Below are 487587 nucleotides of genomic sequence, written 5' to 3'. Positions count from 1 at the left end.
TATGTTGGTGTTTTTAATGTTTTTAATTAAAAGGTTTACTTGATTAGCACATTTTTTCTATTTTTTTCCAATGTATATGTTAAATTCTATTCATAAATAACACAGTTTCATAAGATAAAACAATACAATTAAATAAAAACTTCAACATCATGCAAATATACCATAAATAATTTAATGATTTATTATAAATAACAGTTAAAACCACCACATGTCATCAAATAAATAGATTAATTAAATAAATAGACTTAGATAAATAAATACATTCCCCCAAATATTGGAATACATTCATGCATTAGCCAACATGGCCTCCACTGCTAATCTAAGCAACAGTTTGACTGACCCTCAGCTCTAACTGGGAGAAAAAGCTGGAATCAACATAGTAAGCTTATACCTGCACCATAAGATTTGCAGCTTGGTTGGTGAGGAGCACCACACAGTTAGTAGTTTCGATGGTAGTGAATAGCTTGTTAAGTTTTGTTGAATTGAAGGAGATGAGTTATTATGATATTGGAGTGATGGTAATGTTGATGAGGCTTCCGGATGTTTATTTCCTGTGATCTCCTGAGGAGATGTATCCCATAGCTCGATTGATGGTGATGGCACGAACATGGAAGCCTCTCATCATCTTACACATCTTCTGCCTATTTTTGTAGGAGTCCTCTTTCCACATATTGGCAGCGACCGTCTGATAGACAACAAAGAAGGACACAATTTGAAGGCAGAAGAATGACCAGTCAGTCAACAGCAAAAAGTTCCTTATGTGTCTAAAAACACTCACAATGACAACAAGAATTTATCTATTCATATATATTTTTTTAAATCAGTTTTCCTTTCATAGACTAATAGAAAAGGTGTATATGAGGCACAAACTCAAAAGAAGGACTAGAAAAATACCTCTGAGAAGCTGTTCTCTCCATTTGCCATCAGGGAGCAATTCTGGGCAAACCAAGGAAGATTTTGTCAGGAAATGTGAAAATGTTATTTCCCTGCAGGAGATTCTCTAAACATGACTTGTTTCATTCTCTGTTTAGATGTACTCCTCTCACACATGCATGAGTTTAATAAACACACCTTGATTAGAGCCTCTATTATTTCCACAGTTGGTGTCAGAAGTGGAACTTCTTTGTCCCGCATGTTGAGGTCAGATTGGAGGTAGTGCTGAATTGAAGCCTTGTAGTAGGCCAAGTCTTTTATGATACTCCTCAGACATTCACTCTGTAAAGGCACACAGGCATATAAAATGATTCCTATTAATGCTGAGGAAAGCAAAACAAACAAAACAATAGGCTTTGTTTTTATAACAGTTTACCTCACTGAAGGATGAATTTCTTTGCATCATGCAACTGGAGTTCTGTGGTAAAAGTACAACTGCATTATGAGAAGGTTGTTGCATAATTTGTTTTTCAGGTAAAATTAGGTACCAACAGGCATCTAATGACCATACAGCGTTCAACAGAAGTAGTTTAGTCGTTGGTAAACACAGATTCTATCATGTGCTTCAAGCTGTTTTCAAAGATACACTGTTTTGGAAAAGCATCTGTAGGTACCTAATTCATAGATTTTAAATATTGACCTAAATAAACGTAACATTTAAACATATTTGACAATTTCATTTATATCCAAGACAAATTACCAAAAGAGCTACCTGAGTCAGATTGGGTGCGCAAGCCTGGACTGTGTCGGAGCTCCACATCGTCATTTCATTGGATGGGATCAAGCCATGACATAAATCTTCCTATCATACAAACAATGTTATTCATTACTGATAAACTACAGTGCTGAGAAAAAAAAAATACTATCAGATCCACTTCAGAGGATACTCACACTACTCAGAAGCTCCGCGACATTCAGCAGGAGGCTCTTGAAGAGCGATGCGCAGTTCTTGTTGTCTGCGCTCAGATTTGGCACCGGCAGTCCCGTGGATGTGCGCCAGTTCAAGGTGGGCAGCAGTAAACAGACGGAGAAGTCTAAGAAAAATCACAATCATTAATTCATGCGTTTAATGACTCTACAGAAGCCAAATATGATGATCCAGATGCTTATTTAATCGATCAGGAGGATTAGATTTTTGGTATCTAATCAGTCCCGCGTCTCTGACTTACAAAAATGAAAGCTGGTCATATTTCTGGTCAGGCAGAGACCTCTGATGATACTGACTGATAGTGTATGTGAAGTGAAGATCGTTGAAGTGCTGCCATGTCTGATGAATTTATATCTCCGAACAGGGAGATTCCCTCCGCACAGGAGCATCCCTCTAATAAAAAAAAAGATAACCAAACAAGTAAACAGAGAACAGAAAGACACGTCACAACAGCACTTCCTTGATGGGTTGAATAAAGGGAAAGTTGTTATTGTTATTATTAGTTTTCTAATATCATCGTTGTTTCTGTCCGTTCATAACAAATCTGATTAACATGATTAATGCAGCTGCTGTAGTTTATGTAGATTTTAAGCTTTGACCATGTCTGCTGCTTCTCGTCACAAACGCAAAGCTCTGAAAACTCAACACGAGAAGGTGAGATTGCACAGTTACGAGCAAACATTGCGCACATTTGAATCTACAATCTGTGCGTTAATCATGACACACTGCTGGGAGAAAGTCAACGTCATCATAGTGATGCACAAGTGTTAAAGCTTACCACAGTGACAGCACTGTTCGAGGAGTCAGAAATTAAAATCTAAAATGAAAAAGTTGCTTGTGAATTGATCATATGACATTAAACTACACGTGGGTCAGCAGCGGTAAATTACAGGCTGATTGGTATTACTGGGACCAGCCTGTGGTCCGCGTGGGCCCTCATACGCACTTGTGGTGTGAAGAGATGTGTCCACCGCTTCATCTCTCTGTGACCCACGAAGCGTGATCTAATAAAAGCTTCTGATAACGTCAATGTCTTGGGTGATTTTATTGACTTACTTACTCAGAGAATAAAACAAACAAAAAACAAAATTAAACAAACAAACAATAACAACAACAACAAAAAACCCAATAACTTAATGTGCAAAACCAATATTAACCCACTTCTTTTACTACTTTAGAGGCTACCTTACATCTATAAAAAGAAATAGTGCCAAGTTTCTAGAGCTAGTTTTCAGACAAATTTGTTCTGTTATGTTGTGACTTCTTAAACAGTGTGTTATGTGAAACTGTAGTGGGGAGTGTGGTCACAGGAGTTTCCTGGCCTTTTTTTAAAAAAAAAAAAACAAACAAACAAAAAAAACAACAACAAAAAAACAAACAAACAAAAAACAAACAAACAAACAAAAAAAAAAACATGGGATCATCATACAGCAAAACTTACCACAGCTCTTTAAGTACAGTATATGTTCAGGGGGAAGGGTGGGGGGCAATTTACCTGAGATGAAAAAAAAAAAACAAAAACTCAAAACCATGTTTATTACCAGCTACTCAGATATGAACGTAGTTCTGTGTGATTCTGCACCAAGTGACTGTTCATTTGTCATTTTTTCAAAGAAAAACTCCTGAATACAACTTAACTTTTAAGGGGGCTGTCCAAATTGATCTGTACTCCCTTTAAAAGCACAAATCAACCCCAATGAGCATGAGATGATAAAGCAAGACCGAAACAGGAGAAGCTGAGTCATGCGTGATGTAATTTCTCACAGTGTCACCACAGTTGCGATGAATTTACTTTCTAGGCTCATTAGAAAGAGGAAGCAGTCTCTGCAGCAGCGCCTGTTCAGATTCAACAAACTGCACAACAAACCAGCATATATGAAACAAAGTTTATTCTTTATTTTACATATCTGTACATAAACATTTCTTCCCTCAAATAAAGTATTTGAATACAATAGGATGAAAACAATATTAACACATTTATTCATTTAAAATGACTCGTGTCAGAAAATCAACATTCACAAAATGTTGAAGAGCAATTAGAGTAAATGTATTACCAAAATCTACAACTCCACTACAAGGCAGGCATGTTTCCTTTACACTCTTTTAGCACCTTCAAATAAACATTTCTCAGTTGAAAACTACCATTTGTGCAGAATAAAAACGGGTCAACTTTGAAATACTTTAAATTTACTGTCCAACTTAAAATGGTCTGAAGAAGTTAGTTTTCCATTGTTTTTTCTTTTTATACACTGCTGTTTCTTTTTCTCATGACTGACTTTCTACTAAAGTTTTCACTATTGTTTTTTTTCCCACAATTTTTGCATTTGAACAATTACAATTTAGTGGCAAATGTAGAAAGTTAAAAAGAAACAATAGCAAAGCAAGGCCGATCACTGCACAGGAAGCTGGGGACAGAATCCATGACAAGACACAATCAGTTTCCTCTTCTCCCAGGAAGCAGGAAGTGCTACTCTCCATCCTTAGCACTGGGAGAAGCAAATGAAAGAGTGTGGCTTTCCTCTGTGCTGCTGCTACCACTGAAGTCAGTAAGTTGGAGAGGAGGGGAAAGAGGGGGTGAAATACGGGTGCAGAGAGGAGCAAAATACTTGAGACAAGCAGGAAGGATTGGGATTGACGCAGGGCAGAAGTGGAATGGCCGGAGGGGAAAAGTTTGTTTTGGAGCAAGGGTTAAGCTTGGCAGACGGAGGCAGAGTGAAGGGAGGATGAGCATGTTATTTAGATAGGGTCCTCTCAGCCAAGTGTTTCTGCTGGCTCTCAGCATGCCTGGAAAAGAGAAAACAAAAATAAAGTGAAAACACAATTAATCACACAGGTGTCCAAGTGCAAGTTTATTCAGATGTATTCCCATGAGAGTTGTCTTATCATCCCCATATTCTGCAGATTTATATGGCACATAAAGGGCATATGCTCTTCAAATGTTCTGTTAAAGAACTCTACATAAAAACATGTATGGCAGCATGTTCCTCTGCTTTATACTTATTTATACGATAACAGAACAAGGATAACATCTTTTAATTGTAGCACTTTTAAGTCTTTAATCTTCTAAGCCATCATTTTTTTGGTGACTGTTTCTTGACATAGTCCCACTCAAGAGGGACTTTATCTATCGGCTGGCCTGGGAAGGCCTTTGGATTCCCCTGGGGGAACTTTAAGAAATAGCCTGGGAGAGAGAAGTCTGGGCCTCTCTGCTTGGGCTACTGCTCCTCACATCCGACCCCAAGTAAGCGTTGGAGACCTTTTCTTAACAATAACATAGAGCTAAATAAAGGAGGGAATCTTTAAGAAAATGCTCAATTCTCCTCGGCCGCAAACTGAATCCTGCTAATAACAACAACATGGGGACACCTGTGGCAGCTTCTCAGAGGGATTACTTGCGAATAATACAATCTAACTTACTTTAGCAGCTACAGTCTGTACAATCTACCGACATTGCTATGACATCTGTGATGACAATAAATAGTAAAATCTAATTTTGTGTAAACCATGGTTTATAAAACACAAGCGACTGCTAAAATATGAAGAAATCATCATCACTCATCATCATCACCACAACAGGTGATCTATATATTTGTCAGCAACATACTGGCTGCATATTGAAGTTGTGATGACAAATGTTTCAGACTATGCCAACTCCCCCCTTCTTAATCTTATGCAATAATAAAAGGCACCAAGCTGAAACTGTGGTTGGCAAATAGCTGCAGAGTGGTTCGAGCCATGGCACATGCCAAACATGGTGCATGCTGTCAACATGGGAGCAGAAAGAAGCTGTGTGAATGAAAATGGACTTCTTTCAAATGATGTCTGGATTCACATTGAGGGATAGAATGAGTACAGTCATTCTGAGGGTGTTGGGGGGTGTTGGGCTTTTGGACTTTTGAGCTGGATCCCAAAAAAAAAATATATATATATATTTATACATATATATAAATGTGAAACTTCTCCTAAAGTTCCTTGAACATAGTCTGGACTAAACAAAACAATGATCTGATGAAAAATTAAATCCAAATCTGTCCAAAGTTGTGAGTTGTCTTTTAACAGAACCTTAAACTGAGAATAAGACTCAGCAAACAGAGATTTGCTCCCCCCTCCTACGAACTTGGGAATTGTACTTTGTTATGACCAAATACCTTTTCGTCCTGTATAGTATAAGACTAAATCTAAAACTGAAAGTAATACCTACTTTACTTTTTCTCACAGGTTTCTCAAAGGGGAACTCCGCTGACTGAAGTAAGTCAGAGTTTATAGTTGTTTACAAGTCTTTAGGAAAACTCATACACATGTGAGAAAACTTGTGTAAAGTCTTTTGTGGCTGCAGAAGGAACTGTGAGAAATCTGATAACTGCATTTTGGGTATTCCAATGATGATGAAAAATGGGTGGAATAATTTTTCTTTTAATATTGTGCATTGTGAAACCGAGTGATACAGATGTGAAAGTGTGAGGATAAAGGGGTTGACATGGAGTAGATGCTCTGGTTTTGGTCTTTTTCCCCTGACAACAACCACATCAGAAATCATATTCTTCACAATTTGTTGTTTTAAATGAAAGATCTTTTTTTCTCTTGTATGTCTATGTTTGAAAAATGATGAAAAATGCAATAAATAAATCTTCCATAAAGCACTTAATTACCTGGTGAGGTCCTCTATGTCAACCAGCATGGCATCTTGCTCCATATGCAGTTCATCACGAATCAGTAGCAACTGTACAAGCTCCTCATTCAGACCTACAGGTAATAAATGATATTATAATAATGTTTTTATTGTGAAAGAGATTATTTCTGATTTCACCTCAATGGCTGCAGAGCCTCTCAACAGACTTTCGACAGATATGAAAAACAGTAGAGGACAATGGGTTCATAAAGTGACCTCAGAGCCACTAAAAACTATGAGCACTGACAGAACACACATCGATGGCTTGTGGTTGTTTTTGCTTCACATGTTTTGACTATTGTTCCTTCATCTTAGCCAGAAAACAGATTTTACGGGGAAAAGTCTACTTAGTAAGTAAAAAATTATAAATAATTTTGGAGTCATGGGGATTTTTGAAGCTATTTAATGTGAGACGAGATTATTCATCCACTTGTGCTGGGTTTAATCATGTGTACAGAGCGGTAACAGTAAATACTCAGAAGAAACTGTTAAGTGGTAAAATCTTTTTGAAGTGACTAATGTATATAAAATGACTTTCACATCCACTGAGAAGGGTAAGGGGTCAGTATGCATGTGCATGTGTTTTCCCATTTGCCGGCTTGCTCGTTTCTGCAAATGATAGCAGAGGTCACTGTGTGTGTGTGTGTGTCTGGTTAACTCACTCTCTATCTGAGAGTGCAGGTCATTGACTATAACCTGGAGCTGCCCCAGTGTCATATCTCTCAAGTCGGTGGGCTTCAGACTTCTTTTCATTAGACACTCGCTGATGTGAGGCAAGTGTGGAAGCTGATGGGAAAACAAAAAAACATGTCAGACATAGTTTTTTTATATGGCTGAAGACTGAAACCAACGATTTCAAAAATAGAAAAGCACAGAAATATTCATCTGCATGTATAGGATTTTTAATTGTTTTTGCAATTAACTTAAAGGCATTTCTGTCAAACTTTATATTATTGCAAGACTGTCTGATAATGTAACCTGAAAGTTTCCATTTTCTTATAAGATTTATGGGTATATCATTCAAAGAAGAAGATTCATAATTAAGGAAAAAGTGAGGAATTCCCAGAATGATTCAGGTCCAGAATACATCTGTGACATGTTCAGAGAATATAAACCTAGCAGAGCTCTTAGATCCAAAGACTCTGGTCAACTAGTCCAAACCAGAGTCCAGACTAAACATGGAGAAGCAGCATTTAGCTGTTATGCTGCAAACAAGTGGAACAAACTGCCAGTGGAGATTAAACTTGCCCCAAATGTAGACATTTTTAAATCCAAGTTAAAAACATTTCTTTTCTCATGCGCCTATGCATGAAATCTGCACGGTAACTTTTTTAACTTATCTTGCTTTAATCATTTTAATGTAATTTATTATTTTATTGTGATTATGTGTTGATGCCTTTTACCATTTCTAAATATCTGTAATGCCTTTGTTTTATGTAAAGCACTTTGAATTGTCCTGTACATGAAATGTGCTGTACAAATAAACTGCCTTGCCTTGCCTATGTAAAGGTGGTGGTTTTTAATTAAGAAAAATAATCATGTTCTGCCTCCAGATTCTTACATGTAAAGATCTTCCTGGTTTTCTCTGGCATTTCGCACCACTTTATAACGATTTACACAACAACTTATAATTATGGTTAAAACCCACAAAGGCACACATGGTGTAGAATAAGAAAGGTAAGATGACATTAGAGTGTCTGAAATGTGTGTATATATATATATATATATATGTGTGTGTGTGTGTGTGTGTGTGTGTGTGTGTGTGTTACTTCCACCGGGGCTTTTCAGTCTCTTGGTTCTTTTGAAACAAAATGGAATATCAGTCGTTTTTATGTTTTCACCTCTTTAAATAGGGAGTGTGTAAAGTTAGGGGATTCCAAGTGGGAACTGTTTTTTGGCCACAGACAGCTTATATGATTTCAAAAAGAAATAAACAGCGCACAAGTTTCATCTCCCCAGCACAGCCTGAACGGTGAGCGCATTATAAGCTTTTACCTTAAAACCTGGAGCAACCTTTTTCATTTTACCTCAGACCGATGATATGGCCTTGTTTTTTCATGAATTCCTTTATATTTACCACAAAACTTCAGTCAGTAACACTAAGGAAAACATCTATTGCGTAGTCACAGACAAAAGGTGGACTGTAACTAGGTCCAATTTACTTAAGAAAAATCTGAAATCAAGTGAACATTAAGTGCAAATTAGATGCATATACATTTTGCATCTTAGTCAACAACCTTCAGTAGGAGCAGATGGAAACTTGGGAGCTTATTCACAAACATGCAGGAGATTTATTTGAATATTTAAATAATTCACCTGTTGTCTGCACTCATCCAACCTGTCTACATTCTTTCTCCTACCACCCAACAGCTATTGTTTCTCCTCCCTTCCCTCTTTACCATCAAGTCTTGACAACCAGAGCTCAGAGAAAACCCTGCTCTGCTCTTTGGACATTCTGGCTTGTGTGGGCGGGATAGTTTCCCTTCACTCTTTCATGTTCACAATGTGTGCTGATGCAACTGTACAAAATGCAGTCATATTTCAGTTTCAGTTTTGTGACACAAGTACGCGTGTTTGAGTAGCACATTGAGAATGAATGACATCAAAGAAAATGTGTGTGATAAAAAAAAGGGTGTAGATTGGCATTAGTCTTGATATAACTGCTGATGAGAGTGCGAGTTTCTGTGGTAAATTGGTCATACTACTACCACCAAATTGCTAATTTGAGAGACCATTAACTGATCATTTCTAACTATGACTGCATCAGATTAAGGAACTATACTTCTCTCTGAATGAAGCTGGGGGAAAGAATTTAGGCTCTTTTTGGAAAGCCCTATTTTGAGGTGATTCTCTAAACCCTTTGTCTCTCACTGAGTCTCTCACTTTTTCTCTGAGATTATGTCAGTATGTTTCGGAAAATCCACACTCCCTGCATACAGCCAGGCAGCTGAGTGTAAGCTTGCTGTTGTAGACAAACTCCTATTGTTTGCCTTTGAGGAGCAAACATGACAAATGTTTCTTGGACCTGAACTGGCTGACAGCAGGGTGAATGAGGGGAGTGGGTCCTCAGTCTTCTTTGTCTGAGGTAACCTCCCACTCATTTACCAAATCAGCTCAAGTGACCCTTCACTGACACCTCCATTGTATTAGTTACAGCTGATTATCTCAAGTGTCCCTGCACTATTTTTTGTAACATTTAGTGGTTTACTCATTACTTTTAGTTATCTGTTTCAACATAATTTATCTCTTCATTTTATCATTTATTTATAATATCAGGCAAGATTTCCATCCTTATCTCGTGCCAAGAAGCCATTATTTGTAAAGATAGATCTAGAAACAGCAGATGTCCGTTCTACAAGTAGCTGTATTTGGGAATCAGTGTTCCAGGGAAGCATTAAGCATGTGTCATGTCTGCAGTTTAATAGATCTCTGGTGTTGTGGGCATAGCAGGCAGCTGTAGCCTTAATACATCTACATTCACTGTGTGTTCAGTCCATATGTGACAGTGATGTCTTCTGACTGCTGAGCACTGCTACATCCCTAAACACCCAAGTCAATGCTTTCCAGCGTATGAATTATAGATGGACCTGGCCGAGCTGCCCTTCCCTGCTCTGAATAAGTAAAACAGTTCTGCCTTTAAGTCCAGCTGGAAATATATTTTGCACTGGTGTCACACTGTGGATGTGTGGGTGTCTCTTGGTGCGTGCACTCCATGCATTCATCTCCAGTAGGCTGGATCACTGTAATGGTCTTTTAACAGGACTTCCTAAAAAGACCATTAAACATCTGCAGCTCATCCAAAACGCTGCTGCTAGAGTTTTAACCAGGACTAAGAGATCTGAACACATCACACCAGTTTTGAAATCTTTACACTGGCTTCCAGTCAGTCACAGAATAAATTTTAAAACCCTTCTGACTGTTTACAAATCCCAGAATGGTTCAGGCGCCTATGCATGAAATCTGCATGTTAACTTTTTAAACTTATCTTGCTTTTAATCATTTTAATGTAATTTATTATTTTATTGTGATTATGTGTTGATGCCTTTTACTATTTCTAAATATCTGTAATGTCTTTATTTTATGTAAAGCACTTTGAATTGTCCTGTACATGAAATGTGCTATACAAATAAACTGCCTTGCCTTGCCTCCTGAGGAGCCAGCAGGGCAGATAAAAATGAATGAAATAATGATGAGCTGGGATGTCACCTTCCTCTCTTTAAACAGGGCTGAAAGAGGAGGGAATTGAAGAAATGTGGTGGGCCGATGAGTATTTTTTCCTCCACGTGGGTAACAATGTAGGCTGTGATTGAAAAACTGCAATGTTCTGCTCTGCCAGTGACACAATGTGTTACATTAAGTTACAATGTGAGGGGCTTCTTTCGGAAACTTCAGAAATATTGGCATAAATGCTCAGAGACATCACAGTTTCATCATGTAACTGTTAAAACTGAGTAAGGTTACCGATACTGACCAGGTCGGCCACTGGAGACTTTTTGCGATTCTGTTTCTCCACCTCCACCTGCATCTTGGCCATGGGCTTAGCCATAGCCAGGGCCAGTTTTGCCTCTGCCTGCAGCTTCTTCTGTCGACTTAAAAAGTCCATGTCCTCCAGAGACTCTGAGTCATCCTCTGTGGTGTCCCTGTCCGAGTATGAGGAACTCTGCTTGGACTGAGAGCAATGTGGGGAAGGGAGGAAAAGGAAATAAGAAGCGGAACAGAAAAATCAAGGCAAGAAGAATGTGTTTGTATTTTCTCTATCTCCCTGTTTTTCATTAAAATGTATTTCGTGCAGGCAGTTGGTTAATATATCGATGGTGTCCACAAACAAACACTAACTCACCGCTCATCTAAAGTGGCCACAAGCCAGACAATGTGAGAAAACATTCATATAGCAACTAATGTGGCAGTTATCTCTCTGATTTATGATAAATATATCTTGCTCATTTCGCTGCTTTCATTCTTGTTATGTCTTGATTTGGCTTTAACACCATCAGATCTGTATTACTCTGCTAGTTTACAAAGTTAATAACAAATTTTGTGGGCCATCAATGCATACCATGGGTGACAGAGGTGTGTCCAGACTGGTCTCTGTCTTGCTGTCATCTGCATCGCTGTCCTTGTCGCTGCCGCTATCATTGACAAAACAGATCTGCAGGTTCATGCCGCTCTGCAGCCTGCAGGAATGCAGAGAAAGAGAAAAACCCAAAGAAGCAGTATAAGCATAATGGCTGATAAGAGTCAGCTCAGTTAACAAAATTTGAGTGGTTCAGCATTTAGAGTGCTGTGCATAAACACGAGGTGCCGCATTGTGTTTAAGAGAAAAAGAAAAGACTCATGCTGCCTCCATTTTCAGAACAAATTGCAAGCTGGGGATAAAATTAAAGAGGACTAGTGTTTTTAATCATTTCTCCTTTAGTTTCCAATGTGAATCGATCCAGGAGGCCTCCAGTAGGTCTGATGCAATCTGCCTGAGCCCCGGAGGGGCGTGTTTGTGTTGTGGTAGAATAGAATATCTCTAGGGTGTAGATCCATCCTACTGTCAATCAATAATCTGCTTATTCAGTGCAGTAATTACAAACAGAACTGATTGATTACACTGCAAAGATCCATTCAGACCCACTTAAAATAAGACCTGAGTGGCCAATAGCTGTTTCAAAGGAGGCAGCATCAAAAACACTCTCTATAACTCAAACTGAATAGACCGTAGGAGCCATGAAAGTGTCTATTAACTTTTGGGACAATCAAAAAATGATAAACTATTTTCCAGTACCAGAGTAGAGCCTGGCTCATATACGGGGCATTGGATCTCTGCTCACAGATTTATTGATGGAGAATGTATTAGAAGCAGTGTGTCCACCAGAGAATACAATGAACTTTAAAATCACCAGTTCAATACATATTCACAGCTCAAAAAGTCTAATTGAAGGTTTACTTTTGAAACTATGTTTGATTTCAAATTTATTTAATACTACTATAAACAATAATGATCCTAACAATTCACTGTTTTCTGGTTCAAATATATTAGAAATTATTCAAAAGGCAGACAAGTCTGTCATAGTTTATCAGAACTCCCATCCATTTCCCCATATTCATAATAAGCCATAAGCAGTATTGAGAAATCCACGTGACTCAAATCACAGGAATAAAAGAGCACCAAAGGGTTTATTGAACAGTCACTTCCAGTAATGTCCAGTGTCATAGGTGGCAACATCTTATGAGTGTGTTTGCGTGTGTGACTTTTAGGAAGTGAAAGCAACAAGGTCTGATTATATGTGGCTCATTCAAACCATTCGTCTCTATTTCCTGTCATTCTCTTTTCACCCTTTGTTCTTAACATAGAGGCATGTCTGACAGTAAATCTCAAGTTTCAAATTTGTACTATTCACCTATAAACCTTAAAATACAGCCAGGACTCATGTTCTTGTGACATATGTGCTACTTATGACTTTGTCTAGGATCTGTTTTCAAAATATCCTTATTAAGAGAATTATCAAACAACAACAAAAAAAAGAAATATTTGAAAAACTATAAGTAGTATTTTATCCATGTATCAATCACATATAGTTATTGTGGTAAATAATAACTCAAAAGTCAGACATCTCACCGGGAGGACAGGCTGGGTTTGCCACTCTTGCTGCAGCTTGTGTAGATGCCTGGGCCATCATCGAAGAAACTCCCCAGGGCCAACTTCTGCCTGATAGACTCCCTCTCATTCTTCTGGGCCTGCAAGAGGAGATGAACAAGATGAGGATAATTTAATGCAACTTCTTGATTTTGCAATTACCAAAAAAGGGTCGTTAAGTGTTGGGATAGCAGGAATGATGTGTTAGGACAAGCTGGATGCACAGTTACAAATTACTGTGACCCTGAGCACACCCTGCCAGTACAAATCACTGCTGAGAGCATATTAAAAGCTGCAGTCTTGTATTAATTTGGAGAGTTGAGTTAGCCAGTGAACTGGAAAAATATATCAAAGCCGACATTACCACATTTCACCAGCAGGCAGTGCTGTTGCCATACAGAACAACTGGTGACCACAGTTACATGCAAGACTCACACATGGCCAGGTTTACATATGACACACCAAATGAAGACCTATTACATATTTCAGGGCTGTTCAAAAATTTAAAAATCCCAAAGCTACAAAATGACGGAGGCCATCTCTTCTGACTTCTTCTCAGACCTGAATTTTCAACTCAAGACATACTTTAGCTTTGGTAAGAGTTCAGTCACAAACAAACTGCTCAAACACTCACAAGCCACTCAGACTGATTATAATCAAACATATGGAGTAAAATTCTGTGTTCAAGTCTGGCTTTCCACGATCTTTAAGACCCTCTTTGTGATTTTCTTATTGGTTACCTTCCTTTCTGTCTCTCAAACAGAAGTTCATAGGACTTTTCAACTTACTGGCTTATTCATTTTTAAGGAAAGGAGGCATAATGATGCTCCATTAACATCACACGGGACTCTTTAAAAAGCATGGAAGCACACTTCTAATTTATGCAATTCTTATTCTTTAGCTTTAAGATGAAAATTAATGGACAAAACAGAGAAAAAATAATAAATATACTCACCAGTGAGTGAGAATGAATCTTAACATGGATGTCCATATACACAAATATTTGCTGTGACAGCGTGGACTTGATTTAAAGTGCACACACATGTGGAATAGCTCTTTCTATAAACCCAGATGTACTGCTCAGGAAACTCGACCAGTTGCAACAGCTATGCACTTGTGGCACTCTCAGTTTTCTGTAAGGATTTTCAAGTTGGAGTAAATTTGTTACAGTTCTAGTGCTTGGGGAGGTACCCAGTCTTCAACAAAACTTCCTGATTCAGGGATGGGGAGTGCTTGTCATTTCTATTGACAACCTCAACACTATCTAATATCCAATGCTCGGAAGCAATGCCACTGACAAGTACTAGAAGTTATGCAGTTCATATTGGAGCTCCTGATACAGTTACCCTGATGAAGGGTCCACAACTGCTTACTTGGACATCACTATTTGAGTGTGTACTATACTAAGAACAATTACTAACGCCTTATTATGTTTCTCATTGTTCTTGTCACAGTTCCACTCTTGTTTTTTTTTTATTTGTTTGTCTCATTCGGCTACATCACTTGTCTCACTGGTTACTTCTAAACGTTTCCCAATCAGCCTCAGGTTTCTCCCGTTCCTTCCATCAAACCATCACTCTGTTCTTCTCTCTTCAAATCGCTCATCACACCTACACCCCTCTCCCACTCCTTTTCTCCTTTTTTTCTCAATGTTTATCTCTCCTGATAATTGTGCGCAGGCGTTGCTGAGAGTGTCTTCATGAAGGACAAATTAACATAATCCCACTCCACACAAAAGCCTGCAAGATAGTCTTGGCACTGGATGCAAACACAGTGGTATGTCAACTAGTGGACCTTGCTTGCATTGCCCCTTTGTTTACCTGTGTGAAAGATTGCCTGGATAATCAAAATGAACATACTTGGAAGTTTCAATTTGCTGCCTTAAAGGTGCAACAGCAGCCTGTGTGGTGCAGTTCAGGCCAAACACATTTCTGTGCACCCACATTTCTCACACTGACTAGAGAGAAGGTGTCAGTCAAGTTACTCTGCTGAACTCTGGCTTCAAGCGAAGATAAAAACCAGAAGCTTTAGGCTCATTGGGCATTCCTGACTGTCTGCTCTCCTCATATGGTGAGGGCTGGCTGAAACCATGTCTAGCACATTCAGGAAAGCACTGGAGAGTTTTTTGCATTAGGCATCAGAAGCACCTCACATTTTACAGCTTTTTATCGAAACAGTTTGCAGTTGCAGGACCTCACACAGGCTGCCACAACAGCTGGATGTGAGCTGAAATCAAGACTTGAAGTTTTTAAATTCTGAAAGAAGTGACTTCTAACAGCAAAAAGAACCAACTTCTATTTAACTTGGACATAATCAGGACCATGTCTGCAACCAATAATCACAAGATTTTATGAAACATTCGGGGTTACAATTCTGACATTCAATAGCCGTAAAACAACTTAACTAATAGTGTTATTTTCAAAACTGAAATGCCCCAACTTTTTCTAAAGTGACGAAAAATGCACAAAAACAAAGAATAAAGATCATACTTCAGTGAAGGTAGTAAAAGGATTTCTACAGAGACTTTTCTTCATTCATTGGAAATGGTATTGATGAGTATTGGTTAAAATAAAAAGTCACAAAAAAAAAAACAAAAAAAAAAACAAAACAAAAAATCAACAAGAACAACAACAACAACAAAAAAAAAAACCCACAACAGGCATTTTTTTTTTGCATATTATGAAACAATGAAGTCTTAAATGAGCAAATTTTGTTATGATTGTAAACCTGCACAAGAAACCATCAACAGACGTATTACATCCAAAGATGTGAATTTTTGTGACTATTTCAGGAAAACCTTTAAGGAGCTACATCAAATTTGTCAGTAAAGTTTATTCAATTAAAGAAACAAAAACAAAAAGAATCATTAGCTCTTGCTAGTCAAGTCAGTGTGACTTTACAAAACATGAGTTTTGTCATGGCTAGAATCCAGACATTAACCTTGACAAAACTGCATTTTCTTGCCATCTTCAGTTTTAATAAAATACATCCAAGATGTCGTGACTCTTTCAATTAGGCTAAGGACTAATAACCCATTTTGAAATGTCAGGAGATTTTTGTCTTTCTAAATACATTTATAATTCAATATTTGTTAGAAGTACATTTAATAAAGGAAATGTGTCCATTCATAACTCATCAGGCCAAAAACATGGAGGAATAGAAAATAAACAATGTTTAAGGAATAATTATCTGAACAGCTTGACCAGCTTCCAGAGGTAATTATCAGTAAAAATTGACTTTTTTTCTTTCATTATAAGCTCCAAATTCACTTTTCAGTCACATAAAGAAAGAACATCAGTAAATCATCACATTGTAGTGGTCAGTGTAGGACAGTCAGACAGGTTAAATCAAAGATGAATTTATTCCCATGACTGATTAACGTGCAGCCTCACTCTTCCGCAGTTGGACTCAAGTAGCAGATTTAGCTTCAAACACCTACCTGACATCACAGCTTCATGTTTGTGTGTAAACATCACCTGCTATATAGCTGGTTTGTGTTGAGTCCTTGTATGTGTGTGGTAAAACAGTGATTGTGGTGGCCCCATAAACCATTAACAGAAGGTGTGGAATGCACCACTGAGAGGTGGTGTGAAATACTCCTGTCTCTCCTATTTTACACACCACCTGGATCATCCAAACCACCGGCTTGGTTTTCATTGTTTGTGTTTTTCATCATTTAAGAATACCATATAAAGAAGAGAAAACACCAAAACAGATAAATATATAGTGTCAAAGTAAATGTCTGTGACACTCTCTGACATATTGTGGTAAAAATTGGAGATAGTAGTCATCTTAAATGTGGTGTAGCCTACTTACTATCTAGCAGAACAATGCATCAATAATGATAGAGTAAACAACCCGAGGAGACACAACAAGGAACTTTGGCAGACTTTTAAAGATCTATGTTCTTAATAAGCAATTTCCAAAAACACCATTGTTTACTCCTGTGCTTTGCCTTCCCTCATCCTTACCAATTATCGCCTCATGTTTTCGCTCTTCTGATGAGGTCAGTTCCATACCTCTTGGATGTTCTTGCATTACAGATAAAGTATGACCCTCCACTTCTCAAACATGTACCTTAAAATTTCTCCTTAAACAGTATCTACAACCATTAATTCTAGAAACATAGAAACTCATCTTTTAATTGACAAGGTTGTTTAAAAGAAAAAAATTAATTCAGCTTAATTACTCATCTAGAACTTAACACAAAATGTGATAAAAGTTTCTCAAAATGTGTGTTTTCTCCTGCTGATAAATTGGGAAATGGCTTAATCTATTGCATTTACATTTAAAGGTCTATGCGGAAAATAAACATAAAAGAAGGGATGAGTGACAGCTTTAACTACCTCCTTTGGTTGCTAGCCTCAAGCACCAGAGCAGCCCAAATTAGATTAGGAGGAGCACAATTGGGCTAATTTGTGTTTTTCCTCTAATTCATGAAGCGATTTCCTCTGTTGAGAGACCCTCAATGACAGGCACATTTTCTCCTCCACTCTGCACTAGGACCATTTATCCACAGGCCAAGAGGGTGATTTAGACCTGGCAATGTACGTCAGGGTGCTTGTTTTGAGCGTCTATATCTTCCATCAAGATCTATATTGGAAATGTGGGACGAATTGAATTATCTGTGCAAACAAAGAGCACCCTCCTTCTGCCTCCCATTAAACTGCTGGCTGTACTGGCCAAAAACCGTTTAGTGGTTAAGATCTGAGATGTGTGTGAATGTGGATGTGTGCACATGTATACTGCATGCCTACACATTTTCTGTCATTTGGTTTGATTTAATGTAGACCTCCCTTTTCGGTCTTCTTACCATTTCTAAAGCTAAAATGGATCATTCTCTAATTTATTAATATTTTTTTACACATTCCTGTCCTTTTTTCTCACAACATTCCTCACAAAGTTCTGCACAATGGATTCTTTTCACCGACTGAGACCTTACTCCCTGCCTCGAGACAAGAGCCCACTGTTAGCACACACACACACACAGACACACACACGGTTACCAGCTATATGTCTTTTTATGTATATGAAGCATGACATTATAATGAATTTGGATATGACTAAGTGTGTTTGAAGCTCAGTGAGCTCTTTTTTATTAAAGCAACTGCTGGTAAGTGTGCATGTGTGTTGCTGTGTTTTGGTAGGCTGTGTGGGGTATAGAGAATGGGATGGCTTCACTTGCATGTTTTTTTCTGGAACTGACAATGAGCTGCTGCTGAGATCTCAGCTTTACAAACAGCTAGAGCTTCACTGACTCTGTTTTATGGCTGTGGTGCAGCTTTATGGTTCACACATATGTTAATATTGTTTAAAGTCAACCCAATCAGTCTCTATGAAGGAGTAGTTTGCTGTTTTGGGAAATGCTCATATTCTTTGTCATGCTCAGAGAGGGGCCATTGCTGCAACCATCATAACTATGTGAGCCAAATTATGAAGATACACCCAGCAGCAGATGGGTTCAGCTCTGGATAAAGACTGAGAAGCCTGTTTAGTTCTAACATTTCCCCTTAAAAACATCTCTACAGCAACTTTTGTTGGAAAGTTGATTTACATTACGTATTTCCAGCCTGTAAACACCTATAATTCCTTAAATGCCCAAATATTCCTGAAAGTATACACTTAAAGTATACACACACTGTCAGTGGAAGCTAAATATAGGTGCATGTTTCCGTGTATGTGTCTCTCTCTTTGACTATCTCTCTCTGCTATCTGAGACCTGTCTTTCTATGCTGTGGAGCATTCCATCCCAGATAAGGGACCTGACCTTTGGCCCCTCTTACAGTTCAGCTGCAGGTCAGTACTAGACTGCTCCTGTCACTCAGCTCAGAACAGAACAGCTCAGCAAATGGCAAAAAGGGTATAAAGAATGTGTATATGAGGGTTAAAAAAAAGTAGCGGGGGGAGGGTTATAAGAGAAAAAAGAAAGGGTGGGGGACGGGGGTGATGACAAGCATGAGCTAGGTCTGGACAGGACAATGGGTCTATGGCTCACATTTGAGCTTTTTCTCTGTGAGAAGGTTTGCCTATTTGTGTGAAGATATTTAGTATTTTTCTCCCAAAGAAAGAATCGGGTTTAAGAATAAAGCCTGGTTGCTCAGTGTTATGTCATAGCAATGCCCCAAACATATATGGGGCCTTTAATGTCCACACTTAAGCACCTTAACCTTTGTGTTGCATCACATGGCTTTACACAGCAGAGCAAATTCTATTATAAAGAAAGTTTAACATCTGCTTAGTCTATATGAACATGTGGTTTTCTAGACTGCAACCAGGGGAAAGCAAAAGCACAGTGTGCTCTCTTAAAACTACTTAATAAGTAATATCTATTTTAGTAAACATATATAAAAGACAAAAAAGCTAAAAGCACTTCTTTCCTGAAGAATTATGGTCACTGTGAAGTTGATTGACACTGCTTCTGACCAAGAAATCATCCAGCACACAACCCATAACTTTACATGTTTATCAAAAAAAAAAAAAAAAATGAAATGCCAAATAGTTGGAATTCAGAGATGCTGGTAGACGACTTTTGTTTTCATGAGATAGAACGAAACCAGAGGTTAATAATGCAGTTTCCACTTGATACAAGCAGTTGCGGCTATATGTAATTAAATATTGTACAGGTGAGAGGTATTAGTCTTCAGCATGTGGACATAATCACAGGCATCAACTAAAATGTTTGACGAGGGGAGTTTTTGAGTCAACTTAGGTACACATTGAAATTTGATTTGTGATGCTGAAATGAAACACAGAAAAACATGACGATGTCCTTTACCTCTTTGTAGTCATCACTGAGGTAGAGACTGGACGCTTGCCTGATGACATGATCTACTCTACCACATCCATCCATTTTATCCAGCGTCTCCCTCATTCCCTCCCTCTTTCTCTTGTCTTTTCCTTTCTGCTCCCTAGTCACTGATGAGGTTTTTCCAGACCGACTCCTGAGTTTGAGGCCAGTCAGTGTGCATCATAATCCCACACAACTGCCATCTTCTGACACTAAAACACAAACTCTACTCCTCTACTGCTGGCTTCTCCTCGTCTTTCTCTAACATGCTGTGACACTGTTTCTTTTTCTCTGCACTTTCTGACTACTCCACTCGTTCTCTCTCTCAGGCTCCACCGTCGTCTTGCCTCTCCCACAGGACTGGGAAAGCACAACGGTCAGAGGTAAGGCCCCACTGGACCCTCCCTACCTTCCGCCCTCTGGTCAGGGCGGCCTCGCACAGTCCAGGGAGAGTAAGAGAGGAGGGAGTGGGAGAAACTAACACTGGTGTGTTTTTTTCCGGTTTCACGCCCTGACGTGAGGACAGCAGCTGCTCACCACCGCTTGAAAAGAGACACCTCAGCGATGTGATACTGATAACTACAGAGTGTATGTGTGTGTTTATGACAGCACAACCATGAGTGTTTAGATTGCTTCTGCTGTGTCTGAGGCTTCTCCCAGACATAATCTTTTATGTCTGTATTTATTCTCCCTCTGTGCCATTCAGGTTTGAGCATGTTTGCCGCAGATTCACTTAGAAAATTAGCCTCCATATTTGAGGCAGGATGAATGTGAAAGAGTCTGTGCACATATGTGAGAGGTGGTAGTGTACTCCCTTCCTGCTAAGGTAAAAATAGTGCCTTGTCTGGACACCAAAGCCAGCAGCCCCATAGCCTAAGCCAGCTAAATAAACCCTGACAGAGCACAAAGGACCATTAGTCTGGCACACAAACACACACAGCCAGTCATTCGCTCACTGTGCTTTGTATCAGTGACTTGGATTTTCAATCTGAGCTCTCCATGGTGTGTAATGATCTCATCTTTGCGAGACGTTATCGACCTGTGACTCATAAATTTGTCATAGCTGCCCAGAGAGAAAATTATATCCACATATGGCTGCAGATTCCCGCTCCTGGAGAGCACAACATCCACACAGATACCATCCACTGGTTACACAGAAAAATGTCAGGATGGACAAGAAATTGGAAAACCATTACCAAGATTAAGTAAAAATAAACTCATAATTCATATGCAATTAAAACTGGAGTTAACATACATTTTGACTGTGTTATGATTTAAATAGATTACATATTAGAAATGCACTTCCACTAATGTTTTTTTATATTAATTTTAGACTTTTTGTTCTTACAGTTAAGACAAAAAAAAGGCTGATGCACCTGAGAAGAGAAGAAAATTATTTATTTGAATATTTTTTTAAATCTAAAATTAAACATATTTACAAAGTATTGTTTAAGTATTGATAAAGTTTGGGCAAAATATGCAAAAGTTTGGATCTCCCTGTAAACAGCTAATCCAGTACAGTCTTGTTGCATTTGACAAAGCTGCTACGTCACTGCTTGGAACATAAGGAAAGATTGAAAGAGGTTAAGAGATCACCTGTAAGTCCAACGTTGCATGCAAAATGTTGCATGCACGCTGTATCCGTGCGTTTTCATATAGACAGTTTTTGTTTTTTTTCAAAAAGGAAGTGGGGCTGAGTTCATGTGTACTTGACCTTATAGCCTCCTTTGAAGGCCTCAGTTATGTTAGTTTTCAGAAACTTCATCTTTATCATCTGGCTTTCTTCCTTTTTTTCATCTGAAAAAATAACAGCTACACAAAACCAACAATGTCTTGACAACTTGGTAAAAATAAACTGAGAGTTGAAATCTATTATGGTTCCTAGAAATGGCCCTTATCTAAAAAAGAAGAAAAGAAAAAAACAAAAAAAACAAAAACAAAAACAAACAAACAACAACAACAACAAAAAAACAAAACACTGAATTTACCAAAAATGTTGACAAAAATGTTTTATATTTAACTTGCTGCCCTAGTTTCCTAAAAAAGAAATTATGACACGCATTCTTACAAAATGCTAGAAGCTGTCTTATATTTGACACTAGGGCTGCAACGATTAGTCGACGTTGTCAACAATAAAAATAGTCGACAACAAATTTAGCCGTCGACTATTGTCGGCAAAAAACAAAAAAAACAAAAAACAAAAACAAAAACAAAAACTACGAGTGAGACATCGTCTTCTAATCCTATCTCTGCTGAGAGTTGCACAATGCACATGCAAAGAGGGGGGAAAAAAAACTACAAAGTGAGACATCGTCTTATTTTTTTTATCTCTGCTGAGAGTTGCACAATGCACATGCAAAGAGGGGGGAAAAAAACTACAAAGTGAGACATCGTCTTATTTTTTTTTATCTCTGCTGAGAGTTGCACATGCGCAATAAAGTCCGCCAGTGGAAAATTATGGAGGCAGACTAGGGAACAAAACGGCGGCAGAAAACGTCAAAAGTCTGGGATAACTTCACGTTAAATAAAATAAATGAAATACATGTGAGATTTGTAAAGCTGACCTTGCGTACCACGGAAGTACGTCTGCAATGCTCGAACACTTAAAGAGGAGGCACGTTGGACTTGCATAACAACCTCATGCAAGATTCCAAAGCTGAAAGTGAAATAAGATCCATTTATAATAATCATGAGATACATAATCCGATTGGTTGACTAGTCATTTTAATAGTCGGTGACTAATCGAACATCAGAATAGTCATTAGTTGTAGCCCTGTTTGGCACCTTAAACATATAATGTAACTACAAAACCCTTAAACAACTATATTTGTAATAGTCTTGTAAAATGAGAAAACCTGAAGTCTGACCTCAGTTAAAACAAAGCTTGTAAAAAGTTACTGTCTTTTTCTATTTTAGTGAAGAATTTAAACCATCTGAGGAAAGACACAGATGATGAATCACACTAAATAGTCAAGAATATCACAGGAAGGTAGTGATTTCAGCTAAGAAATGAACCAGCCAGCCAAGGACAAAGGGGTAAAAGAGGGATGAAAGGAGAGAGATGAGATCGAAGAGAACGCCAGGTGATACTGATGAACATGAGTCACGCTCATCTTTCTCTGCTCAGAGGCAGAGATGAGAACAACATGAAAAAAATGGGGAATCAAAGATTAATACAGCTGGGGAACAATGCATTTGCTTGATAACATCAAAAAGCTTTTAAGCATATGCTCCGACACACACACAACAAACACATGCATGTGCACAGACATGAAGGCTAAGTGAAAAAATAGGAAGTGGATGTGAATCAGTGTTGATCCCAGAGGATTATGGGTAAAGTACAGTGAATTGTCTGGCTTGCCCCTGAATCTACCCACACTGGACTACTGCTAGGGACAAAACAGACAACACAAGCATTTTCACACACACTATCAGGCCAATGAAAATGGTGTTATCAGTGTGCGCATGGGTGGGGCAGAGTCATCCTCACTGGATCTCTGCTTCATTACTGAGGCTGACTTCATGGTGAAAGTGAAGTCACTGCTGGTTTAAGGTTTGTAAATCTATTCTACATATGCACAGAGGGGCTCTATGAACACTTTATACACTGACGTGAACACACACATCAAACCTTAACTCTAACCCTAGAACAGATGCGGGGTGCTTTTGGCTGCATACTTGAGACACACAAACATACAGATTAATTTTCATGGAACTGATGATGACCTGACTTGGTCAGCTGAGAGAGCAAGTATGTAAATGGTACACCCCCACCCCCCAAACACACACACACACACAACCACACACACACACACACACACACACACACAGAAGCTTATTGTTCCAAGTGAACAGAGGGTGACTGTGGGAGAGGGTTCCTGGCACCTCCTGTAAGCGTGGGATCCAAGGCCAATGGCGCTTTTGAGTGTTTTTGTAATTGTACAGCTATCTATGTGAGGACCAGTTTGCATTTCAAACCTTGAGAGTGAGGATGTTTTTGTTCCTCAAAAGTCTGTTTGAAGATTAAAAACTTGGTTTTAGTCATACAAACGTGGGCACATGTATGAAGGCATGCATGTGTTAAAAATGCACCTTCCCTGCTTATTACCCCTGCACTCATTTTGTTTACATGCCTGCAATGTCAGCGATTTTCTCCTTAATATCTGGCATGCTTGCGTGTCATTACAATACATGTACGTAAGTAAAGTAAAACTCTATTTACATAGCACCTTTCAAGATTTAAAATCACAAAGTGCATCACAAGATCCAACAGAGATAAAAAAAAGATTTAGAAGTTATATGATTTTAACTGGCTTTTACAGTAATAGCACATATAAACAGCAGAGAAGCATGCTCCTCTTGATCCTATTTTGGAAAGGGGAGAAAAAGACTGAGGGCTGCTACCATAGCAACCCGATGAGAATTTTTCCATGGCGATGCTCTGTGTTCCAAACAAATTGGGCTGTAAAAGGAGCACAGGGTGGCCAATCGGGTGGTCCGCTAACTCACACAGTGGACAGAGTCCAGGTTGGCTTGGCAAATTGTGTTATACTGGGACAGAGTATGCCCCTGTCCTGCTGCTGCTGCATAGGAAAGGTGTGACCACAAGAGCATTAATCCATGCGTAACCAATCAATGAAAAACTCTTCTGGGAAAGATTGCTTTTGATTGTAATGGGTTTAGGCAAGTTAGGCAAGTTTATTTGTTTAGCACAATTCAGCAACAGGGTGATTCAAAGTGCTCTATAGAGATGCTGAAACATCAAAAAATAAGATGCATAATTTAAATTAAAACAAAAGAGACAGGAAAAAGAAGAATTTTAGATAAAAAATCTAATAATTAGAGTGCCATAAGTTCTCAAATTCACCCTCAAAACCTTTTATGCAACTACTATTGTTGGTTACTATACACAGCATTAGTTTACAATAGCTCTTCTAATGTGTTGGTTTTCTTCTGATATCTTTGTTCTGAATGATTAATTACATTATCAGAGGGGAGATAAAAATGATCAGCTAATAACACATGCTCACATCAGACAAAAAATAAGATGGTTAATTAGCTTGGCTAGAGACATGGCTAGATTGTGCTAAATTTATCATAAAAATATGTGCCAAAAAAGTTTGTTTTTATATAACCAGAAATGTAAACTAAATATGTCTGAATTTGTGGTTTTGGCACAAGCTGAATTTGCTACCTGTTAAACTTCACAAACTCAGGAATTCCATACCTTACTGTTCAGATTTACTGATCAAATCTGTAACTACAACATGATCCATAACTGGTACACACTGCATCTATTGCTGCTCCTAATTTATAATTCATCTGACCACACCTCTTATAGAGTTACACCCATACCGAAGCCCTCCTTTAGCCCTCTCCATCACACTGTGTGAGCTTGTCAACACATAAACATAACATAAATACACAGAAATCCTCAAACACAAACACTGGGGGGATGGTGGGGATGGTGGGGGTGGGGGTGTTGTCAGGATCCAGCATTCAGTCAGTCCCAGAGGCCTTGGCAGGCTGACAGTGCCAGACCAGGATGACACACTGTGGCCAAGCTGATAAATCTCACCATCACCCTTCACCCTGCTGAGATAGCTGCTGCTGCTGACAGCAATAGGACTCTATAAGATTTATAGATTTATATGAGAATCTGAAAACAGTTTGACATATTGAGACATTAAGAGCCCAGTAAAAACACTAAGGTGCAGCGTGCTTTAGGCTCACTTTAGTACTTAATGAGGCGAAGTGCAGCATCAAGGTGAAGAATATGCAGCAGATGATCTGTTTTCGTTCTCACATTGAAGATTCTTTTCCAGATGGGATTTGTTGAGATGCAAAGCTAAGTCAGTTTACTGATTACTGATACTCCAGCCTCCTACTTAATTGGCTAATTAACATTAGGCGCTTCAAATGATATGGACTGGACTAACAAGGAAACTCAAAGGCTTTCTATGTTTCTGTCTAGCAACTAGAGAAAGAAATACAAGTACCATGTTGTATTTAAAAGGTAAAAACACAATGCTGATAACCAAAGGAGAGATTGTGCCAAGACATAGGCTGGCCTGGGAAACATGCAGACAAACAGGAACAACAGTCCTCAACCTCTTTCCTTTTCCACTTGATCTAATTACTCCTTGACCATTTCATTTCTTCATTAAACTAATTCCCTATTTTCTATTTTCTTATTGCCCTTTGAGTCTTTCTTGAGTGTGTGTTATGATATACATGTGCGGGGCGCTGTCTGCCTGCTGGTTGCCAGGATACGAGGCTAATTGAGGGGCCTCTAGAGAGTTGCTTCTATCAGAGCCTGAACTCTGTTCCACTCAACGCTCTCCATTATTTCTCTTCTTGCTTCCATCTAATCCCGTATATTAAAGTTATATTACTCCTTAATGCTGCAACTTTATAAATGTCAACTTTTTAAACATATCTGTGCATTTTTTCCCCATTTTCCCATCATCAAACTGATGCTATTTTTTTCCATTCTTCTTATCAGTTTTCAGTTTTCACAGAAGAGCTGAATGTCCCTTTCATTTCTTCGACTTTGGGTTTTCTGGGTTTCTCAAAACGTTTCCTGTTACTGTTTCATCTCTGCCTTTCATCTACTCTCTCCTTTATCTGTTTGGCATTGCTTTTCTCTGCTGTTCTTTCCTTCAATCCAGCCATTTTTGTTGCTCTGTCCAGCCTTTATCTGCTAAAGAACATGTCAGGAAATCCTGATCCCATTAAAGAAATTCAAGAGATGAATACAAATGTTCTGTTAGTTGATGCCTGTTAGATGGTGGGTTATCCTAATCTCAAGCTTTAAATAAAGTGCATACACATCTCAGAAGGTCAGCCTCTATAATTTTGGACTTTTTGTGTTACTGCTTCGTGCTGAAAGTAGTTGAAATGCTTTAGGTATACCCACAAGGCACAGCTATTTCTCAGTGACTCATACTTCTATTTCCCCTTAAAAATAGCTCCATCTTCCTTCCTCACTGCTTTTCCCAGCCTATTCAGATTATTTCTTCTTCCTTTCATCTACCTCTCTGCTTGTTTGCACTCTCCATCTCCACTGCATTGCAGATTTTTTTTCCCTGGCAGAACTAGTTAAATAAAAGCAAAGCTGTGATGTACTGCTCTCCTTTTATCACAACTCCTTCATTACTCTCAAATTCTTCATTAGATAAAGTGGGACACTGCTGTCACATGTCAGAACCACATACACCTCAAGCGTACACAAGCAAAGCCCTCCAAGCGACCATTCACATTTAAAAATGTATTTACCGCTGCGTTGCCTGCACTACTTTTTGAATTTTGTGGATCTGCTACATGGCAGACAAAAACAGTTTAGTTCTGACACAACTTGCAGTGACATGCAGACACCATGTCTCCCTGACATGGACTGATGAGGCTGGATGGAGAAAGATGTGAATAGGAGGTAGAACATTATTTCCATGAGTCAAGTGCTCTCTTAGCAACCAGCCACCCATCGGATTCACAACACAATCACGTAACCACACAAGGCAAAGAAATACTCCCACAAAATCTCTGCAGAGGAACATGTGCAATACTGTCCTAGTCTCAAACCTATATTCAAGGGTTTGTTATACATTGAGCTAAAAAGATCAAACTTGATAAGAATTAAGAAGCATAACTAACAAGAAAAACAACATCAGCTTTCTCTGCCAGATTTGTAAAGAAATAATTAAATTAGCGTGGAGTGTCCCATGCTCTGAGGACTACCTGGTAAGAACAGTTTTCCTGGTGGACCATCCTTCACAGCATCCTAGAGCAGAGCTGGCTGAGCTAGGCGGGGAGCAGGAGCTGGTCTGGGATAAGATTCCCAGCCCTGCAGTGGTATTCCAGCAGGAGGGAAGAGAAGAGATCCCACCGTGTCCCTAATCCAAACTTAGAAAAAAATAAGTCGCTAGTGCTGTGTTTCTATCGTTTTCAGTCAGGTCAGTCTTCACCCAACCCTCTGCCTTTTTATGTGTTTTCTTCTTGTTTTCTGGTCTGTCTGTTTGTTCACAGAAAAGAGCAGGGTCTGATCGCTGCTTCCCCAACGCTGAAAGAGGGAGGGGAGCGAGAGACGGGAGGAGGGGTGTGAGAACAGGAGAGACACGGAGAGCGGGTGGGAGGAGAGTGCTGAACAGTACAGTCCTGCTGGCATTTCTGTCTGCTTTGGACTGGAAAAGAGGGAGGAGCTACACAGCTGAGTGTCAGCAGAACTGGCCAGTAGGGAGAGGAGGATGGTGGAGGAGGGCGGGAGGAAGGCAGGGGGAGTGGGTCAGGGCCGGGATGTCATTCTGGTTTTTTATATGGAATGATGCCAGACAGAGAGGAGAAGGGCAGAGGAGTGACTTTTATTCTTTAACCTTTATCTTAATCCTTATGTGGCCATAAATCAAAATCAAAAGGAAACTAAAACAGGGCTGTTGACTCAAGCTTAAATGTGTTTTTATCAGCAAAGATTAGAAAATGTCAAGTACCAAGAGCTGGCAGTCATTTTTGGGTAATTTAAATTTTTTTTAACCACTTTTAAGACTGAATTATCAAAACAGACAGTCCTTACACAGATACACTGAATCATAATGATAGACTGAAAATAAATAAATTAAACAAAGAATTACAAACAATACCCTGGCCAGGCTACATGTATCTACATGGAAACTAATCCAAAAGATATTCAAATTCCCCTTCTCATCTGAGTAAAATTTGCTCAGAAGAAAAGATGTACTTTCCCATAATTTGAGTCACTCTGGCAGGTCTGACAATTGCAAGATTATTTTTTAAACAGGTATTGATAGATTGGTAGCTCTACATAGTCCCCCCCGGAGATTCAGATATCACTAAACTAAGCCACCTCTCTACAACTTTACCCCCAAATTCCTTCAACAACTTTTGATTTATTAATTTAATTATTTATGCAGTTGTGTGCCAAAGTACAGATAGTACATGGCAATGCAATGCTTGTTCAGCTTCTCCTCATTGTTCGTGTCCATCTCTTAGTAAGATTATAATCCCTTAGTGGCAGATGGCTGGTCTATAATCCAAAAAATAGGCCATCCTACTCAGATAATCTCTCCCTTCTCCATCTCTACATCCATTTCCCCCATCCTCTAATTGCTGTGCTAAATCCATCTTTTTGTTTTCCTCTTGCTGATTATTTTTCTGAACATCAAGTGCAAAGAAAACAATAAACAACCCACTCATAACCACAACTACAATACGGTTCCAGACAGAAATAAGAAATTACATTTGGTGTATTTGCTGTATCTGACCTCTACTGCCATAAGACTACTATGTTATACACCATCAAACCACCATCTTTCAAACAAAAAGATGGTGGTTCGATCGCCAACTTCTCTGGTCTGCATGTTAAAGTATCCTTGTGGAAGATACTGACCCCACATTTGTAAGTCACTTTGGATAAAAGTGACGGCTAAAATAATACAATGTCATTTACATCAGGTGTTTTACAAATCATGCATTACATTGAGCTAAAACATAAATAATCAAATAAATAATAATGAACTTAATGTTAATAACCAAACAGTTTACAAATGATCTTTTCAACTGACAGACAGGTGATGTAAAATGTGACCTGTATTTATTTATTTATTTATTTTTTGCTTTTTCAGGATCATGTCTGCATCTGCCATGGTAAAGAGTAATTATAAGAAGATGTTACATTGCAGACCAAATGTTCTCTGTAATTTGGTGGTAAAAGTTGTGGTTGACCAATTAATCAGCAATCCTAACTAAAGTGTTATATGCCTCTCTCTCTCATCTGGTTCTTCCTTTTGATTAAAGATAAATTGAGGGCCGGGATGTCATTCTGCTTTTTTAAATGGAGTGATGCCAGACAGAGAGGAGAAGGGCAGAGGAGTGACTTAACCTTTATCTTAATTCTTATGTGGGCTGCATAAATCAAAATTAAGAGTAAACTCTTTGTGCATTTCATGCTTAGACAACCTATCTTTTCATGCTGCAAATGCTGTTTATAATAAATGACATAATTACGCCATCAGATGCCATGGTTTCTGAAGATCAATGTTGGCCATTGAAAATGATTGGTATGTTGGAAAATATCTTCATATCAGAGATGGGCAAACATCCAGCATCCTGCACCTAATTGTTAAGCCATGAATGTGGTTTAGCATGGCTTCTCTTTTGTTTCACTGTCAACACTCATTAGAGCAGGAGAACAGCTTTACACAAAAAATATGATGAATGCAACATTGTGATGCAATTAAATCATACATCTGTTTCCAGCTTTGTTTTTCCTGAGGTAGAGCTGCACACTCCCTGTTATCTCACCCCCACTCTCTGGCCAAACCTCTCTATCCCATATCGATCTCTCTTGGGTGACAGTGCTTTCCCCCGATAAGACCACTCATGGGTTTAATGACCTGGAAGTGGATCGATGAGTTTCCTCCTGCTCTGATCTCTGTGCTCAAGCCTCCACATCGTTGGCTCTGGCTTAGCTTTCTGCATGGTGCCCAGCTGGAGCAGTGCCCATCCGGTGACACTAGTGGATATAATTATCTGTGGTGAAAGATACCAACCACGCTTCATGAAAGCCCTCTTAAGCTTATTCAAGGTTACATGGAAGCTTATTTAAGCTTACAAGAGTACAGTAAGTGGGAGAAAAGTAGCATTGCAAGTCAACAGATCCTGATCCTTTTTAGTTCAGTGCAAATGTTGCTGTGTTTCAGCTGGATATGTTTAGATGCTTATTAGTATATGAGCCATTAGAACATCCAAAGAATATATGTAATAAAATATGGGTTGCTCCTGGAACATTTAGTGTATACTCTCTGCCATCTGGTGATCATTAAATACTTAAAGGAAATTGAGATTTAAGAATGAATGTGATAACCATTTACTTGCAGTGAACTATTTAGCACAACTGGATACAATTCTGCCTCCTGCTCCCAAGGAGAGCAATCTAGTGTAAAAAACTGATCATAAATTTGGCCTCTCTTCATATGTTTGTGCTTTTTAAATGTCCACAAACAGAATCGAAGTCAGCAGGATTATAATTACTTCTCAAGATGCCAGATGTTTTTGAGACAAAATGTTAAGTTCAAACAGCCTTGTCCTCCTTCATAAGTAAAGAACATTCACACTGAAGCCAGTTTACAACAGCTGGATGTTCAAGGTCTAATGCTCTTCTGCTTAAGTATTTCAGTCTTCACAGATGCAAGGTTAGTACCACTGCTCTCTCTTTTGAATACATTTCCCTTTCTGATGCACAAGAGCAAAATAAACCAACCAACCAACAAAAGCCCCAAAACAAACTAACTTTGATGCATCACATGATTAAAACAGCCTGGATAAATGGACCCACAGCAGCCTCCCTTCTCTCCTCTGTCACCATGGCAGCAGTCAGTCCAAAGACACCCCCCTGCTGACCTTCACATGGTTGTCAAGGTTACAATCTGAGTCAAAGCACAGGTGGAGACTGAGACAGTATTTCTTTATTCACAGTAGAGGATATGACAGTATCTGACTTTACGCCAACTGTGCAGTTTATTGCTCCTGATACTCAAATACTACATAAACGGGTCATTTTAAATGGTGAAAAACATAAAATCCGAAAACTTAAACAATTCTAAACACTGTGATTATTTAAGTGGCCTAAATTACAGAACACATATTATAACCCGAGGACAGATGTGAAGGCAGGCAGACAATAATCAGGTCTCCCATCTAGTTTTCTGGATGGTAAAAGGCTAAAAAGTGTAAGATGGGCACAAATAATCTTTAAATATTCTCATCATGCCAAAAAAGAAATATCCATGTGTTGATTATAATGCAGAACATTAACAGCTGTGTAATTAATTTACATGTTGCTGTGGAAAAAACACTTTAATTTCAACTTATTTATAGACTCAACTTGAAATAGTTTAAGTGTAAAGGAAAGAAATAGTGGATGATTTCACTGTAACTAGTAGGATGCAGAAAGCGCTGGAAGTCATGCTGTAGTTGGTAAACAATGCTTTGTAACACTTTTTACAGTTCATAGAAAATACATGAATGGCAGTCATGCTGTGACACCTCCCACACTCTGAACTCACTCTTTTTTAGCTGCTGTGCCATCTACCCCTCCTTCATCTCAACACTTGCTTTCTTTTCACCACTTTTCTCCATCTTCCTTCTCCTTCCCTGCCCTCATCCCCAGCTCAGCGGGAAGAGGAGAGCACAGATGCTTTTAGTGAGCTGACATTTTGTGCCAGCATAAAAACACTGCATAGCAAAGCAGGTTGGCTCAGTGTGAGGGCCAAATTCTGGCAGTAATGAGCTCGCTCTGACAGGGAGGAACTGATGTGGAAGGCCAGGCAGTGCTTGTGTGGGTGCTTGTGTGCTGGTTCTTATGATTAGCTAGCTAGTTCTAATGAGGGCTGCATGTCTACAGTCAGTGGTGGAAAGACTGACAATCACAGCATGCTCAGGCTGTACTAATATTTGTTTTACATTTTCAAAGGCATCACATCACATTGCATTTTTGTAGTAACGGAGTAAATGACTGACCACCGGTTACATTTGAGCAATGCCCCAGTCTATTATGAAACATAAGTTTGAGCCATGGGGGACAAGTAGAAACAGATCTGAGGCAGGAAAAGATTTATTTAATGCTTCTTTTCTTCTGTTTTGGCAACAATGAAAAACCAACTGAACAAGAGAATGAAGGCATGAAAACAGAAAAGAACTTACCTGAGTTAGTTTCTCTAGAGCATGAATGACTGGCTGACTTATGGCTAGCTGATCAGAAACAGAAATTTTTAAGTGCACTTCTTATAATGTCCCTTCTATCTGCTCAAGTCTTTTTCAAAACTGTGGGATTTTTCTTTTGTAAGTTACAGTCCAAATTCAACAAGTGCTCAAAAAGCACTGTCGGACAGTGTCTGCTGTTTGTTCATACCCTTAAAAGCAACTTGCAATTCTACCTTGTACGGTACCGCCCCTACAAGCACCATGAGGGACATACACCTCATAAAAATATCTACATACAGGAACAGATGTCATCGTTTAACAAGCCACAAAGTTTGCGTAAGGAGGATGGGGGGTAGTCGGGCCTTTGTTTGATGTGAGTTTAGAACAAGACTATTTTGTTCTCTTTACAACGTGACTGTCATTGCGATGGATGCCAATTACCCTTCCAATCCGGTTGCTCTTGTGGGTGAAACAGACGATAAGCAGGGATAGAGCTGCTTTGTTGTTGGCAAACCAGTGGGCGTGGCTATAATGGCCATCCCTCAGATCCATCACAAAGAACAAACAGACAAAATGCTCAACTTAAGGACTTCAGAATGGCAATTCGTACACTAGTGGTTGGTGACATGTTAGCTATATTTATTTTTTTATATACACTATACATTCACATTTGAGGATTTGCACCTGTTCTTTTATGTCATAAAAAGCTGTGACCAAACTGACTGAACAAATGGAAAATAGACTGCTCTTTTAAAGTGCCCTTCTAGTCTTATAGACCTTCTATTACAAGCCTCATTCAGCCATTTACACACACTCAAAGCACTTCTTCATCTATACAGTTTAACAGGCTTTAGAATGAACGTATTGAAGGAAACAAGGGGTTCATCTAAATTACAGTCAACTGTCATTCCTACCAAGTTACAGCAGCTCCATCAATCAAGAAAATGACTAGCACACTTAAGGCTAATTTGTGGTTTCAAGACTGCGTGCAGGTCATTTAGAACTATGGAGTCATGCATGCAGTTTTGTCCATATTACAGTTCAGTTATGAGTCTGTCTCCGATACCAGCATATTCTACAAATGGGATTTATTGAATTAAATGTAATTTTCATGACAGCAAGAAGAGAAGTGGCTGTGCTGATTGAATATCAACAAAAAATACAAGAAAAAGAAAATAATCAAATAATAATGGAGATAAAAATCAAAATAATACCAGTATTTGATGGACTGCATGTTGGCAGCCAAGGAGGGTCCGACAACCTTCAGACTAACAGAGGTCTGTTACATGGATGAACACAGTCCAAACTGGATCATGGACATAGAGACAATAAATTGGTAAAAAACAAAACAACAACAATAAAAACAGCTAGCAGCAGCACCATATCAGAAATAAAATAATCCTTATTTCCTTTCAAAAACATCAATGAACTCAGCTGTTTTTCCTGCTTTTTTCCCCATTCCAAGACAGGATGCTGGAAAAAAAGCAATGTGAAATCTAAAAAATATTTCTCACTGCAAAATTTTACACTTTACAAAACACAACAAATTCACTTATTGTGGATCTAGCATCAACACAGTCTTGAGGTGCAGCCTGGTTTTAGTCAAACATACAGATTACTCTTGCATTGTGGGTATGCAAAAAGGTGAACGTGTTCTGCCAGCAACAGATGAAGCTCTCTGCATGAACTGGCACAGCGTCTCTCACATAATCATACACAAGCACACACAGATTTGGTCATATGAACAGACTTGCAGCTTAGATAACACAGACACAGAGACATGAAGACAAAAATACCCCTTTTTACCCTTTAAAGTTCCTCCCTCTGAGATTAAACATGCTTTGTATTTTTAGCCAGATATAAACAGACTCAGACTAAACCCTACTTCTGTGCCTCTCACATGTACACACAACTAATTACACACACTATAATTAGGTGCAGAGCAGACTAGTGCTTCATGTTTCAGTTCCACCCAAATAAGCACCCATGTAAGCACACAAGCACAAGCCACTGTGTTTATATGTGTGCGACTCAACCTTTTATTCCTCTGGCAGCACACGAGGCAGGTGATGGAGTTTCAAATCCTTCACTGTTTGGAAAACATAAACCATCTCCTTCATTTTCTCAGTTACCTTCTCTAACTCTTTTTGTGCAGCCTTGTTCAAATAAACTCTTTTTTCCTAAAAAAAATCTCCTGTCCCGCTCTTCCACACAGTCTGTGCACGTGTGTGTGTATTCCTGACTGTGTAGTATGCCGACTGACACAAAGCTATAACGTTAGAGGCCGTCTACTCCCTGCTACATAAATCCCCATTTCCTCCACAGCACGCTCTGCCACTCACAGCCTGCTCCCCTCTTTGATAGTTTTCATAGGGTGGAAAAGGGGAGCCAGGCGGAGTGCAGAAAATGGTCTCCTGCTGTATTTTGGCTGTGTGAAAACCTTAGGGTATAATGCCTTCTGACAGCTAGAGGAAGAAAACAATTAGTTGAAAACAGGAGTGGGAATGGTAGTACAGGACAAGGGATGAATGAAAGTGATGGAATAGAAGGAGAAAACAAGGGAAAAAAGGTACAGATGTGCAACACTACTTTGACCTTATAAGCAGACTTCCACATCAGAAAGGATATGACACATTTTAAAGAGTGGGCTGGCATTTTTTTACACCTTTGGTGAATCATGGGTGAGTAAATCAGAGAAAGGGTGTATTTATGTTAGTTTTTGTGAACCTTCAGGATAACTAACCAAAGATGAAGTAGTGGAATGTGTAGCTTAAGGCTATAACTTATCTCCAATCACAGCACAGCCTCAGTCTTGCTTTTGCTGGCTTACCTTTGTGACTTCTACATGGATCATCAAACAAAGTGATGTTGACTTCACCTTAAGCTTTAAGCTTCACTATTACTCACCAGCACACATAGGCTGTCTCTGTGTTTGTTTACTGATTCAGAGGGGGGAAACGTTACCAGGCAGATGATTAAACTGCCCTTTGAAATCCGATTAGAGCAGTCTATATGTTACCACTCCCATGGAGGCTGTCAATGACATACGTATTTCTTGTGTTTGTTTCTACTATTTACAGTGTTGATTTTACAATGAAAATGTTTTTACATTTGTAAGCAGGACAATTCAGTTAACAAATGGTTAGATTTTATTCAGGCATGTGTGAGCCCAGGCTAATTCCCAATCAGAGACATACCCACTGACAGTTTGTAACTCATTGAATATCCATCAGAAACTATTTTCAACCTGCAGGTTTAATGTGACAAGCTGCTCCGTGATCTTTTCCTAAACTTAACCAGATAGCTTCTGGCTCGCAGTTAAACCAAATAAAGATTAGGATCAAAACTGAAAAAACAAAAAACAGTGGTCTCACAGAATTTAAACCTAGAGAGAGAGCAAAAAACTTGCTTAAAACATACTTAAAACGGCACCCTAATAGAGAGACTGTTAGTATAAAAGTCGAAGGGAAAATTTATTTTCACTTTATTTGCCTTCTCAGTAAATATTCTTTTGCAGAGTTCTTACTAGTTTGTCTATTTTATGAAGTATGGTTAAATTGGAGTGAAAAAGACCATCCACTAGGGCTGGGCTGTCTCTGACAAGACACAACCAATGGAGCATAGTTTCTATAGTTCTTAGTCAAACCCAGTTCCCACTTCTAATAAGTTCTAGGTAAATCAAAATGTGGACACGGATTATTTTAAATCTCTTCGCAAATGCCAAAAACCTTTTTTCTACATGTTACCTGATAAAGCAACACAGGCAGAATGGAAATGGAGGAACTTGGAAAAGCAACAGTAACATGCTTAGACAGCTTATAACCTGCACAAGATGGTCAAGTGTGAAATCAGACCAGCGCCATCTGCATTAAATGCTCGCATATGGAAGCAATTTGACTTCTATGATGTTGAGCTAATATATTTTGGTCACAAGAGAAACCACATGTTTCCAGCTGGTGGAAAACATCTGACATCGAACAAGTGATTTCAAAGCTTCCATTTAATTCATAAAGGAAAAAACTAATCACATAGATTCTCATTAACGCCAAACAAAAGCACTAAATTGGGTGATTATATTACAGAATTACATTATATTACAGCTGGATGTTGGTTAGAAAGGAATAATTTGGTGATTCTGAATATGCTGATGTCTGTAGAGATTTACTACAAACATGCTACAGCAGAAATGATTTAATTTTTATGTTCTTTTTCAGTCCCAGGAAATATGTTGGCAAATGTAATCTTCCTGTTAACTGGCCATATCTCTTCCATTTATCTTATTAAAAATATTTGAAGTAAATTAATTTTGGATTTGCTTAAAATAATTACTTGCTCTGATGATAAATGAAAAGAAGTCCTGTACAGAAAAAGAAAGAAGAATCACGATGCATCAATAACCTTTTTATAATTGCATTGCAGGCCCCTGAATCATAACTGAATCAAATTCTGATGTGCCTAAAGATTTCCATTTCTAGTCATTTCTGAAACCAGAAGTAGACAAAAAAAAAAAGACCTGCAGAGTTTTTGAAAGATTTTAAGAGGACTCATTCCACTCCGCTTACAGTTTGTTTGAACGCCTGCCACCAGGTGGAAGTTATCGAACCATTAAACCCAGGACCACTAGATTGCTGAACAGTTTCTACACAACAGCTATAATAGAACTGAATTTCATCACACAAACACAAAAACAATGTGAAGACTGTCCCCTGTTACTTAGCTGAAGAATTACGTGCAATATATGATGTGCAACATCTTGATTTCACTCTCTCTTTTTTAAAATATTTTAACAGTTATTTTAAAGTGCTTTTTAAATTTTAAATGTGTCAATTTCAGTTATCCCATCCCATCCCATGTTTGAGTGTATACGAGGAGTAGGGAATATCTCTCAGCTATTACTCTTGTGTTACTCCTTATTTATATTGCGTAGGATAGATGCCAGCTATAAGCTAACCTAATTTCGTTGTATTCATTTGCAATGACAGTAAAGGAATCTGAATCTAATACCTTGCAATGGTCAAAATGCTCATCCTGAGGCATTTAAATCTTCATGAACCTGACAGTTTTTATTCATATATCTACATCATAGAGCCACTGATCTAACCAGGAACTGGACTGCTACAGCTGCTGTGCCATAAGACAAACATAAAAGACCTCCTTGAGTTTATCTTAGAGACACTATATATTTACATAATGGCACTCTGAGAATGAGAACAGATGTGGATGTGCAGGTGCATACACTGCAGAAAAAACATGTTATGGTTGATCAAATATGCTGTTAAATCATCAACCACATTTCAGTGATTGGAAGCCACTAAGCTCCTCAAAACTAAATACGCCTCAATAGCTAACCTGGAACACCAAGCAGTCGCTTTTCACATTTGGCTTATTGGGCATGTTGAATTGCAAAGGGTCAGGGAGCTCACTGATGCTCACTGCTGTTCAGTCTTGTGAATGATTTTACCTTTTTAAGGCAGCTTGTTGTAACTGAATGTTTTCCTCCTGCCTTTTCTTTTTCTTCTTCCACAACAAGAATCCTGACATCAGAAGGTGCAAAGAAGAACTTAATATTACCAGCTAAGTTATTAATATATTTGTTGTGCATCAGAAGAGGTTTTTAACAGCAGACAAAAGTTATCTAAAGGCAACAAAAAGCTTTTAATCAGCTGACATTTACTGTGGCTACATCTTTGAGCTCAGCTTGGTGTAACACACTAACACTATGCTCCTCGAGGTAAAGGGAACAGCTGTACAGCACAAAGACCAGCTTTTAGAAAACCAGACTTACGTACATGTGCACAACATATTTGATGGTATTCTTTTTTTAAACCAAGAACAAAAGAGGGCATCCAAGTAACAACCCACATATGGTCAGAAACCTGCCAGCTCGAACCTGCTCATAGGGTCAGACAGATCTTTGTTCTGAGAAAACTGAGATGCATAGACAGGAGGACAGCTGGCTTCACTTTTTGTTCAAGCATATCTATGTTTTCAGTTACACACAAGTTTAAAAGATGATATGTCACAGCAGAAGAATGTAGTGCCCTGAGCTATAATTAAATATAAAGCCTTTTGCCAGACATCGTTTCTTACTATGAGCATATATTTTTTGGAGTTTAATCTTCATTGTATGCAATGTTGAAAAGGTCAGAGAAGCAAGACCCAAAGCACATTTTTATAAATTCGTCATATTCTCCTTTACCTGAGATAAATGCCCAACTTTCTGTGAGGAATCCAAGGTTAAGATGAGTTGAAACGTATCCACAGATAAAAAATAAAGAGATGAAAACAAAAGAAAAAAAAAGCAAATATGCTCTACCAACACGGGCAGAGTGTCAGAAGAAAAAGATATCCTTTCATTTGTCTTGGTGAGGTGATTATGAGTGTGTGTGGACTAACAGGAGACTGTGAGGCAGAAACAGCGCAGGGAGTTAGTGTAAGAAAAGTGTGTGTGAGCTGTGGTGCATGGAGGGCCGGGCATGTTTCAACACATACATGGACATACACACACACATATACACACAAGGGGCAGTAGTTTTGCATAGAGGGTTGTTCCAGACACCAGAGCCTCAGCAGGAGCTCACCACACCTGGCTGAAGCCACGCCCCCAGTCTCAGAAGCTTCCGGACTCTCCTGACTTACATAGATGCAGTATGTTTATTCCCTGCTGGGTTGCCAACATCTTTATTCAAACCACAGTTCTGACCCCGTGCTCCTCCGCTCACCTCTCTTCCACAGCTGCTGTTTTCAAGTCTTCATGCTTTGTCTTTCTCAATCACAATCTGTTTTCTTCACTCTGACTGTGTGAACCTTTTCAACTGTCCTCAAGACCTTTGAAACCCTGCAATTTCATATGTGGCACAGTTTAAAGGTCTGGATGAAAGTAGTAGTTAGGTTGTTAGTGAAGGGTGGAATAGAGAAACCTCCTTTTGCTTTTTTTTCTCATCTGTTTTTTTATTTTCCACAACCCTTGAATATTTCTCTAAGGCCACACTTTTTTTTTATTTTTTTTTTTACTTTTTATATGGGGAGCAAAACTTTCCTACTTGCAGAAAGTAGTGGCCACTTCCACTGACAGATAAAAAAAAGGACAAATATGCCCCTTAAACAAATTTAATGATTTTTACAGGGCAAATGTTTTGCAATTTATAATCACAAATAGTGATCCAGTGATCCATTATATATGTTGTGACTTTAACAAATGATTAAAAAAAAAAAAAACAAGCAAACAAAAAAGTATCCAAACTGTTTAAGATAATTTTCCTTAATTGGCATTAAACATCCTGCAACGTGATCTTTGCATGTGCTTAATGCGATGTTAAAGCTGAAGCGTCACATCTTGCAGTCCCATTTTGACTGACAGTTGTTGACAAATTTGCTCGGAGCTGTAAGCGTGACTGTGCATCAATGTGTGAAGTAAACGCTCAGGCAAGTTTAGTAGATGAATGTCGGAGATAGAGCTCTTTTCTGCACTTTTTAACCAAGAGTGGTACTGCAGGTCTCAGCAGAGACACTATCTTTTCAACCACACTTTGCCCATGGGGTGTTTTTTTTTTAAATCAGCGTCTAAGACTGGATGTGTAAGCTGTGAGACTGAAAAAGAAGCAGCCTGCAGGCATAGATTCAATACACAATAAGTACATTTCTGAGTATTGAAAGTCATTCATATATCTCCTAACCCCATTTCAGTTTTTTTAACTTGAAGACTGGATAGGAGGAATAATATTATTGTTCACCTCAGGAGTGGAACCAAATGGAGGGTTATAGGTTGTGTTACCTCTAGTGTACTTGAGGTCTCAGTGGACCCTTTTCTGCCACGTGCCTATGGAGTTTATTTGAAACACATTATGAACAGGTCGCCATGCCTCCACATGCACTGCCTGCAGGCAAAAACTGAATTCACAGCAACTAGAAACCGCACCCTAATTAAACACACCTGCAAATGACTGCCTCCTTTACACAGAACTGACAGGCAGAGAAACAACATGCAGGATAACTGAAGCTTGGCACAAAGTACATTGCAGCCTGCAAGTTTTTTAAATCTAAGTCTTAGCTTTTTAAAGACCTGCAAACTGTTGTGTAATTTAACCTTTTAACCCACCAAACAGTGTAACATGGAGGCACTAACGGGATAACTGATATCGTAAAAGACCACCCTTACTGATACAGTTTTTCTGATGAACCATTGATTTTTCTGATTCCCTGAATTTTTTTCCATTTATTTATGAGAGAAATCTGTTACTGAAGAGCAGCGAAACCTTCCTGCAGCCATTTAACATCAGCTGCAGATTATTAGCTTTAAGCTATAGTCCTGCCTTTCTTAAGGACAAACGCTGTTGAAGCTCAGCTGAAGCATGTCTCATTAGACCCCAGCGACATCCCAGACTGGCACACCTGTCTGAAAGGCAGTACGCTCACTGTCTCGCTGTGCTCCCCACCTGAGTGGGGATGTCTAAATCTTTAACATTATTTGAAAAGCATCAGATCCTGATACCTCTAGAGTGCTGTAAGACAACCAGATAACTGCCAACATAGAAAGAAACTGGCAATATCTCCTAAATTGCCACTTAAATGTTTTTCTCCTCTTGTTAGCAGGTTAGAAGGTAAATACAGTTGTTGTCCTCTTTTGCAGTATGTGGAAGCTCAGAGGTTGTACCAAGACAGTGTAACTGTCCAGAATGTAATCTTATGTGTTGTGTCTTTTCTAGTATATCTGATCCCTGCTGAGGTGGGATTACATAGCTAATTCCAATTTCTTATCTAAACCATCAAAAGGTTTTTCTGAGACTGGGGTTTTCCTGAAGATACAGTTGGATGTGGTGGCTCAGAACAACTCTATCTGTATCTGAAAACCTGAAGATTGTCCTGCAAAGCACAAGATGGTGAAAAGGATATGTGTGAATTTGTTTGCATGTGGGGATACAGAAGATATTAACTGCATGTGGCTTTTGTTCAAGAAACTGTCATCTATTTGGATCAACTATATCACAGCCAATTGCCTAAGGGACAATAGTGGGGTCAAGTGGGCAGACTTTCCTCAGTCTAAAACACAGCAGGAGATGATCTTTTTGCTTGAAACAGACGGCAGGTAATGAACACTGACACAAACACACGAGCAATGCAGCCCTGAACTGCTGGCTCTTCTTCCTGTCCTTTCCTCCCTCTTTCCTTCCTTTCATCCCCCACTTCTCTTACTGCATTCCTGACGTGCCTCAGGGAGACGGAGGGGGGGTTTCAGGACAGACAAACAGCGCGCACACACAACACACTCACAATAGCATTGGCCACAGCCATTGTGTGTGTGCATTGAGGAAAAGGCCTTGGTGCTTGCATATCAATGGAGATCACCGATCCTGCCTTTTTTTTTTTCCAGCACACGTTTGCCTTCAGTTGGTTCTACTTAGAGAAACTCCAGCTGCTGTGAGCACTTTTCTCCAGCTCCTCCCTGAATATTTTCAAGCTACACCCTTTTGGACCCACAGACTAACAAGAACCCATAAAAGTGACTCAGACAATGATTTAAGATGCCATGTAAAAAAATGGGCAGACCTTACTGCTGGTAAGGCATGAGAGGCCTACAACTGTTTTCTACACAAAGTCAATGCAACACTGACCTCTTCTGGTGGAAACATCAAACAGCCACAACCCAGAACATGCAGAGCTCTAGAAATGAGGTTACACTAATTTTACTTCAATATCGTACTGTCAACAGTTTTCAGATATTCATTTATGTGCTGAGATGACTCCCAGTAATAACAATGGTGCTTCATATCCATGTTTTGATTTTATTCAGCTTATAAACGTCTGTGAATCACTCTGCTTCCTGGTGGCATCTATTTGAAATAACTGAGATGTGTTGAAACTGTGTCCTTGCCGTTCCCTTAAAGCACCTCCGCTTCCCTCCAGCTGTGTAGACTTCCATGACAGTCATGTAAATAGATGGGTCGCATAGCTTAGCGCTACATTAGCTGACTAATCCCTCTTCTTTACTCCAGCTAACCTAACCTCGTTTTTCCAGAGTCTAACTGTCATGGATAACTGAGGGGATTAAAAGCCGCCCATCCGTGCTTTATGAGGTAGATGACCTTTGACATGCACAAGCAGAAAAGCTCAAAATCTTAGGAACCCACAGAAAGTTTCAGAAACAACAGGCACACTTACTGAGGTGTAGTTGGTCTTGCCCATACAGTGGTTCTGGTTGTGGTTGAGGTTTTGGTTCTCCTGTTCTCTGCACTGCAGACCAGCCAGGTGTCTCTCCAGGGCTGCCCAGTCCATGGTGGGCAGAGGATCCTCCTCTACACCCTCCTCCTCTCTGTACCCTCGCACCAGTCCCCCAGTGCTCCCACTTCCTCCTCCTCCTCTGCCTCCTCCACCCCCTCCACTGCTGCACCTTCCCCTGCCTTGACTGGAGCTGCGGTGGCTGGGTTTGGAAATCCCTGTACCCCTCTGTGGTGTGCTGGGGGAGTCAAGCTGGTTGCTCCTGGGCAAAATCAGATTTCCATTCTGTTTCAGTTCCTCTGGGACAGCTGCAACCGAGGTGGCAGTGTGTCCTTCAGGGGCCGGCAGGGGCGGGACCGTCTTCACATCCTGGAATTCTTCAGCGAGGCTGCGGCTGTTTACTGTCTTCCTGCCTTTGCCAATGGCCTCAACACTCACTATGCCCTCTCTGCTTTCTCCTTGACCAGAGGGCTGTGGAGACATATAGTCCTCTCCATACTCACTCTCCCACTCCTCTATCACCTTCTTTTTATACTCTTGATAGTCCTCATCCTCCTCGTAGTCCTCTAAAGTGACCAGATCTGGGGAGGGGGAAGATTTGTAGTCCTCTAAGGTAGCCAGGTCAAGAGAAGGAGAGCAAGGTGTAACCTTGTTGGAATTGGACTCTGAGCTGGAGCGACTGGATGCATCACTCCCCAGGTCCATGCCATCCTCTCGATAGTCCTGGAAAAAATTTTGAACAGAGAGAAAGAGTGATGTTAAAGACAGGAAAAGAGAAAAGATTATGCATAGAATGAGAGAGAACTGACGCTGGATGGACAGAGCCCAGGAAATGAGAGGGAAGGAAAAAAGAAAATCAGAAGAATTTTATGGAAGTGTGAAGGCTTGGGTTAGTTTCAACAGTATTGTGGTTTGTGACAGGCAACCACAAAGCACTTCCTAACCCGCAAGAACTTCCTTTTTGCTGCAGTTTTGCAGTCACTGTCTCCTTTGGTCATGTTTTACTGTTATGTTTTCTACAACTGTGAGGCCCAGGACCTCCCCATGCTAGATTATGCTAACAGATAATTTCATTCCCTTTACATTCCCCCTCTTGTTCAACATTTGACACACACAGCGAGGATGGTGTTTGTGTTGCTGGATGTGTCGGAGTAATATCCCACCACCCACTGCTACATCTGCACAACACCACAGAGACAAAACCGGGTGTTATGAGTGCTGAGAGTGAGCAACAGGGACATGTTAATACACAAATCACCAAAACTGTTGACATGAACAGGTGAATCCAGAACTGCTCTCTTACCTTCACTGTGATGCTCCTGCAAGAGCCACAATCCCCTGACTGATTAGTGTACAGCTAATGAAAATATCCCTGTTGTTTACAACCTTCCACAAATTTCCACCTGACCTGAGCCCTCTCTTGTAGAGTTATTAGCTTTTTTTTCTCCACAGAAACACATTAATATAGAGTCGGGACACTTTTAATACTTAATGAAAAGAAGGCACGCCCAAATTTCTCTCAGGGCAACGAGAAATTAACAGCACATTCCTATGTGACCACATCATGAGCCACTCTGGAAATTAATTATTTAATTATGAAGATTGCTGATTGCTTGCAGACCAAGGGGACTTACAATTTTGCCAAAGAGGCCAAGGAGGGAAAGAGAAATCAAAGTATATCCAGTGTTTTTCTAATTATGACAATCTTACTGGAGTTAGAGCTACTAATTTGCACCTGTGTGGACACTGGTTGCTCCCTCAAAGGAAAGTGCAGAAAATACGCAATGTGACTCAGCATCTTGGAGGCTCTAAAAAGTGCTGATGTGAAAATGTAAAGCTACTCTGTGTTGAAGAAATTGCCTTCCTACATGAAGCAGCTCAAACCAGGTTGACAGATATCCAATTAGAGAAAACACAAAAGCACATGTTGGGTCCTCCAAGATGTCAAAAGGGGGAGTAAAATTTATATTTATATATATATATATATTTTATTTAAAGACAATAATATATCAGACCAGTAGAGAGTGTGGTAACTGTGTTTTGTCTGGTAATAATATGTAATAGGCTATGTCTGTTTCTGAGTGTTCTTGACATGAAAAGCAAAAGGACACCCAAGTTCAAGACACACACCATCCTATGATACTTGGAATATTTATTCATGTATTAGAAAAAACCCATCTGGGTTATGAGAAGCGGTCAAGCGTACGCATGTAGCGTAGCTACCAACTACGTATTTCACGAAACAACTACAAAGGGGGGGGGGCAACCTTACCGCGGTGCTCATCAAGCCACCTGGAACAGTATACGGTCACCAGGCTCCATGGTGTGAGAACCAGCCTGACATGTTGGCTTTGTCAACCTCTAACTGCAGTAAAAAACGGATTCAGGAACTGCGATCGCGTTTCAAATCTCAGCCACCTATCCCTTCCTCAACGATACCGTTTTTTGCGCAACCTTCTTGGTCTCCGTATTATCGCATCAATACACGAGGGTCACATGATTAAAATAATGTAATCATTTAAAGTGAGTGAGAGAGAGAGAGAAAGAGAGAGAGAGAGAGGTGGAAGGCGCCGTAAGACTCCAGGCTGGAGCGGTAAAGCTGATCTGCTGTGGGATTAACCGACAGGCAGACTATATGGGTTGGATTTGGACAACAAATTACATGCAAATTGACTGCTGCACCGATATGCACCCTCTCAGCCGGGCGGGTATTTAAGAGGGGGTCAATTATAATTCAAAGAATACTCCGCTCAGAGCTCCGTCCACCTCTAGATAGTTTATAAGGGGAATCACCGCATACGCCCAGTCTGTGCGTGGATCGAGCCCTGTCCAAGTGGCATAAGTGGCATTTTTTTTAACACAGTTGCATGATTACATCTGTCAACAGACAGATTAATTGTTTATTTTAATTAAAATTTATTTGTGAGAAAATGACCCACCATTTAATATAAAGGGATTGATTGTGTTTTATCAAATTGCACAGTCATTCAGAGGCTACTCAAATGATGTAATGTTCCCAAAAAGTCCCAGGAGGAACCTGATATCCCCCCGGCAACAGCAGTGCCAGAAACGCCCAATATCACACAGTGGATGTCACCCACTAAAGCTGTGGGGAAACTCACCCTCTGACCATGCACCATTATCGGTCAAAATTAAAGTCACCGCCTGCATGAATTTAACCCAGAGGAACTAAAAGTACCCTTGAGTCAACATATCTGTCGTTTAAACGGGCAAATACTCACTGTCATCATCCTTGTATAATCCTCTCCACGTCAAGACATGGTAAAGTGTAAATCCCAGCTGTTAGACAACGGTGATGGTGCTGAGTTGTTTCCCCGCGAGCGTTATTCTAAGGGCGGGCGGCGGTGAGGCGAGCTTCGCCGGAGAAATTACAGAGAGCCGGTGGATAATTCACACCAGACATCGCTCTGAGTGTGTGATATTCTGTCTGTCCAAACAAGAGCCAGTGTGTATGAGTCCTGGTAGAAATAGGCTGAACGTGGATGTCTTAAAATCCCATCAGGTCAGCGCAGCCTCCGTCCTCCTCTCCCCGGCACACAGACACGAAGCGATGCCCAGCAAACAGTTCAGCCTGCGCTCCCACGTCAGCTGGGAAATAAATAGCCTCTGAGTAAAGTGCGACCCCCCCCCTCTACTGTGGGCTTGCGCACGTTTCAGGGATTTTACACAAGCAGGCTGCCTTTACAAACAAAACTTAAAACTAAGCATGTGCTCCCCAGCTGGCACGGCTCCTGCTATTTTGGCGGCTCTCTCTATATAAATTGGTTTTCTGTCGCAGGCTGCCGCTCCGAGGAGTGACGACGACAAAACATAACCAAAGCCCAGCCTTCTGCACCCACTGACCTTGCAAGCCGTAGTGGGAGACAGGGATACCGAAACCGGAAACTTTTTGGGTGAACTATTAATCACACATTTAGCGTTTTGAATGTACTGTTTCAGTCACAAAAAACAAAACAAAACAAACAAACAACAAAAAAACAAAAAAACAAAACAAAACAAAAAACAAAACAGATATTCCACCATATTTACAGATTTTCATTTTACTAAATTATCAGCTAATAGCCTATATGTTGTGGTGAAACAAGCAACAGCCCAGCAATACATTCTTTTTTATGGAAACGACAACATTCACAAATCGCACTGTGATTGATTCTCATACATAATTTCTAGTTTTAAGATTTCTAGTAATTGACATTCAGCATATCCAAGTCTAGGAGAGTCAAAGTTTAGCAGAAGTAAAATGAAGAGGTATTCAACATTCATAAAGACTGTGGGCAAATAGTTTAACAATTTAGAAATAAGAATTATGAATGCGATAGCAAAGCACAAAGGGAGAACACATGACAAAGTGTATGATCTTCAGACATTGAGGAGCAAATTTAAATAATAACTTACTAACTTTCTTGCTGTAGCTATTACTGTGTGAGCCAAAGAACTTATCTGAAAACTATCATCAGTTAACATAATGTGTTACTACAAATTCAAGTTAAAAATCCACCAGGTAAAAAGGGCAAGAGCTCTTGTGGTTTGCCTTAATATTATGTGAAATCACACAGCCTATTGCATCCTCCAGTTTAAAGAGGAGACTGAACCATCCAACTTATTATCAGCACAAAGTTAAAAAACAGCATCTGTGAGGGTATGGGGGTGGATTACTACAGCAGACTGTAGTAAAGGCTATATTAATGAAACATATAAACAAGCTAGTGACATATCCATAAGTTTCACAACTGCAGAACAATAATCAGCTATGGCAAGGAATGAAGCTATTATTTGATAAATTAGTCATCAAAATGTATCTGTAAATATTTTAATGATCTGTTGATCATATTAGACTTAAGTAGAAAAGCATTGTTCTAATTCCCAAATACTTAAGGATTATCTCTGTTTTTCTTTTGTCCCAAAAGTTAATTGAAAACATTTGGATTTTGTGGCTGCTTTTTGGAGAGAACAAAGATAAGGCAATGAGAATTTGTTAGCCATTTCACGTTTAACTGTATTCAATTGTTTGAGAAAACAACCACATTATTCATGTGATTGTATCAGAAGTTAATCAGTTTTCTGTGTTTATTAATCTGTTGTTGTGTTTATTTTGCTTGGTGTAATGGAAACAGCTTTTGCTGAATATAAGATCACATAAGTAAACACAAGAGATGACACAAGCACACACACACACACACACACACACACACACACACAGAGCTAGAGCTGCAAGAGCTGAAGAGGAGTGAATATGAACATGACAGGATCTCTTCATGTTACATCCAGTTTCTTCTTGCAGCATCTGCTTATTTGCATTCTCCAAAATGGAGATCAAGTTAAATGTCAGGTCTAAACCAAACTTCAGCGTTGTCCAAAGCATTTGTTTAACAAGTGTTTTGATTAAGAACGGGATCTTCTTGAGTGGCAAGCCAAACATTTAAAATGACAAAAGCACTTTGTTGTGTTGAAGTAATATTCCAGAGGCTCTCGCAGTGGCTCAGAACTTTCTCCACTCTGCCCCACCGACTGGGCACTGCCTAAATTTGTAGTTGTTTGAAAGATAGTAGCTGTCTTCATATATGGAGTGTTGGATGTATAATAGCAGCACAAAATAATTCACCCATGTATTAACAGAGAAGTACTTCAAAGGCCTCCGGCTAAGCATCTCCATTCACTGCAGCACTAGTTGAGACCCCAAAGAGGGGGACAGCGGGTGGGAGTCCTGCCTGTTGCTACCACTCTATTCCTCATCGCTGTTTTCAACTGCTCTTCCACTCCTCCCCAGTCCTCCAAACATCAATCTGTCATAGTCAAGTAAAGCAAGGAGTTGTAGAGTTAATGCCTTCGACTGCGATAATCTGCTTTTGGGGATTTTTAGAGATAATGTAGTGAGTGTAAGTTCAGATGCTCACCAGGCAATTAATTCATCATTAATTTGTCAACAGGAGGCTAATATTGTTTAGGTCACTCCTGCACTCATACAGCCATGCACACAGTTTGCTGTCTTTGAAGTGTCCATTTCTCTTTAGCGGAAGACTCAAAAGAGTTCTGACATGGCTCCCTTCCCCTCAGTGGATTGTTCTACAAAACAATAAAAGCAGCAACATGCTTCGAGTCAAGCGAACCAGATAAAGATGTCCATGATCTGTCACCTCAAAGCTCTCTGGTGCAGCTTTATTACACCTGAAAGAAGGAGCTGACTTTTTACTGAACTTTTTGATTGAAGAGGTGGTCAAAGAAAGTTCAATATGCAATGCCTCCAGTACCTCATATCAATCACTCCATTTTCGTCCTTCTTCACTAAGAAGAAGACGAGCGGCATCTGTCAAACTGCCATTCAGCTGGATTTACCAATCACTGCGGGGCAGAGACATGTGGAAAAACAACCCATTCTAGATCTACAGTATCTTGGAAAGCTTTGCTCTATCTGCCTGCCTAACAGTCCATCCACAGCAGATATCTGGCAGGAATCACTGAAGGCCCATTACTGACAGAGAGATAAGGCTGGAGAAAAGAGTGCCCCTCAGATAATACTGAAAAGTCAGGAAACATCTTCCTCTGCTTATATCTGTCTCACTGGCGTTTAAAAAACAGGCTGCTCCTGACAGTCAGTGAGAAATTGAACCTGTCTCTGGCTTGTCAGGAACTCACCAGCTCCACAGGAGAGACACCAAAAGTGACCTTGGAGAATCTCCCTCTCGCTTTCTTTGCTCACTCTCTCCTTTCAGGGACTAAGGGACTGAGTTCACCTTGAAATAAGATGGGCTGAACTACACGACCGAAAATGAAGCGTCACAGACATGACTGTGGTACAAGGGCAGACCTGTGGAGGAGAAATGTCCTGCCTTGTTATGAAAGACACAGGGCCAAAGGAGACCAGACAAGAGACTCAACATCCCAGTTTTCTCACCATGTCATGTCTTTTTTAGATAATGTAGATCTAATCCTGTCTATTGTGAAAGAAGTCTTAATACGGCACTACAAACCTTATAACTTGAACTACTTTTTTTTTTTATCTCTTTTATCTATTACATAATATAAACAAGAGTCTTGACTAATAACAGTAAGTCCAGCATATGAGAGTAAAATATATTATCCTCTCTCTAATTCAGTGATGTGTATAAAAACATTTGATAAAAAGATAATAGCTAATTTTCCAGGCAGTAACTGTCTTACATATACTGTATGGATCTCCTGAGTATCGGAGGGCTGAACATGCTCCACAACCCAATTTATAGACTTAATTTGGCCACAGTGTACCACAAATCTCACTCAACATTTGTTTGCCAGTGTTTAATATTCAGGCTTGTATAGTAATCCAGAAGCTTGCTTATCAGTTATGTTTAATATATACAGTGGACTTTTTACTGAAACTGGTTATAGTGTAGCTAATGTGCCACCCCACACTTGTCTGAGCTATGGTGACTACAGATATGTCATACAGTGATAAGAACTGTGCTCAACCTGGACTGCTTGTGTTTTGCAGGTTTAGACTGTTGATTTTGAAGATAACATGAGGGAAGTGCTTTCTCCAATAATATGCTTCTAACAAAGCCATTTATACAGTGATGAGTTGAGTGCATGCCTTGAAGTGGACAATAAGCCAGAACAGACCTGATTTTGTAAGGAAGAATTGTTTCCAATGTCTTTGTAGGCAGCTACAGGAAATATTGGAAATCCTAGAACATGCTAATTTTAATTTTCTTCTTTTTTTTCTGTTATTTACAGCCCACACTACAAGTTTTAAAGCTCAATTAATTTAAACAAAAATATATTAAAAACACCAGCTGGTGTGTTTTGTTTTAATTAAGTGAAGATTTGTCCATATTTTTAATTCAGAAATGTTGACAAATGCTTACTGGCAAATGTATCCTGCATCAAATATGAATGGGCCACATACTTAAATCTACTACTTCACAATTCAACACTGTATAATGCATATAATAACCTGACAAAAATCATGTATTTTTTTCTTGCAAATCCACTGAATAACATATCAGAGGAATCAAGGTATATTATCATATTAATGCAGAAGTCATATGAAAATCTAGTGTTGCAGTGAATCACCAGCTTTGTACTCAGAGAGCTGAAGCCCCCATGTATTTAAAGCAAATGGTAAAAGATCTGATCTGCCATCATAATGTCAATCCTCTGCGGATAAGAACGTTTTCCCTAGAAAGCTGTCTATGCTTGGAGACAATAACAGAAGGATACAGACTGTGTGAAGATGAATGGAGATGTCAGATGGCAACAATAGAGGTGGGATCTTTAACTGGCTGACTGACCTGCAGTCCTAAATAGAATGGGTGGCCAAACCATTAGGAATGGCCATCAATCTTAAACACAATGATGATTTACTCCATTTAGATCACTGGGAGAGAGAAGACTGGTGGAACAAAGGGCATCATGCCCACTATTCCCAGGACACTAAATGCATGTTTGTACATTTGGGTGTGTTCATGTGCTACGCCACCCCACCATGCACCTTAGTGTCTTGCTTTTGTGACTAAATTTACACAATCTGTCGAACAACAATGTCTGTATCTAACTGTACTGCCAATACCTGGCTGTAATACATTGGTTTTCCTTTCCATACTGTGTATCCAACCAACAATTTCACTTGCAAACAAAGTATAAAATGAATTGTTTGAACAACATCTTGTCTAATATATGTACAAGTACTCATTGCTATTAAATCCATTGAAATAGGAAGCACATCAGGTTCCAGTTTGCCGTATAGTGTGTGCAAGAGTGTATGCAGCTTGTCGCCCAATGAGAACACACTCAGACCTACAAATTTATTTAATCTAGCTTGGTTTATGGAGACTAAATTGATCACTCAGCAATAGACTGTTTCCTCACAGCTTAGTAGTCATCACAAAGCTTTAAATTCAAACTAGCAATTACAAAAAAGAGCAGCGGACGTACATATGGCCATAACCATAAAGAAAGTAGGGGAGGGAAAATAAACATTTATAAATATGATGAAGGAGAAGTAATAACTGAGAGGGAAGAGGAGATATTTACAGCACTGAAGAGGTTTTAACGTTAACAGTCAACAGAAATCAGACCCATGCTTGTAAAAGTGACAGGAATCTTATGAGATGTGAGGGGTGTTCATGGCGACATGCATGATTTTTCAAAACCAGTATGCTGTGGATTCATCTAAACCCTACATTGCATAAAACATAAAAGCACAGGCCTTTTCTGGGAGGAGCTGAAAAAGCTTTAAGAAAAATGTCAGAGATCTTGTCACTGTAGGGAAGCTTATTTCAGACCCAACTTCCCCGCAGGGCCTGGCACCAGCAGAGTTAGAAAAAGTCAGCCAAGTCATTAATGAAGTTATGACCACAGTCACTATTGTGGTTTAAGATCTTAATCGCCTGCAAAAGTAGAAGACCGAGACTTGCTCCAGACCCATTAAATCCCGGACACACTAATTAAGGGGAAGAAGGAAAGGTTTGTAATCTGTTCAATTAGCTCAGCCTGGTGAGGAGTCCTGTGGGGCTCAGGAAAGATTCATGTGCAAGACCGTGTGCTGTTACAGGATGAATCACAAGGAAGTTCAAATGTGATGGTCATACTACTCCCAGTCTGCTTTACATTTCCCTACACTGTATTAACCACCTTTCCTGTCCTTCTGAAGTGTAGCCCAACCTTTCATGAAAATTCAGTAGTCAGACATAGAGATGAGCCTCCAGAGCACATTAGGACACACTCTTTAGTCTCTCTGTCTGGCAACCATCCACGGCTGTTTCTGTGCCCTGTCAGCCGCACAGGCAGGAGATATGCATCCGCCCTGCCCCGTGCTCATCTCCACGCCATGCAGTGCGCAGATGTCCAAACAATTTACTGCCCACACCAAATTGGATCATTTCTGTGGTGTTTTGTGCAGGCCTTGCACCTGCTGTTCTCCACCTCCTCTCATAAACAACTAAACATCCCGAGATTGGGGAAGAAGAGAGAAGAGCAGTAGCAGCAGTTGATTTAAGGATCAATTTAAACCAGGAAGGACTGAGACCGAAAAGAAAAAGAAACTTGTTGTTTGGTGATATGACAGTATAAAACTTTTCTGTACTTTTTTAGGAAATGTTTTACACATTCACACATCTTTATTATGTGCACTATTTCTTAGTGGAAAACAACGCATATCTCTAGACAAGCATCTGCACACACCTATAATATTCATAGTTTGACTTCAGAGGCGGTCATGTTGTCAGCCAGGCTACCTGAGTGTTGCTAAGGTCAATCACCAGCTGAAAACTGATCAGCTGTGACAGGAATGGAGTGGCAGCTCCCTCTTAAAGCTGAGTTGATGGTGCACAGATCATAACAGTAACAGAAGTATAAAACGTATGTGTGCCTCTTGGCAGAATGTGTGCCTATGAACCCTTATAGACCCTGCAGGTGGTGGCACACTACCTAGATCAACTATTGATCTCTTCTGAACTGTCAGGTGTGAATTACTGCTGCACCACAGTAAGACATGGCCTCATAACTCATTATTTTAGAGATGGCAAGGAAGAAAGACCGAGCAGCATCAGCATGATTGTGTCTTCACTCTAGTGGGAACCTTGGTATTTAGTTACCTGAGGTTGTTGACTCCTGAGGCTGAAATACTTGGCAACACCATGATCACAAAGAACACTGTTATTCTAAGCCATTTGGTAAAATCCAGAGTTATGTTCAGGCTTTAGTTGCTTTTCTTATTTTCAAAAAGTCTGCTAAGGTCAAAACAACTGCTTCTTTCTTGAACATGTAATGTCACTGATAACTCCATACCAGTTCCAAGCTAGCAGTTTGAAGTCATCTCCATGGTGTGTCTATGTGCTATTTGATTTTCAAGACGCTGGTGACATGAGGAGACCTCCAGGAGCTTTTATAAATGCTGGTTCTTCAGAGTCCTAAAGACAGACTCCAATTGCTGTGGAGCTTTACAGATGTTTTGGCCTTTTTGTTACCCCTCTTATTAACACCTCTTTTCCCTGGTCATCTTTTTGCAGTGAGTATAGGTTGTTTGTTATTTTTTGGCAGGTTTCTTGTGGTGTGATATTCTTTCTATTTTTTCAAATAATAATTAACATTTTCCACTGCAAGTTGTTCAAAATGAATATTTCTATGAAGTAATTACTATCAAATCATTTTTCTTAAGCTGTAAGGATTTTAATGATTTTTTTCCTTCCTTCTTTTCTTTGAGTGTCTATCCAGTTATTTTCTTTGTTCCGAAAACATGCAAATGAAAAAAAAAAAAAAAAAAAACCTGTCATCTAATAATGTGCACAAGCTCATTTTCCCTTTTATGCTTTTTTTCATCAAATGCAGCATTACAGAGTATTGAAATTCCCCCAATGGCTGTTAATTTATTTTTTTTAATATTGGTATAGGGGTAAAACTTTTAGGTCATTTTAATAGTCACTCCCCGAATAGTGCAGTACATCTTGCGGTGAGATTAATGTTTTATGAACCATGATATTATAATAAGTCCATTAATGGATCTTTTGCAAAATGAATAGAAAAAAATGAGCTAAAACAAAATCTTAAAAATAAAAACGAAATGAACAACTGTTTAAGATAAAATTTAAAACACACAAACAACATAATGTTACTCTAGTTATTGTATAGTCCATTATTTGGACCATTTACTTTTCCAGTTTGAAGGAAAGACATGTTCAAAAAGCAGTAACTACATGGTCAGTTTCCCTCTTTCGTAGACATGAATTATTTTCTATTTTTAACATTCTACAGTGAATCATTCTTGTAGGATTTACTCAGTCTTTGGAAGCAGTGCCCATGAGCTCTTTTATTGTCGTATAAGGATGAAAACCTAAATGGTAATTTCATTGCCACACATTCACACTCCATTTCTGTGTGGACAGAAGCCACATTATAAGATTATCTTGATGATGAAGTAATTGAGAGGACAACAAAAGACACGAGATGAGATTATAACAATTTAAATCACAATGATCCTCTTTTTCAAAGGGATTATATATTACTGCAGTGTTGATTAGAACTAATCCACCACCACAGTGAATGGATAATGGAAGAATCTGTGAAGAGCTTGTCAGACCTTGTATGAAATGGTGTTTTTGTGTCTGACATTAAAAGTCATTTGTTAATACAGATATTCTGAGGAGACTGGAGTAAACATTAAACTCACTAACTTTGGTAGTTATTGCATTTCAGCTTCTGTGTGTAAAACAGCTGGCGGACTGGCAAAGTGGGTGATCACAGATCTCATTTCCATAAAGTTAGTATTAAATTAGTATTTGTGAAAATAAAGATGCTGAAAGATGCTTTTGTTAAATAATAATAATAGTAAAATAATGCGATGCACCTGCAGAAAAGCATACACTGGAGTTCTGAACATTTTCTCCTGATAAAATTTGTAATGTGCGGAGGGCAATCCAACCTGAACCAAAGAGAGTGTCATGATGGCAACCAGCCACTTTAGCAGACACCCTGTTAGAGGCACTGCCCGAAAGCACAATTTTAGCCATTTTGGCACAGACTACACCAGGAGGGAGCCTTACCACTTCTATCATGATGAGAACCCCTTTTATAACTACTCATGTTCTCCTTTTCATTTGTCACATTCCTCATTTATAAGGGCCTTTCAATGAAACACTCGTGTTTCTTTTTTCATCTCCCATGGCCCGTTCCTTTCTCCTTCTACTCTTTTGAATTTTACATTCACCATCTGTCTTCATCTGTCTCCTCCAGGCACTCCGTACTATCACTGATGCTCTATGCGCAATCAGAGAGGAGACTGAAGAGGCTGGGAGGGTAAATAGGCATCAGGGCATCAAGCACACAGCTCCCTGGCAAACAGAGAGGCAGGCATTATCAGCAGAATATTGAGAAAACCACCCTCACAAAAGGAATCAGACAGCAAATGGACCTTGCAGTCAAGTGTGTTGAATCATTTAATAGCTAAACAACAGGAAAGCACATTGAAATAACAGCTGATAAGTGAACAGTGTGTATGCATGTGTGTTTTTCTGTATGCATGACATGACTTTGCAACTTTGTGCTAGAAAGTCATAGAGATGTGTGAATCATTTACAGCACTTATGGCTGTTCTAATTGAAAAAAGAAAGTCGCTGGAAGGGTCTATATAATGTTACTTAAGTTAAAAATAAAGGTTTTAAACTGCATGTCAATCTACTCTTGAAAGAATCTGTAAAGAAATGAAAGCTATATTTGTCTGCTTGTTATGTAGGAGGATGAGAGAAGGTAGGAGGTAAAGCCAGCACAAGCCTGTGTTCGTTTTATGTAAACATGCTGCAATTTTAATGGACACTAACGTCCTTAGCAGGCCCCCATGCAAGGAGAAGGGGATTGGCAGAGAGGGAGGGAGGATGTGGGAGGCTTTCAGACCACTTTGCTCCTTTGAATCTGTCAATTTTGTCCTGCTTTCCCCATCCTCTCTCTCTCCTCATCTTCCCATCGTCTTTCACCCAAGGTTTGCTCATGCATGTTATCACTTAGCTGACAGCAGCAGGAGGCTACAGAGGAATTCTTACACCCGAAATGCTCCCCTGGTGCTATCCAACACTCCACCACTCCATCTCCATTTTTACTGCCATTGCTCCACAGCTGTCCTCCTCTCTCACTACTGTAACCATTATGCCATTGTCCCTTCCCCAAATCCAATATGTGTGCATGTTGTAATTAATGATCTCCTCTCCTCTCCTCTCCTCTCCTCTCCTCTCCTCTCCTCTCCTCTCCTCTCCTCTCCTTATTGACAGGCTGGCTTTGTTCTCTGAGCTGGAAAAACTCTGATAAGCTCAGCCAACTTCAAACAGGTGTGTCAGGTTTGCATTTCTACCACCACCAGCTGACTCCTTCCCCTCCAGCAGTACCAAAACACTGCTGCTAAATCCACAATTCTCCACGTTCACCTGCTGCCAGTGCTCCATTATACGACCCCACAGTTATTGTACCACTCTAGGCTGTAACCAAGATATGAATGCCAGTCACCTCATGATTCTGCAGTGATAGTGACAAAACCTTGAGCTGTCATTTTTCCGCTATAGACCTTACAAAAATAAAAATCAAAGGGTGAACATAGGATCTTAAGTTGTTAGTTGGCTTAGCGTTAGTGCAATATTTCATTGTATTGTTATTACAAAATCATCTGTAGCATCTTCAGATCAGTCAATACCAGTAACAATGAAACAGGAAATTATGCAATTAAGGTAACTTACTGATGTATGATGCATCTTTATGATGCATTCCTTGATCCATGAGAAAAAACTTGTATTGTTACAATGTTCAGACAATCTAATCCAGTAAAATGTGAAGTACAATAACCATAGAAACTTCAAATGATCTCGTTCTTTCTTTATCCTTTGAAATTATTTTTAAGTTGGACATTATTATCTGAAGGTGGACTATTCTTTGTGATTATTCCTATTTCACGAAGCTTGACTCACACCACAGTAATCAATATGGAGTCTTAATGCTTAGCTTTTGAATGACACCACACTTGAGCTAATAGGAGCTCTCAAGTTTACAACAACCAAGGAGAGTCTGCACTTAAAGCGCTGTCTTCTGTGTATGTGATGAACCACTTGTTTGTTGAGGTGTAATGATGACCTACGCATCAGAAAGCAAACCAGCTGCCTTTGGAATGAAGAAATTATATAATAACCTGGTTGTTTTTTATTCAAAATGTGACTGTGGTTATCAAAAGTCTGTTAAGAGTCTCCAAAGGTGACACATTAAGAAAATACTTGATGTGCACCCACCTCCAAAAGTATTAGACCCTTTTTATATTGTATGTGTACACACATTTAAGCACTTCAACATGAGCACACACCCCAAACCACTAGAATTGTGGAATAGAAGTTACAAATCTTGTAATACACAATCTTGAGATGACAGTTTAGCAAGAGTGGGAAATAAAAAACATTAGCAAAGAAATATGCTGGTGAACAGCAGAGGGCAGGACATGGGGTGGGGGTGGGTGTGGGGGGACAGTAGAGGAGAAGAATGAGTTTTGAACAACCTCCAGCATCCCGGTGCAGTGAGAACAAGGTGAGGTCATCTCTGGGGGGAGCTGGGACTGAATTCTAATCACAACAATAAGGTCAAGTAATCCCCGTCTGCTGAAATGTCACTGTTCCCTCTTCTGACATGGCTCCCCATGCACCGCATCACAACAACTAGCTATCGATCACACACTAATTAGGAATGGATGAGGCCTGCTGTATGCTGCGTAGGATAAAGGGGACACACAAGTGTGGAGAAAACGGCCTTCATGTACACAATTGAGTTAAAATATATTGCTTTTAAACACATGCTCACACATAGTTATGTGACTTAGTTGTTTGTCTTAAAGACACTCTCTTGGGACAGGAAGTCAGGTGAAAAATGTCAGCTTTAATTGAGTCCAACATGAACGGAAATGGGGCTGAGAGATGAAAAGGACCCACAAGACACAACACACATGTACAAACAAGTGAAAACAGAAGGAAAATACAAATGGTCAGCATGCTTTTTTTTTTTTTTTTTTTTTTATCAATTGCTGCATTTAAAAAAGTTAAATGTTTCTAATTCAATGCAATTAAAAATTGTGGTAGTAGATTTTAAAAAGATAAAAATGCGACTAGAGCATGAACTGCTGACCTCAGTTTGATGTAAATTGTTGCTGCTTTTGTTGGCTTTGTAAGCCATCAGCTTTAGAGGAAGTGCTCCTGTACGTACATACATGCAATTACACTTACTAAAGTAAAGTAGGATGGGGATGTGACAGAATATAATAGTTTACTAATAACTTCCTCAATGTTCCACAACACAGAAAAGATAAGTGTTGAATAAATATTTTAATAACAAAACATTCTGGACCCCTAATAACATGCTCGTAAGTAAATTAAATAATAATAATAATAATAATAATAATAATAATAATAATAAAGTGATCCTCCTGCAAATCAAGAGTTGCATGGCAGCTTCTGCCATTAGTGTGTGAATGTGGAGTGAATGAATAATGGATACAATATAAAATGCTTTGGGTACCTTGAAAAGCGCTATATAAATCTAATCCATTATTATTATTATTATTATAAAATGAAAGCAGGGCATCCACATCTAACACAAACTTTCCTATTTACAATATGTTAGTTTTTTGTGGTGCCAGACTACTAGACATCTCCCTAATCAATTGTCTAAACTTGGGTCCATGAGTTTCCTTCCAGTTTAAAGCAATTGCACAAAATGGTGCTTTCTTATAAGCGCTGAGGTGTTAGATGTTGCAGTTGTTAAAATGTATAGTGATTCTGTATTTAGAGCTGCTAATCAAAGTCTGTATTTTTTAAGGTTACCAACCTAATTATATCTGTACTACAGAACATCAGTTTACATTAGATTAGTCAGTGCCATTATCTGAGGTCACAAAGACAACATTATATAAAAAGACAGCCGGACTGTCTTATCCTCTGCTGCACGTTTAGGGATAATGGCAAGCGGTCGCTATTTTGGATACAATTTTTCAAACTAAATCCAGTCAAACGTCAGTAGCATTTGTATTGTGAAGGAACAGTTAGTCATGACAACATATCTAACCTCAGAAAAACACAGAGTCAAACACATTATGTTTCTTATAGTTAAAGTACCCCCACAAAAACAGGAATGCAACATTAGCACATATAAGTCTGTGTTTACTTAGATAAAAGGAACTACAACCCATTTCACTGGATCCAAGTTATATTGTCTGTTCGATGTGTAGTCAGATTCTACTCTTTTAGTGTCACACTCAATAGATTTTCAGGAGTTGTACATTTCAACTTTAATTTAAGTCAAATGTAGCATATCTGACAGCCTGAAGTCCCTCCGCAGAAGATGCAGCTGACAATGGCAGCAGGCCTGGATCCAGCACTGAGGAAGCTGAACATCCACAGACTATAGAATTTTAATTGAAGCACAGACAACAACTTCATTCTCATCTTCTCAAGATTAATAAAAGTTGGAGATGATTTGGTTTTTACATGGTCATAGCCAACAAGCAGCAACTGGCTCACTCTTACACACCAATGACAGTATTTTCAGGGTAGGACCTGATAAAGACTGTACGAAACACAAACACACACATTCCCATCATCTCGAATAATGATACCATGACAAAAAATCATATTAAGGTTTATTTTACCACTACCCACTTATCGCCACTTAAATAGCCCTACCATATATATTAAATGAAATAAAAGCCTAAAATGACCTAACCGTAAGTCTTTGCACTACAATTCAGCAATTAGTTATGCTGAGACGTATTTTGCCTCTTTATAGGAGCCGAGTCTGCATAAACAAATATATGTCCCCGCAACACATGGAATATGCATGCACACATACTGTTACATGCATTCACACAGGGACTCAAACCAACAGCAATGAGAACCAGAGAGATGTAGTATGCTCTGCCATCTTGTTCAGCTCATCTAAACCAACATCTAGATGGGAATGACAGAACTGTCATAGTACTAAAAACTGAGACTGCAGCACCAGTGTTACTGCGTGTGTGTGTATGTGTGTGCATGTGCATACTGTAATTTGCTTTTAGAAAAGCTTGTGAAAAATTCTACACAGGAAGCCTTGTCAGATGCATTAGAATTAAAGGGGGAATATGTCAGCAAGTTGTAGCGCAAGACTTAGATGAAAATGCCAGGATAGAAGAAGAAAATGTAAGAGACAGGCAGAAGTCAAACATTAGTGGAAGAAAAACAGTTGCTGAAGGAAAGTAGAAAAGCAATAAGAAGGAATCAAGTAGAACGTTAGGCTGTACACAAAGAAATGAACAAAAATGAGAAAAAAATAAGATAGCTCTATTTGCATTGAGTCTGCATTCATATCAGCATTATAGAGCTGCGTATAAAGAGATGATTGATGAGCCTTGCTATGGTGGCATTATTAAACTGATCCAACTCATAAAAATTTTAACTACCTGGATGCTTTGGTCAGAAGGGCAAAATGACAGAATAGATGCTAATGCAATACACAGATATAATAGAGTTATAACTTTTATTGACTTAGGGAATACATTTTCATCCTACAGACAGTGTGAAAATGTAAACACATTCGAATTAGATATAGATTTGATGTGTTAGATTAACACTTTGCAATATAGCTTTATCTTTCACCTCTATTCTTCTGTCTCACCTCTTTTCAGTCAATTACCCTGATCAGAGCTTAATAATAAACACCTACTGGTCTGCTGACTAAGACATGCATTATCTATGCATCCACAGAGGATCACAAACTACAGCTTATTGCTCATAAAACAGAGACGGGCTTTAAATCCTGCATACACACAAACACAATTCTCTACCTACGCAGGACTTATTTTTTATGCAATTATCAGCATGTCTGTGCAATTTGAAACAGCTTAGAGAGCAGCTCAACACTGTAGAAATGGCCTGTGAAATCTGGCCTCTATAACCATGATACACAAAACGCTGTGGCAATCCTGAGCACAATTATACCACCTCTGTCTGTCTCTGCTGCTCTCAGACAAATGCACTGGTAGATTAGTTTTGCACTTGACTGGTTTCGCCTGGCAGCTCAAGCCAGTCCTTATGTCACATGCTGACTACAAGTTCACCACTTCCTCAGATATGATCATGGTTAGACAGACTCATTTGGTCTGCAGCAGTGTCTCTGTCATCACCATCCTGTTTCCTGCTCAATGCAAACAACAGATACAAGAGCACAGAGATGGGTCTACGAGGGAACTGTAGATGGAACAAAGGCACTATGAGCAGGAATGTTATTGCCAGAATGATTGCAGTGCTGGATGAAGTGAAGGATATAATTGTGAATGTGTGACATGTTAAAAAATATGTGAACAAAAAAGTCATAGAAAGCGTCGACAAAAAGTTTTGTGTAATACTTACTCCCATGATAAAAAGAAACTTTACAGAAAGAAAGGAAGAAAAGAAAAAATACAAATAATTGTGTTAGTCTGTCAAAATCAGATTTTAAAAATGTAAATGCTTGAGTCCAACTGAAGTTTCACAATATTGCAGCTTTCAAAACTGGTCCAACATACCCAGGAGCCTGTTCCAGAAACTCTCAGGATGTTAACCTGAAGTTGACGGAAACTCTGGGTGTGCCAGGAGCCAAGATAAGTCTTACCCTAAGTCTTTTACCCTAGTAACTGACTCTGTGAAGTAAACCAAATTGCTGGTAAGTTTACCATAAAGAAACCCAGTCACTCTGGGTTCTCTTCGAGTACACCAGCTTCCTCCCACTGTTAGCCTAACAAGACATGCATGTTAGGCTAATTGATCACTCTAAATTCTCCTTAGGAGTGAGTGTGAATGGTTGTTTGTCTCGTACTGTGTTGGCCCTGCGATGGACTGGTGACCTGTCCAGGGTATACCTTGCCTCTCACCTGCTAAAATGCTGGCATAGACTCAAGTTTCCCCGCGACCCTTAATGGATAAAGTGGTGCAGAGAATGAATGAATATATATGTGTATATATATCTTTATCTTTCTATCTATCTATCTATCTATCTATCTATCTATCTATCTATCTATCTATCTATCTATCTATCTATCTATCTATCTATCTATCTATCTATCTATCTATCTATCTATCTATCTATCTATCTATCTATCTATCTATATATATATATATGGGGTTTAAATCACTAGATGTAGAAATAACCAATCAATATTGATTTTGTATATCAGTGAGTGTAAAATGTACAATCATGGTCTAGTACAGTACGTTACCTTTCTAAAAGATGTCTTTATGCTTCATCTTTAGTTTCCTTCATGTGTGTTTTTCCTGAGTGGGATTGAACCTACATTAAACTAAGATTTTGTTTTATCTGTCAATATTTAAACCCACATGTTACGGTTTTAATGGCTTTAAATATTCTGTTAGCCGACCAGTGGATTCAAACTTCCCCATTGACTCAGGCAGCAGTTTTTCTCCATGATTCTTCTTACTCCTTAGCAACCACAGTGATGTTAATCTTCCTTATGAAATACCTCTTGGTATTGCCTGTATGCTTAAATAAGAAACTCTCGCTGCAATCGGGTAAAATAACAAGCTGATGGCTTTTTGTTGTGGTTCCCAACTCTGGGTAAAGATACTCAAAGTTAATTGAACCAAATCACATCAACTGTTCTGACACCATAAACTCAGAGTTGCTCAGCACAGAGTAAGTTAACCCAGAGTTTAGTTTTAGACTGAGAGTTAGTTGAACCTTCTTTTTGAAAAAAGGCCCCAGATAAGTAGTTAGATGTTCAATAACTTCTGATTGCACACAAATGGGCTTTAGGAACTCAACTGTACATATGACTGCAGTAACTGTTAAAATTGATGAATATCTACCAGTTTGATATGTCTATTACTACTGATAGTTAAGAAACACAAATTATTCTGAAAGTGGATATTCCATTACATAAATGTAACATTTCCTTGATGCATTAAGATGGAAGGAAAGGCATGTTTGCTGGATTTTCAAACTTCCTTGGAAACGTCCTCTCCACATGTCTTAACATCAAGTGCTGTTTCACAATCATGTCTCACAATTTCTGTAACTTCCTGAAAACACCAATCTGGCATTCAGACCAACTTTAAACATTAAATAGTCTGCTGTGAGAGGTGAAAAAGTTGGCAGGGTTTCAACTTACCTCTTTCTGCACTGTTCAACAGACATCACATGTCAGGCAGTGTTGTTTCAAAGCAGACTAAGACCTTGCCACAGGTTATCTGATCACAAGCAGACAGAACTGAATGGACCAGCCTACACCTGCATCTGTACCTGCATTCTCTAGTAACCGCTTCAGTTTAGATCTCATTTAACTGCTGCATAATGAAACTAAAGATCTAGACTGCATCGCAAACAGCTGGCTGCAGGCACTGAACAGGACAAAAGTGAAATGTTTGTCAACACATTTTCAAATCTTAGTTGATGCAGACATAAAAACATTTTAGTTGGTTTGAGTCTCTTTGATTCTTAGACATGCTTCTGCTTTCTTATGCCACAGATAAAATATGAGAAGAAAACAAAAAAACCCAAGCAACACAAATGATGTGTGTCATTCTAAAGCTCTGCATATGTGTGTCTTTGTTGATAAATACACACAAAAGAAGGATTTGAAATGTTACCATTTCCAGATGTGTCTGTGCAGAATTATAAAACTGTTCCTCTTCATCTAAAAGTCAGCTTACCTGCCTGCAATACATCCATGATTTAAGGACCAGTGGTTTCCAAACTTTTTCTGGAGGCCCCCCTTTCATCAACAACAATCAAGCCCCCAAAATTTGTAATCAGTGTTGACTGTAAATTACCAAGTATTATCAACTAAGAAAGTGTGTATTTTGAGCTGTTTGTATACGATTGAATCTCCACAGACACTTGCTAATACCAAGTGTAAACAGAGCTTGGGAAATTTTTTGACAACCCATCAAACCCATCTTGTCATTATGATAACCAGCCCCAGACTATTCTGAATCCTTTTTATACTACTAATATGGCATTGATTTATTGTCCTGCTCTGGCATGGGAGACAATGATGATGAATAAATACAGAAATAGATGCTACAAAAGATGCATGCATGCGTGGGAAGATTAATATAGCCATGAGCTGAATTGAGGAGGAAAAATCGGGCTAATAGCTACAGTGAAAAATTACATGACAACAGATAAACATAAGTCAATGAAAGTAATCATAATGAACCACATGGCCCAGAAACTGCAGTTTATAAGCATATATGTCAAAATATTTCTAGTGTGTGTGTGTTACTTTGTTAATCCCAGTGAAGACAGGTGTAGCTGTAGCCCAGTAAACAGTGGATAGTATTTCAGTGTCTTGTTGCTGTGCTAAGAATAGTCAGCCAAGTGTTTGAAGCAGCAAAACACAGAGCAAACCGTTCAGCTCACACATACTAGATGACCTTAGCCCACACACAGGGTGATCTCTCTGTATTACTCACATATACTCTGCTCTTTTAATTTACACGCATGCACACCACAGGTCCCATCTTGAACTCTATTTTGACCACAGCCTCCATCCATTTCAATCCCCAGTCTTACATGTATCCCATCTCCTTCTCCTGCAACACCCTCAGACCCTGGGGGGCACAACAGCCCGCTGGGTTGGCAGGCCACAAAACCCTCTGAGATGGGAGGGATGACAATGTATGTCCCCAGAGGGATTGACAAAAGACACAAGGGAGAAATTGGAAAACAGAAAGGAAAGACAGAGAACAAGACAAGACAGTGCAAAGGTGAGAAGAGTTATAGTCTGTCATGTGATTTAACCCCATAAGGTGATACAGTATCTGAGTAAAGATAGAAGAGGTCTACACCATCTTCTCTTGCCCCACTTCCCTTTTCCTCAAAGTGATAGATTCTCTGGCTGTCCCTGTGGAGATGGAGCACACACAAGTGATATTGTTCACTATAATGCTATCTCTACTACAATTCCCTGATGAGAAAAGGGACAATGAAACTTTATAGTGTGAAGAGAAAAGAGGTTCTGTCTGATGCTACTGTCTTATCCCATATTGTATAGAGCCTAAAGGTTCAGATAGATACACAGAGACTGGCAGCACAAGGAAGCACGGTGGGACACTACAGATAAAAATGTGTCTATTTGAAAAGTGGAAATATGATGTGAAAGATTACTGTGCACATAAATTTTCATCTAGAAACAGCAACTAAACAAGCAGTAAATGAAAAAAAAAGACAATTTTCACAAAACATGCAACGAAAAACAGTGTGTTTGAGTTTATATGTATTAGTGCAAGTGTTTGTGTGTCATTTGCCTCCAGCCTCAGTGCTGGCCGGCCTCTCTCTGGGGCCCATCTGTGTAACCATAGTGATTGAGCAGTCTCCATCTCTGTGTGTTAATCTAGTCTTCCCTGTGGGCTGTGTGTGTGTCTATGTGTGTATGTATGTGTTAGTTTTGTAATCTTTCCATAGACAGCAGCACACACAGGTTGGATGAAGCATTCATTTTAAGAGCTCATTAATTTCGCTTAAACTGCTGCCGGCTAACACCTACTGTCTGGAGGATACTTGTGTTAGTCCATGCTTACTTTGTTGTGTGAAGGGCATGGTTACTGGTAGATCTGCATCACTTGTGTTGAGCAGGGTGACTTGAACAGGGCAGCTGCTAGTTAAACTGAGCTAGAGTAATGTGATATGTAACCAGCTGCAAACACATGCAATATGGGCATGTATTTAAGTTTACCTGATCTATTTAGGCACATGTGAGGTTTATAATGGATGAGTAGCTCTCAGGCATTCCTTATTTTATTGGATAAATCTGTACACCCTTATATGTTGTAACTGCCAAAGCATTGAGCCGGTTATATCCAATCGCTTTTCCTGTTGCACCCTCGGTCGGAAAATTTTGGAAAGGTGAATTTAGATCTTTTTTAAAAGTCTCATAAATCTGATGCCAGCAATAGATGATAAAAAAGCAGTACTGTGTTACCTCTTCTTTTAATATCAAAGCAAAGAAACAGAAAATTGTTTGCCTGCACCTGCTGTATTTAAGCTACTCCACAGTTCAGGCCTTGTAGCAAATATTTACCTGTTTTGCACCAGTGTTCTTGTACTGTAATCATAGTATGCTATATATTAGACATGACTAGACATTGTGTTGCTGAAATGAGCAAACTATCCTTAAGAGATAGCTTATTCTTTTCTTATTGCTTTTATGTATCTCAACATAATTTGTACCTTCATAAATGTGCAAGTTACCCGGACAAACATTAACTTTAGATTTCAGCTTATATATTAAAATGGTCCCTCTTCTCTTTAGGCTGGAGGAGGGCTTGCCAGACCACTGGACAGTTATCATTTTTACTTTAGTTAAGTGAGCTTGGGCCCTTAGATGGTGGTCTCATTTCTGGGCCATGCTTAATTAAAAAAATTCTGTCTATGTTGAAAATTTTATTAGTATTTGGGGATGCAGCAACAAATCGTTGTCATTGACACTAGTCTTATAGAAATATTCCTGAACTCATTCCTCCTTACAGAATAGAGTTTGCTTTTATCACAGTTCTGGCTGATGACCTGAAGATTATGACCGTGTATTGATTTTGCCCTTGAGATTTCTATAGATTTGCTCCATATCATGATGATACCATCAATTGTAGATGATGTCTTCAAATTGCTTGCATTGTTATTCTTAGATAGTTTTATCTATAAAGCGTTTTTCATGCAAAAGCAACACAAAGTGCCTTACAAAATAAAAAAAAAATATATACACATTAATTTTTATAAAAAAAGCCTTCACACACCAAAGTATATAAAAACTATTTGTAGCACACAATCACACGCGCACACACACAAACAAAGCAAATAATAAATAAAATAAAATAGAGATTCAAAGTTTCTCAGATGCTGTCTGAACTTAACCACATTTTGGTGGGTATGCGAAACCAAAAAGAAATTTAAAGAAACAAGGTAGTGACAAGACTGATTAAAGGTTAAAGATTATGAGGCCACAACTTGCCTCATAAAAAGCCTTAGTCAGTTGTGTGGTGAACCCAAAACTGTGCAATACAGTGTAGAGTACAGTGTACACATTGTGCATGTGTGTGGAAAAAAGTGTGAGATACATGCATATACGAACTGAATATATGGAACGAAGGCCATGTAATTCTGGTCTTCAGAACCATAAAAAAACAACATTTCTCTAGTGACTGGGTTTGATTAAAATATAAATAAATAACAGAAAATAAACAGAAAATTGAGAGAACGCATATATTCCCTCTTGTTAAACTTGACAGAAAGTCTTTGTAACTGATGAGGCCTTGGAGGGCACCGCCTGACAAATTGGTTGTGTTTGGACCACAGGGATGAGACTTCTGTGGTGAAAAGACCAAACAGGTGGCCAGCAAACTGCCTGACATATCAGTCATCTGAGTCCTTTGGGACACAAACTACATGTGAAGACACAGGTGGCTTAAAGGCAAGGGCTGGCAGGTTCAGCACACACAGAGCGATGCTAAAAATTTCACTACACATTTGTCAAATGTGGAATGTAAAGTAAAACTCCTCCTTCTCTCTCTCTCTCTCTCTCTCTCTCTCTCACACACACACACACACACGCACACACACAATTGACAGAGAAAGCCTCAGAAAGTAGAAAGAGTTTGACACAAAGCCACCTATTTACATTTTATGAAATAAACACAAATACAAACACAAATAAATGCAAGTCTACATAATCACACAGGCAGCCGGTCATATGTTTCTGGGCTATTCTAAGACATTGGACCCCAGGGAAATTAAACAATATCAGTAATCTCTTTTCCTGTTCCCATGAAACTCCCATGACTTGATGTAAGAACTTTAATATTGTTGAGCATTCATAACTGCAGTAAAAAAAAAAAAAAAAAAACAGTAGAAAAGAAAGAGAGAAAGAGAAAGAGGGAGAAGGTGAAAAGGGCAGACAAAAAGCAACTATGTATGGATGCTAGTGTGCTGATATGAATATGTATTGTACTAACAGATGGGCTGACCACAGTCTCAGGGAGTCCACTGTGATTCATTGATAAGAAAAATGTATCTAAATGAATATTAATTTGCATACCATTGACACATCCACATCATGTATTTGTGTGTGCCCCAAGCTCACAAGCTGAACATTAGTTTAAAAATCAGCAGAAAAAGAAATCACAACTGTTGTTTTTTTTATGGGTCACAAGCTTTATATTGTTCCAACAGTTGGAAAAAGTGGAATTTCTCTACACAAAAGTAGGTGATAACTGGCTCGAAGGTAAATCTGGAGAGACTTTAAAAAAGAAAGAAGAAAAAAAAATAGAACGCTAACTTAAAGACAGACATTAGGTATGCTGAAATAACTTTACATGGTTCAGCTTGATTAATTTATTTTAATGTAGGCAATGGATTGAAGGTTGTAAAGGATTACAGCTCAATAAAAGGCTGGCATTATGGTGCCCTGTCCTCCACCCACACAAGGATTAGCTTGGCAGAGAGAGCTCCACATTAGCATTGTAGCCTAATAAAATGGCCATCATACAGAGTTACATTTAGGAGTGGTGAATATCAATGATTAACTGCATAACACATTCAGCAAACTGGTAAATGAAAGTCATGCATCACAGTGACAGAGCATAATCCATCTGTGGGTTGACTGGAGCTCAGCTGGAACTCAGGATGTTAGCATCGGCAGACACATTTTACTGAGTGGTTGGTAAGGAATACAATTTAGCAGTAAAAGATATTAAGGTGGAAACTGAATGGCTTTACATTAGAAATTTAAACAGTCTGTAATTTATTTATGTGCCTTTCAATTTTTAGAAGTTGTATAACCTTTTGAATAACAATTAGAATATTCATCATCAATAAAATATTACAGCTTGATATTAAATAAACAATCAAACTGCATATAACTTGTTAAATCTAAATATCTAATTAGTCAATTTAAAATTTACTTCTGCAGCTCTGCTATTTTACATATTTGTGTTTGTGTTGTTTTATAAGAAAATCCATCCATTATAATATTAAACAGGGCTTTAATATTAAATCTTTTTGCATTCAGGAGTGATTCCTCACAGAGGAATCTTCATAATGCGGATGTTTACTTTAAGTCCAATCATCGCAGTGTTTCACAATCTAATTTAAGTCTATTATATCTGTTATGGGCAAAGTAGAAGGCCATAACTCTGCTATTTAACAATCTGTAAACACTTTACTTTGTGACCTTTATAATTTCTGAATTCGAATGTGTCTAGAGTCCTGTATCGTTCCAGTTCCAAAGCAGGGTCGCCCTCAGGAGCTGAATGACTACAGGCCAGTTGAACTCATGTCGCACATAATGAAAACACTGGAACGACCCGTCCTGCAGCTAAGGCAGTGAGGGACCCCTTCCAACATGCCCATGGGTAAAAGTTGGGTGCTGAGGACTCTGTCTTCTACATCACACAACTTTTTCTCACATACCTGGATGTTGAGGGGATCATTGTGAGGACGCTATTCTTTGACTTCTCCAGTGCTTTTAATATGATCCCTCCCAGCCTTCTCCAGGAGAAACTTAACACCAAGGCTGTGGACCCCCACCTTGTGTGCTGTGTGACAGCCCTGGGCCTGGCCCTAATAGCTGCCCACTTTGGGATTCTGTGTTCTAAACAAATGGTTAAAAAGGATCTTAAGGTTTTGGTTGTGACACTCTTGGTAGAGTTGCAGATTCTGGTAAGTTTGATGTTGGGGCTCCCAGCTGTGTGCCATGTGACAATGGGTCTGTCCAGGGAGGGGGAGCCTGACAATGTTAAGCCTGAAAACAGAATTCATGTAGACTCCGGCATGCCAACATGCATTTGCTCTTGGCACTACATCACTTCAATGTAAATATAGGATCCATCCCTGTGCCCACTCAGGTGTTCACAGACCACAAAACGCTAAAGTTCCTAGCTTGAATGTACAACCATAACCAGCGGCTCTTATAGTACAAGAAAACAACTACTACTTTGTAGAAATTCGACATAAAAAGGGTGTAGCCAATCAGTTCACAGATGAGTATGGTTATTCCTCTTGTTTAGTGATGTGTCATGTATGCTGTTGTAAACCGTGGGGTCTGTGCTTTGATGGAGGGGGTGTGACAGCCCTGGACTTGCCAGCCTGTTTGGCCTTTATGTAAATGGACTGTGCCAGTGATTGCAGGTGATTGGTTGCCGATCCTGTGCCTGTGGCTCTGCCTCCTTCTCCAGGATTGGTCGCCGACAGCTCTGTCTCCTCTGTGACTGGCCAGTCATGAAACCTCCGTGCTACATAAGCTCTTGATCACCTTCATTCTGGGCAGGTGTGTCAGATTGGAGCACAGTTTGCCACTGTGGGCACGAACTGAGTGTGAATACAGCTCAGCTTGCCACTGAGGACTAGGCTTTACTATCTTGAAGCTTGCTTACTGTAGGTTTACAGATCATTGTCTACTGTTGGAGCTACTGTGCTGTAGAGTTACAGATCTGTGACTTTTGTTTCCTTTATTGGTTGCTAATAGCCATTGTGGCTTTTTGCTCCTGTCACAGGATGCTTTGTGTTGATTACCTATTGTTCGGAGATTGTGTTTGGTTATCAGTTGGAAATGTGGATACCTTTTTGTTTGCAGAACAATTCTATTTGTTATTTCTGAATATATTCTGTAAATAAATGTGCTTTTATTGTAAGTATCCATCTCAGACATTTTGTGTTTTCACCCCTTTTTCCCTGGACTCTGTAAGGTTTGTGGATTTCAGACTATTTGACCAACAGGCCACAGACTGTTTGAGTCAGGGAGCTGTAGGTCCTAAACACTGACCTGCAGTGTTGGAGCATCTTCTCTTCACCCTCTACACCACTGACTTCCATTACAACTCAGATACATGCCACATGCAGAAGTTCTCAGATGACACTGCAATTGTTGCATGTTTTAGGGAGGGTAAAGAGAGAGAGTACAGAGGCCTGGTAAAAAAAAAACTTCAGAACATTCAGAAACTGAACTGGCTCTTACGGAAAGTGGGATCTGTGGTTGGACTGGGTCTGGACTCTGTGGAGAAAGTTTTGGAGCAGAGGATGCTCTCTAAGATCAGGGCGATTCTGTCCAATCACTGTATCCAATCCACTGAGAGACTGAAAAACTCTGTTGTCCCTCGTGCCATCAGGCTGTATAATGTAGACACTTCAGAGAGGAGCAGAAAAGGAGAGCTGGAAATGTCCTAACCATGGTCTTTTACTGCCTTAACTCTTTTGCAGTTGATTTCATTGCTACTGCTATAAGTTTTATATGTTTATATTGATGATTCTAATGATTCTGTCTTATGGTGTAAATGTGAGTGACAAACTTCCACACATTTTCCCTTGGAATCAATAAAGTATTTATCATCATCATCATCAAGCGTCTACAGATATCTACAGCTGTGTTCAAAATTTCTGGTCCAATAGTCAGCTATTTTGTGCTGTTTCAGCTTTTACTTTATTTTCCCATTTAACTGTGCATTAAACTCACGTTGTATCCTGAAAGTGCTCTACACCGGTCAGTGAAGACCACCACTGTGGGCCAGAGCAACTAGCTGTGGACCAAGTATAGTAGTGGTAGCGTCTAAAGCTTGTTTTCATCATTTTTTGACCTTTTGAAAATGACAGTGAGCCTAAACTCTTTCTTTGTTGAGCTGGAAAATATTTTTAGAAAAAGATGTATATGTCTAAAATAAACATGTAAGAGGTAAGCTGTAATGCAACTCAGTTCTAAAACCAAAGCAGTTCTGGGTGAAATCTGGTGAGTGCTTAATTAAATTCTAAACCCAAATTAGACTTCATTAATATATAGCCAACATCTATGTTTATAGAGCTATTTTTAATACTTAAAGACTAAATTAAAACTAGATTCTAGAGGTAACAGTGGAGCTTGTATATATATTTTTTAATCATGCAGTTTTAAAAGCGGATGCTATGGGTAATGTTGTATAAAAGAAGAAGAAAGAGATCAGAATTGCAGCTGGCAGGTGATCAACAAAATCACTGACAAGTAACGTCATCATCTCTCATGTCAAATGAAATGAAAAGTGCAAAGGCTCCTGTCCGGTAGCAGAATCCATTACTTTTTGCCCATCACTTCCACCATAGCTTTCTGGAACTGACTCCAGGTCTGAGGATAAGTAAATTACTTAAATGATCATCTTTGTACTTTGATCTAAAAATAATATGACAATTGGAATTATATAACAGAATTTTACAGTATTACTCTTTCATATATACTATTTAGTTTTATTATAATGATCATTATCAAAAATAAATTGGCTACATTAGTAAAGCTTCACATATGTAACCTCATAACACACATAAGGTTTACTTTCTTTTCTTTTCTTTTCTTTTTTTGACCAAAAACATCTTACTTTGTTTTGGAACATCTAATGGCTCTGGACTGGACTTTATAGAGAAAAGAAAAATATACCAGCCAGAATAAAGGAGGGATCCATTTCAACTACTTTTTATTATTATTAAAGAATGTTATTTTATTTTCCCATCTCACAGTAAGAATGTAACCTGGTTTAACTGATTAGCCTCATTGCTGATATTGATCTCACAGAAGTTTCAGCCTCTGAAACGACAACTCTTCAAACTATTTTCATTTGTAAGTTCTTCCTAAATTGCTCTCCTGTGTACTATAATTCAAACTAACTAACCAGGGAAATATGCTCCCTCAAATTGCAGGCAAGTGAGTCACTATCAGTATGTGATTAATGGACCTCAGGTTACGGTCTGATACCTTTCAGTAGGAGGAGATTAGTTTTTATGGAACTTCGTATGTAATGTTGGTTGCCAAAAAACCCCAAAACAAAACAAAACAAACAAATAAAAAAACCAAAAAAACAAAAAACAAACAAACAAACAAAAAAAAACAAAAAACAAAAAAAGCATGGAAAGAAAAGACGGCAAACAATGTTTTATATACCTAATTAAATTATGACTGAAAGCAAAACAAAAATACCCACAAAAATTTAAAGTGACAAAATAAGTGCTCCCTTCAGAATTTGAATGAAACTCTTCTGATTACATTTATGTCACAGTACCCTCTCCTGTCAAAAGTGGACTTTTTTGTATCTTCATATATATTTAACAAAAGAATCTTTGCAGCCACCATGACAAAATAATGTCTGTCCATTATTTGTTTATGTGGTGCCAAAATGTAATTTTAAACGCACTATGCAGATTTAAAAAAGGAAGGATCAGAAAGTAAAGAGGTTTAGTTTGATTTTAAAATGACTTAAACCTGAAGTCAGGCTTATCTTTTTACGAAGAAAATATGTATTTGTCATTATATCAGGAACGACAACAACAAAAAGAAATGTTGGGTATCGCTAATAAATATAAAAACTGGCATTGGTTCAAAGAGTACCCAGCAATATTTGTGTGCCCTACAAACCGGTGTGAAAGAATTGATTTATTATCATCCTACCTCAGCTGTCGTTGTATAATTGACATTTGAGATAACGGCTGAATCACAGACTGGCTCAAATAAACTAATTGAGTCAGCTGGAAACAGAAAATATGTGTTATTTTTTATTGATTAACATGCATATGATTCATCTTGTACCAGTGCCAAGTAAAGCTAAAATTGATTTAACAGCTGCACAGTTTGTCTTACATAGCAAAGAGAATAACAAATACAATATAAACTTTAGACTAATCACTAAATAAACTCATCTTAAAGTCAACTATTCACTCCATCTTAATAGCTGATGGTGCTAAATAATGTATTGATACTTCACAGACTATTTCAAATTCATCATGGATGCTCAGCTCTGAAAATCATTCCTCTGTTTTAATCTTGCAGAAGCAGAATTGATGCTGATGTGAGAGAAGAAGAAGAAGGCGTGTGAACAAAGCAGAGGAGTGTCGGAGTGGTACTGAGGGACAGAGAGAGAGGACAATGATGAGTGTGGTTCAGCTGTGTTAATAGATCTGCCCTGGTTGGCCATCTCTCTCATGCCAAGTCTCAGTGATTTATGGGCTATTTGGAGATAGCTGGGCCACTGAATGTACACAATCCCTCACACGCAACTGAGGAAGAAAGGCTTGGGGTATATTGGGTGTGGACCATTCTGCTGACAACCCACGAGAAGAAAGAGGAAGTCCAGAAAAAAAAGAGAATTTGAGCGAAGAAGAGAATGGCTTGTTCTTGATGAAGGGATATTTAAAGAGCTGGTGCAGAGAAACAGATGAAAGAGAGGGGTGCAGGAGAAGAAAGTAAGACAACAGAGTGGGGGACAGAGTGTGCTATGAAATGATGAGGAGAGAGGACGAGTGGATGGAAATGGACAGGGGATAAAAGTAGGCTGGTCCTTTGATGTGGACCACAAAGCATTTGTATTCATGTTCAGCATTGCAAACTTGCCATATCAGTCATAACAGTCACTTCTTCCAACCTTTTCAGTTCTCTATCACACAACTTTCTAGGGCCACAGACCCACACATCCTTTCATATTTCTAAAAATCTGCTTATAACTGCATCTGTTATGTTCTAGTCATTTATTTGCAATGACACATGACTATAACAAGACATGCATAATGAAATTGATTGATCTGGAGAGAGTGCTAGATGGGTAAACAAGAGTAAAACAAATAGAGAACCATCATATTGGTTTTCTGATATTAGGTTAAGGTTGAACTAAATTAAAATAGGGTCAACTCTGACATTTTGTGGTAAAACACGTCAGAGTTTTTCTCAACAACTGCTTAGAGATTGTACTTAAATGTACCTGCAGCTTTAATACATTGTTGTGTCTTCACATTTCAACTTAAAAAAGCATTATTATTGCTTTTAAAGGCATTTCATATTTCATATTTATGTCTGAAAAATTAATTGAATAAGAACTTTATTTACTCATTATGTTTTAATACTCAGGACAAATGTCCTGATCACGTCTGCAGCCAGGTACTCTTGATTTTATATGACAAACACAATCATGTCATCTGTCTGAGGTTCAAAAGAAATCAGTCTAGTGACTGAATCTTCTGCCAGACTGCAGTTTGTTTCCCTGAACCATCTGTAGCATACTTTGAATCATCTATGCTACGGTCAACCCAGCAATTACTAAAACAATTTCAGTTGTCATGGTTTCTGCCACAGTTGTCTTTTATCCTCGATTTTCCTTTCAAGAAACACTTTCATCTGAGCTTTGGCTTACCTTCAGTTGTTGTCACTTCTTGAAACAAAAGCAGTGACTTCTATCTCATCACCGCTTATCTGCCTTTGTCCTCAAGATAATACAACCATTTCAGTGTCTGTGTTTTCCTTTTTCTTCTTTTCATGGTTGATGATTTCCTGTGGCTGACATGCCAAGAATCATCCACTGTTTTCAGTGGATGTGATTTATTCTTTTTTTAATGTTACCTTATCCTAATTTACTTAAAAAACTAAGAGAATCCTGAAGAGAATCCTGGCCTTTAAACACTCTGTGCATTCACATTGACTTAGAAAGAGCATTCAGTCTTCTTTCTCTTCAGTTAATTGATTAACTTGAAGCCTTTTCTTTCTATACTATCATCCTGCCCAGCTGTTCACAGTCAGTCCATCAAACAACCAGCATGAAGAGCCTTACTGACTGTTCTCCAGCCAAGAACCTGACAGAAACAGCATTACAAACAACCCCAGAATAAACAGATAACAGTGGGCAGAAAGACCACCACTACTACACACACAGCAATAAATGCAGACTTTCCTTTTCATAGTCTCAGCTTTTCTTTTGCTTGTCGAACCAGACATCCTTCCAAACAGCCCAGCAACAACAGGAGATAATCAAAAGGCCACTAACCTGGTTTTAACTGTACAAGCTGTCAGTTTTATATGATGGGACACCTGTCTTCTAATGTATATAGGAAACATGAGGCTGTAAGCAGGTAGAACAATGATTTATGAGTGCACCGATAGTCTGCTTCTATCGTTAAGTATATATGCAAATACAGTAAGTCAAACACATATCAGACTTAAAGCAACACTACTGATCTTTGATAGGTTTTAATTCTGTGGCGCTCCCTAATGAAGGCTAATTTGGCCTTCATTTTGCATCCTGTCTCTTCTCTGGGCTCTATCTAGCCAGTAAAAGTATCTCTGGTGTTGACTCTTTAGCTGTCCCTTTCTTTCTTTCTTTCTTTCTTTCTTTCTTTCTTTCTTTCTTTCTTCTTTCTTTCTTTCTTTCTTTCTTTCTTTCTTTCCGGCTCTGGGCTGGAAAATAAAGTTGCAAAGTGCATTTTTCAGCCTCAGGATGCTGCAAGGCCACAATGATTCCAGGAATATGCATATTAAATGTCAGGGTGCCATCAGAATGTGTTTTAAGGTCAGAAAGTTATGTAGTGCTGCTTAAAGTACAAGGGTATTGTAATTATATCATAAAATCCAGTTAAAGTTTACAATTAATTTATTATAAAAGCAAGAAACAATTTCAGTTTACAAATGTAAAAACACAGAAATCTAATACTGCCAGAGGTTGACAGAATTTTAAATAATGCTTATTTAATGTGTATTTAGACTGCAGATACCTTGACATTGGCCCTGTGGTATTGAACTGGGAGTTATTTTGCAGAAACTAATATCTGCAACCCTTCTGCATGAGGCAAGCTCTCAGCCTTTCCTCCATAAAAGGCATCAAGTGAAAATCAGCTAAAAGACCTGAATCCTTACAACCCATTTACTGAAGTACAAGAGGGACCAAATGATAAACTAAACCAGTTCCCAACGCCAGTAAAGGAAAATATTGATAATTTCTACAGAAATGCATTAAAGGTTCGGTAGGGTTTGGATTTAAAAGCTGTTGTTTGGCATGGTAACTATGTGGATGCCATCCATGTTTCAAAAATTTGTCTCAGGGACAAATCTTTATAGCTGCTGATCGGTTTTCAACAATAAGTACAGGCAAATTAAATTTCTCAGTAAATTTCGCAATATGGATGACACTTCAGAAACTTGGAAGCAGTAGCATCACATGAAGATGATGTGATATCTTTCTGACCTGTAGTGAACTAGATAAAGGAGGCTGAGATGTACAACTTCATATGAGTACTGTAAGATCTGCAGATGCTGATTGTCACATTAAGTGATACATATAGATTAATTAATATTTATCACTAAAAAAACAATAGATTTACCTACCATCTTACCTCATATACTGTATGCCAGTGGGTGTAAGTGTGTACTTATGTTTTGTGTTATGGAGATTGATGGAGCTGATGGCCAGTGGCTTGTAATATTGTATGGCTATAAAGCCAACAGTTCTCTGTCAGTATGACAGAAAATGGAGGCTTGCCAGCAGCTGTGAGGATGTGTGTGTACATTAGGAAGTGTGTGTGTTTGCAAGCACAGGGTTTGATGGCTACTGTGTTTGTGTGTATGTTTGACATGGGGACAGTCTGGTTCACTGCCAACAGCTCAGCACGGGCCAAGTTTCCCTTCGATGTGACACCTGCTGGCTGGCACGGACAGGAACAGGAAACACTGGGGACAACCCTGAAGAATTGATGAATGGTGGCAACCTGGTCTGTGTTTGTATCGGTGTTTGTGTGCTACATTCATGTTAGAACAAATCTATCACACACGTACAGATTCACATTATGAATAATTAAGAAAACATATATGTGTGCTTGCATGCAGAGCAGCATGTTGGATCCCAAAGAATTAACAGGCTACCTAGGTTGGTATGGGACTGAAAAGGATAGGGAGGGAAGCCCCAGGCACTTTAACTGCTGCCTTACAGATAAGTGAGCATAAGTCTGCAGTCTTTTATGTTTTCATCTGTTCATCCATCTCCTCTCCAACATCCTCTGGCCTCCAAACATCTACCCAAAGCTCAGCCTGCATTCCTCGGAAATGTCTGTCCTCTTTGATTTCCATTCTCAAAATTCATCAGACCTTTCCTAACCTCATTTAATACAGAGAAACACCTTCTTTTCATTCCTATTTAACTCCTTCCACCCCGTCTCTCCTTTTCATCAAGCAATTTTCTAGTATCAGTCTGTATTTTTCCTCCCTCCTTCATCATTTCATGCAGTTTGCTCCTGTCTTTCTTCTGTTTTTGTGCTTTTCTTGTCTCAGAGCTTGGCAATTGTTTTCACACACCGTGCTAATCTGCTAGCACCAGACATTGCTGCACATCTCCAGTGCTGTACCAACGCACACACATACATACACACAAGGCACATTTGCACAAAACAGTAGAAGCAAAAAAAGAGCAAAGAGTTCAGCATCCCCTAACATAGGGACTTTAACAGCGGTTAATCCTCTAGTACAGCGTTTCAGTCTTCCACTGGGCAACATTGGGCCAAATGCCATCCTTCAAGATCAGTGTGTATTGAACTCTGTTCTACACAAATCAATGCATGCAAAGCTGTCCCAACACCAGCCTAAATGTAAGATGATAACAGGTTTTAATGAGGTAGAAAAAAAAAATCCTCAATAACACCTAAAATATACACACTTGAGCATATGAGAAACATTGTTGAAACTATAATAGTTTTGAGGAAACAGTGTGACACTAGATAGGATTATACAAAAGCAAGTATGAAAACCTCTTGCCTACATGGATAATTGGAGACATAAAGGAGCTCTCAATAAGCCTCTGACTCATGAAAAAACGAGAGGACAATAGAAAAGAGGAGAGGGGAGGAGAAGTGAGGGGAATGAATATGGGTCTCTTGAGTTTGGGCCAGATAGACGGATTGGCTCTGCATCAGAAACACGACACATGAAAAGACAAAATCTGGACGATTTCTCCATTTGCCACAGAGGAGGCTTGCACAGCTGAAACCATCATCCATATGAAGCCCCCTCCAAACCCTGCTCTCCATCGCCTTCCAGGAATTTCAAATCCCTCCTTCTGTCTGTCTGTCAGTTCAGCTCACAATGCCTCCATCTTTCTTTTCCAACTCCAACTCTTTGCTGCATCTCAGGTGTCTTTCTCACCAGTATTACCCTCTGTCACACATCTCCACTCCATATGTAAATCTATTTCTCTCGATTTCATTACCACTATCTCAGAGTTTTTTTCTCCCCCTCTAGCTGTTACTTTGCTCAGCTCTGTTGGTGGGAGAATGAGGTGCTTTAATGAGTCTGTTCTTTCACCATCATTAGAGGGTGGACAATGACTGATGCAGGGAGGAGGTGTGAGCCTGCAAACAGACAGAGTGTGCACAGGCAAACACAAACACCCACACAAATTTGCACTATTGAAGCCTTGTGCTGATACAGTATGTTGTGTTTGACTGAGTGTCCGTAATACCTCAGTGGAACTGGGTGCCTCACTATATCTGAGCGAGATGTCTACTTTGCCAGAGCCTGGTGGGAAGAACAGTTGGTAATGATGAGTTGGCAAGAACATATGCATGTGTAGTATTTTTGTGTACGTCTACAGAAAAAGGTATAGCACTTGTAGATGTATAAAGCTTTGGCTTTAGAGAAGTTTTGAGTCATATATTTGATCTGATACCAGGGAAGAAAGTGTGAGACCATACACACACACATCTTAGATTAACCAATCAGAGTCAGGCCTATCAGGGTAATTACAAAGTGCTAATTAGGTGACATTATTTTTAGAAGATGACAATAGCAGAGTTCAACACACACCAGCCTGATGATAGGGAAGCCTCAGTGCATTAGCTCCACTGAAATGAAAGCCAATAGACACAGAAAGCTAGAATTACTGCTTTGTTATTGCATGACTCCACAAATCAGTCAAGCTGTACTTACAGGAGATCCATTTTTACATGTATTTCTGAGTTAGGGTGTTGTACAAGGGCCAAATTTTTTTTTACAGAACATTAGAATTTCACTGTGCAGTTCAACTTTTACCGCTCTGATACCACATGCAATTACTTGATAATTTTATTCTAGACATTTGTGTGAAATTGTGTAAGAACTAGCAAATGAATACTTGAGTTAAATCATAAAACATTTTTATTTTGTCTGGTCTGGTAACTTTGATCTTTTGCCACCAGAGCAGTCAGTTAATTCATAACAGGGGGACATGGGCAAACGCTTTGTTGTGTTCTGGCCTCTTGTTTACACGGTAACAGAGTTTTGGGTAACGGCCTTCAGGGCCTAAAGCAATTCCCTAAAGCTGTTCATGAGGTGGAAAGTTGTTTATGAGAATTGAACCTAAGTACAATACTGGTAAACAACTTGTGATAAAATGGCATAATATAATAATATTATTATTAATAATATTATTTATGTGTTTAAAATCCAGATGATGCTTGAGTATTGGATAAATGGACTTATTAAGATAATCATTATATATAGAGGTGTACATAAGTAGTTAACCTCCCTAAGAAAGCATTGGAAATATGCCAACTTTTGGCATCATCTTCTTTCTATTGATAATTGTAAATAATATAATAATGTAAAGTTCTGAAAAAATGTATTTCTTTATAATAATCTTTGCAGTTCATGCTTTCCTTACACAGCAGCAAGTGGAAAGACTGAAGCTCCCAACCAGGATACAAACAGGGTCAGAATGGGTCAGCAAATATTTTCTATCTTTATAATTCATATAAATCGAATGACAATTCACAAGTAGAATTTTAAATATATTTTATTTTTATCTATTACTAAAATTGATATATTAAATGGTCCATGAGGAAAAATGAGAAAAAACATGTGGTATGAGATAGTAATGAATTCCTTAAGTCCCTTTGCCCTCATTATAGGGGGCAACCAGTTGTGTCAATAGTTGTAAAGTAATTGCTGCACAATGCTCGTATCAATATACAAATGTTATTAATCAATGTAACTAGAAGAATGTCAGCTAAAATCTCAATTAAACCAACTTTAACAAAACAAAACTAAAACAGAAGAAAATTCAAACCTCAAGCACTTAAATCAACAAATGTTAAAAACAAGAGAACTAGGACTTAAAGGTATTTTAAGAAATATCTGATCAAAGCAGTTTTGAGGATAATAGCAAAAAATGTAAAGATGTTAGTTTTTGGTGCATTGCGTCATGTATTGGGCTGTGAATGGTCAGGAGTTTGTGACTAATTTTGTGGTTTTATGCCTAATTTCTTATGGCTTTGTTGCACAAAAACGTTCAGTATTGACATTAAAAACAAAGATATAATTTAAGAAAATTTGATGCTGATTCTAAAAATGTACGTATGTCTGAAAAGAGACATATTCAAATTAAAATAGAAGAAGATATTCTGCTAATGCATTCAGGAAACTGTCGGCCAATTCCAGCATAAACACAAGTGGCATCTGAGTGCCTAACTTATCCTGCATTTGACCCTGAAACTCACAAATAACTTGGCATTAATATTTCATCAGTTTCAATATTTGATATCAGACGAAGCCCTAATAAACTAAACTTAAACTCTGCGGCAGCGAGATGAAGACAGGTTGATGAGACACAAACTCAAACATAAAAAGACTATTTCAGTGTTATGCTCTAAAGAAAGAAGGTTCCCACTTCTCACCAAAGAAACAGAGACAAGGAGAGAGACTAAGGGAGAGGGAGTTATGATACAGCAGGATCTGGGGGAGTCCAACATCAGTCACTGAGATGAGAGGACAGAGGAAGTGTAAAAAGAGAGGGAAGCTGAGGGAGAGAAAGGTGAAGCGACAGGGAGCTGTTTGATGAGTTCATATGAGTCAGGTCCTGGGTGGCCTGGAGTCAGGGATTAGCTGCTAGGAAAAATGCAGAAAGGTCAATATTGACTGACAACTTGGCTTTACAGATATAAGACTCTAATTCTGCATGTCCATGCTGCAGCAATCTTTAACTAAAATCTTTGAGAAAAGTTTAAAAATAGCTTTTATTTTAAATAGGACAACTAACTGAAAAATAAAAGCTGACTATACAGCCATCAACTCTAAACCTGAGGCTAAAGTCAAACTGAAAAACCAACCATTCATTTTAAAAGACATAACTAATCAGCTTGACAGAAGTTAAGGTAAAAAAAAACAAAAAAAAACACCATTAATAGACAAACACATTCACAAATAGAACAAACTGCAATCATCAGTGCACAGTGACAACTAGCTGGGTAACGTCAGGAATCTTCTACATGCTTGTGGCAACATTAGTTCTTGCTTCCTGTTTTCCCATAAACAAGAATGTAGGGCATCTTATCTTTCTCTGGCTGTGATAAGTCCATCACATAGACCTCTGCCCGGTGGTGTGAAGTCTTTAGAAGCTTGGTGTACTATTTGGTAAGACAAAGCTTCAGATTGGTTTACTTGTGTCTTCTTTTATATATATAGTAAAGCACAAAAGTGAATAACTACTCATTCACTTTGTTTGAGAGTGTCTAAACCTTTGTCTGTAATATGTAAATATGCAACATTTTCTGCTTGTGCCAGTTCCCAGATCAGCTTTGCAGCCCACACAGTCTGCAATAAGCAGCACCCAAGTGTTTGCAGTGCAATTAAATTACTGAGAGTTCTAACCCAAAGCTTGTCTAGAAATTATTAAAATGTTTCTAAGATACAAGAAGTTTAGGTTTGTTTCTGCACAAATACATGCAACTATGGTGATGTGCAAATAAGTGCTAATGTGAAGGTGAAAATAGAGTAACTAAAACTGCAATCAATCATTACATCAAATCAATGGCACTTGCTTCAACCCAGCAAGCACTGCAGAAATTTAAAGTATGGTGGGTAAGGAATGTGTGTAGGTATACTTGTATGTGTATTGTATATGCTCTGCAGGTACAGGGTAAGATGAAAAGAGAAATCAGCAGAATGATCAAGTAAGTAGAAAAAAGAAGGCAAGATTAAATTAAAGGGGTTGCATATCAGACTTCGTGCAATGCCTCTCGGGTTGCAGCATGTGATACACCAATGGTTGTCTAAAAAAAGATGGTCACAATGATGATGTTGTTGCAGTTTTCTGTGTAACTAAGGAGAGGTCTGTTGATAAACTGGCATATCTGAAGTATGTGAGTAAAGCCATATCTGCTTTTATTTATTCATTTTTTCTGCAGCTCTAAACTGTACCAACTCTCCCATCTAATAGTGGAACTAATTCTAAAGAATGGTTCCCCAAATCTTTAGGGACACCTTGCCAGGGGGGCTGCTAAAATAATCTGAAAAACTATTAATAATTTATGTAATTCTAATCTTTCATAGGCTACATTATCACTGCTAACAATGTGTGCTGAAAGAAGATATTAATCTTATGGACATTCTGGTTTTTCATTTATTTGGCTTATTGATTTATTACTTTTATATTAATTCTATATTTCAGTGAAGAATTCAGAAGGTTGTTTAGATAAATTGTTGAATCAAAAAAGAGGGGTGCTGGCTCTATAACATGTAGTATACACAGAGCTTGTATGTCAATAAACGTTTAAATTAATTAATTCCCTAGAGTGAAAGTATGTCACTGTATTGCATTCTGGGATATAAAAGCCATCTTATAAGAGATGCTGTCCCATAATGTCTCTTTATAAATGTTGCCTGAGAAAAAACAGCCAAATCTGGTGGAGAATACATTTCATTTTGCTTTTTTTTTAAAGCATGCAGTGAACAGATATATTTAGAATTTGGCTATGAGAATTAAAAATGGCCTCAGATATGATTTTAGAGTTTTGAATTCAGGCTATTTGTATATAAAACGTGGCATCCAATATGGCACCTCATGTTGTATCTTTGTTTGGTTTTTGTTGCAGTAATGTTCTTTGCACATATTCCAAAGGCTGGACACCAATAAACAGATAATTTCTTATTTATTACTTATTTTGAGAGATATATCTCCTCGTGTTAAACAAAATGCAGCATCTCCCAGTGGAATTGTGGACAAACCAGGAACAATCTGTTGTTGGAACAACACAGACCCCAGCATTCATTTGTTGATTAAGACACTTTTACTGGTAAAGGGAACATTCATTCAGTCTATAGCCTGGTACTTCCAGGTTCAGGTTGCCACTCCCATAAACGTTTTCCAACTTCAGCATAAACTACTCCGTGAGAATGAGAACTTTGTTCTTGTTCTCCAGGCCACAAGAACAAGAAAAGTTTGCTTGGTATGGGCAATCCACACTCCACGAGAAGCTTTGTCTGTGACAGGGCGAGGCTGAGCCCACAGGGTACCCTAATTTCCTACTTTGTTGGGACTTCGTTAGGGTACCAACCCAACTGTCCTGACCCAAAAGGGTGGAGTTTGACACACTGCAATCAGTTGATTGGTTGAGAAAAAAAAAGTTACTTTCCGTGCAACCTGGCATAAAAACAAAGCAGGAATGGGTCCTTCTTTAGAGCAATACATTTTCTTTTTGTTGATTAAATATCTGTTTTAAAGTGCATTATGCAGCACCGCCAAGAAGAAAGAAGACAAACTGTTTGATGGCTGCCATTCTCCTCCTTTGTTTCTGAGTTGTGTTTTGATTATACTCTAAGGAAGGTGGACAAAGGATCTTTTTCCAGCGTCCATGCTACATAAACCACATGTTTACTGGTCTCCATGACAACAGCAGCCTTCTTCTGACCCCTTCTTAATTTGCATTAACACACACACACACACACACACACACACACACACACACACACACACACACACACACACACACACACAACACACACACACAGTCACCCTCACACCAACATATGTAAATGTTTGTCTATTGTTTGTTATTTGTTTGTTTATTGTACAGTTACTAGCATTGTATACACTACCGTTCAAAAGTTTGGGGTCACTTCCCTATTGAATCCCATGGCAAAGTGACCCCAAACTTTTGAACGTAGTGTATAATATGGTAGAGTTCAGCAATGGTATTTATTAACTGAAGTGTAGTTAATTGATAATCATTGTACTTTACTTCAATAAATGTATTGTTATATTTTTAAAGGAGAAGTTGAGCAATCATTGTGTATGTGCTTTGTTGACCAGCAGTATAACTGAATGAAGGTAAGCGCTGGGAGGCATAGCCTTCATTATCTGCTTTGTTGACACATACAGAGACAGACCACAGAGACTAATATTAAGGTATAGTTATTAGCTCTGGAATTTCTCCAGTGGTGCCCTGTAGTTAGTGTTTTACATTTATAATTTAATTAAATATTAATAATTATCCATAGACACTAATTAATAATGGATAATAACCAGACTTGCTCCAACAAAAACCCAACACTGTGCATAAATCCAAAGATTTAAAGCAGAGAGCAGATAAAATGTTAGTGTGTCACAAAAGACTTAATAAAATATGTTCTGTTATCATTTTCATTTTAGGCTTATGGCATCCTTAATCTAACAGTTTTTAAACTCTGTTTCGGGTAGCAGTAATAGAGCACTGAGGAGACAAGTAAATGATTAAACACCTCATCTCTCATTATAAGTTTTAGATTTTGTTTTTGTATAAAACGTGAACTGTACAAATATGAATTTAATCTAAGAATTAATTGTATTGCTTATTCTTTTTTTCTTGCAGTTCACATGGTTTGGTATAAACCATAGAACTAACATCTTACAGGGTCACTGTTTCAAGCACAAACACCTTTGGCAAAATGAAGTGTCTGATAAATAAAGAGATTGGTTGGGAAACAATGATGTTGGAAGCACTGCCAGACAATGCAAACAAATTTGGAAAAAGTCTAAAATGTGCATATTTATTACAATATTCAAAACAGATCTGATGAATAAATTCTAATAATATCTATGTGAATTTAAAATTAGTTGGTCTGTTCAAAACAGGTTTGTTTACATATCTTCTCTTTTGTTTTCCTGAGCTTCTATAATGGGAGCATTTTCGAATTTGTTCTCACCAAAGGGGGGTCCTTGTTTATAGTACACCATGGTGACAACTGCCTCTTGTTGCAGTAGGAGTAGTAGCTTCTAGTTACTTCTGTGCATACATAAAATTAAACATAGTTGTGCCTCATTTCTCCATACATTTCTTTCATTACCTATAGTATGACATAGAACATTAGAAAAAAGTCCACAAGATAAACCCCCAATATATATATTTTATTTTATATAATTAGAACAAACCAAACTATATAAATGCAATCTCATAAAAAAATTGAAGAATGTATTTTAAATCATTGAAATGGTAAATGGTCCGTATTAATCTAGCGGCTTACATCATTCATTACATTCACCCATTCACACACACACACACACACACACACACACATATTCATGCACTGACAGCGGAAGCTGCCAGGCAAGGCGCTCAACTACGACCAATCAGGAGCAATTAGGGGTTCGGTGTTTTGCCCAAGGACGCCTAGACATGAACTCGACTTAGCCAAGGATCGAACCAGCAACCCTCGGGTTACAAGATGACCACTCTACCTTGCTGAGCCAATGCTGCCATTAAAAAATAAAAACAATGATCGCCTTACCAATATCCAACTTCAATGCTCATCTAAAATGATCTTTAAACGCAACAAAATTCTTTTAAAACTGAATTCATGGGGCAGTACCAAAATACAAAAAGACTATATGATTTGCAATATCCATGCCCCACAGATAATAATAATAATCACACTATAGTCATAGGATACATGTATGAGATGACACAGTCGTTTATTTTTTTTTTTATTTATTTTTTTTTATTAAGAAACAAATGTAAGTCAAGTAAAGATATTTGATGTATTTTGAGTTAAAGTGTCTCCAGATCTCCTGTGACTGACTTAACTTATAGTCCAACTATTAGTGCTAGAAAACACAATGGAAAGGTCAACAATTTATGAACATGATTAGGAAATGAACAAGTGTTAGTAGCTGGAATCTGTTTAGTCAGAGACAGGCCTGGACCTGGACCAGGGATTTCAGTCTTCCTCTGACCCGCTTCTTCCAGGAAGAGCTGTACTACTCAGATGGCAAACCAGTCACTAAGGTGCATTAGATGGGCAGAGGGATGGATGTGGTAAATGAATGTTGCATTGATTTTTTGGTGTTTTTCCATTGCTGTCAGTGTAAATCAGAGCAGAAGACATGAGAAAGGTGTTGAGCAGTGGCAGGAGTAAATGAGCATGACAGAATAGACTGAATGAATGTAAGCAAAATAAGGGGTTGGAAATCTCATGGTGATCAGATCTTTGCCGTCCGAGGTGGGGAAGAGGCAAAATCGGGACAAAAACAACCCAAGAATCCTTATGTATGTACCAAGCTTTAGACATGTAACTGTATTAAGAATATGAACCCAAAACTCAGCTTTTGTTTGAGGATATTCACATTGAAATTGCCCAAAGTGTTTAGAAGTATGAGATCCTTATTAGATAAGAATGGACAGATAAAAGCTTTTTTTTTTATTTTTATTTTATATTATTTTAAAGAAGAAGACATGTTTTTGGACATTTACTTAAAAGCTGATCAATAAAAGGGATGTGAGCTAAAGTAAGAGCCATAAACCAAAGTGGTACAATTATTGCAAATGTTAAAACATCACATACTGCTTAAATTTATCCAAGTTGAAAGTGTGTAGTTATATTTGTGTGTGAATGATGTATTTCTGGCACAACTTATATTACCATTGGCATGATTTTCTCATTAGTGACACCTACTGTTTTGGATGAAAACTACAAGTCAGATTCAACACAGCTTGTGCCAGTAGAAAAAGGTGATGGTGCTCTGTCACAGTTAGCTCACATAATAACCCATGAATCAGGCATTAGACGTCAGACCGATATCGAATTAATCTGAGAGAGAAACAACATTAGGAGTGGCTAAATTTGCAGTATAGAAAAAAGAAAATAAAAAGAGAGAGACCAAAAAGCGATGGCATTCCTAAACAGATCAGATTATACTAAAATCAATGTATCAGAGTGATAAAAATAAAACTGAAGAACGTTTGGAATATCGTTTATCCAAAGTGTACAACATTATCTGTAAAGACTATGAAGGCAGTGTGTTAGTTTGGGAGTTTAACACTAGAAAACCCAAAGCTGCGCCATTTGGCGTTTCTACCTTCCATGCCCAGAGGGCAGCCAAATGGCGGGATTAGTTTTAGCTAATATCCTAACTCAGGTGTGAACGACACTATTGTTCTCTAAATGAGATGTTCTGTGAGCAACCCCCCACACGTTGGCCAAGTTGTGGGGGGTTGCTCACTCTCACTCTCCTATTCACCTTCTTGGCTCCCAAATAAGAATGTGCAAGCTCACTGGCAAGCTCCACCAGGAAGTCCACCAGCTTCCCCTGCACAGTGGAGATGCTCAGCACAATATTTCTAAGACCAGTGTATGCACAACCTGTCTAGCAAGCTGCAACGACAAATGATATTTTCACATTATGATCAGAAAATTATTTTACCCTCTTTTTTTAGCAAGACATCAACACAGTCTGTCTTTTTCATTCCTTGATGACTTTTATTTCTGATGTACAAGATTTGAACAAGGAATCTTTTCTTATAGATGCAAGAAAGTGTACAAATAAATCAGTGCAGTATGTGGGTGAAGTGATTGACATTTATAACACTCAGTGCAATGAAGTTACAAAAATTTCACATGTTCCATGATGGTGGAATGTTCTCATTGATTTTGACCTGCATTGTCTGAGCAGACTTCGCACTGCCATGCCACCTCCTTTCTGCATTTGCCACACGTGTACCTGTAGCAATCTACACAGCGCACAGTAGCGTGATTTCTCTTGCAACGACAGTTCACCTGGCACGTTGCTCTTTTCCCTTGGTCCGGTGTGGGAGGTTGTTGGCGAAGAAGGTTCTCCTTGTTGACTTTCTTGGCTCCCAAATGTGACTGAGCAAGCTCACTGGCAAGCTCCACCAGGAAGTCCACCCGCCTCTCCTGCACCCCAGTGCACGCCTGATAAAGCACATAGGCATTCAATGCTGCCATGTCAATCATGTTGTAGAACACAGCGACTGGCCATCGCCGTGTTCCTGAGCGAACACTGTACTCTCGCACCATCTGGTCCATCACGTCGACACCACACTTCATGCTATTGTAGTCGGTGACTGTGTTTGGCTTCTTCTTTCGTGTGTCTTCAGTCTCAACCACGCTGTGCATGCTGCTGAGGATGCAGACGGTCTTTCTCCGTTTAGGCGCATAGACAGTCAGTGTGACACCAGAGGTTGAAAACACCTGAGTACTGAATTCTTGGCGGTTTATAGCTTGTTTTGCTGAACCTGGAAGCTCCCGTCGAATCTTATTGACTGTGCCAAGGAGAGTGGTCTTCCGGTTGAGCAGTCGTTGCGCCAGTGATAGTGATGTGAAGAAGTTGTCTGTGGTCACAGTTCTTCCTTTGTCCATAAACGGTTCCATCAGCTTCATCACCACATTTTCAGAAAGTCTCTCTCCAGAAGGACGACTGGGGTCTTTTCCAAGATATGGGATGACATTGCACACATACTTAGATTTCAGGTCACATGCCACCCAGAACTTGATACCAAACTTGTCCGGTTTTGTTGCAATGTATTGCAAGAAACAGCAGCGAGTCTTTGACGGAAAAAGTTGTTCATCAATGGTGATGTGCCTGCCTGGGTTGTAGGATGAGATACAGTTGGAAACGAAAGACCTCCAAATATCAGCAACTGCAGCAAACCTGTCAGTCTCAGCTCGTTCACTACGTGTGTCCATGTCATCAAAGCGTAGGTGTTGCATGATGTCTTGGAAGCGGTTTCGAGCCATGATCCTGGTGATCAGTGGGTGGCCCAGTTTTGAAGACCATATGTCACGCAGTGATGGAAGTCTAATTACCCCTCGCAAGAGAAGAATGGCAATAAACGCCATTAGTTCAGGGACGGCCATGAACCAACTGCTCTCCTCTGTCCGACGTCCATGCTGAACAGTCCACTCCTGAACAGTTCGAAGCATGTCAAGAGTGATGAAGCAGAGGAAGCTCTGTAGGCGACTGGACACCGTTCTTCTGACCAAAGCTGTCGGCTCTCCGTCTGTAGCATATGGTTCTACTGGGCTTTGATTGAAAGGCCTCCCCACCTGTTCTTCACACCATACTGTGCCGTCCTTTGCCTTCTCCACTGGCCCAGTGTGGGTCTCCACTCGACCTCTCTTTACTGGGGGCAGTGAAGTCTCCTCATCAGAAGAAACTTCAGAATCTGAGCTCATCTGAAGGACGACATCATCTCCATCTGAGTCGCAAGGGTTGACATGATCCAGGATCATGTCCAAAGCCTGCTGAGCGCTGTAGAATTTTGGCATCTTCACTTCTTGGCTTACCGTTGTTCACCATGGAAATCTTGAAGCTGTGAGTGAGCTATTTATCCACCTCAGTTCCCTAGTTTAGTCGTTCACACCGACGCCCACCATTTCACCAATTTGTGAAGCACCCACAACAATCCCACAATGTGGTGAAACCAGTTTTGATTTTGCTTTTCTGTTCCCAGGTCAAAAGGAATGTAATTATCTCTCATTTGAAATACTTGATTATGCTTTCCTTTTGGCCTTTGTGGAAACAGAAACGTGATAATCTCTCACTTGAAAGCAAGCTGGGCGTACAATAGTGTGATGACGATGAAACCTCACATGACCAATGCTCAATAAAGGGTACATGAAAATGTGAGAAATGGTCAAAAGCACATATACCGTTTGTGGTGAGTGAAACTATACAGCACAGTAGAAAGCAGAGTCCCTACAAGGCTCTTTTCAAGCACACTCCTCCCCCCAAGGAGTATGCTTGAACAGCTAACGGCAGGTAATGGCTGTGTTTACAAATGTAAAGGGGCTAATTGTTGGCCATTGAATTGTTAATTTCAAACCGGGGAGCCTTTTGGCTGTACTCTGGGCATGGTAGAGGGGTAAGAAATCTCTGGGTTTTCTAGTGTTAAGGCATTCAGAAGTATTGAGTTACTGATGTTTATTGGTGATATGACAAAAGAAAGAAGCAGCTGGAAGAATTCTGAAGTGTGTTGCAGTATACGGTCTGCTTAGACTCTGCCTTATTCAGCACAGGTGATTAGATGGCCCTTCAAATGGTCTCCAGATGGTTAATGATCCCTGGAAAAAAAAAAAAAAACTCTGCAAAAGCAGGCCAGATATTTAGGTTTAAAGGAATATCCAGTGGGCAAGGCAAACCAAGGCAAAGTCTCAGCTATATCAAGTTGAATGTTTAAAGCAGAAACACCAGCAAAGAATCAACAACTGAGGACAGGGGCAGTAAAGTCCTAGAAAAGGACCACAAAGCTGGAAGCCATTTCTTTTTGTGATGTCTGTGGGTTTAAGATTTCTGGCAGTCACTGCCCACAAAGAACAAAGTATTAAAAACTAAATTATATTCATTACTGTATTCAGCTGCATTTGTCAACTTCCCTTTCTTATTGTGTTTTGGCCCATCGTTGAAGACACATGGATTCCACTGAAGGCACAGACACTCAAATTTTCACATGCAAATCTTGTTTATGATTTAAGGAAGGGCCCTGAAGGAAATTAGTCGATGGTAATATTAGCAGTCAAGACAGAACACATTTTTATAGCCTAACTTCTCCTCCCTTTCAAGTACATTTTAACCATTCTATCTGTTGGAGAGACACCCAGTATTGATCTGGCTGTGGCTCATCACCGATGACTCATTGAATGGTGGTACAGAGAGGGAATTTGTATCTCAGTGTTTGTGGGAGTGAGATGGGACAGAAGATGATGCACTTCTGAACAGTGATCCATGCAATTCTATGATGTCCTTCAAAGCTCAGCCACCAGGGACTGTTCTCTGGCTCTTTTTCTTTCTTTCATGGGGCAGTTTAAATTTAACAGAATGTTCAAGCAAGATGACCTTGTAGAATAATAAGTAGAATAGCAGATGTTTAATACATTTGCACACATGATTTCTATAGGGATTAAATAGCTTAAAGATTTTGTCTGGAAAATGTCTCTGTCTCTTCTAACAAATAGTCTGTCTGCTTCTGTTTTGTCATGGCTCTCTTATAAATCATCTTCCATTTCTAGGATTTCAAGGTTGGTATGAGGTTATGTTTACTGAAACAACCTCCCAACTTAGGTTTGACATTGATGTTCTGGATGTGGTTCAAAACAAAAAAAAACTAAACATGAGGACTGAGAGGGTATTCACCTGTAGGATTAATTGTACATTGTGGTAAAGGGTGTCTGCTGTCTTTTGTTATGCTTCTGATTTGTTAATGCTCTTTTGCTTGCAACAAGTGTAACTGATTAGCCTCAAGCACCACTCAGCAAAAAAAATCCTAGTGTTTTATTTTTTATGTGCTTTTTCACTGATCCCCTCCTCTTCCTCACTTCTTGCTGTACTCACACCACTCTTTGGCTTAAAGGAGATAACTAGCTGCATTGTACAGATTAGGTTTAAGCTTCCCTCCCTTTGTCCATGATTCTCAAGGCAGTGGCACGGCCCAAGTGGCTGAACTTCAAATCATTAGATGAGCCATTACACTCAAGGAAAATGAGGGCACAAGAGGGAAGAGAGGAAACTCCTGAAGCCATTTCTGACATGAAGCCTGCAGGTGATAGTTTCCCATAATCTCTATACATTTTTGGATCTGATGACGTCACCGAGCAAGATGGTCGGCTAGTTGGAAACGCTCCATTTGACCTACCAATTCACCCCAAATTCACTAGTTTAATCTAAGTTGTTGTATTTTAAATCTTAGGGAAGCAAGAGTCTAACACTTCAACAGCATTGACAGCTCTGGTGTATCGTTCTTCATGGAAACTAGAGCAAACAAACTCGTGGCTAACACTCTGCTAGCTAGCAAAGCGAGTGCCAAATTTACAGACGGTGCGGCCACCATGATGGGAACCAGCAAAATGAGTTCAACAGCGCAGATGTCCTGGCTGCCATGCAGCAGTCTCTGGAGAAAGCTACAGAAGAGATGGGGTGAGTCAGAAAACTCTTAACGGCCTTGCAAGCAGATTAAATAACTTAATAGTGGGCATACATGATGGGCACACAATTCTAGCAGGGGATTTTAACCAAGTTCTGGATGGGACCCTGGATTAAAACCACTTTCTCTACCCATGTGCCAATAGACAGGATGGCAATTAAACTCTTGATAAACGATCTGGGATTGATTGATATATGGAGGTTTGTCAACCCATAAGAGAGAGAATACAAATTCCATTCACATAATCATAAATCTCATTCTAAGCTAGATTATTTTCTGATCAGCAAGGATTTGGTAGATAGCATTTCAGGTTGTTCAATAGGGCCCATAGTGTTGACTGATGATGCTGCAGTGCAGCTGGATTTATTAACAGGATCAGAGGGAACAAAGAAAAATAGGTGGAGGCTAAATGTATCTCTATTACAGGACCCAGAATTTAATACTTTTTTAGAAAATTATCTTGATCATTTCTTTTTAGTGAACATTGGGTCAACAGATAAAGTCGGGACAGTTTGGGAGGCCTCTAAGGCTTTTATAAGGGGGAGAGCTATAGCCTATTCAAGCAGAAAAAAAAGGGAGCAGATACAACAATTAAAATATCTTGAATCCCAGCTCAAAGAATTAGAGAAATCACTGTGTGAAAAACACACTGACATATTACTAAAGAAAGTCTGTGACTTGAAATTCCAAATAAATGAGATATACAATAAAAACGCACAGTATGCGCTATTTCGGTTGAAGAGTAATTTCTATGAGAGTGGTGAAAAGTCGGGGAAACTATTGGCAAGACAGTTACATCAAAAGGAGACTACCTATGCCATACCAGCTGTTAAAAATGAGAACAGAGATTTGGTGACAAATGTAGTGGATATTAACAAAGTATTTGCTAATTTTTATGAACAACTCTATAAATCCGGGGCCAATCCAGGGGTGGGTGACTACGAGGCATTTTTCTCAAGGATCAATTCCCCAGAAATATCAAGAGATCAGAAAGACTTTCTAGACAGCCTCATAACAGTAGAGGAGATTAAGAACGCCATCTCATTAATGAAAGCTGGTAAGTCCCCTGGTCTAGATGGCTTTCCATCAGAATATTATAAGAAGTATGCCGACAAACTGGTCCCTACCCTTAAGACAGTGTATGATGAATCATTCTCATTGGGGAAAATTACCAGAGACATTTAATCAAGCACTGATCTCCCTAATCGTTAAAAAAGATAATGATCCCACTGATCCAGGAAGTTTCAGACCTATCAGTCTCATCAACGTGGATTGCAAAATCCTGACGAAGGTTCTCACCATGAGGCTAGAGTGCATTTTGCCGCACATAATACACTCGGATCAGGTGGGATTCATAAAAGGAAGATCATCTTCAGATAATGTCAGACACCTATTACACCTCATACGACTTAACCGAGACAAAGGCACCTTGATAGCTGTGTTTTCCCTAGATGCCCAAAAGGCGTTTGATAGGGTTGAGGGGGGCCTTTTACAGCATACACTTTGAACGTTTGGGTTTGGGGAAAGATTTATCAAATGGGTGGATGTGATTTATTCAGATCCTAGGGCGACAGCAATAACGAACGGACTGACCTCCCCCTCATTGGTTTAACGCATGGGACCAAACAAGGAGACCTTCTTAGTCCTCTACTTTTTATACTATTACTTGAACCCCTACATTGCAATTAGGGCAGAAACTCGTATTAAAGGGGTGTCACAAGGGGGGGAGGAACACAAAATATTCCTGTACGCGGATGACATTTTGCTGCTGGTCAAAGATCCTATGATGTCTATTCTGAATGTTTTATCTACAATTGACTCCTTTTCAAAATTGTCAGGCTATAAAATAAATTGGCAAAAGTCTGAAGGCATGCCAATATCGAGGGGGTGTAACCATTCAGTTATCGCCGCATTCCATTTTTAAGTAATTCCATCTGGAATTAAATATCTAGGGATTAGATTATGCTCAGACTTATTTTTAATTAATATTGATCCCTTAAATTAAGACAAATTTGGACAAATGGAAATTGATAAATCTCACTCTATGAGGGAAAATTAATATTATTAAGATGGTTGTTGCTCCACAATTTAATTACATCTCTATGATGATACCAGTAATCATTTCTGATGGGATCTTCAAATGATATAATCTTATGATTACAGATTTCTTATGGAATGGGAAGAAGCCCAGAATTGATCTGAAGAAACTGTTTGCTTCTAGGGATAGTGGGGGACTGGCCCTTCCAAATATGGAATTATATAATATAACTTTTGAAATGAACATGCCAACAAATAGATTGGATGTGACCCACTGGACAGTTCGTGGGTCACATCCTTGTTGGGTAAAGATAGAGAAAATGTATAGGCAGACAGAAGAAGAAAACCCAATCTTACAAGACTCTCGGTGGGTGTGGGCAAGAGCACATAAGATATTGGGGGTCTGACAGTACAAACAAAGTTATTCTTCCATATGGAATAATCCCTCAATATGTATAGGAAAAAAGACTTGCCTCTGGCATACATACCTCTAGAAACCACTCATTTATATTGTTTCAGGACCTTAAAGAACAATGTAATTTAACAGATAAAGGGGATTTCTGGAGGCATTTAAAGTTGAGAAGCAGTGTGAGTTCTATTTTCGGACTGAAATGGGCAGCGGAAGGAAAGAATAAGATTCAAGAATTTCTTAATTGTCGTCATACTCCACACTCTGCCTCGCTATTTTATCAAGAAGAGTCGAAAAATTCAAACAAGGTTGTGCGAAGGCTTGAGATTAATTTGGCAAAAGGATCTTGACAGTGAGATTAGTTTAGACCTATGGCAGGATGTAATTTCAAATGTGAGCTAGGCTACAAGGGATGCGAGGGGGAAGCTCATCCACTATAAAATTGTGCATAGATATAATTTTACACCTGTAAAATTGGTTAAAATGGGATTATCGCGGGACAGTAAATGCTGGAAATGTCATAAGAGACTGGACACATTCCTTCACACCCTATGGGACTGTCCTGTAGTACTACCCATTTTGGAAGGAGGTGCTGAAAAACCTTGAGGGATGGCTTAAACGGCCTTTACCAGAATCCCCACAACTATGCCTGTTGGCGGATAGGGCTCTAATACCCCCAGACCTTACCAAAACAGAGCGCAAGCTGTAACTGGCTTTACTGTTGCGGCACGGCTTGTACTACGCAACTGGAAGAGGACCAGGAATCGTAGAGTGGTTTAAACTCATGACAGAGACTGCTGTCTTTGAAAAGATGATTGCCAGGGTTAGCAATGTTCCAAGTAAGACAAGTCAGCTATGGGAAGTTTTCTTGGATCACATAAGAGGGGTAGCGCCTTAGAGGAGTGGTGGGAAGGATAAATGTATGAACCATGAGGGGTGCCAGGGGTGGGGGTTGCCTTTTGAGTTTCAGGGTGAATGTTTGTTTTTCCTTTTTTCTTCTTTTTTTTTCTCTGCTTGTAGGGTTTCTGATTTTCTTGTTGCAAGATGCAACAACAAGAAATATTACTCTTTTTGTTTTGCATTTGTGAAATGTGTGTGACTATGATAAAACGAATAAAAAATTTGATTGACACAAAAAAAAAAAAAAAAATCTCCATACCTTTTTTTTAAATAAAAAGATATGAGTAAAAATAACTAATTTCTTTGTTGCAGATGAGCTATATCAAACCAGGGAGTGATAAGACACAAAGGAAACAGGATGTACTGAACAAAGAAAATAAAAAAGGATAAAATAAAAGGTTGTTGTTTGGGGAGAAACAAAGAAGTGAGAGAAAATGTGAAGCAGAGTTAACTGTCTCTCTGTTAATGCGAGGTAGTGTTTCACAGCAAAGCACACAGCCTGTGCATACCAATAGATTAACACTCTCGTTATTACTGCTATGTTCAGCAGAATGGTAAATATTACCCTAATTGCATATCACAGATAATGCTGTAGCTTTATGTTGTTTATGTGTGTCTTTGTGTTTGTGTTTTTGTGTGTCTATCCATGTTTGTGTGACTGTGTGGAGGGAGTGTATGGAGTTAATTGGCTTCTACAGATAACAGAGCAGTGTCATGTTATTGCTTTGCTCTCTGTTGGTTTTGTTGAAATGAATTTAAGACAATGAAAACAAATTAGCATAATGATTGTAAATATGTTGTTTGGTTGGATGAATTGTGTTAAAATGACAGGCTGATTCATTAGGCATTGATTGATTAGTCAGCTGACAGAAAATGAGTTGCTGTTAGCTCCTTTTTGTTTCTGAAATGGGAGGATTTGCTTTTTTTCTTTGGTTCAGATGATGAAAATAACAATACAGCTGAATAACTACAGCTGAGTGATTTGCTGTTTCTAATTCTAACATTTTTTTGGATACTCGCATTATAGGTAGTTTTTTTTATACTCCTAAATATGACCCCTAGGGTCCCTCAAAACTGGTTACAATTTTAACCATGGAAAACCAGTTTGATACAGAGAGCCTCCAAACCCTACGTGGCCCCGCTTTGTCAAGTGGCATTTAACGAGAAACTCTGTGGCAGACTGGGGGTGGCTGTGTCTTTAAACCCCACGTGTTATATACATTTACGTAGTTTCTCATTATCTAGATCAGCTGTTCATTAAAACTTTCTGTTCAACCTCGTTTCAGGGGAAATGCGGAAGCCACAACTTTCCAATTCATTCTTTCCCACGCTCACCTCAAATGTCTGACCAGTCACAGAGTACTTCTCGGAGCTCCAAGAGAAGAAAGTTATGCTTGGCTGATGTGTCCAGAACAAGCCGCAAGCTGTCTCCATTCACATCCCTTTTGTTCTCGTGGCCTTGAGAACAAGTAAAAGGTTTTTGCTTCTTGCAGAGTATGTAACAACCTTTATTCACGAGAGTGGATATGATGAATTGACAGGTGGATTGACAGTGATGCAGGTTCTGCTCTGGACTGCCATGGTGAAGAAGGAGCTGAGCCAAAAGGCAAAGCTCTTGATTTATTGATTCATCTACATTCCTACCCATCCTAATGGTCATGAGCTGTGGGTAGTGAACGAATAAAGGAGATTACAGATACAAGTGGCCGAAATGAGTTTCCTCCAAAGGGTTTTTGGGCTCTCCCTTAGAGACGGAGTGAGAAGTTTTGTCATACGAGAGAAGCTCAGAGTATAGCTGCTGCTCTTCTGCATTTAGTGGAACCAGATAAGTTAGCTAAAGCATCTGGTTAGGATTCTTCCTGGATGCCTCCCTAGTGAGTTGCCCTCAGGAGGAAGGCCTTAGGGAAGACCCAAGACATGTTGGTGGGATTATATCTCTTGGCTGGCTTGGGATTGCAGATGAACTGAAAAAAATGCCAGAGGAGAGGGCTAGGCTTCCCTGCTGAAGCTGTTTTCCCCACGACCCGACCTCCGATAATCATAAGAAAACGGATGGATGGATTGATGGACACAGTGCTCATACACTTTAAAGATTTGAATCCAAGCACTTCTAGTTTGTGAGGTGAAAAAAATAATCACATATGCACAATAACTTTTATCCATGCCCCTTCTTGCCTATAAATTCTCAAACTTTGCATTCTTAGCTTGACCGTTTATTTTAATCTCTTGTGCCCTGCACCCTACATAGACTGCAAGCCTCTGCATGTGGTTTCTCTGTGCGAGAACCAGTGAGCAAGAACTTCGAAAAAACAAAAAACAAAAAACAAAAAAACAAATAACTGTCTTAACGCAGGATAAAATAATTAACAGCGTCAATTAATGTGTTAACACGATAACACAGCCCTAATGAAGGAGATTGCAGATACGTTCAGTATATATATATATATATATATATATATATATATATATATATATATATACATACGTTTAAGAGCAATAGGATTATGGTAGTGGGGAAGCTACCGGTAATTTGGAAGCACTCTCATTTTCTGCACTTTGCAGTGAGTAAACACTAGAGACATGAGAATATCAGGTAAAGAACATATACATTACTACAATAAATAAAATATGACAGTACAATAAATAATAAGATAGAAAAATATAACATTTTGTAAAAATCTACTGATTAAGTTTAATTAAAAGCCGGACTAAAAAGATATGCCTTAAGTTTTCTTTTAGAAATGTCTAAACTCTCAGGTGCTCTCAAGTCTTCAGGTAGGCTGTTCCACAGGGAGTGACCATAATAATAAAAAATCTGCCTCATGTTGTGCTTTTTTCTGGTTTAAGGGATAAATAAAAGGCCTCTTCTGATCACCTGAGTGTTCTGGAGGGCTTATAAAAGCAAATCAGATAAATAAGCAGGACCAAGACCATTAAGAGCTTTAATAACCAGTATAAGGATCTTAAAATCAACCTTTCACACAGGTAGCCAGTTCAGAGACTTTAAAATGGGTGTAATTTGAAATCTTATTCTGGTCTTCATTAGCAGCTGAATTCAGCAGCAGCTGTAAGGGTACTATAGTCCTTTTAAGAAAACCAGAAAGAAGAGCATTACAGCAGTCTATTCTGAAGGTAATAATTAAATAAATTAAAAATTTCTGTTTATTTTTTTTTCTAAAGAAATAATATAAGATAAAATGTATTTATAAGATAAGCTTTATTCATCCCCTAAAGGGGAAATTTCTTTAAAATCTTATGTAAATATACTAAAAACATACCTCAGTACAAAAAACTACAGGTGTTCATTAAAAAATCTGACAGATGCAGGAACAATAGACCTTCTGAAAAGTTCAGAAGAACACTGAGGCATGACAAGACGTTCCCTAAAACAGATTTAAAGACTATTAAAAACATCATGTAGTGGATGGTTTTCAAGGAATAGAAATGTTCTTAATCTGGACCTCGTTCTTTTTGTCAGAGTCCAAATCTAGAGAGTCGGGGTGATGCCAATCACAGACAGGGTTTTTTAATTATGGCGGCACTTTAGCCATGTTTATAAGATGATAAAAGCTGTTCTTTGTTATGTGACTAAATCTGGTTTTCAGAGCTTAAATATGAGTCAAATAAAAGACCAACATTTTTTACCTCTTCAGATGGATTGAGGCCCAAAGTTTTGAGTTTAGAATGTAGTTTTTCTGTCTGTGCCTCAGGACCGATAACCAGTACATCAGTTTTATTCTGGTTAAGCTGTAAAATATTTTCTGCCATCCATGACTTAATGTCTGAAGTGCAATTAAAAAGGGTACCAACTGAGCCTGTGTCATCAGGGAACACATCAATATAAAGCTGCATATCATCAGCATAACTATGGAAATGCATGCTGTGTCTGCTGATGACATCACCCAGGGGCAGCATATAGAGATTAAAAAGGAACAGGACCTAAAATTGAGCCTTCTGAAACACCACAGTTGAGGCCATAGCTCCTAGATGAACATTTATTCATATTTATAAAAAACTGTCTATTGATAAGATAAAACTAAAACCAATTAAAAACAGTACCAGATGTGCCAATCATGCTTTGAAAGGTATTTTATGATCAGTGGTATCAAAGGCTGCAAATTTGTTCAGGATCAATGTTTATCTTCTTAAATTCTTGGTTTTTGGTATTTAGGGTCATGTCTGTATAGCTTTTTGGTTCCTGCTCATTAGTTCACCTCATCTGTGTCTAGTTAGTGTATTTAAGCCATTGGTTTCAGTTTCTTCTTGCCAGTCCATTGTTTGCTGTTTGTGATGTGTTTCATGCCATGTCACAGGTTGTTACCTCCATAGTCTTTTGTTTTGTAAGTTTTATTTTTTGTCAGTAAAACCTTTTCCGTGCACAGGTCTGCTTCCAGCCTCCTTAAGCCTACACTTGGGCCCGCTCTCCCACTGTATCATGATATACAGGTCCAATAAAACAAGCACTGAGACTTTTCTTGTGTTCAGGTTAAGCTAGGTACACACAAAGATTATCAGGCTGTTTTTGTCCCGATTTTGCTTCTTCCCGACCAAGGACTGCAAATGTTCGATTATCTTAAGTCTTATAAGATTTTCTAATAAAATTATCATTTGGTCTAAGGTGTGTTAAGAGCAAATCCGTCCCCACAAGTGGCTCCGAAACAGGTCGTTGTCGACAAATGGAAGTTTTGAACATGGTCAATATTTACGACCAAAATTCTTCATGTGTGTGGAAAGCCGACGACTCCTGAGTTGTGACTGTGTGGATTGTGACGTGGAATGGAATGTAGCCAATCAGAGTGCGAGTTGACTGGAGAACAAGGAGGACTATGAAGTCCGTGTTCACGCTGTTTCTGGTCTGTTATTTTTTTCAATTATGGATTTTTCTGTTAATAATAGTTGCAAGACCACCATCATTCCCTCATCTTGTAAATCCTCTTCCATGCTAGGTGTTGTGTTTATCGGTCGTTGCCTTGGTTCTTCTTCATTTTTCCAGTTCTTGCTATATTTCTTGGTCATGTGAGATTTCTGGCATGGAGGACTAGATTTTAGGGGCAGTGGGACAGCATCGTTATGTGTGTGTTGTTCTGTGCTGAGATTATCGGAGCACACCTCACACAGTATGATCAAAACTGTTAAATGTCAGATTTTTTTTATCTTCATGTGTGAGGTCTTGAACAGATAAAAAAATCTCATCAGATTTAAAAAATCCTTATGTGTGTACTAGGCATTACACCTGAGGTTATTTACAACTTTAGCATGAGCTGTCTCGGTGATATGATAAGCCTGAAAGCCAGATTGAAACTTGTCATAAATGTTGGAGTTAATAAAATAATTTAATTCAGTAAAAAATTTACTTAAAAAAGGTAGGTTGGATACCGGTCTGCAATTATTGGGATCAGAAATATTAAAACCACCTCTCTTCAGGACAGGCCTCACAAGTGCAGTCTTTAAAGGAGTGGAAAGACACATGAAAAGAGTTAATAATATTCAATACATCTTCCTCTAAAGATCTATTAATATATATTTTTAAAAAGTGGTAGGGATTGGATCTAAAAAACACAGGTTGAGGGTTTTAACTGAGAAACAACTTTACCAAACCTGTTGGTACCATGACAAAACTGTGTTTCCTCTCATGCCAACATGGGTTTAGTGTGGAGGTGCTGGCCCATGTTTGCTGGCTGTTGATCTAACAGTGCTATTTCCTTTTCACTGAAATTGGCTGCATATTCCTCACATTTTGAATATGTAAATAAATTATTAAAATAGTTCAAAATAGTTAATTAAAGGATCATTTATTGATAATAGAGCTTGGGATTGTTCTAGTAGTTTTTTATTAGGCTTAAGAGGTATGATTGTCTTGACTCTTTAATTGCCTTATTATAAATAATTAACTTTTCATGGGAAATTTGTAAGGGTATGGTTAGTTTTGTTTTCCTATTTATTAATTTTTCTCTGCAGCATATCCTCATTATTTTTTATGTTTTCATTTTTCTACAGAGGGTTTGAATTTGACCTGATCTTTTGCAGTTTTAAAAGGTACAACTGTGTCCAATATTGTTCCCTGTTTTACTGTTAAAATATTCTACAATAAAATTACGGGAAAAAGGTAAAATTGGTGGGAATAAAATTTGCAGCCACTTCAGGAGTAAGAAAGTGCTTTCGTACAGTCTTTTCTAAGATATTTCATTAATGAAACCATTAAGTGAAAAGAAATTACAAAAGTGATCAGAAATACCTCAGTGATTCTATAATTAGGGGAACAAAATCAGTGTGCTTTGTGGCTTAATATTCTACTTGTTTCCATAGTAAACCCCTGGATTATTCTAAATTTATCCATTGGCAAACTTAAGCTCTAATGTTTTTTTTTCTTAAATATTGAAATCAAAATAAAATTCCGGTTCAGTTTTTTTTATCATCTGTGTTACGAACAAAAGTTGTGTTGTCGAAGACATGAATAAAGTACTCCATATTTGATAAAACAATAGTTTGAAACTTCTTGGGTCTATTCATCCGGGATTTTGTTGTTGTTTGTCCAACTGCTTTGAAAATAAGAATATTGAACTGAAAATGTATGTTCTGTGGGATATTATCAATCAAGGATGACAATTTTTTTTAACACAAATCAATATTACACTGAATTAAAAGTTACTATATACTCACATTAATTACTCAACATTAATATGTAAGTCATTACTCTCTAGCAATGTCCCCTGATCATTTATATTACAGTTTAGCCAACATTTAGTCATTATAGCACAAAAATCGTGTGCAGCACAGTTGACAACAAAATAACAGAGTTGACAGGGCACATTAGGAAAAGAAGAGAGAAGCCTTTCTATGCAAGAAAAAACTATTTTGATTGATTGATTTTCCAGTGAAAAGTGCTTTTTAACATTGCAACATATCTTAACATCACCCCATCTTCTCCCATCAATCCCTTCCTCCAATCTGTCCTTTCTCCTCTTATTATCCTTTTGTCATTTCTCCACTTCTTCCTTTCATCCTGACTCCTCTCCTTTCATTCTTCCCTTCTTCTACTTCCAAGTTATTGAACAATTATTAATGTAACAATATATAAGAAAAAAAAACCAAAACATCATGGACCATTAATACTGAATTGAACTTGTCCAATAATTCGTTGTCAGTGTCCAATACTTGTACATTTACTTGTATGTCTAAAGTATATGGTGAACTGGTTGGGCCTCTCTGGTAGTGTACTACACTGGTTCAAAATGTACTCAGGTAACAGGAAGTACTCTGTGTCAATAGGTAACTTTACATCTGAGCAGACAGGAATTACATGTGGAGTTCCTCAAGATCCTATCTTGGGGCCTCTTCTGTTTAACATCTACATGCTCCAACTCGCACAGGCCATAAACACCTAAATTACTCACCATAGCTACACAGATGATGCACAGATATATAGTACAATGTCACCAGGAGACAGAGGCCCCATATAGGCTCTCTGTAAATGCACTGAGGAGAGCCTGGATGTGTCTAAAAAAACAAAACAAAACAAAAAAACAAACAAACAAAAACAAAAACAAAACAACAACAACAAAAACAAACAAACAAACAAACAAACAAACAAACAAACAACAACAAAAGAACAAAAACGTGAGGTGATTGTCTTTGGAGCCAAAGAGAAACGATTATCGAAATGAAATGAAATGGGATAGCTCTAAGGAATTCTCATTAATCATGTAGCAAAGTCTAGTTAGAGTGTAATGATGTATTCAGGGTATAGATAATTTTGATGATATCACCGTATTATTCATGATTTATGTTGTATAATTACTAAGTAATTACACCTACAATAATGTATTCATCATGTCATTTCTACTGATAGCAATAATTAATTAATGGTTTCAGATCAGTTATTTCCTGATAGATATCATTCAGGGAGAAGTTTAAACTTACCACACGTTTAAGTGGGCAATGTTCGGGGTTCTATCTTGATGTGAATGTGCTTGCTTGTTTATGTGGTCCACGTTGAGATTATTGACATTTACTCCAGAAATCCCTTCACTAATGTTTCTGAAGGTGGCACAGGATGAAGTGTCTATATATTGGCTGCTGGAGGCACTGGTTGAAGAGATAGGATGTGTAGGTAACAGGGGGGTCATGATGTAAACAAATGAGAGAAACAACTTATCCCCTGTTTCCAAATACTTTAGGATAGAATTGAATATCTTTATTTTCATTGTAACAATTAGAACAAGATTCAAAAGTGCCATTCAATCAGATACTTCATATATAAAATAAGTGTAAAATAAAAGCAAAAGCAATATAAAAAAGCAGCACAAGCAGAGACCCATCACTCATACACAGGCGTACATTCTGTTATCACACTCATCCCTTAGAAAACATATTACACATTATGTGTTTTTTAGTATTAAGCGTGGTGACTTTACTCGACCGTCCAGCTCATTTTCATTCATGAATGTTACATATACTATGATTGGCTGCCAGATCATTAAATTGATGACTGAGAGCAGGACATCTGCTGGTGGCGAGAGGATCATCACGACTCACTCCTGCTAAGCTGCTCACACTTGTGAACAGGTTTGCAAAGTGAACAGTGTGTCTTTGCATGTGCCCAGTTGTGTGTGAATCCAAGTACACAGGTGTAGTGATAAGCTGGTCTCCAGCCTCCTAAATACAGAGTGAAATGCAGTCTCTAGGGTACATTAGGCCCTCCAGTGGGAAGGCAGCAGGCAGGCTGTGAGGTAGCTACCCAGCAGGAGAGAACATGAGACAGGCTGCATGCGATGCCATCCATGTCCCTTTTTCTGGAACTCGGTGTTCACACAGGTGTTTGGCTCAGGTGGGCGACAGAAGAGGAAACTTGGCAGGCAGGTATAGAGCCAAAGAAGCGAAAGCAGGATGGTGGGCGGTGAAGAGAGCAAGAAGGAGGGGAGAAGTGGAATGAAAGAGAGAAATGAAGAATCGGATACATTTGGATTGTTTTCATTTTGTCAGCTAAGAGACTAAAAACATTTGAGGCTCCATTTTTCTACTTGCACTATTAAAGTCACAGTGTTTTTCATAGTTTCGCTTGTCCTGCTATTTATAGTTGGCTGTGACTTATTTATATAATTTAACATGTTTTAAATATTCATTTATACCTACTGACATGAACCAGGAGTGAACATTACTGTCTACAGCCACGAAAGAGCGTTCTAGGCCGTGCCACTGAAAAATGAACTAAAATATTAACTTAAAGTCAACTGGAGCTTGGTATACTTGATTTACGATAACGTGCTTGTTGGAGTTGCTAGCTTGTTGTGTTAACTTAGCCTATTCAGCCTTCCAGGCAAGTTCTTTATGCTATCATGAAGCTGAATGTGTTCAGGGTTTCTGCTACATAAATGATTACTATCACGGCAAAATAAAAGCCACCATGCCTTCAGAATTATGAATTTTTTCAGATGTTACTAATGTGAAAGATATTGTATGAATAGATCCATATGAACATAAAGTCTCTATTTGCAGACCATAATAAGAGTGTGAAATTGTACTCAGGAAATGTGACACTGCTATAATGTAATTCTGAAAAACAAACACTGGCGTCGCAACTTCCTGTCTGGTTCTACTGGTGCTCGCTCGAGAGTGGTGATAGAGGTGATAGAGGTGAGTAAAGCTTGTCTACGTCTATATGTGCAATGAACAAATGACCTGGTTATTTCATATTTAGCATGAAACTTTGTTGGTGGCAGGGTGGTGTTGTGCATGAGGTGATGTTGGTGTCTTTAAATGCCAAAGGTGATGTATACATTTTTGTACATTCTCCCATCTCAATCAACTGTTCATTAAGCGTAATAAAGAAACTGGTTCTCCATCACAGTTTAAAAAATTCCTAGAGGAAACCGGACACATATTCAGCCTGTTGTTTTTTCATGCTGTTGTGTAATTGAATAACTTTATAACAGATTAAATGTTTGTTCTTGTTCTTTTTTTAATGATGCATTTCATGACTTATGCAACTTACTCCAGAGTGACTCAAAGACCAGGAAAATATGATTTATAACTCACCTTTCGTTGAAGGGTTAAAATAACTTGTTTTCTTAAGCTTCTCTCCATTTTTGTCCTTTTTTCTGTTCTTTAAATCAAGCCTATATGCATTTCTGGGAACACATAAATAAAGAGAGTTGGGAGGTACTCAGTGTCTGTCCTGTTTTTATATCTTATATATATATATATATATATATATATATATATATATATATATATATATAGAAATACACTGTCTGACCTATAAAAATGAATAAATAAATAAAAATTTGACACCTGGATTTAAAAGAAAATAGATACAAGCCTCCTATTGGATAATTACTGCATGGGTGATTATCTTAAAGGTGGCAAAAAGTCATTTAACCCAAACTGATGCAATGAGTAGCTTTTCATTTCTTAAACAACCACGTGGTTGTAATGTGACACATCCTGTGGTCATGGAAAGGATGTTAGTCTGTTTAAGAAGGGTCAAATCATTGGCATGCATCAAGCAGAGAAAACATCTAAGGATATACAGAAATGACTAAAATTGGGTTAAGAACTGTCCAATGCATTATCAAAAACTGGAAGGATAGGGGTAACAATCATCTTTGTTGTGCTGGAGAAGGCTTAGTGCAGGGGTTGGACTCAGCCATCATCAAATCAAGATCTTAGTAAAAGATGAATGCAACACTGGATAGAAATAAATCTTGTGACATTGCAGAAGCTTACTTGAAACAATGCCACGGCATATGCATAACAAATGCTAAAGTCAGTCAAATTAAACTTTTTTTTTGTTTTTGGTGGCAACTTTTATTTTTTTGGCCAGGCAGTGTATATACACACACTGAAAGGATGCAAAGCATTCATTTACAATTTAAGAACTCCAGATCACAACAACAAAAAGAGGGGAACAAGCATCTTTGGCATATCCATTTGGATTTTTCAGAACACTCACACACCAGGAATTAGCTGTTTGAGCTCATTTCACCAGTATTAAGTCTAACTGAGCCAGAAACATAAATTTTCAACATATGTATTGCCAGTGTAGCTATTCCCTATAAAATAAATAGGAGCATTTGTTGGCACAACATCAATACCAGAAACCTTCTCTGATAAAAACATATCTCCAAGTGGCACAAAACACAATTCTTCCCTTGATAATTTACCCCATGGGTCGCTTTAGCACTATTAAGTGAAAAGTAATAAGCCTGACTCGTCAGATGATCAGTGTTTATGAGCTTTTACACAAAAACCACTGGAGGCATCAGTTAGCTAAATCACACAGCTGAACAAGAGAGCCAAGTCTCACAATGCAGCTAAAGATCTTAAACTTTAATATTGATTAATGTTAATTGTATTTGGATCAGTTACCCAGGACCATCTGGGAGCCACTGTTAAACACACAGTTCCTTTAACAACTTTGTAATATTAAAAAATCTTTGTTACTCAGGTTCATGTCAGTGAGATGCAGCCTCTTGATTGCCACAGAGCCCCAAGGAAGGCCACCTAATCTACAAAGCCTCAACACTCATCTGCATGGATCAGTGAACAACCAGGCAAATATTAGCACTCAGTCCTCCTGTCTGCTGTATGATCACAAATCAGCTCACAAACGATGTGCATGTGTACTAAGCAGCAATCCACTTAATCCTCTGATTTAAGTTTGTCTTAGTTTGAATGGATCACATTCTGCTTATGGATCAAGTCGATAGTACATTGCCAACTAATTAAAAGTTACACTTTAGGTGTTTAAGTTTAAAGAAAACCTTTTAAATGATGCTCATATTGTTTAATTCAGAAAATCTTTTACTCCAAATCATTTTAAATTAAACTGAGGGGCATGATTGAAATAATCCAATCAAAAATAAATTTTCATTAGCGTGAAGAGAGAAAATATGAATTAATGTGTTTATCACTCTGGAATGATCCTTATTTAACTAGATACTGCAAGTTTTTTTTACTTGGATTCTTGTATTGCCACATTTCTAAAGTAGCTTAAAATGGATGAACCTTACATTTAGTCAAGAGAAGGCTTCCCCTTAGTTTATCCTAAATGTTTGGAAAAAATTATTATTTAGGGTTTATTCTGCCAGAAAATCCCAAACTAAGGGAAAATTTAGATGGTTAAACACTTTTTATTTTGTGAAGCAGTTGATAAAAACATTGACTTTCATGTCTCAAAATATACAAAATATAACAAGATACTTTTTGTTTTTGCCAGTTAGCAAACTGACTGCTTCTTATGTTTAAAGAAGACGTGAGAATGGTGTAACTTTTTTTTTCCTCCAGCTGTTGGCAAGATAGTTTATCATTAGCAAAATGCTGAATTCCACTGTGCAATAATCAGCTACCACTCTGGATCCATTTTACATAATATATTCCCAGTTTGTAAAATACTGCACCAGTAGTGGAAAAATATTGAAATTGATTCTCATCATATTTCTCAATCTCTTTGACGTTAAATGGTTTCGAACAGCTTTGCAGGGACATTAACACTGTGGACTCCCAGATCTTACAGGATGATAAATATGTATGGAAACACAGATGGTCCAAATCTTTTAGCCGCTATGGATTTGAAATTGAAGCATAGCTTGAGGAGAGCGGTGAATGTCTCAAACTTTTGAACAGTTCAAGTACTGTGGGATGTGCAGTATATAATGGAACATATAATATTTCTTTGTGAGTGTGCATGTGTATTTTATATGTGGTAGGTTTTATAGGCTCTAGGGGTATTGCAAATACGGGAAGAGGAAGACAAATGGGTTTACTCTGCACTGATAGTTTGGTGCCATATCCCTTTGCATCCCACCATCTCTCTCTCGCTCTCTGCATCGTTAGAGTTGTCTGGGTTGTGAAGCCCTGTGGTGTAATATTGAATATATTGTAAAAGACTCATGCCCTGCACATTAGAGCTGCTAACACACACAAACATGGAGAAAGGAAAGCTGAGTAACAAAAAATGGTGCATGTGTCAAAGTTCTGAATTACTGCAGGGCAGTCTAGGGCAGCAGTGCAGGGAGGACAATGAAACGGAACTGGGAGGAAGGGAGAAACAAGCCTTTTTATCCTGCTTTAATTTTCCTGGGGGATAGGAGAGAAACAGGGGTGGTTTTCAGCAGATCAATAGCAAACTTTATCTCTGTCACCACAAAGTTTGGCTTTGAATACAAGAGGAACAGGAGATGAAAACATGCTAATGTTTATAGCTCTTATAGCAAAATGCTAAAAATGTTCCTTGAAAACATCAAAGGAGCTTTTTCTTTTTTTTTTTTCTTTTTCAAGCCGAGAAGTTGGGTCACGACAATGCTAAAAGCAAACCCAGAGGGAACAGAATCATCCATCAAGGCTGATCTCACAGTTTTAAGTAAACATCTCCAGATTTACACTTAAATTTAATGTTTTCTACTTTTACCCACACACAGCTTCTTTATTAAGTTTAATTAAATCCAATTGAGCGTTTTTTTTTCCTTCAAAATAATGCTGCTAGACAAACCATCAGACAAATAAACAGACCTGAAGAAATAGCAAAACTTTTATTGACCACATATTTTCATCGTACAGCTCAATAACAAGAGCACAAAATGATAATTTTCAGCAAAATGATCTGGCAACATGCATAAGTATGTGCCATATAACTACCAAGAAAAGATGAGTGTCAAAAGTTCCAGTTTCCCAAATGGCCATTGAGGGTTGTGAATCAAAGCACATTGATACTAATGTTTAAAAGTCTAACTTTACAGCAGAAATAAATTTACAGCCTGAGCCAAAACCACTTTCTCCTCTTTATAGCTTTCAAGACATTACTATGCTGGTAAATCTGTTCCCCCAACTGAAATTCTATCTGGTTTTGAAATGGGTAGTTTTCATGCATTTTTTAAGGAAAAAAGTGTAACCATTTTTAATGAATGCATTCATGACAGATATTCACAGCCATCACATGGCCTGATGTACAAGAAAATTGTACCAAGCAGAAAACAAAAATGATCCAATATTTCCATTTTTTACACAAAACAGCAGCATATTTAGAAGTTTTGCACAGTACATTCACTCCAGATAATTATGTGAAAGCTTATCATCATAAATATTTTGTAATGACCTTGAGCATAACTGATTCTGTGTAAAGACTCAGTATCATGAAGTAGGTGAGTAATGGTTTCCCAGGAAATACAGCTTGTAGCAACTGCAAACTGTGCAGAGCAGCTGAGCTCTTTTCTGGCAGTTCAACAATCACACACCCACAAACACGTGCACACACAAACACGTGCACACACACACACTTGCACACATACTGGATTTAGACAAAATTTGACCTGTGTTATTTTGTTGATCAAGAGTACAATGCATGAAAGAAAATTGGCATCAATTACAGGATTTAGGTTCAAACTCTGACAATAATGAAATATATTATTAACACTAGCTAAAATAATTTAATGCGTATATCCTTAATACATTGGGAAGCAAAAATAAATATAGCTCATTTGCTGTAGTTTATTACTGGTACCTTGCTTTTGCTCTTATACATGTGCGAAATCAAGCAGCTTTTGCCAAAACAGGAGCAGAATCTGAACTGCTTTCATAGTTTGGAAGTGCTGCGACATCGTTTAACCTAACTCCTCTTCTCTCATGTTGTGTGCTCCACCTCCCACCAAACAGCCTGAAGACTGCTGAATTCTGGCATAAGTGCAGCTCATTACTGCAGTGTCAGAGGTATCAGATGATAGAAAATTGAATTTCCATCAAGCAACGTAGAGGTGAAATGCAGCAACTCATGGTGTTTTTCAGTGAATTAAACATATTGTCCTCATTTCTATTTTCTCCACTTTTATCATGTCTTAATCCTGAAAGTCAAGGATTTAGTACAATGCCACTGATCATTCATAGTTTCTGAAATGGAGAACAGATGTTTATCTTCTCCCCTTTCTTTCCTTTCCCTTCCACCAACAAATCAATACCCCTACTGTCAACACTGGATGAATTTTGCCAGCTGAATTGCGAGTTAGTCGTTACAGCAGCAATGAGCACTTGCTTTATCAGTTTGGAGCTGAAGCAGCTTTCTGATGGGCAGAGATGGTGGCATTGATTTATCTATTACTCAGCAGAGATAGCATTACAGTCTATCACACAAACTTGATGTCCTGCCAGAGAGAAGTTAGAGAAACCATTAGTGAGTTTGAGTGTGTGTAGAGTATGTGTGTGACAGTTTGGGGATCCTATACGTGTATATTAAGACAGAGTCTGGATTAAGTATCTTTGTTTTTTGTGTTTTGAGGAGAAGAAAACTTAATCAAGGAACATTTGGTAAGATTAAGAGGAAATGCTCCTTTGGCTTGTGCAAGGATGGACTAATACAATTGTGTTATGGTATTGGTGGTGATTTGCATGGACAAGTTTAAAAATTAGGGTTAGTATAAAACCTTTATTTAACAGCACCCAGTTTCTGAAATACAGGCTTTAGTCGACATTCTGAAATGTCAAAACAAGTGAGATAAAGTGTAGGAGTTAAAAAAAAAAAGTTGGGCGCCCACCTGTCAGTTTCATGGAGTAACTGACAAGAGAGTAACAGCACTAATAGAGCCAAATGTTATTAAAGCAGAAATGGTAACTTCATCACAGGTTGGAAGTAAAAATAACACAGAATAAAAGAGGAAGCAAAGTCAGGCAAAGTTCAACATGGTATAGTGAAATAGGAGCTTGACTGACACTTAAGAAAATGAAGACAGAAAACTGCCTGTTCCAGCCAAACATTTTTATAAGGACTTGGTGCATCTCCAGGTCAAAACCAGCTCTACTTTAACAGACAGGCTTGGCTACATATCCTGCAGATAGTCAACATAAAATGGTGTTGATTTTTTTTCTTCTAATGGTCAATCATTGTTGATGAACATTTTAATCAAAGAAAGATTTATGGTTTCAGATTCACATCATGTCAAATAACAAACAGATACAATGGAGATAGAGATCAAGTTGCGCTTAGCTCTGGAGGACCCTGGTTTATGTCCATGGTCTAGCAACAAAGGTGAACCACTGCGGGCCCTGTAAAAGGTCTTAAACCCACCAACTGATCCTCGGTGCCTAACAATGGCATCTCACTAAATCTAGTAGAGATGTGTAAAATACAGAGCATAATTTCCCAATCAGGATAAGTAAAGTGTATAATATTATTATTATTATTATTTAGTGGACAAACAGACAAATAAATAACTACACAGTGAAAGGTTTTTAACTTTGAAAAGCTGATGGTGGCCTTAATCTACTTAGTAACATCCCTGAAAGGCAAGGGCCAGATCCATCACTTCCCACTCTGCTTTTGCTCCTCTCTGCTCACTCACAGCATTATGTGAACTACAGTAAGCGCCTGTACATGAGCAGATGAGAGGGCAAATCCGATCTGTTAAAAAGCCACAACTCAACTCCACAGCCAGACGGCACAACATCCAGCACTTGACCCAAATCTTATTGTGGAGCGCTGCCTTCAGTCATGCTGCGGCACAGCATGAGTGGAGGCTTTTGTGTTCTGCTAAACAAATATGGTGTTATTGAGTGTGCCTATTTAATGCAAATGAAATGTGCAGGGCTTGTTGTAGTCTGCATGTACCAAGGTGCTATTGGTTGCATGTCTTGTTTTTCACTCCTGAGCCTGTTAATGCATGTGCTGTATTAAAGTCCATGCAACGTGTCTGTCTGCTCTCACTTGAGCCAATTCTTTGTTAAGACTCTCGCAATAGAAGAATCATGTCATTGAGCCACTTCAAACATAGCAATTGTTTTATAGTTTGCAAAAGATTTAGAACAATGGACATCATTTCACTGCATTAACTGAGAACCTATTGACTACTGTTTTATTGCAGGGCATATGGCCAAACCCTTAGCAAGAACTTGTAAGGCATTAAAATTAGGTATTAATATCAACCTTCAGAAAGACAGGAAAGATAAGAGATAAGAAAGATAAGATAATGACACAATTTGTGACATATCAAATACAATTTAACCGTCTTTTAATTGTTGACACAATGATCATTTTAAATGCTTCAGTGAGTTTGAACATCCCAGAAACATAAATACCTAAGATCTGCATTTGGGTGGAGAGAGAAGACAGGGAAACAAGGAGAACTTAAAATTACTTGAGGGCATCTATTTAGGTGTCTGAAGTTTCTACCAAACTTGAAAACTGTGAAAAAACACAAACCTGACACTTTTTATAGGGCCACCTGGATTTGAAAATAGTAAAAAAAAAAGTGAAAAAAATACTATCTATACTATCTATTATCTATACTCAGCTTCAATTTCAAACCATGCTACATTTAACTGATCTCAAAACTGATAAGTTAAAACTGAATAGCTCTTTGCTTAGCAAAATGGTGTAAAGAAATTGGTAAATTAGTTCTGCTACTACTATAATTATACCATAACTGCTAATATTAGGCTACCTGTCAGCTTTTATGTTAGTTAAGCCATAATGTAGTAGAGTTTAATAACCTGGACCACTTCAATACTTGACTAGCAATAGGATTGTGGCTAAAAAAGTTAATTTTCAGCTGTCTTTAGTTAAACTTCAAATATGGGAATAAAACATGTCAAGTATCTTTCTCATTTTGGGTGAATGGTGGTGTGAAGTCTGAGATCATTTACTGCATACTTTCTTTGGTTATTGAATGTAATTTGTGTCCAAGTTCATGTTTGCATGGTAATTTAAAGCAACAGGATGAGAGAGGTAAAATGGAGAGTGGATTTCTTTACATTCTTATACCAGTTGCTATGAAAGAGATCATTCATGATGTGAAAGGCTGTACTAACTCTGTGTCCTCTCACTCTGTCACTAAAGATGACACCAAAGAATGCACTAAGACAACAGCTTGTGAAAAACGGCCATACGCCTTCTTCAGTAACACACAGGAATCAACAGCTGGGGGGAAAAAAAAAAAAAAAAAAAGAAAACAAAGAGGAAGACTTATCTAATAGTCTTTGCCATCAATATTACAGTGAATATGTTACTCATTCACATGTGGCTTTTAAGAAATATCTCCCATTTTCCTTATCTTTTCCCTCTCAGTAATACACCCTTTACAATTTTCTTCTATCTCTCTTTAGTTATCCACTTGGTCTCTGCATAAAAACCTTTCTGTCTCCACATTATCTCCCTCTTTATTCCACCTGTCTGCCTATGACCAGGTAAAAGTGTTGTCGCTCTTTGATAGGACATACTCGGTTGCTTCTACCTCAGAGATGAAGGCAAAAAGTTAGTGAGTGGGGGATAGACAAGGGAGAAGGCTTATGTATGCAGGTGCAAAAGTTCACTGCGTGTATGCAACCTTTGATCAGCAGAGCACCTGTCTGCATCCCGGAGGGCCACCGCAGTTCACAAGGTCTACTATATGTGAAATATTAGAGCTGTAGGGTTTCACCACAGATCAACTGCTATACACTGACAGTGTGAAAAACACTTTAATCTGAAATGTAGAGATTCACTTTTTATGCTGGTGCAATACAATATGACACAATATACTTCACTGTCTCCTTGGTGAACTATGTCTTGGACTTAAATGCCCCACAGTACAAGAACATGTTGATTACAGGAAGTAGCATTTCAGTACAGCTTTGTGGTATGCTAGATCCTGGCTTAAGTGTAAGGGGCAAAAAGAAAAGACTTTTATTAACAAGTGAAAAATAAAACTGAAGCAGAGTCAGAAAGATGCACTGAAACAGACTGAATGCCTCTTTTTTTGTTACAGACACTGAAGAATGAAGGTGGCTGCACGTGAATAGGCAGCAACATGAGGAAACTGAGGGATGAAGACTGAAAGTCAGGGGCTGAAAAAACTAAATTGAGTGGGTGAGAATAGAAAGATTAGGAGAGAGAAAGATGTAGGAAGAAGAGGAGGACGAGAAAGTGGGTAGGGAGAAATGGGGCAATGTGGCAGAGTGTAATTTATTATGGTTCCCTTTCTCTGGGAGAGAATTCAGGAGCAAATGGCAGTGTGAAATATTCAGAGAGGGACCAGGGACAGAAACATTGGCTCTTGGTGACGTAACGCAGCTGCAATGCTGGAATATAGCCTACAGAACTTTGCTCAGATTAAAACCCTCTATGTATGTCCAGGTTTGATATTCACCTACAAACTATGTGAAACAATGATACAAGTTTCCTTGGGAACAAAATTCCAAAAATATCTTATTTGCTAAATCTCATTAGCATGTTTGATGCATTTGTGATGCAAATTATGAGTCATGATTTAATGACTCTTTCAAACAAAGAATCAAAGTAAACATGCATATGCATGAATCCCTTAAAAAAAGTTTGTTCTTGATGAAATAGCTGAAAAGTACAGATACTTCTGATCCTGGCATCTTCTGGTACTTGTCACCAGATTTAACCTCTTACCTCAGTTTCTTTCTTTTAATACTTTAAGACTTTTAATATTACCTGTGTTCCTCTTGCCACCCCTCTACCATGCTAAAACCAAGCTCTTTTACCCCAAGAATCATTTATTCAATGTCCACCTGTCTGTCTTTCCCCATTTGTCATCATCCCAAGGTCACACATTTAATTATTTCCTCTTATCCAGTCAAATTTTTCCTCCCACACCCTTGTCCCAACAGACCCTGCTTCCAATATATCTCAAGGCAAACAGAGGAGAGTGTATGACCTCGTGTGCATGTGTGAATGTAGATGTGTGTGTGTATCAGAGGGCTGTAACGTTATGGATTACTTCATTTAGGGGCACTATTAACAGAGCATGTCCCGAGGCTGTGGACCTTTCATATGATTCCTCCCTGGAGAGACAGCAAACAGACAAACTGGAGCATGAAAGCATCTGAGGGCATGCAGGGGAAAGGAGATGTCACTGAATGCGAGATGTGTGTTTGTATACAATTTAAAAGTCAGATTTGATAACCGTGCCCTGAATAATGCTTATTTTTTCTCAATTCAAAGAAAAGTGTGCTGTGGAAAGTCTCTGGACTGCACTGGTGTCGTAGAATACATGATCAGGTTCAGGGGAGGATGTGTGTGTGTACCTTTCTTACATATAACCTTGTAGGCGCAAATACACACTGTGTACTTTTATTTAACAGTGTAAGTATGCATAAAGAATACTTTCAATATTATATTATTCTGTGTGGATACAGTTGCCAGTAGCCCCTTTTTACTGTCAGTTTACCCACATGAGTGATGATATTCATGATATCATGCTGAGGTTTTGTGACTATCAATCACATGATCAAGAGGGACAGATATAAAGAGAAATTGCATCGATTGAGTTATCAATCTTTCACCTCCCTCTATATGTGTTGCATTTATAGCCCCTTTTAAGCATAGGTTTCACTTTGTTACAACTCATGGACAGCTGCTTTGTTATCATTATAGGCCTTATTGTGCTGGGAGATTAGATTAAAAAAATACTATTTGCACTGTTTGCAACTTGCACACTTACATTAACCTCAATACAAACTTGTTTTTGGTCTAACAAAGACTGAGGAGTAGATTACCACAGCTAATGATTGTAAAACACATCACCCATAATGTACAGTACAAAGGAACAAGTAAAAGCTCAGCCTCCTGCCCTCCCTTTTTTATCTGCTGCAACTCAGTATATTACACTAACACCCACAAAACAGTCAGAGTAAGAGTGATGAGAAGAAGGGGGGTGGAGGTGAAAGAAAAATGTGTCATTTTTGACACTGTGATGTGTTTGATAAATGAAAAGGTTTCCTGTTTTTCCCCATTTTATTGCAGAAAAGAGTGCATAAATGCCACTGAAACACAGCTCAGTGAAGAGAGAGGTGTGGGGGAGTGAATGGAGAGTGCAGGATCAAGAGAAGGGCTTGAGTTTAAACATATATTTTGACACAGTGTTTCCTAAGTGTAATCAAAAATAATAACAAGGTAATATTTACATACATAGCATGCTACATAAGAGGTGCAAAGTGAAAAGTTAGTTTTTCTTTGGCAGCACGAAATTAAGGGAAGGAGAGTACCTAATACCTAGTACCTAGTACCTAAATAAATCATGTCACCTGAAATAAAGATTTGGAGTAGCCATTTGATAGTAATTGCAAAACAAGCAATGAATGGCTGCCAAAAAAAGCAAGGATTAACCCATTTTGCTTTGACATGTCTGTGACAGTTGGTGCTTTGAATGGCTAAAGCCACAAACAAAGAGCTAGAGGCAGGAGGGAATAATTCCATCTACTTAAGTGATTAATTTGGCATGCCAAAGAAAGACATTATCCAGACATTTGAATAATTTCAAATCATGCTGATCTGCATTTGATGGAGAATATTAATGATGAACTTGAACCTTACAGAAAAAATTACATGCCAAGACCTATTTGCAGTCCTTGCATTTATTTTTATTTATTTTTTTTTTACTTCTTTTTGTTGGTTTTCTGAGGTACTTTCGTTTGTGTATTATGGCTGAGTTTTATAACGTGCATTTTTACTTGCACTGTCCCTGGTCCTGATTTCAGTAATGAAAACAAACAGAGATATGCACCAATCAGCATTACTATTTATATTTTTAGGCACTTTGCCCTTTTTGTTATGAAATGTTGACCCCTTTTGGCTCCAGCTAACTTTCAGCCAAGGTACACTGTCATCTCTAAAGCCTATGGGTTGTTAGCTTTTTGAAGGATTGCAAGTCAGTTAATTCATGTGGAAAAAAACAAAACAAAAATCTTTCTTCAAGTGCTGGGGCTAACATACTGTAGATGCATACCTCCATCCAAGTATAAATGACCCTTATCACAGCTAATTTTATTAAAATTGAATGTTCTACTGGGAAAATCTGTATCCTGACATTCACATAAATATGATTTTGGCACTTGCCACCTACCCGAACATCTTTACAGACCATTCACACCCCATGTAGAAATGCTGTAGAATATAACTGTACTGCAGCAGTGTCCCTCAGTAGGGCACGATACTGGCAAATGCTAAGGTGGCATCTTGGCGAAGCAAGCGTAATCAAGAATCTTATCCCACAACTCACGGGACCCAAAGGATCTATTGCTGTTGTCCCATTTGTACACACTCCAAGAGTCATTTTTGGAGTATCTTTTTCAGACTGTCTTTTTATCTATGTGGAAATAATCAACATAGGTTTGGTGGGCATAATGTTATAGTTTGACAGTTTATATTGTCTCCAAATAGCGAGGAGGCTCTACAAGATGTGAGGCAAGTGTTTCAGGTGGAAAGTCACGATAGTTTAAGACACTTTGACTTGTACTGGAAGGGATAGAGAGTGCAATAATGACTGGCCTTCAGTAATGGCTTATTCTTTTTATTACAACACTTTAGCTTAAAACCTTAACACAGGGGTGTCAAACTCTGGTCTTTGAAGGCCGCCAACCTGGAGGTAGATGTTTCCCTGCTCCAACACACTTATTTCAAATCAAATACTTAACATGAATTTGATACTCCTGCCTTAAAACATCTAATTTGCTCTCATAGGGACTTTAACAATTTAATAATACAAAATATTTGAATGAAAGGGCTGCAACGATTAGTCAACATTGTTGACAATAGTCGACAATAAAAATAGTTGACAACGAATTTACCCGTTGACTATTGTCAGCAAAAAAAATAAAAAAAAAAACCTACAGAGTGAGACATCATAATAATAATAATAATAATAATGGATTAGATTTATATAGCGCTTTTCAAGGCACCCAAAGCGCTTTACATTGTGTGAATCCATTATTCATCCACTCCTCACTCATACCTGGTGATGGTAAGCTACGTGTGTAGCCACAGCTGCCCTGGAGCAAGCTGACGGAAACGTGGCTGCCAGTCTGCGCCTACGGCCTCTCCGACCATCACCGAACATTCATCCACACATTCATACACCAGCGATGCCAACACTGGAGGCAAGGAGGGTTAAGTGTCTTGCCCAAGGACACAACGACAGATGACTGCGGGAGCGGGAATCGAACCGCCGACCTTCCGATCCTTGGACGACCTGCTCTACCGCCTGAGCCACTGCCGCCTCATTTCTTATCTTGCCGGGGGCAGAGGAAGGCAGAGGACGTCAAAAGTATGAAAGAATTTCACGTTAAACTTACAAAATAAATTAAATACATGCGAGATTTGTAAATCAGACCTTGCGTACCATGTATGTATGTCTGCAATGCTCAAACATTTAAAGAGGAGGCACGTTGGACTTGCATAACAACCTTATGCAAGATTTCAAAACTGAACGTGAAATAAGTTCCGTTTAATAATTATGATACATAATCCGATTGGTCGACTAGTCGTTTTAATAGTCGGTGACTAATCGACCATCAGAATAGTCATTAGTTGCAGCCCTATACATACATACATGCATATATATACAAGGCTACAAGAATCAAATCTCTTATCAGATTAAAATATCCTGCAGCATCTTTGATCGTATATCACATTATGCAGTCAGAAGTCAATTGATAACAAGTTTGTTAGCATAAACAGATAAAATGTCATATTATATCCCAGATCCTTTTTGATGGTGCTGGTTGTTATTGATTGTAACTGATCATGATTCTGTCATTCTTCATAAGCTGCAGACTACTGCAATGACTGAACAGAGCAGAGGCCACTCCCATCTTCCCACCTCCTGTAGCCCCCATTGTAGCCGATGGTGGCAATGGATGGTGGAGGTGAGAGTTGATAGAGCTGAAGAACAAGAAGAATGCTCCTCTCCCAAAGACTTGATTCCTTACTCATTGGGGAAACTAACCTAATGTTTTAGATTCTACTCTCAAACAAAGGACATCTTTAATTAATAAAATAAAATAATGTATAATTTTAATCTCCACAAAATGCAAAACTCACAGAAAATACAACTTTTAGCTAGAACCAAAACTGCAATTAGCTGTGGAAATGCTTTTCTTATTCCAATGAGATTACAGTGAAGCGTTTTTATTTATTTTTTAAAAAGTTACTCATGCAAGAATTTGAAGATAATGAAAAGGACAATTCCTCATGTAGTGATCAAGTTTCCTTTAGCAAACACATGAACATGACCTCATTTTTTACTGTGAATCATTTTATTTTCTGTACTAAGTTCATGCTTGCTGTTTCATGCTTGCTCAATGGTTCTCAAACTTTTTTCAACAATGTGGAATCATTTTTCAGTCAAGTACCCTGAACTGATGCTAGGTAGCTGTTAGGTAAACACAAAGCTGTGGTATCAGCGTTGGATTGTTGAAAAAAACTTTTTAATTTTCAAGCATTTAAAGAAAACTCTCTGACTAAAATAATGAAAAATCATTTTTCATGGAAAAATGTCTTTACAAAATTAAATATCCCACCTTGTTGGTTCCTCCTCCAAACTTTTGCAATGAAAATTTGTTTCCTACAACTGTCAGACTCAAATGCCAGTAGGCGGATACAAATGCAGGCGTATTTCAAAAGTATTTAATAAAGATCGCCAAAGTATGCAGTGCAGTGAAATTCATGTAGAATACTGAGATGAATAGGTACAGCCTGGTACACACAAGGATTTTTTTTTACATCTGATGAGATGTTTTATCTGTTCAAAACCTCACACATGTGGTGTGCTCCGATAATCCCAGGACAGAACAACACACACATAATGATGCTGTCCTGCAACTGATCTAGAATTTACACAAGGAAGCTGGATGAACACTGCATTAATAGAGTGATACACAGGTGCAACACATGAAAGTAATGACGAGAACACAGGTGCAGTGTATGATTGCATAAACAGCGGAATCCTGGGAATTGTGTCGGGCCGGTGATCTATAGACTGGCATGGTGGCAGCAGGCATGACAACAACTCACTCAACATTGTCCATTCCCGTTTTATCTATCCGGCAGCAAAATGTGTCTGTCAAAGACACAGACTGTAGTCTTTCCATTGCATTTTTATTTATTTATCTTTTGAAGATTTTGGAACTCTTGTGGCCTTTATTATGCAGCTGTAGAGAGAAAATGGTATCAAAACACTTTCTGAGGGAGTGACATGCAGCAAAGGCCCCGGGCTGGATTCAAACCTGAGCCGGCTGCTTGAGGAGCTGTAACCTCTGCATATGAGACAGGTGCTTAACCTTGAGAGCTAATTGTCTTTTTTACTGCATTTTTTTACAACATCATCTCTGTCCGCATAACATCAGCGGGTAAGATAGGTCAATGTGTTGGTGAAGGGTTTTTCGACCGCACCATGATGATGATGATGATGATGATGAGATGGAAGATTGTCACATTGTGAATCTAAAAAAACAAACAAACAAAAAAGCTCTTGGCTTATCAATATGACAGGCATCTTAAAAACTACAGAAGCTGCTTAAAAAGAAAAAGAATCAAATATGATAACAACCGCACTGTATTATAACACTCTTATTGGACAGCTCGCCTGATTGCATTTTTCTATGAGCCAGAACAGGAAATGTCAAACCAATTAAAAAAGGATGAAAGGGAGCGTGCTCTGTAGAAAAAAGGTAACAAAGGGAAAGAATGTGTGCTTCACATCACACTCGTTGCAGGAATATTGAGTGCAGTACAATAAAAATGTTTCCAAAAATAACAAAAATAGGTATTTGAAATAAAGAGAAAGAAAATTTGATAACATTTCACACACTGTCCTAATCTTTGGGAGAATGAATTTGGGGCAATCAGACCCTTTTCTAAAACAACTTTAAAGTCCATCTAAACTATGATGGGTCAAAAACTTCTGCAGTCTTAAATACAGATGATGCTTGAAAGCAACTTGCAACTTACTGAATTTTTTCACATGAAAATGCACATTTTACATAAACTGGATTACTGCCAGCACAGTATTTATGATGCCAAAAACAGAGCTCACAGTAGTACACTTTGCTCAGAGAGATGAATAAACCTGAGTGGAGGACAAACTGATGTTGATGTTTCCATATAATCTCCCCCATGCAATAAATGGATAGAAACGAGAGGCAATAAAGGGATGAGATGAAATAATTTTCAAAGGCACTTTATTTATTTTTCTCCCATTTCACTCATTAAATGCTGCACTCTGCTGATGCTAACCAACACACTGAGACATAAAGATCCCTGTGGACACACTAACAAAGAACATAAACACAAGTGCTTAGATGGACATTCCTTGGAAATTGACAAATACTCAAAAAGGAAATAAACACAAAAACAAAGATATACGTATAGACTTTAAGTACAAGAAACAGGCATAAATTAGACATAACACACACCCCTGTCCCTCCTCATATGGCCCAGACTTTCATTGGTCTCCCTGAAGGTCATTAGACTGTGGTGGAGCTTGGACATGTTGACTCGTGGTGAATGCTTTTGGTAATGTCAAACAACACATGACCCTTCAACACTGTCCATACTGCAAATACTTTAGGTCCATTTACATACACACTCTACCCAACAGTTTTTAACTATAGCCCCTCAAGGCCACTCTAGGCCTAAGCTGGTTCTGCCTGTTAGCAGAGAAGTGCATTGCTGGACTGTGTGTATGTGTGTGTGTTTTCGCTCACTGCTTCCACTTTCTACACAAGTCTGCATATATTGAAATTAAGGGGCTACATCAGCTTGTTATCATAGAGTTTAATCTTCTTTAACAATGGTTGATTTATCATGCACATTTGGTCTTACATGCAAGTAAAAAATGCCTTGTATTATATTGTGTGTTTTCTGCACACAATATAATCTGCATGCAGTTTAAAGAGATACAAAATTACTTTGCCAGCACTGTGCAAACCTGTGTGTGTGTGTGTGTGTGTGTGTGTGTGGGGGGGGGGGGGGGGGGGGGGGTAATACAAGCACAGCAATACTTATAATTTGTTTACAGTATGGGTGTGGCTTTGAGGGTGCCAGAAGTCACTTCTCCAAACTGTCAACAACTACAAATTTGGTAAAACCTCCCTCCCTCACAGAATTCAGGCCTCCGTGATGAATTGATTGTCAGACATGTTTGTGTCGGGGGGAATAGCAGGCGTTCCGCTGCTGAGTGATTAATAGAACCAAACTCTAAAAGAGAGACACCCTTCTCACGGATGACAGCTCAGCTGCTCTCATTTGGTCAAAGGTGCACAGAGGGGACCCTGCCTGCCTGTTTGCCTGTCTGTCTGTCTTTCAGTTCTGCTGTATGGTGGAAGGCTAGCTGTGTGGAATAAGTGTGAGTGCAAGCTTTAGTGGGTTATACTTTACAGGTTCAATGTCTGTATAATGCAAATGTCATTATCAGCCGATGTCTGCAGGACTCTGTTGATTGTGTGACTTGTCTGCAATGGTGAGAAGAGCAAACACTGTATCCCACTGTTCTTCTTCATGCATACCAATATACACTACCAGTCAAACGTTTGAACACACCTTCCAATTGGGTTTAATATGATTTCAAACTTTTGACTGGTACTGTACATACATATATGTATGAAATTAATCCTCTCAGCAGGTATGACAAATAGGGAACTGTGGAATTGCATGTTTTATGCGCACATTTGATATTGTATAATCATACAGTATCTTAAAGGTTGTTCAAAGCAACAAAAATTTAAAAAACACCAAACTGAAGCACCAACTTTACCCAAATGATAGGAATATTTCCAGCTCTTTCTTTGAGGAGTTTGCATATTTTCCCTGTGCTTGTGTTGGTTCTCAAACCCAGTGGTTTCAAACTTTTTGAGCCACAACCCCAAAGATACCATATCTTGGTGTTCAAACCCCCACCCCGTGCCGGCAGACTGATTAATTGTGAGGAAATATCAAATGGGTCATCCTGCGGGCGTGCTCTAAATCTAAAGGCTCATTTAAGCTCACTTTCATACATAAATAAGGACATTAGTTTCAAATGTTGCCATACGTTGCCATCCTCATACTACCTTGTGTCTTTTACATTGCCATGGTTATGAAGTCAATTCCTCCACTAGTGGGCAGTGCTGAGTTCACTCCTGTGATCCGACACCTGATGGCGGCGGCAATACACTGATATGAAGGAGTTTATAAACACTTGCAAAGCTTTTCTTCAAAAGCTCGCAATTTCTACAGCTCTTTTTCTCATCTTCATTCTTCAGTTTGTTCTTTCTGCCTGGTTCTCTTCTTCTGTGGTTTGTTTCTTTCCCTGGTTGCATGTCAGCTATTCTTTTTAGCACTGACCCCGCGATTTCTGCTGGTATTGCTCCGTTTTCTGCATCAAGCAATAGATGGCCAAACTCCGTGAAAACAAGCCAAATTACGTGCATAAACGACGCAGGAGACGGATGCTACAATCTTCTCTAAGGATTTAAACTATCAACCTCTTCATAAATGAGGAGGATAAATTATGTTAACAGCTGTGACAAAGTACCCCGAAATTTCGTGTTGATGACAAATTAGAATTTTTGAATTTTTGTAATAAGTTTGTTTCTGGACACCCAATGATAAAAATTCTAAATGTAAGATTTGAAAAATGTCATAAACTTCATTAATAAGGAGGATGAAGTGATTTTTGGTGGATTTGGTTCCCTGGTGATGAGACTATTTTCTTTTTTGTTTGTTTGGTTTTAAGCATCACAGCTGCTTGTGGTTGTGAAAACATTTGCAACTTGAGTCTGCAGAGTAATAACTTTCTTGTTTATGCATTAATGCATTAAAATGAACATGAATATGACAGAAATAATGCCTGCATTAACACATTAATTTCGACACCCCTAGTCAAAATCCCAAATTTCTAAAATAAATGTAGGCATTTTTTTATAATAATATGGCAACTCCCTGAAATTATCCTGGCCTTTTGGACCCCTCCTCTCTAACCTGTTGGGTTAATTGATGACTCTAATTTGTGAGTGTGAACATGCATGTCGAGAACTGGTGACCTGTCCTCAACCTAGATAAAACAGGTGCAAAAATAATAGATAGACGACACATTAGCATCTATTATGGCACTTTGCTGTTTATCCTAAATTTCACAGAAATATGCAGACAAGTAAGAATGAACTTAATTTAATAAAGTGCAACACTGAAATCTGACTAAAACCAAGGAACAACCTTATTAATTAGATTTATTCTGCATACCACAGTTTGGGGAAAGTACATTATGAGTAGTTACACATCATGGATTCATTTTATAGGTAGCCAAGCAGGATTAAAGGGAGTCAATCAGATTAAAGGGTTGCACACCTTTTCAGGTAAATAGTGATGGGGTACTCAGTGGGTGTTTAGCATCACAGAAGAGAGACGCTCAATTTAATTTGACATCTAATTTTACATATGCTGCAAATTCACATAATCTGAAGACAAATGATGATTCATTAAGTACACGGCAATCCACAGATATGTAAAGATAAAAATGATTCAGGGACATAACAGACAAAACAAAGAGATTTGTATTAGTGGGAATGTGCAACAACACAAGGTGACACTTATTATGAAAGATGAAAATTACCTCTCTGTGAAGGATTAATATCAGCTGCTAAAATGTGTCTTTTTTGTGCAGCAGACTAAACTCTGTGTCCACTGGGTTCCGAAATGAGTGAACAGTATTAACTAGAGGATGCTGAGTGGTCAAAGTGTGGAGGATGAAAAGTTTTGCATAAATACTATTAGCCTTTATTTATCTCCCTCCTCCATAAATATCTCCTCCACCTTGTAGATAATACCAACGCCACAACCCTGTTGCTCCCTTTGCCATCATCAGTGTGTGAAATTCTTCATTTTATAAGAGCTAATATTCTCATATCAAAGTACATTGCTTCATATGTTGATGATACTACAATATTTTAGTGAGAAGATTAGTTTTACTTTATAATAAGATGAAACTATCTCTAACTTCACTTTCATCTGACTTTATCCTTTGTGCCAGGAAGGGCAGCAGCACCACCTGCACAACAGTGCACAGGTAACAACAGAAAGACAAACTGATTGATTACAGTCATAATCTAACATAATTTAATTTGTATGTGATATGTGGGCTTATAAAAGTATAATAAATTACAATAATTTACTCGACATAATGTCAAATATTGTAAAAATGAAGCCTTATTACTGGTCAAGACCTATAATTTGCAGCAGTCTCTGCTTAACAAGGAGCATCTGCTGCAGGCTTTAATGGAATCATTGATCTCAGTGGATAATATCTGGTTTGCCCGAGCTTTAATATCTTTACTTTTGTTCGTCATCTCTTTTAGCACTAAAGAGCTTATCTCAAGTTAATGCTTTATTGTGTTATTGTTCTTCTTTTTATTCAGGCACTTTATCTTAGCATGCTAGACAATGTGTCATGTAATGGCAAAGATTCTGTGTGTTGTTCCTCTCCTCTCTCTGCTTAACATCACAGGTTTAGCTGGCAGTGCTCTAGCCCATTACATACACCTGCCAGATCTTGCATCTTGTATGCGGTCTTTTTTCTATACATACAGTTTCTCAAAATCCTTTAAGTCTCTGAGTGGTAATTCATTATATCTTCCAGGTGTGGAAAACAAATAAACTTAAAAAATCCATACACTCATACAAATGGTGGATGAATTATTTCTTTAGCTCGCAGATAATGCTGTTACAAATTGTCTGTATGTACGCCAGACGGCTGCCATGAATCAATGTGACAACAGAAATACAGAAAGTAGGCGAAGCAGTTCATGGATGTCTGGGCCTGTGTGTTTATTATTGGGCCAAGCACTTAAATGTGCAAATAACCCTCCATGCATTAACGCCAACCTTCTCCCTGTTTAACTAAGTCACCATGAGTTGATAGGTCATTCATCATACAGCGCTGTTGCAGACTATAATGATTCCCCACTTTCCAAGTCTTGGCTCTGTATATACTGACTGAGATGTTAATGTTGCAAGCTGTGAAAGGGTTTGTCAGCCATTGTGACGACATGCAATGTGCTGCAGTGCTTTGGAGTGAGCTCAGGAGAGCCTGGAGGTTTTGCTCCACGAGAAGTTACGATTGGATAAAAGTTTAATGATCCCCCTGGAGAAACTGGGTCATTGCAGTAGCAAAGACTATGAAATGCATAAGGTTGTGGACAACAGTGTGTTTAATGGTACAGTGTCCCTTTTAGTTAAATGCACTGCTTAAATTTAAATCATTCTTGCTGCCGCTACAGTTTACAGCAAAGGTGCAATTTTGCTAAACAGACTTCCCATTAAATCCAATGGGAAAGTGTGTCCTAACTTTTGACTGGTAGTGTTTACTGATCAACCATAACCTTTAACAAAATATAACAAAAGTATTCATTTTAAGTTGCAAGAACCTGCATCCTGGCATTGACATTAATGTTTCTTTGACAATTTCCCCTCCTAAAGATGTTTCTACAAACTAGTTACCAGCATTTACTAGGAGTGGATACCACATAAAAAAAGCTTAGAAAGGGCTCAAAGTCAAACAAGATACCCATCTGTTAGCGCCTAATATTGATTATCTATAGATGAGTTGCTCATTATTACAGCAGGTAGGCAGTCAATGTTATGGCTGATCTGCAAATTCAAGCAGGAGATTTAAAAACTCAGTTTTTGCTGCTCCCGGTTGATGACTGCATAGATTTTTAGATGGTGAAATTATTTGATCTTACAGTTTTGTTGTGGCTTGATATGGTTGTTATTTCCAAGAGTGGGACATGGACACTTTACCTGTACTACAACTCTGCAGGACAGGTTGCAAATGTTTTCACAAGCACAAGCAGCTGTGACGCTCAAATCTAAATGAACAGAAAAATAAAACAGTCTCATTAGAGACTCACCACCTTTTCTAATTTTCATGAACCTTTAGGATCAGCCACTTTTCCAGAGGCAAGAATAAACTACAAAGCTAAATCAATTAAAAACCTGGCTCGACTGCTCCCAGTGAGACTAATACCAACCAATCAGTCATTTATGTATAGTCCATCTCCAGAAAGTGTCACTTACGGACATTATTAAAGTGTTATCAAGGTACAAATTTGTGTGCATTAATGTTAAAAATAATTAAATGTAAAATCATATTTAGGTTCAAACATTAAAAATATGTCTGTATAATATTTCTTCAAGTCTGGGATCCTAAATAGATGAAGCAATGAGTGATTGAAATTGTGGGATGATGTGGGACATAACAGGACAGTGACGAAGGGTGACAGCAACCATGTCTTAAACCAATGTTTTGAGCTGCTCTGATCTCTGCTGCTAGTGTTGAATGACCTAAGAAAAAGATAGACATAGACAGATAATCCTGTTCACCTAAAGCAAATCCAACCCTCCCCCTCATATCACTCTGAAGTAAACTAGCAGACATGTGGAATGGTTCGGTGAAATCTTCGTGAAAAAGACAAAAAAAAAAAAAAAAAAAAAAAAAAAAGATAAAGATAATTTTTACATTCTTCCTCACTTCTTCATTCCTTTGAATGACTGCCAAGCTCATTTCACTGCTACAAAGCAAAGTGTGATTTGAATAATCAGCTAGATTTCTTTCCATTTAAAAAAACAGGAACCTTCTGCCTCATTAATTTCTATTTGTCATTGTGCACACACCTGCCTCCTTCTGTGACCGTGCACGCTTGTGCATACAGATGGGTGCCGTGTGAATGAGATTTGTGGCAAATAGAGTAGAGCTTGTTATTAAAAGCAAAAAGAAAAAACAAGCGGGCTGCAGGAAGAAATGGGCCATGTGTAGAAGATGCAGACAATTACTCCTTAAAGTTATCTGCACATGTTTCTTGCACATCTGTGCACTTTTTGTCTTTCTAAGTCTCTGTGAGAGTACTGAAAGGAATATATTATCATCTTCAAGCGTTTTAAAACACACAGTCCCCGTATGTAGACCCCTCCTTCCTTGTTTTTCTACCTTTTTGTTAACATCAGCTCTACTTTTTTATAAACATAGTGTCCCCCCTTCATCATTTTAATGACCTGCACAAGAAAATGAGCTTCGGTCATTACAAATAAGAGGTGGTGCAGAGGGACACGTGAATTAATTGATCAAATAATCAGTTGTGTGTGTCTGTGGGCAACTGTAATTAACATTCGCCATATGTGCCTGGTCAGTGTGTCCAAATCTTTCATTGAGATGGCCTGTCACTGCTATGCGCCACCACATTTGTGTCCAGGAGTGAATGATTGTGTGTGTAAGCTCGTTTGAAACAGACTGCCATTTGTGTGTCTCACTATTGCTTTTTGGCACCATTTGTGTCAGTTGCATGCCAGACTCAATTGCATTTGTGTATTTTATGAGGTTGTGTGTGCGTTTTTGCTGTCTCCTTAAGGCCTGAAGGCGGATCAAGACTTAAAGGAAAGGTGTTCCCTCTCTTTTCTCTGCCTCTCCAGGTAATTACTTCGAAGCACGGAGAGACAGGAGGCAGGTACATGCTTGCAAAGGGGATCAGACAGAAAGAGAGAGATAAACTCACTTCTGCTCTTGTAGTCTAACCAGAGAATTAGAGACAGACAGCAGGATAAAAGATAAAAGCAAATCAAAAACAGAAAAATAATGCAGACAAAAGATGATTTGTGGGACTATTTTGCACACACCATCAGTAGAATGTATACATGCAGCTTATGATTTTGTACTCAAGGCCCGTAACATTCTTTTCAGTGCACAATTCAGCATTTTCTCAGAGCTGTATAGAGCATCTGGGCTCTAGGGAGCAGGGAGTTTAAGGATATCCTGATCAATACGTCAGACAGTGGGGCAAGGCGGGGCACTGCAGTAAGGGCACAGACACGTAGTTAAAAGTGGATATTTGAGCGGAGACATGCAGGAAAGGATTGAGGTCAACATAAAGAGGGTAACGGGGCTGAAACTGCAAGAAAATCTCGCACATTGTATCAAAGCTAATTTCTATCAGAATTCTTTCAGAATAATGCTTTGCTCTTTGTTGCTTTTTGGTATCAGAATATGCTCACACTGTGGGTAGTCTATGATGTTTTTTTTTTTTTTTAAAGAATATTGAAAATGGTTGCCTGTAATCCGCACTAATAATCCTGTTCCTGAAATCCTGAAAAGTAACAGTGATAGTAACAGTGCCAATTACAGTTTCATACATACATTTCATGCATGTGGAGAAATCCTCTTAAGACCAAAACATACTGATTTAATTCAATCAAGGATCTGATATGGTGGATGAGGACTCAAACATGATTTGGCATTAGAGAAGTGTATCTATGTGTGTGTGTGTGTGTAGGCCTAGCCAACGTTCATGGATCTCAAGATAGCTTTGATGGTGTGTAATGTAAGTAACAGCTCTGAACACATACATTTATGCAGCAGTATCAGCATGACAAGCTTAGTGCAGACATGAGGGAATCTTAGACCATCCCTGTATTCCCAGAGAGAGGAAAATCTCATTCCCACCACCTTCCTTTATCCCATTTCTTACAACGTTTTGATCTGATCATCAGGCTTCTTGTAAGCTTCAAAGTATGCACTGAAGATGATTCCCTAATTCAAATGGGTCTCACTCTTTCTTTCTCTTTATCCCTGTGTTTATCGTTTGCTGCCCACAGAGGAGTTTGGTTCACCTGACAAACAGTCAAGGCAACACAGAGATCCGATTACAAAGGCAAAGGACACAAGCACACTGACACTTGCAAGAAGACACAAAGAAGAATGTCTAAAAGAAGCATTTATAATAGGCTTGCCTTCAGAGAGAGCTGTCCCTGTGCTTTTTTGTGTAACAAACTGAGTAACCACACACTTTTGCATTAATTCCCCTTTCACACTAGATCACTTCTTTGAAGTACAAAAGTCAGCTTGGATTGGGAAAGTATTTCAAGGGGCTCCTTGAAAACCTTGTTGTAACACTGAACCTCAAAATGCATGACGGAGATGAAGTAACGAATTACCATACAACACTGACATGCCATTTGTATTTGATGCTCCTAGTAAGTCCATTACTGACCCTTGCTTGTAAAGGCCACTCGTGTTTTAAAAAAGTTGTCATATGCCCTTTGCAGTATAGTGTGCTGCAAACTATTGGATTCAAAAAGCTCAATCAGCAGAGAATGGACATTTTGCAGGCAGGAAGACAATGAAAACTGTTAAACAGCATACAGCATACAAAGAAAGGCACAGAGAAAAAAAAGAAAAAATCTGTCTCCTTCACTTTCTGTGGTGGGATTTGCAAGGACAGAACTCAGACAAGATGTCTAGGTACTGCACAGCAAATCAACAGTGCTCTGACAGCCTCCTGGCAGCTCTTCGTCATCTTTCAGTATATTCAGAGCCTCATTGTTCCCAATTAACCTGCTAATCATTGTTATACCTGATGAATGCACAAATGTTACACACTCCTAGTGCTAGCCTCAGGACATGAGCCTGTCAGTATCAACTGTCAATTTTACAAGTGTGTGCAGAGAAGTGATCAAGCATGAAAGTAATCCATAACGTGCATGCACACGTGTGGATCAGCTGTGTAACACTACAGGCTGATAAGAATTCCTATGAACTAGCATGTTCCTGTTTTATTGCTAGGCAAGAGAAAATGAACCCTTTTGGAACCTCAGATTTGATGGAGTAATTAAAACATACCTTAATCTATCCCATTGTTACCCCTACCATTACTTTTTTTTTAATGCTGCAATTACCCCCCTTCCCAAAAACCTAGGGGAAACACTGCAGTGCATCCCTTTTACAGTTCATACTTCTCAGTTGTGACCATAGCAGAGTGGACCAATAGACCATTAGCTATGCAATGAGCCAGGCACTAGCACAGGAAAGGAGGTAGCAATTAGAAATGATCTCACCTACAATTAGCCAGTAAAGTTTAATTAGTGTTGTGATTAAAGATAGAGAGGCAGAAAATCCCTCAGCAAATTCTTCAGCCTCCCACTCTCTACAAACTCTGACAAGAGTGTCCAACTGGAGCTGCGTTTGCATTTTTCTAAACAAATATGTGTGCAGGCCTGTGGTCTATCTGGGCTTAAACTAGCACAACTCAGCACTTACAATGAGGAGGACACAGCAGTTGATGACATCAAAAAGGGTGCAGAGAAGGCTAGGCTGCAAAACAATGGCTAGAATATTACACATGCTCTAAGACTGCCTTTGATTAACACACACTACTATACTAACAAGAAACATGTACAACTGTAAGAATGCAAATACTACACAAGCAGTAATGTAAACAACATATGTTTAAAAAAAGCATTAATACACTAAAAAGATGACTACCTACATTTAGAGAAGCTTTAGGCGACAATGCAGTTTTGTAGTAATAGTAAGTACAAGTAGAATGTGTGGTGGAATTTAACAATAGTATTTATTAACTAGTGTAGTGTAGGTATAAATGATTGATATTCATTGTACTTTAATACATATGGTGCTATAATTTTCAAGAAGAGGTTGTGTGATGATTGTGTATGTGTATGGTGATTACTGCTGGCTGTGAAGATCAGTGATGAGATTCATAGCCTTCATTATCTGCTCTGAACATGTTATATCTGTCCATGATTGACACATACAGAGACAGACCCTCAAAGCTGATATTAAATTATAGTTATTAGTTCTGGAATTTCTCCAGTGGTGCTCCAAGGTAATATTTTACATTAATGGTTTTATTAAATATTAATAATTGTACATAGACACTTATTAATAATGAATAATAACTAGACTAATAACATTGTATACACAGTCACAGGTTGTTATTTCTCTTATTTTGTTCTGCTAGTTGCATTGGTCTGATGTTGATTGATCTGATCAACCACGTCAAAACTGTTATAGGAAATCATCCCATTTCCTTAAATTCCTTGTTACATCCACAAGCTTTCTGCCAGCAGTGGCCCTGTGGTTGAATGTGATTTGTTATTCCAGGCAAGGCTAGACCTGTGTTGCTTTATCATCTACAGTCTGTAATTGATCAGGTGATGTGCTAGAAATCAAACTGAGTTTAGTAAAGAGTCTAGTTTAGAGGGAAAATATGAAGAGAGCTGAAGAAAAAAGTAAAATCATTCCAAACAAAGTTACATAGAGCCAAACCAAATTGAACAACTAGTGACACAGCCCTGTCTGCCATCACCACTGCAGGTGCAATGATTCATAAGAGAATTCATCTAGGGATGAGCTGGTAGGCAATAAATCACTTCTACTGCAAGACAGTTGCACACACTGAAGGCAGCCCCTTCTCACTTTGGTTGTTTGCAAAAGTTATAGATGTGGATGGGTGTGGTTGGTGGTAATGCTGAAGATCATTATCTAAAATCACATTATACCTACTTGTGATCCCAGTTTGTCTGTGCCCTTTAATGTATGCCTGAAGTCAGAGGGACATTTAAAATATGAATGTCTGTCACACAGCACAGCAAGTATGCTCTTTCAGAAGATTCTCGGATAAAATTAGGTTTGTCCATCTGCATGTTCCACATCATTTTACTCTGCTAAGTGTTCCTCTGTCTCCTTCCTCTCCGCAGTGCGGACTGTCCCTCAGCAGCAAGCTGGACTTTAAAGCAACATATTTATCTCTGCATCAATGACATCACCAGTGGATGGAGGAAAACAGAAAAAGAGGAAGGGAGCAAAATAATAAAGAAAGAAATAAAAAACAAAATGGATCCAGTCTGCTGTCTGTCTGGGGAAGGTTATTTCCATGAAACGAGGAGAGACGTTTGAAACCAGAAGAGGAAAACTGGTTTTGTTTTTTTTATTAAAATGCTATTTCAACTTTATGCTTGTCCACTGGGAAATCCTCTTGACTGTACAAAAAATATCTTGATATTGTCCCTTATTACAGTTTTCCTCATGAGTGTCTCCAAACTAAGTGTCCTTTGGAGTCAGAGAGATGGAAAACAGAAGAAGAGTGCTGGTGAATAAAATTAGGAACAAAATACAAGATGAATAGTGGCTGAAGCTGTGGTGTAGATGCATGTTTCTCTCAAACAGACAAGCATACCTTTTTGCCATTTTGGTATACGTATGTATATATATGCATACATTATTTAAAATTTTAATCAGATTAATCACAATTTACAAATGAATTAATCATGATCAATCATGATTACTCACCATTCACAACTATGCCTGAAATATGCCAGGTTTTACTGTATTGTATTAATAGAAAGAACCAATGCTCACTTGGGTTTGTCTTCGATTTTAGTTTTAATAATCAGTTCAATATTACATAATGGGTGAATTTAAAGCTGTGAAGCTGCTTCCTTCTAAACATGGAAGGAACAATATGTGATGAATATCAGCATCAGGTAAACAGACAGAAAGCAGGATTAGAATCTCACAGCTTCTAGATGATGAGGAAAGATAAATATTCACAATATGCACAATATGCACAATAACTTCCATCCATGCACCTTCAGTGGTTCATTATCCAGATTTCTTGCCCATAAATGCTCTAACTTTGCATTCTTAGCTTGACTGTTTAGCTTAGCCTTTTGTGCCTGCACCCTCCAGTACCGGAAATTAAGGGGTTAACATCCAGTTTTTGGGTGTAACGTTAGATCTGTAAATGTTACTATAGACAGAAAATTCTCTTCATTTTAATGAACCCAGTCTCTCCTGATTACATCAGACACAGCGCTGCAGCAGGACCAGACATGGAGGAAGAGTCATGGACTGCAACGACTGCATGTTGAGTGAGAAAGAACTTAGAGACAAAAGTGTTGTAACATGATAATAATGTGTTAACGTGCCCAGCCCTAATATATATAAATATATAAAATCTTCCACCACCTCCCATCTTCTTTGGGTAGGCTGGATGCCTGTTCATCTCAAGCTCGGGTCCTTGACCTTGACATGAGAAGTTCACCTCTGCTCCATGACCAGACTGAAAACAAAGGCATAGCTGACACTGGCTGATCCCGCCCTGGCTTACAGTCAGATATTAATGCCTATTAATGAAGAATGTGGACGAAAACATTTAGAAAGTTAAAAGTACTGTAACATGTTGCAGTCTTTTAATTATAGAACAACCAGAGCTGTTAGTTAAAGGACTTAGGAAGACACTTTAACTTTAGGTCATTTTTGGGCAGAGATATTTTCTATTTCTTTTTCTGTTGTTTGGAATTGACATGCATTTTTCCAGATATTACTAGAGCTTGAATTTCCAATATGAATATCTGTGTTTATGTGATTCAGTCGTCCACTAAAACCCATTTAAATAAAAAAAAAATGCTGCTTTTGGGGGAAAACATTGTTACTGTTATATTTACAAAAAGCTAAAAATAGATCAAAACTGATTTACTAGTTTAGTAGTTTGAGATAATTTGTCCTATGTTTAGTGTTCACTTGTTAGCTTTGCTCTGCCTTGTTTCACACCTGTTCTCTGGTGATTGCTCTCACCTATTGTTAATTTATCATTTCTTTTCTCAGTATTTATTCAACTTGGTTGCAAGATATTTGCCATCATCTGTTCTGTCCCTGTGGATGTTCAATCTTTATTTCCAGTGCTTCATCTGTTGTGTTTGCCATTTTGCTTCCACATCTTCTGGATTTATTGTTTTTAGACTCCCTGTGTGCAGCAGCTTTTATTAAAGGTCTAGTTATTTCTCTATCTGGCTGTCTATTGTCAGTCTGGATTTGGATCTTTGACTTGTAAAACCCTGACAAGTCCGACAAGATCTCTGAATTTGCCTAATGGGGATGATTGACGTGTTATTAGACTGTATCCTGATTTCATATTACTTTGTGCACATTATTTTTTTTCTTTTGTATGATACCATTCATGGTCCTGGGCTCATTTCCTTGTGTTACTGTCTGTTGCTGCCCTTTGGCGCCTGATGCTCTGCCAAACAAAAAGCACAAGTTCTCAAGCCTAAGCTGAAATAAGGCCCACAGCACAGAGGAACTAGACACTTCAAAAAGGAGAGAAGTAAAACTGGGATAAAACAATGGTGTCTGGTCACCAACAGTGTATAAGTGTCTTGAGAAAAACCAGAGCAATTTCCTGGTTGTTATGGTTACAGTACCATAGACCAGAGAATATGTGCATGTTCTTTAATGAAACTGGATTTGTAAGATGAAGCAGCAAAAGAGGAGAGTTGACATGGAAGTGAAGTGTGAAATTAACAGATTCAGTCTGACCTCATACAAGCTGTAGCAGTGGTAAGCGCTTGTTTTAAAGCATTCTTCCACTCTTTTCTTGTGGCCATGTAATAATTCAACATGTCGCCACAGACATATGCAATGGCTTCTTGTCTGTTTATGGAAACAGACAACACTGTTTATGTTGTCTTACTTTTAATATTCTTTCTTTTACAGCATCTACTCTATTTTGTCTATTAGATCAGTTGTCCACATCACACACTGGGTTGAGCAGCCGTTTATCTGCAATACATATAGATGCATACACACTTATAAGCCACACCATTCAACCTACTAAACAATGGTGTGACTAACACTAATCATCTCTTTACAATAAAATGTTCTTCTGGTAGAATTTTGGACCAACCTTATTGCAAGCAATTTTTCAATGCACATCTTTATCATTACTTTCTTATGCAGGGGACCGGGTGCACAGCTGCACATTGCCTGTAGCTGAAAGTGATGCATAAGTTGTGATAGAAGTTAATGGTGACAGGAATACATGATTCTGTAGTGCTTGGTTATTGGGGGGGTGTGGCTCAGTGGGTAGAGTGGTCATCTTGTTGCCTGAGGGTTGCCGGTTCGATTCTCAGCCTGTCGAGCTCACGTCAAGGTGTCCCTGAGCAAGACACCAAACCTCAAATTGCTCCTGATGGGTTGTGGTTAGCGCCTTGCATGGCAGATCTTGCCATCAGTGTGCGAATGTGTGATAGAAAAAAGGTATCCAGTTGTAGTCTAAATGTATAATTTTCACATTTTTAGCTGCTTGGTATTTGTTCAGTAGTAGAACAACAATAATAAAACATAATTTTAAAGAAGGTAAAGAAATGGGTCTGTGAGGTCTTAAGAAAAACAATTTAGCCTTTGTTTACCTTTTAACATATTGTGCACCTCAGTGGTATTTTGTCATGTTAAAGTTTCCTCACATAGTTCATAAAAATTCAAAATGCTAGATGTCCACCACTGTAGACTTTCTGCTGCTGTCTTTAAAAAAAGATTTAAGTTGAGTCTTCGACTTGGTCAGGGACTCTCTGTCTGTCCTGTCCAGAAATATACTAACTTTAAGTTCACGCAGAGGGCTTTACCTGCTATGTTTAGATTTCATCAAGGAGCACAGACACCACTGTTCACTTGGCACTTATCTAATAAGCACCTCCAACAGACGTGGAAGCTTATGTGGGCTAAATAAGAAATACAAGATATGTAGAGCGAACCATCTATTCAGTGTCCATTACCCCAGGGACATGTTTTCTCAGTCCCAAGCTTGCCACATCATCAGTCATTAGCCAACTTAAGCACCGATATAGGCTCAGTGTTATGTTTCCCAGCCAATTAAGTGGCTGTTATGAGTCCAGCAGCACAGATCTAATGGGACAAATGAAAAATAATCAGACAAGCCAAGTCCAAAATAAGCTTTAGTGTAACTGTTGAGCATAAACACATTGAGAGTAACTTGGACCAGACAGTTATAAGCCTCTAACAGTGTGACTCTGTAAGATTGGCTGGTGGTGTATTGCTCCTCATCTCCCTTTCTTCCTTCTTCTTCCCATCTGATACCTCTGCATCTGCTTTGATTCACAAACTGCCAGCCTGAAGCACATCCAGATGTAAACAGCTTTGCATTCACATGAGGTGAGGTTCTGAACTGTGAAGAAGTGAGCCAGACATTGAAAAGAAAACTGGGAAAAGAAGAAGCACCTAAATGGAGAGTTGAGAATTTCAGAGCATGAGGGATTGAACAGACTGAAACATTTCGTCATCAAAACTCCAACATGCAGTAATTCAGGAAAAAAAAAAAAAAGCCCTGAACCGTGTCGATTTGTTTCAGAGGGTGAGAAGCCGATGGTGAGATCAAACAGGCCTTTGATATTTCTGTCATGAATAAAGGGAATCCTACTCTTTGGAGGATACGCTAGTGAATAAGCTCTTCATAGATTCATTGTTTATTTTGTGCTCTTTGCAATATATACATACACCACAGTGGAGTCTTTCCCAAAATATATACACTACACAAGTTTCTTTTCTCCATTTCACATGAATTCAACCCCCTTGTGCTTTACGTGTGTCTGTCAAAAGAATTACAGCATTCTGCTCTTTGGCAAGACTTCTCTGGCTTTGAAAGTTTATCACAATGTCTCTAAACTTACATGTGTGTCAATCTTCTGTCTTTTCAGTCTCACAACTTTTCAGGTTAGAGTTTAATAGTCAGTTTATTGATGAAGTATAATGGCTGCAGAATTGATGTGGGGCACAGTGAGGAAAGTATTACATAGGAAGAAGAGGATAATGGAGGGGAAAGAGGAAAATGCAATGCCCAATCATCTTATTTATTTTGTTTATCATCCTCTCTCTCAACACATGGGGTTCCTTTTTTTATATCTGCTATTTCCATCATATTTAATAAAGAAATAGAAATTTAAACAAAGCCAATAGTACTATCAATGCACCATCTCTCAACCCTGGGAATCAAATTAATGAAAAAAAAGTTGGATTTTTGCTAAAAGTAGGCAGTGATAAATCAAATTACCTCACTGAGAGATCATTATTCATAAGCCACTGTCTGGTTTTGAGATTCATTCTGTTTTGTGGTTCAATAACGCTAATAACTTGCTGCATATACTCAATGATGACTGTGCTACTGTGTGGGTGTTCTATTTTGCAGTCCTAACATTTGTTAAAGGCAGTTTTTGCAGCTTGATGTTGCTCCCGTATATGAGTAGTATACCAACTTTCTGTGAAATAAAACACACCCGTCAGAAATGTAATAGCAAAAGATATACAGCAGGTAAAAATAAAAAGTGTTAAATGCTTGCTCTTAGTTACATAAAAAAACAGCATGAGGAAGTGTCATGTCACTGAAAAATACTGTGTGCCCTGAAGTGTGTGTGCAAGTGAGACTCAACAACTGTCCTAACTTCATCATGCAGGATTAATTGATTGCTGCAGCGCTGTTGTCTAGATTTCATTTCCTTCACAGAGAGATGTGCATTGTAGGAACAATCTTACAGGACACACACTGCAGTGTTACTTTACATGAAAACCTTCTCCAAATCTCTCTATCTCACATGCACACACACATTCACACAACACACTCACATTTTTCATCCAGTGGAGCTCAGCAGATTGAAGAAACTCTAATCAACTGCATCTCTGCTGATCAAATTCAACTGCAATATTACTATTATTCGTACTGAGGTTGAAAACAATGAAAAAAAGTTTCAAATATCCAGCTTAGAACCAGTGATTAGAATATTATGTACAGTAAATGCAGACCAACTGATTTATGAGAAGAGCAGGGGGATTAAATGGGGATTGGGGGGCAGGTTGGACAGGCTTTGCTAGGATGATTTATTGACAAAAATCCAAGTCACGGTTAAGATTTTTGGAAACCTTGAAAGAATTTAATCTGGATGGAGGACAAGAAAATCTTTGATGCTCAAAATAATATATACAGAGATTATATGTGTTTACAATGTCTGTATAGCTTTTGTAGACACACAGTGTTTTTCTAAAGGAAAGAGGATGGATTCATGCAGATAAGGATGAGGGAGGGGAGATAAACTGAGCGGTCTATACTCATGCCTACGGAGTTGTGTTGACACATATATTTGAGGCAAACAGCAGGCCTCAGTGGATATCTTTATATATACTGCATGTTTAAATATGTGACTGAAGGCAGAGAGGAGCTTTGCTTCTGGTGGTGTAAGGTCGAATTACATCAGAAAAACATTTGGCTCGTGTTGAAAATGCTTGCTCTAAATCTACAAATGTTTTCTTTTTTCTATTGGACTCATACAATTCCAGCAAGTATCCTCAGTCAGTTCCTTGTGGTTAAAAACAGAACAGCTGGAGTTTCCTCAGATTGACAGAGCAGGACCTAGTCACAGCAGAGCTGATCCACTGCTTATCCTGGGAAGCTGAAACTGGACCATTGGGAGACATTTAAGGTCTTAGCTGAGTGCGTCCCTCCTGTCTGGAGAGATCTGTTTTTGGTGGGGGTTAATTGGAAGAGGGAAAATTATATCCGACAAAGGTATTCTGTGGTGAAACATTATGATCCTGCTCAACTCTCCCTTCTACCACCTCTCTCTCTCTCTCTCTCTCTCTAGTTCTTTCACCCTTTTTAGCCAACACTTAACCAGTTTTAAAGTTTGTTTTTTGCTCAACAGGAGCACTGTGGATTCAGCCAGCAATACTGCAGCTAAATACGAAACACCAGAGTCTGACGTTGTGGTGAATTACAGGGATATTTGCATCATTCTGGTTGCACCTCTCCATGTAAAGGGAAAACACTAAACTTGAAATGAAACCTTATGAAACACGTAATGCCTTCAATGGCAGCTCTTAAGCAGCTGTAATAAAGTAGGTAAATGGATATGGGGACATTAAAAATTAATACAAAGGAGTAATTAACTATGGATTATCTCTTTCTAGTAATTAAACAGCATTGGCATATGTCTGACACTGATTTGCCAACAGAGCTTTATGAATTATGCTGATGGCAGACCATCCTCCAGCTATTGTTGTGCTTTGCTTTATCTCTGATTTAGGCCAGATATTACTCAAAGGTGGCTGTAATTGAGGACAGGTAACAGTTAGAATAAAGGCTTTGTTCTAATTAAGCAGTCTTCCAACTAACCTCAGTGGAATTGATTTAAGCATAATGTTTTCTAAATTATTGACTTCTGTGGGGAAATACACAATGTTTTGATTACAGTTGCTGCCAATTTCCACTGTGTTCATTATGAATAATGCAAAGGGTAACATCATTTTCTCCTGGACATTGGGTGGCACTATGCACTCCTAGTATGTCTTCATAGTATACCAGTAGCTTGAAAGAGGAAGAAGGAAAGCTGATGAAGATGAAGAGTTCCTTACACAGAATATGAACTGGTCATCTCATAACTACAAGTTATACGTGTGATTTAAAAGTAAAGATGCTGATGCAATTCCACATCAGGCACACGCTGCAAAATTTGACTGGGTACACACCATTTGCCTTAAGTTTAAAATTTTAGTACCAGCTTATAGAGCATTGAATGGCTTGGATCCTTTGTATTTGTCCGAATTTCTAACCAAGCATGCTCCGGTTAGAGCTCTGAGGTCCTCCTCACAGTTGCTTCTGGAGGTTCCTCGAACCAGATATAGCTCTATAGGTGAAAAAGCCTTCCTCTTAGCTGACCCCAAAATTGTGAACAGGTCTGCTGTTAGATGCTAGAAGTACTATGTTTACCTCTGCTTTTAAAACCTTGCTTTTACTTTCTTGCTTTGGCTTTTAAATCCTAGTTGATATGGTCATTCATAGTAGGTACTCTTATTACTTTTAGGTATTATATTCTATTTGTGTTTTTTATTTTAATTTGGTTTTATTGTTTCCTGTGTTTAGCACTTTGTTCAAATGACGTTGTGTTAAAGTGCTCGATAAATAAAACTGAGGTGAGTATTTATTTAAAGTGTTTTATTGTTGTGCTGTGCAGCACTTTGTGCGACAGGGGTCATTGTAAACATGTTATAGAGATAAACTTAAACCTAACTTAAGTGTTGCTGAAATTTGATGACATTCTAAATTCTGACATTCTTACATTGTAAATTTTGCATGTCTGACTGAAAAGGTCTCATCAGCTGCTGCAATAATTTAGTCACTATCATCCAAGGTAAATGATGCTTGCAGTGCATCGCTTGTTATCACTCCTATAGAAAGAGTTTAATCTTTTCCTAGATCTATACACATTTTGTGGTGAAAAAGGCAAGGCAAGTTGATTTGTATAGCACATTTCATGTACGAGACGGTTCTTTTCACAAAACATTAAAGCATTACAGCAGGGAAGATGAGAGACATGATTAATTCTGACTCTTGGGACAGAAAGGAGACTTTACCCTGATGAGCTGAGGGATCTGGTTGGTTCCTAATAAATTAGAAGATACTGAATATACTTTGGGCCTAAACCATTCAATGCTTTGTAAACTAACAGCTGGATTTTTACAGCCAGCAATAATGACAATGTGTGGTAAAAAGCCAAAACCGTAATAACTTTTCAGCTGAAATATGACCTAAGTTTGCACTTAGAGTAGGTATTAAAATGTTTATTTCAATGAAAAAAAAAAAGGTTCTTCCCTTAGTTTTTTAAGGTTTCATGTACAAACTAAGTGAGTGAGTTGGACAGAGCAGGAAGTGTCTCCCCTCTGTGTGGGTGTTCACTATGCTATGACATATGAGAGGTTCGTCTTGGTGTGACTTGGATCCAATTATTTTTACTGAAACTGGTTGAGACTAAGGCAGCTCTACCACAATGATGTAAATGAGCGAGCATGACAAACATGCATGCAACCACACACACATAAATCCTATAACATATGCACAATACACTTATAAACGTGGGTATTTGCAGTTGTCCTCTTTAATCAAAGTATTGGTCTTCAAGTCAGTGGGCATACATCATAGAGATGAGGCAAGGACAAGTAAGGGTAAAAGTTTCAGTAATGGTCTTTGTTTCTACTGTTCAAGATTGAGGACTGACAGCAACAGACAGAAAAAAACCACAGCTGACAACCTCTTTTGCTTGAGTACAGCCATGCACCCTCACACACCCTCACCCTCATACCTTTAGAAGGCATTTATAGGGCCTATTAAATGATTAATGCCTGTATATTGAGTAGGTGTTTACAAGAAGTATAGCGAGACCGTAGTTGTCCTGGTATTCACACTACATGGCCTTCAAACAAGACTCAACACACATACCTGCCTGCAAACATGAACAAATGCACATTTGCCTCTGCAGACATGACACTGAAAGTCAGGCAAGCAGGGCTGATCTTTCTGTACTTTAGCTAATGGAATGGAAGGGTCCCTGCTGGGTGCTGTTCTGCTTGATTTCCTTCGGCACCACAGTCAGCTGGGGGCCACCACTGGGTGATTATTCACGTCTGCACATACATATTACTAAGTAAGACCACAGCAAATTCTCTGCTCCAGAGAGCATGCCAGTGCCCTGTGCTCACAAAGCATGGTGTACTTTTAAAAAACCCACTCTTACTTGAAAGCCTTAAAACCGATGAAGCAACATCATCCATATTCTCTATTTGCAGCCAAGATGGGCATTTAGGTATATGAATTAACTGACTAAATCCAGAAGTCAAAGCATGTTTTTGCCATATAAACAACCTCACCTGTCCCAGAAATTCTTTCCATGACTCCCTTCCTCTGATAAAACTAGTTAAGGTAATTATCAACATATAGCCTTATTTTGTCTTTTTTTTCTTTTCAAATAAGGACAGACCATCTGCACTGTGGCATTTCTCAAACATGTCTTATTAATGAAATGGTAGATACTATACTCTTATAAGCATAATGGGAAGAATTAAAAAACACTGTCTGTGGGTTAGCTGTTTGGATAAATGTATGTATGTATGCCTGTCTTTACTGTACATATGTGGGTAACAAAAGCTAGTTTGTTTCCTCTTCTTTGTGTGGGTTGACCTCCCTCTCTTTCTCTTTCTCTCGCTGACTCAATTATTTTTCTCCCTGTAGCAATAAGGATTAGAACTTTTTCACTGCTACAAAAAGAAGAAAAAAAACAAAACTCAATTCATTTACTGGATGAAGGACAATAAAAATGAAATTGGTTTTCTTTTTTAAGAAGATAAATAAAAAAAAATCTGAAAATAATTTTCCACACAAAGATGACGTTTTCAGCCCAGAAAAGTCTTTTAGCTTTTGTTTTCCTAGGAATACCACCTCACATAAAAGACAAGGAGCTTTAGAAAAATGAATGCCTGACTGTCAACAAAATTTAAATACTGAAGGTCAGGGGCTAATTAGCATGAAACAGTCAAAGTGATGTGCCATGAAGGCCAAGAGCTATGACATAATCTGAAGAGCCCATTCTAAATCTGTGTGCTTGACATGGCAGCTGTTTCGATATGAGATCTGGACGGAGCACTATAGAGCTGACGATCAAAAAATGATGAGTTGGACTTCACAGACGGTTTTCAAATTTCCTCACATTTTGTCTAAATTACACAGACAAGAAGAGATACAAGTGAAAGATGATTGGAGTCGCAAACACCAGTGGAAACAGGAATGAATTTCCGCCCCCTTACTGAGCTTGTGGGGTCTTACTGAGCATGTACAAGAGCTTAGAAGTGACTGGAGCTTTAGTATTATGCAAAAACATCACAGGAAAGACGGCACAAGGTTTTGAGTTTGAAAGCTTCGCTCCATGTATGCGTGTTCTTGTACACAAACTACAAAGAAATATGTCACTGGAAAAGGATCACACACAACAGATAAAAGGTTTGATTTTTAAATGCTTACTGGATGATTTATGTTTGTGTGTGTATGCTCAAAAACTATTTATCTTTGAAAAAGGGTATTTGTCTCTATGGTTAACAATTAACATGAAAGATTATAGCAGACATTCACACATCTATTGATCTAATTGACTGCATTTCTTTAACTCCGTACAGTCAGCTGTAATTGGTGGTACACAGTCATCTTTCTCCCTCTCTTTCTCCTCAACAAATACATTTATTCCATTTACCGTCTGACTGACTTCTCAGCTCTGACTTTTCATTTGTCTTTGTTTTAATGGATCTAAATTAATGTTTTGCTGTCATGATATAAGAGTTGAGATAGATGACCTTGGTTTGATGACAGAGTTGTTTTTCTGAAACTCTACTATTCTCTTAGAAGACTGTTAAGATAACTGCTCAGACATCATCCACATATCAGAATATAATAGCTACAGGGCCTTTGATTGGTTGTTTCCCAAAGGCCTGACACTCTAGAGGATGGTGAGTTTATGACTGGAAAATAACAAAACTCTGAGTTTACATGGATGTAGGTCCAGTATACTACTCTAAGTAGGGGAAGTTTTGACTTGCCATGATGCTTAACAGGGAAATGCTGCTCTTTTGTTAAATCTGGCATTAACTTTGAAAATATATACAGTTAAAAAGTCTGAGTCCACCCCTCATTTCTTCATATTTAACTTCCAAGCAGTAAAATTATGGGTAACCTTTTTAAAATGGTAAAATGGTTAAATGAAATGGTTGTCCTGACTGAGGGTCTTTTAAGATTTTTTACATTTTCCAGTCCAGGTATTGTACCTGGCCGCCATTTTTCACCTAACTCAAGGGATGAACCAATTTGGCGTTATTACAGTAACAGAGAACTTCGCAAAGAACCAATTTTAAATAGGATCTTTGGGCATTTTGCTCCTAGAAACTGTTGCAATGGCATACATTTTGCTACCATTTCTTTAGTCTTATCTATGAAAGTAACCAAAGATAACATAGTTTGACAGGCCGGAAACAATATTTTTTCACCAACAAAGTGATTTCCGAAGAGCTATTAGCAAAAACTTGGCATATCTCACTGTAGTGTGCAGTGTGTCAAAGTTGAAGGAAACAGAGCAAATGGAGTTTAGAAGAAGACGATAAACCATCTACCGCAAGTGAACAGTATCTGAAAATAAATCCTTTAAGAAATAAAAATGAAAAAATAAATAAATCCAGCAAAGACTTGACATTTGTCAATGCTCAGTTTACTGAAGCAACAGTCTGCATGGAAGGGTGCCTCTTAAGAAGTAATTCTGCAGGAATATAAACACTGGGAAAAGGCTAAGGTATTCCGAATAACACAAGAACTAGACTGAAAACAATGGTAACAGGTAACTAGATAGATGAATCCTCTCTATAACCTGAACCTTAACATTACACAAGCACTGTGAGATCATCTTGACAGAGAACAGAGCAAAAGGCATCCAAATAGTAGTTTTAAATATTTTTAAAGAAGCCTAAATTAATTATTCTTAAAGACTGCTTTAAAAATAGCAAGAATGCCTGAAAAAGACGGATCAGGCTGTTTTAAAGAATGAAGGTGGTCCTACCAAATACTGACTTTCAAATTTGTTACAAATGTACAAAGTCTGTCTTTTCTTCAAAAAAGATTTTTGATGGAAAACCTTTAGTGATGTTTTGTAATTGATATATCACTTAATGTATTTTAGAAAATATCTAAAAACTTGAATACTGACACTATTCTATTGGTAGAAATTATCTATGTGTATCTGAATAAAGAATTTCATCTTAAATAACTAATGATTCACATTTTAATTATAAGGTAAAGTTACTGAGTAGTTTTATTTGGGAGTGGTTTAGGCTTGTTTGGATTGATCTGTGCGGCTCAGGCAGGGCACTGCTGATGCAGCTTTGATGCTCGGTCTTTCCTGGATAAGAAAAAGGTCATTTGAGCAAATCTGTAATCAGATGTTTCTAGTGAGCAAAACAAATCACTGCACCAGAAATGTGCTCTGCAGTAATAATTTTAAAATGCTTAGACAAATAAAAAGTGAAAACAAGAAGCAAGAAACCAACCTCCTAACTATCTTCAGTCTCTAAAGGCAAAAAAATCTCTTAATATTTCTCAGTGATATTAAGACCAATTGGCATTAAAAGAATGAGAGCAAGACCATAACTTTACCTTTGGAGTAGACATTAAAATTTGTATGTCAAACAAAACCAAATCCAAAGCAAAAGTTTTAACAGTTGCAGTTTAATTTAATCTTTATTTAGTACAAAAGAATCAATCCAGATGACATGACTGATGATCCATTCTGAAGGGAGACCAAGGAGGTGACCGCTTCATTTTGTTTTACACTGAGTAAGAAGGCTTCTTCTGTAGTATTTACCATCTTTTGGGGGTAGTCAATTTGCTCACTCTCTCAGATATGGTGCAATTATGGTTCTCTTTTACAGCACTCAGCCATTTCACACACATTAAGGTAAGGGTGGACATTTATTTTCTGCTTTAAAATTGACTGCTCTACAGTAAAAAGAGAAGAAAACCAAATGCACACATACACAAGAATATTACTAACCAGACTGCAGTTTAGACACAGACGGTGCATGATGAATGTGAGATGCAATATTACTCCCATGCTGACACACTGATAGTTTGCAAACAATAGGGTGGAAAACAAGAAGACACGTTTCAGGGTAATAAAAGGTGAGTTAGTGAAACACTAAATAATGGGTTGTACTGCCTAAAGTGCAGAATAGAATAAGTGGCTGGGAAAGTTGAGGACAGAGTCCGTTTGAAAGTGTTGAAGCTGCCTAATAAGCCTAAGCTGCTGATCGGGCTCTTTCAAGGCGCCGACATTAAATGTACTGTTCAGTCGTCCTCAGTCACTTAATCCTCTTATCTGAGTTGATTTCAGCATTGTGAAGTCACAAGCGAGTGTTTGGCCGTGAAACTGTCTGTGGCAGAGCTGTGTCAGTTGTCTGTGTCTTCAGCTCAGCGAACAAAGCCAAAGAGCGCAGAGTGGGCAATTGGATAGACAGAGGTGGACATAAAGTCCATCTTCTGAGACTTCAAATGAAAAGAAACTAATAGCACCTGAATTGATACTGAACGATGAGCGTTTCTGACAGGTGTGTGTGTTTCTGTGTGTCCCACGGCGCGAGAGAGGCTGCTCAGCTGATCATCTCTACAGGGCACAGGGTGCTCCACACTTACAGGGATTGAGACCTACACCTTCCAGCAAGGGTCATCAACAGTACACAGGATTAAACACCCATGGATACTGAACAAGGGAAAACATATTGGTTCAAGAAGCTGGATCTCGGCTCTGGAACATTACAGGGATGATAGATATTTACTTTTTCATGGATGAGTAAGCTGTTTTCAAGAATTTCCAGCAAGTATTATACACAGAAAATAAGCTATTTCCTCTCTCTGCAGGTGTCTGCTGCTTGCTGTGTGAGTGCTGGCAAAAGATGTACAGTCAATTTAAATGTCTCATTTCATGACTTTTACTTATTTGCAAGTTTAGTCATTCAGATGCACAATGGAGCATCTGAATGTAAGTTTTATTTGATCAATCCCAGGCACTTAGTAACACTTTTACAATGACAATGGAGGAAACAGAATTCAGCTGTAAAATACCTTGAAATAAGTCATATAAGAGAAGAACTCAGCCCTAAAATATGTAAAAGTCCTCCTCTACTAACAACCACATCATTACACAAATCTCTACATTGTGCTTGTGCATGTGTTGCCATGCGTAGTTTCTGTTTACTGAAGGAGATAAAAAAAATAAATTGTTTCTCTGGCTGCCCTTTATTATACAGTTTGGAGTATGAAACCACACTGAAACACTCCTTTTTCTTTTATAGCTGAACAAATATTTGCCTGGTGCAGATGTCTCTATTGAGGTTTCATGTCTTTTGTCAGTTATCAGAAACAGTTCATAAACACAGTGGCTGCCAAATATAGATATTATTCCACCCAGCTCAGTGATCTCCATCAGTTTCTCTTTTTCCTATTTAATTAGAAAAGTCTCATCTCTCATCTTTTACTAAATGGCAAAGGGGCTTGGACAGCAGGTCAGACAGCACACATAATACTATGTAATTAAGGCTGTGGAAAGATAGGGTGGGGGGAGCTGAGAATTGATGACCTCAGTCTTAAAAGTGGAAAGAGCTGCCTGTGATTTTCATATTTCAGCTTCAGGGGAAGAGTCGAAAATGTTCCTTTAATGATGGATTGAGCTACACTATGCAGTCTGGCAGCTAGTGGTGTCTTTGAGACTATTCATTACAGATTCAATCACTCACATTTTCTCTCCACCCTTCACACTCATCCTGTAGCTTCTATGCAGTATGGTCTTCTGATGGGTAAATATGCATAACATACTGTAGCACTCATTTCCCTTTTATTTTAATCTCTGCCAGCAGCTTCGTTCCACAAAGCAGATTTTGTTTCATTGCTTTGTTGATCAACTTTAGAGTGCAGTCCACAGAATCAGAGACTTTAAATACAGAATTATTCCCCTAAACCATTTTGTCTCCGGTGTGGCTCTTCTGAAAATCAGGATCAATAAAGCAGGTCAAGACAGGTACCTCAGTGTCAGTTGATGAACCACACTTAACAATAGATGAGTGCTGTAACTGGGAACTGTATTTACGTCCAGCTCCACAACGGAGCACAAAATGAGCTCCAACAACGAAGATAGCAGCCCTTTTGAGATGACAGCTGGCTAGGACGTTTTGTTTGACAGACAACAGGGTATTTGATAAAGCTCAGACAGTTCAGATAGAAGATGGGGTCTTATCTTGTTTAGTGTATTTTAACATCACAACTGGCCAGAGGACAAATAGATGAGAGGCTGCACAAATCACAGACACAACACACCAAAAACTCCTTATCACTCCCACAAATGATGATCTTTTGTTTGCATGGAATAGAAACAACATTTGCATCACTGTCTGTTTACAGAAAAAACACTATAATTCCCACTGAATGCCCATGTTTAAAAAAGAAATAGAAAAAAAAGAGTTCCCTGTGTTCCTTTTTTGATTTCCACTTCCTATATCGTCTAATCTAGCACATGCAGTCTGCTGCTAGAGTAGATCCAAGCACCCGTGCTATTAGCTGTGCAGAGATGGGCTCTGGTTCACTGATGTGACAGTTGTTTATGGAAAATCCCTTGTAGGTACAGTTTCAAACAGCTATGAGCATCTGTTACAGTTTTCTGTGTTTTAGGCGGACTATTAACATAAAATTACACAGTCTGTAGCTTTTTGATATGGAATAGCATTCTGCTGTTTAAACATCTACATTCCTTAATGACATTTAGCGCAGATTTCCACTATTCTTCTAATGTCTTATTACTGATTATCACACGTTTTTTAATCCAGTCCATGTACAAAACGGATGCCCATAAACGCAGACAAGCCTTTTGGCACAGAGAGAAAAAATAAGACATAAATTGTGTGTCTGAGCAGGGCAATCTGCTTTACTGAAAAGTGATTCAGCTAATCTTAGTCCATAACTCAAAGACACAAATTGCATCGAGGCCAGACATATGGAGACATGGCCCAGTGAGTTTTACTTAGTAGCACATTCAGACAGATAGACATTCACAAATGTAGGGTCTGTGAACACACACACACACACACACACACACACACTACTTAAAGATGTGCCTGCTTGCCTTGAAATAATAATAAAGTCAGAGGTTTCTAATCTCCCACTGCCTATATTTGCTTCCAAAGCCTTCAATTCATGTTAACTCAGATGAACCTGTTTCAAAAATATGTGTTATTACAAGAGGCCAGAAAAAAAAACCCATAAACATTCATAATATAAATTATATGTATTTTAATAATAATATACATTTTTTTTTATTTTAACTGGATATAGAATCTAATAAATCTGTGTTTTCCGTCTAAAATAGTTGAATTATGGATGAACTTCCTGGTTCCACAAGCTCATATGTATGAGGAATCTTAATGCTTTGCAGAAGTGCAAGGTAATGAAGCAAACAAAATTCAGTCTGCTTTAGATATGAATGTGTTTTAATCTACTGAGTGGTAGAAGTAAAGTAATATGCCAAATACATTTTTTTGTTGTCTGTTAATCTTTGCAAAGCAGCTTTTTAGTTCCTAGCTGCCTTTAATAAATGTACACCGATGCACTTGTTGAGGTGTTTTGTCATGAGTTAAAAAAATCAATAATCCAGGCATATTGCACAATTGGAAAAAATCTATGTATTTTATTGACATTACTGTACATTGAACATAAATCCATCTTGTTCTGAGTGGTCTTGACTAAAGCAGGACATCGTTGAATGTGTGATTTATTAGAGCTTCATCTTTCCATCACCTACGTCTTCTTATGGTTTTTTTTGCAGTAATAAACTAAATGAACTGCTTATTTAAAGTAATGAGTGTCTGCTTAGTTATCTGTCTTTTAATTACAGCTTTTGACTGAAATATAGTGGCATCACCTTTACCTACTTTGGTACTTTGATTCACTGAATAAGATGGATTTGTGCTGGAAACCCAATAAATAAATGGTCCATATTATGCATGCAGAGCGCATTAGTTTGTTCAGATAATACTTGCAAGAGCACAGTATTGAATTTGTAAGACTTTGAAGGGAATGCTAATAAGGAATGGTGGTACATTTATTTATTGTGACTGACATTGTTTTATTTGAATGCATTTATTTTACCTATGTGACGCAAGCCTCTTCCATATTGTAGTCTATATTGGCAGATTTTGAAATCATTCAATGACCTTTTATGCACATAAAGACAAAGAAGTTATTACACAAATATAGGACCGAAAGGAAGATAATGTTCTGAAATATAGTCAGTACAGAAAAGCTATTATTAATGAAACACAACTGAAGCTGGAAAACTTGTCTGTCTCTAAACTAGTTGGCTTCTCTGTGCTCATACCTGCTGAACTTTCTACCTCTACTTGTCTCAAGTGAGATCTACTCACTATAAAGCAGGTAAAATGGCTTTGCTGTTATAGTGATGTGAGCTCTTTTCTCAGCAAAACTTCTGTTCTTCCCACAGGAGTAGGAAAACAAGTTGTAAAGAAATGAAGGAGTTCTTGGAGAGTCTTTCTACACATTTTCCAGTTGTACTTCTAGTACTCCCTCCCCCACATACCACATCTCTCTTGTATGACTTTTTTCTCTGAGTTCATGAACTCAGTCAATGAGTGATTTTGAGACTGAGGAGCTCAATGCGAGGGGGAGTATGTCGCCATATCAAAGCTGTCTGTTCTCGGTTAGCTCTATGAATCTTACATGCATCATTTCATAGACAGCTGATGCAAATTTGCAGACAATAGGCGTAGTCTGAGACAGTACATCTGTTGTTCAACATGGGAGGTAGGCAGCTTATCTTTGGGGGAGACAAACACTATGAACAAAAATACACAGGAAAACAACTTTATTGCACGACAAAAGACCGAAATTGCATTAAATCCTGACAAGACCATCAGTAAATGGCACGTCTCATGCAACAGTTTTGCATTGATTCTTGACTTTTATTAAGGGTTTGTAATATTCTTTATGTCTTAAAATTATTTAAGCAATGATTTAATCCAACATTTCAAATACTGCAGACTACTTATTGTACTCTACATTATTTACAGGACTTATTTTTGGTATCTTTTAATCTCCTTCCATTGTATTCACAATGGACAAATAAATATGTGAGGAGGCACCATTTAACCAGAGTGGAGGGGTTCAGATATCTTGCAGTCTTCATCATGGGAGAGATTATGATTGTGAAACAGGGTCCGTGTTGGTACTCAGTGTAGTTGTAAAATATTTAGAGCTTTTAATTTTTTTTCAAACAACTATTAAGTTGAAATCTTGTTCAAATAAAAAAATATTAATTTGTTTCCTCTTCAGTCTACACTCAGTATCCCATAATGACAAGACTATCAGAATTATAGAATTTGCTGTTAATATATTAAGAAAGAAAAACTGTCTATCACTAACTGTCTTTTAAAATGATATCTGTGTTCTATATAAAGGAGGTTAGCTGTATGATTTCACCAGGACTATTTTTTTTTTAAATTTCATTTGCTGTAGTTAAACTGTTAACATCACTCAAAGGTTGACATGCTTTTCCACAAAAAAAAAGAAAAAAAAAAAAGCTAAATAGTACAATTGGGTGGGATTTCTTAAGGTATTGTGTATTAATGATTTTCACCCAAACATCCTGAGTTTTGTAACCTGATGTTATATGTTGGTTCAGTCCATTTCAAAACATACTGTCAGTATGGAATAGTAGGGAATAGTGACATTTCTGATCATGTCACACACATTCCTGCTGCTGGAGTCAGATATGTTTTATGGTCAGGCTTAGCAACCATTACTGGCTTTACACTTCAAGGCACTTCCTATCAGCTTCAAGGTTCAGACCAGGCGGCTTGATCTATCTTTGAGACACAGTCTATGGGTTTAAAGCATTAAAAAAGTTAGGGTAAGAAAGTAGATTGCTTAAGCCACAATTGTTTACTATGGATTTATTAAGTATAACAACACATCACAAACTGTAACCAAGTGCTTTTAGTGCCTGGACACCCATTTGATCAACCTTAACACTGCTGTAGTCAGTATAAGTGGATACTGTATACTTTATGTTTTGTTAAAAAAACAGAGTAACACTCAATATAAGCACAGCTATATTTTCTATTTAACAACAGTTCCATTTAAGACAGAATTACATCTCCTTCAAAACCTAATTTCCTTTGGCAAATTGGTTCCACGTCCAGCATCCAGAACGTCCAGGAGAAAGGGCTGCTGACAGAGAACCTGAAAAATACTCACTGAAGAGCCAATTTAGGCAATTTAAGCAGCACTAAGGATAGTCGTGAGGAGTGTACCCTTTAATGCATTCAGGTCATAAAGAACTAGAAGGAGACCCTTGAGAAGGAAATAATAGTTTCCACAGGAACAGCTGAAAGAATGAAGGGGAACTTTTAGGCTTTTCTTGAGCACTAACAGGGTCTCTACACTTCTCATCCTTAAATTTCTGTTATTTTCCTTCTATTCTCAGGTTGCAATGTTTAAATGCATCAAAGTTTCTCCTTTTCAATTCCTGACATTTACGTGACCCCATGACATGCCTCACCTCTACATGACACTTTCTTTCACCTGCACTTCAAATTATGCACAACTTAAAACTTGGCTTCCTAACATCCTGTCATTCAGGGGGAAATACTGCTTCTCTCCCTAATTATCATATTTCACTTCACGCTTCCATCCTCCTGTCCTCGTTCTTCACATATTAAAAACTGTTTGCTCCCCTGAGTCATGTCATGTATGTGAATGATGAGTTGTACTACGGCTGCTGTGAAGTCTCCCTTGTGACAGGCAAGTGTGACATGGAACCGTGGCATCTGATCTCCCAGGTGTCTCTAATTATACTTTTGCTCACCCCTGTTTCTCCCCTGCACATCATACAACTCCTCCATCTCATATTTTCATATTTTTAACTTCTTTCTCTGCCACAGTTCACTATTTAGCCTTTCTCTGAGCAGCATAGAAACCAAATTCCACCTCTATCATCTGTATCTTTTACTCCCCTTGTCTGTTCTGTGATTCACATCACGAATACGGGATCCAAAATGATGTTCCTAATATCAGTGCAGCGCTGTCTAATGGGGTGGTGAAGATAAGGAGCACAGCTGATATCAGTTTACTGGTCTAATGAGGCATAAAAGAAGTTCCATATGCCTCAAGAGCTCCCTTTAAAACCCCTAACCCTTTTGTAACTACAAACTTACAATGTTTATTATATTGCCTGCTAGATAGTTTACAATATGCAGAACAAAAGAGATTCCTTTGCAGGACTACTTAAAGCCCAAATAATTCAAACGTCTATTGCCTTACAGAAATTTTCTTACTTAACATGCAAGAAATTTGCTCTTATGAATAAACAGCTGTGTTGGACTTTCTAGCTATTATTGTTACTCTCTGTATTATGGCATTGACAGTCATCTTTGCACTGACTGCAGCTTGCTCAAAACACAGCTGCTCAGTTGCTTACAGGGATGAGGCGACTACTCAGTCTATCTCTGGTTTTAAGTCTCTACTCAAGACCCACTTCTTTGAGCTGGCATTTGAACAAAATTGAGCTTGACATTTGCATGTTTTACTTTTTTATTCCAGTTTTATTGGTTTTATTTTTTTATTTATTTTATTTAATTTTTTATTGATTTTTTATTGTTTTATTGTTTAGTATTTTTTTTCAACTGTGGAGTGTTTGTTGTTCTATTGTTCAGCACTTTGGAGAACTCAAAAACAAACAGAAGTAATATAAATACTCAATAAACAGTGTCAATACAAAACATACAGCCGAATCAGACCCCATAAAACGAGAGTGAACAAATCAGCAACCCGCAGCAAGGAATGTAGCAGGACGTATCTGTTTGGTAAATACTCTGCTTACCAGAGTCCGATTAAAGTTGTTAGCAGTCCTTCACTCGCCTTATATATTTGTACACGCCCCTGTTAATATGTGTACATGTGGCAAATGTACCACAATGCTAACAGAGGTGGAAAACATCTGATATCAAGAAATAGATGAGGTAATGATGCCATTTGCTAACACTTTCATGCATTGTTACACTATAGTTAGCTGTATTTCTAGCCACTCTATGTGGCTAATCAGCTGGGTGTTTTTAGCCAGGTTTATTATGTTTGTAGCATTTCCATCTACAGTATCGATTGGTAATTTTCTGGTCATTATTACATGTGTGTTACCTGCTGGTAGCGATCAGGTAAAGTAAGTGTGGGCTTATTCTTTCAGTTTGACTGCTCCTTACACACTAACTATCAAAACAAAATATGCAACTTTTTGAGTACTTGCAGCTTGTGGCTCAGGAAATGCAGTCCTTGATTGTAGGAACAGAATCTCCTTTCAGGAAAAGTCTGGTCACAAATCCCTTGTTGTACTGGCCCTTATTTATCCATCCAGCAGTCTTTGGTAAAGTGCCAGTCACAAATACAAACGTTGGTGCAACTCTCTGGCTGGTTCCCAAAAACAAACTCCAAACTTCTGGAAGTTGAACAAATGTTGCTTTTCCTCACAGCCAAAGAAGCATTTCTTGTGACATGTTGACACTGAAAATGTTGCTGTGTCCACCATGGTGTCTTCCGCCTTACACTGAGCAGTGAAGGTGGGTGTGCCTTTCTTCTCATGAACGTGCACAATCTGGAGAAGATGACCACCCTCTGAGCATAATAGGGTCCCTTTAGAAAGTTCAATGATGAAGGGGTTAGTGTCAATTGTCAATATCAATTGGAATATTCCTCCTGTGCCAAACCTTTCAAGACCGGGGGGCATGTAGTCAATCAGGATTCCAAATATACACAGGTATTTATAATGCCATTCATAGACGCCTTTTACCCCAACATGCACTTGTGCAACCCCATCATCACAATCCAACTCTGGGATGTGCTTGCATCATACATGCTGGAGCCTCTAAAATGAACAACCATAAATTGGTGTCATTTGACTAAACATTGTGGTTCCATCATCCATCCTCACTTTTCTTTCATAAAGTTTAATAGTTTAGAAGATGGTTGGATGTGTTGCAGCCTATGCTGCACTTTCCAGTATTTTACAAGAAATAAGATTTTCACTTACAACCCGCGTTCCAAGTCTGGAGCACTTGCTCATCTGCTTTAAACCATTAAATTGTGAAAGCAGTGCAGTTAATTTGGCATCACTTTAGCAAAACGACCACAGCTGCTTTGAGTAATTTTGTGAGTCTCTTTAGTTTCAAAATCACGGATATTTTTAACTTGTATTTCTGTGCTAGGTGTGTTCACTGATGTTCAATGGACTTTGTTGGAGACATTCTCAATATAGGTTAAACCATGTCTGTTTAAATGTCAATCTGAGTAAACACAGTATTGTTACCTTTAAAGTACATAAGACAAATTGATTAATTAAAGGTTTAAACTATGAGTTTTATTTATTGCTGTTGTATACTGTATGTACAGAGGACTCAATTCTCCTTTTAAGCTCTACTCATTTGCTATAAAACTTATGTATACTGCAGAAAAGAAAAGTCATCAAGGAAAAGGATGGCATTTCCATATTTTTAAAACGTTAGGTGTTTACCTTGTGATAACATCTCCATGTGAGTAGAGACAAGCTGTGCAATGATAAAACCATAAAATGTTTTGGTCTTCATTTAATGGCAGATTTTTCTCTTCATTTGCTTCCTAATCATTTCGTATTCACAGACATCATTACCAAGATGGATTTTAAGCAACGAGAGAGTTAGGCTACTGGGGGAAAAAAGAGAAAGAAGGGTGAAAGGGAAAGAATGAGAGGAAGCCTCTTCTCCATCTTTTCATTAATCACAAATCAGTTTATTTCTCTCTGGAGACTGGACCACTCGGTAGGAGTGTAACCCCCCCCCCCCCCCCTCTTTTTTTTTTTATTTATCTCCCTTCTGTTCAATACATTTTCCTTCTTTCTTCTCCACAGGATTTCCCTAGTCTCTAAATGCCAAACCAATAAACCGTGAAACAAAATCCCCGTCATCTCCGTCTCTCTTTCTTTCTTTCTCAAATAGACTGCATGTTCAGTATTTTAATAAAAATCACAGCTTAGATGGTCACATCTGAGAGAGCACATGCACACCCTCAAATACATGCAGACACATACACAACAATCCACGTCTGGTCTGTGTGCTGTTTTGTTTTATTTCCAGAGTTGGTTCAGTATAACCTACCGTTCCACGCCTCAGCAGCCATTGTGACTATTAGTGGGATCTCACAGGGCTGAATAAGTAGCGGGATTGTTCAAGTTGAATAACAACATGGAGAACTTCGCTGAAAAATCAGTTCAGACCTGGCAAAGAAACATCACTAAAGCAAAATGGGAGAATACTGTCATTTTGATGAGAAACAGGCAGCGGTATGAAAAAAAGAGTTCTTCATGAGGGAGTAAAAGCAGAGTACAGTTAGGTTGAAATGATGGAGGCATATTCGGCTGGAAGCAGTTGAAACATTAAACATCAATATCTCCATCTTCATTTGCTTCTTCTGTAAAGCAACTGCTGTAAACTTCAACTGTGGCCTGCAAACCACTGATGTCAGGAGTGAAGACACATGTGCACACACCAGCAGCAGCACTAACCTCATTTTGTCATTTTTTAAGCTGCCCCAGGAATACTGTGGCAAAAAATACTTCCCTTGAATACACTCTGAAGTTAACTATTTTTAGTTTTTTTTTTGCTTGCATGTGAAAAGAACACAGAATAATAGGAATAGGGTGGGTGTGGGTGCGACATATGTGCTATTTTATTGCTACCTTGAGTCCTAGTAAGAAGTAAGGCTGCTGGGGCAGGAGGAGAGAGGATAATGATCTTGCTGATAAAGGAGGAGTGGAATCTGGTTAAATGAGGCTGGATGTGAACAATGCTGCAGGCTGTTCCTTTGCACCCTGTGTCTCCTACATACTTACACACAGACACACACCCACATCTTACATTTCTTGATATAATCTACGTGAAAAATTGTGTCACTTCCAGATGAATAGTAACACACTGTTTCCTTGCTTCCTTTCTTACTATGTGCCTGTGTGTGTGAGTGCTTATTTAATGTGTGAGGCTTAGAGCATGCATGCTGATGCTACCCATATTAATAAGAAATTGTCATCTCCCACTATAAGATGTCCGCTAGTAACATGAAGCAGTTTTACTTTCACCTGGGTTAAATGTGGCCTTAGAGGGAGCATACATGCACTAAATGTGCATAATTAATTAGCTTCAGCAGACTTTTTACTGCAAAGAGCTAGAATCTGATGTAATAAAAGATATCTTCTTTCAAATTTAAATCATTAGTATCCTGATTCATACATTTATCAGATACTATAATAACCTTCTATCCGAAGAAGGATCTTAAGAAAAGCTCATCCATCCATCCATCCTTATCCACTATCAAGTTCAGAGTCTCAGGGGTTGCTGATGTCTATGCAGCTGCCACCTGACAGAAGCCAGTTTACAGACAAACAACCATGCACACTAAGTTCATGTTTACCTTATTTTACCAGCAAATTCAGTCCAATGTTCATAAGCGGGATGAGCCCTTAAACTGTTCAAAAATCTCACACAGATGACACTTTATGGCATGTGGCTAATCTAGTCTTGATTACAGTATCTCAGCAAAGCCCCAATCAATAGATTCCAGAGCAAAGATGAGTCATAATTATATCAGTCAGTGGCCTTTCATATCACCTCTGTCCTCATACAGACATTAATGATCAATCATGCCCGTGCTACTGAGCAAGTAGAGATCGATGAGATAATGTTGTGATGGTTGAGGGATAAAAAAAACAACTGGAAGATACTGATTTGCTTAAGAAAAAAAGTAAGAAATAAAAAAATATTTAGATGGGAAAAGCACAGCAGCAGCCAGCATTATGCTTCCTGTAATGTTTTAATGTTTTATCTTTGCTGTTTCAGTGAAATGTATTCCAGTAAGCTATAGTCGTAGCATTATGAGAAAACTTTAGACTTTGTAAGAGCGGGGTTCCTTCTCTTCTCTGCTGCTGCTTTTGCAAACATTAGGGAGTCCATTTCTGTTCTAATGTTTCAAAGCAATTGTGTCCACACAAAGAGCTGTTAACAGCCTGGACAATCACAGTTATTCATAATTCTATTCTCAACTGAGATCTGAGGAGACATGGATTCCTACACACATATGCAAAGTAGTTTCTTTGTGTTCAGGCTTCATTGTGTTGGCACCTTATTAACAATAACTGTTTAGAGTAGAATAATAAATAAAAAACAAAAAAACAAAAAACAAACAAAAAGTTGCACAAAATTGCACAGAGACTTCAAATAAATTTCAATATTGTATATTTACAACAGGCTACTATTCTTACTTAAGCAATTACATGACTACATGCTGCCCAGTGAGTGCTGTAGTATTGGTGCAAGGAGTAAGTAAAATTCTGCTCCCTTACTAGCACATTTAATTTTTATCATAATTTCCTCTTACTAATGTCTTCATTTGTTCATATTTTGGCAACACAGTTGTATTCATGACAAACCAATAAAGCCGGTTGAGGATGGAAAAAAACATAGAAGAGAGGAAATGTATAAATAGAAGGCAGGCTGGAAAAACCCAGCAGCTTGTTCGCACATCTGACGTCATGCTGAAGCACTTAAATATTTTATTCAAGTGTTGTGAAATTAAAAGGCTCAAGGAGAAAAGGGAAAGGAAGAACAGGGGAAGAAACAGTGAAAGGAGGAAATAGAGACAGAGGGCAGATAAGCCTGTGAAATAAACAGCAGCTCACCTCTCTTTTAAAAACAAATTAGAAATAATGAGATATTATCATTAATCTAGAGGCTCTTGACTGGCATTATCAGACAGAAAGAGAAGGGGGTGTTTGCAAATTATAAGTGCCCCCTCCACAACAGCATCACGAGTGACTGCAGCTCCAGCAATTTGCATGGCATCTCTGAAAATACACACCCCAAAACCAGTTTAAATGTGTAATTGACTTTGAATAAAGATAGCCTCCAGAGCAGAGAAGAGATCCATTGTGATAGGAGCTTTTAATGGACCTGGACTCCTCCCTGCTAGTCTGCCACAACAAAGCAGAACAGTGACCTCCTGTGGAATTTATCAGATAATACAAAAGCAACATGACAACACTCTGAAGTAAAAGCTGCCTGCATTTGTAAACAACTGTCCCACAAGCCTGCTATTTTTTCTTTTAGCTAACATAAAGATAGTTATGGCTGGCTTTTCAATGTGTCTCACAGTTAATGACATAATCATTAGTTTCATAAGAACTCTGTACATTTATATCCACACCCATCATCTATAACATTTAGACGCATATCACATCAAACATGTCACGCAGTGATAATGAGTGTTACACACTTCAGAGAGCGGATGACATGGCATGTCCCAGGTGTGAAAGGGCCCATGTTTGATTTGACATTCTGCTGGCAGGTGATTAGCAGAGAGTCAGACCTCGCTGCCCCCCATCAGACATTATTACAGAGAAGGCTCCGTCTCTCTAATCCATAATTATAAGAGTCATATGAATGTCCTTCACATATCTGGAGGGTGGCTGAAACATTTACAAAGAAACTCAGCTGGAAAGACAGAAGACATCAATATTCCTTCAAATCAGTTTGTTGGATTGCAGCCAGGAGGATTTCTGTTCTGAAGCTTTCAGATCTAGAATCAGTCTGTGTAATGTGGAGGTGGAGTGGTGTGAGGTCACTAATAATGCTGTCAATCAATACCTTGGCTGGATTGTCAAAGCAGCCCTCCTACATCCTGTCAAGGCTGTCACTCTGCCAGACCCAACTCAAACACAACAAAGACTCTGCACACCAACACCTGCACCAACACCGTGCAGTACATCTAATCTAGGTGAGAGATTACAACAGGAGGGCTTATGTCAATGAAATCTGCAGCCTACAGACAGCGCATCACTCTTGAGGAATAAAAACAGATTATAGGCGCATGTGTAGGAAGCCTTTTCAGTCAATTTGCACCTAATGAAAAGAAATAATTAAATATGTGAACTGTGCCTATGAAGCTTCAATAAACCCAAACTAATTCAAGCCAGTCCTTAATCTCCTGACCTAGGCTTTTTGCATTGTCCTTGGTATTACAGTAACAGGATTGTAGAACGCATTGGCTCCAGTTACACCCATCCTCAAGTGATCAAGAGACTGGTGGGGGTTAGCATTAATTTCTAAAGCCTTATGTTTCATTTGCATAATTACCATAAATCAACGCAGGGATGTTCTGCTCCACAGTGGAGGAGTAGAAGGGAAAGGCTACTGGGAAAAGGCAATGTTTGGAAGGGTGACAGCATGTTACAGACTGCTGACTTAGCTTGCAGTGTGTTGATTAAGAATAATATTATGGCTGTTGAAACAGTGTTGAGGAAATTGCATGTCCTGGTAGTGGCAATGGAACATATATTTGGAATCTATCCATGAACAACCGAAGCATATCCAAAGAACTGGTTGTTGCTTGCTGCCCCAGTGACTGTTGCAATGCAAACTCATTTTAATACTATGTGACATGTCTGAAAAAAAAAGAGAATTTGGCTTCTTATATGTTCTGGCACTCACTGCCCTGAAATGAGAGCTATCATGTTGAGACAACTAATTCTAGAAAAGGGGGCAAAATGAGCCTGAGGGCCAGCCATGGTTCTGCTAAAGTGGTAGAATACAAAATATGACCTTTTCTGCCTCTTTCATTTACAGTAATGAACCGTTGGTTCATACAGTGATCAAAAAAAAAAAAAAAAAAAAAAAGAGGCTGCATGTGTTGGATTAGGATGATTTGCATCAGTGAAAGAACAACAGTTTGTATGCTGCACTGGATTAGATTGGTGAAACTAACACAAAGGGTTAAATGCTTTGACACAGGATACAAGCTGTGCAGCCTGCTGGCTCAGTAATCTGCTGAAGTTCTAATGCATTGTATGGTGATAAATTAGACTTAGCTACAGGGAAGTCAGTGTGTTATGCCTGGACAATTCCAAGAAGCCCCAGGGGTTAACTTGGAGACCTAAAGTGACATAGTGGAATATAGCTAAATGTCTTATATCACACTGCTGCTTTATATACCTGCCCTGTACATAAAAAGGTGGCACAGAGTGACCCAACAGAAGTTCTCTAAACTTTGGCAAGCCCATTTTTATCTCTGCAACCAGGTTTTCACAGCTGCAGCTGCTGCAGCAGCTGCCTTACCTGATAAAGCCAAGAGAACAGTAAGAGGGTAAGTGATAAAGGGACAGATTGAAACACATAGAAAGAAACCTGCAGGAAGACTCAGAGAGAAGCATATACTGCAGATGAAGACAAGAAAAAGAGACATTAAATATAAAAGGGGAAGGCAAAAATAAACTGACATGTCAGAAAAAAAGGGGGAGGGACGTGGTTAGAGGGTGCTGATGGAGGGGCTGAGATGGAGATGCATGACAGTAGGCAGACAGGGAAGGCTCAGCCCAGTCTCACTGCACCTTAACAGGAGAGATGGGCTAATTTGCCCCTCTGTGCCCTTGATCAATCAACACACTCACATGCATTTACAGATATTTGAGGTAACACATGTTTGTTTATTCTTTTACAAGTATACAAACAAAAAACTTAATCTATTACTAGACTTGATAACCTAAAGTAATATTGCAGATGATGCTTTGGCCTGGTTTTAAGCACTAATGCTGGAATTTTGTAGGAAACAAGCTATGATACACTTGAATGAAAAAAAAAAAGAACAAAACCAATTAAATAATATATTTAAATAAACACAATAAGCAAAAATTCACTGAATATTTTTGCTTTGAGATCCTGAGGATGCCGTGTTCCCAAAAATATCAACATTTGTGTTCCACAATGAACACTCCTCAGATAGCGCAACACAACTCTGTCATGATACAGGGCCTCCCTCTAGCGTACTAACTGTGCTACTACATCACTGACCTTAATTCAGCACCAAAGCAATGGACAGCTCCTGTTCTCACAATGCAAAAGCTTAAAAATTGAGACTAAAAACTGAACTATATTCCAGTGAGTTCTCTCATGGTTTTAGCAATGAAAAAACAAAACTCTTGTGTAGACTTGAGATCTTCTGAGCTCCCTCTCTGAATGCTTGTTATTATCCTCATTTCTCAAGTAATTTAGTGGTAACTCTGCTAGGAAAACATACACCCAGTCTCCAAACAGTATTGATTGATGTGTGGTAATAAAAGGACATCTATCTTCTAGACAGCCTGAAATTGAAGCAGCAGAGGTCTGTGTGTCCGTGTGCCTGTGTTTGAATGTGTGTCCTTACTCTCCTGTTTGTGTGCACTTAGGTGGTCTGTCTGGCTTTGTGGATGCAGCACAGTATTATGAAACAATAAAATTTAGACAGCTGATTCATATCTGAGCATAAAAGCCAGAGTTTTGTTAGGTTCCCCTTTAATGAAACCTATCATTTTTGCCTTCCTCTGTGGTATTGCTATAGAGCAGAGGGATTGATCATAAAACGAGATATTCAGAGCTACTCTGTTTTGCAATATTGCTATGGCAATGAATGAGCCAAGTTGCAGTGTGAAAGATCATTTACACATTTCAGAGTCACATGTCAACCAAGTGTTTCTGCTGAGAACAGTAGGTTCATTCGTCTTGAAAGCACAGCAACACAAAGCCTGGCTTTCATGTTTGCACACAAACCTATACACATGATGCAGTGTCATGCAGCAGGCTTTTGTCAAAGAATGATATTATAGTCACGAATATTAGAAATTCAATCACTTTAGAGATGACTTCTGTATTACTATGTCAATAAAATATGACTCCATCTCTTGTGAGTGTTATGCGGGCATTGCTGGGTCAACAGGATTGAAAGTGTTAGAAATTCAAACAAGGCAGAGCTGTCTCATCCTGAAAAAGCATTACTGTAAAAGAAAGATTTAAACAACATGAAAAATGCACAGAAAGAGGCCGTGTGTGAAGCGAGATGACAAAGCACATAATACTGGACTACTGTCAGCTGTCACATTTTTTAAAGTAGTGAAATCACACGGTATGAATGGTGAGGCTGGGCTTCCCTTTCTTAAAGCAAAGAGAGCAGATCCACAGTATCAGCACATTCAACCTCTGAGATAATGTCTGTTTTTCATCTTCCGCTCCTCTCTGCTGCTCTCCATCTCCCTTGACCTTAGGGTCTTAATGCATACACTTGCTCTTGCTTTCTTTTTCTCAGTGATGATCATCTGCCCTCGTCAGCAGGTCTAAGTCCCTGAGCTAAGCATTTCCCTGAAATCGCAAAGGATATCAAACAAAACCGCTGTTTGTTATGTGTGTGTTTCATGTATGTGTACAAACAATCCTGGATGACTTTATCCACAACCTTCCTGGACTATATACTCACCATCTACTGCACAAGTTAACTGACAGCTCTGAAACATATTTATTTCTGCTGCAGACCTGTTTGAATTGCTCATACTCATAACCACCCTGACCCCACTTTTATCCACAAGAATCCAAATCAAACAGTCTCCTTCAGTGGCGACTGAGTTGACAAGTACCACCTAAGTGTGCTTATACACACAACTCTCTTTGCCGTCTCCGAGATTTAACCTGCCTGTTGACTTCAGGCTCAGAGATTAGTAGGGAAGTGTAGAGAAATACTTGCTATTCAGCCAGCAGGCTGCAGACAGTCAGTGTAGAATTATAATGACCACAGCAGACGAAGTAGAGAAAATCCAGGGGATTTAGGGTGGTCTGGTTAAATGGAAGATTGAAAGTCGTACTGAATGAGAATGGCTATTTCACTGATTTCCATTTCAGTGATGTTTTGCATTAAGAAAGTGTGTATATCTGTGTGCAAGTGAGAGCACATCCATTCATATATCCTCTTTGAAAGAGACCAGTTTTAGGTTTGCATTCCAGAGATAGAACCTGACTGTTGCTGCCCTCCTCTGGACAGCGATGGTGCTACATGCACAGTTAGCTCCACAAAGAGCAGGAAAAACTCAAAACAATCCAACATCTGCATACATTTGCAAAAAAAAAAAAAAAAAAATCTACTAGAATTATTAGTACTTATGTCAAGATACACAAACAGATGAATTAAAACACACATTATTGCATTTGTTATGGAATATTATTTTCTATAGTTATCTGGCAGTTATAAAACCCGAAGTCTGATCTGTGAAACAGTGGAATTTGCAGAATCTAATTACGATAAACACTTTGAAGTGCTATCCACAAGCTGCTTCTGCTGATGTAAAAAAAAAACCTGAAAATCAAGAACTGTTGATTTGCATAAAGCTTGAAGTCATTAAAAAGTAACCGTTGTGTTTTAGCACCAAAGCTGTCTTTGTTGAAGTGGGTGTTCAGCTTGTCAGTGGGACAAAACTGAACACCTAAAAGCTTAAATGAGTCAATAAAGCTATGTACCAGGTCTGTTCAGCAATCTGTCCAACAGAAATCACTTAATAGGTATAACATGCATGAAAAAAGTATAAAAGAAACCACCCAGTCTGAATATCTTGAGCCTGTTTTCTTAACATTTACACTATGTGTCATTTACAGGTTGTACAGCTGCGTGGTGAAACAGTACAAGTAGCATTAAAACAAATTTACTTGATATTTATAGGAAAGGAGCTTAAGTGCTTCCTTCATTATCTCATTTGTGCTTTCTGCAGAATACTTTTGAAACAGTTGGAGTTTCAGTACCAAAGATCCAAATGGCCTCCATGGCCTCCACTTAGCTAATATTTTCATGGAGAATATGTTTGATGCAAGGATGACTTACAGGGGTGCTGCCATCTGACAGGGTCATCATGCTGATTGACATGCTCATCTTGTCAGAAGAGGAGAGTGAGGGAGGGGAGGGGCTCCTTTTCTCCACTTCCTGTCTCTGCAGGAAGTCACGCCAAGCCCGCTGGATACTGCAGGTAATGATGAACAGGCAGCATGAAAAGAAAGACACGGGTATGGATGATGAATTAAGCTTTCTGAAAGATCAGTTCACTTTGAAGTAAACAAGAACATTTGTTTTTTCTCTTTTTCACTCATTTTCTTGCTATCTGGAGCAGTTATTTACAACTTCTTTACATAGCTGCCCTTTCAAAAGACTTTTCATTGCTGTATATCAAGTTAATTAATTAGATCAAGAAAAAGGGATTTTCTATGAGAACCTTAAGCTGTTTTAAGTGGAAAATACTATAATTTTTTCTTTTGATCCTTTCATAGATACAAGATGCACTCACATCAACACCTTGGTCTCAACAGGTGGCAGGTTGATATTGATGTTATTGTCTAGGTCCATAGTCAGATGATTACTGGGCAGGATAAAAGGGAATAAAGGTTAGGAGACACTTAGAGGACACACACACATACAAATCCAATTTGGGTTATCAGTAATTAAACAGCAATGCCTGTGTCCCATGTGGAGGACATTTGAAGAAGCACAGGAGCAAGCTGCTCATTCTGTCTCTGCATTTATTGTTGTGTGTGCATGTGAGCTGACCTACCTCTGCAGCTGGAGACCTTCATCATTAGCATGCTTGTGGCCACTCTGGAGGCTCTTTAGGTGATCCTGGGTGAGCGAGGCCAGAGGGACAAACAAAAGAGCCAAGCAGTCAGAAATAAGAAGGCAGTTAGCATCTCAGATGCGATGCAGACTTCAAAGAAGAGAGGGGATCCCTAGAGTTATTGTGCATGAAACTATGAATGGATGTGTGGAAGATGTGCAATCATTGTGCTGAGCTAAGGGCCCCTGAAGGAAGTAGATTGGCAGCATTTTGGCTCAGTGTGATGCTTTCCTGTAAAGTTGGTGAACTAAGCTTTGAAATAAGTTCACATCTGCTGCCGTAGCAGTTTTCAATGCATTCTGCCCAGAGGCAAAGCAGAGAAGATACAGTAGGACATCTTTCTTCTAGCCACCGTATTGTTGTACAGACATGGCAGACAGTTTGAAGACAGAGCAGTAAAACTTTACGCTTTTACTAAAATGATTTTAAGCTCCCCCCTCCATTCATCGCAAGCTACTCTCCTCCCTTCGGCTCCATTCCTGTGTTTTAATAGCACTGTGTAATGAGGACAGGCCTGCCTCTACATAATTGAGCAGACTAATTCAATTACAAAGGAGCAGCAAAGTTTAAGTGGAGCAGTTCTTCCTGATGAGCCGAGAGGGTCACATCAGGGCACTGAGCATCTACAACCTCCGTCACAGTATAGTTATTCTGTATGTACAATCCAATTTACTCATGATTATTTGACTTTGGTTTAGAAGGATTCATTACCACAAAGTGGCCTTTACATGAAAAACTATATTGCATCTATTAAATAGCAGATTGGAGTGTAAAGAAATCCAAATAAAGACATTTATTGCATATATTAGATATACTATGACATAAAATAAATGCTTATATGCTACGTTAGCTGTAACTGCATATCTCAGTCCCTTAATATTCATTCATTAATATTCATTATTCAGTGTTATAAATCTTTCCCATAAAGAAGCCCTCATGAGGTGTGACCAAGAAGAGATTATTTTACTCATAGACATATAAGAGACATATCCTACTCATTTTTTAAGTTAATGCAAACACAGCAGCAAAAAGATCTTGATTCAGTGTGGCAGGCTGTGTTTTTCTCATTACATCTTCAAACAGCAAATTAAACAAAAATCAAGTGCTCTGACAAGCGATCAATGATCGCATCAAGTGGATGTTTTTGTCTTTACTTATTTTTTATCTTTTACTCTAATTTCTTTATAAAGCAAAGGACATTGATTAAGAGGATAGGTTTATCTCCACTGTAGATTTTGTATAACCCAAACCTCTACAGAACACTTCTGAGTGTCAGCTCAGCCTTACCAAATCAAACGTGATGCTTCCCTCAACAGACAGTGGTCTCTGTCTCCTGTACTGTCTGTCATTGTCACACACTCACACTCAAACACTTTTAAGCAAACTTATAAAAAAAACAAAAAAACAAAAAAAGCAGTATGGGGGTTTTGAGACCTTAAATGGATGAAATGAGAGTTAAAATGAGTGAAAGAAAGATTTAGTCTTTTTAATCAAACTCAAAAGACTAAAATAATTATGAGTCATGAAGATCATAGAAAAAAAGTTGGACAGCAAAAAATACAGCAGATGGATAATGGAGAAGGTAATAATGAAGGACAAAATCAGGAATAGTAAATGAGGATAAGGCGCACGTGTGTGTGTATGTGTGTGTGTGTGTGTGTGATGTTCTGGGTAATGGAGTGGCTAGGAGACTGAATGAGCTGATAATTTCAAGTTCCCCTTAGAGTTACTGATGGCCCCATCAGAGGCCAAGCCAGACAAACTATTAGCCCACCTTAAGCACATACTTGCACAGCCACACATACATACAGATACACAAAAATCTGTTTACTTTCTCACACACGAGCAAAACCTGACACAGAGAAGTATCTCTATTTTCTGTAAGTCCTGACTTAAACTCAACTGTGTTACAGCTTTTTTTCTTTTGCCATTAATTAGTTAAGAAAAATTTTCAGTGACTATAATGAATCTTAATAAACGTAAGCTTGCCTGAGTCATCGCTACCAATTGGTTTAGGTATGTAATGTCAAAAGTGTTTGTATTGTTTCCATTTTTGACAATTCAGCTATTGTTATTATATTTTTAAGTATTATCTCAACCCTATATTAAAAACAAGGAGTCTTCTTATTATTTTTGTCCCAAGAAAAACGTTAAAAAGGGAAAAAAAAAATTCTGTGGCTCTGTTCATAGTGTGAACTTTAAAGGGCTAGAACTGCTGTTTATAGACAGGGCTAACAGTGACTTCTGACTTTTAGGAAAGTTTAAAATGTTCCCCATATTGTTTTTATTTAGCTGCATTTTAGAATTGAATAACATTTCCACACACGGAAAAAGCACAAAAAAAAAAAGAAGTTACTGGGTCAAAATGCAGGTAAATACTTCAATCACTAATTCCGAACAATTCAGGCAGGAACTACACATTTTCTTTTTGCTAAACGTTAATTAACAGAATTACAGGATACAGACATGCATGGTTGTTTTACATCAGTTCATCTCGCATATGAACCATGATGTTAAGTTTTTAAATGTACAATTTTCAACTTCAGATTTTTTTCTTTACCTTTTATGGCTTTTGTTTTTTTAATATTCACTATACATGCTCGTATATAGTTGTGTGTGTGCGCTTGCAAAACAGTAGCTCCAACACCAATATCCGGAGCACATTATTCACCACTTAGACTTAATCCTGACCTCAGCAGGACATTTACAGTGATCTTAATACGCGTTATTGATTTAACAATCTACAGCAGTATACATTTTGCAATTACTGTGTATCAAACCAAAAGCTGAGTGTGTTGTCAGAGGTAATTTATTATATTGTATACAGAAGTCTTTCCTTCTTCTATCCATTCTTGTAACCATATCATTTCATGTCCACCTCAGTGGAGAAGCTTACTATCACATTTCTAGGGTAGGATTGCCAAAAAAGTACCGGAACATAAACCAGAGGTTTGCATAATTTAGTGGCAGAGCCGACAGAAAATCTATAGTCATTTTGGGCTTTGGCAGTGCCAACCAGGCGTGTATTGATTGGTGTGTTTATATGTTTGTGTGTGCAGAGATGTGTGTTGGTGGATTTATGGTAGAGTCAGGCAGAGTACAGAAAGAAAGATGAAGAGAGGAGGAGATGCTGATGTAGAGAAGACCTTGAACCCAATGGAAATAAAACAACAACAAAGGAAATAGGGTTAAAGAAGGCTAATACAGACCCAAAGATCTCTTCCAATATAGCTCTTTCTATTACACTATGTTTTTATCCACACCTCTGTCTTCTTTCATCAATAATGTTTCCTTAACTTCACTGTCTGAGAAACAAAAAGAAGTAAAAGGAGACAGATGAGAAGAGGAAATGCATAAAAGAGATGACATAGGAAAAAATGATTTGATCACACTGTGACAAATTACTCCATTACTCATGCACATGTGTAGGTGTGTGTGTGTGTGTGTGTGTGTGTGTACGCACCAGAGCAATACCACTGATTTATTATAATAGATTCTCTCTCTCTCTCTCTCTCTCTATATATATATATATATATATGTATATATATTTAAAATATATTTATATATATATATTTATAATGTCTTGTTTGTTGTACAAATGGCCATTTGGAGTATGCGTGACAGAACTGTCAATCAGAATGGACGGTTGAGTCTGAGCCAGTTGAGAGAAATTTATAACAAGCAGGTCTCCTGGAAGGCCAAATCCATTCAATGCTATCATTTTATATACTGGTCGCCCTGATGAAAGAGGCAGACCTCTTCCTTTAGTGTGAAGCTGCTGTGAAAGCACACCCACTTTAAACTTAAGTTTAAATCATTTACTGAATTCTTTTTACAGGAGTGGATTTTTTTATCATGAGTTTGTTCATTTATTCAGTACACATTCAGCTCAGAAACCTTCTAAGAAAACACCATCTTAACAACTGTGTTTTATTAAATATTATAGTGGGATCCGTCAGTATGCGAATTATCATTATCAACAGAGGGGGAATGTTCTTTTCTGCATTTGCAAGGACGTACATCAGCGACCACCCAATAGTTCTTTTGCTACTGTAGCAAAGACACAGTGCAAATCAGCAACTCTGATCAACTGTGATCAAGTGATCACAGTGAGGTTTTTTTTTTTTCTTTTGGCCGATTAAAACTTGTTAGGACGCTTTTCTTGCATGTACAATAATGTGACAAGAATACCGTCCTCCTTTTTTGCACTCTGTATGTCTAAGTCACAGATTTGAAAATAACAGATTTAGTACATGGAGCAAAGCCACACAGATTGAGCACAACAGATGAGACATACATGCACATGAATAAAAAAAAAAAGATACAAAACTACAGTGTAGGCTATCACACAGAGCTGAAACTAATGCAACCTTCAACTGAAGTAAATTAGCATGTTGCCCATCCCTGAAAAGTTGGTACTACCTTATAATTAAATAGGACTGTTTTTTTTTTTTTTTGACCAAGTGTCATTCACCTTGCTACTATATTATTATTCTTTGTTTGTTTGATGTCTATGTGTTTATTCAGGTATTAAAATTCTCCTTTAGGTGCTTTGACAAACGTTATGTGTCTTAAACAATGTGAGACTTTTACAGAGGGCCCAAGAGGTCAAACAAATAGAGTTAACAGCCTTTCAAGGGAAAACTTCTTAGATAAAGTGGTGCCTTCTTTCCTGTATATAATGTATGTCTACTAGCTTGCAACATGTTATTTAATTCTTGAGATAAAGAGTGATTTAAAACCGGTCAGAGGAAATGAGTTTCCATTCATATTTCATCAACAACTTTTTTATGTTTTTATAAGTATTATAAGCAGCCTTCCATGACTTATTGATGCTGATTTGCGTTATATTCTGGTACAATATTGCCTTTTTATAGTTGTCATTGCTCTAACATATATTTTTCAGTTTTTGTTTGAACTGCTTCATGGTTGGATTTTTTTATTATTATTTTAGCCTCACAGGTTTGTATAGTGTTCAGACTTTAATATAATGTCTTAAAAGCTACCTATGCTGAGCTACATCAAATTTTCTTTGATAGGACTGTAAAGCATGACTTGATCTGGCAGCAGGAATTTAAAGAAGAAAACAACCAGAGGAAAAATGCATTCTAATGTTTGCAGCATTTCCCATTCCCACATTCATCATCATGGGACGGACAATGTTGTTATTCAAAAAACATTGCCTATCCAAATGAGAAAAAGATGTCACTACCTGAATTAACCCAAGAAAATAGGTATGAGCCACCTAAAAAATATAACTGATCATCAGTGATCCCTTAAACATTTAGTGAAATCAAATCAGTAGAACTCAGGGGTATCCTTAATAATGAAAATAAGAGCATTTCCACACGCAACACAAGAGAACTGATCTGGGGATGATGCAGTTGGTCAGGTTTAGGTTCTTATCAAAATGATGCCACAGTGAATGTGTGCCGTAGTCAAAGCTAAAGGTGGTCCAGCAAAAAATTACAGTGTGCAGCTATGTTAGATGGGTAGTGTACTTCATCATATCTTAACATAATTCCATTTATTTATTTATGTTTTCTTTCCATAATCTGTGGATCGGTTTCACATTTGTGCCCATTAACACAGTAGAAATCGTTGGTAGCATGGACAATTTGATCTAATCCATATCAAAGAAAGAGGGACTGAGCTTGAGCATTATTAGAAATGGGAAGACTTTTTTTTGCTTTTTTCAGGAAGGTAAAATATTCATTCAACAAGAAAAATAGTGACATCAACAAGTTACAAAAAGGAGTGAGGAGAAAGAGTTGTAATGATAACTGTGGGTGATATTTAAAGTTAATGAAGGGATTAAGGGAGAGGAGAATAAGAAAGCAGATTTGTTTTTGACAGAAGAAATAAAAATAGAAGAGGGAGAGTGGTCTTCCTCCTACCTGTACAAGGAATACAAATCTGTCCTTTGATCCACACACACATGCTAAGACTCACATACATAAATTGAATTGCTCTCCTGTTCCTTTAAATGCTCCCTTAACTCAGTTTAGGAGACAGAGTGACAGACAAAGAGAGGAGACAAATGCAAACAGAGACGTGCATCGAAGGATTTTATAAAAACACTAAGTCATAATCTATTACAGTGCTGTGCTCCTTTTATTTTCAATATTAATACTCTCTTCTTTTCTCACTGCAAAATAGCAATAAGGAATATCATATTGTCCACATCTGTGTGTCTTTGTTCTTGTCTCTTGTTGTATGTCCTGTAGTCCTTCCGTGGTCTTTTAGTCTAAGCTGGTTTTCCTCTTCAATACTTGATGAGCTTCCTGATGGGAAGAGCTGGTAACAGATTCCGGCTCGTCTTCCATCACCGCCCAGCATTGTAGAAATTTAACCAATTGTGTTAGCTTTCCTGGCAAACTCAATTAACTCTGGCACAAAGTGAATGTTAATGCATAAACTCGTTAAGATTAAAATGGAGTGGATGCACACATATAATATGCTTTTCTTTCAAATCCACAACTTGCCTACAAAGTTATGGTTAAGTTGAGCAATGCTGACTAAAAATATGCAACATCACACAAACTACTGGCTCAAAATTAAACACAAAGTAAATAAACCTATAAAATCATTACACAATAGAAATATTTAAGGAGCTATACTTTTGTGTTCTTGAGGAATTAATAGCAAATACTCCTTCACTTTGCCATAAATCTAGGCCTCATTTTACTCTTAGATGGAGCTAAACTGTATTACAGTTTAGAGACTGGAAAATTGTCCTACAAACAAAGACAACCAGCCAAGTAAACATTGGTTTCCCCTGCCTACATGTTCTGGATTATATCTTGCTGACCAAGTACTCCCAATTTAATAACGGTATAACCTTGAGGCTTCGAGTTATTCCACTCACCTTTCAGCCAAAAAGCTGTCATGACCCGTTCCAGCACTGATGGTATCCTAACTGGTTTAAACACCTTCATACCATCTGCCACGCTACATACATTGTCCCCCTCTCTCACATAGACAAACACACAAGCACACACTGGCTGTGTAGAAGGCTTGGAGGCAGCCTCAATCAGTCAAACCTCCCTGGGGTCCTTTGGCCTAGCCAGCCGGCGCCATCTCTGCCATCGCTCCCACATTCTAATCGCTCTGTTTTCTAGTGTTTGTGTGCGGGAATGATGGCAAAAATGAGAACAGGTGCTGTTATTCCGAGTCACTCCTGGCTAGACGCTGTATCTATGGCACCTGAGTATATGTCTGCATGTATGTGCAGATTTCCCAGTGTCCATTGGGATTCACTGTCCAGACGCTTGCAATGTCGTTACAGAGTGACCCTGCAATGAGAGCTGGCTGGCACACTTTGTATTGCACTCTCTCACACACACAGAAACCTTCTTTCTGCTCTGGGAGTTAGGCTAATGACTGATGCTACAGACAGAGAAGAGGATATATACTGCAGGATATAGGAGAAGGGAGAAAACCTAAAGACAGTCATGCAGGCTAAGCAGTGCTATGTGTAGAAGAAAAAATGAGTTACCAAAGCTAACCATAAATGCATGCATAACAACATAACACCACAGAAACAGAGGCAACAGATTAAGCATCTGCGTTGTGTCAGACTGAAGCAGAGACTGCTGAGACTGAATTCTGCTCATGCTGTATGTGTCTGTTGTCATAGTGGTTATGTGAAATTATTCTGAAGTCACTGTCTGCAGGAGATTTGCAGCACCAGAATAACAATTCTATACAAAATATTTTCTTATACAACAGAAATGTCTGTTCATGGTGCAAGTTCACAGATAAAAAGCAGCAATGAGACTTTCAGTGCATAACAGGGAGCCAACAGAAAAACTAATGGAGAAAAAAAGTGTATTCTTCCATGTAACATGAGAGACAACATATTTCGGTTGTATCATTTTATATTTTCTGATAATACTATAATGCAACTGTAGTGTAGCAGTAAGAAATTCAGTCTTAATCTTTTCTTCCACGGTATCAGAAATTAGACATAAGTAGAGAGCAATGTTACCTATGACACAGAGATCTTCTTGATTCAATGTGAAAACATGCACAGCCCGAGGAAATTGCATTATGACCTCCTCTTGTCCTTATTCACCCCCAGGAGTGTTTTCCCTGTTTAGTTAGCACTCTCTGCTCTCCTGGTGGGCCATAATCAGAGCTGTAAAGCCAGCCGTTAACATGCCAGAACAAACACACAGTAAAGCAGCCTCTTTTACAACACTACTCAATACTACCTGTCCTCCACAGCAGCTGAGCAGAACACCCATGTACTAGCAACTGCACTGCTGGCTGAAGAGCAATATATATGCAAAGAGCTGAAAGTAAATGTATGCAACTATAAAGTCGTTTTTTTTTATTTCTTTTTATTGGGCATTATAGTCAAATGGAGGTATCGGCATTGTTGCTTAATAAGATTGTAAACGCGGTTGAGGAAAGAGTAGTAAAAGAGATGCAGACTAAGGAATACGAGCTCCCTCTGGGCTTTCTAGCTGAGGTGAAATGATCTGATGTAAAACTTTATTTTGCTTCTGAATTTTTTTTGTTAAAGACCGATAAAATATATTGAATAAATTTTGTGACATAGCCTACCTCTGAAATGAAATATTTTTTGAGCTCCCGGTAAAGGGAACCACACCAAAGTATGTGCTTCAAGGACACCTTCTAATCTAGGTGTCTTTTAGTAATCTAAATGCCACACTTACAGTAAATTCAGCTAACTTTTCACAGTTTTTTTTCTTTAAAGAACAGTGATATTGCCAGCAGAAGCCAGCTTAGTCCATATCACAACTCAAGCACCAAAAATAAATATAACTTGTAAATAAACGTTATTTGAACTTGCTGAAACTGTGTCATCAAGTCCAAGTTAAGGCCCCCAGGCAGCATCACTTAAGTCTGTTTCCTTAGTGGGGAAAGCTCCTCCACATGGAAGAAACACATCTTGCCTTTTCCTTTCACAGGGTCTACTATGCTTTTGGTGAAAAATGAATTCTAATGTGTTAAACCTGTAAAGAGCAAACTAGAAAAAAAAGGAACGGTTGTTTGATGGCTGCCTTTATGCAGATCCATGCAAAACCACAAACAAATTACCACTTTCATGAACACATACAACCTTTTCTATAACAGTGTTTGTAGGGAAACTACATGCGCCAAGCCTGCAAACAAAACTTAGTGCTGACTACCTGTCAAAGGCATACATGACCCAGGAAACAAACAATTATAGCCAGGTTGGATTTGTGAGTTAAAGCTGCAACTGTCCATCAGCAATGGTCCATTGCTGCTTTAGGCTTAATGAAGTGGAAAACCAGAAGAAAAACCCTGCAGACTTGATCAGCGAGAGTAGGAGAAGGAGGTAATAGGGATGAAAACAAAAGAAAAGAATGGATTGAAAAGAAAGAGAAGTAATGCGTGATTAGAGGTGACAAGGTAAGAACGGAAGAGTAGAGAAAAAAAGTAAGTGGAGATTTTATTGGATTTTTTAACTGATCTGTGTAAAGCCAATGTGTGAAATGTGCTTACTGAGGCTTAATTCCTAACATCTTTACTAAATGGTCTCTTTCACCATTTCTCAAAGATATCACTATTTTTCCGTTTTTGAAAGTCTTTAAGAATCTTTGTGTCAATGGCTGCAGAGTATCACAGCAGAAAGCCTTGGTTACATCTCTTCAGCTCAGCAGGAAATGATTAAAGTCACACTCCAGTTAACTGCCAGTTGTCCTCAGCCCTCAGGTGGAACCACCCACCTGTGCTGAGCCTCTTAAGAAGGCTAGGTGCACAGCCATACACACACAAATTAAATCAGTCACCTGTGCAGGGGTATGAAGTGAACATTAGGCACTTAGCTGTGGCGGGCTCTAGCTAAAACTCTGCTACGCTCTAAAAAGCAGCAGCAGGATGGTATTGCAGGCTGGCAGGGCAGGCAGCGTGGGTGTTCATTAAAACACCCAGCACCATTCAGAGGGAGAAACAAGGCCATAAAAGCAATTAATCTGCCAATAAACAAGCCATTCTGCCTGTCCAACACACCCACAAACACACACTCATGACACAGGGAGCAGGATGGAGGATAGGACAGTTGCTATAGCTCTTTTTCCTCCCGGCCTTCTTTCTCATTATCTCTCCCTCTCCGATTCAGTTTCTCTGAACTACTCAGATAAATCCAAAGATCTTAAGATTTTTTTAATCTAAAAAGTGTTGCTATCTAAATCCTGCAAGGCTAAGTTGTAGAGATAGACCAAGACAAAAGGTGTTTAAAAAGTCTCACATTAAGCTTGCTACAGATAACCAGACTAGGCTTGGAGGCAGCAGCCCGGCACAGATGGTTCTTCAGAGCTATCAGTGATGTCGAATCACTGGTTTGTGTGATGCGGCACCTTTCTTCTCTTGTTGCTTTTCTTGCTTTTAATCTGATTCTGGTGTAGTAGTTTTGTGCTAAACTAACCAAACAGAATCTTAAACAATGGTAAATCAACAAATTATGCAAGGTAACAGAAATAATGCCTTAAATAATATAGCACATAGCAGCTTAAAGGGAAGCTATACAAAAAAAAGACAAACTTGAACAGCTGTTTCTATGTCCTAATGAATTTCTCCCCTTTGTCCTGACCTTATGAAGTTTTCCAATGAGATCAAGGAAATATGATTTGAGGTATAGAAGGTAGTTATTATTATTATTATTATTTTACTATACAGCTTTGGTGTAAGTGATTTGACTTTATTGAAGCATAATCCCTAACAGCCAGATGTTAAGTTATATGTAAAAAATGTATCTTTGTCAAGTTTGGCATGAAGCCCACATATCTACAAAACAGTGTAGTAGTTTTACATTTTTGGTAAAAAAAAAGCTTGATAAACAATGTTACTGTTATTAATTTCTAGGGTGATCAATACCAAACAAACAAACAAACAAACAAAGAAAAAAAAAAAAACATACATACATATATACTGTGAACATTACAAGTAAAAGTAAGCTGATTTCAGACAAAAGTAATCTAGTTGCTTGATTAATTTATTAAAACTGACATATTAATGTAGTAAAACAATAACATACTGTGTTTTAGAAGTGAAATTCATAAGGAAACTTAGGGACGGCTTTACAATTAGATCATACCAACAGTGAAACTGCTGAGTTTTTATAGATAAATGCTTCCTCAAAAAAATACATTTATACCTGTATATCACATCCAAGGAGCTAAAAATATACAAAGTAAGTGAAATGGGAAAAGACCCATGGTCTTCGGTCTGATCTCTGTTTCATATCTATAAAGGTTTTTTGACTGTATCCTGAACAGATGCAACCATAAACTTAGTTCACATACTCACATATTCCCACCTTTGTAGTAGCTCCTGCCATTATAGGCATTTCCAGTATCATGATCGCTCACAAATGGGGAAACAGAATGAGCTTCTCTCTCATGGATGCTCATAAATATTTAACAAATTTCACTGATTCATAAAATGGTCCATGAAATCAAGAAATCAGCACATTGCATGTAACCAAGTGCTTTATAACCTATTTGTTTCCTTGGCAGTCCCTTCTTCCAAGAGACAATTCAGATTTTTTTTCTTAATCATCTTTACCAATCCCCAGACATTTCATCCCACAGCAGATTATTATTATAGCACAATTTATGCATCGGAATATCTAAAACACATCGATATATTTTCCACAGCTGAGACTGAAACAAAGAGCTTTATCTGCACTGACCACCATGTTACAGGCACTACCCTAAACATAAAAACAAATCAGGTACCGCAGTGGATAATGAGCATTTGGAGCAAGTATGTGTGCATGTGCAAAGTTTTAGTGTGAGTATTTATTGCCAGGGGCTGCGCAGATGATGAGAGATGATGACTTACATGCCTCCGCCCTATTGAGTAATAATGAGAGTACTGTGATTGCCTGGGCTAAGAATAGTGGGCTGCTTGTGGCTTTAACACCGCAGTTATCAGAAGCCGATGGCTGCACTCTAACTAGGTTTATCACTGCACTAGATTCTGTAACAATGCTGGATGAGGCACAAAAATGAAACAATATGCAAATACATGTGACACATGCACTTGAAAATATTTTTCTCCTACAATAAAGGTCAAATAGAGTTTATCAAGGAAGCCAAAGCTCCCAAGTCTGCATTTTCCTTCCATCCAATTATCCTTTTCCCAACACCTGCTCCTCGGCCTTCAGTCAGAAAATAACAAATTTTGTTCATTTTATGATATCCTGTCCTTTTATCCATTATTTAAAACAACCCCATTAAATTCTTGTCTGTTTTTTAAACCTGGTTTCCTTCCAGTATTTCTCTTACATGGTTGTGTTGTTTCAAGTTTATGAAAACACAAGCACAACAGTAAATCCACATTATTGTGCTGCAATGAGCAAACAGGTAAATGAGATGAGGGGTATGCAATAACAGGTTACAGCCTGTATGCAAATTAAAAGTGTCTTCATTCCTTTTGTAAACCATCTGCTTGTTCCCTGCCACAGCTGACTGAAGAATGCACATTCCCTCCCCAATGTGGCTCCCCAAATTTTATTTTCTTGACTTCTTTTTTCTTCTTGCAATGAGTGCCCATAACTCGTAGGCAATCTTGTGGAAAATCAAAACTATTTGAATATTCTTTAGGTGCTCACAGAGAGTTGCATGCTTTTTGAGCCCCATTTTACCTGCAGTGTTTATGGCTCCACACTGAGCTATCAAGCGACTATGTTCTCTGGATTGCAGAAGGAGACTGAAGTTAAAATTAGTAAAACATATGAGGGGCAAAGTGCATGCATTTCAACTGTAGAGACATGCTCACCCCCACAGGAGAACTCACACAAACACAGCACAGATTCAATTAGTGTACAATCATCTTGAACTCAGGTGAAGGATAAGTCACATTTAATGCACCTGCCTTTTTGGCCAGAGCTGTAGCGGAACTAAACAGTAAGTTTGGGAACTCTGCCACAAGACTGTCAACTTGAAGTCATAACCACACAGGAGGAGACATGCTGGAGTCTATCTTGCCTACGTGATGACTCTCAGGGACAGATGTGATAAATAAATCAGTGTAATCGCCACACTATGCAAACATACTGCTTTAATATGAATTCAAACATTTTTGTGTAAACATGAATAGAAAGTGGGAATAAAAACATAAAATGCACAATTATTCCTGTGCAGAGGCACTGCATTATAAACACCATGGAACTGAGGATGTGTGTGTGTGAATTTGTAATTGTGGACACCTGGGACTCTGAGTGACAGGTACATGGGTAACTGTCAGGAGTACACAACTGATGAATATTCACAGGCTTTTTCATTTACTTTGCACAAAAATGCATATCCACAAGCTTGCATTTTACCTAACCTGAACCAACAGATTCAGACGAACATGCAAATGCAAATAATAATAAAAAAGTCAAACACAGAGGCAGGCAAACACATTTCCATTCCTGCTCACATGTATATGTATAGCTGTCAGCATGCAAGCTTGACAACAGGGAGAGAAATGCAGCCCAGTGGGGTGACCTTGACTCTGAGCGTGCTCACGCACAATAAACTGCTCCACAGTTACAACACAAGTTGCCAGGATAGTTTTAGCATGTTTCACTCTAGATGCCTTTCATGCTGTTTCAGTTAGCTATCTCTCTTCATCTCCTGCCGCAACTAATAATAAGCCGCAAACAATATGCCATTGTTGGTTTTTACATCAACCTTTAAATATCTGCACTTGAATTACAATATGCACTTTAATGCACGGTGCAGAAACAAGGAATTACTTCCTCCCAGTTCTGAATAAAACATCCCATTTGGTGTCAAGAGTTGTAAACCATAAACCACCTTGCTTCTACCGCTGGGCCTTTTCTCAGAGAAGGAATAGCAAGATGAGTAGAGAAGGGGATAATAAAGATGTGACTTGTGGTTTTGACTGATAGAAATATATATCAACAGTATGGAAATAGTATAATGCAGAGATTGAAAGAAGCTTAAGTTATGTCTTATGAGCCATAACACAAACACCGACTGGTGTCTCATAAAATCACATATTGGTTAAAAGTACTAACCACCACTCAAGTCAATGTAAAAGCAATAAAACAAATATCACATCAGCCCTGAATATTGCGTTTTGTCGAGGTCAGAGCTGTAAAGATGTTAGGTGAAGTTTTGCAGAGTAAAGCTTGAAAGTGAGTATTTTAGGAAAGTACGCATTTACTTGTGTCACATTAGAAAACCTGATCCAGGCAGATGCATTTGTGAATATTTGTAGCAAGAAGGAAGAAGACAGGTTTCTTACTTATATGGGAATACATCACAGAAACAGGTATTTAGTTTGCTTTTTGCCCAATTATATTCCAATATGTTTGGATAGCAGAGACAAACCCACAACAGGGATGGAAAATGCGAGTTCAACAACAAGCCATTGGTGCAGCTTACTGGTTGTCAAATTGGATCTTTACCAAATATTTAGCTGTTTCTCAGTGTTGTTGTTACTTATTAAATGCTTCAGCTGAAGGTTTTATGTTAAAATGAGATTTTATTTCCATGTTTCACCCTTATTAGGAACTGCATAGGTATGCATGAGATATATTTTATTCCTGTTGAAGTTGATAAAATAGTCTAAAAAACAATTAAAGAAAACAAAGAAGCAAACAAACAAACAAACAAACAAACAAACATATCTTGTCCATAACTGGTTGGTTTCACCCTATTAAATTTGTTGTTCTGTCTCTTCCATATGTGTTGAGATGTAAAAGGCTTGAGATACAAAAGAGGCAGCAGAAGTGGCTGTCCCCTTTCCTTTAATCTACCTCTTGCTTGTGTAAATGATGGAAAAAATTTGAAATTTCTATACACACACACACACACACACACACACACACACACACACACACACACACACACACACACACACACACACACACACACACACAAACACAAACAAAAATAAAAATAAAAAAGAGAGATGGGCAAAAAGCAGCAACCACTAAGATAATTGTTGTGATACGTCTTTGCCACAAACAGTTTTTAACTGCATTTATTATTTATTTATTTAATATTTCAGTTAGTCTGAATGCATGTTTACTTGTGTGTCCTATTAACTGTAGGATGTAAATAATTGTAGTTAAGTATTTATTTAAACATAAAGACAGCATTTAGAAAGGGTAACAATGCCTGTTACTCAGTGCTTTATTTATTTTTTTTTTTTATAGCAGAGAGATTTTAATTGAATACTTGTAATTCCATAAGAGTACCAATCATCTTTACATTAGATGGGCAAAAGTTTCCCAATAGGCATTTGGGGGAGGGTATCTGACTCTATTATATTCATTCATTCTCTGTACCGCTTAGTCCATTAAGGGTCGCTGGTAGCTGGAGCCAGCATTAACAGGTGAAAGGCAGGGTTCACCAGGGCCAACACAACAGGGCCAACACATAGGGGATAAACAATCATTCACACACTCCTAGGGAGAATTAACCTAACATGCATGTCTTTGGACTGTGGGAGGAATAGCAACCATCAAATCAGATCTGATTTCAGGATGACTGAAAGTAGAGGGGGGCGGCTGTTTAACAGATTGTTCATCAGACCATCTGTCTATGTATCCGTGAGTGTAAATGTATGGGCTCAAGGTGGTTCTTGTGTCGCTTCACACCGGAGTCTGCACTATGTTTTACTAGCTACAGTTGTCTAACCTTTTCTAATAGCTTTCCAGTTATTTACAGCCACACATGCTGCTGCATTTAGCTAGTGTGTCGTATATCAGGCTGCTGCACACAGAAACAATGGACATGTGACCACACACGCAGTGAAATGATGCTTTGGACTTGGATGCAGGCACATAACAATACATCTCACTTCCTAATCTCTTGTTCTAAAAACATCTAAAACTAAAAGACTCAGTGTTATATAGCAATGGGTGAAGAAACTACTGTGGATGTATAAACAGTCTGAAGTGGGATTGTTCTACAGAAAGAATAAATACATACTATAAGTGACATGTGGACTGAGGAAACAGGGATTGAATCACCAAATCTATGATAGGTGGAGACCCAGTCAGAGGTTTGTTGATCCAAATCTATGTTGTATCTTATCATGTTTCAGTTAATTGTTCCAGCCTGAGGCTTCATAAAAACTCCTCAATTTCTATCCTTATTATAAATAACCAGACAACACATCTAATAACGTTTTTCTTAAACCATTACTTTGAGGAGGGAATGATCTTGTCTCTTAGCAAAGTGTAGAATCATTTTCCTGATGGTTATGTCGGCCATTTGAGTTTACAAGAGCCTGTGGTACACTTCAGATAAGTTTCCTAAAATTATGAAGAGAATTAAGAAGAATCAATTACCATGAAGATGTTAACTGTGGCCTCTCATTTTCCCCCTCATAATATAGGGTCAGAGTCATTATTTTCATATCAGCCACAGCTCTTACATTGTGATGCTCTTTATTCACTGCAGAGGAGACAAACCCACAAGCTGCATGTTTGGCATTGTTTGTCCATCTACGATTCAAACCACAGAATAATAACTTACCTAGCTTCAGTCTTCTAAAATGTCTTTTATGAATGTAACATTAACACCATTAAAAATAATCTTATCACAGGTGTGATAATGTGTTTATAGAGATGTGGAGTTTATTAATGTTTATTAGGTTTTGACCTAATAAACATTAATAAACTCCACATCTCTATAAACACATATACAACAGGCATTTTGTACTCAATTTGCAGGATATTAAATATTTGTTAATACTTTTTTAACATCACCAAAACATGAATTACAAATCTAAAATGAGAAATATTTCTTGATTACACTTTCACTTGGTTTTGAAACCATATGGTGTAACCCTGACAGATGAGGAGATAAGAGTGCACATTAGATGTTACATAACCAACAGCTCGATTAAAAAGATTTAAAAATGTGAGCTTGGTACAAAAAAGGTTCAGTCAACAGAAAGCTGTGATTATAGCAGTAAAACACACTTTATTAACACACACAGGTGGAACAAAGACACACACAGTGAGAAAAATACACAGTATGGGTACATAGCATGGCTAATGGACTTGGTAATTGCTTAGCAACAGACAATGGCACCACCACCTGTCTACCAAGGTGCCCACAGAAGGTCAATGTGTGTGTGTGCTGTGTGTGTGCATCAGACAGACCACTAAAGCATAGCACAGCACCTTTTCGCTGGATACAGACAACTTTACGGAGTCCTATCTTCTTTTCTTTTCTCTTTCCCAGACTTGTTAACTCACCACAGAGTTTAGAGGTAAAACAATATAACAAACTAATGTAATAGTTGGAAAGCCTAGCGCAGGTCTACGCTTCTTGCAAAAGACATGCAGATGGATTTTTGTCTGCTTATGCGAGTGGCATTTGTATGCAAGCAAAGAAACATTACTGAGTGTTTGTGTGTAGCTCTGAGGGACCTGCTGGGACATTGTCAGTCTTTCAAGTGTCTCAAAGAAAGCTGGAGCGATCGTTTACCCTCTGGGGAGAAGGTGTGTAATGATGCTCTGCTTTTTTGTGCTATGTTTTCAAGCATCTTCTCTTTATCTCCCTTTCATCACCTGCCTCCATCCCTCCCTCATTCTCCTCCTTGCTCTAACTCATACTTATGAATTATGTCACATGACAGACACACTGACACTCCCTTTATATCACACTCATGACTTCCCTCTCCATAGGTTGGCTGAGGTGTGTGAATATGTGAGAGAAATATATATATATATATATATTCCATCAGACAAAAACAAAATATGCTTATTTAATGTGTCTTATTGTAGAGACACAGGCATGATGTCAATATTTACCAATGGAGTCACAGAAAATAACACATGGATTACATTTTCTTCTTGGACATGTTCTGACATGTATATCCTGTAAGATGACAGGATGGTTCAGGGTTATAACTGCCAGCTACAGTTTAGACAACAATAGTGAAAGAAAGAGAGTATGAAAAAAATAACCCATGGCATACCTGCTGCGCTCACTGTTTTCTTGCAATGAGAAAAATACACCTGACAGCAAACTGTGTACTGACACATACACGTGCAGTCATTCTTAGTACTTTATGTTTGAGGGAAACTGCTTATCAAAGGTTTCCGAACTGCTCCTTTAGTCTTGCTATTGAACTGACAATAAAATTCAATTTACTGTGAAGCACAGCAAAGAAAAAAAAATATAGATTTTTATGCTTTCCATGTTTAGCATTTTTATTGCTCTGATTTGCAAAATGGTTTTCTTTAACTAACTACCCAATCAAACTGGTAAAACTGCTTCAGCCCAAGTTAACTTTGTTGTCAGTGATGTTTCATGCCATGGTTTGTTACTTTTCATGTCTTAGTCGGAGTTTTGCCACCCAAGTCTTTTGTTTTGTAGGTTAGCTTTTTTGTTATTAAAGCTTTTAACCTGCACTGTTCTGCCTCCTGCCTTGTCTGCTTGCACTAGAGTCCACATGTCCACGGCTTCCTGACAAAAATACAATGTCAAATGGTTAGTGCTAGGGCTTAAAACAGAGCTGGGGATCATCCGCCCAATGTACAAAAAGTAAAATGCTATGCAAAAGTTTAGTAAAGAAAAAGCAACATAATTTGTCATGCAATAACTACACTTTTTAATGAGAAAAGGCTGCACATGATGGTGGCTGATGGTGTTTGTAATTGTTGGCAAAACCATCTCTAGAATCCTTGTAAGCTTATGGAAAAGTGTAGAAAATTACTTGTCAGGTATAAATTTGTGTGACAATCTGTCAGTCACAGGCAAGCTTTAGTCAGTGAGATCAGCAGAGTGGGGCTGGTATATAAGTGGAGAAAAGAAAAAAAAAAAACATCCCTTCTGCCAAAACAATTACTCATTATCATTTATTGTTCTTTGTTTTACTGGAATATGCCTAGAGCTATTTGAACATGTACAATAACCTATAGGAGCTGCTGCTGCATATTGTTGCCACATCTAAAGTCTGTTCTTAGCTGCCGCTGGGAGCACAAAGTCTGCAGTGCATCAATAAATTTGTTTGAGAAGACATAATTTCCTGCACTACACCTCAGCTGGCCTCTTTCATGGGGAGAAAATAGGCAAATATTAACAGCTCACATGCAGTCAGAATTTTCCAGTCTGTCTGTCTGTGTCATCCATACATATGACTGACCAAATTTGAATGTGCTCCTTCAATTCAAAGCCTGTCTTTGTCTGATTCAATTACTAATTTTCCCTCTGACAGTCTTTCTCTTTATATTGCTCCTCCATGCAAACACACTGCTAGGTTTCTAGAGACATTGTGTTTTTCATTGTTTGCCTCTTGGTGAGGTGACACATGACACATTGTGAGTCTAGCCACCGTGGGGGAATATTAATAGAGGCAAACCATGAGTCTGTGAGCCAGGTGAGCCACAGGGAGACTGAGGCACTGCAGACAGAGTCAGGGTGAGACAACGATGGGGAAGTGAAACAGAGAGATTGTCATCAGATGACATAAAATGAAAAGACGTCTGATTAAGACGGAGAGAGAAAAATATAATGGAAATCTAAATAAGGAAAAATGGAGAAAAAGTAGAAAGCCTAAAGTACCATGATGTAAAGAGATGAATGGGAAATGTCAGTTATTGGTAGTAGAAAGGAAGGGACAATGAATATTTAAAAAAAAAAAAAGGTAAAGCAGAGACAATACAGCAAAGCAGGAGGAGAGAGATGGGCAGGAAGGAGTAGTTATGAAAACCTGTAATGTTATGTCAAACTGAAAGGGCAGGAGAAACAAGAAAGAGGCAATGAGCAGAGAGGGCAAAGAGGATGAAACAGTATCCCTGCCTAAAATGAACAATTGAGATAAATAAACAAGTGCCCCACATGTTCAAACATGCATGGATGTGTATGAAAAAATATGCGCAGGTGTATGTTTTGCTTCTTTTTGCTAAAAAAACCTAACTTTAAAAGTACAATTTCCAAATTCTCATGCAGCCATTTTATTAAATTACACATTAACATCCTTTACACTTTCATAGTTTGTTAATTTTATTCAGCCTGTTTTTGTTTGTTGGTTAAATATGTGCATTCAGTTTCGACACATGCTGTACTCTAGCCGGTCCCAACCTGACTTTTATTTAAATCTTTCAGTCTCATAGCCCCCCTGCAGCTTCACACCAGCGGTGCTGTTCTCTTAGAGCAGTTACTATAGCAACACTCAAAAGCAGACCAAGATAACCGAATAGCTAGAAGAGATATACAGGATGAAGGGGGATGAAGTGAGGACAAAAAGACCTCAAAAAAAAAAACAAAAAAAAAAACAAATTAAGTTAAACAAGGTGGGAGACCAAAACGGGGACATTCAGCCTGACTAAATGTGGTCAACTTTATTCAGCATGGTAACTAAATATTGCGTAAAAACAAAACAGGAAAAACAAAGGTAAAAACATCTATAGCATCTATATGTGTCGAAGCACTTGAGGATAATTAAAATGTCATAATGGTTGAAGTTATTTTCCACTTTTTCCTTTCCTGTCATTTTTTAACTTAAAACTCAAGACCCAAAGGCAAAGTTAAAGTTAGAGACACCGATCTAAATGGCAAGGACTTCAAAAACACCCAACACTCCTTATCTGCATACTTGTGTCAATTCTGAAACATTGTAAAAGTGATGAGACTAAAGCTGCAAACTATGTTCAGAAATAAGAAATGCAATCTTTTCCAACCCCGCTTACTAAAGATATAGCAAACACGGCTCAAAAACTGTAAAATTACTTCAGTTTTAAGGTTAAAAAGTCTTTATGTGTTTGCTTTTATAAACTGTAACTGTCTGCATTTTTCCATTAAGACAAACCATCACAAATAGACATAATGCACTCAAACCTGTAAAATCACTGCACAAAAGGCTCCTAAAATCTTTGACAGGAAAAGTTATTCATGTCGCAGCAAATACTGTATGCTGCTGGACACCTGAATTTCCACAGTTGATGAATAAATTATGTCTTAGCTTAAATATGTCCTGGCTGATCATTGGTAATGAAATATAGAAACTATGTCAAACTGTTTTTATTGTGACATTTTAAAGTCAAATGATTGTTGGTAATAATTTTACCAACATATACCATCATATGATAGTTATTAATCTGTGTTGTAAATGAATCCTAACACACTGCTGATACAGTATCAGCTCACACAGGAGGTGCAATGCTCAAAAAAGTGCTTCTCACTTTCTTTTCTTTTCCTTTTTGATAGCCTAATTTTCTTTTCTTGGGGAAAGACATGACTTTTTTCCTGCCTCCTGTGGCTGTCCAATCACTCATTGTAGGCTACCGGCAGGAGATGTAACTTAGTTAAAACAGCCGGTGCAGGTGTGGACTAAACCATTTTATACTGTTTTAAAGAGAGAGTGGCTTCAAGGACCATCCATAATTACTGTAGATGATGACTTCAGAGCAAACTGGAGCTTGTATTTCCATGAAACTGCATTATTTAAATTTACATATTACTGCCTTCTGTCCTTGTTACTGGTATATCATCTTATCCCTCACTGCTGGATGGTTAACTCCAGTTTCAACTCCTGAGATTACACCAGGACACAGACGCGTGTGGTGAATAATCATTTCAGTATTTGTGTTATTGCTTGTATTTCTTTTTTTATAAATTTGATGTAACGCAAAAACGTATAAAAAGGAGAGAGCTGAACAATAACAACACAAAAACAAGAAATAAACAAACAAAAAAAAAAAAAAGAAAACGAGTAACTGTAGCACATGGTCAAACATGATGAAACGAATACAAATAACACAGATTGATATGTGCTGTGTGTATGTGGATGTAACAATATGAATGTAACTCCACTAGGGATCCAGATGCAGTTTTATCTTGCATTTTTAATATTACACTCTAACCTCATGAACAGGAAAAATGCACTAACTCTTGCACTTAATACAATATTTACTGTTACTGGTTTGCATTTACCTTTTATTATTTGTACCTTCATGTTATGTGTATTGTAGTGACCTGCCAGGGTAATTAGTGGCTAGGTTTGATTGTCACTCAAATAAAAGACACAGCTCCTGGATTTTCCAATGGATACCGTGGACTTTTAAAAAAGATGTAATCTTAAGCAATACTGTAGTTTCACAAGACCTGGCATCATTTCAGCTGCAGGGTTGTGGGTGCACTGCAGTCAATAGCTTTAGATGGCCCACGCTTTGCCAAGTAAAGCTAAAACAACACTGATGGAAATAAGCTGAGAGGGTAGAGGTGGCAAAATGGATTTCTCTGCTGATATATTTATATCACTTAGAATAAGTGTATCGTAAACAGGCACAGAAAGAAATCTACATTTGCTGATACTCAGCTGTAATGATGTCAGGCCGTCAGTACAACCGGTAAATATTGGGTTTCGGTAATGTTTAAAAGTGCCCCACTGCATGATTACTGACCCTATCACTCCATTCATCTTGCCCACACCCACCAAGTCCTCATTCCTGCTGGGTTTTAGTTTATCCCTTAGTATAAATCCTGTGTTATGGTGCCTCATAAACAGGTCATGTTTAATCCAACTAGAACCCCAACATACTTGCACCAATGGTCATAGTACAAACATAATCAAAGTAGGAACAATCTATTAAATCAAACTCTGTGATCCTTTTTAATTGAAAAACAAAGTCTGCATCGTTGGATATGCTATGATTAGAAGTCTTGTGCTGCTTTTGACAGCTGTAGGTGAATAAGCAGAGACGATGGGGCCACTAATAACCTGAGCTGTATTTTTTTAAGGAGCATGCTCTGTTTTTCCTCTGGGGGTGACATTCAATTGATCAGTCCTTTCTTCGCTCTGCACTTTACAGCCAGTAACAGCCTTGTTAATCAGATAGAGCTGAAACAAACCCTGTAAGCATTTCGGTCCCTTCTAGCTGTGACTTCTGTGTCATCACCCCTACTCTGGTGTTCTCCATTTTATCTGCTATATCTAAAAGCTAATCTTCTTAAATCAGCAACTTCTTCCTTCTCTCTTCATTCCCTCTCTCTTAGTCTGTGTTTCCACCCAGAGAATGGCCTTTGTCCATCACCAGACCTCTCCTTCTTTTCACCTGTCTGCGTGGCTGCCTTTCCTCATTTCTCTTTCCTCACATCTCCACCCATCATTCCTTTCACTCCAAGCAGCTCTGTCTCTGTTTCCCTCTATCCCCCTGATGGATAGCTTTTTTTTCTTATGCTGTCAGTACCCCCCTTACTCTCCAGATGACACTAGCCTTGTTTCAAGGTCAGGTTCACATGAAAAAGATAATTTTTTAACCAGGCAGTTTATTTTAAATATTGATAGTGTATTCTGGATTAAGGACAAGACAAATATTCACTTTTATAGTAAACATTGATCCTTTAACAAATCAGACAGGTGGGAAGGCAGAAACATGTAAAGGTCAAGCAAATTACCAGAAAACAAACTAGCTAGTTACAGACCACACTTGCACTCTACATACAACTAAAATCCTCATTAAAAGAAGGCACACATTTCCAAGAGGTCGAAATCAAAAAGATAATCTAGTTTTGTTGCGTTTCTCTATTACTTATGATAAATGTGAAGAAGCAAGAGGAAGTTGTGAAATAGGATGGGAGGTTCTTGAGATATAGCAAGGATGAGTCCAGCAATGAGAGAAGAAAAGACGAACCAGCCGGAGGGAAAGTGTTACACAGTGTATAGTTGGAGACAGGTGGCAGGTTGGACTGCTGGTGATTGACTGATGTTCAGGCCAGAAGGAGATTAAAGCTGAGCCAGGAGGCTACCTCAGACAACACATACAGGCAAAGTCAGGTGTGTGGGGAGGGGGGTGAAGATAAAACAAAGCAGGGGTGGGAAAGAGATTCAAGGGTTCAGCATAGGAGGTAACGTCAATTATTCTGTCATTCCAAATCTGGTTTTTAAAGCTGTAGCCTTAACACATTAAAAGACAGAAATAAAAAAAAAAAACTCAGGGCACCACCCTTGATAGAGGGGAAAAATAATATAAAATGTATGATTAAACACATTAGTCTCACACTTTTAGAGTTCTCATCTGAACTATTCTACAAACTACAAAAGATAAAATATGAACATTTAAAGCATAAACAGAAATAATGTAAAATTTATATTGCAAAGAAATGTAAAAATGTAAGAAAATAAAACATGAACTAATTAAATTGTGGTAATAATTAATTAATGTTCCAAGAGAATGACGATTTCTGAATGTGACTAATTTGATGGACTGTTTAAGAGGTAGGCCTAGATCTAGATTAATGACTAAGGAAGACTGATTTACTATCTTTGTGACACCAATCATGTTCATACAGACTTAGAGAGGGGTTTGCACCTTGTCAGAAGATTCCATTTTGACCAAGATAACCCTCTCACCTGGCTCTGATGGACTGTTCCTGATTCCAAAGGAAGCTAGGTCGGGTGGTGGGATCCTCAGAACTCTGAGTTATCTCGTGAAAGTTTGTCCATATCGCTGAGCACCGTCAGCTCAGTGTGTCCGTCTGCTGTTGTTCATCCTCTCTTTTCTGTTTCACTCAGAGACACAGCTTCAAGACTGATTCCACAAGAAGGCGGATAAAAAAAATACCAGCAAATACTCACAAGAGTGATTTAAAGATAAAAAAAAATGGCTTTAGCTGCAAGGACCGGAAAATTGAAAAGTACTCCTGTGAGTTGTTCTGATGACAAAATAGTTGTTAACTATTAACAAACTTGAGCCGAGTGGAAGATTCTAATAATGTGGAGCATATTACCTGCTCAGGAGCAACTGATGGAATTTCAGGTTATACAGCCCTTAAAACATGCCATCTGTTTCTGGTTCTGTAACAGACTTTTTTTCCTCTCCATACAGCAACATCAGACCGAAGAAGTGTTAGATCTACGCTATTGTTATTAATTTTGCTTAATGTAATAGCATGACTAGCTCTTCACTGGCTGAAACTAGTGTCAAGACTCAAGTTTATGCAGCAGTTGTTTCTGCTTCCAACCCAGAAGTTTCTTGTGAACAAGCCACAAGTTCAACTGCTTTAATCAGTTTAACAACAGGGAATATCAGTCCAGCAACCAACCTGACTCCTAATGTCAACAAGAGCAAGAGTTTGGGTTGTATTTTTCAGGAATGACTTTTATACTGATAAATAACTACTTTACCTTTTTAATATATATGTAAAAACGTAAACTTTTAATTCACATGAATGGACCTAAATTCAAATGTAACTTATTTTTTTAATACAATAAGATGCTATTACAAAACACAAAATAAAAAACAACAACTGTGAATTTACAGCAGCTCTATAATGTACCTGTTTCTTGGCACACGAACGAATAAACGAACGAACAAACGAATGATAGATAGATAAATAGAAAAAAACAATCATATCCTAACCTGTGGTGCTAAAAAAACAAAAAAAAACAAAACAAAAAAAAAAACTTATGGATCTTTTAAGAAAGCCTAATATGATCCAAAGGTTTTTAAATTTATTCTTTGTTTAAAGCATAATTACAGTATACTTCTAAATTAGCCTTTGTTAGGGTGTGCCAAAGTATGTAAATCTGCCAGAATTCACTAGTGACGCTTTAAATAGATTGTATTAAATGTTACAAAAATTGTTTCTTCTCTTACTGCCTCTTAAAATCATACTTGATATTTTTAAATTTGATAGCAGGGAAATCATGTCAGTTCAATAACGTTGATGAGACCTCATAAAAAGTTTGCATTATTCTACGACTACAAATAGACTCTGCTAAACACATTAACAATCTCAGTAAAATCAGGAAGTTATTCTTTTTCCCAGCAGTTTTATGTAGCTTTTCATTCAACTTTTTAAACCATTTAAGGAAAAATGAGGTTTTACAGTTAACTTTTGTTTTTCGTTTTCTTTTTTTACACAGCTAAAATATAATGGAAGTAGAAACAGCCACAGATTTGTACAGGGAGAGGAAAAGGTACAAAACAAAGAGCAAAATATACATATAAATATAAATATAAAGAAGGGGAGGGGGACAAAAAGAAGGAGAAACGAGGTCAATGGGTGTAACATACCAAGAAAACAGGAGCAATGGAAGCAACAAAGGACAAAAAAGACAAAGAGAAGAAAAATGCAGTAAAACTGGATGTAAAGCAAGTGCACAATCAAAAGAAAATAAGAATACAAAAAGGTGTCACAATGGCAAGGAAATACAATGTGAAGATAACCACAAAGAAAGGTAAAAATGGAGAAGGAAGAACAGACAGAGAGATCTGTAAGGAAGAGATTTCAAATGGAGTGGGGAGGATGAAGGAATGTGTGTGTAAATGGAATAAGGTGAATCAAAAGAGGATAGCCGGCAAAAAGAAGGGATGAGCTGGCTGAGTGAAGAGAGAGTGTTCAATGGGCCACAACCCAGCTGCTCAAAAGCCCATCTACCTCCCAGTAGGAGACCGATTCACTCAACAACTCACAGGTGGAGGGGACACACACATACTTACATATTCCTTTTACGCTGCACATGCAAATGCACTAAGCTCTGTGAGTTGCTGTCTTCCTGTACGTGTCTGTGTTGAAGTTGAAATGAGAGCTCAGCTATGTGGATGCAAACCCTCTCTGAGAACGCAACAGCCAAAAGAGCTCAATGTGATGTTGGGGCTAACTGTGGTGTGTGTGTGTGTGTTGACGTCTTATGTGACAACACTGGAGCTGGCATGTGCACAAATGGCAGTCCTTGCATCCAGTTTCTATGCAGCTTCTGTGAATGCATAATAAATGTCACAAAGTTGTTTTCTGATATGCATAACAAGTATAATGAGTTCAGTATGGCTGCACATATTTAATTCGATGATTTGTTTCACAGTTAATCAGTTGGTGGTAAATATAAAAACATTACTGTACAACATACTGGCTAATAAGTGGGAAAATGTTAATTAAAATGTGATATAATGGAGCTAAATAAAAGCATGCACAGTCTGATTAGAGCTGGGTGTCAAATACAAGCGAGCATGCTACTTCCTTGCATGCATCAGAATCTAATGTGAGACATGAGTGGGTGGGATGGAAAAACTTTACGTGCAATACTATACTACAGTACATCTATATCATGAGCTGTCATTTGTTTTATATTCTGCTTCCGCTTCAGCATAGAGATGTGATGCATGATTATTCCTGCAATTCAGAAAATCACTTCAATACTTGCCAGTGTTTGCACACAGGAGCCAGATCATGAACTGGAACTGATATAGAAGCCTGGAAGTGGCAACTTTAATATTTAAAAGTGCTGTCTGATTTATGCACATATGGGTAAGGGTACTGTGAGTTCTACACATACCGTACACAGTATGTGTAGAATTTATTACCCCGGACTAAATCAACGTTGGGAGTACAAAGGAACGGATTTATGCATACACCCTCAATGGTCCTTTAATTTGAGACTCATCTGACCTTCACAATTTCACTTGATTGTGAAAATGAGCATTGGCCCAACAACACCTGCAATTTGTAAATATAGCTTATGTGTTTCATCTTAGAAGAGCATATCTTTATTGTAACCACTCAAATGGTGAGTGGCAGAACTGAAACACAAAGAAACCTAATTTGGATAAATCCCCAATAAGAAATGAGTTTGGATCCAGAATGTATCTGTAGCTGTAAAGGCGAATGGGCCATTATTGTATGCTTTGGACATATCAGCTCATGCTGTATCTGTTTCCCTGGGTCGCGGTGAAGGACATGCACATCTATATGTTCACGTGCGCACTGTGAATATCATTATTCTTTCCTCTTACGGAGCAGGCAGGTTTCCTGGCTATGGTCTCTCAGCTTGTGCTCCTTACTGATAAGCTCTACAGCTTATCTCAATGAATGATTGAGCAGCATGCATGAACAAGTGTGTGTTTGTGTGTGTGTGTAAGTTTGTGGGAGCTAGATTTGCAGCTCCACTAGGATATTGGAAAGAGTTGATTTCAATTTTGAAGGAGTAATTTGATTTCAATATTTACTGTCCAAGCAGGCATATGTTTCCAGCCTATAGGAAGCAAGCTTTGGTGAGATTCTGGTGTGTGTGTGTGCATGTGAAGGTTAGTGTAGGTAGTAAGACTCAAGAAATAAAGGACATTTTGGACAGACACACAAATCTTCAAAGGGCTGCTTATAAATGAGACTTGGTTTAGGATTCAGGTTAGAATCAGGTGTAAAATCTAATGCATTGATTAAAACTTCTATAGTTTCCCTTTAACAAAGATGATAGTAAGACATCACACCTCAGTCCTGTCTCATCATTGCAAAGCTGGTCTGGATCTCAGCAATGATTAAGTGACTATTAAGGGACTCTGTCCCTAAAATGTAAAAAAGCACTGACTATTAACACTTAAAGAATTGGAAAACTAAATCAGGCCACTATTTCTCCTGCAATCAGTTGGCTATAAGAAAGTAAAGTTAATTAACTGTTCGTGAGACAGCATTTGACCCTATGCCAGATGTTAGACACATCCCATGAAGACTTAATATATTTCTGAAATCTGTTGGGAGCACCCATGAGGCCTGTCATTTGTTGTTTTAATGACTTATCCAAACTGGTAAATTGGAAGATTTCCAAGCTTCTTACCTATGCAGCAGAGATTGGCTAATGTGGATGAAAATTGCCTCACACAATTAATTGCAAAAAGGATAGTTATCAGTGTAACATTACTCTATTAGTCATGCAACTTGATTGTGGAGTTAATAAGGCAGGGAAAGAGGCAGTTTAGTGATGGGTAATAGGACAACCAGCACATATTTATACACAGCAAACAGATGCATGCTCATGTGTAAAGAAAAATCTTTCTATTACCTCGATTAAAAACAGAAGCATGCAGACAAACATTGAAAAGGTAAGGGTGGCATCTCTAATCCTGTAAAACTGGCAGCAGGAGGGAGAATGCTGTATGACAGGAGTGTTGGATAGAGAAAGATTCCCCACAGCGATGTCTCAGTTTTTGGATACACTCAGCTGGTAGAAAATCTTGCGGCTACAAACGCTGCTTGCATGCACACTCATAGCAAATAACATAGACACAAAACTAGAACAGTTCAGTTTTCTGGTCCCACCTGGATGCTCATGCAGCCTGAGGAGCATGGAAGAAAGGCAACGGGCAGTGAAAAGCATTTCACCTCACAGTGGGAGTGGGTGACAGGGCTCAACTATCACATACTGGGAGACTGTTAGGTATTCACGTCTATACTCAAAAATGGAAACATACTGTGTTGTTTGACCTGGCTGAACTTTCAACTATTTTATAAAGAAAAAATAACAAGAAACTATCTTGAGAAAAGTTAAATCCATCAGTTATTTGTTTTAGTGCTCTATTCATAAGGCGTAAATGACATAAAAGACCTTGGACTAAAGGGTTATATTAGGCAATATTTGATTTATTGTAAACCAGAAATAAAGCTAAATGAAAAGCCACCTCCAGTAAAAATCTAGTTTAAAATTTTAACATGGACAATGCAAAAGAAAAGAACATTTTTTTTTTTATATTTAGCAAAACATTTTTAGTTGTGTTGTAGTTTCATAGAAGGTTCATACTCTTAGCTTCATGTGAATCTCTACTGCTGTTGTGCTGCTCTTTTCTTCTTTGTTGTGTGTCTCATTTGCTTAATATTAAAAAAAAACCAATGTGAATCAGACACATTTTCATGATTGGACTAAATATTGCAGTAGACATCCATATGAGATGAAAATGCAGAGAACTCTTCTTGAGGAATAACTTTCACTTCTAGGAAGATCGCTGTTTGCCATGTGAGTTTCTTGTTTGCTGGCTCACACTAAAAAAAGATGCTAAGGCTGTGTCTAATTCAGAAACGTATTTCTAGGCCACAATAGCTGGGCTTTGTTTAAATGGGCTAAGATCACTTTTCCTTATTTATGTTGTCTGAGTACAAAGATCAGTGGAAAACTGGCTAATGTGTGTGGTTTTCCCACACTAAAATGGAGTCCACCATGATCGAGACACGTGGAGCAAGTACAGATGAGGACAATCAGAGTGGAGATTAGATACTTGAATTGACAACAAGTGTTTATCTACTGAAAAACAGCCTTTGCATGTCCAAAGACCAAGTGATTTACAAATACAACTGAGAAAAAGGTGTAAATTACTTATACTGAATTTGAAGGCTAAACGGACTACATTCTATATATTTCAGCTGAGCATTTTTAGGCGATTGTGACATGGGACAGTTTGGACACCTCCAGTTCCTCAGCAGTGTACATCTCCTATGAGCATAAAATACATCCCAACTGCTCACAAACTGATAAATGACCATTACTGTGTCTACTTCTTTCCAAAAATGCTTTAGGTATGTGTGTTTATTGGGCTTTAATGCTCTTAGTGTCTAATCACCGATCAGTGAGCACAAAGCTGACTTGAAGATTATCATCGCTTGGCAAATGTTGGGAGAAATAAAAGCTTTTCCAGATAAGCAGGTTAGTGTTATACTGCACCTGGGCTTAGATGATGAGATAAACTATGTCTAATACAAACATGAACTTATGCCATTTAATGAGGCTTATTTTAAATGTTGGTCCTAAACTGAGATTATTGAGGTAATTTGATTTAAATTTGCATCCATAGCAAAAAGGAAGTCAGAAATGGTTTCCCAGGTAACCAGAAGACAGAAAGATGTAAAGAGTGACAGAGGTGTAAAACAGGCATAATCAGGAGGAACAAATGAGAAAATAAAAAAGAAGGGTATCACCACAAAAAAAACCCAACATCATCTGATCTACAGACAGCTTTGTGTCAAACAACAAAGCTGGAGCAGTCTTACTTCAGTGGAGTATAAGGATCACATTTAACAGTAGAATCTGTCTGTAATTTCAATCCAGTGGGATGAAAATCATGTTCTTTCTGAACCCTTAAGGTGTCCAGCTTTTACTCTCATTTCCTTTCACGCTCAGTCTCTCATGTCTCAGACTAAAAAGGGAGAAGAAGGGTGTGTGTTGGTGGGGGTGGGGGGGGGGGATACTTTCCTTTGTGCTACTTCATCCTATTCCTTCTCTGCTCTGCCCAAAATGGATTTTTCACAAGAGAAAACTCCTTCGTAGCTGTTTACCAAGGAAACTAGTTTTCTCTCTCTGTGTGTGTGTGCGCACGTGTGTCTCATTTGTGTATTAGCCAAAGGCCTGAAAATAGTCATGAGAGAGATGGAGGAGAATATCATAAGATTTTACTACATGTACCCTAATTAAAAAAATGATGGAATATTTACAAAATCAGCTCTAACATTAACATGTACAGTGATAACTCTTGTACCACATTCTAGACCCTCCTTCTAGCACCATTATAAACCCTTTGCATTATCTTCTTCATTCATAGTTAGCTCATTATATTAATTCTGTCTTCTACCACCCCATCATCATTACTTTTCCTACTTCTTTCCCCGTTATCACTAATTAAGAAGCCTTTATGACAGTTCATTAAGTGAAAATGCTGCTCATGACTGGTCTATAGCTTGATAAGGTTTTAAGACATTTATAAATGCTGGTGTAAATACTTGTCTAGATCAAATAGCTTTCTCACTTGGTCATCAGATGAGATCTGGGTGACTATTAAAATAGTTCATTGATGATATTCACCACTTTTTTGTTGCATATTAAGGTCAGTCCCATCTCTTACACATGATATTAGATTTTGGGACTTAGATGTGTAAGATGGGAGGGTTAGGGAAGGAAGTACCCCTACTTTAGGTTTAACAAACTCAAGTTGATTTTATTTCATATTTATAGTTTATTCAGAAGCTTAGAATACATGTCCTACTAGACAGTAACAGTTCAGTTGGGATTTTCAGGAAGCCCTCATGTTTAAAAGGCTGTTTTAAAACATGCCTTTGGTAAAAATGGGTTAAAGCTGCTAAATACATCTGATGCTGGACCCGCTCGGGTTCATGGCGCAGCCACATATGGATCCACTCCAGTTCTCACACCAGCCCCAGTGGGAGTTTAGTGTGGTTCATCCTCTAACTGCTGAACTGTGTCTACGCTCACCTGGACAAGCTGGCCAGCTCTGTGAGGGTCATGTTTTTTAACTTCTCCAGCATGTTCACCACCATTAGGCCAGCTTTACTGGTTGAGAAGATGACAGCGATGCAGGTGGAACCCCCACTGTGTCCTGGATAGTTGACTACTTGACTGGTAGACCACAATATGTGCTCCTGCAGCACTGAGTGTCAGAGTGGTCAGCAACACCGGAACTCCACAGGGGGCATCCTCTCTCCCTTCCTCTTCACCCTCTACACCACTGACTTTAACTACTGCTCAGTGACCTGCCACCTTTAAATGCTTCATGATGACTCTGCAGTGGTTGGATGTATCACAGAGGATGATGAGGAAGAGTGAGAACTGTAGTGGCCAACTTTGCCATGTGGTGCAAGCAGAACCATCTGCAGCTCAACGTGGCAAAAACAAAAGAACTGGTTGTGGATATGCGGAGGTCAAGACCACCAATGACCTCTGTTTCCATCGATGTGAATGTAGACGCTGTGGAGGACCATAAATACCTTGGAGTGGTCATTGACAATAAACTGGACTTCAACATCTACCTGACAATACTCAAGATATTTTATGAGTCTGTGGTGACCAGTACACTTCTTTTTGCTGTTTTGTGCTGGGGTAGCAGACTGAAGGTGGATGACAACAACAGGCTCATAAGAATTATCCTCGGAGCTGGGTGGTGTTAGAGAGGAGGAAGCTGTCCAAGCTAACAACATGCTAGACAACCTACTATAACTCTGCTCTGAACCAGAACTTCTTGTAAATATTGTAAATACTGTAAATATTTATCTACTTGTTGTATTATTTATATTTTATATTCTATTGTTCTTATTTTATTATGTTTGATTTCATTTTATTTTTTATTTAATTTCAGCACCCTATTCGAATTTCAGTTGGACTCCTATTTATCTCCTTTCTATATCTTTTTCTCTCACTCTATGTCATTGTTGTAAGGAGTGCTGCAATGCAGCACTTTCCCAGTGGGATTAATAAAGTATTGATAATTCTGCTTTCAGTTTTTACAAGGTTTAGTGAAAAGCTCTTCTTTATCATTTTATATCTCCACTACTAAACTTGTCTCATTGAGGCACCTCATAATGGTGGGTTATTCAGCATCTGTCTTACATCCTGTCATTTCTCTGAGCTCTTTCTAGTCAATAAAAGTCAGTCAGATGTTGATTGTGCCTTATCTCTTACTCTGTCCCTTTCTCTCTTTCTTTTCATTGCTTTCTGCCTTCTTGTGTTTCTTTGATGACTCAGCCATGGTGGGCATTCAAAACAGCCAGTGTGCTGATATCCAGTTGCTGGTGTGTGACATGGTGCTGTAAAGCAAAATGCTACTGCAACAACAGCTCCAGGAACATACATAATGTTAGTGTGCCATTAAAACATGTCAGAAGCATTTCAGTGTGAGAGTTTTAAGGGTGGAAACTTTAGTGGTGTTAATTTAAGTATTTAAATATTAGTAAAATCCACTTTCAAACATAAAGAGTAACTGGAGGTCCTGAATTATGAACAGATAAAAAGAAAATGACTGAAAAGAGGTACATAATTTTTGCAAAACATGCACAAGATGCTTGGAGAAAAGTTTTTTTTCCTTTTTTTTTACCCTAAGGAAAAGTAATCATGTTAAGAGTTTTACTTGTTGTCCTTAAATCTTTTTTATACAGGATGTTGCCAAAGTGGAACTGAAGAGGGTGTTAATTATCTTTCCAACAAATCTGCCAGTTTTTATTGGCTGCAGATACATCTTTTGCAAATGAGCTGAAAAAGAGGGCTGCATACTTGCTTATGAAAGGCATGTTACACACTTTACTCTTCTGAGTGTGTGCTGTTCTATCATGCTGTGTTGCAGAATTCCAAAGTGCCTTTAAAATTGGAGCAAATGCAAACCGTGCTAACACCTGGAGTGTGTTTGGCTCTTTAACAGCCCAAGAGCATCTACATAAAACTCCAATTACACACACACATAAAAACTCACACAGCTACAATATATCACCCCTCTAAACTAGATTGATGAGAAAAGGAAAGGTGGGCATATTTCAAAAGAGCAAGGAGCAACCAGAAACAAAATGCATCAAACTTTGCCCCCCAGCAGTTCTTGGCTTCTTGTAATTAGAAGGCTGCATAAATGCCACATTAATGAGCATCTACACACACACACACACACACTAAAAGAAAGAGAAGAGATGGAGAGCAGAGAGAGCCAGAGAGAAGGACTGAGAGACTGGAATTAAATCATGACGTCAAATTTATGTCCTAGCCATATTTACTGCTTTAATAAGAGTTGGGTAAGCAAAGAGTGCTGCTGGAGGGCACACAGCCTGTGTCAGCAGATTTTCAAACCACACATCCATGCACGCGTCCTTGTCGACGTGACCTATTTAACATATCTGTCACTTTGACCAACACACAGCCTTTCACATTTCACATTACTCACCTTTACACAGCTCTCATTTTTACACATTGGAAGCATATGATTCTGTGCACACATTCTCTCACTCCTAACAAGCTGAAGGGGTCATCTCCAACTGGCTGAAAATGGTGTGTGAGTTTATCTCACTTTAAATAACAGAGACAGATAAGAAATTGAGAGAAGTGTAAAGGAGGAAAACACATGAGGGATGAAGGGCATTTGAGAAAATTGGCCAGTTCTAATTAAAAGCCCCCTTAGACACGTGCTGCCTGCAGAACACTCACTGATAAAATCATCCTGCCTTTCTACATTGCAAACAAAGCCTCAACAGTATCACCCTTATCTTTTTGACACAGTTGCATTTTCAAGTAAAAGTCAACTTAAAAACATGCTGAGGCTTTTTTTTCCCCAAACTGCTGCTCATATTATCTGGTTCATGTGGTAAAATGGTTCATTTGATGGAAGTAGAGGTGGTGCTGTGAGAGAGCAGGAGTGAGCAGTTGGCCACCCCGGCAGCTTGCAGGGCTCAGGGGCACGCTGTGATCTGACTGCTGGGTCGAGGTGGGAGGACAGAGGATGAGGGGGAAGAGATAAAAGTCTGCTGATAAAAGCAATGAGCACAGAGTTGAGCTTGGTATAGAATCCCAATCAGCTGATAATACAACCCCAGAGAAAAAAGGACGGCGACTATGCTGTGCTTGGGTGAGCCATGTAGAAGTTTAATCTCATATCTGCTGTCAACTGGTGGCTTTGCCATCTGCTGATCTGAGAGTAGCGCAGTTGGTCTTATGATGGAAAGGTATCATTACATTACTTCACAGGAAATACATTAACAAAGAGGGACACGTGACACTAAAAGAACCAGTTTAAAGCCAATGCTCACACTTTTTGTGTTACTCGTCAATAATTGAACACAATGGTGCTATTAAAGATTCTATATAAGGGCACCCAGTTTTTCTCAGACGATTCTAGTCAAATAATCTAAATTCACACTTTTCCCCCATCCTGATATGAGTCTGTGGAGACATGCTGACCAACAAAGCAACAGCAACAGCAGCCGGAGATGGTCTATGTCTCATTAAAGCTGCTAAATCTGTGATAATTGAAAGATTCTATAAGTGCAGAAAATAATATTTCAACAGAAAGGGATCTAAACCATTTTATATTTGGCCCCAAAACTGTTGCATCTCCCAAAATATACCCTTTATTATAAGTTTAGTAAAATTGGAAATAACAGACAACTTGACTGCTTATTTTCTTTTAAATGTTTTTCTTGGTGTTGAAATTGGAAAAATCTGGTTGAAAGCTCTGAATAAAGTCAAACAAGGTTTTAGTCAGGAATGACAAACTCCTAAAACCTTAATAGCTTTTAGCCGGCTTCAAATGTCAGCTTGTCAGACACTTGCAAAGGATATTTGCAGACGCTCCATCATCTTAAAGCTAAATAATGTGTGAAAATCATTACTTACTTACTTACTCACTACTGTGAGTTTGAGGCTGCTCAAGATATTTATTCCAAATGAATAAACAAGCTGCTTCGTTCCTTTACTTAGTGACTAATAATGGTTGGTTCATTCAAATTAGAACCAAATAATTCAGTTCAGTCCAGACCTTCAGATAAATGTTTGTGTTTCCATGTCTCGCCATTATTACAAGGAGGTAGCTTTTTCAGCGTTCACAAATATAGTTCACATAAAACTGAATTACAGTCATTACATTTGTGCGAAATGATGGTTTGAAACAAGAACCTGAGATTATTTTGTCACTCATACAAGAAAAAAACAACTATTTTTCCCACCATTAATCTTTGATCAAAAATGTTTCCATTTATCTGCCCAGGTGCTGAAATATCTCCCTTTTTGATTCACGCATTTTCAATGTCAGAAATCATTGACATAAAGCCACATTTGGCCAAGACTTCTGATTTTAAACTGAGCTAAAACTAACACTCCATGACAAGAACAGCCCGTACTCCACTGTAAAATCTTGTTCTAAGATCATTGGAGTCAGACAAAGAGACTTGTCTTCCTTCTGGTAGCTTCAGGAAGTTAATAAAGCCAAGACCATCGTCAGTGATCTTCACCTTGTGTTGTTCAATGAGTTTGCTTTGATGCCATCAGGCCGGCGCTACCATGCTCCTCAAAGTAGAACCAATAGATATTCAAAATGTTTTATTCCTTTAGCTGTCACACGTCTAAACTCTGACAGCAGTCATTTTAAATAACATTTTTTCTGCCATTGCTTATGTTAGCTGAGCTAACAGGTGTTTTGGTCTGTATATGTATTTATTGTTTTGTTGTTGCTTATTTAATATATTTATTAGTCTTGTCTTCCAATGACCTCTTGGGTGCTGTGTACTGATTATGTCTGACACATTGTACTTTGAATGTTGATCGTGTCTGTGGTAAGCTGCAAATGGGATTTTTTTCTAAATCTGAATCTAATAGAATTTTCACAAGTTTCGCCTGCTAATACTTGAAAACATTTTAAAGGCAGCACCAGCAAACAAGCTGTGTAAAGTCTGGTCAGCATGTGTCTGTGCACACAGACAGATGCTGTGATAAATGCATGGACAAAAAAACATTTCACAGTCTGAAAGCATGCTCCATATCAGTGGAAATGTCAGCCAGTGACCCTCCTTCCCAACAGACAGGGTGGACAGAAAGTCGGAGAAGAACAGAGGAGGCAAATAGGGAGGTCTGACCTCTGGCTAGTGTCCCCCCAGGGTCCTTCTGACTGACGGCTTTCACAAAAGAATGAGAGAGAAGACGGAGACAAGGAGATAGATGCGAGACTGATAAGTCATTTCTCCTTGACATTCAAGGAAAGGCAGGGTGTCTGACACAAGAATTGGCTGCAGGAGAGGTGAGAATCCGCCAAGAGAGACATCACACACCATAATAATGTTCGCTGGGTCATGTTATGCCTGTGTGTGTGTAAGTGTGTGCAGTCACTAGATGAACATGAACAGTCAGGAAAAGAGATCAACCTCATTCATAACAAATATGTGCTTTAGATCATTCACTAGACAATCAATTTGCACACAGAGGCAATAACCATTTATTTGTTCACACGTCTTGCAAGCATGTGGTGCAGAAGATCAACATGTCTTTCTCTGAAAGGCAAAGTTTATATGTATGTGATCATGATTTTCACAAGCAAACTATGACAGTGATGTGTTGTCTACCTTCAGCCCCCCTCTTTGTCTCTCAGTGAATCAATGACCTCTAATAACACTCAAAGTCTGACCAGAGAAAATTAAACTAAAGAATGGAAACAACAGCAGTGGGTACAAATAGGAAAAGTTTATAGTCAAGTGTTAGAACTTCTAATCCACCCACCCAAACCTTGATAAGATCTGGCCTCATAAACACAGTAGAAACTGTGTATATATGTGCTGTAGTCTACAAGGAATCACATAAGTCAACTAATTTATTAGCCATTATTTACAGAATAGTCTTGCTTTCAGGTCTGTTGTTGTAAAAGATTTCACTAAAACAGCTAAGTCTTGAGATGCTCAAATAACTATTTATTTTGTTTTTGTGTACATTCATCAAACCCTGGCTGGAAACACTAGAAGACATCCGGTAACTGCACTGAGATAAGACAATCTCACCATGCAGAATGTGTTTGTTTGACAGTAAGAGAGCAGGATAAATGACATCTCCCCAGAGGCAAACTATTACTTATAGAGACAGTGGTAATGCAGCGGAACAATATGTGCTGTAACATCTGATTTACTGCTGATAAAAGCCACTAACTCTGCAGTTTGAGGGCTGATCTTGTTACTTCAGTATACTCTGTTGTTTTCAAATAAACCAAAGAAGTGGCGCAAAAAGGAAATACGCACAATGTAACTGATGATTGTCTCTGACAAAAAGCAAATACACCAAACGTCTTCTTGACCCAATTTTTTATAGCTCTCTTTCTTTATCACTGTCAGACATCTTGTGATTGGAGGAGGGCATCTAGGATGAGATGGAGACAACCAGCAAACTTTGGGGGAACAGTGGAAGATTGTCATACAGTGTTTGCATAAGGTTTCAACTAGATTTCTAAATCTGGGTTTTGAAATTTTAAAGGCTGGATCATAGATTTATAGAGCAACAAAAGCCTGTTTATGTTTTTGTAATTATTTATGAAATAAGCAGTTTTCCTTTAGAAGGTTTATTAAAAAGATTTAAACCATAATTACAGAGTATATATGGTGGAATTGTGACACAAATGTGCTTAAGCACAATTTACTTGCTTTGGTGCTTTAAACAGTAACCAAAAATAGAAAAAAAAGTGAAAATAAATATAACTGTCTAATATTTCACCCAAACTGGAGTCTCCAAGATAACCATTTCTCTTTGCTAATTTGTCACATGCTTGCACACTTCAGGAGGTGTTTGCACCAGTTTTCAGGGTGCAGGGTACTACTAAAATGGTGGCATATGTAACCATAGCAGCATAAAAAATGACAGTAGTGAAGCCTGCTACAACAAAAACTTTAATTCAGATGCTTAGCCATGATGTTTCTTTCACCTCAGTCAAGGACTTTTGATGCCCAATGTAAACCAGGTACCCCTAATTTAAGTACAAATGAAGCAGCTGCAGAAGAATGAAAATAAGTCGATAAAAAACAGTTACACTACTGGTATCAAGCCTATGTCCAACATTGAAACACCTTTTTACAGTCTTCCACCCATTCTGACCTCCAACTCAGAATCATTAAAATTATGCTTTAGTGGTAAAAACACCCTCAGTGTGTAACAAGTTTCTTTTTTATTTTGTTCTGAATTAGTAGAAAGGAAAAGCACATTGTTACATAGATGCCCCAGATGTTTGCTACAGAGTTTCAATGAAGTTCTATGTGAATGCATTTGAGTATGCGCTTAGGGACTAGTTGCAATCCACTAGAGGCTAAGCGGCAGGAAAGCCTCTAGCTTAAAGGATGTTACTTCCCTACACACAGGGCAGCATGCATTAAAGATGAAAACTACTCGCACCAAATACCAGTGTGAGATCCTCCTGACACTTGCAGGCCCATGTGTGCAAAGATGGAGAAAACTGAAACATGAACAGGCTTTGGCTTGACTCAAGGTGCAAAAAGCCGGCATACAACAGCTCTAAGAGAGGTGGAGGCAAAGAGGAGAGAAAAACTTCATTTAGAAAGCAAACAAGCTGTTTGTAGCTTCCTCATCTATGATTCAGAAGAGGAAGCCTTAGTGTTTGAGTTGTAGCAGAGTATAATGATGGTATCTTGTGCATCTTGCATATCCCTGAAGGTAAAAAAAAAGGTGTGCAGCACTCATGAATTTATGTGTTTTGTGCCCATGTGAACACCTGTAAGCATATAAGCCCACATTCTCTTGTGCACTGTATAATTCTCATGTTTAAACAGAACATATGGGGCAAATCCATGACTGTGCTCAGCCATCTTCCTCCTCCTCACACACAGAAACAGAATGACAGAGAGGCTTTAGAGGCAGAATGGAGTCTGATGTAATGCAGCTTCAAACACTGGGATGGATCAGAAGGAACATCACACACCATCACAAAAAACACAAACTCTCTTTCCAGCTCTCATTCTGCCAGACAGATTACTGAGGGGAACAAGCTCTGGGAATAAATGAATGAAGGTATGCAGATAATACAAATATGTGGAAGCCACATGAGAAACAAGAAAATAAGGGAAATCCATGTTTTTGGTGCCACAAATAAGGTTGGGATGAAATAAAAGTAAGAAGCACAAAAGAAAGAAAACACACATTACTGACATGGGTATATGAAACAAACCTTCGTCCAAACAAGATTATTACTACAAACAAAGCAGCTTTTTACTGTCCCCAGTTTCCACAGCTATCATCAGAATGATTGCATTGCAAGGCAACTGTGTGCTCAGAGAGCTGTCTGGGAGATGAGGAGCTAAATATAACTATAGCTTAGCCTCTAAATGTTACTATGCCGGCCCTGTTGTAACTCATCCAACCAACCTACTTCTAACAAAAGGCTGAACTATCTAATTTCAGCTCAAGTGCATTTGGCAGTGCTACAAAGGGAAACTGACATGTGTGGTTTTAACACTAAATTCACATACTCCATTTGCTTTAATATGGCAAATTTAATATTTGAGCAAAGTTGAAGCAAGGACAGTAAAAGAACAGTTTGACTATTCTTGCTAAACTAAGCAAGCTACTGTACCTCACAGCTTTGTCTTGCACGCACTCCTCAAAAAGTTTACAAGCAGTTTTTCTAAATACTGAACTTTTCCTTTGAGGTTTGCAATGAGGTGCAAGCTGTTACTATCTGTGGAAGCTTTGTGATCCTTCACATAATTTGTTTTACTTTTAGAGCTTTCCTTGAAGCACAGGTTTCATTAACACAGAAGGACTGTTGTAGTTCAAATTTTCCTTTCTGTGTGAGATGGATTGGCAAGTATAGAGGAGCCAATAATGAAGTCCACGAAAACTACATGTTTTAAAAGACCACACTCAGACACTATTCATCACAGGTTAAAGAGGAGCCAAAAAGTGGTTTTTGTTGATGCAGAAAGGGCAGCACTGACAGTCAGACTCCATTTCAGTACATGGAATCATTGATCTGCTTCTTTTGTAAGCTACACTCCCTGCAAAAATGTCTTGCTGTGTGCAGGTGGGTAGGAGTGTGCCCCATATATAAGTATGCTGACCTTGTTCAGCAGGTGTACAATGCAGAATGACTTAGAATGATTTCACACCTTAATAGTTAAACCTGGATAAGAAAAGTGAAAAAAAACTGAAAAAGAAACTTATGAAAGTAAAAGAAATAAAAGCCATCTAATGCAGAAAATGGAATATTTAGGCTTCTCAAGCACCAATAACATTCCCAAGTTATTCTTCCTTAATCTTTCTAAAAACTTAAAATTCTTCATGTGTCATCATTTTGTAAGTGCTGATTTTTATTTTTTATGCCTCACATACCACGGACCAAGATGTTTTGGGGAACAGGTTAACACAGACGGAGAGAAAAGATGCAAGATACAGAAACTGTTAGATGAAAGGTGATTAAACTTAGCTCGCAAATCCAGTAATTCTTCCTGTCTTTTTTTAATTCTTCAGACTGACTTGTTACAGTTTTTTTCACCAGTGAAACCACCACATAGAATAAAAGAGGATGAATTATAATAAAAATTGCTCACTTCTAAAAGTCAAGCAACTATTGTTAAAATGAACCTTCAGCAGAGTAAAAACTGGATCCGCAGCCTGCCATGTGGGGATAGTAATTAACTGTTATGCTGTAATACTCCTCCTCTCTTTCAGTGTTTAATAAGGGTAACATGAATCACTTTGTTGCCCAACTTAAAAGGTTCCATGTGGCCATTAATTGGACATTTATTTTATGAGCCATTTTCTTTCTGAAAGCCACAGAAAGATCCATTCTTTACCTAAGTTTTTATCTCCCCATCCTTCTGCCAACCTAGTCGGTTATGACTCCGAGCTAACACCTCACTGAATATGTATAATGATGCATCACGTTCATTCTTGTGTTAAAAAAAGTGGTAACCTTGGGTGAAGTTCTCTGCATTTTTTCTCTCATACACACACATACCTTCTTCTTGCTATATTAATACTTATACAACGTAACCTTGACATACACATTTGCACCAAATCCCAAAGTGTTAGATCTTGAAAGGAGTGAGCACTCGGGGTGTGATGAGATGAGATGCAATGAAATGGTAAAAGAAAAGAGCAATAAAAAAAGATTTAAACACTACGTAGCGATTGCATAGAGTCACAGGATGACAGGATCCCTGCTGTAACATTTAAACAATAAATACATGTTAACTGACCAACAGAAACTCAAAAAATACTTTACATCACTTTATGCAACAGAAAATTCTGGATTTTAATTTTTTATGACATTTAATTTGCAAAACATTAAAAAAAAGACTACCTAATGTAAATGTGACAATGTGGTTTGAAAATCTATTGAACCTCTGCTAAATCTTCATTTAACAGGGTAAGTACTAATACCTTTACATTTTTTATCATATTGAAATTCAACAATGCAATCTAATTATCAGTCTAATTAAAATTTACACAATTATTTGTCTTTGAAAATAAACATAGGTATAACCCTTTCTGAAAAATAATTAACCTTTTTCCCTCCAGGAAAGCTCACAGTAATGAGGCACACAATGTTGTCTTCTTGGCTTACTGTTCATTTTTTCACCTGGTTCTTCCTGTTATTGATCTGTTCATCCACTTCTCTTCTCTTTATCCTGACAACCACACACATGCGTTGTATGCAGCTGGAAATTAGCATGTGGAAAGTATAATAATAATAATACATTTTATTTGTTGGCGCCTTTCTTGACACTCAAGGTCACCTTACAGGATAAAACACAAGAGTAAAACAAATCAATAAATACATTCATAAATTAACGGATACATAAAACAATAATAAAAGCAGTGTGAAATATGCCAGTTTAAACAGATGTGTTTTGAGTTTGGATTTGAACAGTTGTATTGAATCAGAGTTACGGAGGTCTGGGGGGAGGGAGTTCCAGAGATGAGGAGCAGAGCAGCTGGATATATATATACAGCTTGTGCAGTGTATGTAGAAGTATAAACAGGATGGACAGAGTATATCTACACATTGATCGGTTATGTAAAAATGGTTGCAGATTCTACTGATTATGAACAAAACAGAAGGAGACTTAAAATGATAAACTTGAGACCCTGGCCACTATTTTTCTTGACTCCATCTAATATTAAGTTTAATGTTGTTCGTATGCTATTTATTTTAATAGTTTTATTGTTATGTGCACAATGTAGCACTTTCTTCAACTAACTTGATGTTTTTAGAGTGCATTGTAAATAAAGTTGCAGTTGCAGTTAACTTAATCTATATTGATACATAATATTGATATGACTGAATACTGGGTTGCTTTGGAAATATAACTAGTTCGCTTTAATTGAACTCTTTATCTTTCACTTGATCTGGTTCTTTCCCTGAAAAATCAAACAAGTATGAACAAATACAAGTTTTTCCACTGAGTGAAGGTTTGACCTTTTATAGTTAAATATGTTATTAAACCCGACTCTACCACTGCTTGAAAGAAAACAGTGAAGCACATTAGATTGTTAGCTGTCAACACTGGTTTAATTGAAAGATGAATATAATTTCGATGATGATGATGACAGAAAACATGTAAAATATCTTTAAAAATGAAAATGTTTCAACTTTTAAGTTGGTTATTCTTCATCAACACTATGAAATTAGCTAATATGGCAAAGAATACAAACAATGATTTTCTATACAGAGCCAAATGAGAAGGACAGATATATACAGTCATGGATGAAATTATTGGCACCCCTGGAATTTTTCCACAAAATACACAAATACTCCCAGGAATTGTTGCAATTACAAATGTTTTTGGTTCAATTGTGTTTATTTCCTTCATATGCATTGGAAAAACACAAAAAAGCTGAAGAGAAAAGCCAAGATTAACAAAATTCTACACAAAACTCAAAAAATGGGATGGACAAAATTGTTGGCACCCTCAACTCAATATTTGGTTGCACACCCTTTGGAAGAAATAACTGAAAGTAATCTCTTCCTATAACCATCAACAAGTTTCTTGCACCTCTCAGATGGAATTTTGGACCACTCTTCTTTAACAAACTGCTCCAGGTCTCTCAGATTTGAAGGGTGCCTTCTTGCGACAGCAATTTTGAGGTCTCTCCATAGGTGTTCAATGGGATTCAGATCCGGACTCATTGATGGCCACTGCAGAACTCTCCAGTGCTTTGTTTTTAGCCATTTCTTTGTGCTATTTGAGGTATGTTTTGGGTCATTGTCCTGCTGGAACACCCATGACCTCTGACGCAGACCCAGTTGTCTGACACTAGGCCCTACATTGCGACCCAAAACATTTTGATAGTCTTCAGATTTCATGACTCCTTGCACACTGTCAAGGCACCCAGTGCCAGAGGCAGCAAAACAACCCCAAAACATCATTGATCCTCCACCATGTTTGACTGTAGGCACTGTGTTCTTTTCTTTGTAGGCTTCATTCTTTTTTCTGTAAACAGTAGAATGATATGCTTTTCCAAAAAGCTCTACCTTAGTCTCGTCTGTCCACAAAACATTCTCCCAGAAGGATTGAGGCTTACTCAGGTACATTTTTGCAAACTCCATTCTGGCTTTTTTATGTCTCTTAGTCAGCAGCGGGGTTCTCCTTGGTCTTCTGCCATAGCGCTTCTTCTCATTCAGATGACGACGTATGGTCCGAGCTGAAACTTCTACACCCAGAGTCTGCAAAACAGCTTGAACTTGTGTGGATGTTGACTGAGGATATTTATCCACCATTCGAACTATCCTGCGTTGCATCCTTTCGTCAATTTTTCTTTTCCGTCCCCGTCCAGGGAGATTAGCCACAGTTCCATGGGTTATGAACTTCTTGATTATATTACGCACAGTCGACAAAGGAACTTTAAGATCTCTGGAGATGGTCTTGTATCCTTGAGATTGTTTATATTTTTCGACAATTTTGCTTCTTAAATCCTCATGCACTTCTTTGCGCTTCTTTCTCTTCTCCATGTTTGGTGTGTGACACATATGCACTCAACACAAAGGTTAAGTCAACTTTTATACCTTCTAACTGGTGTCAGGTGTGATTTCTATATTACCAGCACCTGGTAAGTGCCACAGCTGAGTTTAAACAAGCATCACCTAATTGAAATAAAATTATTTACCCCCGTTATAAGATGGCGCCAACAATTTTGTCCATCCCATTTTTTGGATTTTGTGTAAAATTTTGTCAATTTTGGCTTTTCTCTTCAGCTTTTTTGTTTTTCCAATGCACATGAAGGAAATAAACACAATTAAACCAAAAACATTTGTAATTGCAACAATTCCTGGGAGTATTTGTGTATTTTGTGGAAAAATTCCAGGGGTGCCAATAATTTCATCCATGACTGTATATATATATATATATATATATATATATATATATATAAAACACCATTTAGTTGGTGACTGGATGATATATATCACATTACATTGTCAGCATTTTATGGGTCCACTAGTCTCTTGTTGTGATTGCACTCATGATTTCCATCCTGATGTAAGTAATCTCTTTCAGGATATTAATGACCCTGTATATATAAGGTACAAGGGCTCACTGAATGGTTTCATGAGAATGAAAATGATGTGAATCACCTCTGATGGCCTTCTCTGTCACAAAGTCTCAGCCCTGCTGAAAATCAACCATCAACAAAGCCCCAAATAAGAAAATAGAAGTTCCAGAGACCTAATAAGCTACCAGGTCTTCCATTGTTAACTCATAATTACAGCTTTGGCTCTGACATTACTCCAACCACAGAACATATACTGCGAGCAGAGATTAATAATGTTTCTGCCATAAAAGTAAACTTGAGTGCACAAAATAATCTCAATCAAATCTGCTCTATCAATGTAAAAATACACATTTAATAACTAGGGCATATTCTGTATTAATAAACACAACGTCAACGGAGTTAAACATCAATAAATATGTTCAAAGAAAACTGAGACATTTGTATTTTCAGTTGATAGCATGCACAAATTAAAGTAACTTTATATTTACAGAGAAAACTGATTGAATAAATGTAATCCAACAAAAAGTTGTTTATAAGTAAAAGAAAATACTAGTGAGGTTTGACGCGTCGTTACCTGCTCTTTTTTTTACAGACACAAGGCTAAATTAGGACAACTTCTGTCATCTAACTGCCAGCGTTTCTTTCTTCTTCTGCCGATTCCATTATTTTTAGGTATTTTGGATTTTATTTCAGGCTTATTTTGTGGCAGGATGGAGCTTCTGATGAATGAAAACAGGAGGGAAGACAAATGGAAGTGAACACCATCATTGTTCAGAACAGCAAGTGTTTGACTGTAAACTGTAACCTTCTCTTTCCATTTCTACACACATACTGTACATTGCAGAGAAAATGGAAATTCATGATCATTCATTAAGTGCACACAGCAGTTACAGATATTAGGTATTTCCTTGTCAGACATTTTTAAATGAGTGAGGAGAGTATACCAGTTTATTTGTGTTTCATACAATCTGGATGGATTAATAAAGTAAAAACTAGTAACATTAACCTAGTGAAAGAACCCAAAATATTATTAATCGCCATCCAAAGATGTCTTAAAGCAATAATACAGTTATCTTACAGTATTTTCTTTCCTTCTGCTTGGGTTGTGATTAAATTTGATTGCTGTAGAAAAGCCTAAAAAACCATTGTAAAGCTAACATTTAAAGAGTTAAAAAGAAAACAATTAGCTTCAACTTTCTTTCCTTTATCTGGCATTTCATGCAATACTACACTTCATCTTTTAATGGACACTGGGTGAATCTATCGTAATTTGTGGGCTGAGTGTAATTTTGAAGTTTACTTTTAATAAATGCGTTCTCTTGAAATGTAATCCTCTACAACTGGCTTTAAAGCAGCAGTGGAGACGAAGGCCCTCAGTTCCCCCAGCTGATGGGCGATCATTACTGCTCCCTTTCTCTATAATGAGACTGAGAACTATGGTCCTTTCTTAGCACCCTATATAATCTCAGAGGAAGAAGGCTGCAGATGTGTCAGCGAAGCAGAAGCAAAACTGACTCCTGGAGAGAGAATGAATCCACTCACTCTGTTCCTTTCACCACAGGGAGACAGGCACAGTGTGCCAAGGCAGAAAGGGCAGCCACCTCATTTCTTTCAGTTTTAGGTGGGTTACATCTCGGGCATAAGTTTATAATGTAAGTGCAATCTTGCAAGACAATGCACTGCAGCTTGTGTCATATCTCAAGCATACTTTATTTTTGTTCCCCCTTCGGTAACCAAATCTTCTCTTCCAGCGTCCTGTTTTTCTCATGTTGCAGTGCACATGCAGCTGCTGTACTGCAACACCATCAATCCTTTTTTTCTAACTCGAAACACGAGTAACTTATGGCACATGACATATCGTCATGGTGGATAGAAATAAATTAATCGGAGCGTCAATACTTTGAGACAAAAATTTACCCACTTGGCTGTGGACAAATTGAGGCTCAGTGAAGGCTAGATAGGTTTTTACCTCTCTAATCAATTTTTCCGAATATGACATGTTATGATTGACAGGTTGGAGAGTGGCACAAAATTATTTGCATAAATAAATAAGTACATCCTGTGTATGCTCACTGTTACCATGGGGATGATCAAAGATCGTGAGGACACAACTGGTCAGTGTTTCCTGCAAGTAGAACTAGACAGGTGCTCTGTACGCGAATCAAATGATAAGCATGTACCAAACATGCATGAGAACATGCATACTGTCAACACATATGCACACAACATAGTACCTTTGCACTTTATGTAAATGTATATGCAAATCGAAGTGTTTTCAAAATGGCTTCAAAGATTGAGCGATCTTTTATAGACAAAGGGAAACTTCAAAGGAAAGGCTCTTGCCTGGGAAGATTCCCAACACACCAAAAGTCCTTTCACACTTCAACAACACTGAAACAATTTTCATCCACCAACTTGGAGTGCATTAGAGAAAAGCCTGGCATTCTGCCCGCAATAATCTTCTAACCTTTTACTCTTCTAATGTGCTGCTTTCTTCTGTCTGTGATGGAGTAATGAATGGATTCTTATCATAGCACACATCAAACTAACAGAGAACAACTTCTCCCCTCATCCCTGCCTCATAGATCAAAAAGACACAAGACAGGCCAGACATAGATCAAATATGTGTGTAAGAAACTTGCCCACAGGACTTCTCCAGATTCTCCACTGGTGTTTTTACTACACTTATCCAATTGTGAAAAAGACACAATCAATCAAAACACTACACACAGATTTGGAAAAATATAGGTGTTAATCTCATATTTTCAGATCTCAGACAACACAGAATTGACAGGACCCTGCAAAAAACCTGACCAAACCGAAGATTCTGGCAAGATTTGTGGCCACACAAAACCAGTTCTATTGCCACAGTTCCACATATACACTTATATTTAATCAAATTTACAAAAAGAGAGAGAGAGAGAGAAAAAAAAAGATTTAAAAATATGGAACTCTGGAAAATGTACAGCGCTCCGAGGCTAATTTGATTCTAACTGAGCCTACATGTGCAATGGTTTATCAAGCTCCAACTGCTTAATCTGGGTGTATTAGCGCAGTTTTGAGAGCTTTGATTTCAATATTTAATATCTAATTTAGTCAAACTACTGCTTAAACTTAAAATTCACTGACAGAGGTGATGAGCAGCATGCCTTCATGCACAGACTAATGAGACAATCAGCAGCAGGCTGCAACAATCTGGACCTCATAGTATCACCGAGGTGTCTCTAGTTTAATATTAACTATCCAGCACATAATTTTTTCCATTTGGGAAGTAATCGGAGGATGGCTGGATGGATCCAAATAACAGAAAAGAGATTAAAATGAAAGAAGGCTGGCAAACCCTAAAACATTGGTGTAGATGAGAGTTCTGTAGATTTGTTTTTTTACTTCTAGTGGTTGAGGTTGTGTGTTAGCAAGGTGCCCATAACAAGCAAAGAAGAAATTAATATCTTATGGGTGTGCTGCATAACACATGAGATAGAACATCACTATCACCATGGACATTATTTTCTCTCCCTCAGTGCTGCCCTGAGCCCCTTTTTACTTGCAGCATGCATGCTTTTGATTTCACTTTACAATCCACAGTCCTTCTCCTTTGAGAATGTTCACATCTCCCTCAACCTTTTTTCAATGCAAAGTGTTCTGTAAGCACAGTAGGAATGCTGTCAGAAGGGGATTATAATGCCTCTGATCTGGTTAATGGACATTAATGGTAGATGGCTGATGAACAGAGGGGGAGGTGATCTAAGAGAAAAGTAAAAGTGATCATGTGAGTTAAGGTTTGATGAGGTTAAGCTATTCCAGAGGTTTCCTGATCTGAGTGGGTCAGAAAGGAGATTAACCCCCAGCTCCTCTTTTCCTCTGTGGCCCTCCACTGTTCTTTACACCACTCTTTGCTCCTCCAGGGATCTCATTATGGCAGACTCATCGGCCTTAAGGACTGAGCCTGTGTGAGCATGAGATGGGCTGACTGAAGAGGGGGACAAACCCTATGTGTGAGACGAAGCGGGTGCAAGAAAAGCAGATCAGAAGGAAGAAAGGATGACAAACTACAGGCTTGCAGGAGAGGGAAAAGGAGTAGAGGAGATAACTGGTGAAAATACGAGTGTGCAGAGAATTGTGTTGAAATAGAACAGGGGAGAATATCGCCTTAGGTACCAGATTGTTATTACTCCTGCAGATGGTTGAGAGATGCCTCCAGCAGATTTATCGTTTTTTATATCCTGTTTGCTTGACTAAAGGGTTGCACATCCATGTTAATATGCAGCCATATGTGAGCACGCATGAAGCTATGTGCCTGTTTAGTTCAAGTAATGTCAGCTAAATGGCATGTTTTCTAGATAAATAACCAATTATAAGCTCATAGGGAGTTTGCAGTGAGCTATAGCCTCCAATCAAATTCCCATACACCAGCTATAAAACATTGCTTTCATCAAAATGCTGCACACTGTCTGCTGTAAATTTCCAATTAAGAGATACAAGATCTTGTGCTCGCACAACTGTAAATGTAAAAATAAAATAAAGGTTCCCTTTCCAGTTTACATTCTTCGGCCCCATGTCCAGATCATGATCTTGCCATCTGCTGTTGTCATTTGTCAGTTCTTATCCGCTTGTGTAACAGCTTTCATCGATTTGCTCTGGAGGGGTCATAAGGTGCTTTTAATGTAGCACATGAGATTGCTGGAGTGTCTATATTTGTGTGAACGGATGGGAACGTGTGAGTGTTTCAAACTTTTGCACATCCATTGATGTAATGGTAAGCATTTATCTATGGAGGAGCAGAAATTAGACACATTCCTGCAACCTGTGCAAACACTCAAACTCACCCAAAATGTAGGTTTGTGGAAGCTCTTATGCCGAGCATTTATTCTCACCCCCTCCTGTTTCGCTTTTTAGCCATTCGTTGCCCTATCTTTACCTCCCGAAGCCATTATAGGTCCATCCTCTCCTCATTTTCCCTCTCTGCCATCATGAATCTCATAGATATCTTTCCAATGGACTCTCACAAAATCAATGGCTATTTTGGAGCATTACTTCCTAGTATAACTTGTGTGCATGTTGGGGTATGCACACATATTTCACATTGGAGAAAGAGATTCTTAGGCCAGTTGCACAAAGCATTTTGAGTTTTCTACTTGGACTGAATAAATCAAATAAAAAAAAAATTGATATTTACTTTAGGTTGTGTATATGGATTTATACGAAATGGGTTTTAACTTCAGTGTGTCTGAGTCCTTTTCTGTGTTCACAGAAAGCATGAATATTCCACCAGAGTTTATATTTAGCAGAAGCAGTGGCATTTACTTTTCTGAAAGATATAAATGGGAGAGTTAGTGTCTCTCAGGAAGCCAGCTGAGCCTGGGCCTGTTTTGACAGTAAATAAGCTAATAGGCAAATGTCATGGCTATTAAATGAGTTAGGTTCGATCGATGTCAACTCTGCAGGAGAGGTGTATAAATTCATTTCAAACGAGACACCAACTGACACCAAAGCAAATTTGTTGGTATACATCGGCAAATATGGGGGGGCCGGTGTGTGTTAGTGGATGCGTGCGAGAGTGCCTTTGCATGGAAATGCCGTGGGAGGGAAGAGGGAGGGAAGGACATGGAGTGAGGGTGAGAAAGGGGGATTAAGTGGGGTAGAGGTGGTTGCATGGATGAAGCCGTCACTTTGCTTTGTGAGATTCTTGGCAGAGAAAGATGAAAGAATGAGCTCCCATGCAGTTTGCAGAAATGCTGACACTATCACTCTCCTTTCGCCCAGGCACCAGAATAGGAAGGGGAGGAAAAAAAGTGCAAACAAACCACTGAGATAGGAGCAGATCAATGTCCACAAACACTTTTAGCAAACAAGCAGCCATGAGCACACAAACTTATTGCAGCCTAAGCATAAACTAAACTATGTGTGTGTGTTTTCTATATGTCAAAGTCAGCTCAGTCTTATTTTCCTCTTCTACTGACACTTCTGCGCTTCTCTTTACAATCCATCACCTAAACCACTTCATTAGTGATCAGACAGCCCGGCAGCAGTATTGGTTTCTAGTCACAGCTCTGAAACATTTCATCTTCACCCTCATCACAACATTTAGCTTTGATCATTGGCTTGTGGCGCTGAATAAAACTCACCAAAACATCCCGGCAGGCCACACTCAGCTGTAATACACGGGGATCCACACAAGCAGCTAAGTCAGCACATATGGATGCTCTTATGCAAATGCACACTTAAAGATGTGTATACATTCAGATCATTCTACAAATGAGCACCATTTCAAAGCTAAATACAAAGCAAAGAGCACAAGCTGCCTGAAAATAATCTACATTTATGCTAATAAATACACTTAGTACCTATAACAGCATGCAGATCTTCATCTATTAGTAATCGCTGGTTTAAAGGATCTGCTCTTTTAACATCTGCAGCCAATTAGTTATTAGGTATCTTTCTCAAATTAATTAGGTAGGTAGGTAGGTAGGTAAGAGGGTAAGTTAAAAATACAGGAATACTGTGAGTATGACTGCTGTTTGCTGTTTGTTTTTAAAGCACTGAATGGTTTCGCACCTCCTTTCTAATCAGAATAGTGGAAAATCCACCAGCCCAACAGAGCTTTACATTCTGCTGGTCAAAATCTGTTAGAGGTGCCTCCGTTCAGGTGTAAGCAATGGAGGGATTGTTTCTTTTCAGTGGCAAGTACAACCTTTTGGAATACTCTTCCCCATGAGCTACACACCCTCACTGATATGCCTCTGCTCAAGGCCAAATATTAGACCTATTTATTTATGCATGAAATCTGCATAGTAACTTTTTAATTTATCTTGCTTTTAATCATTTTAATGTAATTTATGATTTTATTGTGATTCTTAATTTTTGTTGCTGCCTTTTACTATTTCTTAACATCTCTAATGCTTTTGTTTTATGTAAAGCACTTTAAATTGTCCTGTACATGAAATGTGCTGTACAAATAAACTGCCTTGCCTTGCCCTTAAATGGGCCTTTGGATCTTAGTATTTTGTTTAAATGTGCTTTATACTTTTAGTACTTTCCATATTATCTTATAGTTGTTGTGCTTTCAACCCTTTCTATTATACTTATGTGTATTTGTATTTATATGTTGTATGATGTTAAGCACCTTGGTCAGCTGTGTTACACACCAGCGACTGAACATCAACACACTGGCCATTTTAGATGTGCATCATGGCAGATTTGGCAAAGACATGCAAGAGTTCAGCTCAGTAGCGCTGCTTTAGGTAGGTTCAGTAGCAGAGCTACCTTATAAATATAAATATATGTATATATATATCCATCCATCCATTATCTTGACCGCTTATTCCATTTCGGGTCGCGGGTGAGCTGGAGCCTATCCCAGCATTTTAACAGGTGAGAGGCAGGGTACACCCTGGACAGGTCACCAGTCTGTCACAGGGCCAACACAGATAGAGACAAACAACCATTCACACACACACTCACTCCTACGGAGAATTTAGAGTGTCCAATTAACCTAACATGCATGTCTTTGGACGGTGGGAGGAAGCCGGAGAACCCGGAGAGAACCCACGCATACACGGGGAGAACATGCAAACTCCACACATATATATATATAAATTAGTTTTGCTCAATTGTATTTATTTTAGTCATTTTATTTAATGTTTACTTAATTATTTTATTTTGTACTTATTTACTTGCTTGAGTTACTGCCAATTTACGTAGACTTTTCTATTCTGTTTATTATCTTATCTTTGTTTTTACTTTTTCATTTTTTACAACAGTTTTTTTTCCTCATCGTGATCCTGCATGACAGGAACTATGCCTGCTCAGTCTGCAGGGTCATTGCCGTGGGGATTGCCCTTGACTGGGTGGCTGTGGCGCCCTGCACTGCAGCGCTATGGTTGCAGTGTGGATCCCGGCTGGCCCTGATCTGAGCTACTCCGGGGGTGATGCCCTCTGCGGTCATTAGAGAATGGGTTTCCTTGTTTAGAGTGTACTGCCTGACCCTTCACTCCCGCTCTCTTCATTTCTTTGTACTTTGATCTTTTTGCTTTAAATTTTGTTCCCACCAAATTAGATCAGGTTTGTGATTTGATCCTTTAGTTTCTTTACATTCAAGAACACCTGAACTGCTCTTGCATAATATCTTTGGGTCATTGTCTACCTTTTCTGTGAAATGACGACCAATCGGGCACATTTGGATGATTCTGATTAAGAGCAGACATTATACACATATTTCTTAATTAACCTGGCTGCTTTTGTCCTTTTTTCCAGTAAGCTAAAATGACCCAGTGCCACAGGGAGCCATGTCTGCCCATGCCATCACACTGCCTCTATAAGCTTTACATGTAATGCTGCTTCATGCCCTCTCCAGACAACTTTCTTCATTTCACACAGATACTCAGCTCACAGAACTGTTCTGGCTTTTGAAGCCAGAGTTCCAGTGAAGACAGCAGAAGACTGTCCCCTCCCATCTCTCCCCATGATGCACCATACAGCTGATTTAACCACCCCTGATGTTTTCTCCATCAGATGGGCTTTTTTTCTTTTTGAAGCCCAAGGATGAACTGATTCCCTTGCACTGAAATCTTCTTTGAATACTTTTAGTTTTTGTTTTTTTAACAGCAGTAGCTCCCAAAACTAAACGTGATACTTAAAATAAAATGCAGACTGTTTAAAATTTGCTTCACTGATGACGAAATAATTAAACAGTCCATGAAACTGCTTTCTAGAAAAGGTTCTACAAATCAATTCTTAAACCTTTTCTCCAGAGTGGGTGGAAGCTGTCTGAATTCACACACTCAAATATATATATATATATATATATATATATATATATATATATATATATATATATATATATATATATATATATATATATATATATATATATATATATGTATATATATATATATATATATATATATCACAGGATTGTTGTTGTTCTCATATCTACCACCAACTGAGCTTTCAAGGAGCCTCTAGTTGGACATTGTACTGTGTATGACTCCTTAAAGCCTCATAAAAGAAATCCTTACATTCTGGCTTTTGTTAGATTAGAATAAAACTTTTGGGTTTAAATAGGGAACTTCATAAGTGGCAGATTTTCTTACTTTCTAACAGAGCCATGTGAGGCTTGAGCCCTTGCTTGAGCTAAACTATGTAAGTAGTTTCTCTTGGCTAAAGCTTAAAATTAATGCAAGACAGTGTCTGTAGGTCCTTTTCTGATCATTTCCTTTTACAGGCGCAGACATTTTGGTTTGATATAATTCCATCACTTAATAATTTGGATCAACCACACACAATTCTTTGTTACAGTCACCAACAGAGCAGCTCCAGCAGGTTAGCTCACGCAAAGCAGCAGTACTACAGTCAACCCTATTGATTTACTATCAACAGGCCAGGCCCAGCATGACCATAGCAGTACATGAAGGCTCAAGTCTGCACCACATAAATAATAAATCTGGATCTAGTTTTACAGCCGACCATCATTTCTCTACACCAACAGCAAAATCAACTTGGCACTGATGCAAACAGTTATATTCTTGAGGCATTGCTGTACAACAGTGAGTGTAAATCAAGGATGTTTTTTAATGCAAGATGAAGAGAGTGTGCTGCAGAGTCTTCTCAATGCACGTGTGTGTTCAATATCAGAGTTCTATTAAATATGTATGAAGTATATTAGAACCTTCCCTACTCTCCTGCAGGGCAGTGGCAAGATCCTTCAAGCCCATGAGTGAACATGAACTACCCCTCCATTCACAACACACACACACACACACACACACACACACACACACACACACACACACACACACACACACACACACACACACACACACACACAGATGTAACGTGGAACCTTGACCTTAAACTGATAAATGTCTGTCCTTCAGAGCACACAACAGCCACTGGAGATACAGTATGAATGACGACAGACGGGTTGAAAAAGAGGGAGAGAGCACAATAAACAGAATGAAAGAAAATAAACTGGAAGTCCGAGTGTGTGTGTGTGTGTGTGTTTTTTTTGGGGGGGGGGGGGTTATGGGAGGAGTGAAGGCAAGAGGTGTGATGCAAGGGTGTAGAAAAGTAAAAGTGCTGGAGGGAAAATCCTTGATCATCATTATTCTCCAAAGTCTGTTTAATGAAAAGTTTAAGGTCATTTGGAGGATAGAAAAAGACGGTTGGAGCTCAACAGAAATTTGAAAGGGGCATCGGATGGAACCAACGAAGTGTTGGTTAATATCACACCAGCTGCAACGTGGCAGGAGAGTGGGTTAGTTTGATGTAGTTTGAAGTAGTCTTTTAGTTAATGCAGCTGTGATCCAGTGATATAGCAAATGTAGAAGATAATAATGCAACATATTTGAGTATTTGTTGTACATAGGCTTTTATGAGCACATGCAGATGGAGTCTGCTGCAGTATCAAGAGCACAGGCAGCAAATGGCATGCATAGAGTTAAGTGAGTTGGAAAGAAGAAGGGAGCAACGAAGTCTCATGTCAGGTCATGAAAACTCACTGCTCAGACTAGGAAACAACTACAGGTGAAGAGATGGCAGTTTAAAGACAGCTTGATGAGAATTTGTCATTCAAACATACTGAAAACCTGGCATCTAAGCTCGGGTTGAAACTAGGCTTCCATTTCAGAAATATATTCTGTGAGGAAGCATCTGGTGTCTGCTTCCTTTCTGCCTCTCCTTGATTATCATGACACGCTTTACATGAAGCAACACACTTTTTTTTGTTAAATTCTGTGTATCACTGTGCTTTGAGGTTCATAACAGGTTGCAATTTTCTCATTTATCACTGTGATATGTATGCTAAAAATGCTTGCCCATGCTTAAAGGTATGCAAGGAAACACTGGCTGACTTTGGTCTACAAAGCTCTTTTTGGACTGGTTCCTACATTTTTGGGGGGAATCTATCTTCAAAGGACTCAAAGCCATCATGCCCTGCACTCTTGTGATTTTTAAAGTTTGACTGCGCCTTGTGTGAACGCCAAGCTCAGGAAAAGAGCATTTAGTTTTGCCGCCCATCGACATGGAATAGACTTCAGAATGACTTTGAGCTGTCTGAACTGATTTCATTTGCAGCCTTCTCCATCTTGAATGACAAAACATGTGAAACCATCTGGAAGTGCTCGTGTTTTTAACGTTACTCGTCTATGGTTGCTTATGTTTGTGCATTAAACAGAAATTCCGTTTAGCTGTTTTCACATTGACATGTGTTACTGACCTCTTGGACAGGTTTCTCTTGTGAAAGAGAATATGATCGCAGTGGATTTTATTTAATTCATTAAAGGTTAAAAAATGTAAAACACTGACCATAAAATAAACCATAGCAAATGTAGTTTTTTTTTAATCGTCTAAGTAATTAACTAGGGAATAACCTTAAGTATCCCCTTAATTTTTAACACATGATCTTTTGTGGAAACAACACAGAAGGAGTCAAAAGAAATTAGCTTCTGGACATTGCTGACAGAAGAAGCGAATGCCATTTAGCCTGTTTGATTCTTAATTTGCATGCTCTTCATGGAGTGTATAGGAAAAAAATAGCAACAATAATAGTAACAATAACAATAATATCAAATAGGATTTTCTCAGGTAGAAACTAGACTTGAGCCTTTTGTTATATATACAGCCCTCTACAGATATTGCTGCCAAATTAAAACACTTTTTTTTCATAGCAACTCTCTAAGGAGAAATAAAACTGTAGATGCAACCAATCATTTAAAAGAAAAACAAAATATTCCACATAAAAAGAAGGAATGCACTGGTAAGCTAAGCTAAATCAAAAAGCCTTAAACACAGCAGAAGTAAACAACAGAGGAAGACAGTTAAATTATTTCCGCTCTCTTCTGGATGCAGGTTTATCGTTATCAAAGTCTATAATCAGAAGATACTTTGTTTAATAATTACGTGATAGTTAATAAAAAAGCAGAAGTGTGCACTTCGTATTTTGTCTGCTCAGGTACAGTAAAATCCTAAAAACCAAAAAGGCTATGACTCATACAAAAATACAGCGAAAGCACCCAAGAAAAGGAAAGAAAGTGATTTTTTAACCCCTTGATGCCTAACGTCGTAAATTTGTAACAAGCCAATTCCGGCCTTTGTCATTTTACTTTCTTTTTATCAAACAAATTTATTTTGCATATGTATTCACTTATATTCATTGAAATGTATGTATTTATTTAAACTTAAATTTTTTAATTCTTTATTTTATACTTTGTTTTGTTTTTTTATTCTTGTTTTACATATTTTCTACTATATTTCTTTGGTTTTATTTAATCATAAGTAAATTCAGGCGTTAAGAGGTTAAATGGATGTGCCACCTGACCTGTGCTGTTTTTTGCTTACTGAAGGTAAATATAAATGAAAAAAACCCTGATAAGAAGAGAAACTAAAAACTGCTGAAGTGAATTGTTGAAATTTTTTAAGAGAAATTGCAGAAAATCTTTTGTCCAAATACTCTGACCCCCCCCCCCCCCCCCCCCCCCCCCCACCCCCCCCCCCTCTCAAAAATGCGGTGAATTACTGCTTTATTTAGGTATAAAATGGTATTAAGTTAATTACAAAATAAGTTAATTCAGTATCTGTGGGGGTTAAAGGATATTTTTTTCATCTCAGTTTTGATGTTACAGTAACTTTTTAATTAGGAATAAATGTTGTAGCTGTGTAATGAACAACAAGCTCTTTCAACCAGAACAAACAACCTGAAATCAAAATACATACACAAATACACACACACAGAGTCTCAGCAGGACACCAACCCATCTGTTTGTTGAAGGATTCTTGTTTTCCTCCATCCCTACTCAAAAAGGAGTGGGGGAAAAAAAATTGCAACCCACACATGCACACACATGCACACACACAAGCAAGTACAGAGACATTACATCATATTTTTCTGTGCCGTCTCTGCAAAAAGCGTGGGCAGGCGTGCGTGGGTAGTTTGCGCGTTTCGGTATGATTACTACACTGTGAGAGCCAACACAGACTGGGAAAGCAGCACAGCAGACTAAGTATATGTGTGTATTTATGCGTGTGTCTGTCACTTAGAACTTGAGGCAATCTAAAGGCATCTTTTTCACACCTCATGTTCACCTCTTTATCTCTGACTCTGTAACTCCAGGATGACTTTGCTCCTTTCTCCTCCTTCTCTTGCTGTTTATCCGATTCCTATACAGTTGCTTTGTTTTCCTGGCTTTTGTTTTGCTGCCATGCCCCGTGAGCACTGTTTAATTCTCGCCCATGCTCCCTCGGGAGAATGAGGGGGTGAGAAAGGAGAAGGGAGGTGAGACGGGGGATGGCAAGGGCAGAGGCACTTCATTAATCAATCAACCAGCTTTGAAAATTCTGCTAATTAAGAGCTAATTACAGATCCAGGCATAGTGCCAGCTGGCCTCCCATCCACCTCCACCAATACGACCCCTGCGGTACCCCAAATGACACTTGAAAAAAAGACCCTTTCCTTATTCCCTCTATTCTACTCTCTTCTTTATTAGTCTTTTCATTCATGCATTCACTCACTCGTTTGTTTTTTTATGCTCTGTAGATATAACAGATTACAGCTGATAACTCAAACAGCAGATTAGATGTCTATGACCCAAATCCCTTGACTCACTTTCATCTCACACTGCATGGTGGCTTGTTTGATTTTCTTTTTGCAGTCTTACCGTAGAAATATTTGTAGTCATCACAGGGTTATGGAGGTTCTCTGGAGGGATCATCTCTCCCCAGTGATGGCTGCTGCAGTCCTCGTCTTGTACCTCCGGGCTCACTTTTCGGGACAGACTGGCACGCCAGGCCCGTTGGATCCTAGGGATGTAAAATGTGCGCGTCTGTGACATCCAGTGATGAAGTTAATTCAAATCTAAGGCTGCCAAGTGGGATCCATGAAAATAAACTGTCTCCTTGCATAATGGTCCTCAGAAATGCAGACTACTGAAGGAAGGTTCAAAAATGTAGTGGAAGAGACATTTTTTGGTGGTGTAATGTGATGGTTCCATGGTGGCTCTCTGGCTGCAGAAAATAAGGCCAACTCTTAGTTAGTTATGTATAGAACTTGTGTAGAAATGGTTCTAGTACCAGCCCTGAACCAGCACTGGTACTGCTTTGATCGAAATTGGTCAACAGAAGAAAAACCAGTTGAATCAATAAAATGAATAAGACATTCTGTTACTACTTTCTTTCCATGTGATCATTTTTCAGGTCGAAGCTCAGCCATTTTTCTTTCATTTCATGTGTATTGTAGTTTCTTTAGACAGATTTGCCATTTTACAGTCAGAAGTTTAACAATGAAGAATGACAAGTTGAGAAATGGTTTAGAAGTCATTGCTCTGCTTTGTGGCACTTTGGGGAGCAGAGGAAGCAAACAGTGAAGGAGCAGGGTGTTAAACATTTTTAGCTAATGAAACTAATGCTTGAATCGTAAAAAATGTTTTACAATTGTGAATTGTAAAACTGTGTTTTCAAGGCAGGGCAAAAAAATGGCAAAAGACAAGAGACAACGTTGTCACAACGTACATCTTTTACAGGTCTGAGTTTAGACAAAAACAATCCTTTTTTGCACATTTTTACAGCCGTTTTTTCTGAATTATGTGTTTATATAACTGAGTTACATTATAAGTGGCACCCAGTTATAACTGAAAGAAAATATATTTTTTATTTACAAAGAATTTTTGGCCGTCATCACTTATGAAGTGTCATGGTGAATTATACCACACTTCTCTTGTTTTCTTCTCCTATCTATTATTACCACTTGGTATCTCCAACATTTTCTTAAACAGTGCTCTTTTTGTATTTGAACATTGCCCTCTCTCCATCTGTCTCACCTTTGTTCACAACCTCTACAAATATTTCTCTCTGTCGATCACTTTTGACTCCCTTTCATCCGTGTAGTCACCCAGGGGTCCAGGATAGAGGGTAGGATCAATTATCTGATGGAGAAACACATTCACCTCCAGTGGACCAGAGTCAGCTGAACCAAATGGAACAAATTAAATTAAGCCATAACTCCCTGCTATAAAACCAATACCCTTTTCCCTGTTTTTGTCCATCCCTATTTTCTCCACTTTTACACTCTCTTTTTCTTTCTATCCTCCTCCATACTTCCTGTTTGACTTCTTTTTCTGTGATTTTATCTGAAGGTTTTTCTCTGCACATTTTTTTTTTTACTCCAGTCATGTTAACTCTACACAGAAACAGCTCACTCTTTTCGATCTTCAACTTTCAAGGAAGTGAAAGCCTGAGGCGGGAGCTGTCCTTCAATGTTGCTCCTATAAAATGGTGAGCCCATGTTTAACTAAAATCGCATTAGATGGAAGTCTACGAGGATTCAGGCACTGATAATTGCACTCTGACCCAGGAGTACAAAATCCGATCAGGGCAAAGATTAAATTAAAGCAAAACAAATTGATTTCTCACACACAAGTAACTCAAAGGGCTTCTAAGGGCAAAGGTAAAGTGGACAACACTCGACCATGTGGAGAAGAGATGGTCATGGTTCATGAAACCAGTTATACGGATACACAAATAAATCACATGCTCATACTCACACAATAGCTTTTATTTCTAGATGCTGCTGCTTGTCACGGTGATGAAGACTATTGTCATCCTCCTCACTTCTACATGAACAGCTTCTGAGACAATTGAAAAAAAAACAACTATGAGGTTTAAAATTACATTTGTCAACATAAAAAATGAAGTTAGCAGCTATATACTGATAAGTTATTATTTCCAGAATATGTTTTATAGCATTACCTTAGCAGAGGAAGAGTACTGCTTAATAATATTGGGTCTCTATAATACTCACATTATATGTACCAGCTGGGGCATTTTAGTTTCTTACCTCTCAGCTTTCTGGGCTGCTTGTCCTCCACTGTGGCTGCAGTAGCGATGATATCTCTTCACTTCTTCCTGCACAGTAAAAACAAATCAAAAGTTTTAGTTCTATATGCTTATTTGATGGTAAACAATCATTATTTTATTTCATTATTTTATTTTTTTGTATATATAATAACCCATACACATACTAGGTTTCATCATTTTGGGTCCATGAGAACAAAGGCTGATTTCCTCTGCTTGCAAGATTTGATTCAAGACAAGTAAAAGCAACTGATCGATAGACCTGAGTGATCTATTAGGTGCATAAGGTTGTTAAAGGTCAAAAATATAAAGAAGAGCAAGCCCATCAAGTGCTTTATAAGCCAACAATAATAATAAAATCAGCCCTAAAATGCATGGCGAGCCAGTGATCTGAGGCAAGTACGATGGTCTGTACTTTTCTGGACCAAAGGCAGCCATGAGAGGGATTTCTAGCTGATAACAACATACAAGGCATTACAACAATTAAGGTGGGACTTGATAAAGGAGTGTAAAACGCTTATAAAAAAACAAACAAACAAACAAAAAAAACAAACATTTAATGATCAGAAGGATTTAATCTTGGATGAAAACCTCACGTTCAAGAAACTATTTCCAACCATGTTAATCTTTAAGTCACTGTCAACTAATGGCATTTTTTCTTTGAATTTGAGTCAGTCATTAGTTTCTTAACCTTATGAGAGGCATCGTACCTCCAGATTTTAAACACAGCCATGATTAATAATGAGCCCGGAGATGTAGGGAAGGGTTCTGCTGATATGTAACAGCATGTGTGGTGTGTGTGTGCAGGTGCCAACCAACCAGATGCAAACTACAGACCAGGGGCTAAAGGCTCATCTCAGGCAGCTCTGAGGCTGCAAAACTCAACGGAACAGAGCACATGACTGCTTCCAAAACAGGAAAGCACTTCAACTCAAACTGCCAGAGTGCAGGTATTTTTCTATGCTGATGTCCATGTGCCTTTCAAGTGTAAAAAGTGAAATTTAGTAAGCTGAAATATGATCAGAGCTCTAATAACTACAAAACATGCAATATGAAAAACAGTACTTGTAGAGATGAGTCCACACATAATTAAGAGCATATAAGGGGGTTTAATCACCATCCGACTGTTTTTGCTGCGTAAGTCTTCCCTATTTTGATCAATGCTCTTGTTATTGGTATTTCCAGCTGCAGGAAACAGCTGTTCCCAAGGATGAATCCACAGTAGACTGCATTACATCATCCTCGTAACGCTCAGGGACACACACAAAGTCAGTGATTGCTGATATAAATAGAGGAGCAGTTATACACAAAAGAACCATACAGCTCTCAACAGTTGGTGAAAAGTGAATTACTGGGCTTACAAACAAACAACACTACATGCATACGAATGATGAATGTGCATAAATAAACAGCATGTCTACTAGCCACAGCAGAAGTAAATATTTTAAGTTTTTTAATAATTAAAGTAGGCATCAAATATTTCACATAAAATATATAGGATATAGGAAAAAATAATTTGGTCCTATTTATACCCATTCACACACTTAATTTACAGCCTGATGGTTTTCTGGAAAACATAAAACTGTTCATAAAACTTTATATCTTAAACTCTGGAAAAACAAGAAAATTAATTTGTCTTAATGTTTTTGTTTATTGAAAATAATGTGAAAATATTCATATACGTGCGTAGAGTCAAGCTTTAAATGTAAAACAACGCATATGTCACTCCAGGCCACGAAGGATTGGGTACAACCTTATTAACACAATACACCGCTTCACCAGGCATATGCCTGTGCTGGTGTTGTGCATATTTGGTTACAGTTGTACAGACACGGTGTGCTGTTGCTGTCTTAGTTGTACTGTTCTCAATGTTCTTGCTCCTCAACACACTAAAACCAAAAGATTAGGAGTTCAAGATACCAGGCAAAGAGCCAGTGAGGCTTTAAATTTAACTGCATCAACAAGTGTTAGGATACATTTACTGAAGATTTTAGCCAGATGCTCAAGCCAGAAGAAAGAATCCATGACAAATGGCAACGGTAGTGTTTAATTTGGGAGTTGAATTTAACATTTCTTCTATGATTAAACTGGTCATTTTCATTTTACATTCCAAAACAAGAACATTTTAACATATTTACAACTGTGAAACAAGATAAAATACACTGAAGTTAGATCAGAAATCCCAAGGTATTGATGTGACTTCAGCTGATCAGGGGACAGACAGTATTTCAAGGAGTAGGGGAGTAGGGAACCAACAGTAGAACACAATGTTGCAGAGATACACTGATGCTTTCATACTGGGCATGTAAACAACTTAATAACATTATTTTCAATATCAAAATAGGACAATCAATAGACTGAAAGGCGAGGTGAAGGTAGACAGTAATAAGCATTAAGTGGCTGAAAAATGGAAGATGGGCGGAAAAGAGGAAGGAAGAGAGAGAAAACAACAGCACCCAGCAGAAAGTCTGCCTCCCTTAATTGATGAGTTATTAAAATAATAATTTCTCAGAGTCCTAGTTCTATCAGAGAGATCAATGGCAGGCATAGCCGAAACACACACACACTTATCCCCTTGACTACGTAGGAGAAGGTCCTGACTTTATGCCCTTCTAGTGTGGCCCCCTAGTGCCAAAGCCACACATGACAAAGACGCACATATCTGTGTGCACGCAAGCAGTCAGCTCCATGTGAACACACACATGCATCTGTGTGATCTCAGAGGATTTGACTGCAGTGTGGGGATGCGCTGAAACATCAGAGCAGTCATCATCTAGCTATAGCTCAACTTGCCGATGAGCCCGAGGAAATACCCAATCAGAAGGGCTGTACTAGTGGAGATGCTCATTAATCGCAACATTGGAAATCAATTTACATGCGCAGTGTGTGGAAGGAGTAATATAGCAGTCAACATTTACTCTATCGCCCGAGTACCAGAGTACAAAAACAGCCTGCCCAATGATGCAGGTCAAATAATGTGATTACATGATCTAAAAAATGGCATTTTCTCTTTGTGTTATTGCTACAGGGCAAAACAGCAGACACAGATGTCTTCTTGTCGTTTTGTTGGAAACCTTAAAATCCAATTAGAGGTAAGAGAATGGTAACAAAGCCAGAGAAATAAAAGAAGAAATTGTGCTTCAGTGCTGGAAAACTGACAGAATGGCAGAAGAATTTAAATAATAAGCTGTTGAATGAAGTAACTTTGCAGTGAGTTTCACAGCAGTCAGACAACAGTGTATGTTGTAGAGGCTTTTATTTTCACAAAACACTCATGCTGGTGCACACTACAGGAGCTGATGCAGGGAAGTGACCAATAAAACACAGCAATACCATAGAGGCTTTCATCATATACATGCCGGGTTGACGGGTTTATTCTTTCCACACAGGCAAGAGAAATACTGCATCTTTAAGAATGAGCTAGAAATATTTTTTATGCATTGGATCTTATATCTGATTCTATTCTCACTCCTCTAATCCTTACATTTGAGAAGCTTGGGGAAAAAAAAGAAAATGCAACGCAGTTTCATTTCACATTGAATATGACAGCTGATCTATTTTTAAACTGTTTGTTCATTTTCTGCTGACCTAATGGGTTGGAGACAGGGCTGGGCAATATGAATAAATCTTATATCTCGATATTTTTTTTTACCTGAATCACGATATACTAGGGCTGGGCGATATGGCCTAAAAATAAAATCTCCGATTTTTTATAACCAAATCCGATTTCCGATTTTGATCGATTTTTTTTCCTTTTCTTTTACAAAACATAAATAAACTTATTAAAACATTCATTTGTTTATATAGATGAATGCCAGCAAAAATAAAGCATATAATGTCATAGCTTTTCCACCATATAAACGACTTTATATCTTGCATTGAAATATGCGACACAATGCATCCGTGATCTCTTTCCATCTGGATCCTTATCATACAGGATCCACTGCAGAAATAATTCCCCTGATGAAGGTTGTCTCTTAACTAGGGTTTGTGGGTTAAGTTGATTTCTGCATCTCATAGAGAGCAGCATTTCTCACTGCAGTTATACGCACAGCTAAATCCCAGGCGTGAGTGAAGGGTCACTTTACTGAAAATCTGTCAGACAAACACCGTTCTGGTGTGGAGGGAGGGCTAAGTCTGCTGCTAACTAACTATGGAAAAAAATCCCGATTTTCAAAAAAATTTATCTCCAGAAATGGAAAATTCGATGTATCGATTTTATCGATTAATCGCCCAGCCCTACGATATACAATATATATCTTAATATATATATATATATATTTATTTTTTTTTTTTTGTCAAGTAACCAAAGAAACAGTTCTAATTTACAGCCTTCAGTGCTAAATATACTTTTATTAAAGATCAGCAGAACATGTGCATTAAAACAGCTGACTGAAATTAAAGTACCTTTATATTAAATTAAATGCTCCTAAAACAGAATACTTTAAAAATACTTTTCAATGACCATAATAAAAATGCAGCTGTGCAAAATGCAAAAGAAAAGATGCTTTTAACTCAAAACAAGCTATCTCGATATAAACAATATTCCCTCCTTCTATATTGCATCTGATAAAGTCTCGATATATTTGAAAATCTCAATATATTGCCCAGCCCTACTTGGAGAAACTGATAAATCTCCCCAACTCCAATGCAGAATTGGTGGTTTAACTGTAAAAAAAAAAAAAGAAAAGGAAAGGAAAACAAAACAAACAAAAAAAAAGACAACAAAAAAACAAACAAAAAAGGCATAAGCATATCAATTAGAAGGAACAAGTGGGGATGGGAGGATTAATTGTAAATAGAAATCTATCCTGGGAAGTGTGGAGGTGCGTGGGGTGTGATAAGTTGGGAGGTGTGAGAGTGAGAGAATAATCATTCAGTCCATTAAAAATGCAAAATGGATCATTTGAGACTGTTCCACCTGCTACTATAAGCCAGTAGAGCTGCTTTGATTAACATATGGTGAGGAAAGAGAGTTAGAGCGTGCGCACACACACACACACATATCATTGATGTGAGGCCATCTTTCATTGATCAAAGGCTAAGTGCACATTTTGAGACCATACTAGCTTTCTAAACGAATGGGCTGGAAATCACTCTAGAACTGGTATGCGAGTGTGCATCTGAGAGCTTCCATGCATGCATGCTTAGCTGCAGGATTTCTAATGCATTTAATTTAAAAAAGAAAAGAAAAGAAAAAGACAGGGGGCTAAGATTTTTATTCTTGGAGCATTAAACCAAACACATAGCACATCTGTATGTCTTCAATATAAGATCATGTCAGGCTAAAAGACTCCAATCTGTCAGTGCGCCGACTCATCTCGCTCTTGTGGTGGTTATGACAGTACGACTCAATCGTGGAGCATTTCAGAAAGCTGGCTGCAAACAGCACTCAGCTCTGCTGTATCCCACTGGGGGGAAAGGGGGGGTTGTTCAATGATGCACTTGTGAAATATGACACCACACTCCCACTATGTTCATCCCTCTATATGATCCAGAGGGTTGCATCTGTGTCTAACTGCTGCTCTGTCACAGGGTCTGAATGACACACAAGGTGGTTGGATTTCTGCTCCTGTTGAGCAATAACTCATTAAAAAAAGGACATAATACAGTGCCATTTTTTCTTCATGTTCAGTGAATTAGGAGCAACAAGAGGCACCGTGCACAGTCCTGATGAATGACTTTAGGAGTCCAGCTGTGAGTGTTGCTTCAACTATTTTACATGTACTATATATTTCATGCTTAACCCCATTAAATGTGACCCATTTGGAATGCTGTTTAAATAAGCTCTCTGTAAGATGTTTAACAACACGGCAGGGCCATAAAATTCAGCTGTCCCATTGATTATGGGGTAATCGCTGGATAGATTAATGTGTTTCTCAGGAGGTCCCACCTCGGCAATGACTCTAAATCACTCACGCAAACACGGCAACAGGAGCAGTCTCCATAACCAATAAACTGCATTCGTATTCCTTCTCATATTTCACATTACTGATTAGTCTTTCACCAAGCTTCTTAATGAACCTTCCCTGATGAGGCTTCTCAGAGTAAAGCAGGATCTGTTTCAGTGTGTCAAAATTAAACCGTAAGGTGGGGCAGTGGAAACAAAAGTAGAACCAACTTTGAGTAAAAATTAAGAAAAAAAAAAAAGTTTAAGGGAGCATCCAATAAACAGGAGGAGGTGTGAGTTAGTGTGTGTGGGGAGCTGCACCGCCATAATATATTGCAGAGTAAGTGGGAAGCTGTGATGGAACAGTGCTCTCAGATCTCACAGGCTCAATACCCACAGCTGGCAATAATGCGCAACACTACATCACTGACATTAAATATTCACCAGCTCAATACAGGCAGGTGAACTTGCGCACCTACACTCACAGAGCACACACAAAGAAATCACTGCATAAGTCTGTTCAAGCAAAACATACTTCTATTGTAAATTAAAGTACTCCAACTGCACTTTTCAAACCAGATAATTAGGTTAGTAAACATATAGTAAATCTTGAGCATGAAGCTTTGGTCTCATTGAGGAGTGCCTGTCACCTGAAGAATCCAGCTATTCCTGCTGAAAATGAAGTCATTTACGATCAAGGGTACAATATGTCATAATGAGACCTTTCCAGCTGATGCCACGACATAGCTACATACATACATACATACATACATATACACACACACATATATATATATACATACATATATATATATATATATATATATATACATACATATATATATATATATATATATACATACATATATATATATATACATACATACATATATACATACATATACACACACACATATATATATATATATATATATATATATATACATACATACATATATACATACATATACACACACACACATATATACATACATATACACACACACACATATATACATACATATACACACACACACATATATACATACATATACACACACACACATATATATATATATATATATATATATATATATATATATATATATATATATATATATATATACATACATACATATATACATACACACATACACACATACACACACACATATATATATATATATATATATATATATATATATATATATATATACATACATACACACACACACACACACACACACACACACAGAGAGCTAGCCTCGAGCCAACATATTTAAAAAAGCTATTTTTCAAGTCAAGTTGAATTCAGCTAACTGTGCCATCTGAAAGGGTGAATAAGGAAAGCAAAATGAAAAAGAGAGCGTGTGAAGGGAGGAACGCAGGTTTACTCCAGTTTTGCAGCCATTTCTTTAAAAAAAAAATTTATTTTATTTTTTTATTTATTTTTTTTTTTTTTTGCGTTTCTGCTTTTTTGTTGTATCTTCATTAGGGAATAAATTAGTTTAAATACAGCAGAGAATGTGTTATTTTTCATTATATAAAGGTATAGAAATAACTGCAAGTGCGCAGTGCAAGCATCAACTTACTAATAAGTGAATTACATCATTGCTGTTATTTTTCCTTGCCTAGAACAGACGATAGTCGCCCATAATTCAATCACTATACCTTCCCAGAGCTAAAAGATAGTCTGAAATCCAGTAAACGTAGATGACGTTAACACTTTCTTACCTGGTTATTAATGCGCAGAGCAAGGTGCTTCCTCTCCCGCGCCAGACTCCCGCTGCGCAGCCTCACCTCCTCTCCTTGGTACATGCTTCTGAAAGGACAACACTCAAGTTAGAGACACAAAACTCTCAAATTTACAAATCTGATTAAAAGCTCGAAGTGTGCGAGCAGTCTGTGCTCGGCACAAGAACACCGTCATGTAGGATTTTAATCACTCATCAGTGCATGTCGAAGCAGCCTGTACTGAATCATTTCGTTTGATCTTAAATTAAACACAGTTTACATGTGCTGATGAAGATGAGTCGCTATATGACACCAACCTGTGCGCGCCGTTCCTCAGCATCACGAGCTCTTTCCCCGCAGTCAGACACAGATGAAGTGAGCACTTTGAGTCGGGAGCAGCCGGTGGAAGATCAGACTTGGGGAAATTCTCACAGCCAATGGGATGCTGAGCGTGTGCACGTTTTCTTCTTTTTTTTTTTTTCCTTTTTTTTTATTATTCTAATAAATACAGCGCCCCCAGCTCCTGTGCTGACGGCATCATTTAACTTGGCAAACGGCAGCATTAATTATTGGGAATGCAGGCTCTCTGGGGCTAGAAGTCTATTATAAAAGGTTTTGTTAATGCCCCCCTGCGTGACAATCTATTTGCACTTACGGGAGATATAGAATTATTTACACTGCTGTGTGGGGAGAACAGTTGAACAAACACCTGCAAGCCAACGTCACAAAGTACAGGTGAGATGCTCACAGGTGAGGTACGCACAAAAAAAGTTGTTCGATCTAAGGTTTAAGACTTTAAATATTTAAACTGACAAGTTCCTAGTTTCCTTAATGACCAGTGACTACTAAAGAATCTCTCTCGTGGTCTCCTACAGCTTTCCGTTAGTTGGGTCAAACGGCGCCCTTATATGGCGCATGTGCAGCCAGATGCGCCAAACGCAGAGCAGCGAATCCTGCACGTGCTGGTCCTGCCTCCGTTTACTGACATGGGCTCCGAAACACCATGTGCAAAATTTCAGGTTTCTCTCTTTCGTCATCTTCTGCTACAGAATGTTGTTCCTCACCTGCATCAGCAGGTGTCCGTTCGCAAGGCGCTATACCCTGCAGCTGTTATGCACTTCAGCGTGCACAAATTCTCACAAAACAAATGCTCACGACTCTAATATAAACCGCGACAAATGCTCACACATTTTTCTTACAATCTATATTTTTAAAAAAGAAAAAGAAAACAAACACTGCTACATGTCACATCTCTCTGATAAATGAAACTGTGATCTTAAAGATAATCATTAGTGTGCCTGACTGTCAGTCCTATCATCCTTATATATGGACACAAGTCCCAGCACATCATATACCACGCCTGGTCAAAAGAACTAAACACATTAAGGATCCAGAACTGCTTTAACGACTCAGTAGGTGTTTTTATTCTGCAACTCATCTATTAAGGGACCAAAGCTTTGTGATTGTCATGGAAATACATAAAGAAACGATTTATAAAGTGAAACGGGGTGTGATAGGTAAGACAAACCAAAGGAGTATACAAGCAGCATCTTAATGGGGGTCAAAGCCCTTTAAACTTTGTCTCACCAGTGTGAAATCAAGTGTGACCTTATTATGATAGAAATACAAAGGAAACAAATTTAATATATTTTCATATATTTGTTCATTCATACAGTGCACTGGGTTTTGAAAGTATTTTATACATATTTCCACGATTAAATTGTGAACTTGTTTCATATTTGTATATCTGAACATAACCTTTTTCATTGTTAAACACTGATTATCAATTTGTGAGCATTTGTGTCTTTTTGTTTTTTTCCCCTCTGAGCATAATTTGTCATGAAATTGCACATTAGTACTAGAAAAGTCACCCTTTTTGAATTTAGATCCATTTTGGTCCGAGCCAATGCAAAGATTTTACCGTCATGTGTTTGCACACACAGGTATGGTCCACAAACACGTTTGCTTTTATATGATGAACAGATACATTTTTGTCTTTTTGCTTACTTTTAATGTGGACCACTTTCAGCGGCAATGGGCTTATTGTTTCCAGTCCTAATTGCTGTTACCTGTTACTGCTCCACGATAAAGGTGCAATATTCTGGGGGGGATTACATGGTTCAAGAGATCCGGGCCTAGCTGTGGAGGAAGAACAGGAGTGGGGCCAAGCGTGTGTCCACTAGATGCAGACAGCAAGAGGAGGTCAAGAAAACAGAGAGCATCACTCAGGATTTAACGTTTGCGCGCATTCTGTGTACCACTAAAGTGTAAGGATTCAACCAACACCCTCTACAAACTGTTATAAAAGTGATTTTATTGTTCAAATATATATAAATAAAAATGTCAAAATCGTACAAATTAAAAAAAAGGAAATCTTCAGTTTATGAAACATTTTTTAAATATAGCCTAAGTTGTCCTGCAATCATGATTAAAACCTGGCGATAAGGCAAAATTAGAAAATGACACTGTAAATAGTGTTTGGTTTAAAAAAAAAAAACAGAAACAAACGAGCACTACTCTGGCCAGGTCAACATTTGAGCCAACTGGTGCCCTCTGACGTTTGCAGAGCGCTGCATCCCTGTAACAGATCCTGGAACAGCATTAACCATAAAACACCCACCAAATTTTACATGATACAATCACCACGGGAGAAAAGAAAGAATCCATTTTGGTTTCAATAAAGGCACCTAAACATGTGGAGAGGACAGAAAAATAGTGCAAATAGAACAAATACTCTATGTGGTGGTAACAATTATTCAAAAAACAGAAACACCTGTAAAAACCCAGAACAGTCACCCATAAATACCAAAAACAGTCAGTCATGAAGGTTAAAACTAACCTTTGAGGTAAACAATAGTTCGTTCTAAAAGTGATACTTCGTAAGCATTTTATTTCTGTGCATACGTGTCTGTGACCACAGTGTTACTGAACATTGCTGCAGGAGAGCAAGGCTGAATGACGGGTATCATTTCAGAACACTCCTGTGGGCAAGTGATGACAGATGGGTAGAGCAGTGGTCTGGGAGCTGAGAGCAGAGAGAATAACATCCATTAAATGAAAAGGGGAAAAGTCTACAGATGAAGCACTTTTGGATTAAAAACCTTAGTTTAATGTAAAAACTGACACATTGCCAGAGTCAAGATTTGAGGCAGAATAGGTTCTTAAATGGATTTCTGTTTAAAATTGTGTATCGTCATAAAATTGTGGGTGCAGATACCTGTGCTCCCAGCCTGGAGAGATACCGGTTGCGCAAGCCAAAAGCAGACATGGGGGCCAGTCTAGCAAGCTCACCCTCTGTCGGCTTACTGGGTCGTCTTTTAATCCTGCGGGAAGAGTAACGTGGCCACCTTAAATATCCCTTACAGCCGCGCAAACATGAGCATGATTATGCAAATATAACTAATAACATGAATCACTGCGTCTTGCAAAAAAGCTGGAAAGTAATACAAATGATAGTGGAGACAGAAATACTGCAGTAATAAAGGGAGGATTCAAACGCTTAAAAATAATCCATGTTTAATTGAATTTCATAGGTCTTGGTATCAAAACTGATTTTCTTCTGCAGAAAGAATTCATGTAACATGACTTTTCCTAAAATCTTCCTTTAATAACTGAACAGCAGATTGTCGCTTCTAATATTTCTTCACACACAGATCAATGTCTGCTACTACTGTGTACTTAACCACAAATGTCAGTTACACAATATATGCACCACTACCACAACACCATAGTGTAAATGAGTGAAAGGTGATAAAAGAAGTGCATTTCTTACTTATTAACACAGTCTTCATTTTAATGTGCAATCACAGCATTCTGACTTTAAGCTACAGACCATCTTCTTACATGTGCTGAATGCTATGTTTACAATCTGGGACTTATTTGCCAAACTGAGGTAGTGAATGTCAATCATCCACAGTCTGCAACCCTGATATCAGCACAGGGAAACAAATCTCCAGCTACATTAACTGGAATGTTGAGTTAATCGTGGAGGATTTGTTGCACTCTTCAAATAAAGCAAGTTATGATATGAAGAAGAGCTTATTACAAGTTAATCACCTGAGCTTCATAATAAAAAAAAAAACTAGCAAATCTACTAAACATAATTTAAGTGCAATTCTTGAAAAAGGTCACATTAATTAAAAAAGTTTATAAAAAAAAGTTTAAGAAGAATATGATGATGTATCCAAAAGTGGGCCTGCCTATTTTTTTATATCGTTACAGTAATGTGCCATTTGATGATGTGACAGAAAATAAATTTTTATGAAGCTCACAGCTCAGCGAAGAACAGATAAAGAAATTAAGAAATAAAACAATTGAGTAATAAAGATTAAACAATAAAGAGCTTTGCTCTTTTTTTAAATCAGCCAGCATTAAAAAAGAGTCAATGGTGCATATGATTAAAAGTGAATATGAAGTTTGCCTGGGGAGAGTCGACTGTTAAAAGATTTTGGTTAGTAGTTATTGTAAGTGCTGACATGTCAGATGTATATAAAAAAAAAAGCTGATGTATGGTCCGCAAGAAGGCCAAGTAGCAAAAGTTCTGCTAAAAAAATAGTCCACAAAGTCACCCTAATATTTAACAACTTAATTGACATTGTAGTCCTATATCATCACGGTATAATGAAGTACAGGTTCCATCCCACTGGAAACGAAAATGTCTTAAAAGACGTTTAAAAGCGTCTCAACTTCCTTCTGTAACTGAAGAAACTTCCTGCTGCAGGTTGTCGCATCAGGAGTGAACGATGAGTGAGTACAGGTAGAAAAAATTACAGTCGGAGAGAAAACTGTAGAGTCCAAACTGGGTTTTGTTATTTGTCAGTGTCCTGGTAAGGATGGTATTGGATAACTACACAGGGTTACGCAACAGCCATTCCCAGACAGTCAGTTCTCGTGCGAAGAACCACAGATGACATCACTGGGCGGAGTCAGAACCGCAGTCCCGCCCCATGGTAGCAGACTCAAAGCTCTGGGGTGGACAGTGCAGCCTGCTGGCTCTGAAGCCCAGGACCATGTGTGTTCGCTCATCGCCATCATCATCTGGAAAATATCAGTTACAGCACGAACCAGAAAACATTAGTCAGTCAGCACAAGTCATAAGTAAACATACATTCAATTACAAGTTAGAGTTTTCAGACACAGAAACAAATGGGATCTCCATTTTTGTGCATTGTGATCAATCTCATGCAAAGATATAGAACAGGAAGTGCTCATGACCACTTTTAATAATCTAACCACAAGTGGTGCAGCATCAATCCAGACCTGGTGAGTTTAAAAGCCAAAGCCTCGTACACATATCAGGTCAGTCACGTAAAAAACATTTCCAGCTTATTGTTACAGTGAGTTAAGTCTCTTCTCAGAGCAGTGTCGTCAGTCTTACTTGTTATTAAAACAACAAATGCAGTTTAGTTAAATCCAAAGCTTATAAATAAAAATAAGAGGCTACCTATAAAGACAATGAAATATTTTTCAGTAAAGCACATTAAAACAGAGCATGCAGTTAGATTTTCAAAGAGAAAAATGACAAAACTGTCTAAAGACCGAGTTTTATAGTCACACACGTTAGTAATTCTGCCATTTTTCCTCCACAAAGGTGTACAGCTTCAGCAGAGTTTTGTTCTCAAGGCTGTTTGTTTGGCAGCAACATTACACACAAGCTACCAAACAGAATTATGAGATTTACTGCAAAGGGTGGAGCAAGAACTGGGAAAGAAATCTTTACATTCTGGTTTGATGCAAATCCCTTCCTGTAGAAAGGACTGTCTTTCTAGGCTTTAATAAGGCAGGAAAAATATCTTCCCGGTTATAATATGACAGCAATTACAAACAAGATACTGCAGATCCTTTAAAGCAGTAGTTCCCAACCTCTAGAGAATGTAGAAATTATTTTGATCTTTGGCTCCACCTGCAGTTATGAGATGCAACACCTCTTTACTGTAAAAAGCAATCGCCCTCTGACTAAGCCATACATACTAATTTATGTTGAAGAACCCCCCCCCCCCAAAAAAAAAAAAAAACTAGAAGTCACCAAAAATGCCAAAGGATAAAGTAGGGTCATGTTACAGGATCCAGCAAGAATACACAATTTAAACACTTTTCTAATGTTGGATTACAACTGTTTCTGCAAATAAGCAATATTTATTCCCCAATAAGAAAATGGTTAAATCAATCATCTATCCTGGATAGGCAGACATATTTGCACATTTTCTTTATTTTTTTTAAAACTTAAGAAAAATTAAGAAGAAATTAATTTTATCATTAATATGCTTTAGTAAACTACCAGCAGGGCCTTAAAATGTCTGCTAATTATACAGTAATTCATTCCCCATTTACACTACCAGGTCTTGTGAACTATATTTTACTTTTCATATATTAAACTAGGAGTTGTAGGTGAACTGAATCCTGTATGTTCTGACTGCTTGTAAAATATGACCAAAGATGAGTGAGAAATCATCCTCTGTTTGATGAATCAGTTCTAATAATCTCACTAAACATTAAAAATGACTCTAGACTTGTATTAAAGTGGTTATAACAGGTTCAGCTAAAGACATGCTCAGAAAAAATAAATTAAGAGCTCCTTCTAAGCTCATTAGTCAACTAATCCAAAACATGCCTGTGCCTCCTGATTTTATGAGTAAGTTGTTCATAATGTTTCTGCAATGCTTGTCTAATTAAAGGTTATGTGGGTGGAAAAGAAGGATGGAGGGTGAAGGATGAAGGTTACTCACTCTGCATCTGAAGTGCCTTCTTTTTGGAGTTTGGCTCTGGCTGCAGCTGACCGATTCAAATCTCCACCTGAAGCAAGAGCGATAGATGGAGAGATTGGTGAGTGAGTCTGGCGATAAGGAAAAGAGTGGCAGAGTAAAGAGAAGAGATGCCACCAGCAAAGGAAAAGTGAGCCGGCACTGGGAAAAATAAAGAGAAAAAAGAAAGCAGGAGAGTGAAAGAAATGATGCAGTGTGAGAAGGCCCCAGATTTCACTTACCTTTGAGATAATCCACAAAGTACAGCATCACCACCGCCATCAGTGCAACTGCAAGACAGGTGTAGGGAAGCCAGCGAGAGGAAATCAGTGGCAATGTCACTCAAAAGTGTCTGAAAGACTAGAATATTGCAGACAGACAGACAGGAGCAAACAGGAAATACTGACTGCAAATGCAGGCACAGAAGAACACTTCCAAAACCAGGTATCCTTTGGAGTCTAGGATGGACCCTGCTGCAATAGCAATGAGAGCAAGTCCCAGGTTCTGGATTGACTGCATGCTGGTGGGCAAACACAGAAAGATACAGTGTCATCTGTGTCTGGGTGGCCTAATCAAGCAGAACTTTGAAGATGTAAGATATAATTATGTTATTAAAAAAGTACATACAAGCCATAAGCTGTTCCTAGTTGATGCTCAGGTACCACAAACGCCACCATGGGCCACAGAGCACAGGCCAGTAAGGAGTATGACACACCAAGGAGGGACTGCACGATAAAAAACACATGCTCTACAAATTAGCATTAGCTTAAGAACAAAAGGTATACCTGTATAATTTTAATACTTCTGTGCACAAGTATTTAGTTAAGTTCAGTTTAAGCAGAATAAAATCCTGAGAGCTGAGGAGTTGTTTAGATTTAATCAGCTAAATCCCACACCTGTCCTGAAAATATACCAGTAGAAAGCATTAAATATTCATTCACAAGAATTATATCTACAGTACAACTAAAGATTTAAACAAAAACTTGGTGTATTGTATTGCTGTTCAGCAAGATCCAGTGACTTACTGTGGCTACTAAACACTTTACATAAACTAGACAACTTCTTCAAATAGAGTAATCCATTATCCCCAACAACAACCACACCTTTACACGACGAGATTTCTGATGGTTTTAAAACATTTGCTAACACAGATTAACAAATATGTGTCTGATTTTTAGCATCAATGTGTTTCCAGGGGCATTACCATGGCGATCCATGGGTTCCAGAAGGTGAAGGCCAGCATCATGTGAGCGGTGAGTGTTGCAACCACAGCAATTATTACCCAAATCACATTCCTCCCCGTCTTATCAACCACAAAGCCCAGGATTGGAGATGCAGGTGCTGAGATGATGTACACTATACTGGGAACGACAGGGTACAAGCATTGTACGATTGCCTTTGTTTTTTTTAAGGAAAGCAGACTAACAGCAGACAGTGTTACTGTTTTGTGCCTTATATTATAGCCAACCTGAGTTACCTGTTGACAGCTCTGGCTTCAGGTGGAGAGAAGTTGAATTTTTCAATGAAGAAGACCCTGAAAATGAAAAGATGAGATGATAAATTCAGCACAAACAGCTCAGGCTCTGTACATACAGTGGCAAAGGAAAGTTTACTCTTGCAGATGTTCACTGTAGTCTTCATGTTGCTTTGTCTCCATTTGCACTGCAGCCATTTGCTCTATAAGCTCTGATCATTAGTGAAAAGTCATGGAAACTGCTAAGTGATCAGTAAGTGCCTTTTAGTGAGAGACATTAACCCTGTATTAGCTGTAGTTTTTTTTTGCCTTCCATTTTCTTGTGATCCAGTTTATTTTCATTCCTAATGCATCAAATAATGCAGTTTTGTGAAACCCTGAAGCACTAAAGTATTATTTAAGAGAAAAATGCTTCACTATGTTGGTAAAGCTGCTGATGTGCAGATTTATAACCACAAGATAATGATCAAATGTTTTTATACTCCAGACATTCACCTTAGCGCTCTGTATTATTGCCAACAAGAAATGCCCAGTGTTGCTACAGTAAACAGCAGTGTGATCAGATGAGCTCGGGAAGTGTATTTTTTGCTCTCTTAAGCATAACAACTGTCTTGCATGCATTAGTTGTGCAAGTGCAGGGCTCAGATGGAGATTGGTTTATGTCAGTGCTTGTCCCACAGCTGTAGGAGGATCCATAGGGCAAAAAAAAAAAAAAAAAAAAAAATTGCCAGAGTCTCTGCCAATGCTTTAAAAAGTTCCACTAAAGGCTGGCACACATTACAGATTCAGAGACAGATCGCACAAGATTTCTCTCTTCTAATCTTATAGTGTGTAGTGTGCACTACGGAGCACACACTATACGATTCTTTAGCAGAGTATCAGGTTCTTCACGCTCGATATTTCAAATCTCGGGGAGTCAAACAAGAATTCAGTGTAAACAAACAAGGTGGATGAACAGGAAGCAACAATGATGGTTGTTTCCGGCCTCTTACTTTACGAAAAACACACAGAAAAGAAAAATGACTGTGAAAGAAGTTTCTGCAAACAACCAGTGATGGGAATAATAGCATCATAAATAACAGTGTTACTAACGGTGTTCCTTTTTTTAGTAAAGAGTAATCTCATTGATGACTCTTCCCATAACGCTGTTACCATTACAGCCGATGCATTAATGCATTTTTAAAAATGAACGCATTATTTCCACAGATTAATCTCTTTGCATTAATGCAATGATTTTGTCAACTCAAGTTTTTTTACATTGGTATCTGGCTATGTAGCATCACAACACTTTTATTAATACTGAGTACAGATGCATAGTATCGGACTGATACCCAATACTGGTATCAGTGAATCCCTACTCCAGCCAAAATAAATAAGGAACATGACCACTGAAGCCTAAATCCTCCCTAATCCCTGAAAAGACTCTAATTTAAGTAAACAAAGTCAAGTACATCCATAACAAATGCATAAGAAATAAAGACAGATGTAATGAGACTTTGTTCCAATCCAATCACTTAGGTGATGCACAGACATTAGAGGCCAACCGGGAGGAAGATTATGTTTGTGTGTCTAAGTGAGAGAGACAGCACAGGTGATATACTCACTGCCCGAGTCCAATAAAGGGGAAAATGGCGACATAGTAACCCACACAAATGATAAAGATGAGCCACAGGGTGAAGGGGAAATCTTTCACATCTGTCAGCTTGATCACTTCACCTAAAATACAGGTTGAATACACACACACACATGGGAGGTTTAAACAAGCAAAGTGTGTCTTCTCTTGCAAAAGACAGCCTAGCTTATAATGGGAAAATTATAAAACAAGCTGAACTGTCATTTAGAGAAATGAAATACATAAATCTCAACACAGAGATGTAAAAGCTGTAAAATAGTGCAGTCAAACTGTCAAAAACAAGCCAAAGTCTTGTATTGACCAAAGTCACATTGATTTTGGACCTTGTAGCTCTTATTTACACGTGTCTTACAGAGAGGAAACATTGATAAAAAAACAAAAAAGCATGATCTTAGAATACTTTACCAGTCTTCCCTTGTTCCTTCTGGAGGATCTTCTCTGCCCTCTTATCAAGGAATCCCAACACCAGCGCACAAAGTAGTGAAAATAGGCAGGTTACAGCAGCTAATGATGGAAAAGTTGCATATGAAGTGTTAGACGTAAAACAGAACAAACTCATATAAACTTTGATTTCTAGCTGTAGTGCAAAAATCACATGATGCTTAAGAATTACTACCCGATTCTGCTGTCCATGTAAATCTCAAAGGGTCACATTAATGTTTAACTTACAGTAGCAGTGGAAAAAAGATTATAAAAGGCAGAACTCAAGATGTATAAAAAGAGAAGGACTTTTATGTGATTAAAAAATAGAGAAGAACACAAACACTGACACTGCTTGTAACTCTTGTGATTCATCGGGGGCAGCGAGTAGCAGTTTCAGTTCCCTTTACAACTTCTCTGCAGAAGTGTTATCTGATATCCTTACTTATACAGAAAAGATCAAGTATCTGGAACCAGAAGCTTAATTTGAAGCCCCCTGTACTTACCTAACATGAGTGATGCTCCCAGTGCTGTGTATCCAGTGGAGCCAACAATGAGTGCCATTTTGCTATACACCCAGCCCATGATGTTCATGTTCACTGTGCTGCCCTACAGATGAGACGAGCAGAGGAAAATTTGATTTGATGCTTTAATGTATTTAATATGTGGCATGTTTTAAGTTTACAAAAATAAAAAAAAGAAAAAGGTCTGTTGGTAGAATCCATACCAGTCGTGCCATGCTCAGCTGAAGGCCAAACACCAGATTGAGCTCCTTTCCTTTGAACCAGTTGACTGCATACGTGTTCTGGGCCACAGCCAAGGACTCCCCTCCAATACTAATAAAATGAAGAAAACAAGTGAATGGGGCATGAGAGCTATGTAAGAGAAAATAATGAATTCCCTTTAATAGCAATAAGTCAGTGACTCCAGACTCAGCTTTGCTTTTAGATTTGATGCAGGTTTGATATTGCTGAGGTGAAGTTTAAAGAATTGATTTAAGGTGACACATAAATACAAAAAGCTTTGAACATATCCGGCTGTTTGTTTGGAAAAGGTGTGTCTGAAATGATTTAGTGTTTGTTCATGTAAACTAAAACAGATCTTAACTAGATGAAAGCTACTTTTTTTTTTTACCCAAATACAAAGCGTCCAACTTCCATCAGCCAGAAGCGATTCAGCAAAGCTCCAGTAGCAAATATGACCTGTTAAGAAACGAAAAAGGTAAAAACAAAAAAAGATCATTTTACATTTTTTAAATTTTATCTTCCTTTTTTTTTTTTTTTTAAATAAACCCACCTGTCCAACACAGACAAAGAGGGAAAAGATGATGGTTCCCAGCCTACATGGACAAAAATGGAAAATAATGGCAATTAAGATGGCAATTCTTTCACTTTCAGGTTTAGTGGGAATGTATAAAAAGCAAAGCTTGTAATTAAGTACTAAAAAAAATATCTAAGTTAGACATTTTTCTACCTGATACCAAAGACTCTGTCAAGCAGAAATCCTCCAAAGAAGCAGAGAAACACATTGGGCCATGAGTACCAGGCATACAGCTGCATGAACTTTGCTGTGTTCAGGTTCAGATCCTGGGAGAGTCCGAGAGGAACAGCATACACTTCATCAGAAGCTCAGTTATGTTTCACTTCATATTTCAACATGTTTGTGCAACGTAGCAAGAGAATAAAGTAAAATAGTGGCAGTGACTACAGGGACAACCAAATCTTCTGATTAGATTTTACACAGGTTTTATTCTAGGATACACTACGATGTCCTGATGTGAGAGATTCAATGTAGACAAGATTACCTGGATGACTTGAGTCTGAAGAGCAGCTGGATTGTCATAACAGAAATAGCTCCCTGGAACAAAGAAACCACATTTACCAACAAACATGCCGATAAAGAAATGTATCATCTTACACCACTAACGGCAATAACCACACGTTTCCACCATTAACCATTCGTGACTTATTTAATTTAAATGAATCCAAACTATCCTCAACAAACTGGTCAGGAGGTTGTTTACTGCTCACCAAATCCCAAAAAGCACATGAAAGTCAGGACGACCACCCGATGCAGAAGGTGGCTGGGGTCGCATATGGCGGGCATCGGTTTCCCGGTGTTCTGACCGGCATCTTTGGCTGCCCGCCGGCCGGTGAACGAGTCATCATTCTCCTCTCCCATTAGGTTCTGCCGCTCCTCAAAATCCGCCATGTTCTGTTATTTGGGGAAAGTTAACAGCAGACGGGAAGACGTAGGCGATGGATCATATGACCCTACAAACCGGTCACGTGACATCATCGTTGCACGTTGGCGTGTGCTGATTTGAAGGGAGACGTCACATGAACGCGCCGAACAACAACAGCAACACAAGACAAAAACACTGCGGTAATGGATAGACTTTAGCCTCTGTTACAACGGAAACGTGTTCTTATTGATGAGAAAAAGACCCAGAGAGTGGTGGTTTAGACCTTTGGCCACATTTTTTCCCAAATAACAAAGCGAGCAGAAATACACGGGTTGTCATTTTGATTGTTAAAAGTTCAATTCATTGACATGTAAAGCAGATGGGCATGCATAGTTTTATCATTTGTTCATCAATGATAATAATGAGAAGTAGAATGTTGTTTTCCACATACTGTTGTCAGGGATGGGTCTAGAAAACATATATATCTTTTTTTGTTGTTGTTTTTTTTGTCAATTGCTTATGATAATCCTACTTAATCTGGCTAAAGTACAGCACAAATAAAAGTCCCTGATAACAAGTTATATCAGTGTTTCTTCAGCATTCTAGACCAATTAATTTAACCACGGGTTTTATAACATATCTTTAAAACATGTTAAGACACAATTACCACATTACGAAAGCACCACTTTAGCATGTTGTCGATTCTTTATATGATCTCATATTCATAAAACTGGCTTTTTTCTGTTTATTTTTCCCCTTCTCCAACTTTTAAATGTCAAGCGAGCAGTGCAAAAAGTGAAACAACCAATTCATGGATTCTAAAAGAGTTTTATATATATATATATATATACATTTATCTGCCCCCTAGTGGACAAACTGGATAATTCATGATCGTAACGATGATTTAGGCCCTAAATTATCCTTGCGATTTCCTAATTTCCACAATCATCCTTAAATCATCAAAGAAAAGAAAATTATAAAAACAGAACTTTAAATAAAATTTTACAAGTGTATGTTGGCTTACGTGCTTTTACCTTTGATCTTGATCTGTCTTTGTTCAAAGTGTGCTTCTGCTATGAAAAGTGGAAAATACGATCTCAGAAGAAAACTAACACAAAGTTAAGAAAGTTTGAAAAAAATGGTAATGAAATGTGCCACTTTCTTAAAATCTATTAAAGATTCAGCATTTTCTCTCAACTTTATTTATTTTACTTAAATATATATTGTTTTATTTAACTTTTTTGTTTTGTGAGCTTTTGGTCAGTTCATATTGAACAAATTTAAATCCATTAGTCTGCCTTTTTTCTAAACTAAACATGTATGAACGTTATTGTTGACCTTCATGACATCACAAGGCATAGATTTAAAGAGGGTGTATGTTTTGGGAACATCTGGGTTGCATCACTGCTATTTGTAGATAATGTAGTCCTGTATGGTTTCTTCACAACATGACCTTCATTGGTCACTGGAGCAGTTTGCAAACTGGGAAATGGCAAGGATTAAAGGCTATGGTTTCAAAGTGTTCATAGCTCCATCAGAACCAGGGATGAGTCTGGAGTTTAAGTATAATAAGATCTTCTTCAAGAATGATGGCAAGTTGAAGCAAAAAATTGGATGGGACTGAGTTTCCTTCACAGGCTGGCTTGATTCAGCCTTGGGGATATGGTGAGGATCCCTCCCTACAATTTGATGCAACTTGAGGAGCATTATCTTACATAAAAAGGGATAACCGCGTGGTTAGTGGACGACCCACTCCACTGCTGGAGCTTCATCCTGAAGATGAATGCTTTTGCTGACCTGAAATGAGGTAAGTTTTATCAGTTTCATTGTAATTTAATTGAAAGATTGAATAAATTATTTGAATGTCAGACTGATTTTTTGACTTACAGCAAAACCCTGAGGCTCCATTAAGCTGCTTGAGTAATCTCTCTCTGGGTTTCTCTGACATTCAAGCTGCACCACCATCCTGCCAGTTACAGGAAATTGTCAGGTCCTACCTTACAACTAGCTACTGGGTATTCGGCACACATTTGGTCAAAAGGTTGTTTAATTTCCATGGATATCATTTAGAATTTCTCATAATTCTACACTGTGGGGTTTTTTATCAGAGGATTTAATCCGAGGTTGACGAATGGTCCTTCCTGCAGCTGCAGTCACTGCTCTGACCGTCCTGTAGCTCATTAATTTCCTGCCCAAATATCAGTCTGTGTTGTAACCAGCAGAGAGGGGGTGTAAAAAGATCATTTTATTTTTAGGTTAATCAAACCCACAGGCTGACTCAATTATAAATCAGATGGGAAGTGAAATTAAACATGCAGAAATAGTTTGTGAATGTCCTGATAATGGTCACTTGGCTGTTGCATGATTAGAAAAAGTAAGTTTATTCCAGATTTACATTCACTTTCACCCCTTCTCTTGCTTAACCAGATACTGCTGCAGATTATGCACTGTGCTTGCAGACCTGCTGTTCAGAGCTAAATATAGTTTCCCATTGGCAATATCACACATGTGATCTCTAGCAGTGCAATGAGATTGCAGTGTGCTGCATATAAGCTGTAGATGTTCTTAACAGACCTGAACAAAGAAGTTCATTATACAGTATCAGTCTAGGGCTTTCAAAAAACATTTCCGGTTCCAAAACACCCCATTCAAAAAATGTCAAGTCCAAAAACTCCAGCTCAAGACTTTATAATCACTAGAAATGAACCAGTGACTGACATCAGAGTTGCGCTGTTCATCTTTTCTGTAAATTCTAAGATTGTTTCATCTGATCAAGACTGATCAAGAATCAGCAAAAGTGTTAAAGTGTTAAACAGCAGTTTAATAAGCATAATCATGAATTTACACAAGCTTTACATAAAATTTCAACACTGATAAAATGAATAAGTAACAGTTCAGAGTAATAAAACGCATGAAGAAATTAAGAGATGATGTGTTCAATAATCAAGTCTTTGTCACAGACTGTTTGTCTGTTTGTCTAGAGTTTAGTTTACAAGACAAACATGAATCCAAGCATTTTTATTCCTTTTTCTTTGTTCAGAAGGGATTTATACACAGGGTATAAGAATTTATGATGATGAATTAAAAAGTTAAATGTAAGGTAATAAAAAGTTAATGGTAAAATAAACAAACAAAACAAAAATATACCTAACAAGTTGTTTGTATGCTTTTTTATTGATATGGGCAGATATTGTTGCATCTGTTCGGCCATCATTCAAATTAAACCTCATATTTATTAGTTTAAAATGGAAAAAACGTGTTATAATGTTTGCCTTATACGAGCATCACTTCAATCTGCATGTCCTAAAGTGCTCTTTCTGCTACAGGAAACTATTGCACATTTGACTTAATTACATTTGTCAGTAACTAAATTAATTTCTTTACTAATCAAATTTTGTACAGACACACCCCAAAATAAGAAACTTTATGTCAATTTGAAAATGAAACATATTGTGGTTTATACAAAACATGTCAAAATAAGCTCATTGAACAGAAGAATAGGACAAAGTAAAGTCACACGAGACATTTTTATGCTTTTATGTATTAATTTATGCACATTTTTGTGGTAATACATTATTCTACTTTTGCATTATTTTGATGCAGGGCTTTATTTAAATATTAAGAAAACAATATTTATAAGGTTTTATAGTCCACTAGATGGCTGTGAATACTCTCTCCTCCTCTGAATGTGTGTTTCACACATCCAAAACCTGACAATCAAAAGTGACATCAACAAAGTAGACACACTGATCATGTCCTTATATATTTATCATTATAATGCTGCTGCTGCTGATGATGAGAATTGTTATTACAGTGATACATATATGCATAATCATCTACGTCAGAGATTTCTTTGAGAAAACCAAAATTAAATAGCCTACATTAAAAAAAAACAAAAAACAAATCACCTCAATTCATGTACTGAAATGCTTCAGACTGATGTAAACTGATTACTTTTGTTACTGTCTTTGCTTCCAGTACTAGCTCGTTATCATTCAATGCTCATGTTGAATGCCCACGCTTATTCCCAGCACATGTCATTTAGTTCCTGTTCAGAGTAAAGTTTGGGAAAGTGTGCTGTCAAGATGGTTTTTTATATGCTTTGTAAAGGGAAAGTGCAGTTTGAAAGAGATTAGAGAGCAGGATGTAAGAAATGACAGTAAGCACAATTAGGGAAATGTGATGAATGAGTTAGCAAATACTGGGCAGAAGTAGTTTGTTACAGAAAATAGAATTTGTGGTGTGCATGAAACTTAATGACAACTGCAAAACAAGTCAAACTTCTCAGCATTTATACAGCATTGTTCTTTAATTTGAATAAACTTATGGTTCCTTTTTGAAGATTCTTTACAACCACTGCCATTTTGACAAATTAATATTTACAGGTACATTAAATTCGCTGCCTTGAATTCGGCAGTTACTTACTGTTTCTGATTGTGCTTTGTCTGGTTTGTAGCGTGCCGTTATAGGAGGGCTTGACACTGTGATCTATTTGTGTCATTTCCAGTTGTGTTGACGTTGCTGTGGGAGATTCAATGGTAGCTTTGCAGAATGCGGCTGTAAGTCTTCTCCTGAACACCTTGCACAGGAAGACATAGATAAGCGGGTCCAGACATATATTAGTTGCTGAAAGCCACAGTGTGGTTTCCTTGGCGATGTAGAGTGCGTTCTTTGCCTGGCAATGACTTTGCATGCTGCGTGTTTGGGTCAGCGTGTAAGGAACACGAGCAAAGTGAAAGGGGGCAAAACAGATAAAAAATACTCCCACCACCACAAAGACCTTTGCTTTGGTTTTGCGACTGGCAGCCTGGGATCGGCTCTTTGAGGCTTTGTATGACTCATAGACTTTCTTGCTGATGAATGTGTAGCAAATCACCATCAAGGCAAATGTGCCCCAAAAAACAACCTGGAAGTAAACATCAACAAACCATGAAGCGAGACAGGAATCAGTAGAAATTGAGTACTTGAAATGACCGTTCATTATTGCGTGAATTATGCATGTTGACTTTCTTTCATTGACTTAGATTAGAAGATCATTACCATTTTTTTTTTAATAGCTACCTGACAGAAGTAGTTGAATCCCTCGTGCCACAGCAGACCAGCGTTGCCCTTCATGGAGGAGCACTTGACTTTGTCTCCAGTGATTTGTGGTGGCTTATTGCTGAGAATGACATTGGGTAATGCCAAGGATAACATTACCACCCAAACAGCTGCACTCATCACCTGGCCAACTTGAACCCGCTGTAGGGCACACTTCCCAAAGGGTCTGACGATCTTCAGGTAGCGGTCCAAGCTGATGAGGCCCAGTAACAGGATGCTGATGTACATAGTGATGTAGAAGAGAACAGCAGAGTATTGACAATGAAAGGCGCGCAGATGCCAGGAACCCACACCTGCATCACTTAAGACTTTCACAGGGATGGTCAGGGTCATCAGCAAGTCAGCCACCACCTGTTGGTAAAGCATAGCTAATTTGTTGTAGTTGTTTTTTTTTCTTGATTTGCATTGATAAAATGTTGACCAAGGGCCATAGTTACTGGCTTACCACATTTTTTAGAAATACAACAAATGTTGAGGTGCTGGGGATGGTGAAGAAGATCCATGCAGCCAGGGAGTTTAGTATCAGAGCAACTATAAAAAGGATACTGTATAGACAGGGAAAAACCAGTGATGCTACTCTGGTATCCATAACACAATCGATGGAAGTGTCAGACAAGGTGCTGTTCATCTTCTGGTCTTCAGCTGACCTTTGATGAGATTGGGAGAAACAACGTTAGAAATAAAATATGAAAAGAATGAACAATGAATAATGTTGTCATTGTTACATCCAGCTTCCCTGGCTGAGTAATGTTTTTCTTTCCAATCATGGTGTTCAATTTTCTGTTTCCAGTTTAATTTTGCGTACTAACGTATTGTCTGATTTCAGGCATTTGCACTTGCTGCGCTCCTGCAATCAGCATATGCCCCAACCTAATGTGTTCTACCTGTGTCTCTTTCTCTTCCCCCTGTCTGTCTCTGTGTGATTATATACTCCTTCCCTTGCAACCATTTTCCTACCAGTTTGTCTCTGTTTCTTATGTGTCCAGTATTATCCCCCTGTTGCTTCTACTGTTTTTGACATGGCTTGCTTTGTGTATTTTGCCCTCCACTTCAGCCCTTTGGATACATTTGCCAGCTTGTTTTTTATCCACCCAGTTCCCACTTTGGACTGAATTAAAGGACATTATTTAAAGTCTCCTAATGTGGAGTTTGCATTTGAGTCCTTCCTCCTTGACCCGGTTTTATGATAGTAACTAGAACATATATCAGCCACAGCATCAATACCATCTGGAAAAAAAGAGGTGAGCACCATTTATAATTTCATTATGAGGAAACGTTTTGTTAGGGAAACTTGCATGCTCCACCCAATGATGAAGCAGACCTGCACCCTCCCACAGCTACAGCACATCCAAATGACAGAAGCTTCCACCAGCAGAATCAAGTGACATTCAGACACAGCTGAGGAAACACAAACGCTGATCAAGCCCCACCTTATAGTCCACATGACCCAAAAGATACACTAGCAAAATGACAGTGCTATAGGACAGTCCTGTGTCCATGCTACCAAGGATCAGACCTGGAAAAGTAGTATGAGCAAGACCTCTGGATTTGGAATGTGGGATATAGCCACATTAGTCCAAAGCACTGAAAAAGCTTAGAAAATTGTCCAATAAATGCATTTTTTCTGCTTGGTGCCTTCAAGAGACAGCTTACAAGTCGGTGTAATTTATGTTTAACGACTCCAAACATAGTACAATGTAACGGAAAAATGTGTTTCTCAGTGAAAGTCTCATTTTGTGTCATCACAGTCACTTTCTATACATTAACACTGCTGATATTGCCACAAAGACTTAAAGGAAGAAAGGATGGGATGCTATAAACCTTCATATAGGATACTATAATTTTGACATCCATACTGCATGTTTTACACAGTCCTTTAATTTTTCTGCTTCAGTCTCTTATGGTTAGGTTAAAATATTACAAAATACATGGTTAGAATCAGAAAATATTTATCATTAATGCCAATGCACTTTACCATCATTGGCTGTTATTCCTTCATCCTGTTACATGCATGCTGCCTTACAGAAAACAACAGGCTAAAGATGTTACTTGTTAAAGTTATGGAATGTGAAACTATATTGTTAATATGGATAAAAGTACATATTACACTTTTGTGTTGAAACTGAGCTAAAACTCACCTTTCTTGAATGTCTCATTAGAACTGGTTAAAAAAAGGAAAATAGTAACTGAAGGTATCCACTTTAATTTTCGAGATGATGATCAACAGAATTTTTTTTTTAATACTAACTTGATATTTGAATACTGCTGACTGAACTCAGAAGTCTTAAAAAACAATTAAAGAATAAAGTCAAAAACCTCAAATGTCAGTCTCCTTCTGCCTGATAGTATATCTGTCAGGTCTTTAGTTCTCACATAGAAAAACGAGATCAGGTACTATGGCAACTAAAGTATAATATACATTTAAACTTTTCTCTATTTTAGTTTTCACATCATATGCATACTTCACAACAGAATTCTGTCTTTATACATCATATTAACTGGTATCTCATCTGAAAGAGAATAAGCTGATATCTGAGTCTTACCTTTGTTCTGTCTGTATCATAAGTCACTGCGGACATTAGAATAATAACGAGAGTCAAGAAAAAGACAGTATTTCACAAAAAAGAAGAAGTGAAATATCCAGTTCCCTTTTTTTTCTTTTTACCAAAAGGAAAGGTAAATGAAACCAAAGCAAAAGAAAAAACAAAACAAAAAAAAAAAAAAAAACAACAACAACAAAAACAACCCAAATTAAAAATAGTAGATCTGGCTCGTAAAATGACTTTAATCAGTAAAGTAATAGTAAGTCTGATCTGAAGTTTTTCCCTCAGTGTTTCCCCCCTACTCCCATTTGACATTTAAGTGTGTGTGTGTGTGTGTGTGTGTGTGTGTGTGTGTGTGTTTAACGCTCTTACAATGGGTGGTCTCTGGAGCTACTGTGTGGCTGTCTTGTCACAATCCCAGTGAGTTTGCCAGTCTTCCTCCCGGTGAAAGACCCTTTCCTTCCTTGCTTCCTGTTCCAATTGTCTGCTGAGAGGCTTGCTCTGCTCCGTGCCAGTCCCTCTGCCTCCGCTAGCTTACGTCAGTCTCAGTGGCTGTTGACATGTAAAAGCAAAAGCTATCAACTCATGCCTTGATGCAAATGTGGAGACCTCCTGCACAATGCTGCACCTCCCTACATATCAAAGCTTATTTACCCCACCTCTGTCTGTTTTATTCTCAGTCAGCAACCATTACAATTTGTCAAAACAAACCTGTGGGTTTAGTGGGTATGACATGCTTTTAACTTCTCATGCAATGCTCTTAGTTCTTTTTACATTTGCAAGTTATACCATTATAGAATAAGTTTTTTTTACACAGTAATTTTGTTTAAACTGTTGTTTAAATTTAATGACTATATTAAGTCTATGCTTTTACATCATCATGTCTAACCTAAAAACTGTCAAATACAACAAAAAAGTTGATATTCCCCATCAGTTTTATTTCCTTCTGTCCCTCTTGATAAATATAGTGTTTTCTGAGAACATCCAAACATGACTTCCTGTGTGATTTGCCTTGGAGCTCAGTTATGTTACACAAGGGAAGAAAGTGGCTTAAATGCATGTGTTTACTACGGCATAGTCCACAAATGAGTGTTGTTTTCTAGTCAGAGTCTTCTTTGCTATAAACTATACATGGGCTTGTGGTTCTCCAAGTTCACAACGACTTAATGTTTAACAAGATCACCGGGTGATTTATGATTTTGAATACACCACAGTGCTGAGAGATAAAACTTACCAAACCACACTTCAAATGGGCAATGATGGACAGTTTTAGAAAATTGTGAATAAACTAAAGGGAGTTTTTATGGTTAATAGAAGTGTAAGAATAAATGTCCAGTGAACAAAAAGCAGTAAAACTGGCTTTGTTGAACACATACTTTATTGTCACAGTTAAATGCTGAATATTTATTTGCAGGAGAAAAACAAGCATTTGCAGAAAGAGCTTTGGAACATTTGCAGAGCTCCATGCTGTAACAGCACCCTTTAAAAGAGCACATTGTGGGATGCAAATGTCAGTTTCAACCAAAGATATTTTGAGTGACACAAATTCTGATTAAAAACAGCTTCCAGACCCACTTCATACACACTGAAACACAACGTGGTTATAATAATGTCATGCTCTGGTTTCTTTATCTTTTCCATCATCAGTGTTTCTTGGCTATGGGTCCAGGCTATCTAGAGCAACACTTTGACTAGTGACATAGCCGCAGATGCCACACATATCAAAACATTGTATGTAGGTTAAATCATACACTGACATTTGCTTTACAAAATCTGATCAAACACCTTTGTTTAATTGAGCATCAGTGCCTCTGTGAAAGCAGATGGGTCAATTTACTGGACAATTCCTGGAGCACTTAGGTGTGTTTTAAAACAATGCCAAGGAGGAAAACCATCAGCAATGAGCTTAGAAAGGTAGCTGTTGCTCAAGTACAACATTTAACAGCGAGAAAGATTATTCACAAGTGGAAAATGTGAAAAACAGCTGCCAATTTTTCTAAGAGTGGATGTCTTAGCAAGTCCCTCCTGAGGTCAAATTGAGCAATGTTCAGTGAAATTTCTAAACACCCAAGAGTCACATTAGACTCTATAGACCTCATTTCAGTTAGCTTTTCATATGTTAAAGCTCACAATAGGAAACAAAAAAAGAAAAAGATTGACCTGCTTGTTTGGAAGGGTTGCTTGGAAAAAGCCTTTTACTCTAACATGAACATGACAGCATAATTTTGATTAGCTAAGTTGCCCCTTGAAAAAAAAGAAAGAAAAAAAGAAAAACCCCTGTATAACATCTTGTTGACAGTGAGCTCGAAGTTAAAATGTCAAGCCTAAAAGTGATGATTTGCTTTGCAGCCAAAGGACCTGAAAACCTTGCAGTCACTGAGTTGAACATGGATCCCCCCACAGAATATTCTAGAGGCTAATGCAAGGCCATCTGTGACACAGTTAAAGCTGTGCTAAAACTGAGCCATGTGACAAGGTGGTGACCACATGTCCAGCAGCAGGAGGTGCTGGGACCTTTAAAGTTTGGTGCAAAACAGAAAAAAAATCAACTTAAGAAATCAAGAGCAGGCATTCCTACACAATGATGAGAATAGAAAATTATTACTTTAAGTTATTGCTCCTAAAGGTGGCTCTACAAACTATTTAATCACTGGAGTACATATTGTGCCTCATTATGTGTAATATGTGTTGTGCGTGTGAGGTTGCTTTGACCTATTTAGATAAAACCTCAGAATTAAAGGGTGGCGTCAGTTTGTTTTCACATGATTGTACTTCTGATCTCATGCTGTTCAATTATCCTAAAAATACCATTAACAATTTTTTTTATAAAGCACAAAATGCGTTATAGTATATTATATTAAACAACACAACTTAAGCTAAAGTGTTTTACAATAAAAATTTGAACAAACAAAGAGCAAAAACACAAGATTCTATTAAAAAAGTGAAGCACAACATGGAAAATGAACATAGAATAAATAGATCAAGAGCAGCAAAACAAATTCCAGTTAAAACACAATGAAAATGTTTCAAATCTTTGATGATTGATGTCCTGTAGCTACTTTAACTGAGGTAAACACATTTTTCAGCATTGACATGAGCTTCTCCTTGAACTCTCGACAGAGGAAGATGTAGAGAAGAGGGTCCATGCAGATGTTTGCTGTAGCGAGCCAGAAGCTGAGTTCCTTTACAAACGTAGTCAGCGTGTTGGTGTAAGAACACTCGGCATCAGAAGACTGACTGACTTGTTGAAAAGTGTATGGGATCCGGACTAGGTGGTACGGACCAAAAGACACAAAAAACACAACGATGACCAGAAAAACACGGAGTTTGATTTTCTGCTTTCCCTGGCTGTTTTTGCTGCCAGAGTTTCGATAAGACCGGATGACTTTGTTTGTGATGCAAATGTAACAAACTACAATGACCACACTGACGATCCAAAAGAAAACATTGAAAGAAAGTGATGTCTTTTCATGGAACTTTATCCCTTCTGGTCCTTTTAGGATCATACAGCTGCTGATCTCTGTCACGTTGACTGGTGATTTATTAGTTAAAATTATATTTGGTAAACCTGTACCTACAAACATAATTACCCAGACCGAGCCTGATATTACTTTGCTAAAGGTCAGGTTCTGACCGAGCCAGTTTTGGGGCATCATGATCTTAAAGAAACGGTCCAGACTGATAAACCCCAACAGAGTGATGCATGTGTACTGAGTGTTGTAAAAAATAACCAGAGTAAAACGACATGCTGAAAAAGATAATTGATCCCATATATCTGGCAAGTTGCCTGCAGCTATGACTGGGATCATCAAGGTCATAATAATGTCAGCAGCTACTAGATTTTTCAGATACACCACGAAGGTAGTGGTAGATTTAAGGTGCAGAGACACCCAAGCAGCCACAACATTCAGGAACAAGGCCACAGGGAACATCACGAAGTAGAGAGCAGGGAGTACATAAAGATTGTAAGGTAAAACGTCACATTTTGTAACATTGTAAGATGTCTGGTGTGATGGTGTCACTTCACCTGAGAAAAAAAGAGAACAACACAGAATTTACATGTTTTTAAGATCAGAGTTCACAGTATGTTTACTCTTTTTGCAGCATAATTCTTTGCTTATTTTGTCTTTTTACGTTTCCATCTGAGGACAGTGTGTTTTTAGTTCTATACTCACTCTGATAGCTATAAACGTGTGGATCGATGTAATCATCCATCATCCGCCATTTATATTTGATCAGGTTGCAGACTATGCAAAATAAATGAAACAGTATGTTATTTATCATGCTTCTGGTTGTCTAGATGTGTTAAAAGAATTTTAATTAAAAAAAGTGACAATTGCATTAATCACTTTTCTGGACCTAAACAGGAAAGTCAAACAGAATAGATTTGAGAAGAAACTTAGAATTGAGGGCAGATCGTAGCCTCATTTGCACTGCACATCCTTATTTTCTCATTAAAAAATAACAAAAAACAAACGTTTCCAAATTTGTGTGAATGATTTGGTTACAAAAACTTTTATGGAGGGTGAGATGGATTGATAAATCTTAGATAACTTTGAATAGATAAATTTGTTAATAAACAAAGACTTCTTCCCTCTCCTTTATTGAACATTGATGTATTTTATTACATGTTGGAATTTTTGGTCTGTACCGTTAAAAATAAATATAAACAAAAAAATTCAACTAAATATTTTTAAAACACATGCATCGTAAAATGGATCAAAACACACTGTTAAATGTTGGGAGTAATATACAGAAAATATGAAAACGCCTGTTTCAGAAAAACCCATAAGAAAAGAATTAAATCATCTACAGCTTGACAGACCAAGTATATCTACGACTTTGTACAAACTAAGTGGCAGACTATTTTTCAAGCAGACCTTTTTCAACTACAAACCTGCTAAAAAATAATGCAAACATTATAAAATGTGAAAAGAATCGCCAATTGCTCATATGTTTTGGATTCCTTTATTACAAAGTACAAACTTGTTGAAAAAACTAACAAAATTAAAAATTGAAGTGGAGACCCCTGATTGAGTTGACAGAAAATGACCAACATACTTTACAAAGACGAATAGAGAAATAATAATTCAAGTTATTAGATATATGAAAACTTGACATTGGAAACCTGTTGTTTTAGGGGGGCTGTTTTTAGTGTTACAAGACATGCAACTTCATTCTTTTTCCTTTTAAATGAATCTATTTTTTCTTTTTTATTTGACAATGATGTAAAGATCTAAATATCTGATTGATATATTTATCTGAAATAATGATAAAAAAACATATATATATTGCTAACAACATACCTTTGATGACTTGATCCTCTCCTCTGAAACACAGGCAATGAGATGGATCGGTGTGATCATTGCGCTGGCACGGTAGGTGTTTAATAGACACAACTAATTTCCCTAGTAAACAAATCAAAGTTTCAATTGTGTTAAGGCGGGCAATTTATCAGGACGTATGCAAAACACATTAAAAACTCAGTGGTCTTTTCTAAATACAAGACTAACATACATGTAGCTGATAGTGAAAAACTGAAATTAGAGCTGAGATTTTTTGTTTTTTTCTTTGTGCAACACACGACCCAGACATTACTGTCAATGCCTCACCTTTTATACTGTGTTTAGACAAATAATTGTCAACACTGCAAGGTTGTTTAAGAACAGGTACTTTTTAGCATTATCTTCATACTGTGATTTATTAGTATTATAAATATTTTACATGCCAATACTGACACGCCATCAGCCCCGTGCATCATCTTGTTATTAAAGTATTTTTTTTTTCTGTTTTACTGACAGATTTTACACTATCATAATAGATATTACAGAAATTTGTGTTGATATGTGGGTTATCCATTTTGATTTCCTATAAAATAACCATACTAAGGACATTCAAACTGTAAAATAACACATATGGAATCCCTCATTTAACAAAAAAATATTAAATATATTTAATATTTAAAATGTTTAAAATATATTATAATATTTTAGATTCTTCAAGCCAGCAGGCCTTTGCTTTGATGGTAACTGTGAATCTCATTGGTCTCCAAGCTTTCAGGATGAGGTAATATCCTGAAATGCTTTTCCACCACAAAGTGCAAACAAGGTAGGATAGGCTTGTGGCTGATGCTTTTATAGTACCTGAAGACTAAAGATAAAGTGTGAACCAAAGATGTAAAATTTGAACCCTTTGGGTTAAAGAGCAAATTTCCACTGATATAATGTCTTGTGTTTTTTGTATTTGCCTCTCCCAGTTGCATTTTGTTCAGGAGTGGTTTTACTGTGATAACCTAACTCGGACACTTTCCAGCTGATGCTTGGTTGTGTCTGCCACTTAACCTTTGTGAAGCAGTTGTGCAGAGTAACAATTCCACAGAAGATGCTGTGAAAAAAAAAAACGTTTCAGTTTAAAATAGTAGTAGGAGCTCAGGTGTTTTAACAAGGACTGTAATCATCTTACTGCAGCTGTGGATGTTGGTTAGTTGTAGAATGTGTATCATTTCAGGTCAAAATGTTGCATTTAAAAAAGTTTTGTAAGCAGCTCCTGAGACTAGAAACTCTAATGAGCTTATCCTCAGTCCTCAAAAGAGCCACACAGTGTACTTGTGATTTTATACTCACTGACTGACCTTTATGTCTCAACATAATGACAGACTGATATGAGGTACCGTAGTTACCAAATTAACCAATCAACTTTTGACAAGGAATATATATTTATTATTTTTTTTTAGAACACTTTTGACAGATATGATTGCACATGTATCATTTCATTGCATACATACATATAACTAAGTGTAAAATTTTATATATATATATATATATATATATATATATATATATATATATATATATTTTATATTTTTTTTTATCAATAACACAGTATCACTGTACATGTATATGGGTGAAGGTGGTTCATATTGTGCAGCGTTCTGAGTGGCTGGACTAAGTATTGTCTAAGGCGCAGTGTTTTACAACTCTATATAAAGACTAACCAATAAATATGTTTAATAAAAAACATAAATAAAAACAGAAGAATATGCTCACATGCTAGTGTGATTAAAATAAATTAAAATGAAAGAAGAAAATCACATATATAGGTGGAAGGACAGTCCACGTAATATCTTGTTTATTCAAGTAGTCACTACTTTTATACTTAACCATCACTGAGACTGACTGAGACTTGAATTTGTGAACTTGTGTGACTTCATCCACTTTATTTAGAACAGAATAATAAATGTGAATAATATATTTTCACAAAGATAATGAGATTAAGTTCATGGATTACCTCCATATCTTTTTTTAGTCTTTTTTTTAACATCTGTAGATGCTAATCCTCATTACGTCACTAGATGGCTGTACAACACAAAATTTTAAAACTGACATTGCCTCTCAGAAGTTTTTCACCTTACATTATTTTCTGTATCTCTGAGTTCCAATCAAATTATCTCACATTCTTTAATATATATATATATATATATATATATATATATATATATATATATATTAAATATTTACAATTAATTATTTACTTTCTTCACTGGTGAAAATGTTCTTTTTACAGAATCTAATACAGGTTCTGCTGCTTTTCATCACATTGGTTAGTTTTTCTCTGTACTCTTTACACAAGTAAATGTAGAGAAAAGGGTCTAAGCAGGTGTTGGTGGAAGAGAGCCAGGTGGCTAATTGGTGTGCTACAATAGCTCCATCACAGTCATTAGAGGTTTGATACAGAAGGAGATGAAAGCGTAGTAAGTGAACAGGCACAAAACACACAAAATACACTAGAAGGATCAAGACAACCCGTAGCTTGGTCCTCTTATTTCCTTGTTTGTTGTTGCTTCCAGATTGTCTGAAGGACTGGAGGACTTTCATGATGATGCAGATGTAGGAAAACACAACCAAAATACTCACATTCCAGAAAAGTGCTTCCGAAAAGGACACAACAAACTTGTGATGACTCAAGCCTGCTGGACCTTTCAGGGACAGACAGAAGTTTCCTCTGTTATTATAAGGAGGCTGATCAGTTAGAATAATTCTCGGTATAGCTATACTACCAAATAACACAACCCAAACCAAAGAGGACATGATATTGCTGAACAACACATTTTGTCCCAACACCTTTCCACATGGTCGAACAATTTTGAAGAAGCGGTCCAAGCTGATAAGACCAGTCAAAGCGATGCTTATGTACAGACCGGTGTTGAAAATCACATCGGTGTAACGGCAGGTGAAGGCCCTCAACTCCAATGATGCACCAGGTAGCATGCTTGCTGCCCTTGGAGGAAATGTTAGTGTTGTGAGCATGTCAGCCACCATCAGGTGTTTTAGATACACTATAAAGGTAGAACTGGACTGAAGGTACAAAGACACCCAGACTGCAACTCCATTGAGTACTAATGCAATGGGGAATGTGAAGAAGAAGAGGCAAGCAAAAACCATATTTGTGGCCACAGGGTTATACGTAGCACAGTCAGGAGAGGCATAGGATGTGTTGTTCTGCATCATTTGGATCTGTGAGAGGACATAAAAGGATCAAATAATTACAGTAAATTAAGCGAGTAAACAAAAAATCACTGAACTCTCTGGGCCCTGTAGTCCAGACCCACATGTCCATCAGTCATATCAGTGTCAGATTCTGCCAGCGAGGGACAAAGGGAGGACTGACTTCAGAAATTAGTTGGAACGAGAGTCTGCCTGATTTGAGACTGCAAATTGCCTCTGCTTTACATTTTTTCCAGCTTTCCCAGCTGTATCTGATTTTCATTTGTCATTAGTTTAAAAAAGCATTTGTAGCTGTGTTTGTTTATGAACGCCCAGCCAGAGTATTTGAATGCTTTCATTACTTTATACTTCCATGTTTGACACCACGTAATAGAAGTTACTGTATGTAACTACTGGTTTTATTTTACCCACTCATAAAAAAGACTTATAAATTCATCTATTATTTATCAAAATAGTCATAATTTTATAACTCCCAGAATCTATCAATCTTCAGTTCAGTTCATCTTTATTTGTATTGCACGTTATTTGTGTAGCATGTTATTTCAAGCCTTTAACATACTGTTCTGTAAGGAGACATGTCGTATAGCCATCTCTTAAATTTGTCACTAGAAAAACTTCTTCAGGCTTTTTGAAAGTGCCTTTAAGCCTATTTATGACACATTTTTAGCTTTCTTATTTCTAAAACTGCTCAAAGTACAATGTTTTCCTGGTAATACATAAAAAAAATGAAAGGTAGCTCAAGATTTTGAACTTTGTGTAGAAGGAGAAGTGACACAAAACAAGTGCCTGTTAAATGTAAATTCATTTTGTAAGGGAAATGAATGTGGAATATTGCCACATTATTTTAGTAAAAATCAATGAAGAAATAACATGTACACACATAAATACACATAAACAGTTAACTCAAGTATAAGCTATGAGGAAAATGTTTCTAGAATATTTCTGTACCTGCTCAGTTTTATTATTATTGATGATCTTTTTGCTCTTCATTCCATTAAGTCCCATTAGTGTGATTGCTCTACTGATTTAATGCGTTTCCTTCTTTTCTGAAAGTTGTAATAAGTTATTTTCAGACACTCACCACTCAGGATTGTCATCCACCCTGGGAGAATGATGCCTTAACATAATAATTTTGATGCTTGTCAGCCTCTTGAACCCGCAACATGCAAATCTACCAACAGGGGGGCAAATTCAAATGATACGTGCTATGATAACCTTTAGATACTCATGCTATATATATATATATAGATATATATATTATGTTTTAGATCATGCTAAAAGTCAATATATCTGTCTTTAGATATGTACTTCATTCATTTCAGGTTTATCTTTTTTTTTAAACTGAAAGACTCAGATCTTTTTGCTATGTACAATTTGTAACACAAAGCAGCACACACACTTGGAAATCCCCTGTAATGTAGAGCCCTCAGCACGTCATGCAGCATGTTATATATATGAGTTATACAAAGATAAAGCTTGTACAATTCAGCAAGAACAATGTTAATTACAGCCATTAAATCTCAATCAGTGCTAATAAAGGCACGAAACATATGGAGATGACAGTGTTATAACAAATGAGGTTTATTATACAGATTAGTATTAAACATTGTTTTTGATCATACTCTTTAAAAACCATTAAAATGCTAAATTCTCTTAGCTTGTGAAGTTAGTTTAATCTCTAGTTCGTATGATGATATTTAACAAGAAATTTAATGGCATTATTAACTGGAATAGGGAACAGAAAGAGAAACATTAATAAAGTAAAACACAGCTTAGAAATTATTCACCAATTTTTAAATGCTTGGTGAAATAACCATTTGATTACATACGCTTCATTTTGTGGATTTTCTTGCTTTCTCAAGGATAGACTGCAGAAATCTGAATTTCATCTGATTAATAACAACATAGCACTGCACAATGCTGTGAAATATGTTAAAAAAAATAAATAAAACCACACCAAACCAAACTGACTTTCTATACAATGAAAAAATATTGCTTTTGTTCTGTCATTTTATGTACATGCAGATGAGTCTCAGCCTGTATCTGTATCTGACCCTCTCCCTGTTAACCAGTTGCAGGTACCAGGCGGTAGCTTCAGGGTCTTGAACAAAGTGGTCCTGAATGACTTGCAGAGGAAGAAGTAGATGAGAGGGTCAAGAACAGAATTTAAGGATGAGAGAAAAAGTGTGCTTTCCTTTAGCTGGAAGAAGAAAAGCTTGAGTTTACAATCAAAGAGAACCCCTCGGGTCTGGCTCATCGTGTATGGCACTCTGGCAAAGTGAAATGGCACAAAACACACAAAGAACACAGCTAGAACCAGGAACACATTTGCATTCATTTTACTTTTGCCTTGTTGGGGCTTCCGAGTTGTTCCCTCACTTGTTGTTCGGGATATAGCCCCTTCAGAGATGTGGGAGTTAGTGCGGGAGTAGGATCTGTAAAGCTCTTTAGTGATGAGAGTATAGCATATTATCACAGTCACCAAGTTTCCCCAGAAAATGACTTGACAGACATGATTTACCACCTCATGCCAGTAAAGGCCAGCCTCTGTTTTCAGGTCGCTGCACTTGAAATATGGAGAAGTTGGGCTTTTACTTGTAAGGATCACATTGGGGAGACTGAGAATCAGCAGAAAGGTCCAGATGGCTCCTGAAAGGAGTTTCCTGCGGGCCAGCCGGGCACAATTTGTGCCCCTAAAGGGCCGAAGGGTCTTTCTGCAGCGATCAATACTGATTAGGCCGAAGAAGAGGATACTGATATACATGGTGAGGTAAAACAGGACAGAGGAAACTCGACAAACAAATATTCGTAGATTAGTGGACGCCATGTTGGAGTCTGACAGCACCTGCAGAGACACAACATTCACACTTCTAACTTTTGCAGTTAAACACACATTTCACCATTTATGTAATATTTATGACGTTCTATACAAGAAAACCTTTTCTGCCTGGACAATTTCTGATGACATTAACAGCTTGATGGATCATTCCTAATTGCAAACATCTTGTTGATATTTTAATTACATATTAGAAAATAGGAAACTTGGTATTATAAGCTTGTGGACCTTTTTAAAGTGACTTTAAATGGCTCACAGTAATTTCCTAAAAAATATTTTAAAAACTAAGAAAAAAAGAATCCTTAGCTTGCTACAACACATAAACAAAAACATTGACATGAACTAAGTAAAGCAAACCTTGAAAGGAAATGTGAGGGTCATGATGACATCTGCAACGACAATATTCTTCAGGTAAATGATGAAATGAGACCGTGAAGGGATGCGAAAAAAAACCCACACTGCCACACTATTGAGTGACATCCCCACCAAGAAAAGACAGGAGTACAGAACAGGAAACACCACCGTCTTCAAAACGTTGTCACGGGAGCAGGTGCTGTTGGTGTGGCTGTGATTGCCAGGGAACAAGGAAAACGTTGTGTTCCTCTCCATTTCTGCATCTAAGTTTAAAAAAATATATAAAAACATTTTTTTCAGTCACAATTGAAAAAATAAAAAAAATCTAAATAATTATAGAAAAAGTAAATTACTCTCACACAGCATGCACAAGCTGTTGATAAAATATGGTCAAAATGTCAGATTCTTCCTAAACTTTTTAGTAATCTCTTTAATCTCTTGACTTACCTTGAAGTTTCACATCATAAAAAAGCTGAACGACACACAACAGTACAGCTTTTTTTTTTATCACAGTACTCTCATTTACACGTCTTAACTAACTACAGTATGACAAAGCATGTTATTGTGATTAAAACAATTTAACATGCTGTAGCTTACCTGACAGTTTTGGTAGTGAGTGTTACTGCTGTTTAATTCTCCATCAGCCCAAATGTGACACAAGCTAGCTGTTCAATTTCAGCGGTTTTCAGTGTCAGGAGTTTGTGTGGGTTGTCGCAGGAAGACTTTCTCATTTCTCCTTTCTCTTTCCTGTTGTCAGGATAGGGTGAAGAGGACATTTCTGCTTCTATTTAATCAGACTAACACTGAGTTAAAAAAAACAACAGACATGTCATAAAGAGTAAAATCAATTTAAAGAAGGCATAATCAAGGCATCTGTTACATACTATGTTTAAATCATTGGCCTAGAAGCTGCTGTTACACGTTGCACTCTGTGCTACAAATATGTATTTCCTCCTTTCACTTTTTCCATTTATGGTAACAAATATTGTGTAATTTCTACTTAGTAGAACTACTTTGTAGTACCTTTCATTTCCCTTATTATGTAGTACCATAACATATTATACATTATTAAATTTTACAGAAATGTGCTACACTTATAACCCTCATTATTATATGTTTGTCTTACAATTTCAACTCTTGATAAAGGTGTTGTAAAGTTTTTTCACTAAATATAAATATTCACCAACAGGAAGGAACAGAGATCGTGGTTAGACTGGACAAATATGAGCTGTTATAACATGAGTCATTAAACACACCCTTCTTTTTGTTTTCATTTTCAGCTCCTTCCTCTACAAGGTTACTGAGCTGCAGCCTTTTAGGTCTGCCTAACCACTGTCCTCACAGATCATTTCTGCTTTAAAATCGGTTGTCAGTGAATCATATTCTATTATGTAAAATAGACATTTACATTTAAATCCAAGCCAGTCAGATTTTAAGGGTGACCCTTGCCCCCCAGGTCAGGCTTCTGTTCCTGCCTTTGAGCACACGTGCCTGCAAAGTGCTACATTTATCATATTTTTTTCCACCATTTCAGAACTACACTGAACACATATTTACACAGTACACAACAGATTTTGAGGTAACATGTAATTATGGTAAAATGCATCATAAACCATTTGATTACAAAGGTCATTACTAAAGCAACATGAACAATACATCCATAGAAATGAATGCACTCAGTGATGACACCAATTTGTGCAAAGTGCATCAAGTTACAGACTTGTATCCTATTCCTGAACATGTTGAGCTCTGCTTCTTCTTCTTCTTCTCATCGCGTGACTCTGATGGCCTTCTTCCCTGCATTCATTTGAGTGCCACCGGTCTGCATGAAAATGCTGCAACTTCCTGCGTCTGGGGCAAGATTGGTATAATCAGCAGTATTCAGTTCCCAAGTTAAAGCTTATCTAAATGTCTGTGTTTGCACACTTTATGGTCTTGTGGTTTTACATTTAAGTTCAGTTTCATTATATTCAAACAACTAGCTGAGGCCAAATTCACAACCCTCCATGTTTACATCCAGTCATGCTTCCCACAGCTGTGATCTCTGCACATCTGCTTGAGATCAGCAGCTTGACATGCTACATTTCACTTTAACACCATGCTTCTATTCTTGGCTAAATTTCTGGTGTTTTAACAAAGTTCTCACATTGGCTGGTCAAAAGATCAGCCACTTTTTAGATTAAAGCCCATTGGACTATGTGCTTTATGCACGCTTTTTCTTCAATAATAAAGTTTGAAAGGTGGCAGATATACCTGTATTCCACCCTCTTGCATTTGTTTTTCAAAATTTGCATGCATCATTCACAGAGATGCATAATCAAACTGAATTTGAATGCACAGTTGCAAACAAGCATGCAGACACATGCAAACTTGCTTTAGAACTACACACATCATAATTTGTGTCAGCCCACGCTGACAGACAGGAAGAGAGAAATCATGAGAGGAAATAAAAAGCACTTAACACACAAGAACTGACTGAATTTCCATTTAAACCCCTCTGAGCCTCTTCACCTTCCATGTCACTCCTTGGCCTTTAAGTCACCACGTACGTCTTTCATTTTCTGCCAGTTGCCAGAGCACAAGCCTACAAAACACAGCTGCTGTTTTGCCTGCAGAGTTAAGATAATCCCTTTTTTAAACCTGTGGATGGAGAAAAAACTGTTCTCTGTGGGGCATTACTTTCAGCAACCCTGCTTTGAGCAAAAATAATCATATGTGGTTGAAGCAACTATGAAATTGAGGGAAGGGTGACAGAAAAACCTCAGCCTACTAGGAGCTGTGACAACAATCTAAAGAGACTCGGGTGAGGCTAAACTGTGACCTATGACCCTTGAAAACAGCCAGCGGCTGATCACAGTGTCATCTTGACAAGTAAAATACACACAAATAAAACTTCTTAACACATAGAAGGAGAAAAAGCATTGATGGTGGCCCATGCTTGTGGTTTGTGTGTGACTGTCTATCTATATATGTTTATGTATGTACATTTCCTTTGGCAGGATTTCAAATTTGTTTCTCCACTCAGTTGAAATGTGTAGGTCATGAATGTTTTGACAGTGTAAGGTTTCTTTAGCTCCTGCTGGTGTGCTGCTCATTGTGGGTTCCAGCAGGTCTGCCTCCCATATGTTTATTAATGCTGACAAATCCAAAAGCTGCTCATAAGAAAGGGGAAGATTGTTGTAACTAAAAATACTGTGAGCTAGTCTTTTTAGCTTTTTTTTATTAATGATTATACCACACTGGCTGTCATGCTCAGTTTGTGTGTAAAGCGTCATTTCAAGTTTGAAATCAAAACTTTACTGAAAGGGCGTCTCTTTCCTACCACTTTTTTTTACCACCTGCAAAGAGCAAACAAAGTTTTCATGATTTAGTTTACACTGTACAAATACTTTTAATCATCTTGTCTCACACGTCAGGATTTAAAACACAAAGAGTTCCTTTGCTAAGAAAAGCAGTGAAGAAAAAAAAAAAAGGAAATAAACTTGATACAACTTTCTCTGGGTATTAATACACATAAAAGTGTGAATGATGCACTTCTTTTCACAGAGCTATAAACCTAAATTTAGTTACATAAACTGTAACTTCCTGGAGAAAACACAGAGCTCAGCAGTGAAGAAGTTTCCAGAAACTTTCTGGCCTTATTCTATGTTTCTAGTGAAGGTATTTAGTTACATTCTTTCTTTTTTTCTTGATTACTGTTTTCTGATCCTGACGTGAGCATGGAAACACAGTCAGCATCACCTTTACACATCCTCTAGATGTTTAAATGTGAAGACTGTTTACAATCTTCAAACGTTTCCATAAACACTGGCTTTGGCCTGAAGTAAAGTAAAGTTCCTGGTTTTTCCACTCATTCATTTATTAAATCTGTTGACATTTCCATTTTCAACTTTTCAAGACAATAGAAACTCAACTGAGGTCGAGCAAAAATATCTGCAGCAGCATCACCTTAAGCCTAAGTAGTAATTCACATATACCACAACACACATCTTCATAATGGACTATTCTAACCAATGAGATTATTTTTTTCTTCTTTTCCTTTCTTTTGTTTTTACTCCTGCCACCTGTCAACAGAGGCATGCCATTTTGAACTCTCATCGGTGTTTATGTTTGTCCAGTTCCTTTGACTGGCTGCTTGCGAGATCAGGATGACGAGCCTTGCCATGAGAATTAGAAAAGAGAGGGACAACAGCTCTCTTTGAGCGACTGGCTGGTCTGGGATACCAGGCATATTTGACAGGATGACTCTGTGTGCTTAGCAGAGACTTCTGTGCACACTGTGAGCAGCAAGCAGGCAAAGGAACAGGTCAGAAAGTGTCAGTTTCAGCTTTAACCACAATGGTGGGGAAAATACTTGCAAGAAGGTCACACCCATAAAAAGCGAAGGTGTTAGATACATGCAAACAGGTTAAAGTCTCAGACTTAAACCCTAAAGATACATTAAGGCCTAGAGGGACGTAAATAACAGGTAAGTCAGATGTACCATATGTGTGCAGGCAGGGTATGACTGTTTGTGCTCTAGACACAGAATAAACAGTGTTGTAAAATGCTTTAGGAAATGTGTAGAGTAATGTTTATGATCCAAACGTGACTTCAGTGGCAGCTGCTGAACTCAGTCATTGCTAGTGTGTTTCTGTTGTGATCTCACCACGCTATCTAAAGCCACACCAAGGGATCTAAATGATGTCATGTAAAATGGTTTAAAATCAAACCTCCCACTCTGTTTATATGCTCAGCCCAATGACACCATTTGTGTTTTATTGTGTGGGTTTTTTGGATACTGGATGACGTTTTCCATATTCCAAGATTTCCATATTTAAATCTTAGTAGTTGTGTGTTTTGTCAGCCTGCTATTTACAATTAGAGAGCAAAGTTTCAGGATTAGTCTGTTGATGCCACCTGTTGGTTGCCTGTCAGGATAACACAGTCATGGAACATGTCATAATCTAACGATGTATAACTTTTTATGATATCATTGCAAGTTTAGATACTGACCAACAAAGTCTGAGTAGTTTTTAATCTTTAGTGAGACTTTATCTATAAAGGATTTGTTTAAGTGGCATGTAACTGGAGAAGGCATTTGTATAAAACTGTCCAAAGCAAAGACTTAGACTGCTGTCTTGTTTTTATTTATAGGTGTTCAGTGTTTCCTCAGCTGTGTGTGTCAGCTCCTCCAGGTTGCATCTAAATTACACTCACTGGCTTTAGACCGGTCTGACTAAAGGAATGCAATCCACCAACATACTGTAACGGTGATACGTGTCGTGTGAAAACAGAAGTTAGCTCAGTAGGCCTAATAAAGCAACCATGAGGTTGACAAACTCACAGCTACACTGATACTGGAGATTCCACAGTGCGCGTTCTTTAATAAAAGACATTCATCAACCATATAAAGCCCAGTTGGACGGCTACTGTTTTACCATACATAAATAAAACAGCACGACACAACACATTTGTCACAACGAAGTTGAAAAGAAAAAGAAAGAGAAGAATTAAGCTCCCAAAATGTCCATCCATCAGTTCATACATGTGCAAAATGATCTGTTCTCTCGAAACATCTGAATGATGTCATCATTAGTAGACGACCAAAGGTACCCTTATAAGGCCATTCCACATTTTTTTTTTATTATTATTCTTTAAAAAAGCTGGTTAGATATCAATAGAGTATGTGAAAACAGTGAAACAGGAGGAATTGAGTTGTTTGAAGACTGGGGATTCCACATCTAAACTACTACTGAAGCTAACTCAATAACTGCAAGGTCATTAAAACTAAAATATGAACTTATTTATTTCCCACTTACTCATTAGCAGTTTCCCTTAGGTCCCATTACATCAAGACCCCACTTTATAACTACTTGGAACAGATAAAGCTGTCAGACAGAAACATAAGGCTGTGCGGTGAAATAGTGATGCCACTCAGTGCAGCCTAATTGTGTGAAGCTGGCTTGTTTAAAGTCTTTATGCCCTTTGAGATTCAATAATTTAGAAGTACTTTGATGCTTTAGGTTTGGTGTTTGTGTGACTGAAGAAAAAAAATGGTTGCTTATACAGCAGCAGCAGTCCACAAGAATATTCTCTTGGGACTAAAACCCACATCTGCACCCAATCAGATGAGAGAATCCCTGCTGAGAAACTTCCACTGGCCTCAGGGCAAAGACTGAGGAATATGTTCTTATTTCAATGTGAATACCAATCCTTGTGATACACATAAACTTTGTAAACCATGTAAGGCTGACACTTGCTTTATTTATTAGGACCCTCTTGCAGTTAATGCTCACCATATATACTTTCTGAAACCTTTGGCCAAACTATGACAAATGTTATTTGATTTATGATTGTACATTCTTCCTAGTGCCTGGCTCATACACCTTAACTCTGATCCTTTGAGGCTCCTGTCCTTACACTATAGACTTATAACAAAAAAGAAAAAAAAGAGAAAGACATGGCAAGTAAGTCCCTACCTTGTTTTACTGTTTTACTGCATATCAGCTATTGTTGTAAACATTTACTTTAACTGGCCATGCTGAGATGTTAAATATTATTTGAGGTTAAAAGTAAGAGATCAAGGAACCTGGAACCTCCATCACAGACCGACACATCCGACCTTGAAGAGAGGTGCAAAGATGGATTGATGTAACTTGTGGTTGGTAGGTGGAGGTGTAGATTCTGTAATGCTGGTGTGAAATTCCAACAAGATCACAGGCACTGTCAGAAATACTGATCTTTCATATGATAAAGTCTGTGTGATGGAAAGGCCCATTTCTAACATTAAAAAACATCTTCTCACATATTTAATTTCAGCATAAAAAGAAGCAAAAGATTCACTTAATTCCACTGAGGAGTTTACATGTCTGAGGCTTCAGAAAAAAAAAAAGATTTTAGTGCTAACAGAGAAGCACTGTCTGAAATCGTGGTTGGTCAGCTCCCAGCAGTCCTCTCCTGAGAGCTCAGTTTCCATGTTCAAGCTGCTAGCATTCTAGTTTAAGTATGGAATTCATACCACAGACCAAAAGTATGTCTCACTCTACTCTGGTTTCCCTTGTCTATGCCCTCTGTAAACTTTTCTTTTCCTTAGCTCTTTTCCTTACCAAGCTCATTTTCTTGCCTTTAACTATCAGCTTTCATTCAAAATATTCTTCATGAGTTTACATGACATTATATTCAGAATGAAAAAGATCATTATAAGGGAAATATTCTTATAATGAAAAGATTCTTTTGGATGTCTAAACAGAAAAAGTACACGTGTAAGCACACATTTAAGCTTGCCTTTGTATTGTAAATAATGGATCATCACTTTTGAGCCTTGAGCCCTATAAATGGGCCTCATGTTTCCTGTAGTTATGTTTCTATAATGATTATCTAAATGCTGGCTGAGGAACTAAACTTATACATCTCCTTGTGGCATTTCTTAAGAAAATGCAAACTAAGATGGGAGATTTTGGCTAATAGCTAATCTTTCCAGACCAGATAAGTCAAAGCTGTATACAGCAAAATGGGTGTAAGGCATGATGGATAAGTAGATTAAGCACAAAACATCTAGATGGAAGATGAGTCACTGTTTTGCCTGAAAATAATGCTACAGAAGAGAATGAAGTAACATGCTGCTAAATCTTAAAAAAATCTAAAAAGAACATCTAAAAAGAAACCTAAAAACACATTAAATGTGTCACAGCATAGAATAAACTAAAATATGCTGATTTATGCTTCTATGATAGTTGCAGATTGGTAACTTAAACCAGATAATAAATACAGATGTATTTCAATGGTAAAATAATAACAATAATAATAAAAGACCCAGTCTGCAGGCAGCATGTAAAGCACCTTTGTACAAAGTGCAGAAGATTGACTCCTGGTCATATATTTTCCTGGATAAGTCCTTGCTGATTTGTAGTATTTTTCCATCATCTTCAAAGAGACCAAGGAGCGGCTGTGCTTCAACCTACCTCATGAAGTAAAAAAGCAGATTATGTTTATTTATCTTTTTACATGGTAGAAGTTCGTGCCGACATGTTTTGCTTCAGCAACTTGTGACCAGAAACTGGGTCAAAAGCAGTTTGTTTCTGATAAAACTGTAGTAATAAACAAACTGTTTCTTTCGCTTCTTAAATGGTGACAAGCTCTCCAACTCTGGTCTTTTAAACATACAAAAGTAAAGTAGCAAATGGGATAATCACATGCTTAGAATTCTCATAAGTCATTGTAAAGTAAACTCTATCACTCCCCAAACATGAACTACAAAACCAGAACTTAATAAATAAATTTAACACCATCCACAGTGGGCACATAGAGAACATGAGAAACTGTCTAACATTGTAAAGCATACAAAGAATATGTGCTGCTATGTAACTACTTTGATTTGCTTTTGATTATTGCTCACCTCACATATGAAAGCACTTTTCTCTCAAATCATGAAGCAAGTAGCCAGCATTCCAAAGTTTATAGAAGGCAATTCCCTCTTTCCCCATATTTGCTTGGGTCATATCACAATGCTCTGGAATGGGTCTAGACTTTGGAAAAATTTTCCTATGATCTAAAAAACTGATTTACTAGAACACAAATCTGAAAAACAACCACTGACTTCTCTTGAGTCTCTATTAAAAAGCAGCTGTCAGGCAAATTAATTGAGTCCTGTTTGTTGACTGTGTTTATGCTCTGACACCAGGGAGAGACTTTAGTAAATATTCTGCTAAATAAAGATCAGGAGTATTTTCTAACACTATGATTTTCTCAGTCTCATCACTAGAGTTAAACAAGACAAAAAGTTTATGTTTTCTTGCCTTTTTCACAGAAGGGGAAAAGTGACAGGATTATTTATTAGGTCTTGTGCAAAGGAAGGTGCAGCATTACCCACAACTGGTGTAATTTACTGTGAAATTGCTTCCAGTTGTTTTTCTTAAGGCACAGGTTAAATAGCTTAAGATAATATTTGAATATATATATATATATATATATATATATATATATATATATATATATATATATATATGTCTGTGTGTGTGTGTGTGTGTGTGTGTGTGTGTGTGTGTGTGTATGTATAATTAATTCCTCTGAACAAATAAAGAATGCAAATCAGCTGGGTCACCAAAAAGATGTGGTCAAATAAGAAAATATTATTTTATAGAGAGCCATCTCAGTCAAATCTGGTCTTGCATGAGGTGTCTTTCATCATATACTGATTTATTTAACAATAACATAAGTTTTTCTAAATTAAAGTTTTGTCTCATAAAAGTGTAACTTTTCCCCTCTTCTGTCTTTAACCTCTCCTTCCTCATTCAGATCAATTTGCAAGAGGGTAGTAAAATCAGCACACCATCACCAACAAAAATCAAAGCCTTCCCTGTGGGTCCTGCACACTGAAATGTTGGGTGAAGGGCTATTTTCACAGCTGGAAAGTTCAAACTCTAACTGGTAGATCACAACATTAGCCAGACTCACAACTTTCTCCTGAGGTGAGGTACAGCTGAATAATTCTAATGATCTTCAGTACGACATTTTATTAGTCCACTAGTAAAATATATAAATTTTCAGAGTTGTGAGATTTAAATTGTCATCATACCACTAAAAAGTAATAAGAGATGAGCCATATTTACTTTTTCATTTAATCTTTTCTTCCATTCTTTGAAAAATTAGATATTACAAATATATACATAAATATAATGTATTATTATAGAGTAGCATAATGTATAACATTACTGTAAAACTTTGTGTACAACACAACAGACTGATAGTGTATCTATGAGTAATTTTGATTCTGAAAATAGACAAAGAAATCTGCTTTAAATTGACATAAAAATACAAAAACTACAATAAAGAAATCTGATTCTGGTATCAAAGTATACTGTCCATGCAGAAATGTCTCCAGTGTAAGACACGCCTCATATATTTCTTGAACAAAGCTGTAAAATTCACTGCCTTTAAAACATACTTCACAACATACTCTGCATGTTGTCTTTTCAATTTGCCCTTAAGTGACAAAGAAATGTTTCATGATAGCAACAGCACCTGGAGAATGTCTAAATGGAGTTGAAAATCTTTTGGGAGCCTTTTTTCCCTTTCTTTTAATCTGTTACACATTTCCTGTCCCTTTCTGTCTCGTAACAGTATCTGTGCCCGTGATACTAAACTTTGCTCAATGTCTGGTCAGAGAAACCCCTTTAGGCTCAGCACTTACTGTTGGCCCTTTTGCTCCCAATCCCACTGAGAACCACCTACAATGTGAATTACCATATGCTCAATTTCCATTACAATAACAATTTGGTAGTTTCAGGCTGAGTTTTTCAGGTAAAAAAAACATATTTCCCTTTAAAACATCTTTTCTTCCTTTTCTTCTTTGTTTGCTTTTTTCTGCAGGAGCCATAATTCTCATAAATCCATGTGTCAGATATCATACACACAAAGTATAGTAACAATATGTCTGTTAATGTTGAAAATCCAGATATTTTGTCCTCTTTTAAACTACAAGAACATATGTGACCTTTGAGTCTGTGCCAAGGTGGTTCTTTGCTAAGCACTTGTATGGACCAGTGTCTGATACTGTGGGCTTCTGGATGATAAGTGTGCCCTGAGGGTGAAGCATCTCACTACCTAAAGGCCGTCCCTGCTCGGCCGCTGACAGAACTGAATGATCAGGAAGTTCCCAGGTGATCTCTGGCTTTGGGATCCCAGAGGCAGCACAGTTGAGCTGGATAGGTTTCCCAATTACTGCCCTCACATTAGAAGGTGTCCCTGCAGTGATCCGTGGAGGATAAGCGATGATACTAACGGGGACGGTGAGCATCGCCTCTCCAGCATCGTTACGAGCCCTGCAGATGTAGTTTCCTCGATCATGCAGAGTAGTGTCCTGAACAATTAGAGTACCATTCCCTAGCAGTTGATAACGCCCAAGTACTTGAGGTCGGGTAAGAGTGTGGCCACCTGGAATGGTCCAGTAGATTCTTGGTCTGGGACTTCCATCTGATAGACAGTGAAGGAACAGAGGTTCCCCAGACATGCTGCGTATCATACCCTTAGGTCTTGTCAAGATGTAAGGTTTCTGCCCAATGTTCAGAATAATTAGCTTTTCAATGTAACCCAAGAAATTCTTGGCACCACATCGGTACTTCCCAGAATGCTTTTTCTGAGCGTTGTAGATGACTAAAGTCCCATCATCGCCTAGTTGGTGGTGTGAGCCATGGCTGGATCCACTATTTAACAATGTTCCATTAGGCAAAGTCCAAATAATCTCTGGGATTGGGTGTCCATCAGCAGAACAATTCAAAACTGTTGTTTTCCCAATCCAAGACACAATGCGTTCATTGAAAGGATTCTTGAAGATTGGCCTTCGGAGCATACTGGTAACCTCCAGCTGTACTACCAATGCTGCTTCACCCCCATCATTTCTTGCCAAACAAATGAACTCTGCCGTATCTGTAGGTCGCACATTACGAATTTCTAGCGTCCCATTATGATGGACATTAATCCGGCTACCGAAGTATGGTGCTTTTAGAAATATGTTATCAGGCATAATCCAAGTGATAGTTGGAGCAGGATCACCTTCAGCCTTGCAGTTTATAAGTTTCCTGCCGTGTTTTGGAGCTACATCTTTGATTATAGTCCTATTCTGACGGTATCCATTGATCACTGGTGGATTCCCATCTATGTCCAACTTATAAACTTTTCTGTTTTCTCCTCCAGGGTTGCGAGCTATACAAACATATTCCCCTGCATCAATTAGTGCCACATCCCTGATATCCAGGGAACCATTTACATGCATTAAGTAGCGTCCATTTGATGCTGCTATTACATCATTGGTGGGAAGCAGCCAAAGGATCTTGGGTTTAGGCTCCCCAAATGCTTCACAGTCAAAGCGAATATTCCCTCCTGGCTTCACCCTGGCATAGGTCTGGCTAGGTGGATATATCCTGGGTGCAGCTGTCACCACAGTGATGTGTACATGCATCTCATCTTTTCCCACCTGATTCTCAGCATAGCAGGTGTAATCTCCTTCTTCTGATATCCCAACCTGAACAAACATGACATGATTTTACACTTCAAAATATTTTAGTGTCTTTTGTTCAAGTTTATGTTTAATTTAATGGTTTACCTGGTTTACATAAAGTGTTCCATTCTCAAACAGGGTATAGCGTCGTGCTCGTCCTCCTCTATGGCTTGCATCAGACTGCAGAGCACTGTTGACCACTGTACCATCTGGTAGACCCCAAGAGATCTCTGGCTTTGGTGCTCCTGAGGCTTTACAGTCTACTTTCAAGTCATTACCATAAAGTACTTGTTTCTTCCCATAGAGTTTAGGCTCTATTTTGGCTGGCTTCATTGATATGCTGACCCTCATCAGTTGAAGATCATCACCAACTGTGCTTCGGGCCACACATATGTAGTCCCCAGCATCTTTATCACTTACTGTGTTAACAACAAGAGTACCATTGTCCAGAACACGAATTCTGCTGCCCGTCCTGTGAAAATAGATGACAACAAAAACCCCAAGATTTACAGATTTATATATATATATATATATATATATATATATATATATATATATATATAAGATGCAAATAATAATCTAATTGCCTATGTTTAATATAAATTTCAATTAGACTGAATTTAATCATGCATTAAGAATGTTGGAGCTCAGCATTTTATTCTCAAAATTATTCCCTGTGTCTTTGGTAGTAATTAAGGAAGACAACTCAGAAGGTACCATACATAAAACTAAAAATCTTCACAAAGATGTGAAGATGAAATCAAAATATCTAACCACTACAATCAAATCAAAACAAATTTTTGACTTTTCATTCAAAAAGCAAACATTAAGATTTATTTTTGTGAGATTATGCTCACAATGTTTATTTTAACTTTGAATGATTTGTACATGCTATAGAAGCCTTTTTTAAACATATCAGTGATAGGTATTTTTTTTTTACCTGTGCCAATAGTCAACAACAGCTGTTGAAGGTAGCTTCCAGATGATTCTTGGCTTAGGATCTCCTGTTGCTGAACAATTCAGCCTCAACTGATCCCCAAAAGACAACTCTGTGATGTGTTCGGATGTCTCCACTATCTGAGGTGCAGATGCTTGTGTTTCTACTGTCAGAGTCACCACCCTTCGCTCTGAACCAGTAGAGCTGGTAGCAATACATTCATATTTTCCACTGTCTGCTGGAGTCACATCTTTCATGAGAAGTGTTCCATTCTCATACACTGATATCCTGTTGTCGCTGGTATGTCTGTTAGATCGAACTACAAATCCATCATGGAGGACCCAGTGAATAGTTGGCTGAGGGGTACCATGGCCAGTGCAAGGTAGCCACAAGCTTTGCATCAGACCTGCTTTCAGTTGCTGACGTTTCTCTTCCACAATGCCTGGTGGGGCTGCTACCACTTGTAGTCGGACGGTAGCGGTATCAGCTCCAGCCGGGTTACTGGCGATACATTTATAATAACCTCTATCATACACAGACACATGCTTAATAATCAGAGTCCCTTCAGAAGATACTGATACCCTTCCTTTCTCTGTGTTTTGACCCCTGACTTGTGTCCTATTAGCTAAGATCCAGGAAATCATGGGTATAGGCCGGCCTTCGGCTTTACACTTCAGCTCTGCAGTATTTCCTGTATGAGATTTCATCTCTCGCATTTTTGGCTCCAGGATACGTGAGGGGTAGGCTACCACAGAGAGGGTGATAAGAAGTTTATCCGATCCATGGTCATTCTCAGCAAGACAAAGGTACTGGCCTTGGTCCTTCATGTTAGCATTCTGGACAGACAAGGTTCCATTGCTTAAGACCTCAAACTTGCCCATTCTTCCCTTAATGGTCATTGTCTTTTCTAAGGGACATAAAGATAAAAAAACAAACAAAGAAAACAAAAATATTCAGTTCAACAATGTACAAAAAACTATACAAATTACTTAAACTAAGTAAGAACAATTGATTATAACACTGCTGCTATTAATTAACCATCTCTATTGTCCTTTCTTTTCCAAATATGCAATCCAATGCATTTTTTCACTATTTGGAAATATTACATTAATAGTAACAATGTTACATGCTTTTTGTGATATTTAAGCTATCTGACATTAGCTTTACATAGCATTATCAGGTAATATTAAAAGTTGCACATGCAACAACACAATAATGCTACTTTTACATGACTGAATATTTTGATTGTTCATTTGGAAGAGTTTTAAATTGTTTTATTTAGTAACAATAACAAAAAATGAGATGAGAGTACCTGTGCCTGAGGACAAACGTTTCCAAGTTATTACTGGTTGTGGGTTTCCAACAGCCTCACATGGGAGGAAAGCATCTGAGTTTGACAAAACTGTAAAGCTAGCTGCATTTCCACCAACTATCCTCGGCTTTCTTATCATGGCCTTTGTAGTGAGTGCCTGCCGAGGAGTATTAGCAGTGGTAGCTTGATTGCCAGTGTCATGATTATTTATTGCAGAGATGTGCATTTTCTTGTTGAGTGGAGAAGGGGTATTGTGTCCTTGCTCAGCAGTAAAGATGGTAATTGTCTCAAAGGTAAGGCCTTTATTGGCATGGCCTCTGACACCATAGCTTTGCATTGTAGGTTTGATTCTCCGAGTTGGTGGGTTGCGATAAGTGTCTTCATTCTTTATCTGTATTGTTGGTTTGTTGTTGATGTGGACTCCTGTCTGAGCCATTGTATAAGGTTGCATTGTGGTAGCTGGCACCAGTGGAGTAGAAGGTTTGTAAGTTGTAGATACGATGATAGGAGACTTGGTGGTTGTGTAGGTAGATAAACTACTAGATGTCCAATCAAATCCATTATTCAAGTCAATTTCTGCAGATGTTTGGTCAATGGAAGCCTCAAGTGTGATTTTATCTTCTTTTCTAGATTGTGTGTGGAAGAGATTGTAAAGGAAAATGACCTTTTGAGTTTGTGTGCTTGCCTCCACTGTAGGTTCCACAGTTGTTACCTCGGTAGGTGAAACCACAGATTTAGTAGTAGGAGCTGCTTTAGTAATTCCAGGTTTCCTGAGTGGTCTCCTGCCTCCAAAGGGTCTTTTTCTTCGCCCCTGTCTTCCCCTTGTCCCACCTGGTCTATGTCTGACTACAAGCAAATTATCAGGTAGTCCCCCAGAGCCAGAAAACAATGCTTTATCATTATTTTCTGCTGAATGTGGCTTGACAGTAGGTGGAGATGGCAAAGTCTGTAATTCTACAGGTGTTTCAGCAGTTGTGGAAAACCTGGAGTAATGAGATAAACTTGCAGTAGTTCTATATTGAAAGCTTGGTCCCATTGTTGTAAACTCAAAATCAGCGGAAGATAAACCTCCATTGTCATCATCTAATGAACTCTCTTTGCTCTGTTCAGATGATTGGGTGGATAGAGGCTCAGATTCAGGCAGTGAAACGGAGGTAGTAGTGGGCACAATAACAGTGGCTGTGCTTGGGGTCATTGTTGTAGTTTGAGCTGTAGTTGAGTGTTTTGGTGGGGTGGGTGGCCTCCTTAACCTGCCCAGTATCTTTTCCCTTTCTCTGCCTCCAAACAGCCTGTTCCATGGGATTCTTCCACGAATAACCTTAGAGGCAGTTGTAGTAGTGGTTGTGGTGGTTATTGACGGTAATTTATATGGGGTCAAAAATGGACTTACTGTAGAACCATTTTCAAGGATGTCAGCAGATGTTATGTAGTCAGTAGAAACCTCTGATCCGGACTCAGTGTGGCTGAGGGGGGCATTGGAAGTAACATGATTTGTGGTAGAAGCTGCAGTTTTTTGTGTCTTAGCAGGTCTCTCAGTTTTGCTTGGAAATGCACTGGAGGATGCTGTAGGTGTAATGAGATGCACATTAGTCTTCACTGTCTTCTTCTTGTCTTCATCACAGTCACAGCCTGAGAAAAGATGAGAACATGCACAGATTTATAGAAAAAAATCAATGACTGGTCATACGATGAACATGTGGTGCAAAATGAATCATCAAGACAAATTCTCCTACCTGTGGTCAGTTCAGTTCGATACGACACAGAGGTGTTTCCTTCCTTCTTTAAAGTGGGCTGTTTGAGTCTATTTATGAAGGACTGAATGTCAGTGATCCTGTTGGGTTTAATTACTCTTCGACGACCATTAAGGATCCTCCGACCACCTTTTCCTCTGACGTTCTTGCGTGGAATGATATGGATCTGCTGCTGGGAAATGATTGTGGATGCTGCAGACAGGATAGGGGATTTTATTGTCTGTGTAGTGTGGAAGGTGATCTCGTCCTGCTGTTTCTCTGTAGTGCCGATTGCTGTGAATGTGGTCTGACTTTCAGGGTCTGTGTGGATGAATAGTTCCACTGGGCCCAGTCTATCTCTCATCGGAGTAACATTAGGGTCTGTAGTAAAGGAAAGTGCTGCATCTGCAAATGTTTCTGTTTCTGCAGGGGATTCTCCAGAAAATTTGAGCTGAGTTTCTTGTTCAGTGTTCGTCATAGTAAATTGTGCAGTGACTGATTGTATGTTTAGAGGTGCACTGGTGGTTCTTTCCACGGTATACAAATCTGTTGTCTCAACAGAATTTGGCAGGTGTGTGAACTTGGAATTCACTGGTGTAGAATCAGACTGCATATCTATTGATGGTGGGCTTATGTTTTCTTTTCTTTTATTCAAATGGTCATTATGGCTGAATGCATTTTCTATGTCAGAAATTTGCTTTACCCCTGTTTTTAAAATATTACTTTCACCTTTCTGTGTGGTTACTGTTGCTTCTGTGGTTGAGTGATATATCCTTGGGATAACAGTAAGATGGTCTTCATAATGATCCCCACCAGAGCCAATGTCATCATCACCAGAAAAATCAGTATGCGAGTTGTCTTGTGTCACCCCCTTATTCCTTGTACCATCTTTTAATCTTGGTCCATTATTAGCTTTTTTCATAAATTCAGCAAATTTCTGTGGGTCTACTTTCCTGGAAGCTTTATCAAAAACCCTACTGCTCCAAATATGTCTGTTGCGAGCTACCCCCCTCCTTTTTTGTCCCAGTCTACTTCCTGAACTTCCTCTGTCATGTAATCTGGGTTTAGGGTAAGGCCGATCTGAGGTGATAGTCCTGGATTCCTGACTAGTTCTTTCAGAGAGACTGGAGGAAGGGCTCTTTCTGAGATTGACTGGGTTTTCTGCCAAGCTAGACTTCTCAGTCACCATCCATGACCCCTTGTTGTCCAACGCTGTCACATCCTTATGCCTTTCTTCACTGAGTGTCACCTGATACACAAGCAGATCAACTCCCATATGATTAGCAACTAAACACCTATAAAATCCTCGATCCCTCTCTGTGAGACCCTGAATCAAAAGTGTTCCATTGTTGTACACCTTTCTGTTTCCCTGGGACTTGTCCAGGACTGAGTGGTCAGGAAGAACCCAAGAAACCGAGGCCTTAGGACTCCCAGAGAAGCTGCAGTCGAATACCAGATTTTCACCAAGTGACTTTGAGAGTTGTAGACCGTTGACCTCAGCTTCTTCCACATCAGGAGAAAGAACTGTCACGCGAAATGTGAGGATATCTGCATCCAGGTAGTTTGTGGCAATGCACCAGTACAAACCAGTGTCAGAGGTATCTGCACCACGAAGTGTTAGCTTTCCTTCAGCAGTAATAATGATCCTCCTGTCCTCACTGGAGTAAGGAGCTCTAACCTTACTTCCATCTGGTAAAATCCACTCCATAAGAGGTTGTGGTGCACCCTGGATTTGACAGCTCAACTGTGCCACACCACCTATGTTAAAAAGTAAATATTTTATTAGAATAATTATGCTTGTCATGCACTAACACATTCAATATTGTTAATTTTTGGGGTTCTAAGTTTTTTATTACGAGTTTCACTATTTTGAAAATTGCAATGCTCAGTTTATTAAAAAAATGTCTAAAATATGCATTTAATTATAGATAAATGTAGACTGTAGGGAAGGTCACATCATTGATCTGCTAGTTTACCAGAATGAACCTATGATTCCCACCTGTAATTACAGTGTGCTCTGTCTTGGTTTGATTATCTCGCTTGATCATGGTCCAGGAATAGCGGTCCCTTTTAGATGGTGTGCTTTCCACACGCAGGTTGACCACAGACTGGTACTTAATGTGCAGAGTAGAATAGGTGGTAGTAGTACGGTCAAGCTGGAGGCTCACTTCTCCCTGCATTAACCATGCAGGAGATGCTTTAATTTCAGCCTCAATGTTTGTGGTAATTTCTTCCTCTCCATCCTTTATCTGATTGTATCTGTACACCATTTCTGGTACTCTGGCCAGCATCAAACCTCTCTCTAGCTTCATAGGAGAGTTACTGTAGGTGGCCAGAGTCCGCCACAGCTGTTGGATGTGCTCATAGTCAATGTTACACACCAAAAATGTAGTTATGCCAGTGACAAGTGCAGTGACATTGTTTCCTTCCTCTTCCTCTAAGGTTTGACTCAGGTTCTCAAAAGCACTGGGCCTATGGACAGTGCAGGACAGACTTGCATCATTATGAAACTCATCAGTCAGATTCATTTGTAAGGAGCCTAGCGGGGCAATGAAGTCCTTTGGAGAAACTGGAGTGAAGTCCCCCTCCTCCAAGCTAATGTTTTTCTGCTTAAGATGGGGTTTGATCCAGGGTTTCATACATGTTAAGGCATCACTGTGGAGCAGGGCTAGAGGGCTGTTGTGGTGAGAGGTGGGATTTTCACAAACAGGACACAGCTGGCCTCTTGGATATCTCCTGTCTCGCTTGCATTTCAGTACACCTGGAAATAATTAGCAAGTAGTTCACTGTTTAGTTGGTGGCATGGATTAGAAGAACTTTTAGAGTTTTAACATCATAGGCCAGAAAAATCTAAACTACACAGTAAAACATGAACCAGAAAAGACTGTCTTCACCATGTAAAATTGTAATATTTGAGCTAACTTTTTGCACTAAGTAAATCATGACACAAAGTACGCATAAACCTTTGTTCCACTGTATCTTTAAAGTTTTCTGTAGCCTTTGTGATGAAAATAAATGATCACTGACTTTAGTGTTGTTTCTGAAAAGATTTATATGTTTTCACTGGATGTTTTTTCTACCTAGGGTAAAACTGAATTCCAGTTTTAAGGAGAAAAACACATGACTCCAAAAATTCTGAGCAAATCCTTTCTAATGTGATACATTCAACTATATAATGCAAGTTCACAAAAAGGAGGTGCTCATAGCTTTCTAACATGATATAATGTAACATGTTTCCAAATACTTTGAAAATGCCATAAACTAAAGATTCACTACTCACCTGTGTTCCTCTGTATCCACATGGAGAACCACTCCATGCGGCAATCACACATCCAAGGGTTTCCGTGGAGAAAGACATTTTCTAACTGACTGCATCCAGTGAAAATATCTGCAGGCAGAGCGGTCAGGAAGTTGTCTGACAAGTGGATGGTTCTTACAGAGGATAATTTAAAAACCTGGCTGTGTCTCAGGGTGATGAATGTGTCTGGATGGATCTGCTGAAGGTGGTTGCCCTCCAGATTAACCAGCTGCAAGTTGGTCAGGCCATAAAAAGCCTCTGGGCTGATAAATTCGATGTGGTTGTGGTCTATGTGGAGTCTCAGCAGACTGCCCAGGCCTTTAAACGTCTTTTTGTTGATTTCCCTTATTTTATTGTGTGACATCTTCAGGACCTGCGGGAATAGTTTGTCAAAACAATGATGAAATATGACTAAGATGTCAGTACACAAAAGTGCATATTTTTAGAAATACCATTCATTCAAGATGTCTTCAAACTGTTTATCTATTCTGAAAAAGTGCCAATAATACTGAGATCATTGTTTACTTAAAATAAATAAATGTGGAAACCAATCACTTTAACTGGAAAACACTAACACTAAAGAAAACGTTTCCTTCTGAAGTTTATGGTAAATAAAATCTGTTAGTAGCATGACTGAGAGAAGCTAAAGTAACTTGATTCTTTGGCACTATATTTTGTGATGCAGATTTAGTTTTAGTAATTTCACTACAGTAAATGTCAGTATTCTGGTCATAAAAGACTGATGCTGACATATTTTACCTGTAAAGACTTGAGGTCCTGGAAGGCTCTGTCTTCAATACTGTGTATAGCGTTGCTATGTAGCATCAAAAGCTCCAACCTCTCAAAGTTTGAAAGATCATTTTCTCTCAAGACAGATATACTGTTGTACCTGATGCAGAGATGAAAAAGACTTCAGCTTTTTCACTGATAATCAGCTTGACTGAAACTCCAACATTAGAAAATATGCAAATGTTAAAAAAACTGAAATACTTTAATTAAAAGGTCATGAACATACACAAAGGGGTTATAAAGTAATCTTTAAAAAAGGCCTCTGCTTAGGTTGAGGATTGATGATCTTTGTAAATGATTAATGAAGTAACCTAAATTTTTACACTTTTGCCACAGACAGTCAGGAAAAGAGATCTGATGAGGCAAATAAGTTAAAAAACCTGTGAAGTCAAAGTTGCTAATTATGTAAAAATCCTAACCCTAACTCTTAAAACAATCTGATATTGCATATACTGTGCATTCATCTGGTGTTAATAATCTAATGTTAGTGCAAACACCTTGTTGTTTATTTCTTTTGTGCTTGTTATTTTAACCACTATTCTCTTTATTCATTTTTAATTTTCAACAAAAATGTGGTGCAAAAAGTACAATGTTCTATGTAAGAAGCTTCAGGTTCTGAGATCAATTGTTTGTGTAAAGATCTGAGTTTTACCTTTCTAACAGGTAACAGTAAACAGGACTGTACAAGACACATAGCCCTGGGGGTGTGGTATCACTAAAACTGGCTTGAAATTTATTTCAGAAGAAGAAATGCTTTTTTTTTGTTCAAGTATAGACTTGTTATAACTGAAAAAGCACAGCTGTAACAGTAGTGAAGCTTGCCTGACCCCAGGATACCATAACTTTTTTTTTCTCTCTTTCAGAACTAATTCTTGAGGGAATTATTATACAGCCATATTAGCTAATTCCACTTGGGTAAAACAGGCCAAGTTTAGTCAATTGTTTTTTAAAGACTTTGTTGTTAAAATATTGTTTTTCTGGCTCAGTCTTATTCTCAGTTTTATTTTTTATGAAATTGTCACAAGATTTTGAAATCAATTAAAAGTAATTTTAAAGAAATACAATCTTCTGCACAGTATGAGACAAATCAAGATAAGGTAATTTAATAAAATTTTCAACAACAGCCCCATAAGGGGTCATACTAAATGAGCTTCATGCTCAACATGCTCCTTTGTACTTGCAAGGAAGAGACTAAATTATCTTCTCAAAAGGTCATGAAGGAGTTCTAGCAAGGGAATAAAATCATAATAATTGGAATTGAGAATCCAACCAAGAGCTAGGTCTGTTGTATCTATTTTGAGAAACTTTTAATTCTTAGTTAAGTAAATAAGAAATGTAATGCGATAAGTGTTTTGTCTGGGTTAGCTTAAGATGGCCATAAACTTGAGCTATCGCTAGCATTTTTTTTAGACATATGGCAAAAAACTGAGTTATACTTTGGTGAAATTGTGATATTTGCCTATATCTACTGATTCATTGTAACTTAAAACCTTAAAATATAAAACCTTAAAATATATCTGACAGTTATGCTGTGATGCTAACAATGTGCAATTTATATTGCATATTAGCTTGAATTAGCTTGTCTGTTGAAAGCTCAAATTTAAGTTAGTTATCAAAACACTGAACAAATATTTAATCAACCTAAATTTCTATTTTAGTTAAGACCATATACACCTTATAGTAGTTAACAGTAGCTCCTTTGTGGTGGTAATGTTATGGCTGCTGGTTGTCTGTGGTTGAAATAAATCAGTATAATTATTCTTCCCCCAGAGTATGCAGCTGTTCAATCTGCTAAATACGGGAACACTTACCCGAGGTTAATTCTTTCCACAGCTGGTGGGAAGTAGTCAGGTATTGCGGTCAGGTATCTAAAGGTGCAATGCACTTCAGCGGGAGCATGACAAACACATGATTTGGGACAGTCAGCAGCACTCAGTGGCTGCAGGGCAGCCAGAATAAACAGAGCTCTCAGCAGCCACCTCCGCAGGTATGAAGCGCTGCAGGCACACACACTCATTGTACACAGAGATGGGGCTTCAGTGAGGAGATGCTACACTCTGACCTGAGCCATTAATGAAACCAACCTGAAGAGAGAGGGGTGGCAAGTTGAGACACTGAACTTGAGGTGTAGTTAGTTGTCACACTCAATGAAAATGCACTTTTCTTTGTAAAATAGTATGTAAAGTACTAAATACAACAGATCGTCTTCTATGATACACCATAACTACTTCTGTTTGTTTTATGTTTTAAATTTATAAAAAATGAGGAATCCTGCTATGTGCTTTAAAAGATTCTCAAAAGGTAACTCTTTTCTGTCACTCTACTTACTAACAAATTGACAGCTTGTTTTGTACATCTATGAACAGTGAGGTTTCATGGAAAAGCATGTAAATGTTTTCTGTGCAAGTTTGTAAAATTGCTCTTCCCTGAGCTGCTTCCTTTTGAGATGTAGTGTTGTAGAAGGGTAAAGCTCCATGAAAAGGAAAGAGTAATGCACAAATGCCAGAGATTTGTATAATTCAGTTGCATTCCACTTTGCAGTTCTCTAATTGAGAATAATAAGTATTAATTATCAATATCTTTTAGGAGCACTCATGCAGATATGAGGAAAATTAAAAGTGAAAAATAACATGCAAAATTTATGACAAGGAGTTTGAAAAGTATACTCATGCAAAACTCTGCAGAAACATTTTAATTCAGAAAAATTTGCATTATGTATAGTTGTCCTCACCACACTTTAACAGCTCCAGAAAATAGGCTTGCTGCACATGCAGGAATGCAAAAATCCTGGTGAAGTAGCTTTTAGTCCACAGTCACTTGCAGTAGTTCTCCAGTTTGTTCTCTTAGATGAGTGCACTGTGTCTGAAGTCCAGAGTCATATCTGTGTGAGTGCCTGCAGCTGAGTGCACACTTCTCCTCCGCCCCTTGCAATCTGTTTGAATGCAATCCTGAAGCAACTCCAATTACAAAGTATTCAAAGAGAGGCAGCTTACATGAAATACAACTTATCTGATAGAGTGTTAAGAGCCAAGACAAACACAAAATTGTTACTAAATTTGAATGACTGAGGAATAAAGTGGAATTATTAATTCCTGCCAAGTAGAGCTGGGTGATACTGCAACTTTTGGTATAAGTCCAATACTAAGTAAATCCAGGCCAAATACCCCAATACCAATACTTTTTACTTGAAAATTCGCAATAATGATTTTGCCTTTATTATTGATCACGATTATGATCATAATAAAACAGTACAAAGATTTTTGTCAAATTAAACATTTTTTATTAACAACCTGAATAAACCTTTTGTTTGTAAACAATATAAAATTAACTAATCAAATTAACAAAACCTATTATTGGTTGGCTCTCCTTCACATTCTTTGGCTTTTTGCCCCCAAAACCCTCTGCAAGAAAAATATCGATCTCATCATGCTGGTATTGAATGATACTTATACTCTCTTTGGTATCGATGCTAACGCTTTTTGGACCGATCTGCCCAGCCCAACAGCCAGGACAATAAAATTCGACTTGCTTGATAAAGCTGTTTTGCACGAAAGCACAGATTCAGTGAAGAATTAGCTTTATCAGATGGACCTTAAATAATTTTCTCTTTGTAATTTTCTCTTGGCTTTTTCTTATTATAGTAAATAGTTCATGATTCAGCTTGGACAAGATGTGACAACCTCTGTAAACATATCATATTTCTTTGTGAAAGTTTAGCCAGATAAAAAGCACTGCATAGTCATAGTCAAATGTGTTACAGATTTTAGAAACACAGATTTATTTCCTTCATTGTCATCTGATGGGCTTATGGTCTGTTTGGCTTTGTGTGTGCTCTGTTTTTCTTTTGATAAGCTGTCAGTTGTGTAACATTAAGGTTTTGCATCCAAATATAAACTGGAAATCTACTGAAACTACATCTAAAAATCTGAAACTTAAAATTCAAGGGTCTTTTCTAATAAAACTGTGAAAAACTCCCAACTTTTCTAATTTATTAAATCAAGCCCACATTTATTTCACAAAAAAGTGATTTCATACACTAAGCATATGAGAGCCTACTTTGGTTTTGTGATGAAAAAAACAGAGATGCTCCTCATCAAAATTCTTACTAAGTTAACATTTTGAAATACTGGCATATATTTTTGTGTAGTAAGGCAAAATCTCAAGATACTATCTGAAAATCCTGCTTCATTTAGTCAGAATACTGACTCTAAGGCCACAAACAATTATTTGCTGAATTTAACTGATCTGAAAGCTTGCATGACTTTTTGCATGTGTTTGCAAGTTACTCATTGCAGTGGTCCTTGTTGACATTTTTTAGTGAATAAACAGGAAACGGTGAACGGTAAACTGTAAACGCTGTTCACTGTTACCACGGCTCACACCGACTGTGTGTGTTTTTACCTCACTTGTGCTGATACCCTCTCAAAAAAATCTGCTCCCTTGCCACATTCATGCAGAACAAATGTGTTCATTTGTTACATATATGCACGCACTCAAACTTAAATTATCATAAGTCACATTTGTAACCTATGCTTTTCTTAATAAATACTGAAAGATTGAGCAAATGCCCAAATACAGTTAAGAACAAATGATTTTGATTTATCACCTATGCAGACTTTGTGACAAAGGATCAAGTTTTGACAAGTAAATGATGAATTACTAATTTGTGGTACTCCACTACATTTGTTTTTACGTTTTTGGACAAGTTATGGAAAGTATTGATAGAAAATGGTCCAGCATTTGCTTCTCAGATATTTATAAACAAATGCTCAAGGAGTTATTTATTAATGATTATTAAGGATGAATATATGTGTTTGGACTGAAAAACACAGCTGCTATTGGCTATGATCCATGGTCTGTGTCACTGATGTTTACTTGCACATCTGGATAACACATGCAGACATCTTCTCTCCTCGCATCAACTCGCCTCGCAATGTTTCTCATTTCTATTCAGACTCAAGACATGGAGCCATCACACTGTGTGCTAGTAATTATCTCGAATGAGTGTGTCAGTAATCCAAGTGTCCATGAGTTACACGTCAAGTACCAAATATTGTGAGGTAGGACTTTTAAAAGCTTCATTCTGCTCTGTTGAAAGTCACACTTGATCTACTTTTTAACGTCTGTTCGGACTGGAGCGAGTGAGATTCTATTCTCATCTCTCAAGTAATCTTATGCAAACATGACTTAATTCAATTATGCAGGATTTCTGGCCTACCCCAGTTCAAGTGGGCTTAATCTGCTAAAAGAACAGAATTTTTCTATGAGGCAGAGACACAGTACAGTTCATTATGTCTTGATCCAAGTCATCATTATGAAAGAGTTAAGCCTCTTGAGATGGAAAATTGCAGCGATAAGAGGATTAGCTAGTTGGTGAGAGGAGACGATGGGACAAGTGTAGCTTCCAGCAGGTTTTATAAGTGCCTGTTTGCATGTGCATCCCTATGCGGCCAGAACAATATGATTTGTTTGTTTGTAATTCTGCTGATAGCAAAGTTGAACTGGATCCATTTTTCTCTGGGCAAAGAAACTGTTTCCACTTTAACTTTAATGTGATCCAGATGACGGAGCATTACAAGGGCAGTTGTATTAGTTTTCAAATTACAGTTCTTAAAATGTTCTGTGTGGTAAAGAGAAGCCCTGTAGTTTATCTGATGACACCATGCTGGCAGCATTAAAAAAAATAAAAAAGATAAAGGTGGCGTTTACAGAACTTTTTTCCTTTGAATATTTTTTTTTTTTCATCATTTAAAAGTAGACACAGCTTCAATAAATAAATAATTAATTGTTAGCATGTGGGATTACTTTGGGCTTGTATTTCAAATAGAAAATGTTAAATAGTTACTAGCTTACAACGCTGACTCATCAGCTAACATATAACAAAATTAAATAGTTTTTAAAATGATTTTATATATTTCTTTGACCCGAATCATGTTGATACCCTGGATCTGGAGATCCAGAAGGTAAGAAATATAAGGGGTACTGGGTGGACTATTGGATCTTTTGGGGTTTTTCCAAGTGAGCCTATGGCTTGACGGTCTGCGCTCTCTAAGTGCTTTTAGTTTTTTTTTGTTGTTCTGACTGTGGTAAGCAGTTTTAAATTATAGCAACAAGTTTTTACTGCAATTTTCCAATAAAGTTGAGAATAAATTGTAACAAAATTAGATGTGATCTGTTCATGTGTGTAATGTATTGTGTGTTAGTCTATGTTGTTTGAGTCCTAAAACCATCTGTCTAGTGGAATTAGTTCTGTGATTTCACTCTGGATTACTCTGACTCAAGTTTCTTAGATAAAGGAGCCCCTTTCTCTTGACATGTCTGACCAGTGTAACATTAGTCATACATGTTAACAGCTGTCTGTCTGCCTGATGAGACCTTTGACCTGTTAGAGTCATGACATGGTAGCTCAGAATGTATGTATGTCAGTCGAGAGACATTGGGTGTGTTTCCTTTTTTTCTTCTACTTTTTCATGCCGTTATACTGTTAAACACATTTTATAAATGAATGCATTATATTCATAGGTAAAAGAGGTAAAGAGATGAAATTGATCTGTCAAATTAGCATCAAGTATTAAGCTATTTCAAAAGTTGATTGTTTTAAAAAAGATTATTATTAACTTTTACTAATATTATTTATTGCATCATGGCTTGATTACAATAGTTTGTAGAAGAAGAACTGATCTGGGCTTTATGCAAAGTTATTGATTTTAAAATGTTTGCCCAATAATACAATATAATAATAACAATAAAATAACAATAATAATTCACTTTCATTTGGTATAAAAAAGGCTCAAACCTCAATTATGAGGGAGATTTGGGAATCAAAGTAACAAACTCCTTCTCTGTAGTCTGCAGGGCACTGGCCTTTTGTCCTCTGTTTTCATTTATTCAAAAGCTATAACCAGAACCATGTGTGTTGGTTTGTGTTAAATGAGTGAGTCTATTCTATGCCTCACTACTTTTGTTTGAAGGATTTTTACCACATATTGAGATAAACACCACTTGGCTCCTAACTGAAGTGAATAACTGTCATTTTTGCTTTCGTATAGGCTACTTTCCCCATGATTTTGCTATAATTTATTAGTCTGGGTGTAAAATTGTGGCCCTTTTTTCAGAAATTGCAACTATTGTTGCTTAAAACAGTTTTTCTGTTTTACAGACTCATTTTAATTGTTTTTGTATCCTCTTTTTATGCTTTATTGGTAAGTGTTGTTTATTAGAGGTGTCCTGTTCTGTTGCCTTATAGGGCTAACTTGCCTATCTGGATGTGATTTTCTCCCTGGTGAAATAAAGGTGAAATTAATTACTGAAATTACATAAGATTTCTTGAGTGAAAAAAGAGAAATGATAGTGTCACAACAAGCAGCATTAAAGTCAAAGGGCTTTGTCAGAGGACTGCGGATATTCAAATGAAGTTCATTGCATGTGGAAGACATGTTGCTGACATCTCTGCTCAGCTGTAGTTATATCTGGAATTTTCCTTTTTTTTATTCAGAGATCACATTTGCTTTCAGAACTATTTTAAGTGTTTGCCATTTGCCTTTGTGATTTAGAAACATGTCAGTAACTTTGTCTTATGTGTCATCAGTCATATAAATCATGGAGAAAAAATGTTTTGGGAACTGGGAAATGCTCATAATAGCAACAGGATGCTAGAAATTTTGAGTTGGTTGATGAGTTTATGATGCATCTTTGTTGCAGCCCTGAGATCAGCATGATCTTTCCTTTGCAATGACAGCAATGCAGATGCTTGAAGGTTAGCGGTGAATATGTTCATGTGGGTTTTCTCTTGTAAGATCACAGCTTGGAAAATACTGAACACATTCAGACATGGACAAAATTGTTGGTAACCTTCGGTTAATGAAAGAAAAACTCACAATGGTGACAGAAATAACTTGAATCTGAAAAAGTAATAATACATAAAAATTCTATGAAATTTAACCAGTGCAAGTCAGACATTGCTTTCCAACCATGCGTCAACTAAATTATTTAAAAAAATAAACTCATGAAACAGACCTGGATAAAAATGATGGTACCCTTAACCTAATATTTTGTTGCACAACCTTTTGAGGCAATCATTGCAATCCAATGATTCCTGTAACTGTCAATGAGACTTTTGCACCTCTCAGCAGGTGTTTTGGTCCACTCCTCATAAGCAAACTGCTCCAGTTGTCTCAGGTTTGAAGGGTGCCTTTTCCAGACGGCATGTTTCAGCTCCTTCCAAAGATGCTTAATAGGATTTAGGTCAGGGCTCATAGAAGGCCACTTTAGAATAGTCCAATGTTTTCCTCTTAGCCATTCTTGGGTGTTTTTAGCTGTGTTTTGGTCATTGTCCTGTTGCAAGACCCATGACCTGCGACTGAGACCAAGCTTTCCGACACTGGCCAGCACATTTCTCTCTAGAATTCCCTAATAGTCTTGAGATTTCAATGTACCTGCACAGATTCAAGACACCCTGTGCCAGATGCAGCAAAGCAGCCCCAGAACAAAACAGAGCCTCCTCCATGTTTCACAGTAGGGACAGTGTTCTTTTCTTGATATGCTTCATTTTCCGTCTGTAAACATAGAGCTGATGTGCCTTGGCAAAAAGTTCCATTTTTGTCTCATCTGTCCATAGGACATTCTCCCAACATGTAGTTTGGCAAATTCCAATCCGGCTTTTTTATGATTTGTTTTCAACAATGATGTCATCCTTAGTCGTCTCCTATTAAGTCCACTTTGGCTCAAACAATGACGGATGGTGCGATCTGACACTGATGTTCCTTGAGCTTGAAGTTCAACTTTAATCTCTTTAGAAGTTTTTTTGGGCTCTTTTGTTACCGTTCGTATTATTCGTCTCTTTGATTAGTCATCAATTTTCCTCCAGGATTGTTGGAGATGACAGGACCATTAAACAGAAAAATACCAAATGGCTAGTGTAAAAAACATGAACGAATAAATAAAATGCTCACGTACAAGATGACAATGAGGTTTGTCAAAAAAATGGAATGAGGCAGGCTGTGGAGAGGAAGATCACAGGTGAGCCTCTAGGTCTGTAAGTGGAAAAAAGTCCAAGATTTGAGATAGAGAGATTTTTATTGACTCACAAGGGTTTTCCTTGGAATTATAACCTTCCTGTAGAGTTGGTGATGGTGTTACAAAGAGGTTAAAAGGCAGGTGTGTGAGTCAAAGCTGACAGGTATGCACTCTACCCAGCAGAACAGATGCTCTGGGCTGAAAGATCTGTACCGAACTTGCCTGAATGAGAGAAATCCCCAAAAAATCTTTGGTACAAACAACTCCATAAAAGCAGACAACCTGGCACTGGCTGGAGTGCAGACCCAGGTTAAAGCCCCAGTGTGTAAGAATTACTCCTTTCTAGTGGTGCGCTAATTAAATGCAACTAATTTTAAGCTGCAAGAATGCTTTCATTTGGATGTGATTGTGATTGGACTTTGGTAAAATACGTATTTATGATAATGATACTTGATTTTTGCTAACAAAAAGCCAAATAAGCTACACACTACCTCTAAGCAGGAGGCAGTCAATCAGTCAGATGAGTCATTAGCCACGCCGGAAGCCACACCTGAAGAGCTTTGAACCATTTGGATGGCTTCATGATCACCCCAAAAGAAAACTGGCACCTTTCCTCTGTTAAATAACAAAGTAGGGCCACAGAGATGAACTGGGAATGAGCTGTGAACAAGATTAAGAGGTAATGCATCATTTTCAATGCCAGTCATATATCTACGTACGTATCTACTTAAAGCAGCTATGATGATCTTTTAATACAGCAATCACAAATATACACAGACATTTGCCACTATTGAATAGTTATCAACCATTTATGACATATAGCAAGTTTGTTTATAACAGGAACATGAAAATAACCCAAAATGTATATTAAGCCAGAGCAAATAGGGAAGACACTGTTGTACTAGAGGCTATTCAGATATTTAATATATGTTATTGTAAATTTGCCAAATATTAAGTTATTCATGTCACAGGTAAGCTAATATATCAATATAGAGCTATAAATCTTTACATCCAAACTCATTATGAAAATATGAAAATTTATATAAATGATAGGGCTAAAGATATGTGGCAAATTAACCTTTAGCTATGTACACTGCATACACTGATCTGTAATTATTTTGGTGCCTGTATTTCTGTCTGTGTTTATCTCACATTCAGCTTGCAACTAATGCTTCAGCTCAATATGCTTAAAATGCTCGACTCATTATTTACTTTACGATATAACAAAGAAGTTCAGTGATTAAACACCTGACTAGACACACAACACAAGACTCCTTCCTTCTTCTCCTCCTTTCACCTCATCTTGTTTCATGCACCCCTGGGTTGGTGTTGCCAGGAATGTGTGACTCAGTTTCTAATAATGTGCCAGCCATTTTTTACAACAGGGAAATAAAACCAGTTAGCTATTCTTTCGTGTTTTCCATACAGCAATTTTACTTTATCACTTTATCTTTGTTTTCACTGATTTAGATTAGTTTGTGTAGCTAAGTTGTCACACATCCCATTTTTTTAAATGTTGTTGATGTTGCTGGAGGCTTCTGAAAAGGTTCTTTTATGTATAAGCCTGGATTGTGTTTATGAGACCAGTGGTGGATGTGATGTGTATGTGCAAGCATGCTTTTGCATGTGAATGTGTCTGACCTCATTTTGCTATGTGTAAACATGCCAGAAATACACACTGTCATTTAAGTAACTTGTAAACTCACGTGTTTACAGCTTTGTTTATTCCTCTGAATAAATTGCAATGATCAGATTGCCATGGCAACCCAGCCCTAATGGGCCAGTCTTGCAGTCCAGATTCTAATACTCCTTTTTTTCACATTGACCAAAATGACCAAATCACATGCTCTGGATAGACAAGCAGTGAAGAAAGTTACAAATCCGATGCCAAACATAGTGTCATGTGTCTAAGTCAAGCAAAGAACAAAACAAGTAAGCATTTCTGTTGTGTTACATCAATTATCAGTATTATACTGTTTTTGAGCTTAACTGAAATATATTGAAATATGCCTTTTTAATCCTTAAAACAAAATGTTATTGTTGCAATATAAATTATTGAAGAGGATTAACTTAAAGAATAAACACCAAAAAAAGATTAAAAATATGTTTACAAAAGGTTGCAAAGTTGAAATGTAGCTGTTAGAAAGTCTGGCACTGGCAGCATCGGCAGTTAAAACAAGCTCACTCTCTTCTTTTACTGTTGTTTATCTCTCTGCAACATACACCAATTGTAATGTCTCCATCAGTCTATATTACAAAAACACTAGGTAGAAAGGTGTCAGAGTCCAGAATCTGTTCCAAAGAGAAATGTTTTATATTCCTCTTCTTTGCTCTCCATTTTGCTCCTGCCCTAAAACCTACAAATATCCTCATCAATTGGTTTTGATTTAGGATCTAATTGTAGTGTTTCACAGGCTTAGTCACTCAATTCATTAACACATACACTATTACTGTTAGTTTTTGTGCTACTTAATGAATATGTTTAAACAAATTGTACTATATGTGTTTCACAGTCACATTGTATTTGTACATAAAACAAAACAAATGACAGAATATGTCAAAAGCTTGTGATCCGGCTGGTTTAGCAAGACACAGTGGTGCACATTATGTACTTTTTGCTATGGCTGAGGGATTTTAAAGCACAGAAACACAAAGGTCTCTGCTGTGCACTGAATAACTTCCTGTCATGTGTAGGCCCTGTAACTTTCAGTGACCCCAGAAATTACAGGCATAAGACTGAACATGAGCACATGTACCTTGTATAATGCTAGAGAATATGGGCTATATGACTCAGGGCTTTCAAACCAAAACATCCCCTTTTTCTTATTCTTTTCCACTGTATTTACAATCCTAGAGGTCCTTTGAGCTCTAATGGACCAAATAAACACAATACATTCCACTAGAGCTCTTAGAGGATCTCAGGGTCTTGCTGTTTGTCATTTATGTAACGCAGTTCTCTTTCATCCACTCATATGCTGTAATGAAAACATGTGAGCTGATTCAGTCAGAGAGAATGTTGCTAATGAAGAACAGCTTTCACTCTTTTAGTTCTATCAATACCATGATTGAAATGTTCGAGCAATTCACAACAACAGCCAAGAATTAAAGAAGTTCTGAAACTAAACGCACATGCTAAAAAAATGCAACAGATTAAGGTTTACAAGACATATTTAGCTGGAGTTCTTTCATGCAAACATTACAAGGGTGCACAGTTTTGCAGGGGGAAAAACTTAGATTTAATTTAAACCATTTTAACCATGTCACAAAAATGATCCTGATGGTGTCAGCAGATCAGATATATATTTTGGACCAGAACCATTCAGTGCTTTGTACAGCAGCAGCAAATTTTACAAATGGATTCTTTGGTGCACAAAAACCAGTGACATCCATAGTAGATGCTAAGATTAGTTTCTCACCACCTGTGTTAAGCTTTTTGACACTCTACATGGAGCTCTTTTCTAATCCTTGTTGGTGCAATGGATTCAATAACATCTGTATTTCTGGAGCCAAACTCGTCTACAAGCTTGTTAACTTGAAAGTTGAGGCAAAGAGAAGATAGTCTGGCACAATGATTCACTGTTGATTTCATTAATATATCTCTGAGTGATTATTATTGGCAGGCTCAAGCCAAGGAAAGATGTCCAGGACTTTCTGCAGAATTTACAGCCATTGTAAACAGACAGTAAACATACAAGTGGCAACTAAGTTTGTGTCAGTGCCTGGCATATTGGAAATTTTGTTAGTTCTGAATGTTCTCATATTATTAATACTTTTATAATCAAACATAGTGAGAAATTATTTGTGTTCCTTAACTTATTACTGAGAATGGATGAATATTACAAGGAACAATTGTATGACTTAGTAAAGACAATTGTCATCTAATTTTTCAACAAAAGGTAATCATTGTTAAGACTCCTCAGCATATCTAAATTTAATTAATTTAGTTAATTAATTTAATATCTATATTAGGACAATATGGATAATGATATGGATATTGCAATATTGTAAATCAAATCAATTAATAGAGCTAAATTATACTTATAGTATGCTTTTGCTATTATTCTTCAACTACCTACCTACTTCCACTCCTGCATAGGTGCAGGAGTGGAAGGCAGCCACATTAACAAAATGAGATTGGCACCATATCTCTAGTAGTTTAGTAGTATGCAGTAGCATTTACAAGCCAAATGGCCCTTGCAGAATTCAACAATATCATATGGCATCCTAATGTTGTGCAACCTTTATCATCTCTCATACAAATAATTAGGTCCATATAAGAATGTTGCTTGTGTTGCTATGAGAGATACAATCTTGTTTTTTAAATCCCAGTTTTGCACCTTGTAGTAGTCATTGCTTTTGAGACCAATGGACTTTTAACCTCTTAAATCTACAAATTTGTTTTCCTATTGAAATGTGATCAATTCAGAATGCTGAGAGATTTAAAATCAATTATTTTGGTTATTAGTTCATTTGATTTCCTTTTCATCTCTGCTTAAGAGCTTGGCACTGCCCCCCCACACACACCCAGACCCGCCTGTACAATTTTATTAAGCATCAATTGTAGCCATTAATAGCCAAAGTTAGCTAACTGATTTGTGTAGAGTCAGTGCACGAAAAAATAGAATTTTTTGCTTTGCATTTATAAAAATTACAACTATGAACAATTGAAAGTGGAACCTTTGGTATTGTATATGTTGAGTGCAATAAATTACAGATGTGAACAAATATAATGTATATTGTGTAATGTTTATGTCAGATGGCTTGCTGGCAGTGTCTGTTCATGTAGACCTATACTGGAATATGATCACCTTACACAAGACTCCCATTGTTATATGCATGAAAAATGCAGGTATAGTATTACTGTATTACTCTGTTACTTCATTTATGAATTTTATCAGAATGGGCCAGTTATGCTTTTGGGTATGCATTTTACCTGCTGAAAGGATTCAGTTTATCCCTACAGGATTACTCAATGATGTCTCTAGCAATTTGAAGTTTTCCATGCATCCCTGCTCCAGCACACCTAACTCAAATTAAGGAGTAATTGTACAGAGCTTCTTACCTGTTAAAATGCTGGGATAGGCTCCAGCTTCCGCGACCCATATGGAATAAGCAGTCAAGATAATGGATGGATGGATGGATGTACAGAACTTGACAGGGTGTTAGATTCAGGTGTGATGAAGCAGGGATACTTGGAAAACCTGTTGGAAAGGGTTAGGGACCGTAGGACCGAACTGAGTAGCCCTGATCTAGACCAATACAATAAGTGAACAGGCAAGATGAATTAATATAGGAAGTCAAGTCCATGTAGTAAACAAGCCATACAGTTAACAAAATTATGTCAATAATAACTGATGGGCTTCCTATCAACTCATTCACAGATTTTAAATGGCAAATACTTATTAAAATTGCCTACTATATTAATTTGATTCTGGTGTGCTTGCTAAATTACTAAATAATTTTTTATTGCTAAACATATTTTCTTTGTGTGTCGAGCATGCATATTGAATCAGTTTTCCACAGTCAGTGATTTCATGGGGCCTCAGATGATGCCAAAAGGACATCAGAATCAAACATGGGGTTCAGTGAGCTCATACAAACCCACGAGAGCCTTCATTTCCTCTGTATCCTTGGTAGTAGCCAAGTTTGCCATCATTGGAACAAATCTCAGTGTGTCATCCATCCAGAAATCCCTCCATTTACAAGACACAGAAGTCTCAAGTAGGAGGAGATGAGTCAGACTGTTATCCTCTATGATCTTATACCTTATTGAAAGTGTATCTGTTCATTTGCTAAGCTAGTGGACTGACAGAGGCACAGCATTGCTTTGTTCAGCTTAGGGAGTGATTGAGAAGACAGTCCTGAACAGCAAAGGCAAGCTTCCATGTTTCCACAGGAACAACAGCTCCTTTTTGTTGAATTATGATCAGTTTGGGAATCATAAAAAAATATTAAAAATGATGATATAAGAACTACATCTTTAAAAGCTTTGTGCAACCGATTAAAGAAGAGACAAGAAAAAAAGGAAAGAAAAACAAACATTTTGGAGCATAAAACTTTTCTCCCATCAAACCAGTGTTTTGGGGAAAAGATATTTATCTCCCTCTGGGAGGTTTATAGACAAATCTAATACAATCCTCAACAATAATGTAGAAAAAGTTGCATGTATTCAAGTAATCTTTTCTTGTTGAAATACTGAGCTAAACGTCCTTTGTTTTGTTCAGATGTGACTATGATGAGTTAGATGAGTTAGGGAAGGATGGAAACTGTATCAAGAAATTTAATGTGTGTCCATTTTTCTTTTTTCCGTTTACCTTGGAGAGAGAAGTAATTTTTCCCCGGGGAGTGATTCTATAAAACACTCACCTTGTCAGTCACGGCATGAATGTGCTTGTTAGATGATTCAAACATTCTTTGGTTTGGACTGGGAATTTTGCACTTATGAAAGCTGGAAGACCTTGACATTGCATCATTGTGATTTTATAATATATTTACGATTATATTCTACTGCATTTTCATCATATCTGGAAAATGCTTTATAACAAAACAAAGAGAAAATATTTCAATAATTGCAGCAAATTGGATAAGCAGAGAATAAAAGAAGTTAGAAAGCTTGAATCTGTCACTTTATACAAGCTCTGAGGATTAGACAACTATTGAATGAATTTTAATCAAATTCTGTCTGTGACATTCAAGGACAGAAGCCTGCTAAATATTGAACTGCTGTAAATAATGACAGAGTAAATTTCAAATATTGGTTTATGAGAATATCATATATATAGACTGCAATACTTACAGATCTTGCATGAGATGCTATATGTCATGTCTGGCTACTGGATGACTTTCTTTACCTGGTGCCATGTAAAATGATCATTCATATTTCTTCATTGGCTCAGACATTGTTTTATCTTATTGATCGTATACTGCCCCACCAAACTTCAAGTAGAATTTTGACAATTGTCAGATGGCTTAAATGTGGCTTTTGTTGTTACTTCCTAAATAGTTTTCATGTTGGTCATAATAGGATGAAGGGTTTGACCCTGACAGCTGTAAGCGTTCATGTGATGCAGTAGTTGATTTAGGACAGAGCTCCATCTGCTGGAGAACATAGGTCAACAACCACAAATGGAATAAATAACTCACGTGTCTTGGCAATCATGTGATTTTCTTCTACTTGCTTTATTCCTAAAGCTAGCAATACACTACACTTGTCATTTTTTCATTGCAGAAATATAGCTTAAAATTAATTAAAATGGTGGGAAGCGTTGACTGTTTTGTGAGTTTAATCAGCCTGTTAATATTTTCCAGGTTTTACTAGAGTATACCTTTAAAGAGTCGATAAATGTTACATTTGATTTATGTGTTGTAGAAGCAGAAGCCATGCTTTCTGCATTAGTTGATACTAAAACATGATTTTATCTTAATCTCAGTCACATGGTCTAATAAGAAAAAAAAATGTGATTAAACTAATAAGTCAAGCAATTGCTGGATAATTCTGTCTTTATTGCAAACATCCAATAAACATTCCACGTGCCCTTGGATTTAATAACTGATAAACCTCCTTTGGCAGTAATAACTTCAGTAAAGTGCTTCCAGTAGCTGTTGGTGCACAATATCCAGGAGGAATTTTGGACTGCTCTTCATAAACTGAACTGAGCTCCAGCTCAGACTTGCTCTAGAGATGTCTGGTTTTCTTCAGATCATTCCACAGTATATCTGTTGTTCTATGGTCTGATTTCTTACGGGGTTAATCTAAAAGTGAACTTGCTTCAATATGTGATATCCTGCTATGTCTAAGATAAACTGTGGTAACATTTTAGGTTTCCTTAAGGAAAACTTCATATCAAGTTTTTTACTTATGACAGAATTCCTTTAGTCAAACACACTCTCCTCATGCTCAGCTAAGTCCAAATTACAAGATGTTTATATATGGATCAGAGGCTGTACGAAGTGCTGCTGGCTATGGTTGGAAAAACAAATGACTGGTAGCTGGACGGAAAGATGGAGATGAAATGTCTGGTGTTACCCAGACAAACTCCAATGTGCCTTTTTCTGCCCTAAAACTAGTATTTTTTATTTAAAATGAAAATGGAATACTTAAATTGAGCTTCTCTGCTTTCAAATTCTGGATTTACAGCTTCCATCACAAACTTAATTTCTTTACATGATCTTCTCAGAATTTTTTTTTCAGTTGTTTTAAACACATTTATCTGATCTGAGTATGATGGTAGGAGATGATTGGAGAGACAAGTGACCTTTAAGGGCATTTAGGTTGGAGAATTTTTAAAACCTGCTACACATTCATTGATTGACAATGCCATTATAATCATGTTAGTATGCTGACTTTAGCAGAGCTTAAGCCATACTTAAGTGCTTAAGTATGGCATCACAGAGTGATGAATGTAGCTGTAGACCTAACAGAAGTAAAGGCAAATATTTCCAAGCCTTTTAAGTGTCAGTTTGAACCATAGTCAAACAAAGCACCACCCCTGAACAGCAGATGGATTATATGGATATTGCAGTTCCCAAGACGAGAGGGCACCTCACATCTTAGCAGGTTAATAATAAAATGTTTAATAATAAAGTTTGAGATAGGTTTTGAGATAGGTTTATTTTTTATTGTGTCTATAGTGTTGTTACCCTTTGATATACTTGTGTCTGGTGGTTACAAAAAGAAATTCACATGGAAATGGGGTAAGAGGCCAACATTCTTTATGACAAAAGTGTTGCATAGGCAGCTACTGATAAAGAGCTTATCCTCTGCTGTTTGGTACATCCAGTCCCATGATCACGAGGCACAAGATGGAATAATAAATCTCAAGATTCTTACTCGTGCTTTGGCCACAAAAAGGACAAGCTGGTGGTGAGAGGTAATCAATACTGAAGTTAAACATTTCCAGTTAATCACTCATTATCTCCAAAGGACAATTTCCAAACTTCTTTGATTTACAATACTTAAGTAGATGTTAGATAATGTTAAGAAAAAAGTAACATGTTTACCTTTTTGGAATTTAAATAATTTCATTTTTTTTTATTTGATCACGTTGATAGAAGGTCCACAATTATTTTAAGAATTTACTGACTTGTCCCTTTTTCATTAGATTTTACTAGAACTTTTCTTCAAAGTAAATATTAGACTCAGGTAAAGTTCTTAGCAGAGCTCCCTAAATGAAGACAGTTTGGAATAGAAAGCAATCTTTTTAAAGATCACTGAATGACTCATTGAAACATTAGTAATTTGATTGTGCAAAAGTATGTTTGAGCTTGTTTTCATCAGAAATGTGCTTATTCAACCCAAATCTGTAACACTTGAAGACTAGAAACAGCAATGAAACACTAAAATGCTGAGACTGATAAAATACAAAAGTGCAGCTGTGTTGACTTTTCTCTTTTAGATAGATTTTCTGGCCTATAATACATATCACAACGAGTGATCTGATGAGACAAGTGTTTATATCTCCAACAATTGTAAATTTTTTCCTCTTCTTCTCAAAGTCAAAGTCAGCTTTATTGTCAATTTCTTCACGTGTACAAGACAAACATTTGTCTTCAATATGCTACACAAAGGTTTTAAAAGTGTGGTCCCATTATAATTCCCAAACTGATCGTTATAAAAAAAAAAAAAGGAGCTTTTGTACATTTCGTTTACTGATGCAAACGAAATGTGCATATATACACGAGTGTAAGGTAACAGCGTCATGTTGCAGTTTCTTTTCTGGATCTGTAGGTGGCAGTAGGGCTGGTAAATCCACAGGGCAGTTTCTTTGATGGTTCACATTCGTTCGGGCAAGTATTTCCTGTTTTAGAACAACAATGGCGGCACACATGGTTTAGTGTCTTCGAGAGATCGTGGATGCAGATGAAGAAATTATTCATCTGTTATACATTTTATAGCACAAACAAAGAGTAGAAAAAGGAGACGTTGTTCCGCAGTTGTTCAGTGAGAAGATACAAAAATCTGGAAATATGTAATCACAAACTAACCAATCACAATGGATTAGTTCCGCTTTGCTGCGTTTGCATAACCAGTCTGCACATCTGGTTGGGAGAGGGACCCATCGAGCTGCTGCAGACTTATGCAGAGCCTACGTCAGTGATGATGTAATCAACCTGATGCAGATGTCGCACGAGTATAACTGAGCCTTTGAGCTGCATTTATACTCGCACTGCGTCTGCGTCACTGCCATAGGGGCTGTGTAGCTTTGTGGAGGCCCGACGCGCCCCTCTTCCAGACGTGACGTGCACCCCTGCTACGCAAACTGTTACGAGGAAGTACTCCCTTATGATTGATCATTTTGGGATCATGAGTTTCCGGATTTCTGGATCTTTTCCCTGAATTTATGTAGTAACCGCCATTTTTAAAAACAACACCCAATGGATCAAGTTGACGAGAGACTGATTGGATTATTTCTACCACAAGGTAAAGACACTTACCCATGCTCGTCTGCATTGTTGTTTTAAAACAGAAAATATGTACAGGACCTGAAGTGAACCATCAAAAGAACTCCGACCTGGTGAGTTTACTGGCCGATACCACCCCTGCTGCCACCTTCAGATTAGAAGGAGGAACTGCAACACAGCCCCAAAACAACGCATACCCCCTACGTTCGAGTGTGAGAGCACACTCACCAGTGTCAGCTGCGCCATAACCAAGAGTACGCAGACGCCGCATGAGAATAAATCCAGCTTTAGAAGCAACCCTACTCCAACACACCTGAATCGATGAATGGCTTGTTACCAGGCCTCTGCAGAGCTGAATGGCATCATGGTTGCATCCAAAAGTTGCAGGATAGTAGATCTCGAGGACTAGAACTTGGGCACTCCTGTCATAGAGCAGACCAGCACCAAATTCATATTTGTAGTTAATTATGGGCTTTTTAAAACCTCTGTTCAGCTATGACTTTTAGTTTACTTTGAGACATATTAGCCAATAACAAAACTACATTGATTAGTCTTTCTATATTTACTTATGTTGCCTGTTCACTTGATATATTGATCTAGATTTTATGTCAAGCAAATCATTAAAAAGATGAGTTTTCTATTTGGGTAATCATCAACAGCAGCCACTGGAAACAGGCAATTAATGTATTACCTTGTAAAATGATTTAACATTTCATCTACCAGGTAGACAAGTGATCACTGAGTAAATATTCTTGGAGGAGAAAACTGGATCCCCTTAGTAGGTAAAGTGGAAAGATAAAGTGGTAAAGTTAGGTCTGTTATGTAAGATAAACAAACAAAAAACGTTTGGGAGCTTGAGGGTTGTATGCTGTATGTTGGCTGTTCCAAGGACTGTGTTCTTCTGCACAGAAATCTCTGATATTGTTGCTGGAATCTTTCAGGCTCATAAAATGCATTTTCCATCGCCTCAAAGCCTCATGCTAGTCTCCATTATTGAAACAGTTTCAAACACATTAGCATGACAGAAATAAAACATTTAAAGTAAAACACAAAATGTGTTCAACTGCCTAAAAGAAAATACTCTTTTACTAAACTGGTCATGTGATCCATTCCACTCAGCTGTTCAGTATATTTTGCCAAACCTTATCCTTACATGTTGGACTTTAGACAGTAAGATATTTAATAATTTTACCATCCTATTACATTTCAATGTTTCAAAGAACTCAAACAAAATCTGACAAATACACAAAACAAATCTTTATTAACTTGTCTTTTAGACCATTACAATCCCAACAAATTACTAAGAGTCATTAAAGAAGTTTATAAATCTGTAATTAACTTTAATGGTGCCTGATACTTTGACCTTAAGACACTCAGTTACATTTTAGTAGGTTTACTAGTAAACATTTAGTTGCTTTCCAAAAGTACAACTAATTAATGAAAGGGTCCTAAAGGGTCCTAAAAGGGTCTCTGATTCTCTTTCCACTGTTTTTTACTTCTTAAATGTATGTCTTCGCACAAGTCTGCTCTCATCCTCACAAACATCAAGACCTTTCCCTTGTTTCCATTCATTCCAAGGGACCCCTTCCTCCTTGACAGTGACAATATCCCCAAACTAACTCTTTCTTCCATCTACTCCACAATAACTTTCTCAGGTACAGCACCCTGAGCCACCATTTCCCTGCATATAGGTCTTCTGTCACAAATGTCCCTGCTGGAGAGGGTGGGGCAGAAGTTTTCATGGAAAGTAAATGGTTTAGGGTGAGTGTCTCTAGGGCTTTTACATAGTTGATGCTATCAGTGGTGAGTGGGCAACTGTTTACCTCTGACATGGCTTCTTAGAAGATGTTCTTAAGGAAGCATCACCTAATCTACCATTGCTCTGTGAAAAGACACAGCTTAATCAATTAATACGCCCTTGTGTATGTAAATAGTGTTATTTATACGTCTTTGTTATACATTGTTGTTCTACGTTGCCTTTGGGACAGGTCGGATCAGATATTAGAGTACCCTTCCCAGTTTTCGGGTGTGGAAACACAAAAAAAAGCACCCCGACCCAGTCCGACCCGACCCAATGGTGGAAACGGGTCTTAAGAGTTTGATCTTTTCAAACATCTCCAAAACATCTGCAATTTTTCATATTTATTTGCAGCTAAGAGGGTGGATTTTACTTCAGGATCTCCCACAATCTAAAACCGCTCTGAAATTGATTTTGGTGTGATATTATCTGGCTCCCATAGAAACACTGGTCAAGTAAGCTAGTTTGAGCTAATCAAATCTAACACTTTGAGGCCTCTGAAAGAGTCATCTGCTGGGTTTTAAGCTGTACTGGGCACATTACTTTAAAATAGTAATTAATTATAGTTACTAGTTACTTCCTGCTAAAAGTAATGCAGGTAGTAACAGAGTCACAGCATTATACGAGTAAATAATTACTCTGAAAAGTAATTATTTTGTTACTTTAATAAAAAACAGTTTAACTCTTCATCAGTCAATCATCATCAATTAGGCTTTGTGTGAGGGACTGAGCTGAAAAACCAGAGAGGTGGAGGAAATTTTGGAAAAAATTATCTTTCCATTATAGTAAGTGTGGGCCTATAAAAGAGGTCGCCAAAACAAACTTCAGCATAGGAAACTGCAGCACTAACTGACCTAAGAAACTGACACACCAGTGAAACCTATATACTGTCTGATCAGGCCATTTTGACACAAAAGGGGGAAATAAAATGTCTATCTAAACAAACCACAACAAAGACTTAACTAATCAGTACAATGTGAAACAGTAACCTATTAGGAAAAAAGAACCTAAACAATACAAACTCTTTAAATGAAGAAAAAATAAAACAAAGCAAAAACAATAGAAAAACCTAAACCCTTCCTACACTTTCTTCAGATCAAATGGAAGAGTCCAATTAGGCCTCAGCCCCATTTAAGGAGATTCACAACAGCTGGGACTGTTTTTCCAAGCAAGCTGGGCCACTCCCACACAGCAGGCTCCTTGGAACTGGAAAGTTTATTAACTTAAAGCAAACCAAATTAACAAGGTGACAAAATAAGTTAACTAAACGTGTTCACCCACTCAGTCAACCACCTAGCCAAAACATGTTTGGCTGTTTTTATTTAGCATTTGTACATTCAACTGAAACAAGAAAAAAAGTTACCAGACCTTTGTTTATTGTGTGGCTGCTCATGCTGCCGTCACAGGTTGTTTCTCCCCCCAGGTCCCTGTCAGACGAAGACAGCATTAGTGTGCTGGATTATGGTGTAACGCTATATGCGTCTTCATCGTTACCGATTAATTAAATTAGGGTCGTAAAAATAATTTGGGGACAACTTCTGCCTCGATCAAATGATGCTGCTTTATTCTTAGCTTGCACCTGGCCACAACATGGCAACCCTTCTACTCAAACATTGAGTGTATTCTCCAGTTTCAACCGTATGACTCCGCCTCCTCTCCACTATAGTCCGAACAAATGTGAAACTTAAATCCACCCAAAACAAAAATTTATTTAATCTTACAATAGTAACACGCTGTTACTTCAACAATGGTAACAGTGTTTCAACGATGGAAAAAGTAGAAAAAGAAAAGGCTAGTTTGTTTGAATCAGTCCAATAGTATTCCTGGGGTGTATTCCATGAAAGTTGCTGAACAAAGAGAGACTACCTAGAAAAAATCCGATTTTTAAAATCAGATTCAAGACAGACATGTATAGTCTCAGTCTTAGTGCAGACATAAACTTAGTGCACACATCTGGAATGTCTAACAAACCCAAATGAATGGATGAATGAAAAGTGGGTGAAACGAGTGAGACTAAAGTCAAGATCAGAGCGCCGTTCAAGATCAGCGGCTCAAACATTGCTGATCTGTACGAAGAGCGCAAACATATTTTCACCAAAGGTTTTATTTACTCTTTCTTTTCTCTCTCTTTATTGGACACCATGAAAATGACAAAAATAAAGCGCATTTAGGCTCATGTGATGCATTTTCCATGGTCAGTGTGACAAACTACTTTACAATGTTGGATTTTAAAAAGTAATATACATTTTCACAAATTTTTTTACCATCTTATCACATTTTTAATCTTTCTCAGTACTAGGACACACGCTAACAAATACACAAAATAAACCTTTATCAGCTTGTCTCTTAGACAGTTACAGGATTGCTATGTTTGTCACTAACCTCTTCTGTAGCTTGTCAACAACCACAATGTCCAGCTGGTTAGTCATGTTACCAGAACTGAAGAGGACTGTACTGAACTGATAAATCAATATACTAAGAAATTAAGTGTGTGCTCAAGCCTTTGTGAGGAACACACAGGAAGCGACCAATCACAATTTCAAATGCTGCAAATGAAAAGGACAGTGGCATTTTAAGATACAGCAAATAAAACTTTAGAAACGAATGTTTTTATGTCCTGGCAGAAGAGTGCCTACCTCACAGACGCAGGGTGACCACTGTGAGAAGGTCAGTTGATCATTATGGTGACATGACATTATTCAAGTGGGATGTGCAAATGAGTGGCTGAGAACAGAACACACTAATTTTACTGCTCGAATTCTTTGGTGCTAGAGCCCATAACATTTATGACACTAACAGAGAACAGGGCTTGAGTTAATTTACAATTATCATGTTTGCAATAAAATAAAGTTGCATCTTTGTGACATTTTAGCAGTTTTTAGACAGAAACTGGGGTCTGCTTTTGGCTAAATAAATTCACTGTTGGTTGTCATCCTTTTGTTTTTTAAAAATAAAAATGTGATGCATGACATGGAAGGTTTTTACAGAGTGGAAGTTACTTCATGTTCTCTATTCAGTTGTAACATGATACCACAAGAACTGCTTGTAGTTGTTACAGTAGCCTGTAATACTGGAATACTTATTGAAAGTGAAAGAAAAACGCAAAAAAGAATGAACTGCAACATTTACCTTTTGGAAAAAAGCAACAGCTTGAATCCTACAGCCTTTGTCAGAACATCCTGTCCATGTGACTCCTATTGACTTAGAATGTATTCACTTATAGTAGCTCGAATGGAGAAATATATTATCACGTTCTGTCAGCAAGTGTTAATATAAGTTACAATATGAAAAAAATGTCAAGGGAAAACTGAGTAACAAAGTCATACTTGTATGAACAAGTCTCTGTCATTCACTTACTAATCCCATATTGCACAGTGCAGTATTTGGCACTGTTCTCTCTTGTGAACCAATCAGTACAATTTGCTGGCAAGCAAAAGAACACTTCAGTGTTGAGTCATTAGTGTGAGTAATCACTTGCTGTGGGCTTGTGCTCTCATAAATGTTTGGTGTATTACTTACATCTATCAGCGAAAGCTTTTGTGTCAACATCTTTCTAGTTTAAACTATTTTCATTTAGAGCTGAAGAACTTCATACATATATATATATATATATATATTTTACTTAAAATAAATTTACAGTACTGAAGGTTTTATGTATAGTAGATGTGGGATCAAAGGAAGGAAGGAAGCTACTAGCTAAGAATAAAATGTGGTAAAAGAATTAATGTTGTTTTAATGCCAAAGTGATTTATACAGACCATCAGTTTTAAAGCATGATCATTTTGCTTTTACATAAAACTACAGATAGAAGCAAAAACGTGAAAAAAAAAGCACATGAGAACATCAAATATGCTCAGATGAATAGCACAGTGTTTCAGTTGGACTGACAGAAGGGTGATCCAACACCACAAGGCATCCTGCCAAGCTCAAAATTACAAATGGACAGGTTGTGGCTCTGTTTCTGGACATACTGTGGCTCTGTTTCTGGCCTACAGCTTGAAATGAAAGCTGTAGGCCAGCTTTAACCTTTAACCTGTTTTAGAAGCATCACAGTAAAAAAAAAAAAAAAAAAATCAAGTAGAATTTATTAGAGAATAGCAAACTAAATCAATCAGTAAATTATTAAATATTCATGTGATTTTGTAAAATAAGTAAGATGGAGAATAAACTGTAAATGTTGCACATTTTTTAAGTTATAAGAAAAAAAAATAATGAATCATCTTACTGGTGTACACATAAAAATGATTTCATAGGAATAATCTGTGTCCTCATCTCATTGACAATCATCTTTATATCTTAAGAAACTGATTTTCGTTTATTGTCAATCAATTTTTTCTCTCAGACAATAATTCCTTCGTGATTTAAAAATGGCTTTTTTCACACCTGCTGGTAACATGAGTGCCGGCTGATAGGATCACGAGTGAACAGTCTTTACTATACAAGCGTAACTGCATTCAGAATCAGTTGTTGACACAATCTACCACCCCAGTGTGACTCAATGTGAGTAGTGGAGTTTCCTTCCACTAAGTTTTTGTTTTTCTCCAGTTAACAAAATCTAAACATTTAATGCACAAGGGCGTCCAAACTCAGAGGATGCGTCATTAACAGAAAACCTCCTGCTTGCCCTTGATGTGCATTTTGGTAGAGGCAGTGAATAAAGCAGATAAAAGCACCAGAGCTCTGGATCTGTCCTGTTGGAAGTTGCCTTTTATGGGCCTTGCAAAAGAAAGTTTGACCACAAATACTTTTGAGATTTATGCATTAAATATTTTATAGCCAGTAAATTTTCAGTTTTATTCATTTGAACATTTTGTTCCTTTTACTGCACTTATTATGTCTGCAACATAACTGTGATGATTCATATTCGTCAAGGCCTTGGTTTATGTTCTTGGTTTTTGGTCTTTATGATCTTGTGATTAGTTCCGTTTCCTGTTTTATTTTTGTAGTTCCTTCCCTTGTGTATTCTGTTTTGCCTTCTGTTTCCTGTTCATTAGGTCACAGGTTTGATTTGTTCATTTGCTTCACCTGTTTCTCATTGGTCCCGCGTGTCTGTTCTGGCCATCTCCTCTAGTTTAGTTTTTGTTTATGAAAACCTTGTTCTGCCCCTGTCTACTTCCCACATTGTAAGCCTGTATTTGTGTGCACACCTTCCACGTCACGCAACACTGACAATATTCAAGGATCAAGGATTCTTGTCATTCATGTGTTTACATACACAAGATAACAAAACTTCATTTCACAGCTTGCAATCCAGATGATAATAGAAAAATCACTAATATAGAATTGTGAAATTAACATGAAAAGTGAAGTAAAAGTTTCAAAGACAAGTCTTTTGAAGCACACAGCAGTTCTAAGAAGTGCTTTTTATATGACACACTATCAACACAGCAGAAAGACCAGTCTAGATATCTAGCTAGGCCCTATCTGGCCTCTGTGACACGTCAAGGACAGAACCCAGATAGAGAGGAGCCAGACGTCACGTTCTTTAATCAGATGTGATTAGTGCATAATGTCAAGATAAGATAGAAATAAAAGATTTCATTACAATAGTAAACATAATATGAGCATTATAATGAATTCATAATTTTGCAGAAACATTTGTTCTTTGTTGCTCAGTTGGGTGATAGTGAGACATGTGCAGTGTGTTTATTTGTATATAGATCACATGACTGAGATCAGATCACAGCGCTCACACAAGACTCAAGTGGTGCCACATTTTAATTCCAGGTTGGACACACACAGCTTGCAACTGAATGACCTTCCATGCATAAAAAAACACCACATCTGCACAACCTCCTAGACACAATTCTACATTTTTTACTCACTTTATTATATACAGATCTTTTAAATTGCAGCTGCCCAATTTAGAATCTTCTTATAACAACCCTTTAACTTGAATACGTAAGCAAAATATAAAGTAAATATAAATGAAAAGATTCAATTTAAACCACTTTGTTTTTGGTTCTGAAACATTACAAATCATCTAATTGTACATTTAATAGAAAATAGTAAAGAATATGAACACAATGTTGAAACAATGTTGAATAAAAATTATTTAAAGTTACCAATACATAAAAAATTGCTGGGTTTTGTTGCATCACCTTTTTCTTTCTGCAGCACTGAAGGTCTCCTCGTGAGCTACTGTCCTGCAGGTTTGGGATTCTACCCTGATGCAACACACCAGACTCAAATCACTGGGTCATCAACAGGCTTGCACAGAGGTGTGTTGTAGTAGGAGACATAAAAAACCTGCAGGACAGTAGCTCACGAGGACCGGCGTTGTAGAGCCCTGATCTAAGGAGACCAACTGCCGTAGTTTCAAAGTTCAATGTTTCCCATTATTGCTTGATAGATTTGGATTGCTCAGGATATTGAAACAGCTTTGTTGTATTTTTCATTTCATGTGACACATGCTGTATTTTTATACAGATAAAAAAAGAAAGAAAAAAGAAAAGAAAAGAAAAGAAAAGAAAAAAGTGCACATAAAAGGTCTTAAACTAGGTAATTTTTTTATGTCAGACAACTTACTGGAAGACAACTTTCTCCTTGGATTTTGTACTACAGAGTCATAATGTTATATGAGCAGCAGAAAGTATTTTGATATTATCTGGCTGAAAAATGCAAGCTATATTTTTCTCTTATTCCTTAAAAAAAGACATCATCTGGATTGCAAGCTATAATTCTCCGGCATTAATGGTCTCAACAGAGCCATGCAAGTAGCCCAGGCCGTGTGCTCAAATACAACCCAGTGAATGCAGGCTTTTAATGTGTGCACCGATGAATCTCAATCCCAGAAAATGCATCATCCATAATGTCCATAAAGAATTTTAGATTCTGATTTATTACACCAGAGAACAGTTTTCCACAATGAGCTCTGGCCCAGAGAAAGCAGCAGCAGTAGAGTTTTAACTCGCACTTATGAAATATGAGTGTTTGCTGTCTACGTTTTTCAGAAATGTTTCTGAGCCTCTGCAGTAATTTCTTCTACAGAATCACATCTATATTTAATGTAGTGCCCAGATCAAGGCGGCTCAGTATTGGTTTTCAGGATTCTTCCCCTTTGCAAACAGATTTCTCTGGTCGACCTGAATCTTTGCACGAAATTAAAGTATGTATCAAAGATGATGAAATCCTCAGGTTCTTTTTGGTTTAGGAAATTATTTTAATTAAGTTATTCTTCAATACATTTTTTAAGTTGTTAAAGTACTGACCCTCTCAGTCTTTCACTGAGAAGTGAATCAACCTCATCTATATTTCTGATCCATAGTTCAGCTCTGTACCTCTAATACTCAACCTGCCTTGGATGCTCTTCTTTTTTATGGGATTCTGTCTTTAGGTTAATTTTTTACTTATCCCACTTTTAGATGCATACAGGTTTTAGAAAAGATACAGGGTTTTCTAATTATTACATTATTATCTTCTGTATTTGATTAATATGCTTGAGCTTTTAAACTCTTTTTGCAAACAACGTTGTATAAAGAATATCATGTAGTGCTCCTCACTCACTCCTGCAGAGTTTGCAGGCTGAGAGGAGAGTTGGAGAAAAGGCATTTTACAGCCACTGATTAGTCAGGAGTTTATTGTTGGTTTAAATTCCTGAAACAACCAGAGTAGGCAGGTACTCAGATGTACTCAGATGACACAGCAACTGACTGTTTTGTGGCACATGTTTATTTTTTTATTGTTTCCCAGCAGTAGCTTTGGTGTTCAAACAATTATATGCAGAACCTGCTGGTTCAGATGCATTCCATGTAAGTGATGTATACACCGTTCAAGTCCAGCCATTCCCATTCGGTTTTGTTTTTGATTTATTCATTATGTGATGTACTTAATACAAAGTAATTTAATATAATAATAGTGACTGATAAGTTTAGGTCAGTATCAGCATTCATCATACTTAACAAGCATAAAACAAATGTCAATGCTAGTTAATTGAGACTGTCTGACAACTTAAAAGCACAAAAAGCAGCATGTATGTAGGAAAGAACAATAATTAGAAACTCTTCATTTATTTAATATAAGCACAGAATAATTATGTTACTCCTTGCCGGCATATTACATAAAGAATTTGTGGCATGACGTTTCAAAGAAACTCAGTAATAAGCGAAAATGTATGCGTTATTTTCAGACATTTCAAAGCTCTTGAGAATCTATGAAGAGTGAGTTAAATATTACACTTAAAATGTGAAAATGTGGTTAATGACATATAATATTGTGTATACATGGCATTTATTATCAGAAGATGATGTGGCCTCATTAATTTAGTTATAACTACCAACAGTTAGCAATGCTCCCAAACCTGTTTCTTAATAATTATGCCAAAAATATGTTCTCTACACTCCACTCAGCCTAAATTAAGAATTAAGTGCCTTCAGATGCCTCTCACCATGTAGCCAACTATGTTCCAGCAGGGGCTCTGCAAATTAAAAAGTTACTAAGTTTGTTGCTCACAGTCATCATTGGCATAGGAGGTCTGGTTTGAGTTCCCTAATTATAAGAATTTGATGTGCTTTTGTAGATGTGTTCATCTCAAGAATGTGGATTTCAGAAAGGAATGAAATGTAGCCTGTCTGCATGCATATGTATTTGGACTTACATGGGATTATACTTAGAAGCACAAAGACTTTAACACATGAACTCATATTCTCACACTTCAGTGCTCAAATGACTTGTTTCAGTCTTCAGACATTTTCAAATTTGCTTGAGTTACCCCAACAAACAGCAGGGTGATGGGCAGCCACATGGCATAGCTCTGCACAGCATGTCTACGTAGATGAAGACAACATTCCCACACACTCATTTCCAACACTCGTTCTCCTCGCAAACAAGACACAATAAAGCAAAGAGAGCTCCATAAAAGATTTACTCGTGAGCTGAGGTGGTTTTCCTCAGAAGCTGAGTCAAGGCTGGTGGTTGGATGCAAGATGGAGAGAGGAAATTCCAGGGAGAATCCCTGAGTGTCTGAAGTTTGATTTTGTATTCATAGAAGAGATTTAGTATTCCACTGCTCAGCAGTGAGCAGTCTCATAGAGGCTTTTACCTCTGTCAGGCTCTGAATCTTGCAGATTACATCTCAATAGAGTTTGATGGCTGATGGAAGGAGACACTTGCCCTCTCTGAAACACCAACCAATTACAACTTCTAACTTGATGGAGAGAAACTTTTAAGAGGTCATTACACAGAGGTTAACACAGAGTCACGTGCAGGCATGCGATTGAAGATTCTGAGATGGGGGATGTTGAGAAATCTGACTTCTGTTCTATGTACAATTCACATTCACGACTGTCATATCTTAGCAATGTTTTGACATCTAGATATATCAAAAGACAAAGTTTGAAGCTCACAATTAAAATGGTCTCTTTACAATAGTTCTAATAGGTGCAACTTGCTCTTATCCTGCAGTTTTTCCAACAATATCAGAGAGCCCTAAGAAACTGAACACTAGAATAGCCTGTACCAAAGTAAATACAATAGTTTTGTGAATCAGCCACATGACAAAACACATTTGTTATGCCCTAAAACCTCTCCCATCTACTAATTTTGATATGGGTGTGTTTGCCAGTATTGACTTTCTTAAGCTGCTTCTTGATGCCTGAAACACTAGACTGGACTTGTTTACCAAACAATAAGGTCACAGCTTCTATTAATGCACCTCTGAAGCCAGATAAATTAAAACGGATTTTTATGGGGAAGCACTCATAAACTCAATATCCTCTGCCTACAAGGGACAAAAACAACTTCTCCTAAACTTGTTTTTTTTTTTTTTTTTTTTTTTGTTTGTTTTACTGTATAGTACTGTAGCACTGCACACTCCCTCATGCTGAGTTTGTGCATCAGAGTCGTGTTGCTTTTCACTGTCAGTACTGCCAGGAAACCTGACATCTATCTGGCTCTGTCACCAAATATAATTAGCTTAAGCTGCCTTGCAACCATCGCTATTTATCTGCAGCACAGAGTCTATTGCTGTGGCCAGTAAGGTATGAGTCTCGGGAATACTGAAAGCTTCTCTTCTTAAAAACTAATGGGTGACAGTGTTGTGTACAAATTACGGTGTTTCGGAGAGGCTGTCCATAAAGGAATCTCAAATTAGAGTACCGATATTGCAGAGCTTTTAACTGCGTTTTCAATAGAAGCATTCCAAGCGCATAAATCATCGCTGTTTTATAAGATCTGATATCTCTGCAGCTCAGCTTCGCTCTGGTACAAAGTTTCTTGCGCGTGCTGTGCAACTTATCCACGATTAGAGGGCACCTGAGGAATTTGTGTGGCGGGGCAAGGTGGGACGGTTCTGCCTCGTGAGCACACAGCGTGCGCGCTCTCTCCACACCACTGACACCTCAATTAATACTGCTGCTACACGAGACGGACATGCATTACGGAACGCGCACGAGCAACGAAGAAAAGCTCCGAATATGCACGCCGATAACCATCAAATGACACCACCCACGTGCGGTAATATTTAACTCGTCTGGATCTGATATTGATTCCGAGCGTAAGCTCTGTTGCGCACCGGAGTGACTTTAACAAGCGCAACTAACAGTTCGTCTGTTTGCACCCTGCAGTCCCTGGCTGGAAAATGAGGTGGGGAAGCATCATTTTATTCGTCGCTGTCTGCTCTTTTACCGCATATTATATTTACGAGCCAATTCCTGATGAGATAGAGGAAAGATGGAAACTCATACTGACCAACTCTTTCTTCAGAACTCTCAGTCACCTGGTAAGAAAAAAATAAAAAATAAAATAATAATAATAATAATAAAAAAACAAATACAAATAAAAAAAAAAAATTTTTCTTGTCAATATTGAATTACAGGTCTATTGATATCAATAGTTCCCTTTAATTAAATCTTCAGCATTGAGAGCTTATTCTTATATTTGCATTGATTGTTTACTAAATGGTTTGACAGTTTAGTTAGACAATAAAGTGAAAAAAAAAACAAAACAAAAAAACTAAAACATGCAAGACTGAAATGCCTTTGCTTGTCCCCTTCAGAGTAAATAAGAATGCAAGTTAAACGTTGTTTTCTGCTGATGTAGATATACATGCTGGCTACACCAGATTATGTCAGATGCTAATCCATGTATTGTATAGTCCTGCTCACCTGCTCTAATAATAGATCCTATTAAGAAAGTTTATGGGGTTAGACGCCTGTGGTTTACTGTACATTGTAGTACAGCTAGTTTATACATGTATAAAATGGGTTTTAATACATGGTTGAAGCATTACGGTATGTCACTGCGAGTTGCAGTTAGGATCGTCTTTATTTTGCAACACCATTGTAAACAATAGGTCAAGATGTATATTTCTTTCCAAATCTTAAGGTGTTGCAGTATCTTTAGTATATGCATAAAAATACTAAACTTAACAGAAAAAAGTTTGTTCTATGTGATATGGAGAATATAAAGTCAGCAAGATTGCAATCTACTGTTAGACTCAATCAGTGTTATTTAGACATGATCAGATTATGTTGAAATTGTATTTGTTGTTATAATTACGTTACATTTATTGGAGTTATTTCCCTAAATTTGTGCAGACATGAACAAACTTGACTGTCTTATTGAATGATGTAAACATTCAACATTAAATTATGAATGTTTGCATTGAATTTTACTGTGAACTTTCTTTTGTTTTCAAGACCTTGCTGTTTCCCTCAAACAAATGAGCAAATTAGTTTTACTCACTGAAATTACTAGCATACACAGTCATCTTTTTCACACTTATTGGAGCCCCTAATTTATCATACAGTATGTTGACCTTGAATTAGGAAACAACTTTATTAATTTGTTTGGGTCATGGTAAATGAAAATCAGCTGATCTGCTCTGTCATGACTTTATACCTTATCTTTTAGTTGTGACTTCTCAGAATAAACAACCTTAAGGGACTGTTGACATTCTATCAGGCAACATTCATGTGACTATTAGTTTCCCCTCTTTTCCACATACAGTAATGTCTTTAGAATGTTGATTTAAGAGAAGACAGACTGCATTGTCATTGATTTGTAAAACTGAAATTAACGTTTACGAGTTTTATAATGAGAAAACTTATCACATCTTTTGTTTACAACTTAAGTTGTCTTTTTTGCTTTTCAGGCAGACCTCAGTGAATTACTGGGGCTGAAGGACTACATGGGGGTAATGTATGCCATTACTCTGATAGAAAGGATTGCACCTGTGTCTGATGAGCATGTCAAGGTGACAGAAGAAAATTTTGATGGCGTAGAGGTGGTACTGTACCAGCCAAAGCACCAGAGTGATGACAATGAGCTCAGGAGAGCTGTCATATACCTGCATGGTGGAGGATGGTGTCTGGGGAGTTCCCGTAAGTTGACATATTCACTTATCCTCTTATTTATCACACTAACTTAAAGCTCTGTGAGCATGAATGGACAGATGACTTGATTGATAACACACATTTTTATCATTACGTATGTTCTCCCATCTAGTGATATGATAGTTCAGCTTCAGCTGACAGCTGATATTACAGGATAAAAAATGATAAACAAAATATCAAACACAAGTCACAAAGCTTTCAGTTTCCTGAGGAAATAACATGCCGTCTGCTAGAGCAGTGGGAATCCCAGAGGGTGGAAACCCTTGCTAATCCAAAACGTTAAGTCATGACAAGCAGTTTGACATATTTCATGCTGTTCTTGCAATCTGTTGAATGGGTGTAATAATCACAGAGGAAGTAATGTGTGGCAGGTTTATCTTTCTTTGTGTTGTTTTGTATTAATATAAGCTGATGTGCCCTCTTTAAAATTGATGGATCCATTATTGTGATGGTTTGTGTTGAATCACTTGCCTAATCTTTTTTTTACTTGTTTTTCTAAACAGGAATGAGTCCATATGATCTCTTGGCCAGAAAGATCGTCACTGAACTAGATGCAGTAATAATTTCTGTAGAGTGAGTATATCTTAGTTTTATTGTCAGTTATATCCAGCTGCTACAACATAATGCATAAGCTGCTGTTTAAAAGAATAACTGTCACAAAAGCAAGAGATTTCAAGTATTGCAGGTGCAGGAAATTGACTTATAAAGCCTATTACTTAGTTTTAAAGGTATTGTTATATTTCTTAGTTGCTGCCTCTTTTCTTTCTCTTGCAACTGCCCTCTCATTCACATGCTGCATTGGAGAAATGGTGCAGTAGCGTGAAGCTAACAGGTTTACATTTGGGACTTGTCAGGTCTTTTCCTGTCAGATCAACACTCACTGTTTTTCTATGCAACGCCTCTTACCAGCACAGCAATGTTCTCCTCCCACATCTATCTTGTCCTGAACAAAATAAGGATTTGGTTGTTTAGTTAAACTATTTTTTAATGTTGATAATGATTATGTGATTTTGTTTGTTGACCTCCGGTGTTTTTAGAGTTGGGAGCAGAGTGCTTTTGGTTTGGGATGTTTGTGGTATTACGTTATCTGGCTAATCTGAATTCCTGTCTCCCATTTTAATGGAGTTCAGGCATGTGTAACAATCACAGAGAAAACAATTGTGGAAACGACACCGACAGGATATTTGTCAATGTATTTTTGCATTTTAAGTGAAAGTAAGATCATATTTTAAAAGAACTGTAACAAATTTCAGCAGCAGCAGTAATACATATTGTCTGAAGTAATATTTTATTTTTGATGTTTGCTTTTTTTGAAAATTCCAAATATTAAAATGTGCAGTTTTAGTCCAAATAGAGAAAAAACATAAACATTTAGTTTTTACATTTGATATTTTTATTTAAATTTTCAAAATATTGTTGTGTTTGTGAAGCTTGGCTCATAAGTACCATGTTATTACTGATCATTGCTCAATTGCATAAGAAAAAAAAAAAAAACAAAAACAAACCCTGTTTAAATCTTGTCTTAACAAACATATCTGAGAAAATAACTTTGCTCACACTTTGACAAAGTACAACCACAGCCTGAACAGTGTGAGTTCACTTTTAGTTTGGCACCAGTTTTGCCCTTTAAATATACAATTGTTTATTTTTCTGGGCTTATTCTGTGCGCCTGATTTACAAAGTTCATGTTTGTATATGCATCAGTTTTTAATTCGCACCGTTCTTTCTTTCCAGGTACCGCCTTGCCCCTGCTCACCACTTCCCTGTCCCATATGAGGACGTGTACCGTGTGGTCAAACACTTCCTCCAGAAGGGGGTGCTGGCCCAGTACTCTGTGGACCCAAACCGTGTTGCTGTGTCAGGGGATAGTGCTGGTGGGAACCTTGCAGCTGCAGTTTCCCAGCAGGTATTGAATTTATTTTGACTTTATAGACCTGACTCTTTCTCTGGTTCACATGTGAGAATTTTATCAAGAGAATCCATTAGACAAGAATAATAAATCAATTCTAGAAAGGTAACTTTGCATTTCCTGGAATCAAAGTTCATATGGTCTTTTCCTTTGAGATGAACACCAGCAGTTTACAGAAAATATTAACAACTGACTTGTTTTGGGTTTTAGAATCTTTTTTTTAGATAATGGGGAAGCTTTGCTAGACAATGTTTAACTCTCGTGAAGGAGAGTCTTGACATTGGCCTGAGTAGAAATAATTCCCTTTGGAAAAATAATATTTTTTAAGTCCAAGGTTAAACATTTTCTCGATAATGCGCCAAACAGAATCACCAGTGGTGAAAGAAAATAACCCCACACTTTAAAGTAGCAGAGGAGCAGCAAAGCCTTTTGCAACCACACAGTATTTCAAAATAAAGAAAGAAAATAGACATTTTTCTGAGGAGCTCTAGATTTATATCTCTAACTTAGTTAATGGAGGAAATTCTGCAAACATTACACCATCCTTGGGAAGTTTGTAGATCCCCGTCAACTTCCTCACGGTGCTGACAGAACATTTTAGCTTTACCACAACTACACTGCAGAAAGACTTTTTATTTTAGAGAGAGGTAAAAATAAAAATGCAGAAAACCCCACTGCACAAAATAAACTAATATCATGCCAGGTTTAAGTATGCTTTTATTATGTTTTGTACTCAATAGCACATTTTACATGGCTATGAGCCCATCATTGAAAACATCACTTTAAATATATAGTTCAGAAATGAAAGAGAAATGTGTATTAAAAAGCTAAGTATGGTTTTTAATATGCTTTCAGGTTGCTAGAGAGAAAAAAAATGTAAATATCTGTATTCTCTTCAGAGGGGCCAGCTTTTGAAATCACAGAAATTCCACTGAGGTTAATGGAAGAGAAGAATAAAGTCTGAGAAGCAATATGGACAATAAGCAAAGGAACAGATGCAATAAAGACTGATTAAATAATCCCCCAGACTGGTGATTATTTCTATAAGATATTATTGAAATAATTTTTGGAATTTTTGATAGCAAAGATTATAATAGTCTTGCTTTGGGTAAGGTTGAAATCTCAGGTGCTAACCCTATTGTCCATTTTTTAACAATAACATTAATATTTAGACTAGTTTATTGTTTTTAAGTCGACTGTGGAGGCCAGTCTGCATACACACTGGGAGAGAGCTGCATGCTGTTTTGCTGAGCAATCAAATTGGTTTTGCCTGTTTTACTCTGAGTTGTTCCAGGTGCAGAGCCTCCATGTAAGTTGTTGGAGATTTCTTTATAAGAAAACAATTCATGGTTTGGGTGAAGTGCGTTAGCATGTTTTGTACAGTAACAGTAAGCTATACCCTCTCTTATTGTCATATCCTTTGTGTAAAAAAAAAAAAAAAAAGTGCACACCTGGGTGTTCCCATCAATGGAGCCTGATCCAATAAATTCTTGTGTCTACTGCAGATTCATCTGATTGAAAAGTGAATTCAGATGACATATCTTTCTTTGTGTTACCTTACATCCATATAAGCAGATTTTTGAAACACTATTTTACATAATCATTACTCTCGTCATACCTCTGATGCATCAACAGCCTGTTCCTGCTGGCATTAGAAAAATGTCAGTTGTTGGGATAAAGTTAAATAGGATAAAGCTTTGTCTCTCAGATCCATTACATAAAAATTACAAAGATCCAAAATATTCAAGCAGGTGAGGAACAGGGGAAAAGATACCCCTGGTTCCATTAAACACCTAAACAGCAAAAATCTTCTTTTTCTCACACTGGCTGACGGCCTATCCTATTTTTTCTGTCTCCATTAAATCATTGAATTGATTGCTTTATTTAGGTTGTAGTTGGTTATGTTGGGCCACTGGTTTTGTCAGCACAGACTGTAAAACTGCAGGTTTTACAAATAAGCAAACACATTTCTAAAACTACAGTTTATCTAAGAGATGAAATTTGATTACTGAAATCATTCAGCATGTAGGAGATAGAAGAGTTTTTAAGGCCATTATATGAACATATTTCTGTGTTTCTTTTACATTTGTTCAGTAAAGAAATAGTACAATATGAGAGCTTTAAAGATGAGTTTGTTATGCTCCTGTAGATAATACTTGTAGCAGTCATAAAGTATTCTATATTCCCAAACTCTGAAAAACTGAGAACATCTCTCAACAACCCTCTGCCATCACCTTGTGTACCCACACTTTTTTTTTCTATTGAGTCTAGTCTATGAACCTCTGTTAGCTAAGACACCCATAATACCCCTCTCTGTATTTCCTGAGAATAACATTTCAGCTTTTAATTTTGTTTTTACCTTGATAACTAATGTACTTGTCCATCTTGAGTTCTAGGTCTTGTGGCCCACATTCCCATTTATAAAACATTTAGAACTCAGTATGCTCTGTTGAACATATGTTTCTCCTTTATGGCCTTTAATATCATTGATTAAGGCCATAGAAAAACTAGTTTTGCCCCAGATTGGGGTTACATTTTTTTGCCTATTTATCAGATATTCAATATGCTAATACTAATTAGCATATTAGGATACTAATAACTAATACTCACTGGAGAGCAAAGCAAGACAGAGCCAGGTTTTATTCACCCCTAAAAGGACTTGTTTAGACTTCGCTCTACTTTCTAAGCTAGTTAGCACAAGATGTAATATCCTGGGAGAAAATTGCATCCCCCATATAAAAAGGAGGCATAAACCAGGGTATAAAGGATAACTTTTAAATGAGCCCCATCATCTTTTACAATGGGAAATGTTCTCCCATCTTCCAAGAACATGGGGGAGACCCTTGCAAAGAACCACAGTATTTAATGAGAGAGTGCCCCATGAGTTTTACTGAGATGTAACAGCATCTGTAACATTATTATGGGCTAACAGGGATTTTGAAGCAAGTGGAAAGGAAGGGGACTTTTTGTGCATATTAACGACAGATGTTGTAACCTGAAGGACATAGAACTCTAGCAGTTGCTAAGAGACCGTACTTTTAGATATGAATGGGAATTGCCAGCATCTGTTAATGTGTTTACAACAGGACAAAGCATACACTACGACTGAAAACAATACATCCAGCAGTGTATCCAGATGTTCTTTTTTCATTTATAGATTCAGTCGGATGGCTGATGATTTTTAATTTATCTAACTGACTCCATCAGTTTCTGTTTTAATGGAAATGTGAACAGCAAAAAAAAAATAAATAAAAACATTATGCATTCCTAATAATAAGGATTTTAGAATGTGCAAAATCATTTTTTATCCAGAAATAATTTCCAGGAGGGTGACAGGTAAAAGTGAGGCATGAAAAAAGAAGAATAATGAGGGGAAGCCAGCCCAAAAGTTTTTAACTGAGACAAACACTACAGCAGGATGGGGTTGAGCAGGAATAAACTGGTATGAGAAAAAACAGAGATTCTGAACAGGAGGGAAAATAGCAGGTTGAGAGTGATTAGGACTTAGCTGATGAGCTGATGCTTTTTTTTTTTTTTTTAAAGTTTGCCACTTCCACCCCATGTTGCTTGTTACCCAGGATTCATTAACTCATTCCTCCTACCTTCCAAGTCCAGGAAAATGAGATAAACCTAATGATATAAGTTCTGCTCTATTCAAGTTCTGCCACAGTTCTGCCTGTTGGTATTTTCACACATATTTTAAACCTGAACATATGCATCCAGAGGATGTCTTGAAAGTAAAAAACATTTTGCTTAGTCTTCATAAAAAAAATAAAAAAAAAAAGTTTAAAAAAGTGACACCTCGCTGGCTTAAGTGTTTACAGACCCTTTGATTGCATCTCACACATATAAAAGGCCTCAGAGAGACTGGTCTCTTTCCACATCAGATTCATGGTTAGGGATTTCCATTGTTCCTTTAAAATTCACATTAAAAGCCCATTTTTTTTTTTACAAGGATGATGTCTTCATCTCAAAAGGCCCATTATGCTGTAAATGTGGGCACATGTGGTTCTAAAGAACAGGTTACTGAAGTTCCTTGGTAAGAGGATGCAGAGGATAAAGGATAAGTCAAACTAGTCTACACTGCAAGGCCTGCAGACCACAAGGCTTCTATACCAACATAAGAGCTGTGTCTTTGCTCAGCTCCAAGCAAGATAGGGTATTTACAAAGAATTATCTTTTCTTAATCCTGTTTATCTGTCCATCCATCCATGTTTGCTGGGTTAGGGTAGTCTTGCAAGTCACTGAACAACAAATTTGTCCAAACTTTCACCGTACACCATGAAACTAACTAAATTAGACGGAAATGAAAGCAGAAAATCCTTTAAAAGTTTAACTCAATACATAACAATACCATATACCTACTGTACTTCAGCTTTAAACAACAGGCTGCTCCCACCAAATCCAGGCCTGAGAGCTGGAGGTTTTTCCTTCTGCCATCACATTTTTTAATGTACATCATCAAACTGTTCTGTGCAGCTCACTTTAAACAAATCAAAATACAGGTACTATCGCATTGGTTTAAAAAGTACGGCGTCTACCATACACGGCTCTGTGCTGCTGGTGTTGAGGTGACGCACGAACACTACGACACTAGATTTCATTAAGCAGAGATGTTCACCGTGTGGTCAACAGACTTCCTGATTGCACGTCCTATGACAGACAACTATGTCAAATTGCTGAAGGAAAATTTGTAAAACAAAACCAAAACAAAAAAACAATTCACAACAAGTAGTATGATGTCACACATATGGTATCATACGGAAAGGCCCTACTATTATTTATAATATAGTAGAAAGTGCATGCTGCATTTCACCGCCACGACTAGACTGAACTAGTGTTTCTATGCGGATATAATTATGGTCTCTCTCTCTCTGTTTGGATGTTTATGCAGGTCGTGTTGCTTGTAGTACTCTGTGTGCTCTTTTATTTATTTATTCATTTGCTTAGTGTGTTCCTTTCCATCTGAAGTTGAAAACAGAAAGTTTCATGCTTACTCAAGCTGCTACACTTTGCAAATATTTACAACTTGTTGAGACTCTGACTACACACCCAGTATGACAGATGTGGCAATTTAACAAACATAAATGCAAAACAGCACTACAACACAGGCAATAGCATGCATTATAAAAGTCTGCTTTTGGCTATTCTAATGAAGGGTGCCATTTCCATGTCGTAAGTGCACCAAATTTAATTCATTTGTAATGTATATTTCAAAACTAAATCTTGTAACACACATATTTAACTATACAAAATGTGCATTGGTCAATCTTAAATTACTTTATTTAATTTATTATATGGTTTTTAAGACAGATGGTTGCATTTGTTCAGCCCTATTACCAAAACTTATCTAACATCTAAAAAGCATTTTTAAAAGCTTGCCAACTAATTCTTTTGTTTTCCTCTCAAGAAAGTGATTATTTTAATGAAATAGTTGGCTACATGTTCAGATAATTGTTACAAAAAAAAAAGCCATGTTTGTTACCAAAAGTGTTTCTTTTTTAAAGATGCAAAGCCATATTTATCATTGAAAGGAGACCCGAAGCTCAAATTCATGAAATTCATCATCATGTAATTTATCCAACAACTGGCTAAATGATGGGCCAAACAATGGTGAGAAAAGTAGTTTATCCCCATGTATGTGCGGCTTCTCTCCGGGTACTCCAGCTTCCTCCCACTATCCAAAGACATGCATGTTAGGTTAACTGGTCACTCTAAATTCTCCCAAGGAGCGAGTGTGAATGGTTGTTTGTCTCTTTGTATTGGTCCTGCAATGGACTGGCAACCTGTCCAGGGTGTAAGTTCCAGCTTTCCCACAACCCTTAATGGACGAAGCTGTACCGATAATGAATGAATGGGAGTCACACACAAATTAAAAAAAACAAAAAAATAAAAAAAAAACATTGGATTTTATTAAAAATATTTCATTCTAAAGTGTAAAGTTATAGAGTGAGGACAGGTGAAAAATGCTATTTTTCTGTGTTTGAGCTTATTTTTGTTAATCCTTCCAGTCATACAGTATATCTTAAATTTGCATATAGATCATTGTACAGGACACTTTGCTTATTAAGTAAATTTTAATGCACATTTATACATATAATTACCTGGGGTTGGAATTGACACCCATTTGGTGGAATGTCCCTTTTAGCTATCTAGTTATCAATAACATTTACACTCATTCTAATAATGTACTTTCCTACTATTGGCTGAGAATTCGTAGTCGATATATCTCCTCCTTAAGATGTAGCCTAGATGGTGATCATCAAGAGTGAACAGTCAATTAAATTTACATAAGCTCAACTTTTTTGACTTTTAGGAATACTCATATAGCCACACTTATCAGTGTGAGCACAATTATATAGTCCAAGTGTAAGAGCAGTTTGAGACATGTTGAGACATAATGACTGTTTTTTAATTAATTATTTTTTATTTTCTGAGGTGCTCGCTCTCCCATTACCAATAATGCTCTTAACTTCTGTAATTTGCTATAAGGACCTCTACCACTGTTTCAGACATGGTGGTCCAGTCTAAGTTGCTGCTATTCTTGTTTTTTTAAGAGGTCATTGAAGAGACAGGCAAATAGGGAACATAAGTGTGCATGCAACAACATCCTGTAAACAACCATGATTATCACATTTGATCAGATGATTTAAGTTTATTTCTGTATAAAAACAATTCCCTTCACATTTAATTAGAGTGAGTAATGCCCAAATTGCTCTGAATATTTTCTAAACCGGTATTAATCTGTCTTTGTCTTTCCTTCCAGTTGCAAAAGGAGCCTGGACAAAAGGTTAAGCTAAAGGCTCAAGCACTCATCTACCCAGTGCTGCAGGCTCTGGACCTTAACACACCTTCCTATCAGCAGAATCAGGACATGCCCATTCTACCACGCACTCTCATGGTGCGATTCTGGAGTGAGTACTTCACTAGTGACAAAGCTCTCTTCAGAGCCATGATGGCCAACACTCACAACAGCCCTGAGTCTTCCAGCCTACTAAAGTTTGTCAATTGGAGCGCCTTTCTGCCAGAAACATATCACAGAAAGTACAACTACAGTGCTCCTGCTGTGTCACAGGGAGTCAGGGGGGAGGCAGCTGGGATGGATGAACCATCTCGATCTTTTGCTGACCCAAGGGCATCACCCTTGCTGGTTCCAGATACGGACTTAAGATCTCTACCCAAGGCCTACATTCTGACATGTGAGTACGATGTTCTCAGAGATGATGGGATCATGTATGCTACACGGCTCCGTGCTGCTGGTGTTGAGGTGACGCACGAACACTACGATACAGGATTTCATGGAGCAGTGATGTTCACCGTGTGGCCAACAGACTTCCTGATTGCACGTCGTATGACAGACAACTATGTCAAATGGCTGAAGGAAAATTTGTAAAAAAAAAAAAAAACAAAACAAAACCAAAACAAAAAAAACTCTACAACAAGTAGTTTATTCCAGTTTTTCCACACAATGCACTAGTGTTTGGCTGTTTTTGCCATGTGGTGTTTAAAGTTTTTGTGGTGTATTTCTTTGGTTATGCTATTTATGTGAAACAATGTTGAACACACTTTTACCAGGCAGATTGAGTACAAGACAATACAAACACGATAATCATAGCTAGCAATCAAGCACAAAGCTAATTGTAAAAATCTAGCTGCAGTCTATCAGAAAAGCTGTATAGACAGGGCTTTTTAAGCTGGGTAGCTTGCCCCGTATGGCGCTCCTTGTTATCATTTCCCACCACAGGGCCTGCTATTTGATATAATGTTCATTGTATCAATATTGGTACTAGTAGTTGGTAATGCATACCAAAGGATGCTGAACTATCCCTTTAGGGATTTAAAGAATTCATTATAGGTCTTTGCAGAGCAGGAAAGGATTTTCGCAACATCCTTTTTTGCCAAAGTTAACATTTGTCACTGAGAGCAGCTCATTCTGAAACCTAAGATTGTTTGGATGTGTTGGAAACCATAACTCACTTGTGGTTTCTGAACCAATGTCAAAAATGGGCAACTGGTAATGTGTTAAAAACAACAACATAGCTTTTCTCATGGAAAGAAATCATCTTTGTTTTAACCCGATGGTGTCATGGTGTCTGAGAGGCTCAGAAAGAATGGTGTCTGCATCACCTAAACAATCTCACCATGTCTGGATCAAAATGGGATCTCCTTGTTTTTTTTTTTTTTTTTTTTTTGTTTTTTATGTATGCACTCTGTATGCTATTTGCTTTATAGTGGAAAATATGTGAAATTTGACAGTCCACATCTACCTTAAATACTGGTAACAAGCTCACGTTAGTCATCATGCAAACACAGTCATGTGATGAAGCTTAGCTAAGTGTGTTGTAGCATGTTAACAAAGAGAGAAATAGTTTTTAGGGATATTGGTTTAAAAAACATTTGGAGCCTTAAACTTTACAGAATCACAAGTCTTAGAATTCCTAAAATATTATGAATGAGCATGGGTGAGTGGTGTACTCCCTGTTTTCTTTGTTGTAGTATAATTTAATTGTAGCTTACATTTGAGTGTTAACAGCTATACATGTGATGACCCAAAAGATGCTTTGATACGGGAACAAGAGTAACCATTATTAACTAATAAGTTTCACCCTTTTATGTAATCATTAATAGGTCCAGTGAAGTCGTGCTCTTGAGACATTGATGTACCATAGACAATGACACAAAAGCTAATGGTTTTAGAGGGAGTTGCCAGTAAAAGACCAAGTGCCAGTTTAATGACAAAATGTGTAGCATTGAACAGAGCTTAGACCGAAGAGTATGTGGCTGGTAATTTTACTATATGGTTATCTGTAGGTTGTATATTTATGAGTAGTCAGCCTATTTTTTTCTCCCTAAACAAAAAGGTCATGTGAGATGGCTTTAAACTATTCGGATGTCACAACTCTTTTTCTGTTTAATTTCTCTGTGAGTGAACTCCCTCAGTGACTTTGCACATTGGCCAGGAAAGCTAGGAGAAAAAATAAATCTTTCAGACTTACTGAAAATGGTTGCAGTTGTTAAGCAGCTGAATGTATCAGCTTTACTGTAGGTAAACTAAGTTGAATGTCATTTAGAGTGCTACTTATTTACTAGTTTCTCATTTTTTCAATATAATGGTATTGCATTAAGCATGTAACTTTTCACACAAGCTTTACAGAGAAACTTGGCTCTTTTGCTTAAACACTTTAACATTCTTCATTGTAAATATGTCTTTCTACTTTTGTCTTTGTTTCTCTACTGGAAGGCGTATTTGCATCATTTTTCATTTTAATGTTATAAGACAATAAAATGACTTGATCTTTCACTGCTTATCGATTGTATTGTATCACTTATAAATATGTGAAAGAGTCATACTATACTAGAACATACAGCTTAGTGTTTTTTTTTCTTCTATTGTTTTTGCTAAGGTATATTGCACAGACCAGTACTTTATTACAAAGCATATAGTATTTTGTAAATAATATTCTGTATTGACTGATGCAGACAAGCAAAATCCACTTGGCGACTGTGGTGGATCAGTTGAGTCAGAGGGAGAGTTGTTCCACAAACATGCTGCTGACTGTGTTCACAAACCTATCTCTAAATCTACCACTAAACACACCCACACACTTTCTACCCAAAAGGTTAGAAAAACATACTGTTTCTCTTTTGTGTGTACAGCAGAGAGGAGGACGCATGACTGAATAAGTCATTTATAAAAAACAATGATTCAAATAGGACAACCTTTTCTAGTGGGATACATTACACAAAACACTCCACGCCTCCAGGGCGCAGAGCAGAATATTTATATGCTACATTGTGTTGGTCATGTTCCTCCTCATCTTGTGTCCATGCAGGTACTGGGCAGTTACAGGCATTTTTTCTTTGTGGAAAGAAGATACATCCCATCAATGGTGGTTTGTTCTATGCTATGAAGAGATAACAATAATAGAGATGGATTATTGCAAATATAATTTTCACAAGTTTAATGCAACACTGTTCATAATTCTTAGCAGACAACGGTAATTATAGAGGCTGAATAGTGAAGGACATGCAGCAATCATCCTGTAAACCCGTGTGAAGAGACTATCTGTCTTGCAATCCCAACATGGCCTCTGTGATCTTGGTTTTCTGAAATGTAATATTCTCAGTGTATTATTATATTAGAATATCACATTAAACCTAACATAGAGCTGTGGGTTTTTTATTTATCCTCACATACCTTTTGACATACTTTTTTCTTTGTTTCTCCATCTCAATATGACTCTTGTGCTTTTGATTATGAAACTGCAAATGCACACACAGAGCACAGCCCAATATCTAATCTGTGCTTCTTTTCATTGTACATTCCTTTGGAGATTCCAATCTAAATGGAATGATGGACCAACCATGCTGTGACTAAGCATAACAGGAAAAAAAAGCATGGAAATCCTATTTGTGTTATTAAAGCCATGCAATATGTTTAATGAGAATTCAGAGCTTTGATAATCACCAGAGGCCACTAAGAAGCCACTATACAGAGAACATCTATGTGAGAGAACTCTTAAAGTACATTATTAAATTATGTATTAGATGGTTTTAGGAGTCAGACAGTACTGAAAATGGGAATCCAGTCTTTGGGAAGTCCAGAATTATGACTCTGAAAGGGAAGATAAAAAAGGAGGAATTACTGTACTGTTATGCCTTTAAATAAATTTAACACTGACTCTTTAATTAAAGTTATATTTTGCATTAGCTCTGCATTGGCCATGTGATGGGCTGGTGATATGTCCAATATGTACCCTGTCCCTCTGTTAGGAGCTAGGATTGACTCCAGCCCCAATCCCTGACCCTACTTTGGAATAAGCAGGTACAGTAAATGGATGGATGGATGGATGGATGGATGGATGGATGGATATTTTACATATCCCACCTATGTATATGTCTTGGTTGAAGTCCTAAAACTACTTAAGCTGCTATGGTAAAATAAATAAATAAATAAATAGTTGAACGAGTTACCCACAAAACTATAAAAACTAATGTCAATAAAATGCTAAACACACAAGCTAGGATAACTTGGAAAAACAAAGATATCCCTGCTTATTTCAGAGCAGGGGATATCTGTGCAGGGCATAACAACTCAGGAGCCGAGTAAAATTTTCTTTTACAAAGAGTGCACATTAAAGAAGTACAAGGTGTAAATATAAATAGGTATCAGCGCTTCGTGCAATGTATCGTTATATAAATAAAGAGGACGTGTGTGACTGGTATTAGCTCTCTGCTGTTAGTCACGTTGCCATTTCCTGTAGCTCAGATCAACTTAGAGATTAAGAAGTGTCCGTAATACAATGATGGGACAAATGTGCTAGATAAAATTTTAGGGAACTATTGCGACAATTTATTTTGATATATTATTATTTTTGTGCTGTGTGGCTGTGAAAATATCAGCTTTTTACTTTACAATTATCAAGGCCAAAAATCTTTTAGTCATGTTCATATTTGTTTTATGAACACAAATTACACCATCAGAGAGATTCACGTTATCATAAGGATGGTGCTAATTTGATGTAAGGTGATAGCGTTAAGGCCTGGGGAGGGTTTCATCCATCATAGAATAAAGAAGAAATTATCTCCATTTTGATTCTTTTAGGCGAATGCACTACATTAAAGATATAAAATCCTAAAAAAAAAATCCTAAAATGTATAAATATGTTAGAACAATATACTAACAAAACAATACATAAATACATAAAAAGTATTTGTTTTCCACTTGTATTGAACTTAAATTTCATAATCGTGACTGCTACTTTTGTATTGTTCAGTCATGACATCAAAATCGAACACTTTTTTCAGTTGAGGTCTCAATGTTGAGACACAGACCCAAAAAATGACACTTTTATTTTTTTCTAATATTTTTAAATTTTTAACAGCAATTATATGAGAACTCAGTCATTAGTTTCTTCATATTTTATATTTTATTACATTGTAAAATAATACAGTCAGATTTGGAATGCACAAGTGTTTCCAAAATATTAGCATCAGTAATAAAACTTACTTCTTCCATTTAAGGTACAAATAAGTCTAACAAAAACATTGATAATAACAAAATGCTTTAAATAAATGAGGCTTTATAGGTGCTATGTAGAGAAAAATATCTTACAGTGCCTAAAGTAATTTACAAAAAAAAAGTTTTAATCATTAAAAAATTAAAAGTTAAACACGTCCTGTATTCAGGTTGGTTTTCCTCTCGTCTCTGTTTTTCCTGCTATCTTTCTGAATTTAGAGATTAGGAGCTCTCTGAACTTGTCACCCATGAGGAAGTAGAAAACGGGGTTGATGACACTGTGCAGGAAGGCCAGTGGTCGAGTTAAGATGTAAAAGGCTTTTATGTTCATCTTTGTACTTTGCGGCATGTTTGCCCAGGGCTGCTGAGATGCTATTCTGACATTTCTCAGCACATGGTAGGGTGTGTAGAAAACCAGAAACATGACAGCAGCCAATGTAACAAACCTGAGAGGTCGTCTATATGATGTCCTGCCCTGTAAAGCTCTTTCCTGCACATGGAGGAGATGTGCAATTTGGTAGGAAAAAAAGCAAAGTCCAAGCAGAGGGATAATGTAACCAGTCACAGTTAACCCTAAGCTGTAGTCTAATGGATTCACGTCTCCTTTTAGGCTTGCAAAATCCTTGCAGTGGCTTCCATTTCGTTTCTGTAAGTCCTGGGTCATTAGTGATATCATTGGAGCAACTTCTGCATTGACAACAAGCCAGCTCAGCCCCATCACAATCAGGGCTGTTTTCGGCCTCAGCAGGTAGTGGTTCCTTGAAGGATGTTTTATGAGCAGGAAGCGGTCCATGCTCAGCCACACCATAAAGAGGATGGAAGAGTAAAGATTGACATGAAGAACATAGCGGTTGATAATGCAAGCATAGGGAAGAGTTTCTTTGAGGTCATTTGCATAGAGGTAGGAAAGGCGTGGCAGTGTGCACAGGAAAATAAGGTCAGAGACTGCCAAGTTAAAAAGGTAAATATTGCAGCTCTGCCACTCCTTCAAACAAAAAATGTAACCTAGTACAACCAAAAGGTTGCCAGGAAAACCAATGCAGAACTCAATTCCATAACAGGGGGCCAGATAGTATTTTTCCAGCCCTTTGTTGATCACCGTGCAGTTGAACACCTATCATGCAGGAGAATAGAGAAAACATAAGAGAATATAGAAGAGATTGAAAGAAGGAGTGGGAAGAAAGGGGCAGAAGAAACAAACAGGTGAGTAATGATTGTGACCTAGAATGGAAACCTTTACAGGCACTCCTTGATAATAAATTTATAACCAATTTTAAACTCAACCATTGTCAATTTAATAACAATAAACTCACCTTTATTTTTTTATATAACAGTTTTGAAACAAATTTGGGTTTTATAGGTAAAGACAAGACTTACCATTGTGTGATTCTTGGAGTTTCTGGTTGCCTGGACTAGAGTGTAATGATGAGTCGGTGCAGCCACTATTTGTTCACTTGAAATGGTAAACAAGTGTACTATGGGTAATTATGCATGAGATATGACATCCAGCTACATTAGTCTTCCATTTATGGTTTTAGTACAGTGTAATTTGCATTTGCTGCAAGATTTTATAACAAAAAACTAACTGTTGGCTTCATTTGATTTTTCCTGTGTATGACTGATTTTACAAATTCACCGCTATAAATAACTACAGCTATAGTTTTCATTTTAATCATTCACACATTGTTTAAACAATACCAAACATGACTCAGTGCTCAGTCATCTTCTTTGTAAAATCTCCTCCTATTGTATCTTTCCAATATTCAACCTGAGCTTTGAAAGCCGTTGTTGCTTAAAAAAAAAAAAAAAAAAACGGAGCTGATCTACAAAAAATTGTTTTGCTCATGCTGATACAGTCTACTCTGATTTGACACTGCTGCAAGGAATACCAATAGATATTTAAAATACTGGACTTCATTCGGACGCAAATAATCTTAAAATCTTTCAGCATAAAATTAAATATAAATCTGTGTTTAAACTTAAAATCATACTTACATTGTCTCACAAGACTTTTCTCCAAACTTAATCGAGAATAAGTTCTGCTGAAAGCAATGCTGAAAGTTTGTAGTTTAAGTGGTGAAGTGTCCCTTGGCAATTGATATGCTGCTTACTTTAGATCTAAGTTTTTATATACATGTATGTTTCCTCTTTTCTGACCGTATTTGGAAATGTTGAGTGATGTACTTCCCTCGATTTAGCTGTCTATAGGCTGTAGTTTAGGTTTCTTTGTACTGACGTTAACACTTCAGTGTTTTCTTTTTTTTTTTTTTCACACCCACAGATGAGTAGTAAAGCTGCAATAGAAAAGCTGCAAACTGAGCTGCAGCTTTTCTACATCAATTTTATTTCTTATTTTTAACTCAAAAATAGTTGCGTAATTAAACAAGAGAAGAATAATAAAAATACTTGTATTTCTAATAGACACAAAATTGTCTGCAGGAAAAGACAATTTTAGGGAACTCATTTTTCATCTTGGGTTTTTATTTACTCCCAAAATGTTTAGATGATGAGCTGAAGCTTGTTCTCTGCTCTGCTAGTTGTAACTGTGGAGATCAGACAGCTACACTTGAAATGATCAGAGCTGGTAACTCACACATTGTGAGCATGACTCTCATGAGCTTGTCATAAAAACCACTCACATGTACCTTTCAGCAAAATGTGAAAAAAGGGGCATGAAAAAAAGGAAAACATACCAGTTCCTTTTTGAAACTGAATCAAATGTCAGAAATAATGTAATAACTAAACTCAGCTGCTTTGGAGTCAAATCATATGAAAGCAGTTGCTTAAAAAAATGAAGACAGCACACCTGTGTCCTCTCACATGCCAGTTTTTGAAGACACTTTGTCTCCTTCAGTACGTCTTTGTTTAAGACATTAAAGGTTGAATAATTTGATTTTGCATGGCCGAAGTCATTAAGAAAATGTTTCAGGCTAGCCATCTTCACAACATCAGCCAAACACGCCAAGTAGCTTCTCCTACTTCCACTGACTTTCCCACTGGGTTTGAGGCACCTTCTTTTGCTCAGACTATCTTCTCATTTCAGTGCATGCAAATGAGCAAGGTTGTAAATCTACAAAGAGGAAGTGACTTTAGAGGAAGAGCTGACATATTGAAACTGCATTATTATTTGAGCAATTCTTTTAGATTATCAGATTCTTAAATTAACTTTATACAGCATTAAACAGAATATTTATTTATTTTAAAAAGGAACAATGCATCTTATCATACATTGTACATACACAATTTGCTTGATTTAGCCAGAGCTAAATTTCATCCCTAGTCCCTTTGGGGCTGAGTTAGCTACAACACATCACATCACAAGGCAGCAGTACAATAAAAACAATATACATATTAGTACAAATAAAATGTTTCATAACAGAGCAATTCATCCTAGGAAAAAGAAAAAAAAAACTATTTACCATCAGCTCATGACTATCATCACAATCATAAATGAGGACATGACTGATTTCCTAATAACCATTATTTCAGTTTTATTTAAAAAGAAATTTAGATATGTGATTCCCATATTTTAACAAGTCAATCATGTGTTCCAGGTTTGAGAGGCTCAGAAAGTAAACACTGACCAAAAACATTAATTCCAAGTAGAATATGACAGTCACCTCTAGTGTTTTAGGTTTCTTTTTTCTTATTTGTGTATTCTTCTTCTATGTATTCTTGTGATGGAGTTGGAGCTGAACCCTGGAGGATCTTAAAAAAAACTATAGTGGAGTCTGAGAGCTTAATTACATTTTCCCAGCTTAGTTGACCATGTTTTTGTAAGATCAGTCAGTGATGGTAGGGTTTTGGCTTTCTGTTTAAAGCTTTTAGGGTTTTGTTTGTAGACAGCTTCAACTGACCTCAGATTTGTGTTACTGCTTATGCAGTACATCATGTGCTTTCTAAAGGCAGACAAACATTGTAAGCTTTGTTGTCAACCACAGCAAGTCAGTGGTTGTTTCTGTCTCTCGCTAGCATCACAGTATTGGAGACAGAAGCAAGTGAGACAGCCCAACTGCAGCCTAACTGTTACATTATATTAAATAAAGTAGAAATATATTGTTACATATTTTATAAACAATCCATTCCTTGTTTTTAGTGCTTGAAACACAGTTTTCCATGACGTTAGGATTAGGTGCATACCTTTCATTAGTAACTGATTGTACAGCCTAGTCTCATAAGAAAACACATAATATGTAACCAATCCCAAAGCAAATGCTGTTGATGCTAATTGCTAAAACCATCAACAAAACACAGTTGAATGGACGTCAGGGAAGACCAGAGGTTATGGAGCTGATAAGTGATGGAGGAATTACCATGTGACCTCTACCACTTGTCCCTGCCCCAAATGAGAGAAAGGGAAATAAAAGCAAGCAAGTAAGTGAATAAAAATACTAATCCAATAGTTTGGTATGTGAGCTAATCTCACATGCAGTTTACCATATGCTGTGTCATATAGTTATAATGGGCTTCAAGAGTTATTGAGTACTACAGAGCTCAAAAGAGACTTAACCTGTGGAAGAAAGGGGCAGAGTGCAGTCAAGTGGGTCACTCCACACACCTAAAATGATCTGTTTGAATAGAGGTATAAATTCATACAAGAAGACCAAGCTGCTATTGAGTGTTTCTCAGTGTTGTTCTGACCAAAGTGGGTCACCAATATTTCATTAAGACCTCAGGAAATGTGTCAGCTTGTGTTTCTTTCATTACAGACTATGACTATAGTTCATTCCAAAAACCCAGTTTAGTTACTTTAAATCTATGTTGTCCAGCATCAGTCCAGTGGTTGCATAACACACCGTGATGTTAATGATGCTGATCCTGATAGAATCTGGAGAGTATTTTGACAACAAAGCTTACAATGTTTGTCAGCCTTTAGAAAGCACATGATCTGCTGCTGAGAGACATGTGAGACAAAGTCAGAGTATTCTTTTCCCCCCTTACCTAGCCTTGGAGAAAAAGTATGCTAGGTGTAATGGCATGCCCTGAAAATATTCAGCCTGGGACTGTTAGTGGTTTGTTTGGTTTTGTTACTAAGGGTTCAAAAATAATCTCACGGCATTCTTGAGACTACAGGAGTTTTCAGATTTTTGATTGTGGGGGCCAGTAGTAGGGCAAGTATGGAAAGTGGTTATTTTATTGTTTCAAATAGAACAAGAGCGCTCTCTGGAGGCAGGCCTAGGTAATACATAATTGCATTGTTTTAAATAGCTTGTTGCTGTAGAACACTTTAGCTTGAGCAGTGAAATGTCTCAAGCAATAATAATTATGAAAAAAATATATATAATTGTTATGATCATAATCTTGAAAACAGCTAAGACCACAGAGGATTTATAATTTATTCTGCTTTCATCGAATCACCTCATAATATAATAAATTGACACCTTTTCTTCAGCTGCACCATTGAACGGATACAGCTGGATGTCCACTGACGTAATCATAAAACACAGCAATGTCCTTCTCACCTGTATGAACAGTATTGTGTGTCACTGTGATTCATGATTTGTGCATTTATCAAATATAAAAAAAAAAAGAAAAAAAGAAAAAAAAGAATAACTATGTAAAGCAACACAAGACTAGCACTGCAAGCCAATGGATGGGATTTGTGTAAAGATATTAAATAGTATATGTAGTTCAGCAATGTTTTTCATGCACATATACCAGCCCTAACAAGCATCGTGTGAAACAAATTTATTCCAGTAGAGGGCAGTGTGAGCTCAGAACTCAGATAAGATCCACAAGTGTCCTGCTAATGAAATTAATTGCAGGAGGAAAAATCATATAAATGAAAAAGATGAGTTCCCTAAATGTTGATATAGCAGACGAAATAAGTGATGGCATGTAAGAAAACTAATGTCAGTTAAATGAAAATAAAAAAATGAAGAGCAGTGAGTTAGAAGAGAAACAGATGACACAGCTGGTAAAGGACGAGTCAGTAGATCTGAACCAGTCATGTCATAATGCTCTCATAATTTATGATGCATGTATGTGTATTTTAGTAGATGTTTATTTGAAATTAATAAATGAACAGGTAACAGACACAATCTGACATCTTCACTTGTACTCATTCTTTCTGCTTTTGCTAAGACGAGCAATAAGTGCCTGAACTGATATCCATGTTCACACCATGCACACATATGCACACACATTCACAAAAAAGGAAAAAAGAGAGAAAGAGAAAGAGAGAGAGAGAGAGAGAGAGAGAGAAATGGGTGCGTTAAACTAAAAATGATTTTGGTTGAAAGAAATCATTTGGCTTGACAGCAGGATGTTGGTACTATTTTAAGTGGATTGTCATGTTAAAAGAAAATCTGCTGCATGCAGTGTAGCTGCAATGTGAGTGATCATGTGTTTCATTCTCTGGCTAGTTGTGAGTGAGTGTTCCCATTAGCCTCTGTAGCTTACACTGATGTCCTACTTCTGGAAGGTGACATACTTAGAGTTTTATCACTACAACTGCACTAATTATCAACATGGTTCACATTTGACAGTGAGCTAATTGGATCACAGTCTGATGTAGTGCATGGCCTTATGAGTGTTTTAATATCTATCAAATGACACAGGAGGCTTAGAAAGTCAAAGATAGTATGTTATACTGCAGAATGCTGAGGTTGTTAAGGTATAGGCTACATATTATCCTCTAGTTCTCTGCATTCTTTACTCTGATCCATTTGTGTCACTTTAAGTAATTTAATTTTGTCTAGATTTTTCTTATTACTGGCCTCTAGTCATCTTCTGTCACTGTTTCAACTTTCCATTTTCGTTTTTTCACATCCTTATCTACACTATCTTCCTCAAATCCTCAACAGACCAGAATTTTCTTGTAGACTGAGGTAACATTTAAAAAAATCGCATAGTGTTTATCTGAACAACAGCTAAACTGGCACGCTCAGACAGAGGTGAGATTGAGGGATTCATCTGCCACCGTCTCCTTGTCGAGGTCACAGACAGAACCTATTAAGCAAATGGATTTTTAATTTTTTTTTAAATTTTTTTTTTTTTTTGTCAGCAGCTCTCACATGTTTTACAAATTCGTGATCATTCTGCTCCACTTAAACTTGATCTCTCACTGTGAAAATAAAACTGCTGTTGACTTACAATTTTACTTTCAAGGAGAGAACTAGACGCACACTGGTTCATCAGTCAATTCAGGTTCGTCACACTCATCAGTGCTTAGTGTAATTAAATATTATATAATTAAAATAACATGAAAATGAAATGCATTTTTAATTAAAAATACTTTCTAATATTTCACGCAGTAACAGTTTTTAACGGTATTTCAGTCAGACAACTCAGCAGTTGATGAATAAAAATTTTATTAAGCATTACAGTTTGTATGCAAATGAAATATATGCAACAAATTCAAAAAGGTTTAAAAATGTAAATTGGTTGTTCCGGGGTCCACTACGGGGCACTTGATGTGATAGCAGGGGGATAAATTAAACTGGATAATGTACCTCTGGCTAACGTGGATGCTGAGGTGCTCTTTGAGCATCTTTATTATTTATTTTCAACTCCAATGTGAAAATCTTGGTTGAATGAGTAGATGAGTAGCAGTGATGTGTGGTCAGGAGATAAAAAAAAACTAATAATGACTGCATAATATAATTTTAATATTTGAACATTGATCTGTGTTATAAAGTCATTTTCTCAATGACTCCAGTCATTTAAGAAAATTCGTAAGTAAAATCGCTGAATTTGTGATTTCACTTAAGAATATTTAAAAATGATTTCCCGATCAAATACAGGGCAGGTATCCGAGATGAGGCAACAGCAAGCCCAAACGGCAACCTCCGGCTGTAAAATGTGAAGCCTATGCGGAAGTTCAAAAAATTGTAAAATTGTATCCCTCATCCGCTAGGAGCTGGCTCCAAAACAGAGCAAATCCCAATAGACTTCCATGTTAAAAAGACCAAATTTTACAACAGAAATAAACATGTTTAAAGCCTGGTACAAAAATACATTTTAGGATTAATAGTTCAAGTTTACCTTCATGACAACTGCGAGGGGGGTGAATTGTTTTTTAACTCATCAGTTTGGATGTTATTTAATCTTGAAATTCATCATTTTTAGGGTTGTGTCCTTTTGATTGATAGGTAGCCAAAATCTGTGGTAAGAAGGGAGAGTGCAGCAGAGTGTTAGCCGGCTAACAGTGCGCCTTAGCTTCAGCCTGCCTACCTCTGTTAGCCGATTAGCTCCAAGTTAGACCCAAGTTGGCACAGTTAGCTACTGGCAGTTCAGAGTTTGATAGATGTCAATCATCCACCCCCACACTCACAGTCCCCTTCTCAGCTCTGCCACTTTGCCCATTTTTCTATTTTCTTTCCACAGTCATTTAGCAGACGCTTTTATCCAAAGCGACTTACATTTGAGAGTAAGAACAACACAAGCATGAATTCAAACAAGATGGGACATCATAATTAAGTGATAGTCAGACTTCTTTGAGTCCAGTTGGACCCAAGTGCTGTCATGTAGTGCTAGAGGTAGTGCATATATATATATTTTAACTTTTTTTTGTAGTTTTTGTAAGTCATTTTGTTTAAATACAAACATCATGATTTCATCAAACAATATCAACTTGGGCATAAGTGCATGATTTCGTCACACAATATCATCTTGGGGATAAGTGCACACAGCTTCTTCAGTACTTGGTTGAGCCAAAGAGCTGGACAAATCTTTCTAACTCATTCTGTTGAGTAGAAGAGTTCAGCTAAGTGTGATTATGCTCCTTAAACAATTGAGTCTTTATCTTGCTCTTAGAAGTGGATAAGGACTCAGCGGATCGGACGGAGTTTGGCAGATCGTTCCACCACCGGCGAACAACAGAGGAGAAGAGTCTAGCTACTGATTTTGCCCCACGTTGTGGTGGGAGCACGAGGTGTTTTTCGCTGGCAGAGCGTAACTGTCGAGAGGGAGTGTAGCTCTGGATTAAGGAGTGAAGGTAGATAGAAGCTGTTTGGGTTATTGTTTTGTAAGCCAGAAGCAGAGCTTTGAATTTGATGTGTGCTGCAACTGGCCAGTGAAGAGCAATTAGTAGCGGAGTGACATGAGCTCTTTTGGGCTGGTTGAAGACCAGACGTGCTGCGACGTTCTGGATCATCTGCAGACTTTTAACTGGGCATGCAGACAGGCCTGCCAGTAAGGAGTTGCAGTAGTCAATGCGTGAAATGACCAGAGCCTGGACCAGGAGCTGGGCCGTGTGTTAAGTCAGGTAGGGTCTGATCCTCCTGATGTTGTAGAGACCAAATCGGCAAGACCGGGCAACCAAGGCAACATGGTCCTTAAAGGTCAGCTGGTTATCTATCATGACACCAAGATTCCTGGTAGGAGATGTAGGCACAAGTGTGATAGAGTCAAGCTATTCTATTCTATTCTATTCTACAGTCATTTAGCAGACGCTTTTATCCAAAGCGACTTACATTTGAGAGGAAGAACAACACAAGCATGAATTCAAACAAGATGGGACGTCATAATTAAGTGATAGTCAGACCGCTTTTGAGTCCAGTTGGACCCAGGTGCTGTCATGTAGTGCTAGTGCAGTGCATATAATTTTTTTTTTTTTTTTTTTTTTTTTTTTTTTAGTCATTTTATTTAAATACAGGATCACGATTTCATCACACAATATCAAGTAGGTCATAAGTGCATGATTTCATCACATAATATCAACTTGGGCATAAGTGCATGATTTCATCACACAATATCATCTTGGGCATAAGTGCACACAGCTTCTTCAGTACTTGGTTGAGCCAAAAAGCTGGACAAATCTTTCTGACTCATTTAGTTAAGCTAAATGTGGAAATGCTCCTTAAACAACTGAGTCTTTAGCTTGGTCTTAAAAGTGGATACGGACTCTGCGGATCGGACGGAGTTTGGTAGATCGTTCCACCACCGGGGAACAACAGAGGAGAAGAGTCTAGCTACTGATTTTGCGCCACGTTGTGGTGGGAGCACTAGGCTGCACGCTTATCTGTGGCAGTAAGGAAGGATTGGCTGGAAAGACAATAAGCTCAGTCTTGGACAGATTTAGCTGAAGATGGTGATCCTTTATCCATTCGGAGATATCAACAAGGCATGCTGATATTCGCATTGAGACGGTTCTGTCGTCAGGTAGGAAAGAAAGGAAAAGCTGAGTGTCATCTGCATAGCAGTGGTAAGAGAAACCATGAGAGCTAATGACTGCACCGAGTGAGGAGGTGTATAGTGAAAAGAGAAGAGGGCCAAGCACCGAGCCCTGAGGCACCCCTGTTATCAGCCCATGTGATCTGGACGTTGCCCCTTGCCAGGATACTTTAAATGATCTCCCTGTAAGGTAGGACGTAAACCACGAGAGGACAGATCCTGAGATGCCAAGCTCCGAGAGTGTGGAGAACAGTATTGATGGTTGACCGTGTCAAAGTCAGTAGACAGATTTCAATCAGATTTCAGAAGTGGCCAACACCATCTTCACCCCTGGCACAACAGTTTGAGTTGTGTGTCTGAACTAGTTCACAGGTGGTGCTTCACCATCATACTCTTACCTAAGGATTTTTAAAAAATTTAATATGCATTTGGTACCTCATTGAGGTCATTTTTCAACATGCAAATAATTTGTACAATAATGGACAGGTGTGAACATTTATGTTAGATTTGGCTGGATAGATAGTTAGAAGCTTAGATTGTCAAAAAAAAAAAAAAAAACCTGTTGGAGTTTGATCAATTTCAGAACCTTAGGTATAGGGCTTTTCTACTCGCTATCCCTCCTGGACCAAGCTGCAAAAACTTGAGCATGGAATCTGGTTTAAATATCTGACCAAATTGCCTGAAAATGAAGGAAAGGAATAGACATATGGTAACAATTTCAATAAATGCTGTTACATATGAATATGATCACTTGCTGGTCAACACCTCATAGCAAAACTTAACCCTCAGTTACATCGAACGTGGAAGCATTGCAGAGTGGACTGACTATAGGTGCATTTTACCCCTAGAATTGTACAAAACCTAAATATCACAATAAAAAACGGTAATGGAAACACCTACATTTCAAAAAACCTCTCAAATATTGCTAAAAGTTTTATACACTTTTATGAGGAGGTTTTTCAGAATTGTCAATATAAAAGTATATCGCAAAGAATGTAATGGAAATACTTTTTTGCATTTACACGACCCTGGATGTTACGTAAAGGATTACGTTAGCAGTTCACCTCAAATAATGATGGCCCGGTATGAGTCGTGTAGGAGAACTACAAAAAATATAACTGCCATCCTTTATAGCAAACAAAAGCTAAATGAAAGAGTTTTACAGAGAATTCGAAATCTCCATCCTCCTCAAAGTGTCTCACAGGACGAAATTTGAGAATAACAGCTGATGCACCATTCAATGAAAACACCTGCAAATCGCATTTGCGCTTTGTCTAAATTTTAGAAATATCGCTTTTCTTTTGTGAAATACTGTAATGGAAACGCAGCTTATGTTGAGCTTTCCACCTGGCACCCTGTCACACCACACAGCACCTCTGCTGCAGCTGGAATCGTCAGTTCACTCAATCACATGATGATTGCAACATTGTGTGACAGTTGGTACACTTATGGGGATTTAAAGAGAACAATAAACCAGCAAAAGGTTATTTGGCCAGTCTGACCGGGTGTCACGTGTTTGCTGTGTATTTCTTTATAGTAGGGATGTGTGGTGACATAAAAAATATTGTGATATTCCACCTCCAAGATAAATGTTGTCCATGGTGTCAAGTATCATGTGAGACCCTCTCACCTGACGGATTTGTGCCCATGCCTTCGGTTATAGTGTAATGTTGTTAATTCAAAGTGAAACGTGATCCAAAGTCTGGACATAGTGTTTTAATTTTAAAATTGACTGGATCCACTTTACTTTTCATTGACTGACTTCCTGCCTGAATGATCAGCTCTGCTTTAGCCTTCTGGTGCATGAATTATTACAAAACAGTACCACTTTTTTTTTTTAATTTTTTTACTTCTACAGACATGCACATAGAAGTTTTTTTTTTGTTTTTCAATCTTTTTTTTTTACTTTTACTCAGTATATTGAGTTTTCTATTTGACCTATGAAAATATTTATAAAATAATATCTTGTCATATTAATATAAATTGTCTATAAAAACACCTGGATCATTCTCTTGTCCTGTTTATCACTGAGACAAACTTGGTAATTACAATGTATGTATATATACTATATCAACTTTTCTAAGATTTTAGAAATAAAATGCAGCCTTGAAATAGGTCTAAAATTGGCCAGCACGCTGCCATCAAGGCCAGGTTTTTTAAGTAAGGGCTGGACCACAGCATGTTTAAAACTCAACGGAACAACTACAGATGACAAACTACTGTTAATAATGGCCAGAACTGCCTGCCCTACACTACCGTTCAAAAGTTTGGGGTCACTTCCCTATTGAATCCCATAGCAAAGTGACCCCAAACTTTTGAACAGTAGTGTATACTAGGAAAACATTTTTTTAAGAAACCAGGAGGGACAACATCATGGGGAGAGCCTGATGGCTTCATATGGCCAATCAGATCTTCCAGAACTGAAAAAGATACCAGCTCAAACTCCTCAAGAGCTGCAGAAAATCAAACAGAGACAGAGGGGTCAGATTCAGGAGCAGAGATGAGAGTCCTTGCAGTAGTAACCTTATCAATAAAAAAGTGGAGGAAGCTACTGCAAGTCTCAGAAGATGCCTCCAGGCTAACAGGCTGTGGGGCATTAAGAACAGTGTCTATGATTTTAAACAACACATGTGGGTTATGGCGATTAGACTCAGTAAGGTTTGCTAGATATTTCCTTTTAGCCTCCTTAACAGTGTGCTGGTAAGAGCGCCAACAGTCCTTAAGCTGCCCGAGTTTCGTCATTAAGCCAGGGCTCAGATTTAACCCTTGGCTTCACAATTTTTATTGGAGCCACAGAGTCCAGTATAGTTCGGCAGGAGGAGTCGAACCAGGAGCTCAGCTGCTCTGTGTTGGCAGAGGCAGGGAGATGACAGAGCTCGTTAAAAGCCACAGAGAACTGACCAGCAGTTAAAGAGTTAAAAAACCGATGACACTGAACAGGAGCGCTAGATTTAAAATCAGCACAGGAGAAAGCAACCTCAAATGCAACTGACATATGATCAGAAATTGCATTATCACAGCTCTCCAAGTTAGACACAGATAAACCGTATGAGAGGACGAGGTCTAATGTGTGCCCATGTTTGTGTGTGGGCACAGACACACACTGCACCAGATTAAAAGAGTCAATAAGGTTTAAAAAGTCCTTCACCAGGACAACACACATGAATATTAAAATCTCCAAGAAAAAGTGCACGGTCATACTTTGTGTAAGACTTTTCTGATCTTCTGGCTGAAATTGTGCCAAAGTCTTTATTATATTTGGGTGATCGGTAAATGATAGCGCAAAGCACCGGGTCGGAGCGACCCACCTCAGATAAAGTCTCTTCAAAGCTGGAGAGTGGGGATAAAAGAGTGCGCTGCTTACATTTAAAAACTGATTTAAAAACCACCGCCGTCCCTCCTCCATGGCCTTTACTTATATTTTGTGTTATGAAACATTTTAAATGGTGCTGCTGTGTTCACCAGATGTGCTGTACAAATACAGTCAGATTTGATTTTCACATGACAGCAGTGGAAATTCACATTATGTTATGGCATTTTTCCAAAGTATGTTTGTGAGTTTATTGGTAGAGGTTCATGGATGTGTGGACAAAGAGGGCATGCTAAAAAACACAGGGCATGGAGTGTGTAACTGGTTATTACTGGTCTTTATTCACAAACAAGTTTTTGGACTCTCAATAAATAACAGCAACAAAATCAAGCTACTCTGCAAAAAATAAAATAAAATAAACAAATAAATAAATCTCTTGACATACAGTATGAATATTCACATGACAAACTGAACCAGTCAGCTCGTTTGTATGACTCAAGCAATCTCTTCAGTGCTTTGAACGTTGGTGGATCTTGTGACCAAACCATGCTTTGGCTCACTGGTATATGTTTGCTGCATGAGCTACCGCATGTGTTGGAGCCTTGAATGTCAGAGGACCGTCCCTAATGACAACACTAGTGCTAACAGTGGTATTTAAAATGGTGCACAATCCTATAAGCACAACACAACCTAAACCTGACAAAGTCCATGTTGGAATAAATGTTGGCAGGAAAACAAACGACTTTTGTAAATGCATTATACAGACACATGATCGTTACAGGCTTCAAAGCACTATTTCTTGTTTTACTTGCTGTTTAAATTCGCTTTATATGCCAAAACCAATTAAATAATCAGCATCAACTACTGGCTAAAACTGGTAACAAGCAAATAAATTAAGTGAGATTCATATGAAGAGAGCACATTATATCAGCTACAGCTCAAAACTACTTTAACAGAGTACATGGTCAAGTTTAACAATAACAACAAAAAGAAAGAAAGAAAAAAAAAACAACAAAGTAAAAGTAATTTGTTTTCAGATATAAATATGTCAGATGGCACACTTCAAACTTCTAACATGTCAAGTCCCAGAACCAGCGACAACACCAGTGGTCACCAGAAAATATCTTTATTAAAATCGTTTCAAAGACAGTTTAAAGATTACTTTATGGTAGTTTTTATGGGGGTTAAAATTAGGCTCAAATATCTATGCTATGGACTGTGTTCTGTTTTGTCATCAGGCAAATGGTACCTCAGTCTGACACCCAGAACTAGACGGTTCTGGGCCAGTTTTTATCCAACTGCCATCAGACTTCTTAACAGTTTAAACACTCGCTAACACAGTAACGCATAGCAACATGAGTAAATACTGGGCTCTGGCACTTTAATTCAGCATTTGCACTATATTTAAATACATTTTTAATGGCATTTATATTTTTATAACTATTGTTGCTAACTTTTAGCTTTTTAATTATTATTCATGCTGTTTTTATGGGGAAGCGGCAATGCAATTTCATTCTGCAGTGCATTTCTACTGTTCTTGGATCTGTCTGCCTGCCTGCCTGCCTGCCTGTCTGTCTGTCTGTTGATCTATCTATAACCAGCAAGAAATCTATATTAAAAACCTGGTTTGTGCTTATTGGGTCTCAAGTCTTCTATTTCAGATGGGAAAGGTTTTCTATGAAAATCTATTAGAATACCTTCATATTGAAAAATGATGTTAACAGAGTACCATGTGGGTTGAAATATGACGTTAAAATATTCTGATATCTCCATATGGGGGTGACATTGGGTTGCCAATGCAAAACATAATTAAATTCCCAGGACCACCTTGTTGTTCCCTGTTGAGCCCAGAGGGGAGGGCGTCAACGGTCTGCAGCACCCTTCTGTGTGAACCTACCGTCTGCTTATCTTTTTTTGTAGTCTTTGCCCTACTGTGGATCTATTTCATTTTCAGTCACGGCCGCTCTGGTGGCTTGTTTTACACACGCTTGTGGCGTATGCTGTGTCAGGCTTTCTTAGCGTTACTGATATGATTGCCTCTGCTGTCACAGGGACATATAAATTCGAAACCATCGTCAGGTCAGCTAACCGTCAGAGAGTCACTGGACACATTTCAGAGCTAAGACTTCCCAGCCTTAGTGGGGGCTAATACCTAACCCTGCCATGTTTTCACTACAGCCAGCGCTCAGGGTCAGTCAAGCTCAGCTAATGTCAAGCTGTGGCTAAATCCAGACGCAGCGTGTTAAGCTCATACAAACTTTAATGCTGCCCTGCTGTGTTTGCGGTCCATAGCAGATTTTCAGATAAGGCTCTGTGATAATGCTCTGTATACTTTTCTCATACAGTGAACTGTCAGAGCTGCCAATAAGCAGCTCCATGCTTTTATACTGCCGATACAGTAGCTTGAGAGAACCTTTACATATTTTCCACAATCTATACAACTTGTTTCCAGTATTAAACTGGCAGTTGTGTGACACAAAGGGTGCTGTCGAAAGAGCAACATCTGGGTATGATTTGCCTGCTCATGTTCTGAGTTTGCGTGAACCATCATCATTCATTTGGCAGGTGGCAGTTGTAAGATTTCCAAGCTCATTTACTCAAACTCACACACTGCACACACCTTAGGGCTTTTGCAAAGCCTTCTCTTGTTTCATTACTGGCATCACCAGGTTTTACAGATGAGAACATTACCACACTGCACAGAAAATAATAGCCCTCCTGTTCTCTGTCTTGACTTGATGACATCACACTCGTGCTGATGGGGAACTGGGGAGCTGTGAAACAGGTTACATTATGTAAAGCACATTGTAATGGTTTAGCAGAGTAGTTTGTGGAGACAGTATGTGGCTTGTAAATCTTTGTGGTTGTTGTAAAACATCATTCTAATCATCATGGGCAAGGTATCCTTCATATCCTAGATGTACTATATGTGCACATCAAGCTCTCCTGTCACTCTTTACTGTAGGTCTGAATGGGCAGCGCTATCAGCTGACAGTCAGGCGTGGGCTGACAATGCGAAACTTTACTCTGCAGCATTGACATCAGCTGTTCTTAAACCTCTCTTTCCTTCTACTCAGTTTCTTCACTCTGCTTTTTTCTACACTTTCTCTTTCTCTCAGGTTTTTCCTCCCCCTCCCTCCTTGTCATTGTAGTTTGCATAACTTTGTCCCTGTTTTGCTTTCCCTTTTTTTGGTGTAATAGCTTAAAAAATAGCTGTGTTTATTTTGCTATACTTCCAGGACAAGCAGTGCACTGACCAATGATGTAATTAGGATGTATTTATCCATAAATAATATTTTTTTTTAAAAAAGTATAAAAAGATTAACTTAGAGCTGATACAAAAATAGACAAGTTTTGTTGACAAAAATAATCCCTGATCTCTCAGTGGAATGGGTGCCCATGTCATGGATGGAGACTTGACTTCCTGGTTTGTATGTGTTGGCACCAAATGACAGCCCTCACTTTGCCAGCCTTTGTCAAAGTGGTCAACAGTTCTCTAAAATAGCACACCCACAGGAATTTGTCTGGATCTACTTTGGTTTAAGGAAAATAAAGAGAGGAAATAAGAGGGGTTCATATTAGAGAAACTGAACCACTAAAATGTTAAATGTTTGTTCTGTGGATGAGAAGAGTTTTTCTGTTTGTTCTGGTGAGATCTATAAGAAAAATACAGTAAAATGTCTCTGAAACGTGTTTGTACATATTGAGGTTTGTTTATTTGCTCTCAATGTTTATACAACCATATCAATCCTTTTCATAAGATTTTCCTCTTTTCTTCTCCCATTTTTCCTCATTGGTCAGTCATTGTTCAGCCCTCCCCTCTTTTTGTTCCCCAGGTGGTGATTATGAGTCACGTGATACTTATGTCCTGATCCATGCTCTGCTGCACACAGACAAGAAAAAAAAAAAGAAAAAGAAAATGGTCCAGAAGGGAACCGGTCTCCTTTCCAGAACCTTTGAACTCTTCTTTCCTCTTTCATCGGCTCTTGCAGCAGGTAAACAGGGCAAAGGTCTCACCCTGTGACATCACAACTCTCAGCTTGTCTTGTGGTGGCTCAGATTTCAGCACCACAAATTAGATTAGACTCATATTGCCTGGCTGACTCACTGTCCTTGAGTTATGTTGCAAAGTGAGTGGGAGTCTGCATGGAAATGTGGTCAAGGAGGAATGTATCTAAATTGGATTTTTTGCTTAGGTGGAGATAAATGAGAAATTTTACTTCACACCATCTCTGTTCTCTTTGTGCTGCTTCTTCTCATTTACTTTGGAATTCAAAACACAATCTTGTCTTTTTGAAAATGTCCAACCAACAATACTCCTGTTTTAAAATTTCCACATCTGAGTCAGTGCAGTACTGCAAATCTCAGAGTTAGTTTGACAATGCAACAGTCAGCAGATCAGTTGATGCCTCACTTTATATCAGACTGAAATGTTTTAACAACCTTTGGATGGATCTTTGGATAATTAAAACAAATTATGTTCAGAAGATAATTTCTCATTACGTCGATAATCCTTTCATTTTTACACTGACATCACCATGAGAATGATGTGCAAAGTGGAGTGTAATATCTCTGTAACAGCTTAATGAATTGGCATTAAATTCTGGCAGACATATTAAACATTTATAGCAATAATAGTTATGTCAAAGTATCAATATGTCCAAAAAAATCCTGCAAAAGTAATGATGCTGTGGTATCATTAGCCTCAGCCTTTCTGTCAAACGCAGACCAGGCTCAAAGACACAAAATTCAATGTATGGACTTATACCAGAGAAATCCTTCACAATTATGTTTTAAAACCCATAGAAGTCAGTGAAAGTCTTTTTTCTGCCACACTCTGCTGGTACTTTCCCTGATTGTTATTCTATTGTGTGGGATGTTTCTGGGCTTTGGCCTGTGTGAAAAATGTGTGTAGACACTAGGCAGTGACAGCACTCAACTTGACTTGCCATCATACACATGCAATCCCTTACATGCTTAATTGGAAAAAACTAAAAGTTGTAAGTAAGTGTTTATATGCACTTCAGAATATGGCCACTGCAAAACATTCAGCAGATTTTATTTTATTCTTATAATTTTATTAATCCTTGTTGTAATTATGTGTTTTGTTCTTTTGTTCAATTGCATTAATTGGCAACGCAGACTCTGAGTTTTAAATCTCTGTCAAGGAAAAAAAAAAAACAAGCACAACAGGAAGTTGGATTTTCACATGTCAACAACATGTTGAGGTAAATGCAGCTTTGCTCAGGAGAAATGGCTGTTTACAAAAAGTTTACAAGGCTGCATCAAACAGTACAACCAAAAACAAAGTAGGGCTTTAAGATTTCAGTGTGTAACATTTCTTTGGTTTAGAAAGTGCCTGAAAATGGGAATCATTGTCACTGTTGCAGCTCAGGATGGACAAACACAGGCTCTACAGGTAGTTCTTTGCACTTTTGTACGTAGTTTGTTCCATATGTTAGCACAGGGAAGCTGTGGTAGAGTAGGTTTTTATTATATAATTTACAGCAACATGTCACTGGATTTTATACTTTGGAACTTGAATATCTGGATGTTGTTGGTACTGAAAACATGTATGTATGGTTATTATGTTAGCATTAGAGTTTATTCTGGCTTGCTGCCTCTTGGAGCCTCAATGTGGAAATCCAATCCACCTACATCCTTTTAATGTTTAGTTTTAGTATTTTGTTTTTTGTGCCTTTGCAAAAGTTAACATGCAACCTACTCACCATACGCCTTCACCTTTATGCAGCTAGTTCTTTCACATCTGGTGTTTTTTTTATTTTTTATTTTTATTTTTTATGCCTAGATAAATTTGAATTCCAAATTAATGCCTACCTTAATTCTAGATACAAAGAAAGGAAAAAGTTTGGATAACTTTGGGCAAATTTATGTTCCTTTACATAGAAAAGGAACTGAATTGTAAAAACGTGTTCATTTATACATGCATCATTGTTTTCCACATTTCTTTTTTTTATATATATATTTAATTTTTGCATTCTTTTTTCTACTTTTCTCAATTTTTTTCAACTTTTAAGTTTTCTTTTTATTTTTTATGTTAAAGTGGGAAAAATGAGAAAAAAAGAGAAAAAAAATATTTAGAGAAAAGCCTTTTAAGATTAGTTAGGAAGGTAAATAAAAATCCCTTTGACAAAAGAAAGCCTCCGGGAAGATTTAACGTTTGTGTGTAGCCACATCTGCCAAACAAAACTTTACTTAATAAGTCATCAGACACAAATCTTTTCTGTGTTGTCAACATGAAATTATTAGTCTTTAAAAACAAGCCAGATACTTTCTGAAAAACAATTGTGTGGACTAATGATGTTAAGATGTGAGGTTCTGTTTGAGAGTTGAAATGATTATGTATGACTGGATATTACTCATAATCTCACCTGAAAATCCACAGTCAACAAAAAAATAGTTTTACCACAGGCCTAATAGTACCCAACTTAAACATCTGGACATGAATATAAATATATACAGTTGGGGAACAAGTGCATGAAGGATAACTCATAATCTTACAGAATTAAAAACCTTTTGGAGGAAGAATGGGTGAAAATCTATCTAACAAATTCATATAAAATTTCTGCAAAAATGTTCATGTTGTGATTTTTGCTAAAGGGGGTTTTACTCAGTACAGGTAGAGAGAGTAGAGTTCAGAGAAGCTGAAAATTTGACCCAAGGGTCAAACTTTTGAATAAAAATGTACTCATGATTTGAAACAGTCTAAGGGTTATGTATGTCAAAAATGTTGACTTGATGCAAATGTATGATGATAATGCTAATGACTGTTATTAATAATTATTATATTTTATTTACCTATGACACAGATGCTAAAATATATAAACCATATCTGGTATCACATTGTAAAAATCTGATTATTGGTGTGCCTGATTCCTATAATAATATGACTGTGTATCTGGCCCTGATTATGTCACGAATCAAACACACACAGTCATCTCATAAGGGTGGTTAAACAAATCTGCTCTAGAGCCGCACTGGTGTTTTGAAACAGATCTGCTGCTGAAAGGCAACATAAAACTGTGAGGATAAAAATTCAAAGAAGCCAAAGAAATAGTGCATTATAGCAGGAAGGAGATTTGATATAGTTGTAAAGAGATCTTCACAGATTTCAATTATCCAAACACCGGACTCTCATGAAAAATGTAAAATTGTCCTCCACAGGCAGCGTGTTCTAGATTTCTCTACAAATCTCTCCACCCATTCTCTGTTTTCTTACTTTTCATATTTTTCTTGCCATCACTTCTTTGGCTAAGATCCAGCACCTAAACCTTTTCATTGGCCTGCTGACTCTACAAACAGCTTTACAGCATTCCTGAGCAGGAGCCATGCCTCCCCCCTCACCTCTGTGTACACTACACTTTGCCCTTCTAAATCTCTGATACCCTTTACAAAGTCTCCCTGGAACATCAACACCCACTCTATTCTGTATTTAACCACAACCCCAGACACCACAGCCTTATCCCCCCCACTCTGGTTATATTTCTTTATCTGTTCTGTGTAAACACCCCATGCACATATGAGTGTGCACATGGTCAGCCACATTCTGTGTTTATATGAGCAGGGATAGAAGCATGTCTGTGGTTTAAGCACTGTAAACATGTCTTATACGGATGTCTGCTACACAGTGGGGGTGATGTCATCCTGTGTGCTGCCTTGGCCATATTCAAACACTCTACACATGCAAGCAGCAACAGGGGTCACCACACACCAAAAAACATATGACCAATAAAAGAGAATCCATCATTGGTTCTTGCATCAGTAGTCTGGAGCAAACATCATTAAGCTAAGAACAGCGACTAGTAGAGCAAAGAATTGAGTTAGCTCAGACAGTCAGCTTTCATCTAGACTCATTAGGTTACAGCTCATTCTGAAGCCTGACACAACTGCTTCCGTTTTTTCTCCTTTTCCTTTCCTCTTCATTCATTTGTAGTTTCCTTCTGTCCCCTGTGTCTGCCTTATTTTTTCCATCTTTCCCTTGCACACCCACACACACACACACACACACACAAAAATCTATTGCATAGTAGGATGATTACTTATAAGCTGATGCAGTGGCAGACTGCAGCTTGTTTTCAAGTCAATGATGCACTGCTAGTGATCGGTAACCCTGAGAGATGGAGTACTTGGCAGGCTGTTACAAGGGCTGGGACAAAGGCAGAAGCATCCTCTGCTAGCTGCTTTGCCTTACAAGGCTGTATTTGGGGACGTTTATTTGAGTTGTGAGCCTAATGGACCGTTTTCAGAGGGTTGCACATTTAGCCTTATGTTTTCTTCCCCAACTGGCTTTCTTCTCTCCTCACAAGGGTTTTTTTTTCCATTACTTTTTTTTTTAACCAATACATGTAAATACATTGCTTAAACAATAATTGGATGCTTGCCCTGTGTGTAAATGAGATAATGCAGAAAGCTCTGAGTACACCAGGACCTGTTGTGAATGCTACCACGAGTTGTGTTGTTTCTGTGTGTCGGATTAACTTGAGGTCCATTCTTGTCAGGCCATGAGAGCTTCTGTCTTGTAATAGGCTGAATTGAACTTTACGTTTTTTTCAACTCGTTTTAACCTATTTGTAGAATTCTCCTCATGAAAGTTGAGTTAGCAGAGATCCCTGCAAATTTTGGATCTCATTGAGAGCAAATGTAATACATGGCCTTCCTTTTAATTATAATATCTCAGGCAACGTTTTACCAGCTGCTCCAGTTCCATCAGAAAAGTGTTTATTTTTACAGCTCAAGATAACCAAGATGATGTTATAAATGTGTAACCTTAATATGGGGTCTTAAAGCTCTCTCTTTGAAAAACTGGTTGTTAATTATCACTAAAGGGCTAAATAAGAGTTGCAGTACCTGGACACACATAAGAACCAATCAGGGAAGAACAGTCATTCTGCAGAGTTATCACGACAAGAACCTTACGTGTTGGCTCGCCACTTTAATTACTTCCTATCTTGGTCACACATGCAAGTTCTTTCAAACTGCTGTTATTAGGACATCACAGTGACTTCTGCTAATTGTATATTTTTCTTGAGACATTGGTGGATCAGCAAGTGAAGCAGGTGAAAGTATCAACACAATTTAAATGTCAAAAGATCTTTAAACCAGTAGACTAGTCTTATCAAAGTCAATACCAGCGGGGTAACAAAATGAGCCCCAGCACTAATACATATTTACACACATATTATTACTCTTACTAATTATTTCAGATGATACTCCATAATGTTGAAGAAAAATATAAACTAAACCAAATGCATATTTAATTGCTCTGTATCTGTGACTCAGTGATACAGTTGTTTAGTGTTTAGCTGACTGAATATTTTAGAAAGTGGTGGGCCAACAGTGCCATCTGTAGATCTACTGTATAGCTGTTCTCTAGGTAAAGAAAGCAAAACAAAACAAAACGAATCTGTAAATCCCAATGCCTTCAAGAAAAATGCTTTTTCACAGCTTCTTAAGTTTTTTTGGGGATGCATCATGCTCTCTATTAATCTACCTGTTGTACACTAAACACAGCTAGATGATAACAAACACTAATATTTTACCTTGTTTCATAACTGGTATTATGATTTCATTTAGCCTTTCCTTGACTTTTCTTCCAACCCATTCCACCCCAAAAGCAGCACCTCAGTAAACACATCTCAGTTTCCAAAAGATAACAGATAACATGCCATGCTTTTCTAATCATAATGTAATCTTTGTTGTTATTCACTTAAAATAAACATAGCTGAGTAACGTGCATAGATTTCCTGAGGCATTATGGGTAAGGTAGTCCCTTGGAGCATATGTATCAGGGTAGGTCTGAGTTCTGTGCTGTCAGTTGGGGTGTAAGGGGATTGGATATGCTCTGCTAATGCTATTAGTGATGCAGCTGGGGATTACTGTCTACTAAGGAAAGGGGAAACGGTTGTGAAAAGTGAAAATCCTTGTTTCATGGAACTTGAGTGTAACCAAGATTTGCATGTTTGTGCAAAATGACTGGTTTTATGCCAAGTGTTATGTCAGCTGTTCCTTAATACATCATTTGGCTGTTATAGTATTGCAAGGTTTTGTGTTAATTAGTATGTTAAGCTAGTGAGCACTTAGATTTATTTTTAACTGAGAATGTTTATTTTTTAGAAAAAGAAAGAAGGCCAGTTATTAATACTGATACAAAGGAAGAGCATTCACTTGGCATATTTTGTGTTAAAAAAAAAAAAAAAAAAAACTTATTTAAGTATGAACAAAGAAATTGTGTATCAAAATGTTTCTGCAGAGTCACAGCACAGTGAGGGTTCCACTTTTTTTTATTTGTCTTTTTTTACATTTCCAGTTGGGTTAAAACTCTGGTCAATATAAATGGAAATATCATCTTTATCTCACTAACAACATGAAGGAACTGCTGTGTTTATAGTCAACTGATCACCTGTTTAAATGAAACATTATGTGACTGATTGGCTGAACTGAACCTAACAGCACGAGATGAGCCCCACCTCCTTTTGCCTCACGCTGACTTTAATGAAACCCATAAAATTGAGATTAAAGAATAAGCCTTGATCCTTAACAAAAAAACAAAAAACAAAAAAAAAAACAAACAAAACAAAAAAAACTTATGTAACCCTCTATTTTTTTAAAGAATAAATAATAGATACAGACAGGTGACAAGTAAAATAAATGGCTTCCTGGATTCCAGTTGGAGATGGTGGACCTGTAGTTGTTAAATGCACCACGGGACATGTATGTTATGAAAATTGTAATTGCTATGATGTATTTGAACATGGGACCCACAGGCCTGAGAGAAGAGCAGCATTTATTTATTCTATTAAAGATAATTAAAATATTTAAAATCTGCAGTATTTTTTTATTACCACTACTAAAGCATACTAATTAGCAGAAGCACAGCAACAGATCCTTCATACACATAAATAACAGAACACTTACTTAAAGTACTATCAACAGCAGGTACAAAAAGATGCAGTTCACAACAGCAATAAGAAAAGAACAAACTTCTCCAGGTCCATGACATGTTTGTAATACAGTTGCATTAATTATATATGTGGTATTTATGTCTGTGGCTGGAATACAAATCACTGAAAACTCTGTGGGTTATGCTGAAGCACACAAATGTGAAATACATTAAAGCAAAGTTAAATGTGATATGTTCACCATGAACAGGAACATCATTATATGCTATGAAAGAAAGTTGCATTCACTTCTCATCCGCCAGTTAAAAGCAGCCTCATTATATTGAAAATTCACAGAAAATATGAAGCAGTGCGTTTTTGCAGAACACTGCCTGCGTCATACAATCATCATCATGTTGGTGTTTGTGTGTCCATGGGTACAGCTGAGTTTTCATGACATAAATGTTATCATCAGTCATGATGCTCTATGAAAATGTTTGTGTACTTGCTTATTTGTTGGGATTGTGCCGACTTGTTGTTCACAAGCAGAGAACCTCCGTCCTTATATGCCCATCTACTGTGAAAATAGTATAGAACACACTATAATCTGAAGTTGTCTCTGTGTGCTTCTGCCTGTGGAGCCCTTGAGTTGAAAAAGCCTAATATTTTCAATAAACTCCTCAGCTGGCCTTCATCCTCAGGGGGTGTAAACAACAAATTCAAACAAGTGTGTTTCCTTCAGTGTGTTCTCTTCAACACTGAAACCAACATTTTGTGAGTGAGCTAGTTTTGCTCCTCATGCTCTTTTCAGACATTTTTGCATAGTCTAGTATATGCACAGAGCAAATGACCCAAAGCTTTGCTGGTAATTTTATTCCAGTATGCCATACATTATAACAGCTGGGTTGTAACTTTCCTGCAGTCTCGGATCAATGATGCTGAATAACTGCAGGTAATCTTTTGCAATCTCAATACTCTTACAAACAAATGCACTTACTCACTTCAGAATTTCTGGCTGCATTTTTTAATTATACAAAACTACACAAATGTAAAAAATAGATATTGAACATAGACATCATCGTGTGTTTGTTACTGCATTGTTGAAGACTGTAAAATATCCCAAATTTTTCCACATCATGAGTCACCCTTCATGAGTGTATAAACCCATCTTCTGTTTTGAATGTCATATGAACAGCAAGCCAGTAGATAAGCATGATGTTTTGCCACATGCTAGAATGTTGTCTCTTTCTAAAGGCTGAGTTAAAGGTAACTGCAACTGAATGTCAGCATTGAAAACAAACAGAAGTGTGTGCCCACACCTACAGGTAGGGTATGTACCTTAAGGGAAACACATTATGACTTCATATTATGAAATATAAGTGATGAAATTATGTTTTAAATCTTTAAATACCCTACACCTTATTGGATGAACAGCCTTATGAATATAAACAGTGTGTTGAAGGCTCACATTCATCAAACATAAATCTATATATATACCAATATATACTATATTATTTATAATAATATAGTATTACCCAGGCCTGCTGCAGGTAGTTTTCTTAAGGTTTGCATAGCTGCAGTTAAGCTGTATGAAGCAATGCAAGCTATAGGCACTACACAGTGTGTATAACTCATGTTCATGCATTTGTAAAATTGTATAATAGCCAATTAGCTTAAAGAAGTGTGGGTATCTCTCAGGCCAAAGCTTTTCAGTTCCATCTTAAGTATTTTTTAATTACCAGACAACCAATACTTTTGTTTTTCATCTTTAATCTTGCTCTGTGTCTCTGTCTTAGCATCTGTTCTGATGTTCAACACATTCTTCAATATTCATTATCCCCTCATATCTCTCTCACACTTTTACACATATTTCTGCAAGTGGAGTGAGTCAAAAGATTGCACTTATGAATATTTACCATCAGCAAGTTACCGAAGGCAATCTGTGGAGATTTGTTCACTCCCACTATGTTTACTGGGTCTGCATGCATTCTCTGGGTTTCAGACTGCATGTGTTTCGTTTTTCTGCATTATTTTCTCGGGCATCCTCGGGCATCCAGATGAAAACCCCTGAGAAAGCCCCATGTTATCTAAAAGAACAAGACCTCTCCCACACCTTGCAGTATGTTCTGTACACCATATCCACAGTGATTTAGCTTTTTCATGTCATTATATACTTGTGCTTGTGTTGAGTCACTATTTTCTCTTTTACATTCAGAGGAGGCTAAAATTCCTTTCCATTTTACATTCAGAAGGTTGCTTCTATAATACGGCATTCTGTTTGAGAGGCATTAACCAGAAATTTTCATTTTAACATTACAGTCCCAACACTGGAGTGACATTCATCTTTGGTTAGCAGTCGGGGCAGCTGTGCTAAACTGGTTGTCAAGCTTTGAGCCAGGGAATGCTCAGACTTGATAATCAGAGTTGACTAAATGGCTTTTAACTGGAACAATTAATGTGTCTACTGAAGGCTTGTTGCTGCTGTGCTCCATGCAGTCATGTAATGGACAAAGCTGTGGTTTGACTCTATAGAACAAGAAATACCCTCTTTTCTTTTTAGATAATTGCAGTTTTGGAGGAGTTCCTGATGATACACACTGCTGTATTCAAATGAATCATTATGCTGTGCAATATTTTTAATATGTTTCCTTGGGTGGTGTCATACAACAAGCTTCTTGCGATATAATTTTCAGTTTTTCTTAAAATAATAAGCCAAAACTGTGCAAATGGGCTTAAGAATCTTATCAGTGATACCTTTTTAAGGGTTTCCACCAAAGCCCCTGCATATAGCTGCTGAATCTCCACTCTCTCTTTCAGCTCTAACTGATCAGTAAACAGGGCATGAAATGTGTTAATATATGGTTACTAATAACATTTACAAAATGAAAAGATATCTTATTTTGCATATTTATCTTATAATTTGTAAACAACTGGTATTTGCCATTGTGGGGGTCACATAAGAAACTTTTTTTTGATTTGTATGTTTGTGCGGGGTATGGATAGACAGTGTAATTACTTTAAATCTCAGTTTACTTAGAAGTGTGCACACATGGGTCAGCCACACATTTTGCTGAGGAATTAACCTGACAGAAATGGAGGTGCTGATGGACCAGTAAATCTCTGTCATCTCTGAACACATTTCTTCCTAATTTTTCAGTACAGACAGTCCTCTGGCAGTGCTAGAGAGGTTGAAGTTGCTTCGTTTTGCTTTAGTAAGTTGAACCTGACCTCTCACTGGTATTATGTGGTGGAAGTTACTCAACCTCAAACATCAGTACCTTTAGAGCTCCTCTTCTGGCATTGAATAAATTCCTAAGAAGTCATCTCTCCCCATTAAAATTATATTTAGACTTAGTTATTAATAAAAAATAGTGATCTCATGTGTTTAAATGACTTAGATCCAAGATTCATCTTTACTTCCAGTGGTACCCAAGGATCCATATCCAAAAACCTCACCTCTTGGCTGCTTGACACCCGCTCACCTTGGACTGCTCAAAAACTGGAAAAAGAAATGATAATTGATAAGTGAGTCCTCAACTTGACTGCTCAATCAAACAGCTCGATTATGTTTTTTCCTGAACACCAACTCTACTATGATTGTTTGTTAGTTTTTATAAGCATGAGCATGTTGAGCATGGCTGGGTTTGTAGGATCTGAAGCGGAAATCCTCAGATAATGCTAATGCTAATTTATGTCATGATAAGTCATTTGCAGTGTTGGGGTAGTTACTCTCACAGAGTAATTAGTTACTAGTTACTCATTACTAAATTGCAATGAAATTACTTTACTCGTTACTGCATTTGAAAAGTAACGTGACCAAAAGCCACTGTCTCCGTCTCCAGATCCATTTTTCATTTTCCTTGGTTGGTGCACAATCAGCTGACATCACGCAAATCGATCTCCATGGTAACATGCCACAAACTTGATTTGGTATAAGTTACGAGTGACTATAAATTAAACATTCTTTTTTTTAGTTTGTAGCCCTATCATGGGGAACAGTTGAGTGGATGGTTTTTAAAGAGGTCTGTCTTTTAATAATTATTAGATTTCTTAGCAGAGTTTACAAGATTATGCATTTATTAATTTTATTTTGGCAACATGAAACGATGTGATTTTTGTTCAATTTTGTTGAATTTTGTTCAGTTAATGGCTTGATGCTCACACTTTTGGCACGACTAATATGGCACAAGGCCTCATTTTTATTATTAGGATGATACTAAGGAAAAAGTTGAAAGTTTGCATGGTAGGAATTATTAAAAAAGAATTCATCATTGCATTGTTTGTCCATTCTGTTTGTTGTGACTCTTTCTTTATGGGAGCCGACAGATTATAATAGATGCAGACATCGATGATTCAAACCTTAGATAAGGATAAGGGACAAAATGTTTCAAAATAAATGTGTAAATGTTGTTTTGCTTTCAGAACAACAGGAATTCAAGCCTTTAAAACAGCAGCTCTGTTGTAAACAAATTACAACCATGATTTTTCCATTCAAAATGAGTTTTGATTTTTTTTTATTATTATTCTTTTTCTTATTTTTATTTTAAAAAAAAAGAAAACAAAATAAAGTTTGATACATAGATCTGTTTAGATGTACAAGATGAGGACTTTGTGATTTGGTTCAACAAATTAGAGTTCTTGTAAAATGTTTGCTGAAACAAAGACACAATGGAGAGATGAGGAGTATGAGAAATATCATCCATCAGATTGAAATATATTTTTTTCATGAAAACCAACAGAGATTTGAGTCGAGGCACATGTTGTCAACATCTGCTTCCAAATACTAAAGTAGTGTTAATGTTGTGTTACAGAATTGTAATGATTTTCAGATACATTGGAGAGGGAAACAGAGGGCAAATAAAAGAGAAACAAAATCTAACCTAATGAATTCTAAAATAAATACCGGCCTATTCTCTGTCAACCAGAAATCTTTTTAAATCTGTCTCTTGATTGTGAAGGCTCTATACATCAATGTCCCTGCAGCCAGCTGCACTGGAAGCAAAGAAGCTGTATAGAGCAAATCACCATCTGCTATCATTGTCACGTGATTCTGATTGCACTGTCCCATCTGGAATTCCATCAAACTCCAGGTAAAAAATCTTCCTCTCTAAGAGGAGCTCTAAACACAGCTGTATATTGTTCACCTCGGTAAAGTCCCACCTATTCACCTGCATGAATAAATGCAGGAAAGCTAATTCTGAAAGTCAGTGTGAGTGTGAAATAATTGATAGTAGTTTCTTAACTGATGTTAAAATAATTATTAATTAGATATAATCTATCTATCTATCTATCTATCTATCTATCTATCTATCTATCTATCCATCCATCCATCCATCCATCCATCCATCCATCCATCCATCCATCCATCCATCCATCCATCCATCCATCCATGAGGGGGCATGGGAGTTTGCTCAACCAATCTTCATGTGCTTGGTCCGCATTGCCGGCAGTAAATCAGAATTGTTTCCAGTGCGGGTTGGACTCGGCCAAGGCTGCCTTTTGTCACTTATTCTGTTCATAACTTTTATGGACAAAATTTCTAGGTGCAGCCGAGGTGTTGAGGGGATCCAGTTTGGTGGCCTCAGGATTGGGTCTCTGCTCTTTGCGGATGATGTGGTTCTGTTGGCTTCATCGGGCAGTGATCTTCAGCTCTCACTGGAGCGATTCGCAGCCGAGTGTGAAGCGGCTGGGATGAAAATCAGAACCTCCAAATCCGGGAACCATGGAACAGTGGAGTGCTCTCTCCGGGTCTGCAATATGGTCCTGTCCCAAGTGGAAGAGTTCACGTATCCGGGGGTCTTGTTCACAAGTGAGGAAAGGATTGACACATTTCAAATACATAGTACATTTAAATGCACAGTAAGTTGGTAAAACTACTTGCTTGTTACACAGCAAATTATTCCTCATAGTGTCATATCCTACCCAGGAATTCTGCATGAAAAAAGATACATGCACAACTTGAGAGTCAGAGTACAAGTCTTAGACTTCTGTAAATCAGTATGCACACAGTGATGCATTCAGGGTTATTATAAAAAATACACTGTGAACAAGAGCATTATGTCTGCATCTATCACTGCATCCGCAGGTGTGCTATTAAAATGCAAACCCAGGTGAACTAAAGTCTGAGGGCGGTAATAATTACACCAGCAGTTCCGCCACCATCATTATATATAAACCTAATCAATGGTCATTACGCTTAAGGGGAGCAGCAATGTCATTAATGAATAGTCCCAATGATCAGTATGCTCTTTGTGTGTGTATGTGTGTAGTTAGTTATTGTTAATGTCTCTAATGAGTAGATGTGGCACAGGGAGCCTGGGGACACCTGCTACTGCTATTAGTACCAGAGAACGGACTAATCATACCGACTTTCAAATCTAAGCAGGTTATTCAGTGTCCCTCAAATTGAAGGACCCTTCATCATACAGACCTCATGAGTGTTCAGTGACAATGCATTAGATATATGCATCTTCAAGAGGCAAAAGCATAATGGAAAATCTTACTTTATAGAGCTAATCAGTTTACTTCAGGGGACTGAAAATGTGGAAGACTTGCTTAAACTTATGCACACTTTCTCTGCATACTTTTAGAATTTGAATTAGCAGTTTGCAGGCAGTACCCCCTGTGAAACCCAGCATGTCACAACTGAAATGCAGTTGTGACATTTTTCTGCTAATTTAATTAACAAATACGTTGATACAAAATGTAGGTGTGCTGATAAAAAAAAACACACAACATGGCACAGTGCTCTTTATCACAGGACAATCTAAGGAAATCCTGAAATGTATGGCATAATCGTACCACAATTATTGTCCTAATAACAGATGAAATCCACACATATGAGACAGCAAGCTTGAAATTCAAACCACCTGTTGCCTCCCACATTGTTCACACTCCCGTTTGTCTTCTTTGTCAGTCATACTTGCCAGCCATTACTTACATCATCACAAAAATTTTAATAATCAATCCTGAGTCAATCCCAGCTAATACCAGTTCCCATGGATACTGAAAAGACAGGCATGGCTGGGATTTTTTCAAATTCTGGTCTGACTAATTAGTTTCATTCTTCATTCATCAGTAACCCTAATCTAAATATGTATGTTTGTCCTACTGACGGTGAAAATTTCAGTGAGGTCAGACCGAATGTGAAGCAGAGTGAATCACTACAGGGCCAAGAGATTGCTGATAACTGCCGGATTAAACAGACTGGATGTTTAAAGAGTGGTGGAGGTTACTGGTGTAATGGCTACTGGATGCTTCATGGGACCCAGCAGTGAGTTGCTGATTTGCAAGGCCTGAAGGACAGCCTCGGCCTTCCACCCACTCTGTCGCCATGGGAGACACCAGAGAGGTGATCTCATCTCTTTTTCTCCCTTACTCTTATTCCCTTTCCTTTATCTCTCCTCACCATCCCTCTTTCTTACTGCTCTTTTTCTGTCTAGCGGCATTCTCTGCCTTAACAGTTCATTGATCTTCTGTTATGATTATTCATCAGCCCACTAACTTAAGGGTTAAAACCAACCTCCAGGAATATAAGCAGTCATGAAAACTGAACTAATGACACTGGGTCGATTTTCGTATGTATATGAGTATATGACCCATTCATTTTAAAGGTCAATCCGTTGCTGCTAATATGACTTTTATGTGCATTATCAAAGGGCTGCAGGCTTCTGTTCACTGGCAGCAGCAATGGAAAAGAGGAAAGAAACCATAAACAGGAACCATAGCCTGCTTCCTGTAACCATCACACCAACACACAAGCACAGAGATGCAACTGCATGCATATAAACACTCAGTGTGTGTCTGTTCCTTCTCACTATACACTACCCCCTCTTTATCTCGAAGGGCAGAAGCAACAGTTAGAGAGCACATGTTCACATGAGTCTTTCCTCATTTCTGATTGGCTCAGGCTCAAAATTTTATAACTAAAAAGCAAACGAACACACTTTGAAATACTTTTCAGAATGTATTTTGCTATTCATACAGAATACACCTAGAGATAGCCTGAGCTACAGTATGGGAGCAAGGAGGGGGAGGGAGGCTGTTGCCATGGTAACCAAAGCCGCGGCAGTCGTCATCATCATGAGGTTGCTTCTGCATCGTGTGTGTGTTTGGACATGCCGTGTGTGTGTTCGCCCTCCTCTCTCCAGACAGGAGGCGAGGACATCCCCCTCTACACAGAGCCAGCAGAGAGAGGAGGATAGGCGGAGAGAGTGAAACCCCATAATGCACTGCATGCTGCAGGGCTGAAGTCGTGCAGATTCATCAGTTCCTGTTTGAGGGGTTGTGTGTGTGTGAGCGCACACGCAGCCATACACCAAGACCGAGCACAAGAGAAATAACACAGAGAAGCAGGCAGGTAAGACGGCTTTGCTCTGACTGTGCAGATGGCTGCTGGTTTTACAAGAGGATCTGTTTCTGTGTCTGTCTCTGTCCGGTGAGAGGAGAGCAGAGAGCTAGATGCCAGGGTGTTATTAATATTTGACATGTTATGCTTCAGACAACTTCCTTGCCTGTTGCTGGTGATTGCTTTCTTTTTGTCATGTTGAAAATGAAATATCTTCTTAAGAGAAAATAACCTGAATAGCTGTCATGCACAAGAGTTTTTGTCTGTCTTTGGGTTTATTTTTGTATTTTTCTCAGTACTGCAGATATTGTTTAACTGTAGCTGAATTTATACATGCTCTGGAAGATTTTGCATGTGCTTAGGTGATGGGAGTGCTTGTGGACACTATTAGGACTAACGTTTAGGAAAAGTATCAATTGTGTGATAGAATTGAACAGTATGGTTCATTTTAAAGAAAAGTAAAAAAAAAAAAAAAAAAAAAAAATTGGCTTCAAATGTTTAATCGCAAACAGTTTTTAAAAGAACGCTCATAAGGAATTAGTTTCACTTTAATGACATAAATGACTAAAGAGCCTTGTATGGATTAAGTTACAAAAGCAATAGCTGCTGGATCCACCACAACAGTGTATGCAAAAAAACAAAAAACAAAAATAAATAAATAAATAAAAAATCTATTTTTTAAGGTATCTATATAACACCAGAGTGAGCTGGCAGGTAAAAGGGCGGCTTCTCTGTTATGGGTCATTTTGTGGTTTAACTGCCGTTGAGGCTCGTGACCATATCAGTTGCAACAGAGGCAGGCTGGAAAAGCGTGATTGCAGCAGCTCAGGGCAGGGACTCTTAAACATTATTAGTCCAATACTCAAATGAGACATTTCAACCCTCCCTGGGCCATGTCATAAAGTCTTGTTTTAACACTGCAATGTGGAAATACAACACAGGACCAATATTAAGGATTATATAGAAATAAAGCAGATAATTTATAAATTTAACCCTTATTTCAAATGCATGGGTAGAAATGCAGGTGATATTTTCTCAGATTTGAGGCAGTTTTATTTAGATTACTTGTATCACTTAAAGGCTTAAAAAGCTTTGAGACAGTTGTACTTTTGTGTACACCCCTTGACAGTATATTTTATGTGGATGTAGTTGTTTCTACTGAACATTTTCAGACTATTTAAAGAGCTTTGTGACCTGGGAAATGAACAGAAAAAAATATAATGCAGACTAGATGAAAAAAAAGTCTTTTAAATATTCAGTTTATCTCTATTTAAAGAAAGAGTCCCACTTCTGTTTGCTGTTACCCTGCAGAAATCCACCTGTCAAAAATCTAAAAGCTCCTCTTTTTATTATGGATTCTTTCATTAAGCGATTTCCTCCACTATCTGTGTTCATTTTTAATAGAATTATCCACAAGAAACCTTTATGACAGAAATATCTCTATGTTTTACTGTACTCTGCAATGATTCAGTGGATGCTTAAAGCAGTCAGATGTGCACATGTATGTGACTGAAAGTCTCCCTTGGTATATAGGTTGTCAAGTGGTACTGTAAATGTAAAAAAAAAAAAAAAAAAAAAAAAAAAAAAATTGTCTTAAAATAGCAAATCCAGCCATTCTTAGTAATTCTGGAGCAACATTAGGAGTTACTTGTAGAGTTTAATAAGTTTTTACCCTTTGAGCCCTGTGCCTATCTTTTAAGCCTCTGCTCAAAATTTGCATACCAATATTTAAATGAGAAACTTTCTGCAACCATACGGTCTGGTTCAATACTAATAGAGTCATAGCAGAAGGCAGACTTTGTTAAAATGTGTAAATATCAGTATTTATGTTACTGGCGAAGAATAAATAAAGATGGCATGTAGCACAAATGAAAAAAGTCCCAAATTCACCTAGAAACACTCCCCAAACACTTTCAGGAGAAATGTGAATATCACTTTTAAGTATTGCAGCTGTAGCTCTAAACCTTGTGAACATTATTCCTGCAAAGGTCACCTCTGAAAGAGTGAGGCAGAACAAAATTAGAGATGTTTTATTACAGTTTAGGCCCCAAAATGGCAATTTTAGCATTTGTTCTTAAAGTCCTCCAATTGGGGGCCGTTGGGTTTTAAAAGGTTAAAAAAAAAAAAAAAAAAAAAAACCACATTCATATATTTTACTGCTCTTCTGTGACGGATTCCCTCATTTTCCACTGGAGTCAACAATGGGCACCACAGAATAAGTTAGATCCAGCACACAAAGCTGTTCAGATTTGATTTAAAGACAGAGGCTCTGCAAGTTCATGCGTTTATGATTAGAAACTCAACAACAGTTCACAGGTCTGCTGTGAATGTTGAAAACCTGGTAGAGTCACATCAGGTTGCCCTGTTGGAATTTTCCATGTTGTAAGATATGTGATGCTCTTCCTTTGCTCTTGGTCCAGCTCTGGATTTGCTCATCAGAATGAATCAGGGGTGATATATAGATCCAGATTTCTTCATCCAATTTCATCCCTGGTCTTTGTTCTTTTTCCCAAGATTTTTCCTCATTCCTCTCTTTAATGGTCCAGAACACAAATGACACATGTTCAAGAGTCCATGACCTCTTTTTGATGTGGTCAGAATGAGGGACACAGACTTGTATTAGAGCGCAGCGCCTCAAAGGCCTTTCATTCTCTCCTCAGTACACAGACATCAGCAGAGCACTGAGCAGGCACCTTAGTGTGCATTAATTTACTGCCATTGCAGCAATTATCAGCAAGTCTAAAACCTTTTTGACTGTTTCTTGTTTCTTCCTTGCTGTGTCTCTGCCTTTAAACTAAAAGCCTGTCATTGGAAAGCACCTTCACTGAAGTATACATTTAAAATCACAGTTAATACTGCTCAACATTGACAGGGTTATTGATCTCCTGCAGTGTTTTTATACATTAATTCACAATGCAGAGAGTTTTACAGATTTGTTCAGCAATTATAAATATTTCTCTCCCAATTGAAGCTCCTGTTACTACATGTAATAAAAAACAACAGTTAAACAAAAGATTATAACCTTAGCCTGCCATTCATCTCAAGTGTGCAGAGCATTTTAATATGCTGATCATACCTTGAGTATTGTTTTAATATTCTGCCCCATGGCTGTTTTAGTACATTTTCCCCCCACTCTGAGACTTTGAGAAGAAAATCTTAAAGCAGCTGTCCTATGCCAAAGGCTAAACAGACCAGCCTGACCTTACCAGAAAAAAAATGGGAACTAAGGATTAGTTGTAAATATGGAGACCAGTAGACATATAGGTGACCTTTTGCAGATCTAGTCAAGTTGTTTAGTTGCCTTAAGCTGAGCCGCTGAGTCGTTTACGCACAGTGCCACATCACATTGTCCTCGTTTAACTGCCACTGTTTTCCTGTGGTAATTCAAACAGACCAATCAAATGTAGATCAACATTACGTCAGTATGTGTTACCAATTCTTAAGATTGGTAACTTAATCAGTGACAGAACTAGCAATACTAGTAATGTTTTACACTGGAAATGTGATGTGTGCTTTGCTGAACTGCATGTCTGAAGCTACATATTTATTTCATGCCAACAATATTTCTGCTGCAGCTGCAATGCCTGCAAAACCATTTTTAACACATTATACCTGCATCCTATCAATGTGACCAGAAAGTGAATACATGAAGCTGTAAGTTCAGAACACTCAATTACCAGTCAGTAACTTCAGTTGCCAAAATTAACTAAAAAACTTTCAGAAGTAAGTTGTATTAACGTGTTGCTGCCAGATGTCCCATGGGTGGGACGTGACAAAAAATATGTATATAACTCAGTCTACCTTCTAAGTACCTACATATGTTATACACCATTAGAAAGCTAAGTTTCCTGACATTTGAATGATATACAATTCCAGGCAACAATTACTGTAGATTCAGTCAACATTTATTTCTGACGAGTTGCCAATGCAATTTAATAGTAGATGATTGCAACAAAAATCAGCAACAGTGCAGTAAAAATAGTTAATTTTAAGGAGTTATAGTCAGTGATTCTGAAATTGCAATGAATATTATAGAGCTGCTGACTCACTATGATGACCAGCAAATGTTTTTATACAGTGCACCACTTCCTTACACTTACTTCATGTGATTAAAAAAGACACAACATCTAAACTCTAGAATTTCTCTCATGCATCTGGCATGAATGCTCTAATCTGTTAACATAGGTGCTAAAATGAAACCTATCATGCCACGTCCTCTGTGGGAAGCCGATAGCAATGCAGTACTTCTTGCTTAACACATTTGCACCAATTAGCTCTGTTACTTCTTTGCGTCTGGCTTAAAGGTGCATTTCTGGTGCATCAACTTTGACCCCTTCGTCTCCCCTCTCTGTCAAGGTGGTAATGTGTTACGAGAGCAGATTCTCAACTGGCAGTATAAAAAGGGCTATAGGCAGTAAATTCTGTTGGATAAGGACGTGTCAAACACACAGCATTTAAAGACTAAAGGTACATTACTGGAACACTAATATAAGCGGCAACATGCAGGAAATATTTTAAATATACAATAACATATATTGTAATTTTTTTTGCAAGATTATTCAACTGCTGTTGCTATCCTAATTCCACCTCACAGAGTTTATAAATGTTCAAGACACATTCTGCTTGCAAAGATATTAAGATTAGAAAGTCAGTGACTAGCTAAAACATAACCAAAACTGAAGAGACTAGCTGAGAAATGGAGTGAATTTAGTAGCTAAAAAGCACAATGATTTCATGACAGTGACCAAATAAGAGCTACATGTTAGACAAAAGTAATATTGGACGTTTTACCATTTTGCTTGAAACTCCATGAAAAGTTATCTTATTTGAATAGATAACAACAGTATTTCAAACAATCATTAAAGGCTAATGTCTGTGGCTTTTCTTAGACCTCTGAATAAATCCTACTAAAAGTATTATTTTACCTTTCCCAAAGTAACATTTTGAATCCATTATATACTTTAATATTTTACCATAAATCAACAACATACGTACTCTAAACGAGATGACAATAAATATTTCTTCAAGAGCATAATATAGTCATCTCACAAAGTTCAGCTTTACCAAAGTGTAAAAGAGTCCATCTGGTTACTAGATGGTCGCTATACAACATGCACACACTTGGAGACACCGCATCCTGTTCACAGTTCAGCATAACCCTGTAAGGCAACTGCAGGGCCTTTTTTGGGCACAAGACAATGGTTTGCCAACTCTAAGATCGAAATTCCCATAAGCGGCCTCTGTGGTGTGTCGCTTCTATTCTATGAGCGAACTGATAAATATTTATAGAAGCTGGAACTCAACATTAACACATAGAGCAGCTCAGAGATCCATCATAGGTGCTTTTGAGGGCAGGCTGCAGGCTGCTGTTCAATCAACACCTCTCTCTTACACTCTTACATGCACACAAACACATGAACACACAAGCCAATAAAGTGATAAATTCCAAACAACCTGATATATTGCAGCCACAGCCGGTGATGTGGCTCTGAGTCACCTGGTAACACCCACTTGTCATACACACACACACACACACACACACACACACACACACACACTTCGACAAGCACAACAATCACACATGCTTACACACATACACATGCACCTGACGTAGTGTTTGATGGAGTTAGACGCCATGGCAACAGAGCTGTGACTCTTGCTGTCCTGTGAGTGGACTGAAGCTGTGGAGGAGGGAGGAGAATACCAGCCAGCACTGCTACTACTCAAGAGCAGCTATTATTATTCCCAATCTGTCTTTCTCTCTGATCTCAGCTTTTACTTTATCCATCTTTTCACCACAAATGTTGTCTGTGTAGTACTCTTTAAGTGTTTCATAACGCTGCAAATTGAAAATAAATAAATAAATGGTCGAAGAGTGGTCACTAAGCATATATTTTTAAAGTCATTGACTGTGCGAAACATGACACGTCATCAGGGGGAGTTGCACTGATGCTCACCGCCATAACCACAAAGCACTCAGGAGGGATGTTGTATGCTGACATATATTTTTTTAATCTCACCTTTGTTTCACTCTCACATGCAGCATCTTTCATTTTGAATCAGAAAATTAAATAGTTATTTTTCTTTTTCACTCCCCTTTTTCTTGCAGTTTCACTCTGTCAGTTATGTTTTAAGGGTTGTAGCATGGATAGGGAGAGCAGAGATGTGGGTGTGCAGGTGGACAGGTTTCACAAACAGCGTCTGTAGAAGATTTACTTCTTGCAGACAGATGGTGGAGAAAAGGTGCAAGTGAATTTCTTTTTTTGGTTTCTGGTAGCATTTTCACGGTCTGATTATCAGCATTTGTTAACATACATGCTTGCACATAGATGCACACACACACACAGTGTAAAATGGTAGGAACGTGGCTGTTGACATTAAAAGTTGGTCCGTTCCCCTATGTTGCCCGCCCTCCTTTCCTCTCCTCCCTCTTTTGCATACGATCCAAGTGTGAGCTGTGAAAGGTGAACTTGCAGCCTGCTGTGGATAAATTATGTGTGACATGTTTAGCTGTGCTGCCTTATATGGGGACTGGTGTAGCTCAATACAGTAAAGCTCTGCCAAGAGGGAAGGAGGGAAGGAGGAAAAGGAGGAGGAGAAGGAGGAGGAGGAAGGAAAAGCAGCAGGGGAGGGTGAAAGCAAAGGAAAAGAGGAAGAAGGAGGGGGCAGTGACAGGGAGTGAAAGAGAGGAGTGCCGTGAAGCAAGCATGAGGTTTTTGCTTTCCATACTGCACTTAGCAGCAGTCAGATGAGTCCTTGCAGAGATACAGTAAGTCATTGCTGTTTACACTGTTTATGTGTGTGTGTGAGCTGTGTGTTACTTCGTGTTTGTTTCTACACAAAACTCACTCGCCAGTGCTTACTTTTTTTACCTCCTTCTGCCATCTAACGTTTTTTATTCACCATCTGGATGGTGTGTGTTATATATAGTTGTGTGTTTGAATGAGGCATGTATGTCTGACCGTAAGTGTGTGCGCATATCTGTGTACAAATGCAGATTGCCACCGTCACGCTAATGGTTGGTAGTTTGACTTGGGGCAATTCTAATGTGGATAAAAAGCTGAGGAGACAAAAGAGCAGGTAGCATTAGTGTGTAATGTTCAGCAGAGTAGTTTGCACACACTCTGACACACATTCAGTGTTCAGGAATACACACTTTGTTTCAGTCTCTTGTCTTTCTGTGACAAGCAGTGTTAGCAATGATGATTAAAAAACAGAGACACACATACTGTCTTATTCTTACACATCATATTTCTTACACACTCCTCCTCTATAATAGCATGACTACTGATATTTACTCTTCAGCTGCCCTCAGGAAATGATTCAAAATTCAGCATCACCTGGGCTGTCTGTAGTTGGCTGACATACTAACACAAACACAAGAAGGAAAAAGAAAAAAAAGCATTAAAGAAGAAAAAGAAAATTAGTGAAAGTTTCATGTTGAATAAATACCAAGTAAAAGGAGGTCATATGAGTTATGGGGAGTGGTCTTTAGCAAAATTCGCTTCCATCAAGAAACATAAATTTAGGAAACAATTAAAGATGCTGCAACATTTCTGTCACACTTTTATGGAATGAATTGGGGACTTGGGACTAGCCTGGGAGGGAGCCTTGTGGTAAATTGTAAAATAGTCATCAAATGAAAACCATTTTATTGATGGAAACAAACTGTGTGCAGTTTTCAGTGAGGACAAAATGGGACTTTGACAGTGATGTGCATCAGTCGGAGGTTTCGATGTTGCCTGCATCAGATTGACGTGTTATTTTATGAACATAATTCATTATCGCTGTCACCTAAAGAATGGAGATTTTTTTTTACCATAAGGAGCCAAATAAGTTTTCAATGCCTAAACAGAACAACATTGTTTAGGTGCCTAAACAAGGATTGGAAAGGAAAATCATTTAAGTTAAGGGTACAAAGAATTATTTTTAAAAGATCTGTTCTGCACATGAAACACTGACCTCCTGAATAATACTGTTTATCAACAAATTACTGGAGATAAAATCAAATTTTGTTGAAATGACAAATTTAATATATTTTAGTCAGAGGTAGCAGTACAGAAATTAGTCTGATGCATTCTTAGTTTTTTGTTAATCTTTGCAAAGTACTTAGTGATGCTTAGTCTTTGAATAACTTTGCAGAGACACTGCTACTAAGAGCTGTCTGTGGACTGCTAACGGGGTTCTGGGCTGCTTGGAACAGAACATAACATAACATAAAAGATGGAGAAACAAATGTTTTAGATTTTTTAAATGGTTTATTCCAGAAGCACAACATGTTGAGATGGGACAGATTCTTTATTAGGGCCAGAATTTTTCCCTGGTACAACTACTACTTTATTAATATTATTATTTTCTGCAATAAGGTTCACTAAGTCATCACTGAATGTGATGTTATGTACAAAACTGATGCTGTAATATATACTGTGTTTATCTAGAATTTTCTTATTGTTTTTTTCTACAAACCCCTTTCACCCACTAATCTCACAGTTTTACACCCTCATGTCTTTATGTCTCTGCAGCTTTTTGCCTCGTACTTTGTCTTTGGGCTTTATTAAGGCTCACTGTGTTTCTCTCTGTGTCTGGCTCCCAGTCGGTTGAAAAAAAAAACTTCTCTTCAGATCAGAGCAGGCAGATCTACAAGGTCATTAGAGTATACAACAGAGAGAGCGCAGAGGCTGTGAATCTCGCATCACCTGGCTGTGTAAGAAAGGAGGCGGATGAATTACAGAACAGCATACAAGCTTTCAGCAGTGTTCATTTTAAAACATTAAACATTTCTCTAATGAATTTGTCTTATGCTCCTCCTTCTAATTCCATCACCCAACTAATCTGTCCTGTGGAAGTGATGTCATCTCCTTGCTGTCCTCGGCAGTCACAGAGCAGTCTGTCGAATGCTGATGAGCTCTGCGTTTGTGTGGAGGAATGAACGTGTATGTGCAAACACATGAGCTTGCTTTTAGCCTGATTTGCATTATTCAGTTATCAAAGAAAAAGTAAATACTTTGATCAAGGTGACAGCAGGAGAACGTGAGAGAAGATGACACTGATTCCCAAGCCTCAGAATTTTGACACAGATTATACACGTGGCAGATAGAGGTCCGCTCAGACAAATGGTTTTGGGAGTCCTATGAGGCCATTTGGCGAGTAGCAAAATCACAGGGAGTCAGTCAATGTTGTATGATTGCTGTTTTCCCTGCAGTCTGCAAAGCTGTCACCAGACTAATGCACACTAGTGGAAGATGTAATCTATAGTAAATACAGTTGGCTCCATGGAGGAGCCCTCTGTGATTTCCACAGATTAAGGTGTCAAACTGAATCAGTGGTCATAGACAGCTGAAGAGTACAGATTATCCCGTTTGGCCGAATGCTATTCTGATGACAAGTAACAGATTCTGCGTGAGTGTGTGATTTGGAAAGCTGAGTGTGAGTATTTTCTTTTGAGGAGCATCCACTTTTTTGGTATTTCCTGATTTGATAAAAAAAATAAATAAATTTCCAGACTCTGGAATGTTAAAAAAAAACAACAAAACAAATGTGTTAATATGTTTTTCAGCCATCTGTTTCTCACCAGTCCAGTCAAGTATTTTCCACAGCCCAAGTGTCTTCTAATATTTCTTCCTGTCCTCATTGTACCTCTCTCTGTCTGAAACCTCCTTCCCAGTCTGTTCCCATCCCATTATTTGCTGAATGTTTCTGTGCTGATATTCGTAGGCCATACCACATGTGCCTGCCTTCTGTCTACCTGTCTGTCCATTTGTCTATCACAGTCTCTCATCTTTTTGTTTATTCATTCTCTCATTCATGCTTTCATGCCTGTCCAGGAATATATGTGTAAGAGCAAGAAAAATAGTAGAAATGAATGTGTGTGTGTGTGGCTGTTTGCAATTTTTTCATAAGTGGTAATGATCCTTGTGCTTCAATTCCCACATACCGAAGTGGTGAATCTACACTAGGGAGCTTGTTTTTCAAAGTGGGGCACATGCCCCCCACCCCTCCACCCCCTCCTTCTAGCTATAACATCTCCATCACCTGGAAATCTATCACTCAATGTCTCAGTCTTTCTTTCTTTCTTTCTCTGTGAGTCTTCCTCTCTTTCTAGCCATTTTCCTATCTTTTTCAATCTTCCCACCCACACTCTTACACACACATAGTCATACACACACCTCCTCCATTGCTATTCCTGAGGGGAGCAGACTAGTCTGGCAGTGGGTTGGTTTATGTCCATGAACTCAATGACACCCTTGCTGTCGCTGCATTACACCACAGTGGCATCACAACAGGTAGCCACACTGCAGTGGAGGTGGCAGAAAAAATGCACTTGCACATGCAAACCTATATGTATGCAAATATGTAGAAAACATATAATTATCTGAAGCCATACTTCAAACAAGTAAACATCTTTAAATATGTGTGATCTCACATCTCTATTCCACTATAAATGTTTCACACTCTGTCTCTGTGTACATATTAGGCTTTTTAAACACTTGCACTGATATCACAGTGCAGACGACAGATTGCGCACGTGCCACTTGACTGCTCTCGTCCCTCTGTTTGCCTTACAGAGGGGAAGGAGTCGTAATGTAGACTGACTTTATGTGTGTGAGATAGAGAGAGCATGAAAAATAGCTGCACATATGCATACATGCTTCATTCGGTTGTGCGTTGAATAGCAATATAATGGTTGATGCACATCTGCTGCTTCATGGTTTATGGTCAATATTAATGCTTGTGTAGGAAATGCAATAAAGGATAACATTACCCCAGTGTTGCATTCTGTGGAAATGTCATGATAAAGCAATGTCATTGCCAAATAAGCATCACGCTTTGATAAAATCTCAAGCTTGTTTGTGTGTGGTGGAGGGAAACAGACCTTTTAAATAATGTGTTCCACTCTCTGCCAGAGGCAGCGCTGCACCAAAAATTACTGAATAAGCTGAAAAAGAAGGTGGACTTCCGTTTCTGATACTTAACAGCTAAACATGGAGCTGCATCAGACCCTAGCAGTTTTGGACTGATCAGATTTCTATTAGAACTTTTCTCAAATTACTTCATGTGTGACTGCGAGCCATTTCTGTACGCTGACCCCACAATGCACTTTGTTTTATAGTCTGCTTCCTGTTTTTGTCTGCTTGAAGCGAACCAAGACTTGTGTTTGTAGGAGGGGCCAAGTCCGCTTGTCTGACTGAAATCAGAACTCGTTTGCCCATTTCACAATACCCCAAACGAAGCAGATTTTCCAAGTAAATGGATTGACCTGTAATAAAATGGACCTATAATACTGCTGGAAGAGACTACGACCAACAGATTAATTGTGAAAGATGAAGGTGTCATAATTGGGTATAAAAGCAACATCTTCCAAAGGTTTAGCTTTTTATGGAAGAATAAATAATTTTTGACCACTTCTTGCAAACTCAATCAAAATATCACCAATCAATTAAAAAAAAAAGTTTCACTTTTTAAAACAAGATGTAAGAATCATTGGTCTTTCAACATCTACAGTGGATAATATTGTATTCTGGAAAGTCTGAGGGAATCTCTTTGTATAAAGCCCATGTTGGATGAATATGACCTTTGAACCCTTAGGTGGCACTAAATGGGAAACAGTCACTTTAACCTTAATCAATAAACTTTGCTCAGTAGTGCTTTGAAAAGCCATTTTCAGAAAAACATCATCTTGACTGTTATGGCAAAAGCCAGGGTTTGTGATGGTATGGGGGTGTATCAGTGACCACAGAATGAGTGACTGGCATTCATACGAAGTTACCATTGATGAAGAGGTGTTTAGTAGAACTGCAGAGACATGTACTGAGTTGACATCTTTTCTTGGAAGGTTGAGTGATTCAGCACAACAAATTACAGAATTGTGTTTTTGTTTCATTGAAAAACAAAACAAAACAAAACAAATCCCAGTTTTTATAGAAATGGGGTTTTCCAAAAGGAAAAAGTTGAGTATATCAATTATGATTTTTATGGATGCTGGTTTTTAAATTAAATAGATGAAAGATTATTGCATACTTCCTATTGTTTAGTAATTTATTAGATTTTAATATTTTTAATTACTTAAAAATGTTGGAGATTCTGCAATTAGGTAACAAATGAATGACATAAAAGCAAAAAGCTGCATAAAGCTTACATCAGTGATCATTATTTATTTTTCTTTTAAACCCTTATTGAAGGTAATCAAATACAGCATGAATTAAAGTAAAAAAAAATGCTTTTATTAATAAAAACCACAGTAAACAATTCAGGTATGTTCTATAAATGACAGGCGAACCTCAAATGCAGTAAAGAAAAAAATGTAACTGGAACGCCACTCTTGGACAGAATCAGCTGGTCACAGGCACACAGACCTGGTTGGGCAGGGCAGAGCATGTCCATTTGACTGACACAGAGTTGGTGTTGTAATTTCAAACAAGTGAACCACATCTCAAACTTTCAGGGAAAATAGTTAAAACAACGGAAGCTGTCATGATCCATAAAGACGCTGTGCAGAAATATACAAACAGACAACATTCCTGCTCAGTGACAAGGTGCAAAGTTGCCTTACCAATGTTAATATTAAAATCCTGGAAATAAAAAAAAAACTAAAACAACTCCACTAATGCTTTGTTTGATTAATAGCTACAGTGAATGACTGATTACAATAATTATGTAATGAATTTTAATATGTTTTCCTCAACACAGCCAGTTATTTAAAGAGGAATAATTTTGCTTAAGAGCCAAAGGCTTCAGCCATCATTGTGTTTATTTTTACGATCATTGATTTATTGTCATGCAACATCTGTGAAATCATAAATCATATTAAAGAAAACAGTTTCTGGATTGAAGACTGAATTTAGGGCAGACTAAATGTTAAAATCACTCTTAATATCTGTAAAAAGTGGGATTAGGCACATGGCTCTAGTTGGTTAGCATCCTAGCTTTAGTGAATACCTGTGCATCTGTGACTCCCTACTGTAATAATTTTTTAATATTGTTATAGTTTATTTGAGCTCCTTTTAAAGATGCATTATGTAACTTTTCAACCTTAAAACGCTGCGTTCCAGACTTGACAGCAGCATCTTAAAATGTGCATTTATGGCCCAGCAGCATCCTGAGAAACTACACCAAACAACTTTTCCATCTGGGGCGGTGTGTGACGTTGTGCTGAGTTTCACTGTACGCACCACATGCTAACAAATGGATATAAACATACTGGCCGTTTTGAAAACGCCCACCGTGTCTGATTCAGTGAAGAAACACAAGAAGACATTATTGTAGGAAGAGAGGAAAATAAAAAAAAGAAAGAGACAGAGCAAGAGATAAGACAAGAATCAAGATAAGACTGTATTTTACTAGCTGGAGAGAGCTCACAGTACAGACAGATGGATGCTGAATTAGCCATCAATAGAGCATTACTGGGAAATTAGCAAAAGTTCTTTAGTGTGTATTTAAAGATTTTTAACTTTTTTAAACAAAATATTTTTGACATTTTGCCCCTTTAACTTGACTGAATTTAGCGGCAGAAGTTCACCGTGATGCACCATGTTGGCAACTCGCTACCCTTTTTTAAGAACTGCTGGTTTCAGTTTAGGGGGCAGTTCTCTTCCGATGTCACAACTTCATTTGTAGACCGAGTCTTTCTTACAGTTTTCGCCATATGGCTGTAATATTACGCTGGACCCAACACCATTAAGCATTTTGTCCTTGCTTTAAGCGTGGTTCATCCAGTTGCCGTGGTGATGATGACCTTGCAGCACACGCTGTGGTACTGCAGCATAAGGTGTTGTGTGAACAAGGACTGAGACGAGAGACGGTGAGAAGGAGAGAAAGAGGGGGCTGAGACAGTGGGTGAATAAAATGAGGACAGCTACTATTAAAAGACGAGCCACGTTCACAGAGTTGTTTATGTCACATGATACTCTTGGTTGCAACTCACAACAGAGGGTGAGCAGATTTCTAAAAAGAAAAATTTCTGGAGAAAGAGCAAAAACTGGTGAAGGATAGAAGTGAAGCAAAATACGCAAAGAGAACAGGTGGGGATCAGAAAAAGATACATGACGAGAGAAGAGAAATATCGACATGGTATCATAGCAGAGCGCCAGCAGCTTTGAACTGGAAGGAAAAAACTGTTCTTCCCTACTTTTTCATCTGATTTCTCCTGTTTGTTTTTTTCACCAATACTCACCTTAATTTCCCCGTCTCACTGCCTGACACTAACCTTTGCTGGGGGTAATCATTCCTGTTTGCCTCTCATCACTCTCCATCTAGCATCTATCCTTTTCCAGTTCACATCTCTGGTCTTCTTAACTCTCCTCTCTTATTCCAACTTTCCCTAATGCTCCTATCAGTATAAAGGGCAGCTGAGGTCATTTATAGATGATATCCTGGTCAGCTGGTGATGCGGTGTAATACGAAGCCTCCAGCATCTGCTTTTTGCTGCTGCAGTCAGAGCCCTTTAACCTCTCACACTACTGAATTTCCTCCCTCCCTCCATTTTCCTTCCTCCTGCTGTACTTCCTCTTTTTCAGCTGCTTTTTGAAAGTTGTACGTCTTACATTTCCAGACTTTTGACCGGCTGTTTTAGAATTTAAGGTAATGAAGTTCTTATAATTTCTTATAATCTGTCTTTTATTAACTGTATTTTCCAAGATCCAAAGAGAAAATAACTATATTCCTTTCACTGAATTGGCAACACTTAAGGAATGTCAGCTTTCTGCCTAAACAAACAAGAGCTTTTCATTGCTAGAAAGCCACTCCAAGGAAATGTTGAATGATTGGTTTACACTGGGATTCTCTTAGGAAGTTTTATTTAGAAGAAAATTGCTTCCTCTTGTCTTACATCAAATTTCTGTTTGTCTTGCTTGGGTCATTGTTTAAGGTGTCATATAAAATCAAACACTGGAGACCCAACTTTCTTACCCTCTTGTCCTGTTCTTCTGTTCTTTTTTCCCACAGGGAGTCACCCAAGGTGAATAAGTGGCTCACATGTCTGGCCTGTGTTCACTCATTTTTCCCTCCTACTTTCTCCGTATATAGCTCTTACAAGCAGGGCTAAATGTGGTTTGAGTTAACTGTGGAATTCCACATGAATGGTGCCAAATCGTTCACAATAATATCAAGATGTGCAGTTAAAGTATGGTCTTGCCACCAACCTAAGCCAACTCCTGAATATATATTACTTGTTGTCATGCTAGTGTTGGCAAAAGCAGTTTGTCAGCTGGTCTGTCAGCCCATCCTTTTTTTAAGTTATCCTGTTATTTGAAACAAGTCTCTCAAAAATAACTGCTCTCTTGACTCACATATTTTGTTTAGCTGTTTACAGTAATTTATGAAATCACGTCTTTGACTTTTTCTGTGTAACATTTGTTTTTTGTGTGTGTGTGTTTGTGTGTGTGTGTGTGTGAGTGAGTGTGAATATGTGAAGGGAGAATTTAAAAGATTTTTGTTCAACGATTTAACTCTGATGGATCATATTGTTGGAACAGTGACAATGAAAGAAGGAAAGAATATCAAAAAAATTTGGAGATGGGAAGGAGGCAGGTTGGAAAACTGTCAGTCTAGAAGTAAAGTGACTAGCTTAAAAGAATATCAGGCAAAACCAGTGTGTCAGAGTATCAACAGGGTGAAGAATGAATTGAGTCTGACAGTGTGGGAAATAGAAGTGACAAAGCTTAGCAGAATGTAAAGCTAAAACTGGCTGCATCAGTGTAGACTTACATACCACAATCCACTGTCATAGAATGAGCTGACTGACAACAGGGCTGTTTTATTGGGTCTTATTGGATCTCTCTGCTTATGAATTCTAACCAAAGGAATTCTCCCTTAGGTTGATTTCATTTAGATTGGATGTGACAATGCTCAGCAGTGGCAGGTCTGATATATCTTGTTTTTAGCTGTAGCAAAAAGTCACAACATCAGACACAAACACATTTGGTTGGTCAGGTGACTTGATTGGTTGGAGAAGATGCCGCCACTTTTTATGTAGACTTTTCATGTCCCCCCATTAATTGCTCATTCTATATTGACTGTAAAAGTGAATGTGAATGACCCCACATAAGAAAAAGCAGATATAAAAAAATGGATAGATGGACAGGCCTGCAAGTTATTCAATAGGAAGTGAAACTATGTTCGAGGCTTGTGCTGCGGTTGATAAAGGTTTTCTGACACCATTAAAATTTTACAATGTCACATATTATCATGAAATATTTTAAAATTAAATTTTTAAGCTTAGAATGGCTTTTTAAAGATTTGTTTAGTATTTTGACTGTGACCGTACTAAAAGAAATTACACTTAAAGACCGAAGAGTGATTCTTAATGCAATATTTCACAAATGCATGGGATGTCTTTTCCACCACTGTCTTGAAACATTTAGCATTTATATCTTTATATCTAGAAGAACTCAAGAGCATGAGGTCATAGTAACTTCCCTCATGTACCACACAGCTTTATGTCTAAAATAACGTTACAGTAACTGGAGATCATTACAATAACTGCTCTTTATAGTTTTTAACCAAGGCAACGTTGACAATGCAGGTCTTAATGCTCAAACCCTAGTTTTTAAACCTTCATCGCACCAAAGTGTGAACGGTAGGTGGCCCTGAGGTGCCACATGCACAGAGCATGACATATGGTCACGCAGTGTATAGTATTTACAAATGTAATGGTTGCTTCATGTCTGTTTATCAATTTGGAAGTACTTGCCCACTCTGAACTAATGAAATTATGCCCAATTGATGAAGGAGGATTAGTGGTTCCTACTTCTGTACAAAGCCATGCACAGACAATGCAGGCAAGTTTGTTCAGAGTCCTGCACGGGTCCCATGTTACCAACCCGCACCCGCCTAAACCCATTAGGATGATTGCCCAACCCGTAGATGTCTTCCAGAGAAATCTGGACCCAACCCAACGATGTAAGATATAAAACATGACCCGACCTGCACGTTAACACATTGTAATTGGAAATATCCCCTGTTCCTCCCTTCATTGCATTAGTTTGCTTAATTCGTTCATATATTTAAAGTGTTGTTTTGTCATCGTTTTCATTTACAGTAAAAAAAGGAAGTGGCAACACAGTAAATATTGTAAAACAGCCGAATTGTGCCATTTGTCTGACTTCTGTAATGTCAAAGTTGGATAAAATGCAACATGACTGTTCAAGATTGAGGTTGCTTCCACACAGTTTGAAAATGTATCTGATTTCGGACTACATATCAAAGTGGGCTTGGTCGGATTTTAAAAAAATTGGATTTGTGCCGTTCAAGCTGTCATTAAAAATTTGATATGAGTCACATATGGACAAAAAAAAAACTGAAATTGAGCTGCAGTGTGAACGGAGCCTAACTGTCATTTCACCTCTGGCTGTAAGGAGCAACTTTGTATGTCATCGCTTGAGGGCTAAGCCCCTCCTTTCTTTAAATCCTAGCAATGTCCCTGGTTTTCAGTAGCCGTTGGGTTGGTTTTACACAACAGAACGTTGTGGTTAGCATTTACAAACAAAAAAAACAAAAACAAAAAACATAAATCACGTGTTGAGAAATTTATATTTTAAGTACTCATAGAAGTAAAGGTTTCAAATAAAATAATTACTATGTAGTTTGTACTCTTTGTGTATCTGTGATTACAGTGGATGACAACACTTTCCTGTTCCTATGAGTCATATCTATGGAGGTGATGACAACAATTGCTAACATTCATCCAAAGGACTGACAACTTTTAAAGTACTTTTAACATGGCTGGTGAAAAACAGACTAATTTTACTATAAACTTTTTATATCTTTTTGCTGACAAGTAAAAAGACAAGTAAAAATTTACATCTACTGATTGCCTCTCTTAGACATGGCTAGTCAGCCTCTGGTTTTGAGATTATCAATAATAAACTGTATAATAAACTGTAAACTAAATTAAGTGTTTCCTGTAAAATACAAATTTATATCCAACCAAATGATTTTAGTCTACTTGAATATTCTAAAGTTGTTGTCACTGTGTGTGTTTGTGTGTGTAATTAAGCCGTGATATCAGTGATCCAACAGCAGTGGTGTTATTCCAAACCAACAGTATGTTTTTAATGGAGAGTTGTCATACATATTAAAATAATCTGGACTTTGGCCAAATGAGTGGCACAGTTTTATCAGACAGATTAGCACAAGATCAAATAACTTTCTTTAACTGAGGTGATTCATGAACTTTGATGACACCCTCATCATTTGAGTGGATTACATGTCAACAGCTGAGGTTGGATAGGAATGAGATTAAATGTCTAGCCAGTATTTTGTCCTGTATGTTTTTAAAAACATTTTGGATTTAAGGGCAATAGGGTATTTAAGGGCAAAAGGGTATTTACCGGTATGTAATATACCCAGCCCTCTTCACCTCCCTCTCTGCCCAACTTATTACCTTGGCTAGTTGATCTGATGGTGTAATAATATCTTCTGCCTCTGGCTATGGGAAATGGTCACATGCATTATTCACAAATGCTAAGATGCTTATTGATGACTTCTTTATTTATATATTTCCTCAATGCCAGAGTCATTTCTCACATTTGATGCCCCTTTGTTTCAATCTTCTGTTTTGAAGTGAGCCTCTGTGTTGAACTTGCACTAATAATACATGCAGAGGTGGAGCTACTTATATTGAATCTCATATAGCTGTTTCCATCTGAGCTTAATAAGTGCTATGGAAATCCATAGAAAGTATAAATCATTTGGGAAAACTTCAGAGTAAGTTAGCCTGATCAAATTTGTCTAGATTTTCCAACTGTTTGCTTCCTTTAAATCTATGCAGCCACTGTAAATAGAATGTTCTAATTTATATTAGTGTATGAACAAGTCTGTACTAGTGGATATTCAGTGAAATTTTGCCGTAATCTCACATTTTCTATCTGCTTAAACCCATGACCTTGAAACGAGCAATAGCAGAGCTTTAGTGAGCTTTGTTTCTTTCTTTAGGATTTTTTTTTAACTATGTGTCTTTCCTTCTTCATAAACACATTTCAAATACAGGTACTCCTATAATGTTCATGTTTTATTGACTCTGCCTAAAAACATCTAGAAGAGCTGATATAAAACTTTCAAAAAAAATATACAATATACAGAAAACAAACACTGTTTGGTTGCAATTACCTACAACATAAAATATCTGTGTTTCTTTTAGATAGACTCAGGGAGAATCATTAAAATGATTAGTTTTAGTTTAGTGAAAGTTACCTGAAAGACTTTAGGAGTTTAGGTGCAAAAGTTAATGTGCTTTGAGTTAAGATGGTGCTGTTCAGGGGCCACTACAGACAGCTGTATCCTTTAAAATCAGGCTAGTTGTTTAGACATGAAAGCTGTGTTTGGTTAGGTTCAAGCTAAGCCTATTTGATTGATTATGGTACCAAATGTTTGACTACAGTCAGAAATTGTTGAGATTGTGCAGCTCCATCTGGAAAATTATAGTAGAGCTTGATTTTTGCTCTGGTCTGATTGATTAAGCTACAACCTCTTCAAGGAATCAGTGGTCGGATTTAGTCTGTCAAACAGAAGTTTACTGTTTCTGTGATAATTTCTGTGATTGTTTCTTATCCGAAGTCGGGTCGCGGGGGCAGCTGCCTAAGGAGGGAAACCCAGACTTCCCTCTCCCCGGCCACATACACCAGCTCATCCGGAGGGATCCCGAGGCGTTACAAGGCCAGCCAAGAGATGTAGTCTGTCCAGGGTGTCCTGGGTCTTCCCCGGGGCCTCTTTTCGGTGGGATGTGCCCAGAACACCTCACCAGGGAGGCGTCCAGGAGGCATCCTAACCAGATGCCCGAGCCACCTCATCTGGCTCCTCTCGATGTGGAGGAGCAGCGGCTCTACTCTGAGCCCCTCCCGGATCACTGAGCTTCTCACCCTGTCTCTAAGGGAGAGCCCGGCCACCCTGCGGAGAAAACGCATTTCAGCCGCTATTCACGATCTTGTTCTTTTGGTCACTACCCACAGCTCGTAACCATAGGTGAGGGTAGGAACGTAGATCGCCCGGTAAATTGAGAGCTTTGCCTTTTGGCTCAGCTCCTTCTTCACCATGACAGACCGATGCAGAGCCTGCATCACTGCAGATGCCGCACCAGTCCACCTGTCGATCTCCCTCTCCATCCTTCCCTCACTTGTGAACAAGACCCCGAGATACGGGAACTCCTCCACTTGGGGCAGGACCCTATTGCAGACCCAGAGAGAGCAGTCAACCCTTCTCTGGCTGAGGACCATGGTCTCAGACTTGGAGGTGCTGATTCTCATCCCAGCCGCTTCACACGACTGCAAATCGCTCCAGTGAGAGCTGAAGATCACGGCCCAATGAAGCCAACAGAACCACATCATCCGCAAAGAGCAGAGACCAAATCCTGAGGCCACCGAACCCGGATCGCCTCAACACCACGGCTGCGCCTAGAAACTCTGTCCATAGAAGTTATGAACAGAATCGGTGACAAAGGGCAGCCTTGGCGGAGTCCAACCCGCACTGGAAATGATTCTGATTTACTGCCGGCGATGTGGACCAAGCTCTGACACTGGTCGTACAGGTACTGGACAGCTCGTTCAAGCGGGTCTGGTACTCCATACTCCCGGAGTACCCCCCACAAGAGTCCCCGGGGGACACGGTCGACTGCCTTCTCCAAGTCCACAAAGCACATTTAGATTGGTTGGGCAAACTCCCATGCCCCCTCAAAGACCCCGAAGAGGGTGTAGAGCTGGTCCACTGTTCCACGACCGGGGCAAAACCACACTGCTCCTCCTCAATCCGAGGTTCAACTATCCGACGGACCCTCCTCTCCAGCACCCCTGAATAGACCTTACCGGGGAGGCTGAGGAGTGTGATCCCCCTGTAGTTGGAGCACACCCTCCGGTCCCCCTTTTAGAGGAGGGGGACCACCACCCCAGTCTGCCAGTCCAGGGAAACTGTCCCCAATGTCCACGCGATGCTGCAGAGGCGTTTCAGCCAAGACAGCCCTACAGCATCCAGAGCCTTAAGGTTGTTGGGCTCTTAAGTGGAGTACTCATCAGAAACATGAGTAAATTCTTCATAAACAATAAGATTCAGGTCTTCCAAAATATATATTAATATATATATTAATATTATATACTTTTTAGTGATGCCATAACAGAGAAAAAGAAACAATAGTCAAGATGTGACCTAGAACTTGTGGAAAACTCATTGTGCTCTTTTATAATGAACGCATTGTTAATGGCATTTCTCCCTCATGTAGTTTACTGCTTCTATATGTGTAGCCACACTCAGTCTGCCCAAAATATCTTCTTTGGGTGGTAAAAGTAGTTCAGCCCAGTGACTGGCCCAAATAAGAGGAGAGAAGATGACACAAGCAGGCAATGTTTGACCAAGTATTTATAATCTGTTTTTCCCTTGTCATGGTCCACAAACGACTGTTTGGATTAGTGTTTGCAGATCAAGAGGTTTCTTTTTCCACCGTAATTGACAAAAACCCCTGGCATAATCAGTGTTACATGTTCATTTTGTAATAAAGTTTAACTACACTGCTTTTTCCTTTTTGTGTTTAGTTATTTCTTTATTTGCGACTTGTTGAATCTGATTTTTGATGACTTTCTTGCTTTCTCAAAACTACACCTTAATCTTTTTTTGCAATTTACTTTTGAATAGACTGTTGACAGATGTATCAGTTGTATTTTTAGGACTTCAACCTTTAATATGCAGCAAGGCAAGGCAAGTTTATTTCAATAGCACATTTCAAAGCATTTAATTTAAAAGCATTTCAGAGCATTTGTCAGGCTGTTATCTTTTGCTGGCTGGTTCAGAGCTGTCATTAGCTTTTGTTGTGTTTCGCTCTGCTTTGCCTTTGCTCACTTATTCAGAATGGACTTCAATTTGATAGTATAAGTATTGAAGTAAGTTAAGTTTTAAAAATTTTCATGAATCCTCCTTTTTGGGTTATTGGCCTGATGAGTTATACAAATGAAGAACTTCACTGAAAGCAAAGGAATGTTACTCAAACTGAAATTGTCAGATCTTGTGGCCAGTTATCTTGTATGTGTTTGTTAATTTGATGTGTACAGAATTAAATATATGTAAAACTGATGAGTGGTCAGAGGTCATTATCTATCCAGTTAAAAATATGAGTGATTCTGGCCGTAGGCCGATCGTTTGTTACTTTCTCCAGCCCTGATTCATCTTCAGCTTCAGTGTAGATTACTTTCTGATCCCAGGATTTCTTTTTACAGATCTGAAAAAATAAATCCTGGATTTAATTCATCCAGCTGAGACTAAAATGTTTTCTGTTGAGTACAGGACTTTAAGTCTTCCCCCTCTCAGAGCAACAGAAGTTACTTAATCAGACATTTTTTTCTCATGTTTTTCCTATGCAGGTTTAAACTTGTCATGTGTTTAAAGGTGGTGAGGACCCAAATACAGGCATTTGAGTAAAAGAGGCAGAATAGTGCAGATGATGAGGGACTGATTCAAAACTCAAAACAAGACTTGACATGACACGATTTAACTTAAACTAGAAACTGTGAAAGTGAGCCATGAAAACCTCTGACAAACCGTGACGAAGAAGCCATGAGGCACTTAGGATGAAACCATGTTGAAACCAAGAGGACCTGACAAGGAATAACTCAAACCCAGGAGTATATATACACAGCAAATGTAATTAACAGCAGGTGACATGAATGACAAATCAGACCAGGTGTACTCATCAGCCAGGAACAGAAAACAGAGCACATAAAGGAAGACTATGACCAAGGAACCTGAATACACATAACAAAACCAAAACCCATGATTATGGGGGTATTTTTCTATTTTTAATCAAGAGCATAATTGTTTGCTTTGAGAGCAAGATTTCTGGTTTTCATGCTGAAATACCCTCTTGCTCTCTCTCAAAACTCTGCTCTCACACTCAGAAAGTCCCCTCTTACTTTCAAATATATTGTTCGTCCTTTCAAAACTCTGCGCTCAGACTTGGTCTCTTTCCCTCACACTTTCTCTGCTCTCTCAAAACTTCTTGGATATTTTTTCCTCTCTCTTGGGTTGCTGAAAGAGCTGTCTGTTAAACCTCCTCCGGCCAATAGAATATGAGATAATTAGAGCAAATAGTCCTCACCTTCTTCAGGGTGTGCTTGTTTTACTTGACACAGTGACTCCACACCATTTTGTTTGAACATAAACTTTTTAGTAGTGACTAATTATTATTTTATGTTTTATATAACGGTGTCTCATTAATAAAACAAATAAGTTGTTTCTAATAGTTTTCTACATTGTGCAGTGTAATAATAATGATTAGCAAAGAAAACTCAACATGTTACGTTTCTGTCAGAGGGGGCGGGGCTATTTTCAAAACTCAACATATGCCGACCGCAAAGGCTCATGGGAGATGCAGATTCAGCTGAAATTTAACCTGATTTTTATTGCTGTGCTATAAATTTGAGTTTTGTGTTTTAATTTCGTTGTTATGTTAACAATTAGACAATGTTAGAAAGTTCTGCCCTCCTCGAATTTTAAACATGATCTTTACAAAATAACCCTGACAAGAAACCTGATTCATGATCTACACATAAATTAAACATGACAAAATCCAAAATCCTAACTACACATGACAGAACCCAGAAACTTAAACTTTGATGTTAAGAACTAAAGACCAGGATCAAAACCAAATTATTACAGAAACTAAATATGGCAAACCCCAAACACAAGAAATAAGACCGTGAAGCATTACATCAAGACCGTGAAACATGACATTAACTGCCATGAGGGGGTATGTAATTTCTGCTTGTCTGTTCAGAAAATTACTTAAGCTACTAGGATAAAGATTTCTTAGATTTCTCCTTATCTCCTTCACTAATAACTTTCATTTATTTTTCTTAACTTATATTAATTAGACATCTAGTGTAATCTATATAACTACAAAGGAACATCCACGCAGAAGACTTGGTTCAATGTGATGCAGTGTAACATGACAGACCCAGTCTTACATTAACTTGTATTGCTTTGGGGTTCAATGATGACTTGTTACAGAACTGAGAGGATTATTTATTACTAAGAATGCATAATTTTAGAATGCATACTATGTGGCTGTTTCTCCACCTTTAGTTTAACAGAGATTAACTCTGTACACATCAGTAAAGCGTTTTCAAAGCTTTCTATAGATTTCAGTCTAGCTCGACTGCCTCATGGTTGATAAAGATAAAATCAGTGTTGCACAAAAACATTATATTTGTTAGACAGTGACGGCTTTGTAACAGTGATGTAACTACATGCAGGATGAAAGTTTGTGGGCTTTTATTTTAAGGAAAACAGCTGTAGAAGTTTCTGGGTGTCTTGGATGAGTGCATTTAAGTGACATTCAGAAACTAGTCTCTATTCTGCTCTCCTTTTTAATATCTTCATCCTGTCATTATCTTGTTATCTTACCTGGCCATCGACCAGCAGTGATGCAGCAACGATCTAGCTTGCTGATTGGCCATTTCCAGTCTCACCAGGGAACAGGCTGACTGATAACTCAGTAATCATTGATGTCACGCTCAGTCTCTCTCTCAATTTGTAATTGATACATGCTATCACTGCTTATCATTACAGTGTTAGAACATAAGACTCCTTTAATCTAGGCATTTTTTTTAGATATGAAGATAGATAGAAAGCAGAATTATTATACAAAAATTAATGAAATTAAGAATTCCCTTTGAATCCATAAAAAAATCATGAATATTATGGTTAAAACCAAACAATGCTATCAAAGCTATCATAATACATTTGATTGGATTTGGTTTGGTTTGATTTAATTTGCTTCAGAATAGTGAATTTAGTTCAAAGTTCCCACTTTCTGCTTTGTTTTCTCCATCTCTCCTTGGTTTCTTCCTTTGTCTATGCCCGGATGCTTGAGTTTCATTGTGAGTAAAAAGCTGTTTGATTTTCCACCCTGATAACTTCTCTTGTGGTTTCTGAGAAGGATGAAGAAGAGAATGAAAGAGAAACATAGTCTAAAGTCATGTGCATGAATCTGCTTATATGCGTTTAGGCTTGTGTTAGTAAGCGTGTGTGTGTGTCTAAGCCCTGCTCCAATAACACTATTCCCCGCTTCTCCGCAGAGAGAAGTGCCTTCATTTGCTGACCCTTGAGGCTGTTTGGCTCCACTGAAGCTGCCTGTGCCTCTGTGCCTGTCCATGTCTGCCGGAGCTGCCAGCCACACCAGGAGCACTAGGACTGCCGTGAAAGCCGGCCCCATCCTCTGAAGCTGCCTCCACACCACCAACACCTCTGTCCTCCCCTGCTTCCTTCCCTTCAGCTCAGCTGCCAGCCAAGCCTCTCACCAGCCATGCCACTCAGCTTTCCTCTGTGGAAGCCGACCACTTTCCCCTTCTCTGCAGGCAGAATTTGATTCTGAATACAGACGGCTTTAATCGGCTCCTGTGTGCGGAGGAAAATTGTTTCATTGCCGTTCCCTCCACCATTCTTCTCCTATTCCTTCTTCTCTGCCTCTTCCTCCTCTTTCAGTCCCGTACCTTTTGATCATGGGCCAGTTTGATCGATAATGTGTTTTGACGTTCGTCTCATCTGACAGTCCTGCTGAGGAACAAGCAAGTCGAGAGAACAGCAAACCTCTGACATTGCCAGCACTGGCCCTGGGTGACAAGCGCTGAAGGATTTCCATTTGAGGCACAGACAGACACTTAGGATGGGTCATAGGTGGTAGGGGAGTCCAAGGCCTTAAAGCCTTTATTCAGATCCGAACCTGGGGACAAAACCACTGGAGTCTGGCTTTTTCCCATGTCCTTAACCTATTCTTTGTCAACATTTGTCCCAGTTTTGTTTGAAATATACCAACATAATTATAATTGCATTTGCTGGACACCTATTCCTCCTAATCGACCCCTCCTGTCTGCTTTGAAATGGCGGTGAATGTGACACCGATCCGGGACACAAAGTGGCTGACACTGGAGGTCTGTCGGGAATTCCAGAGAGGAACTTGCTCACGACCGGACAACGAGTGCAAGTTCGCCCACCCTGCCAAGAGCTGTCAAGTGGAAAATGGCAGAGTCATAGCTTGTTTTGACTCACTCAAGGTGAGTATGACAAACACCTGTGAGGTTCATTCATCATTCCTGTTTTCTCTTTCTTTCTCACCTGCTGTGCTGACAAGCATTGTCTGTGGTTTGGTAATGCAAGACCTTGTTATAGCATAAGAAGAAGCATATATGTTGATTCAGATGCTGATACAGAATTTATCAGGGGCTTTTTTTTTTGGATGCAATCAGTTAAATGGAAAGAAATAGCAGTGACAGGATAAGCCTTGGCCAGGGAGTTAATAAATAGCCATATAAATACTTTGTAGAGTGGGTATGTGTGTCTTGGTAAGTTGAGATGAGGCCATAATCACACTAACATCTGTGAATCGGACTCAAAGTTTCCTTCACAGGCACATAACTTTATTGCATGACGGCCGGTTGGCACATTGCGAAACACTCTGCCTGGCTGTCACTTCAACAGGCTGAATGGGGAACATAAGTAGGACAGCATACTGTGTATTTCACATTTGTATGTCACTCTGTGAGTATATGTCTGTGTGTTATTTTGAGGTCACGCTGCACAGTGGGGTTTTCTCAGAAGGCCCTGTAATTTACTGTCTATTTTTGCCCTGGCATTGAGACAACACACTCCCACCATGCAGTTCTGCTCAGAGATGTGGGAATTAAAATCAAACAGCAGATGGAAAGGGAAACAGAGTGGACAAGGGTTGGAAGTTGTGAAGAAAATAAAAATATTATAATACGCTTTTAAATGTTGCAAACAGATAGCTAATTGTCATATCTCTGCTCTCTGTAAATTGTAAATGTTTAAGTTTAAATTTGATTGAACTTTTAGCCAAGTGATTTTATGCCAGCTGTTATTTATGTGGGGGTCTATATCAACAGAATAGTCTCTATAAAATGTGTCTATATGCTACTAAATAGCTTTAAAAGAAGTGTGATTGCCACTTGAATAAATTTTACTGGATCTATTCTTCCCATGAAAGCAAATTTCTTTCATTATTACATGTAGGTTTACATCTTTACTCATGCTTGTTATTGAGTACTGGCATGAAAAGCCACTTTCTTAGGGATGTTTTTGATCAAGATTAAGAGTCCATAGCCCATGGCAGCAACTCTGTCGCCATCTTTTTTAGTGTATTGGCATGCAAACTCTTGCCAGTCAGAAGCAAACCAAGAATGCATCTTAAGAAGAGGGATTTGATGAAAAATGCACATATTGAGGCCATTAAAATGAGGGGAACATAATGTTTTGTAGGCCATACTGCAACAAATATATATTTCTGTACAGAAGCTCACTCAAAATGATAAATGTTGACTTCATAGTTGCACTTTTTTAATCATAAGCTGTTATCTACTTTGGTTTAGTGTAGAAGTGGCAAGTTAAACCAGTAAATACAGTGAGGTTAAATATCTACAGTTTACACAATACAAGTCAGTAAATAAAGATGATTTTTCCTTTTTACAAAATAACAACTACAAAAAGGGAAATAGCTGAAGCATGCATGGTCAGTGCTCAGGAATGCTCCAGCTGGCATCCTGTCTGTAGGATTTCACCTGTTCTCTCTGAAAATGGCTCTCTGAGTGAGAGACTCAAGCTGTCTGCTATGTATTGTTCTGAAAAGATCTTTTTGTTGATTTTTGATAAGTTTGGCAGGCTTTGAGGGCTCTGGTTATTATATTCAGTTTTCACCTTTAGAAGAAGTCTTTTGTAAAATATGAAGGGTGTTTTCAGACTAGATATATTAAAGCTGTCAAAAATAATGTGTTAACTAATTTATGTAATTAATTGCTAAAGTTAAAGTTAAACTTAACTTAACTTAAATGCCTTTTAGAACATGGAACAAGCTGGTTAGGATACTTTAAAACCCACACTTTTCCTGGTAAGAAGGTTCATTACCTGCACTTCCCCGCATAAAAAAAAAAAAAAGAAAAAATTATTGCATCACAAACATCACTGTTCCGATTGTTTATGTTTGCTGCTGCGCACCGCGGCAGCCTCCCCCTCTCCTCCTCCTTCTCCTGTCGTGAATCACATCGGCTGGTTCACACTGGCACATACTTAACTAAAAGTATTGTTTTTGGATGTGCTAGTTATAGTAAGCTAAATTTATTAGTCTAATGGAAGTCAGATCCACATCATTATAAAGTGAAGCTACAGAATAAAAAAATGTTTATAACATGAGGTTTGCTAGTGACACAACTATAAAATCTACTAGGCATAAGACAGCTATGCTCACATCAATGAAGATAGATCAGGCTCAGATATCTAGTGAGAATTACACAGAAAAAGGAAGCAAGGGGATGTCTTCTTTTAATCATTGGTGCTGTGCCAATGTTGAAGACAGATAGGGGACATGAATGTGATGAGAGAAATTATGAACAGGTTCTGAGATACAAAACAGGGGAGTTTTCCTCTTTAAAAAAGTAGTTGACAGGCGGTAAAAAGTATTTATACTTCATATATGCAGGGGTGGGTCTACAACAGTTTTGATGGGGGGGTCAAGGAAATGGTTGGCACATATGAGATATATATATATATATCTATATATATATATAGATATATAGATATATATATAGACATATATTATATATTCAACTTTGTTTTCTATTTTTTTTTTTTACATTTTTGTTCAATTTCTCCTAAGTATGGTAATGCCAATTTGATGCCTGCCACACATGTTCAATTTCTTTCTATGCTTAGCAGATGGAAATGGTTTTTCTTTTAGATACTAGCCCTTTTTTACCAAACATTCCTTTGTCTTTTCTCAGCAAAAAGTTCTATTAATTTTATTCTGCAAGTTTTGTTTCCAAAATGTATCAGTCTAAATGTTTATTTACAGATTTCTAACTTTTGTGATGGAGATGCAGGAATGTTTTTCTTTTAAGGAAGATCAAGGGTCTATTGTCTATGCACAATACAGTCTTCTAAGTACTATAGCTGTAAACGAGTAAACGAGTATCCACGTTTATAGGAGCTTTTAATACTATCTAATACTAAGTTCCACAATGTAGTTTACAGTATGTTTTTCATTCACACTAACAGCAGCACTTCGTACTTTATATTTGCACCCTATTTTTTTTTAAATACCTTTTTCTTTTAAATTAAGTTGAGTTTTTAATGCGTTAATCTTCTTAGCATGTTACAGTAATAGATTGTTGGCCTTAACTTCAGCATAAAATGATCTTGTAGTTAATGTGTGCTACTGCCTAAAATTTTGCTGTCAACAGAGCTGAGTGAAAACAGAAATCAGTCACAGTTTCAGACTATTTTTCTGGTCATCATTTACTCATGCACTCACACAAAAGTAACATCATTTTGCAATACTGGTTGCACTCTGCAGGATAACAAACATAGATAAATAAATAAATATTGAACCTAATGAATGGTAGTCACATGTAATGGTTCTGTTGTGTTGATCTGCTACAATCCAAGTAGTGTTAAGCTGTTACTCTGATTCATAATCAAGAAGTGACTGCAATGAATTCATCTGGCTATGTTTCCTTTTCTCAGGCCAGTCCCAAACTGGCCAAGTGGCTTTGTCTCCCTGTGGTTCAATCAGACACAGTATTGTGCAGACATGTGAGAAAGAGCTTTGGCCCACAAATTTCTTAAAAATGGTCAAAATGTTTGTCAACTCCCGTGAGAAGTGAACACTGATCAGCTTGGGAGAAATAATTGTCATCTCCTTTTGCAAGTCAGTGAGGCAGAACAGCATAAGTTACATTTTCACATCTCAGACAAGTGAGGTATTATCAGAACATTTCAACAATCTTTAATTTACATATAAACAGCACAAAATTATAAGCACACAAATACTGAGAAAACTCTGACTACATCTGCTCAGACAGTGGACACATTAGTAAAACCATAACATATCAGTGTGTTTCAGAGCTGAGCGCCAAACACAAATACTTGCACTGCAAATACAAAACCTCCACATTCTATGTACAGGTATGGAAATATGATAAACATGAGTTTTGCTTACGCAAACTTTACATTGCTGTCTTATTATTTAAAGTTTGTAAATGTGTGAGATACGGCCATATCAGAGGGGTTCTTTTTCAGCTGGGTTTTTTTTTTGACAGCGGTTCTGGATCTAACAGTTCTGTCTTCCATGTTGCACACATGTCCTTTAATTTGTCTCCTATCTGATTGGCAAGCAGAGTGTTATTCAGCGTAACTAGACACCGAAGCTGGCAGTCAGTCAAGCGGTCCAGACTGCTGCTTACCTTATTTTTTATTCTATCTCAGGGTGGATGTCTTGAGAAGGCAGGTGCTGTGTTATTACAGTTATGGGCTGTTTGGCTGAAGCTTTGATAACTTGCAGGGGGTTTGTTTGGTTCAGGTTATACAGGAATGGATAAGGGTGGGTGCTTGGGCATTGTATGGATCATGACAACAGATAGGCAAACTGAGCTTGAGAGGGCAAGAGCAGACCTAGCAGGGAATGTGTGTGGAAGCATAACGCCATGCACAGAGCCCTTCCCTGCTGTTGGTGCCAGGGCATTCCACAGTCTGCCTGCCTTCCCTGCCTTTGTGACAGAATGATAGATCTGTTTTATCTGCAGATTAATGCATAACACATACTGGGCTTCGAGAGTGGGACAAGGAAGGACAAGCAGGAAGATATGGAGGGAAAATGGGAGTAAAGGGAAGGATGTCAGTAAATGCTGTTTCCAAATCCTGCACTATTTGTCATACCACACAACTTTGGTTGTAACTGGAATGCAGGCCTGCGAAGAAGGGAGGACCTGTAGCATGAGAAATGGAAAACTATATGATTAGCTTTCCATTTTTGTGTAAACACTCTGACTTATTTTTATTGCCATAATAAAGATTATGCTTAAAAAACAAACAAAAAAAACAAACAAAAAAAAAAACAAAACAAAATCAACAACAACAACAAAAAACAAAAAGGGAAGGAGTCGTTTTTAACAATATGAATTCAGTTCCCACTGCCTTTCCCATGACTTTCCATGCACTTGGGTCATCTCTAAAATTCACATTCAGCTTGCCAAAAACACAAGCTTTTCATTTTATCCCCAAAATTATCAAGAAAGCACGAGTAGATAGTTTGTCAAGACCTCAACATTGGAGTGGGTTTGAGCCCAACCTCTCCAAAGCACTCTGTGAAGTCATCTTTCTCCAACCTCAATAAAATAGTTTCTGTTGTGTACACATAACCAGACCTTTGCCAAAAATGTCCCAGAAAAAGCAATTCGTCTGCCAAACAGTCTGATTAAGAAGGCATAGATAAACAAGAAATAGTCAGAGAGAAACAAAAATAATAATGTGTACCCATTCCTTTGGCTTCTGCTGAAGGGATTCAGCAGCTTGTTGCTATTAGCAGCTGGAGACAAAACTGGTTTTATTGCAAGTGAATAAAAAGCAAATCTGGGGGTATTTAGGCTGACGAAATACAATAAAATCACCACTGGGCTGTGATTGGAAACAGGTGATTCACTAGCTGCTGCTGATGTGCTAAAATGATCAAACAGGAGGTTGCCTTCCTTTGTAATTCCTTATTATTAAGGCTTACATACATCATCTTCATTGATCTTGTGATTCTTGTAAAATATAAACATTTTTTTACACAGCTGTATCTTAGACGTTAACTTCTCCTTCTGAATCAAATAGGACATAGTTAAAGTTAACAGCTTATTACTGTTATAGTTTTTACTTGCCCCCTTCTGCCATTAAAAATCAACCATATGACATCAGAAAAAGTTAAAAAACAAATAAAAAACTATTACTTTAAATACTTAAAATTGGATATAGATATAAATTAGTAATTTAATGTTAGATATGGTCTTTCTATTGAGGCTGACATTAAAAGCTCCTGCGTTCATGGATGTTTTTATGGAGGTTTTGAAGGAAAATCTGCCTATGAATTAAAATTTGTTCTTTGTACCAGTATTCATTTGTGTCCTTGAGCTCACAAGGCCATGTTCGGCCAAAAACGTGATTAAATTTGCACTATTTAAAATGCAAATTCAAACAGATAAGTGCCCACAAAATTATTTCACTGCTGGGCGAAATGTATTTGAAATACTGCAGCAAGCCTAATTTGAACTTCCACCCATTTATTTATTTATTTATTTATTTATTTTGAGGTGGGGGGGTGGGGGGGGGGGGGGTGTGTTGATGCCTACAGATGTGAGATTACCCATGTTGTGTGTTATTATGCTGTAATTTAATCTGTGCTCTTGTTAGAGGGGTGTATTATTCTCATAATCTCAGTGTGTTTTAAATAGAAATGATTCTTTTCTGTGTTTTGTTTTTTCTTAATTATTTGCTTTTTAGATAGATAGATAGATAGATAGATAGATAGATAGATAGATAGATAGATAGATAGATAGATAGATAGATAGATAGATAGATAGATAGATAGATAGATAGATAGATAGATAGATAGATAGATAGATAGATAGATAGATAGATAGATAGATAGATAGATAGATAGATAATAGCATTGAGAATGCATATTAACCTTGTCCAATATTTATTTTCATCACAAAAAGATATTTAGGTTTCTTCAGTTAAAAACCTTTTCCCTTCCTCTTGTGATAAAATGTGACATAACTCGTGGTTCATCCTCACATTTTATTATTACAGTGCTGACCTCTATTAGCTGTTTGCAGAGTTACTAATATCTTTTAAAATCAGCCAATCCCGCACTCAACCCTTGCCGTTCCTTCCCTCTTTCTTGGCGAATACATGAAAGCTAACACAAATTTAACTGAACTGGAATTTGGAGTGGGACACTCAGGCAAATGGTATTAGCAATTATGTTTGGGATGTTTGTCTGCTCATGAAAACATGTAACTCTGACTAAAAGCATATCAAATCAAACCCCACCTTATAGGCTAAATCAATTTCCAACTGGATGAGGTGCTTTGATCATGCTCCACAGTTCCTCCACATGGATATTGTTTAATTTTTTTGTAAAATCTGCGAAATACAGTATCATTACAGCTCAGTACCCTATGAAGTTATTCTTGTTCATCTATTTGATAGTTTCTTATTTTAGATGACTAAACATGTCAAACATTGTGATTAAAAGGCAGTCCATACACTTAGATGACTCATATGAACACCAAGTGTACCATATTCCAGTGGTGCCTTGTTCACTGCTGGCCAGCTTGTGTTTGTTAGACACACAACACCAGATCCTTAACTGAAATGTCTGGGGTGTTGTGTTTGTTTACACTGGTTTCAAAATGCATCACTCTGAAGATGAAGATTATGCACATGTCCTTGAGAAATGATGAACATGTTAATGCTAATATCGAAGGGCATTCCTTACCTTTATGGCTGCACATTATGTCCTCAAAAACACTTAAAGCCTGTCCAAGTTTTATAAAGAGAGGCTTGGGCTAAACTGTTTTTAACTTTTCTCTTTCAGTTGTGTTGATAAGAAGCATCAGCTCTCCAGAGGCCTAAAACAGCTTAGAAGTCCATTTAAAATAGTAAAAAGCAAGTTATCAGTGTGATTAGAATATTTTAGACTACACCAGGATCTGGCCTCATCCACTTCATGTTGTATGAAGGGAAGACAAGCTATTTTCTCTTTGCTTCTCAAAACAGACTTACCAACATTGTGAATGTATGGTGACCTACATATTGGATATACTTTGGAGACCTTGAAAGAGTGGATAAAAAGTAAGGGGCAAGTGCAACACACACACACAGAGAGAGAGAGAGATAGAGAGAGAGCGAGAGAGAGAAGAAAGCAAATAGAACAGATAATAGAAGAATTGGTAATGCAATATATATTGAGATGAGAGCCCCAGCAGACAACAGTGTGTGAGTACGCGGCACACAGAGGGATGGAGTATATTGGATAAAAACTCTTTGAAAAGGAAACGTACTCAAATAGAGTTAATCTGCTCTGTATCTGTATTCGGCTGTTATGCTCCTGCTTTCATCCTCTCCTCTCATTACCTCTGCTAATCTGTTTTTACTCAGCCTGTCCTCCCCCCCTGCTCCTCTGTCCTCTTTTTTTCTCTCTTCCAGGGACCCAAAACACTTTTATTCCCATTTCACTTGAGGTGATTTTTTTTTTTTTTTTTTTGCTTTTCATCACTTTTTGGAGAGACTTTTGTTATCCTCAGTTTTTTTTTTTTTTTTTTTCATTTCATTGTGGCTAACAATCAGAAAATAACCTGACTTTTCACTGATGGATTCAGCTTACAGGTACATGTTCATAGCATGTTTTTTTTTTTTTTTGTTTTTTTTTTAAGCATCTGTGGTAAGTGATTATCAAAAAATATTAATAGTCATTCATTTAGGTATTAATTTAGTCTGTGAAGGTCAATGTAAACCTTTACAGACTAACAATGTTTTCTCTGAGATGCTTCGTTCTGAATCTGCCCAGACTGCACACACTTGCAAACTGTGCATAAGCCAGCAAAACAGAAATAACTGCACCTTCAGCTTTACCCATTACTATCTGAGGCATTTCGTTCATAGCAAAAATAGATCTACAAGGACACACAGATGACATTATTTACTTTATTGAACATTTTTTGCTTCTTTTCTTGCTGTTATTGGGTCACGAGTTTCCCTTTTAACCTACATGCATGAAAGGCACTGACTTCAGAGATCGACTCACTCAAAAAGAAACCATTTGCTCATCCACAATAGTGAACATGTGCCAATGCAAAATTCCTGAATTGGCCTTAAACTGTATCTGGGCTGATGGTTTTCACTAAATGTGGTTAATATTTTTACTATTGAGGATTCAACATTGTGGAGCAGGACTTCAAGTTGATTCAGCACTCTCACCATGAAAGCTGGGCTATTGGCTGTAGTCCCCTCCTACAATCCTGTTCAGGGTAACAGTGCTGAAAATGTAAGCAGGAATGAAATGCTGCTATAGCTGTTGTTATGGCCACATAAAACAATGGAGGGTGTTCTTTTCTTTCTTTTTTTAATGAAAAAGATTTATGTGGTGCAAGATCTTCTGTTATGCATTCTTATAACTTCGTCCTGTAAGATCATTAAGAGCAAAGTATTTCTAATATATTTGTGCATAACTCAGAAAACCTTTAAAAACTATGTGTCCCAAGACACATGACTTTATGTAACTATAGCTTAACTTTCTCTGGTAGAGTTTATGTGGATGTTTAAATATTACAATTTCAGGTTAGACAGGCCTGGTTTGTGTGTTTAGAGGTTATTGTCATTTTAAAGATGCTTTAAAACTTTATTGTTAAGAAGTGGGTGTACTCCTACTAACTGTTATTATCTCACTCTGCAGATCCATTTATAGAATATATTTTTTGGTCTAGCTAAACAGGATATACCATATCTGATTGCTCATCCATCTCAACCCACACAGGACATTATGAAAAGATGCTTTTATTAGCATGCTGCGATACAAGAAGCAGTGAACACACAGCCAACAGCTATTAACTTTGTCTGAAACGTCTCCTCTAAATGTCTCTGTCCTCAGAGAGGCCACCATTTCTACATCCATCTGTGGATATGCTACATCAGCATACACACAAACGCACACACACACAAACACAAACACACACATCCATCTTTAGACATGCTGTATCAGCATGGAGACATGACACAACACCACCAGAGCCAAGTAACATACAAGGTCACTGAGGAGTTTCTCCCCACCATATGCAGACACCCTTCTTTCACTTTTTGCACACTTTAAATTTTAATCCTAATTTTGTTCTGTCTGTGTGTATCTCTCTCTCTCTCTCTTTCTCGCTCTCTGTATGATGATGTTTGTATGCGTACCTTTGTGTTTTCTTACAAGCTGAAGGGCCTTGAACATGTAGACAGTCTGAAGGTAATATTAGCATCTCTGCGTGCTGAGTCTTGATGTTCTACCATTGTTGCTACTCCTGCTGCAAGTGATGTTGTGAACAGAATATCTAATCAGTGATGGACTGATCTGTTCCTGTTTGAGTGTCTAACCCCCCTCCTCATCTCACTAAACAAACTTCCCGTCTGCCTCCTTGTACACTGATTGCCATCGCCTCCACTCCCACTTTCACTAACCTTTTAAAGCTCAAATGCAGCAAAACAAACAGTTAAATCAGACCACAGACAAGAAAGGTGTTAATGCATATAGGGGGAAGGAAGAGAGGATGGCAGCAACGGATCATCATTCATCCTGGGACATGGAATCATCTGCCAACTTGCATTCCCACTTTCATCGTTTGGCAGCACTGTAACTCTGTCTTGTCTTTCCTCCATCTGCTCTTCCCATTTATCTTTCACTGACCGTATGCTCTTATATTGATCTCTATGCATTCAATTCTCCAATGAGTAATCATTCACTTTTAATCTCTAGCATATAAACGGACAAATCAACACAGAAAGCACTTTACTCTTCAGTGCAGGAACCAGGGACCATGGCACTAACACTGATGTCAGTAAAGCAGAAAGAGTTCTGTAGAGTCACAGGCTTTCACCTCAGGCAGGTAATCACTTTAGAGTGACTTTGGTGTGGTTTGTTAATGGTGTTGCAAAGCTGCATCAGGCAAGAAAGTGGGGCTGAGTAAGTCTCTCACTGCTGTCACTGGACTTTTTAAGTGATTATGCATGCATGTGTAGGAATGGAGGCCATTGCACAAAAGCTTAATTTGCAACATAATTGAACAGAGAAATTAAAATGGCTCATGGGTGTGTGTAAGATTAAATTGGAAAAAGACAGATGTGTTATTATTTTTGATGGTGTATGAACTGGAGTGGGCAGTCTGCCACAGCAAAGTACAGTTTGAGTGACACATGAAATCCAACTGGATAGGTCACCGTGAAATTTTTGACAGTACAAAAAACATTTTCATCTAGCAAAAAGAGACCAAATGAGCACAAATTTACTGCAGGCAAAAATATCCCAGTTCAGAATGGAAAAATGTCACTACAGGTCACACAAAAGATCTGCATGCTGGAAGTCCCCTTATTCAGTTACCAGTAAATGTTGTTGGTAGCTGGAGGAAATTTATTTCTTCTTCAAAAGATTCTTGTCCAAAGCAATGTATCAATCACTTCTTTAGGCCTTTTTCTGGAATAAAAAAATACACATTGTAGAGGATTAATAATAATAATAATAATAATAATAATAATAATAATAATAATAATAATAATAATAATAATGACATTACTGCATTTCCATCCCAAAGAAATGACAGCTTTGTTCATTGGTATAAGCTGTTAAAATCACTATTTATATACTAAATCTAAGTAACGTCTCACAGTTGCAAGTACATTTGTAGTCTCCTGTGGCCTCTTCAAACTTGAAAATTTGCTTTCCACTAAAACTTTTCTTAAACCTTTACAGCTCTGTTGCCTAAACCGAACCAAACGGTAAATTTAACTAAAGAAACAACAGCAAGTTAAATCTTAACATTAGAACAAAAATAAGCCAAAACAAAGAAAAAACTGATTTTTTAATTTTCTGACTGAGTCTTGTAAAAAAAAAAAAAAAAAAAGAAAATCAAAGCAAAAAACTTTTAAATCAGTCCATTTTGGACTTTTTGGGAGCCATATGTCTTATACATTGGTAGATTTTGGCAAAGAAAATAATACTTTTTCCAACAGAGTAGTACCTTTTTTATTCTTTAGGCTATAAATTTGAACTCTAAACTTACTACTTGATTAAAAATGAGGAACATGTCTGCAGAAACTTTAGCAAATGATTATGCCACAATTGATACAATTAAAATAATGTTTGCAAGATAAATACATATTTTACAGTACATATTAGATGGCATTTGATTTGTAATTTGTTTTAGATTTGCATGCATGTATTTCTACTAAACAAGCTCTGCTCCCAAGGGAGTGCGGTAAACGAGGAGTATGATTACTGTCTTTGCGTCTGTCATTAGAGTGCTTGTTGTTTTGTTTTTTTCCGCTGTGGTTATAAACATGTATTCATGAACGTAGTCATTGCTCCCATCACTCACTCCTATAATTAGAAAATGATCACAGTTGGATGAGAGCTTCATTAAACCTCATCCTTGATAGCCATCAGCCAGAAACACAGGAGTGGGATATTTATCACACGTATAAAAAAGAACTCAGATCTACTCAGAGAAAGAAAATTGGTTGGACAACAGAATCAGCAGACGTTTACAGGGAAGGGATCAAGTTGTGAAGCCAAAGAAAATTTTGTTTTAATGGTCTTTGTTGACGCAGCCATTGTTTAAGAGCTGGAAATGCCGGTATATCTTGGAAAAAAGCTACATGGTCATGTTACCTTTGGCCTGCTTGCACACACCTCGAAGACTGGTGATGAGCAATACCGTTTATTGAGCACCGGTGTGTAACCCCGCCCACAAACAAATTAGGTCAATTAAGAACAGATACAATCAATATACAATAACAACAACAGTCTTGAACAAACAGAGAGAGGGAGGGAAATACAAAAAAGAGAAAAAGTGCAGAGATAGATCATTAAAGAAGTGATAATTAACAAATACCCCACTGTTTAGCAGCACTTTGTCTTTATGCAATATTGATCTTTCATGGCCATAATGGAAGGGATGTTTTTGGTTGCCATCATGGCTTTTCTACTTCTCTCTCTCTAATACACTAAGCCACAACCTTAAATTGTGGAACCTGTCCAATGATCCGATGCTGTTTGTGGAAACGATCACCATGTTGGTTTGTCTGTCTGTCTGTTAGCATTCTTCAAAAAGTAATAGACAGATTTTGAGTAAATTTGCAGGAAATCTCCAAAAAGGAAAAAGGAACAAGTGATAAGATTTTGGGTGTAATCCGGATCACAGCCTGGATCCAAGAATATTTTCATAGATTCTTTACAGGCGCAGGGCGAGTGCAAACATCCGAAAACATCTGTGAACTTTGTCACATCCAGGTGTTTTGCCGGTGAAAACAAAGCAGTTGGTAAAGCGTATTGGTTTTTCAGTGTCGATCCTGATAGATTTTTCTTTGATTTTCATAGAGGTTCCTTTAAATATGAGGAAAAACTTTGTCATGGTTGGATGCCATAAACAAAGTTGTTTCAGAAACAACAAGAAATTACCAAAGACAAACAAAAGCCCAGAAAGATGTGATAACTGACTGATGACCTTGAAGTCCTTTAAAATATTCGACAATTTGTTCAAATAATTTTGTGACTGTGAGTAAAACATTTATTTACTGTTTAAAACTTTTTTTTTTGTATAGATGCCAAAAATACCATGAAATGGTTACAGTAACAGTAAAAACCGCCTGTTGGTGGTTTTTGTGATGGCGGATTAGAGCATTTGTTCAGTCCTACTGCCACCAGCTTTACTTCACATTTTTTCTAGTCTTAACACTGAGGGTATTAATATAACTGTATGACATTATGGATCATTTTCTATCAAAAACCGATGGAAACAACTTAAAACTATGAGAACAAAGTGCACACATCAACATGGACACTGGTATGATACAGGGCTTTTTTTACTGGCAAGCGGTTAATGGTCATGTGACCACAGGGTTGTGAAGTAGGTTTGTGCCTGCCCATGGGGAGATAGGAATAATTTTGCCATTACAGCTTCTAACAGAAAAAATAATGGCCACAGTCATGAGCAAAAAAGAAGAAGAAAAAAAAATATAATGGCTTGGCGGAGGTTTGGGATCTGAGTTCTTCTAGCTCTAGGAATGCAGGGGCAGAAAGGCAGACAGGTGGTGTCAACCAAACACTGACTGCTCAGCAACAGAACAGAATGAAAGAGACTGAAAGAGTGATGGATGGGTGTATAGACTTAAAATGGTGTAATATGGACAGTGATGGGCAGTTGGAGAGGAAGGAACTGCTGATAGATGGAGTATGGATGGAAGGAAGTAATAACAGCCGAGCTGAGTGTGGAAATGTGCGGGAGTTGTGTCAGTCATTGGTTCGAAATGTTCACCATTGAAGAATGTCTGTAATATCTCTTTATTGTTATAGTGCATGTTGCAGAGATTGCTGTTGGACATTGTGATTCCTCAAAAGGCTTTAACTGGATTACAGCAGTATCAGGCGCAGCCATCAAAAGAGCTACAGCAGCTGTGTTGTGTTGGGTTTGCTGACAGCTTGCTGTCTGTCACTGCATCACTGCAGCTTCCCAACGAGATCTGGACATGTTACTTTAAATATGCCATCTAAATATTTACATATAGACAGATCCTTGTTCATTTAATATTCAAATTTGTTTACCTTTTTATTTGACTTTAATGTCACTTTAATCAGATTTTGGCTCCTGTGACAGAAAAAACTGTTTGATTGTGACCATAGATACAAGATGTGGTGGCAGGACCTCTGATAACAGATGGATTTGTTTTAGGAAGGCTTAGAGGAGGTGCTAACCCTGGCTACTGTTCCCCTCACTCCTTCCTGAAGTGGTACAAGCCGACTTTGATCAATGTGGATCGATATCGATGAGCGTGCAGCTGGAAGGAGCTGTGTTGGAGAAGGAGGGGGTGATGGGCCTCTGCTTGGTTGCACTGTGTGTGGGAGGGAATTAAGACACAAAGTGTCATGGAACTCTATGTGATATATATCGTCCTAACAAAATATATCCTTAACCCATAAGTGACTTGGTCTCTGTTCCTGTTCTTCTCTTTCTTTCTCTGTGGCTCTCAAAGTCTATCTGGAAACAGAACACTTTGTATTTCTGCTGAATGATTCTTTGCAGTCATGATACCAAGGATCCAAAAAATAAGAAAAAAATATATCTTTACAGATAGATTTTGTAACTTTAGTCTTGAAAAACGATCACCACAGCAGGGCAAGGTATTACTCTATAACTGGGATGCCTAAGTCTGGTTCTCAAGATCTATTATGCTGCAACCTTTAGATGCAACCCTTCTGCGCCACACCCAAATGAAATGAATGGCTCGTTACCAGGCTTCTGCGGAGCTGAATGACATACAGATGAGGGAATTCAGTCATTTGATTCGGGTGTGTTGGAGAAGTGATGTGTCTAAAAATTGCAGAACAGTAGATATGGGGAACTGGACTTGGGCATCCGTGCGATACAAGGTTTATGTTTTCTATTATTTATTTTTTTATTTATTTATTTTGTTTTTCTTTTTTTTTAAGCCTACTGGTACAACAATGGACAGCAGAATAAAAGAAACACACACACACACACACACACACACACACACACACACATATATATATATATATATATATATGTGTATATATATCTTCTTCCGTTGCTAAAGCTTCCTTCTATTTTTCAAAAGATTTCCAGGCACCAGTGGCCTTAATTTGAAAGCAGTCTGACAAAATAAAGAGGTTTACAAAGAAAGAGCAGCAACATGCAGCAAAGGGCAAGAGGTCAGGTCTCCAGCAGCAGGAGGCTTCACCTTCCTTTCATTTTTACTAAAGAAATAAAAAAGAAAATCTGGCAATTAACTAACAATAACTGACTAATAATAACAGAAGCAAATTTTAATTTTGATGTTACTGGTGATATTCTTTATATCTGTAGTTATAATACAGCTACCTTTACACATATAACAGTGCAGTTCTTAATAACCAAAAGACATTCTTGTTAACCCACCTGTGTTCCACGATGGTTATTCACATATATTAAACAGGAAGCTCAGCTCTGCATTTAAAGCTGCAACATAAGCTACAACCAGAAAATTAATAAAACAAGGTTTTTACTTACCAGTCAAGAAAAACAGTTGCAAGTTCTGCTTTTCTGTGTGGGAAGTAGAGACGGTGAGGTTAATCTCTATTTCCCAGGAGCTTCTGGTATTGTTTTAATTACTGTCTGTGTCTGTTTTCAGTAACTTCCAAAGGATTTTGTGCCCTTTTTGCTGCCAATTTGTATTGCCAATTTCTTAAAAAGTAGCTATTGGTTGTGTTAAAACTTGCTAGCCATGACTAACAAATGTCATAATTGAATTTGCATAATAAAAAAAGTGCATGTAATGTTCCAGAAACAATGAGAGATCATTCTTTGAACTACTAAAGAAAAAAAAAAAAAAAAAAGCCCAGAAAGATGTGATAACTGACTAGAGGCTTTCAAGCGTGTCAATGCTGATGGCCGCAGAAATCTTTTAACAGTTACAGGCTGAGGAATAAAATTGCAGGGAAAATAAAAAGTGACATGGCTTAAGTCCCAGACTAAAATGGCTGTTGTAGCTGACTTAACCCAACGTCACTTGCAGAGTATTGGCTTAAATAAATCACAGTTTTAGCTTATTCTGGGTTAAACTAAACCAGCTGCAAGAGTGATGATTAAAGCTAATCTAAGACTAAATTGATTGTTAAACTAAGCCACCAAAGAGGAAGGTTTAACTTCTGCTTAGAAATGTTTGCTGGGAAATATGAACTATATGGATTATTTAAATTTAGATCAATATGCTCTACAGAGGCCTGTGATCAGACTTCTTACAGACAGGAATAACCCACAGATTTACTTTGATTAAAAAACTTTTCCAGTCCACAGTGAAAAGGAAAATTCTCAGATGTTTTCACAATGTCGCTTCAGTAAAATAAGCAGCATTCTGAGATGGAAGATATTGTTTGTTTTTGATTGTTTTCTATTTGATTTTATTTGTTATGTACAAACTAAAAACTGCTTGACTGAAGAGTTAGTCGAGGATAGTTTTAAATGTAGTTTGAGTCATTCAAACACACTCATGATTATTTGAATAATAAAAAAAATGTATTTTTACTTTTCATATGATCTGTTATGATGGTTAATCACAGTTACCCCATTAGTGTTTCTTTTCTGTATATGTTGTAATTAAATCTTTATTTGTATTTTATTCACAACCAATTTCTAAATTGATTTTTTCTTAGTGGCAGTTTTATGTTTTTTGTGTAATGAAATAGCTTGACACAACTTCTTTTATTAACATCTTTTCAATTCAATGTGAATGACTTGTTTTCACCTCTCCCATTGGTTTATTTTCAGATTCACACTAGTACGCAATGTTTTTTAAATCCATTCCAGGTTTTCGTTATCGCCTGGTTTTCTTAGGTTAATCTAGGGCTCGGTAGTCTCAGATTAATTAAAGCAACCTCAAACTGAGATTAGGAAAGTGACTTCAGTGTTCCGGTTTAACTACAGGTTAAACCTGATTCACTCTCCTGGCTCTGAAAACAGCCCTAAATGTTTATTTGATGACGCTGGCAGAGTGACTTAGATTTTTCATTTTATTTTATTTTTTTCAGTTTAGTACTGGCTTATCTGGTTTGGTTTTAACCTTGTGGTTCATTTAGGAATACAAATTACAGGAAAACAGAATATATTTATTTACTCCTATACAATCAACATTAAAAGGAGACAACTGAAATAAATTATAATTTGGCAGCAATGGTTTTGCACATGTGCAACTTATTTTCAGTCTGGGTGCTGAGGGGTGACTATCTCCTACTGTGATAGTGCTGGCATGGGACAAAGACTCTGTTGAGAAGAGTAAGAATGTGAGTGTGACATGAACATGTCACACTCCAAATGCTTGCCTGACCAGGTCTGATTATTCATAACCATACCGTACCGTACCACTCAGTAAAAACAGGGCTTAAGTGGTTAATTATGTAGTGCATTGCTTTATTTTATTTTATTTTATTTTATTTTATGTTATTTTTAGCTATAGCTTTTGCTTATTCAAATTCTGTTGGTATTTTTAAATTGATTTAAAATAAAAGTTCTTTTTTTTTCTCCCTTTCACAGGGCACCTTTAAGGGAATTATCATTTTATATTTTCGGGATACTCTTAGATAGAAAACCTTTTATTTAGTCTTATATTCATCTATTCATCTATTCATTCATTCATTCATTCATTTTTATTTATTTATTTATTTATTTATATTATTAATATCATGCTATTTGAACTTATCACAGTTAAAATGACTTTTTTAGGATTCCCAGCTTGTTGGTGATACAAGCTGTTGTGGGTTATTTTCCCTGTGATTGTTAATGATGTAAAAGAACTCTACAGTGGTTACAGACAAAAATTACTGTCCAATTTGTGTGTGTGGGTGTGTGTGTGTGGGTGTCTGCGTGCATGTGTGTATGTGCTTTGAGAATTGTCATCGTTTCATGTGAGCTTGCGTTGGGTATACCATTACTTAATCCTCTCTTATCTGCTTCAGCCTTAAGGCAATGACACTGGCTGCTGATGTCAGGACAGTGACAGCCTTTGTCGGAGGAGAATAGAACCGTGTGTGTGCGTGATTGAAGTTGCACCATACGCGCATGTAAGAAGAGATGTCTCCTCTAGCATCGAAAAACTTTCTCAGTTTTTTTCCTCTTTGTTTCTTAAAGAGCTTTAGGGTGTGCTCTTGTGATTATCTGCCACGTTCCCCCGTGATTCAGTAGAACATTCCAGCCCTCTGACTCCACTGCATTTGATCCTGACTCATTTCATCAGGAGGGTAAATCAAAAAAAGAAGAAAAAAAAAAAAAAAATTAATTTGACTTCGAGTCACAAGTCATTATACAAAAGGGCGACATTAATAGTTTTTGTGTTTTTAAGCAGATGTCTGTATTTTTGTCTCTGCAAATGCAGTTTTCACTTCCTGCCAATTGCCAAAAAGCATCTTTTGTTGTTTCTTTGTGTAGCTTCTAAAGATCACAGCACAAATCAAAGGCAGCTGCCAGCCTATCAGCTTTTGTTCATCTACAGGGACAACTTCATCCTTTTTTCTTACCACACTTTCTCCAGTCTTCAAATAAAGATACAAACTATCCAACAAAAGCACTTTCTCCGCCGCTTGATTAACACTTAATGACAATTTCTGTGAAGCGTATGAAGATAAGCGTGAAATAGGTGATAGGCGCGATATGAAAAAAAAAAGGGGGGGGGGGGGGGGTTAGTTGTTAAAAAAAGAAACAGGTCTATTCCCAGGAGTCTAGTAAGGACCATATATCTGCAGCATGAATGTTACAATGATGGGCAGAAAATAATTAGGCCTAAAAGCTGTTGAATTCAATGTCTGTTCACCCGTCTACCATTAAGGCTGTTTTAATGTGTCTGCTCATCGACAGCCTCCTTGGCTGAGTGAATGGGAGATAAAACTACATTAGAATAAACTTCTGAGATTGTGAATTGAGAACGCTGAAGCTGAGGTGGAGAAAAGATGAAAGCAGAGGAATAAATGATGAACAGATAGAGGATGGAGAAACAGGGTTAATTGAAAGAGAAAAGAAGGGCCAGATCTCAGGGGCTGTGGGGTGGCCTTTCTTCCATCTCTCTACCTCTTTGTCTACAGATGTGTAAGTGAATGTGTGTTTGTCTGTCTGAGGGGAGATGGTGTTGTGGACCTAATGAGAACAAAGCTAATTAGAGGCTTTGCCTTACACAACTCTACAGTGAGGTTCCCATTGGGCCCACAACACTTGCCACCAATATTGAAGCCTACAGAGAGGGACAGATATTGCAGAGGCTTTTTCATTTGAACTTTTTCATCTTTGGTTTAAAAGCAGATTATTCACACAAAGAAGGAAGTCTTGGCTTTGTGACTGCTTCCAGGTCAGTGAAAGGAGTCGAGCTAGCAAAGATGAGACGTTGACTCTGGTGCTGACTTTGTGAGTTTGGCATGATATATAATCCCTGTGCTCGCCGCAGACTTTATTTCTGAAATGGTAATGCTGACCATTCAGACCACGAGGAGGTTTGCTTTTGGCGAAGCGACAAATGCATCCTGATTTGTTCAGACCCAAGGGTATCTGATGATAATATGAAATGTAGGCCCCCATACCATGGCCCAATTCCAGTGTCAGACACTATATTCACCCTGTGTCCTCAAGGTGCCAGGATTGACCCTCTCTGTAACAAGTCCCTACTGAATACTGACTATCATAGTTTTGTGTTAACTCTTAGTTTTGTGTTTAACTGCTTATGTGTTTTAGAAAGTACTGTGTATGTTTTTGGAAAAATAGACACAATTCTGTAGTTTAAATAATTTCACTGACCCAATGCTTGTCAGTAAATACAGTTCCATCCATTCATCCATTTTCTGCCACTTATCCGGAGTCTGGTCATGGGGGCAGCTGGTACACAATTAAAAAACTATGAGTCATAGCATAAGGCTGCATCAGTACACATGACACAATATGCATAGGTTTTGCAGTGACATATACTGCGATCCAGACAACAGCTTTTCTGCCGAATCATTACCAATACCAAACCACGTCCTGCTGCATTACAATAGCATGGCTCCACAGAAGAAGACTGAGTGCTAAGCAGGCCTGCCTGCGGTTCAGACCTGTCACCCACTGAAACCATCAATCCATTTTCCATTCCAGCCTCCCATTCAGGGTCACAAACAAGCTGGAGCCCATCCCGGCTGTCACTGGGTGAGGGGTTGGGTTTATATTGGGCATATTGCCGGTTCATCCCAGTACGTAAAAGTAAAATATGTGCAAATCAACATAAAAGGGCCCCAAATAAAAATGCACTTTGAACTGAACTGAGAAAACTTTTCAGCAATGCAAGAATTTCAGCTCAGCAGTAGCAGAATGATGTCATTAACCATTATGGCTAATGATTTTGCTCCATCATTAGCTTCCTTTGCTAACGATTTTGTAGCAGCATCCACCCAAAACATGCTAACTCTACAAGCTAAGTGGTGCCATTGGGGACTGTAATTGGTGTTTTGGCTAATTGAGCTCTGCAACTAAAAGCTTTTCTCGGACTGTATGTCATTTGTGACGTGTTGGAGTGTTACTTTTTGGAGCAGCTTGTTAGTGAACTCATGTTTTGCCCCAATTATAGTTTCTACTCACTGAATCTTGTCACCACTGTTTCTCATTGTCTGTGAGTTCTCTGTCGCTGTCTCAGAGGTTTATCTCTCTGCCAACTTAAATGAGATTTTTAAAGTCATCAACTGATCCAGGCTGATTATACTATTGCATCAGGGGTGTTCCAGATTTGATAAATGGCTGGAAAGAGACAGTGAGACTTCACATAGACATCTGGTATTAGCACACAGATAGATGGGGAAATAGAAGATGAAGAAAAACATGTTTGTCATGAGGTTTACTTCCTACCATGCTCCATGATTGGCCAATGGCTGGAGTATGTTGCTCAATAAAAAAAAAAAAATAAAAAAAAAGCTATAAAAGAGGATGCATGTGGATGTGTGAGTGTGTGTGTTATTCGAATGTCTGGCAGCACTCTCAGTCTGCAGACAGGCTGGTCTTTGTGCCGTGTCTGATGTCATAATTTGTCTGACGTCTGCTTGCCAACAGGAACCTTCAGTCAGGAAATCACGTGCCTGTGTCTGTATGTGTGTGTACCGGCACACACACATACTTGCATATTTTTTTAATAGCACTAATCTCAACAGTATTTTGTTGATTGATGGTTGTCTCTGGAAGAAAGAAGGAGAGGTAGTGCTGTTGAGAGAGAATTAATAATGCACAGGGGTTTGGGATCATGGCTGTCCAGACTTAAGCTCCACAGCTGTCAAACTGGTCACGGTGCTCATGGCACTGCAGCAGCCAGCTCAGACAGAAAGGGAGGAAGCTGAACTGAAGAGAAACTCTGGATTTAGTATGGTTAGTCAGAATGACTCATTTTGGGCAGGTGGATCAAAAGACCACTTAATGTCGTAGGGTGATTACATGTTAAAGGTGCCACCCAACCACTTATTTACTATCAAAAGCACCATTGGATACTGTTTTTTGTTTGTTTGTTTGTTTTTTTTTCCATTTATTTATTTATTTATTTTTTACCTTGCCCTGTCCAGCATCATAGCAGGTAGCAGTTAGATGGTCTGGCTGCTGTGTTGTGCTGCAAAAATTTGCTTTGCCAAGAGGAGCTTTATGGATTCAAGGCCCTACTTAATAATTTAAGCATTATTCTTTTTTTTTTTTTTCAATTTGACTTTTCCTGATTTTATGCTGGACCTCACAAGAGGGTTGGGGGTGTAAGAAAGGAGAAAGTAAACAAAAGTAAGGAAATGAAAGAGGAAAAGAGAGTGAAGAGATAAGAGAAGAAAGAAAAAAACACAAAGATATACTGGATATATGGTAACATCAGCTGTTCAATCTTAAAAAAAAAACAAACAAACAAACAAACAAACAAAAAAAAAAAGGCCTGCTACACTTATAAGTATAAAAACACCTGCAACATTATTAGGGAAACAAAACTGATATCAGAAGCACCTATAAGAAGACAAGCTGTAAAAATGAAAAAAAAAAAAAACAAAAAAAAAAAACAATCAGTCACACACACACACAAAAAAATGCATGCATATTACTGTATGTCATACCGTAACTGTATTTGGTGATTAAACCCACCGGGCGACACAATGACAGCCTCAGCATGCAGGTTAGTAAATAACAGGAGTGAATAGTGATCAGTGATTGTGCAAATATAACCAGGCCACCACAAAGATCAGAGCTATTAGATTCATTTTAAAAGCAAAAAGCTTCTCCATATATGTCTCTCTCTGTGTTACACCCCCTTTTTGTTTTTGAATCTCTCTCCTCTGGTTTTTGTCTTTGCCTCAAAGTCAATCACACAAATTCTGCTATAGGTTTTATTCAGTTAAATTTTACAGGCTTCACAGCTGCCCAAGATCCAAAGGCAGCAAGTTACTCCGACAGTGTGACGTTTTGATCATATCATTCAACATGTACACAGTGGCTTCATAAACATCAGCCAGTCTGCCTCTTTCACAGTAATAACTATAAGGAAACTTATTTATTTATTTATTTATACTTTAATTTGAACCCATTTACAACATCTTATCAAACAAATAAAGATGAGCAAAGGAGAAAAAGTCACAATGGCAAAGTAGAACAAAATAAACATAAATCATGAGAAAACATGCACCATACTGTTAGATCTTTAGCAATGCTTCTGAATATCATGGAGCAAATGAATATTTGATAAATATTATAGAGCTAAGACAGTGTTTTATTTTATTTGTTTGGAGCACTTGTATAAAGAGAAAAATATATCAAAGGATGAAAGGATTTTTTTTTTATTTCACCTCAGACTACAATACTTACATTTAGTCCAAATTAAAGCAAAATAGGATTTTAAGGTGTCACATTATGTACATCTGGGTATGATGAGACAAAGGAGTTTTGAAAAATCTGTGGTCTCTTTTGTAAAGCATTGGCGTGTGGCCGTATATGGCCATATATATCTGAAACCTCATAAAAGTCAATGATACGTGTCATCTCCTCTGCTCAGCACCTTTCAATGTTTGATTTCTGATATTACAATACAACGGAGGTTAAAGTTTGTTTTTTTCTGCCTATTGTGAAAACAAGCAGGTGAGGATGACAGTAGTGAGGTTGTACCATTAGGGCCCAATAATCTAGCTTTGGAAAATTGTGGGAATCATGGACACGCTTGGACAACTTGTAGCACACGTGCCAGTCCGATGAGTATCCTTCAGGTCACAACATGTTGGCTCATAGATATAAGTCTGTTCAGAGCCTCCCCACACACCCTGATGATGTATGATAACAACATTTATGTCATACAGTCCCACCAGACTTTCACGTATACTTGCAAGCAAATTAAAAGAGAGATCTGAATAAAAATGAAAAGATGAAAAAAATAAATAAATAAATAAAATCCATGAGCTTCAAAATGTAGTCATTTAAAACCTTTTTGAAGTTGGCTTGACATTACTTGATAGCCTTTTTGCTGATTTTGAGTTTGATAAATAGAAGGGAGACAGTTACACAATTCCTTGGCTTTAGCATGAACACAGTATTAACAGTTTTACTCCCAGTATCAAGTCTGAGTCAGAACATTAACATGACACCAATAACAAGAAGAAGAAAAAAAAAAAAAGATTTCCTTTGTGTGCATGAATACTGGAAGAAAGGGAAAGGATTAATGCATTCATTTAACTGACTAAGTTGAACGTATAATAATAGGGATTTTTCTTTTCCTAATCTTTTCTAGGTCCTGATCACTTCTGAAATGAATACAACATCATTAGGAAATGCAAACTACTGATTAACACTGAAAGATTCTAAAATGCATGCGAAGTTCAGGGACTGCAACCAACAGGTTGTTATGGGCAAATGTTAGCATGAGCTGCTTCATTCAGTTTATACCAATATCAATAGCTGAGGGTGTGGAGATTAAGTGATACAAATCCAGATTACTCTGCCCTGAAAAAGTATTATGTATAGCTGATTAAACCATGCTATTACGATAGTCTCAACCAGCTACAGACGTGAAAATACAATGGCACAATGACAATTTAACTCAAGGTTAGGCTAAATGTTTGCATCTGTGGGCATCAGCACAGGCATATACAGTTTTTAGGCACGGGCGGAGATAAAATCTTACATCATAAATCCCAGTTCTTGTTGAGGTGTTAGCAACTCTCTTTGATTCTGAACTGCTTTCTTATCTCAGTAAATAAATTCAGTGAATGAGTGCATCTGTTTTTTCAAGAGAGAATGTTTCCAGAGACTAAAACATGGCTTAGGGAAACACTTTACAGTAAGAGATCCAAATATCTTCAAGTGCTTTTAAAAAAAGAATGATTTGTTGAATATGCTTTGAATTGAATATAAAAAGGGAAAAACAGGCAGAGGAGAGACAAGTGGATAAAACAAGGACAAGACGATGAAGCAACTGAGAGAGTTTGATTCAAAGACAGATGCAAGTCGTCTGTTGGCACATTAACGTCTCAGTGGAGGACAGACAGAAAGGTGAAGGTGGAAGAGAGTCAACTGAAGGCGAGTCTGAGAACTTAGCAAGAGGGAGTGCTGCAACAGATCAGACGGGCTCTCTGTTAACCTGTTCTGACACTTAGTGGAGAAAACAGCTGAGAAAAGAGGCAAGAGACAAGTCTAGACATTACCATCACAGGCCTTGTTCCATCTTCAGGTATCAACAAAGTAGCTGATAATGGTGATATTGGTGAAACTAGAGGAGCATGCAGGAGTGCTAACATTTCTGAAAACAGCCTATAATATAATGCAAACAGTAATTGTGATTCTGCCACATTGTGTGTTAAGAGTGGCTTTTATCTCTTCTAATGTAGAGCCTGTTCAAGAAAAGTTATTCAAAGTTTCTAAAACAACATCCAGGTTTCCCAAAATTTGGACACTGAAAAATGTTCCCACAAACAAAATGCAATTATTCATAAATGGCAGGTGTCTGTAGCTCAGGAGGAAGTCATATGGATGTCCTTTTTGTCAACGGTTGCTGGTTCAATCCCCAACTAAAACCAACACTGCCAACCAGTGTACTTCTCATTTAGTAATTGTTCTGGATAAACGTGTTAGCCAGAGGAGTGTAAGCCTGTCCCATGTTGTACCTTTTACATCAATAAAGCTTCAATAATGATTTATGTAAGTTTTGGAGCATAATAATGGATGGATGCATGGTATATTATAACAGTAATAATAATTTTGGTACTAAACTGGCTCTTCTGCAGCCCAGGAAATTAATATCCTCCCCAAAATGGGTCAGATTTTTTTGCGGGCAGATATAACCTTAAATTATGTTGGAAGAATAAGTGACCTCCCATGGTTGTTTGTCAAAATGCATGTGATGTGTAAAAATCATGTCCATGAAAGTAACGGCAATGTTGTTAAAGTGTGTTTAAGCTCTATAACCACAATCATTAAACTTAACTCAAACATATTTAATTTGTAACCTTGACCAAATTATGTTACTGTCTGAACCCAACCAGGAAATGTCAAAGGTGTTTAAGTAAAGTCTTATTTTTATATGTCATCATGGAGACCAGCATCATGGTGTCCATGCAGGTAGCTGTTACTTTATAAATTAAGGCATTTTAGCATTTACCATGATCTCTTTTTGACCCTGACAAAGTTAAGTTGTTGTCTAAACCCAACCAGAAAATGACAGAAGTGTTTCAGTCAAGTTTTGTTGGATGAGTTTGACTCAGAAGAGACAAAACATTGTCACATGTTGGTCTCAGTCTGGCATCGCATGGTTTTAAAACCCTGCACACAACAAAGCCCTTTATCATTCCTCCTTTAAATACGTTGTGGCTTCTTAAACACCAAACTTGTAGGGGCGGTTTGGTACAGGCGTATTTAAGGATATAAACAAATGTCCCATTTGTTGTTTGGAGGACTTGGTAAGTCCTGACCTGTCACCCACTGAAAAGTGCATTGTGAAATAAATTAAAAAAAAAAAAAAAAAAAAAAAAAAAAAAGAATAAATCACCCCGGGTAAACAATTGAGCAACTAGAATGAGAATCAGAAAAACATTTTCGCTTTCAGCTGATCATATTAAATTTAAGAGGACAGGATGTTTTCAAGGGAAGGAATTTAATGAAACTGTAAACATCCTCAAATCTTGACTATTTTTTAAAATAGCTATTTGTCACAAATTCAAGATGAACACTTGTTTGAAAAAAAATAAAAGGCACCAAAGTTTTTTCTCACGTTCAACATTTGAAATTTGTCTTTGTACTACTTCCAGTTAAATATAGGGTTTTAAATTAACGTTTTTATAAACACATGTTTCCAAAAATCTTTCCCCCAAGCATTATGGCAGTTCATAAATGTCGAATCTTTACAATATACTTCTTGTTTCTGAAACAAATTATTCTTTTTTTATTTCTTATTTCTTATTTTATTTCTTTTTTTTTTTATAGTAATTTTCCAGGTGATATTTTTGCAGAATATTCCCACTTCCGCTTTTTAAACTGTTTGTGTGATAAGAGCCTGCTCAACTTCCCTCACTGCAAACCAATGCAATCTCCTCAAACAGTTAAAGGATGGTTTTGTGTAATTATGGTCTGTATATGGTCACAGCTGATCACACACACAGAAACACATGGTTGGAGATGACATGCGTGAGTTTAGTCAGCCAGAGGGAAAGTACTCTGAAAATCAAAAGACATCAACCAATTAGCACTGATCAATATTCACAGCCAGACAGGGATGAGCCAGACTTGGAGCACAGTTAATGTGTGCCCCTAGGCCTAGGAGGCAGGCTGGGAATACTATTCCTCTCAGCTCTCAGCCAATGAAAATGTTGAAAGAACTCTTGACATTTTCCTACTCTCCAATGCAAAGTGTGTGTGCAAAATGTTTGTTGCTGTAACCAGGCAGAACAGGCTGCATAAGGAAATAATACAGAGATATAGAGCGAGACGAGATCGAAGCAGGGGAAAAAGATGCGAGGTGATAGGAAAAAAAAACCAGTTGGAGAGTGTATGCGTTAGGCTGTGAAAGCAGGTGTTGTAGTGGGTCACAGTGAACAGCAGGTAATCTCACTGCGATAAGCACTAGCATGACAGCCAGCCTTTAATTCCTCATGGGAGGTGGTACTAGAGCGTTGTTGCAGGGATGGTCCCTGAGCGTTATATAAAGCAGCACAGAAAAGGAATGGACAGAAGATGCATTTTGATGAGGTAGACAAGAGAAGCAGAAAGGCTTGGAGCACTCCTGTTTACCACACATGCACGGACATACACAGATCACAGCAGCAACACTGCTCTGTAGTCATGATGAGGAGAGCAAATAGCAGCAAGGGGCTCAGGGTGTGAACACGACTGAGGTAAAATGGAGGAAATGACAAGATTGGGGGGAGTAAAAAAGAGGAGGAGATATCTAAGATATTACACTTATCTGGAGGGAGTGTTCAGTGGAGCAGGCATTATGAGAGTGTAAATTACATCCTCTCCTTGTCTCCCTGGGCTGCTGGATGAATATAATCACCGGCAGCAGCAAGAACCCCAACACATACTTCTCTGTCTAAAGACACTAACATATTATTAGTGTAATAATAATATTATTGTCATGATGCGTGTATGTTTACTGCTGCCACACAAGTCTCCAATCATGTATCGATCCCACATCAGTCCAGCCTGTTCTTTTCTTGAAAATATGTCCAATATTGATACATGACTCATTTGGTTCATTTGGGAGATGATCGATGGTGATTCGTGGAGCTTTGTAACACGTCCAGCATCAAGTTGCAGTTTCAGAAGTGATGGAATAAAGGGGACTGTGGAGCTTTGCTAAATGAGACTCCCAAAATATCATCTCTTTGTTAGAGCAACAAAGCAGGAAGGGTTTAAATAGTTGTGCACTGTCTTTTCTTTTTTTTCCCTTTCTGTTTGATTTAGCATCTTACATAACTAGAAAGAGATATCTACTGAACCCTTTTGAGCTTTTGAGCTTTTGAGCCCCCCCAAGAATCACTTTACAGAATTCTTGATTTGTTATCTGTTAAAAGGGAAAATAAATTAAGGAAATATTTTGATAATGTCAGCTTTAAAGCAATGATGACTAATATTCACTTAGACCTGATTCCTAAATGTGACAGTTAGTTGCTTTATTCATTCATTATCCATAAGATGCTGATATTGAGAGCTGACATGCCGTCTTGGGCTTTAAGAAACTACAACTGATAATTAAAACAATTACAACTGTTCAATTTTTGTCAGGTATTTTGTGGGTAAAGCTAAAAGCAGACTTATCCAAAAGGATAATTTTCCGAATGATGATTAATAAAAATCATCCCTGAGAAACAGTAACATTTTCTTCACCTACCTTTTACTTTGTTTAATTCAATCTGTTTGCACAAGAAGATAGACAGCTAATCCCTTTTATCTTGGCTTTTGGAGCTAATTTGTCCCTTGAAGGGACATAGCGAAAATAGGCTAGGTAGAAAGCCTGTGGCTTAAACCATAATAGGAAAGGGAAAGCAAAACTGATTTGTTTTGTTACGGCACATGGGGTGGCAGGCCCAGATGTCAGGGATGTAAGGTCAGCCCCTGCTAAATGGGAGGGCAACAATTTGAGTCAAGGCTCATTACTTCCCTACATTAGGCTGCAGTTAAAGGGAACACTATTCTAATCCACCACTTTCCATGTCTTTATCCTCCTCATCCCTCCTCCTTACTTGTCTTCTCCCACTTTATGCTCCTCTCCTACCCCATTAGGGCCGCTGTTCCAGGGAGAACTGTAAGTACCTGCATCCTCCTCCTCACCTAAAGACACAGTTGGAGATCAATGGAAGGAACAACCTCATCCAGCAGAAAAACATGGCCATGCTAGCCCAGCAGATGCAGCTCGCCAACGCCATGATCCCCGGCACACAGCTACAGCCTGTGGTGAGTAGGTGCATATATGTAAAGTCAAATAAGACAATACTACACACCTCTGAAATAAGTTCAAACATGCACAAATGTGTAGTTTTTCCATATGGGGATATCTTTTCTGCTGACAACAGGCTGCAGTTACAGCTGTTTATTACAGCATAGTCTTTACCATCATATTCTGATGTCACTACGCAGCCTAGTTTATTCACCCAACACCAGCTTATTCCGTTTAACACAACCGCATGTTTGCACCCGATTCATATTATGTTGCTAATTTTTTCAATATATTGTTTTTGTATGTGATGTAATATCTTTTATTCACCCTGAAATGAAAGTACTGTTGTTTTGAATGTGCTAAATAAATAACACTGACCTGATAAATTTACTGGAAATTTGAGTGGAAACACATCAGTGTCACTGACTTGTAGCATGTCTGCCATTTTGAGGATCAAAAATGTCTATTTCTTTTTCAAATGTAATCCACGCCAAGTGACAAAAAAATAAACGAGCACATAAATGGTTAAATTAACGATAAAAAGATAAATAAATAAATAGACTGCATCATATTTGATCTTAAATTTACTGTTGTGGTGCATATTCAGCTCAAACTAAAGACCTAAAAAAGTAAGATTTTGCAAGCTTTTATCTGTATTTATTTTTAATTTGTTCAATTAGTCAATCAACAAGAAGAAGAAGAAGGATGGAGCTAAGGTCTAAAATCTTATAGAGAGTTACTTCCAGCACATTGATCGATACAATATCTTATCGTTCTCATGTTTTTGTTAATATGCCCACAAATTCATGTACACCCTCACATACACACACACAGAGAGAGAGAGAGAGAAAGAGAGAGAAAGAAAGAGAGAGAGCGAGAGAGAGAGAAAATGAAATCAGAAATTTCTGTGTGACAGAGCTTCATCCCCCCTAGGATCTTCAAGGTGATGGCCAGATCCTGAGTCTGCCACTTCAAATGAATTCTTCCTGACACCTCACAGAGTCCACCAGACCTGCCAGTCAGGCTTTAAGTAAATTTTCTCCTCTGATTTTTTGTGTGTAATTGAGAGTTGAATGAGTGTGTTCACGCTATTCATAAGAGTTGAAGATGTAGCACACTTAGACTCACAAATGCACACATTTTCAGTGCTTATCGCCCTTATCTGGGAAACGAGGGCTGAGTTGAGAGGTCCAGTGAGAGGAACAGAGGCAGCCATGGCAGGATTTAAAGAAGCAATAGATCTCCCTGGGTGTGCAAAACCTTCCCTTTCTGTTTATGTCATGGGGAGAAAGTAAAGAGAAGCAAGGGGGAGGAAGTCAGCCTGACAGAGAAGGACGCAGGAGAAGAAGAAAGGGAGCACTGAATGTGGCAGGAAGAGATAAATGGACAGCGTAAAGGCAGGCAGGTAAAGTGAAAGCAATGGCACAACAGCAGACCTTTCGACCTGTCCTACAAAGAAAAGTTAAAAAAAGAGCATGTTGTATGTAAAGGGAACAAAGGCAGAGTGCAAGCCTTTCCAGGAATTACACATTCTTTTTCCATCCCTTACTAGTGTGTAGTTTCCTACTTCCACCATTATACCCACCACACTTTATCTGCTTCTCTCCCACATCCCAGAATGCGTTCATTTCATGCATGGAACTGCAGAGGGTGAGGTAATGAGGGTCCATTACGTATGGCTGACAGTGATGATGCTCATACTTTTTATTAGAATCAGAATCAGCACATAGCACATATAGTCTGCAATACTGTATCACTAATTCATTTGCTTATTCACTCTCAATAACAAAAGAAAATGTCACTAATGGGAATTTGGTATAATTGTTTGGTGCAAATGAGAGAAAATAGGAAAAACAATGTTGTAAAACCACAAATGGCAGTCAGTGATGATGTGTCACTGTTCACATCTTTTTAGAGGGAGCTGGCTAAATTCACCGGAAACCTGAAGTCAATCTAAGACTAAGACTGAAGGGAGTTTGCCATATTTTAAAAAAGTGTAACAGACTACACATGCCAGATGTCTCCACTCAGATCAAGTGGTGAAATCAGCATAAACACTCACAGTTGGTGCTTGTGAGGAAGAGAGAAAATATCAACCAAAAATCAATGCTGAGGTGGTTTATAATAAGGTTGCATTCATACCAGCCATTTTAATTTAAATCCCAGACCGTTTGCTCCGAAAGTCTGCTTCATTTAGGGTATCATGAACATGCAAACTAATTCTGACTTGAATCAAAGAAGCGGACTCGGTCTGCCTACAAACGCAGGTCTTGGTTCGTTTCAAGTGAACCAAATACAGGAAGCGGACTACAAAACAAATTGCATTGTGGGTTTAGTGCACGGCATTGCAGGTGAACACCACCAAAACGTACACACATGCACGGTGGCTCTGGATGGGAGAGATAAGTCGTGGTCAGAATCAGAATTCAGTAAAAGTTCTGATTGAATTCTGATCAACCCAAGACCACCAGGGTCTGATGCCGCTCCATGTTTAGCTGTTATGTACTAGAAACCGAAGTTGTTCTCCATTAATCAATAGATGGAGTTTTCTTCTTCGTTCTGTGTCTCATCTTCTCCTCAACAATCCCCTCCCCCAATAGAACCATGTCCCCAATTGGACCGAGTCTAGTAGACTATCCTTGTGTGAATGAATATGAATATGTGTGAATATTAAGACTTTTTCCAACCACAACTTGCTCCAAACCCATGGCTTTGGTGACATGACACATTTGGGCCCAATCCCATTTCTCTTTTTTACCCCTTCCCCTACCCCTTGCTTTTCCCTATCCCTCACCCCTTAAAACAAACTGATATGGGATGGAAACATTCTCTAGGAAATGAGATACCCCTATTTACCATCACATGTCACCAGATGTTGTTGCGAGTTGCTACACCAGACCAAGCAACAGGTATATATGACAACTGAATGGCAACAAACTGATGTTAACAAATAAAGGATGCTGCCACATTTCAATTGTCTGTACTGTGGGAATATTTTTGAGTTTGTCTTCAATAAGATGAAAAAATGAAAGGAGATGTTATGCTATAATGTTGTGATACACACTCGGAGAGCAATAATGATGATAATCAGCAGCATCAGCAAACTGGCTAACATTAACGTTAATTAATGTTATTGATTAGCAGTTAGTGCTAAGTTAACGATTTTGATAACAGCCCTTTAATGAACAATATCACAAATGAATGGCCACAAGATGGAACGCAATTTTAAAAATATTTTTACATCCTTATTGATGCTGAATATACATTGATGGGTGTCCTGCCTTCCTGCTGTTGCCATCTTTGTGAATGGAACATTTTTTTTTTTTTTACCACTTCATTTTAAGTGCGGTTCTGGGCTGCCTTCGTTGTGTGTTGTGTGGTCCTCACCCTTACCCCTTCCCTTTCATCCAAAAGACAATCAAGATAGCCCTTTCCCTAACATAAATGTGCAAAATGAAGGGAGAGGGCTAAGGCGTTGAAATGGGATTCTGCTTTGATCTGAAATATACGTTACCAACTACACTATATTTTACCAACAAATATGTGCCAGACACGCCAATCAAAGTAAAAGAACAACGTCAAACAAAAACTATTTTATTTACTTTTTCCTGTTTTTTGTAATCACACAGTCTTTAATATATCAATTTTGGTAGCTAACCAATCCCAAATTAATAAAAATGAATTGTTTTTATTTACAGGGGCAATTAACATCTGTGTTAAAGAAACACAGATGTAAATCCATTAAATCCAGTTGTGAATTATACTGCAGAAAGAATCTACAATGTCCAAAAAAGGCCATAAGCAAGGTCACAAAATCATTGCAGGGTGACATCACTGTATTGTTAAAACCTTGTGACAGACTGTGCGTGTCTTTAATGACATCATGTCTCTTCCATCTCAACCTTCAGCTGCAAATATTTCAAACTGATATCTGAGTACATCTATTTTTCTAGAGTGCTTTGTGATAGGGCATAATTCTTCAGACATTCCTGGGCGAAAAACTGGAGGAATTAGGAAGTTCAGAACATCATTACTTATTTTCTGAGTCATCCAGGAGCAGTGAGGAGGTTTGGGGAAGAATATAGCTGTCCAGCTCTGGCTGCTGCTGCTACTGCTCTATTACTCACTGTGTCCTCTTGGCAGGAGCTCAAGAGACAGTCCTCAGACTAGGGCTGAGGTCAGGAACGTGCAGGAAAAACTTGCAGTGTGCTATGTCAACTAGCAAGCTCCTCTCTCTCGCTTAGAAAATTGCAGAAGGAGATAGGAGTATGTTTTCTCTGTGAGACTCCAGCACGACGCATACAAGCAGTACAGCACAGCCTCCCTCCCACCTCACATGCACTCACAGCTTGACGTCCTCATCATTATTGCTGCTATCTGTGTGATCTCTGGTGTATGAACCAAATGATTCTGAGTGATCAAAGACAGTAGGTGATGCCACGCTGACTCTTGCCTCCTCTAGATGTTTAAAATATAACCAATGCAGCCATAACACACACACACACACATATATATATATATATATATATATATATTTTTTTTTTTTTTTTCCACATATGAAAGATAATTAATTATCTATTTTTGCTCTCTTCTTTCTTTTCACAGCCACAGCTGCAATTCCTCCTTTGCTTTGCCAAACAATGCATACATCTTTTATTTCTCTATGTGCTATCATATGTTTCAGCTACTTGGTAGTTCTAATTAACTATTCAAGAGTTTATATATATTTTTTATAGGATTTGTGAAACTTTCCTTAAACTGAATTTTCACAAACTTTTATTCTGTCTCTGCCCTGCAGCCCATGTTTTCAGTCACGCCCAGCCTTGCAACCAATGCCAATGCTGCAGCAGCAGCAGCCACTGCGTTCAACCCCTACCTTGGTCCCGTGTCGCCCGGCCTGATGCCTGCTGACATCTTGCCCAGTGCGCCTGTACTGGTCACCAGCAACCCCAGCGTCCCTGTACCTGCTGCTGCTGCTGCTGCTGCTGCACAGAAACTCATGAGGACAGACAGACTGGAGGTGAGAAACACACGTTTAAACCTAGCGATGCAAGGATAAAGGGGAGAAAATATTACCACATAGAAAAAAAAAAACACGACTGATCACACAGATGAAAGGATTTGCATAATTATTTTTTTAGTTCCAAACCAGTCACAGATTAGAAAACAGATTAACAAAGCTCTTGTAAAAGCTGCAGTCGGTGATTTAAAAATGTTTTTTTTTTTTTTCACGGCTACACAAACAGACCAGGCTTTGAAATGTGGGCTGTGCCTGTTTGAATATTAAAGCTATGGGTTGAAAAGTCTTGCCTCAACAGTTTCTATGTCTAGGCTTTAATTATGTAACTAGTACACAGTTTCGATTATAGTACCTACATCCTATTAACATAATATATTTACTACCAAGACATAAGTTTAGAAAAGGTACATAAATGGGAGAAATTTCTCCACAAAAATCATCCTTGTCACTTGTACCAGCAGGCAGGAGTTAACATTTTCTGGTACTATCTTAAGTTGTTCTGCACAAATTTGTCATTTTCAAAAAAAAAATCTTTACTTCTTCTATGAAAGCAATTAGTCATCTGAAACATGATGAGTGCCCCCCACCTCCTTTGGTGCACTCAGATAAACCTTAATTGGACAGTAAGTCAATCTCATCCATTATGTAGTTCCACCTGGGAAACACTTGCAGCGGAATAATGGGGAAATCGTTGGAAGCAGGCAGAAGGCGTGTGAGAATGTTAGGAAGGTTATATTTAAGTTGTAATGTTTGGTTGTGGGGTAATTAGAAGGGGTGAGGCTGAGTAAGTCGCTAGACGTAGAGAAGGAGTGGACAACCTGCAGCACGAGGGCACAGGTCAATGACGGGAAGGAGGGATGGAGCAGGAGATTGGAAATCAATGTTGTGGCCATCAGTGAAAGGGCGGAACAAGAGGAGACAAAGATAGCTGAAACTAAAGAATTAGCAGTGACTGAATTTCATGAAAGATGTTTTGGTTTAGGTTATTTAGAAGTAGAATGGTTTGTAGCAGAGGAACATTCATGTCCTTCGGCAGACTGAGGACTGAAATTGGTATCTGGAAAAAGATCTGGTTAATAGATAAAGGATATATGGTAATTACTAAATGAGTGCTATTTTTTTTCCATTTTTTTAAAAAATGTGGTTTGCTTAACTATCTGAGAAAGAAATGCCTGCCATATTTTAGTTTCTTGTATGTCATTCAAAATGAGCATAGCTGGAATTCTGTGGAAAGACATGCATACCAAGCAGTAGATAAGTTGCAGACTGTTTCCTTGAGTTTGAAGAAATTTCTATTCTGCAAGACAATTTTCAGGCTGTTTCATGACTGTGCTTTTCTGTGTCCTTCTGAAACTTTCTCTACATGGCACTACAGGATATTGCAACATCTCAACATGTCTAAAGTCATATGTTGCTTGCTGCCATGATGATGTGTAAATGTCACAGAGGGACACATTGGTGGACATCACTATGGTGACAACAATATAATTAAAAGTATTTTTATTTTATTTTATTTTATTTTATTTTATTTTATGTCAACCATGTTTAGCCTAAGTTATTGCAAAACTATTAATAAAAGCAAACTGGTCCACACCTGCTGCTCTTAATATCTAATTGGTATTATCTTGGTTTTCGCTTGCTCCTCTTTTTTTTTTTTTGCTGGCAGCCACACTCACCTTTGTCTCCTGAGTCCCATCTGTCAGATCCTTTCTTATTATTCATCAAATGCTTACATCTTCTGTTCTTCCTCTCTCCCTCACCAGCTTCACCAACATCTGCCTGACAACAAGGCAGTCCTTCTCTATAAAGTAAAATATAAAACACAAGACTGCTGGTAATTGTAGTAGGTAGCAATGGTTGGAAATTAATATGTGTGTGCACATACTGTATATTCATAGGTGAATGTGTTAGAGTGTAAGAATATGCATAGAGAGACAGGAGATAGACAGAGATAATCCATCATTTTGATCTGTGATGGTGGATGATAGGCTGTCATTACAGGACGCAGGGCAGGGTTAGTTTGTAGATACCGGTGCTGGGGGCCTTTTGTCTGGAAACTGATGCTCTGTAAATCAGATGCTTGGTGCATGAAGGAAGTGAGAGTAGTGATCCTTTACAAAAACTGACAGATCAATAAAATACCATGATATAAAACATTATTCAGCAGTATTTTGAGTGTAATTCAGATCAAAAAGAGATCTTATGTATTTTGTTCAGTTTCTTTAATGTCAAAATTGTTTGTTTTTTTTTCTATTCTTTTTAAGGGGGGAAATATGAATTCTGCTTCATTATTTACACACATCAAGCATGTGTGGATGTATGTGTGCCTGTTTGTTTTATTTATTATATGAGAACTGATTATTATGTCAGCGACAGTCTCCCATGAGAGTAACCGGTCTCATATTTCCCATGAGCCTCATTTAGCCCCACCATTCCTACTGAGACGATCATTTCCCACCTCAACCCCCCACTGCTCATGCAGGTGCTGCCCCCCTCTGCCCGTGCCAGGAAGGACAACAACATTTGAATAATGGCTGCATGTTGTGTGATTGATGAAACTGTAAATGCTGGTTAGAATCTGTTCTACTTATCAATCAACAATAACACCGAAGCCTGCCATTTAGATTGGTTGGCTTTGTCTGGTGCAGTGATTGTCAGGTTCTGAAATTAATGGGCAGATTGAGTACTTCATCAAATGTGAAAGTTAACAGTATCTCATGACACGTATCTGGGTCAGATGTTTGTACAATATTATTTGTCGTTGGGTTTATAATCAAATTCTTCTTGTTGTGTCTATTATACAGGTATGTCGGGAATACCAGCGGGGTAACTGCACACGTGGGGAGAATGACTGCCGATTTGCCCACCCGGCAGATAGCACTATGATTGACACCAACGACAACACAGTCACTGTGTGCATGGACTACATAAAGGGCCGTTGCTCGAGGGAGAAGTGCAAGTACTTTCACCCTCCGGCCCACCTGCAGGCCAAAATCAAAGCTGCCCAACACCAAGTGAACCAGGCTGCAGCTGCTGCAGCCATGGTACGTATCTGTCCACAGATTACACTACCAAGAACCACTCAAGCTAATGGATGACTTAAATAAAATACAATCTAAAGTACAGTTCAGATAGTAAATCCAAAACAAATCGGGTTTGATTTATTGTGTGAAATCATGAGGGCATTTCAATTTTAGATAGCAATTGGAACAAGGTGAGTTTAGAGCATAATCAACACACCAGAAAAATCTTATGTATGTAGTTTCTTATAGACAGAACGGTTTGAGCCAGCACACTCTACTCCACACAATCCAGTCTCCATCGTCCCTGCTCTCTTCAGCTCTGACTCATTAAGCTTTACAAAGACAGAGTCAGTGTGTGCTTTATTAGCAGCAGGCTGAGGTGATTGTGCTACTATGTGACTGAGCCTTCTGCTCCCCTTCCTGCTCACCCTTGTTTTGCTGCTTTGTTAGTTGTATATTTTGCTGTTCACAGTCAGTTAGCCTCTGCTGATTTTTTGCTGAGAAGACAATTGTGTAGAGACCCCTGCTCGGTTTAATTGTGTTTCTGCAATGCAGCGATGATTCCCTCTAGGGATAAAATAAGGTTTTGCTCAGCCAAGTACTTTAGTTGATGTGCAGCAAATAATCCAGAATGGAGGATTATTTTAAATTCAGTTAACCTTTCACATTCAGATTATTCAGTAAAGTCAAATTAGACCTAATATAATCAGACCTGCCATCAAACTTGAACAGTAATGTCAGCATGTACACCCTTTTAATCCTTTAGCTCTCTAAAATGTAAACCTATGTGAATGATTACCTCATTTAATTAGACTGTATTTCATAGAGAACAGGAACACACATTCATGAGGGTATAAAAAATATATTTTCTGGGTTGTTGTATTGAGAGGTAACACACTAGTAAATTTATAAAACAGAATTTAAAACCAGATAAGATTAAATTAAGATAAATTATATATGTATATATATGTATATATATACATATATATATATGTATATATATACTGATTACAATCCACAAGTTCGTGGTTTTTCAAGACACTGTCCCAGACCTCCTGATTAGCTTCCAGAACTAGCCTAACTCTCAAGTCTTAGCTTCTGGTGCTCTGAGTTCCCAGACAGGTGATAGAAATATTAAAGTAAATACATTAACATTTTGATAATGTATAATTTGTTCCAAGTGCATACAAACTTGTCTAAAATCATTTCTTGGGAGTCTCTCCTAGGTTCAAAGATGTAGATTTGAATAGTTAATAACTAAATTACTGTTGATCATAGCCGGGGGAATGCCAGCATCAGCTGCTGGCAGGTGGAGATGTGGGTGGGACCACATTAGCATATATATTGATCCTTGTTCATTAAATAAGAAAGAATGTGTTTAGTCATCTCTCAAGAAATTCTTAAGGCAAGAGAATATTTTCTAGATGAGGATTTTCTTTTTGGGGGGGGGGGGGGGGGGGGGATGTGTATACTGCTGGAGTGGGACTTTAATATAATTTTATTAGTCATTAACTGGATGGAACAGATGTGGTTGAGTAGTTAATCCTCCTCTCTGGACCAGAACACCACTAAAGTTATAACTCATAAATTTGAATTTTTCCTTAAAACAGTAAATGGCATCAAAAAGCCATAATTCTTTTAAGTAACCCTATGTGCATGCCCTGGTCTTGTAATTGGTGTATATTGCATTCCAATGATTTGTTTTTTATTTGTTTGTTTGTTTTTTGTTTGTTTGTTGGGGTTTTTGTTTGTTTCTTTTCTCACCAACCCACACTGCACTGCTGTCCCCATGATGCACCTCCGCTTGCTGGTTTATGTTATTGCGCTTGAACCCCATTGGCCCATTGCCATCATGTGCTCGCTGCCTGCTAATTAAGACTCAGTCGGCTGTCAAATCACTGAAGCGACCCCTCGACGCAACCTTTGACCTGGTACTATGACCTTTCACCTTTTTGCTTGGCATGTAGCTGTGGTGTGATACATTTACTTGTAATGACTAGTTATTGAACTTAAATGAGGAAACACTGAGAGGAGATGAACTGATTGCAATCGTTATTTTTTTGTAGTAAAATGATGTTTGAAAAAACTTCCACATGAATTTTGAATAAAAATGTCTGACAAAAAAAAAGGGATTTAAACGTCAGCTGATCAGCTCATCATCTCTGGTGAATTTTTGAATATATTAATGGGCAATGCTTTAGTACCCTGATAATCTACTGTACAGTAATCTTTGCATGATTTTGTCACTTCCCATTTTGCATGAGTAAAGAGGTGTCATGAGTTGTCATGGCTTATAGTTTACTATTGTCACAGTGCAGCTTTTCCTAACTATCATTTCTGTTGGTGGTCCAACAATAAGAGGCTACAAGGTCTTGTATCATCACTGTCACTAAATTCTAGTCACAGAAATTTATTGTTTACCCTGTAAAATAAGTGTTATGCATTGCATAGATAGAAATCAAAATCATATGAAAAGGTTCATGACAATGTGCTGATGATTGTTTTTGCCATCCCTAGCTAGATAGATGTCACAGTTTGTCAGCTAGCACCACATTCCTCCCTTACTCTGGCAACAGTAGTGTAATCCACTCCTTGCTTGCTGTTATTTGTAGTAGCTCTGTTGAAAAGCAACTTTATCTTCTAATGAAAATCTTTCTTCTCTCTGTCCTGAATGTCACAACCACTATTCTTTGATTTCCTCACTCCCATCCTTTATTTTGGTGTTGTCCCCTCATCAGGGGCTCCCTCCCGTCTTGCCTCCTTTACCAAAGAGACCTGCACTTGAAAAAGCCAACGGTGCCACCACTATGTTCAATGCTGGTGTGTTCCAGTACCAACAGGCCCTGGCCAACATGCAGTTTCAGCAGCAGGCTGCTTTCATACCATCAGGTAAGGCCTTGGTATTCTTTAATCCGTGTTTGTTGTTGTAATGCCAGTGCTGGCTGTGAGATCACATGTTTCTCACTCCCTGATTATCTTGTGGCATTAGAAGAGAATGTGCAGAATGCGTGTTTTCAGTTTTGAACAAAAACTGCATGGAATTAACTGCACATGTACGGCACATGCAGCATGAATGAAGTTTGATGGCAGACGTAAGAGGATGAGCAAAATGTAGATTTTCTCAAAGATACGTTTAGACTTTTAAAAAATTAATGCTATTTTGGATTTAGCAGACATTAAATATAACATCTCCACAAAAAATGTGATTATAATAATCTTGCAGCTCTACACTCCACCCTGCAGATGAACATAGGAACCAAACACAGTGTAACAATGACTGAATGAATATAAACAGATGATACAATTTTAAAAAATGTAGTTACTCTGAAAAAGAGTGAAGCTTAATCCCCCTGGTGTATGCAAATGTGCATGTATAGTATGCAAACCCACATACATGCACAGCTCATTTAAACTGCTCTTCTTTGGGCACTGCATAGTCATCTTACACTCTGGCCCATATTCACAACTGACAGTCTAAGAATAGCCTGCCATCGATTCCCTACTGTAAGACATTCAAATACCCAGATCCTCATGTGTCTCACACCATTGGACTGTCAGGTCACTACAACATACTTAAGGGGATTCAAAAAGGAGGTCATCTGCTGCTGCTGTGCTGCTGATGGGGAAATGGAGCTACTGCCACTTTGTCATTTGAATTCAATGGAGCAAGTGAACAATAAACTTTGGCTGGTCAGCTGTTTTTTTTTTTTTTTTGTTTTTTTTTGAGTAATTGCTGGTAATATCAGCTATCAATTCAAGCCATTGTTGGAAAACCCCACTGAATAACAATTTCAGAACACTGTTCATAGCAAATATTGTCTGACTCTAAAACACTTGTCTTGATTTCTTCTCCCCCCTATTCACTCCACTCCTTGTTGCAATGCATGATGGGCAGGCTCGATATTGTGCATGACACCTGCAACAAGTGTTGGTAGGTGCCAGCTTTCCTTATTGATTATCTTTGAGTCCATTGTAGTCTCTCACATGTCATTCAACTCTCCACTTAAAGTGAGCACATTTTTCATTTTCTAAAATTAGGTTTTTATCCTCTTAAAGGGACACATGTAATCTCTGTGTATCAAACAAAACATGAATTGCATATGGAGTTTTGTGTTTTAATGTAGTCTGCAGAACCTGTGTGAGTTATAAAATGTTCCTCTTTTGTGCTCTGCCACAGGTTTGTCTGTCACCTAATGCTTGTTGCAGTTTAAAATTCCCTCTTTCATTATATCTCCATCTCAGGCTGTCTAACCCCTTGAGCTCCTCATTTTATTGTCTGGTTATAAATGCCACATAAACATGAGGAATTACTATAGGTAGAAGAGAAAGTGGTAGAAGTAATCATCTATGTGGCAAGATTATTTTTGCTGTTTTTTTTTTTTTTTTTGTTAGTAATAATAGTAGATGTAGTTTCAACGATAATCTGCACATGCAAAAAACATGTTAACATCTGACAGCTCTTCAAGTTGCTAATATGCTACCAAAGGACTCTAAATTGTGTACTTAATGTTTCTTTAAAGTACTGTAGTTGTAACAGCAGCAACAACTCATGTTTATCAGCATTCTATATGCAGGCAAGAGAGTGAAGTGTAAAGCACAAAATGCTTTAAATCTGCTCTGGTTCAACTGCCTGTGTGATCTTTTTCTCAAGTACCCATGATGCACGGTGCTTCTCCAGCCACTGTGTCTGCAGCCACCACATCTGCCACAAGTGTTCCCTTTGCAACAGCAACAGCAAATCAGGTTTGCTCCTCTCCTGCCTCCTCACACTTTCTTTCTCATCTTAGATTTTTCTGTGTCTTCAAATCGGATGATTTTGTAGTGCCTCCAAATGAAATAACTGCATGAATTGTGCACAAGGCTCAACTCTGATCTTTGCTATTCATTCTGAATATGTGTGTGTAAACCACCCCTCTCCATTTCTCTTTTCCCCTCTCAATCAGATTCCAATAATATCTGCAGACCATCTGACTAGTCACAAGTATGTGACCCAGATGTAGGAGTCTCAGTCAGAACAGTATGTACTGCACTCTTTTCCAGCCTTTCACACACTTCAATAATACAATATTTTACCAAAAAGCCTAAAAACTGTCATTAGACAGAGTTTTAACAAGTTATTATTATTTATCTTTGTTATCATTTTGTTTATTAAGGCAGTTACCCATTGAATAACTTCTAGAAAATTTTGCTGGAGGTTAATTAGGAGAATTAACACCACTCTCATATAAAGCAAGCTTCATAGATTAGCATAAGGGCATCAAACAAACAAGGACACGAGTTTAAAAAGAAATCTTCCCAATGATTATTATTTCTCAAAATTATAATCGTAAAAGAAATCAAACTTAATTTCATAATCGTAAGCACTGAAATGAAGAAATTATGTTATTACAGGATGTTTGATGCAGTAGCTGGATTGATGCATGATGAACTTACAGCTACTACAAAAAGGTTTGAGTATGTGAAAAAAAAAGTACAAGTAGAACAGATATAGAAGTGTAAGTGAGGTAGTGTTTTAGGACGGATTTACAAAGATGCAAAGCTTTAACACTCAATGCTGGGTGAGCTTGATGCTTGGAACTGTAGCAACCATCATTCATAAGATCCCACACATGATTATTCAGATGAATTGATTTTTTTAAGTGACAACAAAGGTGACAATCAAACTATTCCCAACTTTACTTCCTTTGCAAAGTAAAGCTACTGAACCACAATTCACCTCTATGGGTGTAGAAAAGATTTCAAAGAAATTACTCTTCAAATCTTAGAGATCCTTGAAGATGGAGAGGAAACCCCTGCTCTGATTGTATTTGGTAGATTGTTTCACCATCATGCAACCACGAATGAAAATTCAGAAATCAGCTAATGTTCCTGAGAAGACTGCAGCAGATGAGTGAGGGCATAAGACTGGATTGCTGGATGTTATTTCTGTAGTAATATGACTGATTGGAGCAATCACAAGTTGCTAGTGGAATTCCATAAGTAATGAAGTTCAATATAGATGGTAAAAACTTATTTAGGACGTCTAAAGTGCTTGTAAAGTGTTTATACAAAGCACTTTACAATGTGGATCACATTTACCAAATAACATGCATTCATAAGCCCTTCTTATTACATATTTGCACACTATATACCGCATACGCCACCCATATCTCTACAGTTAAATACACAGTTAAAACTCCTCTTTGTGACAGAATGTTGTCATATTCTATTATGATTAGTTTCTGTAACATGTAATTATTTTTATAAAGTTGAAGATGTTTTACAGCAGCCATGAAGTCAACCTCAACAATAAACCCAAAATCACAGCAACAAAAAGAAAAGCATGTTTAAAAAAAACACACAATAACTAAATGAAACTTTTTTTTTTGTTGATTTGCTTTGAAATATGTTTTTATGTTTTTGTATTTGCTTTTAGTTAAATTTAAAATTTTAAAATTAAAATTTTTTGTTAAATTTTAACTTCTGCCCTACTAGCCCCGGTGCTGTGTTTTGTATCTCAGGGTCACTGTAAGAAAATCCTAAATGATTATAAATATAGACCTGCCATAGACTATTTTATTACTGATGTTACGGTTGTAGCATTAAAAACCTTGAATAAAAACCAGTGCTTTAGAAAGTGAACTCCATAATTTTGGATTTTTTTCAGTTGATCCTGTCTGCTAATTGAATTATGATTAATTACCCATTTCATCTAATTTGATGTGCTTTGTAAACTTCCGTCCAGATGGAACTGGAGCGTGCTGGTGTCGAGTCCAAGATTAGCATCACCCTTCATGCCCGTAACATCAAGAGTGGAATGGAAAGCCAAATCTGAAATGCTTCAGAATAAATCTGCATGTTAACATGGGAGGCACAGTTTGTTAGAAATGTTTCATGTGAGGTTCACTATCACACAGCAACAGAAAAGAACATCATTACATTAAAGACTGCCTTTGGTTCTGCAGAGGCTACTAACCTTTATTCACCAGACACATTTTGAATGTTAACATGAGGTAAATGCACGGAGCAGTCGTCAGGAAAGCCGACTGAATTGGTACATCCATTGACCAAGAATCATGTGCTGTTTGTTTATTCATTGGTTGTTGGTCTTTGACTTAAATGTCTTTATTTGTTTACACAAAGGTGCACCTTGTATTTCAGTTGGGGTAAAAGAAACTAATAATTTTACTGAACCACATAAGCATGCACAATGATTTTTTTTTTTTTTGATTTGGGTTTTTCTGATTTTGTTTTTGTTAAACTGGTGATAAGGGAATTTACATGAGTGCACTCAGAGTAAAAATAGCAACTGAATGTCTGTTAGGTGTCTTTCAAACCTTTGTAGCCTACCTTTTTATCTCTTAAGCACATGTCTTTAACCTTGTAGGCATCCCTGTAAAGTGCCATACATCTCAAAAAATACACAAATGGTATTCAAGCAGTGTTGCAAAGTATTAATTTCAACAATTCCCTTTAATATGTCTCTTTTCTCTCTTGGGCAGCATGAAATGTCCAATTTCATGACCTCTCATTACCTGTAAATCCCAGTACCAACACTGTTAATTTGATCACTTTCACCAAATCCTCTACCTACTGACTGATTAACTTTAACCTTTTTTTCTTAAACTGTTGTTGTCAGTTGTTAGACATGAAATGACTAGATCATAGATCTGTCTGTCCATGCAGAAAGTTTTGAATTGTGTGTAGGTTTTTGGCCTGTGAGAGACCAAAGACTCTCTCTATGACATCTTAATAAATAGTTTGGAAGCCACAGGGCGATCAGTTTGTGTCCAAAATGCTGTGAGACAGAAGTAAAAATCTGCAAAGCATCTGGTGATGAGTATATGAGTTGTGTGACATGACTTGTTTTTTTTTTTTTGTATGGTTAAGCATATTTTAAGGCACGCTGTCGAAGTAGAGTCAGTGTAGTGTACATATAGTCCAATATATTTAAAAGCATTTGTTTAATACCTGAGAACTGTTTTTCAGATAGCCAAAGTCTTTTTGTGTCGCTGTTATTAGGTCTTTTGGATAGACTAGTGGGGCTAAAATTTGAAAACGCATAGCCCAAGGAAGGTGTGTTTGGGTGTTTAGAGTAGATCTCTACAACTCTTTGTTTTGTTGTGTTCTGGGTGTTCTTCAGGCATATTTAATTGTTGGATAATACAGGGAAAGTGGCAAGAATAAAAAACGATTGTATTACTCATCCAAAGCCTTAGAATGTACCATCGGGTCAGCACAATGCAACATGCCATTATGAACCATCCAGTTGCCTAATCCACGCCATATTAACACACACAGAGCACTATGTAACTGTCACATTTTGTCAGTGTTTTCTTAACTTTATTGTAGTTTGTTTCTTTCTTAGACAAGGAGTGTTTCATTTTGGTTGGAAAATATTTTGATATTAGTTTGAATTTTTAGTTTTGCTTACTGTATTATATTTATCTTTACGATAATGAATATAAGGTACAGTGTGTTTGTTTGTGTGTCCCTCATGCACAGTTTCCTGAAATTCCATGTAATGTTAATTTTATTATGATTATGATTGTAAACTCAATATTTTCTATGTTATGCATATTGTTGAACCGTATGCATATTGTTTCATTTCTCTAGTATTTTTGTGTTCTTTGAACAAAGATGTTTTATATGAGTATCTAACAGTGATGAAATAATAGAACTGAGAGGCTTGGTTGTCACTATGGCAACCACTGCCAAATACCTGAGTAATATTTTAATGATTGTAAGGTTTGTAATTAGTCACTTAAGAAAAAAATATATTATAAAAATCTAGTTATTAGATGTTTAGAGTAAAGATGTTATTTTCTACTGTATCCATTTCAATTAGTAAATATTGTTTAAATATTTCTACTCTCCCTGGAAATTGGGCCATGTTGGAAAACAAGCTGCATATTTAATCACTTTTATGGGCGTTTCTGGTGGGGTCAATGTGAACGTGGCAAGTTGGAAACAAGCCTCGGCACTCCTTTCTTACTTCGCCAACTGCAAACAACAAGGGTGGGTGGGGAATACTGAGGCTGTAAAGGTGATAAAGGTTGACTTTTTTGCACTTCTGTACATAGTCAAAAAAGAGAGAATCATGTATATTGAGATCTTATTTTGAATAAAAAAAATGTCTATAATGACAAGGAATTTTGCTAGGATAACAACAAAAATCTTATGAAAGGCTGAACACAATTGCTTGCATTAAAAGGGCACTGAGTTCTCGCTCTCCTACCCCTTTCAGAAAAGGCCAAGTGTTGCTCTTCTTTTTTGTCAGCAGCTTGTAGTTTGCCAGGTAGCCTTCAGGAGGAGGTGTCCACTGCCCTCCAGTAAGAGCCTGACTGGGTTTGTTTGCCTGAACTCACAGGTTTGTGTGTCATGGCCACACCCCTTCCAGGCCCAACCAATCACAACACGTCCTGTCTCCTTACCTTACTCAGAAAGGAATGCATGTTAAAGGAAATACATATACTGTTAAAAAAAAAGAGAAAAAAAATCACAACACAGTAATATTGAATAAGAAAACATTTACATAGAAAGATGTATTTACAGTATACAATATTCTATAAATGTAATGGATTAAAATATATATAAAAAAACAAAAATAGAATAGTGGTTTATTTAAAAAAAAAAAAAATATAGAAACTATACTCACTACAGGTTCACCACTTGGAGAGTTAAAATACATGCAACACAAACACCATAGCTAAAAGTATGTTCTTTCTGTTTATGTAAGCTGTGCTTCTAGTAGATGAAACTGGCCAAACAGGAAAGTAGTTTAACATCAGGCACAATTTAGGAACAGCTGTTGATTGAAATACTGTTATGTGGTTGAGTTATTAACTCATCAGTTTGAAATTTGCCCTGATAATTTCAATTATCTCTCATCTTCTATAAGCACGCATGCTTACATTTATAATATAATGTAAACTGAACTTTTTTCATTTGTTGTTTGTTTTCTCTGCTTGTAGTGCTGAGATGATGTTTAATGTCTTCTGCTGCAGTTTGTTTCTGCTTGTTTTACTGTTCCAGGCCCCCTGAAAGGATGTGTTTGCATGCCAGCCACCTAGTCTGGAAAAAAAACCTGTATGATTGCCTTCGATTGCAACAGTCTAAAGCCATAAAATATAATCATCAGAATGGAATAAGAGATGAAAAACTGGTGGTACATGAAATCTTTAAAAGCAGATAGAAATGTGTTTGCTGTGGTTTTATTAACAACAACATCATGCAGTAAGTCACAGCATGATGGGTAGTTAATACAACTATGATGGTTGTGTGTAGTTAAAATGTTTCATTCATTTTTTCATGGGGCCTGCATTGCTATATTTGATTATTGCTGTTATGAATAAAAAAAAAGTAATAAAAATTTAAAAATGAAGTGAAGAATTTGTTTAAAATGTGTAATTTCGTTTATGCAGTTAAACCTTTAGGTGGTTTTGTGTAAAATAATGAACAGTTTAACTTTTTTGACAGTTTAGTGAGTAATTAAAGGTGAAATACTTTTATTTAAATCATAAAAAAATAATCAAAGAATATCATTAGAATGTGGAGTATAAACAAGTTTCAACAGTTTTAATGTTATGGCAACTTTGTATTTCTACTGTCTACTGAGGCAGACATGCTAATTTACAAACTATGACTTATAACACCTGATAAAACTACTTCATATCGAAGAAGGTAAAAGTTATTGCTCAGTCTAGTTTGTCCAAAATGAGCGGTAGAAGCACAACTCATTGTGTGTAAATAGCGACGTCCATTTCAAAGGTTGTCATACGTCGTTGTCCTCATACTTACATGTGTCTTTTGCTTTTCTCGGGTTGTTAGGTCTATTCTTCCACTAGTGGGCAGTGCTAAGTTCAGAGTTCTCTCTTGCGAGCCAGTTTCAAGCACCATTTGGCAGCAGTAATACATCGCTATAAAGTTCTTTCCAACTGCCCAACACACCCTAAACACTCGTATACAGTCTTTATTCAAAAGCTCATGCAATTTCTACAGTTGTTGTGCTCACCTTCATTCTTCTTCTGCTTTTTTGGTTCCCTTCCTGAGCCTCCTTTACTTCTCTGATTTGTTTCTTTTGCTGGTCGCATATCAGCTATTCTGCTCAGGACTGCCCCCATGATTTCTGGAGTATTGCTCTGTCTTATTAATTACGAACATGACTGACGATCTGTCCATCTTCTGCATTGAGCATAACTGGGCCTTACGGCCTGCCACAGCAAAAGCTTGATCGTCTCTACGTTTTTACTTTGATCTCGGAACATCAAGGGGAGACTGAATGGTTGACGGAAGTGCTCTAAGTGTTTGGATGTTGAGGAGATTGGGCTAGACCATTTAAAACTTTAAAAGTGACCAATACATTTTTAAACTCAGAGACAGACAAAAGGCCCATGAAGACATTTTAATGCTAGAGTTATGTCTTCATGCTTTTTTGTGCCATTTAAAACATGAGCTGCAGTGTTCTGAACTACATGTAAAAGCTGCATAGATGATTGAGCCTGATGTATAAAGTGTTACAATATTCCAGACAAGAGGTGATAAGAGCATGAATAACCCTCTCGAAACCATTAAAAGACAAATAAGGCTTTGCTTTAACAGTGAGTCGTAGTTGGAAAAAAATAGACTTACTAACAGCACTGCTCCAACTCAACTGTTTGTCCAACTTAAGAAAACTATCCAGAATGACATCCAGATTCTTCACTGCCGTGACAGCAAGTAGTTAAAGAACCAAGAACATGCACTAGGGGGATTAGATTTTCCAAATCAGATGGCCTCAGTTTTCTTTTTGTTAAGGTTTAAAAAATCTAACAAACCCCCCCGTTTCACTGTTTGTGAAGTGTGTGTTGTTTGCAACTAAAATTGAGGGGTAGTGATCACACCGTACTGGGAGCAAGGCCACATGAGCAGCCACCATGCACTACATAGCACGCCCCCCAGAAGTTGTTTGTGTGTTCTGTTTCTTGTATTTTGATGTTAAAATATAATTTAAACTGAGAGGCGAGTTGCCACAGGGTGCAGCCAACAAGGCCACTGAGATGCCCCCCTCCCCCCTCCGCTCCATCCAGAGTAACAGCCTCCCAAGTCCTGACATGTGTGTGAGAAAGCAGGGAATGTACATGTACATGTGTCACTGCGTGCAGGCATGTGACATACCGTGTTGCTCATAACTGTCCCACATTTCTGTGTGTACAATAAATCAGACTCAAACAATTAATCCTTGACAAAAAGAACTGAAATGTTTCTACTTAACAAGAACAATCTCCATATTTCTAGATTGCGACAACATCTGCATACAGTACAAGCTACTTTGATTAATGTTCTTACAATATATATATATAAATAGTGATATGGTGACAATGTTTTTTCTTATTTGGGTGACAACTCCACCATTCTGTTTGAGAGAACAGTTGATTCGAGGTTTTTCTTGAGGCTGCAGCTTGTTTAAAAGCATCAGGAACATAGCTTGATAATAGCATTTACAAAACATGAAAAACATCTTTAAACAACTGAAAGGGACTACAGTCTGCAGATGAATCTGCACTCTGAACTGATTAACTATCTGCTATAAAGCAAATAATGTCACAGCGGAGCATGAGGGAGATTTATCGCGATGAGATGACGGGACTCAGAGCAGAAATGTTTTCAACAAGTAATTATTTAAATTTCTGACAGAGCCGAGGACACCACAAAATGATGAGGAACACATGGATTTACAACTGAATTAAAAGCATTAAACTAATCCTGTGGTCTGTGACTGTTGTTTAGACCTATGCTGGAAAGAAACACATTCTTAGAAGTCCTTACAGTCGTTTGGTTCTTTGACAAAAAGTCACTTAATATTTCTAAAGAAATCTCAACCCATCTGCACTGCGAATACTTTCATTCATCCATGGCTAAGATAATGGTTTGCTGGTCTGGTTTGTTGTGGAGCAGCAGAGTACAATATCAGAGCAGGTGGAGTTAAAACAGTTCAAAAGCTCATCAATGCTCATTTTAGAGCACAGCTGCAGATTCCAAAGTACTGATTCTTTAAGATTATATAAAAAAAAAAAAGTAGTTTAAATTGTTGATGACCGTCCAATGGCTTGAGATGACTTTTGTGAATTGGTGTTAAACAAATAAAACAAAATTGAATTGAATTTAATTTCACTTTGCACAAAGAAAGAGATCATATGGCAACAGCAAGTGTGGCTGCACTGGTTGTCTGGCACATGTGCACCACCATTAGTTTTATGTAGGGTTACAAAAACGCGGCATCAAGTGTTGAACAGATAAACTGTGGGTGTAATGCCTAGACTCGTGAAAATCTTTAAACAAAACAAGCTGTGACTTGTCTTTGTTAAGCTAATGGACTGTTGGGAGAGCTTCCTTACCCATACGTGACTTGTGCTGATCCTCTCATCTAACTTGAGGAACCGTAACAGTGTTTAACTTAACTGTGAGCCAATATTTAATAAATGTCACATAACATAAAAGAAATCAACACTGTCTTAAGATTCTGCCTCTGGGGACAACAGCAATATTTGCAGGCCAAAGTCGTTTGCCAGGAAGACAACTGTTTGTATGTACACAACCAATGCCTGCTCAAACATCAACTTCCTTTAGCCAAAAATAAATTACAAATGGTGATTGGAGAGCTTTGAGTTTTTAATACCTTGTCCCTTGTCCATGTATCTTGCATATTTATATGCAAATATGCTTTGGAATAAGACTGGGCCAGTGTACCATGAGAGTAAAAACAAAAAAGGAAACTTCTTGTAATAAGCCAACCCATTCATCATGTTTTTATTTGCAAAACATGTTCCAAAGTGAGAGATAAACTACAAACACAATTAAAAATAATTTATGCCTCCAATTTAAGTGCGTTTGCATAATGCAACTGGGAGGCTTAAAAATGTTGTTTCACACACACACACACACACACACACGCAGAAAAGTGTAAATAATTTACAAACCAATTAGTTTAAAATGTTGCTGTCTTAATTTTAGCAATCCCAGTACACTAAGAAACCATATTTAATTTTAGTGTTCATTAAAATCCCATTTCATAAAACTCTATAGATGATGCATCACTTTGTCCTGACCACAGAAGCTTCTAATAACAAGCAAAGATTTGAGATAAAGATAATAATGAAGATAAATATGTGTGTCTCATTTTCTTTGAGTGAAATGTGTGTTAACAGCATCATCAATGGGACTTTCTGAAGCCAGATTTACAGTATATTTATCCAGTCAGGAAAAAGGTGAACTACGTCGAGTTTACCCAACTTAAGCCACCCCTTCTCCATACTCTTCTATCCTTCTTATCACCTAGAAATCACTCACAACAAAGTTATTTGACGGCCGTCGCATACATGAGGAGAAAAAGGGATCAAGAAGACAAAGTTTTAGGGGGAGCTGTGACAACACACAAGTGTTTCATCCTTTTGCCACCAGCAATGTCATAATGTGGCATGTTTTTGCTGCACCAAAAGTTCATAAAAGTAAGTATGCACTAGTCACAAAACAAATTCACTGCTCATATGACAGGAATGATTAAAAAAAAGTATACATCAGTATAAAAAACTAATTCTCAAATCCCTCTCTAGCCTCCTTATCTGTGTCCATCTCAGATGGAAGGGGCTACAATGCTAAAATAGGAGTAGAGTGGAGGAATCAAATGTGTGCAAATGGGGAACTGAGTTAATTTGTTTGTCCACTGATGTGATATCTTATGCAAGCATTAGATGGCAGCATCTCTCTGTGAACTGGAGTCCCTAGCTCAACAGTGAAAACACAAGAAAGGAAACTTAAATACTTGTCATCAGTGAGAAATAGTGTTCTGAAAAGACCGATTAGACAAAAACAAAACAAAAAGAACAGTAATCTCAGTTACAGATGGGACATAACACTTTCCTAACATCTCTGTGGCCAACTGTTTACATTCCATTATCTCACATTCACTTCCCCTCTTGCTGTATAGCATTTCCGTTTTTGTTTTTTCTTTTTTTTCTTTCAAGATGTTTCAGCTCCTCTCTTTTCAGTCATAATCATTCTTCCTGTGCCTTCTCATTTCTTTGCCAGCTCTTGCCCTCATTCGGATTTTAAAATCCTTATCCTCACCCTCCCCTTCTGCCTTCTCTCTGTCCAGGGTGTTAGCAGCAAACTGTCATGTGGAGGCTTAATGAAGCAGTACTGATCCAATAATGGCAGTTTCTGTTGCCTGCCTCACAAACTATGATGTAAGACTTTGTGTCTGCAACGCATCATGAATCTCTCTTACCAATACCACCTTTAACATGCCTAGGTTTTCTATTCAGCTCCCTTTTAAATTGAATGAAAAGGGTGGGGGGGCAACTGTATATTTGTGAGCGTGGAGGTGTGTGCAATTCTGTAAAAGTCAGAATCCCCAGTCAAATCAAATTAAATCAATTTTAATTATAAAGCAAAACCAAAGGCAACACGGAGTGGTATACATGGTAAAAAAAAAACAAAAAAAAAACAATTTAAGTATATTAAACAGCAATAAAAAAAAAAAAAAACAACAAAAAATTAACATAGTCATTATTATCTCTCACACGCAGTCACATAGACATATACACACACGCAAAAACAAAGCAGTTCTTTTTTTTAAATCTATCTTTCTTGTCATTAGGTTGGAAACCAGGGACATTTTCTTTTTTTACTTTACATCATTTTCCACAAATATCTACATCCCTTAGCAGAAAGTCTGTCTATCCTCTTTTTTTATAAAGGTTTTGTGTTTTTCTTTAGTTTAAAACCTAAAAATGGAAATAAAAATGTGGTTCTTCAAAAATAAAAACTATCCTATGGTGGCTCTTCATTAAAATATATATATTAGGTTGCCTTATTGAAAAGTCTTGTAACATTTGCATCTCTAAAGGAGTTTTATTTAGCTGCCTGAGGCTCTTTAGATTGGAAAGGCTGCAGACCCCTGAACTAAACACATAAACAGGTTTAGCAGCAGTTTTCTCTTTAAACAGCAACAGTTAAAATATTTCTTCATATATATTTATAAAATCAAATATTTATAACAAAGAAGGGTGAAATTTTCAGGATTTACTAACCAAAAGGTAAAAAGGCAGCAGGATGAATTTAAAGCTTTGAAGCTGCTTCCTTCTAAACAAAGAAGAAACAATATGTGATGAATATCAGCATCAGGTGAACAGACAGAAAGCAGGATGAGAATCTCACAGCTTCTAGATGGTGAGGAGAGAGAAATATTCACAATATGCACAATAACTTCCATCCATGCACCTTCAGTGCTTCATTATCCAGATTTCTGGCATATAAATTCTCTAACTTTGCATTCTTAGCTTGACTGTTTAGCTCCGCACCCTCCACTACCGGGAGTTAAGGGGTTAACATCCCGTTTCTGGGTGCAGCGTCAGGTCTGTAAATGTAACTATAAACATGTGTGGTATCCACAGAAAGTCCAGAATCTCAGCTACCAGCTCAGTAAAACCATTTCTATGACTAACAAACACAGTTAAGACAACAATAATTAAAAGACCAGGTACACAAAGTCCGAAAAATATGTAAACACAGATGATGTCTCCCATGAACACAAACGACTCCTCTACTGAAAGCTCACATATCACAGATTCCACAGCTGGAAGTTTCATCTCACTATGACCAAGATTCACTGAACCAGAGACAGAAGAAGGCCCAACTTATGCTTTACGTTTGTAAAAGTCAGAAAGCATGTCTTACCTTTGCTGTCTTGCCTAAATTAAAACAGCATTTATTAAAAAATAAATAAATTAATAAATGAAAAGGTTCTCATTGTCTTTTGGGAGCAGTCTCCTGTCCAAAAATCAGGACGTTCTGCCATCTGCATGGGTTTTCACAGACTAAAAGAAATGTCGGTTCTTCTTATTCTTTCTTAAGTTCCAGACAGAAAACGTCTCATTTTAATAAACCCGCTCTCTCCTAATGAATTACATAAAGATCAAATAAAATTCTGTTGAAAGCTAAGCTAAAAAGGTGAGTCTTGAGACTCTTTTTAAAAACATCGACTGTCTGCAGCTTTGAGGTTCTCTAGCAGGCCGTTCCACAGACGAGGGATAATGGAGCGAGGCCTTGCCGAAGGTTCTGGTGCTTACTCTTGGAACAACTAATAGACAGGTACCAGAGCACCTCAGGTTCCACGAGGGTTCATAATTTAAAGCAAGACAAGTAAGAAGGCCCAAGACCATTGAGACGTTTAAAAACGATTAAAAGAACCTTAAAATCAATCCTGAAACACATGGGGAGTCAATGCAGGGATTTTAAAACTGGTGTAATGTGTTTCCGCCCTCTGGTACTCATCAGAACTCGTGCTGCTGAGTTCTGAAGTAGTTATAGGGAAGACTACAGAGCATGGCATTACATAAATTACTATACTAGAAATAAAAACATGCATCAGCACCTCCGTGCTGGCAAGAGAGAGAAAAGGGCGGACTCTGGTGATGTTTTTAAGATGAAAAATTCCTGTCTTTGTGACATTTCTGATGTGTGGAATGAAAACCAGCTCAGAGTAAAAAAGGACACCCAGGTTTCTCACACACTGAGAAGGATTCCAGTTATGCAATTTTGGTAAAATAATCTCTCTCTTGTCTTCAGGACCGATAATTAAAACTTCATTTTTGTCCTGGTTGAGCTGTAAGAAGTTCTTTGCTATCCATGACTTTATATCTAAAATACAGTTTAAAAGGACATTAACTGGCTCCATGTCATCAGGAGACATGACGATGTAAAGCTGTGTATTGTCAGCATAGCTATAAAAATCAGTGCTGTGTCTCCTGATGACTTCCCCAAGAGACAACATTTCAAGCTGTTATAGGCAAAAAGGAAGCAGTCAGGTTGCACTCTGCCATTAGTGTTCATTAATACACTATCTTTTACTGAATTACTTCTCAGGGGACAAAAATAAATCAAAATGCAATAGAAATGTAAGTGCTTCTATTTTTGATTTATTGATACAGACAATAACAAAAGTGGTATCTATCCTATTAAGTGGAAATATAAGCAGTCAACTTGACTGCGTTAAAAGGGAAATAGAGCTCTATAATGGACAAAAGTTTTGAAATTGTTAAATAAGAAAGAGGGAGGAAGAGGAAGAGAGCATAAAAAACAAGGTGCAATAAGAAAGTCTCTATTTGTGGCAGGAAGTGTGTAAAATAATATCAATGCACTTGTTCTGAGATCAAAGATAAAGAACTAATGAGAGAAAAACAGATATCTTTAGGGTTTTAAGTGCAAAAAAAGAGGCTTGGTTTAAAAGACAACTTACATTATCATCTTATTCCCTTTTGTATCAGGCTGATTAAAACAAAATAATGATTTCATGATTTTTTATGCACCATCCTCCCTTCTTGACTAAAAATCCTGTCTCTTTTGTTGTTATCTAACTGCTGCATCACCACTCAGTTTTTGCAGAGTGCTGCTTGGAGCCCGGTGCAAAAATTCAATTTCCCCAGGGTGTATGTGGGAGTATGTGTGTCTGCATCCAGGTGTGTGGTCACAATAAGCGTGTTTGTGTGTGTTTGTTTCAGTAAGTGTAAGTGTTTTCCTGTGGAGAGAGTTGCAGCGGGTTAGAATAAGCACATCTCCTGCTAGAAGAGAGGAGGTATTGATTAGTCTGGTTAAGTCCATCAGTGTATTTAATATGAGACAGCTTGAGGCACTGCTAACAACAGGCCTGTGATTTCGTTGTCTTCAAATGGAGTTGTGTATCTGAAATCAGACCAAAGGCAACGAGTATCTAGCATAAAAGCTTTTTACTACTTATATATATATATATATATATATATATACATATTTGTACATGTAACATGACCAACAATAAAAGGGAGCTGTTCTTTCCCTTACACGACATCGTCCCTAAGCTTCCTTTTCATTGAAAATAACAAGGAAATAATAAGAGAATATTTGCAGAACATCTGCATAGAGGCTAGCTTAGGGCACCCTGTGACTGATTTGAATTGCTACTGAATGTGATGTGCAAGCACAATAGATCTGTGATGCCTTCCGAACAGTGCAAAAGGTTTGAGCTAATCTGCTTCATTTCTTTTACATTTTGCTTCCAGGAAGTAAGATGTTATAAGTGGCCTTTTTAGCTTTTTGACTCATTTTGCATCCTGTTCTTTTATCTAAACCAGACAGCATCATCGGAAATGAGCCCTATGGATGGATCAGAACTATTCTAAGGAAGAGAAACAGCAAAAAAAAGGTTGAGGTATATCAAATGACCAAATTAAACTGAAAAGAAAAAACTTAATAGAACTGTACTAAAAATCAGTGGAAACGTGTCTTATGAAGCAATAAAGCCTCCCCAGAGCTCAGACACCATCATTACTGAAGCAATGTGGCATCATCTTGACAGAAAAACAATCAGCCAGCATCCAAAAGAAAAGTTTTGAATAAACGTGGTCACAACAACACACTGACTTTCTAACTCAGAGCAATCTGCTTTTGCCTTGCACACTGTATTTCCATAAATTTTAAAATTTTTGAACACATCACTGCACCTATTTCCTGTTTTCCTGGACATGTATAAAGAAATAAGCAATGGTTCAAAATGCAAGATAAGGCTAGTACTATGAACCAAAATCATTTTTTGAGTAGGGATGTTTGCAACTCCTCAATATGTCAGTTAATCTAGTTCTTCCAGCTCCTCAATGCAGCTGTACCAGGTTCAAATCCAGATCTTGGGCCATTTGCTGAATGTCACTCCCCTTCCTGTCTATCTACTGTGCAATAAAAACCACAAAATCTTTAAAAACATTGGTTTGGGTGGAGGACATTAATGATGACATCACCACTAATAATCACTTTTAATTAACTTGATTAGTAAACTTGAGATGCATGTGAGATATAGTTTCTTAAAAGAAGGCAATTTATTTATTGAAATATTACTTCATCTACATAATTAGACTTAATTTATTTATGCCAAGATTTTACTTATTAATTTATTTATGAAATGAAAATGAAATTTACATTCCTTGTTGTGTTTTTGGAGGTTTAATTGCATCGTTAAAAAAATCCTTGACAATAGAAAATGAATCTTTCTGAATACCAGTCTGAAGTAATCTGTTCGTTCACCTTCATTAACATCTACATGTTCACACTCACTCAAAATATGAAAAACAGGAAAATATGTTACCATAATTATGCCAGTGACACACATTTAACCATAACCCAATCCAATCACTGATCAACGGTATTGATCAAATTAGAGATTGGATGTGCTAGAACTTCCTTCAGTGAGATGAAGACAATAATAGTTTTTTTTTTTTTAATTCAGCTAAATTCAGCACTGATGTTAAAAACCAACAAGAAAACCAGAAATCTGAAATTTGTCATGACTCAGACCTGAATTTCAGCAGTCACATTAAGACATTTGTGAAGTCAGCCTTTTATCACTGAAAAAACATATCAAGGATTAAAGGACTGATGACTCAGCAGCATTTAGAAAACCTGTCTATGCATGTATATTTAGTAAAGTGGATCATAAAACTCCAGTCCTCAGATCTTTACACTGGCCTGTTATAGAATTGCCTTTAAAATTCTGCGGTTTAGGACCAAAATACATTCAAGATTTTCTGGTTTATTATTAACCGACCAGATGTCATGATCATGGGCCGTCTTTGGGTTTGGGTTCTATCATGATCATGGTTTGTGTCATGTGTTAGTTTTGTCATGATTTTGGTATATAATTCTGGTTTTTGTCATGTTAGGTCCTGTTAGAATCATGGTTTAGGTGTTTATCATGTTTAGTTTAGTTTCCTGTTGGTAGCTTTCCCTCATGTGTTGTGTTCTGTTCCTGCCTCCTTAGTTCGCCTGGTCTGATCACCCAATGACTTCACCTGCTCCTGATTATTCCCACTCTGTATAACTACCCCATGGTTTTCAGTTGTTGTTGTCAGATCCTTATGGTTTACTCCCCATCATGTGTGGTTTCCTGTCTTGAGGTTTGTAAAAAAAACCTTTACCTGCACCGATTGTGCCTCCTGCCTGATTCTGCCCACATTTGGGTCCTCACCTCCGCCACTATTTGTGACACCAGATCCCTCAGGTCATCGGGATTAAATCTACTTTCTGTTCCTAGAGTCAGAACTAAACATGGAGAGATAGTGTTCAGTTTTTATGCTCCTCATATGTAGAACAAACTCCCAGAAAACTACAGGTCTAAGCTCTCAGCAGTTATACATCAAGGTTTTTTTCCCCCACTTGCTGCCTTATATCAAAGCATAATTCCTTTCTAAGTATAACTTTTAATTCTTGCATTACACCTTATTTTATTTTAAGTTTTTATGTTTTAATTGTATTTCTTTTATTTTTATTTATTTATACTGTATTTTGAAATTACTTTTTAATGTACTTTTTGATGCTTCCTGCACCCCACTGCAATGCTTAAAATGTTTTAAGTAAAGTACTTTGAATCGTCTTCTACATGAAATGTGCTATAGAAATAAACCTGCCTTGCCTTTGGCCTAGTGGTCTTTTTTCCTGTGACTGAGTTAAATACTACAACCTCAGAAATTATTAGCAACATTTTGTCAGACTGGAAAAGACTTTGGCACTTCATCCTAGCGAACATCTTCATAGTTAGTTTGCTTGTTCTTGAGAAGTTGAGTTACAGCAACTTAAGCAAACACACAGGTTAATGAAACTTCACTTGCTCTGTTGAAGAGCCACAGAGTTATGTATTCAAGTTTAATCCCAAAAGCATTTTATTAACCTCAAAATTATGCATAACATTTAGTAAAAGAAACGTTTAATTTACACAAATGAAAATTAAAGTGTAACTCCACCCAACAAATCTTTCAAATACACAAGGGAAAGATTGTTCCCCAGTCTTTTTTGTTTTTTGTGATGGAGGAGAAACTGTCTACATCAGATTTAAGCATGAAAAACTAAACCGCTTTTAACCCACAGGTTTTTAGCTGTATTAGCATTTAACCCACAAAATCTCAGGTTTCAAAAGTAGAAAATGTCAATTTTAACAGAAGCATGGGTTGCTTTCATAACAATATAATGTTTTTTAAAGCTGAAAAAGCACATTTTAAGGTGCACTATCCCTTTATTGTTTAACAAGCGGTGATGAAGAACAGATGAGACATGCTTTAAACTGATCTTATCTTCGTACAGGAAGGATAACGCCTCTTGTGTCCTGCTCTGCTCTGTACCAACAGCCCAATAAGAGTCCTCACGTGTCTGGATGTGGAATAGTCGTGCAGTAAATGAATTTGCAGTAATATGTATGACTAACATAAAGACAGTAAATTAACAAAAGTCAAACTTAAATAAGGATAAGGATGTCTATTCTAATCTCTTGGTCTGTTTGACCCTCTAAATAACAGATGTGAGACAAGCTGTTCATGTTTATGGAACTGGGATTAGAAAGTAAAACACTACTATTTCATAAAGTTCAGTAATTAGTGTCTACTTAAAATCTGAGAGAGATGAATGATATCAGAATCAAGCAGTACTGTCCTGCTGCCACAGGGTTGCACCCCGTCATCTTTAGACCTGAGAGCAGTCAGCGCTTATCCAAAAGCATTCAAGTAAAACTTATCTAAACAAAGGGTTAAAGTTCTTTTGTAAAATGTTTCAAACACTATTTCAGACAATGGCACAAATTTTATTTCACCAAAGGTCTTAATATTTGCATCCACTGTAGATTTCAGGCCTGCATCTTCTATTTCACTGTTTGAACAACTGTTATACATTTTCAGTGACTAAACATTCCCTTTAGATAATAATCCAAACTTTGTGTTATTCGAGTTGGCACAAAACTGAACTACAGCCTTTACCAGATATCCTAGCTCCTAGATAACGGAAGAAGATAGTACATTTATAACTTGCAGGGCATTTTTCTGGTAGAATATGGGTCATACAATGAGGGTAGTGAGGACACAGCTGTACCCAGAGATGAACAGCCACTATTCAGATGGTGACAGGATGTCCTTCTGTGTTACATGTAGCACACAGACAAGAGTGAAAAAAACAGAAGAAAAAAAGTACAGAAGGCATGTTGTAGCTCCTATTAGTATACTGTATGATATCTCCTATAGCTCTTACTGTGAGTTAATTAGCCAGACATTTTTCTTTATAAAGCCACACAGAATATGAGAGCTACACTGTGAGGGATAAAACCTAAAGAAAGACTTCACTGTCGAGCCCACAGGAAGAAGGAGGAAGAAGGGGGAAAAAATTTGTTGTAACAGCTGTAGTGTTAAACTTCATCTTTGTGATAGGACTCTGTGGACAGCAAGGAGAGTGAAATAAAGAGGCCTGAATGAAAAGCCAGAATGGATTCAACTCAGCTGTCAAACACTCACACTGGAGAAGGTGAGGAAGAGATTGAAGGCACTCCGAAGACAGATTATTTACTGCTCTCATGTACATTTGCATTTTGAGGTAGATAGAGTATAAATCAATATTCTGCTCATGTTACATGTGTCTATGTGTAATACACACAACACATCCCTCTCATTTATGGTTTTCCTCAACAGGGCCTTCTTTCATTTTCCCCTACACGCCTCCTTATCTAGTCCATCTCTGTCATGCATGTTTAGCTCATAAAGCAGCCTGCTCACTGAGGCTATCAACAAGCTATCGGCACAGTAGCAGGTGGCACCTCCAGTAAGTCACCGGTGGTGTAATTAATTCGCTGTGACATAAGAAGAGTGAGGGGGTTCGCTGCTGAGATAGGTACATAGGCATAAAAAAGCTGCTACATTCAGCTTTTCTTGTCTCTTCTCTCTACCTTTTTGCCAATATTTTGAAAATGTACCATATTTTATTTGCTTCAAAGGAATCTACTGATGCTTTTGTAGCTGACACTTCTGACAAACAATTATTCAAAAAGATCTGCTTCTTCATAACTCAGGGGAGTCATTGTGAAGCTTTCAGTGAGGAATGGTGGGAAATAAATATACAATTACTTTATTGGATGGAAAGACTTGATTCAATCTGCATGAGCCATTCAGCATAAAAACAAGGCTGTACCCAGACTTTCAGCCCAAATCCACCTTTTAGCAAGTCAATGTTGTAGTTAGATTAAATAGTCTAGACTGGAAACACAACCAGATAGGCTACATGTCACTAACATGTCTTGCAAAACAGCCCGAAGAAAAAAATAAAACTGAGTGCAGCTATATGTGTTTCTGACTTGTTTTGATGGCACACTGACATTTATTACGTATATTTCTGAAGCCGTTGTTGCCCAGCAGTGTCCCGAGGCTGACAAATAGTTTTCCGAGACGATGCATCGCTTTATGGCACCATGTCATATGCCAGCAACTGATTATCAATACACTGGCTGTTTTGAAAGTGCATTCATCAAAGATACAGAAGACATTATTGGAGGAAGTGAAGAAAAGAAAGAGAGAAAGGAACAAAAAAAGAAAGTCTGCAGAGAAAGTAAACAAAAAAAAAATGCCAAAGTTCAGTAATACTTCTTTAATGCCAGATCAGTGCACCCACACTTGATTGGATACACAAGATGCATGTTAATGTGGAGGTGTAGCAAAAAAGTGATCTCATAGTTGAGTTATTAACATGTCTCCCTACAGAAGCTCCTTTGCCTTATTCCATCATCACCACACCTCCTATGACTGTTGCCAAAGTGTTGGCTGAAAAACTTTGGGATTATTCATGCAGTTTCAAGAAATGTAAAATGGCAGCGCCCATGCTGATTATAACAAAGAGGCTTGAGAAGACAACAGGATCGTGAACAGATGCAACAATACATTTATTGTTAGAAAGCCATATCACAGTTGTTTCTATGCTGTAGACTATTGTTACAAACTCCTCCTACACCAGGGCTGTTGAGCTCTCAGGGATCCCTGCCTTGCAGTTTTGAGAATTTTCCACGCTTCAGCTCACCTATCTCAAATTGGGTCAGTAGCAGGCTTGTGGGGAACTTGAGGACAATCTCTGGAGGTGATTCATTTGATTTGAATAAGGCATGTTGGTGCAAGGAAACTTTGCAGGGATTTTGCCCCAGGGACTGGAGTTAAAGAACCCTGCCCTACACCCTCATTACAAGATACTGTAGATAAGTTGACAAAGGAATCTAATGTGATTGCTTGAAAACACTTGTGTAAACAGTCTGTCCGGAAGATCTCATTAAACAAATCTGATTAGCCAGTAGTCTACAGCTGAACTTGCTGGTAGTTATAAAAACTAGCTCTTTAGACATACATGTCTGGCCACTATGGAAAATTGAAATGTGCCAAGTTGAAAAAAAGTCCATCAGAAAGGATCAGAAAAATCTGAAATATGGTTTTCTAACAGTACCTTTTGGGGGAAATCCAATGCTTTGAAAGGCACCAATATTGTTGAAAGCGTTGCTTATTTATCACAAGCTCAAAAGTCCTAGAAATAGTTGTTATTCCACATTTGAAGCATGCTTCCCAGTGTGTGAACATTATTCTTACCCTTTAAAGCAACACAAAAAAGTATGCAAGTTTGTCATACACATTCCTGGTCCTGAAACTGCCCTGGAGAGCTCAGGGTTTGAACTAAATTGAGGTTATTGTTTTTGTGTCTACCACTTCAAGCCACTTCAGTCCCATTACAGACTAGCATACAAATAAGTTCTTGTATTGTCAAAATGTTTAGGCAGGTTGTACAACTTTCATGCACAAGTCTTGAAAAATTTCAGCCTTTCCAAAGATTCTCGGCTCATTTGCAGGAGATGACACTGCAATCAATTAAAATGCAAATTATGCTGCACATTATGCTGCATGTGTATTTATTTCACACATTTATCACATTCAGATACACAAAAAAGGTCAAGGAGAAAAAGCAAATGGTACTAAGAAAAGAAAGAACATTATTGCTATAGTTATAACTAGTGGACATATTTTGCTGTCCATAGGAAGAAGGCAGGCTATGACTTTACACTGCTGTTTCATCCCACAACTGTAGAGGGCGCCAAAAACAACAGCTTCCCAAATTGTATTAGCGCTATGAACCTGAACAACTTGAACCTGAACAGGAAACAGGAAAATGTTTCATGCCATGTTTACAAAAGATGAAAAACATAGTGCCTCACAAAGGCAGAAAAAAATGGGAATCACTGTTTCAATTTTGGTCTAACTGATATCTTGTTCTTGAGCCCACCCCATCAACATGCTCTTCAATGTGACCTTCAGAAATGATTGTATTCATGTAGGCAGCCAAACCTGAAGCAGACAGTGTCTCCTGAACCTGTGTTTGAATAATTTTAACAGCATCCTGACTCAGACACTTTATCACATTAGGATAAATAGCTTCTCAGGAAGGGATGTTTCATATGAGCCACTGTCAGATAAAATAAACCCCACTCATGAATTCAAGAATATTTAGGCAAATATGTGTATTTTCCCATCCAATATGACCTAGCCAAACATGACCAGTCCCAGTAGATGGGATGAAGTCTTTTAAGTTGCACTTGACTCCTCTTTTAATCCTCTCTGTCGCCTTATTAGGTTTGGAAAACTGTGCCCACTAGACCATTCAAGTATTAGATATGAAGTCAAGAATGTAGCAAAACTATTAATTGGTTCAAGATGTCTGGGAAAGTAGGAGGGCAAAAGACTGGAGTTAGCAAATACATGAAAGGCCTAAAATATAGGAGAGAAAGTTTAAATCAGTATTTTACTGAATTGCAAAATGCAGTAAAACTGGTGTTGTGGAAGTAATTACACAGTGAGATTTTAGGTTAAAATCTCTTAAACTCACACAATTAGTTTCTGTAGTTCAGTGAAATTTGTGAAAAAAAAACTATACACTCTAAAATACTAATAAAAATATTGAAATAAATTAGCATTAGCATATACGATAGAATCTGCCCATCCTACCATTTGATTTTCCTTCCCCTCGCTGCTTCTTCTTGCTCATCCTGTCATGGTTGCTCTTGGCTGTGGTGTGTTGGGTTTTGCTCTGAGATCTAGGCAGGGCTGAGCAGGTATCCAGGAATTCCAGGGTGGAGGCTGGAGTGCTCTTGCAAACACACCTGCAGCTCATCTTCTCTGTCATTTACAGCAGCCTTCTAGGACCTGCAGGTGCTCCAGTCTTTGCCAGATTGTCCCATTGTTTATGTGGTAATCAGGAGCCTACCAGAGCTTTCCTTGTGCTTTATAGATATCTTATTTCAGTGTGTCTCTCTTTTGTTCCTAATGCAACCTTGTCACTCCAGGTTTCTGTGCTAAGATTGCTGATTCTGCCTCAGCATTTAGACTTTTTTTACCAGCTGCTTCCACTACCTGCGTTCAGGTAGTGGCCAACTTCCCGGATAACACCTCACCACAGCCTTTAAATCAATCACTTACCCCTCCTCTGTGTTTTATGGGACACATCTTGTATTTGTCTACTTATGGGTTCCACCTTGTGACACATGCGAGGGAATCCTGAGGTTTCCTCAGGCCATCCAACATGAGGTGCATTCACATCTAATGGTCCTCTAGATTCATTATGATTGGGAGCTCGGATCAGTTAGGTGTTGCAACATTTTTCTGGAGCAAGTTTGCAGTCACACTGCACTACTCACACGAACTGGACCTTTTAAATGTGTTCCTCCTCGCCAGAGATGGCACTGCATCAAGAATTATTGAAGGAGACAACAGACAAACAACAAAGAGAAAAACTTGCTCATCTATGCTTAATGCAGGACATCTTCTATTTGTACCACATAAAAGGAAAATATTGATCTGTATCAGGTCAAGTTGTCCTAGATTTACCGCATTTCTATCATAACCTTTACAACATTCTGATTCCACATTCAACCACGAGTCTTTTCACCTGGCCAGAGCTGCTTGTCGTCCACATATGTATGTTTTGGTTGTGTTTACCCACAATGGCTGCTGTGAATGCACCCAAAATCTCTTCAGGGTGTTCTGGGTCTTCAGTGGGAGATGCCCCGAACATCTCACCAGGAATCCTAACTAATCTGAGCCACCTCAATTGGCTCCTCTTGGTGTGAAGGAACAACACAGACGCTCTTCCATGTGATTGAGTCTCTCACTCTTTATCTGAGTGAGAACAAAGACACCCTAAGGAGGAAACTCATTTCGGCCAGTTTTATCTGCAATATAATTCTTTCAGTCACTATCCACATCTCGGCTAGGAACCATAGGTGAAGAGTGTGAACATAGATCGACATGGATAGATACATGAAGAGTTTTGCCTTTTGGCTCAACTCCCAACAGACCAGTGAAGAGCCCACGTCACAGCAAACACTACATTCATCTGTCAGTTTCCCACCACATTCTTCCCACATTCAACAGCCCAAGATGCTTGAACTTCTCGACTTGGGACAGGACCTCATTCACGCCTGGAGAGGACAGTACGTCATTACTGCAGTACTGGACACTGAAATCTTTTTTGGAAAAAAAGGTCTATTTTGAACAACCTTTGTGTTTATTGTTGTCTTTCTGCATGGCCAACTAGCTCTTGAGATGCATTTCATGGACATATGTCCTAAAATGTTCTATAAAATTTACTAGAATATTTTTTAATTGGTGATTCCAATAAGTGACTGGATAGCTCATTTGGCAGAGTGTCTGTCTCCCGTGTGAGACCATATTTCAATTTCCCCATGGGAATTAACACCTTCCAGCTGGGTCCTTTGGCAAGACCCTTATGACCTAAACGCTTTAATGTAATCCATCCTTGTCAAGAAGAGGCAAAAACAAGTTTAAGCCGTGATTCTGCAAGATTCTTAGACTGGAATTGACAGTTTTCTCTCCTACACATTCATATTTAAAGCAAGTGTTACTATTTTAGTGCCATGTGAACAGGAGCTTTTTTAAAGATATATTAACCAAAGTCAAAACAATTATTCTTCAAAAGAATTGTATTTAATTCTGTAGCACAGTTGTGGACTATTTTAACAGTGATCCCTAAAGTGCTATCAGTGTAATTAAATACTATTATTCACACCAACATTTAAAGAATAATATGTTGAAATGGAGTAAATGATCCTTTTCTGAAATAATTTTATGAGATCTGAAATATTCCATTTCACCTCCCAAATGAACCGTTACTATAGATACAATCCCCCTTAAACTCTTTACTTCAGTGTTGAACCTGACTCTTAGCCTGCTTTTCTTAATCTTCAATTATATACCTCTGAACTCCCATAGTGCATTTTTTGTCTTGCTGCTCTTTTTTGTGCTTCCAATAACAAGAAAGGGTAGATTGTTTGACTTCTTGGCAATCCTTTCTCTCCAGATGTAACACACCACTGCTTCCTTTCTTTTCAGTCAGTTTTTCTTCTCTTTTCTGTTCTCTGACTCTGAGGATTTTGAGTCTCTGCCTTTACTCTTCCTCTTCTCTCTGCTTCTCTTTTACTCATTCAACCTTTGGTCTCTCTTTTGGCTCTCTCTCTTTGCCACAAATACTTATTGTTGTCACATCTTTCTTTTCTCAGGGTGCTGTCTCTTCATGTGTCCTTTTAAGTCTCGTTTTGTCCTTGTCTTCGTTTATCTTTCTACCTCTAACATTGTGGGGTAGAATATTGAGTTGGTTGTCTGATAAGGTACAACCTTGAGCTGCCACTCCTCTTAAACCTTCACGTTTTCTTGTTTTTATTTGTTTTCACCAACCCAAGACCTGTTTGAGTTGGGCAGCTGTCATGTGGTCTCACATAAATCTGTCATTTTGTAATTGCTGCTTGTGAATGGAATAACAACCATTAACTTTTTGTGTTTTTGTTTCATAATGATACTGTGCACTAAACTTGTCTTATTAATGAAAGAACTGAAAGCATGTTAACATTGGAGAAATAAAGCCCCAGAATATCTTTAATCTTATCTTTAAAAAAAATCTGAATAGCAGTTGGTTAGTGAGTATGTAAACGTGTTGCATCACGCTTTTCTGAGTATTACCCTCTCAAATTTCTTTGTATTTATGTTTCTTTCTTTCACATTCCTCCTTTTGTATGGTGCTTTTGAATGTGTAGTAACATGCGTAAGCATGTTCAGGCTTGCTAGTTTACACACTATACAGTAGATCTCAACTTCAAATAAGTTATTTACCACCTTTACTTTGATCTTTGTCTAAAATGCAGCAAATAAATGTTATTTTAACTTACTGAAATTGTCCATAATATCCACAACATTTTCTTGTTCTTTCCATTTATTTTGGCTGTCTCTCCTCATTTAGTTCTGTTCCATAAAGAATTCCATGAATCAAAACTATTTTTTCAGGTCAGTACGTTAGTGCTATTTGGTACGTTCAGATGGTGCCAATGATCTCATGTCCTTGTCTCTTTACAGCATGAGATGGTTCAACAAAGTGCTTACACATACCCACTACCCTCTATAAATGTAAAAACATTATAGCTTTTTTTTTGCTTAGTGCTGCAAAGTCATTTTTTGTTTTATGCTGGGTATAATTTGAGTCATCAAGGAAATATTTGCTTTTAATCTTATTTAGCCCTGTTTGGGTACCAGCAGAGTGCAGATCGATGTGGGTCTCTCCTGGAAGCAGAAAAGTACATCCTGTATGTATAAACACAACCAGCTCCTGTGTCTTTGTGGGTGAGTGTTAACCCTACTATAGGGTTACACATGGACGCTTACACTAAAGTGCACCATTAGCCCTTTTCCCTCCCACTTAGTGTGAAGCATCTCGGCATCCTTGTTTCCAGCAACAAATTATGGAGTAACAGATGACATTAGACAACCTCACCTCTACGAAACACTCCGTCCAGCCTTCCTCTTTTCTTACATATTGTATGACTCTTAAAACCCTGCACTTTGGCTCTTTTGTCATTTCACAAGCCTCCTCTCATAAATCAGGTAAAGTGCATTGTTTCAGTCTGGTTTTAAAATTTCAATATTGCAAATAGTGTTTAAAAGCGAGCTTGTTTTCTCATCTGACTTAACAACTTCTTAGGGTTGCTAAATGGACCAGGCGCCCTAAAGTAATGAATCACACAGTCTCTAGATAATTTCTAAATACTATAAAAGACTAAAATCAGAAATGCCCTACAAATTCAAGCATCTTCTTATTTTAAAGACCAAATCCAAACAGTCTCTTTCACTTTTGTTTTTACTTTTTAACATAAATGTCTCCACAATGACAAAAAAAAGAGAAACTTATCAAGACCATTTATTTATATATATATATATATATATATATATATATATATATATATATATATATATATATTATCCTACCAGAGTCCCTCATAGGGATTCAAGTCTGTGAGAGAGACAAAGCATTTGTGTGTTTAAGCTAAGGATCAGTGTAGTGAGAAAATCCTAGTAGATGAAGGGTGATGAACTCATTTTAAATTCCTCGAATATTATAATGCAGTCGATAAGCACACCAGTAAGCGTTTCATGGCAGATTACTTATTACAGCGTAAAGTGACTCTACACTTGACTTGGACTTGCAAAAAAGGACTTGAGGACATCTCTGAATCCTACAAGCTTCTTTCATTTAAGGTTCCTCCTATTCTTCTCACTGGAACATTTCAAGCTTGACTAGTTCGGATGAGCAACATCTGTGCACATTGATGTCATTTTCAGGATTATCCAACTGAGGTCCAGGGTCTGGTTTAGTGACTCCAGAGATCAGATAAAATAGATAAAGGCAGAAATGTGAAAATGCTATACAATCATTTAGCTATAAAGCTATTAATGCAGATGGTTCTCTGTTATACATGCAAAATCCTGATTTCCTCTTCAGTTTTTTAGCCATGAAAAAATCCAATCACTCCCTAATTAAGTCATTTGGGAAAAATACCGTAACAGAACTAAATGTGTGAGTTCACTCATCATATCAGAGCTACAGGCTGAGGACACAGCTTTTAAGACATGTATGTTAGGTTAACTGGTCACTATAAATGCTCCCCAGTAGTGAGTGTGAGTGGTTTTTTGTCTTTCTGGCTGTGTCCGAATGTGCACCTGTGCTGGAAAAAATCTTCGTGGGGAGAATCAAAAATGATGCCGAGTCAAACTGTCTTTTACAAATTTATTATAGCAAAATGAAATAAAAAATACATGCAGTCAAGCACGCAGAGAGAGCTCTCTGACAAACAAGGAAGTGTCACAAAGTTATATAGGTTTCTGATTACGCCTTTACCAACTGTCATCATCATCATCATGACTTGATGGAGATATCTATCAATAGCTGTTGCTAGGGGCAACGTAGAGAGAGTTCTTCGTAAAACGGAACTATTTGGAGAGAGTTTTACATAAAACGAAACTAGACAAGCTTTGAGACAGCAGATGACCTTTTCGCCTTACTTTCACCCTGCTAGTAGACGGAAAAAGGGGAAGCTGGAAGAAAACTGGCCAGCCTAAGCATTACAATTATGTTTTCAAATTATGACAGCTCTAATAACATTTAGGCCAAGCTCACACAATAATTTCCATCACACACCCTACTCCCTACATAGTGCCCTATATAGGGGTCACGCCATTTTGTTGGAGTGTCCAAATGTCCAGAGAGGAAAAAGAAGGGCACTCAAAATTACCCACAATCCATCTTGAAAAGTAGTGAGCATCAATGGTCACTAGACGGGTCAATATAGACCACAATGCATTGCGGGCAGAAGCTCAACATGGAGCAAGGAGGCGAAAAAACTGAGCTGCACAAAATTACCTATAAGGAATAAAAAATATATATATTTACACACAACTTTGGATTGGATTTGGAATGACATCTTGACGTGGGTTGTGGTTGCCGTGGTGATGGCGGTAGTCACGTGGTTTGCAGCGACGAAAAAATAGGCAGCTTCATGTCCGAATCGCCAAGAGAATGAGTCACTATGTAGTGTGCTATATAGTGCAGCCCTATGTAGTGAACGAGGGGTTAGCGAGGAGGGTGGACATTCGGACACAGCCTATGTGTTGGCCCTGCAACGAACTGCTGACCTGTCCAGGTTGTACCCTGCATCTCGCCTGCTAATTGCTGGGATTGGCTCTACCTTTACCGTGACCCTGAATTGGAACACATTAAAATCACAAAGACATGTGAGATGGGTAAATTTGAAAATTTTACCTGTTTCCAGTTGGTCAGTCTGTCCACTTATACACTTTTAGGCACAATAATATGCACATATACTTACTAGGTTACAACCACCTTAACTTTTTATTTCAGAAAAATATATAGACAGCTATTTCTTCTCTTTTCTTTGATATTTGTTGGATAGTTTACAGAGAGACTAATAACTTAAACAGGTTCCTCTGTTCCCTCGGGTTGTTGTGAATTTAAATTTTTAATTTTAATTACAGCTGCAGAACCTGTTATCTCCCTTGTGGCTGCAGTGTTTGTTAATTCCACAAGCTTTAGAATTTCATTAGGTAATAGTAGTTTTGTCATGTGTAGCTGAGGTGAGGACCCAAAAATGCAGGCAGGTGAGGCAGGGGGTAAAAAGGTTTAATTACAAACTTCTGGAACAACAGAAAAACCACATAAGGACTAAACCGCAAGGATCTGACAAAGAGACTGAAAACCATGGGGTATAAATACACAGAGGGAGTAATCAGGTGCAGGTAAACAACACAGAACACATAAGGAAAGCTACAAAAACAGGAAACAGAACCAAAAACATAAACCATGATCATGACAAGTTTTACAGTTTTAGAGTGAACATGTGTGGTTTTCAAGATGCACGCAAATGATACTACATTCAATAAATGAATGTTATTTTGGACCCCATCCCAGAAAAATAATGGGTGATGTGTGGTAAATTTTACGTGAGAAGCATAAATCAAGAGGAAGCTGTTCCTAACTTCAAGCATTAAGTCTGTTCTAATGCCAGTCATAATCTGATCCTGCAAATTGTTTTATACATCCATTTGACTAATCCTAATGTGCCGTCACAACATAAACATCACACAGAGAGCATAAATGCTTCCAGAATTGTGAGTCAATACTTGCAAACCAAATCTACCCAAACAAATTCTTACCTTAATTAAATTTACTCTAACAGCTCGCTCCGTTAGAGCGTTCACTCCTGTAACTGCCAGAGGACTTACTCTCATCCCCTGAGAGCAATAATCACCACCTGCTGTTACAAATGGCTCAGTGCTGCTTGAAAATGTAGAGCAGATTTAGAAGGGGCATCATAATCATGGCCCAGCATCTACATTACCCCTTACATCTCTTAAAATTTATTCTTTTTCAGATATGCCTTAAACTTAACTTCTTTAATCTTTTTATGTGCTTTTTATGTTATAAAATGTAGATGCTGATAAGATGAAGGAATGCGAATGTAGCTGAAAGCCTTTTCTGAAACCCTTCTATGCTTTCTCTATTTAATGTAAATGCACATCTTTAAAAAGTAATGCAAGCAACAAGTGTGTTAATACAGATTTGTGGTTAATGATGGCCCACTAAATGAATGAAGGCTGACTTGGATGTAAAACATCAGCTTTGTGGTTTGTTTGTTTGAGTTCCAGAAGGATTTATATGGATAAAGCAGAATGGCTTATAGGAAAAAAGAAAAGTGAAGCAAACATATTAGAAAGGATGCCTTGAACAGATCATGATTTATAAACTGAGGTAATTAAATGTTATTACAGTTTGCTACAACATAAAAAGTCAGCAACTGCATCATAGTTTAGTACAAATTCTGCTTTCTTCTTTTTAAATCAGATGGGTTTAACCGTGTACAAGCTAGGGGAACATCTGCATTGGTATTTTATTTTATTTTATTGTATTTTATTTCAACCATTGCATTAGATATCACTTAAAACCTTTGTCAAGATTTTTGCCTTATCAATCTGTTACCTCAGCCTTTCAATTTTATATATATATATATATATATATATATATATATATATATATATATCTCAATTATTGTTTCAATGTATTTGTATTTCTCTCCTTACAAGAATGCCCAAACATCAGCCTTAAGTTGGCAGTCTGGCTCTCCATTACTGTGGTATTTGCACAGAGCAGACAATCTGACCTTCTCTATACTTGATAGAATACCTGTGTGACATTCAGCTAAATTGATCATATGAGAAAAAAGTCAGTTTCTCAACATGGAGCAATAAAAGTAAATGATATCTGGCCAGAGTGACGGGAAAATGGAGAGAGAAAGGAGATTAGAAAAGGAGAAAAGGTGGAGTGGAGGTCGCATGGTGGGTTGGTCATAAAGTTTAGCCTGTTGATCACAGCGGTAGTCAGAGGAGCCCCCGAGGAGCAGCTGACCTTTGTGTGAGCATGTGTGGGTTTGTGTGTGAGTGTGTGTGTACTGTTCACTGAAAACTAAAGAGTGCACCTCTAAGAGTGACTTAACTGACCTTTCTTTTAAGGTCCATCTAGTGTGAATGTGGGGCAGTGATATCAGATGAGCAGCAAAGCATGTCAGTGAAAACGGTTCAAAGACCCTGTAATGACTTTTTAATTTTAAACAGCCTGCCATGGATCCACTACAGTACCCCCAGAAAGACCCGAATCATGTCTGTGTGGAAACACATTTTTTGCAGACTTACTACAAAAATGAGAAAATTGAAAATCACAATTTTATAGTTGCTGCTCTGATGCCACCTTCCTGATTTTTCGAGATTCATAGTAGGGGCTTCATATATGCTCCGCTCCAATTTCTGATTTTTTTACCATCAGCAAAGAAACATCCATAAATCGTCCATGGAAAGAGCTAAATGATTCTATCACTGATTCTATCCATGTTACTGTCCCACACTGCATTAAAATCTTCCCCTAAGACTAAATAAAATCCTGTTAGATTAAGCAGAGATTTAGTTAAAATATAACAAAAAGTTATATCAAAAACATTACAAGCATAAGCTTAAATAAATGCAATGTTTTTCCCATCAATACAAATCTTGGCAATAGCCACCCTTCAGTGTCTGTCCAGGAATCAACCATGTCAAATTTTAAATCCAGTTTACACAACACCATCACCCCTCTAGATTTTGTAGCAGCAGAAGATAATGCACTAGGGTAATAAAACTCTATGAGAATCTTTGCTCAACAGATGTTTATCTAAAATCATAGCAAAATCTCTATTTCCTTAGGGGAAATGCTGCAATATAGTGGTCCTCTTATGTGGAATACTGAGATCCCTGGCGTTGACTGAAACAAGACTGAGAACTGTCATACCTTCAGTAAGTTAATGATGTTAATCATGAAGCAGTCAGAACAGTGAGGAAAGAAACACCCTGATCCAAAAGACACAGGAACTCCTAAACTAGAAAAGACAAAAAAAAACCAAAAAAAAAAAAACACACACATAGAACAAAGGAAGGCGGGGGAAACATCAAAAACTGGATAACTAACTCAGAAAAATACAAAGATTCAAGCCGCTCAGATGCGGCAGTGACACCACCATTTTTCAGTAATATAACAGTGAATGTGTGAAGATTAGCTTCAACCACAGATCGCACTGTGACAGTATAAAGTTCATTTAGGAGTGCATGACCCTCTAACCACCCTCTTGTAAAAAAAAAAAAAAGTAAAAAGAACTCAGTTATTAGCCAGGATATAAATAAGAACCACATCTTAACCAAGATGCCCCTAAGTTATGAAATATTAACTAGTAAAATAACCAGCAATAAAAAGTAATGGCCAGCATGATCCACAAAGTACAGTTCAGGGGTGACCAGAAAGGGAAGAGAGTAATTTGAGTGGTGACATTTCCAGCATCTCCGTGCTACTTATCTTGGTTAGCACATCAGCTAGTTTTCCCTCCATTGCTTCAACAGCTCTTCTCGTTTCTGCCAGATCCTTACGAACAACCACAAAGTTTCTGGCTTGGTCATTCAGCAGCTTTGTTTGGTCTTCCGAAAGCTTATGAAGTAACACATATATTATGAATTCTCTAAATACTATGGAAAGGAGCTTCAGTCCTTTCTGTATTATTTCATTTTGCAAAGAAAACACAGCATGCTTTAGGAAAAAAGGCAATAATTTTGTCCTGCAATTCCTTGTGGGTGCAGCTTTTAAAGCAATGCTCCATTATGTTTATCCAGTATTGCTAAGTTAGATTCAAATGGCTACATTGAAGGACAAAAGCGTGAGCATGTTCAGTATGACGAAAAAAACATACACACTTTTGACTAAGTGTACCTTTTTCTTTCAGTTTTTAGACCTTTGATAGGAGGATTTGGCCACACAAAATCTAAAACCTTGTTGCTGTTAGTGGCAGGCTTACTGGCTACAGTACTTGTAGTTTCTGGACTTAATTTGCAGAGAGAGGCTCAAAAAACATACAGCAAATGGTCTGCACAATCACAATCATTGAGAATACCATCTACTGCCCCTAAACTAAAAGACAAAACTGAATAGACTTGGAAAAAAAAATCTGAATGTCCTTTGGTAGTCCTGCTAGAAAATTAATTTGAAATAGTTAGAATAAAAGTTCTTCTCAGTATTTATATTGTGTTAATCAATATTTGTTAGGCCTAAATTTCTACAAAACTTCACACATCTATTTTCCTTTGTCTTTTAAATTTCAAACTTTAAGACAAGCTTTAAAAGCCTCATTTTAACATGTGCAATAAATGGTCCCAAATTTGCAAGATTAAAAGTAAATCTCATCACTTCAATGGGTCCTGCTGTTGCCCTGCTGCTCCAACATCTGCAAACACATCGTTAACATTTTCGACTGCTGACGTACTGCAATCCAACTGCATTTGTTTGTTTTCAAGTCATTTGTGCAACATCTTTGTAGCAGGAGTCCCATGGGAAAAGAGTCAACTAGGCTATCAGACATGCTATGTGACGGTTGTCTTAAGGAAGACCCGGTAATTCAGCACACACACAAGGAACAGTTTGAACCGTTAATTAACGCCTGGAGAGGCGGAGACAGGCAGGCCGCTCCTGGGACCAAATGGAGGGTTTAGGCGGTGATCGGTGGTCGAGTCAGAACAGGGGTCAGCAACCAGGTAGGCAGAAGGCAGGAGAGTCCGACAGGGGATCTGGCAACAGGAGGTCAAAGGAAGAAGCAATGGTCGGCAACAGGAATCTAGAACAAGACAAGGTTTTAGTACAGGATCTCTCACAAGGACAGTAGGTGACCATCTGGCAGGGAAGCAGAGACTGGGTAGGGATTGAATAGGGTGGAGAACAGGTGGAGAGAGTGAGTGGTAATGAGGCTCAGGTGGAGCAGATGAGTCTGATTATGGAAGCTGCAGAGACTGCAGACCAGCTCCCCGTGACATGCTATTAGTGGAAATCTGCCTAAATGTACCAGACTTTCAACATTAGCGGTCCACCATTAATGAGTGTTTAGGCTACAAACAATGAAGAAAGTTACAATTTTAGTAAAACTCTTTATTAAACTCGAGTCACCAAAACTTCTTTGGTTTGCAGGAAAGAGTTGAGGGATAACTGTAACGCTAAGGCTGACAAACATAAAAGAAGGGCTGGAGAAGGAAGTTTAATGGTGGAGTGATGCAGCGTGACAGAAGAAGAGTCAAAAGAAGAATTCATCATTTTCCAGCCTAGTCTGTTGGAAAGCTGATAAGAGAGATCAAAACCAGCGGAGATGCTCATCAGAATTGTGTGTGTGTTGCTCTTGTTATGTGCATGGGATGAGTCTGGAATTGGATAAATGGGAAAAAAAAGAATCTAATATGAATTTAATAGGGTAAAAAATATATTCATAAAACGAGCAGAAAGACTGACAAAGGTAGAAGGAGAACAAAGGAGTAAAATTGGAGTGCATGTGCTGCAGCTCAGGAGATATAAAGTACTTGAAAGCAAAGTGGAAAATTATTTTCTCACAAATCTGCTAATTTGTCATGTTAGATTTTCCCACTTAGCCAAACACATCCTCAAGTTAGTATGTTAATTCGCTTCAGCGTGCGTACCCCCCCTCCCAACCCCCACATTTTCAGACACTGAAAATCAGTCACTGGCAGTCAGGGTTACAAGAAATGAGAATAAATTTGATATTGATTGATAGTGAAGTTGAGAAGTAACAGCAAAATAAAAAATTAATAATAATAAAATACTGTTTTTTTTGTTGTTGTTGTTGTTTGTTTTTTTTGTTTTTTTTTTGTGTGTTTTTTACACACCTAAGACGCAGTGGAGCACCTGTTAGGATGCTTTCTATTGCAAAGCAATGATCCATAAGCTCTACCGAGTGAGGACATGGGAGCTGCAGAAGCTAATTTCAACTTTGTCCTTATCTACCTTCACACCTGGAAGCATGTGCAGGGGAATGCTGCTTACTCTGACATGGATTGGTTCTCCTGGGAACACCTGGCTCACCGAAATTTGCAACATTGTGAACACAGTAAATGAAAATTCATACCAAGTTAATCCATAAATAATGCTCAGCTTGGAGCAGTTTATTTTAAAGGAGACATTTTTGTTATTAGTTTTGTATTCTTCTTAAATGAAGTATGAAAAGCATGTTCTATTTACATTTCAGGATGAACGTCCACTACTGCAGTTTTGACTGGTACTGTAAATGAATTATTAATCATCATATTTTATTGCTTATACTGCACCTATTACAGGATGTAGTGGGATATATATATATATATATATATATATATATATATATATCAAAAACTCCATTAGTTGAGGAGTAGTACAGTAGTACATGATGAAAGGTCTGAGACGACTTGGTAAAGAGACCTTGGGCAATTGTTTTTTTTACTCTGACTAAGGTTAAGAATCAACTCATTCCCTTGTTGTCACATACCAAGAGTCCTCTGTGCCAGTTTCCCATCACTTTCTGATGCATGAGATATTGCTCTGCAGTAGCATTGCCAGGCATTCCCTGCAGTATGCCAACAATAAGTACCAACAGAAAAACAAAATTGCTCCCTTATAAGCAAAAAAGGAGGTTGGTGGAGAAGTGAAAGATAAACATCTAAATCAAACAGTATTAAAAATTTTTTGCACTAATGTTTTTTTTATCTTCTTTATTGATTCCCTTTACTACTACAGCTATTATAAAGTAATATAGCGGGTTCTTAAACAATTATCAGTATGTCATGAATTGGAAGTGAGAATCAGTTGGTGCTTCCACAGGAACTTTTTCATAGTTCATTCATAGAGAACGCCATGACACCATTCCTCTTTATTATGTCTGCATTGCAGGAAATGCAACTGTATGAGGCCTTTTTCCCTTATTCTTATTCTTCTTCTTCATTTTTTTTTTTAGCACTGATTGTAGGTTTTCCCAACATCATACAATCCTCACTGTGACGAAGGACAGCCAAAGATTTCTCAGAAAGTACAGAGTCTTCTCATATTAAAGCCTCAGGAACAGTAAGAAACAGGTAAGACCAATACATGAAGGAACAACGAGAAATGAGAGAACACGTGTGTAGTTTTAATTACAATATTTAATTACTTCAAGAGAAATTTTCATACGTGTCTGCATCAGGTCTGTTCATTCATTTAGCAGCTCTAAAGCATATATATATATATATATATATATATATATATATATATATATATATATATACATATTAGATTTTGTTGCCTTTGCCAAGAGGAATTACAATAAAAAGTACAGAAACCAATTTGGAAAAGTGGTGAAAACCATAACATTACAAAGCAGCTATGAGGTTGGGGTGCTCTGACCCTGTCATTGTAGGTATTTTATACATTTAAATTAATGTTACAGAGAGCCTCCGGCTGTGGCCAGAGCGTCCTTGTTCCTGTCAGCCTCTGGGAGAGAAAATGGAGGTCAGAGCAAAATAGGGTCCTTGGCAGGAAATATATAAAGTGCAGAAAGCAATCCCAGCTTGCTCAGCTTGCCTTGAAACTTTGAATTTGACATCTTTTCATTAAATTCTCCAGTCTAAGAGAATAGTTTGGTAAAGACATGAAAATACAAAATAAGCACTCTGCATGTCACATGTCAAACTTGCTCATCATATCTGCTGAAATCTGTCTCTAGTGAAATTTTGTTTCAGTGCCAACTGCTGTACACTTGCTGAGTTTGCACTTCACAAAAATGATAAACACGAAGGGCATATTCTACTCCATGTTTTGGCAGATGTGCACTGTAGGATGTCTTGAACTGATTATGGAGAGTTGCCACAGTGCTAGTATTCAAACAGATACTTGAGTGAGTCTTGACTAACAATGAAAATGTGCAGAACTGCAAATTGTGGCGGTTAAATAAGCCACAAATGTTCATCCATATTAATTCCTGTATTTGTCTGTCTCTAATGCATACATGGAAATATTCTAGGATTTCTTAGTCATTCTTTTAGCTGGAAGAATTACTTGAGTATTTCTCTACATTTCATGGAGAGTTAGCTATATGGAAAATATGCTGTGGATGAGAATGGCAGCAGAGAACAGCCATTTCAGCTTTTTTTTTTTTTTTTTTTTTGCTGTAATCTTGAGATCAAGAGTTAATTATTTCATTCTCTCTGGCTCATGAAGCTTATTTTCATACAATTAAGTAAATTTTTTCATTATCTCAAGAAATTTGCCTTTTCTCTAGATAATCACCAACTGTCTGGTAATCACAAGATAACAAGCTTTGATTTCTGGAGATCACAAGCAGTGATGGGCTATGATGTAGACTTGGATGTTAATTCTCTAATTTATCAATATAATCCATTAGAGTATTGCTACAGTCATGGCTTCCTCCACTTTCCGCTTTATTAAGGTGTTTGGCCTCTCCAGCATAATAACCTTTGGCTCCTTCTCGTCATATCCTCACCCTCCCCACTGTTCTCCACCATCCTCTGTCGTCTGCTGCTTGTGCCAAATGTCTACTTTGTCATTGGCTGTGCCACACATCTCAGACCCACAGCAATCACCCTTTTGATGTACAAACAATATATATTTTTTTCTTCTTGCTACTTCCCAGCGTCTGTAATGGCACTCATTTCCTGCCACTGACCGTAATTGTGAAAGAATATTATGGGAAATGTGCAATGGTCACAACAGTGATCACATTAGAGTCCTTCCCACGACTCATAGAACAATGTCTGGTTTTATTTTACCACTACTTTCAGTTAATTTGTAATTTATTCACTGGGATTAATGGTCTGGTGTGAGTCACATTTAGCAAACAACAATTCCACATTTTAAAACTATGCGTAATTTTTGTATAACAAATCACAGTGTTGGATGGCAAATAGGCTAAGCAGCCCTCCAAGTGTATTCATATTTCTAGTAAATTATTAACGAAAACGACTGACTCCGACCGGAAAAAGGTGAGTTCATATTTCTGTTACAGTTAAGTGCGCGTGCAAGCAAGTCGGATCCAGTTGGAAGAGGGCGTAACATGAACGGCGCGATAAGACACGGGAAGGAGCTCAGTGGCTTTTGTGAGCGCGCACCTCCCGTCTTCTCCATAGCGCAAAGAGTCTCCTCTGCCTGCACGGAGCCTGTTGTAATTCCTGCTCTTCGTGCCAGAGCCTGCAGCTGTCTCTGCTGTGTCCCACCGCTGCTGTTGTGGGAAAGCGTCGCCCTGCCACACGAGTCGTTGGCAAACTGATTTTTTGCAGAAACTCAAATGATTTCGCAACTTTTAAAGAATTTCCAGCGCTATTGGGAGACTGAATAAAGACACCTGGCAGTTGGTACGCTCCTCCTGTGTGTTGATTAAAATCTTTACAACATAGGAATGTGGAATACAAGTCTATGTCAGCGGTAAGTGTTACGTTCATCCTTCCTTGTGTGCGCAGTAAAGACTGCATGACGATTTTCTGCTAAAACAAAAATCCAGAGCGTGCATGTCAACTCTGCCGATTTTTAACCACATTCACACTGATCCCTTTCGTTGTTTCCCATTATCTTTCTGAAAGACTGCTGTCATACCAAGCAGCTTAAAGCTTAAACATGAACTATCTCCTCTCATGCAGTTACAGGACCAGCCTCTGCCCCTGACACAATGACCACAGACTTGAACTTGACCTCTCTGCTGAATGTAACAGATCTCCACAACCAAACAAGAGAATGTTCCCTCAAGACAGGTTTCCAGTTCTATTACCTGCCCACTGTTTACATCATGGTTTTCATCACAGGGCTGGTGGGCAACAGCCTGGCCATTTGGATGTTTGTCTTCCATATGAGACCCTGGAGCAGCATCTCTGTCTACATGTTCAACTTGGCTCTGGCTGACTTCTGTTACGTCCTTTCTCTGCCTTTCCTCATCTTTTACTACTTCAACAAAACAGACTGGATATTTGGGGATATCCTGTGTCGACTGCAGCGTTTTATATTCCACGTGAATCTCTATGGAAGTATTCTGTTTCTGACTTGCATCAGTGTTCACAGGTACACAGGGGTGGTGCACCCTCTCAAGTCTTTAGGTCGACTGAAGAAGAAAAATGCAGTTATTACCAGTGCACTGGTGTGGCTGGTTGTTGTTATGGGCATGTCCCCAATTCTTTATTATTCCAGGACTGGCTTGAAGCGTAATAAAACCACTTGTTATGACACCACCACTGAAGATGAGCTCCCAGGTTATTTCATTTACAGCATGATTTTGACAGTGTTTGGATTCTGCATCCCCTTTATTATCATATTTTGCTGCTATGGCATGATTGTCAAAGCATTAATCTACAATGATATGAACAATGTTCCCCTGCGGCAAAAATCCATCCACCTTGTCATCATAGTGCTAGCAGTTTTTGCAGTCTCCTACCTGCCTTTCCACGTGATGAAAAACCTCAACATGAGGGCTAGGCTGTACTTCCAGAGCCCTGACATGTGTGAATTCAATAACCGTGTCTATGCCACCTACCAGGTGACGCGGGGGCTGGCCAGCCTCAATAGCTGTGTGGATCCTATTCTTTACTTCCTGGCTGGAGACACCTTCAGAAGAAAGCTGTCAAAAGCCACTAAAAAGCCCTCCAAGAAAGGAGACAATGTCCTTCAGTCCAAGAGCGAGGAGACAGCTCTCAACAGCTTGGCGGAGTATGTGGAGAATGGAGACCGGAGGCTGTGACCATGATCGTCTTTTAGCTTTAGAAACAGATGGACTTGGATTAAGTTAAAGCACTGTGTGGAATGAAGACTGTGTTAAATTTATGACATGATGAGCTTGTACAACTGTAGAATAAATATCCCATTTAACCCTGTGATAACTTGCTTGCAACCTGTCGGTATTGAGAAGTTACTGTACCATCTATTATTGTGTTGTATTATAAATACTAGAGCCATCACTCCACCTTTTTCCTTTTTTATAAAGTAACTTTGGACAAATAGAGCATTATGAGGAGCCGGCCTGGGGGAAATAGGTTTTCCTGTAAGCAATATTGTCCTGTTCATCAATTTGTTCAAGCAAAACAGGACTAAGAATGGATAGCAGCTCCTCCAACCTCGAGTTGATGTTAAATCAATAGCTATTTAGGAGGTGAGAGCTCGTGCTTAAAGAATTGTACCTGGGGTGGCTTTTAGAGGAAAAAAGAGAATGCACTGAAGCCAAGACGGCTGCGCGGATGTTCCGTGGAGACATTGTAATGCACTATTAGCAGGGTTTCTGCTCTGTTCTACCTATCAATCCTTTTTTTTTTATCCACCTAAAACAGTCGACTACTTCTTCTTTCTAACAGCTCTGTTGGTTTAAGCCTGTAAATGCTCTGTTCTCACAAACTTTCCCTCTTAACCTGTCCCCAACTGGAAAAAATAAGATATTTACAGTATTTTATGTATATATTGATAATGTCTTTTTTTATTTGGGTGTACTGAACTGAATGTTGTAAAGCTCCAGAGTAGTTATTTTCTTTTGCACTAATTTCACTAATCCATGCTATTAGAGCACAAGTCCATTACCAAATCCAGTATCGGTGAAGCAGTGACTCACCACAGCAGGTTTTAACTGTTTGTGTTTATTGCAACATTTAAAAAAAATAGCTGCAAAGCTTTTCTTTCTTTGTGGCTCCACAAACATGTTGAATATTTCTGTTTGAGATACCTCAAAGTAAATAGTGCGTTGTGTTTGTATTTGGCAGATAATCATTTAAGTTTTGTATTTGTTCTGAACATTCTGGAGAAATATATTTTATGTAGATGTTTGATGTCTGTAGCCTACTAATTCCTGTGATGTGGCTGGCAATGAGTGTCAAGAAAGGAAGTAAATCAGTTGTGCAAAACATTTGGTGCTGTGCATCTTGGTTAATAAATTTCTGTGTTCAAAGTATGTAATATGATGCAGTGAGATTCATTTAATTACTCACATAGTAATTTTTGGTTCATTGTAGCTCTGTTAAATGTGTGCATTGTCGCAGGTGAACAAACTCTGTTGGTTTTGGAGACATTCATGCAGAGTTCTGTCCTCACTGATTGTCCTCATTCTGCTGTTGACTTTCTCTTTCAACCTCGCCAGAAGGAAGTAAGAGGACGAGGGAGGAATAAAGAGTGGCACCTTTTTTCTCTTGGCTAACACTAAGACAGCCTTTGTGTTCATCACAATGGCGTGGAGTTATTGATGCAGACAGCGGTGTGAAGCTGCCGCCAGGAGCCCACGGCTGTACACTGTTGTGGGCACAGAAAACTAAACGAACTCTCCTCCTCCAAAAAAGGACCCATGCCTACAATGACTGTGTATTTCCTGACTTTAAGGTTCAAACTGCATAGATGGCCCTGAAAAAATGTGTGTGCATGTCTATGTATTAGCCTGAAGGTAATGGAGGTGTAATTCCAGTAGGTGGCTGTTATTTTTGTTTGTGAGGTTTGTTTCATTTTCAAACACAGCCACTGTGACATGCACATGGACCACAAACCTATCTATTGATTGCTAGAATGTGCTGTGCTTTATTAGATGAAAGACAAGCTTGACTTACAGAACGTCAAGATGCCTGCCAGTAATTCTTCCCTCCCTTTTAAGCCACCTTTCACCTCTTTTATCTCACATCTTCCTCTTGCTATTTTGCATGGAGGATTAGAAAACAGTTTCTCTTTGCTGCAACACGGGAAGAGAAAGTTTAGTAACACAGAGGACAGCAGTGAGTGTGATGGCAGTTTTGAGAAACCTTTTGTGTTTTTCTTCAAAACGATGTTGGTTGTTTGGGGCCCAGGGGGGTAACCACAGTCAGGACATACAGATCTTTGTTCCCAGAGATTTACAACTGGATCTGGCACAGCATCTATATAGATCAGAGAGGCACCATCTGCTTGAAGCAAAAGAAAAAAAAAATTACAGCCAATTACACAAAAACCCAATGCAATCAAAATGTCATTGTGTGGTCTTGGTAAGTAATCTGTGATACAAACATTCACAAGAGGGCCACAGCAATGTAATAAGCTGCAAATCTGTGTGCTTCAGTTGGCACCATGTGACAAGGCTTCAAAACCAGGAGACAATGTAAACGTTTAATTACAGCTCTGGCTTTAATAACTAATGCAGTATTAAATGTAATACATTTAAACATAATTTGAACTCTGATATAAAAGATAACTAAACAAAGACTTTGTGTTAATATATTAATATATTTTTATGTTGTATTCAGTGTTATTCTTTAAAAGCTGGTCGGGGTCATAGTTTCTATTATAATATCACCACTCTGAAGAGACCATGTTTTAGAGAGCACCATGTTTTCCCATTATCCTTGAGGAAAAGAGTTCAGCTTACTTCAGCACATCTTTTCTTATACTTTGTTTCATAATTTGCTAAAGATTATCAGTGGCTGACAGGTTTGGACTTCAGGCAGGACAATTTAGTTTTACTACAGTGCCTGTTGCTGAATGTGTAGGACATAGTCTGGTATTGACCTACTGAAGTGAGACTTTTCCCTGAAAAAGTTTGTCTAGATGTCATTCAGCATTAATGGTGCCTTCACAGATGTGCAAGATAGTCATGCCCTGCAGATGAATGCACCCCCATACCATCAAGCCGCATAATTAACTGGACGGCTCCTTTCCTGTTTTGCCTCGAAGACATGACATCCATAATTTACCCAAAGAATTTCAAGCTGTGGTTATCAGATAAGAGGGATATTCACTGCCTTGTTTCAGTCCAGTTACATCTTCTCTGGCAAGAAAATTAATAAACATTTCCTGCTCCTGTTAATTTATTAATTAATTTATTTATAGGTGGTGGGAAGGACAAAAAGGACAAAAAGGACAAAAAAAAAAAGCAAACAACCTAAATGGGATGATAGCGATGTTTGCTAGAACTCTCTTCTGCATGTCTTGTTTCATCTTCTTAAAAACTGGTCTCTTCAACTATTACAGATGTGCTTTAAAATGTAAAAGGTGTTTTATATTCTTATGAATATGAGCTAATGTTCATCCCTTGAGTCAGACTTTTCCTTTGATATACTTTTAAAGTTTTCAGATCAGTACAGATGAGATTAGAAAAATAGATTTTTCTTCCCTAAAAACTTGTACTGTAATCTATTGATGAGACATTGTGAAGTTTTACAGATTAGATATAAGAAAGAAAGACACATCTTACTTCGCTATTAATCTACTTTATGTTAATGTGTTTGTTTTTTTAAATATCACATAATGTCCAAATAACATTGAATCAGTTTAGTTGATTTGTTTATTTTGAGCATTTCTTCCTGTTCAACATATTTTGTAGCTTTGCTTTATAATCACTTTTCATCCTGTTTGAATAATTAACTTACAGATGTGTTCATAAATGTCTAAATGTGATATTCCAAGACAAAACAATGGTGAAACAAACTTTTCTAATAAAACTAATCCAAACACTGATATTCAAAGCGGCAAGACTCCGTCTGTTCCCATTGGCTGAAGACAGTAAACCACGCCTCCCTGAAGGCTCCGTCCAGCGACTTTAAACTCAGAGCGAGAGAGCAGAGTGATGGGAGAGTAGAGAATGAGAGAGAGAAGGACGAGAGAATGAGAAATGGATTGAAGAGAAGATGTAATATTTTATGTTTTTGACTCAGTCTTCATGTTTTTGTTGTGTGTATTCGTTTATGTTTCTTATCCAAGTTTAACTTCTGTCGTTCATGTTTATTGATTTTTCAATAATTAAAGTAACACACTTTATGATCTACAGCAACAGGCCAAGTTTATTAATAGGTATCAACTATTTTTGTTATTAAAATAACTCACAACAGTTATTTTCATTTTACAGCCCATGAAGTTGGAGGTATTTTTATTTTTAAATCACTCTTGTTAAAAACTCTTGTTTTCCAATGTCTGGTGACATCAGTCCTGGAGCTACATCTCTGGTTGAGACAGAAAAGGGAGAATACTGAGAGTTACGGATGAACTTCCAGGATGTGGCACTGTGGGGATGCATCCACCTGAACTTCTCTTCTGGGCATGGCATCTCAGTCAAACTGAATCTTCTGGCAAGGACCAGTTCCATCTCATAACTTTGTTATGAACATTTGGTGTATTAATCTTCCTCTCTTAGTCATCTAGACCTACCTCTTAAAAAGCCCATAATTTAGTTACTTGGATTCAGAAATCCTTTCTTCATTCTCTCGAACATAAATTACCACCACAGTTTATTTAATTCATGCTTCATTTTCTTACATTTTTACATTTCTTCACAATACAAACTTTGAGGTGAGCATCATAAAAATTTTCTGTTTATGTCACAAATATATTTTTATTTTATATAGTTTGTAGAATTGTTAATGAACAAATATTATTTTAACTGGTTGTTGTCTGTGGTATCCTTGTGTGGTGCTAAGGTCAATTCAAATGGAACTCTACAAGTAATGTATAAGGTTCAGTTATTTAATGATATCAGCTATGTCATTTTTGGTGCCAAATTTTTCATTTTAAATGCACTGGACTTTCTATTTTATTTTATTTTATTTATAAAAAAAAATTTCAGTGGAACTTGAGCAGGTGATGTTTCTGCCCTTCAAGATTTAAGATTTCTCCTGAATAGCTGAATCTCTTAAAAATGAAATCATTTCCAGACTGGTTAAATTCCATCACAGTAACTGACAAACATGTACTTTGTTTCTCTTTGCTTTACATGGTGTTAAACTGTTGGAAATTGTATGTAATTCCGAATTTGCCTTTGTATGAAAGGTGGTGAGACTGGTTAACCCTTTGAGCCCTGTGACAGTTTTTCTGCTCAAAAATTGCATAGCAATAATGAAATTAGTATATCTTTGCAACCACATGGTGTATTTGAAAACTTTCAGGCTCATAGTAAAGGGAACACTGGTGAAATGTTTATTAAAATGTTTATTTAACAGTATGTGTTATTGGTGTAGAATAAATAAACCTGGAACTGAGCACAAAAAACAAAAGAACAAGAATGAATATGAATATCCCTTTTAGAATGACACAGCTGTAGCTCTATATCTTTATCAAATCATAGCACAATATTTGAAAGTTATCTCTTCAAAGAACAAAGCTAATAAAGTAAAGCAGAAAAAAAAAACTTTTTTGTACAGACAGTTCGGGTGAGGTCTCCAAAATGGCTGCTTTGGCAGTTTGCCAGTTTAGCACCATCTCTTTTCAAAGTCCCCCAACTGGGTTGCACAATTGGGGGACTTTGGGCTTTAAATGCACATGTTCATGAATTCATGCAAAGTCCTGAGGAAACAGTTTGCAGTGTGCCAGATTTGAAGAAGCGTGAGAGCCATTTATAACCTCTGTTTGTACACAACACGGAGCAGTTCTTCAAGGAAAGTCATACAACATGTTACATGTTTTCCAGCTTCAGCAGCTAAGTATACATCTTATAAAAATATTTTGTTAGGCGACTGTCAGTTACATCATCACACTACTGATTTGGTAACATAAACATGTGTTTACTTGCCTCTATCAGTCTTGTCCTACCCACACATGGTAGGACAAGTCACAAGCGTTGACCTTATATGGTAGTGCTGGTTCGCACTGACAAGTTTCAACCATTGTCGTTAGCTTTACAAAAGAATAACTCATAGACATGCTCTCCACAAGCCAAACTAACTGACACTGCTGATGCTTTCCATATGCAAAGAAGTATGTACATGTTAGTGTGTGTCTATGCAGTCAGACATCCCAGATAATACTCTGCAAAAACAGTCACTGTACAATGAAATGAGCTTCAACCAGTGAAGCAGCTCCTGCAGCCTTTCATTAACAAGGACGCATAAACACTTTCACAAGACTAGACCGCAAGCTGTTGAACCTGAAAACAGCAGTGAAAAGAAGGCCGAGAAAAAGGAATGTTTACTTTCAAGCCTGTTTCACTGGTGCTTACAAGCCAAGAAGCAAACTGGATGGGTTTGCCCGCATGTCAGGCAGTGTGTCTGTCAGCAAGAATTTATAACTGAGCTTAACCTGAATTATCTGTCGGGATATTTGATTTGTTAGCCTGCTTTGTATCTCGGATTTACATTTTCTGCATTTTCCTCTGAAAAAGAAAAAGTATTTGATTCCCAGCATTTCATGTGTTTATAGTAGTGAAATTATCCAACTACTTTCACACACATACGACATTGTCATTACCCCTCCCCACCCCCGCCCCTTTCCAACACAATGCAAAACTGGTTTAAAAAAAAACAAAAAAAAAAAACTTAGCTTTGCCTTAGGCAGCTGCAGCATTAAACTGCTGCTTTGGTGTGAATACACCATGAATAACAGTGGAAGGATTTATGTAATGGACTATAGAAACAGTTTAGCCTACATTAACAGGTTCACTGCTATATATTTGTCAACCGCTTTAAACTCCGTTAAACTGTTGTTGATTCAATGTGACACAACAGCAAAAGAAGTGAGTATTTAAAGAAATACTGTGATACTGTGCCACTCTGGAGTTGTGCTCAATTACACAATACCAGCTAAAACAATGTCTGTGGATTACAAAGCATGCCTCTATTGTCTATCCATCCAGTTCCTATACTTGCTTATTTCAGTGCATGGGACCTATTCCAGCTGCTACTGTGGTACACCCTTAATTTTTCTTAAGTCAAGACACTGAATAGTTCTAAAAACCATGGCACTAAACCTTTAAGGTCTTTTTGAATTACTTTTGCTAAATTCATTTGCAAAAAGAAATATCTGTGAACCTGTGGATCTGTTGTTGACCATAAATCTTTCTCTCCCATTCTGTCTGTTTTATTGTGTTTATATGTCTACACAGAGATGACTCTAAAGAAGGACTAACAGGTTATCAGAGGCATCAGTTGCCTGAGGTGAGGCTACTTTCCACATTAACAGCTTTTTGAAATCAAACTCTGTTGAGTGTCTTTGGGGCAACAAGCTAGTTGTTGCCTGTGAGGTTTGAACACATAAAATTGTTTCTTCATTTTGTTAAGACCAACATGCTCAATTTAACACTTGTATGAACAAGCACAAACATATCTCCCTGCTGTGTCAGTTTAAAACCCTTTTGTAAAGTCATGCTTATAATTTCCTTTCTAGGGCTGATGCCAGAAACAATAATAGAAGCCTGGAAATGCATATAATATGTACAAGGATTAGTTGGAAGTGGAACATCAAACGTGAGCAGGGGCATCAGATGGAGGAAGGGCTGTCATATTTTGGCTGTCATAGGCTTTATGATCAATATCTCTGCAGCTGCTCTTGTCTGGCTTCTTGTTGATTTTCTGCCGCTTCTTGGCGTTGCCATCGATCAACCTGAACGATCGGCTCACTGGCTCCCATCCACAAAGCTGCTTCTTTGATTTTGTGCAGTGGGGTCAAAAATGATCCTATCAAGCACTTTAAGCCCAACGAGGAAGAACTTTAACATCTGAGTCCTCTTGCTTGGTTGTTATTGGGCCAAAACTTCAATTTATTTTGTCATTTTCTTCCTGAAGATTTGATTTAATATACTTCACAGAAAGTAAAATTGATCCTCTTTTAACAGATATCACAGGATGCAGGTACCTTGCAGAGCTGGGTGATGAGACTCTTGTCAGACGGAGCTCAGACGTGCTGGACTGCCTGATAAGAGTTATGAGATAGGAAATGTGGTTCTGAAACAAACTGCAGCTAAATAAAAAAGCTGCTTTTGCTTGGGAGAATGAGGAAACGATAAGATAAGGTAAGGTGTGAGAACAAGTAGCCAGAAGCTGTGCCTGATGGTGCATGTGAAAACTTTAGGACAAAAGGAAAAAAAAACAAGAATTGAAAAAAGAAGATTTAAACATAAAATGTGACATGAAGGCAGTCAACTAGAAGCCTATGTATAGAACAGTTTCACATAAAAAATACACATCTCAATAGAATATTGTACAATATATTAATTTTCTGTCAAAAAACATAGTTAAATGGTTTCAAGAAGTGCTTTAAAGTAAATTATAAAACAACATTCACCCAAATTTAACACAGAATAAAATTAATACCAAAATTAATAATGTGTAAGTATACTGTGTTTCCCCACAGATTGTGTTCAACATGCTGATGAATGGCTATTATGACATCATGGTGCCCATTACCCATAGCTTTATAGTATGCATTCGGGCACAAATTCTTTTAAAGACAAAGATTTCGGGATTGTAATTAGCACAAATCCTATGACCTCATACAATAAATGCCTTCATGCATTTTTCACACATTGCTGCTTCAAGGTTGCCCTTCTTGTTTTACCAGAGTCCCTGCACTTATATATTTCCCCACCCATTTGCAATGCCTCACTTTCCTGTGCTCTCACCCACAAATTTACGAGTCAAAACTCCACGGTTAGAGTTAGAATTATTATACATGATTAGGTCTAAATGTAGCAGAATGCACGGTTAGAAAGGAGCATAAATCTTAGAAATTTTATCATTCATGGTGTGATTTTCCTGTCATGTCAAATGAAGACTGCCACCTTCCAATTTGTAACCATGGATTGTGAAACTGCTACATTTTGAACAAGTGGACAAATGTACCTATTACACATATTCTGGTGAGACTGCTCTAGTTGCTAAACTACTGTAAAAAGGCGATGAGCTATGTTCCCCAATAATAGGGGAGTCCACGGCAGTTATTAACTGGGAAACTGCAAGTCTGCTCAACGCCTTGCTGCAGAGAGGATGATAAATCTTTCTAGACAAAAGTTTAAATATGGGCAAATTACTTTCATTTCTCCCTTTCTGCTCTGTCTTTTGCAGAGTGGACTTTTGTGTGTTAAAGCAAAACGCTTTTCAGCAAGTTGTGCATAACTAAGCAGAGGAATAATGAAAATGTTGAACAAATGGTACCTGATGTACTGTCAGCGGGTAAAGGAAAGGGTCATCGTGTTCACAGACCCACTCTTCTTCACCACTTTTGATTTGTTGTTGTGGAAATTCTGAACTGCAAGCATGGAGAGGAAGGATGAGAAGATCTCCACGACCTACCATGAAGATTCCCATCTGTTTAGATCAGACTCAAACAGTGTTAATTAAACACTTTGAGTTTATTCAGCAGTGTTTATATTTACAAATGGAAAACCACTCCAAATCAGGAACTTGTTGGCCACTGTACAAGCAACCATCACCAAAGACTAATGAGGTGGCCAAGAGTGCAAGAGCACATTGACAACAGCAGTCACAGACATTTAGACCCCACAGAGTAAATGGGTTGTGGAGTGCTGTTTACTCCCATAAAAAACTGTGTTTCCTGTTTCATTTAAAGCAGACATTAGCTGGAGAAAAGTCAACTCAGCTATGAGTGGTCAGCTCCAGTGGTCTGACCAAACAATGCCCACCATTTCAAGACTGTTCTGCTGAGGTTCAGAAATCCTGAAAGGAACATAAGATTTATTATACCCTCAAGTACAAGACAAGTCATCAGCTTTTTAGTTTCCCTGGAAATGACAAACTTAAAGCTATAATTTTCTGACCTTAAAACTCTGTACATCTGATTCGTTTTGATGGCACATTGACATTATACACAGTCCTGGAGCTGTCGTTGCCCTGCACTGGTCCTGGAATGAGAAACTCCACCATTTTTTTTCCAGCCTGTGGCATCACATGACATCTGGGATTTGCTTCACAGCATCACGTCACACGCAAGCAACAGGATATCAAAACACTGGCTGTTTTGAATTTGCAACATGGTTGATTCAGCAAAGAAACGGAAGAGGACATTATCAGGGGAAACAAGGTAAAGAAAAGTGACAGAACAAGAGTCAACATCAGACTGACTTTTACTGGCTGGAGACAGGTTCTCTAGCCAGTCTTCTGTAGGGGCACCGAAGTGTAAATACGCCAAAGTTCTGCTTTAACAAACGGAAATATCTTAAATAAAAAGGCCACAGAAAAAGAAAGCTATTTAGACTTTCACAACATGACCTCACATCTGAGATTTTTCTCTGTCCTCTAATGACTCATAACTAAAGAAACTATATAATCAGATTTTACTCATATGACCAAACAGCCTGTAATTTCAACTAAAACAAAACAAAAGCCTGATTTTATATTTCTTTTTTTTTTTTTTTTTTTTATCATTGCTGTGCCTAGATCCTAGAGAAAAATTAAACTGAAAAACTGAAGTCATTCATGAGAAATAACTTAAAGTTGGCTTAACCTTGGAAGGGAACAGTGTGTTTGTGTAGGATCCAATCTTTTATCTTAAAGAGCTAATTTAAAAATTAAGTTTCAGGGCCTCAGCAGTCCAGACTCAAGCCAGGAGTAAATAATTTCTGAGGACATGACTCCAAATTTCCTGAATGCAGAGCCAGTGGCAGAAGGGACAGGTGCCAGACAACAAACAGAAACCTTTTTCTCCCATATGCATTTATATGCATATGGGAGAAAATATGCAAAGGGAGAAGAAATAACAATCACAATAACTGTAATTAAAGTTCATTTAAAGCAACGACAATATAATCAGTTAAAAACAAAAATCATTTATACAGTCATATCATGTTTCTCCCTCCTCAGATTTTAATGCCACAGATTTCCACAAACAACATAACAATCCACAGTGACCCGCAGCTGTGAAAATAAATAAATAAATACTGGCAAAAATATGTTTTCCCATCTTCGCACTCTTAAACATTTTGACATAATATATTCTCTGCCTTTTTTAAGAGTGAAAAAAGAACAAAAAAACATTGGTCTATTGTCCTCCAAAAGCTGGTGAAACACATGTTTTTTTGTGTTTATCATACAGCCTCAAGAACCTTTTGAAATTCTTTTTCTGTTACCAAATATGAGCACATAGGCTGACATAACTGATGACTGTTCTGTGTCTAAATATTAACATGTGGCACCCACATTTATTTCTGAATGTGAAAAACATAATTGTTATACATATTTTTCAGGCATTGAAGATCTTCGCAGTAATTTGTTTTAATAGCAACATGATGAACAACGGATCCACAGCTGTAGTTTGCAGCACTTTGGATGACACTGGAAAACAAAGAGGTATTTTCTGATGTTTGCAGAGGGTTGGGCTGTTTTTAGACTATTTATCGTTTCATATAAACAAATACACACAAAAATATTCAGAGATTAAGAATTGCAATTCAGAATATGTTTATCACTCACATTTCTAAAGCAATGTAAGTGGTCACTTGGTCTGTTGTTCTTCCTTTTTCAGGTCCTTGAGTGTGAATGATAAAGCTTCATGATCTGGAATCTAGCTTCCCTTGAAAGGTGTGTTCTCCCAGCTTAATCCACTTTGTGTGCTTAGCAAGTGACTATCCAGTGTTATGTTCCTTCATACTGTTTCACTATTATTGGTTTAGGTGCGTTTAAGGACATTTACCAAGGGAAGGTCTAGTCATTCTCCATTAAATCCTCATCAAGATAAGGTTTAATCTTGGAGGTTAAGTCAACCAGAGAACAGTGTGCAATAAAAACACAAGCAAGTTAAACTTTTTTAGTTAAATTAGATTCCTTTTGCACCACCTCTTGTCTACACTGCAGCTATTAGGAAGCTCACACTGCATATGCACACTGGCCTCCATCATCCATTAGCAGAAACAGACAATCAGCTGCAAAGTGCATCAAGAAATGAGCTGACACAACATTTCATCTTCCAAATCTGCTGCACTGACCCCTACACACATCTAAGGAGCGAGCACTAATCACAGACAGCTGCAGAACAGCACTGAATATTGCATTTAAGATATGCAACACCTGTATTTGTGTTGCCGGTTTCACCTCTGACCCCACCACCCTCTTTTCTAACTTCCTGTAATTATTCACTCTGTCTTGTTTTTTTTTTCCGTTTCATTTTCACCTCCCATATGCCCTTGTTGTTTAGATTCTATTATCCTGTGCTACTTGACTGCCTCCCCCATGAATCTTAGAATGTCTGTGTGTATTTGTGTGCACCCATAGATGTCTGTAGAGGCTGTAAGTGGTGCCAGTTTGAGAGTGTGGTAGCCACCACGTCTCCAAATGATTAATGGTCTGGGTTAGGGAAGGTGAAAAGTGGCTACGCACCCAGATACATACAACGGCTCTTGTGTACACAAAAAACACACTCACACATTCGCCTTATGCAGGTGTCCTGTTAATGCCTTGTCTTTTCGCAGGTGTCGGTGTGGAAGGTTATGTCTCACTCTGTGGACTGTTTTACAGAGGGAACTGAAATAAGGATGCAGTGAAAATGAAGTGGAAGTGATCTTCTATAGAGGGAGCTGTGCATCACTAAAGAGGAACGTAATAGTGAAACTAACATTGCAGAAAGTGCTTTAACAGCTACCCATTCCTGTTAAAGAGCTGTACACTGATTGTCCAGTTTGTAACAACTTTTTTTTCCTGTGTTTGTGATTCTGTCTTGGATAGTTCAGATGCATTTGCTTGTGTGTGAGTGTAAGATGATCCACTTGTCCTGGATTCCCCTGCTAAACTTAGCCAGGCGGCTGCTGTCATGACACAGTGGACATCTGCACAGTTCATTCACTTTTCTCAGAGGAAAATGGCCTGATTGCCCGTTGCTTTATCCTGCTAATCTTACACCACATGACATCATCGATCAAGTGAATATTGATCAAGCTGGAGACAAGAGAGAGAGGTTCTGCTGTAAGTCACAGAGACTGGGCAGAATGCGGTTTTAAGGTCATGTCCAAACTGAAGCAGATTAATTGAATTTTGGTTCACCACCTATGGAGAGTATGAATTTTTGACCACTGTAAAGAATCTAAATTGTTTCATTTGTGTGAGTTTTTTTAGACTGTGATCTGAAAGGAAAACTGGCATTGATTCCAACGCGACTA

At 37.9% G+C, this 487587-nt stretch overlaps 11 protein-coding genes across 27 annotated transcripts; 3 read left to right on the top strand and 8 right to left on the bottom strand.

Annotated features, from left to right (window-relative positions):
* Positions 1 to 207: 207 nt before the first annotated feature.
* Positions 208 to 2177, bottom strand: il12a (interleukin 12a). The gene is made up of 7 exons (XM_041995280.1): positions 2103 to 2177; positions 1825 to 1967; positions 1646 to 1735; positions 1310 to 1351; positions 1072 to 1215; positions 895 to 936; positions 208 to 685 (listed from the first exon to the last, which is right to left on the bottom strand). The coding sequence occupies exons 1-7, from the start codon at positions 2119 to 2121 to the stop codon at positions 545 to 547; spliced, it is 621 nt and encodes a 206-aa protein (XP_041851214.1). The 5' UTR covers positions 2122 to 2177; the 3' UTR covers positions 208 to 544.
* A 1558-nt stretch (positions 2178 to 3735) lies between these two features.
* schip1 (schwannomin interacting protein 1) lies at positions 3736 to 236106 on the bottom strand. Of its 5 annotated transcripts, XM_041994401.1 has the most exons (15): positions 236017 to 236106; positions 235700 to 235787; positions 228059 to 228126; positions 227766 to 227849; positions 225885 to 226026; positions 166696 to 166760; positions 166432 to 166503; positions 165975 to 166110; positions 42812 to 43591; positions 13135 to 13253; positions 11587 to 11704; positions 11002 to 11199; positions 7193 to 7316; positions 6511 to 6604; positions 3736 to 4645 (listed from the first exon to the last, which is right to left on the bottom strand). In XM_041994401.1, exons 1-15 carry the CDS (start codon positions 236037 to 236039, stop codon positions 4594 to 4596), a joined length of 2163 nt encoding a protein of 720 aa, XP_041850335.1. In that variant the 5' UTR covers positions 236040 to 236106; the 3' UTR covers positions 3736 to 4593. The 5 variants fall into 5 exon arrangements, with proteins under 5 accessions (XP_041850335.1, XP_041850337.1, XP_041850336.1 ...); XM_041994403.1 differs by lacking the exons at positions 165975 to 166110; positions 166432 to 166503; positions 166696 to 166760; ... (3 more) ...; positions 235700 to 235787; positions 236017 to 236106 and adding an exon at positions 46111 to 46618; XM_041994402.1 differs by lacking the exons at positions 165975 to 166110; positions 166432 to 166503; positions 166696 to 166760; ... (3 more) ...; positions 235700 to 235787; positions 236017 to 236106 and adding an exon at positions 45141 to 45264.
* Positions 88336 to 90733, bottom strand: LOC121645749. Of its 2 annotated transcripts, XM_041994408.1 has the most exons (2): positions 90057 to 90733; positions 88336 to 89795 (listed from the first exon to the last, which is right to left on the bottom strand). In XM_041994408.1, exons 1-2 carry the CDS (start codon positions 90447 to 90449, stop codon positions 88803 to 88805), a joined length of 1386 nt encoding a protein of 461 aa, XP_041850342.1. In that variant the 5' UTR covers positions 90450 to 90733; the 3' UTR covers positions 88336 to 88802. The 2 variants fall into 2 exon arrangements, with proteins under 2 accessions (XP_041850342.1, XP_041850341.1); XM_041994407.1 differs by having other exon boundaries at positions 88336 to 90733.
* A 1921-nt stretch (positions 236107 to 238027) lies between the features above and the next one.
* mfsd1 (major facilitator superfamily domain containing 1) lies at positions 238028 to 248234 on the bottom strand. 2 transcript variants are annotated; one of them, XM_041995314.1, is made up of 17 exons: positions 247997 to 248234; positions 247771 to 247823; positions 247440 to 247552; positions 247263 to 247305; positions 247101 to 247168; positions 246694 to 246802; positions 246473 to 246575; positions 245952 to 246050; positions 245518 to 245629; positions 243917 to 243973; positions 243644 to 243800; positions 243067 to 243164; positions 242847 to 242959; positions 242682 to 242729; positions 242425 to 242491; positions 238917 to 239022; positions 238028 to 238724 (listed from the first exon to the last, which is right to left on the bottom strand). In XM_041995314.1, exons 1-17 carry the CDS (start codon positions 248175 to 248177, stop codon positions 238665 to 238667), a joined length of 1587 nt encoding a protein of 528 aa, XP_041851248.1. In that variant the 5' UTR covers positions 248178 to 248234; the 3' UTR covers positions 238028 to 238664. The 2 variants fall into 2 exon arrangements, with proteins under 2 accessions (XP_041851248.1, XP_041851249.1); XM_041995315.1 differs by lacking the exons at positions 238028 to 238724; positions 238917 to 239022 and adding an exon at positions 239199 to 240736 and having other exon boundaries at positions 247997 to 248232.
* A 2723-nt stretch (positions 248235 to 250957) lies between these two features.
* On the bottom strand, positions 250958 to 256355 carry p2ry13 (purinergic receptor P2Y13). 2 transcript variants are annotated; one of them, XM_041993881.1, is made up of 4 exons: positions 256167 to 256355; positions 253697 to 253898; positions 253213 to 253602; positions 250958 to 253057 (listed from the first exon to the last, which is right to left on the bottom strand). In XM_041993881.1, the coding sequence occupies exons 2-4, from the start codon at positions 253877 to 253879 to the stop codon at positions 252569 to 252571; spliced, it is 1062 nt and encodes a 353-aa protein (XP_041849815.1). In that variant the 5' UTR covers positions 253880 to 253898; positions 256167 to 256355; the 3' UTR covers positions 250958 to 252568. The 2 variants fall into 2 exon arrangements, with proteins under 2 accessions (XP_041849815.1, XP_041849814.1); XM_041993880.1 differs by lacking the exon at positions 256167 to 256355 and adding an exon at positions 255795 to 255926.
* Positions 256356 to 265704: 9349 nt separating this feature from the next.
* p2ry12 (purinergic receptor P2Y12) lies at positions 265705 to 268210 on the bottom strand. The gene is made up of 3 exons (XM_041993992.1): positions 268086 to 268210; positions 267492 to 267751; positions 265705 to 267143 (listed from the first exon to the last, which is right to left on the bottom strand). Exons 2-3 carry the CDS (start codon positions 267741 to 267743, stop codon positions 266331 to 266333), a joined length of 1065 nt encoding a protein of 354 aa, XP_041849926.1. The 5' UTR covers positions 267744 to 267751; positions 268086 to 268210; the 3' UTR covers positions 265705 to 266330.
* Positions 268211 to 277081: 8871 nt separating this feature from the next.
* igsf10 (immunoglobulin superfamily, member 10) lies at positions 277082 to 289548 on the bottom strand. The gene is made up of 9 exons (XM_041994047.1): positions 289343 to 289548; positions 287502 to 287631; positions 286725 to 287115; positions 285444 to 286205; positions 283448 to 285202; positions 281715 to 283343; positions 280406 to 281309; positions 279571 to 279937; positions 277082 to 279489 (listed from the first exon to the last, which is right to left on the bottom strand). The coding sequence occupies exons 1-9, from the start codon at positions 289546 to 289548 to the stop codon at positions 277939 to 277941; spliced, it is 7695 nt and encodes a 2564-aa protein (XP_041849981.1). The 3' UTR covers positions 277082 to 277938.
* Positions 289549 to 318632: 29084 nt separating this feature from the next.
* Positions 318633 to 332285, top strand: aadac (arylacetamide deacetylase). The gene is made up of 6 exons (XM_041995785.1): positions 318633 to 319197; positions 319308 to 319462; positions 320837 to 321065; positions 321581 to 321650; positions 322812 to 322983; positions 329753 to 332285. The coding sequence occupies exons 1-6, from the start codon at positions 319158 to 319160 to the stop codon at positions 330377 to 330379; spliced, it is 1293 nt and encodes a 430-aa protein (XP_041851719.1). The 5' UTR covers positions 318633 to 319157; the 3' UTR covers positions 330380 to 332285.
* A 1170-nt stretch (positions 332286 to 333455) lies between these two features.
* On the bottom strand, positions 333456 to 337123 carry LOC121646226 (succinate receptor 1-like). 2 transcript variants are annotated; one of them, XM_041995125.1, is made up of 4 exons: positions 337001 to 337123; positions 336383 to 336458; positions 335452 to 336119; positions 333456 to 333601 (listed from the first exon to the last, which is right to left on the bottom strand). In XM_041995125.1, the coding sequence occupies exons 2-4, from the start codon at positions 336383 to 336385 to the stop codon at positions 333541 to 333543; spliced, it is 732 nt and encodes a 243-aa protein (XP_041851059.1). In that variant the 5' UTR covers positions 336386 to 336458; positions 337001 to 337123; the 3' UTR covers positions 333456 to 333540. The 2 variants fall into 2 exon arrangements, with proteins under 2 accessions (XP_041851059.1, XP_041851058.1); XM_041995124.1 differs by lacking the exon at positions 333456 to 333601 and having other exon boundaries at positions 334926 to 336119.
* Positions 337124 to 367515: 30392 nt separating this feature from the next.
* LOC121645962 (muscleblind-like protein 1) lies at positions 367516 to 440342 on the top strand. 8 transcript variants are annotated; one of them, XM_041994776.1, is made up of 11 exons: positions 367516 to 367688; positions 392726 to 393700; positions 422504 to 422674; positions 427456 to 427677; positions 430482 to 430721; positions 432578 to 432631; positions 433472 to 433589; positions 434596 to 434631; positions 435352 to 435443; positions 435644 to 435717; positions 437425 to 440342. In XM_041994776.1, exons 2-10 carry the CDS (start codon positions 393527 to 393529, stop codon positions 435698 to 435700), a joined length of 1164 nt encoding a protein of 387 aa, XP_041850710.1. In that variant the 5' UTR covers positions 367516 to 367688; positions 392726 to 393526; the 3' UTR covers positions 435701 to 435717; positions 437425 to 440342. The 8 variants fall into 8 exon arrangements, with proteins under 8 accessions (XP_041850710.1, XP_041850706.1, XP_041850712.1 ...); XM_041994772.1 differs by having other exon boundaries at positions 433439 to 433589; XM_041994773.1 differs by lacking the exon at positions 367516 to 367688 and adding an exon at positions 374357 to 374445 and having other exon boundaries at positions 433439 to 433589.
* A 32370-nt stretch (positions 440343 to 472712) lies between these two features.
* On the top strand, positions 472713 to 475716 carry p2ry1 (purinergic receptor P2Y1). Of its 2 annotated transcripts, none has more exons than XM_041995552.1 (2): positions 472713 to 473222; positions 473378 to 475716. In XM_041995552.1, exon 2 carries the CDS (start codon positions 473464 to 473466, stop codon positions 474520 to 474522), a length of 1059 nt encoding a protein of 352 aa, XP_041851486.1. In that variant the 5' UTR covers positions 472713 to 473222; positions 473378 to 473463; the 3' UTR covers positions 474523 to 475716. The 2 variants fall into 2 exon arrangements, with proteins under 2 accessions (XP_041851486.1, XP_041851485.1); XM_041995551.1 differs by having other exon boundaries at positions 472715 to 473222; positions 473435 to 475716.
* Positions 475717 to 487587: the final 11871 nt, after the last annotated feature.

Source organism: Melanotaenia boesemani, chromosome 9, assembly GCF_017639745.1.
Source record: "Melanotaenia boesemani isolate fMelBoe1 chromosome 9, fMelBoe1.pri, whole genome shotgun sequence".
NCBI classification, from domain to species: domain Eukaryota; kingdom Metazoa; phylum Chordata; class Actinopteri; order Atheriniformes; family Melanotaeniidae; genus Melanotaenia; species Melanotaenia boesemani.
The sequence above is the reverse complement of the archived record's forward strand: the minus strand, read 5'-3'. Positions and strand labels throughout refer to the sequence as shown.

Coding starts and splice junctions, on each gene's coding strand:
- il12a (XM_041995280.1), bottom strand. Junction 937..1,071: donor TAATAGAGGCTCTAATCAAG/GTGTGTTTATTA, acceptor TGGTTTGCCCAG/AATTGCTCCCTGATGGCAAA. Junction 686..894: donor GAGAGAACAGCTTCTCAGAG/GTATTTTTCTAG, acceptor GTTGTCTATCAG/ACGGTCGCTGCCAATATGTG.
- LOC121645749 (XM_041994407.1), bottom strand. CDS start 90,449: ATGCCAAAATTCTACAGCGCTCAGCAGGCTTTGGACATGATCCTGGAT.
- schip1 (XM_041994401.1), bottom strand. CDS start 236,039: ATGCTGAGGAACGGCGCGCACAG. Junction 43,592..165,974: donor TGTCAGATGGCAGCACCCCT/GTAAGTCATCCT, acceptor AATTTTTTCCAG/GACTATCGAGAGGATGGCAT. Junction 11,200..11,586: donor ACACACCTCTGTCACCCATG/GTATGCATTGAT, acceptor CATTGCTCTCAG/TCCAAGCAGAGTTCCTCATA.
- mfsd1 (XM_041995314.1), bottom strand. CDS start 248,177: ATGGCGGATTTTGAGGAGCGGCAGAACCTAATGGGAGAGGAGAATGAT. Junction 247,553..247,770: donor TTCAGACTCAAGTCATCCAG/GTAATCTTGTCT, acceptor GGACTCTCCCAG/GATCTGAACCTGAACACAGC. Junction 246,051..246,472: donor GGGAGCATCACTCATGTTAG/GTAAGTACAGGG, acceptor TTCCATCATTAG/CTGCTGTAACCTGCCTATTT.
- p2ry13 (XM_041993880.1), bottom strand. CDS start 255,814: ATGATACAGACAGAACAAAG. Junction 253,603..253,696: donor TTGTATTTCTAAAAAATGTG/GTAAGCCAGTAA, acceptor CTTTACCAACAG/GTGGTGGCTGACTTGCTGAT. Junction 253,058..253,212: donor GATTCAACTACTTCTGTCAG/GTAGCTATTAAA, acceptor GTTTACTTCCAG/GTTGTTTTTTGGGGCACATT.
- p2ry12 (XM_041993992.1), bottom strand. CDS start 267,743: ATGGAGAGGAACACAACGTTTTCCTTGTTCCCTGGCAATCACAGCCAC. Junction 267,144..267,491: donor CCCTCACATTTCCTTTCAAG/GTTTGCTTTACT, acceptor GTGTCTCTGCAG/GTGCTGTCAGACTCCAACAT.
- igsf10 (XM_041994047.1), bottom strand. CDS start 289,548: ATGAGTGTGTGTGCCTGCAGCGCTTCATACCTGCGGAGGTGGCTGCTG. Junction 287,116..287,501: donor AGGACCTCAAGTCTTTACAG/GTAAAATATGTC, acceptor CTATTCCCGCAG/GTCCTGAAGATGTCACACAA. Junction 283,344..283,447: donor TCGAACTGAACTGACCACAG/GTAGGAGAATTT, acceptor ATCTTTTCTCAG/GCTGTGACTGTGATGAAGAC.
- aadac (XM_041995785.1), top strand. CDS start 319,158: ATGCACGCCGATAACCATCAAATGACACCACCCACGTGCG. Junction 319,198..319,307: donor AATGACACCACCCACGTGCG/GTAATATTTAAC, acceptor TGCACCCTGCAG/TCCCTGGCTGGAAAATGAGG. Junction 319,463..320,836: donor TCAGAACTCTCAGTCACCTG/GTAAGAAAAAAA, acceptor TTTGCTTTTCAG/GCAGACCTCAGTGAATTACT.
- LOC121645962 (XM_041994772.1), top strand. CDS start 393,527: ATGGCGGTGAATGTGACACCGATCCGGGACACAAAGTGGCTGACACTG. Junction 422,675..427,455: donor GCACACAGCTACAGCCTGTG/GTGAGTAGGTGC, acceptor TCTGCCCTGCAG/CCCATGTTTTCAGTCACGCC. Junction 435,444..435,643: donor CAACAGCAACAGCAAATCAG/GTTTGCTCCTCT, acceptor CCTCTCAATCAG/ATTCCAATAATATCTGCAGA.
- p2ry1 (XM_041995552.1), top strand. CDS start 473,464: ATGACCACAGACTTGAACTTGACCTCTCTGCTGAATGTAACAGATCTC.